Source organism: Pelophylax lessonae, assembly GCF_965119305.1.
Source record: "Pelophylax lessonae genome assembly, chromosome: 1".
In the NCBI taxonomy this organism is placed as follows: domain Eukaryota; kingdom Metazoa; phylum Chordata; class Amphibia; order Anura; family Ranidae; genus Pelophylax; species Pelophylax lessonae.
In genome coordinates, this window is record NC_138768.1 from 305618464 (window position 1) to 306142728 (window position 524265).

At 46.7% G+C, this 524265-nt stretch overlaps 1 protein-coding gene across 1 annotated transcript; it reads right to left on the bottom strand.

The window, feature by feature from the left end:
• Positions 1-85809: 85809 nt before the first annotated feature.
• On the bottom strand, positions 85810-459297 carry TPCN1 (two pore segment channel 1). Its single transcript, XM_082257616.1, has 27 exons — positions 459045-459297; positions 419855-419964; positions 398834-399010; positions 394127-394240; positions 393878-394008; positions 393181-393269; positions 320369-320403; positions 291666-291724; positions 291484-291583; positions 275471-275587; positions 258239-258363; positions 251580-251628; positions 251122-251185; positions 250797-250841; positions 250367-250423; positions 235343-235396; positions 211918-211990; positions 201966-202073; positions 201400-201471; positions 201216-201305; positions 176053-176168; positions 171578-171624; positions 171379-171447; positions 135017-135101; positions 122041-122168; positions 100376-100456; positions 85810-86120 (listed from the first exon to the last, which is right to left on the bottom strand). The coding sequence occupies exons 1-27, from the start codon at positions 459145-459147 to the stop codon at positions 86022-86024; spliced, it is 2397 nt and encodes a 798-aa protein (XP_082113742.1). The 5' UTR covers positions 459148-459297; the 3' UTR covers positions 85810-86021.
• Positions 459298-524265: the final 64968 nt, after the last annotated feature.

The window sequence follows — 524265 nt, forward strand, 5'->3', positions numbered from 1 at the left end:
TTTGTCCCAAATTTTCTGAAGGGACAAACAAAAGTTTTTCTTTTAATTAGTACGAAAATACAAATACATTGCATCACTTCTGAATTTATATTCTGTCATACGAGAATTTTCGTACTCTAGTAACCTATTCGTTTTCAATATGAGACCAGCATGCAAAAAACAAAACTGACGATCAATCGTCCAATAATCTCATTGTGTATACTAGGCTTAAGGCCCCTTTTACACTTACCGTCCGTCGGACGGATTCTGTTTTTCTCAGCGAGGGATCGAGCCGCCGATCCCCCGCTGAGCAGGAGGATGACAGCTGTGTCTCCGCGCTGTGTGCGGAGACACAGCTGTCAGTTCCCCATGCATCTCTATGGGGGAAATCTGATGGGAACGGACCTTCGGTCCGTTCATATCCGATCCCATCTGATCTGCTGGACGGAGGGAAAATAGGGTTTCCATCCGTCCAGATTTGACGGATCGGATGTCAGCGGACATGTCTCCGCTGACATCCGATCCCCCATAGAGATGCATGGGGGGACCGTTCAGATCCGCCAAAAAAACGGACAGGCGGATCTGAACGGTCCTCCTGTGTGAAAGGGGCCTAAAGAGGAAGTAAAGCTTCCTCTGTAACTTGTACCTAAAAGTACTGTAAATATCTCCTAAACATGCACCATTTAGGAGATATTTACTTTGAAGCCAGTGACATCACTGCTCCTTCAGAGCCCTGTGCCGTGAACGGCGGGCTCCTGCGCACATGCGTGGGAGTAACGTCATCGCGGCTCCGGCCAATCAGATAGCCGGAGGAAGCGAAACCGGAAGTAAGACGGCTGAACATGTCGGCTGTGTCTCCGATGAGCAGGCAGCCCTGCGGGGGCTTAGTTTTCAGTTAAGTATTTCATAATGAGGTAGTATGCGATGCATTATGCCCTTTGTCTTTCATGTTTTTTTTTTTTTTTTTCTGAGGTTTACAACCTCTTTTAAGACTAGAATTTTATTTGAAAATTTTCCTTTTAAGAACGCTTGTTTAGTTTTCTAACTGTTAGTGGTGTCAAACAGACATTTGCTTGGTGGAAGGTGGAGAATTTTATTCAAACAAATTTTGAACCGCTAAATGTAGTTTTTGTTTGGGAAAGTCCATTCACTTCAAAGGCGACTGTTAAAAGCAAAAGGTTTTGAAGTGCTTTCTAAGGACATTCATGTCTCTTAATGTACTGATCAGAATTTTCACATGAATGTGTATATGATAATCTACTAGTGTATGGCCAACTTTAGGTTGATTATTAGATTTCAGCTAGCTATATACTGATTGAAAATTAACCTAGTCCAGCAGAGTGACTTCTGTTAAATGAGCATGCTAAACATTTTTATCGATCAGTGGTTGCAGCCAGTCAGCTGCAACCACTGAACAATGTATTCTGACAGCAGCACAATACAATGTACCGACGGAGAGGGGAGATTTTGGGGGGCATTCCTCCATCCACCTTGGTCGTGTGGATGGAATGTTCGTTTTTTTAATCATTTATTGGGGAGTTGCAGACGATTGAAGATTTGTGTACCGGCACAATGGACACCTCATTTTAAAATAAAAACTAAATTTCTGCTGTTAACTGCGAACAAGCAGGCTTTTTATTGCCTGAAGAGACATGCAACGTCTCTTCTGCAATGAAATGCAACTACTTGCCTGCTCTCACTGTTCCCCGGCAGCTTGGCTTACAGCACCGGTCCGATACCTGTGTGCCAGGATGACTATCTCCTGCGCATGTGGAGGAGTGGTGTTATTCCACACTGGACAGTGAAGATGGATGAAAACTATCACACAGAAGAAGATGCCAGGCTGGGATTTGAACTGTTGGAAGAAAGAGGAGTATAGCTTCTATTCGTTCTACTTTAGGTGTAGGCTGATTTTTGAAAGAAAGCATTTTTAACTAATCTTTAAATGCCTCTACTGACATTTGCAGCAGTATATCAGATACATTTCAACAATAGCATGAACTATATATTGCAAAGGGCATAAGTCATTTAAGCCAGCCTTAGACAAACCCATTTTTCTATTTTCATAAGGACCCATTTACAGCATATTGGGCCTTGCCCAATGCATTTCCAAGGCAATTTGCCTTATGTCCTATTAGTGCAGTTCACACCACTGCATGCATCATCTTTCCATTCTCTGTCTTGCATGCCGTGCCTGTCACAGCTCCTGTCACAGCCACCAAACTTAGAACACATCACTGCTAATTAGCAAAGGGCTTGCACCCCTTTTGTTAATTAGGGGCAGCATCTGTACCGTATTCCAAATTTAGAAGTGTTGTGCAAGCTTCCCATTGTCTCTTGTCTCAAAGCCAGCTTAGCAGGAGCCTCTTTGTCAAAACCTCAGCTCCACATTGCTCACTTTTAGTGCCGGTTCACACTAGTGCAATGCCAGACATCGCATGTGATTCGCACCGCATTGCTGTGCAGATCACATGCGATGTCTGTGCATTGCGATTTCAGCCATATAAAATGTATGGGTGTTCACACCTATACAATCCGATTCCTGAACCATTTCACAGTTCGCACTGGGATTTGCGAACCAATCTGGGGGTGTCATTAGCTTTACATTGACGCCCCCAGCGATTTGCAGATCTCAGTGTGAACCACTGTGCGATTCTGGTGCGATGTGGGAACCGTCACTGATTCGCAGGGTTTCCCACATCACACCAGTGTGAACTGGGACTAAAGTGATTGTAAAGTCTCTTTTTTTTTCTATAAAAATATCAAACATGTTATACTTACCTGCTCTTTAGTTGGTTTTGCGCAGGGCAGCCCTGATCTTCCTCTTCTCAGGTCCCCCTTTACTGCTTTTGCTCCCCCCTGCGAGTGCCCGCCACAGCAAGCAGCTTGCTATAGGGGCACCTTAGCCGAGCTGCAGCTCTGTGTGTCCATTCAGACACAGAGCTGCTGTTCAGCCCCGCTCCCTCTCTCTCCTGATTGGCTAACTGACTTTTGACAGCATCGCGAGCCAATGGCGCCCCTGCTGTGTCTTAGCCAATCAGGAGGGAGAGTCCCGGACGGGCGAGGGACTTGTGAACATCGCTGGATAGAGGTGAGCTCAGGTAAGTATGAGGGGGGCTGCTTCACACAAAATACTTTTTATCCTAATGCATAGAATGCATTAAGATAAAAAAAAAACTTTCTGCCTCTACAAATCCTATAAAGGACAACTCCACTTTCATGGGGAAAAAATAGCAAATAAAGAAAAAATAATCTAGCATATACAATTGCGACACAAGTCATATTGAAATTTGAGTGTTTTTTAAAAAATACCTTTCCTTTTTAATCTGCAACCGCTGTAATTTTCTAAAAATGCAATGCAATATGGCTATCTGGAGGTGTTCTGTACACAGAATGTATACAGGATGCCTCTCAGAAACCTCATTTTCTGCTTGTGTGATTGGCTCAGTGATTTTCCCAGAATTATGCACTAAGATACAAGTCAGATTTCTGGCATCCCCTGCAACAAAAATGTAATTTTGGGTGAGATACTCCCAATAGGAACACGTCTAAAGGGATGCAGGCTTTCCTCATTAGTGCCCTGCAGGTGCACAGCTAGTTATTAATTATGAAACCACTCCCACTAGACACAAGCAGTGATTTATTCAGAATAACTAAAGGTAGGAAATTACAACGTTTGTTTAAAATCCTTGCAATGTACATAGATCACCCAAAGGGGAGTGTTTTTTTCTCAACAAAAGTGGAGTTACGCTTTAAGCCTAGTACACACTACAAGTTTTCTTTTGTTCAAACCAGCGGATTGAAAAAAAAAAGTCAGTGCCGGTTGGAGCCGTTGTACTAGCAACCTGATTTTAGTACAGCGATCTCCCCCGCTGAGCTATTGTGTTCGGACATTGGTTGAGAGTGCTGATCGGGAGTCCGGATGGGCTGCCATACAAAGGGGCCGAATGTCAGTCGGGTTTTATTGAACCAGCCGATGTCGCCCGTCATTAGGCCCATGTGTGCTAGGCTTTAGGCTTCAATCACATTTGACGGTTTTGGATCTTGGGTAGAATCACAGCAATTCTGTCCGCACTGCAAACACAAAACACATGCTTGGGTGCCATTCATATTTCAATTGCATGTAAAACACGATGCAGTTTTGCTGTGATTACCACAATGCAGGAAGCTTATCGCCCAAAATAAGCTTTTTGGGATTGCGGGGGAGAATTACGGCATCTCTGCCCGAGATTGCAAACGCTCAAATGTGAACGGGCCTAAAAAATCATTTTTTTATACCATTAGGTTTTTTGAGTATGATAGTGTGCTTTTTTTATTTGTCTTCACAGTTGAGTTCCTACTGTTGCACTGCATTCGCAAATGCATGTTACAGTCTAAATGATACGCACTTTTTTTTTCTTAAAGAACTAGGGAAACTATTTTCTTTTCAACATTTACAGTCTATTTCCCTTTATATTAAAAATTAAAATGAAATGACACAGGGCAGAGTTAAATGTATAAGGGTTACGTGTTGAGCTATGTTAAAAGAGAAGTAATGCCAATGCTTTTTTGCCCATACTTCTCATCTGGGGACACAGGACTGCACTTATTTCTGTACTCCTTTAACCGGATTTAGCCAACAGCTGCCACAGAGCCGGTCCAGGCTCTGCAGGGATCCTGACACTAATGTCATGATTCACCCACATGCCTGTCCTGCTACAGCTCTGAGCCTGGAAAGCAGTCTGCAGTTGAGACAGTACCAAAGTGCAATAATGCAGAGTTGAAAACGCATATTAGGTTAGCATTGTCCCATTCAGAGGCTCATAGATAAAGAGAGGATCCATAGGCCGGGTCACACATGAGTTCCGAAGGTTGGAAAGGGCTATAGTGCAGAGCTTAGGGTTAGCTTGCTGTAATTGAGAGGAGTGCATATTAGACAACTTCAGAGGCCATTTTGCTCTGCTGAGCTTCTGTTGGGACCCTAAGGATGAATGGGCTGCCTCCAGCCATACCTGCCCTTGATCTCTCCATTGCTATATACAGTATGATCCAACATGGAGGATCTCATAGATTAGAGTTAAGACCGCACTACACAGGGCGCCATGACAAGGTAGTGCGATTTCCACATTATTTGCAAATGTGCCATTTTGCTTGCTTTGTGCAAAGCCCTTCCCTGTGCATCTTACTCTAAAAGCTAGGTAAAAATTGGGTTGGGTACCATTTTTGTGTTGTAATTGGAGTAAGGACACATTAGAAGCTTTCAGCTGCCATTGAAGTTTTGTTTGCCCGAAGGCAACGTACCAGGATGTCTACACCATCTCCAAAGGCTTACTTACAGAATGAGTTTTTGGAGGCTGTCCCATGGTTTTGAAGCTGGTAAGTGTACATAATACAAAAAGGTCTGGAAAGTGCCACAAACAGAGCCTAAATACAGCGTACCCCCTGGCCGTCAGCAACCCCACCCCGGGTGGGTTTGGAGTGGTGCCCACCTGAGGCCGTTGGTATGGTGGGTAAGGGTTCCCCCATTTCTCTGGCGGTCTCGGGTGGACGTGGGCCCCTCCTTAGGAAAGTCGAGCCCTTGGGTATCCCTCAGTTCCCCTGGCTTCTCGGTGATACCAGGCCCCCCCCAAGCAGGTTCCTACCTCGGGGGTGAATGTATTGCGGCTGCTGCAGCGGTTCTGCAGGGAGGGGTGGTTATCCTGGTGGGGGCCCCTCCTGGGGACCCCCCTGGGGGGCCCTGGAGACCGCATGGCGTGCCGTGGTGGTCGCCATTTTGCTGTAGTTTCGCTCTGCATCAATGTAAAAATGTTCCCATTGTAATGCATAGAGGGCCATGTTTTGGTAGTTCCCCCATAGGAATGCATGGGGCGGCCATTTTTTTGGAGTCCACGATCTCTGGACAGCAGGGAGAAGCTAGGGTGACTCTAGACATGACCCAGGTAAAATCCTGTGTTAGATTGTTTTTGTCTCTGCACAGAACGTTTATATATCCCTCCATATAGTTTTGGTGGTATGTTACTGGGGTCCCTGTAGGTATTTCTCATTCATCTTGCTGCAGGCTGGGCTAGGGTGGGACTTGTGGTGCCGCTGGTGCAGGGGTGTGGATCGTGTTTTTTGCAGTTTTTTCTTAAAGTGACACTGTTTTTTGTATTCAATAAATAAGGAGTCCCAGGACCAAATCTCACCCACAGACCCCCTCAGTGCGGTTGCAGGACCCTCCGGGTCGCAGCCCCTGTCTGCATTTACAGCAGTTTTGGAAAACCTGGTGTCAAAAGTGGATTTCGTTTTAAAAAATGCCACTAGTAGAAAGCGCCCCATGCCTTCCCCTGCTTTTCTAGTATCCTCAGATTCTGGCCGCCGCGGATCTGCGTCTTCGCATTCTGATGGCTAAGAAGATGTATCCTAGTCAGCACCCGCGCGGGAAAGCGCACTGGTGGAGGCACTTACAGTGTCAGTGCGGGAAACCTTAACAATGGCGAATTATTCTACAGCGTCAGGGACGCAGGTGTCTGTTGGCACCTGCAAATCCCAGGAGTCGGGCAAGGTTTTTCCCTGTCCGGAACTTTTTGACATCAATGAACAGCGGGGGCGCATCAAACAAATGTTATTGGTGCCTAAATGCTTTAAAAGGCGCTACCCCTTCGTGGACGCGGTATCTGCTAGATGGACCGTACCATCAAAGGTGGATCACCCAGTTTCCAGACTAAACAAGTCTTCTGTGGTTCTGATGGAGGAGTCCCTGGTATTTACAGACCCTGTGGATAGACGGATTGAGCCTCTGTCCCGTCATTTGCATGTGATAGCGGGCTCAATACTGAAACCGGTCTTTGTGATCACTCTGGTGTCACAGACCATAACTTAAGGAGCAGCTCTGGTCGGGCCTTATAGAGCTAACGGACCAAATGGCCCAAACCCTTCTGTATATGTACGTGATGCGTCACTGGATGCGGCTCCACTGGTAGCCAGAGTGTCTGCGGTGGGGGGTTGCTATTAGAAGCATGGTGTGGCTAAAAAGCTGGTCTGCGGACCAGGCTTCCAAGAAGGCTCTTTCTGACCTTCCCTTTACGAGGTACAGGCTAACGGACCAAATGGTCCAAACCCTTCTGTATATATGTGATGCGTCACTGGATGCGGCTCCACTGGTAGCCAGAGTGTCTGCGGTGGGGGTTGCTATTAGAAGCATGGTGTGGCTAAAAAGCTGGTCTGCGGACCAGGCTTCCAAGAAGGCTCTTTCTGACCTTCCCTTTACGAGGTACAGGCTGTTTGGATCCTCCCTGGATGAGTTGATCATCCCTAAGGCCTTGGGTTGGGAAGAGTACTCTTCTTCCCCAATCCACCAAGGGCAAGGCACCGTGTAATAGACGGGGACCTTCATTTACTGCTCATAGGCGGCCCTTTCGTACCTCTGGGTCGCAGGAGAAAGGAGCTAAGCCATTCAGGTCTTCTGGGAGTTCCACGAAGACATGGTGGGGTAAGCCGAGAACAGGCCAATCTGGATCTGCGGACAAATCCTTGTCTGCATGAAGGGACGCCCTCACCCATTTCTGGTCTTTGTTTTTTTCTGGAACCATGGACTTCCTTGATTCAGGACAAATGGGTTCACAAACTGATCCGATCGGGTTACAAAATCGAATTCAGGTCCTGACCGTCGGACAGGTTCTTCCTGTCCAACCTCTGCCTATATCCAGATCGGTTAACAGGCCTACGAGAGACGGTGCAAGATCTGCTGTCAAAGGGATCAATTGCGCCGGTTCCCTCCCCGGGTTTTAGTCAAGCCTGTTCACTGTGCCCAGGAAGGGCGGCAAAGTGCGTTCAATCCTGGATCTCAAAGCTCTGAACTGCATTGTGCTGGTACAGAAGTTTTGAATGGAGTCTATTCACACGGTGGTGGCGTCTCTACATCAGGGAGACCTGTTGGCCTCTATCGATAACAAGGGCGCATATCTACACATCCCTATCTACGCTGGACACCAGCGTTTTCTTTGCTTCGCTGTGGGAGAGGAGCACTTTCAATTTATGGCGTTACCCTTTGGTCTCGCCTCTGCTCCCAGGGTCTTCACAAAAGTGTTGGCTCCGATATTTGGCACTTCTACGTCAGAGGGGGATTACGGTCCTGGGGTACCTGGATGATCTCCTGTTAAGAGCAGATTCTTATTCAGCTCTGTTGGGGGATTTGGCAATCACTAAGGACTCTGCACGAGTTCAGCTTGGACCATCAATTTTGCAAAATCAGCCCTGGTACCATCCTCAAGACTGGTCTACCTGGGTCTGACTCTGGATTCCGCTTTGGCAAAGGTTTTTCTTCTGGATAAGCTGCAGAAGTTGTAGGGGGCGATTTGTTTGTTGTTGTTCAGCAATCTGTCCTCTCTGCAGACTTTCACTTGCTCAGTTCCACACCAAGTCATTACAGAGGGAAATTCTGGTCAAATGGAACAAAGATCAAAAGTCGTTGGATTCTATGATTCGGTTGAGTCACAACACGAAGACTACTCTTCTATTGTGGCTTCGCTTGTTGGCATTGTACCAGGGCAAGTCTTTCCTTCCATTGTATTGGACCATGGCCACCACGGACGCCAGCCTGTCCGGCTGGGGAAGTTGTGTGCCCAGGGGTCTTGCACAGTGGAAGAGTCCAGACTACTGGTCAATGTTCTGGAACTCGAGACAATAAATCTTTGCCTTTGTCACTGGACAAATCATCTACAAGGTTGTCCAGTCAGGGTTCATTAAGGGGGCAACAAGAGTTTTCTAGCAGCCCTGGAGGTGGCCGAGATCTTGAAATGGGCAGAGAATTGTGTTCCGGCTATCTCCACGGTACACATCCCAGGTGTGGAAAACTTGCAGGTGGACTACCTGAGCCGTCAGGTGTTGGATCAGGAGGAATGGTCTCCACACCCGGAGGAGTTTATTCTCCTGTGTGCTCAGTGGGAGACACCCGATCTAGACCTGTTGGCCTCTCGGCTCAAAAAGAAGGTTCATATGTTTGTATCCAGTTCACAGGATCCCCTAGCCGACGCCATAGATGCACTGGTGGCTCCATGGGGTCCTTATCGGCTTATCTATGCATTTCCACCGGAGGGGTTTCCAGTCATTCTGGTGGCTCAAGTCTGGCCTCGCCAGCCTTGGTACGCAGATCTGGTAAGATTGGTTGCTGATGCTCCTTGGAGAGGTCCTCTGAGGGAAGATCTGCTGTCTCTAGGGCTGATCTTTCATCCTGCTTTACATTCGCTGACTTTAACGGCTTTGCTGTTGAAAGCCAGGTGTTGAAGGATAATAAGATTTTTGTAAGATCTTACCGTAAAATCTTTTTCTCTGATGTCCGTCGACAGATGTAGCCTCATCTCCAGTAGCTGAGTGGGTTTATGCTCCTCCCATCAGGAGTAGTCTAGGCAGGAAAATTTGAATACACACGCCCAGGGGGCATAAACCCCCACTGCACAACCCAGCACATCAGTTTAGTTTAAAAGCAGTGAAGACAACAGAACCAACCCCAAACGGGGGGGGGGGGGGGGGGTTGCTGTGTCTGTCGATGGACATCAGAGAAATAGACTTTACGGTAAGATCTTACAAAAATCGTATTTTCTCTATCGTCCGTCGACAGACGCAGCCTCATCTCCATGAGCTGAATGGAACTTCCCAAAGCAGTATAGGCATGAGGGGTGGGAAAACACAACCAGACAGTAACCCCAAATCCAAAAGGCTAAACGTAGCCAACCGGGCAACATGGAGCTCAACCAAACAGGAGCTCACCCAGATAAAAGACCCTGAAGAGAAGTACAAACAAACTTTCACTTATGAAACAGCAGCCTGCAAAACCTTGTGGCCAAAAGAGGCATCCGAAGAAGCCAACAAATCCACCTTGTAAAATTTGGTAAAGGTGTGCACAGACGACCAAGTTTCTGCCTTACAAACTTGTACAACAGAGGCCTGATGGCAAAAAGCCCAAGAGGCACTCAGCGCTCTAGTAGAATACGCCTTCACAGGGAAAGGAGGAATCTGACCCTTGATCGAATAAGCCTGAGCAATCATCTGCCTGATCCATCTCGAAATGGTTGCAGCGGACGCAGCCAAACCTCTGCGAGGACCGTCCGGAAGGACAAAGAGAGAGTCCAACTTTCTGAAGGACTCAGTAACCGTCAGATAAACCTTTATCGCCCCGAACCACATCCAGAGACTGCAAAGCAACATCCTTGTGATGTTTAGGCTTAGGACATAAAGAAGGCAACACAATGTCTTTATTCACGTGAAAATCCAACACCGCCTTAGGAAGAAAGGACGGATTAGGTGGGAGGTCCACTTTATCCCTGTGGACCACCAAATAAGGTGAACAGGACAACGCCGCAAACTCAGAGACACTGTGGGCAGAAGTGATAGCCACTAGGAAGGCAACCTTCTGCAACAAAGAAAGCCGAGAAATCTCCCTAATATTCTCAAAAGGAGGCTTTTGAACAGTGGCGGCTGGTGCTCAAAATTTTTGGGGGGGCCCAAAAACAAAAATGTAATAGGTATTGCTTCGCGGCAAAAAACGCGGTAAAAAAATTGCATGACTTTGAGGTCATGGTACAGGCATGGCACAGGTGATGGAATAGGCATGGCACAGATGGTACAGGCATGGCGCAGGTGATGGAATAGGCATGGCACAGGTGATGGAATAGGCATGGCACAGGTGGTGGAATAGGCATGGCACAGGTGATGGAATAGGCATGGCGCAGGTGGTGGAATAGGCATGGCGCAGGTGGTGGAATAGGCATGGTACAGGCATGGCACAGGTGATGGAATAGGCATGGCACAGATGGTACAGGCATGGCGCAGGTGGTGGAATAGGCATGGCGCAGGTGGTGGAATAGGCATGGCGTAGATGGTGGAATAGGCATGGCGCAGGTGGTGGAATAGGCATGGTACAGGCATGGCACAGGTGATGGAATAGGCATGGCACAGATGGTACAGGCATGGCGCAGGTGGTGGAATAGGCATGGCACAGGCATGGCGCAGGTGGTGGAATAGGCATGGCACAGGTGATGGAATAAGCATGGCACAGATGGTACAGGCATGGCGCAGGTGGTGGAATAGGCATGGCACAGGCATGGCGCAGGTGGTGGAATAGGCATGGCACAGGCATGGCGCAGGTGGCGGAATAGGCATGGCACAGGTGGTGGAATAGGCATGGTACAGGCATGGCACAGGTGATGGAATAGGCATGGCACAGATGGTACAGGCATGGCGCAGGTGGTGGAATAGGCATGGCACAGGCATGGCGCAGGTGGTGGAATAGGCATGGTACAGGCATGGCACAGGTGATGGAATAGGCATGGCACAGATGGTACAGGCATGGCGCAGGTGGTGGAATAGGCATGGCACAGGCATGGCGCAGGTGGTGGAATAGGCATGGCAAAGGCATGGCACAGGTGATGGAATAGGCATGGCACAGATGGTACAGGCATGGCGCAGGTGGTGGAATAGGCATGGCGCAGGTGGTGGAATAGGCATGGCACAGGCATGGCGCAGGTGGTGGAATAGGCACTTACCTGGCGACGGCTCGGCTCCCGGCGGCGGCTTCTCCCCTCCTCGCGACTCCGACGTCCGTCCTCTTCTGCTCGGCTCCCGGCGGCGGCTTCTCCCCTCCTCGCGACTCCGACGTCCGTCCTCTTCTGCTCGGCTCCCGGCGGCGGCTTCTCCCCTCCTCGCGACTCCTCTTCTGCGGCGGGAAAGTGACCGGGCGGTGATGGTGAGTGACTGATGCACGCACCGGCACCGTCCCCAACGAGGTCACCATGGATGTCCTGAATCATGATTGGTCCAGGCTGGAGTCTGGACCAATCATGATCCAAGACATCACAAAAGGGGGTGGTGTAGCGCATTGCTCTGCGCTACAGTTACGCCCCAGAAGGCCGCCAATTGGCGCCTCTGCGGGTGGAAAACCCCACCCCCATAGGCACCAATGAGACGGGCGCCCCTTGTGGGCAAAATTTTTTTTTTTTTATCTTTTTTTTTTCTTTTGGGGGGGGGGGGGGCGGCGCCCCTGCGCCCCTTATGGGCCGGCCGCCACTGCTTTTGAAGAACAGCGAAAACTAGTTTAAGATCCCACGGCGGTAACGGAGATCTCCCTGGGGGGGAGGGGTCAGATGACGCACCCCCTGAACGAAGGTGCAAATCAAACTATGAGTAGCCAACGGATGTTGGAAGTAAATAGCTAAGGCCGAAACCTGGCCCTTGATAGTACCCAACGCCAAGCGCTGCTCAACACCTTTTTGTAAAAAGGCCAAAATCCTAGCTACAGAAAACAAGCGAGGGTGCAGCTGCAGCGATTCACGCCATGAAATGTACGATGATAGATCTTCCTAGATGTCGACTTCAAAAGGGTAGGAATCACCGAATCAGAAAGACTTCTATCCCTCAACACCTTGCTTTCAACAGCCAAGCCGTTAAAGCCAGCGACCGTAAAGCAGGATGGAAGCTTGGTCCTTGAGATAGTAGATCTTCCCGCAAAGGAAGACACCATGGAGGATCCACGACCATTTTTACCAGCTCAGCGTACCAAGACCGCCGAGGTCAGTTTAAAACCACCAGAACAACCGGAATGCCTTCCATCGCTACCCTGCGCAGAAACCTTGGCATTAGAACAAGCGGAGGGAAGGCCTAGATCAGACGACACTGACTCCAAGGAGCCACCAGAGCATCTGTGGCATCAGCCAGAGGATCCCGAGACCTGGCCACAAACCTCTGAACTTTCCAGTTGAGACGAGACGCAAACAGATTCACGTCCGGGGTCCCCCACTGGACACACAGGAGATGAAACGCCTCCGGATGCAGGGACCACTCCCCCTGATACAACACCTGACGACTCAGGTAATCCGCTTGCCAATTCTCCACACCCGGGATGTAGACTGCGGAAAGAGCCGGTACATTGTGTTCCGCCCCCTACCAGAATCTCAGCCACCTCCTTGGCCTCCAGGGCACTCCTGGTGCCCCCTTGATGATTGATGTATGCCACGGCATGGCATTATCCGACTGGACCAGAACTGGAGGGCCGTGTAGCCAACTCGTCCAGTAAAGTAGGCAGAGCTTGATCGCTCTCAGCTCCAGAATATTGATTGGCAAGGAAGACTCTTCCGAAGCCCAAGTCCTCTGAGCACAGAGCTTCCCCAGCACTCCACCCCAGCCTGATAGGCTGGCGTCCATGGTGATCACTGTCCAAAACACCAGCTGGAAGGACTTGCCATGGCACAAAACAGGTGACTGGATCCACCAAGAGAGAGCCGACTTCGTGAGATGGCTCAACCAAATCTGGTCCAATGACTGAGGATCTCTGTTCCATCATGACAGAATCTCTTTTTGCAGCGGTCTCGTGTGAGACTGAGCAAACAGGACTGCTTCGAAGGTCGAGACCATCAGACCCAGGGCCCTCATGCAAGCCCTCAAGGAGGATTGATCGGCCTCCATCAGCAATTGGACCGCCCTTTGCAACTTCTGAAGCTTATCCAAGGGAAGGAAGACCCTCGCCAGAGCAGAGTCGAGGATCAGCCCCAGATAGGTGACCCACACATACGGAGTCAGGGCAGATTTGGTGACATTGATCGTCCACCTGAAGGGTCTGAATTGTGATGGAGATGTTTTCCAGCAGATCCAAATGGGAAACTGCTCGCAACAGGAGATCGTCCAGATACCCCACAATGGAGATACCTTGTACAGCACAGGGGCTAGGACCTTGGTAAAAACTCTGGGAGGCGAGACCAAAGGGTAATGCCACGAATAGAAAGTGCTCCTCTGCCATCACAAAGCTGAGGAATTGCTGACGTCCCTCGAAGATGGGGACGTGGAGATGCGCATCTTTGAGATTGATGGAAGCCAGAAAAGCCCTGATTCAAAGATGCCACCACCGACCGAATGGACTCCATTCAGAATTTCTGCACCCGCACAAAGCGGTTTAGAGCCTTGAGGTCCAGAATTGGACGCACCTTGCCCTCCTTTCTGGGCACAGTGAACAGGTTTGAATAGAAACCTTGAGAGCATTCCTGTTGAGGAACTGGATATCTCGCGCAGCCTCCCGCAGATCCTACAAATGCTCCGGAGACGGGTAAAGATTTGACTGAAAATAACCTGTCCCCTCGCTGGGACCAGAATTCTATCTTGTACCCGGAACAAACCAGTTTGCAAACCCAATCGTCCTGAATAAAGGAAGTCCAGGGCTCCTGAAAGAAGCACATATGTCCCCCCACCCCTAAGACGGGTGAGGGGTGCCCCTTCATGCTGAAGAGGTCTTGTCTGCAGCACCGGAGTGACAGGCCTTTGACTTGCCCCAGGGTTTCTTAGCACCTCCAGAAGTTCTGAACGGCTTACCTTTTTCTTGCGCCACGGAGGCACAAAAATATGTTTGAAAAGGAGGGACCCCATTTAGTACGGGGTGACTTACCCTTGGAGGATTGAGGAAGAAGAGTACTCTTCCCACCAGTCAAGCCCTTGATCAACTCATCCAATGAGTCACCAAACAACCCAGAAAGGCTTTTTTTAGAAGCTTGGTCAGCCGACCAGCTCTTCAACCAGACCATGCGTCTTAAAATAATGCTCACAGCCAAGACCCTGGCCACTAGGGGAGCCGCATCCATAGACGCATCACACAGGAACACCAGAGCCTGGAGCACCTGGTCCAACAGTTCCAGCTGTTCTGGAGGAACAGTGTCGGGGTCCAAAGACTCCCACAAACCCCTAATCCATTCAGTCACCATCTGTGAGACCAGCACAGACACATAAAAACGGTTTTAAAATGGAACCCGCCAGTACATGAAGATGGCGGGAAAGGGATTCCACCCGCCTGTCCACTGGATCCGTAAAAACTGGGGAATCCTCCACAAGGCACAAGAATAGATTTGTTTATTTTGGGAACAGGATGGTCCACTTTAGGTGGCACTGTCCAACGGTTGGAAACCTTTTTAGCAAAAGGATACTGGCATTTGAAGCGTTTTGGCACCACTAACGCGTGCTTAACGCACCACCATTGGTCATTCACAATATCATGAAAAGTGTCAGGACAAGGGAAAACCCTGTCAGCATTTGGAGACTTCTGGGAGCCAAAAGCCACCCGCGTCCCTACCGGCGTGGGCTCATCAGCCAGTTTTAAAGTATCCCGCACTGAGATAATCAGCGCGCTGCTGCTGAAGAAGACAGGTCCTCTTCACATCTGACTGCGAGGACAGCGTCCCCTCAGGAAGGGGAGCATCCGGGGCAACAACATCAGCCTCTGAATCAGAGGACACCTCCACAGATGGAGAAGGCAGTGGCCGTTTACGGCTGTCAACCTTTTTCATGACTAAATCAACTTTAGTCGCCAGGCCTTCCAGGGCAGCTGAAATCGCGGCCAGCAACTGCGATCCAGACTGTCCGGGAGTCGCAAAGAGTGGGTCTGAGAGTGAAATTCCAGTTTGGGACTCCATAGTGCAATTTGCAAAAAATGGAGTACTGTAGCTTTAGGAACGCTGATCGCGGTATGCACCACCAATCGCAATGGTCTGCAGGGAGCCCCTTTAAACCGAACTGATAGCAGAAAGTGCAAGGATATGCCAGCAGGGACCCTCAATACTTTACCACCTCAGACAAACAGCCTCCTGAATCTTCCACAGCATGGAGAGAGAAGCAGGAAGTGACCTTGGCTCAGCAGCAGGAAATGACCACACAGGAAGTGATGTCGCCTGATAGGGATACACTGCCAAGTATAGCACCAGGGCTACACAAAGGTGGATGCCAATACAAAACACTCTGAAGCTGCAGGGAAAATGGCTGCCCCATACAAGTCTATGGGGAAAAACAGTTCCATTGCCCACACCTAAGATGGCGGCACCCGCGGCACACCATGCGGCTAGGGATACATGAAGGTCTCAGGAACCACAACAGGGACCAGCAAGCCCAAGGTACCATGTCCCCCTCCTCCCCCCGAGCACTCCAGACACACAGCCCCCGCAGGGACAGGGAAGGACACACAGACCGGGCAGACCAGGGGGATCTCTTGGGAGGCACAATCCCATTACCCATTATCCCCAGGGGGGGCCCACATTCCCCCAATGCCAGCAGGGGCACAGTTACTCACCAAACAATGGACAGGGTGGGCTCCACTCCGGGCAGACTGCCTCCCACCCTATGTGGGGGTGCTGCCAGCCAAGGGGTACGCTGCGACTCAGGTCATTGTGTCCCGTCCCCCTCCAGACAAGGGGGCACCGTCGTGGCTAGGCCTAGATCGGAACTATAACCTGCTCACGCTCGTAGGCCTCACTAGGGGGACCACCAGCATCGTTGCTTGTAGATCACCAGGAAATTCTTCCCTGAACACTAGCTAGCAAGTGAGTAAAGAGAAATAAAAGAAAACATTCTGAAAAGAAAAAAAAAACTGAGACCGGAGTCCCAGCAGGAAACCTAGGTCTACTCCTTCTCTAGGCAGTAAACAAACTGATATGCTGGGTTGTGCAGTGGGGGTTTATCCCTGGAGGGACAGCCCCCTGGGCATGTGTATTCAAATTTTCCTGCCTAGACTACTCCTGATGGGAAGAGCATAAACCAGCTCAGCTCATGGAGATGAGGCTGCATCTGTCGACGGACAATAGAGAAAGGGGTCTTTCTGATTCAGTGATTCTTACATTGTTGAAGGCCAGGAAGCCTACTTCCAGGAAGATCCATCATCGTACGTGGAAATTGTACATTTCATGGTGTGAATCCATGAAGGTGCATACTCTCCTTTTTTTCGGTGGCTAGGATCTTGGCTTTCCTTCAAAGAGGTGTCAAACAGCAGTTAGCTTGGCTACTATTAATGCAAATAATATACTCGCGCCTAGGTGCTTGAATATAATTAGTTTGGAAGCAGCAGGTATTCAAATCACCATCTAACTAGGGATGGTGATCTCAAGAATGTATACAAATGGTAAAAATACTGCGCTACCCTATATGAGTGATAATAAACTTAGAATATGCAACTAGTCAGTGTGTGTGCACGTGTGAACATGAAACCAATACTGCTGTGCTAAGTTGCCATAATTTGCTGATATAACTAAAATTGTTGAATATACCAATAAATAAATAATGATATATAATAAATAAATTCATATTAATACCTAAAATGCACGTGCCAACGTGTATACTTATAAAGTGCTATAAAATGATTTCTTGCAATAAAACATGTGAAAATACATAGCATATAAACATACAATCCAGAAAAAAGTCCATTCAGTGAAAAAAAGATGAGAAAGTGCAAAGTCGTGCTCATGGAGATGAGGCTGCATCTGTCGACGGACAATAGAGAAAGGGGTCTTTCTGATTCAGTGATTCTTACATTGTTGAAGGCCAGGAAGCCTACTTCCAGGAAGATCCATCATCGTACATGGAAATTGTACATTTCATGGTGTGAATCCATGAAGGTGCATACTCTCCTTTTTTTCGGTGGCTAGGATCTTGGCTTTCCTTCAAAGAGGTGTCAAACAGCAGTTAGCTTGGCTACTATTAAAGGCCAAGTGTCGACCTTGGCTGTGTTTTTTCAACGTCCTTTAGCCTTGCATTGGTTGATTCGCACTTTTATCCATGGGTCCGTTATGGGGCCCCTCCGAGGCGATCCCCGTTACCTTCGTGGGATCTGAATTTGGTATTGTCTGTACTTCAAAAACCTCTTTTTGAGAATATTAGGGAGATTCCTCTGCTTACACTGTCTCAGAAGGTGGCCTTTTTGGTGGCTATTACTTCTGCTGGCAGAGTATCAGAATTGGCGGCGCTTTCCTGCCGTTCGCCTTATTTGGTGGTCCACAGAGATAAAGAGGTACTTCGACATAGTCAGTCGTTTCTTCCTCTGGTGGTTGCTGACTTCCATCTAAATTAAGACATTCTGCTACCTTTATGTCCTAAGCCCAAGCATCCTAAGGAAATTGCTTTGCATTCTTTGGATGTGGTTCGGACGATTAGGGTTTACCTGGCGGCTACTGAATTTTTCAGGAAAATAGAATTTTTCTCTGACAGTCGCTGCCCGATGGTATTAGCCTTCACTAATGGGTAATGGCGCACTCTGCAGGAGTAGGCTAGGCAGATAATTATCAGCTAAATACAAAAAAACGTTTGTACCTCAGCACGCCACTAGGGGGCCATCCCTCAGCCATTATCCAGAACCCAATCTGATATTACCTCAGTTTGTAGCAAGCAGTACCGGAAGGCAACAACCCCCAGATCCAAACACCAGAGGGGTGGGGGCGGCGACTGTTGGAGGACTCAGAGAAAATAATTTTACCGTAAGTTCTTACAAAAATTCTATTTTCTCTTACGTCCTCTGACAGTCGCCGCCCGATGGTATTAGCCTTCACTAATGGGACGTCCCAAAGCAGTGCAGGTATGAGGGGTGGGAAAGCAAAGCAACCAATTTAGAAGGTAACGCAAATAACCGGGCTAGTAACAGCCCGAGCCCACAGGAAAAAACTGGAACAAACCCAGAACAAACACCCCATAAGGAGGGACAGAAAAATAATGTCCCCTTAAACAACTGCCGCACTCAAAACTTTGCGGCCAAAAGAAGCATCCGAAGATGCCAAAATGTCAAGTTTGTAAAACTTAGAGAAAGTGTGCACGGACGACCAAGTCGCAGCCTTGCACACCTGAGCCACAGACGCCTGATGGCGAAAAGCCCAAGGGGCACTAACGGCTCGAGTAGAATGAGCCTTTACCGGGAAAGGAGGAACCTGACTCTTGATGGAATAGGCCTGAACAATCGTCTGTCTGATCCACTTAGAAATGGTTGCTACGGAGGCAGCAGATCCCTTCCGAGGTCCCTCAGGAAGAACAAATATAGAATCAGACTGCCGAATCGACTCCGTGGCGGACAGGTAGACCTTGACTGCCCGGACCACATCCAGAGAATGCAAGGCAAACTCCTTAGGATGCTTGGGCACACAGCAAAGGCAACACGATATCCTCATTGAGGTGGAATGAAGAAACCACCTTGGGAAGAAAAGATTGACTCGGTCGCAGAACCACCTTATCTTTATGAAGTATCAGATAAGAACGGCAGGACAAGGCCGCCAATTCAGAGACTTAGTCTCTTTGAGGGTGTTTGTCCAGGTGAGCTCCTGTTTGGTCCTGGTTGAGCTCTTTATTCTCTGGTTAGCTAAAGTTTCAGCCTTGTTGGGAATTAAATTTTTTTTCTGCATGGTTTTCCCACCCCTCATGCAAATACTGCTTTGGGACATCCCAATGGTCAAGAATTAGATGGAGCTGCGTCTGTCAATGAACAATAGAGAAAACTGGATTTTTGTCTTATCATAAAATTCTTTTCTCTGAAGTTCATTGACAGACGCAGCACCTGCCCCTCTATCTTGAGTGGGTTGGAGTTTTTCCTCTAAACACTGCTTGCAACGAAACTGAAGCCTATAGCAGAGTGTGTGGGTGTATGCCTGCAGGGACGGCCCTATAGATGCGGTAAAGCTTTTTCCTGCCTAGTGTTCTACTCCTGTAGGGAGCAGCAAAACCCAATGGTCAAGAATTATATGGAGCTGCGTCTGTCAATGAACTTCAGAGAAAAGGATTTTACGGTAAGACAAAAATCCAGTTTATATATATATATATATATATATATATATATATACACACACACATGCATGCATGCATGCATGCATACATACATAGACACACACAGTGGGGAAAATAATTATTTGATCCCCTGCAGATTTTGTAAGTTTGCCCACTTATAAAAATAAATGAAGGGTCTAGAACAGTGGTTCTCAACCTTCCTAATGCCCGTGACCCTTTAATACAGTCCCTTATGTTGTAATGACCCCCAACCATAAAATAATTTTCATTGCTACTTCATAACTGTAATTTTGCTACTGTTATGAATTGTAATGTAAATATCTCATATGCAGGATGTAATGTATTTTCATTGTTACAAATTGATGCAGGGGCCGTGGGCATGGTGCAGGAGATGCAGGGGCCACGAGCATGGTGCAGGAGATGCAGGTGCTACGGGCATGGCGCAGGGGCTGCGGGCATTGTACAGGAGATGCAGGGGTTGTGGGCATGGTGCAGGAGATGCAGGTGCTGCGGGCATGTCGCAGGGGCTGCGGGCATTGTACAGGAGATGCAGGGGCTGCGGGCATGGTGCAGGAGATGCAGGGGCCGCAGGCATGGTGTAGGAGAGGCAGGGCTGTGGGCATGGTAGAGGAGAGGCAGTGCTGCGGGCATGGTGCAGGAGATGCAGAGGCTGCGGGCATGTTGCAGGAGACGCAGGGGCCGCGGGCATGGTGCAGGAGACACAGGGGCCGTGGGCATGGTGCCGGGCCGCTGGCATGGTGCAGGAGACGCAGGGGCCGCAGGCATGGTGCAGGAGACGCAGGGGCTGCGGGCATGGTGCAGCAGATGCAGAGGCTGTGGGCATGTTGCAGGAGACGCAGGGGCCGCGGGCATGGTGCAGGAGACGCAGGTGCTGCGGGCATAGTGCAGGAGAGGCAGGGGCCGCTGGCATGGTGCAGGAGAGACGGGCTGTAGGCATTGTGCAGGAGAGGCAGGGGCTGCGGGCATGGTGCAGGAGAGGCAGGGGCCGCGGGCATGGTGCAGGAGATGCAGGGGCCATGGGCATGGTGCAGATTCTCCTGGAGAATCTCCTGTACCATGCCCAAAGGACTGCATCTCCTGAAGAGATGCAGGGGCTGCGGAGGAGTCTCACTTACTGTTTGGTGAGGGGCCCTGGCTTTGCATTTAAAAATGGCGCCGCCCGGCGCCAACACGTCACCACGCACCACCGAGCGTGTATGGGCTTTCCCCGAGCGGCAGGGGTGCATGCACATTGTACCTGTTAGGCCGGCCGCGGCCAGTTTTTGTTTTCCGGTGCGTTCCCTGCCCAAGACTATTGGAAATATGTATTTTGCGATGGTCTTAGGTGACCCCTGTGAAAGGATTGTTTGACCCCCAAAGGGGTCGCGACCTACAGGTTGAAAACTGCTGGTCTAAAATGTTTAATATAGGTGTATTTTAAATGATAGAGACAGAATATCAACCAAAAATCCCGAAAAAAACGCAATGCAAATTTTTTAAATTGAGTTGCAGTTCAGTGAGTAAAATAAGTATTTGTTCCCCTACCAATCGACAATAAGGCCTCTTGCACACGATACTCCTGTTTGAGCATCTCACAGCTTGAAAAAGCTCAGTGCAGCTTTTTTTTTTTTTTCTGAGCTAAAATGTACAGCCCAAACAAGCGCCGTGCATTCTTCAGTAAGAACAAAATAGAAAAATCTGCATTTTTGGTCCGTAATTTAAGCCTCAGTGCACGCAAATACGCACAAATACATACAAAAAAATAAAACGGCTGGAAATAGAAGATGCTCAAACAGAAGTATTGTGTGCAAGAGGCCAAAAGGAGAATCATGTGTAAGAGGCCTAATTCTCGCTCCCACAAACTGCCTACAATATGTGCTCATGTGGTTCACAGATAAGTCCTGTCAATTTAAGAAGGTGCTCCTAACTTCAACTCCTTATGTGTATAAAAGACACCTGTCCACAGAATCTTTCTTCCATTTAAACTCACCATTATTTTTTTTTTTAAGCCCGTAGCGTGTGAAACACACTCAAAAGACTTCACCCGGTGCATAAAAAAGTGCACACACACAAACGTGAGGAACACAAAAAGTGCACAGGGTGTGCGAACACAAATGGTCTTCCCTCCGAAGAGGTAGGACCCAAACCTCAATCCCCCGGGGCGCAAGACTCCTGACAGGGATTTAAGGTACTCATGGTCTGTCTGGCCGAAACCAGACCGACCCCGTTCTTCAGGGGGACTGCAGAAACAGCCCCCACCGAGTACTAAGTGGGGCTCCCCCGAAGGGAGACCCCATGAGAGAGGGCGAACTAAGCCAAAAGGCCATATCCACCCCCTCCCAAGACTCAAGGCAGGGCCTGAGGACCCACACCCTACAAGTCGTGCAGTGAAAAAAAGGTGATAGAAAGTGACAAACTACAAAGAAAAAAAGCACACACAAACAAAAAGGTGGGGAAGGGGAAGTGGAGAAGTGAATTAGTGCCCTTGTGATAATACAAGGGCAGGCCTTCCGGCCGGAATAAGAATTCCTCTGGTCGAAGCCAAAAGGCCTTGCCCAAGAGGCAGGTGCTTAAAAAAGTGTGTAGGTGCAGTGACCATGGTGCCGAAAAACTCAAGGCGAGCTGCCCCTCACCAGTGAGAATTAAGGCACACCTGGGCTGCCACCCCAGGAGCACATACACTACAGGCTTTTTCTACCCCGGCCCAAAGGCCAGACCAAGTGTAGCCCTATCCTACCAGGAGGCATCAGAGCTTTAGACAGCTTAGGGTGAGCCTGCCTTCAACTGGGGACAAGCCTTTTGCAAGGCCAGATTCAACCCAAGAGGAAAGGCCTTCCCACCGCCATCCGCCGTTCCTTACCAATCACATCCAGGAGCAGTACTAACCAGTCGGACAAGCTGGTTTTCTCGCTCCCTTCAAACTGGTAGGGGCGGACCCATTCAAATCAGGAAGGCATTGGAACCATCCGGCTTTCTCTGGTTTGGCCTACTCCGGTCCTCCAGTTACGCCCAGAGCGCCCCGGTTAACTTCGGCCACCACCGATACTAACCTTCCGGTTCCATTCCAACACTGATAAGAACAGATACTACACTTGATCTTAGCCAAAAGGCCGAGAAGCGATTTAAACTCACCATTATGGGCAAGACAAAAGAGCTGTCAAAGGATGTCAGGGACACAATTGTAGACCTGCACCAGGCTGGAATGGGCTACAAGACCATCAGCAAGAAGCTTGGTGAGAAGGAGACAACTGTTGGAGCGATTATTCACAAATGGCAAATATACAAAATAACCATCAATCGTAATTGGTCTGGAGCTTAATGAAAGATTTTGCCTCATGGGGTAGGGATGATCGTGAGAAAAGTGAGAGATCAGCCCAGAACTACACGGAAGGAGCTTGAGAATGATCTAAAGGCAGTTGGGACCAGTCACCAAACAAACCACTGGTAAACCAATATGCCGCCATGGATTGAAATCCTGCAGAGCAAGGTCCCCCTCAAGAAGGCACATGCACAGGCCCGTCTAAAGTTTGCCAATGAATATTTAAATGATTTAGAGAAGGATTGGGGGGAAGTGCTTTGGTCAGATGAGACCAAAATTGAGGTCTTTGGCATTAACTCGACTTGTGTTTGGAGGAAGAAAAATGCTGACTATGACCCTAAAAACACCATCCCTACAGTCAAGCACGGAAGTGGAAACATAATGCTTTGGGGCTATTTCTCTGCTAAAGGTACATGCTGACTTTGTCACATTGAGGGGCCAGTGGACAGGGTCATGTATTGTAAAATATTGGATGAGAACTTTCTTCCCTCAGCCAGAACACTGAAGATGGTTTGTGTATGGATCTTCCAGCCTGACAATGACCCAAAACATACCACCAGGGCAACAAAGGAGTTGCTCAAGAAGAAGCATATAAATGTCAGAGTGGCCTAACCAGTCTCCAGCCCTTAATCCTATAGAAAATGAATAGAGGGAGCTGACTTCGAGTTGCTAAGAGACTGCCAAGAAACCTTAAGGATTTAGAGAAGATCTGTAAAGAAGAGTGGACCAAAATCCCTCCTGAGATGTATCCAAACCTGGTAACCATCTACAAGAAAGATCTTACCTCTGTTTGCCAACAAGGGTTTCTCCATCAAGTACTAAGTCATGTTTTGCTTGGGGATCAAATACTTATTGTACTCACTGAACTGCATCTTCATTTAAAACATTTGTATCATGTGTTGTTTTTTTTTTTTTTCTGGATTTTGGTTGATATTCTGTCTCTATCATTTAAAATACACATATGATAACAATTCTGGAACTTAATTTCATTTGTAAGTGGGCAAATTTACAAAATCTGTAGGGGATCAAAAAATTATTTTCCCCGATGTATAATGTTTTAAAAATATATGCTTATTTATCTATACATATTAAGGAATTTTTTTATTCAACATCATAAAACATTTTCTAAGTTTTTTTTTTTTTTATTAAAGATTTCCATCAAAATAACAGGAATCATGTGGAATAGTCATTGTTCTATAATAGTACAAATGTTTAATACATAATGATAATAAGCAAGATATGCTTATGCCCTATGGGTACTCTAATGGAATCTTCAACTGCTGCTATATTTTGTTAACACAGCAGCAAGATGTCAGAGAGAGAGAAAAGCAGAAAAAAATAATTTTCCTCAAAGAGAAGTATGTGCTTGTACAGCATCCCAAATGTTAATGTTACATTAACATTATCATACATTTAATAAGGCATATGTCGGAGTAACAAATCTGTTTGTGGCAATTCACCAACAGGATCACTTAAGAGAACTCACCTGCTTCTGACAAATCCGTTGCCTTGCTTAACCTTGCTCACCACCCAGCGAGCAGCAATGTAGTGACTTGTGTCTTTGCTTGCTACGGGGGCACTCAGTAGGGAGGAGAAGCCAGGAGTGTCAGCGGGGGACCCAAGAAATAGAGGGTCAGGGCTGCTCTGTGCAAAACCATAGCACAGAGCAGATAAGTATATGTTTATTATTAAATTAAAAATATGATGTTTACAATCATTTTAAAGTGGTTCTAAAGCCATAGGCTGGATTCACATATAAACCATCAAATTGGATGCGTTTTAGACCGAATAAGAATTAGACCCAATTATGTGAATGTGATCGGCTCTCTATGGAGCTGGTTCACATATGTCCAGGGCGGCCGCGGTGCGGCTTTGAAAAAGGTCCTGTGCATTTTTGTGTCCGGTTCAGGTGCAAATTCAGGAAAAAATTTGGCCCCGAATCACACCTGAAGCGGTGAACACAAATGCTCTGGACTGCAACCCGCGGCCGGACATGTGTAAACCCAGCTTCAAGGTTTTTCATCTTAATGCATTCTAAACAGAGAGGAGGCAAGAAAAAGGAGGGGGTTCTTACTCCCTCAGACCCCAAACAGAGAAGAATCAATGAATGCATTAAATGTGTCACAGTGGACTCTTACACCCTGTGGAACATCTCTTCTATCCAAGGGACTCAAATTGTGTCCATCACTTTTACCTTTTTTGGTACATTGTTGGATGTCAACAGATTAGTCTGCAATGTCACCGTCAGAAAACACTACTTGGCATCTGTAGGTGACAGTGGGGATGGTCTTGATGTTTCATTTGAGCTCCACATTTTTTCTTTCCAGGAACATTGTATAGCTAAGGATTAAACAAATTTGGCTGAGGAGGGAACTCAAATTTCTTTGGTTGGGGACACTATTAATACATGTCTACAAAGGGTTATCATCAAAAAAACAGTCTGATTTTTATTCTATTCAGTCGTGTACTCTGGAAGTGGATACGTTTCACAAATGTGTGGAACGAGATCTTGCCCAGTTGGCTATTGCTCTAAATGCCTCCACTGATTGTAGAGATAATCTCACTTCATAGGAAAGGTCTGCTTTGCATGCTTTCCATAATGATACATTTATTGTGATACGTAATTCAGGGAGGCTTTGTAGTTGTTATGGATTCTAGCACTTGCAGGGATGAAGCCATTAGACAGCTGTCAGATCCAAGAACATACAGTAAGCTAATGAGTGATCCCACAAAGACCTACAAGAGCAATCTACACAATTTGGTCCAGAAGGGGATTTATCTTGAAGTATTCAGTGCTAGAGAGGCACAGTCTTTGATTCCGGAGTTCCTCATTTTGCCCACCTTCCACCATCTCCCCGTAACCCATAAGAGTCTGGATCCCCTATAGGGTCGACCCATCGTCACAGGCATTGGCTCCTTGAATGAGAGAAGAGGACAATGGCTGGATGGTCAACTACAGCTCTTAGTGTGTTCTTTGCTTAATCATATAAAAGACACTAATCATTTATTAACTATTATAAAGGATGTAGTCTGGAGGCAGGATTATGTTTGGGTGACCTGTGATGTCACTAGATTGTATTCCAATGTTCCACATCACTTAGTCTAAATAAAAAGATATTGCTTATTTAGCTATCATACTGAGTTACCGGTCTCACAGAGATGATATGTTTTGGAATATTTGCTTATGCGCAATATTTTATTTTTGATGGTATCTTCTATCTCCAGCGGTGTGGGGCCGTGATGGGGGCAAAATTTTCGCCCTCACTCACCAACCTCTTTATTGGTAGGTGGGAGCAGTCGCACATCTATGGAGATGGAAACTCCTTCAGATCTTACATCCATGTGTTTTTCTGGTGCATAGAGGAGCTCCTGTTTATTTGTGACAGGAAGATGAGACCTTGAGTCTTTTTTGTCCTTCCTAAATTCTAACACTGGTTTGTTTGCGTTTCCGCTCTATGGCTGTTAATATATAGCTGCTGCCCCCACTTGGACTACCTACCATGGTAGTGTCTGATAAGTGAATATGCAAAGAGGAGTGGGTATTGGCGCTGCTCTGTTCTACCTCAGAGTGTTAGACTGAATTTGTCATCTATCATATCTTAAAACTTAAAACTAAATCTTAAAACTATTGAGCAAGGGACTCTCTTTCGCACCCACCTGTTCTATGACAGAGTTCGATGTCTATAAAGACGTCTGTCTCTTCCTGAGAAAAGTAGTCTTCAGGATGTGGCATGATAGAGAAGGTGAAAGTTGCGACCCTAACGTTCCCCCCTCAGAGGAGGACGTCGAAATACTGGAGATTTTGACTTCTCTCCTACTGGAAGGGGATGAGACGGGGGCGGACACTGTCACAGATGAACCCATTCGTAGGGATGCCAACCTCCGTGTTAAATCCAGGAAAATGCCCTCCCTCTCCAAACACAGAAACATCAAAGTGTTCCTAGATTTGGTCCAGGAAGACCTGGCCAAAATTAAATGGACCAGGGAGGGACGGGACAACCTATCTAGGGAGGAGAGAATAGCTCTCAAGGAGCTTATGGAAGCCCCCAATGTGGTCATCAAGGGCAGTGACAAGGGAAGAAATGTGGTTCTCATGAGTGAAGACATGTACACTGGAAGTATATAGGCAGTTAAGGGATGCCAGCCCATACTTGAAACTCCATGAGAACCCCTTTCCCTCCCTTGTCTCTGCCCTTAACCACAAAATCATACTGGCCAAAGAGGCAAACTTGATTTCCAAAAAAGAAGCAGATCACTTGACAGTTAAAAATTACAATACCCCTACTTTCTATATCATCCCAAAACTGCACAAATCCCTCAGTAACCCCCCTGGAAGACCCATTGTCTCCGCGATAGGGGGGCCTTTGGAAAAAACAGGCCAATTCATTGATGCATTGATCAAGGAGATGGTAACTAGCTTGCCCTCTTATGTACAAGACACAAGAGATGTCCTCAAGAAATTATCTGAGGTTCCCGTCCTGCATGACATTCTTCTTGTCGGTATTGATGTGGAAAGCTTATATACCTCAATCCCACATGAATGGGGCTTGCAGGCAGTTACCTATTTCCTTGATCATCATCATCCACATTTAGGGGCACACAACAAATTTGTTGTGGAGCTCCTGGGTTTCCTGCTTCATCACAACTATTTTCAATTTCTAAACTTCTACTACCAACAGATCAGAGGTACGTCGATGGGGGCACCGTGGGCCCCAGCCTACGCATGCCTCCATCTCGGACTCTGGGAGGAGCAGGTTGTATATCCATCCTCAATGTACCTCAGCCACTCACACATGTGGCTGAGGTACATTGATGATGTCCTGCTCCTCTGGGGCGGTACCCAATCTGAGTTGGATCAGTTTATGCAGGAACTCAGCAACAACAATCGTAATATCAGACTTACCTTCAATGCCACGTCAAATCACCTTCCTTTCCTGGATCTGCTCATTTCTATTGAAGGAGGCAAATTAAAAACTACAACATACCGTAAGGAGACGGCTGCCAATACATTATTGGCAGCAAGCAGCCATCATCCCAGGTCCCTCGTAGAAAGTATCCCCGTCTTAAGAGAAATTGTTCAGATCCAGAGGATTACCAGACGGAGGCCAGACAGCTACACAAGCGATTCCGGGAAAGGGGGTACACAAATTGGACCATCAGACGGGCACGCAAAAAAGTGGCACTTAGACCCAGAACAACCCTCCTTGGAGGCACGGAGGATCTAACCACTAATACAACCCTTAGGGAAGTGGCCCATCCCCGCATCATCACACCTTTCGGCACACAGTGGGAACAAGTCAGAGCGATCTTGTCCAAACACTGGCAGGTTCTCACGATATCCCCCCTCATAGAGCGCATCATTGGACCACGGCCCCTACTAACAGCCAAACGAGCACAGAATCTTAAAGATAATCTGTGCCACTCCGAATTTACACGCTCTCGAGGGGAGGACAACTGGTTAACCTTACTGCCTCGCCTAAAAGGGATGTTTCCCTGTGGCAGATGCAATATTTGTAAGTCAGTACTAAAATGCAAAACTTTTTCTAGCTGTGACGGACAAAGAGAATATACCATCAACAGTTTTATAAATTGCCAGACAGAGCGCGTAATTTACGAACTGATTTGCCCCTGTAAAAAATCTTACATCGGCAAAACAAAACGCCAACTGAAAGTGCGCATCTCTGAACATATTTCCGATATAAGGAAAAAAGTGGACAACAGGACCGTACCCCTTCACTTCCTGGAGCACCACGATGCTAATCTGGAGGGCCTTAGAGTAAGGGGCATTTATGCACTTAAATTACCAGCGAGAAGGGGGGATTTTGATAACGTCCTCCTTAGAGCTGCACGATTAATCGTATGAAAATCGCGATCTCGATTCACCCCCCCTGACGATCTAAACCTGAAATATGCTCGATTCTTTGCATAGCAGAGAGAACAGCTGTGGAAAAAAAAAAAAGCCTCCCGGCAAACGCCTATCAGCAAAGTCTCCCAGTAACTATAAACAAAAATGATTACATTGTATCTTTTCCTTCCCTCTGCCAGGGAGAAAGGAAGTTTAACCTCTTAAAGACTGGACCTTTTTATGACACTTGTTGCTTGCAAGTTAAAATCATTTGTTTTTGCTAGAAAAAATTCTTAGAACCCCCAAACATTTTATATATTTTTTTTAGCAGAGACCCTACAGAATAAAATGGCGATTGTTGTAATATTTTATGTCACACTGTATTTGCGCAGCAGTCTTTCAAACGCAATTAATAGACTTTAATGAATAAAAAAAAAAAAAAATGTAACAGTAAAGTTATCCCAATTTTTTTTTTGTTACACAGAGAATCGTGATCTTTATTCCAAGCTAAAAAATCGTGATTCTCATTTTGGCCAGAATCGTGCAGCTCTAGTCCTCCTTCAAAAGGAAAAGATGTGGATATACATGATGGGGTCCCGTACACCTCGTGGCTTGAACGTGGAGTTTAATCTCCAGCCCTTCCTAAATCCATAACCTAGCCCTCTAGACATCGTGGTTACCCAGGTGGTGAAGGTGGGCTGGTGGTCCTGCCGTGCCACACTTTATAAAATCCATAGTCCTACCCATACCAACCTGTTTATGATAGAACTAAAAACATGTATCCAGCTTATTTTTATGATTTAAATGGTACCATCTAGTCGGTAAAGCCATCCATCCGGATGGAATAAATACCAAATAGACTTACAGGTATCAAGGTATTGATTTTCAAATGCAACTCTGTTTGTACTTTATCAGATATTGAAAAAACGCACAACTCTGGCTCAGGGTGATCCTCACAGTGATGATGACAATTTCGCTGACGTTAATTTTTATAACCCTTTTTGTCCAAAATTGGGTTTGTTTTAACCTGTTCATTATGCAGTACTTTTTAACTTAATTTGTTTATGTTTTGAATATATGACTGCCCCACAGATGTGGCTATACACCCAGCTGGGTAGAAGGATTGACATTCCGACTTTAATATATGGTACTCTTTAGACCATGTTGCCACCCTGTGGGACAGACATAACGCCGCTGTACCTGGTGGTGCCATTATTATTGATTAATATATCCATGTGATAATCGGCTATGGTGGATTCTGAATCAGTAGGGAGATAACACTCACCATGTTCCCCAGAATGGGTTAATTACCATACCGGTCATGAAACAGTTAAACCATCACAGCCAATCACGGTGACTATATAATATGGCACCTCAGGCAACTACACCAGCTCTGAGGAAACCGACTTGCCTGTCGGTGAAACGCGTCAGCATGTGGCGTTGTGGCACCCCGCACTCTGTGCCCCCTTCTTTTTGCAACTCTGCCCGAGTGTCTGTGACCTTTTAGAATGTGCTGTGCGGCTGTTCCCCTTTAAGCGCCCGGCGGACTCAGCTATCGGAAGTGACGTCGGTCACTCCGTTCAGGAAGTAGAGATCCCCATGCCGTGGTAGCCTGGCTGAGGGTTGAACGCCGCAGCTAAACACCGGACCGGGCAGCGCACACTATCGGGGCTAGGACAGAGCCCTGGACTCTCACGAGGTCAGGACAAGAACCTCCATCCGGACTCCATACATGGAAGACACCCCCAGATAAATTGTGACCTCATCCCCACGATACATTATCCCCCCAGTTGCCTGTGGGATATTTTATATCCGGTGTCTCCTTCACTATTGGAACCAGTTCTGGAGCCCTTACGACAGTGTCCTTCACTTCAATCCCCCCCATTGTATTCCAGCTGGGGTCTCCTGTGTCCCTTTTCTCCAGTCGGAGCAAGCAGCAATCCTGGACCCCTATCCATAGAGGACTTTTTGTTATCACGGAACCGATTTACTGTCCACACATCCAATTGAGTCCACTCCAGGGACAATTTACAAGGCGCCAGGTTCTGTTTTCATAGGAGTACTCCATAGGGAATCTATATTGGATGCATCCTCGGTTGGTCCACCCACACCACCAGGCACACATATACCGACTTTTGGTCGATATCTGCCTGGCGATGTGCACAATTCATACATGGATTAATACACATTAGCTAGGGTTTATGCTTTACCACTATGGTAGTAGACCTGTGAGCCATCCCAGCTCACTACATTGGCTAATTCCACTGTATATGTTGTATGCTCTGTTCCTCTTCATGCTGGGTGCCACTTTTTAACATTTTTTAATGTGTTATTGTATAGTGTGTCCTTCATTACCTCTGTACACTTTTTTTTCTTTGCACAGGCACAAGTGCCTAAATAAAAATTGATACATTTTTTCACCTCATTAACTGGCAGCAGTGTCCTTAGTTGGTTTTCAGTGGATATGCCCTGCCCTGACAGGACATACCACAAAACTTTTTTCTCATCTATCATATCTTGCCCAGTAAATACTTGATAAGATAAACATATGACTATAAAAATACAAAAAAAAAAGCATATAATTGTGCATATATAGTGAATTTTGTGCAAAAAAAGCAAGTGCCCAGTGAAAATATTACTATAGATTAGACATATGCCGGTTTTCGGTAATTCGATATATCGCGGTATTGCATAGCCACGGTATTGTTATTGTGGCATTTTTAAAATACCGAGTTTCTCTGTCAAGTCTGCCTGACTTGTGAATTGATACATTTCAGTGAGCTGGATGACTCATTCACTCACACAGCTAATGCCTTTCAGCATTAAGTCTCCTAACTATAAACAAAAATGTTTACATTGTATCTTTTCCTTACCTCTGCCAGGGAGAAAGGAAGTTTAACCTCTTAAAGACTGGATCTTTTTCTGACACTTGTTGCATGCAAGTTAAAATCAGTTTTTTTTTTGCTAGAAAAGTACTTAGAACCCCCAAACATTTTATATATTTTTTTAGCAGAGACCCTACAGAATAAAATGGCGATTGTTGTAATATTTTATGTCACACTGTATTTGCGCAGCAGTCTTTCAAACGCAATGATTAGACTTTAATGAATAAAAAAAAAAAAAAAAAACATAACAGTAAAGTTATCCCAATTTTTTTTTTTGTTACACAGAGAATCGTGAGAGAATCGTGATCTTTATTCCAAACTAAAAAATCGTGATTCTCATTTTGGCCAGAATCGTGCAGCTCTAATATATATATATATACACACACACACACACACACACACACACACACACACACACACACACACACACACACACACACACACACACACACACACACACGCATAGCAGCCCACATTACATTATTATATAGCCATCAAGCAGTGTCTGGCCTACCTGGTGATGACTGGTCCTGGCGCTCTGATCCGATGGCCTGGTCTTTAAAGGGGCAAATCCTTGCGATCCAGAAGTGGTTAAACCTGCAGGAGGACCGGTGTTTTTATCTATTAATGACTTTACTATTGCTTTAGGCCTGGTTCACATGTATGCGGGTTGGTGGTTCACATGTATGCGGGTTGGCGGTTCACATGTATGCGGGTTGGCGGCCCACATTTGCACAGGCATAGCAGCCCATTGATTTGAACGGGCTGCTATGCCCTCATTTTCCGCAGAAAAAAGGTGCATGCAGCATTTTTTTAAAATTCAGTGGCCTTGAAATCCATCCTGCTTTTGCACCATGCGACTAACCTGCAGTTCCTGCTCTGGCAAGCTTTCTCCATTTTTTGTATACGTGGGCACGGCTTTTAAAAACAGTTTGCGTGTGCAGCAACGGCAGGTAAGTCGCATGGTGCAAAAGAAGGATGGATTTCATGGCCACTGCATTTTTTTAAATTCTGCATGCACCTTTTTTCAGCTGAAAACGCAGGCATAGCAGCTCAAGCCCATTCACATCAATGGGCTGCTATGCCTGTGCAAATGTGGGCCCCCAACCCGCATACATGTGAACCAGGCCTAAAGCAATAGTAAAGTCATTAATAGATAAAAACACCGGTCCTCCTGCAGGTTTAACCAATTAATGACTTTACTATTGCTTTAGGCCTGGTTCACATGTATGCGGGTTGGTGGTTCACATGTATGCGGGTTGGGGGCCCACATTTGCACAGGCATAGCAGCCCATTGATGTGAATGGGCTTGAGCTGCTATGCCTGCGTTTTCAGCTGAAAAAAGGTGCATGCAGAATTTAAAAAAATGCAGTGGCCATGAAATCCATCCTTCTTTTGCACCATGCGACTTACCTGCCGTTGCTGCACACGCAAACTGTTTTTAAATGCCGTGCCCACGTATACAAAAAATGCAGAAAGCTTGCCAGAGCAGGAACTGCAGGTTAGTCGCATGGTGCAAAAGCAGGATGGATTTCAAGGCCACTGAATTTTAAAAAAATGCTGCATGCACCTTTTTTCTGCGGAAAATGAGGGCATAGCAGCCCGTTCAAATCAATGGGCTGCTATGCCTGTGCAAATGTGGGCCGCCAACCCGCATACATGTGAACCGCCAACCCGCATATATGTGAACCGCCAACCCGCATACATGTGAACCACCAACCCGCATACATGTGAACCAGGCCTAAAGCAATAGTAAAGTAATTTATAAACAACACCTCCTTCAGGTTTAACCACTTCTTGACCACAAGGATTTGCCCTCTTAATGACCAGGCCATCGGATCGGAGCCGAGCGCCAGGACCAGTTATCACCAGTTAGGCCAGACACTGCTTGATGACCTATTTTAGGCCTGGTTCACAGAGTCTGTACTGACTGACTATATAATAATGTGCATAAGTGAACCAAAGCCCCTAAATTCAGCAATGAAATTGAAGTGAGGTGGAAATTTAATAATAGAATACCGTGATAATACCGTATACCGTGGCAAAACCTTAATCAATTAATCGCAGCATGAAAATCTGATACCGTCACAAGCCTACTATAGATACAAACACTTGATGAAATCAATTGCCCTAAGAAAGTGCCCAGTGAAAATAAGAAACATTTTTAATAATGAAATCTATTGGGCCTTTTTAAAATAGCAATTGTGCTGATAAAGTATAAACTGACCAGTGCTACAAATCATATGTCCTTTTTTTGGGGAAAAATAAATAAATAAAAAAAACACTCATCAGAGATATATCCCCTCCAAAGGGGGTATCCAGCCTCCACAGCTCCACCTGGCTGTAAAAAGAAACCCAGGGCCACACCCAGAGTATTCCTCCTCTCCACACTGGTTGCAAGCGTAAATGCAAATGTCAAAAGACAAGCTTCATAGCATGATACCGTAAAATTAAATTATATTTGGAAAACCGTATAGCACTTGGTATGCAAACATTCAGCGTCTTAAAACCAGGAAGTCCGGGACATTTTGACATTTGCATGTACCCTTGCAACCGGTGTGGAGAGTAAGAAACACCAATCAGGAATACCCTGGGGGTAGCCCTGGATATCTTTATACAGCCAGTTGGAGCTGTGGAGATATGCCTAAAATAGAGAGCAACTGAGCATGTGCAGAGCAGGGTGAAACAGTGTATTACTGGATTTTAAACAGTATAGACACTTATTTTTAATGTTTTACATAGCTATACCTACAAAATGGGCCAGCCGGAAGTGATCTACCAGGACTTCACTTTCTGACTAAAGTTCCACTTTGGGAACACTCAAAAATCTCCTTCCAAATATAATATTAGGCCTGCCTGCCTTGGTTACTCCATATAGTCAGAAGTTTCATCAGGTGGGAAAAATAGTGAGGTGGTATTTACCTATTTTGTTTGAGGATAATGCCCTGATGATGCATAATGGCAGGGCTCAAATTTCAATCCTGAGCTACTAGCCAGGCCTTAAGAGTTACTCGCCACCAGTTGCCCCACTTAGCCTCTACCCTGCCCTGCCCCTAATCTCCCAGTTTCTTTTATCCTACACCTAGACAGACGACCACTTGGTTAACTTCTAGAGGAAATTTTAAATGTGGTGCCAGGAATTGTCCTTGTTCCCATATTCTTGGAGAAGAAGTGGTCACATGAAGTACAACTCCTTCAATTGTAATACACAGTATGTAATCTATGTAAACACATGTAGATTCTGTAGTGCCCAGTATGTGGAACACACCACCCAGAGACTAAGGGCTCGATTTCTGGAGCATCTTAGTGATAATAGGGCTAGTAAATCCACCAATGTGGCCAGACATTTTAATGGACACCATGGTGGTAACATTGACTTGGTCTCAGTACAGATCATGGAAAAAGTCAAGCACCCAGTCAGAGGTGGGAACCTGTTTATGTTGTGCAGGAGGGAGGTGTATTGAATCTTCCATTTGCACACCTGTATTCCATTTGGCTTGAATTTTGAGTGGGATATGTCCCTCCTGCTTTTGATCTCATGTCCTACATACGTAGAACATCACCTCCCCTTTTCCCATGTTAATTTTATATTTTGTTTATTTTATCATATTCTGTCTGGTTAGGGTTGGTGATGTTCCCTGTGTGTGTATGTATTACACATTGTGGTAGTTTGCCCATTATTGGTTATGATCTCTTTAGGATCTCCCTATTTAGAGAGGTGCATATGCATTATTCCATGGTTATTTGTGTCCACATTGGCACCAATCTGATTTTGTGTTGATCACACTGGGCATTTTTTTCTGTCTGTGTTGTATCATTATATAGGCAGATATTCATAAGTCGGGAGATTCTTTACATAGTGAGTTTACTTAGTGTGTGGTTGCAAGTGACCAGGTATATGTTATGGCACATTTATATGGGGATATACACTCATTGGCCACTTTATTAGGTACACATTGCTAGTATCAGGTTGGACCCCCTTTTGCCCTCAGAACTGCCTTAATTCTTTGTGGCATAAATTCAACAAGGTGTTGGAAACCTTTATCAGACATGATACTGACATGAAAGCATCACGCAGTTGCTGCAGATTTGTTGGCTGCAGATCCATGATGCGAATCTCCCATCCACCACTTCCCAAAGGTGCTCTATTGGATTGAGATCTGGTGACTGTGGAAGCCATTGGAGTACAGTGACTTAATTGTCATGTTAAAGAAACCAGTGCTGAGATGATTTGAGCTTTGTGACATGGTGCATTATCCTGCTGGAAGGAGCCATAAGAAGATGGGTACACTGTAGTCCTAAAGGGATGAACATGGTCAGCAACAATACTCAGGTAGGCCGTGGCATTTAAACGATGCTCATTAGGTACTAAGGGGCCCAAAGTGTGCCAAGAATATCCCCCACACACCAGCCTAAATCGTTGATGCAAGGCAGAACAGATCCATGCTTCCATGTTTACGCCAAATTCTGACCCTACCATCTGAATGTCACAGCTGAAATTGAGACTCCTCAGACCAGGCAATGTTTTTCCAATCATCTATTGTCCAAATTTGGTGAGCCTGTGCGAATGGTGTGGTCTTCTGCTGCTGTAGCCCATCTACTTTAAGGATTGATGTGTTGTGCGTTCAGAGATAGTATTCTTCATGCCTTGGTTGTAACAAGTGGTAATTTGAGTTACTGTTGCCTTTCTATCATCTGGAACCAGTCTACCCATTCTCCTCTGACATCAACAAGGCATTTTTGTCCACACAACTGTCACTCACTGGATATTTCCTCTTTTTCTGACCATTCTCTGTAAATCCAGTTTTTGGTATATTTAGGCCAGCCAATCTTGCACCAACAACCATGCCATGTTCAAAGTCACTTTAATCCCCCTTTCTTCCCAATTCTGATGCTCAGTTTAAACTTCTTCAAGTTATCTTCACAACGTCTAGATGCCTAATGGCATTAAGTGGCTGCCATGTGATTCGCTTATTAGCAATTTGTGTTATCAAGCAATTGAACAGGTGTAATAAAGTGGCCAGTAAGTGTACAATATACTCATCACAATCTTTTTCATTGAATACATTTTTATTTTGTGTTTGGATATTGCAAGAGGGTGTTGGATTGTTTTGACCCTCTTTGATATTCTTTTGCACGTTACAATATGATCCTGTGTTTTTACAGATTCTTTTTTGTTAAATCCAGTGAGGATATTTCCCAGGGTTAATTGTAACAAGTATGGACTGAATGTCATTCATTGAGTATAGGTGGCTTTTTAGCCTATTTTCTCTATTAGTGTGTATATGTATGTGTGTATATATATATATATATATTTTTTTTTTTTTTAATTAATATGGAGTTTGTTAGTCATAGTTTTGGTTATAAATGTATGTTTGTATTTATACAGTGTGTTTTTACTTGCAAGAGTTGCAGTCTCTTTGTGGGCTTGAGTTGTATAGGTTGGGATTGCTCATCACGGAGTACCTCCCAATAGACTGATCACACCTGTCGGCTTGTAGCTATAAGCGAGTGCATACACTGGGGGCAGTCAGTAATGATTGGACACAGAGTGTGAAATGCGTCTACTGATCTTCTGTGGACTGTGTATGTCAGGTTTCATCTTTTAATGGATCTAAAATGCTTTTAACCCTGGAAGTGCTGCCACTTTTCTTTCTATTCACACATTGAGTTGGCTGCAGGCCAGGAAGGCACCCAGGCTTTCACAGCAGCCTAGGATGTGTACCCAGCACATTCTTTCATTGGACTTCCCCCAGGGAAAGCAGCTTTCCATGCAGACACCTGATGGAGGAGGGGCCTGAAGCGCCAGCAGCGGACCCCAGAAGAAGAGATTCAGGGCTGCTCTGTGCAAAACAATTGCACAGAGCAGGTAAGGCATGTTTGTTATTTTTATAATGTAGCGCTACCCCCGTAGGAGCCGTTGATGAATATGGATATCTCCCACCATGCACAGCCAGGCACACATTTTTCCGCTCACTCTGAAAGCAGGAATCGGCCCTTGAGCTTTGTTTTTTTTATTTTTTATTAGGGGTTGAACTTGGATGGGGATGGGGTTATTATGGGATGCCAACTTGATCAGCACAGAAATCTTTAGAGACACAAACTATATACATCCGGTATATACACACTTCTTTTATACCTCCAGCACAAACTTGCTTATAGAACTACATCTCCCAGGACCAGCTAGCATTGACAAATTGATCCAACACAGTCTCAGTCAGATCCAGAGTAAATGCCCTTTGCAGGCAGAGACCGTGGGCTGCTTTGGAAGTGTAACAGGAAAAGAGGTCTTTAGTGCTTAGCTGTCCTATTCCTGTAGCTACTGCTCCCAGTACTACCTCTTCAGGCGCTGCCGGCCTGCAGTTTCCCCATTCACTAGCCCTCCTGGCTACTTCTCCACAGTCCTCCCAGATTGACTCTGCATCCATCCCAGACTGCTTGCACCCAGTCCCTTCAGGCATGCCTCGGAGTCATCTGACTGCAACAATCAGCAGTCCTCTTGGCTGTCTTTCTCCCTGGAGACTTGCCTACAGTGTTCTCCTGCTCTCATCTCCTTGCTCCAATGCCTCTGTAATGTTCTGGTACCTCTGGTACCCTTGTTCCATATTTCTCTCTTACTAAATTGCGTCCCATCTTGTTATCCAAGAGACGCATACACCTTTAAGACCGGATGACATCATTGCTGAGCGCCACTATGAGCGGCTATTTCAATCGCCGGCTTTCTCTCACTCATTGCTCGTTCAAACCACATGTTCACCGCACCTTCTCCTGTGAAGTCGGAGCTGCTGACATTTCCCTTTTCTGAACTGAAGCCGGAACCTCGCTGCTGATCCGTATCTCGCTACGGGATCACCTCTCTCTAAAGGACACTGTTACTACTAACCTATCTAAGTGATAAGTACCCCACAGGGGATTCCTTACTAACCAATCTCCTACTGTCATCTACTGCAATTACCAGGACTATCTGTATCTATCTATTCCCTATCATCTGCATAGACTGTTAGCTCTTGGGACTACCTTCAACTATCCTTGCACTAGGTCAGTGGTTCCCAACTCCGGTCCTCGGGACCCACCAACAGGCCAGGTTTGCAAGATAACTAAATTACATCACAGGTGATCTAATTTGCTGCTCAGTGATTGCAGTATTCTAGTCTGCATCCCCCAAGGTAATACTTAAAATCTGGCCTGTTAGTGGGTCCCGAGGACCGGAATTGAGAACCACTGCACTAGGTTACTCTGTCTAAGTATACTCCATCTGTGTCCTCTTACCATCTGCACTATACTTGACATCAGAACCTATCTGCTTTACCATCACCTGCAACTCTCCTAATGCTACTCTTAGTGCTCACCATACAATAGCCTGTCTCTCATCTATACATTCTCATATATTCTATCCCTCCATTAAACATCTGATTGAGTATATGTATATTGCATAACAGGCTGTGCACTGTGATGAAGTCCTGAGAGTTGGATATGTTTGTTCAACAGAATCTCTACAAGGCTACTGAGTGTAATAATTCTGCAGCTGTAAATCCATCCACTAACAAAAACGCATGAACGTTACAGCCTCCTGGTCAGGATCCCTCCTTGTGTTATGGGAAGGGGCCCCTTCTGCACCCGAGCCCAGGCCTGAGTCACCCACCCCCCCCCCCCCCAAGACTAGGGGCTACTCACAACGGCTTCCAACACTCGAACAGACCATCTCCATCTTCCACCTGAACTCCCTCTTCCCCAGCTGGGCTGACCCTAAGTATTTGAGGGGGGCCTGCCCTCTGGCAACCATCTGGGATTGGTCAGGGCCCTCAGAATAACCCAGAGAGCTCCTCCTAGACGCCTCCCAATTGCTTCTCAAATCTTCTCCAAGTTTCCAGCAAGCAGAAGTCACCAGAGATGCTGCTGCTGAGTCATCCAGCCCGACCCAGATTAACCTCCTCCCACTCATTCACTACGCATATACGGCCAGGTGGGCACTTCCTCCTTTAGAGTGAAATTCCTGAACGTTCTTCAGAAGGAGCGAGATTGCGTGCCCACGCAGCTGCGCGATCCCGGTGTGCCTGTGTCCCCCAGACACAGCACAACACCATTCGGCAGGAGGGCTCTGTGATTGGCCCTCCTGATCACATGCCAGCTGTGTCCAATCACAGCCATCATGTAATGTAAACACAGCCATTGTAACTGTGATCGGCACTGTCAGTGCGGAGGAGAGCGGATCTGTGCTGCCAGCCAGGGATCAGTGAGCTTTGAGCTGTTTTACTGCTTTATACACAATGATCACCCAGCTAGTTTACCCAAAACAGTGTCCCCAGCACAGTGAAAAACTCCTGTCACACATCTGTCCCAGTGATCATCTGCCACATCTGTGATCATTTGGCGCACATCATCTGCCACATCTGTCCCAGTGAAGATCTGACACATCTGTCCCAGGAATCATCTGCGCACATCTGTCCACTTGTGGGGAAAAAATGACATGTTCAAAAGACTCATTATGCCTTGTAGAATATACATTAGGGTGTTTTCTCCAAAATGGGGTCATTTTGTGGGTTTTTCCATTGTCCTGATGATCCAGGGCCTTCAAAAAATGTTTTAGCCTTTAGAACGCCTAAAGGTGCTACTTGGATGTTGGGTCTCTGTATGTGGCCAGGCTGTGGAAAAGTCTCACAGATGTAGCAGAATGTATTTTGGGGTGTAATTGCGAATTTATCTATGCCATGTGTAAAAAATAACTTAACATGACAATTTTGTGGAATTTAAAAAAAAAAAATCTTTATTACCCAAACTATTTTGGGCAAAAAATTGCAACTTCAAAAAGCTCACTATGCCTCTTACTAAATACCTTGGACTGTCGTCTTTACAAAAAGTGATTGGGGGGTATTTGTACTGTCTTTTTTTATTTTTATACATTTTATTCATTTTCAACATAGTGCAACTTACAAGAGTATATTTCAACGATTACAGTAAAACATTTTTTCCCTGTCTCCCCAGCCCGTGATCCCTCCCTCCCTTATCCCCCTCCCGCTTCTTTTACCCTTCTATTCCTTTGTGTGTCTTCTCCATTGCCTACCTCCTCTGTAGCACCCCCAATCTATGTAATTGTAATGCCCCGTACACACGTGCAGATTATCTGCAGACTTTTGTCTGCAGACTTACCTTTTCTATGTAGTGCAAGGGCCTGCCGGATTGCATACAAATTGAAAGTGTTTAGGTTTGACTTCATATTATATGGTTTTGGTAAGTCTGCAGACAAAAGTCTGCAGATAATCTGCACGTGTGTATGGGGCATTAGTCTTTTTGAAGTCTGCCCATTTTCTCCATTTATTTTTAAAATCTGTTCTTCATCTCTGCTGCCTAAGTACTCCATGATAAAAAAAAAAAAATATATATATATATATATATATATACAGTGCCTTGCAAAAGTATTCACTGAGGATTTGCATCATTTAATTTACAGAACATGCCCACAACTTCGAAGATGTGTTTTTTTTTTTTTTATTGTGATAGGACAAAACAACAGAAAAAGTCAATGTGCATAACGATTTACCCCCATTGAGTCAATACTTTATAGAGCCCCTTTTGAAGGAAAAGTTGCTTTGGATAAGTCTCTATGAGCTTGCCACATATTACCACTGGGATTTTTGCCCATTCCTCCTTGCAAAACTGCTCCAGCTCCTTCAAGTTAGATGGTTTGCGGCGCGCTTGTGAACAGCACTCTAAGTCTGACCACAGATTTTCTATTGCATTGAGGTCTGGGCTTTGACTAGGCCATTCCAACACATTTACACGTTTCCCCTGAAACCACTCAAGTGTTGCTTTAGCAGTGTGTTTGAGTGGTACAGGTTTTGCTCAAGAATATCCCTGTATTTAGCACCATCCATCTTTCCCTCAACTCTGACCAGTCCCAGCTACCGATGGTGTTCTTTGGGTGATGTGATGTGTTGGGTTTGCACCAGACATAGCATTTTCTTTGATGGCCGAAAAGTTCAATTTTAGTCTCATCAGACCAGAGCACCTTCCTCCATACATTTTGGGAGTCTCCCACATGCCTTTTCGCAAACTAAAACTTGCCATTTTGTTTTTTGCTGAAAGTAATGACCTTCTTCTGGTCACTCTGCCATAAAGCCCAACTCTATAGAGCGTACGGCTTATTGTCCTCCTATGTACAGATACTCCAGTCTGTAGTGGAACTCTGCAGCTCCTCCAGGGTTACCTTAGGTCTCTGTGCTGCTTCTCTGATTAATGCCCTCCTTGCCCGGTCCATGAGTTTATGTGGGCGGCCGTCTCTTGGCAGGTTTGCTGTTGTGCCAATATCTTTCCCTTTGGTTATGATAGATTTGATGGTGCTCCTCGGAATCATCAAAGATTTTTATATTTTCTTATAACCTAACCCTGATTTGTACTTCTCAACAACATTGTCCCTTACTTGTTTGGAGAGTTCCTTGGTCTTCATGGCAGTGTTTGGTTAGTGGTGCCCCTTGCTTAGGTTTTTGCAGCCTCTGGGGCCTTTCAAAAAAGGTGTGTATATGTAATGACAGATCATGTGACACTTAGATTGCACACAGGTGGACATTGTTTCACTAATGTGACTTCTGAAGGTAATTGGTTGCACCAGAGCTTTTTATGGGCTTCATAACAAAGGGGGGTGAATATATACGCACATGCCAATTTTCTGTTTTCTATTTCTAAAAAATTGTTTTATGTATATATTTTTCTCATTTCACTTCACCAACTTGGACTATTGTGTTCTGATCCATCACACAAAATTCAGATTAACAAAACATTGAACTTAAGGCTGTAATGTAACAAAATAGGTGAAAAGTCAAGGAGGTGAATACTTTTGCAAGGCACTGCGTATATGTGTGTGTGATATATATATAATTCAGTTCTTTTGAACCACTCTCTAAGAGTGGGACTTTGTGTATCTAGCCATTTTTTTTTTTTGGGATTACCCCCTTTGCTTCATTTATCAGGCTTGGGACTATTGTGCTTTTATAATGCTGTTTTGATTTGTCGGTTTTATGGAATAAACCCGTTCATGGGTAGTCAATGATGGCCACTCCTGTAATTTCCCTGATATACTGTTGTACCTTCCGCCAGTAGTCACGGATCTTAGGGCAGTCCCACCAGATATAAAACATTGTGCCCTGCACCAGTGGCGTACCTACGGGGGGGGGCGGGGGGGCGGGCCGCCCCGGGTGCCACGCACTGGGGGGGTGTCAGGCTGCTCGGAATATGTCAGTGTGAAGGAGCTGCAGTTTCTAAAGTCCGCGCTGCTCGCGGGGGCGGGGGCTGGCGGGAAGAAGGTGAGCACTGAGCAGCCTCCTTCTGTGTGTCTGTGTGACTGTCTGGACTGGAGAGGAGATGGGACAGCTGGATATAGAAGGATTCATCTTTCCGTATTTCTCCTGCTGCCGTTGAATGGCCGATTCTCCTCTCCCTCCTGCAGTCAGTTAGCGGCAGCAGAAGGAATATGTAAAGATCAAATCATCTATATGCAGCTGTCCCATCCCCTCTCCTATACAACTTGCTAGCCCCCTAGTGCTCTCCAGCCCCCCCTCCCCTTGCTCTTAACACCCCCTTCTCTAAACACCCCCCCTGCTCTAAACACCCCCCCTGTTCTAAACACCCCCCCTGCTCTTAACAGCCCCCCCTGCTCTTAACAGCCCCCCCTGCTCTTAACAGCCCCCCCTGCTCTTAACAGCCCCCCTGTTCTAAACACCCCCCCCTGCTCTAAACACCCCCCCTGCTCTTAACACCCCCCCTGCTCTTAACACCCCCCCTGCTCTTAACACCCCCCCTGCTCTTAACACCCCCCTGCTCTTAACACCCCCTGCTCTTAACACCCCCCTGTTCTAAACACCCCCCCTGTTCTAAACACCCCCCCTGTTCTAAACACCCCCCCTGCTCTAAACACCCCCCCTTGCTCTAAACACCCCCCTGTTCTAAACACCCCCCTGCTCTTAACACCCCCCCTGCTCTTAACACCCCCCCCTGCTCTTAACACCCCCTTCTCTTAACACCCCCCCCTTCTCTTAACACCCCCTTCTCTTAACACCCCCCCCTTGCTCTTAACACCCCCCCTGCTCTTAACACCCCCCCTGCTCTTAACACCCCCCCTGCTCTTAACACCCCCCTTGCTCTAAACACCCCCCTTGCTCTAAACACCCCCCTTGCTCTAAACACCCCCCTTGCTCTAAACACCCCCCTTGCTCTTAACACCCCCCTTGCTCTTAACACCCCCCTTGCTCTTAACACCCCCCCTGCTCTTAACACCCCCCCTGCTCTTAACACCCCCTTCTCTTAACACCCCCCCCCTGCTCTTAACACCCCCCCTTCTCTTAACACCCCCTGCTCTAAACACCCCCCCTGCTCTTAACACCCCCCCCTGCTCTTAACACCCCCTTCTCTTAACACCCCCCCCTTCTCTTAACACCCCCTTCTCTTAACACCCCCCCCTTGCTCTTAACACCCCCCCTGCTCTTAACACCCCCCCTGCTCTTAACACCCCCCCTGCTCTTAACACCCCCCCTGCTCTTAACACCCCCCCTGCTCTTAACACCCCCCCTGCTCTTAACACCCCCCTTGCTCTAAACACCCCCCTTGCTCTAAACACCCCCCTTGCTCTTAACACCCCCCTTGCTCTTAACACCCCCCTTGCTCTTAACACCCCCCCTGCTCTTAACACCCCCCCTGCTCTTAACACCCCCTTCTCTTAACACCCCCCCCTGCTCTTAACACCCCCCCTTCTCTTAACACCCCCTGCTCTAAACACCCCCTTGCTCTTAACACCCCCTGCTCTTAACACCCCCTTGCTCTTAACACCCCCCTTGCTCTTAACACCCCCCTTGCTCTAAACACCCCCCTTGCTCTAAACACCCCCCTTGCTCTAAACACCCCCCTTGCTCTTAACACCCCCCTTGCTCTTAACACCCCCCTTGCTCTTAACACCCCCCTTGCTCTTAACACCCTCAGTGCTCTTGCCCCCCAGCACTCCTTAGCCCCCCAGTGCTCTTCAGCTCCCCGCAGTGCTTTTCATCTCCCCCCTATGCTCTCTGGCTCCCCCAGTGCTCTCCACCCCCCTGTGCTCCCTGCCTCCCCCCTCAGTGAGTTCCACCCCTGCGCCTTCCAACCCCCCTACAATGCTTTTCAAACCCCTCTTAATTCTCTCCAGTCCCCCCCCCCCGCGCCCTTCAGCTCCTCCAGTGCTCTCTGCTTGCCCTGTGCTCTCCGGTCCCCCTAATGCTCTTCTCAGTCTCTGACCATCTCTTGGATCATGTCCTCAGTCTCTGACTATCTCTTGGATCATGTCCTCAGTCTCTGACCATCTCTTGGATCATGTCCTCAGTCTCTGACCATCTCTTGGATCATGTCCTCAGTCTCTGACCATCTCTTGGATCATGTCCTCAGTCTCTGACCATCTCTTGGATCATGTCCTCAGTCTCTGACCAACCATCTCTTGGATCATGTCCACAGTCTCTGATCATCTCCTGTATCATGTCCTCAGTCTCTGACCATCTCCTGTGTGTTTTCTGCAGTCTCTGACCATCTCTAGTATCCCGTCCGTAGTCTCTGACCATCTCTTGTATCATATCCTCAGTATCAGATTTCTCTTGTATTAGGTCCGTAGTCTCTGACCATCTCTTGTATCATGTCCTCAGTCTCTGACCATCTCTTGTATCATGTCCTCAGTCTCTGACCATCTCTTGTATCATGTCCTCAGTCTCTGACCATCTCTTGTATCATGTCCTCAGTATCTGATTTCTTTTGTTTTAGGTCCGTAGTCTCTTACCATCTCTTGCATCATGTCCTCAGTCTCTGACTATCTCCTTTAGCATGTCTCCAATCTCCTACTCAAACTTAAACACATTGATAATAGTATTAGCTATCTGTCTATGCCAAAGGTAGGGAGGCAGAGAGTGCAAAAGGGGGAACTGTGATTAGAGAGACAGGGGGGGGCAGACCTCAAAGGGCACTGTGATAGGGGGGCTGGAAAATTTGTGCAATAAACATTCTTGGAGACATTACAATTTTTTGCGGGTGTTTTTACATTTTAAAGTGGGGGGGGGGGGGTGCCAGATATAGGATCCGCCCCGGGTGCCAAATGCTCTAGGTACGCCACTGCCCTGCACATTGCAGCCCCTCCAGCATAATCCAGCTTTCTCTGGTTGACCATTGTGTGCTTTTTACCAGCGTTATGTACCATCGCGATAGACATTTATAGTTAAGTTCAATGGTATTCACGTCAATCGCGGAATGGTGTACGGCTCTCAGTATTGCATTCACTTTGTGCTCATTTACACATTATTCCATCTCTTTTTTCCATGTTTCCATGAATGGAGGTTTCCTAAGGCCCGCCGTCTCTTTTAGCATTTTGTATATCTGCGATGGACAATGTTTTATTTTTATTTGTGGGTTGCAAAGTTTTTCCACTATATTTAAATTCCTTCTCGGATCTAATGGGTTGCTGCAGAGATCTCACAAAATGTTTTAACTGAAGATCTTGCCATTCCTTCAATATCATATTTTCTCCCCTAGTATTAAGTTTGTTAAATGGCCTTAACTTTTCACCTTGTATAATATCTTTTAACTGCATATTTTTAAACCAATCGTCAAATTGTGTCCCTATCCCAGGTGTAAAATATTTTGTGCCTCTCTAGTGGTAGAGTTATATTCCCATTTGGCTTGTCTGTGTACCATGTCCCATATACAACTCTTGTCATATCATGTTACTTCATGTATTTCCCTATATTTTTGTGGAATCCAAATATTCTTGTTTGTGTTCTGCTTAGTGTAGTTTCGCTCTTATTTTGTGTGAACTTCTTTTTGTCCATTCTATCATACGTGAGATAATGACTGCTGTATACTATCTTTTAAAATCCCCCCTGTGATTTATCTTTGAGAGCCATAAATTGTATTCTAGGCTTTTTCCCCTGCCAAATGAATTTTAATATCATTGTTTTTATTATTTTAAAGTATAACGGTGGTATTTCAGTAGTATTATCATCTTGACCATGTTTATTCTTCCCAGCCAAGAAAGAGGACGTCTTGATATTTTTTAATGTCTATTTTTATCTCATTTAATATGGATATATAGTTGACGTGGTAGAGATTTTTTTAATGATGGGGTTACATTTATCCCCAGATATTTTAATTTTGCCCATGTGTATGGGAATTCCCTCTGCAGTGCTAGTTCTTCTTTCTTACTTAGCGCAATATTCAAAATTTCTGACTTTATTGGGTTGACCTTAAAGTTATATAGTTCCCCGTGTTTCTTTAATAACATTAGGGAGGGTTATTCTAGGGTTGGTGATGTAAAACAGAACATCATCGGCATATGCTGCTACCCTATGTTCTTCTTGTCCTACCTTTACTCCCCCTATGTTTGCGTTATTCCTTAAAGTCCCTAATAGTGGTTCCAATGACAGGACAAACAACAGGGGCGAGAGGAAACCCCTGTCTCGTCCCGTTGAACATTTCAAAGTGGGGGGAAAAATTTCCATTAACCTTTACTGATGCTGTTGGACTCATATACAGTGCTCTTATCTGTTGGATCATCTTTGGGCCAATACCTAAATCCTCTATTGTTTCTAGTAGAGATCGACCGATTATCGGCAACACCGATATATCGGGGGGCCGATATGCAATTTCCCCGATATATCGGAATTGGCCTTTTGATTAACCGATATTTTCGTGACGTCATTCCGTATGTTGCGCACACCTTCTGCCTTCTAATACCGCCTCCCACGCCTGCGCGGCCCGTACATGACTCCATTTCACTGCGTGCACTGCACTTAAGACCGCCTACCAGAGCATCATGTTACAGCCAGCTGCAGTCTGGTCACGCTGCCAGCCATCCATACACCGACCCACCCACAGGCCCTGGCCTCAGCCACCCACCATAACAGGGTGCCAGCCCAGCGAGCAAGCAACCAGCCACCTGGATGACACAAAGCCAGTCACCCACCACCGTGACCAGTATTCTAGCAAGCCAGCAGCTACCTGCCACAACAGACCAGGGTGAGTGACACCAAGCCAGCCACCCACACCACAGTGTTCCTGCAAGCCAGCCACCCACCCTCCACAGTGTTCCTGCAAGCCAGTCAGCCACCCTCCACAGCGTTCCTGTAAGCCAGCCACCCACCACAGTGTTCCTGCAAGCCAGCCACCCACCACAGTGTTCCTGCAAGCCAGCCACCCACCCATAACAGGGTGACACCAAGCAAGCCAAACAGGCACCACAGAGACTGTTCCTGCAAGCCAGCCACCCATAACAGGGTGACACCAAGCCAGCCACCCACCACAGTTTTTTCTGCAAGCCAGCCACTCACCACAATTTTCCTGCAAGCCAGCCAGCCAGCCACCCATAACAGGGTGACACCAATCCAGCCAGCCACCACAGTGTTCCTGCAAGCCAACCAGGCACCACAGAGACTGTTCCTGCAAGCCAGCCACCCACCATGGTGTTCCTGCAAGCCAGCCACCCATAACAGGGTGACACCAAGCAAGCCAACCAGGCACCACAGAGATTGTTTCTGAAAGCCAGCCACCCACCACAGTTTTCCTGCAAGCCAGCCAGCCAACCACCCACCCACCACAATTTTCCTGCAAGCCAGCCACCCATAACAGGGTGACACTAATCCAGCCAGCCACCACAGTGTTCCTACAAGCCAGCCACCCATAACAGGGTGACACCAAGCAAGCCAACCAGGCACCACAGAGACTGTTCCTGAAAGCCAGCCACCCATAACAGGGTGACACCAATCCAGCCAGCCACCACAGTGTTCCTGCCAGCCACCCATAACAGGGTGACACCAAGCCAGCCACCCATGACAGGGTAACACCAATCCAGCCAGACACCACAGTGTTCCTGCAAGCCAGCCACCAATAACAAGGTGGCACCAGTCACCAAGCCAGCCAGCCACCCATAACAGGGTGACACCAAGCCAGCCAGCCACCACAGTGTTCCTGCAAGCCAGCCACCCATAACAGGGTGACACCAAGCCAGCCAGCGCCACCACAGTGTTCCTGCAAGCCAGCCGCCCAGAACAGGGTGACACCAAGCCAGCCACACTGCCAGGTGTCAGCCACCAACCCACAACAGGGTGCCAGTGCCAGCATCAGCAACTTCAGCAAGCCATTTCTTTAATCTATTTTGTGTATTTCAAGTTTAAATGGAGATGGATGAGGAGAGAGAGTAAAAGTGTGGTCTGGGACTATTTCTCATCTCAACCATCTCCAGGAAAAGCAGCAGTGTGCAACCCATGTACAAGAAACATAAGCATGGGATCAGTAACTGCAAAAAACAAAAATACCTCAAATCTTTGGGCCCATCTAAGCGTTCATCATATTGAATTGTATCATGCAGCACAGAAAAAAACAAAATGAATAGCAATGTGATTTTGAAATACCTCCTCCACTATCCCAGGCAACAATAACAGATATGTTTGTGAAAAAAAAACATATGTCACGGTCTAGATTAAGATGGAAGATCCCAACTGCTGGACAGAGTAATCACAGAGATGACTGTCACTGATAACCAGCCATTTACAATGGTGTCCTGCTCAGGATTTAAGCGGTTGATGTCCATGCTTGAGCCAAGCTACACATTGAAGAGTGAGAAGTATTATCGTACCAAAATGCTGGCAAAGCTACACCAAAAGGTAGTTGACAAAGTAAAGGCTATGCTGCAACCAGAGAATGCTGGCAACTGGCTCTCATTCACGACGGACTGCTGGTCACAAACAGAGGCAGAGTCACTACTCATTCTTACATGCCACTTCATTGACAGCGGATGGAAAAAAAGGCAATTGGTGTTGAATACAAAAGTGATGCAAGGATCACACACAGCTGAGTACAGTAGAGAAATGTTTCTAGGCTTGCTTGAAGAATGGGGAATCAAGAAAGACTTGCACAACTTAGAGACAGTGGAGCAAACATGCCTAAAGGAGTGAGGCTTGCTGATACGGCAGACCTCTGTCATCATGGCACACAACACCCTCCAACTTTCAAATGATGGTCTGTCAAGCCAAAGAGCTTTGATTGATATATGTTTTGAGAAGCATGAAGAGATTAAACATGTTGTGCTTGCAAGTCTTTTGAATCCTCATTACAAGAACCATGCTTTCTTTTCTGATGATGTATTGACTAAGGAGAAACAATGGCTGACAGAAGATATGAAGGTGCAGGAGTTTCCTGCCGAAAAGAAAAGTCCAGAACACTACTTTTATGAAGAGCAGCATGCTGACAAACAGACAAATGTCCAAAAATACGTCAACAAACAGAAGAGAATCTGCTTCATCGTCGTCAAATTGATCAGGACATTTTCTGTGTTATTGGGGCCTCATGCGAAGGATTCAATTTCTTCTTCTGAATCTGCAACGATGAGCCTTGATGATGAACTTCATCTCTATTTGAAAGAAGCCGTAATTGACAGAAGAAGTCATTCTCTTCAGTGGTGGAGAGAAAATGAGGCACGCTACAAAAGATTTGCTTCCCATGCTAGAAGATACCTTTCTCTCTCTGCTCCTCTGTCCTCCACTCCTGAAGTTGCAGCATTGTTTGAACAAAACAGAAGACCTTTAACAGGTGACCATGGACATGCTGAAATGTTCTGCTTTCTGCATTATAATATTGTTCTACTTAACTGGGAGTATTGAAAAGAGTAGTGTCCACTCCAATCCACTGTCTAGCTGTTGCCTAACTCTTTTCTAGCAGTTTTGCACTGACTGCTGTAGTTGCAGTGAGTGCCCTACTGCTAAAAGTCCAATCCAATCCAATGTGTAGCTGTTGCCGAGCTTTTTTTCTAGCAGTTTTGCACTGACTGCTGCAGTTGCAGTGAGTGCCCTACTGCAGATTGCAGTGTTGCAATCATGGATACAAGAAGTCATATACCACTTGTGTTCTGTGTTGCGTGTAAAGGTCCATCCTTCCACGTTTTTCATAAGTGCAAATTTGGAAGCACATTTTTGGGCCAATTATTTTCCACTTCACATTTAGTACAAATAAAATCTCTGTGTCAGTGACTGGGGCCAATTCACCAGATATGCAGGGACATACAAGTAACGTAACTAGCAGCTGGTAAAATACTGGATCTCAAGACAGGAAAAAATATGTTTCTTTCTCGGTTCACATAACGGCTAATCCAGTACAATGAAGGGTGTAGAACTGTGTTCATAAACAGGAAACAGCTGACTTTGTACATAGTATGTTTTCAGAACAGGCCAGACCCATATTTAAATCCTTTCATGTGATGAGATATCTGTTAAAGAGACAGTGCTCCTGTAGAACATATTTTATTATAGAAGAATAAAGCGCAAGCTAAGTTGCACTACAATTTCCTCAGTACAAGTAAAAAAAAATGTGCTTACTTAATTTAAATAAAGGTGTAACTATACAGAAACATATTTGCATATAAATTCTTAGTTAAACAGCACCATCAAAAATAAATAATTCCATCAGCCTGAAGCACCCCACCCTTTGTTTCCATCTCAGAAACATTCTTTTTGCTTATGTAATACCCTATTATTAGATACAAATGTCCTTGTTCGTCTACAGGTCCTACTCATTTTTTCCCCATTAATGTATGGCTTCTTAGAAGAGAAGCTCTAAACTAGTGGTAATAGGACTGTTTCCAAGACTATGTGGCGTTCCGCCCATATTACAGAATGCGTGAATATTCCAGACAAGGCACAGAGAAAGCCCTCACATCAGTGCCTAGTTACACAATTCTACAGCATAAAACCTTATCACCACCTGCTGGTGAAAAGAAAGAATTTCGATTTAAAGACACCAAGGTCTTGTTCTTTAAAAGCTGTATTGTTCTAAATGGCTCCAACAGCATCAATGTCATACTAATAAAATTGTGAATTAAACTATAGCAATGAATGTATTACTATGGATGAAACACCTGACAAATACATTTGAAGTGTTATTTAAAGCATATCCTTATCATTTAGAGAAATGACTTTACACCAGTAAAAAAAAAAATGACCATTAGTCACGCCAACCAAAAATACCCATCTTCAGCTTGTGATTAATTGTTCCAGGAAGAATATTACTTTTTAATTCTATAAATTGTAATTATACTGTTCTGCACAATAGGAAAGCCAAACACAAAATATAGATTGTGTAATGGAATGGAGGCTGTGTAACCTGAAATTACCAAGCCAACAGATAGGTAACTGAGAAGGTGCAAGGGTGTACACCAAAGAACGCATACTGTGAAAAATGTCTTTCAACTACAATCATAAATATTAAGACATGGGCTTGAATTAGATATCCTGCCTAACAATAAGTAGCCTTAAAAATGACCTTACCACTCTTCTACCTATGCGGACTAACCTGTGTAAGAAAAATGTGTATACCTATTTTCAGCCTGCTCTGGTCATGTGATCTTGCTCCTGTTTTTGTCAGAGGTGGCTGCAGGGGAGAAGAGGGTTCAACAAAAGCAGCTGGGACATGGGAGCCCATGGGTGACATCACGACTCCATGATTTCCCAGCCATTGTTAGGCCCTCTCTCCTCTACCATGCAGCCTCTGCCGACTGAAGGGAAAGCTTAACCAGACTGGAGCATGTGGAAAATAGGCAAGTCAACACATTTTTCTTCCAAAGATATGTCAGTATTAGTAGCAGGAGGGGGGGAGGGGCTTTTTCAGGATAGTTAGTGTTAGGCGTGAATTCTACTTTAAGCATGGTATGCCTGACTGCATCTGATAACTCCGTTCCTCAGCACTCCGTTTTCAGGAGCCAAGCTGTTAAAGCCATCAGCTGAAAAGCAGGATGAAAAACAGGCCCTCAGAGACAACAGGTCTTCTTGAAGCGATAGATACCAAGGACCATCCACTGTAAACAAGACCCATGTACCCTGACCTGTTGGGCCAATCTGGAGCTACTAGGATCACCAAAATCCCCTCAACTTCCATCAACCAACAAGTTTTACTGGCAGATAAGCCTATATCAAAGTGTAGTGATACCACAGAGCCACCACTGCATCTCTTGCTACAAACTTGTGCTTTTCTATTGGGGAGCGATACCTGAAGATCAACTGTTGTTCTGCATCTCTGGCAGACGTGTTGGAAGAAGGGCCAACTCTCCCTGATCTAGACCTTTTTGACACCGATTTTCAGTTTTCTACCCCTAGTACTATGGATAAGGCCAGCATGTGACTTATCGCCCAAATGAGGGTGTGAGAGACTTTAAGCTGTGTTTTTGGCCCCCAATATTTTCTTTATGACACCGCTGTGGCATTGTCTGACTCCAAGAGTGAAAGGTGTCACTCTAATCACACCACATCTGATCACCTAAAGTTCAAGAACACTGATGGAAAGCTGGGACTCACCCAGTGAGTGGACTGGAGACAAAGTACCCCTCCTCAGCTGTGTAGCCATTACTATTTTCCAGCACAGAGAGAGACAAACAACCTCTCCGCTAGTAGCATAGGTAAGCAGAGCTAACAAACTAAAGATGACTTTAGTTCTTCCTCGGATACCCTGTCCAGAGAAACAGGAGACCTGTTCCACTGTGACAAAATATTGTGCTCTAACTTGCTGGTGTGGTGTTGGGCATATGTAAGGGTTATGGTGGGGTGTTGGGCATGTTGAGTAAAGGTCGCTATCATGAGGCCCAAAAGTTGAATGCAGTGGCAAATAGATGACCACCTGCAAGCATGCAGTAGAACCTGAAGCTGTCGTTTTTCTGATGGATAAAAACACCTTGGTCTGGTTGGCATCCAAGACCAGCCCCAGGTTTTCCAGGTGACGTGAGGGAATCAGCGAGTACATCTTGAACTTTAAAATTAACCTTTGGAGTGTAAGACTGTATACAACAGAAGGTCATCAAGGTACACCACAATTGGTAGCCCTCTCAACCGCAAGGTGGCTAACACTGGCACCATCACAGTGAACACCTGAGCAGCCATGGCTAGGCTGAAGGGCAAGGCTGCAAATGCATAATCCTCCTCTCCTACTGATATCTGCTGGAGAGAGGTGCAGTTTGGATTTTTGTAAGAACTTGCCATAAAATCCGTTTCTCTTAAGTCCATACTTCTTATCCATTGGGTTATGCTGCCCCCTGCAGGAGTAGTTCTAGGCAGGAAAAAAGTAATTCTCCACAGCCTGTCTCCAAAGGCATAACCCCAAAAACAGGACTCATCGAAACAATAAGATAAGACCCACCTGAGAAACAGAAACCCTCAAGGGAGGCCAAGGGCCCCTGTTATACCTGAAGGGTTTCACATGTACTGTCACTTTAAGGCTGGCTCCACCGAGGAGTGATGACAAGGGTCAAGGGGCAGAGTGGCCATCTTTAGACACATGTAGAGATGTATTGATATGCAGAGCTGTCCTGTAATGCTGTACAGAGAGTCCTGAATAAACATCCGTTGTTCCAGACCAGAGTCCTGTGTCTCTCACAACACGGAGAATATAACAGTGGCGACGAGGATGGGATTTACAAGGTTACTATCAGTGTGAGAAAGGAAAGGAAGAAAAAAAACTCTGGATTGTCAGGAATACAAACACCCACAGAGCCCAGAAGGAAAATGTCATTGATCGGGACATTAAGTGAATTTGATGGAGAACAGACAACGTGGAGCTCCTGGATTGAAAGATTAGAACAATATTTTGATGCAAATGCCATCCCAGACGACAGGCAAGTAGCAGTATTTCTGACACTGGTTGGTGCTAGGACATATGACACTCTTAGGGATCTCCTTTTCCCTGAAAAACCAGCAACTAAGACTTTGGCAGAGCTCCTGACACTGTTAGGGAATCACTTCCAGCCTAAACCACTAGAGATTGCAGAAAGATTCCGGTTCTATCAGCGGCAGCAGCAGCCAGGTGAAGATATTAAGGCTTATGTGCTCGCCCTTCGCAGACTAGCCTCAACCTGTTTTTTTGGGGGAGTATTTACCAACTGCACTGAGGGATAAGTTTGTCATGGGACTGAATAGTGAGTCTAGCCAAAAGAGACTGTTAACAGAGAAAGACCTTACCCTTACAAAGGCAATTGAGATAGCTTCAGTGATGGAAATGGCTGTGAAAGATACAGAGGCATTGAACCCCCAGAGTAGAAGGGGAGAGGTTAAAGAGGAAGTTTTCAGAACAGCAGTCAAGCAAACTGCAGCTAACTGTAAATATAGAACCTCACCAGCCCGGACGTCAGCTTGCTACTGTTGTGGGAATACAGACCATGATCACAAAGTCTGCCGGTTTAAGGATTAGCTCTGTCATAATTGTGGTAAGGCAGGCCATCTGAAACGAGTCTGCCGTAGTAAGAAGGTGCGAAATAAACAACCTCTGAACACCAGGACAAAGGCATATATGGTGGGAAGATGTACATCGTCATCGGAATCAGAGGATGAGGAAGTGCTCCACAGATTGGACATACATCATATGCATTCAGCACCCTCAGCAATGACTGTAGAGGTAACCGTGGAAGGAAAGAAACTCAAGATGGATGTAGACACAGGAGCAGCAGTTTCAGTTATCACCCAGAAACAATGGAGAAAACTTCTGATCCCAACAACTGTCCGTCCAACACCAATCAAACTGCAGACATATTCAAAGCAGATACTCCACCCACTGGGGTACGTGAAAGTACAGGTATCCTACAAGGGTCAGACGAAAAGAATGCCATTGTATATCCTAGAACATGGGGGACCCCCTCTTTTTGGGAGAGACTGGATTGCTCACTTTGGCATGCCAGACATCACCATTAACCCCTGCAACACCGTGACCATCCCATCAGGGGATGAAGAGGGATGGGTGAAGTCCCTGAAACAGCGATTCCCACAAGTCTTTGATAACCATTTGGGAAAAATAAAGCATGACTGTGTGAGACTCAGGCTGAAACCCAATGCCCAGCCTAGGTTCTTCAAAGCTCGGACGGTACCTTTCGCACTCCGAGCAGGTGTGGAAGCTGAACTAAGCCGGCTGGAGGAACAAGGTGTCATCTCAAAGGTAGAGCACAGCGAATGGGCATCACCAGTTGTACCAGTAAAGAAAGCGAATGGGGACTTACGCATTTGTGGCGATTTCCGCATGGCACTAAATTCTGGAGATAGACCAGTATCCCCTACCCAGAGTAGATGACATTTTTGCCTCTCTTGCAGGAGGACAAAAGTTCACCAAGCTTGATCTCAGGCAAGCTTATTTACAGTTTGAGGTCCACCCTTCGTCCCGCAAGTTTCTAACAATCAACACTCACAAGGGACTGTATGAATACAATCGGATGGTGTTTGGTGTAGCCTCCGCCCCAGCCATTTGGCAACGCAAAATGGATGAGATTTTGGCAGGCATTCCTTTCACACAGTGCCTGTTAGATGACATGCTCATCACGGGCCTGACGGACCAGGAACACAAGCATAACGTGGAGCTTGTGTTGGCGAGACTGCAAGAGCAGGGTCTAAAAGTGAACTTGGCGAAATGCCAATTCATGGTACCTAAATTGGAGTTTTGTGGCCACCTTGTGGATGCAGAGGGTATACACACCACGGAAGCCAAAGTTGATGCTTTAGTAAAAGCTCCAGCCCCGACCAACGTCCAGCAGCTGCGATCATACCTGGGCTTGTTGAACTATTACCACAAATTCCTGCCGGATCTAGCACACACTTTGTTTCCATTAAACAAGCTTTTGGAGAAACACTCCAGATGGAACTGGTCGGCTGCATGCCAACGTGCTTTTGAAGTTTCTAAGCGAAAGCTGTTGGCGTCACGCATGCTCGTGCACTATGACCTCCAAAGGCCTCTCACCTTGGCTTGTGATGCCTCACCCTATGGTCTAGGGGCTGTACTATCTCACGTTTTGCCAGATGGGTCAGAGAAACCAGTGGCATTCGCCTCCAGGTCCTTGACAAAAGCAGAAAGCAATTACTCTCACATTGACAAAGAGGCTCTGGCGCTCATATGGGCAATTAAGAAGTTTCATCTTTACCTGTATGGTAGGGAATTCACCATACTGACTGATCATAAACCACTCCTTCAGATCTTTAGCCCTGACAAAGGCATCTCCCAGACGACTGCGGCCCGTCTTCAACGCTATGCCCTATTCTTGGGAGCATATAGCTACAAAATCCAGTATCGCAGCCATGATGCCAATGCTAATGCTGACGCCATGTCCCGTCTGACAAGGACATTAACAGACTCTTCTCCACCTGTCAAGAGTTGTCGTTACACCAGCCTGTCCTTTCTGTCTTCCGGGGAAGTAGCAGCCCATACAGCCAAGGATACCTTCCTTAAGACAATACTCTCCTGGGTACGGTACGGTTGGCCTGCAACTGTCACACAGGATTATGAACCTTACTTCCGTAGGCGTCTGGAATTAACTGTGTCTGGCAACTGTGTTTTATGGGGAGACCGAGTGATCGTTCCACAGACCCTCCGGAGACACATTCTGGACTTGCTACATACTGGTCATCCTGGAGGCCCACGTATGAAACAAAAGGCCCGAGGCTATGTGTGGTGGCCGAACCTTGACTCCGATATCACGACATATGTGAATGCGTGTGCTGGATGTGCACAAACTGCAAGAGACCCTCCTCGAGGGTGCGTCCAGCCCTGGACTTGGCCCACGGTTCCCTGGTTTTGCCTACACTTGGACTTTGCAGGCCCGATCAGAGGACACACCTTTTTGATCATTATTGATGCCCATTCAAAGTGGCCGGAGGTCATTCCTGTTACCCAGCCAACGACTAAGGCGACGATTTCCATACTGTTACATCTCGCTGCTACGTTTGGATACCCCAGAGAAATTGTCACAGACAACGGTGCACAATTCACAAGCCAGGAGTTTCAGGGTTTCCTGACTGCCCACAACATCAAACACAAGTTGACCGCACCTTACCACCCGGCTACAAATGGTCAAGCAGAAAGGTTTGTACAGACCTTCAAACGCGATTTCAAAGCTACTGTGGCTACAAGTAAACAACAGTCCCTGTCACCCCAGCAGCTGGACTCCTTCCTTTCTGCTTACAGAACCACACCACATGCAACCACTGGGAAAACTCCAGCTGAACTTCTTTTGGGTCGGCAGCCATGGACTGTTTTGGATATGCTCCGCCCTCAAACAGTCCAGGAACATGTACGGCAGTCCCAAGACAAGAGGGTCGAACACGACGAGATTCCCCGGTTTACAGCCCAGCAAAAGGTATGGGCCCGATCTTATGGCGCTTCAAACACTCGTTGGCTTCCTGCTATCGTCGCAGAGACTTTGGGACCCAAAATGTATAGGGTCTGCCTGGAAGATGGTTCCATTTGCAGAAGTCATGCGGACCAATTGCGTCCTCGTTCTCAGCTGCCCGACTCCCTGACATCGGCTGCACCTCCAGTGTCTCAAGGATCTGCTCCTACCGGATGAGGAGGCATTGAGACTTGAGAGGACTCTGAACTTTTGAACTCAGCTCCAACAGAGCCCTCCAGCCCTGGTCCAGAGGTCTGCTCACCTTCTGAGCTAGGGGATCCCCTCTTGGCCCCGCCGGTGTCCATTCCGGCCAGCCCTGCTTCCTCCGGCCCCGAGTTGCTTGGTGCCCGTCCTCAACGACACTGTCGCCCTCCTGACCGGTTTCAAATGCAAGACCGGTTACGAGACTTTCGACGGGCCCGCCGAAAGTGATCCGCTGCCATTTTCTCCCCGGAGCGTCCCTGGAAGTTGTTCTCACATCCGAAGAAGCCATGTAAATCTCCTGAGTTGGAGGACTGTATTGGACAATTATGAGTTACTGTTTTATGCCTGTTCTTGTTTTTTTTTTTTTTTTTTTTTTTTTTTTGTTTTTTTTTTTTAGGTATGGATGGAAGGTGTTATACCTGAAGGGTTTCACATGTACTGTCACTTTAAGGCTGGCTCCACCGAGGAGTGATGACAAGGGTCAAGGGGCAGAGTGGCCATCTTTAGACACATGTAGAGATGTATTGATATGCAGAGCTGTCCTGTAATGCTGTACAGAGAGTCCTGAATAAACATCCGTTGTTCCAGACCAGAGTCCTGTGTCTCTCACAACACGGAGAATAACAGCCCCCTCAAACAGCAGCCTGCAAACTTTGTGGCAAAAAGAGGCATCCGCAGATGCCAGCACATCAACTTTATAAAACTTGTAAAGGTGGGAACAGACGACCAGGTAGCCGCCTCGCCAACCTGAAGTACAGAAGCCGGACGGCGAAAAACCCCAGAAAGAACCAAGCGCCTTCACAGGGAAAGGAGGAACCTGACCCTCATTGAACAATCCTGTACCACGTCTGCCTGACCCATCTGGAAACCGTAGCAGAAGACGCAGGCAACCCTTTCCCAGGGCCATCCGTGAGCACGAAAAAGAATCTGACTTGCGAAAAAAGTCAATAGTTGCCAGGTACACCCAGATTGCCCGAACCACAATCAAAGCATGCATGCAATTTTTCGGATGTGTAGGCTGAGGACACAAGGAGGCAAACAAGACGACTTCACGCAAATGAAAAAACGGAACCCACCTTCGGAAGGAAGGACGGTTCCGGACGAAGTATCCTGTATCCCTATGAACCATCAGATAGGAAGAACGTCAGGACAACACCGCCGGTACCGACACCCTGCACGCAGCAGTAATAGCCACAGAGAAAAAAAGGGGCCACCTTCAGAGACAAAGTAAGCAGGGGGATCCCCAGAAAATTTGCAAAGGGAGGGTTCTGAAGAACCAACAGCACCAAGTAAGGTCCCAAGGTGGTAACGGAGGTCGCACCGGAGATAGCAGGTGTCGCACCACCTGGATGAAGTATGCACCAGGGAAAAAAGTGGCCAATAGCCTGAGGCCAAGACATGACCCTCGATATAAGCAAGGCCAACCTTTGAGAAACTCCCCGTGGAAAAAAAAGCAAACAATCAAGCCACGGAGCAAGAGCTTGGGGGAACCCCAATAGACGCACACCATGCAATATATGACTTCCACGCACGATGATTCATCGTTCTAGAAGTCGCTTTCCTTAGTGTGAGCAGAGTAAGAATGACTGATAGTAGACAATCCCCTTTTCTTCAGCACCCGGCCATAAACAGCCAAGCAATCAAAGCCAGCGACTGTAAAACAGGATGGAAGATTGGTCCCTGCTAGTAGGTCCTCCCTGAGAGGAATTCCCCAGGGAGCGTCCGCGACCAGCCCAACCAGGTCGGTGTACCAAGCCCAACGAGGCCAGTCTGGAACCAAAAGAATGACCGTAATCCCTTCCACCGCTATCCCGCAAAGCAGTCACAGTAGCAACCTGAGAGGAGTAAAGGTATACAGCAGCTGATACAGACCCCATGGGGCCATCAGCACATCAGCGGCGTCTACCCGAGAGCCCCGGGAGCGGGCCACTACCCGCTGTACATCACTGTTGATCCGGGACGTCAACAGATCCCTATCTGGAGTGCCCCAACTTGGGCACAACTGGCGGAACACCTCCAGATGGAGAGACCATTCTCCTAGATCCAAGGTCCGTCGACCGAGGAAATCTGCCAGCCCATTTCCCACTCCTGAAAAGAGAACAGCGGCAAAAGCTGGAACAAGCATTCCGCCCATCGGAGGATGCCGGCCACTTCAAAGGCCGCAGGGGCAATTAAGGTACCCCCTCAGCAATTGACAGAAGCCACGGCCATGGCATTGTCCAATGGAAAGCGCACTGGACAATCCCAAAGACGTTCGGTCCAGCGAAACAGGCAAGCCTGATCGCTCCCAGTGCCAGCACAGTAAGAGGCCAACCTGGATACTTCCAGGGACCAGACTCCCTTAACAGAAAAGCCACGAGAACCCCTCCCCACCCGGATAGACTGACATTGTGGTAACATAGACCAATAAATCGAAAAGCAGGGACTTCCCTGGAGTCAGCATCAGGGACTGAATCCACCATATCAGTGACTCCCTGGGCACCAGGCTCAGCCGAATCGGATTGTCCAGGGAAATGTGATTATTGTTCCATTTGAGAAGGGTGTCCTTCTGGAGGATTCTCATGTGGAGGACGACACCATCAGTCCCAGAACACACATACAGGCCCAAAGGGACGACCATTTGCCGGACAGCAACAGCTGATCGCAGTCCGGAGCTCATGCAGTGTGTCCGAAGGAAGAAACACCACTCTGGCTAAGGGCGAGGCCAAGTCAGGCCCAGAAAGGCCAGTCTCCCAGACCGACAGTCCACAGCTGTCACAACAGCGCCAGAACCAGAGCCAAAACACCAATGTTAAGACCTGAGGAGCAGAAGCGAGACCAAAGGGTAACGCCACAAATAGATAATGGGCCACTCCCACTGCAAAGTGCAGAAAACGGTGTCCTGCGCATAGGGGATGTGAAGGCAGGCATCATTGATAGCCATGGAGGCCACAAAGACCAATGCAGGGAGGCCACCGCCACCACCGTGTGATGGATTCCATCTTGAAAGTTTGAACCAGCACGAAACAATTCATCTCCTTAAGTCCAGGATTGGACGCTGTCTTGAATCACGGAGAGCCACGGGTCCGGGAACCGGCAAAGACGTTCCCCCCACCCCAGATATGGGTGGGGTGCACCTTCAGGCCGAAGTGGCCATGTCTGGAGAGATTTGATTCTCGTTTAATAGACCAGGGTCGCTTGGAACCCCCCCCCGAGGGAGCCTTGAAGGACTTTGCCTCACCGACTGACCCTGAGGGACGAAAGAACTCCCTGTGTGCTGAAAGGGAGGGTCCTCGTCAGCGACGGGGGTCCTCACCCTTTGTAGCCTATGGGAGAAAGGTACTTTAACCCCCAGTGAGACTTGGAAAAAGTCAGCCAAGGAAGTCCAAAAACAGACGATCCCCAGAGGGAAAGATCAGGTAAGCAATCATCCAAGGCTAATCCGCAGACCAACACTTCAGACATAACATGTGCCAGAGGACCACTGCCCAAAAGGACAAACGGCCCAGCATGGGAGCAGTGTTCAATGCAGGAGCACAAACAACTGCAGCCCTTGCACCATTTGGTCCAGCAGCTCTGAAACAGCAAGGGGGAGTAGCCTCCCCTCCAGGTCACGGCGTAGTAGCGCAGCCCATTAAGTCAATGTTTGTGACACCAGGACACCCAGCAACACCAGTCTGAAAGCAGGCCCCGCCAGAGAGAACATAGTGCGGGACACAGATTCCGCCCTCCGATCCACCGGATCCTCACAGGATGGGGGAACCTCCACCAGGATCACAGTAGCTCCGTACAGTCTGCATACCAGCGGATCCACCATAGGTGGCACAGTCCACTTGTCAATGAGGGACCCTACAAAATGATAGCGCTTAGCATCCCCTCAGGCTGGGAGCAGTGTCCAAACCCCAGAGGAACGTTTTGGATGGTCCCACTCTTGTTTGAGCATATTGTCCAAGTACGCAGGAAAAGGGAAAAAACCTTTGCTGCTCTGGAAGGCTCGCGAGCGACAATGTAGCCTGCGCCTCAGTCGCAGCTGCGTCCTCCAATCTAACAGTATCATGCACAGACACTAACAGTGCGTCCACCAGCGCCTAGGCTTGCGAGGCAGCGAAGGCAAAAAGGACAGAAGACCCAACAGGGAGACCCGTGTCAGCAGCGACTGATGCAGACCCAGAGTCTGAGGCATCAGATGAGGCAGGGGTAGGCCAAGGGTGTTTATTAGCACCTCGTCCTTTAAAGGCCACCTCCAGCTGGGACACGAATGATTCCAGGACCACCGAAGTGCATCTATAGCCAGCCGGGAGCCCGGTGGCCCCCACGAGGGGGTCAGGTGGGGACTCATGTTCAGCAGGCTCCATTTAACACTAGTGGAACCCGTTAGCAAATTTTGAGAAAAAAATTTTTTTTCAGCGTCCCGTCGCTCTATAATGACCCCCCAGCAAAGAGAGAGAGAGAGACCAGACCCGGGCCTGGGGAGGGGCTCCACCCACATGCACGCCTCCAGGAACTCCCATACAGTTAACTCATGCACCGAAATATGAGCCGGGTGTACCAAGATGGCCGCCGCCATGCAGAGCACATGTAGGCTACAAGAAAATGGCGTCCCGCAGCGCCAAAGGGGACTCCCGGGGGCCCCCCCTCGTGCCTTCTTCCTTCTACCAAGTCCCCTGGGCACAGAGCTTCCCCAGCACTCCGCCCCAGCCCGACAGGCTGGCGTCCGTGGTGACCACCAACCAGAACAGTGGCAGGAAGGACTTGCCCTGACACAAAGCTGGCGACTGGATCCACCAGGAGAGTGGATCCACCAGGAGAGAGCCGATCTCGTGCGATGGCTAAAATGAATCTTCTGGTCCAACGACCGAGGGTTCCTGTTCCATTTTGCAAGAATCTCTTTTTTGCAGAGGCCTTGAGTGAGACTGAGCAAATGGGACCGCCTCGAAGGTCGATACCATCAGACCCAGGGCCCTCATTCAAGTCCATAAGAAGACTGATCGGTTTCCATCAGCAACCTGATTGCCCTTTGCAACTTCTGAATCTTTTCAAACGGAAGAAAGACCCCCCCAGAGCAGAGTTGAGTCAGCCCCAAATAAGTGACCCGTACGGATGGCGTCAGAGCAGATGTTCTTAAAATTGATCATCCACCCGAATTCCTGAAGGATATGAACCGTAACTGAGATGTTGCCCAACAGATCCGAATGAGAGTCTGCTCGCAACAGGAGATCATCCAGATATCCCAAAATCTCTATTCCTCTCTGACTTAACAAGGCCAGCACTGGGGCCAGTACCTTGGTGAAAACTCTGGGAGTTGAGGCGAGAACAAAAAGGGTAACACCACAAATTGAAAGTGCTCCTCTGCCACCGCAAAGTGGAGGAATCACTGATGTCCCTCGAAGATGGGGACATGCAAAAATGCATCTTTGATATCGATGGAGGCCAGAAAATCCCAGATTCAAGGAAGCCACCACCGATCGAATGGACTCCATTCGAAACTCCTGCACCCACACAAAGCCGTTCAGAGCGTTGAGATCCAGGATTGGACGCACCTTGCCCTCCTTTCTGGGCACCGTGAACAGGTTTGAATAGAAACCTTGAAAGCGTTCCTGCGGAGGAATCCGCACAATCATTTCTTGAGCAAGGAGATCCTGCACAGCCTCCCGGAGATCTTTCAAACGTTCTGGAGACAGATGAAGATTTGACTGAAAAAAACCTGTCCACCGTCCAGGACCGAAATTCTATCTTGTACCCAGAACGAATCAGTTTGTGAACCCATTTGTCTTGAATGAAGGAAGTCCAGGGTTCCTGAAAGAAGTGCAGACGTCCCCCCCCCGACCCAGAAGCGGTGAGGGCGACCCTTCATGCTGAAGAGGACTTGTCCGCAAAACTGGGCTGACTGGTCTTGGGCTTGCCCCAGTGCTTTTTAGTCCCTCCAGAAACTCTCAACAGCTTACCTTTTTCTTGCTGCCGTCTATGAGAGGTAAAGGAAGGCCCCCGCTTAGTACGGGGTGCTTTACCTTTGGAGGATTGAGGAAGAAGAGTACTCTTCCCACCAGTCAGACCCTTGATAAACTCATCCAGCGAGTCACCTTTCTTGGAAGCCTGGTCAGCCGACCAGCTCTTCAGCCAAACCATGCTTCTTAATACAATCCCCACAACCGACACTCTGGCCACCAGGGGAGCCGCATCCAAGGACGCTTTACACAGGAACACCAGGGCCTTCCCCTTCAGAACCTACACCCATTCCGTAACCATCTGTGAAACGGACACAAAAACCGGTTTGAGAATAGAACCCGCCGACACATGAAGATGGCAGGAAAGGGATTCCACCCGCCTGTCCACCGGATCCGTAAAAAACAGGGAATCTTCCACAGGCACTATAGTAGATTTGTTCAACCTGGAAACGGGATGATCCACCTTGGGGGGTACCGACCAACGATTGGAAACCGCCTCAGCAAAGTGATAATGGCGTTTAACCACTTCCCGCCCGCCGCCTTTTTACTGCGGCCCTCCTGCGCAAACCGACATAGACTTACGTCGGTCGCGCGCCTGCAGCTAGGTGGTGAGCGCGTTCCTGCCGGCGGAGCGCTCCCGCCCCCACTCGGCAGCGGGTAAGCCGATACACGGGGCAGGCGGCTCCCATTGCCGCCTGACACCTGCGATCGATCCTGCTGAGAGAGAATATTATTATTATTATTATTTTTCTTTCAGAATTTCCGCGCTTTTTGTTTATAGCACAAAAAAACAAATCGCACAAGTGATCAAATACCATCAAAAGAAAGCTCTATTTGTGGGAAAAAAGGACATAAATTTTATTTGTGTACAACGTCGCACGATTATCCAAGAAAATAACGCAGTTCCGAATCACAAAATATGGCCTTGTCATTAACCACTTAAGCCCCGCAGGATTTGGCTGCTCAAAGACCAGGCCCTATTTTGCGATTCGACACTGCGTGACTGACAATTGTGCGGTCCTGCGATGCTGTATCCAAATGAAATTGATGTCCTTTTTTCCCCACAGAGTTTTCTTTTGGTGGTATTTGATCACCTATGCGATTTTTACTTTTTGCGCTATAAACAAAAAAAGAGCGACAATTTTGAAAAAATAACAATAACATTTTTTAACATTTTAAAGCCAATTTGTTTTCTGCTACATATTTTTGGTAAAAAAAAAAAATCGCAATAAGCGTATTTTGATTGGTTTGTGCAAAAGTTATTGCGTTTACTAAGTACGGGAAAGATTTGTCATTTTTATTTATTTTAACTAGTAATGGCGGCAATCTGCAATTTTTTTTTTTTTTGCGGGACTGCGACATTGCGGCGGACAGATCGGACCCTTGACTGACATTTTTGACACTTTTGGGGGTACCAGTGACATTACTACAGTAATCAGTGCTATAAATATGCACTGTTACTGTAAAAATTACACTGGCAGGGAAGGGGTTAACTTTATTGGTGATCAAGGGGTTAAGTGTGTCCCTAGGGGGCGTGATTCTAACTGTTAAGGGGCGTGGCTTGTTAGATCATCACAGAGACATAAGATCCTACATAGCAGGATCGCATAGCCTCAGTGATGATCTAAGGGAGAATGACAGACGGCTGTGTTTACATCAGCCGTCTGTCTTTCTCCCTCTTCTGAGGGAGATCGCGAGTGGCCGGCGGACATCGGAGCCCCCGGTCACACACACGGGGATGTCAGTGAACGAGCAGGGGGCGCGCGCTCTCCCCCTACAGGCTCGTGGGCAAGTGACGTACCCATATGTCACTTTGCCCAGGAGAGGCTGATTGCCGCAGTATATAGTCGTGCGGCAGTCGGCAAGTGGTTAAGGGGGAAAATCTTCCGGTGCAGAAGTGGTTAAAGTGCTTAGGCACTACAAGCACGTGCTTGATGCCTCGCCATTTGTCATTAACAATATCATGAAAATTCTCAGGACAAGGAAAAACCTTGCTCGATTTTTCGGTCTTGTGGGAGCCAAAAGACACCCGTGTCCCCACCGGTGTGGGCTCATCTGCCATTTTTAAAGTTTCCCTTACTGAAACAATCAGGGCTTCCACCAAAGCACATTCCCGCGCTGCAGCTGAGGAAGACCGGTTCTCTTCACCATCTGACTGAGGACAGTGACCCCTCAGGTAGGGGGCGTCCGTGGCGACCATATAAGCCGTACCCCTTGCGGAGTCCCCCTTAAATATATACCAACAGCAGAGTGTGCAGGGATATGCCCACAAAGACCCCAGTACTGTACCACCTTCAGAGGAAACCTGAAATGGACTGTACAGCAAGAACAGGGAGTCATAGGAAATTACATCAGCCTGGTGGTCTCACTGCCTGTGTAACTCCATAGGGCTACACAAAAATGGCTGCCAATGCAATTCAATAGGAAGCACAGTGAAAATGGCTGCCCTATACAAGTCAATGGGAAAAATATTTTACTTTGCCCACACTAAAGATGGCGGTGCCCATGGCGTGCCATGCGGTCAGGGACCCCCAATATGAAGGCCTCAAGGATCTAACACCAGACCCAGCAGGAAATAAGGTACCATTGCCACCCCCCCAGGATGCCAGGTGCCACAGTACCCCCCCAGGGGGCGGGAAAAGGGGGACATGGCACCAGGCCGGGTAACCGGACAGGCCATAGGGATCTTTTAGGAAGTCCAGGTCCTATTATCCACAGGAGAGGGCTCACATCCCCCCAAGGCCACTGAGGGCCAAGGGGGGCTACATTTACTCACCATACCATGAACCGGGTGGGCTCCGCTCCGGGCAGAACCACCTCCCACCCGGAATGGGGATGCTGCCAGCCGAGGGGTACGCTGCGACTTAGGATGTTCCAGGTCGTCGCGTCCCAGTGAGACATCCACTCGCAGGCTCGTCCCCACCAGAAAGGGGCTCCAACGTGGCGAGGCCTAGTGCAGGACTATAACCTGCTCACGCTCGTAGGCCAGGCTGGGGAGACCTTAAGGACCTAGATTATCCAGTGCGAAACCCCAGCCGGCATTGCTTGTAGATCACCAGGAGGATCCCCCTGAACACTAACTAGCAAAGTGAGTAAAGATAAAAAAAAAAAAAAAATATTCTGAAAAGAATGAAAAGTTATCACCTTTAATAACAAAGGGAAAGATTTTTGTCATTTTTGGTGTTTTTTTTTAAACGCGTAATGGCGGCGATCTGCGATTTTTTTCTGCGGTACTGCGACATTGCGGCGGACAGATCGGACCCTTGACTGACATTTTTGACACTTTTGGGGTTACCAGTGACATTACTACAGTAATCAGTGCTATATATATGCACTGTTACTGCAAAATGACACTGGCAGGGAAGGGGTTAACTTTATTGGGGAAGGAGGGGTTAAGTGTGTCCCTAGGGGCATGCTTCTAACTGTGATTGGACATGGCTACTGGTGTAGGAACAGTGATCAACGGTCCTACATAGTAGAACCATATGATCACTATTCCTACACAGGGGAGAATGACAGGTGGCTTGTTTACATTAGCCGCCTGCCTTTCTCCCTCTCCACCGACGCTCGCCGAGTGACCGGCGGACATCGGGTCCGCCGGTCACACGCACGGACTTCCGAGGGAACGAGCCGGGGCGCGCGCTCGCCCGCTATTGGCTTACAAACTAGTGACAGGCAAGTGACGTACCGGTACGTCACTTTGCCTGGCCGGGGCTGACCGCCGCAGTATATGTACTTGCAGCGGTCGGCAACAGGTTAAGTAACGCTACCATCCGTTCATTTATCATGATCCAGGTCAGCTTGGCTTTGAGTAGCTCAAATGGCACTACAGGGGTGCGCCATGAACGAGCGATTGCAATTTTAGCGGCCATGAACATAAAGGCTATGAGGCGTTTAGTATGTTTAGGTACCCCCTCGTACAGTTTACCCAAAAGGGCTTGTTGGGGAGCTTTCACTAGGTTGGCGTCAATAAATAGATAAAGTTATAGGTACGGATCCAAAATCGTCTAACTTTTGGGCAAGTCCACCAGATGTGGAAGACGGTGCCCGCTTGTCCGCATCCCCGAAAACAGTCGGGGGATGCAGTGCGAACCACCGCCGCCATCCTGACCGGGACCATGTACCATCATAGAAACACCTTGTAGTTTGCTTCTATTAAGGAAGTATTGAGTATGGATTTAGAGTTAAACTGTGCTAAAGAGTTCCAATCAGCGCGGTCTAAATTCTCATTCAGATCCTCCTCCCAGTGTAGCATATACGAAAGTTTAGTGTCATCGTCATGCAGTAGGTTATATATTGTGGATATATAGCTCTTTTGCTTATCCAACGTACGGCATAGATACTCCATTTGTGTGGAGGTAGTGATGTTTCTCTTACGCTTAAGTGAGGTTGCAAAATGAGAAATTTGAGCATAGCGATAGTATTTCCCATCAGAGAGGTATTTCTCCCACAGCTGGGCTCTAGTAAACAATCCCCCGGTGATCGCTCAAATCAGACAACCGGAGAAACCCCTTGTTTGTCCACCACTCAAATACAGAGGGACAAAGGCCCGGTGGGAACGAGGGATTGCCCATTAGGGGCGCTAATGGTGCATGGGGGGACTTAAATGTATGTCTGCTCGACAGCCTATCCCATATTCCCAAGGAAAGGGACAGGGTAGGGCAGAGTGCTCCTGGTCTGTCCCTGGCCCGTAACCACATCAGATGGTGGATTGGGACCTGTAGATGGGCCGATTCCAATTGCATCCAAATGGGGTGAGGATCTCGGGAGTGAAAGCGAATTAAGTGGGCGAGTTGAGCCGCATAATAGTATTTGCCCAGATCTGGGACCCCCAGTCCCCCTCTTAGCTTCGGGTAAAAAGAGTACATCTGTTCACCCTGGGCCTCTTTTCTCCCCATATGAATCGGATAACCGTCCCTTGGAAATCTCTAAGATCAGCCATTTTAACCACTTAAGCCCCGGAAGATTTTACCCCCATTCCGACCAGGGGGTATTTTGCGATTCGGCACTACGTGACTTTAACGGACAATTGCGCGGTCGTGCGACGCTGTACCTAAACGAATTTGGTGTCCTTTTTTTCCCACAAACAGAGCTTTCTTTTGGTGGTATTTGATCACCTGTGCGATTTTTTGATCACGCGCTATAAACAAAAAAAGAGCGTCAATTTTGCAAAAATAGCAATATTTTTCACATTTTTTTATATGAAATTCCCCAAAAAAAAATTTAAAAATCAAAATTTTTTTACTTTTTTGGCCAATTTGTTTTATGCTACCTATGTTTGGTAAAAAAAATTGCAAAAAGCGTATTTTGATTGGTTTGCGCAAAAGTTATCGCGTTTACTAACAAAGGGAAAGATTTCTGTCATTTTTGTTGTTTTTTTTTTTAACGTGTAATGGCGGCGATCTGCGATTTTTTTTGCGGTACTGCGACATTGGGGCGGACAGATCGGACCCTTGACTGACATTTTTGACACTTTTGGGGTTACCAGTGACATTTCTACAGTAATCAGTGCTATATATATGCACTGTTACTGTAAAAATACACTGGTAGTGAAGGGGTTAACTTTATTTGGGAGGGAGGGGCTGTGTGTATCCCTAGGGGCGTGCTTTCTACTGTGATTGGCTGGGGCTTGAGCTGTATGGACACTGATCAACGGATCTACATACTAGATCCGAGTGATCAGTATCCTAACAGCAAGGAGAATGACAGGCAGCTTGTTTACACAAGCTGCCTGACATTCTCCCTCTCCCCCGCCGATCGCCGAGTGACCGGCGGACATCGGGTCCGCCGGTCACACGCGCGGGGGGGTCCGTGACCACGCGGGAGCGGGAGCGCGCCTCCGGGGGCGTGCGCTCGCTCCCTAGACCCTCACAAGCTAGTGACGTAGCCCTACGTCACTTTGCCTGTGAGGGGCTGACTGCCGACGTAGATCGGCGTTAGGCAGTCGGCAAGTGGTTAAACATTACAGGTAAAGTGCGAAATAAATATAACAGTCTAGGCAGTACATTCATTTTTACCGAATTCAACCTACCGAACCACGACGGGGGATTAGCTGACCATCTAGCAAGGTACTTTCGCAATTTTTTATACAGAGGTGGGTAATTACGTGTGTAAAGAGTAGCTATGTAAGTCGTGAGGTGTATCCCAAGATACGGTAGCGAAATTGTCCCTGAGAGCAGACAGTGTGGCCTCATCTAGTGTTAAATTTAGAGCTTGGGATTTGGAGGGGTTAACCCTAAGACCAGAGATGGACGTGAATGCCTCCAAGTTCCTAAGCAGATTGGGAATAGAGATCAGTGGGGTCCAAATGTACATCAAGATATCGTCCGCAAAGAGGGCACACTTGTGTTCCATACCTCCACACTGTATGCCCCGGATGCTCGGATTAAGGCGTATCTTGGTGGCCAGTGGCTCCAAGGCTAAAATAAATAGGAGTGGGGACAAGGGACACCCCTGACGAGTGCCCCTACAGATGAAATCAGACCCGTAACCCTTTATAGACAGTCTCGCAATAGGGTCATCGTATAATGTGTGAATGAGGGTATGAAAATTGCGTCCGAAGCGCTCCAAAGTCTGCAGGAGATATTCCCAAGACAAGGAATCGAACGCTTTGTGTAGGTCCAGAGATAATAGCATGCCCTTCCTGTGGCCTATGCCATCCCAATTAGATTTGAGGGCCGATATAATATTGATCGCGCATCTAGTTTGGTCAGGCGCTTGCCTACCTTGGACAAAGCCAGTTTGGTCCGGGTGTATGTAGTCTGCCAAAAAGGTATTTAGCCTAGTCGCCAGCACTTTCGCCATAATTTTCAGATCTACATTGATGAGGGATATCGGTCTATAATTAAGACAATCTCCGTGGTCTTTTCCCGGTTTGGGTATAACATGTATAAATGCGTTTTCATATTTTGGGATTGGGGCCCCTTTCCTAATGGAATTAAAGTAGGAACAAAGATGGGTGGCAAGGATCTCATTAAATTTTTTTATAGTAGTGGTCAGAGAACCCGTCGGGACCAGGCGCCTTAGCAGGGTTGATGGTTTTAATAGCGGCCAGTACCTCAGAGTCCGAGAACTCTCTGTCCATGACATCTACATGTGGGGAGGAGAGCCGAGGGTGGGGGAAGTTTTGGAAGAAGTCGTCAAATAAGGACTGTCGGAGCGGTTGCGGCTGGGAATAAAGTTTGGAATAAAAATGGTAAAATTAGTTAACTACCAAATGGGGGGTTTTGCGTCCGGAGACCAGTCCGGAGCCTCAATTTTGGAAGCGCTGGGGAATGGAGTCTCGGGGTCAGCTTACGGCCAAGAGAGTGTGTGGCTTGTCACCCAGGGTATAATAGCGGTTTCCCGACCAGCGGATGGACTTTTCAGCTTTGGTGGTTAGACTAAAATTGAGGGCTACTCGTGCAGCATCAATCCTATGCTTAATGTCCACCTCCGGAGTTCTCTTCTGTTCCCTTGAGGTCTCGCAACTCTGCTTCTTGTCGCAATATCTCCCCGTCGCGTTCCCTTTTTTTCCGAGAGGCAATTTGAATGAGTTTACCCCTGATCGTCGCTTTATGCGCAGCCCATACTATTGCCGGGGAAGTGTCCGAGGCAGGGTTATCAATAAAATATTGTCGCAAACAGTCTGTCACTTCCTTGAAAATTAGGGGGTCATTCAGTAGTGAAGCGTTACGCCTCCAAGAGGACGGTTTGGGTTTGGTCCACAGATCAGAGACGGTCAGCACCATGGGGGAGTGATCAGACCATGGAGTGGGAATAATCTGAGCTTTCAGCAGAAATGGGAGGAGGGCCGACAAGGCGAAGAGATGGTCTATGCGGGCGTAGGTTTTTTGGGTATGAGAGTAGTGGGTAAAGTCACGCATCGTGGGGTGGTCGTTTCTCCACACATCCACCAAGCCAGTGGAGTGCAACAAACGAGCCAGCTTAACCCCCTGTCGTGGGGCATGTTTCAGAGAGGCGCGCAAGGAGTTAGATCGATCCATGACTTGGTCCAAGGGGACATTACTGTCACCCCCAAACACAACATGGCCCGTTGCGCACAGCATCACCACACTCAGCATATTGTGGAAAAAGGGTAGCTGTCCCACATTGGGAGCATAGTAATAGACAAAAGTAACTTCATGTTCATTTATTTTGCCTCACGTCCCATTTTTTAATGGGCTGCTCTATGCTCGTAAAAAGACACGAAAACGGTGCTGGTATGATTTTGTAAATTGCATTGCACAATGCAGAACAAGGCAAGGTAAGTTAGTAGTGGGAAAAAGATCAGCCACAGGGAGATAACTGCCAATATCAGTGACTAGTCCTTTGCCTTCTGCCTGCCTTTTTGGGAACAGCTCCAGAGTTCATTTTCTCTTTAACCACCACATCTTGAAATTTGATGGGGACACCTATGGGTTAAATTTTCCAAAATACAGTGAGGGGAATTTACTAAGACTGGAGCAGATGTGCATGGTAACCAATCAACGTCTAGATTTATTTTTCAAAGCTTAAGGGCTCTTTCACACGGGATGTCCGATCAGATCCGCCTGTCAGTTTTTTAGGCGGATCTGATCGGATGCCCCATTCAGCCCTATGGAGCAGCGGATGTCAGCGGTGACATGTCCGCTGACACCTGCTGCCATCTGCATCCGATCCTGTCCGTGAAATACGGACGGATGGAAACCCTATTTTCCATCCGTCCTGGGGATCGGATGAGAGCGGACAAGCGGTCCGCTCTCATCCGATTCCCCATAGAGAGCAGCGGGGGCTGTGACACCTCCCTCTCCGCACTGCAAGCGGAGACGGAGCTGTCATCCGCCGGCTCAGCGGGGATCGCGGATCGATCCCTGCTGAGCAGCACGGATCCGCCTACGGAGGCGGACCGTGTGAAAGAGCCCTTACTGAACAAGCTGAAGTCAGAAGCTAAATTAGTTACTGTGCACAGCTGCTGGCTGATCAGTCTTTGTAAATCTCCACCTCCCCAGTATGCAGTAGAACCCACTGTATGCAATAGTGACTTTTGACTTCATTTTGAAGTCTTATTTCCCATGAAATGTATCTTTAATCACTTCAATACTGGAAACTTTCACCCCCTTCCTGCCCAGGCCAGTTTTCGGATTTTAGTACTGTCACACTTTGAATGCTAATTACTCAGTCATCCAACACTGTACCCAATTGAAATTTTTATCATTTTTTGAGACTGATAGAGCTTTCTTTTGATGGTATTTAATCACCACTGTTTTTTTTTTTGCTAAATAAACAAAAATACAGAACATTTTGAAACTATTTTTGTCTTACCATAAAATCCTTTTCTCTGAGGTTCACTGACGGACACAGCTCCATGTCATCCAGGCTAGGCCAGGAGTAGGACTAGGCGGAAACCTTTTTGGTTACGCCCCTGGAGCAGTCCCACAGGATATACTATCACTTCCCGCTATAGGACTCCAGTTTGTAACAAGCAGTGTCAGAAGAACATATAACACAACCCAACAGAGGGGCGGGTGCTGTGTCCGTCAGTGAACCTCAGAGAAGAGGATGTTACGGTAAGACAAAAATCCAGTTTTCTCTTTCTTTCTTTCACTGACGGACACCATGTCTTCTAGACCATTGGGATGTTCCAAAGCAGTGTCAATATGAGGGGTGGGAAAAACACAGCAATACTCAGAATTCCCAACAAGGCTAAACATAGCCAACCAAGTAAAAACAGGAGCTCAACTACAACAGGAGCTCACCACCAGGAAAAAAATTACACCCCCAAGAAGAGTCAGGCTCTGCAACCGCAGCCTGCAAAACTTTGCAGCCAAACGCCCCATCCAAAGATGCAAGTACAACCACCTTATAAAACTTTGTGAATATGTGTACAGACGACCACATAGCTGCCGTGCACACCTGAACCACTGACGCCTGATGACGGAAGGCCCAGGGGGCACTAAGCAACCTCGAAAACCTTAGGAAGGATACCTGACTGGGTCGCAAAACCACTTTGCCCCTATGAATCACCAGGTAAGATAACCGACAGGACAACGCAGCCAACTCCAAGACCTGATGTGTGGAAGTAATAGCTACCAAGAAAGCCACTGACTCCTGATGACGGAAGGCCCAGGAGGCACTAAGCGCCCTTGTAGAATGCGCCTCAACAAGGAAAGGAGGCACCTGAACCTTGATGGAATAGGCCTGCACCACCATCTGCCTGATCCACCTGGAAATGGTCGCAGCAGATGCAGCCTGCCTCTTACGAAAGCCATCCGTAAGGACAAACAAGGAATCCGAATTTTCGAGACGACTCAGACGCTGCCAGGTACACCCTGATTGCCTGAACCTCATCCAAGGAATGTAAGGCAATCTCTTTAGGATACAATAAAAATAATCAGCGCAAGCCCTAATTCAATTAATAGGTAATGTGCACAAAGCTGCAAACAATCAGTGCCAAACACAAAAACACCTAAGATAACTGAATAAATAATATTGCTGCACTAAGTGAATAAATAAATCCTTGTGTGTAAATTAATATTAAGTGACCAAATCTTATCCAAATCAATCAATAAACTGTGATAGCAAATGATAAATTAAAAGCTAAACAGTGATATCAATAATAGTCCCAATTCACAGTGAAAAAAGTGACACAGTAATAACTGAAAAAATCTTCATCCGTGAAAGTGATCAAAGGTGCTGCATGCTTCACTCCAAGTGCTCCTGGTGACAAGTGTAAGATTAGCAGCTCACCTTAGAGACAGACTCCTGAGAGTCAAATACACTCTGGGATAATCACAGTCGCCTGGTGCGCCTTCCTACCACCGCCTCCAGATACTCTCTCCAGGTATGTAAGGCATCCGGTATAAAAATAAAAAGAGATCTAATGCTCTCTGTCTTTATAATGCTATTTATTATGCACAAAATATGAAAATACACTTACAATATGAAGCACTTCAAGTAGTGCGGACTTTCAGGGCATCAAAAACACTTCCTGTAACCTGCGGGAATCGACGTGATGACGTGCAGGCTCCTCCCCCGTACGCGTTGCGTCATAGACTACGTCAGCGGGGTCAAAGAAGGAGATGTCACGTGGGCCGTGACGATACATGTAGAGACGCAGGGATAGAGACTGGATGCGGAAGTGCGGCATCACTGACTGCTCATAACGGACAGCTGTATACACTGACTACTGTGAATTTTAATTTAAGTTGCTATTTTTTTGGCCAATAAATGTTGTGAAATACTACACCAGAGGAAGTTTTTCTGCTTGTCTGCCCCCATTTGGAAGCACACAGGACATAAACAGCTCCCTCCCTCAACCCTGGAAGGTGGAAGTCGGATAGGATCCAATTTAAATACCCCCTCCCAGCATCCTCTTTGGATACACACAGGAACACGGGATTGACACCATCCAAATGCTGTAACCTTATGCCCCATACACACGTGCAGATTATCTGCAGACTTTTGTCTGCAGACTTACCTTTTCTATGTAGTGCAAGGGCCTGCCGGATTGCATACAAATTGAAAATGTTTAGGTTTGACCTCATATTATATGGTTTTGGTAAGTCTGCAGACAAAAGTCTGCAGATAATCTGCACGTGTGTATGGGGCATTACAGCAGTAAGGTAAGGGTGTAGCACACCCAGAAACTTTGCACATCTCCTTATTACACCTCACTGGTTGATTCCTGGAATCACTCACCTGATTTTACACCACCTGATTTGATGCCACTTTCACTGCATGATGATTGAAGCTGCTACAGATCACTAAATGGACTTGTTTTATGGGATTTTTTTTTTATTTCATTGTTTATTCGTTTTATACATCATATTATCATCCTACTGTTACGCAGCTGTTGTGCACTTGTCACTTTGTTCACTATATATATTTTGGAGGTACAGTTAGCCGTCACACTGGGACGAAGAGTGTATATGTTTTGACGTTCCTGGATTTATATATAATCTTCTTGTACTTAGCACCTTTGTCACAGCAGTTTGCACTTCACGGACTATTTGTGCTATTATATATTTTATTTTTATACATTGGATGGCACTAGGAGCACTTTGAATATATTAATCATTTATTATTTGATCAAGCACATTATTCACTTATATTTATTGATTTTAGATATTAATTATGTTAGGATAAGCGCGGCTTTATTATTATATACCTACTTTGATTGATTTGGTTTTAATTGAAAGGCTGAGTTGAGAGCTGCAGCAGATCCTGTCCTTCACACCTGATTCCTGCAAGAGATTTCTCTGTTACTAAGTGATAGCGCAGGGGTCATTTCTAAAACTGTATTGGAGGAAAGGTGTAAATCAGACTGACCCCCTAGGGGCCACCAGGACGTCAGCTAGAGGATCCCAAGACCTTGACACAAACCTCTGCACCTTCCTGTTGAGACGGGAGGCCAGCAGGTCCACATCAGGGGTCCCTCACCGAAGGCACAGTTGATTAAACACCGGATCCAACGTCTGCCAACGGAGATAGTCCGCTTGCGGATTCTCTACCCCCAGAATGTGCACAGCAGAGAGGGCCGGAACATATTGTTCTGCCCACCTCCAAATACCGGCCACTTCCCAGGCCACAAGGGCACTCTTTGTGCCCCCTTGATGATTGACATATGCCACAGTCATAGCATTGTCTGACTGTATCTGCACAGGGCGTCCCTGCAGACGATACGTCCATTGGGACAGAAAGTCTGATAGCCCGAATTTCAAGGATGTTGATTGCAGCCTGGACTCCTCGCGAGTCCAGATCTTGGGCCAAAACACACTCTCAAGACACCTCCCCATCTGAAAAGACTGGCATCTGTGGTGATTACAGTCCAATACAGGGGAATAAAGGATTTTCCCAGATGCAGGGCCGAGATACCAGGGTGATACCAAACACTGGTCTCAAAATTGAACCAGCCACGGTGAAAAGGTACTGGACCAGAGCCTCAGAGTACTTAACCACTTGCCGACTTCCGCACGACTATATACTGCGGCAGTCAGCCCCCTACAGGCAAGTGATTTATCGGTACGTCGCTCGCCCACCAGCCTGTAGGGGGCGAGCGCACGCCGCATCGCTCCTGCTCTTTCCCTGCCATCCCCGCGCGTGTGACCAGCGGCTTCCGATGTCCGCCGGCCACTCGCGATCTCCCTCATGAGAGGGAGAAAGACAGATGGCTGATGTAAACACAGCCGTCTGTCATTCTCCCTTAGATCATCACAGAGGCCATGAGATCCTGCTATGTTGTGTTCCATTGGGAAGATTTCCCTTTACTTCCTGTCCCAAAGCCAAAACATTAAGTGAGAGGAAATTCCTCCAAAATGGAATCCCTAATTGTCACCAAGGTCACTAGAACTAGTGTCGTCATTGGAAGATGTCCCCTCTTACTTTCCTGGGGACAACCCAAAAAAAGTTGATTTTTGACTTATCATAAAATTATTTTCTTAAGTTCATTGATGGACGCAGTGATCCATATTGGTAGGGTTATACTGCCCCCTACAGGAGTAGGACACTAGGCAGAAAAAAGTTCTGGCTACGCCTATGGGCAGTTCTGGAGGGTACACCCTCTCTCTTCCTGCAAAGGATGTCAGTTTTTTTTTTTTTTTTTAACAACATTACAAGTCATACATAGACAAACCTAAATCTCTTCCAGATGATCCTTACATATCTAATATAAACAAGCTTATCTTCGAATAATCTATTCAGGAAAAAAGGCCACACCCTTCCATCTCCCTCCCCACACCAAAAAAAAAAAAATTCCAACCCTATATATATCCAAGTGCCATATTTCAAATAAAACCAATACATCTCACTTAATTAATGTGTATTCCCCTCCACCACAACAAACATATTCCACTTTATGTCAACAAATAATATTATCAAAATTATCACCCCATTTGATAAAAAAAAAACCCACCCCCCGTTCCCATTTCTTGCTGTTTCCCTTATTCCTTTATATATTATTCCACATCAATAACATTTGAATACTCTATATCCAGTGTCAAACTCCACTACTAGTGCTTCCATTATTATTTCAAAATATTACTGTGCCAAAGAATGTCAGTTTTGTTATCAAAGCAGTGTCAGAAAGTAACACCAACCCAACTCAAAATAGAGGAGCAGGTACTGCGTCTGTCAATGAACTTAAGAGAAAAGGATTTTACGGTAAGTCAAAAATCCAGTTTTCTCTATTGTTCATTGACGGACGCAGTTCTCTCTGATCCATATCAGTAGAGACGTCCCAAAGCAGTGCCATAAAATGAGGGGTGGGAACAGCAAAAAAAAAAAAAAAAAATAAGTCCCCAAGGCTAAACACAGTCAACCAGGCAACATAGAACTCAGCAAAACAAAATATGAGGCCCATCTGAAACAAACAGTAAACACCCTCAAGGAAGGCCAAAAGCCCGCCAGACAGCAGCCAGCAAAATACTTTGCGGTCAAAAGAAGCATTTGCAGATGCCAGCACATCCACCTTATAAAATTTGGCAAAGGTGTGAATAGACTACCAGGTAGCCGACTTGCAACCTGGAGCACAGATGCCAGTATGGCGAAAAAGCTCAGGCAGCACTAGGCGCTCGAGTAGAACGCGCCGAAACAGAAAGGCAGGACCTGACCCTTGATTGAAAAGGCCTGCACCACCGTCTGTCTAAGATGGTAATACAATGTCCTCGTTCAAGTGAACACTAGAAAACACCCTCGGAGGGAAGGACGGATCCGGACGAAGTACCACTTGTCTCCATGAACCAACATATAGGGAGAACGACAGGACAATGTCACCAGTGCCGACACCCTGCTTGCAGAGTGACAGCAACCAAGAAGGCCACCTTCTGTAATAAGGTAAGAAGGGGATACTCTTGAATACTTGCAAAAGGAGGTTCTGGAAGAACCTACCACCATCAAGTGACGGAGGTCACACAGAAAGTACCAAGTGTTGCACCCCCTGGAAGAAGTTACACACCAGGGAACAGGCGGCCACGGCCTTTGGAAAAAAATTGCCAAAGCCGAAACCTGAACCTTGACAGTACTCAAGGCGAACTTGTGAGTAACTCCCTGTTGAAGGAAGCCAAGATCCGGACCACCGAGTAAGAGCGAGGGGGAACCCAAAGAGACTCACACCACGCAATATACAACTTTCTATGAAGAAAAAAAATCATCCTAGAAGACGCTTCCCACGCTTTAAGCAAGGTGGGAATCACCGAAGCAGACAATCCCGTCTTTCAGCACCTGGCTTTCAACAGCCAAGCCGACAAAGCCAGCGACCGTAAAGCCGAATGGAAGATTGGCCCTGGAGACAATAAATCCTCCCTGAGAGGAAGCCTCCAAGAATCGTCTGCGGCTAGCCTGACCAGGATGGCGTACCAGCTCGGCGAGGCCAGTCTGGAGCCACGAGAATGACTGGAACCCCTTCCGCCTCGATCCTGCGAAAAATTCCTGGCAGCAACTTGAAAAGAGGAAAGGCAGACAGCAGCTGATACTGACCTTGGCCCATCCATGAGCACTCTCACACGACCACGCCGGCGTCAGCCTTGCGGTTGCTCCATGAACCATCATTCATGTTGAACTTAGCGAATGTTCTGCCTGTGACAGAACCCATGGTGCCACCATTGCACCCGCCAGAGGGTCCCAGGAGCGGGCCACAAACCTCTGCACTATCCAGTAGATGCGACGCCAACAGGTCCACGTCTGGAGTGCCCCAACAAAGGCACAACTTCTGGAACACCTCCGGATGAAGAGACCATTCCCCTGCATCCAAGACCTGTCGACTTGAGGCAATCCGCCTGCCAATATTTCACACCTGGAATGGGAACAGCAGAGAGAGTTGGAACAAGGCGCTTCGCCTAACGAAGAATGCCAGTAACTTCCAAGGCCGCAAGGACACCCATTGTGCCCCCTTAGTGTTTAACATAAGCCACGGTGTTGGTGTAGTCAAATAAATGTGCACTGGACAGCTGTAGGTACCCGATCCAATAAACTAGGCAAAGTCATATCGCTCTCAGCTCCAGGACCTTGATCTGTAACCTGGATCCTCCAGGGACCATACTCCCGAAGCAGAGAAGCTGCCGAGGACTCCTCCCCACCCGGAAAGGCTTGTAACCGCGGTGACAATCGTCCAGTAAAAAGGGGAGGAAGGATTCCAGAGCAAGAATCCCTGGTCACCCGGCTCAGCCGGATCCGAAAATCCAGAGAGTTGGATTCTAGTCCCATTCGAGAAGGATTGCCTTCTGGGGGATCCACGAGAGGGATTGAGCGAAAAGGACCGTCTTGAAAGACGACACCATCAGTCCCAGCACTTGCATGCAGGCCTGAAGGGACGACCATGTGCTGGACAGGAACAGTTGAACCGCAGTCTGAAGTTTCAAGAGTTTTTTCCCCCGGGAGGGAGAAACCCCCTGACTGAGGACAAGTCCAGATAGTCCAGTCTCACGGAAGGGACCAGGGATGACTTCTGAAGGTTCAGAAACCACCTGGACTTCTCCAGAGTTCTCATGGTGACTTCCAAATTCGTTTGTCAGCACCGTAGGGGACTCCACACGGAGAAACCCGGACCAATACACCCCGCTGCCGCAACAGCGCCAGGACCAGAGCCAACACCTTTGTGAAGACCCGAGTAGGAGAAGTGAGACCAAGGGGGTAACGCCACAAACAGATGGAGATCCTTCCCCATGGCAAAAACGGAGAACCCGTTGGTGTCCTGAACACAACGGGATATGAAGGTAGGCATCTTGATGTCTATGGAGGCCAGGAATCCCCCTGATGTAGGGAAGCCAGCCACCGATACCCCTGGAAGTTTTGATCTGCAGGGAACCATCAAAGAGCCAGAAGGTCCAGCTTGTTAAACCAGAGCCTGAACTGCCCCATAGAGCGCCTGCAAGCGATCCGGAGACAGCCGCACATTGGAAGAGAAAACCTCACCGGGAAAAATGGATCGATACTTGAACTTGCAACTGGACCGCATGACCTCCTGAACCCAGCTGCCAGCCGTAGGTCCGAGAACCGGCCAGGACGACCCCCCCACCCAACAGATGGGTGAGGACGCACAGTCAGGCCGAGAAGGCCTTGTCCACGGGTCTGGAAAAGACTGATCTCTTGTTCGCCAGACTAGGGTCGTTTGGAACCACCCGAGGAAGTCTTGAAGGACTTCACCACATGGGCTGTCCCAGAGGGATGAAGAAACTGTTGTGAGCCGAGAAACAGGGCAGCGCCAAACAGGGCGATCCCCCTGAAAGGGGAGATCTGTTAAGGCCTTCTTAGAAACTTGATCCACAGACCAACACGTCAGCCAATTATATGCCAGATAACCACTGCCGAAACCGACAGATGACCCGATAAAAAGGAGCCATGTCCAGAGCGGCATCGCAAACAAATTGCAGCCCCTGCGCCAGTTGGTCCAACAGCTCCTCCAGGGCAGGAGGGACTTGCCCCTCACCAAGTCACGGCGTTGGAACTCCGCCCATCAGGCAGAGTCTGCGCGGCAAGGGCAATCAAGAACACTGTTCCCAGTGCAGACCCCGCCAGGGAGTACAGATCGCTGGACACAGCTCGCGCCATCCTATCCCCCAACTCCTTAAAGGACGGGGATGTGACGGTGGCGAGTATTAGATCCCTGCCCTTCTCACTAACTCGTGACCAAGGACCAGCCAATCTCACACCCTGCCGTCACTTGCGTAACAATGCCACTCTCAGCTGCACCCGGCACATAGATTTCCCAGCTTGCGGGACCAAAATCTAGATGCCAGCAGGCTTAGAGCGATTGTCACTGGGCTAATTAAGCAATTAACCCTTTCACTGCCACCACTGCTACGTCAGGAGCCCAGCGGATGCTCGTAATTTTAGAAATACCAATTATGACTTTAGAATAATCATCTGTAACACGCACTGTCACCGCAGACAGGGATGTTCAGATGATTTATTCTATACAGAAGCACTCTTCAAGAGACAGGTTCCTTGTTAGTTTGCATTAAGAGCTTAGGGACAAGTATAACATTTTTCAAAATAAAGTTTAATACTAAAAATGTTAAAATTGGTGCAAATAAAATATTTACAGAAAAAGGTGTTTCAAAGAAATAGCGACATAATTCAGCAATTTAGAAGAATAACATATAGGATTGAGAAGTAAGAATACTTGCAGTCAATGTCCTGAGTATTATCAGAGTTTCAGAAGCTGAGCCAGGGTGATCGGTCCTCAAACTTGATAGATGTTTCTTTCTTGATGGTACATGAGAACTGAAACCCCATCTGCTTCTCTTCTTTTTCTCTGAGACTGCAGGAGGTGGTAACAGAGGTCCCTGACCAATAAACAGCGTGGCCATGGGCAGCCCTAAGGTTTAGACAATACCAAGGAACCTCCCGTTTAGACAGATTTATAACATAATTCATATCTCGAAATATGTAATGGTTGCATTATTTAAACTGCTAGTTTATAACTCAGCATGTCATTTGGCTTTAATAGATACTAAACATGAATAACTTTATCATACAGGGAATATCTTATCGCTATTTTCTATTCTATACGTGATAGGGTGGTAATGCATGATCTCGTTCCGTTCAGTATTTTATTTCTCATCCAAATATATACTTTCTAGAGACACATCTTGTTTCTGTTTAAAGTTATGAATTGGTGTGTGTATGTGTTACATCTCTAATTAACAGCTGGGCTGTGGTATTTACGACACAGCTCTGGCCAGCCTTAATGGCTTGCTCCGTTTATGACCCGGCCTGTCCTGTCCTACACATCTGCCAGGCTTCCTGTCTGTGCTTGAGATAAGGTTCTTTGAAGGCCGTTTCTTTGAAGTAGGAACTCTTCTGCATTCTTTAGTTAATTATTTAAGGTAGGGAGGGGGCTGTGTGAGTGAGTGGTCTCTGGTCTACCTGTCATGGCTGCTTTAAACAAAATGGTTGCTTGCGACAGCTTCCGTATCCAGTGCAGGATATCATTACAGGGGATACCTCCCCTGGAACAACGGTAGACCTATTCAGCCTAGAGACCATACATCCACCATAGGCAGAACAGTCCACTGTATCAGAGACTCCTCAAAAGGGTAACGTCTTGCAGCCACTTAGACACCCCAGGGGAACGTCTCAGATGGTCCTATCCTACATGAGAATGCCAGCAAAATAAGCTGCTCCAGATGGCATGTGAGTGCCAGATGCTACCTGCGCCCCAGGCACAGCCGCCGCTGTGTCCTCCAAATTGCAGGGTGTAATGCACAGAAACAACCAGTGCATGCACCAGCGCATATATCATGCGCGGCAGGGGAGGTAGAAGGGTCGTCCTCATTATCCGAGAAGACAGGGCGCGAGGTACCAGAGACGGCAGGGAGGAACATATCTGCGGCGGCTGAGTCAGACGCAGAATCCGAGACATCAGATGAGGCAGGGGTAGGTGGGGAAATGTTTTAGCGCACCTCCCACTTCCACCTGGGCCCAAATGCTTCCGGAACAGCCAAAAATGCATTGATGGACAGTGGAGATCTGAAAGGCCCTGCGACCTCGGTGAGGGGGTCAGGTGGGGACACACGGCCTGCAGGGTCCATACGGAACCTGAGGAACCCGCCAGCAAAATTTGCAAAAAAATGACAAACATTACATTTAAAAAAAAAAGAAGAAGCAGCGCTACAGTGCCCCCCCCCCCCCGGAGGTCAGGCACGCGCTAATTAACCCCCCTAAAGAGAGAGAGAGACTGCCCTGAGTAACTCACTGTCCCCAGATAGCAATCGGATTTAACCCCCCCATAGGAGGGTCCCAGCGATGGCTCAGAGAAAGGAGTGAGCCAGGAAGCTGCCCGGGATGAGGGGAGGGGCTCCTCCACCAAAAGAACGCCTCAACGCACTCCCACCGGCCTTTACAGAGAAAAAAAATCCACCGCAATATGGCCGAAAATGGGTGTGCCAAGATGGCCGCTGCCATAAAAGCAGACAAGGCTACAACAAAATGGAGGCCCTGTGCGGCAACAGGACCCCACAGGGAGACCCCCCCCACCAGCTCTCCTACACCATCCAGCCCTGGAGGAACCAACCGAGGCCCCCCTCGCACGATCGACCGAGCGCCCCCCCCCATGCGGCCTGCACACTAGGCCCCAGCCTCAGGTAGGCCCAAACAGTCCCCCACGTGGGAGGGGGGCGGTAGGGGGGAGGAGAGGGGGGTCACAACACAACAGAGGAAAACCCAAGAGTGTGAGGGTCCAACCGTCCCAGGGAGGGGGCGCGCATTCACCCTGAAATCGGCCGGGGGGGACGTTTACTCACCTAACCGGGAACACAGGCGGGCGCCATCTCCTGACAGGACCCCACGCCACCGGAGTGGGGTTGTCGGCGAAATAGGAACGCTGCGACATAAGCCTAGACCCTGTCGTTTGTGTCCTGGTGAGACATTTAACTCGCAGGGCCAGTCCCCGTCCAGTGGGACTATGTCGCAGGCGACCCAGCATGGAGTTAAGGCCTGCACGCGCTCGCTGACCAGACTGGGGTGACCACTGGATATAGGGATCCAACCCGTCGCCCAGCCCGGCAATTGCTTGAAGATCTCACAGGAAAAAAGTTCAGAGAAAAAAAGGCTAGTTAAAAAAAAAAACTACATAAAACTAGGTCCTTACTCCTGACTAGGCAGATTAAAACTGACATCCTATGCAGGAAGAGAGAGGGTGTACCCTCTGGGACTACCTATAGGCGTAGTCAGAACTTTTTTCTGCCTAGTGTCCTACTCCTATAGGGGGCAGTATAACCCTACTGATACGGATTAGAGAGAACTGCGTCTGTCAATGAACGATAGAGAAATTGGGATTTTCTTTTACTTTGACTTTTGATAATAGTGGTAAACGTTACAAATAGAGAGGGTAACGCACTATAGAATTGACGGATGTGGTAATCCCTCTCAACTCCATGTTTCTTTTTAAGTAGAACTAAAAGCAAAACCATAAACTAGAAAAATGCAGAGGCTGCTATTGTTGGTCACTTTCTGAAAATTTTCGTTGCCTGTAATCTCTGGCATCACATTGTTCTGAGACACACTTACTAGGGACAGCTATGCTGATCATGAATGTCAGAGCTGCTAATAAACATACTTGTTTGAGGTCAGTGCCTCAGGAAGGGCTGTGGCCAGTAGATCTGTGTGACCATCATGGAACTAGTATTTTCAGTTGTACAAGTCAGCCTCAGCATCATACACAGCAGCAGTATTTACTGCTAACCGATTTGAATTATAAATTAAACTGCCAGAATACAACCTGGTTGCGTTTCACAAATCAAATATAATGACAGATTAAAAGATATTATAAAAGAAATTTATTAATATGTTACAAATATAGGCATCTGTATATTGACGTGCTTCATCTTCGCTGCTGGAGAGAGCTACATATTGGGTTTGAAGTGGGGACCAACACAGGAACACGTGAGGTTAGGTCTGATTGTCTTCAGTGGAGGAATGCCCTTGTGCTATAAAGGGTCCATGTATTTTGTAGGATTATGAAAGCAAAGTAAAATATACTCAACAAATCAAAGCCCATGTGACCTGTCTATAAAGCTAGCAATAATTTATGCTGTCCCTATAAACCCTTCATAAGTCATGATACTGAATTATGTTTGTTAATTAGTCCTTCAAATGATCTTCTAGGACAACTTAAAGGCTAAGTCCACCCAAATGCACATACTGTATATTTGCAGGAAAAAAAATATTTTTATTTTTTTGTTGCACAGGAGCCTGCAAAGCATTGCACCCGCAGTCCGTGGCAGACTCTTCCTTCAACTTCCTGTCTGTCCCAAGGTACAAACTTTCGGTTGGAGAGCTGGAGGAATTGTCAATGGACTAAGAGTAAGATGATTACTGCACTTGTGTTTCATTGAGAACAAAAAGCATGTCTGCCGCAATGGCAGATGGGACTTTTAATTAATTTACTCACAGATCTCTATGAATAATTGACTTGGGTTTGCAGGTGGAACCCCGCATAGTCGTGCCTATTTCAAAAGTGATAGCAGCGGAGGGGGAGAAGAACCACTGGCATTCCGTCACTGGGGGGTGAGTGTACTCTTCACATGTTGCATAATAAATATGGGTGTAATATGGTGCAAAAGGTGGAGTTAGCCTTTAACGATTCTTCAAACACACAAGAATGGAAGGCTTCCACTGGAGGCATGTCTCATTACACACCCGTGGCTTAGCTTTCTTGTTACAAGGTCTCAGAGCACAGTTAAAATTGCATAGTCATACAAGTAGTAGGTGGAGAACATGCTTAGTTAACAGTACTGGAACGAGGTCGAAGCACTCCCTGTGTAGGCTGCAACTCCACCACTTTCCTTCTCAGTGATCGGGCATGTTCTTGGTACCATACCTGAGGAAGCAGAAGTAACAAAAATGTTAGGACTCCATTCTTGCTGTAGACTACAAATATGGGCTTTGGAAAAAAAAAAAAAACATTAATAGTAAGCTCTAACAAACAGGGCTCTCTGATTCCTACTGTAGTAAACTGTATTGAAATTTTATCTTCTGCCCTTAGTTGTAAAGTGCTGTGTAAACTGCCAGCATTATATAAATCCTGTATAATAATCAAAATCTAGTTAATGTAGCAGTTGAAAACTGGGGCACAATTGAACTAAAACGTTTGTGTTGGCTATGTATACAAAGGCACTAGTTAAAAAGCAAAGTTTCAGTTATCATAACACACTTTTTCTAAAAGTGCTATGACACATCAGTGTTGTCTATTTTTTGTAATCCCATGCAAAGTTTTTGTGTTTATCATGGGACACTTTGTTGATAACTAGTTTGGGATAAGTCTATTAGAACAGTTTGGTCGAGGCCTTCAGCAAATTGCCAGCACCAGCAATGGCAGAGAAGAAAAGGCGATGTGGCAGTTTTATCTAATACAGATCTTTCACAGAGAAGCCTTCAACAGAACATTTCAGTGGGTTTTGTACTGCCTGTATACTTTGTGTGTTTATTTTGTTAAGGCCCAAAGAATAACATTTGCAAAAATATGTTTTCTTTAGTCAGAAAATCTTTGGCAAGCTTCAGATTTTATTCATACCAGTGGTCTTCACCTGCACTTGCATGCATTCTTAAAGAGAACAAACTGCAGACAACACTGTGATTTCCCGATGCTGTGAATTAGACTGACCATGCATGTTTACGTGTACTGCATTTGCATTCAGATGTAATAAACATTGGCACATACGGTACAATAGATATGTTGCCACATAACAAAAAGCTGAACTGTAGATTCCTAAAAAAATCTATACAATGCAGCTGGAATTGTATATATTTTTTTTTTTTTTAGACCTGTGTCTTGTTCCAACCTTACCTACGATCCAGCTGATCTGAGAGGGCCCATGGAGAGTCTGCCATAAGCCTGATGAGATCCAAATACCCTGGGGCTAGCAAGAAATAGGTTTGAGAGGAGGAAATGCATAGAATAGGTTAAAATGATCCCACAGAGTCATCAGAGCATCCACTTCAAAAGCTAGATTATCCCTGGACCTGAAGATAAAACTTCTCAGTCCATTGATTATACTGGAACCCAGAAGTTCCATAGCTGGCATCCCCCCACTTGTAACAGAGGTTTTGAAGCACCTTGGGGTGAGAAGTCCATTTTCTGGAGTCTGAACGTTTATGAATGTCGACCTTCCAATTTTAAATGCCTGGGATGTGCATGGCAGACAGGGCTGGAATGTAAAATTCCAACAAATCCAGAATCACATCAGCTTCTTTTTGAGCCATGGGAACTTCTGTTTCCTCCCCCATAGTTGAGGTAAGCCACTGTCCTGGTGTTGTCTGACTGAATCTTGGTCAGAAAACCTCACGGACAAGAGGTCCAGCACTGGATTTTGATTGAGAGACGAGCTTACTCTGACAACTAAGTCCCTCGTACCAGGAGTTCAACAGGCTGGCATTTGTCATAGGAATCTTCCAAACCCATTGGAGGAAAGATTTTCCTGGCTCCAGCACAGGAGTCATTACCCACCATGCCAGGGCAAGCATGATTTTGCTAGTCAGGTATATGAAATGGTCCAGAGAGTGCACCTTTTTGTCCCACGCTGCCTGAATGTTGAGCTGCAATTATCTGGATCGAAATTCGGCACATAGAACTGTTTTGAAGGAAGCTACCATTAAGCCCAGAACCCTGGACTAGTGAGTCCAAATGAAGAGCTTGTCCAGGGGTCTAGGGGAAAGAAGATCTTGGACATAGTTGTATTCAGGATCAGACCCAGGTATCCCAAGCGATGAGGCTATTCTTGTACAGATTTCTGGAGATTTAGAATCTACCCGAATCTCCTTAGGATCTGCACAGTATCTTGGATGTTGGCTGACAAGAGCCAAAGCTGATTTTTCCCTGAAGGTTGCCCAGATGTCCCTTTTAGAGGGATTCCCTGAGAGCAAAGCAAAAACAGGGGTTAGCACTTTATGAAGACCGGAGGCCCAGTGGACAGGCCAAATTGAAGGGCAACAAACTGGGAAGGTTGGACCATCAAGTAGGCACCCTTGACATCCACAGAGGCCAGAAGGGCTCCTAGATTAAGGGAAATCCATGCACAGATTTTTCACCCAGAAGGTGGTGTTCAGAACCTTTAGTTTGAGTAGAAACCCTAGCACCCTTCTTTTTGCAGGACAATGGCTTTGACACATTAAGAGGCGCACTGCACCAGAGTAGCATGAATATCCACCAACCTTTGCGGGGGCACTAGCAAGTTTGGCAGCATGAAGTGAGGTGGACGCAGAGCCCAAATTGCTTGTCTGTAGCTTCTAGATACATTTTGGACCAAAACTGTACTGTATATTCCTAGATATTTAAAAATATATTTTTCTAATTTGGACAATGGTGAGTGCTGGCATTTGAGACTGTGAAACTACTCACAGAGAGAAGCACAGTTTGTGCACCCAACCATGCTTGCCTGGAAAAGGAGGTGAAATTTCTAAGTAGCAGTAACTTTCAAAAGTCTGAAATATCCTGGGACCAGAGGGGCGCAAAGACCAACAGATGTCCTCCCACTCTGAAAAGCGGGGGTGTCTTCTCATTATGAGAACTTGCTTGTGGATTTAGAGGACTTAGGGGTCCAGAATTAAACTAAAATTAGGTTCCTGGCTTTGCCTTGGAGGTCTGGGGGAAATGAAAGGAACTCTTCTGAAACTCTGGAGTAGAGAAAGAGCCTCAGAAGATTTTTCCTGCTTTTCACGACAAAAAAGGGTACTTTTGCTCTATGTGACCTACTTAAACTATCCAAGGATTTGCAAATAAGGTGTTCCCCCATTAAAGGGCCTATACTAGGAAAGTTCTAGCACTATTGCTCTGCAGATCAATATTTCACCCAAAGGGTCCCCTGCATGTGTACCAAAACATGTTTCGTTCTGGGTATTTGGCATATCATATTAGTCAGTAACAAAAAGGAAAAATACAGTGCTTAGTGTCAACTACCAAAATATTGTTCAAGCTGCAAACACATTAGTGAGATATTGGTCACCAAAATAGAACAAATATTCAAAGTGCTGCACTACAAACCATTAGCATAATCAAACAATATGACAAATTAAAAAGTGAAAAAAGATGCATAGTCCCAAGTGCACATAAAAAAAATAGTCCTCTGACAGGTAAAAGTGTAATTCTTCTGATCACAATCACAGGTGAAACACAACAGGTTCCCTTCAGCATAGAGGCCGACCACTGACATATGGACAACATGTACGCTTACCATAATGCCATGATCCCCTAATTAAAGGCAGGTCTGGCAAGCTTTGGGGATTTCCCCTTTTATATCCACACTCCAGTGTGCAGCTTTTAAATAGGGGTAGGTACAGCCTTAAAACAACCTCCACTTGACATCCAGAGCTGCCACAAGGGTATATGTAAGCAGAAAAATGCCATAGTAAAACCTTTTAATATCACTATTTATTAACCACTTAAGCCCCGGAGGATTTGGCTGCTCAAAGACCAGGGCCTATTTTGCAATTCGGCACTGCGTGACTTTAACGGACAATTGCGCGGTCGTGCGACGCTGTACCCAAATGAAATTGACATCCTTTTTCCCCACAAACAGAGCTTTCTTTTGGTAGTATTTGATCACATGTGCAATTTTTACTTTTTGCGCTATAAACAAAAAAAGAGCAACAATTTTGAAAAAATAACAATATTTTTCACATTTTTTTTATATGAAATTCCCCCCCCAAAAAATGTAAAAATCGAAATTTTTTAACATTTTAGGCCAATTTGTTTTCTGCTACATAGGTTTGGTAAAAAAAAAATTGCAATAAGCGTATTTTGATTGGTTTGCGCAAAAGTTATTGGGTTTACTAACTACGGGAAAGATTTATGTCATTTTTATTGTTTTTTACTAGTAATGGCGGCGATCTGCGATTTTTTTTTTTTTGCGGGACTGCAACATTGCGGCGGACAGATCGGACCCTTGACTGACATTTTTGATGCTTTTGGGGGTACCAGTGACATTACTACAGTAATCAGTGCTATAAATATGGACTGTTACTGTAAAAATGACACTGGCAGGGAAGGGGTTAACTTTATTGGTGATCAGTGGGTTAAATGTATCCCTAGGGGCGTGATTCTAACTGTGGGGGGGCGTGGCTTGTGATGTAACCACAGAGACATACGATCCTACATAGCAGGATCGTATGATCTCTGCAGTTACAGTACACCAGGGAGAATGACAGGCAGCTTTGTTTACATTAGCCGCCTGTCTTTCTCCCTCTCCAGCGGGAGATCGCGAGTGACCGGCGGACATCGGAGCCGCCGGTCACTCGCGCGGGGATGTTAGTGAACGAGCGGGAGCGCGCGCTCGCCCCCTAGAGGCTTGTGGCTGAGCTACGTAGCCCTACGTCGTTTTGCCTGTAGGGGGCTGACTGCTGCAGTAAATAGTCGTGCAGTGGCCGGCAAGGGGTTAAATGAGAAATACACTTGCATGGGTAAAATAAGTTTCCGCCTATCTCAAAAACATCTGGCTAGAAAACAATGGTGTCCGATTAGACACGATGACGTAAACACACTGCTCCGCTCTACGCAGTTAGTCACAACAGGACTTTATCAGGGGGACTATACACACATGTATACACACTGAACAAAATTATAAAAACGCAACACTTTTGTTTTTCCCTCCATTTTTTTATGAGCTGAACTCAAAGATCTAATACTTTTTCTATGTATGCAAAAAGGCCTATTTCTCTCAAATATTGTTCACAATTCTGTCTAAATCTGTGTTAGTGCGCACTTCTCCGAGATAATCCATCCACCTCACAGTTGTGGCATGTCAAGATGCTGATTAGACAGCACGATTATTGCACAGGTGTGCATTAGGCTGGGCACAATAAAAGGCCACTCTAAACTTGCAGTTTTATCACACAGCACAATGCCACGTGTTTTGAGGGAGCGTGCAACTGGCATGCTGACTGCAGGAATGTCCACAAGAGCTGTTGCCCGTGAATTGAATGTTTATTTCTCTACCATAAGCCATCTCCAAAGGCGTTTCAAAGAATTGGGCATTACATCCAACTGACCTCACAACCACAGACCACATGTAACCACACCAGCCCAGAACCTCCACATCCAGCATCTTCACCTCCAAGATCGTCTGAGACCAGCCACCCGGACAGCTGCTGCAACAATCGGTTTGCATAACCAAAGAATTTCTGCACAAACTGTCAGAAACCGTGTCAGGGAAGCTTATCTGCATGCTCGTCGTCCTCATCGGGGTCTCGACCTGACTGCAGTTTGTCGCCGTAACCGACTTGAGTGGGCAAATGCTCACTTTCGATGGTGTTTGGCACTTGAGAGGTGTTCCCTTCAGAGATGAATCCTGGTTTTCACTGTATAGGGCAGACAGCATGTATGGCGTTGTGTGGGTGAGTGGTTTTCTGATGTCAATGTTATGGATCGAGTGGCCCATGGTGGCGGTGGGGTTATGGTATGGGCAGGCGTATGTTATGGACAATGAACACAGGTGCATTTTATTGATGGCATTTTGAACGCACAGAGATACCGTGACGAGATCCTGAGGCCCATTGTTGTGCCATTCATCCACAACCATCACCTCATGTTGCAGCATAATAATGCACGACCCCATGATGCAAGGATCTGTAAACAATTCCTGGAAGTTGAAAACATTCCAGTTCTTGCATGGTCAGCATACTCACCGGACATGTCACCCATTGAGCATGTTTGGAATGCTCTGGATCGGTGTATATGACAGCGTGTTCCAGGTCCTGCCAATATCCAGCAACTTCGCACAGCCATTGAAGAGGATTGGACAGACATTCCACAGGCCACAATCAACAACCTGATCAACTCTATGCAAAGGAGATGTGTTGCACTATGTAAGGCAAATGGTGGTCACACCAGATACTGACTGTTTTTCGGACCCTCCAATACAGTAAAACTGCACATTTAAGAGTGGCCTTTATTGTGGCCAGCCTAAGGCACACCTGTGTAATAATCATGCTGTCTAATCAGCATGTTGGTATGCCACACCTGTGAGGTGGATGGATTCTCGGCAAAGGAGAAATGCATACTAACACAGATTTAGCCAGATTTGTGAACAATATATGAGAGAAATAGGCCTTTTGTGTACATAGAAAAAGTCTTCGATCTTTGAGTTCAGCTCATGACGGACGTAGCTGCTGCTTTAAATCAGACGGATGGGACGTCCAAAAGCAGTGACCACTGAGTGGTGGGGGAAAGGACAAACTTAAAAGAATGCAATTCCCACAGCTAACATAGCCAACTATATAACATGGAGCCCAACAAGCAACGACTGGGGCTCAATTGTAGAAAAACCATAAAGGAGAAGGAAAAGTAGACTGCTCCTTAAATGGCGGACTGTAAAACCTTGCGGCCAAAGGACACATTCGAGAATGCGAACACATCCACTCTGTAAAACTTGGTGAACGTATGTATAGACGACCAAGTGGCCGCCTTGCAAACCTGCATCACTTACGCCTGATGGCGGAAAGCCCAAGAGGCATTCAACGCCCGCGTAGAGTGAGCCGGAAAGGAGGAACCTTGCCCTTAACAGAATACGCCTTCACCACCGTCTGTCTGATCCATCAAGAGACGCAGCCTGACATGACCTGATCCGTATATATATATATATATATTATATATAATATATAGTTAAAGCCCATCTTGTTTGTTTCATTTCAAATCCATTGTGGTGGTGTATAGAGCAAAAAAAGATTAGAATTGTGTCGATGTCACAATATATATACACAGTGGGGAAAAATCGGATTTTTGTAAGATCTTACCGTAAAATCCTTTTCTCTTAGCTCATTGACAGACGTAGTCTTCTTGATTCACAAGAACTGGGTTATGTTGTCTCCGCAGGAGTAGGACTAGGCAGAAAGAAAAAACGTTCTGGCTCCACCCTAGGGGCAGTCCCAGAGGGTATATCCTCCCTCTCTCTGCTACAAGGCATCAGTTCTGTCACAAAGCAGCAACAGAGAATTTAACCCAACCCAACTCAATGATAGAGGGGCGGGTACTACGTCTGTCAATGAGCTAAGAGAAAAGGATTTTACGGTAAGATCTTACAAAAATCCGATTTTCTCTGTCGCTCATTGACAGACGTAGTCTTCTTGATTCACAAGAACTGGGACATCCAGAAGCAGTGCCACAAATGAGGGGTGGGATTGACAGAAATCAAAATCCAATCTAGAAGGCCCAACCGGAGCCAACCAGAAGTATCAAAGGACTCATCGAGTAAACAGATGAGACCTACCCCACAAATCCTCGAGGTAGACCAACAGTCTCCTCAAACAGTGGCCTGCAGGAACCTTGCGGCCAGAAGAGGCATCTGACGATGCCATCACATAAACCTTATACAATATTGTAAAGGTATGAACCGACGACTAAACAGTCGCCTTGAAAAACCTGAACCACTGACGCCTGACGGCGGAAGGTCCAGGAAACTCTAAGCGCCCGAGTAGAATGCGCCTTAACAGGGAACGGGGGATCCCGACCCTTAGATAAAATAAGCCTATACCACCGTCTGTCTGGTCCATCTAAAGATGGTCGCAGCAGAACAGGCAACCCCTTCTTAGGGCCATCCGTGATCACAAACAGTGAATCCGTCTTACAAATTGAATCCGTAGTATTCAAATATATCCTGATCGCCCGAACTACATCCAAGGAATGCCATACAAATTCGAGGATGATTGGGCTAAGGACATAGGAAGGACAATACACTGTCCTCATTCAATGAAACTTTGAAACCACCTTAGGAAGGAAGGATGGATTCGGATGAAGAACAACCTTAACCCTATGAACCACCAAATCTGGGGAACAACAGGATAATGCAGCCAGTTCTGACACCCTGCGTGCAGAAGTGATAGCCACCAAGAAGGCCACCTTCTGGGATAAAGTAAGCAAGGGAATCTCCCTGATATTTTCAAAGGGAGGTGTCTGAAGAACCGACAGCACCAAATTAAGATCCCAGGATGGTAACAGCGCGTGCACTGGCGGAACCAGGTGTCGCACCCCCTGGATGAAATTCCGCACCAAGGAATGAGTAGCCAAAGGCTTCTGAAAGAAGATAGCAAATGCTGAAACCAGACCCTTGATAACACTCAAGGCCAGCTTCTGCTCAACTCCCTGTTGCAGAAAAGCCAATATTCGGGCTACCGAATAAAGATGTAGATGGAACCCAAGGGATTCACACCACACAATATAAGACTTCCATGTACGATGATAATCTTTCTGGAAGTCGCTTTCCTTGTTTTAACTAGAGTAGGAATAACTGAAGCTGACAATCCCTTGTCCTTCAGCACCTGGGTCTCAATAACCAGGCCGTTTAAAACCAGCGATCGTAAAGCAGGATGGAAGATCGGTCCCTGAGACAGTAGATCCTCCCTGAGAGGAAGTCTCCACGGGACGTCCGCCAACAGTCTGACCAAGTCGGCGTATCAAGCTCAACGAGGCCAGTCCGGAGCTACCAGGATTACTGGAATTCCTTCCTCCTCTATCCTGCGAAGAAGTCTTGGCAGTAACCCAAGAGGAGGGAAGGCATACATTAGCTGGTATTGCCCCCACGGGGTGACCAGTGCGTCTGCGGTCTCTGCTAGAGGATCGCGGGAGCGAGCCACGAATCTCTGTACTTTTCTGTTGAATCGTGATGCCAACAGATCCACATCCGAGGTGCCCCAACGTAGGCACAACTGGTGGAAAACTTCTGGATGGAGGGACCATTCCCCCTGATCCGGAGTCTGACGGTTGAGATACTCTGCCTGCCAATTTTCCACCCCCGGAATGAACACCGCAGAGATAGCTGGAACAAATCGTTCCGCCCAGCGAAGAATGCAAGCCACTTCTTTGGCCGCTCGGACACTCTTGGTGCCCCCCTGGTGATTGACATAAGCCACGGCCGTGGCGTTGTCCAACTGGATCCGAACCGGGCTGCCCTGGAGCTGCTCGGTCCAGTGAATCAGACAAAGTCTGATCGCTCTCAGTTCCAACACATTTATCGGTAACCTGGATTCTTCCGGGGACCAAAGTCCCTGAACGGATAACAGACCGAGAATTCCTCCCCGTCCGGATAGGCTGGCATCCGTGGTCACTATCGTCCAATATATTGACAGAAATGACTTTCCCTGGCTGAGTATCGGAGACTGAAGCCACCAGACCAGAGACTCTCTGGTCTGTTTGCTCAATCGGATCCGATAGTCCAGAGATTCCGGATTCCGATTCCATCTGAGAAGAATCTCTTGCTGAAGAATTCGGGTATGGGACTGGGCAAATGGGACTGCTTCGAAGGAAGCCACCATCAACCCCAGAACCCTCATGCAAGTCCGAAGGGAAGACCAGCTGTTGGATAGTAACAACTGGACTGCTGATTGAATCTTCCGGAGTTTCCCTACCGGAAGGAAAACTCTTGCCCTGAACGTGTCTAGAATTAGACCCAGATATTCGAGCCTCTGGGTGGGAACCAGAAATGACTTTTGCTGGTTCACCAGCCACCCGAATTCCTGTAAAGAAATTATAGTAATTTCTATGTTTTGTAGCAGGGTCTGAGGAGACTCTGCATGAAGCAGGAGATCGTCTAGGTAACCTAGAATCGATATGCCTCTTTGGCGCAGTAGTGCCAACATTGGGGCCAACACCTTCGTGAAGACCCGAGGAGCCGTGGCGAGACCGAAAGGTAACGCCACAAACTGATAGTGGTTCTCTTCTACGGAAAAACGTAGAAATCGCTGATGTCCTGCGAAAATGGGAATGTGCAGATAGGCGTCCTTGATGTCTATGGACGCTAGGACATCCCCTGAATGCAGGAAGGCTGCTACTGTGCGAATGGATTCCATCTTGAATTTTCTTATGTTGAGAAAGGAATTGAGTGCCCTTAAGTCCAGAATTGGACGCACTTTGCCCTCTTTCCTGGGTATTGTAAATAGGTTTGAATAAAACCCCTGAAAACGTTCTGTCCAAGGAACGTGGACTACCACTCCTTGTTGTAGTAAATCCGTGACTGTTCTCCGCAGATCTTCTAGACGATCCGGGGATAGTCGGATATTGGAAGGGAAGAATCGCGCCGGTGGGAGAGATCGAAACTCGATCTTGTACCCTGACCTTATGACTTCGCAAACCCACTTGTCCGGGATTCTGGAAAGCCATGGATCCGGGGAACCGGCGAAGACGTCCCCCCACCCCAGTTATGGGTGGGGGCGCACCTTCAGGCTTTGGACGATTTATCTTCAGGTCTGGAGGGGGCGGGCTTTTGCTTGCCCGACCAACGTCCCCTGAAGCCTCCTGAAGGAGCTTTGGAGGACTTAATTTTTTCACCCGCGGGACGAAAAAACTTTTTGTGAGCAGAGAAAGAAGGCCCTCGTCTTTGACGAGGTCCTTTACCTTTAACATTTTGCGGTAAAAAGGTGCTCTTTCCTCCCGTGAGATCCTTAATGATCTCATCTAAGTTGGCTCCAAATAGACGCTCTCCTAAAAAGGGGATATTAGCCAATGCTTTTTTGGAACCTTGGTCGGCTAACCAACCTTTTAGCCACAGTGTACGCCTGAGAACCACTGCTGAAACTGATGCTCGCGCCAATAATGGAGTGGAGTCTAACGCCGCATCACACACAAACTGTAACCCCTGTATCATTTGTTCCAACAAATCTGATACCGCCTGAGGGACTTCTTCTAAGTCCCGGCGCAACCACTTGGTCCATTCAGTTACAGTCTGCGAAACCAGTCCAATAGCAATTATTGGTCTGAAAGCTGATCCAATCAAGGAAAACATGGTGCGAGACATAGCTTCTATCTTGCGATCCACTGGATCTTTAAAAGACGGGGCGTCTTCTAAAGGAATAACCGTGGCTTTATTCAATCTAGCAATTGGTGAATCCACCACAGGTGGTTCTGTCCATTTCTTAATGAGGGTTTCCTCAAACGGATAACGCCTGTTAATGCGTTTAGAAATAGCAGAAGTGCGTTTTGGCAGACTCCATTCTTCTTTGATTGGATTGCCAAAACATTTGGGCAATGGAAAAACCTTCGCTACTTTGATGCGTTTTTTAGTCCCAAAGGGGATTTCAGTTTCAGCTATTTCCGACGGAATACCCTGTAATCTTAAGGTGTCTTGAACAGATACAATGAGTGCGTTTACCAACGCTTCCTCTCGGGCTATGGCTGATGCCGAAACATCCTCCTCACTGTCTGAAGAGACAGTACCCGAGACACCAATCCCAGATGAAGTACCTGCAACTGCAGAAATAGGCTCAGAGTCTGAATCCGAAGTTTCAGATAATAAGGGGTTAGGCGGGGGTCGCTTTCTTGCGCCCTGTCCCTGACAAGCCACTTCCACCCGGGACACAAAAGTTTCCATAATAGCCGACAATGATTCAACCGTCAGTGGGGTGCTGGAGGATCCTGCAGACACCTCGAGGGGATCCGGTGGAGATACATGAGTGGCAGGGTCCATGTTAATTCAGGACACCTCTGCCAGAAAAAACAAAAAAATACCTTTTTTTTTTTTTTGTGTCTCCCCCTAGCGCAATAGCGCCCCTCAGAGTACCTGCTTCTCGATCCCCACAGAGAGAGAGAGGGACCCCCAAGGCTCACCACCCGATGCAGAGAAGTTTCCAACCAACTGCAGTCAGCGTCTGTCTTTTACAGACTGGAAAGAGCTGTGTTCGTTTTCCCGGGTAGAAGGACGTGGCTCCGCCCCCTGTGTACGCCTTCCGGCGTTCCCAGCTCTCCACGAGGTAGCTGGGCTCATCAAACATGGCCGCCCCCATACAGGAGACAATAGACTCCAAAAACATGGCGGCCGGCGTGACCTGAGGACATACATGCACCCGGTCTACGGCAAAATGGCGGCGGACCGCCAAAATCGTTTTTCCCAGCACATCCACCTGCATCTCTGCTAAGTGGCGGTTTATCGATCTGCAGGAGGTACACTACAATTAAGGTAGGATTATACCTCCTATGTCTGCTGTAATACTACAGTCTGCTGGGTAGAGTGTTAGCTCTCAAACCAAGTCCACTTCCCACCAAACACATACTGTATTTACAAGGGGGACTTTTAGTGTCAGATATATACTGACCATGTATGGAGGGGCCCATAATTCATACTGCCTCATAACGAGGAAAAAAAGGGAACGTTTACTCACCATACCAAACCGACAGGCACCCTCTCTTCACAATACCCTCTCCACCGGGGTGGGGGGTTGTGGACCACTCCGGACGCCGCGACTCTCTGGTTCCTGGCGTCCAAGCGAGACTTTTAACTCGCAAGGTCAGTCCCTCCAATGGGACTCCGTCGCGGCCGACCCAGCGCGGAGCTCTGGTCTGCACGCGCTCGTAGGCAGAAACCGGGGTGACCACTGGATCTCAACATCCAGCCCGTCGCCCGGCCCCGCATACTTACTTGAATGTGTCGCGGCCGACCAAGCGCAATGCAATGGTCTGCGCGCGCTCGTAGGCCGGCTGGGGTGACCACTAGTGTCGCCCAGTCCGGCGTATTTGCTTGAAGATCTCACAGGAAAAAAACACTGGAGAAAACTGCCTAAAAAATATTTTTTCTAAAGAAAAAATCTTGCCAGGACCCAAAAGATCCCAGCAAGGAACTTAGGTCCTTACTCCTGACTAGACAGAAAAAAACTGATGCCTTGTAGCAGAGAGAGGGAGGATATACCCTCAGGGACTGCCCCTAAGGTGGAGCCAGAACGTTTTTCCTTTCTGCCTAGTCCTGCTCCTGCGGAGACAACATAACCCAGTTCTTGTGAATCATACGTCTGTCAATGAGCAACAGAGAAAGGTCATTTTTAATAACATTAATTTTCAATATATCTGGTGGGGACATTGTATATGCTAAAATTATTTTATTTGCTATTTTCTTTTCCATGGAAGTGGAGTTACCCTTTAAAGTGGTTTTAAAGACTATTATTTTAATTAAGTCTGGTATTGCACAGAACAGTCCCTTACCCTCTTCTTCTGAAGTTCCCCTGCTGGTGCTCTCCGCTTCCAATTTCCTGCCTGTGCCTCCAGATTAAGCCAGGTGAACATGTGTGGGCACAGTCCCGAGCCCAGCTGTGTGCATCCACAGACACACATTGCCACTCAGCCACACCCCTGCTCCCTCCTCACAGGATTTGAATGATGACAGCAATTGCTGCTTCCTAAATCTCCTATGAGACCTGGAAGTAAAGAGAAGAGACCTGCAGCCAGGCACAGGGCTAGATCACCGACAAGAGCAGGTAGGTGTTTAGGCAGGGGGCTCAAATATAGAGTGAGGGATTGCCCCCAAAAAACTGCTGCTGGAGAAGGAAAGGTTATGCTTGGAGCAGTTAAGCAGGATCCAGCGAACATACCCTCTATATAGATTTCGCTCTCCCAGTGGACATACCCTCCCCCACCCCCCTTCTTGGGTGCATCACATCATTGGACCTAAAAAGCCTGTAAAGTGTCTAGAAGGGAGCCTAACAGACTTAAGGGAACAACACAGGCCGGCAGCTCGGCCCTGCTTCTTCCTGACAGCAGGGTCTGGGTATGGCCTCTAAGGGCTCTTTCACACGGTCCGCCTCCGTAGGCTGATCCGTGCTGCTCAGCGGGGATCGATCCGCGATCCCCGCTGAGCCGGCGGATGACAGCTCCGTCTTCGCTTGCAGTGTCACAGCCCCCGCTGCTCTCTATGGGGAATCGGATGAGAGCGGACCGCCTGTCCGCTCTCATCCGATCCAATCCCCAGGACTGATGGAAAATAGGATTTCCATCCCTCCGGATTTCACGGACAGGATCGGATGCGGATGGCAGCGGGTGTCAACGGACATGTCACCGCTGACATCCGCTGCTCCATAGTACTGAATGGGCATCCAATCAGATCCGCCTAAAAAACTGACAGGCGGATCTGATCGGACCGCCCGTGTGAAAGAGCCCTAAGGCTATGCTAAAGATCAGTCAATCTGGAAAAAAAGAAAAATGAGCCCCAGTGGCTCTGCAGCAACTGCAAGAATCTTGCTAGAAGAAAAAAACAGCTTCAGAAAAAGTAGAAAAGGTTTGTTTCCCGCAGAGCAGAGAAGATGTACTTTCTTCTAGGGCACTAGCGAAAAAACGGAGGCATGCTGCGTTCACATAAATGTGTAACTTAAGCGGGAAAATGCAAAGTTCACCTGAATCTCTTCCTCATACATCTTCCTGCTGAGATCACTCTTCGTTTGGGATCGTCTGCCCACAAAAACAACAGAAGCAGCCTGAAAAATAATAGAGTGTGTGACAAAATAGCAGCCATGGTTCAAATTAAATGCCGGAATGATGAGAGAAGAAATAAAAAAAAAAAAAAGACGACTTTTGACATACCTGTGAATTCCGAATCTTGGCGTGTAGTACAGGACACAGGATTTTATTCACAGACCATTTCTCACATGCTGCTACCTTCAGGTGATTTAACAGTGGAAAAAGTTTGCAGAGTCTACCCCCTTAGTACCCCCATCCACTCCATGAGGCTCCAATTTTGTTAGCAAGCAACAGAGAGATCACAGAGAAATAAGGGGAGGGACCGGTGTCCTGGAGGGCCCGGTGTCCTGTAGTGTACTCCAAGATATGGAACTAACAGGTTTGGGAAAATTCCTCTTATTTTAATTGTACAGTACAGGAATCAATTCATAGTTCATGGGACGTCCCCAACAATCATCCAGAGATGGGCAACATGACAGTTCAGCCATAACAGGCCCACAGGAAGAAAACAAGAAGTCAAGAAGGCCTTAAAAAGAAAGTAAAGGAAAAGACAAGAAAAAACAAAGTGGCTGTATATACGATATATCGGGGGCCGATATGCACTTTCCCCGATATATCCTAATCGGCCCCTGAGATTACCGATATTTCGAGAAAGTGCTTGTACCGGAGTGATGCCTGCAGCTAGAGGCATCACCCCGGTACCAGCGTTCATAGCCGACGGTCGGCTGTCTTGTAATGACAACCGATGCGGCTGAGAAGCTGCTTGGCTGTCATTACAAGGAGCGGGAGGGGACGTCTCCCACCGCCTTCCGCAGCTCGCCCGGGTCTCCGTCCTACCTGCACGGCCGCCTAAGAGAAGACCCGATCAAAGCCGCATTCGGCTCTGATCGGGTCTCCATTTAAAAAACCCGGAAGTGATGTCATGTCATATCTATAAGCTATGGCAGATAACTGAATACGGTGGGCAAGTGCCAAGATGCTGTGGATCATAGGTGTAAAGGAAGGGGAAGCACCAAAGAAACCCTGGGAACAGGAGGATTTATACTGTCCTTGATATAAATTTGGCAATAGTTTCCCCCATATCAAGGTTGAGACCTTGGCAGGCGAAGACGGACTAAACGCCTTATTCTGGAGATGACAAGTGGTGAACTGCAGCTGTGGAGGAAATGGGGAAAAAGGTATGTTGAAGCTCAGGACAAGGCTTGAGGGCTAGGTTAGGGAGGTCAAATAATGGCAGAGCGCGTTAGTCAGGTTCCACGTTGTGTATAGAACCTCTACTAGTGGGGATTAGAAACCGGTCGCCCGAAAGAAAGAATTACCCCTGTGCTGTCGTAAGGAGACTCAGCAAATGAACAAAACACTATTTTCATAAAAGGGCCATGGATCAAGACTATAAAAGTTTCAAGAAAAATGTTTTCCTTGTAATACCCTAACTACCAAATGATCAAACCAATACATCTAGTGCAATTCAGTATGCAAATCCGTAAGCACAGGAGTTCCTATGTAGGGGTCGGTAAACCTTTCCTGACTAGAAAAAAACAATGAATACCCACCTTTAAAATATTTGAGAATGGGGTTAAGTAATCTTGTCTTCCCCCCCCCCCCCCCAAGTAGAAACCGAAAAGAACTAGAAAGGACAAAATTAAAGAAGAAATTGTACACCACCTAGAAAAAAAAAAAAAAAAAAGATCTCGACATCTCTTTTATAAATTGGGGTAAGAGACCCATCGCTATCCACTTCTTTAAAGGAGGGAGTGCCTTCAATAGGGTTAGTAGTGTCAGCATTAAGTGCAAGAATAGGGTCCACCTTGGGGACAGACCATTTTTTGCTGAATTCTGAGTCCATAGGATACAAGGCTTCAAAATTATTAGGATGGGGAAATAACCACTAGAGTTTGGCCAATCACTGTATAAGACACAACTTGCCTTTATTTAATAAATGGTATAATTGTTTATTACTACACCATGAAAGTCCTCTTCTTTTGAGCATAAAATGGGGCTCTTGCAGGAGACCTTTTTCCTCATTCTTGGAGGGGACAAAGCACTTATAGACCCACATCCCACATAGGTCAAAAACACATGGTAAGGAGGTTTACCACATTTAGGCCAGTTATACACAGTTCAAACCATTTTTTGGGCAGGCTGAATGTACCAAGTTGATCAAATTGAGTACAACCAGTCTGCCGGATTCTCTTGCGATTATCGCTATCAGTTGCTATAGCCGCTAGCGATAATCACGGTTTTCTCCTAGTGGGGACAGCTTTCCCCACCCCCCATCTGGAGAAGACAATTGCGGATTCCTCTGTTAGCACTGTTTGTGGTTGCAGGAAAGACATTTGCACCGTGTATGACCAACCTTAGGGTGGAGCACAACTGGAAAAAATTGGATTTTTGACTTACCGTAAAATCCATTTCTCTGCAGTTCATTGACCGACACAGTGCCTGATCTTCCTAACCATTGGGTTATACTGCCCCCTACAGGTAGGACACTAAGCAGGAGAAAGCTTGACTATGCCTATAGGCAGTCTCAGGGGGTATACATCCACACTCCGCTATAGGCACTCAGTTTTGTTACAAGCCGTGTCAGAAGAAAGCCAACTCCACACAGGGGTGGGTGCTGTGTCCATCAATAAACAACAGAGAAATGGATTTTACGGTAATTAAAAAAACTGGATTTTTGTCTTGCCGTAAAATCCATTTCTCTGAAGTTCATTGACGGACACAGCTCCATATATTCTTTGACCCTTGGGTCATACTGTCCTCCATAGGAGTAGGACTAGGTGGAAACAAACTTGACTACGCTCCTAGGGCAGTCCTAGGGGGTATACTTCCCACTTCCTGCTATAGGGCTTCAGTTTGTAACAAGCAGTGTCAGAAGAATACATAATCCAACTCAATAGACGGTTGGGTGCTGTGTCCGTCATAGAACATCAGAGAAAAGGATTTTACGGTAAGAAAAATCCAGTTTTCTCTTTCTTTCATAGATGGGACACAGCTCCATATCATCTTTGATCCTTGGGAAGTCCCAAAGCAGTGTCAACATGAGGGGTGGGGGAAAAACACAGCAATGCACATAATCCCAAAAAGGGCTAAACATAGCCAACCAAGTAAGCCAGGAGCTTAACCAGGAACAACTGGAGCTCACCACCAGAAATAAATTACACTCAAGAGGCAGGAGCCTTTGCAACAGCAGCCTGCAAAATTTTGCAACCAAACACCATCCACAGATACGAGTATATCCACCTTGTAAAACTTTGTGAATGTATGCAGACGACCATGTGGCCACCTTGCACACCTGGACCACTGATGCCTGATGACGGAAGGCCCAGGAGGCACTAAGTGCCCTTGTAGAAAGCGCCTTAACAGGGAAAGGAGGATCCTAACCCTTAATGGAATAGGCTTGCCCCACCGTCTGCCTTATCCATCTGGAAATGGTCGCAGCATATGCGGCTTGCCCCCTACGAGATCCATCCGTAAGGACAAACAAAGAATCTGATTTCCGAATTGACTCAGATGCCGCCAGGTACACCCTGATTGCCCAAACCACATTCAGGGGATGTAAAGCAATTTCTTTAGGATGTTTCGGCTTAGGACACAAAGAAGGCAACACAATGTCTTCATTCTAGTGGAAACCTGAGACGACCTTAGAAAGGAATGATTGACAGGGACGCAGTACCACTTTGTCCCTGTGAACTACCAGGTGAGGTGACCGACAGGGCAATGCAGCCAGCTCCGACACCCTGGGTGCAGAATTAATAGCCAGCAGGAAGGCCACCTTCTATGACAGAGTAAGCAGAGGAAGTTCAAAAATATTTTCAAAAGGCAGTCGTGCAAGAACCGACAGTTCCAGATTGTGGTACCAGGGACCTTACCAGAGGAGCCAAGTGAGGAACCCCCTAGACGAAAGTGTGAACCAAGGAATTTGCAGCCAACGGCTGTTGGAAAAAAACTGTCAAGGCGGAAATCTGCCCCTTGATGGTGCCCAGATCCAAACGCTAATCTACACCCTATTGTAGAAACTCCAGCAGAAGGGACACCAAAAAGAAATGGGGAAAAACCCCAGGACCCCCAACGGCCCTCCAGGTACTTGCAGTCGACTAGGGGGGACCGTAACAGGGACCCCCACCCTGACATTGCCACTTAATATTTTTATTGTGAGCTGCCGACGGTGCACTCCCTCCCCCCACCCAGCCCAACACCATATGACCCCGTGCCTGAAGTAACCAGGCCACCCCGGGGAGGGGGGACTAAGAGGCATAGGTGAGGGTGCATGGCAGGGGAACCCCGCTAGTGGGAGGGGGGGGGGGACCAGGCAGGAGAGAAGAACACAGAGGGGGCCTACCAACCCGAGGAAAGTGCCCGTGTCCACCCCAAAAATTTTCCAGAGGAGAGGGGGGACACTACTCACTACACCTGGGAACCAAGCGGGCAATACTCCGAGCAGTCCACCGCACCATCTTGGAATGGGGGTGCTGCGGCCAGAGGTACACTGCGACTCAGGTCGTGACCAGGGCTCTGCGTCCTCGCAAGGTGTTTTAACTCGCCGGCCAGCCCTTGTCCAGTGGGGCAATGTTGCGGCTAACCTAGAGCAGGGGTGCTTCTTGCTAGACTACTTTTAAAAGAAGAAAAAAAATCCATTTAAAAAAGGAAAAAAAAAAAAAGATGCCAGAAACAAGAGATCCCAGCAAGGAACTAGGTCTTTACTCCAGAATAGGCAGAAAAAAACTGAAGTCCTATTGCAGGAAGTGGGAAATATACCCCCTAGGACTGCCCTAGGGGCGTAGTCAAGTTTGTTTCTGTCTATTCCTACTCCTATGGAGAACAGCATAACCCAAGGGTCAAAGAAGATATAGAGCGGTGTCCGTCAATGAACCAAAGAGAAATCCCATTTTTTGTTTCGTTGTGATCTTCTTAACCATTGGGATGTCCCAAAGTAGTGTTAAACATGTGGGGTGGGAAAACAGCAGAAAACAATTCCCAAGGCTAACCATAGCCAACCAGCTAACATGGAGCTCAACCAAAACAACTGGAGGTCACCTGAAAACAATACACCCTTAAAGAATGCTAGGTCCTCTTAACAGCAGCCTGCAAAAACTTGCGGCAAAAAGAAGCATCTGCACATGCCAACATATCCACTTTATAAAAGTGTGCAGAGAAGACCAGATGGCCGCCTTGCAAATCTGCATCACTAATGCCTGATGACGGAGGGCCCAGAGGGTACTAAGCGCCTGAGTCGAGTGTGCCTAAACAGGGAAAGGAGGAACCTGACCCCTAATTGAATAGGCCTATATCACGGTCTGTCTGATCCATCTGAAAAAAGTCGCAGCAGAAACAGCCAACCCTTTACAAGGTTCAACCGTGAGTACAAATAGTGAGCATGACTTCCTAAAAGACTCTGTAGCTGCCAGCTACACCCTGTTGGTCCAAACCACATCCAGGGACCAATTTGAGGACCCACAGCGGTAATTGAGACCACACTGGAGGAACAAAGTGTCGAGCCCCCTGGATAAAGGTACGCACCAAGGAAAGCGTGCCCAATGGACGTTGAATGAAAACCGCTAAGGTCGAAATCTGGTCTTTGATGGTACTAAAGGTCAGTTGCTGCTCAACCCCCCGTTGGAGGAAAGCCAAGATCCGAGCCACCGAAAAGGAGCGAGGAATAACCCTAAAAGACTCACACCATGCAACGTACGTCTTCCAAATACGATGGCAGATCTTCCTAGAGGTAGATTTTCTAACCTTTAACAGCGTAGGAATCACCGATTCAGACACACCTGGCTTTCAACAGCCAAGCCATTAAAACGAGCGACTGTAAAGCAGGATGGAAGATTGGTCATTGAGACAGCAGTCTCTTCCCTGAGAGGAAGTCTCCAAGGAGCATCGGTGACCAGCCGTACCAGATCAGCGTACCAAGACCAGCAAAGTCAGTCTTGAGCCACCAGAAAGACCAGAATTCCTTGCTGCCTTGATCCTGCACAGGAGTCTTGGCAGAAGTTTGAGAGGGGGAAAGGTATAAAATCAGACTATACTGATGCCAAGGAACCACTAATTCATCAGCGGCGTCAGCCAGAGGATCTCGACCATTCTATAAACCTCTGTACCTTCCATTGAATGTGTACAGCAATGTGTACAGCAGAGAGGGCTGGAACAATCGTTCTGCCGATCTTAGAAAGCCGGCTACTTCCTGATCCGCCAGGACACTTCTTGTGCCCCCATGGTGATTGACAAAAGCCAAGGCCGTGGCATTGTCAGATTAAATTCGTACCGGACACCCCTGAAGACTAATTTTACAATGTTTCAGACAAGGTCTGATCAATCGGAGTACCAGTACACTGATCGTCAGTCAGTCTGGACTCGGGAAGAGCACAAGCTGTGCTGAGGACGCCTCCCCACCCAGACAGGCTGGCACCAGTGGTGACAACCGCCCAGTACAGGGGGAGAAGGATTTCCCTGTTGAAGTGCCAGAGAACTAAGCCACCTCTAGAGACTGTGGATTCTTGTCCCATTTTACCAGAATCTCTTTTTGAAGAGATCTCGTGTGGAACTGTGCAAATGGAACCGCCTCGAAAGTAGACGCCATCAGGCCCAGCACCCGCATGCAAGCCCAGGGGGGATGACAGTCTGCTGGACAATAGAAGCTGAATTGCCTCCTGCAATTTCTGGAGTTTTTCCAGAGGAAGCAACACTGGCTGATGCTGAATCCACCCAGATAATCCAGTTTTGTGGATGGAACCAGAGCAGACTTATGAAGGTGCAGAATCCAACCAAACTCCCTCAGAGATCGTAATCTCCATCAGAGCAGTCAGACTCTGCTCGCAGAAGATCGTCCACGTACCCCAGTACTGCAATCCCCCACTGACGCAACAATGCTAGCATTGGGGCCAACACTTTGTGAAGAACCGAGGAGCGGAGGCAAGACCAAAGGTAAATGCCACAAACTGATAATGCTCCTTACCCACGGCAAAGCGGAGAAAGCACTGGTGACCGAAATATTGGAATGTGAAGGTAGGCGTCCTTGATGTCGATAGAAGCGTCAAAATCTCCAAGATGTAGGGACTCAACTACCGTGCGAATGGACTTCATTCAGAACTTCTATACCTGCACAAAGCAGTTTAGTGCCTTGAGGTCAGGGAACTGTAAACCGGTTTGAGTAAAACCCCTGAAAACATTTCGAAGTCGGAACCGGCAAAATCACCCCATGAAGTAATAAGTCTTGCACTGCTCCAAAGTGACCCCATAAGCGATCTGGGGACAAGTGCAGGTTGAAAGGGAAGAACCTTTCCGGAGGAAAGGACCGAAAATTCCATCTTGTAGCCGGACCAAATTACTTCGTGGACCCACTTGACCTGTGTACCAGAGGTCCATGGATCTGGAAATCAGCGAAGACGTCCCCCCACCCTAGATCCGGGTGAGGGCGCCCCTTGCAGAAGAAGTCTTGTCTGCAGGTCTGGAAGAGCCCCTCGTGGCTTGCCAGACCAGGTTCTCTTGGAACCTCCGGGGGAGGCTCTGAAGGACTTTTATCCCCAAACAAGCGATCCCCCACAGATAAGATCAGATAAGGCCTTCTAAGAAGTCTGATCCGCAGACAAGCATTGTCAGCCAGATAAGACGCCGAAGGACCACTGCTGATACAGAAAGCCTAAAATCAAAGGAGCCACATCCAAAGAGGCATCACAGATAAACTGTAGCCCCGGGATCAAATGATTCGCCAGCTCTGCAAAGGCAGGGGGAAGTGGTTTCCCCTCCAGGTTCCAGCGTAAAAGTTTAGCTCACTCGTCAGTTTGCGACACCAGGGCAATAGTAAATACCAGCATAAGCCGAACCAGCCATAGTGAAACAGAGCCTCCACTGTCCTATCAACCAGATCTTTAAAGGCCAAGGACTCCTCAACCGGAATTAAGGTAGCTTTATTTAGCTGAAGACCCACAGTGACACCCAAATTTTTAGAGGGCTGGGGGGGAGAACTCGGGGGTGCCACATCCACCCCTAAAACCCTACAGGGGTGGTGGGGGGACAGTTACTTACCATACCAGGAACAGGGTGGGCACCGCTCCTGACTGACCACCGCTCCATCGGGATGTGGGTGGCTGTTGGACAGGAGGAACGCTGCGACTCAGACTGAGGCCAGGTCGTATGCGCCCTCGCAAGACGTTTAACTCACAGGCCAGCAACCGTCCAGTGGGGCTACGTCGCGGCCGACCTAGTGCAGAGCTGAGGCCTGCGAGCGCTCGCTGGCCAGACTGGGGGGACCCTCTAGGTCTAGATTATTCAGTCTGTCGCCCAGTCTGGCAGTTGATAGTAGATTCTCACTGGTCCTGGCAATTTTTTTCCTTTTAAATAGATTTTTTTCCTATCTTTGTTATTTTGTTCCTGAGATCCCAGCAATGTACTAGGTCCTTACTGCTGACTAGGCAGAAAAAAAACTGACCATTGGGTTATACTGCCCCCTACAGGAGTAAGACACTAGGCAGGAAAAAGCTTGACTACGCCTATGGGGGCAGTCCCAGGGGCAATACTCCTACTCTCAGCTATAGACACTCAGTTTTTTGCTGCCTAGTCAGGAGTAGGAACATCCTTTCTGGGACCTCTGGTCCTGGCAATTTTTTCCTTTTAAATTTAACTTTTTCCTATCTTTGTAGATTCTCACAGGAACAAAATACCAATCAACTGCCCAACTGGATGGGGACTGGCCTGCAAGTTCAACATCTCGCGAGGGTGCATACGACCTGGCCTCGGCCTGAATCGCAGCCTTCCTCATGGCCGACAGCCCCCCAATTCCGATGAAGCGGTGCCCATCCTCTTCCTAGTATTGTAAGTAGCAGCCTCCCATCTTCCCCTAGGGGGTTTTGGGGTGGACGTGGGCCCTTCCCTGGGACGGTGGGACCCTCAGGTTCCCCTCCTTCCCCCAGCCTCTCTAAAATTTTGGTGGTCACTGTGGGTCTTCCGCCCTCCCTGGGTGAGGTTATGAGCTGGCTTTTGCCACAGGTTCTTAAGGGGGGCTTGTTGGAGTTGCTGCTGAACAGGTTTTCCCTGGTGCACAACGGAGGGTTGAGCAGGGTTCCTCACCACCCTGGGAGTTGGTAACTAGGGTAGTGTTGTCCCCTGGGCTCCCTGTTGCAGTTGTTGGGCTGGGGGAGCGGATGGTTTAGCATCTGCGGGTCTGCGCCTCATGCGGCCCGATCTGGCCAAAAATTTAAGCGGCAGCGGCGCGGCCTACTGGTTCGGGAGTAATGTGGGGCGGCCCCAGTGAGGGTGGCTGAAGCCACTCACCCCTGATTATGTTTTCCGGGTGAACTTAGTATATAGCGCCCCCCTGCCTCTTTAGATCCTGAATCTTTTTCAGCCGAGGAGGAGTCATCCTACTGGGTGTGCGTCCACGCACCCTGAGTGCTCAGATAGTGAGGCGCACACAAAAAGGCACTGGTGGAGGCAAGGATTGTGTCAAGTGCGTGAAACATAAAAAAATGGAGGATGCGGCTGATGCTGCGTCGGAGGCAGCTGTCCCTTTTGGCACCCACAGGCTTTCCAAAGCGGCAAGGGTGTTCCCCTTTTCCGCTTACTTTGACAACATTGTCACAAAACAGTGGGGTTGTCCAAAACGCACTCTTGTGGTCCCTAAGCGTTTTGCTATGCGGTAGCCTTATGAGGATTTCCTAATTAAAAAGTGGACGGTCCCACCTGTAGTGGACTCACCGGGTTCCAGGTTAAATAAAGCTACCTACCTAATTCCGGTTTGAGGAGTACCCGGCCTTTAAAGATCCGGCTGATAGGAGGGCGAAGGCTCTGGCCTACTATATGTTCACTGTGGCTGGTTTGGTACTTAGGTCGGTATTTACTATTGCCCTGGTGTCGCCAATTCTGACCAAGTGGGCTAAACTTTTACGCCGTGACCTGGAGAGGAAACAACTTCCCCCTGCCTATGCGGAGCTGGCAGATGAGTTGGTCCAGAGGCTACAGTTTATCTGTGATGCCTCTTTGGATTTGGCTCCTTTGATTCTAGGCTGTCTGTATCAGCAGTAGTCCTTCGGCGTATTATCTGGCTGAAATGCTGGTCTGCGGACCAGACTTCTAAGAAGGCCTTATCTGATCTCCACCCTTGTAGGGGATCGCCTGTTTGGAGCTTCCTTGGATGACATTAAGGTTCTCACAGGAAGGAAAGAGTACTCTTCTTCCGCAGGCTTCCAAGGGCAAGGAGCCCTGTTGTAGACGTGGGCCATTCTTCTCGGTTCACAAGAGGCCTTTTCGTCCCTCAGGGTCTCAAGACAAGGGATCAAAGTCCTTTCAGGGCCTCCGGCGTAGGTTCCAAGAGGACCTGGTCTGTTAAGGCAGGAGCGGGCTCTTCCAGACCTGCGGACAAGGCTTCCTCTGCATGAAGGGGAGCCCTCACCCGTATCTGGGGTGGGGGGGACATCTTCGCTGGTTTCCGGATCTGTGGACCTCCCTGGTATAGGACAAGTGGATCCACAAAGTTATTCGGTCGGACTACAAGATCGAGTTTCGGTCTTATCGCTTATGGAAGGGAAAGGTTCTTCCCTTCCAACCTACACTTGTCCCCAGATCGCTTACGGGGTCCCTTTGGGGCAGTGCAAGACTTGTTACTTCAAGGGAAGGTAAGTCCAATTGTGGACCTCAAGGCGCTAAACTGCTTTGTACAGGTACAGACGGACGAATGGAGTCCAATCGCGCGGTAGTGGCGTCCCTACATCAGGGGGATTTTCTCGCCATAGATATCTAGGACGCCTACCTTCACATTCCAATATGTGACGGTTACCCGCGCTTCCTCCGCTTTGCCATGGGCGAGGAGCATTATCAGTTTGTGGCGTTACCCTTTGGTCTTGCCTCCGCTACTCGGGTCTTCAAAAAAGTGTTGGCCCCGGTGCTAACATTGTTGCACCAGTGGGGGATCACTGGACTGGGGTACCTGGGCAATCTTCTTCTGCGAGTGGAGCCTCCAACTGCTCTGATGGACAACAAAGATTACTCTGGCAAACTCTGAGTTAGTTAGGTTGGATTCTGAATCTTTAGAAGTCTGCTCTGGTTCCATCCACAAAACTGAACAATTTGGGTCTGACTCTGCCGCAGCCAGAGTGTTTCTGCCTCTGGAAAAATTCCAGACATTGCAGGAGGCAATTCAGCTTCTGTTGTCCAGTAGATGGTCATTCCTCGGTGCTTGCATGCGGGTTCTGGGCCTGATGGTGTCTACCTTCGAGGCTGTTCCGTTTTCACAGTTCCACACGAGATCTCTGGAAAAAGAGATTCTAGTGAAATGGGACAAGAATCCACGGTCTCTAGAGGTGGCTTCGTTCTCCGACACTTCGTCAGGGAAAATCCTTTCTCCCCATGTACTGGACCGGTATCACTACAGATGCCAGCCTCTCTGGGTGGAGAGGCGTCCTCAGCACAGATTGTGCTCAGAGGGTGTGGACTCTGGAAGAGTACGATTAATGGACTAATAATGTACTGGAACTTCGAGCGATCAGACTTTGCCTGGATCATTGGACAATTCGTCTTCAGGGGTGTCCGGTACAAATTGAATCGGACAATGCCGCGGCAGTGGTCTATGTCAATCACCAGGGGGGCACAAGAAGTGTCCTGGCAGCTCAGGAAGTAGTTGGCATTCTAAGGTGGGCAGACCGATTTGTTCCAGCCCTCTCTGCTGTACACATTTCAAGGAAGGTACAGAGGTTTGTGGCACGGTCTCGGGATCCTCTGGCCGACGCCACAGAAGCATTCTAGTGGCTCCAGACTGACCTCCCTGGTCTTGGTTGGCCGATCTGGTACAGCTATTCGCGGATGCTCCTTGGAGACTTCCTCTCAGGGAAGGTCTGCTGTCCTAAGGGTCAATCTTCGATCCTGCTTTACAGTTGCTAGCTTTAACGGCTTGGCTGCAGGATGTCGAAGCTGGCGGCGTTATCTTGTAGTTCACCTTACCTGGTGGTTCTTTGTCCCTGTCTGTCATTCCTTCCAAAGGTCATTTCTGATTTCCATTTGAATGAAGACATTGTGTCGCCTTTCCTATATCACCCGGGCCATTGCAAGAATTAAATCTGCTGAAAGAAACCCCAGGCCTAAAGACCCCAGAAAAGGATGAACTCTGCTGCCCCCCTCAAAATGATTATTTTGTGGACCCCCGTGATGCTCAAGGATGAGGTTCACGAGGCCGGGGACCAATGTAGATGTCCCCCCACCCCAGTCATGGGTGAGGGCAGACCTTCATGCTGAAGGGGTCTTGTCTGCGGTTCCAGAGAGGCCAGCTCTATGCCCACTAGACCAAGGCTGCTTGGAGCCTCCTGGGGAAGACTTGAAAGATCTATTTCCCTTGTCCGCAGCCCCGGAAGCACAAAATATTTTTCTATGAGCTGAGGAGGGGGGCCCACGTCTGTGACCAGGCTCCCTCCCTTTCCTAGCCTGTGGCAGGATGGTACTCGCCCCCCCCCCCCCCCCCCCACGAGACTCTTAATGATGTCATCCAGAGTAGCCCCAAACAGGCAATCGCCTTGAAAGGGCAGATCGTTAAGAGCTTTCTTGGAGGCTTGGTCTGCAGACCAATTCTTAAGCCACAGCACATGCCTAATCACTACCGCTGAAATAGGAGCTTAGACAGCATAGGAGCTGCATCACAAATAAACTGCAGCCCCTGGACCAACTTGTACACCAGATCAACGTAATCAGAGAGAACCTGCATATTACCCAGACCCAGTCGCATTGCCAAACCAGCCTCAAAAACATGCTGCGCGCCACAGCCTCTGCTTTCCTGTCAGTCGGGTCTTTAAAGGACAGGGCTTTCTCTACTGGGATCATGGTTGCTTTATTCAACCTGGGAACAGGAGGGTCCACCACCGGTTGAACAGTCCATTAAGAATGATTCCTTAAAAGGGTAACGTATTGCATGTTTGGGGACCGCAAAAGGTTGGTTTGGTTGCCCCCACTCCTTATAGACAAATTGTCAAAATAGGGAAGATAAGGAAACACTTTAGCTGTACGAGGTAGCTTGTGTGTACAAAAAGAGACAGCCATGTCCGTGGCCACATTCTCCATTTTAAAAGTTTTACACACTGCAGCAACAAGTGTGTCCACCAGCGTTTTCTCATTCACTGCTGCGATCGCAGAGAAACCATCCTCACTATCAGACAGATCAGGAAGAGTGGTATCAAGTCTCACTGGACAGGCCACGTTTACAGCAGAACCAGATTTAGAATCCGATGAGACAGACTCAACAGGAGAAGGTGGAGGACGCTTCCTGCTAGTCCTTTGCCCGCACACCATTTCCACCCAGGACACAAGGGACTCTACGGCCACTATCAGTGTATCAAATTGAAGCTGGGGTTCAGAGGAACCTGCTACCTCCAGGAGGGGGGGATCAGTGGATCATGAAAATAAGGGAGACCCGGCAGTACAAAAAAATAAACTAAAACGTTTTTTTCTACAGTCATGTCGGACGAAGGGAAAATGGCCGCTGTGGCGTCACGGACTCCAATAAATTGGATTTTTGACTTACCGTTAAATCCATCTCTTTGATGTTCATTGACAAACCCAGCTCCCAATCTTTTAAGGAGTAGGACACTAGGCAGAAAAAAAGCTCGACTACGCCTTTGGGCAGTCCCAGGGGGTATACTCCCTCTCTCAGCTAAAGGCACGCAGTTCTGTTACAAGCAGTGTCAGAAGAAACTCCACAGAGGGGTGGGTGCTGTGTCCATCTGTGAACATCAGAGAAATGGATTTTACTGTAAATTAAAAATCCCATTTTCTCTTTCGTTCATTGACGGACACAGCTCCTGATCTTCTTAACCATTGGAACGTTCCAAAGCAGTGTTAAACATGAGGGGTGGGAACAGCAGATAAAATTCCCAAGGGTAAACCATAGCCAACCAGGTAGCAGGAGCTCACCTAAAACCAATTGAAGGTCACCTTGAAAAGAAAAAATTAATACACCCTCAAAGAGGACCAGGTCCTCTAAACAGCCGCCTGCAAAACCTTGCTGCCAAAGAAAGCATCCACAGATGGCAACAAATCAACTTAAATTTTGTGAAAGCATGCACAGACGACCAGGTAGCCGCCTTGCAAACCTTCGGCACAGACGCCTGATGACGGAAAGCTTAGGAGGTACTAAGCGCCCGAGTAGAGAACGCCCTAACAGGGAAAGGAGAAAACCTAACCCTTAATTGAATAGGTCTGAATCATCATCTGTCTGATCCATCTGGAAAATGGTCGCAGAAGAAGCGGTCAACCCCTTTGGAGGTCCATCCGTGAGCACAAATGGGGAGTCTGACTTCCTGAAGGACTCCATAGCTGCCAAGTTCACCCGAATTGCCCGAACCACATACAGGCAAAGCAAGGCAATTTCCGTAGAATGTTTTGGTCTGGCACACAGGGAAGGCAACACAAGGTCTTCATTCCAAAAGAAATTAGAAACGACCTTTGGAAGGAACAACAGACAGGGGCAAAGAACCACCTTTTCCCTGTGAACCACCAAGGCAGGAAAACATCAAGACAACGCCGCCAGTTCCGACTGCCACCATTTGGGCCACCTCCAGGGAAAGTGTAAGCAGGGGAATCTCCCTAAGATTTTCAAAGGGAGGTTTCTGAAGGACTGACAGCACCAAATTGAGGTCCGCACTGGAGGAACCAAAAAATTTAACTCCCGGGAAAAAAAAAAGTATGCTCCAAGGAGTGTGGCCAAGGGTCATTGAAAGAAAGAAGACCGCCAAGTCTGACACCTGGCCCTTGATGGTAATCAAGGCCAGGAGCTGTTCAACACCCCCATTGGAGGAAGGTCAAGATCCGAGCCACGAGAAAGAGAGAGGGTGAACCCCAAGAGACTCACACCACGCGATGTACAATATCTCACAAAAGGGAGTACACCCCCCCTTTTTTGTAAACAGTTTGCTACAATGTAAAGTAGTGAGTGTACAGCTTTCTGTCCCCTCAAAATAATTCAACACACAGTCATTAATGTCTAAACCACTGGCAACAAAAGTCAGTACTCCCCTAAGTGAAAATGTCCAACTTGGGCCCAATTAGCCATTTTTTCCTCCCCGGTGTCATGTGACTCGTTCGTGTTACAAGTTCTCAGGTGTGAATGAGGAGCAAGTGTGTTAAATTTAGGGTTATCGCTCGCACTCTCATACTGGTCACTGGAAGTTCAACATGGCACCTCATGGCAAAGAACTCTCTAAGGATCTGAAAAAAAAAAAAGAATTGTTGCTCTACATAAAGTTGGTCTAGGCTATAAGAAAATTGCCAAGACCCTGAAACTGAGCATACAGCAGTTTAACAGGACAGGTTCCACTCAGAACAGGCCTCGTCATGGTCGACCAAAGAAAGTTGAATGCACGTGCTCAGCATCATAGGTTATCTTTGGCGAGTCAGCCTGTCATTGCTCAGACCATACGCCGCACACTGCATCAAATTGGTCTACATGGCCGTCGTCCCAGAAGGAACCCTCTTCAATTGATGATGCACAAGAAAGCCTAAAAACTGTTTGCTGAACACAAGCAGATTAAGTACATGGATTACAGAAGAACCATATCCTGTCGTCTGATGAGACCAAGATAAACGTATTTGGTTCAGATGGTGTCAAGCGTGTGTGGTGGCAACCAGGTGAGCAGTACAAAGACAAGTGTGTCTTGCCTACAGTCAAGCATGGTGGTGGGAGTGTCATGGTCTGGGGCTGCATGAGTGCTGCCGGCACCGGGGAGCTATAGTTCATTGAGGGAACCATAAATGCCAACATGTACTGTGACATACCGAAGCAGAGCATGATCCCCTCCCTTTCAGAGACTGGACCGCGGGGAAGAACTCCAACATAAGGACCCCAAACACACCTCCAAGACAGCCACTGCATTGCTAAAAAAGCTTAGGGTAAAGGTGATGGACTGGCCAAGCATGTCTCCAGACCTAAATCCCATTGAGCATCTGTGGGACATCCTCAAACGGAAGGTGGAGGAGCGCAAGGTCTCCAACATCCACTAGCTTCAGTGATGTCGTCATGGAGGAGTGGAATATGGCAACCAGTGAAGCTCTGGTGAACTCCATTGCCCAAGAGGGTTAAGGCCGTGCTCAAAAATAATGGTGGCCACACAAAATATTGACACTTTGGTCCCAATTTGGACATTTTCACTTAGGAGTGTACTCACTTTTGTTGCCAGCGGTTTAGACATAAATAGCTGTTTGTTAAGTTATTTTGAGGGGACAAAAAAAAAAAAAACACACTTGTTATACAAGATGTACACTACTTTACATTATATCAAAGTGTAATTTCTTCAGTGTTGTCACATGAAAAGTTATAATAAAATATTTACAAAAATGTGAGGGGTGTACTCACTTTTGTGAGATACTGTACGACTCCCATGTACTATGGTAGATCTACCTAGATTACCTAGCTTTTAACAGCGTAGGAAAACACCGAAACCGACAAACCTATAGCACCCGGTCTTCAACAGCCAAGCTGTTGAAACCAGCGACTTTAAAGCAGGATGGAGATTGGCCCTTGGGACAGCAGATCCTCCCTGAGAGGAAGTCTACAAGAAAACCTCAGTGACCAGCTGCACCAGATCATCATACCAAGACCAACGAGGCCAGTCCGAGGCCCCTAAGATGACTGGAATCCCTTCTGCTTTGATCCTGCGCAGAAGTTTGAGAAGAGGGATGGTGTAAATCAGACAATACTGACCCCACGATCCACCAGCGCGTCTGTGGTGTTCACCAGAGGATTCCAAGATCATGCCACCAACCTCTGCACCATCCCGTTGAGCCGATAAGCCAACAGGCCTTCCTTGGGAGTGCTCCGCCAGAGACACAACTGCTGAAAAACCTCCGGATGAAGTCACCATTTTCCCTGGTCCAACGCCTGTCGACATAGGCAATCCGCCTCACCCCTTAAATGTGTATGGCGGAGAGGGCTGGAACGAAACATTCTTGCCACTGTAAAATACTGGCTACAGCCACAGCCACCATGACACATCTTATGCTCCCCTGGTGATCGACATAAGCCACAGCCGCGGCACTGTCCGATTGAAATCACACTGGACACCCCTGAAGATGATCCATCTAAGGATCCAGACAAAGTCTGATCGCTCAGAGTTCCAGTACATTGTTCGGCAGTTTGAACCCTTCCAGTGTCCAGACCTCCTGGGCAGAATCTTTGCAGAGAACGTCTCCCCACCCGGACAGGCTGGCAGCCCTGGGATGACGGTCCAAGACAAGGGGAGAAAGTATTTACCGTCTGAGCATCAGAGAAAGAAACCACCAGATCAGGGACCTGTAGGAAAGGAAACGGCCGCACATCCAGGAATTTCAATTGCCTTTAATTTTCAAAGTGATGACACCAAAGACACCAACATAGGGTCACGTAGACGTGTTTCACACATACATCTTGTGCTTAATCATTACAGATCAGGGACCCTCTCATTCCCTGGCTCAGCCCATTTGACCAGAATCTCCCTGCAGGAATGTCGTCCCGCATGCAAGTCGGGAGGGGTGAACGTCTACTGGACAAAAAAAGATGAATTGCAGCCTGCAATTTCTGGAGCATGGCCAAAGAAAGATGCACTCTGGCTAAGGCAGAGTCCAGAGTCAGACCCAGATAGTCCCGATTTGCGGAAGGAACCAGAGCAGACTTCTGAAAAATCAGAATCTGGCCGAATTCCCTCAGAATTCGTATACTGATCTCTAAGTTGTCCACCAGAGCAGCAGGGGACTCTGCTCACAGAAGAAGGTCGTCCAAGTAGCCCAGTACCGCGATCCCCCGATGACGTAACAATACCAGCACTAGTTCCAAAACGTTCGCAAAGACCTGGGGGGCAGAGGTGAGACCTAGGGGCAACGCCACAACTGGTAATACTCCTCTCCGGCAGCAAAACGGAGGAAGCACTAGAGTCGGGCAACCATTGGAATGTGCAGGGAAGCATCCTCGATGCCGATAGAAGCAAGGAAGTCCCCCTAAGAAAGGGATGGCACCTCGTGTGAATAGACTCCATTCTGAACTTCCGTACCCGTATAAAGCAGCTCAGAGCCCTAAGGTCCAGAATTGGACGAACCTAGCCCTCCCTTTTCGAAGGGCACGAACGAAAACTCGGACTTGTAATCGGACAGTAGCACTGTGTGGACCCAATGGATGTTCACCAAGAAGGTCCACAGGCCTGGGAACCAGTGAAACCCCCCCCCCCCACCCTAGGCATGGGTGAAGGCACCCCTCCAGGCTGAAGATGCCTTGCCTGCGGGTCTAGAAAAAAATCCCGCTCTCGGGAAGCCAGGCCAGGGCTGCTTGCAACCTCCCTAGGAGGACTTAAAACTACTTGTGAGCTGAGAAAACCAGGCCACTTCTGCAACGAGGAGCTATTTCCATTCCTGTGGAAGAAAAGTACCCTTACCCTCTGTGAGACTCTTAAAAGATGTCACCAAGGGCAATCCCAAAAAGGCGATTGCCGTGAAGGAGGAAGGCAGTCAGAGCTTCTTAGGAGGCTGGACCGCAGACCAACACTTAAGCCAAAATACACATCTAAGCCCACTGCCAATGCCAAAATAGGAAGCTTAGAGAGCAGGGTAGCCAAAGCCAAATAGGATAGGCATCGCAGACAAGCTGCCACCCTTGGACCAACTGATCCACTAACTCAGCCAAGGCAGTTGAATCTGCTTACCCTCTAGGTCAGTGTTTCTCAACTCCGGTCCTCAAGGCACACTAACAGGCCAGATTTTAAGTATTACCTTGGGGAGATGCAGACTAGAGTACTGCAATCACTGAGCAGCAAACAATATCACCTGTGATGTATTTCAGTTTTCTTGCAAACCTGGCCTGTTAGTGTGCCCTGAGGACTGGAGTTGATAAACACTGCTCTAGGTCATAGTGCAAAAGCTTAACCCACTCAGTCAGTGTTTATGACACCAGGGCAATGGCCAGTACTGACCTGAGCGCTGAGCCAGCAGTAGAGAATATATTGCAGCTACAACCTCCACCTTCCTGTTAGCCAGATCCTTAAGATCAGAGATTTCTCTGATCTTAAGGATCTGGGGACAGTGGGTGGAACAGTCCATATCTGGAATAGCAACTCCACAAGGGGTACCTCACAGAAAGGTGTTTAGGAACCACAAGGGAACGTTTTGGACGCTCCCATTAAATCTAGACATATTAGTCAAAATAGGAGGGAGAAGGCAACAATTTTGCCATGTGAGACAGCTAGGGAATGTCAAAAAAGGGGAACAGCAACCTACACAGCCACCTTAGCTACAGCCTTCAGCTGCCCTCACTAGAGCAGCCCCACGGAGCATCCGACCAATTGCCAGGACCAAAATCCCAGCAAGGAACTAAGTCCTTACTCCTGACTAGGCAGAAAAAAGCTGCGTTCCTATAGCTGAGAGTGGGAGTATACCCCCTGGGACTGCCCATAGGCATAGTCAAGCTTTTTTTCTGCCTAGTGTCCTACTCCTGTAGGGAGCAGTATAACCCAATGGTTAGGATCAGGAGCAATGTCCATCAATGAATGGAAAGAAAAACAATGCAAAATGGCCACCCCTGTAGTCAGAGACAAAAACTATGACAAAGTGGCCACCATGCGCTTCCCTAGGGAAAAAATAAACGCCAAGAGGAAGAGAAGAAAAAATAATCTATTGCTGGAAAATTTCTCCGCTGCGCCCTCTGCAAGGGAGGCACACCTCACATCAGGCAAAACACGTGAAACGCAGGTATCGGACCCCCCACCAAACAGAGCCCCTTGGGTCAAAGAAACACCACCGAGGAGGAATGTGAGGGGGGGATGGGATACAGCCACAGGGGGATCCCGACTTAGGGGCTTGGAGTGGGGAAGAGGGAAACCAGCAGGCAGGCCCGACCATCCCTGGAGGGTATCTGCGTCCACCCCAAACTGCACAAAGAGGGAAAGGGGGGACTGCACTTACCAATCCATGGTGCAGGTGACGCTCCAGACAGAACTCTTTGCCACCAAAGTGGGGGAGCTGTCGGCCAAAGGGATGCCAGCGCGCGGTCGTACAGGACTCTGCGAGACATTCAACTTGCGGGCCAGCCTCTGTCTGTGAGGCAATGTCATGGCCGACCTAGCACGTAGCTGGGGTCTACATGCGCTCGCTGGCTGGACTGAGAGGACCACTGGATCTAGATTATCCAGCCTGTCACCCAGCTCAGCAGTTGATTAGAGATCTCCGAGGAAAAAAAGGCAAAAAGATACATGGAAGGAGAAAAAATTGCTAGGACCAAGAGATCCCAGCAGGGAGGCTAGGTCCTTACTTCTGACTAGACAGAAAAAAAACTGAATGCCTATAATAGTGGGGGGTTATATATCAGCTGAGGACAACCCATGGACGTAGCCAAGTTTTTTTTGTTATGCCTAGTCCTACAAAATAGAAATCCATTTTAGGTGAAACACTGGATACGTTTTTATATAATAGAAGAGTATATATGCAAAAGTAGTTTAATGAGTGCATGTACTCACATATATAAGTAAGATGGAGTCACTTTACTTTGGTGGTTATTTTGAGCATGAACAGCAACCTACTGCAGCTAACTAAAATAGTTGCACCACGTGCCAAGGTGAACACCGAATGCAGGATCCAGTGCCAAAGTAAACATTACAGGCCGGCCCCACCACTGCGGGGTCCAGCTAGGGTTCACAAGATGTGCTCAAGGGTCAATAACCTGGAAACTGCTAATGAGCTCTGAAGGCAATAAGCAGTCAGATCTTGACAGAAGTTGAAGTAGTTAAATCAGGTAAAGAGATAATAGGAAGAACTTCTCCAAAGGGAGAAAGTGTCCATCACCTAAGGAGATTAGTAGAAAACTTAAAGTGGTTTAAAAGCTTGAAGGTTGTTTTACCTTAATGCATTCTATGCGTTAAGGTAAAAAACCTACAATGCTATATGTTCCCCCCTGAGGCCCCCCCTCTATACACTTTTATACTTACTTTTTTTACTTACCAGAGCCATTAGCTCCCGCTGCTGTCAATCAAATTCTGTGATGAGATCGCAGGGCCAAGCCACACTGTCTGTATCAATTGATGCAGACAAGGTGGCTTGTGAGTAAGCCTGAACAAGTGTCCCCATAGAAAACGGCTATCTATGAGGGGCACTCACCGAAGAAGAGGAGCCAGGAGCGCCAGCTGGGGACCCCAGATGAAGAGGATCGGGGCTGCTTTGTGCAAAATTATTTCATAGAGTAGATAAGTATGACATGTTTATTATTTTAATCCCAAAAACCCTAAGCTTTAACATAACATTTTAAGCCTCACAGAGTGTGTGGGGTTATATGTAGACACAAGGGGACAGACCCAGCAAAGCTTTTGACAGTGTCCAATCACCTGAAGGTAGAAGCATATAACTCATTAGTTATGAAATAGTTCCTGTGTACTGTATGAAAAACATATTCAGATCAAGAATGAATACATCTTACTTCCAAAGTAACTACCACAACAAGAACACAAACTATTATGATATCTGATAAGTGTAGTATAATAATCCACACATTACTGCTTGTTGGCCTTTTCATACACTCGGCAAGGTTATGAACTAGAAGCCAATAGACTCATTCAAGTGTCTGTCCAATGTATAAAAACAGGAGAATTTAAAATAGAGCAAGTAAGGTTCAGTAACCTACCTCAATGGCCTGTAAGTGTGAAAGCAGTTTTCGCAGCTGGCTTTTCTCATCATTGGTTTGTGCATGTCTAAGAATACCCATCAACTCCTCTCTGCCCACCTCTTCCTCTAAAGTAATTCCTTTCTCATCTTTAAAAAAAAAAAAATATTAAAAACATAATGAACACATCTTAGCATAGGCTACAACTTCCCTGGCTATCAAACGTTTACCTCATTTGAACAGATTTTAACATTTGCACTCCATAAAATTAGACAATGGTATGATTCAGTTTTATACTAACAAATTTAAATTCAACATCATTACAAGGAAAACACCAAATAATTTGTAAATTACTGCATTGTAATTCTCTACTCAAGAAAATTAGGTGGCTTTACAAGGACAGTAACCACACATTAATGCACATATTTTCAAGGACCTGTGCAAACCCCTTAGTTACGGTGTCTTCTTCCAATCAGAAGTAACAAAAACTTCAGTCAACACACAGAAAAACATCCTGTTTTATAGCTTATGATTCCCACATAAATGGGCACATTTGCATGCATACAAGTAATGTCTTAACAAAAATGATGGCTATTATCCAGGAATTTTTAATGGCCAATAATACCTAACAGCATTTTAAGCAGAGGCACTGGGTAATGCTACGTGACTGTACCTGAAGAGGAACTGCAGTCTGCTCACATAATTTGTAATAAAAACATATTTGCCATTCTGAAGCTTCCCTCCATCCACTTTGCATATTATTTTATTTATACTGAGATTCTGTACTTGTCAAATATGCTGCAGAATTCTCCCTCCACTAAGTCTGGCTGCAGCCATTTTAACTGTGGGCAGCTGAAACTGCAGACTGTTCACTTCCTGTATTTACACAGACAGACACACACACACACACACATACACACATATATATATATATATATATATATATATTTGTAAATATTTTATTATATCTTTTTATGTGACAACACTGAAGAAATGACACTTTGCTACAATGTAAAGTAGTGAGTGTACAGCTTGTATAACATTGTAAATTTGCTGTCCCCTTAAAACAACTCATCACACAGCCATTAAAGTGTCAATATTTTGTGTGGCTACCATTATTTTCCAGCACTGCCTTAACCCTCTTGGGCATGGAGTTCACCAGAGCTTCAAAGGTTGCCACTGAACTCCTCTTCCACTCCTCGATGACATCACAGAGCTTGTAAATTTTAGAGACCTTGCACTCCTTCACCTTCCATTTGAGGATGCCCCACAGATACTCAATAGGGTTTAGGTCTGGAGACATGCTTGGCCAGTCCATCACCTTTCTCCACAGCTTCTTTAGCAAGACAGTGGTCAGCTTGGAGTTGTGTTTGGGGTCATTATGTTGGAATACTGCTCTGTGGCCCAGTCTCCGAAGGGAGGGGACCATGCACTGCTTCAGTATGTCACAGTACATGTTGGCATTCATGGTTCCCTCAATGAACTGTAGCTCCCCAGTGCTGGCAGCACTCATTCAGGCCCAGACCATGACACTCCCACCACCACGCTTGACTGTCTTTGTGTTCCTCACCTGGTTGCCGCCACACACACTTGAAACCATCTGAAAGAAATACGTTTATCTTGGTCTCATCAGACCACAGGACATGGTTCCAGGATTTCATGTTCTTAGTCGGATTGTCTTCAGCAAACTGTTTGCGGGCTTTTTTGTGCATCATCTTTAGAAGAGGCTTCCTTCTGGGACGACAGCCATGCAGACCAATTTGATGCAGTGTATGGTCTGAGCACTGACAGGCTGACCCCCCCCCCCCTTCAACCTCTGCAGCAATGCTGGCAGCACTCATACTTCGATTTCCCAAAGATAACCTCTGGATATGATGCTAAGCATGTGCACTCAACTTCTTTGGTCGACCATGGCAAGGCCTGTTCTGAGTGGAACCTGTTCTGTTAAACCGCTGTATGGTCTTGGCCATGTGCTGCAGCTCAGTTTCAGGGTCTTGGCAATCTTTTATAGCCTATGCCATCTTTATGTAGAGCAACAATTGTTTTTTTTCAGATCCTCAGAGAGTTCTTTGCCATGAGGTACCATGTTAAACTTCCAGTGACCAGTATGAGAGAGAGAGTGATAACACCAAATTTAACACACCTGCTCCCCATTCACACCTGAGACCTTGTAACACTAACAAGTCACATGACACGGGGAGGAAAAATGGCTAATTGGGCCCAATTTTCACTTAGGGGTGTACTCACTTTTGTTGCCAGCGTTTTAGACATTAATGGCTGTGTTTTGAGTTATTTTGAGGGGACAGCAAAATTACATGGTTAGAGAAGCTGTACACTCACTACTTTACATTGTAGCAGAGTGTCATTTCTTCAGTGTTGTCACATGAAAAGATATAATAAAATATTTACAAAAATGTGAGGGGTGTACTCATTGTTGTGAGATACTGTGTGTGTGTATATATGTGTGTCATATATATATATATATATATATATATATATATATATATATATATATATATATATATATATATATATATATATATATATATATATATATATATACACAGATACTGTATGTGTGTATGTATCTGTATATATATATATATATGACACACATATACACTCAAATATATACAGATACATACACACATACAGTATCTCACAAAAGTGAGTACACCCCTCACATTTTTGTAAATATTTTATTATATATTTTTATGTGACAACACTGATACCCTCCCTTCGGAGACTGGGCCGCAGGGCAGTATTCCAACATAATGACCTCAAACACACCTCAAAGACAACCGCTGCCTTGCTAAAGAAGCTGAGTGTAAAGGTGATGGACTGGCCAAGCATGTCTCCAGACCTAAACCCTATTCAGCATCTGTGGGGCATCTTTAAACGGAAGGTGGAGGAGCGCAAGTTCTAACATCCACCAGCTTCGTGATGTCGTTATGGAGGAGTGGAAGAGGACTCCAGTGGCAACCTGTGAAGCTCTGGTTAACTTCATGCCCAAGAGGGTTAAGTCAGTGCTGGAAAACAATAGTGGCCACACAAAATATTGACACTTTGGGCTCACTTTAGACATTTTCACTTAGGGGTGTACTCACTTTTGTTGCCAGCGGTTTAGACATTAATAGCTGTGTGTTGAGTTATTTTGAGGGGACAGCAAATTTACATATTATACAAGCTGTACACTCACTACTTTAAATTGTAGCAAAGTGTAATTTCTTTGGTGTCATCACATGAAAAGATATAATAAAATATTTAAACAAATATGAGGGGTGTACTCTCTTTTGTGAGATACTGTATATAGAAAGACACACTCACACCAATGCTTGTCTGCACATTACTCCTCTGTTTATGAATACACATGGGTCTTTGCAGTCTCCTGTTATCTTTACCCTCATCCAGCCCCCTCCAGCTCTGCAGCTCTCCTTGGCTTTCCTAGGACTCACCCCTCCTCCCTTGCTGGCAAACTCTCACGTAAGTGAGAGCTGTGCATGATGTCATTATCCTAGGCTAATGACCAGACAAGGAAGAGAAAGTGGGTTGTAAAGCTGCTTTAAAATACAATAACACAGAAAATAAAATGGGATTTTTATACTTGCCGAAAGATCCATTTCTAAAACATTATTGAGGGACACAAATGTAGTTACAGGAGGACTTGACAATGGCAAACAAAAACAAATTGCGGGACAGCCCAGGATAACCCCTCCTACTTGCAGTATTCCTTAGTTTTTTGGTAAACCAGTACAAAGATGATTACGTAAACACAAATGGTGGGAACCGGTTTCCCTCAATTGACTCCATGAAATTAGTTTTACAGTATGTACACACAATTGGATTTTTGTCTTGCCGTAAAAACTTTTCTGTGATGTTCATTGACAGACACAGCTCAATATCTTCTTTGACCCTTGGGTTATGCTGCTCTCCATAGGAGTAGGACACTAGGCAGAAAAAATTGACTATGCCCATAGGGCCGTCCTAGGGGGTATACTCCCACTTCCTGCTATAGGACTTCAGTTTTGTAACAAGCAGCGTCAGAAGAATATATAACCCAACTCAGAGGGGCGGGTGCTGTGTCCATCAATGAACATCAGAGAAAAGGATTTTACAGGAAGACAAAAATCCAGTTCTCTCTTTCATTCATTGGCGGACACAGCTCCATATCTTCTTTGACCCTTGGCCAACCAGGTAAACCAGGAGCTCAACCAGCAACAACTGGAGCTCACCTACCAAAGAAAAAAACACACCTCAAGAGGCAGGAGCCTCTGCAACAGCAGCCTGCAAAACTTTGGGGCCAAAAGCAGCATCCACAGATGCGAGTACAGCCACCTTGTAAAACTTTGTGAATGTGTGCACAGACGACCAGCTGGCTGCCTTGCAAACCTGGACCAATGACGCCTGATGTCAGAAGGCCCAGGAGGCACTAAGCGCCCTTGTAGAATACGCCATAACAAGGAAAGGAGGCACCTGAACCTTGATGGAATAGGCCTGCACCACCATCTGCCTGATCCACCTGGAAATGGTCGCAGCAGATGCGGCCTGCCTCTTACGAAAGCCATCCGTAAGGACAAACAAGGAATCCGATTTTTGAGACGATTCAGTCGCCGCCAGGTACACCCTGGTTGCCTGAACCTCATCCAACGAATGTAAGGCAATCTCTTTAGGATGCTTAGGCTTAGGATACAAGGAAGGAACACGTCTTCATTCAAGTGGAAACAAGAAACAACTTTAGGAAGGAATGACTGGCAGGGACGTAACACAACTTTGTCCCTGTGAACTACCAGGTAAGGTGACCGACAAGGACAACGCAGCCAACTCGGACACCCTGCGTGCAGAAGTAATAGCCACCTTCTGTGACAAAGTAAGCAGAGGAAGTTCACGAATATTTTCAAAATGCAGTTTTTGAAGAACCGACAGTACCAAATTGAGGTCCTACGGAGGCACTGTGGACCTTACCAGAGGAGCCAGGTGGCGTACCCCCCAAACAAAAGTTTGAACTCAGGAATTTGTGGCCAACGGGCGTTGGAAGAAGATTGCCAAAGCATAAATCTGGCCCTTGCTAGTGCTCAGGGCCAAACACTGATCTACACCTCTTTGTAGAAACTCCAGCAGACAGGACACCGAAAAGGAACTGGGGGAAATCCCCCCCCCCCCCCCGAGACTCACACCAAGTAATGTACACCCTCCAAACTCGATGATATATCTTCCTAGAAGTAGATTTCCTAGCTTTCAACAGTGTAGGAATTAACGAATCTGAAAACCCTCTGTCCCTCAGTACCTGGCTTTCAATAGCCAGGCCGTTAAAGCCAGCAACCGTAAAGCAGGATGGAAGATCAGTCCTGGAGACAAAAGATCTTCTCTGAGAGGGAGCCTCCAAGGAACATCAACTACCAGTCTTTCTAGGCCTGCGTACCAAGACAGGCGAGGCCAGTCTGTGGCCACCAGAATGACTGGAATTCCTTCTGCCTCGATTCTGCGCAGAAGTCTCGGCAGAAGTTGTAATGGAGAGAGGCATACATTAGATGATACCAACCCCAAAGTGCCACCAGAGCATTTGAGGTATCGGCCAGAGGATCCCGAGACCTTGCCACAAACCTCTGAACCTTCCGGTTGAGACGAGAGGTTCACATCGGGAGTCCCCCATCGGAGACACAGTTGATAAAACACCTCCGGGTGAAAAGACCATTCGTCCAGATCCAGCCCCTGCCGAATGAGGTAGTGCGCCTGCCAATTCTCCACCCCTGGAATGTGCACAGCAGAGAGCTGGAACAAAGCGTTCTTCCCACCTTAGAATGCCGGCTGCTTTAGGTGCCCCCTTGGTGTTTGACAAATGCCACAGCCGTGGCATTGTCCGATTAAATCCTTACTGGGCGCCCCCCCGCAGACAATCCGTCCACAGGGAGAGGCAAAACCTTATCGCCCGAATCTCCAGGACATTGATTGGCAGACTGGACTTCTTCCAAGGTCACACCCGGACAGGCTGGCATCCTTGGTAACCTCCGTTCAGTACAGGGGGAGTAAGGATTTTTGCTGTTGAAGCGCCGGGGAGCAGAGCCACCATATCAAGGACCCCCTCGTACCCCAGCTCAACAGAATCAGATTGTCAATGGACTGTGGATTCTTGTCCCATTTGGCAAGAATCTCCTTTTGCAGAGGTCTGGTTTGGAACTGAGAAAACAGGACCGCCTTGAAGGTGGGGACCATAAAGCCCAGCACTTGCATGCAAGTCCTGAGAGATGACTGGCAGATGTTGACCCCCTTCATAATCCTGGCACAGACGCTTCGCTTCGCCCATTCTGTTCAAGTCTGGGAGACCAAGGTTATGGCAAACATCGGCCTCAAAATTGAACTGGCCACGTAAAAGGGTATCGGACCAGAGACTCAGCTCTTGTCCACCGGGTCAATTTGTAGCGGGACTGCGGTGGACAGATCGGACCCCTAACTGACATTTTTGACACTTTTGGGGGGACCAGTGACATTAAACAGTAAACAGTGCTAAAAGTATGCACTGTTACTGTAATAATGACACTGGTAGGGAAGGGGTTAACCTAGTGGGTGATCAAAGGGTTAAATATGAGCCTAGGGGAGTGTTTACTAACTTTGGGGGGAGGGGCTTGTGAAATGACCATAGAGACCTGTGATCCTATATAGCAGGATCATTTCAGAGAGAAAAATGGTCAGCTGTGTTTACAAAAGCTGGCCATTGTTCTCTCTCAGCGGGGAGTAACCGCGGGTGCTCGGCGTCAATCGCGGCCGCCGTCCCCGTGCATCGGCATCCCGGCTGCCTATTGGGGGGCGGGAGTGCACAGCTGGTGGCGTGCGCTCGCCCCCCTAGCAGCAAGTGCACGATCGACGTAGGGCTACGTTGGTTCGTGCAGGAGTAAATGTGGGGCGGCCGGTCCGGAAGGAGTTAAAGGACGGAGAGTCCTCTACTGGCAGTAGTGTGGAAATCTGAGAATCCACCAGCGGCTGAACTGTCAGTTTCTTTAAAAGTGACTCTTCAAAAGGAAATCTCCCAGAGAAACGCTTAGGTATCCTGACCATGTGTTTTGGGGAACCCCACTGACTTGCGACTATATCATCGAAATAGGCGGGGAAGGGGAACACCTGAGTCGCCTTGGAATGTCTTCGGGTACCAAATTGCACTGACGCAGCATTAGCTGTGTCTTCCAATTTTTAAGCTTCCCACACTGATACAATCAGTGCCTCCACAAGCACCTTTTCATGCGCGGCCGTAGTGGAATAGGATTCACCCTCACTGTCAGAGCACTCAGGGTGCGTGGACGCAGACCCAGTGGGATGACTAGCATCTGCGGCAGCCAAATCAATCTCAGAATCTGAGGAGGCAGAGGATTAAGGTGAAGGCGGGGGGCGCTTTTTGCTAGGCCTATTTTGAAGGGCCATGTCAACTTTGGACACCAGCGACTGCAGGACCGCCGTCATGGCCGCTAGGGCGGACTGAGACTTCAAAGGGTCCTGCAGCTTCTGAGACTGGGTCAGGTGGTGACATGTTCCAGGGACTCCATAGTTAATCTGGGGACCACCAGCAAATCTGGAAAAATGTATGTGAAAATCCCTCCCACCTCTGTACCAGTGGCACCACAGGTCCCAGCGCACCAAAAACACTGCTATAGCAGAAGAGGGAGCATTACACACCACCAGGGACTCACCGCCACCACCACCACCACCACCTCAGGAGGAACAAAGAGCGCCAAACTGCAAGCCATACCGCAATCAGAGAGGAAAATGAGGCGCAGGCACTGCCACTAGAGGCTGAATCACCGATCCAGTCTACAAGAAAATGGCCACTGCATTGAAATCAATGGGAAACTACCAAAACATGGCCGCTGAGCAACACAAACAGCCGCCGACACCATTAGGAACCCTCCAAAGCAAAATGGCGGTGCCCCCGTGACCCCCCACAGGACCACCAGGTACATGCAGCCAGCACTCCCAAATGTGCTCTAGCATTGTCACCCTGTCTTAACAGCTTCCAATGTGAATTACAGGTCATTTCAATAGACATTAAAGAGGTTGTGGAGTTCCACCCTAAAATGATACTTACCTCCATCTTCTCGCTCCGGGTCACCTGAAAAACAAATGGATAATCGCATTTTTTTTTTTACTTACCTCGTAGAGAAGAAAATACTTAGCTTACTTCCTTCTTCCTCCCCTCGGCGGCCACGGCCCGTCGTCACTTCCTGGCTTTGCAATGATTCCTGGGAGCTGAACGTCATCGCTCCCAGGAATCATTGCGCCTGCACCGGCCCCCGACATCAGTTCCGGGGCGAGCGCGTCATTCCCTTCTAAACAGCTTCTGGGCATGCCCAGAAGCTGTCGAGGGATGACGCGCGCGCACCGGAAGTGACGGCGGGGCCGGTGCAGTGCATCGTGGGACCGAAGAAGATGGAAGAGGACACAGAAGAGGATCGCGCTGGCTTCAAGCTGCCCACACCTGAGATGGCAGCGCTGGACAATACTTTTTCAAGGTAAGTATTTGTCCTAAAAGGTAAGTGCAACCCGGGACAGATCAGAGGCTAGCCATTGTGGAATGTACTAGCCCTGACTGTCCCGGGGGTATTTTTATTAAAAAAAAGTATTCCAGGGTGGAACTCCGCTTTAACCTCCCCAAAAAATAAAAAAAACTGAAAGACAAAGGCATAAAGAGCTAGTATGCATACAGTTAAAGCCAGTGACCGTAAAGCAAGATGGAAGATCAGTCCCTGGGACAGCAGATCCTCCTGCATAGGGCGTCTCCACGGAGGATCGACAACCAATTTTACCAGGTCTGCATACCAAGACGGACGAGGCCAGTCTGGGGCCACCATAACGACTGGAATGCCTTCCACTGCCACCCTGCGGAGAAACCTCGGCAGGAGTTTGATCGGAGGGAAGGCCTAAATCAGCTGATACTGGCTCCAAGGAGCCACCAAGGCGTCTGTGGCGTCGGCCAGAGGGTCCCGAGACCTGGCCATAAACCTCTGGACTTTTTTTATTGAGGAGAGACGCAAACAGATCTACCTCCGGAGTTCCCTACTGGACACACAGGAGATGAAACACCTCCGGATGAAGGGACCATTCCCCTTGATCCAGCACCTGACAACTCAGGAAATCCGCTTGCCAATTCTCCACAACCGGAATGTGGACTGCGGAGACAGCCAGAAAACATTGTCTTTTGCCCATACAAGAATCTCGGCCACCTCTGTGGCCACCAGGACACTCTTGGTGCCACCCTGATTGATGTAAGCCACAGCATTGTTCGATTGCATCCGAACTGGAGAACCACGGAGCCGATTCATGCAGTGGAACAAGCAAAGCTTGATTGCTCTGAGCTCGAGAATATTGATCGGTAAGTTAGACTCATCTGTCAACCAAGTCCCCTGGGCACAGAGCTTCTCCAGCACTCCACCCCAACCTGACAGGCTGGCGTCCATGGTGACCACCGTCCAAAACAGCAGCCGGAAGGACTTACCCTGACACAAAGCTGGTGTATTGATCCACCAGGATAGAGCAGACCTTGTGAGGTGGCTCAAACGTATCATCTTGTCTAAAGACCGTGGATCCCTGTGCCATTTTGCAAGAATCTTTTTGCAGAGGTCTCGAGTGAGACTGAGCAAACGGCACCGCCTCGAAGGTTGATACCATCAGACCCAGGGCTCTCATGCAAATCCATAGGAAGGACCGATCGGTTTCCAACAGCAACTTGATCGTCCCCCCTGCAACTTCTGAAGTTTTTCCAAGGCCAACGCCGAATCTAGAGTCAGTCCCAGATAAGTCAACCGTACTGAGGGCGTCATAGCAGATTTTTTTTAAATTGATCGTCCAGATATCCCAGGATCGCAATCCTTTTCCGACATAAGGTCAACACCGGGGCCAGAACCTTGGTAAAGACTCTGGGAGTGGAGGCGAGACCAAAAGGTAACACCACAAATTGAAAATGGTCCTCTGCCACCGCAAAGCAGAGAAATCGCAAATACACATCTGATATTGATGGAGGCCAGAAAATCCCCCTGATTCAAAGATGCTACCACCAACCGAATGGACTCCATTCAAAACTTCTGCACCCGTACAAAATGGTTCAGAGCCTTGAAGTCCAGGATTGGACGCACCTTGCTCTCTTTTCTGGGCACCGTGAACAGGTTTGAATAGAAACCTTGAACGTTCCTGCGGAGGAACCGGCACAATCACTCCTTGAGCTAGGAGATCCTGCACTGCGTCCCGAAGATCCTTCAAACGATCTGGAGTCAGGCGAAGATTTGACTGAAAAAATGTTTCTGCTGGCCGGGATCGAAATTTGATCTTGTACCCGGAAAAAATCAGTTTGTGAACCCATTTGTTTTGAAGGAAGTCCAGGTTTCCTGAAAGCAGCGCTGACGTCCCCCCACCCCAGAAACAGGTGAGGGCGCCCCTTCATGCTGAAGAGGACTTGTCCGCAGAACCGGACTGACTGGTCTTGGGCTTGCCTGACCAGGACTTCTTAGCCCCTCCAGATGCTCTGAACAGCTTATCTTTTTCTTGCGCCCCAGAGGCATGAAAAAAACGTCTATGAGCGGTAAAGGAAGGCCCCTGCTTATTACGGGGTGCTTTACCTTGGGAGGATTGAGGAAGAAGAGTATTGTTCCCACCAGTCAGGCCCTTGATCAACTCATCCAGCGAGTTGCCAAACAATCGCTCTCCCGGGAAAGGAAGATCTGTTAAGGCCTTCTTGGAAGCCTGGTCAGCCGACCAGCATTTCAGCCACACCATGCGACGTAAGGCAATCCCCACAGCCAACACTCTGGCCACCAGGGGAGCCGCATCCAAGGACGCATCACAAAGGAACACCAGGGCCTGGGCCATGTGGTCCATAAGTTCCATCAGCTCCGGGGGAAACCAAGTCAGGATCCAAGTTCCCCTTCAGAACCTTTACCCATTCTGTAACCGTCTGTGATACCAAAACAAACACAAAAACCGGTTTCAGGATAAAACCCGCCAACACATGAAGGTGGCGGGAAAGGGATTCCACACACCTGTCCACCAGATCCGTAAAAACTGGGGAATCTTCCACAGGCACTATAGGAGATTTGTTCAACCTGGAAACAGGATGATCCACCTTAGGTGGTACCGTCCAACGGTTTGAAACTGTCTCAGCAAAGGGATACCGGCATTTAAAGCGCTTAGGCACTACTAGCACGTGCTTGATGCGCTGCCATTGGTCATTAATAATATCATGAAAATTCTCGGGACAAGGGAAAACCCTGCCCGATTTTTGGGTCTCGCGGGAGCCAAAAGACACCCGTGTCCCTGCCTGCGTGGGCTTATCTGCCATTTTTAAAGTTTCCCTTACTGAAACAATCAGGGCTTACACCAAAGGGCGTTCCCGCCCTGCAGCTGAAGAGGACAGGATCTCTTCACCATCCAAATGTGAGGACAGCGACCCCTCAAGGAGGTGAGCGTCCGTGGCGACCATATCAGTCTCTGAATCAAAGGACCCCACCAATGATGGTGAAGGCAGCAGCCATTTTTGGTTAGTAACCCTTTTCATCAAAAAATCGACCTTGGTCGCCAGGCTTTCCAGTGCTGCTAAAATCGCGGCCATTGACTGATCTGGAAGGTCCAGTAGTAGCACTAAGGGTGTCTGAGGGTGAAACCACTGCCTGGGACTCCATAATTAATGCAACAGAGAAAGGAGTACTGTCACTTTAAAAGAGCCGATCGCGGTCCCCATCGCAGATCACTGCAGTCTGTGGAGTCCCCTTTAAATATATACAGATAGAGTGCGCAGGGATATGCCCACAGAGACCCCAGTACTTTATCACCTTCAGAAAAAAAACCTCCTGAACCGGTCTGTGCAACAGGAAAGTGAGAGTCACAGGATATGACATCAGCCTGGACAACATGTGAAACATCACGCTGCCTGTGTAGCTCCATAGGGCTACACAAAAATGGCTGCCAATGCAAGTCAATGGGAAGCACAGGGAAAATAGCTGCCCCATTCAAGTCAAAAATTATATTTTTCGACACTAAAGATGGCGGCTCCCACGGTGCGCAATGCGATCAGGAGACCCCCATATGGAGGTCACAAGGGATCTACAACCACACCCTGCAGGAAAAGTTACCATATCCCCCCCCCCCCTCCAGGATGCCAGGCGCCGCAGCAAAGGGGGCCCCCCAGGGGGTGGGAGAGGGGGGTACGGCACAGGGCCAGGTATCCTGACAGGCCAGGGGGATCCTTTATGAAGTACCAGGTTCCCATTATCCCCAGGACCACCAAGGGACGGGGGACGGGCTGCATTTACTCACCATACCATAGACCGGGTGGGCTCCGCTCCGGAAAGACCGCCTCCCACCCGGAGTGAGGGTGCTGCCAGCCGAGGGGTACGCTGTTACTCAGGGTATTCCAGGTCGTAGCGTCCCAGCGAAACATCCACTCGCAAGCTCGCCCCCGTCCAAAAGGGGCTGTGCCGAGGCGAGGCCTAGTGCGGGACTATAACCTGCTCACGCTCGTTGGCCAGGCTGGGAGACCTTAAGGATCTAGATTATCCAGTGCGAAACCTCATCCAGCATTGCTTGCAGATCACCAGGAGGATCCCCCTGAACACTAGCAGAGTGAGTAAAGATAAATAAAACAAATAAAAAAAAAAAAAAAAGAATAAAAAACTGAGACCCAAGTCCAAGCAGGAAACCTAGGTCCTACTCCTTCACTAGGCAGAAACAAACTGTTTTGCTGGAGCAGGGTGTGTGGGGTTATGCCTATAGGGACAGCCCATGTGGGCGTGGTGAATTGCTTTTTTTCCTGCCTAGTACTACTCCTGCAGGGGGCAGCATAACCCAATGGTATAAGAAGCATAACAGCTGCGTCTGTCAATGGACGATACAGAAAACAGGATATGTTTTTATACAAGTACATTTTAGAGCAGGTACACATTAGAAATATGAAATTTTGGTTTCACATCATTATTAATTTACCCATTTCCTTATCTATGCCTTCAAAGTTATCATCAACACTAACCTTCTGCATCTTTATTCTTTCTGCCGTAATTCATCCGGAATACAAAGGCATCCAAGATACAGGCAATGATGATGGTTATAACAACCTGTGACAGAAGAAGAAATGACTACTGCTACAAGGATTATGATGGCCATTAAACATTGAAATCATATATTAAATTGATTAAAATATTCTTTTACATGAAAAACACTGTATGACATAATGATGATTTGGTTACCTGGGTTGGATTTTCCACCAGGACCCAATATTCCATCTCAAATAAAATAATCACTTATTGAATAATAGGATCTTTACAGCGAAACATGGCCACCTTTATGGTCATATTAACTGCCTGGCGACCGCAAAACTTAGTTATAAGGCGGCAGAGCAGCTAGTCTACAGGGGATCATGTGATCCGGCACTTCTAGGTAGGGGGCCCGCGCGCTCACGCCGCAGCTGTGCTGTGGGCGGATAAAGCACAAGCTGATCAGTGGGTCCCGGCCAATGGATGTCCACCAGCACCCGCTGATCGGCGAGGAGAGACACAGAACAGAGCTCTGTTCTGTCAGCAGGGATGACATAGATTTTCTTTCTCAGCAAAGCAGGGAATAAAATCCATAACATCCCCTAGTAAAAACAGCACACAGACTACACAAAAACACTGGTTAAACACACATTTAATCCATTGATCGCTCTAGATGTTTAACCCTTCCCAGCCAGTGTTATCAGTGCAGTGACAGTGCATATTTTTAGCACTTATCACTGTATTAGTGTCACTGGTTCCCACAAAGTGTCAAAAGTGTCAGTTCGTGCCAGACTGTCTGCCGCAATATCGCAGTCCTGCTATAAGTCACTGATTGCAGCCATTACTAGTATAAAAATAAATAACATTTCCAGTATATATCCCATATTTTGTAGATGCTAGAACTTTTGCGCAAACCAATCAATATATGCTTATTGTAATTTTTTTTTTTTTACCAAAAATATTTAGCAGAACACAATTTTGCCTAAATTTAATAAGAAAATGGGATTTTTGACACAACTTCAGATCTTCATACCCATTGGGTTATACAGCCCCCTACAGGAGTAGGACTCCCATGGGCAGTCCCAGGGGGGTTTACTCCTCCTCTCTGCTATAGGCACTCAGTTTAGTTACAAGCAGTGTCCACAGAGGGGTGGGTGCTGTGTCTGTCAATGAACATCAGAGAAATGGATTTTACGGTAAGTATAAAAATCCCCTTCTCCCTTTCGTTCATTGACGGACACAGCTTCAGATCTTCAAAACTATTGGGACGTCCCAAAGCAGTGGTAAACATGAGGGGTGGGAACAGCGAAAAAATTCCCAAGGCTAAAGAGTAGCCAACTAGGCAACAGAAGCTCAACCAAAAGAACTGGAGCCCACCTGAAAGAAACATTACATCCTTGAAGAGGATCAGGTCCTCTCAACAGCAGCCTGCAAAACCTTGCGGCCAAAAGAAGCATCCACAGATGCCAAATCATCACTAAAATGTTGTGAAAGAGTGCACCGACTACCAAGTGGCCGCCTTGCAAAACTGTGTCACTGACGCCTGATGATGGAAAGCCCAGGAGGCACTAAGCGCCCAAGCTGAGTGCTCTTTAAAGTGGTTGTAAACCCACTTTTATGACTTTTACCTATACCTTTAATAAGGCTTACCTATAGGTCCTGAAAAAATATCTCCTAAACTTGCCGCTTCTTCAGAGCCCTGTGCCGTGACCAACGACGTCACGTGGCTCCGGCCAGTAATGCAGCAGACCCGCAAGGAAATGGGCGAAGATGGATGTGGCCGGCAGCGGGGACAATGCGGGCTTCGTTGCAGGTGTCACAATGTGCTAGTATGCAATGCATTTACTTTGTAGGGAAAAAAAATAAAAAGGAAGAGTTTACTTCATCTTTAACAGGGAAAGGAGGAACCTGATCCTTGATGGAATAGGCCTGAATCACTGTCTGATCCATCTGGCAATGGTCTCAGAGAAAGCGGACAACCCTTTCCGAGGGCCCATCTGTGAGCACAAAGGGAGTCTGACTTCCTGATGGTAGCCTAAGAGAAGAGATGGAGATAGTAGCCGAAGAAGCAGCCAACCCTTTTCTTGGTCCAACTGTAACCACAAAAAGCGAGTCTGACCTCCAAAAAGGACTCCATAGCTGCCAGGTACACCCTAATTGCCCGGACCACATCAAAGGCATGCAAGGCAATTTCATTCAGATGTTTAGGCCTGGGACACAGGAAAGGTAACACAATTCACATTCAAATGAAAATCAGAGATGACCTTTGGAACGACGGACAGGGGTGAAGAACCACCTTATCTGTGAATCACCAGGTAAGGTGAATGACAGGCTAACACTGCCAGTTCAGACACCCTGCGCACAGAGGCAATAGCCACCAAAATGGCCACCTTCTGGGACAGCATAAGCAGGGGAATCTCCCGAATATTCTCAAAGAGAGGCTTCTGGAGGACCGAAAGCATCAAATTACGTTCCCTGGGCGGCAACGGTGCCTGCAATGGGGGAACCAAATGTCAAGCACCCTGAGGAAAGGTACGCCCCAGGGAATGTGTGGCCAAAGGTCATTGGAAAAAGACCGCCAAAGCCGACACCAGGCCCTTGATGGAACTCGAGGCCAATTTCTGTTCAAGCCCCCGTTGAAGGAGGGTCAAGATCCAAGCCACCGAGAAGAAGCGAGGATGAACACCAAGAGACTACCACTACGCAATGTACGTCTTCCATGTACGATGGTAGGTCCTCCTAGAAGTAATTTCCTAGCTTTTAACAGTGTAGGAATCACCAACTCAGGTAAACCTCTATCCTTCAGCACCTGGCTTCAACAGCCAAACCGTCAAAGTCAGGGACTGTAAAGCAGGATGGGAGACTGGTCCTTGGGACAGCAGATTCTCTCTGAGAGGAAGCTTCCAAGGAACGTCAGCGACCAGCCACACCAGATCGGCGTACCAAGCCTAGTGAGGCCACTAAGATGAACCCTTCTGCCTCAATCCGGTGTAGAAGTCTTGACAGAAGCTTGAGAGGACAGAAGGCTTACATCAAAAGATACTGACCCCACGGGGCCACCTGTGCGTCTGTCAGAGGATCCCTTGACAGAGCCACAAATCCCTGCACCTTTCTGTTGAGCCAAGATGCCAACAGATTTACCTCAGAGGTGCCCCACCGGAGACACAACTGATGAAACACCTCTAGATGAGTGGACCACCCCCCTTGGTCCAACGCTTTCCAGTTTTCCACCTCGGAAATGTGTACGGTGGAGAGGGCTGTAACGCACTGTTCTGCCCACCTTAGAATGCCAGCCACCTCCAGAGCCACCAGGACTCTTCTTGTGCCCTCCTGGGGATTGACATAAGCCAAGGCCGTGGCATTGTCTGATTAAATATGCACTGGACAACCCTGAAGACAATCTGTCCAATGGTCCAGACACAGTCTGATCGCTCAGAATTCTAGGATACTGATCGGTAGTCTATTCCAGTGTCCAGATTCCCTGAGCAGAATGCTTGCAGAGGAAGCCTCCCCAGATGGACAGGCTGGCATCTGTGGTGACCACTGTCCAATACAAGGGGAGGAAGGAGTTGCCCAGCCAAATCGCAGGAGAAAGAAGCCACCATATCAGGGACTCCTTCGTTCCCCGACTCAGCCGGATCTGATTGTCCAGAGACTGCGGATTCTTGTCCTATTTGGTCAGAATCTACCTTTGCAGGGACCTTGTATGGAACTGTGCAAACGGAACCGCTTCGAAGGTAGACACCATCAGGCCCAGCACCCGCATACAAGTACGGAGAGATGACCATCTGTTGGACAGCTGGAGACGAATTGCAGCCTGCAATTTCTGGAGTTTGTCCAGAGGAAGAAGCACTCTGGCTAAAGACGAGTCCAGAGTCAGGCTCATGTAGCCCAGCTTTGTGGACGGAACCAGGGCAGACTTCTAAAAACTCAGAATCCAGCAGAACTCCAGCAGAGTTCGTATTGTGATCTCCAGGTTTTCCACCAGAGCAGAAGACGACTCAGCTCGCAGAAGGAAATCGTCCAAGCAGCTCAGTACCACGATCCTCCACCGGCGTAGCAAAGCTATCACTGGGGCTAACACTTTTGTGAAGACCCGAGGAGCAGAGGTGAGACCTTAGGGTAACGCCACAAACTGATAATGCTCCTCTCCCATGGCAAAGCTGAGGAAGCGTTGGTAACTGGCACATATTGGAATGCGAAGGTAAGCATCCTTGATGTCGATAGAGGCGAGGAAATCCCCCTGATGCAAGAATGCCACCACCATGCGAATGGACTCCATTCTGAACTTCTGCACCTGCACAAAGCAGTTCAGCACCATTAGGTCCAGGATTGGACACTTCTTGCCTTCCTTCCTGGGAACTGTAAACAAGTTTGAGTAAAAACCCTGAATCCGTTCCGAAGTTGGAACCGGGACAATTACCCCTTGATGTAACAGGTCTTGTACCGCCCCAAACAGACCCTGTAAGCAGTCCAGGGACAGGTGCAAGTTGGAAGGAAAGAACCTTGCTGGGGGACAAGAGCGAAAATCGATCTTGTACCTGGACTAAATTACTTTGTTGACCCACTTGTCTTGCACCAGGGAAGTCCACGGGTCCGGATACTAGCGAAGATGTCCCCCACCCCCGATACAGGTGAGGGTGCACCTTCATGCTGAAGGAGCCTTGTCCACGGGTCTGGAGAAGCCCGATTTTGGCTTGCCAGACTGGGTTTGTTTGAATCCTCCAGAGGAGACCCTGAAAGTCTTTGAGCCCTTGTCAGTCGACCCTGAGGGACGTAAAAACTTTTTATGAGCGGAAAAGAAAGGTCCACGTCTACTACGAGTCTAAGTGTGGGCAAAGGTAAATGAACAGGACAGAGGGACCCATCAGGGCCAGGAGCCTTACCCCCCAGGATAGAGCGAATCACGACCCGTACCTCCTCCTCCATAATCGGCCGGACCAGCTCGGAGCGCTCCGAATCCGACAGCCACCACAGCGCCACTGGGTCCAGGAGCTGACACAAGTCCTCCGGACGGAGATCAAGGGGGAGAGTAGTGTTATACAGTCGAGAGTAGAACTCCCGAAAGGCCCCCAAGATCTCCTCCGGGGAGGTGAGTGTCCCTCCCGCGGGGGAGGTGAGCTCCGGGACCAAGGTGAGCGGGGCATCCTGACGAGACAAGGACGCCAGCAACCGCCCATTGCGGTCACCTGTTCAAAGAAACGCTGTTTAGACTGGTAGGTAGCCAGTCTGGTAATCTCGGACATGTGTAACTGTAAATCACGTCCAACCCCTCTGCATTGCCTCGAAGTTGGAGGCCGAGGGGTCCCCCCCATAACGGGCAGAGGCCGTCTCGACCGCCACCTCCAAGGCAGACACCGCCGCAGACTGTTCCAAACTGACCCCTGGTAACCGCCTTGAAGGCGTCCCACACAAGTCCCGGAGAAGTGCCTGCATTCAAGTCCCAGTACTCCCGAATCGCCGATGGCGTCTGCGCCACAATGTCTGGTTGATCTATCCACTGGGCGCCTAGACGCCACATGGAACTGCTACGGTCACAACCAGAGCGCAAGACAAGCCGCAGGGCAAGTACTCCACCACCTCCACATCAGACAATAAGACGGGTTTGCAAAGCCATAGTCTATCCCGGAGGACGTCTTATACGTCGTGGAAAAAACAGGAGTAGGCTCGCTCCTGGGGGTGTTTCCAACGCCACATCTCCTGGACCCCAGCCGTCAGGGACCAGTTAAGGAGGTCACTGGAAAACGCCCGGGGGGCACAGGCCTGTCCAGGTCCGGAGATAGGATGGCGTTAAAGTCACCCAGCAGAAGCAACTTAGCAGGGCTGTAGTGGGAGATCCTCTCCAGGAGTACATGCAGGACATCCGCCTTGAAGGGGGGGAGCATAGACACCCACTACTACGTTGCGCTGCTGCCACATGGAAAACACTAGAAGCACATATCTACCTAGGGGGTCAATATGAACCTCCTCTAGCACACATGGCAAGGACTTATGCAGCAATATGGAGACACCCCTGGCATAAGTGGAATACGAGGCATGGAAGGCCCGTTGCACCCATGATCTCTTCAATGACAGGGGCTAGCCGGCACTTGTCCACATCAGTAGGGAAGGAGCAAAGCTGGCAGACAAGGGCAGCAGCGGAGGAGAATGGGATCCGGTGGGGTACAATCCAGGATGACAGGAGAAAAGGGAGGAAAAAAAAGTACCTTCTGGAGCACCCGTAGCAAGGCCGGCCGGCCTCGGGGATCACAGTAGAAAGAGAGCCGCAGTCCTGACCAAAGACAGGGAGAGGGATCCCAGTCTCTAGCGGACGTCCAACCAGGCAGCCGCCGCCTCCGGGTCCTCAAAAAACCGGGTGCGATCGCCATCAACCACCCGGAGCTTGCTAGGATAGAGGAGGCTGAACTTAATGCCCTTCTCACGGAGCTTCTTGCGGATGTCTGTAAATTGGCGCCTTTTCTGTTGAACCTCCGGGGAGTAATCAGGGAACAGTAGGATTTTGGAGTTTTCATATTGAAGATCCTGCGGCTGAAAGGATCCGGTCCCGATCACGATAACTGAGGAGCCGAAGCAGAAATGGTCGAGGTAGGGCCCCCGGTATTGGGGGGGGGTTGGGCGGACCCGGTGAGCCCTCTCCACCACGAAGGTGGGAGGCATGGCAGGCAGATCCAGCAGGCCCGTAAGAAATGTTTCAGCGAACGCAGGCCGGGAGCCCTCCGCGCGTTCCGGGAGTCCCAGGATGCGGACGTTGTTGTGCCGGAGGGCGATTTTCAGTGTCGATTGCCCGGTCCTGAAGGGCTCTGACCTGTAGCTGGAGAGCGTGCAGATCCCTGGAGTCAGCCCGGATGGAGTCTTCCAAGTGAGAGATGCGGCCTTCCGCCTCCAACATCCTGGACCTGAATTTATCCAGATCATGATGAATGAGTCTGATATCCTTCGCCAGATAGTCCATCTTCACCGTGAGGGCATCTTTACAGGCTTTAATGGCCTCTAGGATGTCAGATGGGGACGGATCCGCTGAACCCCCGGGGCCTCCCGCCGTTTGAGTGCCCGCCGACATCGTGGGTGAAGTAGGCCGCGTCTCCAAGATGGCAGCCGCGGGCCCCCGAGAACAGCCTGAGGATCCGGATTTTTTGCCAGAGCGCAGCTTACCCGGGCGACAGTGGAGGAGTCCGCGGGGTACCACACAGTTTCCGGGAACCCAGGGTGTAAGGTAAGGGGTGCCGAGATGACAGAAAAGGGCTCAGGCACAGTACGACCGCTCAGCTTCACATCCCGGCCACGCCCTCCGTGTTGTCTCCCCTACAAAGCAAGTTTAAAGAAAGGAATAACACCAGTGTTTCCTTACGCAGTATCCACTGTCACAGGAAAAGATTGAAGGCATCAGACCTTTGGTGCAATCTTTTCTGAAACAGAGGATAATAAAAAGAGTAATATCACCATACAACACTCCAAATAATCCTGTGCCTAAGGCAGATGGTACCTATAGATTTGTACAGGATTTAAGAGTCATAAACAATTTAATCATTCTGATTGCATCCATTGTCCCAGATGTACCGTCGCTTATACTCCTATACCCCACAGTGCCAGTTTTTTCTGTCATTGATTTAAGTAATACTTTTTTTTTCAGTCTCTGTGTATGGAGAGACGCAACTACTTATTGCTTTTTCTTTCGAAAAAAAACAGTATACCTGTGCGAGACTGCCTCAAGGCTATGTTGACTCACCTGCAGTCTACTCAATAGCACTCCATGAGACCCTGCGTTCATGGTCCACCGAGAATGGTTCCGTCCTCCTTCAGTAGGTTGATGACTTACTGTAGTTTAGTCCCTCCCTGGAGGCAAGTCAGGTTGATACTGTAAGTCTGCTAAATTATCGGTGTAAAGAGGGTCACAAAGTCTCCAAGCCCAAGGTCCAGCTCTGTCTTCCACAGGTTGAGTATTCAGGGTTTAAACTCACCCCAGGGGAACGCAAAAAAAGCTCTGCAAGGGTCACAGCTGTCGTTGGAATGGCAGGCCCACTAACAAAAACGACATGCTGCCCTTTTCAGGTAGGATTGGGTACTGCCACCAATGGATACCCGATTGTTCCCATTTTGATAATATACTCACACAAAGCACTTTGACAGAAGCTCCGGATCTAGTGACTTGGGATGATGAAAAAAATACATGTTTAAACAAGGTTGAAAACTGCAATGGTAACTGCCTCAGGGCTGGGACTTCCTGATTATTGTAAACCTTTTCATTTGTACACAAGGTACAACTGTAAAACCATGGCAGCCTTCCTGGCCCAGGATCATGGAGGTAAGCTGAGACCAGTAGCCTTCTTTCCCAAATTAGTTCCAGTTCTGGTACAAGGTATGCTGGGATGTCTGCGTGCCCTGGCAGCCTGCGCTATGGGGGTCAAAATGTCTGCCACATTAACTCTGGGACATGAAACACATTTACACACTTGACATCAGGTATTACATCTGCTTAACCCACCTCAGGGCCAGCTCCCATTCTGAACGCCATGCTTGGTTTGAAGGGAGAGGGAGATGAGGTAACAAATTCATATGACTGTATAGAGGCCATACATACTGAAACTTCGCCAAGGCCTGATTTACTGACAACACCCATCCCAGACACGGTTGACGTTTTTGTGGATGGTTCATTCTAAAGACCCCATGACAACATATATCATGTAGGTTATGCTGTGGTCATGCTCCCAGACATTATTCTGGAAGCTAAACCACTTAATGTCCGATCTGCACAAGTTGCGGAGCTGGTGGCATTAACAAGGGCCTATTACCTTTTTAAAGGACAAGTAAATATTTATACTGAATCCAAATATACTTATTCAACGGTCCATGACTTTGGAACGATCTGGCAACAGAGAGGTTTTGTGGCAGCAGATGGAAAATCAATTTCCCATTCTGCTCTCATAACTGGCCTTTAGAAGCGATTCAGCTCCCCTCACAGGTGGCCATCATACACTGCAGGGCACACACAAGCAGAAAAGATAATGTGTCTTTGGGAAATGCACTTGCAAATAAGGCTGCAAAAGAGGCAGCTTTGTGTGTTTTTAGAGCAGTAGAAATGGTTGCCCTGTCTTCCCAACTGTACTACAGGATCATATGCTACCAGTCACTGCAAAGTTTTGCAACAACAGAAGACCTTCAGTATTTGTCTTCACAAGGTTTGGAAAAGACCCCTGAAGGGGTCTTTGCCAAAGACGGGAGAGTTGGCCTACCTCAAATTAGTCCCCCACTTTTTATCTCCAAGTACCATGGGACAGGACACAGAGGGTACAAAGAAAAAGCAAATGTTTTAAATGTGGATTTTTTCATACAGAACATACCAAGTCTGTGCAAAGAGCATGTGCAAAGATGCATTACATGGATCAGGAACAACCCTGCTATTCCACATCATGTTCAACATGAACATCTACTGCCACCTAGTGCTCCTTCTACACATCTGCAAATTGACTTTACACACATGCCCAAAACAGAAATAAATACCTGTGATTGTGGATGCTTTTTCAAAATAGCCAAAAATATTTCCATGTAACAGGGAAGATGCTAAAACAGTGGTAAAAATACTAGTGAGAGAGATCATACCGAGATGGGGCTGTCCATTGCAGATTAATTCAGACAATAGGCCAGCTTTTGTCTCTAAGGTAGACAGGAATTTGTAAAGCAGTTACGGATAGAATGGAAGTTTGACATTCCTTATCATCCACAGAGTTCAGGTATAGTGGAAAGGATGAACAGGACAATCGAGGATAAAATTGTAAAAGCTACTGGAGGCACATTTGCCAAATGGGAAACAGTGCTACCAGCAGTATTAGACAAAATAAGGATGACACCTGCCAAAATAACTAAATGATTGCCTTTTGAAGTGATTATGGGGAGACCATTTCCAACACCTTGGGAAAAAACCCCACCTATAATAGAAACAGATCTGGAATGGATTTAACAATATTGTAGGAAGTGGATTCAGACTTTGAATGGCATCTATAGCGATGTAGCTGTCTCTCTTCCACTTCCTTCACAGGAACACACCCTTGCCAACCTGGAGATGTGGTGATAGCGAGACAACTAAACAAGGTCAAGGGATCTGCATTCCCCTTTGGACCACAGTCAACGGTGATCGTAGTGACCAGAACAGCAGTCCTGAACTGAACAGAGTCCCCAGTGAATCCATGCGATCAGAGTAGAGAGAGTAACAAAGAGGGGCGAAACAGGTGATAAAGACCCTGAAATGAAAGCAACAGACAAACCGGAAGAGGATACAGAAGATATTCTAGCTACTGTCTTCCCCAGACTTCTGGGAAAGCACTGTATGGACTTAGTTTTTTGATCTTGTTGGTCTTTCTGCCATCATGGATCATAACGAACTGCATGTATCTTCCAGAGGACTTAGGCTCATTCAGGCCTGTGTGTTTTGAGGACTATGACAAAACAAATAAGCCCATGCACACACCTATGCCCACATCTACTGTAGTTACTCCCCCTGGGGTGCATAAGGTGCAAAAAAAGATGTAAAAACATTCCCAATCCATGATACCCTGGTGGTATGAAGTACAGAATCTAGAGAAATGGGGGAAAGATTCATGAGGTGGGAGGAGAGTGATCTAACCCACACACAAGGGGATTTTACTTGTTTGCCCAATGCTTTCTGTGTAGTTATAAATGCTACAGTACCCCTTGACCGTATAGTGTTACAAACAGGTGCAAGACCAGGAGTAATTGTGTTCACAAATGTTTCCACATGTGTTATGAATGTTACAATTAATCTGACCTCCTATCATTGGAAGTGATGGAAGCATACCTAACCACTGTCGTCCCCTTCATATGTAAGAGAGGCTAGAAGTAAGAGGAGATCGAAAACTAAATGGATCGGGTCTTCCATAAAATGATCCACAGATTCCAGCATACTGATAATAAATGATTCAGAGATCACTAATTGAACATGTTTTGGTCTTGCATATGTACAGTATCTCACAAAAGTGAGTACACCCCTCACATTTCTGTAATTATTTTGTTATATCTTTTCATGTGACAACACTTAAGAAATAAAACTTTGCTACAATGTAAAGTAGTGAGTGTACAGCTTGTATAACAGTGTAAATTTGCCGTCCCCTCAAAATAACTCAAAACACAGCCATTAATGTCTAAACTGCTGGAAACAAAAGTGAGTACACCCCTAAGTGAAAATGTCCAAATTGGGCACAAAGTGTCAATATTTTGTGTGACAGCCATTATTTTCCAGCACAGCCTTAACCCACATGGGCATGGAGTTTACCAGAGCTTCACAGGTTGCCACTGGAGTCCTCTTCCATTTCTCCATGACGACATCATGGAGCTGGTGGATGTTAGAGACCTTGCGCTCTGCCACCTTCCATTTGCTCAATAGGCCAAGCATGTCTCCAGTCCTAAACCCTCCCACAGATGCTCAATAGGGTTTAGGACTGGAGACATGCTTGGCTAGTTCATCACCTTTACCCTCAGCTTCTTTAGCAAGGCAGTGGTAGTCTTGGAGGTGTGTTTGGGGTCCTTATGTTGGAATACTGCCCTGCGGCCCAGTCCATGAAAGGAGGGGATCATGCTCTGCTTCAGTATGTCACAGTACATGTTGGCATTCATGGTTCCCTCAATAAACTGTAGCTCCCCAGTGTCTGCAGCCCCAGACCATGACACTCCCACCACCATGCTTGACTGTAGGCAAGACACACTTGTCTTTGTACTTCTCACCTGGTTGCCGTCACACGATTGACACCATCTGAACCAAATAAGTTTATCTTGGTCTCATCAGACCACAGGACATGGTTCCTGTAATCCATGTCCTTAGTCTGCTTATCTTCAGCAAACTGTTTGCAAGCTTTCTTGTGCATCATCTTTTGAAGAGGCTTCCTTCTGGGACAACAGCCATGCAGACCAATTTCATGCAGTGTGGGGCGTATAGTCTGAGCACTGACAGGCTGACCTTCCACCCCTTCAACATCTGCAGCAATGCTGGCAGCACTCATTCGTCATTTTCCCAAAGACAACCTCTGGATATGGCGCTGAGCACGTGCACTCAACTTCTTTGGTCAACCATGGTGAGGCCTGTTCTGAGTAGAACCTGTCCTGTTAAACCGCTCGCTGTATTGTCTTGGCCATCGTGCTGCAGCTCAGTTTCAGGATCTTGGCAATCATCTTATAGTCTAGGCCATCTTTATGTAGAGCAACAATTCTTTTTTTCAGATCCTCAGAGTTCTATGCCATGAGGTGCCATGTTTAACCGCTTCCATACAAAGCAGTTAGACACCCTTCCTGCCCAGACCAATTTTCAGCTTTCAGCACTCTCACAATTTGAATGACAATTGCTCAGTCATGCTACACTGTAACCAAACAAAATTTTTATCATTTTTTTCACACAAATTGAGCTTTCTTTTGGTGGTATTTGATCACAACTGGGGTTTTTTTTTTTCGTGATATATGCAAAAAAAGAGCAAAAATTTTGAAAAAAAAAACACTTTTTTTTAGTTTCAATTATAAAATTTTGCAAAAAATTAATTTTTCTTCATACATTTGGGCCAAAATGTATACTGCTACATGTCCCTGGTAAAATTAACCCAAATTAGTGTATATTATTTAGTCTGTGTGAAAGTTATTGAGTCTAGAAGCTATGGTACCAATTACTGAAAATTGATCACACCAGATGTACTGACTGCCTATCTCCTTTCTTGAGGCCCTGAAATGTCAGGACAGTACAAATACCACCCAAATGACCCCTTTTTGTAAAGTAGACAGTCCAAGGTATTTAGTAAGAGGCATGGTGGGTTTTTTGAAGTTGTAATTTTTTCCAACAATTCTTGGGAAAATGAAGAAAAAATTTTTTTTTTCTTTTTTTTCCCACAAAGTTGTCAATTTATAAGCTATTTCTAACACATAGCATGTACACAGCAAAAATTACACCCAAAAATACATTCTGCTACTCCTTCCGAGTATGGCGATACCACATGTGTGAGACTTTTACACAGCCTGGCCACAAAAAGAGACTCCACGTCCAAGAAGCACCTTCAGGCGTTCTAGGAGCATAAATACACATAAAACTTTCTTACTACCTATCACACTTTTCAAGGCCCTAGAGCACCAATACAATGGAAAAGTCCACAAAATGACCCCATTTTGGAAAGCAAACACTCCAACGTATATTCTATGAGGCATTATGGGTCGTTTGAACATATTTTTTTCCACAGGTTTTTGGAAAATGTGGGAAAAAAATGAAAACTTTTTTTTTTTTTACACAAAGTTGTCAATTTATAGGATATTCCTAACACATAGCATGTACACAGCAAAAATGACACCCCAAAATACATTCTGCCACTCCTCCTGAGTATGGCAATACCACATGTGTGAGACTTTTTCACAGCCTAGCCATATAGAGGGGCCCAACATCCAAGGAGCATCATCATGCATCCTAGCCACTTGCCTAGGCCTATTTTTGACATTTGGTGTTTACAAGCTAAAATCAGTTGTTTTGCTAGAAAACTGCTTAGAACCCCCAAACATTATATATATATATTTTTTTAGCAGAGACCCTAGAGATTAAAATGGAGATTATTGCAATATTTTTTATCACACCGTATTTGCGCAGCGGTCTTCCAAACGCAATTTTTTTGGAAAAAATCACTTTTTTTAATTAAAAAATAAGAAACCAGTAAAGTTAGCCCAATTTTTTTCCATAATGTGAAAGATAATGTTACGCTGAGTAAATAGATACCCAACATGTCATGTTTCAAAATTGCACACGCTCACGCAATGGCGACAAACTTTGGTACTGAAAAATCCCCATAGGCGACAATTTAAAAATTTCTACAGGTTGCCATCTTTGAGTTACAGAGGAGGTCTAGGGCTCAAATTATTCCCCTTGCTCCAACGATCGCGGCGATACCTCACATGTGTGGTTTGAACACTGTTTACATATGTGGGCGGGGTTTCCGTATGCGTCGCTTCTGCGCGCGAGCTAATGGGGACAGGGCGCTTTAATTTTTTTTTTTTACTATTTATTTTATTAAAAAAATTGATCATTTTTATTTCTATTACAAAAAATGTAAACATTACTTGTAATAGAAAAAGGCACGACAGGACCTCTTTTTTGTGAGATCTGGGGTCAAAAAGTCCTCAGATCTCACAAGTACACTAAAAGATAGAAAAAAAAAAAAAAAATTATTATATAAAATGAAAAAGAAAAAAAAGGACCTTTAAACCGGTTGCTAGGCAACAACATTTTCCGTAGCTCCGGTCCTCCAAGACCATAGAGTCAAGTGAGGGCAAGCTTGCCCTCACTCGACATCCTGTCTGTGAGGATCCGGGACCGGATCGTTTTCCCCGCTGCCGGCGGGTCTGGTAAGCAGGGAAAAGGACCGGACGCGGCGGGAGGGGCACCTCTTCCGCCATCCCGGAAGGGTGATCCCACGGCGAATCCGCCGCTGGGACCACCCTTATCGGAAAGCCAACCGTCCACCGTTTAAAAAAATACCAGGGTTATGGCAGCTATCTGCTGCCATAACACCGGTATTTAGGTTTAAACGGAGGACGTATATAAACCTTTTTGGACTTGGACATGGTGGCTGTATGAAGGGTGACAGGTACTCGGGTACTTTGTTGGGCAGGTGACAGGTACTCTGGTACTGATGAGCAGGTGGCAGGTACTCGGGTACTCCGATAGGCAGGTGACAGGTACTCGGGTACTCTGATGGGCAGGTGACAGGTACTGATGAGTAGTACTGATACTGATAGGTGATACTGTACTGATGGGTACTGATGATCAGTACTGATACGTGATGGGTACTGATGAGCAGGCGGCAAGTACTCGGGTACTTCAGGCGTCAGGTACTCTCATGAGCAGGTGGAAGGTACTTGGGTACTCTGATGGGTAGGTGACAGGTACTCGGGTACTCTGATGGGTAGGTGACAGGTACTCGGGTACTCTGATGACGGGTACTCTGTTGACAGGTACTCAAAGTACCCGAGTACCTGTCATCAGAGTACCCGAGTATCTGTCATCAGAGTACCCGAGTATCCGTCATCAGAGTACCCGAGTACCCGTCATCAGAGTACCCGAGTACCTGTCATCAGAGTACCTGCATACCCGTCAGAGTACCTGCGTACCTGTCATCAGAGTACCTGCGTACCTGTCATCAGAGTACCCGAGTACCTGTCATCAGAGTACCCGAGTACCTGTCATCAGAGTACCCGAGTACCTGTCATCAGAGTACCTGCGTACCTGTCATCAGAGTACCCGAGTACCTGTCATCAGAGTACCCGAGTACCTGTCATCAGAGTACCCGAGTACCTGTCATCAGAGTACCCGAGTACCTGTCATCAGAGTACCCGAGTACCTGTCATCAGAGTACCCGAGTACCTGTCATCAGAGTACCTGAATACCTGTCACCAGCCCATCAGAGTACCCGAATACCTGTCACCAGCCCATCAGAGTACCCGAGTGCCTGTCATCAGAGTACCCGATGGACTGGTGACAGGTACTTGGGTACTTTGATGGGCTAGTGACAGGAGCTCTTTATTGGGGGGGGGGCAATCAGTGTGTTTAGCGTGCACTGCACTGTAATCGGTAACTAGCTGTTAGCACACTCTCTTCCTCACACAGGATCAGTGTGTGAGGAGGAGAACACGGTGACAGCTAGTTACCTGTTCTCTGTTGACATTTGTGACCGGCTGTGATTGGACACAGCCGGTCACGTGGTAAAGAGCCAATTTCTCGTCCCCCATCGCTGCTCTGCGCGCCCCCGGGGGCGCGCATTACAGAGAGAACGAGCGGCTCGTGCTGGAGCCGCTCATGTGATCGGCTGTGATTGACACAGCCGATCACATGGTAAACAGCCAATTTCTATTGGCTGTTTACCTTGATCAGGGATGGGCTATGTCCGAGGGACGAGCCTCATCCCTGATCGCTGCGCTGCGCGCCCCCGGGGGCGCGCAGTAGCAGCTAGAGCGGGCGGACGTCATATGACGGCCGCCCGGATCCGTACAACCACTTTGCCGACGTCATATTACTATGACTCGGTATGGAAGTGGTTAACTTCCAGTGACTGGTATGAGAGAGCCAAATTTAACACACCTACTCCCCATTTACACCTGAGACCTTGTAACACTGACGAGTCACATGCCACCGGGGAAGGAAAATGGCTAATTGGGCTCAAGATATAATAGAATAAAACAATTACAAAAATGTGAGGGGTGTACTCCCTTTTGTGAGATACTGTATGTATCAAGTATCTGACCCCTAAGGTTAACAATAACACTCAGGTACCTATAGCTAGTACCTGTACTGACACTGATATCCAATCAAGATATTCAAGTAATCTTTAAAATTACCACATCCAACATATATACCTTAATTCAAACAGTAGAAAGAAGAGAGCCTGGTATGACTCACTCCTAGGAGGAACTACTCTCGGGGTCCTGAATGGTATTGACTTAGAAATGGTCAAATAAAATTGCAGCTGCAGGAAAGGATAGTGTGGATGCTTTTCACATACTAGGAGATTGGAGCCCCACACTAATAGTACCTCCAATAGCACAGTTAAATTTAGACAAATCCACGGTGACTCAACTAGGTAAATTTACTGTGCTAACAGGTGACTTGACCAAGGGTCTTGCAAATTGGACTGTGTGTGCTGTAAGGTTCCTTAGGATGAGTCAACAAAGAAATATGCTGGAAAATAGACTCACGTCCCCAGGTATTAGACAGCCAAGGTCCATTTTCAAAATTCCTATGTATTATTGGGTAATGTTTTTCCCTCAGGATGCAGTATGCCATACCAAGATATTTAGCAACATATCTAGTTTTTATTGTGTAGGACATTACAAGGTGTATATTCTTAAAGATAATGGAGTCATCATGTGTAAGTGTAAATGTTTTACTCTCCCTATTCTTATGCCAGACGTGATCACTAACACTATTACATGGTGGGAACCAAAGTATGATGGATCTTATATAGTTTGGCCACTGAAATAGGAGTACACAGAACTGAAGTGGATAATTATTTACCCTTTTCAGGCTGCATACACAATGTCTCAATTTTGTATTGCATCATGTATATATATTAGAAGGGGTTACAGAACACTTTCAAAGTATCTACTAGAGACCAGATGCACTCCCAATAATAGAGTTTTTGTAAGAACTTACCGTAAAACTCTTTTCTCTGAGTCCTCCGACAGCCGCAGCCCCTCATACAGCCTTCACAAGTGGGTAATGGCGACCTCTGCAGGAGCAAGCTAGGCAGTTTTAAATGTTAATAAAAAAAATTTCTACACTTAAGCACACCTCCATGGGGCCGTCCCTCAGCCATTATCCTGATCCAGTTACCACTGTCCTTCAGTTTTGTAGCAAGCAGTACCGGAAGGCAATAACCCCAATATCCAAAAAAAACGAGAGGGGCGGGGGCTGCAACTGTCGGAGGACTCAGAGAAAAGAGTTTTACTGTAAGTTCTTACAAAAACTCTATTTTCTCTTACGTCCTCCGACAGTCATAGCCCCTCATACAGCCTTTACGAGTGGGACGTCCCAAAGAAGTGCAGGTGTGAGGGGTGGGAAGACGCAACCTGCCAAAAAGGCAACGTATCAATCAGGCCAGAAAAAAGCAACTGAGCCAACAGGGCAACAAAGCTCAAACAGGAGCTAACCCAGAACAAGAAAAAACACCCCAGGAAGAGACAGAAAATACACGTCTCTTCAAACAACCGCCGCACTCAAAACCTTGCAGCCAAAAGGAAGCATCCGAGGATGCCATCACATCAATTTTGTAGAATTTTGTGAAAGTGTGCACGGACGACCAGATACTGACAGCGCTAGTAGAATGTGCCTTTACAGGGAAAGGAGGAACCTGACCCTTGATCGAATAGGCCTGAATAATCGTCTGTCTGATCCATTAAGAAATGGTTGCAGCGGACGCAGCCGAACCCTTCTGAGGTCCCTCAGGAAGGACAAACAGGGAATCAGACTTTCTAAAATACTCCATGGCAGACAGGCAAACCCTGACCGCCCCGGACCACATCCAAGGAATGCAAGGCAAATTCCTTTGGATGCTTGGGCTTCGCACAAAGCGAAGGCAACCTAATATCCTCATTGAGGTGGAAAGTCGACACCACCTTGGGGAGAAAAGACTGATTGGGTCGCAGGACCACTTTATCCCTATGAACTACCAGATAAGGTGAACGGCAAGACAGAGCCGCCAACTCAGACACCCTGCGAGCAGATGTGATAGCTAGCAGAAAGGCAATTTTCTGGGACAACACAGGCAGAGTTATGTCTTTGATGTTCTCAAAGGGAGGCCGTTGTAAAACGGATAACACCAAATTTAGGTCCCAGGGAGGCAAAGGAGCCTTCCTCGGGGGAGTCGGATGCTACACCCCTTAAATAAAGGTGCGAATCAAGGAATTAGTAGCCAAGGGACGCTGGAACAGAATGGCTAAGGCCGACAACTGACCTTTTATCGTGGTCAGCTCCAAATGCTGATCCACACCTTCCTGAAGGAAGGCCAAAATCCTCGCCACCAAAAAGGAGCGGGGATGAAACCCTCGCGACTCGCACCAGGCAATATACGCCTTCCAGGTGCGATGATACATTTTTCTAGAGGTAGCTTTCTGAGCCTTCAGTAAGGTAGGAATGACAGCATTCGGGAGACCCTTGTCCCTCAAGACTTGGCTTTCAACAGCCACGCCGTCAAAGCCAGAGACTGTAAAGCAGGATGGAAGATCGTCTCTTGAGAGAGAAGATCTTCTCTCAGCGGAAGCTGCCAGGGAGGCTCGACGACCATCTGCATGATGTCTGCATACCAAGAACGACGCGGCCAGTCTGGGGCTACCAGAATGACCTGCATCCGTTCCACCACCAACCTGCGGAGGAACCTGGATAACAGTTGAATCGGAGGGAAGGCATACATCAGCCGATACCGGTGCCAAGACACCACTAACGCATCCATGGCGTCCACCAGAGGATCACAGGTTCTGGCCACGAACCTTCCCACCCTGTTGAGACGGGACGCTAATGAGGCTAAACACCTCCCGATGCAGGGACCATTCTCCCTTGTCCAGGGTCTGGCAACTCAGATAGTCCGCCTGCCAATTCTCCACACCTGGAATGTGAACGGCAGAAATTGCTGGAACGTGCGTCTCGGCCCAAGCTAGGATCTCGGCCACTTCCTTGGCCGCCCGGGCACTCTTGGTGCCCCCTTGGTGATTGATGTAAGCCACCGCCGCGGCGTTGTCAGTCTGTACCCGAACGGGTCAACCCTGAAGCAGAGTTGACCAACAGAAAAGGCAGAGTTTGATTGCTCGGGGCTCCAAGACGTTTATCGGCATGGAGGCCTCCGCCGCCGACCACGTCCCCTGGGCACAAAGCGTGCCCAGAACTCCACCCCAGCCTGACAGGCTGGCATCCGTGGTGAGCACCGTCCACAGCAGAGGCTGAAAGGACTTGCCTTGTGTCAAAGTTGGTGACAGGATTCCCTACAAAAGATCCGATTTTGCGAGGGGGCTCAGAGAAATCCTCCTGTCCAACGACTGAGGCGTTCTGTCCCACCATGCAAGGATCTCTGCTTGCAGAGTTCTTGTGTGAAATTGAGCAAATGGGGTGGCTTCGAAAGCCGAAACCATCAGACCCAGGGACCGCATACAGGCCCGTAGAGAGGAGAGATTGTTGTCCTGAGGGACCTGATCCTGTCCCGCAGGGTCCGGAGCTTGTTCTCCGGGAAAAATACTTTTGCCTGAGCGGAGTCCTGGACCATCTCCAGGTATGGGAGGTGAACCGAAGGAGTCAGAGCCGACTTTTGAAAGTTGATGGTCCACCCGAACTCCTGGAGCGTCCAAACCGTGACCGACCGACCGATCGCTCGTCAAAGTTGCACACGAGCTCGACCTTAACAGGAGGTCGTCCAGATAACCGAGGACCACAATCCCCTTTAAACGTAGTAAAGCCAGCACCGGAGCCAAAACATTGGCACCGGAGCCAAAACATTGGTGAATACCCTGGGAGCCGAAGCGAGACCGAAGGGCAACGCCACAAACTGGTAATGCTCCTCTGCCACTGCGAAATGGAGTTATCTCTGATGACCCTCATAGATAGGGATGTGCAGCTACGCATCCTTCAAGTCGATGGAGGCCAAGCAGTCCCCTGGACTCAACTACGCCACCACCGACCTGATGGATTCCATCCGGAACTTCTGTACCCTCACAAAGTGGTTCAGAGACTTGAGGTCCAGAATCGGATGCACTTTGCCCTCTTTTCTGGGCACTGTGAACAGGTTGGAGTAAAAACCGCAAAACCTGTCCCGTGAAGGCACTGGCACAATGACTCCTTGGGTGAGAAGATCTTGCACCACCCCCATGAGATCTCTAAAATGATCGGGAGTCAGATGGAGGTTTGATGGAAAGAACCTGTCTGCGGGGCGAGATCGAAACTCGATCTTGTACCCTGAACTAATCAGTTTGTGAACCCACCTGTCCTGAATTCTGGACAACCAGGGTTCCTGAAAACAACGCAGACGTCCCCCCACCCCGGAAACGGGTGAGGGCGTCCCTTCAGGAAGAGGTGAACTGGATCGCCGAACCTGGCCTGACCGGCCTTTGGCTTACCCGACCATGGCTTCTTTAAAGAAAGAAAGGTAAAAGAAACAGACACTAGGTCCCAGCAGGGAAACCTAGCCTACTCCTGATGCTAGGCAGCATAAACTGAAGGACAGTGGTAACTGGATCAGGAATAATGGCCCCCTGAAGGTGTGCTTAAGTGTAGAAAGTTTTTTATTAACATTTAAAACTACCTAGCTTGCTCCAGCAGAGGGCACCATTACCCACTTGTGAAGGTTGTATGAGGGGCTGCAACTGTCTTAGACGTAAGAGAAAGGTGATTTTTCAATGCCCATAGGTCCAATCACAGATATACTCAAACAACAAAGTAAATCCTTACAACACCTTAAAACATATAATTTGACAATGAATTAGGCAATAGTAAAAACAACCATTATGAGAGACAAACTTGCAGCAGCCACCACTCAGTTGTCACAGGATACCTATTATTTATTGTATGATGTGTTTACAGGGTGGTCACCCACAGGAAGTGAGGTGGTAAGAACTTTTTTCTACCCACTCGTTGTCTGTGTTATTGTTTTGGTTATACTTGTCCTGTATAACTGCTATTTGGTATGTACTTTTAAGAAAAAGATTAACAAAATGATTAAAAAAAGCTGATGATCGGACTTGGACAAGCCTGTTGCCCAAGTGAGTTAAATGGATTTATCATATTCATGATAAAAGGGGGGATTGAAGGGTTAATGGCGTTTTCATGCTGTATATTCTTCTCTATTTTTCATGTAGCTGTCCTTGATTTATAGTTATAACATCTTGTTTGTTCAGATATGTCTGACACTGCAGAAATAGTTTCACATGAGAATACCTTGATTAGTAAATGTGTTCTGGGAACAGTTTAAACTTGTGTAGTATGCCAAAAACTATCAAGTCTGTCATACTTAAACCAAGTCCTTTATTGCTAAATTCATTTTTCTGTTGTTCTAACTGCATTGTGATGATGTGGATCATGCAGCAGCAAAACCCATGAGTAGCACCATCTGGGAAAATACAGCAGGGCAGTAACAGCAGAACAGGCTTTGTCCCACCCAAGTAGCTATAGACAGAGGAGACCCTTGCATATGAAAGGGAACTGTTCTAAACTGCCAACATTAGCGCTCTGTTCATCATATGCTCCTGCTATGGGTGAAGAAACTGCAAACCATTAAAACGCTCCGGAATCATAAAGCCCTGGGACTGGATGGACTTCCCTATGAATACTGTAAATCTTTCCTCCAGATTCTTCTCCCATTTCTTGCTGAATATATGGGAATCTCTCTTGCTGAATATATGGGGCTGTCTCTTTCCTGCTCTTTGGCCAAATTATAATTCATTACTGTTAAATCTTGAGAGCACTGATGACTTGCAATACACTTTTTTCTTTTTCATATATTAAGTTGTAAGGGCATTAAAAAAAAAAAATGGGTGCACTAAAGGACTCGGCGGGATAGCCAGTGGGCAGATTCAGTGGAATGGCTAGTGAGTGGGCCCTCAGGGATGTTGGTGGTCTGGTTTGGGGGGGCCCAGGGCCTATAGCGGTGTAAGGGACCCTGGAATTTTTTTATGGCTGCCCATGTGTTGGCATTATATCACTTCTAGTTAGGGCAGATCTAAATTCTGCAATTTATATATTTTTTGGAAAGCTGGGATTAATTTTTTTTTTCCCTTGATCTCATGCTTTCCAGGGTAGAGGAGAGATCTGTCTCCATAAAGATGACCTGCCATGCTGTTTACATTTCTTGTTATAGGAAGAAAAATGATTAAAAAAAAAATAAAAAATGTAAGGGACAATGGAAAAATAAAAAAAAAAATGTATAAAATAATTTTAAAAACATTTTTTTTTTTAACCACTTAAGACCCCGAGGTTTGGCTGCTCAAAGACCAGGGCATATTTTGCGATTCGGTACTGCGTGATGGTAACGGACAATTGCGCGGTTGTGCGACGCTGTACCCAAATGAAATTGATGACCTTTTTTCCCCACAAACAGAGCTTTCTTTTGGTGGTATTTGATCACCTGTGCGATTTTTACTTTTTGCGCTATAAACAAAAAAAGAGCGACAATTTTGAAAAAATAATATTTTTCACATTTTTTTTATATGAAATTCAAAAATAAAATAAAAAAATGTAAAAATCAAAATTTTTTTACATTTTAGGCCAATTTGTTTTCTGCTACATATTTTTGGTAAAAAAAAAAAAAAATCGCAATAAGCGTATTTTGATTGGTTTGTGCAAAAGTTATTGCGTTTACTAACTACAGGAAAGATTTATGTCATTTTTATTGTTTTTTTTAACTAGAAATGGCGGCGATCTGCGATTTTTTTTGCGGGACTGCGACATTGAGGCGGACAGTTTGGACCCTTGACTGACATTTTTGGGGGTACCAGTGACATTACTACAGTAATCAGTGCTATACATATGCACTGTTACTGTAAAAATGACACTGGCAGGGAAGGGGTTAACTTTATTGGTGATCAGTGGGTTAAATGTATCCCTAAGGGCGGGATTCTAACTGTGGGGGGCGTGGCTTGTGATGTAACCACAGAGACATACGATCCTACATAGCAGGATCGTACAGTCTCTGCAGTTACATCAGGGAGGATGACAGACAGCGGTGTTTACATCGGCCATCTGCCTTTCTCCCTCTCCAGCGGGAGATTGTGAGTGGCCGGCGGCCATCGGAGCCGCCGGTCACTCGCGCGGGGATGTCGGGGAATGAGCAGGAGCGTGCCCCCGGCGCCGTGCGATCGCCTCCTAGAGGCTCGTGGGCGAGTGATGTACCCCTACGTCACTTTGCCCAGCAGCGGCTGCCTGCCGCAGTATATCAGCCTTGGGCGGTCGTTATGTGGTTAAGCTCCCGTCCCTCCATGCTTGCGCGCAGAAGCGCATGCATACAGTGGGTACGGAAAGTATTCAGACCCCCTTAAATTTTTCACTCTTTGTTATATTGCAGCCATTTGCTAAAATCATTTAGGTTCATTCTTCTTCCTCATGAATGTACACATAGCACCCCATACTGACAGAAAAACACAGAATTGTTGACATTGTTGCAGATTTATTAAAAAAGAAAAACTGAAATATCACATGGTCCTAAGTATTCAGACCCTTTGCTGTAACACTCATATATTTAACTCAGGTGCTTTCCATTTCTTCTGATCATCCTTGAGATGGTTCTACACCTTCATTTGAGTCCAGCTGTGTTTGATTATACTGATTGGACTTGATTAGGAAAGCCACACACCTGTCTATATAAGACCTTCCAGATCACAATGCATGTCAGAGCAACTGAGAATCATGAGGTCAAAGGAACTGCCTGAAGAGCTCAGAGACAGAATTGTGGCAAGGCACAGATCTGGCCAAGGTTACAAAAAGATTTCTGCTGCACTTAAGGTTCCTAAGAGCACAGTGGCCTCCATAATCCTCAAATGGAAGACGTTTGGGATGACCAGAACCCTTCCTAGAGCTGGCCGTCCGGCCAAACTGAGCTATCGGGGGAGAAGAGCCTTGGTGAGAGAGGTAAAGAAGAACCCAAAGATCACTGTGGCTGAGCTCCAGAGATGCAGTCAGGAGATGGGAGAAAGTTGTAGAAAGTCAACCATCACTGCAGCCCTCCACCAGTCGGGGCTTTATGGCAGAGTGGCCCGACGGAAGCCTCTCCTCAGTGTAAGACACATGAAAGCCCGCATGGAGTTTGCTAAAAAAACACCTGAAGGACTCCAAGATTGTGAGAAATAAGATTCTCTGGTCTGATGAGACCAAAATAGAACTTTTTGGCCTTAATTCTAAGCGGTATGTGTGGAGAAAACCAGGCACTGCTCATCACCTGTCCAATACAGTCCCAACAGTGAAGCATGGTGGTGGCAGCATCATGCTGTGGGGGTGTTTTTCAGCTGCAGGGACAGGACGACTGGTTGCAATCGAGGGAAAGATGAATGCGGCCAAGTACAGGGATATCCTGGACAAAAACCTTCTCCAGAGTGCTCTGGACCTCAGATTGGGCCGAAGGTTTACCTTCCAACAAGACAATGACCCTAAGCACACAGCTAAAATAACGAAGGAGTGGCTTCACAACAACTCCATGACTGTTCTTGAATGGCCCAGCCAGAGCCCTGACTTAAACCCAATTGAGCATCTCTGGAGAGACCTAAAAATGGCTGTCCACCAACGTTTACCATCCAACCTGACAGAACTGGAGAGGATCTGCAAGGAGGAATGGCAGAGGATCCCCAAATCCAGGTGTGAAAGACTTGTTGCATCTTTCCCAAAAAGACTCCTGGCTGTATTCGATCAAAAGGGGGCTTCTACTAAATACTGAGCAAAGGGTCTGAATACTTAGGACCATGTGATATTTCAGTTTTTCTTTTTTAATAAATCTGCAACAATGTCAACAATTCTGTGTTTTTCTGTCAGTATGGGGTGCTATGTGTACATTCATGAGGAAGAAGAATGAACTTAAATGATTTTAGCAAATGGCTGCAATAGAACAAAGAGTGAAAAATTGAAGGGGGTCTGAATACTTTCCGTACCCACTGTATGTAAACAGTGATCGCACCACATGTGGTATTCCTGTGAACGTTATAGTGAGAACAATAATTCTAGAGCTAGACCTCCTCTGGAACTGGTAACTTGTAAAAAATTTGAAAGCGTTGCCTACATAGATTTTTAAGTATCAGTTTGTCATCATTCCATGAGCGTGGGCAAATTTTTAGTGTGACATGTTCAAAATCCATTTACTCAGTGTAACATTTTTTATATCTTACCAAAAAATTGGGTTATAGATTGTGGTTTTTTTTTTTTCATTAAATTTTAACAAAGTATATTTTTCCATAAAATTTGAGTTTAAAAAAACGCTGCGCAAATACTGTGTGACATTGACATAAAAAATTGCAATCACCACTATTTTCTCTAGGTCCTTTGCTAAAAGAAAAAAAAAAAATTGGATTTTTGTAAGATCTTACCGTAAAATCCTTTTCTCTTAGCTCATTGACAGACGTAGTCCTCTTTGATTCACATCAATAGGGTTATGCTGCCCTCTACAGGAGTAGGACTAGGCAGAAAGAAAAACGTTCTGGCTCCACCTTAGGGGCAGTCCCAGTGGGTATATCCTCTCTCTCTCTCTGCTACAGGATGTTAGTTATGTCACAAAGTAGTGTCAGAGAATTTAACCCAACCCAACTCAATGATAGAGGGGCGGGTACTACGTCTGTCAATGAGCTAAGAGAAAAGGATTTTACGGAAAGATCTTACAAAAATCCAATTTTCTCTGTCGCTCATTGACAGACGTAGTCCTCTTTGATTCACATCAATAGGGACGTCCCAAAGCAGTGCCACAAATGAGGGGTGGGATTGACAGAAATCAAAATCCAATCTAGAAGGCCCGACCGGAGCCAACCAGAAGTATCAAGGGACTCATCGAGCAAACAGATGAGACCTACCCAACAAACCCTCGAGGTAGACCAACAGTCTCCTCAAACAGCGGCCTGCAGGAACCTTGCGGCCAAAAGAGGCATCTGACGATGCCCTCACATAAACCTTATACAATATTGTAAAGGTATGAACCGACGACCAAGTAGTCGCCTTGAAAACCTGAACCACTGACGCCTGATGGCGGAAGGCCCAGGAAACACTAAGCGCCCGAGTAGAATGCACCTTAACAGGGAACGGGGGATCCCGACCCTTAGATAGAATAAGCCTATACCACCGTGTCTGATCCATCTAAAGATGGTCGCGGCAGAAACAGGCAGCCCCTTCTTAGGGCCATCCGTGATCACAAACAGTGAATCCGTCTTACAAATTGAATCCGTAGTATTCAAATATATCCTGATCGCCCGAACTGCATCCAGGGAATGCAACGCAAATTCTCGAGGATGATTGGGCTTAGGACATAGGAAGGACAATACAATGTCCTCATTCAAATGAAACTTTGAAACCACCTTAGGAAGGAAGGATGGATTCGGATGAAGAACAACCTTATCCCTATGAACCACCAGATATGGGGAACAACAGGATAATGCGGCCAGTTCTGACACCCTGCGTGCAGAAGTGATAGCCACCAAGAAGGCCACCTTCTGGGATAAAGTAAGCAAGGGAATCTCCCTGATATTTTCAAAGAGAGGTTTCTGAAGAACCGACAGCACCAAATTAAGATCCCAGGGTGGTAACGGCGCGCGCACTGGCGGAGCCAGGTGTCGCACCCCCTGGATGAAAATTCCGCACCAAGGAATGAGTAGCCAAAAACTTCTGAAAGAAGATAGCTAATGCTGAAAACAGACCCTTGATAACACTCAAGGCCAGCTTCTGCTCAACTCCCTGTTGCAGAAAAACCAATATTCGGGCCACCGAATAAGAACGTGGAGGGAACCCAAGGGATTCACACCACGCAATATAAGACTTCCATGTGCGAGGATAAATCTTTCTGGAAGTCGCTTTCCTTGCTTTAACTAGAGCAGGAATAACTGAAGCTGACAATCCCTTGTTCTTCAGCACCTGGGTCTCAATAGCCAGGCCGTTAAAACCAGCGATCGTAAAGCAGGATGGAAGATCGGTCCCTGCGACAGCAGATCCTCCCTAAGAGGAAGTCGCCAAGGAACGTCTGCGACCAGCCTGACCAGGTCGGCGTACCAGGCCCGACTAGGCCAGTCCTGATCTACCAGGATAACTGGGATTCCCTCCACCTCTATCCTGCGAAGAAGCTTCGGCAGTAACTTGAGAGGAGGGAAGTAGCTGATACTGCCCCCACGGGGCGATCAGCATGTCTGCGGTGTCTGCTAGAGGATCGTGGGAGCGAGCCACAAACCTCCGCACTTTCCTGTTGAGCTGAGATGCCAACGGCTCCCATTCGGGGTGCCCTAACGGAGGCACAGTTGGTGGAATATCCCTGGATGAAGAGATCATTCCCCTTGATCCAGAATCTGACGGCTGAGATAATCTGCCTGCCAATTCACCCCCGGAATGAATACCGCAGAGAGAGCTGGAACAATCGTTCTGCCCAACGAAGAATGCTGGCCACTTCTATGGCCGCCAGGACACTTCTGGTGCCCCTTTGATGATTGACATAAGCCACTGCTGTGGCATTGTCCGACTGGATCCGAACCGGGCTGCCCTGGAGCTGCTCGGTCCAGTGAATCAGACAAAGTCTGATCGCTCTCAGTTTCAATACATTTATCGGTAACCTGGACTCTTCCAGGGACCAAAGGCCCTGAGCCGAAAATTTCTCCTCACCCGGATAGACTGGCATCCGTGGTGATAAGCGTCCAAATATTGGTAGGAATGACTTCCCCTGGCTGAGCATCGGAGCCGAAGCCACCAGACCAGGGACTCCCTGGTCCGCTCGCTCAGCCGGATCCGATTGTCCAGGGAATCTGGATTCCGGTTACACTTGAGAAGAATCTCTCCTTGAAGGATTCGGGTATGGGACTGGGCAAATGGTACTGCTTCAAAGGAAGCCACCCTCAAACCCAGGACCCTCATGCAAGCCTGGATGTGTCTAAAATTAGACCCAAATATTCCAGCCTCCTGGTGGGAACCAAAGATGACTTCTGCAGGTTCACCAGCCACCCGAACTCTTGCAAAAGAGGTCATGGTGATCTCTAAGTTTAGTAATAGAGCCGCACGGAGCAGAAGATCGTCTAGGTGACCTAGAATCGATATGTCCCGTTGTCGTAACAACGCCAAGATTGGGGCCAACACCTTTGTGAAGACCCGGAGAGTCGAGGCGAGACCAAAGAGTAACGCCACAAACTGATAATGGTACTCTTCTACGGAAAAACACAGGAAACGCTGATGTCCTGCATAAATAAGGAAGTGAAGATAGGCATCCTAGATGTCTATGGAAGCCAGAAAATCCCCCTGACGCAGGGAGGCCGCTACTGTGCGAATGGACTCCATCTTGAATTTTTGTACCCTGACAAAAAAGATTGAATGCTGTTAAGTCCAGAATTGGACGCACCTTGTCCTCTTTTCTGGGTATTGTGAAAAGGTTCGAATAGAACTCTTGAAATGCTCTGTCCAAGGAACGTGGACCACCACTCCTTGTTGCATTAAATCCGTGACTGCCCCCTGTAAGCTCTTAAGCGATCCGGGGATAGTCGAACATTGAAAAGGAAGAATCGCACTGGGAGTGATTGACATACAATCTTGTAACCTGACCGTATGACCTCGTGAACTATTTGTCCGAGGTTCTGGAAAGCCATGGATCCGGAAACCGGCGAAGACGTCCCCCTACCCCAGCTATGGGCGGGGGCGCACCTTCAGGCTTTAGTAGTCTTATCTTCAGGTCTGGAAGAGCCGGGCTTTTGCTTGCCCGACCAACGCCCCTTAAAAAAACCTCCCGAAGGAGTTTTGGAGGACTTTGCTTTTTTCGCCCGTGGGGCGAAAAAACTTTTTATGAGCGGAAAAAGAAGGCGCCCGTCTCTGACGGGATCCTTTACCCTTAGTACTTTGTGGCAAGAAAGTGCTCTTTCCTCTAGTGAGATCCTTAATAATCTCATCTAACTTGGAGCCTTGGTCTGCCGACCAATATTTTAGTCACAGTGTACGCCTGGGGACCACTGCTGAAACTGATGCTCGCCCCAATAGTGGAGTGGCGTCTAGTGCAACGTCGCAGACAAACTAACTCTTGTATCATCTGTTCCACCAGATCTGATACCGCCTGGGGGATATCTCTCCCCTCTAAGCCACTTGGTCCATTCTAGACCAATAGCAATTACTGGTCTGAAAGCTGACCCAATTAGGGAAAAGATGGCGCGAGACACAGCTTCCACCTTACGATCATCTTTAAAGGATGGAGCATCCTCCAATAGGATAACCGTAGCTTTGTTCAATCTGGAGATTGGAAAATCCACCACAGATGGTACTATCCATCTCTTGAGGGATGATTCCTCGAACGGATAACGCCTATTAATGCGTTTAGGAAATAGTAGGGGCTCGTCTTGGATGACCCCATTCCTCCTTAGTTACATTACCGAAACACTTGGGTAAGGGAAATACTTTCGCCATTTTGGTGCGTTTATTAGTACCAAATGGGATCTCAGTATCAGCTACTTCTGATGGTGTAACCTCCGAACAGATACAATTAATGCATTACTAACGCTTCCTCTCGGGCTATGGTAGATGCCGAAACATCCAGATGAGGTACCTGCAACTACAGGAATAGGCTCAGACTCTGAATCTGAAGTTTCAGATGAAAATGGGGGTAGGCGGGGGTCGTTTCCTTGCGCCCTGTCCCTGACAAGCCAATTCCACCCGGGATAGACAAAAAATTTCCAAAACTGCTGACAATGACTCACTATTAAGTGGGGAACTGGAGGGTCCTGCAGCCACTTCGAGGGGATCAGGTGGAGATACATGTGTGGCAGGGTCCATGTTAATCCAGGACACTTTGCCAGTAAAAAAGAAAAAAATCTTTTTTTTTTTTTTTTAAATAAATAAAAAAATACCTTTTTTTTTTTTAAATAAAAAAAATACCTTTTTTAATTCACCAGCGCAATAGCGCCCCTCAGCGTACCTGCTTTGGACCCCCACAGAGAGACCCCAAGGGCTCACCACCAGATGCAAAGAAGTTTCTTATTAAAACTGCTGTCAGCGTTGTCTTGTGCAGACTGGGAAGTCTTGCACTAGGTTTCCCGGGTGAAAGGAAGTGGCTCCGCCCCCTGTGTACGCCTTCCGGCGTTCCCAGCTGCTCCTCGAGGTTTGCTGGGCACATCAAACATGGCCGCCCCCATGAAGGAGACAATAGGCTACGAAAAAATGGCGGCCTGCGTGACCTGCGGGCGGCTTGTGTAGACAATGCAGACATGCGGTCTACAACAAAATGGCGGCGGACTGCCGATCTAGCGTGGCACCTCCAGTACAGCGGCCTGCATGCTTTGAAAACAGCTGATGGCGGCCTGTCGGCCTGCGGGAGTATGGCGATCTAAGGTAGGCTATACCTCCTATGTATTTACTATAGCAAATCGAACTCAGCTTCCTTGCTAGAGAACCCAAGGCTTGCTGAAGTATCAGCTCCCAAACCAAGCCTGCTGGAGTGTCAGCTCCTAAACCAAGGTTGCTAGAGTGTCAGCTCCCAAACCGAGGTTTGTTTAAAGTGTTAGCTCCCAAACCAAGCCTGCTGGAGTGTCAGCTCCCAAACCAGATCACACTATCACAGGGGATGTGTGAACATGTCATAGGCTACAAGGGGGAACTTTAATGTCAGAAAGGATCCGACCATACACAGAGGGGCCCGTATCCCAAAGACCCCACAGGGGGGAAGGGGGAACATTTACTCACCATACCGGCTGATGGCACCCTCTCTTCACAGTACCCTCTCCACCGGGGTGGGGGGCTGTCGACCAATACGGACGCCTTGACTCTCTGGTTCCTGACTATGTCGCGGCCGACCCAACGCGGGGCTATGGTCTGCACGCGCTTGTAGGCTGAACCGGGGTGACCACTGGATCTCAACATCCAGCCCGTCGCCCGGCCCCGCATACTTACTTGAATGTGTCGCGGCCGACCCAGCGCGGAGCTATGGTCTGCGCGCGCTCGTAGGCCGGCTGGGGTGACCACTGGATCTCAACATCCAGCCCGTCGCCCAGATCCGGCGTGATTTGCTTGAAGATCTCACAGGAAAAACTGGAGACAAAAAACTACCAAAAAGGAAAAATTTTTTCTAAAAAATCTTGCCAGGACCTGAGATCCCAGCAAGGAACTTAGGTCCTTACTCCTGACTAGACAGAAAAAAACTAACATCCTGTAGCAGAGAGAGAGAGGATATACCCTCTGGGACTGCCCCTAAGGTGGAGCCAGAACGTTTTTCTTTCTGCCTAGTCCTACTCCTGTAGAGGGCAGCATAACCCTATTGATGTGAATCAAAGAGGACTACGTCTGTCAATGAGCGACAGAGAAAAAAAAAAAAAAAAAAAAAAAATTATATATATATATATATATATATATATATACACACACCGTATTTTCCGGCGTATAAGACGACTGGGCGTATAAGACGACCCCCCAACTTTTCCAGTTAAAATATAGAGTATGCATAAAACAGTGCAAGTGGATTAAACTTTTCCAAATTCACTCTAAAGCTGAAAGGAAGGATAAAACAATAAACCCATGGGAGCTGCCATGCTCCACAACCCCCTCCTTGCATACCAGCCCCCTCCACAGTACCCCTCCTTGTATCCCAATCCCCTCCACATTCCCCCTCCTTGTATCCCAGTCTCTTCTACAGTTGTCCCCCCTGACTTTCACAGTCCCCTTTACAGCCCCCCCCCCTTACCTTACAAAGCAGATAGAGGATGCAGCATGTCCGAGCATAAGGCAGGAAGTGTCCAACTTTCCATTTAACAGGCAGATTGGTTGCTAGGACCGCCCCTAGCAACAACAAATCACAGGCTTTTTAACTTAGACAGCGGTGGAGGTAGGGGCGGGGGAGCCTGGATGGGAGTTCTCTGTCAGCTTAGGCAGTCCGTGTGGCACCATAGCTGAAGTGCTCTCACTCCCCCACCGCATTTTCTCCAGTTTGGCTCCAGCATCCGCCGTATAAGACGATACCCGGCGTATAAGATGACCCCTGACTTTTGAGAAGATTTTCCTGGGTTAAAAAGTCGTCTTATATGCCGGAAAATACTGTATATATAATGTTCAGGGTTCCAAGTAATTTTCCAACAAAAAATGCTGATTTTTACTTGTAAACAAAAAGTGTCAGAATAGGCCTGGTCTTCAAATAGTTAACAGCAAATGGAGAATTTCCACTATTCAAGGTATAAGCATTAGTGATAATCTGCCTAATCCAGCTCAAAATAGTGGAATGAGACACAAGATACTCCTATAGATGGTTGCAGGAGGGAAAAAAGGAGAAATCGAGTTTTAGATAGAAGTGGTGGCTAAGAGGCAAACACGCACTGTACCATATCTAAACAGTGTAGAGAATTTCTTTTAGGATGCTTTGGACATATCTGCACAAAGAGAAGGCAGGGCAATGTCCTGATTAAGGTGGGAGGGAGAAACTATTTTGAAGTGATAGGAGGCTCAAGGAGCCCAAACCACCTTGTCCCTATGAAGAACAAGGAAGCATTTTTTGCATAAGTGTCAGTTCCGAGACCTGTCTTGCGGAGTGCCACAAGAAAAACACAGATTAGGGTTGACTAAGGGGAAATCTGGAATGGATTCAAAGGGGGCCAGCGTGACCAGAATAGGATCCTATGGTGAGGCTACTGAATGAATGGGGTCACTATGTGAGCCAATCCCCTGACAAAGGTCTTTACCAATGAAAAAGTGGTCAGCGGTCTCTGAAAGAGAATATCCAAGGGCCAAAACTTGACCCTTCCAGCCCAGACTTGAAAAAGGACAGCACACATTCCATGGAGTATATCACTTATGGTTTCCACTTTTTGTGGTAAGTCTCCTCAATTGGGTACTGCCAAGTGAATGTCTTGGGGAAGTGTACACTTTTGTCTAGCTATGGGCCAGTCTGCATACAAAACATCCTGTACTAATAATAGGTGAACTGGAAAGGACCTAGTAGGTTTCTTGGATTTGGGAAGGAGTGTCATACTGATGACCTTAGGTTCAGATAGGGAGGCTCTAAGTTCAAACAGGTGTATACCTCGTTCCCCAGAACCCTTGCTGGTCCGTTTTAGCTTTGGTACGATTGGGGGCGACTGCCCATACTCCCGAGAGGGCATATCCCCAGACTCACTCACCACTCCAGGGCTTTGGGCTCCTTCTAAGGTGTGTACAACCAGATGGTATATACTCTTTCCTCCATGTAAAGGGACTGGGTCATCACACCAGTGGGAGGAGGGGGGGAGGCGGACGTCCTTTTACAGATAGGATTGGCAGCAACGATGGGAAATATCAATATAATGGGGGACTTTAATTATCCATATATAGACTGGGCAGAAGGAACCGCGCATTCAGCCAAGGATCGGCAGTTCTTAAATGTTTTGCAGGACAATTTCATGGGTCAGATGGTGAACGCACCAACAAGAAACAATGCAGTACTTGACCTACTGATTACCAACAATACAGACCTGCTCACTAATATAGAAATTTCCCAAAACTGCGCTCTCTGCTAGAAAATATCAAATGGGATAGAACCCTGGGAACAAAGAACATGGAGGAAAAATGGGAGTGCTTCAAGAGCATACTTAACAAAGGGATTGCCCAGTGCATTCCAAAGGGAAATAAATTTAAAAGAGCAAAACTAAACCCTGGGTGGCTAAACTCCAACATAAAAATGCATATAAATACTAAAGAAAAGGCCTTAAAAAAATACAAGGCTGAGGGGTCACTGGCAGCATTCAAGCATTACAAAGAGTGTAATAAGAAATGTAAAGACGAAATCAAGGCGGCTAAAATAGAACATGAGAGACATATAGCGGAAGAGAGTAAAAATTACCCCAAGAAATTCTTTAAGAATATAAACAGTAAGAAAGCGAGGCCAGAACACATTGGCCCCATAAAAGACGACAAAGGAAATTTGGCCACAGAGGACAGAGAAAAGGCGTAAGTGTTAAATAATTTCTTCTCTTCAGTCTTCACAAAAGAATCACTAACCCAGCTTGTAATGCTAAACTAAATAATACACCTCAGGAAGTACCCCCATGGCTAACAGAGGATAGACTTAGAACTAAACTAGAGAAACTTAACATAAATAAATCACCGGGACCAGATGGCTTGCACCCGAGGGTTCTTAAAGAGTTCAGTCAGGTGATTGCCAGACCATTATTCTTCATCTTTAAGGATAGTCTACAGACGGGTATGGTGCTAGCTGATTGGAAAAAAGCCAACGTGGTACCAATATTAAAAAAAGGGCCGAGATATATCCCGGGTAACTATAGGCCGGTCAGCCTAACATCAGTAGTCTGCAAGATTTTGGAGGGGATGTTAAGGGACCACATACAAGACTTTAGTAATGAAAACAGTATTATTAGTAGTAATCAGCATGGATTCATGAAAAATCGTTTTTGCCAAACCAATCTGTTAACCTTCTACGATGAAGTGAGCTGCCACCTAGATAAAGGTACGCCCGTGGATGTGGTGTATCTGGACCTTGCAAAGGCATTTGACACCGTTCCCCACAAACGCTTACTGTACAAACTAAGGAATGTAGGTATGGACCATAGGGTGAGTATCTGGATAGAGAACTGTCCCAAGGGGAGAGTCCAGAGGGTGGTGATAAATGGGGAGTACTTGGGCGGGTGTGGAAAGTAGGGTCCCCCAAAATTCTGTCCTGGGACCAATCCTGTTTAATTTATTCATAAATGATCTAGAGAAGGGGATATCTAGTACAATCTCAGTATTTGCGGATGATATTAACTAAGCATGCCAATATCTTCTATGCAGGATGTGGAAACCTTACAAGCGGGCCTGAACAAAATAATGGGGTGGGCAACTACATAGCAGATGAGGTTTAATGTTGAAAAATGTAAAGTAATGCACTTGGGCATCAGAAACACGAAAGCAAGCTACTCACTGGGGGGGAAACCTCTGAGTGAGTTTAGGATGGAAAAGGACCTGGTGGTACTGGTGGACAACAGGCTTGGCAGTGGCATGCAATGCCAAGCCGCTGCAAGCAAAGCCAACAGAATATTGGCATGTATAAAAAAGGGGATTCACTCCAGAAATAAAGAGATTATTCTCCCACTCTACAAGACTCTGTTCCGGCCACATCTGGAGTATGCTGTCCAGTTCTGGGCACCGGTCCTCAGGAAGGATGTGCTGGAACTGGAGAGAGTCCAGAGAAGGGCAACGAAAATAATTAGGGGAATGGAGGGCATCGGCTATAAGGAAAGACTACAAGCACTGAACTTATTCTCTCTGGAGAAGAGACAATTGAGGAGGGATATGATATCAATATGTACAAATACTGTACTGGTGATGACCCTAGCATAAGAAACAAACTTTTTAGAAAAAAGGGAATACAATAAGACACGTGGCCACTCACTAAAACTAGAGAAACGGTTTGATCTTAAAATACGTAAGGGGTTCTTCACTGTCAGAGCAGTAAGGATGTGGAATTCTCTTCCACAAGCAGTCGTATAAGCAGGGAGCTTCGATAGTTTCAAAAAACTATTAGAGGGGCACCTTAAAGACCACAACATACAGGGGTATACATGTACGGTATGTATGTACGGTTAACAGCAAACACACACACACACATCATAGGTTGAACTGGATGGACTGATGTCTTTTTTCAACCTCAGAAACTATGTAACTATGATTGCCACTGCCTTGGATCTGTAGAGCACCCTGTGGTTAACTGCCCCTTGCTGTACCACTGTACAAAGGATGAGCGCTAATGCAGGGTCCAGCACCAGAGGCAACAATACAGGCCCGGCCTTGCCTCTTCATGCAGCAGGGTCTGGGTCCAGGTACAGTCCCCAAGGCTACATGCGAGGAGTACCAATCCAGAAGTTGCACAATGTAGCTGCGATAGCTGTAGGTGCAACTGGGTTGAAAAAAGGGATTTCTCAGTGCCAAGATCAGTGAGGAATCCTCTTTGTTTACTAGTTAGAATTAGGACTTATACACCAGAAACCTACTTATAGTGGAGAGGTCACCCACCACCTAAGGACACTAGCAAACAATCGAGAATTGCTGGAAATGGGAGGGGTTATATGGTATATCTTAACAGCTTTGTTTACCAATGTCTTCACCTGAAGGTGGCAACATATAACATGGTCTTGAAAAATGGTAGCCTGTGTCCTGTACAATTAAGAAAAATTGTTATTTAATGTACATATGTATGTATATACTCACCATAGTGACAATATAAAACACCATGAAGTAAAGGCGTGCCCAGTGTGATGTCTGAGAAGTCACTCCTTCCTGCCCAAAAGACAAATTTCATGTCACAAATAATTTATGCCCTTTACACTATATGCCGAAATACCATACAGAAAAATATTACGCTGTATACTGTATATTCATATGCACTTTGATTTCTTGTAACACTTACCATGATTATATACCAGTTATTCACCACTGTCAGTTCAAATAATGTTACTACAAGAGAGATGACAGGTTCAGACAATATATAAATGACAGAAATAACAAATATTTGTGTATAGAGCACAAAGCATCACAGTGTTTTTCAAATTTCAACAGGTCATGTTTTCAGGATCTACCTTGTGACTGAGGGTCTGTCAACGAGCTTATGTTTATGTCAAAAACTCCTCTCCCCTCAACACAAGTCCATGGGAATGCAAAAGCAGCTTTAATCCCCGATCACCCTATTGTCTGCATTGGAAGCAGTCAAATTGATGTGACTCTGATGTCGGAGTCACACCAATTTTAAAAGTAGCTCCTGCACTACTTTTTGCAAGTTCAGGTGCGACTTGCATAGATATCTGTGCATGAAGTCACACAAATGTCTTCCAAGTCGCACCTGAAGTAGGACAATTTCAATGTCAAGATTGATGTGACGGGGTGTAAAGCAGGAAGATGCAGCTCAGAAACATTTCCAGCTCATCTCAAATGCAAGATGAATGCACCTAAAAGCCGCATGCATTTGCCCAAAACCCACTGACACAGAGCCAATGAGTCAGTGACAATGTTTTAACTACCAGAACAAGGGACGTGTCTCTTGTTAGTAGAGATAAAACTTGCCAGTTGGTTGAGTTTCAAAATAATGATTTCAATTGAGCCAGCTGTCACAATTGTAAATTAATGTTTGATCCTGTATCAGAGTATAAGGCCACTTTACAACATTCTTATTGGGAGTCAAATTATTTTAGCAATTTGCTTACTGGAGGCTGCATTTTTCTTATATTAAAAATGATATAGGGTATATTACTTCTGTAATTTGCATTATCGGGCTATATATTTAGATGTGTTTCACAAAATCTGTCAGTAATACCTGCCACCAATCAAGACTAAAGGGTCAATTCACTAAGCTGAAATCGAACGTTTTAACTTTTTGTCTAAATGGTTTTTTACCACTTGACACAAATCATTTTATCTCCTGAAGGATTATTTTTATTACAACCACACAACAGAAACCTACCAAAACTCATACTCCGATATCGCAAGCCCAAAACCAGCAGCATTTTAAAGACCCATTCCAGGCCAAATCCACAGTAAGTAGACTTAGGAAGCTATTTACTACGTAATACTATTGGCTCCATTTACCTCTAAGGCAGTCTGCTGCCTGTTCATCTAATCTTAATGAGACATTTCCTGTCCAAGGGACCTAACATTTTTGCTTGTTGCAAGTGCATTACCTTGATGTTTATTCTCTGGTCAGGCTGACATAACCACATCAGTGGTTACACATATGAACCAAGCTTTGGGCAGGTTTATTAAATTAGTCTGCTGGTTTGTTGCACCCACTTCCACTCACTGCCAACATAGTCTGCTTCTTTCTATAGTTCTGCCTCACTGTATCGGTACACTACAAGCTGCACCTCCTCCACTGTTGAGCATGCTGGAGCTGCCACACAACTCAGGCCACTTACAGGTGTAAGCAGGACATCGGACTCTTCTACTTGCTGGCAACATTTGCCTTATTTTTTTTGCTTATGTTCAGCACACTATAGTATTCTAAACTCTATGCTGCATTTTGCAAGCAGATTAGGACACTGACAGGTGTAAGCAGGACATCTGACTCCTACTTGCAGCGAACATTTGCCTGAATCTTTCTCCTTATGTTCAGTACCCTATGCTATTCTCCACTGTACAGACACTAGCTGCTGCAGAATGCCATTCAGCAGAGAATAGTTGCTGTGCTCGGAATGTCATGCCTCTCTCTGCCTGTATCACCCTTGTGTGTTATTACCCACACATGAACTAGTAGCTGCTAAATGGCATCTTGTAGCTGCTAGTTTCTGTAGAGTGGAGAATAGCTAAGGACTGTGTACACTGTGCCGTATGTAATACCACAGTGGGCAGGACACAGATTGAGAAAGGCACAACACATTCAGAGCACAGCAGCTTTTCTCTGCTGAACGGCATTCTGCAGCTGCGGTTTTCTGCACAGTAGAGGATAGCACAGGCAGAAGGACAAAGGCAGAGAGAGGCAGGACATATAGAGAACAGCAGATTTTCTCTGCTGAACCGTATTCTACAGCTGCTGTTTTCTGCACAGGGGGAATGACACAGCAGATAGAAGGGGGATATAGGCAACAGCCGCTATTCTCTGCTGAATGCCATTCTGCGGCTGCAGTTTCCTGTACTGTGGAGAATAGCATAGAGGGATAAACACAAGAAAAGAGAGTCAGGCAAAAGCTGGCATCAAGTAGAATAATCCAGTGCACTGCTTTCACCTCTCAGTGTTCTGAGCTGCCGAGCAACATGCAGCGCCAGAACACTCAACAGTGCAGGAAGAAGCCGTGATTACCAGGGCATTGGTGAACTGGATGACAAAGGACAGTATTACTCCACTAACACCACCCACAGACCCGTTCAAGCAACGCCCAACAAAGAAACGAACATCACGATGCACACTAAAAATCAGGGGAACAATATGAATGATCATTTATTTTTTGAAAGTCATCCCGGACTTGAGTTTAAAAAAGCGACAGCCCATGTGATGATATTTATGAACTGAAAATTACACACAATAATGAGATAACACATAGAAAATGCTGGCAAGAAAAAAAGCTCATCTGAGTAGTAAATGTCATTAGTGAATTGAGGAAAAAAATCAACATAGAAAACAGAAAATAAAACTAAGGAAGCTATTGCATGCATTACGATTTATTTTTTAAAATCAAATTTAAGCAAGTTAGAACATATACAATATATAAAGTGCTCAGCATAAATGAGTACACCCCTTTTGAAAAGTAAGATTTTAATCAATATCTCAATGAACACAAGAACAATTTTCAAAATTTTGACAAAACTGAGTTTTATAGAATATTTGTTTAGCTCATTACATGAAAGGAAGGTTAATAATATACTGTAAAACTTAAATGACAAAATCTTCAGTTTTACTCAAATTAATATGCAAAAATGAATACACCCCACAATAAAAAACTACTACATCTAGTATTTTGTATGACCTCCATGATTTGTAAGGGCAGCATCAAGACTTCTAGGCATGGAATGAACAAGTTGGCGACATATTGCAACATCTATCTTTTTCTATTCTTCAAGAACGATCTCTTTCTCTTTTAGAGCCTGGATGCTGTATGGAGAATTATGCTCAACTTGTCTCTTCTCAATTCCCCATTCGATTGGGTTCAGATCAGGAGACATACTTGGACACTGAATCACTTTCACCCTATTCGTCTTAAGAAATGCAACAGTGGCCTTAGATGTGTGTTTTGGATAACTGACATGTTGGAAAAGTGTACGACGACCAAGAGCATGGAGTGATGGTAGCATCTTCTCTTTCAATATAGAGCAGTACATCTGTGAATTCATGATACCATCAATGAAATGCAGCTCCCCAACACAAGCAGCATTCATGCAGCCCAACAGAATGACACTGCCACCACCATTTTTCACTGTAGTCGCCATGCATTTTTTCTCCTCACCTTTGCGACGTCCTACAGTTTTAAAACCATCAGTTCCAAAAACAGTTATCTTGGTCTCATCACTCTAGAGTACAGAGTTTCAGTAGTCGTCTTCTTTTTCAGTTTGGGCCCTCGCAAATTCTAGGCAGGCTTTTTTGGGCATGGACTTTAGGAGAGTCTTCCTTCATCGACGACACCCATGCATGCCATTGCTCTGCAGTGTACGCCGTATTGTGTCAAGGAAACAATTACCCCAGTTTGGATTTCTACTTCTTTAGCGAACAGCAGTGAACTTGCATGGCGACTTTCTTCAACTCTTCTCATCAGAAGACGCTCCTGTCGAAGTGTTAACTTCCGTGGATGGCCTGGACATCTCTGTGAGATGGTTGCAGTTCCATCTTTGGTAAATTTTTGTATCACTTTTGCTACAGTAATCTGACGGATAAGTAAAGCTTTGCTGATCTTTTTGTAGCCTTAAAACTTTCTTGTGTAAAGAAATTAATTTTCTTTCTCAAGCCTTGTGACATTTCGCTTCCATGTGGTGCCATTGCTGATAGCATGACATGGGAAGGGGTTTTCTTTAAGTAATGCCCTTTTATAATCAGCTATCTGCTGGACACCTGCTTAATTAATAATTAGACTCACCTGTAGTTGAATGTTTGTTAAATTAGGATTTTGTGGTCTAAAATTTAGCTTTGCTCCTAAGACTTTAATTGGGGTGTATTCATTTTTGCAACGTGGTCTTGAATTAATTTATTAGTAAAAAATACATTTTTTTGTGTGTGCAAATTAACACATCTTGGTTGCAATCAATGGCCCACATTTGTGGAAGTATTTTGTATTAAAGTGTCCCATAGAAAACATTGATTCTGCAAGGAAAGTTAAGATTTTCTGACATATCTGTTGGGGTGTACTCATTTATGCTGAGCACTGTAAGTACACTGCGAAATGCTTTATACCCTTCCCCTCCTCTTACCAAAGCTGATGAGGATGTTGTCAAAGTTATTTAAATAGTAGTAACCTTCATCCATCTGGGTATGATTGCCCACAGTATGGTTAAGGAAACGATAGGAATCTGCCACTGTGCTAGTACTGAGAGAACATGATAATTAAAAAAACAATTGACAAAACATCAAACAGCATCACATAATGAATGTCTAACACAAGTTATAAAGTCAACAGTAAAAGCTCAAATCAATAATTAATATGGAAGGAATAGGCTAAATAGTGATGACCTATTACTGATAAATAAAGGAGTTTTAAAGTCAGAAGGCTTTTTTATCTTAATGCATTCTATGCATTAAGATAAAAAAAAAAAAACTTCTGTGTGTAGCAGCACCCCCTAATACTTACCTGAACCCCATCTCTTTTCAGAAAAGTCCACGAGTCCCTCGACTGTCCGGGACTCTCTCTGCTGATTGGCTGAGACACAGCCGCAGTGCCATTGGCTCTGCAGAGAGAGGGGACGGGGCCGACCAGCAGCTCCTTGTCTGAATGGACACACGGAGCTACAGCTTGACTCAAGTGCCCCCACAACAAGCTGGAGGGAGGGGCCAGGAGCAGCAACGAGGGACCCGAGAAGAGGGGGATCCGGGCTGCTCTGTGCAAAATCAACTGCACAGAGGAGGCAAGTATAACCTATTTAAATAACAAAACAAAACAAAACAAAAAAAAACCACGAGACAATCATTTAACGATTTGTGCTTTACCTGTAAAATCGTTTTCTTGGAGTTTAGTACAGAACACCGGTACTCTAGCCCTAAATGTGCGTTATATGTTGCTACTTTCAGGTGAGGACATTGGCAAAGTTCCCACTCCCAGCAATCCTCAGTTTTTTCTATCAAGTGATCAGAGGAAAATGCCAGGACAATGGGAAGGGTGGCCTGGGTCTTGTTCTGTATTCCAAGAAAAGGATATTACAGAACAACTAAGGGGTGGGCAACATAGCAAACAATTCCAGCAGGGGCAAAACAAGGGAACAGGCTTGCCAACCGTCCGTAAAGTCATGGACAGATTGTAAAAGTCTGATTTTAAATGCTGCCCGTCAATATTTGTTACAGACATAGTGTGTTCATAAAAACGCCGACCAAAGAGTTGCTCTGCTTTCCCCTGCCTCCTGAGCCAATGAGAAGGCACTGTATCCTGGCCCCTTCCTCAGCCTGGCACATTTGACTTAGATGTCGGCAGTCAGGGATGGAGAGTAAGAGAGAAAAGAGGACGATGAACATGCAGGGTTGGACGGACCTAAGCCTTCTACAAGGTAAGCTGAATAGATGTAGTCCGTAGCATGGCTGCCAATAAGGGGGTATAGGTAGCACACTTTTGCTGGGCCCCATCAGGTCAGCAGGAGGACCCTGCCTGCCAGGACCAGCCTGTTTTTTTCCTTCCCTATTCCGGCCAAGTCCAGTCTCATCAACCAAATTCCTATTCCAGGGTTGAAATATTCTTAGGAGCATGAGACATGCAGCTTTTGTCTATCTCCCTTCAGCGGCTGCACACAGAAGGAGCAGATGTGGAGAAAGAGAGAGCACAGAGGTGAGTGTCTAATGTTTTGAACACGTACTGTATAGGGAGATGCCAACCCTGACATGGGGCGCCATATCTACTTTTATTGCTTATTCTGCAGCTGTGGTACTCCTGTATCCTATCAGCTGTCCCCTGTGCCAGGCAATGGGAATTGCCGTTCCTTGATTGTGTGCTGTGAGGAATGCATAGTGCCAACAATAGGAGTGTCTCAGCATTCCTTGAGAGACTTATGTCTCTCAATGTGTTTAGCAGGTCAGGGGTTTGTGTCTGGGATGAAGACCTGCAGTGAATCTTACCGATTTTATGGTTGTGGTTGTTGGTGTGCAGCATCACTATTATTGGTCACTTGCATATTTTAAAGCCAACATTGTCATATTACTATACTAAGGGGCATATTTGTAAATCAATGAATCTGACATTTAGCAAACATTCTCTGCAGGTGAATGTTTCAGTTCCATGTATTTTGAATAGCAGTAAATGATTCTCCACCAGAGAATGTTTTGTAAAAGTCACATTCATTGCTTTATAAACATACCTTTAGTATTGTGGTTCACTTTGTGATAAATTACAATTAATTGGCCATATCATTTATTATGTCTTAATAGTTGCTAGATGGCTATGTATGCAAGGATATTGTTTAACAAATCGAGTCCCCTTAATAATAGCCTAGAAACACTAATTCCAAGTATAGTCACATGTAGGAAAGGAGAAGACAGCGGTCTACATCCTCTGGTGTCAGCAGATAGTTGCTTCATGACAATAAGATATGAATGTAGGTCTGGACTTCCATTTTTAAAAGCCATGTTCGGCCATCTAAGCCTTCATGGGTACTCACTGGGCTTCTCATACTCTGGTGGAACAAATTCTACAAGCAGTCATTGTTAAGACCTCTGAGATATTTTCAGGAGATAGGTGGGGGTTCGAGGGGGAGCTAGGCATAGACACCTTAGCATTCTTCTTACTAGGCAAGACTGTGCTCTTTCTGCCCATAACTTCCCTAATAAAGGTGTATGGTGTCTCAGAAGAGTTATTTTCCATAAAAAGGAAAAATTTCAAAATGTTTTGTACAAACTGTCTACACACACACCAAGGTAAGCCACTGAGCTTCCTCTAGCACAGCCAAAAAATAACTGTATCCAACACAGTCACTTTCCACTTTATGTGGTAGGCCTGCTGCAAAACCTCCTACTAATATTTGACCTGAAAAGACCTAGTTGCTTTCCTGGTCTTGAGAAAAGATCTCATACTGGTGACTTTCGGTACAGTACAGCAGGAGGTGACAGATCTAGCTTCAAACAAGGGTGCACCTTGTCCACCAGAACCTTAATAGTTTATTTCAGATTATAGGCGATGTAAAGTTCTCAGAATCCAAGGATTTGCCATCAATTTCCTTATTTTCCTCGGGAAACAATACAGCCACAATGAACGAGTCAGAGAATGACTCAACAGGGAACGTGGACTGACAGCGTTTACACCTTGCGCATCTCACGGTCTCTTTTAGAAGCACAGACTTTGCCCATTATGACTTCCATAAAGGTTGAAAATGTGTCTCTAGTTAAAAATAAGGAATGGGGAGTACTGGAGGAGATAAGGGAGACTACAAGGTGTAGAGTTTTGAGAGGAAGCCTGAATAACCTCATCATGGCCCTGTGCACAGTGTGTGATGGCCTGCCTCCTTTTCCCACTACCCTTCTGTCTGACATCCACCATGAGGATGAGGGGTTTCTCTGAGGGGTACTCACAACATTACTCACTGCAAAAACTGTTGCTGTGCAGCAGTCCTCTGCCCCATTACCAAAGGCTGAAGGATAACTCAGTGAAGGCTGATGTAAAGACCTAGGCCACAATCTAGGGCAGGGTGGCGACTGGGACTCTAGTGTGCTTATCTGTAGCAGAGCAATGTGCTCAACATGGCACTGGCACCTGGAGTCAGGCAGAGGTCTGAGAACCTCCTACAAAAAGTGATACTATGCACAGTGAACGGGCCACTGTGTGCTCGCATGTTTCACAGGGGCTGTGCCAAAATCTTCTTAGCATTCGGAAAAGTAGTGCACACTACCACAAACCAATTAAAAACAAACTAGACCATGGTTGCGACAAACTGTTAAAAAAGTGCTGCAGCCCCCCGTCACACACTGCTTCCAGCCTCCGGTATACCCACTGCCTAACCCTCTGTGCTCAAGGAAGAGTCTTGATATCCAGGTGGAACCCACAGGGGAAAGGGCAAAGCCCCAGACTCTGCAAAGCATACCCTCTCCTCCAAGGAGAGGGTCTTCAGGAACTGGAACTATAAGGATTCAGATGGCCACTGCCCTGGACTTGGATAACTAAATAAGGGTTGATTTACTAAACATGGAGAATGCAAAATCTGGTGGCTAATCAGCTTCTTACTTCCACTTTTTTAATTAAGCTTTTACAAAAGAAATCTGGAAGCGGATTGGTTTCTATGCAAAGCTGCACCATATTTTGCAATCTCCAGTTTTAGTAAATCAATCTCACAGTGTTGTAAAGACTGCATGTGAGCAGACTGCAAAGTGCACACCCAGACACTCAATTGCACAAAGTATGCCAGGTCTCCAAGGGGAATTCAGAAACTATATAAAAATCTCTAATAAATGTATTACACACAGTCGGTGGTGCTTTTGTCGCTCCCTTATTTGTGCTTTTACATAATAACTACATAGTGTTGCACTGCTGTACCAAAAGACGAACACCAAACACAGAGTCATGTGCCCGGTGCCACTGGCATGGTTACAAATCAGTCTTCAATATGGCTGAGTCTGAGTATAGTTTCCTGAGTCAATGCTAAAGGGCCACCAATCCAGAACCTGAAATCAATTTGCTGCAGTGGTATTGATTCAACAAGGAGGAGAAGACATTTCTCTGTGTTAAGAACCAAGTGTATTCTTCAGTCTTCCACTAATATTGGAATTACAAGTCAAAAACCTGCTCTCAGTAGACGTAGATTGTCCAACACCTAAGGACACTTGCAAAAACTCTGAGAATTGCTGGGGGTGGGAGTGGTCATATGAGCGGTCATAACAAAATGTTTTGTTTATGTCCTCACCTGAAAGTGGCAGCATATTACCCATGATCAAGACTTAAAGGAGCATGTGTCTTATACAGTACAAATAAGAAGATTTGGTTTGCAACTTAACATAGGACCTACAGTGTTACCCCAGTAAAACAACATTTTTATACTTTTTCATTTTTCTGTTTAATAATCTTTCATATTAATTTTTTTTATTACTCATGTAATATTTTGTACTTACACACATTAAAATACTTGGGCATCCTGCCCTTTGCCCTTTTTGTTTCAATATTTTTATTGAAAATTTTTCATGACGCCCGTTGCCCTTTTTTAAAGAGAAAGCCGAGCACTGCTCTTCACAAGAAATTGCACAGTCCTTTAACTATAAGGCAAAAGAACACCACCTAGTGGTTTGTAAAAGACCATAGAGAACAAAACAATGTGCTGGTATTATGCTAGCTGGGGCTATGGGAAAAAAAAAAAAAAAAAGAAAAACTCACACAATCATTCAAAAAAAAAAAAAAAAAAAAATTCCCTTCTTTTCCCTTGCCTAGTCACACAGCACATTGTATTCTGTGAATTTGGAAGGTACTCTCCCCCTCCCTTAACTGATCATTGCAGACTTAATGTCATCAACACCAAGAACCACTACCTGCTCTGCTCCTTATTATGAAGCTCACTTAAAATATTCACAAAACTAAACCTACAAGGCCCATACGAATTGATTTGCATCAGAAAGAAAGAGTGGAAAACTGCATTTAATACCAGGGATGGTCACTAAAAATACAAAGTGATGGCTCTTCTGCCTCTGTAACTCCCGTGCAATCTTCCAGCACTTTGTCAACTACATTTTCAAAGACCTGGATACGCCTATGGGCAGGCCAAGGTGGTAAACGCCCTCTCTCTAGTATAGGTCTTCAGTTTAGTAACAAGCAGTGTCAAAAAGGGGTGGGTGCTGTGTCCGTCAATTAACTCAGAGAAATGGATTTTACGGTAAGTCAAAAATCACAATTTTCTCTTTCGTTCACTGATGGACACAGCTTCTCCATTATTCAGAACCATAGAGACATCCCCAAGTAGTGCAAACATGAGGAGTGGGACAACAAAAAATCCAAGGCTAAACACAATATCCAACCAGGTAAACAGGAGCTCAACAAAAAAACAACTGGAGCCCAACCTGAACAATACACCCCCAAAGAGGGAACAAACCCTCTAAACAGCAGCCGGCAAAACATGCGGCCAAAGGAAGAATCTGCAGATGCCAACACTTCCTTCTTGAAGAATTTTGTAAAAGTGTGCACCGATGACAAAGTGGCTACGTTGCAAACCTGCGCCACTGACGCCGGATGACGAAAGACCCAAGAAGCAGTAAGCACCCAAATAGAGTGTGCAGTTACAGGGAAAGAAGGAATCTGACCCCTGATAGAATAGGCCTGAGTCACCTTCTGTCTGATCCATCTGGAAATGGTCGCAGAAGAAGGGGTCAGCCCTTTTCTTGGCCCGTCGGTGATCACAATTTGTGAGTCTGACCTCCGAAAAGACTCTGTGGCTGCCAAATACACCCAAATCACCTGAACCACATCCAAGGCATGCAAAGCAAATTCCTTAGGATGTTTAGGCCTTGTACACAGGGAAGGCAGCACAATGTCTTCATTCAAATGGAAATCAGAGACTACGTTAGGAAGGAATGACGGATACGGGCGAAGAACCACCTTATTCTTTGTGGACCACCATAGATGGTAGGACACGATAACACCGCCAGCTCCGACACCCTGCTAGCAGAAGTGATAGCCACCAAAAAGGCCACCTTCTCAGGCAGCTCAAGCAAGGGAATTTCCCAAAAATTCTCAGAGAGGTTTACAGAGAACTGAAAGCACCAAGTTCAGATCCCAAGGCAGTAGAGCAGACTGCACTGATGGGATCAGATGTCAAACCCCTTGAATAAAAGTACGCACCACAGAGTGAGTGAAAAGGGGTCGCTGAAAGAAGACCACCAAGGCCAAAACCTGGCCCTTAATGGTAGTCAAGGCCAATTTTTTTCTCACGCCTCATTGAAGAAAGTCAAAACCGAGCCACCGAAAAAAAAAGAACGAGGGTGAACTCCAAGCGACTCTCACCATGAAATGTACATTTTCCATATACTATGGTAGATCTTCCCAGAGATAGACTTCCTAGCCTTTAGCAGCGTCAAAATCACCAACCCAGGAAAACCTCTATGCCTCAGTACCTGGCTTTCAACAGCCAGGCCGTCAAGCCAGCGACTGTAAAGCAGGATGTTAGATTGGCCCTTGGGACAGTAGATCCTCCCTGAGAGGCAGTGCCCAAGGGATGTCGGTGACCAGTCGCACCAGGTCGGCGTACCAAGATCAATGAGGCCAATCCAGGGCCACTAGAATGACTGGAATCCCCTCGGACTCAATTCTGCGCAAAAGCCACGACAGAAGCTGGACAGGAGGAAAGGCATAGATCAGACCATACTGGCACCAAGGGGCCGCCAAAGCATCGGAGACACCCACCAGAGGATCCTGTGACCTTGCCACAAACCTCGGCACCTTTCTGTTGAGCCAGGACGCCAACATATCCACCTCGGAGATATCCCTAAGGAGACATATATGATGAAACACGTCCGGATGAAGAGACACCTGCTCCAACGCCTGCTGACAGAGATAGTCCGCCTGCCAGTTTTCCACTTCTGGAATGTGTATGGCGGAGAGGGCCAGAAGGAAGTATTCTGCCCACCAAAGAATGCCAGCTACTTCCAGGGCTGCCTACACACTCTTTGTTCTGCCCTGGTGATTGACATAAGCCACCGCTGTGGCATTATCCGACTGATTCCGCACTGGAAGCCCCCGGAGGCGATCCATCCAGTGATCCAGGCACAGCCTGATCGCCCAAAGTTCCAAGACATTATTCGGTAGTCTGGACTCCTCTGGCGTCCAACAACCCTAAGCAGAGCTCAGTCTTAGGACACCTGCCCACCCGGGCAGACTAGCATCCGTGGTGACCACTGTCCAATACACGGGGAGAAAGGATTTGCCCTGACAAAGAGCCAGAGAGCGAAGCCTCCAGACCAGAGACCCCCCCTGGTTTCCCAGCTCAGCGGATCCGATTGTCCAGAGACTTGGACACTTGTCCCATTTTACCAGATCTCCTTTTGAAGGGACCTCGTATAGAACTGTGCAATTGGGACTGCCTGAAAGGTAGATACCATCAGGCCCAGCACCCACAAGCAAGTTCGAAGGGAGAACCACCTGCTGGACAATAGGCGATGAATCGAAGCATGCAACTTCTGGAGTTTGTCCAGAGGAAGGAACACTCTGAATCCAGAGTCAGACCATGATAATTCAACCTCCTGGATGGAATCCGAGCAGACTTCTGGTAAATTAGAAGCCAACCAAACTCCTTTAGGATCTGTAGTGATCTCCACGTCGTCGATCAAGGCAGTAGAGGACTCCGCTTGCAACAGGAGGTCGCCCAGATAGCCCATTACCGCAATCCCCCACTGACGTAGCAACGCCAGAACAACACTTTTGTGTAGACCCGAGGAGTGGAGGTGAGACCAAAGGGTAACGCCACGACCTTGGAATGCGCAGGTAAGCATTCTTGATGTCGATAGAGGCAAGAAAATTCTTCCTGATGTAGGGACGCTACCACCATGTGAATCGACTCCATTCTAAACTTCTGTCCCCGCACAAGCAGTTCAGGGCCTTGAGGTCCAGAATTGGACATACCTTACCCTCCTTTTTTGGGACCATAAACCGGTCTGAATAAGAACTGGGACAATCACACCCTGAAGCAGCAGGTCTTGCACTGCCCCACAGAGAGCTTGCAATCAGTCCGGGGACAGACACACATTGGAAGGGAAGAATCCTTCTGGAGGGCAAGAACGAAACTATCTTGTGACCAGACAGTATAACTTGTCAGTTACCAGTAGCCGGGCCCAGAAACCAGCAAAGACGTCCCCCCACCCCAGGCATGGGTGAGGGCGCACCTTCATGATGAAGAAGCCTTGTCCTAGGGTTTAAAGAATCCTACTCTCAGCTTGCCAGACCAGGGCCGCTTGAAACCTTCGGAAGAGGACTTGAAAGGTTTTGAACCCTTGTCAGTGGACCCTGAAGGATGAAATAACGGAATTTTTGTAAAATCTTCAATACCCAAATCATCACTGTTGGGTATTGACTTCCGCTCCGCAGGAGTAGCTAGGCATAAAGACTTAGTCAAAAGAACAAAGGCATTTGCATATACAAAACCCATGGGGGCTGTCCCATCTGGTCAATACCCCCCTGCAGTGACCACTGGGGCGGGGGCGGCGACTGTCGGAGGACTCAGAGAAAGGTATTTTACAGGTAAGATTTTACAAAAATTCAGTTTTCTCTTACGTCCTCCGACAGTCGCCGCCGCCTCTAAGTCATCACTGTTGGGATGTCCCAAAGCAGTATAGACATGAGGGGTGGGAGACGCAACCGTAGAAAAAGGCAACACAGTACCCACATCAGAGAAAGGAACCTTACATGACAGTAAGAGAACCTGCTGGGCAACAGAAAACAATGCTCAACAGGAGCAACAGCCCAGGAAAGCAAATACCAACAGCCAGGGACCCAGAAAAAAACAAGGGTCCATTATGGCACCGCCGCACTGAGAACCTTGCGGCCAAAGGAGGCATCAGCTGAAGAACATCTACTTTGTAGAATTTGGAAAAAGTGTGCACCGACGACCAAGTCGCAGCCTTGCACACCTGGGCCACCGAGGCCCAATGCCAATAGGCCCAGGACGCACTCACAGATCTGGTAGAGTGCGCCTTAACAGGGAAGGGTGGAACCCGTTCCTTCAAGGCATAAGCCTGTTCAATGGTCTGTCTGATCAATTTGGCAATAGTCGCTGCTGATGCAGCCATGCCCTTCCGAGGTCCCTCAGGAAGGACAAAGAGGGAATCCGTTTTCCGAAAGGATTCCGTAGACGACAGGTAAACCCTGATCGCCCTGACAACATCCAAGGAGTGCAGAGCAACCTCCTTAGGATGCTTAGGCTTCGTACAAAGCGAAGGCAGGACAATGTCCTCATTAATGTGGAACTCAGAGACCACCTTAGGAAGAAAGGAGGGATGCGGACGCAAGACCACCTTATCCCGGTGAATCACCAAGTATGGAGAACGGCAAGACAACGCAGCCAGTTCCGACACCCTGCGAGCCGAAGTGATCGCCACCAAAAAGGCAACCTTCTTAGACAGCAGAGGCAACGATATATCCCAAATGTTTTCAAAGGGAGCATGCTGTAACACGGACAGAACCAAGTTCAAGTCCCATAGAGGTAAGGGCTCCTTCCTGGGAGGAGCCAAATGTCGCACACCTTGAATGAAGGTGAGAACCAGAGAATGAGACGCCACAGGGCGCTGGAAAAGAATAGCCAGTGCGGACACCTGGCCCTTGATCGTGGCCAGCGCCAGGCGCTGGTACACATCACACTGAAGGAAGGCCAAAACTCTCGACACCGAGTATGAGCGAGGGGAGAACCCCCTGGACTCACACCAGGCCAAATAAGCCTTCCAGGTACGGTAATAGATTTTACCAGAGGAGGTCTTTCTAGCCTTGACAAGGGTAGGAATGACCTCAGAAGAGAGACCCCTGTCCCTCAGGACCTGGGTCTCAACAGCCAGGCCGTTAAAGCCAGCGACTGTAAAGCAGGATGGAAGATCGGACCCTGAGACAGGAGATCTTCCCGCATTGCCAGGTGAACAACGTCGGCGTACCAGGACCGGTGTGGCCAGTCCGGCGCCACCAGAATCACCAGGTGCGGTTCCGAGGCTAACCTGCGGAGGAACCTGGATAGCAACTAAATCGGAGGAAAGGCATACATCAGACAATATTGATGCCAAGGGGCCACCAACGCATCCAAAGCGTCGGCCAGCGGATCGCGCGTTCTTGCCACGAACCTTTCCACCTTTCGGTTTAGCTGAGATGCGAACAGATCCACGTCCGGGGATCCCCACTTCGCACACAGCATTTGGAAAACCTCCGGGTGTAGGGACCATTCCCCCTGGTCCAGGGTCTGGCGGCTGAGATAGTCGGCCTGCCAATTCTCCACACCCGGAATGTGAACTGCCGAGATCGCCGGGACATGAGTCTCGGCCCAAGACAGAATGTCGGTCACCTCCCGGGCCGCCCGAGCACTCCTGGTGCCCCCTTGGTGGTTGATGTAAGCCACCACAGTAGCATTGTCCGTCTGTACCCGGACAGGACGGCCCCAAAGATGGTCCGACCACTGGAAGAGACAGAGTTTTATCGCTCGCAATTCCAGCACATTTATCGGGAGGGAGGACTCCTCCTCCGACCAAGTGCCCTGGGCAGACAGGTTGCCCAGGACTCCATCCCAGCCCGACAGGCTGTCATCCGTGGTAATTACTGTCCACACCAACGGACGGAAGGACTTGCCTTCCGCCACCGACGGGGACTGGAGCCACAACAGAAGAGAAGAGCCAATCTGGTCTGACGACTCAAGGAGACACTCAGATCCAGGGACTGAGGCAGTCTGTCCCACCTGGTCAGGATCTCCGCCTGGAGAGCCCGCGTGTGAAACTGAGCAAAGGGTATCGCCTCGAAGGCCGAAACCATCAACCCCAGGCCCCGCATACAGGTCCTGCAAACGCCCCAGAGGCAAATGAAGATTTGAGGGAAAGAATCTGTCCGCCGGCCGGGAAAGGAATTTGATCTTGTATCCCGATCGAACGATTTCCAGAACCCACCTGTCCGATATCCGGAGCAGCCAAGGTTGGAGGAAACCGCGCAAACGTCCCCCCACCCCTGAAACGGGTGAGGGCGCCCCTTCAGGCAGAGGCAGACTGACCCGCCGAGCCGGCATTGCCTGACTTCTGCTTACCCGCCCAGGGCTTCTTCTGACTGCCCTGAGCCTTGAAGGGCTTACCCTTGGATTGGTTCCGAAAGGCGCGAAAGTACCCCTGAGTGGATATAGGCGCAGAACCCCGCTTGCCTCAAAAGGACTTGTTCTTCGGGTTCTGGGGCAGCAAAGTGCTCTTGCCCCCCATGACGCCTTTTACCAAGGTATCCAACGCCTCCACAAAAAGGCGAGAGCCAGCATAGGGAAAATCAGCAACTGTTTTCCGCGAGGACTGGTCAGCCGACCAGCTCTTCAGCCATATCAGTCGCCGGTTAAGTACCGAGACACTAGAGAGGCGTGCTACTAAAGGGGCCTCATTCAAGGCCGCATCACACAGATACATGATTCCCTGGTGGATTTGATCCACCATTTCCAGCCGGGCAGGAGGAACATCATCAGACACGAGGTTGCTCCTAAGCACCTTCGTCCAATCAGCCACCGCCTGAGCCACCAAAACGGACGCGAAAACGGGTCTGAGCAACGAGCCCGCCACCGTATAGGAATGGCGGGCCAGAGACTCCAACCGCCGGTCCGTGGGATCCCGGAAAACCGGGGGAACCTCAGAAGGAACCAAGGTAGCCTTGTTTAACAAGGCCACAGTGTGATCTACCTGTGGAGGCACACACCATCGTGATTCCGTAGCCGGTGCAAAAGGATAAAGCAATTTGAACCGACTAGGCACCAGGAATGGACGTTTTAACGTGCGCCACATTTCATTAACAGTGTAATGAAACTCAGCTGGGCAGGGAAAAACCTGCGCCGACTTGCGGGTCCTGTGCGTCCCAAATGAGGGCACAACGCCCGGAGGACAGGGCTCATCCTCCAAATGCAGTGTTTCCTTAACAGAAACAATCAATTCATCCATGGTCGCCCGCTCTTCAGGCGACCCCGGGGAAGAGGTATCATCAACCCCTTCCACCTCTGCCTCCCCCTCAGACCCCAGCGGGTCCAAGGATGAGCGAGACCCTGAAAAGGGCACGCTCGCAGCAGCAGCAGCCATATCACCCTCTGAATCAGAGAAAAGAGACAATCTGAGCCTCTTTCTTAGCAGCAGGTTCAGCCATCAGCATTTCCATGATTTACACCAAGGACGCCACTACAGCGGCCAAAACAGGTCTCAGAGGGGCCACAGGAGAACTGGGAACCCCCACCAGAGTTGGGGGGAATTTACCGTCCTGAGAATCCATTGCTCAAATGACAAACAACAGTGCAAAAGAAAATTTTGTACTGCCCCTTTAAGATCGCTGCGGAGTGTGCAGCCCACCGCTACAGCTACAGTGACAAAGACCCCCAAACAGGAGAAGACAAAACTGAGCTAGAAATTACAATACAGAAAAAATATTGAGAGCAATAACCTGCAGAGCCCCGCAGAGGGTTGCTCCTTGCTGCTAGATTAGGCTGAACGTATAGGCTGCATGACCTCGGGGAAAATGGCTGCCCCATAGGATTGCATGGAAGGCTCCGCCAAAATGGCCGCCGAACATGCGGTCGGAACGATCGTTCGGCTACCGCAAAATGGCGGCGGATGGCGCCAAAAACAGCATGTAGATAGCCCACAAAGAAGCCCAACATGCCTGCTCATACTTAAAAATGGCGGACCGCGCGGATTCACCCGCTGCGGTCGCCACACACTCAGTCTGCACCCCCACCAACACCGAAGTGACACAGGGAAGGGGACCCCCCAAAAACACACAGCACCGCAGCGCATGTACAAGCGATCCCCGCAGGGACCGCATCAGGGAGTCACACAGGCACAGACATGGGGGAGACACAGCAACACAGACTGCCACCCCAGACAGAGGCCCCACACAGAAGTACTTACCTGTACCAGATTTCGTGGGGAGCCTCTCAGAACGGAAAGCCGCTGTCCTCATCTGACAGGGAATGCCGTTAGCCAGGGACATTGCACTGCAGCATCGCAGATGCGTCCAGTGAGGTAGCCACCTCACGGCTGCATCCCTGCTGCGAACAGGGATGGGTCGTTCATAATGCCAGGGCGAACCATAGCTCAATGGCGGGCTGGGGGTCCATCTGACCCTCTGCCCTGGAGACCGAGGGCGGCCAGTCCGAATCCCAGCACCGCATAAATCCATCTTCTTCCGAAGAGTCGACTAAAACTAAAGCTGACAAAACAAACAGCTAGTAAAGTAAGAAAAAATTGACATTTTCAAAGAAAATCAAATAAAAGATTAGATAGGCTGAGACTGCAGCCCCAGCACAGGGAAGCCTAACTACTCCTGATGCTAGGCAGATTAAAACTGAGTTGGGAGTGGTCACTGCAGGGGGGTATTTACCAGATGGGACAGCCCCCATGGGTGTGTATATGCAAATGCCTTTGTTCTTTTGACTAAGTCTTTATGCCTAGCTACTCCTGCTGAGCGGAAGTCAACACCCAACAGTGATGACTTAGAGGCGGCGGCGACTGTCGGAGGACGTAAGAGAAAAACTTTTTGAGAGCCGAGAAAGATGGGCCACATCTGCAACGAGGTTCTTTTCCCTTCCCAGACTGGAAGAAAGGTACTTGTCCCCCCCAGTGAGACTCTTAATGAGGTCATTCAGGGTAGCCCCAAACAGGCCATCGTCTTGGAAGGGTAAATCAGTCAGAGCTTATTTAGAAGTCTGGTTCACAGACAACACTTAAGCCACAATCCACGCCTAAGCACCACTGCCGAAACAGATAGCTAAGAAATCAGGGTAGCCGCATCCAAAGAGGCATCGCAGACAAACTGCAGCCCCTGGATCAACTGGTTTGCCAACTCAGCAAAAACAGGGAATCTGCTCACCCTCTAGGTCACGGCACAAAAGTGTAGTCCACTCAGTTAGTGTTTGCGACACTAGGGCAATGGCCAGGACTGGCCTCAGCCTCAATCCAGCAATAGTGAACATATTGCGGGCCACATACTCCACCTTCCTGTCAGCCGGATCCTTAAAAGCCGGAGATTCCTCTACCAGAATCACTCCTCAAAGGGTTACCGCACCGCAAAAGCGTGTAGGAACCACAAAGTGACGTTTTGGACACTCCCACTCCTTAGAGACAATTTAGTAAAAACAGGAGGGATAAGGAAACACATTTGCCATGCGAGATGGCATGTGGGTGCCAAAAGGGAACTCGCACCTCCGCCGCAGTCTCAGTTGCATCCTCCATTCATAAAATTTCCCACACAAATGCAATCAGTGCATCAACTAGCGCCTTCTCGTGCGCAGCTACAGGTGGGGAGGAATCATCTTCACTATCGAATAATCAGGGAGTGTGGCTGCAGACCCCGAAAGGTGGGCCATGTCCGCAGTGGCCGAGTCAGATTCAGGCTCTGATGAGGCAGGGGAAGGTGGGGGACACTTTTTGCTAGCCCGCCGCCCAAAGGCCACCTCCACCCGGGAAAGAAAGGACTCCAGGACCGCCGTCAGTGCACCCAGGGAGGGCTGGGACCCCTAGGGACCTGCAGCCTCAGAGGGGGTCAGGTGGGGAAAAGTGCTCTTAAGAATCAATGAGAATCAAGGGCAACCCCCACAAAAATTGTCTAGCACCACTTTGGGCCACCCCCACTGCGCTGGTAGCACTAGTAGGTCACCAGTAAGCATAGAACAGCACAACCTGCACCAGAGATGGGGAGGGATCCCACCAAACTCACCACCCCTCCAGAGTAGCACAAGTCTGCCACCAGGAAGCACTGCTCCACTTGCAGCGTCCAAGGGATAGGAAAAAAACCCCTGCCATGGCCGCCGCTGCATTAGCACGCCGGACCAACGAAAAATGGCCACCGAACTACACAAACATGGCTGTTGGCCATAGAAAGACATAGGCTACAACAAAAAGGGCCACCACACGCTGCTCCACGGGGCTCCCCAGGAGGGAACCCTGGAGCCCTGGCCTATACCCAGCAAGGAGAGTGGGGACCGGGAACAGGACCCCAGTAACAGCCAGTATGGGACTGCCCATAGACGTAGCCATGTCTTTTTTCTGCCCAGTGTCCTACTCATGTAGGGGGGCAATATAACCCTATGGTTCTGAATAATGGAGAATCTGTGTCCATCAATGAATAAAAGAGTAATAAACATTTTATTTAATTTCTTCATCAAAAAAAAAAAAAAAAAATCACAACTTCATAAAACTCAGCATACAGTATCTCTTATTAAATACTTCAGACTGTCTACTTTCCAAAAATGAGCCATTTGGAGGGCATTTGTACTGTTCTGGCATTTTATGGCCTTAAGAAATGAGATAGGCAGTCAGTACATCAGGATTGCTCGATTTTCAAATATACAGTGCATCCAGAAAGTATTCACAGCGCTTCACTTTTTCCACATTTTATGTTATGTTACAGCCTTGTTCCAAAATGGAAGAAATTCATTATATTCCTCAAAATTCTACAAACACCACACCATAATATCCACATGAAATAAGCTTATATGAAATCTTTGCAAATTAATGAGAAATAAAAAAAACGAAATCACATGTACATAAGTAGTCACAGCCTTTTTTCCATGACACTCAAAATTTAGCTCAGGTGCATCCTGTTTTCACTGATCGTCCTTGAGATGTTTCTTCAACTTGGAGTCCACCTGTGGTAAATTCAGTTGGTTGGACATGATTTGGAAAGGCACACACCTGTCTATAAAAGGTCCCACAGTTAACAGTGCATGTCAGAGCACAAACCAAACCATGAAGCCCATGGAATTGTCTGTAGACCTACAATACAGGATTGTATCGAGGCACAGATCTGGAGAAGGGTACAGAAAGATTTCTGAAGCATTAAAAAGGTCCCAATGTGCACAGTGGCCTCCAACATCCGTAAATGGAAGAAGTCTGGAAACGCCATGACTCTTCCTAGAGCAGGTCGCCCAGCCAAACTGAGCGATCGGGGGAGAATGGCCTTAGGGTGGTGACCAAGAACCTGATGGTCACACTGACAGAGCTCCAACATTTCTCTGTGGAGAGAAGAGAACCTTCCAGAACAACCACCATCTCTGCAGCAATCCACCAATCAGGCCTGTATGGTAGAGTGGCCAGACAGAAGCCACACCTCAGTAAAAGGCACATGACAGCCCACCTGGAGTTTGCCAAAAGGCACCTGAAGGACTCTCAGACCAGGGAGACACAAAATTCTCTGGTCTGATGAAACAAAGATTGAACTCTTTGGCCTGAACTGCAAACGTAATGTCTGGAGGAAACAAGGTACCGCTCATCACCTGGCCAATGCCATCCCTACAGTGAAGCATAGTGGTGGCAGCATCATGCTGTGGTTATGCTCTGGACTTCAGATTGGGGCGGAGGTTCAACTTCCAACAGGACAAGAACCTTAAGCACACAGCCAAGATAACAAAGGAGAGGCTACAGGACAACTATGTAAATGTCCTTGAGTGGCCCAGCCAGAGTCCAGACTTGAACCCAATAGAACATCTTTGGAGAGATCTGAAAATGGCTGTGCACCGACGCTCCCCATTCAACCTGATGGAGCTTGAGAGGTCCTGCAAAGAAGAATATGAGAAACTGCCTAAATATAGGTGTGCCAAGCTTGTAGCATCACAATCAAAAAGACTTGAGGCTGTAATTAGTGCCAAAGATGCTTCAACAAAGTATTGAGCAAAGACTGTGAATACTTATTTACATGTGATTTTTTTTTTTTTTTTTTTTTTTTTAATAAATTTACAGATTTCAAACAAACTGCCTTCACAATGTCATTATGGGGTATTGTTTGTAGAATTTTGAGGAAAAAATTGTTTTTTGTAAGAACGTACCATAAAATCCTTTTCTCTTCAGTCCACTGACAGATGCAGCTCTCATACTTATCCATTGGGTTTTGCTACCCCCTGCAGGAGTAGTACTAGGCAGGAAAAAAAGCAATTCACCACGCCTACGGGGCAGTCCCCATAGGCATAACCCCACACACCCTGCTCCAGCAAAACAGTTTTGTTGCAAGCAGTGAAAAAAGACACAAAACCATCCCCATATAAGAGGGACGGGTGCTGCGTCTGTCAATGGACTCAAGAGAAAAGGATTTTATGGTAAGTTCTTATAAAAATCCAGTTCTCTCTATCGTCCATTGACAGATGCAGCTCTCATACTTCTTATCCATTGAGACGTCCCAAAGCAGTGTAGACATGAGGGGTGGGGAGAACGCAACCAGATAGTAAAAGTAAACTCCAAAGGCTAAAAACTTAGCCAACTGGGTAACAAGAAGCTCAAGCAGGAACAACAGGAGCTCACCCGTGAAAGAAAAAAACCCTAAAGAGAAATAAACAATTCTCCTTTAAAACAGCAGCCAGCAAAACTTTGCGGCCAAAGGAAGCATCCGAAGATGCCAACAAATCTACCTTGTAAAATTTTGTAAAAGTGTGCACAGATGACCAAGTCGCTGCTTTACAAACTTGCACTACTGAGGCCTGATGACAAAAAGCCCAAGAGGCATAGTAGAATGCGCCTTCAGAGGGAAAGGAGGAACCTGACCCTTCAATGAATAAGCCTGAACAACCGTCTGCCTGATCCATCAGCAGACGCAGCCAAACCTTTCTGAGGTCCTTCGGTAAGAACAAAGAGAGAGTCTGATTTTCTAAAAGACTCAGTTACCGCCAGATAAACCCTTATCGTCAGAAACACATCCAGAGAATGATAGATCTTCCTGGACGTCGACTTTCTGGACTTCAACTGTGTAGGGATCATTGAGTCAGAAAGACTTCTACCCCTCAACACCTCACTTTCAACAGCCATGCCGTTAAAGCCAGCGACAGTAAAGCAGGATGGTAGACCGGTCCCTGGGACAGCAGAACCTCCTGCAGAGGAACATCTGTGGCGTCTGCCAGAGGATCCTGAGAACTGGCCACAAACCTCTGGACTTTTCTGTTGAGGCGAGATGCAAAACAGATCCACCTCTGGAGTCCCCCACTGGGCACACAGGAGATGAAACACCTCCAGATGAAGGGACCATTCCCCTTGATCCAGAAACTGACAACTCAGGTAATCCGCTTGCCAATTCTCCACACCCGGAATGTGGACTGCGGAAAGAGCTGGAAAATCGTCTTCTGCTAATACCAGAATCTCGGCCACCTCCTTTGCCATCAGGACACTCTTAGTGCTCCCTTGATGATTGATGTAAGCTACAGCCGTGGCATTGTCCGAATGTATCCGAACCGGAGAACTGTGTAGCCGACTCGTCTAGTGGAACAGGCAACGCTTGATCGCTCTGAGCTCCAGAATATTGATTGGCAAGGAAAACTCCTCCATCGACCAAGTCCCTTGGGCACAGAGCTTCCCCAGCGCTCCTCCAGAGCACTCCACCCCAGCCTGACAGGCTGGCATCCGTGGTGACCACCGTCCAGAACAGCGGCAGGAAGGAGTTGCCCTGACACAAGGCTGGCGAGTGGCTCAAGTGAGACTGAGCAAATGGAACCGCCTCAAAGGTCGATACCATCAGACCCAGGGCTCTCATGCAAGTATAGGGAAGACCGATCAGTTTCCAACAACAACCTGATCGCCCCTTGCAACTTCTGAAGTTTTTCTAATTTTTCTAATGGAAGAAAGACCTTCGAAAAGATGGAGTCTAGAGTCAGACCCAGATAAGTCACCCATACCGAGGGCGTCAGAGCAGATTTTTTTTTTAAATTGATCGGCCACCCGAATTCCTGAAGGGTCTGAACTGTAAGTCGCACAAGAGATCAGAGTGAGAGTCTGCTCGTAACAGGAGATCGTCAAGATATCCCAAGATCGCAATACCTCTCTGACGTAAGAAGGCCAACACCGGGGCCAGGACCTTTGTAAAAACTCTGGGAGCGGAGGCGAGACCAAAGGGTAACAAATAGAAAATGCTCCTCTGCCACCGCAAAGCAGAGGAATCGCTGGTGTCCCTCAAAGATGCAAATATGCATCTTTGATATCGATGGAGGCCAGAAATTCCCCGATTCCACCCCAGACCGAATGGACTCCATTCAAAACTTCTGCACCCGCACAAAGCGGTTCAGAGCCTTGAGATCCAGGATTGGACGCACCTTGCCCTCTTTTCAGGGCACTGTGAATAGGTTCAAATAGAAACCTTGAAAGCATTTCTGTGCAGGAACCGGCACAATCTCTCCTTGAGCAGGCAGGCAAAGAGAGACAGGCAAAGATTTGACTGAAAGAACCTGTCCTCCGGTCGGGATCAAAATTCGATCTTGTACCCGGAACGAATCAGTTCTTGAACCCATTTGTCTTGAACAAAGGAAATCCAGGGTTCCTGAAAGAAGCGCAGATGTCCCCCCACCCCAGAAATGGGTGAGGGCGCCCCTTCATGCTCAAGAGGACGCCGCACACTGCATCTAATTGGTCTGCATGGCTGTCATCCCAGAAGGAAGCCTCTTCTAAAGATGATGCGCAAGAAAACCCACAAACAGTTTACTGAAGACAATCAGACTAAGGACATGGATTACTGGAACCATGTCCTGTGGTCTAATGAGACCAAGATAAACCTATTTTGTTCAGATGGTGTCAAGTGTGTGTGGCGGCAACCAGGTGGGGAGTACAAAGACAAGTGTGTCTTGCCTACAGTCAAGCATGGCGATGGGAGTTCCATGGTCTGGGGCTGCACGAGTGCTGCCAGCACTGGGGAGCTACAGTTCATTGAGAGAACCATGAATGCTAACATGTACTGTGACATACTGAAGCAGAGCATGATCCCCTCCTTTCGGAGACTGGGCCACAGAGTAGTATTCTAACATGATTAACGACCCCAAACACACCTCCAAGACGACCACTGCCTTGCTAAAGAAGGGTGATTGAGCATCTGTAGGGTATCCTCAAACGAAAGGTGGAGGAGCGCAAGGTCTCTAACATCCACCTGCTCCGTGATGTCATCATGGAAAAGTTAAGGACGACTCCAGATGCAACCTGTGAATCTCTGGTGAACTCCAAGCTGAAGAGGGTTAAAGAAGTGCTGAAAAATAACAATGGCCATACAAAATATTGACACCTTTTGCCCAATTTTGTTTTCATGTTCACTTAGAGGTGTACTCACTTTTGTTGCCAGCAGTTTAACTCAACGCACAGCCATTAATGTCTAATTTGAGGGAACAGCAAATTTACACTGTTATACAAGCTGTACATATTACTTTACATTGTAGCAAAGTGTAATTTCTTCAGTGCTGTCACAAGAAAAGATATAATAAAATATTTACAAAAATGTTAGGGGTGTACTCACTTTTGTGAGATACTGTATGTGTGTCTGTCTATCTAAAAGTGAAATATTGAGTGTGAAAAAAAGGAGGATATGATATAGGTGTTAAACAACAATCTTCCCTTAATTGGATAATTCCCCCACACATGAAGCATAGTATAGACTACAGGGAACTTGAATTGTGTTCTTTGGAACACTAATTGGGTAAATAAATGCACTGGTGTAAATTCAGGGGAGAAAAAACAGCTAAATGTTGTTGAGTATACAAATAGCATTGATAATATATAACATCATTATGCAGTCAAGGCAACTAAATGTCCTTATGCGTAACAGACTTACCTGACTTCCTGTTCCTCGTTCCATGTTACCCGACTTCCTGTTCTTTGTTCCATGTGTGGCCCCACCCATCCTTTACTTAAGGTGTGAACTTCATTCCCTCAGTGTCTCAGCAACACATCAGACGCCTATGATCTGCTCCCTCAAGCCGTTCATCACCTGGTGACTGTATTTAGACTGCCTCCGTCCTTCCTCCTTTCTACATGACTTCTTGGATCACTGCTCCATCTATTGGCAGAACAGTGTACTACAATTTCAGCTAAACTGCAGTTTCCCATTAACTCAGCTAAACAGCAAGTATATTGCCTTGGGCTAAATTGTTTTCTCTGCTAAAAAAGTCTCACTGTGATGTTACTGTAGCCTGTATGACTAAACCTCACATTGGTAAACATAGCTCCGTTACGGAGTGGTTGACTTCCGCAGCTGAGATCCACACGGGTAATTACGTGATTTTTACATTATGGAGGAGATCTGTTGGTCAAAGTATGAATGGGAAAGCAAAAAACTCCTTCCACAAATTGTTGTATTCAATGAAAAAATGGACATGCATTTCCAATGATTCCCATGATATAGCAAGATGTTTAGAGATTATTTAATTAAGTAGATTCCTCACAGAATGTGGAAACGACTGTCCATGGCAAGTTGATGTGCAATAAACGCAGTTGCAGTGAGGGTAAATATTTCTATCTGCATGGGCTGACCCACTCATGAACTATGTAATGGAGATATACACACATCCACTGTAGTCCGGAGGAGGCACATACAACAAATGCATAAAGTCACAATCCCTATGCCTCCTTCGCACAGGATCTTGAGATATTGCACCACTCCCTGATCATGCAGTCATGTATGTCTAGAAATCTCCAGTCAAATGAGGGGCTATCCCTCATTAGTTCAGTAGAAAGAAATTTCAGCCACTGCTTAGAAGTTTTGTCTAAAGTTCCAGCAATCTTGTGAGGGAAACAAATTGTTGGAGTTCTGATCCTGATTCCCAAAAGTATACAAAGTCTTAACTTACTGTTCATGAATGCAAAGAAAAAGGTTGAAATTGTATACTCATCATTATCCACAATCAAGCTGGCTTCCTCCTAGAAATTTTTGTAGCAGTTCAAAAGGCAATTGTTTCTTCCATTTCCAATCCAAAGCTCCCATGAAAAACAGACCACATAAGGGGGATGGAGGTGCACCGCACACAGGGTCGTCTTTCCCTATGTCTTGCGACCCCCGTTTCTTGCGACCCCCGGAGGTACGAAAAAGCCGCTTATGAGCAGTGAAGGAAGGCCCCCGTCTATGACGTGGCGCCTTGCCCTTAGAGGACTGAGGAAGAAGAGTACTCTCCCAAGCCCCCCCCCCCTCGTAAGGCCTTTCATCAACACGTCCAGAGAGGTCCACACAACCTCTCCCCCCAAATAGGGAAGATCTGTCAAAGCCTTTTTGGAAGCCTGGACCGTGAACCAGCTTTTCAACCACACCATGCGTCTAATCGCAATCCCCACTACCGACACTCTGGCCAGTAGGGGAGCCACATCCAGGGACACATCACACATGAACACCAGGGCTTGAGCCATCAGGGCCATAAGTTACAGCACTGCTGGGGGGAGGCTGCTCAGATTCCAAGTTACCTCTTAGTAACTTCACCCATTCAGTAACCATCTGTGACACCATGACATTCACAAATAATGGTTTCAAAATGGAACCCGCAAGCACGTGCAGATGGCGGAATAGAGACTACACTCACCTATCCACAAGGTCCGCAAAAGGGCTGGGATTCTTCCACCAGAACCACAGTAGACTTATTCAGCCTGGAAACCAGGTGATCCACCTTAGGTGGCACAGTCCACTTAGTGGAAACTACATCTGCAAAAGGATGACGGCGTTTAAATCACCACTAACATGTGTTTGATTCGTCGCCATTGTTTGACAATATCATCAAAAAATACCAGACAAGGGAACACCTTGCCCGATTTTCAGGATTTGCTGGAGCCAAAAGACAACTGCAAACCCGACGCTGTAGATTCATCAGCCAATTTTAAAGTTTCCCACACTGAAACTATAACTGCTTCCACCAAAGTGTGTTCCCGCTCAGCGGCAGACAAGTACAGGTTCTCTTCACCATCAGAATGCGACGACACCGACCCCTCAGGGTGGGGTGCGTCTGTGGTGGCCAAGCCTGCCTCAGAGTCTGAGCAAACTACAGAGGGAGGCAAAGGCAGAGGGCGTTTGCGGCTAGCAACGCTTCTACATACAAATCTGTCTTAGACACAAGGCTTTCCAAGACTGACGTAATCGCAGACATGGGCTACGGCCCAAAAGGTCCCGCAGCCACTCCTAAGGGGTCCGTAGATTAAATTGTACCCTGGGACTCCATATTACACTGATATGAAAAAAAGGCAGTGTCACTTTAAAAGTCGCTAAATCGCAATCCCACTGCTAAATATGCATTATTTCCAATGCCAATGCAATACAAGCCGATAGAGTGGGCGAGTAAAACCTACAGGGGGCCCCAGAAAATGTTACCTGACCGCTCAGGAGACTGCCAGCACTATCTTGTGAAAGTAAAATGTTTCTTCACAGGAAATGACAAGCCAGCTTGTCATAGATCGATTTTTTTAAGTTACATACCGTTCACCTGTCCAACATTGTGGACTACAAGAAAAAGGCCACCCCATATATTCCTATGGGGAACTAACAAAAAATAGATGCCCATGCAATTCAATGGAAGACAAAACGGCGGCACCCACGGCGCGCCATTCGGTCTCCCGGACACCCCCCTGAATGGGTCCCAGACAAGAGGCATCAGAGGGGCCCTAGGAAGGGACCCCACCAGGGTAAGGCCACCCCTGAAGTAAAAAGCCACCGCGGCCGCAATTTTTCTGCCTCCCCCCCCACCCCCCACTATGGGGTAGGCCTAGTATCCCAGAGGCCAGGGAAACCGAGGGAGCCCCAAGGGTCCGACTATTCCAGGGAAGGGGCCCCGTCCACCCGAGACCGGCAGAGGATTGGGGGGACAGTATTACTCACCATACAACGGTACCAGGTGGGTGCCACTCCGCATAGACCACCTCCCAACCGGGGTGGGGGTGCTGCCAGCCAGGGGGTATGATGTGACTAAGGGCGTTCCAGGTCAATCGCATCCCAGCGAGACTTGTCCACTCGCAGGCTCATCACCATCCATCGCGGCTCTGTCGTGGCGAGGCCTAGTTGTGTACTATAACCTGCTCACGCTCGCTGGTAAGGCTGGGAGACCATAAGGATCTAGAATATCCAGTCTGAAACCACAGTCGGCTGTTGCTTGTAGTTCTCTAGGAACTCTTAACTAGTGAAAATAAAAAAAAATCCCAAAATAACAAATTTCCCTATTATAGCAAAGACCAAAGTCCCAGCAGGGAACTAGGTCTTATTCCTAAACTAGGCAAACTGGCTGCTGTAGCAGAGTGTGTGGGGTTATGCCTGCAGGGACAGCCCAAATAGGTGTGCTAAAGCCTTTTCCTGCCTAGTGCCTATTCCTGATTGGAGGAGCATAACCGAATGGTCTAAGAAGATATGGAGCTGCATCTGTCGAAGAACGATTAAGAAATAATTAATTTAATCCATTTTGGAATAAGGCTGTAACATAACAAAATGTGGAAAAAGTGAAGCGCTGTGAATACTTTCTGGATGCACTGTATATACCATAGTTTGTAGACCTACACATGAAATAATATACACTGATTTGGGTTATTTTATCAAATGTAGCTGAATAGATTTTGATCAAAATTGAAGATTTTTATTTGCAAAATTTGTGACAGAAATTTCTCAAAAGTTCCAGTCTTATTTCCTTTATTTTCCAAAAAATAAAATACCCAGTGGTGAATAAATACCAACAAAAAAAGCTCTGTCTCAAAAAAAAAATAAATTTGATTTGGGCACAGTGTTGCATGACTGAGGTATTGTCATCTAAGTGTGACAGCACTGAAAGCTGAAAATTGGCCTGGGCAGGAAGGGCGTGATGGTGCCTAGTACTGAAGTGATTAAAGTGGTAATTCCGATTAAGGGTTGCCAAGCAAATGATGTAACATATCGGTTATGAGGCATAATTTATGAACTATGTAGCTACAAAAACTCTTCTGCTCCTTTTAATTGTTATAACCCACAATTTTATAGACCTAAACCAAGTATTACAACTTATTCCAAATAGCCAAATGGAAAACCAAAAGTCTGATACACCATACATACTTGCAGCAGTTGGGATACAGCACCCCTGAGAAGAATTCCATGCCCACAATGGAAAAGGAATAGTAGAAAATAAGCAGAGTTAGGCCTAGGCTGTAAGGAAAGAAACAAAATAAGGAAATGTGCAAAACTATTCAGATACAATAAAAGCATTAATGTATTTTCCCCCTGGTGGATGACAAATTACCTGGCCATCCTTGGTAGCAACTCGAACATGGTATCTAAAACTGTTCTGTATCGCTTCTTTAGTTTAAAAAGCCTGAAGGGAATAATAATAGGAGTAAGTTATAGAAAGCTCTAGAAGACAAAAATCATTATACCCAAATGTTCCATTATCATTACTGTTGTAAATGATTTATATAGTGGCAACATCTTCCAAGGTACAGCACAAAATAAGTGATACAAATAACAGTATAACAATGCAAATACAGAAAAAGATTTACAGTGACAAGCACATTTAATTTCTACAGTAAAGCTATAACAAGATACAATGAAAGAAATGAAACTGCCCTGACACAAATTTAAAATTGAGAGTATTTCTTCTTAATTTGGGTTTTAACTTCTTTGGCACTGGTTTTAAAATCCATCTGTCTTATTTATGCATGTGGTAGGAGATTCTCAATATCTGCTCCTCATTCAGCTATTCTCAGTCAGGCCACATTGTTTACCACATTGTGGGCATGCTCACAAATCTGTTATAGGAGCGCACCATCTACTGTAATGAGAAGCACACAGTTTAACATATAAACTTACCTGAGTAGCTGCAGAGGTCTCAGAACTACAATAAAGTAGAAAGGCTTCATATTAAGGGCCAGAGCTAGGAGTCCCAGCAGTGCCAGCATGGTCACAGAAAAATCGAAGCTACAATACAAATTGGGTACAAAAAAAAAAGAATAGAAAAAAAACAAGACTGTAAAATGCAGAAAAATGTCAACTTTGCGCTGTGCTTAGTTTTAAAAAAAAAAAAAAACCGCATAGTAAAGCCTAAGAGCCAGTCCCAACTAGGTTTATGGAAGAATCTGAATATCTAGCCAAAAATATATAATATATCATGTAATGTAAATATAATTGTATAGGTGTGGTTATTTGTACTTTACATATTTTGTTAAAAGTATTTCAAGGCAGGAGCCACATTAAGTCTGACGTGTGACCTACCAATCGCTGGACCTTACATGCTACCTAATGGACATGGATAAAAGTCTCAAAAAACCAAACACATCCTTAAGAAAAAATTGGATTTTTGTCTTACCGTAAAAAAACATTTCTCTGAAGTTCATTGACGGACACAGTCTCTGTTCTTCATAACAGTAGGGTTATACTGCCTCCTACAGGAGAAGGACACTAGGCAGAAAAAAAAGTTCTGGCTACACCTATGGGCAGTCCCAGGAGGTATACTCCCCATCTCTGCTATAGGATGTCAGTTTTGTAACGAAGCAGTGTCAGCGAAAACAATATACACCCAACTCAAAATAGAGGGTCGTTCTCTGCGACTTCAGAGAAAAGGATTTTACGGTAAGACAAAAATCCAATTTTCTCTATCATTCATTGATGGACGCAGTCTCTGTTCTTCATAACAGTAGGGACATTCCCAAGCAGTGCCATAAAAATGAGGGGATGGGAACAGCAGAAAATAATTCCCCAAGGCTGAACCATAGCCAACCGGGCAAAATAGGACTCATCAGAACAAGATGAGACCCACCCAAAAAAAAACATTAACACCCTCAAGGTAGACTAAAAAACACCCTTAAACGGCAGCCTGCAAAACTTTTGAGGCCAAAGGAGGCATCTGTAGATGCCAGCACATCCATCTTGTAAAACTTTGTGAAGGTATGCAGACAACCAGGTAGCCACCTTGCAAACCTGAACCACAGATGCCTGATGGCGAAAGGCCCAGGAAGCACTAAGGGCCCGAGTAGAATGCACCCTAACATGGAAAGGTGGAACCTGACCCTTAATTGAATAAGCCTGCACAACTGTCTAATCCATATGGAAATAGTCGCAGCAGACACAGGCAGCCCTTTTTTCGGTCCATCCGTGAGTACAAAGAGCGAATCTGACTTTCGAAAAGACTCAGTAGTCGCCAAGTACACCCTGATTGCCCGAACCACATCCAAAGTATGCAGTGCAAATTCCTTTGGATGTTTAGGTTTAGGACACAAGGAGGGTAGCACAATATCTTCATTTCAGTGGAAACCACCTTCAGAAGGAAGGACGAATCCGGACAAAGCACCACTTTTTCCCTGTGAACCACCAGATAGGGAGAACGACAGGACAACGCCGCCAGTTTCGACACCCTGCATGCAGAAGTAATAGCCACCAAAGAGGCCACCTTCTGGGATAAGGTAAGCAGGGGAATCTCCAGAATATTTTCAAAAGGAGGTTTCTGAAATAACCTACAGCACCAAATTAAGGTCCCAAGGTGGCAACGGCGGTTGCACCGGAGGTGCCAAGTGTAGCACCCCCTGGATAAAGTTACGTACCAGGGAATGGGTGGCCAACAGCCTTTGGAAGAAAATTGCCAAGGCCGAGACCTGACCCTTGATAATACTCAAGGCCAATTTTTGATCAACTCCCCATTGAAGAGAGGCCAAGAGCTGAGCCACCGAGTAAGAGCGAGGGGGGAAACCCCAAGAGACTCACACCACGCAATATACGGCTTCCACGCACGATAGGTCTTTCTAGAAGTTGCTTTTCTCGCTTTAAGCAGAATGGGGATCACTAAAGCAGACAATCCCCTGTCCATCACCTGGTTTTCAACAGCCAAGCTGTCAATGCCAGCAACTGTAAAGCAGGATGGAAGATTGGTCCTTGAGACAGTAGATCGTCCCTGAGAGGAAGTCTCCAAGGAACGTCTGCGACTATCCTGACCGGGTCGGCGTACCAAGCTTGGCGAGACCAGTCCGGAGCCACAAGGATGACCGATCCTGCAAAGAAGTTTTGGCAGAAACTTGAGAATGGAAAAGGCATACATCAGCTGATACTGACCGCACGGAGCCACCAGCTTGTCTGTGGCGTCTGCAAAACAGTCCCGAGAGAGGGCCACAAACCTTTGCACTTTCCGGTTGATCCGAGACGCCAGCACATCTACTTCTGGAATGCCCCAACGAAGGCACAACTGCTGGAACACCTCTGGATGGAGAGACCATTCCCCTTGATCCAAAGTCTGTCGACTGAGGTAGTCCGCCTGCCAATTTTCCACTCCTGGAATGTGAACAGCGGAGAGAGCCGGAACAAAGTGTTCAGCCCATCAAAGGATGCCTGTCACCTCCAAGGCCGCAAGGACACTTCTGGTGCCCCCTTGGTGATTGATATAAGCCACGGCCGTGGCATTGTCCGACTGAATGCGCACTGCACAGCCCTAAAGGTACTTCATCCAGTGGACTAAGCAAAGCCTGATAGCTCTCAGCTCCAGAACATTGATCGGTAACCTGGATACTTCCAGGGACCAGACTCCTTGAGCAGAAAGCTTGCCGAGAACACCCCCCCACCCGGACAAACTGGCATCCATGGTGACAACTGTCCAATATAGGAGAAAGGATTTTCCTTGTTTGAGCGCCGGGGACCCCCTGGTCACCTGGCTCAGCTGGATCTGGTTGTCCAGGAAATTTGGATCTTTGTTCCATTTGAGAAGGATTTCCTTCTGGAGGATTCTCGTGTGGAACTGAGCGAAAGAGACCGCCTCGAAGGACGACACCATCAGTCCCAGAACTCTCATACAAGTCCGAAGGGACAACCATTTGCTGGGCAGCAATAGCTGAATCGCAATCTGGAGTTTTTGGAGTTTGTCAGGAGGAAGAAACACCCTGACTGAGGACGAGTCCAAAGTCAGGCGCAGATAATCCAGTCTCATGGAAGGGACCAGGCACTACTTCTGAAGGTTCAGAATCCACTCAAACTCCTCCAGAGTTCTCATGGTGACCTCCAAGTTTGTCACCAGGGCCGTGGGAGACTCTGCACAGAGAAGCAGGTTGTCCAGGTAACCCAGGACAGATATCCCCCGCTGGCGTAAAACCGCCAGGACTGGAGCCAAGACCTTTGTAAAGACCCGAGGAGCAGAGGCGAGACCAAAGGGTAATGCCACAAACTGATATGGATCCTCTCACGAAAAAACACAGAAACCGTTGATGTCCTGCACATATTGGGATGTGAAGGTAGGCATCTTTGATGTCTATGGAGGCCAGGAAATCCCCCTGATGTAGGGAAGCCACCACCGTGCAAACGGATTCCATCTTGATTTTTTTGAACTCGCACAAAGCAATTCAGTAGTTTTAGGTCCAGATTTGGGGACCGTAAAACAGATTTGAGTAAAAGCCCTGAAAACCTTCCCGAATTCCGAACTGGAACTATTACTCCCTGTTCTAACAGGTCCTGCACCGCCCCAAAGAGAGCAGTTGCACAGTGGAAGGGAAGAACCTTACCAGAGGGACGGATTGACCAGCGCCTTACTATCAGAGGAGACCGGGCGCGAGGCAGTAGATCCGGCAGGGAGACCCACATCTGCGGTGGCTAAATCAGATTCAGAATCTGACCCATCAGTTGAGGTTGGGGTAGGCGGGGGGTGTTTTTTTGGTACTTTGCCCCTTAAAGGCCGGCACCACCCGGGACACAAAAGATTCCAGGACCTCCGACAGTTCATCTATGGATGGCTGGGATTCGCAGTGCCCTGCAGCCTCCGAGAGGGGGTCAGGTGGGGAAAAGTGTTCCACAGGGTCAATGTCGCACCAGGGGAACCCGCAGAAAAAGTTGGAAAGTTAGGAACGTCCCACCGCGCTAAAGCGCCCCCAAGAGCTCAGGCACAAAGCACTGAAGACCCTCAGCAGAGAGAGAGACCGCCCCCCAGACTCACCACCCGCACCAAAGATGCACCAGGAATGCCCAGGATGTCTGTACAGCACGTCTGCTGTTCTGGATCAGAAGAAAAAAACTTGAGTGTCAGCACTAGGGAATAGGGAGGGGCACCACCGCCAAAAAAACACCTCTAGGGACTCCAAAACATGGCTGCCATTGATTTTCAATGGGATCCGCCGCAAAATGGCCGCCGGGCTACAGAAACATGGTCGTCGATCCTATGCAGCACATGGGCTACAAGAAAATGGTGGCCATGTGCGGCCTGCGGAGCTTCTGGGTGCCCCTGAGGGGACCCCCCAACCTCCGGCAGCCCACCCCCCCCCATAATCGGCATGACGCTTGGTCCCAGCCCCCAGGGTTAGCTGCAAGCTCCTTTATATCCCCAGTAGGTGGGAGGACGAGGGGGACATGTAAGGGGGGGGTGCGTGACAGGACAGAGGGGAATCCCGGGGGTCTGACCATCGTAGGGAGGGGCCCGAGTCCACCCCAAAACCCTCCAGGGGGAGAGGGGGGAAACGATTACTCACCATACCAGGAACAGGCGGGTGCCATCTTCTGACAGAGCCCCTCTCCACCCAAGTAGGGGGGCTGTCAGCCAATAGGAACGCTGCGACTTGGGCCTAAACCCATCGTGTGGAGACGTTTAACTCGCATGGCCAGTCCCTGTCCAGTGGGACTATGTCGCAGCCGATCTAGAGCAGAGCTGGGGTCTGCGCACGCTCGCTGGCCGGCTGGGGTGGCCACTGGATCTATATATCCAGCCCGTCGCCCAGATCCGGCTTAGTTGCTTGTAGATGTCACAGGAAAAAAAACAAACTAGAAAAAAAAACTTTTTGCCAGGACCACAGATCCCAGCAAGGAACTATGTCCTTACTCCTGACTAGGCAGATTAAAACTGACATCCTATAGCAGAAAGGGGGAGTATACCTCCTGGGACTGCCCATAGGCATAGCAAGAACTTTTTTTAGGCCTAGTGTCCTACTCCTGTAGGGGGCAGTATGACCCTACTGCTATAAAGAAGAAAGACTGCGTCAGTCAATGAACGATAGAGAAATATGAACTACAGCGTAATACATGTCTGTACCTGGGATTAGGTTTCTCCTGCTTTTAGAGCATTTCTAGGGACTGATCAATGAACTTAATTAGGAATCAGGAAAACAATGCAACCTTGTTAAACCCCTATCCAAGTTTTGAGTAATTCACATGTGTTGTACAACTTACTCCACTGCCACTCAATTTATCACCAGATTCCAACTATCAAAGCAGGCTCAGCAACTGGGTATGTTTGGGGATATCGCTGTTGCATTAGAAAAAAGAAGCAAAATGGGTTTCTAGATTAAGGGCTCATGTACACTGCAACTTGTAAACGGCCGTTTAGGAGCAGTTGGGCTTTTTTTCAGAAGCCCCTGAACCCACCTCTATGTTCTCTTATCTGTCCATGTACACAGGGTCGTTTACAGTCAGTTACAGGCAGTTGAGTTCAGTGTCGTTTTTTGGAAAGCAATTATTTGCATTCAGGAAGTTCAGAACGTGTGTTTACCGGCATTCAAACACAAAAACGTGCCCGAACGCGCTCACCCGCGTTTAGTGCTTACGTTTTCAGGAGGCCTTTTTATATATATGTGTATATATATATATATATATATATATATATATATATATATATAGTGTATATGTGTGTGTGTATATATATATATATATATATACACTGTGTATATATAGTGTGTGTGTGTGTGTGTATATATATATATATCTATATATATATAATGTATATATTCATTCAAATGAAAATGGCTGAAAAACATATATTTCTGTTGCATTGTGGGTGTTTGGGAGGGTCTCCTGATGTGTTTTGCAAAAAACACCTCTGAGCGCAGACGCCGCTAAACGCGTCCAAACGCGGCATGAGAACGCGACACAACAGGCGTTTTTAAATGTCGTTCTGTAGCTGTCAAGTTCCAGCGTTCAAAGGACTTTTTCAAATGTCCCGTGTACATGTAGCCTAATAGATCACTGACAAATAGAAGTGGGACTAACTGTTGTAGTGCCTGGATAAAAATGTAAAGGCCCGAGCGTGTAGGCTGGCCATATACTTTAGGATTTTTCTCGTTCCGCCAATCTGAGCAGCTGGGTTTAGATCAGGTTTAGATATTAGGAACATTGGCACCATTGTGACACTAATTAATAGCATGCTTTTTTCTAAAACACGCATGGGGGTTGATTTATTAAAACTGGAGAGTCCAAAACCTGCTGCAGCTCTGCCTAGAAACCAAGCTGTTTCCAGGTTTTTGTGTCAAAGCTTAACTAAACAAACTGAAGTTAGAAGCTGAGTGGCTACCATGCACAGTTGCACCATATTTTGCACGCACCAGTTTTAGTAAATCAACCCCGTAATGTCTTGAATATTCAATTAATTTAAACTGTATGTGTGCTTTGGATTTGATTGGCAAAACCACAGGTTCACATTAATGACCTCCATTACCCAGCACAATATACTTTCCAACTTTGTGCGTCACTGCTGCTCCATGCAGCTGCAGGTAGTGAATAAAAGCAGCCATGTGTAAGCTCAAGTAGGCACTCCATTCTGATATTACACAGGGATTATGACCCGCTCCATGTGACAGTGCTGGGCTATAATCATAGCAGCAGCCCTGTCACATAGATTGATTCTCACATTCCATGAAACCCAGAAGTAACAAGTAGTTTCTTCACTCCCAATGGCTAAAAAGAGCTGAGAGAGAAAATTGAGTGTGTGCTGTGGAGATTGTTTTTTAAAGCTTGGCCTTGTGCACAGGGGCACAATCATGCTGGAACAGGAAAGGGCAGTCCGTAACTTTACAAAGTTGGAAGCATAGAAACGTCTAGAAAAAGTTTCGATGATGCAGCATTTGGAGTAGCCCTAAAGTGTTACTAAACCCAGAACCTGCATTCACTATATCTGGTCTCCCACAGTACACAGAAAATGAAAATTCAATTATTTTAAAGAGGAGGTAAACCCTCCTCTACAACTTTTACCTATAGGTAAGCCTATGATAAGGTTTACCTATAGGTACTGTAAATATCTCCTACACATGTACCGTTTAGGAGATATTTACCTTACATGCAGCCAGTGACATCACTGGCGCATGCGCTCTGAAGGAACGGCCGCTGGTGCCGTTCCTTCAGAGCCCCGTGCCGTGACCGTCTGCCAATCAGATGGCCGGATGCCGCGATCCCGGAAGACGGGCGACTGAACATGTCGCCAGTCATACAGGTAAGCGGGGGGCACGGCGGGGGCTCGTTCTAAGGTAAGTATTTCATAATGAGCTAGTATGCGATGCATACTAGCTCATTATGTGTTTCTCTTTCAGGTTGAAAAAAAAATAAAATTTTTTATGGGTTTACAACCTCTTTAATATATTTTGCCAAATACCTTTTCTCATCAGCAGTATATATAATTAATTTTTTTCCTTTGGATGACTGTATGTAGTGATTATATGATGCATTCCTCCCCTTTTTTAGGATTATTTTGAAGATCCTCTCTAGATTATCTAATTGGATGGAGTTTTGAAGATCCTGCTAAGATCTTGGTGCTCATTGGGAACAGTTTCCTACTTACCCTACTGTGGACCTGGTATCTATACCCCTTTTATCCCCTCCCATTGCCTGCCGCAGTTATTACGCATACGCCTGTCCTTCCTTTCAGGAAATTAGGCTCATGAGCTTTTTAACCACTTAAGCCCCGGAAGATTTTACCCCCATTCCGACCAGGGGGTATTTTGCGATTCGGCACTGCGTGACTTTAACGGACAATTGCGCGGTCGTGCGATGCTGTACCTAAACGAATTTGACGTCCTTTTTTTCCCACAAACAGAGCTTTCTTTTGGTGGTATTTGATCACCTGTGCAATTTTTTGATCATGCGCTATAAACAAAAAAAGAGCGAAAATTTTGCAAAAATAACAATATTTTTCACATTTTTTAATATGAAATTCCCCCAAAAAAAATTTAAAAATCAAAATTTTTTAACATTTTTGGCCAATTTGTTTTCTGCTACCTATGCTTGGTAAAAAAAATCACAATAAGCCTATTTTGATTGGTTTGCGCAAAAGTTATTGCGTTTACTAACTAAGGGAAAGATTTTTGTCATTTTTTTTGTTTTTTTTTTTTAACGAGTAATGGCGGCGATCTGCGATTTTTTTTTTTTGTGGGACTGCGACATTGCGCAGACAGATCGGACCCTTGACTGACATTTTTGACACTTTTGGGGGTACCAGTGACATTACTACAGTAATCAGTGCTATAAATATGCACTGTTACTGTAAAAATGACACTGGCAGGGAAGGGGTTAACTTTATTGGGGAAGGAGGGGTTAAGTATGTCCCTAGGGGCGTGTTTCTAACTGTCATTGGACATGGCTACTGGTGTAAGAACAGAGATCAACGGTCCTACATAGTAGAACCGTGTGATCTCCATTTTTACACAGGGGAGAATAACAGGCGGCTTTGTTTACATTAGCCGCCTGCCTTTCTCCCTTCACGACGCACGATCGCGAGTGACCGGCGGACATCGGGTCCGCAGGTCACACGCACTGACTTCTTAAGGAACGAGCCGGGGCGGCCTCGCGCTTGCCCGCTATTGGCTCACAAGCCAGTGACAGGCTAGTGACGTACCCATACGTCACTTTGCCTGGCTGGGGCTGACCGCCGCAGTATATGTACTTGCGGCGGTGGGCAACCGGTTAACTATTTTAGGGAAAATTATTATTTTTTTTTTTTGGAGATGTAATATTTTCTTACATTATACTTACCCATGCCAATTTTTATTATCGGATATAGTGCTTCCTGTGTACCGTGGCCTCCATGCTCACCCAGGAGACGTTTTGCCTTGTTGTTTCTTCACCTGTTTTGAAGTTTGTTTCCTATATATGAGCTAACTCTGCTGTCATACCAATGTCTTAGTCTAGTCATTGTCGTGGCGATTTTTGGCATCTGATTTTGTATCTTTAATTTTATTTAGTAATCTCTAAGAAATGTTGCTATTTTTCCCCTTTTTCTTACCTTTAGAGTGTAAATACCCGTTTGTGTTGTCTTACTGTCCCCATTGCCCTGAAGATGCGGTTTTCTGCGAAACATATCGGGATCTATTGGGGGCCTTATTCATCTACATTGAGGGAATGAACATGGGAACAGTATCCTCCCTCTAGGTTGTATAGTATTGTCTCACATATATTTATATATGTTATGTATGTATACTCTGTATGCTAATTATTTGCTCTTTGTGTGTGCCCCTCTTTTTTATATTTTTGTACATCAATAAAATTATATTTTTTACCTATTCCCTATTGGATTAATTTTTTCTGTCTCAGGACGGTACCATTAAAATCCCTATCTCTTTGCCCCAACAATTCTAGTTTACAGCAGTATATAGCAGCCTTGTGACTTGTATCAGTTCCTAGTAAAGCTTGTAGTTTTCATTCTCCCCTGATCCTCTGTCTGGAAATGTCTGGACAGTGCTGATTGGCCCTGTGCTGATCACATGCACTCTCCAAAGAAAAACTTTCTTGCAATACACACCAAACTGAGCATGTGCAGCCCCGTCCCCTGGCTATGTAAATATCGGGTTATTTTTTTAGAGAGTGGAAGAAGTCGTCTTTATGCACAAAGCAAAGGATTAACCCCTTAGGTTCCACAGTAAGAATAACAAGCGCACTTTACTGCATATACAGACTGATTTTACTGTTGTGGGTTTAGTAACACTTTAAGTGAAAACTTGGTAAAGTGTCCACATACTTTTGTTCATATAGGGTAAATTATCTGAGCTTGTGAAAACTATGCAGCACCTGTTCTCTTCTACAAAACAGGTCTTAATGTACTTACAGGTTCCATCCAGATTTAAAGTATTCTAATGGGCCCAATCCAGTTACTTTCAGGAGGACTTCTGCCCCATAAACTAGAACAAAGGAAACAAAAATAACACCATTAACACCGTACCTTGTATTTACTTTTCTTCATTTTCTTTTTCCTATATACCCTACCATTTTCTTCCACTTCCCTTCCCCCTCACATAGACAACCACCCCTATTATCTTCTTAGTCATGACATGACTTTTACCTCTCTTACCAACAACATATCCTTCACTCATCCCTACATTGCAGGATTGATACAGCAGTATTAAACACGCCACCAATTAAATAAATTTCTTAAGGTGCTATTGACATGAAAGTTTCATCACGTCGGTAACAACCCATGCAATCCACACATACAAAGAAACGAATACAAATAAGTTCAGATATTAAGTTACGTGTAATAAAATTGAATGGCACAGGGAAAAAGTATTGAACATGCTACTTGAAATGTATTTAATACTTCGTACAAAATCCTTTGTTGGTAATGACAGCTTCAAGACACCTCCTGTATAGAGAAAATAGTCACATTCATTGCTCAGGTGTGATATTGGCCCATTCTTCCACTTCAAATCTCTGATCTTTAGTTCTTTCCATAGATTTTATATTGGATTAAAGTCAGGTTATTGGCTGGGCTGATTCCAGCAGCTTTAAATTCTCTCTTTGAAACCAATTGAGAGAGTGTCCATGGCTTTGTGTTTGGGATCATTGTCTTGCTGAAATGTCCACACTCATTTCATCTTCATCTTCCTGGTAGATGGCAGTAGATTTTTATCAAGAATGTCTTGGTACATTTTCCCATTCCTCAATGACATGAAGTTTGCCAGTACTGTATGCTGAAAAACATCCCCACACCAAAACGTTCCCACCTCCAAACTTCACTGATGGTATGGTGTTTGTGGAGTGCCATTTGACCTAAAAAAACAAGGTGTGTATTATGGCATCCAAAGAGTTAAAACTTTGTTCTCATCTGACCTGACTATATTCTCCCAGTATTTCACAGGGTTGTCTAAATGTTGTGGCACAAACTTTAACTACCTCGCATCCGCGCTACAGCCTATATACGGCTGCAGCGCGGACTCACATTTTCGGGAGGCCGTCTTTATACGGCCTCCCAGTGACACGCTCCCCGCGCGCTCCTGCGAGCGCGCATCGGGGAAAATCTGTGTCGGCCGTGTCCCTTGGACACAGCCGATCACAGATCGTGGTGAATGGCCGCTGTGATTGGATGAAGGGATCAGGGATCTGAAGAAGGGCTGGGCCCGAAACATGTCATCTCCTCTATCTGTGGCATCCCCCAATAGCTCCGCCAGGTGATCCTTGGTTGCACTCTACAGCTGTGCCCTCGGTGAGCTGCCTCCACACTTCCGGCTACATCGGTGCTGCAGTTCCCGGTGCGCACGTCTGCGCCAGGCGCCTGGTGACGTCACCTTCCGGCGCCACGTCAGCAGGGACTGACGACCAGCGGCCGCTGCCGCCTCGGGCGCGCACCGCCACCGGAGTTGTTCGCCGGGGTTTGAGCATCTCATCCCCCCCCCCCCCCCCGTCAGCCTCTTTTCCTCACCTCAGGCATCGTCCAGCCCGGAGGCACATTTGCAGTGAAGGTTCCCGATCTGACCGAGGCAGCTAGTCCATCTACAAGTGCCACACCGTTCAGGATTTACAGGTGGTAAGGCGTTGTCTCCCTGCCTCTGGGTCCTCCTTGCTTTGGAGTTGTCTCCTTTGGTATCACATCTGTTTGCTGAGCACTGCACCCTTGGCACACCATTGGCTCTCCCTGACTAGGAGCTTATTTTAAATTGATTTTAATAAACAAGTTTGATTATTTAAGATCCTGAGCAGCATCCAAGTTTTTTTGTGCCATTTTGTCCGGGAGCGCCATCATACCCGTTTTTTTGTGTCATTACTTTCTCCTCCCAGTTGGGATCTGGGTTAGGGTAGGCAGCAGCCCGGACTTGGACGTGTAATTCATGGTGGACCCCTTTGGACATTGTCCGACCCCATTGTTCCAGCCCTGCCGTCTGATCACCGGCACCACAGCGCCAGGATTTTCTGTTTACACTTATATATACAGTATATCAGATAACTACTGATCACTGTATTTAGTGTCACTTGTGACCCTAATTTGCGCTTGCGCTAAGCCCAAATAGGTTTAGGCCACCCACCATCTATCCCCTATAAAGGTTTAACCCCTTGATCTCCCCCAGTTAACCCCTTCACTGCCCTGTCACAGTGTTCACTATATACAGTGATTACCGATCACTGTATTAGCGTCACGGGTGACACAACTTAGGCTAGCTAGTTAGCGTCAGGGTCCCACTACACCACCGTTACTTAGCGTCAGTTAGAGTCAAGTACACTAACACACATACACACACACACACCTCCATTACCAGTATAGTGTTTGAACAGATCAATATCTGATCAGAACTATACTAGCGTCCCCATAATTTAGTGTTCCCCAAACGCAGTGTGTGCACAATCATCACTGATTCCTGCTAGCACCTGCGTTTAGCCCCCTTGCCCAGACCACCTTACCCAGGCAAGTGTAGTAATCAATAGATTACTGACACTTCCAAAAAACACAAATCACACAAAACCGCTGCGTTAGAGTCAGGCCTGATCTCTGCTAGCACTAGCAGTTTTTTTTTTGTAGCGACCAAATAGTCCTCGACAACCAGGTGCTTTTATTACCTAGTAGTTGCACTACTGTACCGGTAAATTTAGTTACTAAAATGACAAAACGTTGGTACAGTGGTGAAGAGGTCTACAATATACTGACCACGGCACGTGAGAGCGATGGGGAAGCCTCACTGTCAGAATCAGGGTCAGTATACGAACCAGATGACAGCAGCGGCTCAATGACAGATAGCTCCGACAGAGGGGTCCCTGCTAGGGTCAGGCGTACCCGACCCCATTCTGGAGTTGCTGACTTGCAAGAACCATGAGTTTCTCGTATGCAACAGAGTGCCAGTACTAGTGCCGCTCACACTTCTCGTGAACTGGCAAGCACGAGCGGCCTAGTACACCCTGGACCTTCAACCAGCACTGCAGTATCACCTGGTGACGTGGCGAGTCACCTGAGTGCAGTTGAAGCTGGTGCGGTGGCTAGCACGAGTAGTGGCCCGCAGCCACCGCGTATCCGAAGACAGGCCCGTAGAGCCCATAGTGTCCTCCCTGAAGCGCTGGCATATCCTAATTGGCAGCCCACAGATTCCACAGCGCCAGTACTTCCCCCATTCACCGCCCAACCCGGAATCCAAGTGGAAACAGCTGGTTTTAATCCCATAAACTTTTTTGAGCTGTTTTTCACTGAAGATCTTTTCAGATCTATTGTGGACCAATCAAATTTGTACGCTCAACAATTCATCGCCGCCAACCCAAATTCACCCCTTGCCAGACCATTCGCCTGGAATCCTATTACGATTCAGGAGTTTAAAACCTTTCTGGGCCTTTCCTTCAACACGGGCATTACAAAAAAGAATGAATTGCGGTTATATTGGTCCACTGACCCAATTCATCAAATGTACGTGTTCTCTGCTGCTATGTCCAGGGCTCGATACGAACAAATATTTTGGTTCATGCATGTCAACGACAATGAACTCTGTCGTCCTCGGGGAGACCCTGCATATGATCGGCTCCACAAAATTCGGCCCCTCGTAGACCACTTCAATCAGCGGTTCGCAGCCTTGTTTACCCCCCAACAAAATGTCTGCGCTGACGAGTCCCTGATTAAGTTTACTGGTCGCCTTGCTATCAAACAGTACCTCCCCAGCAAGAGTGCCAGATACGGGGTCAAGTTGTATAAGCTGTGTGACAGGGCCACAGGCTATACAGTTAATTTCCGTGTCTACGAGGGAAAAGATAGCACTGTGGAGCCCCCCGATTGCCCAGACTACATAGGGAGCAGCGGCAAGATAGTTTGGGACTTGGTGTCACCCTTATTCGGAAAGGGGTACCACTTGTACGTGGACAACTTTTATACAAGCGTGCCGCTTTTTAGACACCTCTTTCAATTGCAAATTGGCGCTTGTGGCACTGTGCGATCTAATCGCCGGGGCTTCCCCCAACGGCTAGTAAATGCCCGACTGAACTCGGGGGAGAGAGCCTGCTTGAGGTGCGAGGAATTGCTTGCAGTGAAGTGGAGGGACAAACGAAACGTTTACGTGCTGTCCTCCATTCACCCAGACAACGCAGTCCAAATTACTACGGTCTCCGGTGTTGTTGTTGAGAAGACCCTCTGTGTCCACGACTATAACCGTAAAATGGGAGGGGTGGACTTCAACGACCAGATGATGGGACCGTACTTAATTGCCCGTAAGGCCAGACGCTGGTACAAAAAAGTGTCTGTATACCTATTTCAATTGGCTGTTTATAACGCTTTTGTCTTATACAAAGCGTCTGCCGGAATATTATCCTTCTTTCAATTCCAAAAAGAGATAATCAGAGCCCTTCTGTATCCAGGTGGTGCTCCTGTCCAACTTCCCCAACCAGATGCAGTGAGCCGGCTGCATGAGAGGCATTTTCCGGAATTCCTCCCGAGTACCCCTACCAAACAATACCCCCAAAAAAGATGCCGTGTCTGCAGCAAGCGCGGATTTAGGAGTGACACCCGGAATTATTGTCCCGACTGTCCTGACCAACCTGGTCTTTGCAACGGTTTCCGTCGCTACCACACACTAGTGGATTATTAGCGTAGGGTACAGCACGGCACAGTTTAGGGCACATTTACACAGGGTCTCATAAGATGTTCGATGGCTATCGTCATTTTGAGAGACCCGAACCTGGAACTCGACGTTTGAAGAAAAAAAAAAAAAAAAATACATAAAAGCTAAAAATAGTTGTCGTCTCAGTCATTTTTTTATGTTCTTCTACACTTCCTATGTACTTTTAATGTACTTTGTTTGTTTTTCATTCTTTTGTGTCCTGTTTCTCTTGCAGGTACTCGTCGGCTACCATGACATTGATTTTATATATTCTGACACAAACAGTGTTTGCGCTCAGCATATATGGATACCTTTGCTGATAGCAGCTGTGGTGATTTTCTGATTTCAGCACTGCAGTTAAAATCCTATTTTGGTATACATGGATAGTGTCGTGTATACCCATCATTAAATTCAGTGGGTGGTTGTTTGGACGGTTAATGATGAGTAATACTACGCATTATTCCTGTGCTGATTTCTGATAGGTTCTCTTTTTTTTCGTTCAGCCCACAGGCTGCATGAAAAAAAAACCTATATGCCAAACAAGGACCAGCAATGTACTGGTACGTTGCTGGACTTCGAGTGGTTATACCAGGATGATGCCTGCAGATTTAGGCATCACCTTGGTATCGTTTTTTACAGCCAGCGGTCGGCTTACATGTAAAAGCAATCCTAGCGGATAATTGGCCGCTAGACTGCTTTTACATGCAGTGGGAGGGGACTCCCCCCTCCTGCCGCCTTCCACGGTTTTTCTCGCGTTCTTCTGTCTCACCGGTTAACCCGAGAGTGCAGCAGGTGGTTCAATTATCTAACCATAGAGCTGATTGGAGATGAGAATGGCTCCAATCATCTCTATGGCCTAATATACCGGAAGCTACGAGCATTTCATGACTTCTGTTTCGCCAGAAATAAACAGCGCCATTGGGAAATTGGGAAAGTATTTTATCACACCAATTTTGATGTGGTCAGATGCGTTAAAGGTCAGAGGAAAAGACCCCAATTTTTTTAAAAAAAGAGTACCTGTCACTACAGATTGCTATCATAGGGGAAATTTAAATTCACCGTGATAACAATAAAAATGATTAAAGAAAAAAAAAAAAAATGAAAGAAAAGGTGTCAAAATAACATAAGAAAGCAAATAAAAAAAAAAAAAATCAAGCCCCCCGTGCTCGCAAATGCGCACACAAGCGTTGGTCTAGTGTCATATGTAAACTGCAATTGCAGCATGCATGTGAGGTATCGCCGCGAACGACAGGTCGAGGGCAGTAATTATTGCGGTAGACCTCCTCTGTAAGTCCAAAGTGGTAACCTGTAAAGACTTTTAAAGGCTTTTAAAACCGTACTTAGTTTGTTGCCGCGGCACGGGCGTGCACAATTTTTAAAGCATGTCATGTTAGGTGTCTATGAACTCGGCATAAGATCATCTTTTAAATTTTACCAAACAATTTGGAATTATATAGTGTATTTCTGCATTAAATATAAAAAAAGTGTTTTTTTTACGCAAAAATTGCGTTTGGAAAATGTGTGCGCAAATACCGTGTGACAAAAAAAATTGCAACATCCACCATTTTGTTCTGTAGGACCTCTGCTTTAAAAAAATATATAATGTGTGGGGGTTCAAAGTAATTTTCTTGTGAAAAAAAAAAATATTTTTTCATGTAAACAAAAACTCACAGAAAAGGCTTGGTTTTCAAGTGGTTAGAAGAGTGGGTGATGTGTTGCTAAAATTGAGCATAAAATGCCAGGACTGTTCAAACACCCCCCAAATGACCCCTTTTTGGAAAGTAGACACCCAAAGCTATTTGCTGAGAGGCATAAATAATATATTGCTCACGCATGCCATGGGTATATGTGAAATGACACCCCAAAATACATTCTGCTCCTTCTCCTGAGTACAGGGGTACCCCATGTGTGAGACTTTGTCAGTCTAGCCGCGTACAGGACCCGGAAAACCAATCTGCACCTTCTGGCTTTCTAAGGGCGTACATTGTTGATCTCACTCCTTACTACCTCTATCACACTTTTGAAGGCCATGAAATGCCAAGATGGCACAAAACCCCCCCAAATGACCCAATTTTGCAAAGTAGACACTCCAATCTATTTGCTGAGAGGCATGGTGAGTATTTTGCATCTCTCATTTTTTTTGGAAAATAAAGAAAAAACAGGAAAATGCATTTTTTTTTCCTCTTTTTTCAAATTCCAAAACTTTGTGACAAAAAGTGAGATCTGCAAAACACTCAACATGCCTCTCTGCAAATAGCTTAGGGTGTCTAATTTCCAAAAAGGGGTCATTTGGGTGGGTGGGGGGGGGTTGTGCCGTCTTGGCATTTCATGGCCTCCGAAACTGTGATAGGTAGTCAGGAGTGAAATCAACAATTTACGCTCTTGGAAAGCCTGAAAGTGGTGATTGAGTTTCAGGTGCCTGTACTCGTCAAGACTGCAAAAAAGTCTCACACATGTGGTATCCCTGTACTCAGGAGAAGCAGCAGAATGTATTTTGGGGTGTCATTTCTCATATACCCATGGCATGTGTGAGCAATATATCATTTAGTGACAACTTTGTGTAAAAAAACAAAAAAAAAAATAATATATTTCCCGGAACTTGTGGCAAAATATAAAATATCCCATGGACTCACCATGCCTCTCAGCAAATAGCTTGGGGTGTCTACTTTGCAAAATGGGGTCATTTGGGGGGGTTTTGTGCCATCTTGAAATTTCAGGGCCTCCGAAACTGTGATGGGTAGTAAGGAGTAAAATCAAAAATTTACGCCATTAGAAAACCTAAAGATGGAGATTGATTTTCGGGGTCCCGTACACAGCTAGGCTCCCAAAAAGTCTCACACATCGGGTATCCCCATACTCAGGAGAAGCGGCAAAATGTATTTTGGGTTGTCATTCCACATATACCCATGTCATGTGTAAGAAATGTATCTTTTAGTGACAACTATGTGTTAAAAAGAAAATAAAAAAATAAATTGTGGGGGCGTGGCCTGAAGCGCGATGGAGTAGGACGCACTGCCTGAGAGCTCCGCCGGCATCATCCTGTTATCGAGATCCTGACTATTACTAGACCCGACTTATACTGTCCTCTGACCCGGGTTCCCTCCTGCAGCTGGCCGCAACATGTCTCCTCCGACAAAAGTCCGAGGCAGCCGCTAAACTCGAGAAATTCAGGCATTCGACCAAGGGGACTCCGGCGGAAGATGGCGCCGGACAGCCTGGCCCGTCCGAAGTTCCCGCTGCACAACTGGCTCAGATCCTGGATGCGATTTCCACATGCCAGGAGACACTCACCGCCAAGATCGAAGAGGTGAAGGTGGATGTGTCGCTTATCCGTCAAGATCTGCAGCGGGTGCGCGACCGGGTGTCAGAGACCGAGCACCGCCTGGGACACGTGGAGGATGCGGTTCCCCCCCTGCAGGCTTCCTCGGATCAGGCAGAGCGCCATATTGCCCAGCTCCTCTCCAAGCAGGACGATTTGGAGAACAGGATGCGCCGCAATAATTTGCGGTTCATCGGCCTCCCTGAAGGGGCTGAGGGCGCCTCCCCGGCTGTTTTTCTGGAGAACCTGCTTGTGGCTACCTACGGCCGGGAACCCTTCTCCCAGTCCTTTGTTGTGGAACGAGCACATCGGGTCCCGGCCAAGCCACCGCCGCCTGGAGCACCTGCTCGGGTGTTCATCGCCAAGTTCCTGAATTATAGGGATCGAGATGTCGTTCTACGCTTGGCCCGGGAGAAGGGGAATATTCCGCAACTCAACACCCAAGTACTTGCCTTTCCGGATTTTTCGGCGGAGGTCCAGAGGTGCCGGGGCAGATTTACCGAGGTTAAAAGGAAATTGCGCTCCCACAATTTGAAATACGCTATGCTGTTCCCGGCTCGGCTTCGTGTGGTTGGCGCGGATAAGATCCACTTCTTTGAAGATCCTGACGAGGCCTTGCTGTGGCTGGAGAGACTGAGACCTGCCTAGGTGTGAGTACTGATGGTGTCTGCCCCATTCTCCCCCTACCTGAACGCTCCTTCCCTTGTTTATGATTCCCTGGAGAACTGACCTCTGATGCTGGAACTTGGTGCATTGCATTATGTGTGGACCCCATGTATGTGTCCTGCCGCTTTGATCCTGCTGCCACCGGCTGACCGCACATTGCACTGGCTCTGGATGGGCTATGTGCCTGCTCCGTTCTCCTGTACCCGGGCCCTGTGGAAATCCTTCAGACTGCCGTGTGGCTCTTTTCCTATACCTGCTCGGCTCCTGGATGGTCTACCCCATAGGAGCTGATTGCCGGTTGCGTCACTTGTACTTTGTTTGACCTTCAGAGATTGGTTGCCCCTTGATACATGGCAACCATGATGCTTCTCCTGGTTCTACAGTTTGATATTTTATGCCTTGTACCCCGGCCATGGCTGAGCTTGGCTGTTAGGCCGCTCTGCCAGGGTTGGAGCTTTTATGTTCCTACAAATGTTTGTTTTGGGATGTATGCTCGCACAGGTTGGGGTCAGTGTAGAGCTGGGTGGGTTTGGGTTTTATTTTTTTCTACATTTTTAGTGAGTTTTTTTCTTTTGTGTACTGACTACGATATTTGTCTATTGCTGCTGTATTCCCGTACTGTGATATATGGTGCTACTACTGTATCTCCTGCCCACTTGCAATGGGGGGATTTTTGTATTTCTATGTGGGTTTCCCCCAGGCTGGGAGGCTCAGCGGGTATGGTCTCCACTATTGATTCTCTCCCCTGTGCTAAGATTTTTTATCTTTTGCTATGGCCCCCCTAAAGTTATTGCTGTGGAATGTTCGCGGCTCTAGGGACAAGGTTAAACGCACAGCTCTTTTCAACCCTGGGTGGGATGGGCGTTTCATGCCACATATAGTTCCCATTCCAGTGGTGTCTCCATTTTGGTGGCCAAGTCCCTCCCCTTTGCCATTTGCTCGGTGTAGACCGACCCGCAGGGTCGCTATGCATTTCTCAGTGTTACTGTGGCCGGGTCCCCTCTTTTGTTGCTGGCCTCTTATGTACCGCCCCTGTTTACGGGTGCAGCGTTGGCGCCGGGTCTGGATTTTTTGGCCCGACATCCCTCGATGCCCGCGGTGTGGCTGGGGGATTTCAACATGACGGTAAATCCTGCTATGGACAGAGTTGGCTCGGATCCCTCCGCCCCTTACGCGGGAGGACTGACCCGCTTTGGTCGGGTTATGGCTCAGTTTTCCCTGATCGACACCTGACGCCACCTGTACTCTGATCGGAGGGCCTATTCATGCTTTTCCGCTTCAAATGCAACAATGTCCCGCATAGATTACGTTTTTGTGTCAGCCTCGCTTGTACCCCGGCTGAGTGCAGCGGGTTTCTGCCCCCGTATCCTCTCAGATCACGCTCCTTACTGGGTGACCCTCGATATCATGTCGAGGCCCCCGCGCAGTAATTGGCGTCTTAACCCATTTTGGCTTACCATAATCCCGGATTTGCCGACTATGGAGGTGGAGTGGGAATCCTTTTTTATGACAAATGATGGTACCTCAGATTTGCTTACGGTGTGGGATGCTTTTAAGTCGCATGCTCGTTTACATTTGTCTGACTGCATCTCTAAATTTAAGCGACAGTCTCGGGCCTCCTTCACACAGGTGATGGAGGAGTTGACCAATTTGGAGAATCAGTGTGCCCGTGCACCGTCCCTGGAAACTCTGGATAGGCTTCGCATGCAGCCTCGGGTGGCGGAACAACTTAGTTATGAGAGGGCCCGCCACAAACTATTCTTTGCTAAGCACAGGATATTCGAGCAGGGGGAGCGCCCGGGCAGACTACGGGCCTACTTGGCGCATTTGGACGCTCGCCCCCCCGTTGTGATTGCATTGGCTGCCTCAGATGGCTCTCGGGTCAGCGATGCGGCCACGGTCGCTCGAGTGTTCGCTGATTTCGTGACACATATTCTTCTAAGGTTGCATATGAACCCGCTGAATTGACCGCCCTGCTAGCTGAACTCCTGCTTCCCCAGTTGTCGGAGGAACAGGTGGCGGCCCTGGAGGCCCCCCTTACCGGTGCTGAGGTGCAGGCTGCCATATCCAGCTTTGCTCGTTGTAAGGCTCCTGGCCTAGATGGGCTCCCTACCGAATTCTATCTGCACTTCTCTACTACCATGGTCCCCCGGCTATTGACCCTCTATCAGAAGATTTTTGAGAGAGGGGCTTTACCCGATTCAATGCGTGAGGCTCTCATTGTGCTGTTGCCTAAGCCAGGGAAGGACCTCCTCTATCCTGAATCGTATAGGCCCATCTCACTACTGCAGACGGATGTCAAGATCTTGGCTAAGGTTCTGGCTCTCCGCTTAAACAAAGTAATCCTCACACTGATACACTCTGACCAGACGGGTTTTATGCCCACGAAGAATACAGCGTACAATACTAGGCGACTTTTTATGAATCTCCAGGCCTCCCATGCTAGTATTGGTTCTAGGGTGGTGGTCTCCCTGGATGCGGCAAAGGCCTTCGATTCCGTTGAATGGAATTACTTGTGGTGTTGTTTACGTGCCTTTGGATTTGGCCCGCGCTTCATCCGGTGGTTGACCATCCTCTACAATGCCCCACGGGCGCGAGTGTTGGCAAATGGTTGGACCTTTGGACGAGTTTCCCCTCCTTAGGGGCACTCGTCAGGGCTGCTACATTTCCCCCTTGCTGTACGCCCTTGCGGTTGAACCTCTAGCGGTGGCGCTTCGCTCCCATCCTGGGGTGGAGGGCCTCTGTGCTGGCCCCCTGGTGGAGAAAGTCATTCTTTATGCCAACGACATGCTCCTGTACCTCTCTGATGCTGGTCCTTCCCTGGCTATGGCCCTGCAGGTTATCAAACGTTTTGGGCGGTTTTCCGGTTTGCGCATTAATTGGGATAAGTCTCAGGTTTTACCCATGGACGTTTTTCCCCCTACGTTAGAGCAAGCATCTCTGCCTCTGAATCGGGTGGCCACCATTAAGTATTTGGGTATCTATGTCTCTCGGGTCCCCTCGGATTATATCTCCCTGAACGTTGAACCCCTCATTGCCCTGTTTAAAACTAAACTTCAAACTTGGACCAGGCTCCCCCTGGGGGTGATGGGGCGTATAGGGCTGCTGAAGATGATACTGTTGCCCAAGGTGCTGTATGTGCTGTGGCACTGCCCAACTTACATTCCCCTTTGCTACTTCAAGGTCTTGGAGTCGCTTTGGAATTCTTTCATATGGGGCTCGGTTAGGCGTAAGCTGTCTGCTTGGGTGCCCAGGCTCCCGACTTCCCTGGGGGGCTTGGCTGTCCCTGATCTCCCTTCGTACTACCTGGCGGCTCAGCTCTCCCATTTCTATCACCTAGACAAGCAGGACAATCTGAGGTGCCGTCATTTGGTCTGCAGGGACCCTCCGCCCGTGGTTCCACACCCGTTCTGCAACATCTTCCGAGGGATGGTGCGGTCCCCCCAGCCACCTCCGCGTGGAGGACTGTTGCATCAGTATAAAAGAGTGTGGGATTTAGCATTGCAGAGGGTGGGAGACGGTGAATTGCATGCTGACACACCACTGTGGTTTAACAGGTCCCTTCCTGAACTCCTACAACTACCTGACCCTGGTGTTTGGATATCTAGGGGTGTCTTCCTGCTCTACCATGTATTACATGGGGGCGCTGTGAAGACTTATAGCCAGCTGAAACAGGAATATGACCTCCCGCCTTCCATGTTTTTTCAGTATATGCAGCTTCACCATGCACTGAGTTCTCAATTTAGTGCGGGTTGCCCTTCGGGGGAGCCGTTGGACCTGGCTAGAGTTCTGACACATACGGACCACAGAGGCCTCATTACCATGCTATATGACATGTTGGTGACTCCGGCAGCCACCAAACTTGCCTATGCCATGAAGACTAGGTGGGAGCCATTGCTGGGGGAGGTTGCAGATGATGACTGGGGTGATGTGTTACTATGTGCCAAATCTGCTTCCCCCAAAATGTCTGACCGGTTCACTCAAACATGTATCCTCCATCGAGCTCACCTTACTCCTGTACGTCTAGCTCGTTTTTGCCCAAACCGGACGTCCCAGTGTCCTCACTGCTCGCAGGAGACTGGCACGTTTGACCACCTTTTGTGGCAATGTCCGCAAGTGCGCGGGTACTGGGCACAGGTGGTCCAGTTCCTCTACGATCGGATGGGCGCTCCTGTGTCTATGGACCCAAGGATGTGCCTGTTGGGACTTTTTTCTGACGAGGATTTAGACAAACACACGGTTAGATTTTTACAAGTAAAAAGAGTAAACTTATGCGCTAAAATGGGGTAAGCGACCCGATGAATGCTATAAATGAGAAACTAGTGATGAACGTGGAACTCCTTCGAGCTAGCAGCTGATTTAGATAGTGTCCCCACGTATCACAATATAAAAAGCAAGTATAAATCAGCGCTACACTCTCAATGAGGGGGACCACTCGTTCTACCTACAACCGATGATCTCAAAGACTGTGGATAACATTAATTACATAGTGAATAAATGTGTAGGTGTGTGGGTGGATGACTAATCAAGATTGTGCAGAATAAGAAAAGAATATTGATAGTAGAAAAAAAATCCTCAAAAAATCATCAAATTGTGAACAATCTACTGAATCCAGATCTGAGTGATCATAAACAAACACAAGTGACCAGCAATAAAAAACAATTGATATGTGAATAGTTGCTACTCATATAAATGATGCACATCAATAAACAATATAAAATAGTGCAAATGGCGGTTTGAAGTGATATAAACAATTCAAAAACAGTGCAGAAGTGCTAAATCAGACGTGCATAAATAGTCTATGAAATAACTCTTAGGTTAATAATAGTCCAATAAAAATTAATTCATAAAGTGCAAAGTGCCCATAGATATGTGGTGATATCTTCCAATGTGATTTAAAAGGTGAAATAAGTTTTCAAACACATCAAATCAAAGTGAGTGTGTCCTGGTGAGCTCGCAATCCCACACTGAGTGCAGTGGCCGCTCACCTCCACAACACTCAAAAAGAGTGTTCAGTATAAATCTCCAGGCTCCTCACAATCTTCTGACGTGTATATATTATCCTCCAGCTGTTATGGATTAAATACTATCCTCTGGTTGTTATGGGTTAAGTAATTTCAAATCGGTCCACGTAAGTATCTCCCTGTGTCTAGTGCTTAAACAAGAGAGGCTTACGGGTGTTCGTAGCGCAACGCGTCAGAGATAAGCCGTATTGACGTCACTTCCGGTCTTTGGCCGAGACCGGAAGCTTCGGATCTCACCGCATCGGCGGCTACATTGGAGATTGTCTGCACGCTTTGATCAGCTTCTTTGTGAGTAGTCTGTAACTTTGTTATTAATAAAGTATACCCTATGTACTGCACCATGAGAGCCTCTCTTGTTTAAGCACTAGACACAGGGAGATACTTACGTGGACCGATTTGAAATTACTTAACCCATAACAACCGGAGGATAGTATTTAATCCATAACAGCTGGAGGATAATATATACACGTCAGAAGATTGTGAGGAGCCTGGAGATTTATACTTAACACTCTTTTTGAGTGTTGTGGAGGTGAGCGGCCACTGCACTCAGTGTGGGATTGCGAGCTCACCGGGACACACTCACTTTGATTTGATGTGTTTGAAAACTTATTTCACCTTTTAAATCACATTGGAAGATATCACCACATATCTATGGGCTAAAAACAGAAAAACTATAGTATATATGTGTGAATATGATATTTTAGTATATATGTGTGAATATGATATTTTAGGATACTGTATGGCCTATGTGATTTAATTGCATTTTAATATTGTGTTTTTAATTGGTTTAAATATTTATGGCATATCTCTATGTAATATATGTAAATCCATGATATCTGGGAGAGGATGACGCAGGCACGCGATCTCCGCTAGTAATAATAGGATTACAGTTGTCTACAATGTATATCAATTACACCAGATTGCCCCAATAGAACATGCCAGCCAGTGACACCGAAGATCTTGTGCTTGGATCGTTGGTTCCGGTGTCCCGTATAGTGCTGGTAATAGGAGGAGGGGCAGAGATCCGCTGGCCAATCCACCTCTCATCGTGCTGATTTAAAGCGAGGCTTGATACGCATAGGCCACCCCTATCGAGGAAGTCAACGGAGCCCTATGCTCTGACGTAACGCGTATAGGGTAGGCGGAGCTTGCGTGGCCGACGCCGATTCTCTCTCCCAGTGGATAACGCTATCACTCGCTCTACTAGCAGGCACGGCTGAGTGCCTTGAACATGTGAGTTGCCTATGTTTTCTTAATAAAGCCTACAACAGTTTATATACTGAGAGCACTAGATTTGCCTTTATTATCTCACTACATGTCCCGGGACCTCCGGAGGTGAGCAGCTGGAGAGTCAACCTAGGAGTCTTATACCCTCATATAGGCGTATGCTGGCCCGTTTGGGTCCCTACTGAGGTGAGAGGCCAATTTTTCTGGTGGAGGGATTTCACTACTGGTGCATATTTCTCACAAGATTGGAATTTTTGATTTGATCATTTATACACCATTTGTTGGAATTGAACACGATCACAGTGGACTATTTATATGGACTCTTTATTTAATATCATCACCACAGTATTATTTAGTGCACTTCTAGCGCATCACGTTTTTGTATTTTACATATCTATGGGCACTTTGCACTTTATGAATTAATTTTTATTGGACTATTATTAACCTAAGAGTTATTTCATGGACTATTTATGCACGTCTGATTTAGCACTTCTGCACTGTTTTTGAATTGTTTATATCACTTCAAACCGCCATTTGCACTATTTTATATTGTTTATTGATGTGCATCATTTATATGAGTAGCAACTATTCACATATCAATTGTTTTTTATTGCTGGTCACTTGTGTTTGTTTATGATCACTCAGATCTGGATTCAGTAGATTGTTCACAATTTGATGATTTTTTGAGGATTTTTTTCTACTATCAATATTCTTTTCTTATTCTGCACAATCTTGATTAGTCATCCACCCACACACCTACACATTTATTCACTATGTAATTAATGTTATCCACAGTCTTTGAGATCATCGGTTGTAGGTAGAACGAGTGGTCCCCCTCATTGAGAGTGTAGCACTGATTTATACTTGCTTTTTAGATTTTTACAAGAAACACTTTTTCTAGCCCGCAAACTCTTGGCTCGAGTGTGGATGCAGCAGACTGTACCTACTCTGGCGCTGTGGATCAAGGAAGTTAACGCTACCCTACCGTACAAGAAAATTATTTATGTCAATAGAGGGTGTCCTGGTAAATATAAAAAAGTTTGGGATAGGTGGTTGAACTCCTCCTATACTTGTAACTCCTAGCTTTTGGTGTATAATTTGTATGGCAGCCGTGAACTTTCGAGGTTCTTTCAAAATTCGCTTCAGTATGTTGTACTTCTATGCCTGTACATTGTGTTGGATGTTTTCAGTACACAAATAAAGTTGTTTTGATTTAAAAAAAAATAAATAAATTGTAATTTTCCCAAAACTTGTGGCAAAATATAAAATATTCCATGGACTCACCATGCCTCTCAGCAAATAGCTTGGGGTGTCTACTTTGCAAAATGGGGTCATTTGTTGGGGTTTTGTGCTATCTTGAAATTTCAGGGCCTCCGAAACTGTGATGGGTAGTGAGGAGTAAAATCAAAAATTTATGCCATTAGAAAACCTAAAGATGGAGATTGATTTTCGGGGTCCCGTACATAGCTAGGCTCCCAAAAAGTCTCACATATGTGGTATCCCTGTACTCAGGAGAAGCAGCAGAATATATTTTGGGGTGTAAATATATTTTGGCCAGAAAAAATGACATGAATTGAGTATATTGGATATTTTTTAAAAGACAAAGTTGAAAATGTCATTTTTTTGCAATATTTTTGCTATTTTTTTATTAATATCGCAAAAAATAAGAAGCGCAGAGGTGATCAAATACCACAAAAAGAAAGCTCTGTTTGTGGGGAAAAAGGACGTAAATTTCGTTTGGGTACCACATTGCATGACCGCACAATTGTCAGTTAAAGTCGCACAGTGCCGAAGCACAAAAAGTGGCCTGGACGTAAGACAGCAAAATCTTCCGGTGGTAAAGGGGTTAATAACAAATTACTAGATGAGAGGTCTAAATGTAAAAATGAAACTGCTTGATTAAACCTTTTACAGCTTGCTTGTCATTAATCCCTTGTTTGGGCTTCACAGAAAAGAATTATGATTTTACCACAAACATTAAATTCACATAAATGCATTCCCCAGTGAGGTTTATAGTATAGTACCATTGCTATATAACAGTTTGAAAGACTATATGGACGATTTACTGAAGCCAAATTCACTGTTCACTACAAGTACACTTGGAAGTGCAGTCGCTGTCGATCTGAGGGGAAGATCTAAGATGGGGGAAGCTCTGCTAATTTCTGTCATCCAATCATGTGCAAGCAAAAATGTTGTTTTTTATTTTTCTTGCTTGTCCCTCTTAGATCTACAGCAACAGAAATGTATCTGCAAACTGTTCAACAATGGGAAAACCCATATAAAAAAACCTCAAACTGAGGGACATAGAAATTGATATACTGTTGGGATATAGTATTGTCTACAGGAGTACGGGACAATTGAAAACAGAAAAATTGTACTCATTAGAACCCCTCCTGAACACAGCATGCCCCACAGTTTATGCCAGTGTCCTAGGACAATAGATGTCGTCAGATCTTTTGAGAAAAGCTAAACCACATTTTTGCAGTCTTTTTTCCCCAATTTTGTTTGTGAACTTGTGTACAGACGACAACGTAGCCGCCTTGCACACCTGAACCACTGACGCCTGATGGTGGAAGGCCCAGGAGGCATTAAGCGCTCATGCAGAATGCGCTTTAACAGGGAAAGGAGGAACCTGACCCTTAAAGAAATAGGCCTGCACCACCGTTTGCCTGATCCACTTAGAAATGGTCGCAGCAGATGCGGCCTGCCCTGTATGAGGTCCACCTGAAAGAACAAAGAATCAGTTTTTCGAATTGGCTCAGTCTCCGCCAGGTACACCCGAATTGCCCTGCCCACATCCAAGGAATGTAAAGCAATACCTTAGGATGTTTCAGCTTAGGACATAGGGACGGTAACACAACATCTTCATTCAAATGAAACCCCGAGACAACTTTAGGAAGGAAAGCCTGACAGGGTTGTAATACCACTTTGTCCCTATGAATCACCAGGTACGGTGATCGACATGACAACGCAGCCAACTCCGAAACCCTACGTGCGGAAGAAATAACAACTAAGGCCAACTTCTGCAACAGGGTCAGCAGAGGAAGTTATTGAATATTTTCAAAGGGAGACTTTTGAAGCACCGACATTACCAAATTGAGATCCCATGGATTCACCAGGAATCTCACCGGCGGAGCCAGATGACGAACTCCCTGCACAAAAGTTTGATTTAAGGACTTCGCCGCCAACGGCCTTTGTAATAATATGGGCAAAGCGGAAATCTGCCCCTTGATGGTGTCCAGAGCTAAACATTGAGAAGCTGAGGCGAAACCAAAAGGTAACGCCCCGAATTGATAGTGCTCCTCGCCCACGGCAAAACTAAGAAAACGCTGATGCCCGACATATATTGGAATATGAAGGTAAGCATCCTTGAGATTGATAGAAGCCAAAAGATCTTCTTGATGAAGGAAAGCTACTACTGTGCGGATGGACTCCATCCAAAATTTCTGAACCCACACAAACTGGTCCAGAGCCTTGAGATCCAAGATCGGACGAACCTTGCCTTCCTTCCTGGGAACTGTAAACAGATTTGAATAAAATCCTTGAAAACGTTCTGACTCTTGAACCGGCACAATAATTCCTTGTGGTAACAGCTCCTGCACTGCCCCGTAGAGGCCCTGTAGCCGCTCGGGAGACAGGCACAAGTTGGAAGGAAAGAAACTCGATCTTGAAACCGAACCGAATCAACTCGTGGAACCATCTGTCCTGAAAAAGGAAAGTCCAGGGATGCGGGGGAGGGCGTCCCTTCAGGCTGGTGAAGGCTTGTCTGTGGAACCAGAAGTGCCCGCTTTGGAGTGCCCATTCCAGGGTCTCTTGGAGCCTCCCACAAAGATATGGGTGGATCTTGAACCCTTTTCCTGTGATCCAGACGATTGTGACCCGAGAAGAAAGGACCATGTTTACGACGAGGTTCCTTGCCCCCTAGCAACCTGCGGAAGTAATGTACTCTTACCTCCCTAATGATCTCTTCCATAGAGGCCCCAAACAAACAGACACCTACAAAGGGTAGATCAGTCAGCTTCTTTTTAGAAGCCTGGTCAACCGACCAGTACTTCAATCATATAATGCGGCGAAGAATCACTGCTGTCACAGATACTCTGCCGGCCAAGGGGGCCACATCCAAAGATGCATCACAAATGTACTCTTATCCATGGATCAACTGATCCGCCAGCTCAGGAGGGTGTTGCTTCCCTTCCAGAACCTGGCGTAAAATCTTTGCCCATTCCGTTAAGGTCTGAGGGTACCAAGGTAATAGCAAACCCCAGTCTCAAAATTGAACCAGCCACGGTGAAAAGGTAACAGACCAGAGTCTCAGCTCTCTTGTCCACAGGATCCTTAAAGGATGGAGAATCCTCCACTGGCAAAAGCGTGGTCTTATTTAGCCTGGAAACCTGAGAGTCCACAGACGGTGGAACCTTCAGTTTATTCAGAAGAGACTCCTCAAAGGGATATCTCCTAGCGAAGCGCTTAGGTATTCCAACCATGTGTTTCGGGGAACCCCACTGACTAGTGACAATCTCGTCAAAATAGGCAGGAAAGGGGAACACCTTAGTCACCTTGGAAGATTTCCGGATGCCAAACTGAGGAGATGTGGCAAAAAACATGAGGGGGAAGGAGGACACAGGAATGGGATCCCCAGCAATTCGGTAGGAAAGGAGGGGGGGGACACTACTCACCACACCACGGCACCAGGCGGGCGCTACTCCAAGCAGTCCACTGCACCATCTTGGAATGGGGGTCCTGTGGCCTGAGGTACGCTGTGACTCTGATCGTGACTGCTGTTATGACCAGGGCTATGCGACCTCACGAGGAACAAAAATAATAAAGAGAAAGTCAAAAATTGCAAGTCCTATAGCAGTAAGGGATGGTATACCCTCTGGGACTGCCTCAGGGGTGTAACCAAAAAGGTTTCTGCCTAGTCCTACTCCTAGAGAGAGCAGCATAAAGCCCAATGGTCTGGAAGACATGGAGTTGTGTCCGTCAGTGAACGAAAGAGAAATACACTTGAATTCATTTTAACGCACAAAACACAACACCCAATTGTTTTGTAAAATATAAAAGATGTTACGCCCAGTAAATAGATACCAAACATGTCATGCTTTCAAATATAGTCCGCCCGTTGAAAGGTGCCAAATTACGGTATCCAAAAATTCTATAGACAACACTTTCAAAGCCTTTACAAGTTACCAGTTTAGAATTACACAGGAGGTCTGCCGCTATAATTATTGTTGTTGCTCTGATATTTGCGGCGATACCTCAAATGTGTTGTGCCATCGCCGTTTATATATGTGTGTGGGACCTATGTGCGCGTTCACATCTGCACATCAGCACAGGGGCGCTTACATTTTTTTTCTTAAACACTATATCTTAAACGGTTTTTTTTATCAACTTTATTGCTATTACAAGGGATGAACAACATTCCTTGTAATAGCATGGGCCATGACAGGTGCTCTTTATGGAGAGATCTGGGGTCTATTAGACCCCAAATCTCTCCTCTGGCCGCTAATGCAGCCGATCAGACACACATCGTTCTAAATTGGCTGCTTCCCTGGCCGTTATCGGCCAAATAACCAAAGAATAGAAACAGGGAATGACAAAATAACCGTCGCTGTTTCTAACGTAACACAGTGGGAGGAACAACATCCGTTACTTTCACTGTGTGCCTAAAGCTGGATGTTCCCAGTCACATCCTTACCAGGCTCTCCAATATCATAAAAAGCCTGATAAAGGCAGTGGCAGGAAGGGGTTAAAGTAACCCAGCGTCTGTTTAGCTGCTCAAATTGCTTTTATTTTGTGCATAACTGCTGAGGCTATTAATTGATATCTTGAATATTGCTGCAGCGATGACCGAGATATCACCCTTTCTGCCCAAGGACATTTATATGTAGAGGCTACAGTCGGTTCTGGAAAAAATAAAAGTCAGCAGCTACAAATACTGAAGCCACTGACTTTTAATAAACACTTACCTGTTCAGAAATCCAGTGCAGACATCAACCGGACTGGTTCTTCGCTGGTCTTCGGGTCTCCAGAGCTGCCATCTTGCTTGTGGGAAGCCAGCTGTGAATGTCAGTGGCTTCACAGACTTCTCCCAACTGCGCATGCACAAGTCACACTGCGCTTTGTAAATGGACCCCCAGCATTCCCCAAACGTGTGAAATGTCCCAGGGGGTTGGGGGCTGGAGTAGGTGGTGGGTGCCAAATTCCCAACCAGGTTGCCTATGCGAAGTAGAAGCAGGCACCGGTCAAAACTAGGTCCCTGCTCCCTTTAAAAAAAAAAAAGTGGTAGAGGAGGAAGCAGACCAGTGTAGAGGACAGGGAAAACGTACCTTTTTAGGTGAAGTTCCGCTTTATGATTTCTAGCTACATCGCTGCTTGAACTGGTCTCTACATAGCAGCTATCAGGATTGGCCTTATTTCTGGCTGATTTTGGACTACCCGTACCTGAATGCTGCAGGACTACACACAGGGCTGGCATGGAATGTGACCTTTGGGCACTGGGTTCAGCATTGTGATGCTTTCCAGACCTCAGTGTCCTGGTAAAAGATAACCGTACAGTGCTTTCCAGGTCCAGAGCAGTGTAATAGCTCGAGAGCATTACCAGGTTTCTGAAGAGGCAGTTTGTGAGTAAGGGCATTCAGAATAAAGCACTGAGATTTCCCTCACTATTTTCACAGTTGATCGTCTTTCAAATTGCCTACCACATACAGTTTCACCACATTAAGAGATAGGCCTTGTTCACATAGGTCATAAAAAAAGCTGCGTACGAATGCGTGCAGGGTCTAATTCTGCACACTTCTGTATGCAGCTTGACTAAAATGATTTGGGCCTTTCAGAGAGGTGCGTTGGGGGACTGCTTTGTAGTGCTGAATTTAGCTACATAAAAATAAAAAATAAAAGTTCAGAAATGCGTTTGTGGCTGCACACATTCTGCCACATGCATACATGCAAACAGAAGTAAATGAGCCTAGTGTGTGTAAACGCATCAAAACTTATTTAACTGGTATGAACGTATGTAAACAGAATAATATAAAACGCGTCTAAACTCGTCCTAAAGCATGCGTTTTTCTGTCAGCAGGAACCTAGGTGCCCTTTCGTAAAATAAACACATTCGTGTGAATGAGGTCTCACACACATGCACACACTCTCTTTTCCACAATTGAGCAAAAATATTCCACAGCTGCTTCTGCTTGCAAAGCACCACATAAAACTCTGGTCTATTGCTACTGCCTTCCTACACTTGTCTGGTCACCAACGTCCACCCGACTTGCATCAGCACCAGCTGCCAAAGTTTGCGAGTACTTCAGGCCTTGCCTTGCACTTAAGGCCTAGTTGCATTTTCACTACAGACGTGCAAAATATCTGCACACAGACACAAAAGTGGCCAACTGCTATAGGTGTCCCAAACCCATACTCCTTTAGTGGTGCTGGGGCATCTACTCTGTATCCTGTGACTGTATCCTGTACTATCCTGTGAGCGATCTTCACATGGTTCATGGGCTGTAAGCAGTCCCCAGCCCACCCAGTGAGGTCTTTATTTAGAAATTTATTGCGGTGTTACCCACCCCTCTGTTGGACTGTTTTTGGACATCCTGACTAAATCTAGTTCCTCTCTCTTCTTCTTCTCCTCTTGGAACGTAAGATGGGACACAGGCTCTGAAATCTTCAGATGACTGGACACTGGCAAAAAAAATAAAAAGCTGTACGGACACCCCCCTTTATAACGCTTCTCACTACCAGCAAGCTTCAGGTTTATAACGGAAATAGGGAGATCACAAAAAAAAAAAGGGGGGGGTGAACTGTGTCACATAGTGTACTCCAAAAAAAAAAAAAAAAAAGGAGTAAGTAAGTCAAAAATATTATTTTCTTAGTCATACAGACAGGAAACTGGCTTTTTTTTCATCCAACATCAGTCCAACTAAGGGAAGGGCAACACAGCAACAAGCCAACGCTTGTTAACGCTTCCAATAGTAGTACATTTCAGTCTCGGTATTGGAAGACTGAGAGGGACAAAACCTTTCCTAGCCTCAGGAGCAGAGATGAGCTTGGGCGGGTTCGTACGTGCCCGATCCTGCCAGGAAGCCAACACGGGATCGTACACGTCCAAGCTCATCTCTTCTTAGGAGTAATGGCACAAGCTTTCATCTTCGGGTGGAGAAGAGTACTCTCAGCCTTGTAATCTCCTTGTACTTTTCCAAAGAGGGACCAAACAAGTGTTTACCTTCAAAAGGGTAAAAGTTCATAAAAGTAAAAAGTGCAAAAGTGAATTTAGTGGATATGTGATTGTGTACCAAGAGTTCAAATAACGTGTTCAATTTAAAATGAGGTAATAATAAAGGCTGAGTGTGCTACTATTTTAGGTTATGACAAATTCCTTGCTTTATCTCAAATGTCGTTCATGACCTTCTTCAGCTACAGTTGCAAAACTTGGGGGGAGAATGTGAAAGCTTTGGAACTTACTAGTAAGGAAAACAATGTAGCTCCATGGAACGCCTTGAGTAAAGAAGTTCCCTCCTGAAAAGAGGATTTTAGTAAAAGAAAAAAAAAATATTCAGATGTATAAGGCATAAACAAAATAGACAAATGCAATTTCTAGTAAAAGAATATATAGCGGAGTATAGGACTTAAATGTTCTGTTTATTTGGTTTAAAAAAGTACAGAATATTACCCAAGCAATCTCACACTATCTTTTGCAATGACACTACAAACATTTTGGAGGGATAAGATCAAATATATTTAATAATTTGCAACATAAAATTTGGCTTACTTTTTTAAGTGGACCTGAATTGAAATGGTGAAGATTAGCTATTGTAAAGGGAACATCTAGAAATGTTATAAATGGTTATCTAAACCCTATAACAGAAATTTAATATATTGCACTTTACCATTCCTTAGATGTGGTGGCTATGTTAGCTTAATATATTCGGACTCTTTTCCCTGTATTTTCACCTGGCAATGCAGCCAGTAAGACGCTTCCTGTCCTAGTGTGACAACGCTCACTCACTGAACTGTGTTTATCAAGGAGCAGCGTTATCACCCTAGGGTGCTATCCTGATTTTGACATCAAACGCCCCTTAACTTCTGACTCCAAATTGAGATTTCAATTCACTACACAAGAAGTTACATGGGCAATGGATTTCTCATAAGGAGCAAGAGTTATTTTTTTGTACTTGCAGAAAATGTACAGTGCCTTGAAAAAGTATTCATAACCCTTGAAATTTTCCACATTTTGTCATGTTACAACCAAAAACGTAAATGTATTTTATTGGGATTTTATGTGATAGACCAACACAAAGTGGTACATAATTGTGAAGTGGAAAGAAAATGATAATTGGATTTTTGTCTTTCCGTAAAATCCTTTTCTCTGAAGTTCATTGACGGACGCAGTCTCTGTTCTTCATAACAGTATTTTTTTTTTTTTTTTTAAGCCCGTAGCGTGTGAAACACACTCAAAAGACTTCACCCGGTGCATAAAAAAGTGCACACACACAAACGTGAGGAACACAAAAAGTGCACAGGGTGTGCGAACAAATGGTCTTCCCTCCGAAGAGGTAGGACCCGAACCTCGATCCCCCGGGGCGCAAGACTCCTGACAGGGATTTAAGGTACTCATGGTCTGTCTGGCCGGAACCAGACTGACCCCGTTCTTCAGGGGGACTGCCGAAACAGCCCCCACCGAGTACTAAGTGGGGCTCCCCCGAAGGGAGACCCCATGAGAGAGGGCAGACCAAGCCAAAAGGCCATATCCACCCCCTCCCAAGACTCAAGGTAGGGCCCAAGGACCCACACCCTACAAGTCGTGCAGGTGAAAAAAAGGTGATAGAAAAGTGACAAACTACAAAGAAAAAAGCACACACAAACAAAAAGGTGGGGGAGGGGAAGTGGAGAGGTGAATTAGTGCCTAAGTGAAAAACAAAGGCAGGCCTTCCGGCCGGAATAAAAATTCCTCTGGTCGAAGCCAAAAGGCCTTGCCCAAGAGGCAGGTGCTTAAAAAAGTGTGCGTAGGTGCAGTGACCATGGTGCCGAAAAACTCAAGGCGAGCTGCCCCTCACCAGTGAGAATTAAGGCACCCCTGGGCTGCCACCCCAGGGGCACATACACTACGGGCTTTCTCTACCCCGGCCCAAAGGCCAGACCGAGCGTAGCCCTATCCTACCAGGAGGCATCAGAACTTTGGACAGCTTAGGGAGAACCTGCCTTCAACTGGGGACAAGCCTTTTGCAAGGCCAGATTCAACCCAGGAGGAAAGGCTCCCCCCCCCGCCACCGCCGTTCCTTACCAATCACATCCAGGAGCAGTACTAACTGGCCGCAGATCCAGTTTTCTCACTCCCTTCAAACTGGTAGGGGCGGACCCATTCAAATCAGGAAGGCATTGGAACCATCCGGCTTTCTCTGGTTTGGCCTACTCCGGTCCTCCAGTTACGCCCAGAGCGCCCCGGTTAACTTCGGCCACCACCGATACTAACCTTCAGGTTCCATTCCAACACTGATAAGAACAGATACTACACTTGATCTTAGCCAAAAGGCCGAGAAGCGACTGCTGAGCAAAGTGACGTAGGGATACTTCATAACAGTAGGGTTATACTGCCCCCTAAAGGAGGATGACACTAGGCAGAAAAAAGTTCTGGCTACCCCTATGGACAGTCCCAGGAGGTATACCCTCTCTCACAGCTATAGGATGTCAGTTTTGTATCAAAGCAGTGTCAGAAAAAACAATACCAACCCAACCGGTACTGTGTTCGTCAATGAACTTTAGAGAAAATAATTTTACGGTAAGACAAAATAAGACTGCAACACTGCACTTTTTGTTTACATGTCTTTCTGAGAGTTATATATTCACCTTTCTGTGCTAGCTGCTGTTGCTACATTTGGTTTCACCAGCGCTCACTTTCTTTATGTGTGGCCTTAATTGAATAAGCCTGCACAACTGTCTGTCTGATCCATCTGGAAATGGTCGCAGCAGATGCAGGTAGCCCTTTCCTTGGTCCATCCGTGAGTACAAAGAGCGAATCCGCCTTCCGAAAAGATTCAGTAGTCCCCAAGTACACCCTGATTGCCAGAACCACATCCAAAGTATGTAGTGCAAATTCCTTGGGATGTTGAGGCTTAGGACACAAGGAGGGCAACACAATGTTCTCATTTAAGTGGAAACTGGAAACCACCGTCGGAAGGAAGGATGGATCCGGATGAAGCACCACTTTATCCCTGTTAACCACCAGATAGGGAGAATGACAGGACAACCCCACCAGTTCCGACACCCTGCGCGCAGAAGTAATAGCCATCAAGAAGGCGACCTTCTGGGATAAGGTAAGCAGGGGAATCTCCCAAATATTTCAAAGGGAGGCTTCTGAAGATCACACAGCAGCAAATTAAGGTCCCTAGGTGGCAACGGAGGTCGCACCGGCAGTGAAAATTGTCGCACCCCCTGGATAATGTTACGCACCAGGGAATGGGTGGTTAGTGGCCTCTGGAAGAAAATTGCCAAGGCTGAGACCAGACCCTTGATAGTACTTAAGGCCAATTTTTGATCAACTCCCCATTGAAGGAAGGCCAAGATCCAAGCCACTGAGTAAGAGCGAGGGGGAACCCCAATAGACTCACACCACGCAATATACGACTTCCACGTGCGATGATAGATCTTTCTAGAAGTTGCTTTTCTCGCTTTAAGCAGAGTGGGAACCACTGAAGCAGACAATCCCCTGTCCTTCAGCACCTGGCTTTTAACAGCCAAGCCGTCAAAGCCAGCGACTGTAGGAAGATCAGCCCTTGAGGAGGACACCAAGAAGAGCCTTAAAAGGACACTTCGAGGAAGAATCCAGGGACCTCGTCTTCCGTTCCAAGGTGGAGAATCTTGAGAAAGGTGAGAAATGTAACTCTTTCTTTTTCAGGAAACTTCACTCAGGACACACTCCCTTGTCTGAGCTGCGGGACGAGACCGGAACACTCCAGAAGGGGAAGGAGGCTGTGATGCAAGTGGTCAGCGACTACTACACCAACCTCTACTCCCCGAAAGAAACAGATACGGCTGAGGCCGACAGGTTCTTGTCAGGTATCATTAACCAAATTGATCCTGCAGGTATGTCGGCAATCAACGCCCCCTTGGCGCTGGAGGAGCTGCACTCTGCCGTCAGATCCTTTAGGCAGGGCAGGACCCCGGGCTGCGACGGTCTCCCAGCGGAGCTCTATGTAGCGCTGTGGGATCTCGTTGGCCCGGACCTGCTCGAGCTGTACGAGGAGATGGTGGTGGAGGGCACAATGCCTCCGTCGCTGAGGGAGGGGATGATCACGATTTTGTATAAACGTAAGGGGGAGAGAGGGGATCTGAAAAATTGGCGTCCCATCTCTCTCTTAAACGTGGACTACAAAATCCTCGCCAAGGTTCTGGCCAACAGGCTGAAATCTGTCATCGGACAGATCATTCACCCGGATCAGACTTGCGGCATTCCTGGTCGCAGGATTGCGGACAGCCTTGCGCTTGTCCGGGACACGGTCCAGTACATTCGAGGCCGCCGTGTGCACGCGGCCCTGGTCAGTCTTGACCAGGAAAAGGCCTTTGACCGTGTCTCCCATGAGTTTATGTGCAGAGCTCTGCGCAGGTTTGGTCTTGGGGACATGTTTTGTTCGTATGTGACTGTGATGTACAATGATATTTGTAGTACGGTGTTGGTGAATGGCTGGAAAACTGACCCTTTCCCTGTTCTCTCTGGGGTCAGACAAGGCTGCCCTCTCTCACCTCTGCTTTTTGTTTGCTGTATAAAGCTCTTTGCCGAATGCATCCGACAGAACCCAGAGATCAGAGGGATCACCGCACCGGGACCGGACAGAAGGGTTGCCAAGTGCTCACTCTACATGGACGACGTAACGGTGTTCTGTGCTGATCAGCGCTCCATCGACTCACTCGTCCAGACCTGTGAGGACTTCTGCAAAGCTTCAGGGGCAAAAGTCAACTGCGGGAAGTCAGATCATGCTCTTCGGAAAGTGGTTCCTGCCTTCTGCATCAATCCCTTTCAGCATCAAGGCGGACTTCATCAAAATTCTTGGAGTTTGGTTTGGAGCTGAGGGCGCAGCCCTGAAGTCTTGGGAGGAGAGACTGTCCAAGATGAGACAAAAGTTTGGACTATGGAGCCTCAGAGAACTCACCATCGAAGGGAAAACACTGGTACTCCGCAGCGAGATCCTCCCTGTGTTGCAGTACCTCGCCCAGGCCTGGCCCCCCCCGGGTCAACACCTGCAAGGGCATCACCAGGGCGGTGTTCCACTTCATCTGGGGCTCCAAGATGGACAGAGTGAAGCAAGCAGTCATGTTCAAGGAACCCCTCAAGGGCGGTAAGGGCGTGCCCGACATCGCAACGTTACTGGGGGTGTTCTTTGCCTGCAACTGCATCCGCAGAACTTTGATTGACAGAACTTCGGACTCTGGAGGCAACTCCATGTCCCGTTTTTTTCCTCCTGCCTCTCTGGAGGTCCCTTGGATGGGACAAATGGGACAGCTCCATCCCCTACAACTGGGACACTCCCTGGTACTACTTGGACACTTTCAAGTTCATCAAGGAGCTGGGGCTGCATGGAGTTAAGCCCGACTTGTGGAAGCCAAAAACTATCTACAAGTTGATCAGAGCATCGGACATTGCTGAGACTGTTCCAGGCCTCCCTTCAGCCACTTGCAAAGTGGTCTGGAGGAATGTTTCTTCAAAGAGACTCACCAACAGGCATAAAGATCTGGCGTGGATGGCTGTCCAGGGAGGGCTGCCACTCAGGACATTTATGCATGCCAGAAACTTGTGCAGATACAGGCACTGCCCCTTTTGTATCATCCACGAGGAAACGTCTTTTCACGTTTTCTGGGAGTGCTCATTTGCACAGAGCCTGTTGAGGGCCTTGGAACTTGAACTTAGAGACTTTGTTCCACAGACTGCCATCACACATTTTGCTGTGCTGAATGGACTTTTTCATGGTACTTTTACACAGGAGGACATTGACAACGCCTGGCGGGTGTTGTGTTGCTTTAAGGACGCTTTATGGTGCGCCAGAAAGCGCCTTATCCACCAGCGGGAGAGGATGTCCATTGAGGACTGTCGCAGACTGGTTCACAGTCTGCTCAGAGACTATAACCTGATGGATCTCATGGAGGAAGAGGAGGTCTGAAGATTTCCCCTTCCCCCACTCTCCCTTGTGTGTCTTTGTCCATTCAATAAAGCTTCGGGCCTGTGATTTCATTCCCCTCCCCTTACCCCTCTCTCCCACCCCCCCATCACACCTGTTGCTTTTTTGAAATGTTATAGTATTGATACAGTTTGAGTAATGCACGTATATACAATGTTTTTAGTTTCATGCTTCAGGGGTATTGCGGCGTCATGCATGATGTGATGGCACGGGGTAGCATTACTCCGCACAACACATCAGGCATCATACCGCAGAATGTATGTATTTGATTGAATGTATTTATTTGTATGACCGGAAATGTATTGTAATGTAGTGTATTTATGCGCTGCGTCGCAGTACAGGGGAGAATGTACCCCGACAAAGTATTGTTTTTTTGTATATCTTTTATGCAAATAAAGATTACATTTTCAACCAAAAAAAGATCAGCCCTTGAGACAGTAGATCCTCCCTGAGAGGAAGTCTCCAAGGAATGTCTGTGACTAGCCTGACCAGGTTGGCATGCCAACCTCGGCAAGGCCAGTCCGGAGCCACAAGGATGACTGGAATCCCTTCCGCCTCGATCCAGCAAAGAAGTCTTGGCAGCAACTTAAGAGGGAGGGAAAGCATACATCAGCTGATACTGACCGCACGGAGCCACCAGCGCGTCTGTCAGAGGGTCCAGAGATCGGGCCACAAACCTCTGCACTTTCCTGTTGATCCGAGACACCAATAGATCTACTTCTGGAGTGCCCCAATGAAGGCACAACTGCTGGATCACCTCTGGGTGGAGAGACCATTCCCCTTGATCCAAGGACTGCCGACTGAGATAATCCGCCTGCCAAGAGCTGGAACAGAGCGTTCTCGCCACCTCTAAGGCCGCAAGGACACTCTTGGTGGCCCCTTGGTGATTGACATAAGCCACAGCCATGGCATTGTCCGATTGAATGTGCACTGGACAGCCTTGAAGGTACCATGTCCAGTGGACTAGGCAAAGCCTGATCGCTCTCAGCTCCAGAACATTGATCGGCAACCTGGATTCTTCCAGGGACCAGACCCCTTGAGCAGAAAGCCTGCCTAGAACACCTCCCCACCCGGACAGACTCGCATCCGTGATGATAACTGTCCAATATGGGGGGGGGGGGGGGGATTTTCCTAGATTGAGCGTCGGGAACCGAAGCCACCAAATCAGGGACCCCCTGTTCTGCTGGCTCAGCAGGATCTGGTTGTTCAGGGAATTTGGATCTTGGTTCCACTTGAGAAGGATTTCCTTCTAGAGGATTCTCGTGTGGAATTGAGAGAAAGGGACCGCCTCAAAGGACGACACCATCAGTCCCAGAACTCTCATACAAGTCCTAAAGGACGACCATTTGCTGGACAGCAATAGCTGAATTGCTTGGAGCCACCCGAGGAGGCCTTGAAGGACTTGGATACTTTATCACTTGTTGTGTGTTTAAAAGGAGGGACCCCCGTCTACGACGAGAGTCCTTACCCTTGTTAGTCTGCGGGAGAAAGGTACTCTTGCCCCCTGTAAGACCTTTGATAATGTCATCAAGGGTAGCCCCAAACAGGTAGAAAAAGGTAGAACAGTCAAGGCCTTCTCTGAGGTCTGATGCGCATTTTAGCCAAAGTATACGCTGGAGGACCACCGCCGAAACCGACAGTTGGGCCACATCCAGCGAGGCATCGCAAACAAATTGCAACCCCTGCAGCAACTGGTCCGTCAACTCCGCAAAGGCAGGGGGGAGTTGTACCCCCTCTAGATCACGGCGTAGTAGCTCAGCCCATTCAGTCAAGGTTTGTGACACAAGGGCAATAGTAAACACCAGTCTTAGTGCAGACCCCGACAGGGAGTACATATTGCGGGCCAAAGACTTCCGTCTTTGTATCCGCCGGATCCATAAAGGACGGGGAATCCTCTACTGGGTAGCTTGGTAGCTTTATTCAGTCTGGAGACCGGAGGGTCCATCGTAGGTGGCACAGTCCACTTTTTAATAAAGGACTACTCAAAGGGGTAGCGTCTAGCAATCCGCTTAGGCACCCCAGGGGGACGCTTTGGTTGGTCCCACTCTTTTTTGACCATGTTGTCAAAATACATGGGAAAGGGGAAAACCTTTGCTGCTCTGGATGGCTTGTGAGTGCCAAGCGTAAACTGCTCCTCAGTCACGTCCTCCATTTTTAGGGTCTCATGCACAGAAACAACCAGTGCGTCCACCAGTGCCTTTTCTTGCGCGGTGGCGGAGGGAGAGGTGTCATCCTCACTATCAGAGGAGACAGGGCAGGAGGTAGTAGACCCGGCCGGGAGACCCACTTCTGCAGTTGCTGAATCAGATTCAGAAACTGATACATCAGATGAGGCAGAGGTAGGTGGGGGGCGTTTGTTGGCACCTTGCCCCTTAAAGGCATCTCCACCCAGAACACAAAAGATTCCAAGACCGCCGACAGTGCATCTATGGATAGCTGGGATCCGGGGGGCCCTGCGGCCTCCATGAGGGCGTCAGGTGGGGAAGAAAGTTCCGCAGGGTCCATGTTGCACAAGGGGTACTCCTCAGCAAAAAGTTACAAAAAGAAAAAAACGATCGTCCAGTCGCCGGCGGCGCACCCCCCACCCCAGCCCGACTTACGCCCGGTTCCAGCCCCCAGGGAGTAGCTTCAAGCGTCCCATAGCCCCAGTAGTGAGGGGGGGGTGCATGACAGGACAGAGGGGAACCCGGGGGGGGGGGGGGCGAAGGTCCGACCGTCCTAAGGAGGGGTCCGCGTCCACCCCAAAACCAGCTAGGGTTGGGGGGGGGGGAACATTTTACTTACCATACCTGGAACAGGCGGGCGCCATCTCCTGACAGAACCCTCTACGCCAAAGTGGGGGGCTGTCGGCCAATAGGAATGCTGTAACTCGAGCCTAGACCCGGTCGTATGAGACCTAGCGAGACGTTTAACTCACAGGGCCAGTCCCCGTCTGGTGGGACTATGTCGTGGCTGACCTAGCGCGGAGCTGGGGTCCACGCGCTCTCGCTGGCCAACGAGGGTGACCACTGGATCTATATAGCCAGCCCGTCAACCAGGTCCGATTAAAACTGACATCCTATAGCAGGGAGAGAGGGTATACCCCCTGGAGCTGCCCATAAGCCAGAACTTTTTTTTCTGTCTAGTGTCCTACTCCTGTAGGGGGCAGTATAACCCTACTGTTATAAAGAACAGAGACTGCGTCCGTCAATTAACGATAGTGAAAAATGGATTTCAACATTTTTTACAAATAAATATCTGAAAAGCGTGGCGTGCATTTGTATTCAGCCCCCCTGAGTCAATACCACCTTTCACTGCAATTACAGCTACAAGTCTTTTGGGGTATGTATCTTCCAGCTTTGCACATCTAGAGAGTGACATTTTTGCCCATTCTTCTTTGAAAAATAGCTAAAGCGCTGTCAGATTGGATGGAGAGCATCTGTGAACAGCAATTTTCAAGTCCTGCTACAGATTCCCAATTGCATTTAGGCCTGGACGTTGACTGGCCCATTCTAACACATCAATATGCTTTGATGTGGACCATTCCATTGTAGCTCTGGCTGTATGTTTAGGGTCATTGTCCTGCTGGAAGGTGAACCTCCACCCCAGTCTCAAGTCTTTTACAGACTCACAGGGTTTCTTCTAAGATGGCCCTGTATTTGGCCCCATCCATCTTCCCAGCTTCCTTGTCCCTGCTGAAGAAAAGCATCCCCACAACATGATGCTGTCACAACCATGTTTCACAGTGGGGTGATGTGCAGAATTAGTTTTCTGCCACACATAGCGTTCTGCTTTTAGGCCAAAAAGTTAAATTTTGGTCTCATCTGACCAGAGCCATTTCTTCCACATGTTTGCTGTGTCCTCCACATGGCTTTCGGCAAACTGGACTGCTTATCGCTTTCTTGCAACAATGGCTTTCTTCTCGCCACGCTTCTATAAACTCTTGCCAGATTTGTGGAGTGCATGACTAATAGCTGTCCTGTGGGCAGATTCTCCCACTTGAGCGGTGGATCTCTTGGATCTCTGCAGCTCCTCTAGAGTTACCATGGGTCCTTTTGGAGGCTTCTGATTAATGTTCTCCTTGCCCGGCCTGTCAGTTTAGGTGGACAGCCATGTCTTGGTAGGTTTGCAGTTGTGCCATACTCTTTCCATTTTCGTATGATAGATTTTACAATGCTCCGTGAGATGTTCAAAGCTTGGGATATTTTTTTATAACCTAACCCTGCTTTAAACTTCTCCACAACTTTATCCTTGACCTGTCTGGTGTGTTCCTTGGCCTTCATGATGTTGTTTGTTCACTAAGGTTCTCTAACAAACCTCTGAGGGCTTCACAGAACATCTCTATTTATACTGAGATTAGATTACACACAGGTGGACTCTATTTACAAAATGAGGCGACTTCTGAAGGCACTCGGTTCCACTAGATTTTGTGCACTTTGTGTTGGTCGATCACATAAAATTCCAATAAAATACCTTTATGTTTTAGGTTGTAAAATGACAAAATGTGGAAAATTTCAAGGGGAATACTCATTCAAGGCACTGTACTTAGCTTGAAAAAAAAAAATGAAACGAATGCAGACATCATAATTATGGACTGGTAAGCTAAAATATATTAAAGAGGAACAAAAGTTCACAAGCAGAAAGGATTTCTGCAGAAGGGACATATTATGGGTGGGATTAAGGGTCCTTTCACACGGGCTATCTGCCCGGCGGACTCCGTTTTGCTCAGTAGGGAACGATCCGCCGATCCCCGCTGAGCAGGCGGATGACAGGCTTTGCTTACTTTCCAGAGACAGACCTGTCAGATCCCCGCTCTCCTCTATGGGAGATCAGTTTTCATCTGATCTGATCAGATCCTCCAGACAGATGGAAAAAATTGAATTTTTGTAAAATCTTACCGTAAAATTCTTTTCTCTGACAGTCACCGCCCATTCATACAGTCTTCACGATTGGGTATTGGCCCTCTCCGCAGGAGCAAGCTTGGCAGTAATTTTGTTAATACAACAAACATTAACATATAGACACACCCACAAGGGGGCCGTCCCTCTGGCCTATATCCTCCAGCCAGTACCACTCTAATCCAGTTATGTAGCAATCAGTCCATGAAAAACCGTCAACCCCAAAGAAAGGGGCGGGGACTATTTTCTCTTATGTCCTCTGACAGTCGTCGCCCATTCATACAGTCTTCACAATTGGGACGTCCCAAAGCAGTGTAGATGTGAGGGGTGGGAAGATGCAACCTTAAAATAGGCAACTCCGCACCCAGGTCAGAGAAAAAACTGAACTGAACCAGTGGGGTAAGTAAAGCTTAACAGGAGCTAACCCAGGAAAAAAATGAAATAAACCCCATAACTAAGAGACATTAAAAAAACAGCATGTCTCTTTAAACCACTCCCGGACTCAAAACCTTGCAGCCAAAAGAAGCATCCGAGAATGCCAACACATCAAGTTTGTAAAACTTAGAAAAGGTGTGTACAGACGACCAGGTCGCCGTTTTGCACACCTGAGCCACCGACTCCTGGTGGCGAAAAGCCCAAGATGCACTAACCGCTCTAGTAGAGTGCGCCTCGACAGGGAAGGGAGGAACCCGACCCTTAATCGAATAGGCCTGCACAATCGTCTATCTGATCCATTTGGATGTCGGACATCCAGGGCTTGGGAAAACAATGCAGACGTCCCCCCACCCCTGATACGGGTGAGGGCGTCCCTTCAGGAAGGGGTGGACTGGGTTACCTGCCCAGCTTGACCCGTTTTGGGCTTACCCACCCAAAATTTCTTGTGACCACCGGAGGCCTTGAAGGACTTACCCTTTTCCTGTGCCCCGAAGGCACGAAAGGACCCCCGGTTAGTCTTAAAGGAGGGACTCCGCTTAGCGTAGGGAGATTTACCTTTCAAGACTAGAGGCAAGAGAGTACTCTTACCCCCTGTAAGCCACTTGATCAGCTCATCCAGAGAGTCACCAAAGAGACGATCCCCCGCATAAGGGATGTCAGACACTGTCTTCTTAGAAGCGTGGTCGGCCGACCAGCTTTTCAGCCAAATAATGCTGCGGATTGCAATCCCGACCTCAGATAGATGTGCGACCAAAGGAGCCACGTCCAAAGCCACATCACACAGGTACATCAAGGCCTGTGCCATTTGATCCAACATGTCCAGTGCAGCAGCAGAAACCGACTCAGCTACCAGAGTGCGCCTAAGCACCTTGGCCCATTCTGCGATCGTCTGAGAGACCATCACTGAGGCGAACACCGGTTTCAGCAGGGAACCCGCCACCATATACATGTCGCGGGAAAGCGTTTCCACCCGTCTATCCGCCGGGTCCTTAAACACCGGGGAGTCTTCCACGGGCATCAAGGTGGATTTATTCAGTCTGGAAACAGTGTGGTCCACTTTAGGAACCCCAGTCCAGCGAGTATAAACCGAATCGGCAAAGGGATAACGGTATTTAAATCTCTTAGGTACTACCAGCGTCTTCTTAATGCGACGCCATTGGTCATTTACCATTTCCTTGAAACTCCTCGGGACAAGGAAAAACCTGACCCGACTTCAGGGCCTTGCGGGTCCCGAAGGAAACCCGCTTACCTGCCATGGAGGGCTCATCATCAAGATTTAAAGTCTCCTTAACGGAGCTAATAAGTGCGTCTACCACAGCGCGACTGAGAAGACTGGGACCCTTCAAGGGGGACGTAGCCCGTGGCAACCAATTCAGGCTCTGAGTCAGAAGACTGAGAGGGCATAGGTAGTTTCTTTGTAACTCAGTCAGACATCAGCTGATCAACTTTTGACGCTAAAGTCACAAGTGCAGCAGATAAAGAGGCTAAGGAAGTGGGATCAGGAGTATCTGAACCACCAACTAGGTATGTGGCGAATTTGCTATCCTGGGACTCCATATTAGCAAAGTGCAAAAAAAAAAAAATGACACTGGCCCTTTAAATTGGCGGATACCGAGGACCCCTATCGCAAACTGCACTACAGGTGGAGAGCTAAACTGACAAAAAAGAGTGCTAGCAGAAATATAGCCAAAGAAAACCAGTAAAATGCCCCCACAGTGTCCCTATACTTGCCACGCTGCTTTTGAAAAGGCTGATTATAAAGAGGAAGTGACCTTACGCCCCTTGAGGCCAAAGCCAGCCCTGAGCCACAAAAAAAATTGTGCCTGATAGAGTCAAATGGAGGAAAAGCACTTAGAAAATGGCCACTGACCAGACAGGACATCCGCCCACACTAAAGATGGCGACGATCGGAGCTGGCAATGATGATGGAAAATGGCCGCTGCCCTCACTCTGAGGCCAAACAGCCAGCCCTTACCAAACATGGCGGCTGGGCGAAACAGCACCAAACGCTGCAGAAAACGCCCGCACTAGCCCCCACCGGGATCTGCACAGAGCACCCCGGGGAGAAGGAAGCCCCCACCCCCCCCCGTACGGCGGTCTGCACCGCAGGAGAGCCCCCGCAGGGACAGGGAAGGTAAGACACAGGGGGCCATCCCACGGCGATGAGGGGGATATTACGGCAGACTTTACATGTACCGCCAACCCCAGAGTGGGCCCACAAAATACCCCCTCAAAAACCTGTTCCCGGGGACAGAGGGGTAGTAGTACTCACCATACCGCGAACATGGGCACCGCTCAGACACGGGAGACCTCCCACCTGGGTGGGGGTGCCGTCAGCCAGGAAGGATGCTAGCAACCCCAGTCATTCTGACATTGACACAGCCCAGCGAAGATAGAAAAACTTTGCAGGCTCGTCCCCGCTTCTAGGGGCACGGTCGTTGCGAGGCCTGGGCATACCAAAAGCCTGCGACGCTCGATGGCAGACTGGGACTCCATAAGGTTCTATATTAACCAGTACGAGGCCCAGTTCTGCTGACGCTTGTAGTCCTACAAATTCTGATTAACTAGCGTAGTTGAGAAAAAATAAAAAGCTATTCTTAAAAGAAAAAACACCTTTCAGAAATAAAACAAGAAAAAAACTGAGACACTAGGTCCCAGCAGGGAAAACCTAGCCTACTCCTGACGCTAGGCAGCAAAGAACTGGATTAGAGTGGTACTGGCTGGAGGATATAGGCCAGAGGGACGGCCGCCTGTGGGTGTGTCTATATTTTAATGTTTGTTGTATTAATAAAATTACTGCCTAGCTTGCTCCTGCGGAGAAGGCCAATACCCAATCGTGAAGACTGTATGAATGGGCGGCAACTGTCAGAGGACGCAAGAGAAATAGGGTTTCCATCCATCTGGATTTCACGGACAGGGTCGGATCGGATAGCAGCGGGTGTCAGCAGACATGTCACCGCTGACATCCGCTGCTCCAAAAGGAGTGCATGGAGCATCCGATCAGGTCCGCCTGAAAAACTGACAGGCGGACCTGATCAGAAAGCCCATGTGAAAGGACCCTTACTAAAATTGCAGAGTGCAAAATCTGGTGCAGCTGTGCATTAGAGCCAATCAGCTTCTAACTTCAGCTTGTTCATTTAAGCTATGACAAAATAAACGTAGAAGAGGATTGGTTTCTATGCAGTGCTACACCAGATTGTGCACTCTCCAGTTTTAGGAATACTCCCCTTAGGTCTCTTCTACAATAAAAGCTTCATACATTTCTGCATACAAACGGCTTGGTGTACATTTTTGGCATGCCTTTGTGCTGGGATGAAAAAACTCCTGTGATGTGAGTTCGGTCATTCGGGGCTACCCAATCAGGATGGAAAAAAAATGCAGAACCTAGAAGACGACCGGGAGAAGATATCAGTTCTGGCGAGGAAGCTAGTGGATATAGCTGAAGGGGAGGGCAAGTACAGGTGGTTTTATTTCCATTTTAAATTTTTTGTTTTGGGGAAAAGTGTTTAAGTAATTTACTTGGGCCTAAGTGGTACCATTAATCATTTACCATTTGTCTCAAATTCCTCCTGCAAAAGAGCTGTGTCTATAGCCTCAGCAAGGTGAGATCATCTAAAGCACTGCTGCCTCTGATTGCCAGTCTAATAAAATTTGATGACACTATAGAGCTGCTTGCTAGACAGGAAGCTGTACTTGGGGACCCGCATCTCCCTGCTTCCACTGTGTGGATATGTGTTTTCTGTTCTCTCCTGCTGTTTCTGGAATATTATCCCACCAGTTGCCCCACCAGAGTGGGGAGGCAATGTCATCCTTGCATATGCAAGGACTGACGAAGTGGGAAGTGATACAAAACAAGAAAAGGTATTCTTTGCCCTCCTTTCCCAAAAACACTTTTTGAGTCAAATTCTACTTTAAGGTCTTTAAATATAATGGAAAGCTCAGTGAACATACAACTGGACAACACATTTTCTAATACTAGAATTGTCAAATGAATATGCTGAACATACCTTTCACCATAAATGTTTCAATCAAAATCCAGAATCCATTAATAGCAACTACAATATCTGAAAAAAGAAGGGGGGGGGGGGGGAAGGTGACAAAGTGGAAATTTACGACCTGCAAAAGGCTTTTTGAATGCACTTTCCTAAAGACAACCACTGCACTGACATGTACCTCTTCAATGACTGCCAATCATACCACAAGGATTTTTTTTTTTAAGAATTCAGTATTTAATCTATTCAAGAAACAGGCACACTTTTTCCTTTTGTCATGTAATGGAAACGTAGCAAACAAACCAAACTGCAACAAAGACACACAGTTACTGATCAACATAGCGCATTTACAGCTGAAATAAATGAGGAATACAGTTCTTTTACTGGCAAGACTCATTAGTAATACTATGAAGAAACATAGGAAAGGTCAAAGTTTTATACTCACACACAGAATATTGGAATGCTCTTGAATTTGCCAAGACATTAATGCCTGTACGAGAAAAAAACAAGATGGCAACTGGCAACATCTTATCTGCCATGCGACACGAGAAACGATTATGTAACAGGGTAATATTGTATGTTTAGTTGTGTCCCCACTCTACCAAGGATAGTGCTAACTACTAAAAAGTGACAACACCTGGAAGAAACTCAAGCAAGCACAGATCATGCTTCATTCTGTATTACCCAAGGACTGTTGACTGTCACCAAAACAGTCTCCACCACCTTCTATGAATAATTCATGATGCATAATGTAAATTAAAGTATTTCACCTTTAAATATAAGAAGAGCTGTAGGAGGAAGGTCATCAAACCAATGTTCACGAATACGCTGTACCTGCCACAGAAAAAGTTTCAAGCATGAATGGACACTAATGCCAACTTCACAAAAAGGAATCTAATATGTACATTTTTCTTGGTTGCTGGCAAATTGAATCATGTGCTGGATTTTATATCACTCTTGTACTCCAGTAGCAAGATACCATCATCAAATTTACCACAACCCCTAAATGTGTATGGCATCACAAAGCCACAACTCCCCTGTTAGATTTTCCATGACAGAGAATAAATAAATAACAGGGGAGTGCAACTGTGTCTGAGCAACCAAAATGTGAGAAGTTCCTGCATGGGGGCTTCTCCAGAAAAATCTCTTTGTGGTCTCAGAGATTTAAGAAGGCAAAGCATGAAGCTAAACATTAAAAGGTAAATCTGTCCTATGCAATATTACATACCTTCCATTTCAGGTCTACCACTTCATAGAAATGGTAAAAGTCTTTCAATCTGCAAGACAAAAGCTCCATGAAACCAATTAAGTAAGGTAATCTAAAGCAGGGTATGAAAGGCGTGTGAAACTTTTTAGTTTTTAGGGTTTGGATAGAGTAGGGAAGGGTTATTACTTCTATTGAGATTTTATTGCTATACATGTCCCCAGTGGGGAGATTGGTCCTCTATTGGTTTTGTTGACTATTTTCACTTGAGCTAAAATTAGGGGAAAAGTTAAAATGTTGAGCTGTAACTGGAACAGGAATGTGCAAACAGTGCCCCCAGTGGGGAGAGTTAGCCTCTCTATTGGTTTTGGTGACTATTGTCACGAGGATTGAAGTTAGGGAAAAATTGTGAGCTGTCACTGGAACACGAAAAAAAAAAGGGCAATATTTCCAATGGGAACACTTTTTTTTCAAGGGAAAGATTAGCACAATTTCTGTAGGTTTATCAATGCTCTGTCTTAATATTTCAGTGTGAGTACTGGACTCCTAATTAAATATAAAGTGCATAAATTGAATAAATAAATTATTTGCAAATATTAAAAATTGTTATATGTGAAAAAATATTGAACTGATCAATGATGATCTAAAAAGTGCTAGTGTTTGAAAAAAGTGGTTTAAAAAATGTGCAACAATGGTGCTAAGTGTTGCCAAAGTGCAAATGCAATATATCTCTCCTATTGATGGCAGCTAATAGATTGCTGTTAATCCCAATGTATGTCAAATACCCCTAATAATTTCCTGTGATACGTTATTTTTTATTTTTGTATAGGTTGTGACCAAATTGATCCTCCAATTATGAGAGTGCTGGTGCAATAAAATATTTTTATATTCAAAAAGTGCCGGTGCAATTAAAAATTGATTTTTGTAAAATCTTACCGTAAAATCCTTTTCTCTTAAGCTCATTGATAGACGCAGTCCTCTTGATTAATATCAAATCGGGTTATACTGCCCTCTACAGGAGTAGGACACTAGGCAGAAGGAAAACGTTCTGGCCACACCTTAGGGGCAGTCCCAGAGGGTATATCCTCTCTCTCCCTGCTACAGGATGTCAGTTATGTCACAAAGCAGTGTCAGAGAATTTAACCCAACTCAAAAGTAGAGGGGCGGGTACTGCGTCTGTCAATGAGCTTAAGAGAAAAGGATTTTACGGTAAGATTTTACAAAAATCAATTTTTCTCTGTCGCTCATTGACAGACGCAGTCCTCTTGATTAATATCAAATCGGGACGTCCCAAAGCAGTGCCACAAATGAGGGGTGGGATAACAGAAATCAAAATTTAAATCCAGAAGGCCCAACCGGTGCCGACTAGAAGTCTTAAAGGCTCATCAAACCAAAGGATGAGACTCAACTGAAAATCCAACAGAAAAAAACCCTCGAGGTAGACCAACGGTCTCCTCAAATTGCGGCCTGCAAAACCTTGCGGCCAAAAGAGGCATCCGACGATGCCATCACATCAACTTTATACAATTTTGTAAAAGGTAAACCGACGACCAGGTAGCCGCCTTGCAAACCTGGACCACTGACGCCTGATGGCGGAAGGCCCAAGAAGCACTAAGCGCCCGAGTGGAGTGCGCCTTAACAGGGAACGGAGGATTCCGACCCTTAATAGAATAAGCCTGTACCACCGTCTGTCTGATCCATTTGGAGATAGTCGCGGCAGATGCAGGCAACCCCTTTTTGGGGCCATCCGTGATCACAAAAAGTGAATCCGTTTTACGAAACGAGTCCGTAGTTTTCAGGTATACCCTGATTGCCCGAACCACATCCAAGGAATGTAACGCACACTCCCGAGGATGACTGGGCTTAGGACATAGGGAAGGCAATACAATGTCCTCATTCAGATGAAACTCAAACCACTTTAGGAAGGATGGATTCGGACGAAGAACCACCTTATCCCTATGAACCACCAGATATGGGGAACGACAAGATAATGCAGCCAGTTCTGACACCCTGCATGCAGAAGTAATGGCCACCAAGAAGGCCACCTTCTGGGATAACGTAAGCAAGGGAATCTTCCTGATATTTTCAAAGGGAGGTTTCTGAAGAACCGACAACACTAAATTAAGATCCCATGGCGGTAAGGGCGCGTGCACTGCCGGAGCCAGGTGCCGCACCCCCTGGATGAAATTCCGCACCAAGGAATGAGTAGCCAAAGGTTTCTGAAAGAAGATTGCTAACGCTGAAACCTGACCCTTGATAGTACTCAAGGCCAGCTTCTGCTCAAGTCCTTGTTGCAGAAAAGCCAAGATTCAGGTCACCGAATAGGCCCGTGGAGGAAATCCAAAGGATTCACACCACGCAATATAAGACCTCCATGTGTGATGATAGACTTTTCTAGAAGTCGCTTTCCTTGCTTTAATTAAGGTAGGAATAACTGAAGTTGACAATCCCTTGTCCTTCAGCACCTGAGTCTCAATAGCCAGGCCGTTAAAGCCAGGGATTGTAAAGCAGGATGGAAGATCGGTCCCTGAGACCGCAGATCCTCCCTGAGAGGAAGTCTCTAGGGAGCGTCCGCGACCAGCCTGACGAAGTCGGCGTACTCGGGTTGACGAGGTCAGTCCGGAACTACCAGGATAACTGGAATTCCTTCCACCTCTATCCTGCGAAGAAGCTTCAGCAGCAACCTGAGAGGAGGGAAGACATACAGTAGCTGATACTGTCCCCACGGGGCGACCAGCGCGCCTGCTGTGTTCGTTCGCGGATCTCGGGAGCGGGTTACAAAACTCCGCGCCTTCCTGTTGAGCCGAGCTGCCAACAGATCCACCTCCAGGGTGCCCCAATGAAGGCACCGCTGGTGAAATATCTCTGGATGAAAAGGCCATATCCCTTGATCCAGAATCCAACGGCTGACATAATCTGTCTGCCGATTTTCCACCCCCGGAGTGCATACTGCGGGGAGAGCCGGAACAAACCGTTCCGCCCAATGAAGAATGCTGGCTTGGTGCCCCCTTGGTGATTGACATAAGCCACGGCCGTGGCCTTGTCCAACTGAATCCAAACCGGGTTGCCCTGAAGCTACTCGGTCCAGAGAATCAGACAAAGTCTGATCGCTCTCAGTTCCAATACATTTATCGGTAACCTGGATTCTGTTGGAAGAAATGACTTCTCCTGGCTGAGCATCGGAGGCCGAAGCTACCAGACCAGAGACTCTCTGGTCCGCTCGCTCAACCGGATCCGATTGGCCAGAGAATCGGGATTCCGATTCCATCTGAAAAGAATCTCCTTTTGTGATCTTTTGCAAAAGTGAAGAAAACGTTCTGCTCAAGGAGCGGGAACTGCCGCTCCCTGGTGCATCAAGTCTATTACTGCTCCCCGCAAAGCTTTTAAGCGATCTGGGGATAGTCGAATGTTGGAAGGGAAGAATCGCACCGGTAGAAGTGATCAAAACTTGATTTTGTATCCCGACCGCATGACCTCGCAAACCCCTTTGTCTGGGATTCTGGAAAGCCATGGATCTGGAAACCGGTGAAGACGTCCCCCCACCCCAGAGATGGGTGGGGACGCACCTTCAGGCTGTCTTCTCTTCAGCTTTTGTTTTCCCGACCAGCGCCCTCTGAAAGGGGCTTTGGAGGACTTCCCCTTATCGCCCGCCCCAGCGGAGCGAACAAACTTTTTAAGAGCGGAAAAGGAAGGTCCTCGCCTGTTACGAGGTCCTTTACCTTTAGCTGTCTGTGGTAAAAAAGTGCTCTTACCCCCAGTGAGATCCTTTATAATCTCATCCAAGGTGGCCCTAAACAGGCGATCCCCCTTAAAGGGAAGATTAGCCAAAGTCTTTTTGGAACCTTGATCAGCCGACCAGCACTTTAACCATAACACGCGTCTGAGGACCACTGCTGAAACAGATGCACGCCCTAACAAGGGAGTGGCGTCCAGGGCGGCGTCACAGATTAACTGTAGCCCCTGTATAATCTGCTCCAGCAAATCTGATACTGCCGGGGGGATACTTCTCCCCTTTATGTCTCGGCGTCAGTGGGACTATGTCGCGGCCGACCCAGCGCGGAGCTAGGGCCTGCACGCGCTCGTAGGCTGACTGGGGTGACCACTGGATCCTAACATCCAGCCCGTCGCCCAGTTTCAGCATACTTGCTTGAAGATCTCACAGGAACAACTGGAGAAAAAAGCTGCCTAAAAAAAATTTTTCTAAAAAAAAAAATCTTGCCAGGACCAACATCCCAGCAAGGAACTTAGGTCCTAACTAGACAGAAAAAAAACTGACATCCTGTAGCAGGGAGAGAGAGGATATACCCTCTGGGACTGCCCCTAAGGTGTGGCCAGAACGTTTTCCTTCTGCCTAGTGTCCTACTCCTGTAGAGGGCAGTATAACCCGATTTGATATTAATCAAGAGGACTGCGTCTGTCAATGAGCGACAGAGAAATAATGATGTGTGCGCAAATTGTAATAATTAAATAATGGTGTATGCGCAAGTTGTGCCAATTAATGTATCAATAACCACAATAAATACAAGTTATAAATGAGACAAAATAAAATAAATTAAAATATGTGAATTGTAAAAGTCCATCGAACAAAGTCCATATTGAGTCATCCAGTGACAAAGTGAAAAGTGTGGATTATCCAAACACAAAGTGTTCACACGTGAGGATCCTTCCACCCACAGTGCCTTATTAGTTTGCCTAGATCAAACTCACCAGAGATTTTGCTGGTAAAATTATAAACCAGCAAGCAAGCATAAACGACAACAGAGATCAGCCAGGAACCTTTTCTCCTTAATGTATGATTGTTCACCCCAGGATGGATCAAAGCTCAGGATGTGGTCCATATGAGAAAACATAAGAAGAAATGCCAACCATAGCGTAATATTGTATGACACTCATTTATTTAAAAACACAAGATTAAAAACACTCACATAAGATGGTGTCTACCAGACACTAGGAATCTGCATGTGTAAAAAATCCTCCGCTGCTCGGGTCGCTGTACAGTAAACCATGAGCGTGGATACAGAGTAACAGTGCGATGCAGTATTGTTCCAGCGGTTTCGTCATTTGACGTATTCACGGGGCGGTCCCTGGGACTTTCCAAACACTTTGTGTTGTTTGGATAATCAGCCCTTTGCACTTTGTCACTGGATGACTCAATATGGACTTTGTTTGATGGACTTTTACAATTCACATATTTAATTTATTTTTGTCACATTTATAACTTGTATTTATTGTGGTTATTAATACAATAATTGGCACAACTTTTGCATACACCATTATTTATTACAATTTGCGCTCACATTATTTAATTGCACCAGCACTTTTTGAATATAAAAATATTTTATTGCACCAGCACTTTCCTAATTGGAGGATCAATTTGGTCACAACCTATACACAAATAAAAAATAACGTATCACAGGAAATCATTAGGGGTATTTAATATACAATGGGATTAACAGCAACCTATCAGCTGCCATCAATAGGAGAGATATATTGCATTTGCACTTTGGCAACACTTAGCACAATTGTTGCACGTTTTTAAACCACGTTTTTCAAAACACTAGCACTTTTTGGATCATCATTAATCAGTTCAATATTTTTTCACATATAACAATTTTTTAACATTAGTAACATATTTTTAATATTAGCAATTCATTTATTTATTCAATTTATGCACTTTATATTTAATTACGAGTCCAGTACTCATACTGCAAAATTAAGACGGAGCATTGATAAACCTACAGAAATTGCGCTAATCTTTCCCTTATCATATTGTTTATATAGCATAGCTTTAGTTAATTGGCTGCACTTCTGAAAGGTTTTCTTTAAGTATCATGAAAAGCCCTCCCTTTTCCATAAAACTCCTAGGCGCCAGATCTTTTTATCATTGAATTTTTTTTCAGTGACAACTGTCTCCGTGCCTAAGAGAGCTATCCTCTTACTTCTTTCTCAGTCTACAGGACAGGATGTAAATAGTTATTTCCCAAATGGGACAAAGAGTACAAAAGAAATGCTTAAAAAAAGTAAAGTAATTCATTTTTAAAGAATGTTCACCATCCTAATTTGCCAAACCTTTAGGCCCCGTTCACATTGCAGCGACCCGACTTTGCCGGGCGACCTCATAGGTCGCTGCGCGCTGCTCGCCCCGCGACCTCAGAGCGGCCGACACGGACTTCATAACATTGAAGTCTATGCAGGTCGCTCCGGGTCGCCCCAAAGAAGCTCCGGACCCTTTTTCTAAGTCGGAGCGACTTGTGTCACTCCTATTAGAACGGGTCCGCAGCTTCTCTATGGAAGGCGACCTATGGCGACCTGTCAGGCGACCAGGTCGCCTGACAGGTCGCCTCCGTGTGAAAGGGGGCTTACCTGTTCTCAGAATATTTGCCATGCTATTTTGAAAACACTTTCAATGTTACAAAACGGACCTCTCACATGCTACTCTCTTCTGACTTGTTTCATTCATGTTTTTTCCATTATTCCTAATGACCTGTGCCGCTCAAATCTGACCCACATTTGTCCAGTTCCTACACCCACTAGGAAGATTTATATCTATAGCAATTTGAGGTAATCCACATCAGGAAATATGCCTGCATTTGCCCAACTTTTAGAGACATGCCCCTAAAATGTATATTTACTCATTTGTTGAGGCAAACTGTGTTTTCTTTAAAAAACTTGAGCAAAGTTACCGGAGATTGTCTGCGCTGCTCTTTTTCAAGGCTCTGAAGCAAAGGTATCGATCGCGAGCCGACATGCGGGGCTTGTAGTACTTCATCATGCCATCAAAATGACAGAATGAGATTCCTGGGGGGCCCTACAATGACATGTATTGCTGTAAATGAAGTGTGAATATCAAAAGCATAACAGAGATTAAAGCAGGTTAATAAATTGCTTTCAAGGTTTAAAGTGCTTATCTGACATTACTTTCATAAGGAAATTCATCCATAATTTATTCTGTTTTTTTCAGCCTAACAAAAAAGGCAACTTTAAAAATAGCTCTATGACTTCAGAAATAGGCAAGCTGTCCTTTGGACCAGTCCAAAAAGCTGCTATCACTCCTATAGTCAGAAGAGAAGGCAGCAATGGTAGATTAATGCCTCCCCAAACTGGTGGTTACAAGGGTGCTTTCTTCTGACAAACAGCCAAGAAGTAAAAAATAGGAATATTGTCATACCTGTAAATTACATATTTTGGATTACAATATAGGACACAGGAGTTGATTTTTTTTTTTTTTTTTTTTGAGGAGTTCTATGCCGCGCTACCTTAAAGTGATTGGACAATGGCAAAAGTTTTTCTGGAAACCACCCCCCAGTTTACCCATATAACCTCAATCACTCTGTGAGGCTACAATTTTTTTTAGCAAGAAGTAAATAGATCACAAAAGAAGAGGGAAAGGACCTGCGTCTTGTACATCAGATTTAGAATTTATAGTTACATTAAAATCCCTATTACTTTATTCATACATTATAGGACACGAGTTGATTCTTAGACTAGAAGACATCCCTACACAAACTGAGGATTGGGCAACAAAACAGCCTCTATTGCAGCAACAGGCCCACAGGAAGAACAAGAAGTGACAATGGACCAGAACAGATGCTAGCAGAAGCACCTTGTAGCTGAAGAGATCAGCAGAGGCTCATATAGACAACTGTCAAAAAAAATGCTGTAGGAACCAACCTCTTGGGGAATGAGTGCAGGTAGGGAAAGAGGGACTCATATCCAGAGGGCAGAAGCCCTGAAGAAAAGGCAAAAAAAAACAACCCGCTGGGTGGAAGAAAAGGAAGGAGTCTCATTAGGAGACAAAGGAAAGGAAGAGAATTCAATTGGCAAGGAAATACATGGCAAGTAGACATAGATGACCGTCTTAAATCCACCCCAGAAGCACTGGCTTCCAGGAGACTTTGGTAGGGGTAATTTTGTCAAGGGGTGGGAGCAAACCTTAAAGCGTAGTTCCACTTTTGTTGAGGAAAAAACATTCCCCTCTGGGTGATCTCTGGACATTTCAGGGATTTTAACAAACTTTGTTGCAGATTCCTAACTTTTGTTATTCTGAAGAAATCACTGCTTGATCCGCTGTGCTGAGTGGGTCAAATGGGAGTGGTTTCATAATTATCTATCAGCTGTGGCAGCTGCAGGACACATTATTTTATTTTTGACAGGTACTCTTTAGGAGGGATCTGGGGGTCTAAAAGACCCCAAACCCCTCCTCTGCACTTAAAAGCATTCAAAACGACAAGTTTGGCTGTTTTAAATGCGGTCATTTTTTTAAATTTGGCGCCGAGTACCCTGAAGTGATGTCATGACATCACTTCCGGTTTTTACATGGAGACACGATCAGAGCCGAATGTGGCTTTGGGTTTTCTCTTCGGCAGCCGTACAGGCTAGTTGCCCGGGTCTCCCGGTGGAACGGGAGACCCGGGCAAGCCGCGGAAGGTGGTAATGACAGCTGAGCAGCTTCTCAGCCGCATCGGTTGTCATTACAAGACAGCCGACCATCGGCTATGGACGCCAGTACCGGGGTGATGACTCTAGCTGCAGGCATCACTCTGGTACAAGCACTTTCCCGAAATATCGGCAATATCAGTAACATCAGGGGCCGATTCCGATATATCTGGGAAAGTGCATATTGGCCCCCGATATATCGGCTTTGCCGATAATCAGTCGATCCCCTAGTACATATACTTAATTTTTTTTTTTTACACTACTAATGGCAGTGATCAGCAAACTATAGTGGGACTGTGATAGTACAGCGGGAAATCTGACACTAACTGCCATTGAGTGGAAACTGCCACCGACATCACCTGTGACACTAATACAGTAATCAGTGATAATGTTATACACTGTCACTGTACTAATAATTACACTGGCTGCGAAGGGTTAATCTAGGGCCGCACCTATCATCCCCCAATGTAAACCAGGAACAATCATCCATGGGTGCAGTGTGGGTCACATTGGGTCATCACACCCCTCAGGGCCCATGTTCATTGAACACCCTGCAACCATGGATGATATGCCGCTGGCGATCGCAGCTGGCTCAGGCTCTCAGAGGCTTGCTGAGATACCAAGCCGGGTGCCGGACCAGGCATGTGGATGGATCCCAACCATATGGTCGCAATCTTTCCCAAGTCTGGACCGGCTCTGTGACATCAGCAGAGAGCGGACTTCAGCCCGCTGTCTGCTGAAAACAGGTCACAGGAAAGCAGAACAAACTGCACTCCTGTGATCCACAGGAGAAGATTAGGCAAACAAGCTTTGGCTGTTCTTCTCTGTTAATGTTTGGGAGCTGCAAGGACTGGCTCCCGATCATGTGAACCTTGTGACAGCCCATCACTGCTGTCCTGGCTGGGGGCGAATGGGTAAAGAGGAAACAGTATTTTCTAAAATATAAAACACATAGCAATTATTTATAGTACACAGTGCTTTGGTAAACTAAGTAGGGTGATATTTACTAAAACGGGAGCCCTCAATATCTGGTGCAGCTGTGCATGGTAGCCAATCAGCTTCTAACCTCAGCTTGTTCAATTAGGCATTGGCAATAAAACCTGGAAACTGGTTTCTATGCAGAGCTGCACCAGATTTTGCATGTTCCAGTTTTAGTAAATCCCTTCCTCCTAAATGTCCCAATTGTGATCCTTCACATAACTTTAAAGTATAACTGAAGTCATTTTATTTGCTTTAGTTAGAACACCTACTTTGGTTTAGGTTTTTGAACACCTGCTAGTTTTTTTTTTTCTGTCTGTGTCCCCATTAGAGAGAATCCACCTCACTATTTGTCATGTTTACTATTATCACCAAGAGTGAAGTCAAGTGAAAGAACATCCCAAATTCTGAATAGTCACAGAACAGGAGTAGAGGTAAATCTAGTGACCTTGAGAATTACCAGGGATTTTCCTCACTTTGGTGGGATTTCCTTACACTTCCTGTTGTGGATATAGGACAGGGATGAAAGAAAAATCTCCCCAATAGGACACAGATGGTGTACAAAAAAAAAAAAATCTGTCAGAGTTAAAACCCTTCCTTACTCTATCCAAAATGAAAATATAAAGTTTTGCCCTAAGTTATACTTTAATAAAGAGTAGAAATGTTGAGGTTACCGGGGTGTGAGTCAGGTCCCTATGATAATTCCTTCACAATAACCAACTCTTTATGTAGGTGTGTTTTTTATTATTATATTGCTGGTTATATTTTAGTTCTCCTGACCCAGAGATTTTTTGGAAAACAAAGAAAATGCACAGCGTGCTGCATCAGATTAGATTTGAGTTTGTTAAGAGGAGTGGTTAAAAAATGTCATACAAACTCAAAGTCGATGTTAAAGCCAGGTCCAGATTTTCAGTCATTGGAGCTTGTAGGCATGCTACCTTTAGGGGCCCAAAGCAACACCTCTCCACTAGGGTCACCTTGTTAACATTAAACATTTTTTTTGTTTTTTGCTCCCAACCTAGTTTAGAATATTGTATGTAAGTTTATTTGAGATGCCTGTAGTTCTACTGATAATGGAAAAATATTCAGTGGCAGCAAAATGCCACCTCCTTACCTCTGCCACCTATAGGCTTAGACCTTACGTTCCTAATGGTAAATCTTGCCCTATTATCATGCTTCTACTTACCGGAGAATACATTTGTAATCATACTGCAGGAGGACCAGAAGTGATGGCCATTAATTACCGTAACCATCACCTCTTCGTACCTTATACCATTTTATTTCTGTCCTTACTAGTGACAGATTCAACCTTCCAATGCAGGATACTATACAAAATGTATGAACTTCACATGGTCTCTTTCTGCTATCTTTGGATAAAGGTGCAAAACTAAATGAATGTTCTTCATCCTGTCAAATGTAATTGGCAGCTGGTTGTCTGCAGTGAACAGCATATTTGCTTTGGAACGTAAGCACCAACACCAAGTCACTGTGATCTTGGAGGACGTAAAGACTTATCCAACATGGTGGACTCAGATCACAAACCTCCAAACATGGACAATACCGGTTGTTACCAGGTATGTATTTATCAAAGCATAAGCCACTTTGGTGGCCTGGGGCACACAGAGGATGATGTCTATTCAAAAAATAAATTAGGAATTCTTCATAGCTGGTCTTTAAGTAAAGAGAATTGAAGAAAATCTTTATGGAGTTTCAAGGCTTCAGAAAGCTCATCTTGGCACAAAGGGTCTAATCAGGTCAGAAAATAAAACCACAGTCCCAACCTTGAACCATTAGTGGAGATGAGATTGGGGTTTCGGGTCATTGGAGTTTCGGGTCATTTCTTTTTTGTTTAATAATTATTTATTGAAGACAATAGGTACAAAACACAAGTACAAAATACAGTACATATAACAGTTGGATCTGAGTAGGAAAATTATGAATGGAATAGTGCATACAAAATCTAGGTTCCAGGTAGGTAATAAGGGTAAAGATTATGTTATACACTAGACATTAAGCCCGTTAGCCCGTTAAATTAACAGGCGCTAGAACATATGTGGTCAAACATTTGTAAAAACAGACTTAGCAGTAAGTCCACGCGAGCGCACACCCGCCGTGCGCCTGCGCACACCAACCACTTCCAACAGTTTTGCCCGACTGCCCGAAGTCTCTGCGCTCCAAGTCCCAACGGCTGTCCGTGGGGCACATGCGCAGTAGCGCAATCCCACGCACACAGGGACTGGACGCAGAGACACTTGTACTTTATATGTATAGATTATTTAGTATACTTAGAACAGAAGGAGCTATATATACATATATGGGGGGGGGGATTGTAGTGTGTTGGGGGGGAGGGGATTGTAGTGTGTTAGGGAAGAGGGGATTGTAGTGTATGGGGAGGGGATTGTAGTGTATGGGGGAGGGAGGGGATTGTAGTGTGGGGGGAGGGAGGGGATTGTAGTGCATGGGGGGAGAATTGTAGTGTATGGGGGAGGGAGGGGATTGTAGTGTATGGGGGGACAGAGGGGATTGTAGTGTATGGGGGGGTGGAGATTATAGTGTATGGGGGAGGGGTTCTACAGTGCATGGGGACATGGGTTCTACAGTGTATGGGGGAGGGAGGGGATTGAAGCGTGGGTGGGGAGAGGGAGGGGATTGCAGTGGGGGGAGGGAGGGGATTATAGTGTGTTGGGGGGAGGGGATTGTAGTGTGTTTGGGAAGGGAGGGGATTGTAGTGTATGGGGAGGGGATTGTAGTGTATGGGGAAGGGAGGGGATTGTAGTGTTGGGGGGAGGGAGGGGATTGTAGTGTGGGGGGGAGGGAGGGGATTGTAGTGTATGAGGGGGGAGAGAGGGAATTGTAGTGTATGAGGGGGGAGGGGATTGTAGTGTATGGGGGGGAGGGGATTGTAGTGTATGGGGGGAGGGGATTGTAGTGTGTGGGGGAGGGGATTGTAGTGTGTGGGGGGGAGAGAGGGGACTGTAGTGTATGGGGGGGATTGTAGTGTATGGGGGAGGGAGGGGATTGTAGTGTATGGGGGGACAGAGGGGATTGTAGTGTATGGGGGGGGAGATTATAGTGTATGGGGGAGGGGTTCTACAGTGTATGGGGGAGGGAGGGGATTGAAGAATGGGTGGGGGGAGGGAGGGGATTGTAGTGTGTTGGGAGGAGGGGATTGTAGTGTGTTGGGGAAGGGAGGGGATTGTAGTGTATGGGGAGGGAGGGGATTGTAGTGTATGGGGAAGGGAGGGGATTGTAGTGTATGGGGAAGGGAGGGTATTGTAGTGTGGGGGGGAGGGAGGGGATTGTAGTGTTGGGGGGAGGGAGGGGATTGTAGTGTGGGGGGGGGAGGGAGGGGATTGTAGTGTGGAAGGGAGGGAGGGGATTGTAGTGTGTTGGGGGGAGGGGATTGTAGTGTGTTGGGGAAGGGAGGGGATTGTAGTGTATGGGGAGGGGATTGTAGTGTTTTGGGGAAGGGAGGGGATTGTAGTGTATCGGGGAGGGAGGGGATTGTAGTGTGGGGGGGAGGGAGAGGATTGTAGTGTATGGGGGGGGGGAGGGAGGGGATTGTAGTGTATGGGGGGGGAGATTATAGTGTATGGGGGGGGATTATAGTGTATGGGGGAGGGGTTCTGCAGTGTATGGGGGAGAGAGGGGATTGAAGCGTGAGGGGGAGGGAGGGTATTGTAGTGGGGGGGAGGGAGGGGATTGTAGTGTGTTGGGGAAGGGTGGGGATTGTAGTGTATGGGGGAGGGAGGGAGAGGATTGTAGTGTGTGGGGAGGGAGGGGATTGTAGTGTATGAGGGAGGGAGGGGATTGTAGTGTATGGGGGAGGGAGGGGATTGTAGTGTGGGGGGGTAGAGGGGATTGTAGTGTATGGGGGGAGGGGATTGTAGTGTATGAGGGAGGGAGGGGATTGTAGTGTATGGGGGAGGGGATTGTAGTGTATGGGGGAGGGAGGGGATTTTAGTGTATGGGGGAGGGAGGGGATTGTAGTGTATGGGGGATGGAGGGGATTGTAGTGTATGAGGGAGGGAGGGGATTGTAGTGTATGGGGGAGGGAGGGGATTGTAGTGTATGGGGGAGGGAGGGGATTTTAGTGTATGGGGGGAGGGGATTGTAGTGTATGGGGGAGGGAGGGGATTGTAGTGTATGGGGGAGGGAGGGGATTGTATTGTATGGGGGGAGGGGATTGTAGTGTATGGGGGGATTGTAATGTATGGAGGGGAGGGGATTGTAGTGTATGGGGGGGATTGAACGATAAATGTCGGGTTGGAGATTGGTGTGGGGGAGGGGAGATGTGAGGGCAGGAAATCAGAGAGGAGGGGAGCTCCTGACACACACAGAACAGTGGATAATTTAATAGGAAAAGACACCCAAATACACCACCACCTCCCTCCTGGGAAAATTGCTGTCACGGGAGAACCAAAAGTGCTGGAGACCCCAAAATTGTACCGCAGATGGCCAAGACACTCCCCTACAGCTGAGAAAAATTTCGGGGTTTGGGGATGAAAGGGCGTGGAGCAGTGACCCCGAGAACCGGGCCATGACCTAACCTCGAGGTGACCAGGTTTAACATTGGAGTCTATGGCGGGGCGAGGCCCGGTTCTCGGGGTCACTGTTCCGCGCCCTTTCATCCCCGAACCCCGAAATTTTTCTCAGCTGTAGGGGAGTGTCTTGGCCATCTGCGGTACAATTTTGGGGTCTCCAGCACCTTTGGTTCGTCCGTGACAGCAATTTGCCCGCGGCAGTATTCTCTGCGTCCCAACGGCTGTTCGTTCAGCACATGCGCAGTAGTGCAATATCACGGACACACGGAAAGCGGACGCAGGGACACATGGGTTTTATTAATATAGATAGCATCCATACAGGAGAGTAAGGTTAAATAGAAGTGGGTTGTGAGGAAAAAAAAAAAAAAAATAGGAAAGGGTGGGAGTAAAAGGAGAAGAAGAGAAGAAAAAGGGAGAGAGAGGAAAAAGGTAGGTGTCGAAAACTGGCAATTATACTAAAAAAAAAAGTCAAATAAGTACATCCACCAAGCTCGAGGTAACAGGAAGATCTGCTTATATAGTGACGAGTTCTTGAAGTCGAACCAGTGGGCCCATATTTTGGAATGTAGATGTGTTTTGCCTCTGAAAATATAGGTCAGTTCCTCGAGGAGGAACAAGGAGTCAACCTTAAGTGTCCAATGCAGCAGAGAGGGAAATCTCTGCTTGACCTAATAGAGAAGGAATGAGGAATTTAGAGGCATTTAGAAGGTGTGGGATAATAGATAGTTTAAATTAGCCGACTGGTTCAAGTGTGCAATGAAACAGAACCATCGAAGGATCAAAGGGGATGGTAATCCCAGCAATCAGTTCTATGTGGCGAAGAATGGAACTCCAGAAGGGGCGAATGTAGGGACAACTCCACCATATATGGGCATGAGTGGCCGTGGAACCACAATTCTTCCAACATAAAGGAGAATGTGAGGGGAACATCGCATGTAGTTTGGATGGTGTGTAATGCCATCTGGTTAGAAGCTTGTAGTTAATTTCCGCAGTTCTGGTGGACTGGTCAGTACACATTCTGTGTACAGAACAGCTCCAGGTAGCCATATTGCATTGCATTCTCAGAAAATTACAACAGCTGCAGATTGAAAAGGAAAGGTAATTTTTAATAACATTCAATTACAATATGATTTGTGTCGCAATAGTATACGCTATATTGTTTTGCTGATTTTTTCCCCACAAAAGTGGAGTTACCCTTTAAATGCGAAGAAGGTCTAGTGGGCTTAGCAGTAAGTGGTCTGCCATGCAGTGCAAGACCTGAGAGATTATGACTCCCTGAGGGGGCATACAGAGCTTATCCATATGGTAGTGGAGGCCAACTGCATAGGTAAAATGACTGAGGATAGTAGGGTAGCAGCTCCTTTCCCTCATTAGCTGCCTCAATGTATTCCTCAAGGGGATATTTACAGGTTATGTCTGGGGATAATCTTAGGGCGGAAAGGCAGGTGTTAGTACCGGCCAATTACAAAAGTGGTGATAACCTCTGGAAAAAATCCTAGTGTTAAAGAATTCTTCCTTAATCAGACAGGCCACATGTTGACTGTCTCTGAAGGAGCCTGAGTTCTGGGCTAGATCTGTGTCAATGTAAGACCTTGTTTCAGAACAAGGGAACTACTATCAACCTGAAAGGTACTTTACTTGCAGCAGAACATCAGCGGTTTGTCCCATGTGCTCCAGTGTGCCTGTTATCCAATATTGCTATGTGAGGATCTTCTTCTGCAGGATACTCACCGAATGAATGTGGACTTCAGTGAATCTTGTATGAAGGAATTGCTATAACCTAGGGGCTAATCAAGTTCCTGTGGTTGTGTCTCTAGGGCAACAGGTGTGGCAGTAAACAATCAGCTTGCGTTGTTGGCAGAAATGGTAGCCAGAGGTGTGCAATCAGGAAAATTATGAGCATTGTGTCACTAGACACGGAGGAACGCCTGGTAGTGATGTGGAAAAAAAAAAGACCACTAATTTTAACCAGTTCTGGACCGGAAGGATTTGCCCCCTTAATGACCAGGCCAATTTTTGCGATTCGCCACTGCGTTACTTTAAAAAAATTGTGCGGTCGTGCGACACTGTACCAAAATAAAATTTATGTCTTTTTTTTCCCACAAATAGAGCTTTCTTTTGATGGTATTTGATCACCTCTGCGATTTTCATTTTTTGCGCTATAAAAGAGCAACAATTCTGAAAAAAAAAAAAAAAAAAAAAAATATATATATATATATATATATATATATATATATATATATATATATATATATATGTATATATATATATATATATATATATATATATATATATACACACACACACACACACACATTGGGTACGGAAAGTATTCAGACCCCCTTAAATTTTTCACTCTTTGTTATATTGCAGCCATTTGCTAAAATCATTTAAGTTCATTCTTCTTCCTCATGAATGTACACATAGCACTCCATACTGACAGAAAAACACAGAATTGTTGACATTGTTGCAGATTTATTAAAAAAGAAAAACTGAAATATCACATGGTCCTAAGTATTCAGACCTTTGCTCAGTATTTAGTAGAAGCCCCCTTTTGATCTAATACAGCCAGGAGTCTTTTTGGGAAAGATGCAACAAGTCTTTCACACCTGGATTTGGGGATCCTCTGCCATTCCTCCTTGCAGATCCTCTCCAGTTCTGTCAGGTTGGATGGTAAACGTTGGTGGACAGACATTTTTAGGTCTCTCCAGAGATGCTCAATTGGGTTTAAGTCAGGGCTCTGGCTGGGCCATTCAAGAACAGTCACGGAGTTGTGGTGAAGCCACTCCTTCGTTATTTTAGCTGTGGGCTTAGGGTCATTGTCTTGTTGGAAGGTAAACCTTCGGCCCAGTCTGAGGTCCAGAGCACTCTGGAGAAGGTTTTTGTCCAGGATATCCCTGTACTTGGCCGCATTCATCTTTCCCTCGATTGCAACCTGTCCCTGCAGCTGAAAAACACCCCCACAGCATGATGCTGCCACCACCATGCTTCACTGTTGGGACTGTATTGGACAGGTGATGAGCAGTGCCTGGTTTTCTCCACACATACCGCTTAGAATTAAGGCCAAAAAGTTCTATTTTGGTCTCATCAGACCAGAGAATCTTATTTCTCACCATCTTGGAGTCCTTCAGGTGTTTTTTAGCAAACTCCATGCAGGCTTTCATGTGTCTTACACTGAGGAGAGGCTTCCGTCTGGCCACTCTGCCATAAAGCCCCGACTGGTGGAGGGCTGCAGTGATGGTTGACTTTCTACAACTTTCTCCCATCTCCTGACTGCATCTCTAGAGCTCAGCCACAGTGATCTTTGGGTTCTTCTTTACCTCTCTCACCAAGGCTCTTCTCCCCCGATAGCTCAGTTTGGCCGGACGGCCAGCTCTAGGAAGGGTTCTGGTCGTCCCAAACGTCTTCCATTTGAGGATTATGGAGGCCACTGTGCTATTAGGAACCTTAAGTGCAGCAGAAATCTTTTTGTAACCTTGGCCAGATCTGTGCCTTGCCACAATTCTGTCTCTGAGCTCTTCAGGCAGTTCCTTTGACCTCATGATTCTCATTTGCTCTGACATGCATTGTGATCTGGAAGGTCTTATATAGACAGGTGTGTGGCTTTCCTAATCAAGTACAATCAGTATAATCAAACACAGCTGGACTCAAATGAAGGTGTAGAACCATCTCAAGGATGATCAGAAGAAATGGAAAGCACCTGAGTTAAATATATGAGTGTCACAGCAAAGGGTCTGAATACTTAGGACCATGTGATATTTCAGTTTTTCTTTTTTAATAAATCTGCAACAATGTCAACAATTCTGTGTTTTTCTGTCAGTATGGGGAGCTGTGTGTACATTCATGAGGAAGAAGAATGAACTTAAATGATTTTAGCAAATGGCTGCAATATAACAAAGAGTGAAAAATTTAAGGGGGGTCTGAATACTTTCCGTACCCACTATATATATATATATATATATATATATAAATAAAACTCACATTCTGCTAGATAACATTCCCAAAAAAAAAAAAAATTTATAATCAAAATTTTTCATCCTTTTAGGCCAATTTGTATTCTGCTACATATTTTTGGAAAAAAAAAAAATAAATAAAAAAAAAAAAAAAAATCGCAATAAGCGTATTTTTAATGGTTTGCGCAAAAGTTATCGCGTCTACAAACTAGGGGAAAGTTTATTAATGTAATTTTTATTTATTTAGATTTTTTTTTACTAGAAATGACGGCGATCTGCGATTTTTAGTGGGACTGTGACATTGCGGCGGACAGATCGGAACCCCCAACTGACATTTTTGTCACTTACCAGTGACATTAATACAGTAATCAGTGCTAAAAATATGCACTGTTACTGTAATGACACTGGCAGGGAAAGGGTTAAGGTGATCAAAGGGTTAATTGTGAGCCTAGGAGAGTGTTTTCTAACTGTGGGGGGAGGGACTTGTGAAATGATCATAGAGACCTGTAATCCTATATAGAAGGATCACAGGCGCTCTGTGATCATTTCAGAGAGAACAGTAAGCTGTGTTTACAACAGCTGACCGTCCTTTCTAAGCGGGGAGCGATCACCCCCTGCCTCAATTCGCGCAGCCGAGCCAGTCTGGTTGTTAAACCAGCCAGGTGGTTAAACCAGATAAATGTTACTTATAAGGCCAAGTAAGTGAGGCAATAATAAAAAAACAGAAAAAAATCTTCAACAGAAGAAGGTGCCCACCATCTAAGGACAGTAACAAAAAAACTTCAAAAAAAGCTTCACAGAGTGAGAGGGTTATATGGGTACACTGGAGGCCGCTCCCAGAAAAGCTTTTGCAATGCTCAATCACCTGAAATTAGCAGCATATAACCCATGGCCTAGGAATCAACTCCTGTTTCCTGTACTGTATGATTCAGATATAGAGACTGTTCTCTGCGTACAAGCTTATAGACCCCAAAAAATTGGAAAAAGCTATTCAAATAAAAAAAGCCTGCCATACAAGCTTATCTCCATATGTGTTATGTGTGTTTCTGCTGCTTGTGTATATAATGGAAAAAGAAGATCTCTGGGCACAGTTCCAAAGTCTATCAGTGAATAATAAATTACTATATTGAAGGCTGCTTGCTTTAGACTATGAAGCCAGACCAGTCTCTCATGAAGTTTAATTAAAAGAGGTGGGAGTACCCAAATCAACTTCAGGCATTCTTGTTCTTTTACTTCTTTTTTCTTTAACCTGCACTATACATTAGAAATGGAGATATGTCTGTGCTCAGATCCTTTGAATACAAGTTCAAGCCAACTGTGTCCAAGTGATCCTTCTCTGGCCAGTCACCACTCTTCCTTGCAGATTGCCAAATTCTTACATACTAAATAACATGCTCTTATTAAAGAAAAACCCAGCAACTTCTTTAACCACTTGAAGACTGGGCCATAGCCAAATGACGGCTACAGCGCGGTCGGCTTATTCTGGGAAGTGTCCGTGCTCGCAGGGTCCCGTATCACGGATCGTGGTAAAGGGCCAATGACACGTCCAATGACGGAGCGATCACTTCTCAACAAACTGATCGGTACAGTGTGCAAGAAGAGGAGAGAAACTGCAGCTGCACTCCTCCTCTGCCTCCTATATACCTTAACTATGCCCATCCATGCCTCATCTGTGCTACCTCAGTGCTCATCCATGCCACATCCGTGGCTCATCCGTGCCACGCCAGTGCTCATCAATGCCACATCCATGCCACGTCAGTGCTCATCTGTGCCATATCCATGCCATGTCAGTGCTCATCTGTTCCTCATCCATGCCATGTCAGTGCTCATCCATGCCACATCCATGCCATGTCAGTGCTCATCCGTGCCACATCAGTGCTCATCTGTGCCACATCCATGCCACGTCAGTGCCACAATTGCGCCTGGAATCCACACAGGGCAATTACGAAAAACATAATTCAATTTGGGGAGAAAGTAATAAGATTAATACGCCCCAGTAGGTTTAATGGGAAGGACCCCCATGACAAACACTTGCCACGCAATTGTACAAGCACAGGATGATTATTAAGGTCATAGAACTTACCGAGGTCACACTGGACATGGATGTTCAAGTACTTAAAATGATCAACCCCTAACAACTGAGTGTTCATAGCTGTTAATTTGGACAAGGGATCCAAGGGGAAAACCATAGATTTGGATCAGTTAATACGGACCCCAGGGAAGCGCCCAAACTCTTTGAAAGAGAGCCAGGGTGGCCCGCAAGGAGGCGTTTGCATCATGGATATATAAAAGAGTATCGTCTGCATAAAGCTACACCTTTTCCTCCAGGGGACTGACCTGTAGCCCCTCAACCTGCCGGGAAGCCCATATCAAGATGGGTAGTGGCTTCAAAGCTAGAGCAAAGAGGGAGCAAGGAGACATCCCTGGCGCGTTCCCTGCTGAAAGGGAAAATTTGTGGAAATCCTGCCATTAGTGCGAATACAAGCGGTGGGATCTCAGTATAGCATATGCAGCCAACTTAGGTACTGGGGACCAAACCCATATCTGCCTAACATCTCCCAGAGGTACCCCCACTCAACACAGTCGAATGCCTTTTCGACATCCAAAAGAGGCAATGACTCTGGTGCCCCTGTTGTCTTGTGTGGCACTAGAGACGTCTCAGATTGAGGTTGGTGCCTTTACCTGGCATAAACCCAGTCTGGTCAACATGGATGAGCTCATCCAGTACCTGTGACAACAGATTAGCAAGGATCTTAGCTAGAATCTTTGCGTCTACATTAAGTAAGGAAATCGGTCTGTAAGACGCACATTCCTCGGGGTCCTTACCAGGCTTGGGCACCAACACAATCACCGCCTCTGACATAGACACAGGCAGAGACCCTTGGAGAGAAAATCTAGGAAACAGGGTTGCGAGTCTGGGAGCCAATAGATCTTGATAGGTGGAGTAGAATTCAACCAGAATCCCGTCCACACCAGGAGCCTTCCCCGGCTGCAGTTGGGCTATAGCTATTTGCACCTCCTCCAAAGAAATTTCCCTGTCAATCCAATCACTGGTCTCCCATGATAGAGTAGAGAAGGTCACCCCATTCAAATATCTTTGGTCTGATTCCTCATAGTCCACCCTAGGGGAGTACAATGATCTATTCGATTCCGCAATGCATCACGATTACTATGGGGACCCTTTTCTAAAGGGGGATCTAAGGTGACCCTGCTCTAAAGGCGGATCTATGGGGACCCTTCTCTAAAGGGGGATCTATGGGGACCCTGCTCTAAAGGAGATCTATGGGGAGCCTGGGCCTGTCCTAAAGGGGATCCAGGGGAACGGAGCTCTAAAGGGGGATCTATGGGGACCCTGCTCTAAAGGGGGATCTATGGAATAGATACCCTTTAGTGCAGGGTCGCCATAGATCCCCCTTTAGAGCAGGCCAGCATCCCCAGAGATCCCCCTTTAGTAGAGCAGGTCCCCCCATATATCCCCCTTTAGTAGAGCAGGTCCCCTCATAGATCCCCCTTTAGAGCAGGCCACATCAGGTTAGAAGAGTTACCTGATGCTAGTTGTAGTACCGTAGGCCCTGGTAAGGAGGAATGCTGGGCTCTGTAGTCCCCCTAGTTGTAGTATAGCAGGCTCTGGTAATGAGGAATGCTGGGCTCTGTAGTCCCCCTAGTTGTTTTATAACAGGCTCTGGTAAGGAGGAATACTTGGCTCTGTACAGAGCTACAGAGCCCAGCATTCCTCCTTACCAGGGCCTGTTATACTACAACTAAGGGGACTACAGAGCCCAGCATTCCTCCTTACCAGGGCCTACTGTACTACAACTAGGGGGGCTACAGAGCCCAGCATTCCTCCTTACCAGGACCTACTGTACTACAACTAGGGGCACTACAGAGCCCAGCATTCCTCCTTACCAGGGCCTGTTATACAACAACTAGGGGGACTACTACAGACTCTGTAGTCCCCCTAGTTGTAGTATAACAGGCTGGTAAGGAGGAATGCTGGGCATTGTAGTGCCCCTAGTTGTATTATAGCAGGCCCTGGTAAGGAGGAATGCTGGGCCCTGTAGTGCCCCGACTTACCAGGAAGCAGAGCTGCAGCCAGTTGTGGATGAAGTAGCGGTAGGTGTATGGAGTAGGGCTCGGACAGGTCCTGGGTGATGAGCCTCATGTCGGGAATTTGGAGCTCGGACTAGTGCAGTGCACGGTACAGGCGGAAAGCAGGGCCTCCTCGCTCCCCTGCGGTCAACTCAGACTGTCTGCCGAGAACCGCACCGCTACCAGAAGTGTACCGAGCTGGGAAGGCCGCGACTTCGGGCGGCCGGGCTGTCAGAGCGGGCGGTCGGGCAGCAGCGTGCTAAGTGGGCGTGCCGTGTGTATCCCGGGGCCAGAGAGAGTACCGTGAGGAGGAGCTCCGTATCCCACAAGCACGGCCAGCGCCACCATGTCAATTCTGTCCCCGCTCCCGGAAGTGATGTCATTAGGTAATCGATTATTCAACCACCCCGAATCGATGCAGAATCGCGAAGGGTCGCATCGCGATGCATCGATTCGGCGATTATATTCAGCAGCCCTACTTTCCAGGGGGAAAAAAATGGCAGTGTTTACATCTGCCAGTACCGGAAGTTATGCCATTACGTTGCTTCTGGACTCCCAGGATCATAGAGATGGCCGGGACTATCCGGTACACGACCAGCTCTATAGTAATCAGGCGATGCTGCCAGATTGGTTCTCCGGGTCTCTGGAAGTGCTTACATAGGCAGGTTTTTTTTACTGATTACATTATTTAATGCTATTTATAAAATTAAGAGTTGTTACATCAACAGCTGACTGACCACAACAATATTCTGTGAGCTGCAGATGTGAACATTATTTCCAGGGTTCCCCAAGATCTCAGTCTTTTTGCCAAGGGCACCTGCAAGGTGAAAAGGTAGAGAAATCCTGCCTTATAGTATTACTTTAAGAAACACATTAAATTGCAACACATAGATGTATACCAATTCCATAAAAAAGGAATTTACAGCTTCAGGCAGTAAAATTGATGCTTTTTCCTGCTGAAAATCATACAATTGTAAATAAAATATTAAGGCTGTCTACACACAAAGAATTATACATAACTGAAGAATTATTCAGGTACTATTTTTTCTATTCTGATGGTGCAGACCTGGTATTGTACTTCACTGCCTATGACATATTATTTCTAAGATCTAGATGTGCAAACAGAAAGCTGCTGTATATGTTAAAGCTGGCAAGACACTAGTAGCACAGAAAATTTTAGCTTTAAGAAAATTTGTTTGATTTTCTATTTGTGAGCGGGGTCAAACTGACATTTGTATTCAACTACAGTGACAAGAAAATTCAAAAGAAGCAGGATAGAAAATTTTTCACTAACAAATTAATTTTTAACAATAAATGTGGTTTTCAGGAAAGTACATTCATCCCAAAAACAAACATGAAAAGCAAGCATTTTTTTAAAAAAGTACTTTCAAACAACATTTATCAAGTAATCAAATGTATGGATGAGAATTTTCGTATTCATAAAAGGTTTGTTCGAAAATCTACAGCCAGCTTAAAGCCTAAGTGCCTAAGTGCAGCCAAAAAAAGAAACACATAGGGACATACCTTGCAGTAAGTAGGATGTGTCCCTTGTGCTGATGCCTCTTCTGTTAGATGAAATTCTCCTTGTTTATGCCCTGCCACCCCTGCTGCCGTAATCTTCTGTTGCAGCGGGAGTTAATAGAACTAAGGGGGTATCGCAGGCTCTCATAAAAAATACCTATGCCCGCCATTTCTGGCCAGCAGCTCAATTCATAGAAGCTGTACTACTGCTCCTATGAATGAAATGGCAGACCTAACAATCTCCTTGTTCTACATTCATAGATTGCTCTTGCTCTGCATTCATAGAAGCTGCAGTACCCACTTCTTTGAATCACGGAGCTGGGCTGCACTTAGGCTTTCAGTGTCACACATTCTTTTTAATAAATCTTTTAACTTATTTTATATTCATAAATACCTGCGGGTTAACCAGTAGCTGGTAGCTGTGCTGAGTGGCAGTGCGCTTGTGCAAAAGCAGAGACTTGAACTTTTTTTTCTCTATGTCATTGAATGTATCAAACACAACCGCCAAAAGCTGAGGAATAAAAAAATTAGAATGTGAACCAAACAATGTTACCTTAAAACTTCTTAATTAATAAAAAAGCAATTAACCCAAATGCAATACCACATGGTTTAGTAGTACCCATTTTACAGTGTTAAAAGAAAGTCACTGCAAGACATTATGACACAGTTGGGTATACACTAGATCTTGCACTGAGACAAAAGAAAGTCTCAATACCTGAAGCAAAAACACCTGTTTAACAAAAGAAAACATTTAGGAGTCCATTCACACTCGTGCGACTTAAAATCATGAATTTTGATGCGACTTTGTTACGACTTTGGCTTTGACCAATGTGATGTTTTTTTTGTGCTCTACAAAGTTCCTAGACATGTGCAGAATAGAAATATTGTTTAGTTTTGTTTCTTTATTTTCTAACGAATTCCAAATTTTTAGAACAATTTGAATTTGCATCAGTAGAAAATGTAACTACCGATTCAAATTCTGTCTGAAGAATAGCTGGTTGTTAAGGAGTGGGCTGGGAAGCTAGCCGCAGCATCCTTACCAACCATTAATCCAAAGCAGGCTATGCCCCTTAGTTTTTTAAGAGCTGTCACACAGCGGAGCGGGCAGACAGAGGGAGCCTTGGTCGGGGCTGGAGGTTTTGGGGGTTTTTTTGGGTCAGCGGGCAGCATGATTGACGATGAATCTACAGCAGGGAATATTTTTTTTTTTTTTACCACTTCAATACCAGGCACTTTTCCCCTTTCCCGCCCAGGCCAATTTATAGCTTTTAGCGCTGTTGCATTTTGAATGACAATTGTGTGGTCATGCAACACTGTACCTAAACCAAATTTATCTCATTTTTTTCCACAAATAGAGCTTTCTTTTGGTGGTATTTGATCACCGCAAGGTTTTTTCTTTTTTGCTAAACAAATAAAAAAAGACCGAAAAGTTTGAAAAAAAAAAAAAAGTTTTTTTGTTTATGTTAGAAAATTTTGTAAATAGATAAGTTTTTTCCTGCACTGATGAGGTCACACTGACAGACACTGATGAGGAGGCACTAATATGCGGCACTGATAGGCAGCACTGATATGCAGCACTGATGGGCACTGATAGGTAGCACTGATATGCAGCATTGGTGGGCACTGATAGGCGGCACTGATAGGCTGCACTGATAGATGACAATGATGGGTGCTGGGGGGCAGCACTGATGGAGAGGGCACTGGCGGGCTCCCTGAGCCCTGATTGCCATCCCTGGTGGCCATGGTGGGCATCCCTGGGTCATGGGTGGGAATCCCTGGTGGTTCTAGTGGCATCCCCCCCCCCCCAAGGGTCTGCACTGGTAATCAATGCTCTGATTACCAGTGCAGACCCCCCCCCCCCTGTCAGGCACGAACTGAGGAAAGCCGATCAACGGTACTTCCTATTTACTATGTGACCAGCTGTGATTGGACACAGCTGGTCACATGGTAAAGAGCCTATGTCAGTAGGCTCTTTACCGAGATCAGAGATGCGGTGTGTCAGAGTGACACGCCGCATCACCGACCGCCGCTCTGCGTGCCCCCACGGGGGCGCGCAGAAAGCATTATCCTGCCGCCGCCATATGACGTCTGGTCAGGATAATGTAACCACCTTCCCGCCGTCATTTGCCTATAGGGAGGGCGGGGAGTGGTTAATTTCCATGGTGGGGGGAGGGATCTAAGGGCCCCCTTGTTAAATGGGGCTTCGAGATTCCAATAGGCCTCCCGCCCGCAGACTCCCCACAACCACCACCCAGGGTTCTAGGAAAGAGACCCTTGTCCCCATCAATGTTGAGGGTATGTGGTTTGGTATGGTTCAGGAGGGCTCGATCGTTGTCCCTGTTCATCCCCCCTTCCTGACCTTCTTTTCACAAGTTGCACACAAGTCACACCCGAATCGCATCTATATCATGCAGATTCAACTTTCATGCAGCTTTTGAGGGTTTACATTGAGGTCCATGGACCTCAAGTCGCATGAAAGTCGGACCAAAGTAGTTCAGGAACTTGAAGTCACACAGATATGAATGGTTATCATAGGGAAACATGGGGTGCGACTTGTCATGCAACCTTGGGGTCTAAAGTCGTATGACAAGTTGCACAAGTGTGAATGGAGCCTTAAAGTATAAGTTCACCTTTTCGGAACATGTTACACCCATAATCAGGGTGTAACATGTAATATGTCATGAACGGATCGACCCCCGCACCTCCCTGATTCCCGCTGGGATGGGTAGCAGGGGCAGGGTTCGTCTCCCTCCCTGCTAACGGTCACAATTTAACCACTTACCGACCGCCTTACTGTAAATATTATGTTTATGACGTTAAATACTGGGGTTATAGCTGCAGCTAGATGCCATAACACTAGTATCTTTTTTTTTTTCCCTTAAGCGGCCGGCTTTCCGATAAAAGTGATCCCAGTGGCGGATTTACCGCTAGATCACTTTTATAAGCAGCTGAAGAGGTGCTCCTGCTCGTTCCTGGGCTAAGGTTACCAATCGCTGAGCCCGGGAGCTATCCAGTGTCGGCTATAAAATGCATAGCTAGATGGCCATCGCTCATCTCTATGCCCTTGGAGGACTGGATCAATGTCACTTCTGGTTCTCGGGCCATTTAAACTTTTTTTTTTTTCTTAATGCAAAAAGATAAAAAAATGTTTTTAATATTTTGCTTTTAAGGGTAGAGGAGAGATATCGGGTTTTTTTTAGACCCCAGCTCTCTCCAGAAAGAGGCGTTGTCAAGCTGTATTGTTATCGCAAGGGATGTTTACATTCCTTGCAATAGCAATAAAAGTGATCAAAAATTTTTTTTTTGAAGGAACTGTATAAAAATTTAAAAAATATATAAAAAAAAAAAACGGAATTTTTGTAAAATCTTACCTGTAAAATTCCTTTCTCTTACGTCCTCCGACAGTCGCCGCCTCTTCATATTCGTCACAATGGGGTATTAGACTTTGCTCCGAAGGAGTAGCTAGGCAACAGAATATGTTAACATTAAAGCTTTTAACATATCCCACCCACAGGGGGTGGTCCCCTCAGTCAATACCCTCCTACTTCCTGCAACCATATCTCAGTTTCAGTGGAATAGCAGTAGAGTATACAACCAAACCCCAAAAGAGGGGCGGGGGCGGCGACTGTCGGAGGACTCAGAGAAAGGAATTTTACAGGTAAGATTTTACAAAAATTCCGTTTTCTCTTACGTCCTCCGACAGTCGGCGCCTCTTCATATTCGTCACAATGGGGACGTCCCAAAGCAGTGCAAACATGAGGGGTGGGAAATGCAGCCGCGCCGTAAGGCAACGCAGTCTCCACATCAAAGAAAGGAACCTTACCAAAGGAAGGACACCAGCTGGGCAACATGAAAAAAACTTGCTCAACAGGAGCAACAACCCAGGAAAAACAAATAACCCAGGGATAAAAACGTATCCCAAACAGCCAGGGGTCCAAAACAAAGGACCCTAAGGAACTGCCGCACTAAGAACCTTGCGGCCAAAGGAAGCATCTGCCGATGCCTGAACATCTACTCTGTAGAATTTTGTGAAAGTGTGTACGGTCGACCAGGTCGCCGCCTTACACACCTGGGCCACAGAAGCCCCATGACTACAGGCCCAAGACGTACTCAGACATCTAGTAGAGTGCGCCTTCACAGGCACAGGAGGAACTTTTCCCTGCAAAGCATATGCCTGTTCAATGGTCTGTCTGATCCATTTGGCGATGGTAGAAGCCGACGCCGCCATACCCTTCCGAGGACCCTCCGGAAGGACAAACAAAGAATCCGTCTTGCGAAAAGACTCAGTCGATTTAAGGTAAACCCTTATCGCCCGAACAACATCCAAAGAGTGCAACCTCACCTCCTTCGGATGTTTAGGCTTTGCGCACAGCGAAGGTAAGACAATATCCTCATTGAGATGGAATTCCGAAACTCGCTTCGGAAGAAAAGAAGGATTAGGTCGCAAGACCACCTTATCCAAGTGAATGACCAGATACGGAGACTTGCAGGACAAAGCCGCCAGCTCCGACACTCTGCGAGCCAAAGTGATCGCCACCAAAAAGGCGACCTATTTGGACAACATAGACAACGAGATCTCCCTGATCTGTTCAAAAGGAGCACGTTGTAACACAGATAGAACCAGATTCAAGTCCCAAAGAGGCAGAGGTTCCCTCCTAGGAGGGACCAGATGCCGCACTCCTTGAACAAAAGTGGCAACTAAGGAGTTAGAAGCCACAGGACGTTGAAAAAGAACGGCCAGCGCAGACACCTGACCCTTGACCGTAGCCAGCGCCAAACGCTGGTCGACACCCGTTTGAAGGAAGGACAACACTCGAGAAACCGAGTACGTGCGAGGTGAAAACCCCCTGGACTCACACCAGGCAAAATAGGCCTTCCAAGTACGGTAATAGACCTTCCCTGAGGAAGGTTTCCTCGCATTGAAGTGTGAACGACCTCAGGGGAGAGACCCCTATCCTTCAGGACCTCGGTCTCAACAGCCAGGCCGTCAAAGCCAGCGACTGTAAAGCAGGATGGAATATCGGGCCCTGAGACAGGAGATCGTCTCGAAGAGGTAGACGCCATGGGGCGTCGACCGCCAGATTCACGAGGTCTGCGTACCAGGACCGGCGAGGCCAGTCCGGTGCCACAAGAATCACCGTGCTGCGTTCCGAGTGCAACCTGCGGAGGAACCTAGACAGCAATTGAATCGCTGGAAATGCATACATCAGTCTGTACTGATGCCACGGAGCTACCAACTCGTCTGATGCGTCTGCCCGAGGGTCGCGCGTCCTTGCCACGAACCTTCTCACCTTGTTGTTCAGACGAGACGCGAACAGGTCCACATCTGGAAGACCCCACTTCGCGCACAACATCTGGAAGACAGCCGGGTGGAGAGACCATTCCCCCTGATCCTCGGTCTGGCGACTCAGATAGTCCGCCTGCCAGTTCTCCACCCCCGGAATGTGAACTGCCGTTATCGCCGGGACATGAGTCTCGGCCCAAGACAGAATGTCGGCCACTTCCCGAGCCGCTCGGGCACTCCTGGTGCCCCCTTGGTGGTTGATGTAAGCCACCGCCGTGGCATTGTCCGTCTGCACCCGAACCGGACAGCCCTGCAGTCGGTCCGTCCAGCGACGAAGGCAGAGATTTATTGCACGCAATTCCAGAATGTTGATCGGAAGGGAGGACTCCCCCTCCGACCAAGTTCCCTGGGCGGACAGAACGCCCAGAACACCACCCCAGCCCGACAGGCTGGCATCCGTGGTGATCACCGTCCATGAGATAGGACTAAAGGACTTGCCCCCCGATATCATCGGGGACCGGAGCCACCACAGAAGATCCCTTCTGGTGCGAAAGCTCAACGAAATTAGAAGATCCAGAGATTGGGGTCGCCCCCTCCCACTTGGACAGGATCTCCGCCTGGAGACCCCGCGTGTGAAACTGGGCGAAGGGAATCGCCTCGAAAGCCGAGACCATCAATCCCAGACATCTCATGCACGTCCGGAGGGACGAGCACGGACTGTCCCTGAGGGACCTGACTTCCTCCTGAAGAGCCCTGAGCTTGTTTTCCGGCAGGAAGACCTTCGCCTGGATCGAGTCCAGGATCATTCCCAGGTAGGGAAGACGAACCGACGGACTCAGCGTCGACTTTGGAAAATTTATCGTCCAACCAAACTCCTGTAGAGTTTGCATCGTGACGGACAGGTCCTTTTCCAGACCCTGGCTGGATGCAGACCGAACCAGAATGTCGTCCAGATACCCCAGGACAGAGATGCCCTGAGCTCTCAACAAAGCCAGAACGGGAGTAAGCACCTTGGTGAAAACCCAAGGAGCCGAGGCGAGACCAAAAGGCAACGCCACGAATTGGTAATGATCCTCCGCAATGGCGAATCGAAGGAACCTCTGGTGACCCTCGAAAATCGGGATGTGAAGGTACGCATCCTTCAGATCGATGGAGGCCATGAATTCCCCCGGAACCAGGGCAGCCACCACCGACCGCAGGGATTCCATGCGGAACTTGCGAACCCGCACAAAGCGGTTCAAAGCCTTTAAGTCCAGAATTGGACGAACCTTGCCCTTCTTTCTGGGCACAGTGAACAGATTGGAATAAAACCCCCGAAATCTGTCCCGATGAGGCACCAGAACCACCACTCCCTGAGCCCTCAGGTCCCGCACCGCTAGGTGCAGGTCCCGCAAACGCTCCGGAGACAGCTGAAGATTTGAGGGAAAGAATCTGCTCTCCGGCCGAGAGAGAAACTCGATCTTGTAGCCAGATCGAACGATTTCCTGAACCCACCGGTCCCGCACGCGGGCCAGCCAGGGTTGAAGAAAAAAGAGCAAGCGTCCCCCCACCCCAGAACTGGGTGAGGGCGCCCCTTCAGGCCGCACTGTTATGGGTAGAGGGTCCGGATTGACCGGACTTCTGTTTACCAGACCACGGCTTCTTTTGGGAGCCTTGACCCTTGAACGGTTTGCCCTTGTAGTGCGACCGAAAGGCACGAAAGGACCCCTGAGGAGGCCGAAAATTAGTATGCTTCTTACCAGGAGCCCCCTTAGCCTTGGGGAAGTGGGGCAAGAGCGTGCTCTTACCGCCCGTGATCCCCTTAATCAACGTATCCAAGGACTCCCCAAAAAGGCGAGATCCATCATAAGGCAGATTGGCTAAGGTCTTGCGCGAAGATTGGTCCACCGACCAACACTTCAACCAAACCAGGCGGCGAGACAACACCGCCATGCTTTGTACACGTGCAGCCAACGGCACTAAGTCCAAGTCCGCATCACACAGGTACATGACACCCTGATGGATTTGATCCACCATATCCAGTGTCGCCGGCGAGGCCGAATTAGCCACTAGGACGCGCCTAAGCACCTGCGTACAACTTGCGACAGCCTGGGCTGCCATAAGAGAGGCAAACAGAGCTTTAAGCATCGAACCCGTAACAGAATAAGTATGACGGGCAAGAGACTCCATTCTCCTATCCGTGGCATCTCGGAACACCGGGGTATCCTCTGCAGGAATCGCAGTGGATTTGTTCAAAACCGCAATGGCGTGATCCACCGGGGGTGGCACACACCACCATTCATCAGTGGCAGGCGTGAAAGGATAACGCAGCCTGAACCTACTTGGCACAGCAAAAGGTTTGCGTAAAGTGCGCCATTGTTCCTTAACAGCACGCTGAAAATCATCAGTGCAGGGAAAGACCTGCGATGTCTTGCGTCTTTTCTGCGTCCCATAAGCCGACAAGGCAGCGGGAGGACACAGCTCATCCTGCAAACGCAGCGTTTGTTTTATAGAAGCAACCAATTCATCCATGATCGCAAGCTCTTCAGGCGAGCCAGGGGGAGAATTATCAACCCCTTCAACCTCAGCCTCCACCTCGGACCCCACGAGATCCAGGGAGGAACGGGACCCTGATAAGGAGACCCCAGCCATAGCAGCCCCATCACCTTCACCCTCAGAATCAGAGGAAATAGAAACTGTGGGTCTTTTAGTGGATTGAGCAGCCACCAGCATCTGCACCTGAGCAGCAAGGTTAGCCACCACTTCGGCTAAATCCCCCCCTGGGGGGGAAACAGCAGTCCCCCTGGCTTCCCACCAAGGTGGCAGGAAATTTGCCCTCCTGAGAATCCATTTGCCCCAAAAAAATATCCCGGAGAATAAAGGGTTAACTGCCCCTTTAACAAGCGCGGCGAGCGCAGCCCACCGCACACACACACAAGCACAATGAGACCCCCACAGGGATAAAACTGAACACAGGCAATGGATATAGGAAGGAACAGAAGGATAAAACCTGAGGAGACCCCTGCTGCTGCTGCCGCCTCGATCGGTGCACCCAGGAAAGAGGAAGTGATGCAATCAGGGCGCTCTATTAAAACCTATGGAAGGCTACAAGAAAATGGCCGCCCGCAGTGAAAACATGCGGCTGGAGCGAGCGTAGGCAAAATGGCGCCGTTTGGCGCCGAAACCGCCGCTCCCCCACTACTGTGATGCATATAACACCACCCATGTAAAAAAACATGGCGGATCGCCGCAGCGATCGCTTTTTCGTGCCCCAAACATGACAAAAACATGCCCCACAGCACACAGCCCTTCACACTGTACACAGGCTGACACAGACAGTGTCACACAGCCCCCCCCCCCCTGCAGCCCACAGCATGCAGCCAGAGCGATAGGGAGACAAACAGTGTGAACAGAGGCAGGTTACACAGTCCCAGACTGACACCCCCCCCCCGACAGACAGGTCCCCACATAGATACACTTACCTCTTAATGGCGTGGGGAACCCTCACAGGCGAACAAGCCGCTGCACATGAGGCAGGGAGAGTCGCATCCAGGACGATCAAAATTGGGGTTAAGAAACCGCACAGCGTCCAGTGAGGTAGCCACCTCACCAATCATCCCTGCACCGAACAGGGATGGGTCGTTCATTTTGCCAGGAGCGTTACCTGGCTGAACGCTCGACGGCAGGCTGGGAAGCCACTGACCCACGACCTGCGACCAGGGGGATCAGCCCGAGACCCAGCCCACACGAATCCTCTTCATCAGAAGACCTAACTAACGCTGACAAAAAGAACAGCTAAGTAAAGAGAGAGAAAAAACTCAAACAAAAAATCAAAAAAGAAGAGAAAGGCTGAGGCAAAAAGCCCCAGCATAGAGAGATCCAGCTACCCCTGACAAGCTAGACATTGAAACTGAGATATGGTTGCAGGAAGTAGGAGGGTATTGACTGAGGGGACCACCCCCTGTGGGTGGGATATGTTAAAAGCTTTAATGTTAACATATTCTGTTGCCTAGCTACTCCTTCGGAGCAAAGTCTAATACCCCATTGTGACGAATATGAAGAGGCGGCGACTGTCGGAGGACGTAAGAGAAAGCGGTGTTTGCACCACACGTGAGTTATTGCTGCAAACGTCTGAGCGAGAGGTCTAGCACTAGACCTACTTTGTAACTCTAAACTACCTATGGAGGTTTTGATTACCGTAGTTTGGCGCCATTCCAAGAGCGCACAATTTTAAAGCATGACATGTTAGGTATCTATTTACTCAGTGTAACACCATCTTTCATTTTATACAAAAAAACACACCCCTGTTAACATGTTAGTTGTCTGATTTAAAAAAATGAGACAAAGATAAATAATTTCAGAACTTTTTACATCTTTAGGCTACATGTACATTTCAAAAGTCCTTTGAACGCTGGAATTTTACAGCTATGTAAAGGACGTTTAACACTCTTTACATATCTCAGGATTAAACATCTTCTTTCTACTCTTTCCTCTCCACTCTATGGCCTTCCATCCCGCCTCTGGAATTTCTTGAACTCCCCTGCCACCTCCTCCAGGGGCACTTCACTGATATACTCGCTCCTGCAGGACAAGTCCACACTCTCCAAATCTCGCCCTCTCCTCCAATGGGAGGCGGACATCCAAAGCTTGTACACACCGGGCCAATGGCAGGCGGCACTCCGTCATGCCTACAAACACACCAAATGCTCAGCACTTTGGGAACAAACGATTAAGATTACCCTCCGTTGGCATCTCATGCCCTCCAAGCTAGCTACATTCTACAAATCCTCTCCTCCACTTTGCTGGAGACAATGCGGACACATAGGTGACATATACCATATCCTTTGGGATTGCCCATTTCTACGCAGCTACTGGTCGGACGTATTTGCCAAACTAGGGGAAATCGCTAACTTTACCGTGGTGCCTTCTCCGGCCCTGGCCTTACTGAACCTCACGATTGAGACATACCCTCCTGAATCTAGGCACATCATTACCCATATACTCTTGGCAGCCAGGCTGAATATCACAAGACACTGGAAAAGTTTACATCCCCCCAAACTGCAAGATGTCCTTGACATGGTAAATGTCAAAAAGGGGAGTGGTTGGCGCTGCCAGGAAGTTAGGTTAATGGGAAATCTGGGTTAGGCTCCTATAGTTCAAGACCAAGTTCAACACATGCAAGTGCACATAGAATGTATGTGGGAATGAGAACTATATAAGTAATAGGATATAAAAACACAATGGGTGTGTAATATGTGTGTAAAATTAACACTATGTGCTGATACCAAATCAATAAATAAATAAATGTGTTCAATACCTAAAAGGCTTATTGAGACTCAACATAAATATGCAAATATATGTAAATGTAGGTATAAAAATATAAAAGCATATAAAGATAGTATTAATAAATTATGGTGATATAGAGAGTTAGTGTGCAAAGGTGCTAAAAAATAAATATAGTGCACTAATCAAACTAAATAAGGTGCATTCCGAATAGTCATAACCATCTATTCAATAAAGTGCAACTGCATACTCATAAGCAATGAAAATAAATAAGTGGGTGAACTATGTGCATCCCACACTGGTGACAATATAAACACTAGTAAATAAATAAGTGCAGCCGTGTAAATAACTATATAAAATTATGAAAGTGAGAACCATATAAATTCAAAGGCTCAAAAAGCAGGTTCTGTGTATTTTAAAATTGTCCAAAAATAGTGCAATCAGAGTTGGTACAGAAATCATAAAGTTCTATAGTCCATATAAGGATGGAGTAAGGTGCTCTTTTTTTCTATGAAGCCGGGAGTGCAGTGAGTGATTGGAAGATAGGGTGCTCCCCCTCTCCTGGGGTCCTGTGCTTACCGGATGTCCGTACCCCTACAGGGGTAAATGGCGGGTCGATAACAGGGATCGCTCCCATACACCGGCAATCTGGTTCCGTCCTATCCTTCCTATTACCACTCGTATCCACTCCTTGCTCCGGTACACATAGGGGTTAAAGCATCAGGGAGAGAGCTCCAGTACAATTCCCGGGTATATGAAAAAGGGGAAAACAGAAGCCTCCGATAGTGCAGGATTGCCTTTAAAACTTTTATTTAGATTCCAAAAAAGACATGTACTCACATAAAATCAACATGCAGCGCATCCGTATGGCATAGGGTCCGCAACTACCTCGTTCGCGGTGCTCGCCTGGGATCAGCGTGCGTTCCTAGCCTCGGGATCGTTCAGACGGAAGTGATGTGGTCACGTTCTCGACGCGTTTCGTCACACTGACGTCATCTGGAGAAGCGTTGACCACGTCTATTCCGTCTGTTTAAGTATTAAGCGGTTACCAGGCAACTTAGTGGGGGAACACACGCACAGCTCATATGAGTTGATGTTTGCCTCCAGTAGAGGAAACTACCAAAAATCCCTCTCCTTGTGGCAACCGTGGCTAACGTGGCAGCGCTTGTCTACCAGCCCTGCTCTTCCTTGACACATATTTCGCCCTTGTGGGTTGGCTACCGTTATGTCCTAATCTCCATATGATGAACCCATGTTTCTCTGTTACACTTTTGATTGTTACGGTTTACTGCTCATTGTACCTGTTGAAGTTGCTGAATCTCACTGCTTGGAACAATGTCTATGCACGACTATCTCTGTTGTATTGTATAAATCTCAATAAAAATCTATTGCAAGTAAAGGACGTTTAAAATGTCCGTTGTGTCGCGTTTGCGGCCGCGTTTAGCGGCATATAGCGGGCGTTTGAGCTCAGATCCGTTTTTAGAGGTCAAAAAATCATTCTCCTTTAAACAGTAAAAACGCAAGCGATAAATGCGGGTGACCGTGTTCGGTCACGTTTTGCGTTTGAAACGTCGGTAAACACACGTTCTAAACATCCTGAACGCAAATAATTGCTTTCCAAAAAACGACACTGAACTCAACTGCCTCTAAATGACTGTAAACGACTGTACATGGACAGATAAGATAACAGAGGAGGGTTCAGGGGCTTCTGAAAAAAACGCCCAACTGCTCCTAAACGTCCGTTTACAAGTAGCAGTGTGCATGAGGCCTAAGGCTCCGTTCACATGTAGGCGTTGGCGTTTTTCAGGCGTTTGTTTATTGTTTTTCAGGCGTTTTACAGGCGTTTTTATAGGCGTTTTTGCAAGCGTTTGCAAGCGTTTTACAGGTGTTTTTTTGGGCGTTTTTAGTGACCAATGGAAAAGCAGAGTGTTTTTCTTACAACATTTGCAAAGGAACCTCCCAGGGACCTCCTCCTCTGCATTGGACCTCCCAGGGACCTCCTCTTCTGCATGATCTTTTTTTTTTTATGGTTCTGGACATGCTACAGAGCTGAAACTTCACAGGTACACTTTTTAGACCCACCAGACACTAAAATTAAAACTAAATCCAAAGAAATCTTTTTTTTTTATTTTTTTTTTTCAATAATTGGCTCTCTATCAAAAACGGCAATTTTTAAGAACTTTTTTTTGCCTGATTCATAGTCCCTGGGGCATGATCCAGAACCCTAGGCACTTTTTAGGGGCATTTATTGGGTTTTAGGGCTTCAAAATTGTGTTTTTTGATTCCATATATATATATCTACATTACGGTCACCTTGGCATAGCAGAGTCAATTTACCCTAAACTACATTACGGTCACCTTGGCATGGAAGAGTTTGGTCAGCCTGGCATAGCAGAGTCAGTTCACCTAAACTTCGTTACGGTCACCTTGGCATGGAAGAGTTTGGTCAGCCTGGCATAGTAGAGTCAGTTCACCTAAACTTCGTTACGGTCACCTTGGCATGGAAGAGTTTGGTCAGCCTGGCATAGTAGAGTCAGTTCACCTAAACTTCGTTACGGTCACCTTGGCATGGAAGAGTTTGGTCAGCCTGGCATAGCAGAGTCAGTTCACCTAAACTACATTACGGTCACCCTGGTATGGCAGCAGGCTACGGTCACCTTGGTATGGCAGGGTCTGGTCACCTAAACTGCCTAACTGCTGTTCTCCATGTTTCAGGAAAATGTGCTCACAGCAGAGGCATGCCAAGGGGGTGGAGACCTGGGTGGAGATCTGGGTGGAGAGCTGGGTGGAGAGTTGTGCTGTTTGAGCTGATCAGGAGCAACTAAACGCTTGTAAAACGCCTGTGAAACGCCAAATATCACTTTACATTGAGGTCTATGGGACAAGACGCCTGTGATCTGCCCAAAAAAGAAGCTCAAGTACTTTTTTGAGCGTTGGGCGTTTTCCTTAGGGCGTCAAAACGCTCAGATGTGAACAGGGGTCATTGCAATGAATGGGATTTGTCTTGTTGGGCGTTTTGAGAGCTGATTAGTGAGCAGAAAAACGCTCCAAAAACGCCCAAAAACGCCCACATGTGAACGGAGCCTTAATGTGACCTATAAACTGTACAACTCAATTGAAAAACAAACAAATCTTTTAGGAGCGGAAGTAAAAATAAAAATAAACTAAAATAATGTGGTTGCATAAGTGAATTAAGCAATCACATTCAAACTCATGTTAAATAGTAGTCGGTACACACCTGCCATCATTTAAAGTGCCTCTGATTAACCCTAAATAAAGTTCAGCTGTTCTAGTAGGTCTTTTCCAACATTTTCTTAGTCGCATCCTACAGCAAAAGCCATGGTCCGCAGAGAGCTTACAAAGCATCAGAGGGATTTCAATGTTAAGGCTCCATGTACACGGGACGTTAGAAAAAAAAGTGCTGCAAAGCTAGTTCTGACGCTGAGAAAAAGCAGCTGTTAAACGTGCTTTCAGTAGCTTTTTCCATTTGCGTTATTGCACGTTTGGCCACGTTGCTTTTAGCAGCGTTTTTTGTGCCTCCATTCAAAATCAATGGTTCCCTATGGATGATCCGACTTGCGGCGTGACTTGCGCTGTGAGAATCTTGAGGGGGAACTCATTGCCAAAAATGGGAAAAAAACTGCGTGGGGGTCCCCCCCCCAGGTTCCAAACCAAGCCCTTCAGGTCTGGATTGGAATTTGAAGGTAGCCCCACGCCGAAAAAACGGCGTGGGGCCCCCCCCAAAATCCATACCAGACCCTTATCTGAGCCCGCAGCCCGGTAGGGCAGGAAGGGGGAGGGGACGAGCGAGCGGCCCCACACCCCCTGGACCATACCAGGCCACAGGCCCTCAACATGGGGGGGGGTGTTGGTGCTTTGGGGCAGGTGGAGCTCTGCACCCCCCACCCCAAAGCACCTTGCCCCCATGTTGATGAGGACAAGGGCCTCATCCCCACAACCCTGGCCGGTGGTTGTGGGCAGTGGTCCTCAACCCTGGCCTACAGGGCCCACTAACAGGCCAGATTTGCAAGATAACTGAAATACATCCCAGGTGATATAATTTGCTGCTCAGTGATTGCAGTACTCTAATCTGCATCTCCCCAAGGTAATACTTAAAATCTGGCCTGTTAGTGGGCCCTGAGGACCGGAGTTGAGGACCACTGGTTGTGGGGGTCTGCGGGCAGGGGGCTCACCGGAATCTGGAAGCCCCCTTTAACAAGGGGGCCCCCCAGATCCCAGACCCCCTCCCTATGTGAATGGGTATGGGGTACACTGTACCCCTACCCATTCACCCCATAAAAGGCAGTGTATGTAAATAACGACAGGAGACGTTTTGGAAAGTTTATTAAAAATCTTCATCCGGTCTTCAACGCTCTGGTCTTCTCCCTCTCCTGGTCTTCTGCTCTTTTGCTGTCCGCTCTTCTGCTCTTTTGCCCTCAGCTCTTCTCTTCTTCTTCCTCCGGTCCTCCTCCGACGATGTCTCCGGTGATTATGCCGGTCTCCGGAGCTTGTTATATAGCCATTGTGGGCGTGGCCCCCGATGACATCATCGGGAGGCCCCACCCCCCTCATGTCACAGATGACGTTTATATATATATATATATATATATATATATATATATATACATACATACACACACACACACATACAGGGCATTGACAGGGCTCTGTGTATGGAAAACTACAAGGTAGTACCTTTGCGGCTGCAGGCTTGTAGTTTTCAATGAACTACCACAGCGCTGTGGAGCACCATGATCGTTTATTCATGCTTCCTGTCAGATTGTATCTGCTTGCCCATACAGGATGTACAGCAAGCAGATAAACTGGCAGATCTGCTTGAGACCTGTATGGCACCAGCAATCTGCTGATCATTGGTGTAATGCGTTACAGGCTCCAAAAAAATGAAATAAATAAATGCACAATTTTTTACCTGCAAAAAGTGAACTTATCTTTTAAGTGAATCTCAAGACAGTCTGAACATGCTTATTGACGTGTTCCTGTTGTAGTATACTGAACCCTTATCCTTAGAGTTTTGCATCATTTTAGAAGTGCCAGGAAAAAAAAAATGACACTAATGCTTCTGCTGGGGCAGCCATATACTTTCTTTTAACATCATGGAGCAAAATTAATCCAATGCTACCCGGTTAAAATTACTGGTAGACTTTCAAGTGCTCCATGGATTTAACAAGAACCATCAAACAGAATAAAGGGCCTTCGGCACAGCAGAGTCTCATAAAATCCCTCAATGTGCTACCAAGGCTATTCTAAGAAAATAAAAACCCCATATGTACATGTGGTAAGTATGGTTGATGTTATCAAATAAAAAAACTACAAAACACCTTCAATACCAGTAAGCAAAAGCAAAGTGCCCCCTGCAGGTTTATGCCATGATGTTCTAGCATGCACTGTATATTAGCACATTATGACAGACATACCCGTTAAACTTAGTCCTCCAGCGCTGTGGTGTCATTGTTCCCAGCGCTTCCATCTTCATCTGCTCTTTCTTACAAGCTCTGTCTCTTTGGCGGCTTGAATGGCCAGACTGCGATAACACCACCCCCATGCGCGCGCACAGGAGTCTCATTACGATGGCATAGACCGGGTGCCGTAAATGTGGTATGAGCGGCCGCTCAGATCACATTACCACTGACAGGCAGGGGGAAGCATTTATTAAAGAATAAAGCACTAGGGTCTTCCAAAACCCTGCCTGTCAGAAGTTTTTCAATAAATGACTTCAAATACCACTTTAAAAAAAAAAGGTAAAGTATAACAATTTGCTATCAGTTTTAAATATTTTAAAAAACAAGCCATGCAACAATGACACAGTTCAAATTAGTTGGTATAACAAGCTCCACACTCACCAAATTCATGATGAAATACAGTTCAATTGATAAGTAAACAATAAAAAAGATACAGGACCACCGGTTACGTGAATAGGCTGGCATCATGACATCTGGAAAACTATCATAAAAAGGTGTATTAATATCAGTGTGAGCAGCAGGTTCTGTGGAATCATAACAGAAAGAAGTTAAAAGGTACTTACTTGGCAGTAGTCAGAAGAACGAAAAGGCTCACAAGACTATTTTCCAGGGTGCTGAAATACTGTAAGACAAAAGGAAAATGAATGCGCTCTTCCCACGAAAAAGAATAGGCAATGACAAAAAAATTGTTCTTAACATATTAAGAAGCACAAATCTACTAAATGAGATTTTTAAATAAACCAGTGTTATGTAAAATCTTTTGTTTCATACACCACCACTATCAAGATACTTCATGGTTATCATACTTCAAAAATATTTTAGAAGTCAACCCCAATTTAGCACTGTAGTAGCACAATCTTGCTAATCAAAAATATGTTCTTTGCAGATCTCCTACATGTAGTATGCTACATTTCTTTTGGAGCCCATCAGTGCAACCTTTTAAGCAATAGGCAGGAATCTTGTCGTCCCAATCAATCCTGAGTTGAAATAAAAATATGAAAACAATTGTCACATTTATTGCCTAGCTGCTTGGATTTATGTAGCAGTTAGCACTCTATAATGAAAAGAAATGTGTTAATTGGTTTATTGTCTAAGAAAGATTTGCCCCTATTCTTTGGAAGAAATGAGCTCAGACTTCCCCTAAACTCATTCCTACATGAACTATCAAATCATGCTTTTCCTAATACAATCAGCTGTGGGTTGGGTCATTCCCTGTCTTGCAACAACACATATACACAGGGATGGGATGCTAATAATGCGATTGCCCTTACAGGAACTCATTCCCATACTTCGTACACAATTACTATCAACTGTGTACGGTTTTACTTATTTCACCACCTAAATTTAGCCAATGACATTGACTGTTTCAACACCAATAAGGTTTCCTGTATCAGTATTAAAGGAGAATTGCAGCCAAAGCTTATTCGTTCTGCACTCCTGTGATCAGTTTTCTACAGCGGGCTGAAGTCTTCTGTCACCTAGTGCATTACCCAAAATATAGGCCGTGAAGTAGACCGCAAGGAAATATCAAGTGCTGTATAGTGTAGGTTTTGCCTTTGTTGCCAGTGACTGACCTCTTCCTATACCACATGTATAGGCATGATCCACAGTTTGCGACACCACACCTATAACTACCCCGTTGAGTGAACAAACAACTCCACCCGTGGTCTTGTGAGGTTGAACCCTACTGGGCGTCAGATGGCCCCTAAGGTTTTTTGGTCTACGGAAAATTATGTTAGGGCATTCTGGAATAGTACTGGTGAGACAGGGGTCACGATGGAGAATACCCCAATACTTCTCGATAATGTGCTTAATAGCAAAAGCTTTGTGGTTGTATCAGGTACTGAAAATAATATCAAATTGTCGAATACTACTATTGGGTATGTACATAGCAGTTGTGGGATTCCTCAATCTCTGCATCAACATAAAAGCTCAGCTCTGAGGAAGGAGGTGCGCCCCCAAATCGCGGAAATGGGGGGGGGGGGTTGTTGGAGCATGTGAACCTTGCACCATATGGCATCTTCCGGCTTACATGTTGTTTTAGACTGCAGTTTTGGGAGTATCCATTCTACTGGTTTTATTGTCTCTGAATAAAATATGTTTTGGGTAATGCACTAGGTGTTTGAGCCTTCCCCATTTGTTGTCTTTGTAGTTTCAAATTGGATTTCCCTATCTGTGGTGGGCTGCATTCGCCAAGAATTAGGCCATGTATAGACAGGTCGCCTGTGTAGCAATTTCTCTCTGTAGAGGACCTCTGAGCGCTGGGAGGAATTGCTTTTCTTCTTTTACGTTGAAGCCTTGAAGCCTGCTGACGTCACAAAGCTGGTCCAGGCTGGGGAAAGATTTAGACCATATGGTTGGGATCCACTCAGATTCTAGGACCTGCACCTGGCTCGGCCTCTCAGTGAGCTGCTGAGAGCCTGATCAAGCTGCTCCTGCCCCCTCCACAGCCCAGTGCTTCAGTGAGCAGAGAGGGGAGGAGGGGCAGAGCAGACAGCAGCTGAATGACAGTCACCAGCTCTCTGCTTACGAAGCATTGGAGAACTGAGCGATCAGCGGGGCTGCACCCACCTAGGCAAATATGATTTCTAAGAAAACAGAAATATATAAAACAAAAAAAAGCAAACTTCTCTTTTAAAGCTGAAGTTTAGGTTTGGATCGTTTGCATAGTTACATTGGTCCAGCTTGGAACAATGCAGGTATGCATTTCCCATACCTGGCAGATCCCTGGAAAGACAGAAATCACTAGGCACCACTGCTACAGTGAACACCACTAGCTTCTAGGTCCCATATCGAGTGGTTGCCCACTGTTTAGTAAATAAGGGGTTGCTTGCTTGGCACTGGCGCCATTCAAAGTACACTTGACTGTGCCAAGCAACTGAACGACCCTTTGTTCCCTATGCAGCAGAGTAGCCTCTTGCCAAGGGACCCCAAAGCTAGAGGAGATCCCCCTTGTAGTCATGCGTACAATGATTTTCATCTTCCATGGGGATCTGCCAGGTATGGCAAATGCATATTTACCTTGAATAAGGTTGGATCAATGTAACTACGCAAAATATCCATACCTAAACTTCTGCTTTAAGCTACAGAGAGGTACTTTTTGCAAACTGATGAAGGGGATAGGTTTTCCTTAGACATGTTCCTAGTAAATAAATCCGGTGCTTCTACAGTTAGCAAAGGGTTAAGCTGGTGATGGAGGAGAAAAAGCAGAAGACAAAGAGTGAGGAGCATGGGCTCCAGTGGTGATGTGCAGGTGGGAACCTGTGCTATGTTCCTGCTCGAGTCTCCCTCCCAATGTTTTCAGCAAGCATCCTAGTGACATGCCCTCTGTGGAAGGATTTTTATTGTAAGGCCTTTTTCACATGGGCTTTAAATTGTACACGAGCAGTATGAACAGTAAGCTTTGACAAACCATTTGCAGAGCTTTCAGAAAACATTGTTTAAGCTTTTAAAGTACCATTCACCTTCAGTTTGTAAATGTTTAACGCAGATACTAATGGGTAATGGGAGTGTGGGTTGTCACTTTAAGCAATTGGTAGCAGGCTTTCAACAAGCTTCAAGAAATGCAAAAGTACAATATTGCAGCTCCTGCACCTTCCCCTCCTTCATCCTGACAGTGGGCGAGGGTTCCTCTCCCCACACCTGCTGTCACTTTTTAAAAGTGGCACAGCTGTGTGGGGCTCTGCCCACACTGCCGCAACATTCTTTCATAGTTTCCTGTGGCAGACGTACTTGTAGTTTGAATGAACTGTGGGCGCAGCGATCAGGACACTCCGTTTATTCATGCAACCTACAGCTCTGCAATGACAGCCTGTGCATTTATTTTTTTTGTTCATGCAAAGGTGAACTTAGCCTTTAAATTGGCAATCCACACTTCTATTAGAATCTGTTTTCAACATTTACAAACTGGAGTGGAATGGTACATTAAAAGCTTCAACAAAGCTTGCTGAAAGCTCTGCAAGTGCTGTCAAAGCTTACCGTTCACACTGCTCCTATAGAAGCTGAAGCCTATGTGAAACAGGCCTAAATGCAATACTTTAAGCTTTTCAATAGTCAGAATTCACTACACTTTGCCTTTTATGCTCTTTTTCTTATGTTTTTTTACCACCAAAATGCCTCTTGCACATCACACCCTGAAAATGTTCAGTTGACAGTTTTTTGCTTTTTTTTACTGCTCAAAATGCAGCCCTTTGTTTTCAATCTGCCTTTACACACAGGCACGTAAAAATGCAATGCGTATAGATTGGTTAAAAAAAAAAAAAGATATGCAGAAATCCAGAAAGTCAATTTTAAGTGTATACATGGAAATGTGCACATATGCCACACTTCCCTCATGCATACTTGCAAATATGCGCAAGGGATATGCATGAGTTCATTTTGCAAGCAGCAAAAGCATTCCCTTCTGTTTCCTTAAGGCCTCAGTCACATCTGGCGATTTGGGATAGCATGCCAATAAATGGAGCAACATGCATAGCAAAATGACACTGCATTTGAGGTGCCATTAAAAATGAATGACACCCAAAAACGCATAGTGCGTTTTGCCACTATTGCAGTGCAATTTGGAATTGCCGCAAGAATCAAAGCAACTCTGCCCGCGATCCCAAAATCGACAGACATGAAAGGGGTCTGTAAGGCATTATTTCAGCATTTTTTCTATTTTGAACTGAGTTTACTCTCCTGTTGCTTTTACTGTGTATCACATTTGTAATTTGTTACAATAGTAATATAACTTCTTACAACACATTGTGGGTAACAGTGGCCATATTACTTCCCCTGTCTTTTGCACTAATCAATACAAGCTCTGGCCCAGTTATACTTGTGTTTAAACAGTGGAACTGATTAAATTCTTTACATAAAAAACACATTTTATTTAATGCACAGTTCTTATTCATAGTAATTAATAAGTAAAGCTCACTACACACATTACGATCTGACTGTGCAGTCTCCTTTAATTTAATTAACTACTATGTAGTGCAAGCGCCTGCCTGAATGGAAACAAAAGGATTAGTTAGGTATTCATATTAGTTCATATTCATATTACAATTAAAAATTTATTTCGTAGGCGATTGTACCAAGATTGTACCGTGTGATGAGCTCAAGTTAAACCCATCATTATATACACAACATAGAATGCAAGTCTTCCAGGGACTGTGATATGAAGAAACCCTGGATCAGAAAGTATGCAGTATTGATAAATACAATAAGAGCTGCTTTACTAAATGAAAAATAGGTTGTTCACTTTGCAAGGGAATATTCCCCAAAGCATAGTAAATGAGATGAAGAACAGCTGATTAGGCTTTCTTTGCAAAGTAAACTGTCACCATATTCACTAACCTCTGGGTCAAATTCTCGTGCAAAGTGCAACTTCCTTTACAAATGAACAGTCTATTTACCTTTATAACCAACCCCAATGAAGCAACCTGAAACCAATCTGTTAAAGTGGCTGTAAACCACTACTGTGTAAAAAAAAAAAAAAAAAAGAATCTGCAAGGCAATGGCATAATGTGCTAGTATGCATCGCATACTAGCACATTATGAAATACTCACCTAGGAAAGAAGCTCTCTAGTGCTGTACTACCCCCGCTGAGAGGGCAGACCTCTTCTCCTGGTCTCTCTTCCGGGTTTGCATGCTATAACTACGTGATTGGCCATAGCATGCGTGCGGGAGCCCTTCATTCCGGCACAAAGCTCTAAAGGTCCGGCAAGGCATGCATGTGCTGGTGACGTAACTGGCTGCATCCAGGGTGAATATCTTCTAAGCTGTGCACATTTAGGAGATAATCATTTTACCTACAGGCAAGCCTTAATATAGGCTTACCTGTAGCTAAAAATGACCAAGTGGGGCTTACTACCGCTTTAAAAATGAAACTGCAAAACAGCACAATTAACACAATGGTATAGCTCTGGCACTAGCAAAAATTGCTAATACTCTAAAAAGGATGTTGAGCACATAAATGCAATACTCATGAAAAACAATTAAATAAAAACAGTATTTCAAATAAAACAAAAAAAACAAAAAAAAAAAAAACTTTACTAATAGATCTATATAATATTTGCAAAAAATACAATAACCACCAAAGCTAAGAGTGTATCTGTATCCAAAAAATTGGATTTTTGACTTACCGTTAAATCCATTTCTCTGATGTCCACTGACAGCTCCTAATTCCTAACTATTGGGTTATACTGCCCCCTACCGGAGTAGGACTCTAGGCAGGAAAAAGCGTGACTATGCCTATGGGCAGTCCCAAGGGGTATACACCCACTCTCAGCTATAGGCAATCAGTTTTGTTACAGTGTCAGAAGAAAGCTAACTCCTCAGGGGGATGGGTGCTGTGTCCATCAATGAACATCAGAGAAGTGGATTTTACAGTAAGTCAAAAAATCCCATTTTCTCTTTTATTGACGGACACAGCTCCTGATTCTTAACCATTTGGACGCCCCAAAGAAGTGTCAAACATGAGGGGTGGGAAACAGCAGAAAAAAATTCCCAAGGCTAACCATAGTCAACCAGGTAACAAGGAGCTCAACCTTAAACAACTGGAGCTCACCTGAAAAAAACAATACACCCTCAAAGAGGACCAGGTTCTCTAAAATAGCAGCCTGCAAAACCTTGCGGCACAAAAGTATCCGCAGATGCCAACACATCCACAGAAAACTGTAAAAGTGTGCACAGAAAACAAAAAAGACCACTAAAAACCAATATCTGGTCCTTGATGGTACTCGAGGCCAATTTCTGTTCAACCTCCATTGAAGCAAGGTCAAGATCTGATCCACCGAGAAGGAGCGTGGATGAACTCTGAGAGACTCACACCACGCAATGTACGTCTTCCACGTACGATGGTAGATCTTCCTAGAAGTAGATTTCCTGGCTTTCCCTGACTCAGACAAACCTCCATCCTTCAGCACCTGACGATCAACAGCCAAGCCGTCAAAGCCAGATACTGTAAAGCAGGATGGAAGATTGGTCCTTGCCGGGACAGCAGATCCTTCTCGGAGAGGAAATCTCCAAGGAGCATCAGCAACCAGCTGTACCAGATCAGTGTACCAAGACCAGCGAAGCCAGTCTGGAGCCACTAGAATGACCAGAATCCCTTCTACCTGGATCCTGCACAGGACTCAGTCGTGGCAGAAGTTGGAGAGGCTGGAACGAATCGGTCTGCCCACCTTAGAAAACTGGCTACTTACCGAGCCACCAGGACACTTCTTCTGCCCCCCTTAGTGATTGATATGAACCACGGCCATGGCATTGTCTGAATGAATTCGTACAGTACACCCATGAAGATGAATTGTCCAATAAGCCAGACAAACTCTGATCGCTCAGAGTTCCAGTACATTAATTGGCAGAGTCCGGACCCCCAGAGCATGTCTGTGCAGAGGATGCCTTTCCACCCGGATAGGCTGGCATCCGTAGTGACAACCATTCAGTACAGGGGAAGAAAGGATTTTCCCTGTCAAAGTGCCGGAGAACGAAGCCACCTCTAGAGACCGTGGAACATGTCCCATTTTATCAGAATCTCTTTAGCAGAGATCTTGTGTGGAACTGTGTAAACAGACTGCCTCGAGGGTAGACACCACCAGGCCCAGCATCCACATGCAAGCCCGGAGGGATGACCATCTGCTGAACAACAGAAACTGAATTTCCTCCTGCCAAGTCTGGAGTTTTTCCAGAGGAAGAAACACTTTGGCTGAGGTCGAGTGAGACCCAGATAGCCCAGTTTTTGTCGACAGAACCAAAGCAGACTCCTGACGGTTCAGAATCCAACCGAACTCCCTCAGAGTTTGCAGAGCAATCTCCAGTTGGCCATTGGAGAAGTGGGAGACTCCACTCTCAGAAGACGGTCATCCAGGTACCCCAGTACCGCGATCCCCCGCTGACTCAAACAATGTCAGCACTGGGCCCAACACTCTTATGTTGACCCGAGGAGTGGAGGAGAGACCAAGGTCAACACCACAAACTAATAATGCTCCACGCCCACGGCAAAAATGGTGGAAGCGCTGAATATCGGCAAATATTAGAATGTGCAGGTTGGCGTCCTTCAGGTCGATAGAAGTGACCTGAAGGACGCTTCTATCGAAAGGTAGCTTTATTTAAGAGTCCACTAAAGGTGGGACCATCCATCTTTAACGTAGTTATCCTCATAAGGACACCACAAGCAAAAAGCGATTAGGAACCACTGCGTTTTGGACAACCCCACTGTTTTGTGGCAATGTTGTCACAGCGAGCGGAAAAGGGAACACTTTTGCAGCTTTGGAGGACCTGTGGGTGCCAAAAAGGGACCAGTGCCTCCAACGGCAGCATCAGCCTCAACCCCAAATTTCAAAAGTGTCATGCACTGATACAAACAGTGCATCCACCAGCGCCTTTCATGCGCGGCTAGAGGAGCAGAGGAATCATCCTCACTATCTGAGCACTCAGGGTGTGTGGACGTAGACCCAGTAGGGTGGCTATATACCAAGCTCACCCTGAAAAACATAACAATCAGGGGAGGCCGCCACTGTGATTCCGCAAACCATAGACCCACGAATGAACCACCTATTAGACCCCGCAAAAAACAAGAGGGTCACCCTCCAAGCCCTCCATAGAGGGCATAATAGGAAATAGCCCCTTTAAAAGGGGCCGCCCGCCAGGATGCAGACATGAGAGCAGGGTGCCCTGCACTAAAAGGGGCAGGTGCCCCACACAGTGGCGGCAAGGCTGCCAGTCCCAAATAAAGCTCCCCCACAGCGCCACCCCCTTCAAAAAGGGAGGCGCCAAGCTGATCAAATCGCCTAGCAGTCTGCTGCCTACATTTTTGTGGAGGCCCAGCCACAAGTGCACAGATCCTCAGCCCGGCAGATGCCCAAAGGAAGAGCGGGGGATTCCGCTAAATGCACTGGAGGCGCCCGACTCGGCCACATGGCAAAGGCGCGGCATACATTTTTGTGGGCGCCCAGACGCTTGGACGCGAGCCCCAATCGAGCCGACCACCCAGGGGCAGCGGATGGGAAGGCGGATGCCCAAATGGGAGGCAGTGGTCTGAGCCACCCCCACAAGGGCCACCTCGCAAAGTTCCCAACGAGTAGAATTTTCAGCCGGATCCGGCCGCGTGAGGCGCCTCCAGCCCAACAACCGCCGCAGGGAGCCCACAGGACATGCCCTTGTCACCAGCCCCCAGGATGGCAGGGAACCCTGCTCAACCCCGCGTTAAGCACCAGGAAACCCTGGTCAGCAGCAACTCCAACCAGTCCCCCTTAAGAACATGTGGCAACAGCCAGCTCATAACCTCACCCACGGAGGGGGGGGGGGGGGAGACCCACAATGAACACCAACATTTGAGAGGGGGTGGGGAACCCGGGGGTCCCACTGTCCCAGGGAGGGGCACACGTCCATCCCAAAACCCTCCAGGGGTGGAGGGGGGGGATAGCTACTTACTACGCCAGGAACAGGGTGGGCACTGCTCTGGACAGGACACCGCTCCATCAGAATGTGGGGGGCTGTCGGCCAGGAGGAAACGCTGCGACTCAGAACCAAAACCAGTTCGTATGAGCCCTATATTTAACTCGCAGGCCAGCCCCCATCCAGTGGGGCTATGTCACGGCTGACCTAGCGCGGAGCTGCGGTCTGCACTCGCTTGCTGGCCAGACTGCGGGTACCCGAAGGATCTAGGTTATCCAGTTTGTCGCCCAGTCTCTCACTTGATTGTAGATCACAGAAACAAAATAATAAAAAGGAGGAAAAAATTCCATTTAAAAAGAAAAAATTGCCAGGACCAGAGATCCCAGCAAGGAACTAGGTCCTTACTCCTGACAAGGCAGAAAATAACTGTGCCTATAGCTAAGAGTGGATGTATACCCCCTGGGACTGCCCATAGGTGTAGTCAAGCTTTTTCCCCGTCTAGTGTCCTACTCCTGTAGGGGGCAGTATAACCCAATGGTTAAGAAGGATCAGGAGCTGTGTCCGTCAAAGAACGAAAGAGAAACATAGTTTTACAATACTGCAGCTTACCAATCTTTAACCACTTAAGCCCCGGAGGATTTTCCTGCTCAAAGACGAGACCCCTTTTTTCAACTTGGCACTGCGTGACTTTAACTGACAATTGCGCGGTCATGCAATGCTGTACCCAAACTAAATTTACGTCCTTTTTTTCCCACAAACAGAGCTTTCTTTTGGTGGTATTTGATCACCTCTGCACTTTTTATTTTTTGCAATATTAATAAAAAACAATGACATTTTCAACTTTGTCTTTTAAAAAATATCCAATATACTCAATTTATGTCATATATTGTGGCCAGAATGTGTTTAGCTACATGTCTTTGACAAAAAAAATCTCAATGAGCGTTTTTTTATTGGTTTGCGCAAAAGTTATAATGTCTACAAACTATGGTGTGAATTTACGCAGCTTTAATTTCGGACTGCCTATCTCATTTCATGAAGTGCTAAAATGGCAGGGCAGTACAAAACCCCCGCCAAATTACCACTTTTTGGAAAGTAGACATCCTAAGGAATGTCCTGAGAGGCATGTTGAGCTCATTGAACATTCCATTTTTTTGTCACAGTTATTTAAAAAATGACTAAAAAAACGGAATTTTTGTAAAATCTTACCTGTAAAATTCCTTTCTCTGAGTCCTCCGACAGTCGCCGCCTCTTCATATTCGTCACATATGGGGTATTAGACTTTGCTCCGAAGGAGTAGCTAGGCAACAGAATATGTTAATAAAGCTTTTAACATATCCAACATATCCCACCCTCAAGGGGTGGTCCCCTCAGTCAATACCCTCCTACTTCCTGCAACCATATCTCAGTTTTAGTGGAATAGCAGTAGAGTATACAACCAAACCCCAAAAGAGGGGCGGGGGCGGCGACTGTCGGAGGACTCAGAGAAAGGAATTTTACAGGTAAGGTTTTACAAAAATTCCGTTTTCTCTTACGTCCTCCGACAGTCGCCGCCTCTTCATATTCGTCACATATGGGGACGTCCCAAAGCAGTGCAAACATGAGGGGTGGGAAACACATCCGCGCCGAGAGGCAACGCAGTTTCCACATCAAGAAAGGAACCTTAACAAAGGAAGGAAACCAGCTGGGCAACAGCAAAAAACAAGTGCTCAACAGGAGCAACAACCCAGGAAAAGGCAAAAACCAGGGGATACAAAACTTATCCCAACAGCCAGGAGTCCCCAACAAGGGACCCTAGGGAACAGCCGCACTAAGAACCTTGCGGCCAAAGGAAGCATCCGCCGATGCCCGAACATCTACTTTGTAGAATTTTGTGAAGGTGTGCACGGTCGACCAAGTCGCCGCCTTACACACCTGGGCTACAGAAGCCCCATGACGACAGGCCCAAGACGTACTCAGAGATCTAGAAGAGTGCGCCTTCACAGGCACAGGGGGAACCTTCCCCTGCAAGGCATAGGCCTGTTCAATGGTCTGTCTGATCCATTTAGCGATGGTAGAGGCCGAAGCCGCCATGCCCTTCCGAGGACCCTCTGGAAGAACAAACAAGGAGTCCGTTTTACGAAAAGACTCAGTCGATCGAAGGTAAACCCTGATCGCCCGAACAACATCCAAAGAGTGCAATCTCACCTCCTGTGGATGTTTAGGCTTCGTGCACAACGAAGGCAAGACAATGTCCTCATTAAGATGGAATTCCGAAACACGTTTCGGAAGAAAAGAAGGATTAGGTCGCAAGACCACCTTATCCAAATGAATAACCAAGTACGGAGACTTGCAGGACAAAGCCGCCAGTTCCGACACTCTGCGAGCCGAAGTGATCGCCACCAAAAAGGCGACCTTTTTGGATAACATAGACAACGAGATCTCCCTGATCTGTTCAAAAGGAGCACGTTGTAACACAGATAGCACGAGATTCAAGTCCCAAGGGGGCAGAGGATCCCTCCTAGGAGGAACCAGATGCCGCACACCCTGAATAAAGGTGCCAACCAAAAGGTTGGATGCCACGGGACGTTGAAACAGAACGGCCAGAGCAGACACCTGACCCTCTATCGTAGCCAGCGCCAAGCGCTGATCAACACCCGCTTGAAGGAAAGACAGCACACGGGACACCGAGTACGTGCGGGGTGAAAACCCCCTGGACTCACACCAGGCAAAATAGGCCTTCCAAGTACGGTAGTAAACCTTCCCAGAGGAAGACTTCCTCGCGTTGATTAAAGTATGAACGACCTCCGGAGAGAGACCCCTCTCCTTCAGGACCTCGGTTTCAACAGCCAGGCCGTCAAAGCCAGCGTCTGTAAAGCAGGATGGTATATCGGTCCTTGAGACAGTAGATCGTCTCGAAGAGGCAGACGCCACGGGGCGTCGACCGCCAGATTCACGAGGTCTGCGTACCAGGACCGGCGAGGCCAGTCCGGTGCCACAAGAATCACCGTGTTGCGTTCCGATTGAAACCTGCGAAGGAACCTGGACAGCAACTGGATCGGTGGAAACGCATACATCAGTCTGTACTGATGCCACGGGGCCACTAACGCGTCCGACGCGTCTGCCCGAGGGTCGCGCGTCCGTGCCACGAACCTCCTCACCTTGTTGTTGAGACGTGACGCGAACAGGTCCACATCTGGAAGACCCCACTTCGCGCACAACATCTGGAAGACAGCCGGGTGGAGAGACCGTTCCCCCTGATCCAGGGTCTGGCGACTCAGATAGTCCGCCTGCCAGTTCTCCACCCCCGGAATGTGAACCGCCGTTATCGCCGGGACATGAGTCTCGGCCCAAGACAGAATGTCGGCCACTACCCGAGCCGCTCGGGCACTCCTGGTGCCCCCTTGGTGGTTGATGTAGGCCACCGCCGTGGCATTGTCCGTCTGCACCCGAACCGGGCAGCCCTGCAGCCGGTCCGACCAGCGACGAAGACAGAGACTTATCGCACGCAATTCCAGAATGTTGATCGGAAGGGAGGACTCCCCCTCCGACCAAGTTCCCTGGGCGGACAGAACGCCCAGAACACCACCCCAGCCCGACAGGCTGGCATCCGTGGTGATTACCGTCCACGAGACAGGACGAAACGACTTGCCCCCGGACACCATCGGGGACTGGAGCCACCACAGAAGGTCTTTCCTGGTGCGATGACTCAACGAGATCTGAAGATCCAGAGATTGAGGTCGCCCGTCCCACTTGGACAGGATCTCCGCTTGAAGACCCCGCGTGTGAAACTGGGCGAAGGGAATCGCCTCGAAGGCCGAGACCATCAATCCCAGACATCTCATGCACGTCCGTAGAGACGATTGCGGAACATCCCGGAGGGACCTGACTTCCTCCTGAAGAGTTCTGAGTTTGTCGTCCGGCAGGAAGACCTTCGCCTGCACCGAGTCCAAAATCATTCCCAGGTAGGGAAGACGAACAGACGGACTCAGTGCCGACTTTGGAAAATTTATCGTCCAACCAAACTCCTGCAGAGTTTGCATCGTGACAGACAGGTCCTGCTCCAGACCCTGGCTGGTCGCAGACCGAACCAGAATGTCGTCCAGATACCCCAGGACAGAAATGCCCTGGGCCCTCAATAATGCCAGAACCGGTGCAAGCACCTTGGTGAAGACCCGCGGAGCCGAGGCGAGGCCAAAAGGCAACGCCACGAACTGGTAGTGATCCTCCGCAATGGCAAATCGAAGATACCTCTGGTGACCCTCGAAGATGGGGATGTGAAGATACGCATCCTTCAAATCGATGGAGGCCATGAATTCCCCCGGAACCAGGGCAGCCACCACCGACCGCAGGGATTCCATGCGGAACTTGCGAACCCGCACGGAGCAGTTCAGAGCCTTCAAGTCCAGAATCGGACGAACCTTGCCCTCCTTCCTGGGCACGGTGAACAGGTTTGAATAAAACCCCCGAAATCTGTCCCGATGAGGCACCGGAACCACCACTCCCTGAGCCCTCAGGTCCTGCACCGCCAGGTGTAGGTCCCGCAGGCGCTCCGGAGACAGTTGAAGATTTGAAGGAAAAAATCTGCTCTCCGGCCGAGAGAGAAACTCGATCTTGTAACCAGACCGAACGATTTCCTGAACCCATCTGTCCCGCACACGGGCCAACCAGGGCTGAAGAAAACCGAGCAAGCGTCCCCCCACCCCAAAACTGGGTGAGGGCGCCCCTTCAGGCCGAACTGTTATGGGCTGCAGGTCCGGATTGGCCGGACTTCTGCTTACCAGACCAGGGCTTCTTCTGAGAGCCTTGACCTTTGAACGGCTTGCCCTTGTAGTGCGGCCGAAAGGCACGAAAGGACCCCTGAGGGGGCCGAAAATTAGCATGCTTCTTCCCAGAAGCCCCCTTGGCCTTGGGGAAATGGGGCAAGAGAGTGCTCTTACCCCCGGTGATTCCCTTAATCAACACATCCAGGGACTCCCCAAAAAGGCGAGACCCATCATAAGGCAGATTGGCTAAGGTCTTACGCGAAGATTGGTCCACCGACCAACATTTTAACCAAACCAGGCGGCGAGACAACACCGCCACACTGTGCACCCGTGCAGCCAACGGAATCAGGTCCAGGTCCGCATCACACAGATACATGACACCCTGGTGGATCTGATCCACCATATCCAGGGTCGCCGGCGAGGCCGAGTCGGCCACCAAGACGCGCCTAAGCATCTGCGTCCAACTTGCGATCGCCTGGGCCGCCATGAGAGAAGCAAACAGAGCTTTAAGCATAGAACCCGTAACAGAATACGTATGACGGGCCAGAGACTCCAGTCTCCTATCTGTGGCATCACGGAAAATGGGTGAACCCTCTGCAGGAATCGCAGTGGCCTTGTTCAAAACCGCAATCGCATGATCCACTGGTGGAGGCACGCACCACCTTTCATCAGTGGCAGGTGAAAAAGGATAACGCAGCTTGAATCTACTTGGTACCGCAAAAGGTTTGCGCAGATCGCGCCATTGATCCTTAACAGCGCGCTGAAAATCAGCATTGCAGGGGAAAACCTGTGGCGTCCTGCGTTTCCTCTGCGTCCCATAAGCCGCCAAGGCAGCGGGGGGACACACTTCGTCCTGCAAACGTAGCGTTTGCTTAATAGAAGCAATCAACTCATCCATGATTGCAAGCTCTTCAGGCGAGCCAGGGGGAGAATTATCAACCCCCTCAACTTCAGCCTCCACCTCAGACCCCACTAGATCAAGAGAGGAGCGGGACCCCGACAGGGAAGCCCCAGCTAGAACAGCCCCATCACCTTCACCCTCAGAATCAGAGGAGAGCACAACTCTGGGCCTTTTGGTAGATTGAGCAGCCACCAGCATTTGCACCTGAGCAGCAAGGCCAGCCACAATAGTGGCTAAATCCCCCCCTGGGGGGGAAGCAGCGGTCCCCTGGCTTTCCACCAATACTGTAGGAAATTTGCCCTCCTGAGAATCCATTGCCCCTGTAATGCCAGACAACCAAGGGTTAACTGCCCCTTTCAGCAAGCGCGGCAAGCGCAGCCCACCGCGTCACACTAAGCACAATGAGACCCCCACAGGGATATGTAAACTGAACACAGGCAATGGATAGCAAGAAACAGAAGGATAAAACCTGAGGAGACCCTCGCCGCTGCTGCTGCCTCGATCGGTGTTCCTGGGAAGAGGAAGTGATGCTGCTAGGGCGCTCTATGTAAACCTATGGAGGCTACAAGAAAATGGCCGCCATGCATGTAAAACATGCGGCCGGAGCGAGGGCAGGCAAAATGGCGTCTTTTGGCGCCGAAACCGTCGCTCCACAGTGCAGTAATGCACACGTCTGTATGTAAAAAAACAGAACCGATCGCCGCAGCGATCGCTGTAAGTGCCCAAACATGCCATAAAACATGCCCCACAGCACACAGCTTTCCACACTGATCATGCTGACACTCATAGTGCCACACAACTCCCCCCCCCCCCCTTGCAGCCCACAGCATGCAGCCGAGAGATAGGGAGACAAACAGTGTGCATAGAGACAGGTTACACAGTCCCAGACTGACACCCCTCCAGACAGACAGGTCCCCACATAAAAATACACTTACCTCACCACGGTGTGGGGGACCCGCACAGGCGAACAAGCCGCTACACATGAGGCAGGGAGAGTCGCATACAAGACGCTCCGAACGTGGGTTAAGAAACCGCACAGCGTCCAGTGAGGTAGCCACCTCACCAAGCATCCCTGCACTGAACAGGGATGGGTCGTTCACTATGCCAGGAGCGTTACCTGGCTGAACGCTCGATGGCAGACTGGGAAGCCACTGACCCACGACCTGCGACCAGGGGGATCAGCCCGAGACCCAGTCCGCATGATCCTCTTCGTCCGAAGAACTAACTAACGCTGATAAAACAACAGCTAAGTAAAGGTAGAGAGAAAAACTCAAAACAAAATATTAAAAAGAAGAAAGAGACTGGGACATAAAGTCCCAGCACAGAGAGAGCCAGCCACTCCTGACAAGCTAGACATTAAAACTGAGATATGGTTGCAGGAAGTAGGAGGGTATTGACTGAGGGGACCACCCCTTGAGGGTGGGATATGTTGGATATGTTAAAAGCTTTATTAACATATTCTGTTGCCTAGCTACTCCTTCGGAGCAAAGTCTAATACCCCATATGTGACGAATATGAAGAGGCGGCGACTGTCGGAGGACGTAAGAGAAAGAACATTTTTTTTTTTTTTACACAAAGTTGACATTGAAATTATATATTGCTCACACATGCCATGGGTATATGTGTAATTACACCCCAAAATATATTCTGCTGCTTCTCCTGAGTACAGGGATACCACATATGTGAGACTTTTTGGGAGCCTAGCTGTGTACGGGACCCCGAAAACCAATCCCCACATCAGAATTTCAAAGGGCATACATTTTTCATTGCATTTTCTCACTACCTATAACGGTTTAGGAGGCCCTGAAATGTCAAGATACCACAAAACCCCCCAAATGACCCCATTTTGGAAAGTAGACACCCCAAGCTATTTGCTTAGAGGTGTGGTGAGTTCATGGAATATTTTATATTTTGCCACAAGTTTTGGGAACATTAATTTTTTTTTTTTAATTTTCTTTTTTAACACAAAGTTGTCACTAAACGATACATTTCTCACACATGACATGGGGATATGTGGAATGACACCCCAAAATACATTCTGCTGCTTCCCCTGAGTACAGGGATACCACATGTGTTAAACTTTTTGGCAGCCTAGCCGTTTACAGGACACCGAAAACACTCTCAGGTTTTCTAATGGCGTAAATTGTGCATTTCACCTCCGCACTACCTGTCACAGTTTCGGAGGCCCTAAAATTCCAAGATAGCACAAAACCCCCCCAAATGAACCCATTTTGGAAAGTAGACACCCCAAGCTATTTGCTGAGAGGCATGGGGAGTCCATGGAATATTTTATATTTTGCCACAAGTTCCGGGAAATATATATATTTTTTTTACACAAAGTTGTCACTAAATGATATATTTGTAAATTGTTGATTTCACTCCTGACTACCTATCGCAGTTTCAGTTTACAGCACAACCCCCCCCAAATTACCCCTTTACGGAAAGTAGACACCCTAAACTATTTGCAGAGAGGCATGTTGAGTGTTTTGCAGATCTCGCTTTTTGTCACAAAGTTTTGGAAATTAAAAAAAAGAGGGAAAAAAATGCATTTTCCTGTTTTTTCTTCATTTTCCCAAAAAAAAAAAATGAGAGCTGCAAAATACTCACCATGCCTCTCAGCAAATAGATTGGAGTGTCTAATTTGCAAAATGGGGTCATTTGGGGGGGTTTTGTGCCATCTTGGCATTTCATGGCCTTCAAAATTGTGATAGGTAGTAAGGAGTGAGATCAACAATTTACGCCCTTAGAAAGCCAGAAGGTGCGGATTGGTTTTCGGGGTCCTGTACGCGGCTAGACTGCCAAAAAGTCTCACACATGGGGTATCCCTGTACTCAGGAGAGGCAGCAGAATGTATTTTGGAGTGTCATTTCACATATACCCATGGCATGTGTGATCATTACATCATTTACTGACAACTTTTTGTAAAAAAACAAAAAAAAAATAATAATAATAATAATAATTTTCCCGAAACTTGTGGCAAAATATAAACTATTCCATGGAGTCACCATGCCTCTCAGCTAATAGCTTGGAGTGTCTACTTTGCAAAATGGGGTCATTTGGGGGGGGGGGGGGGGGGGTTTGTGCTATCTTGAAATTTCAGGGCCTCTGAAACTGTGACAGGTAGTGCAGAGGAAAAATAAGCAATTTACGCCATTAGAAAACTTAAAGATGGGGATTGGTTTTCGGGGTCCCGTACAGAGCTAGACTCCCAAACACATAGATTGGAGTGTCTACTTTGCAAAATGGGGTAATTTGGGGGGGGGGGGTTTGTGCCATCTTGGCATTTCATGGCCTTCAAAAGTGTGATAGGTAGTAAGGAGTGAGATCAACAATTTACGCCCTTAAATGCCAGAAGGTGTGGATTGGTTTCGGGGTCCTGTATGCGGCTAGACTGCCAAAAAGTCTCACACATGTGGTATCCCTGTACTCAGGAGAAGCAGCAGCATGTATTTTGGGGTGTCATTTCACATATACCCATGGCATGCGTGAGCAATATATCATTTAGTGACAACTTTCTGTAAAAAAAAAAAAAAATTGTCACCTTCCTGAAACTTAGGGCAAAGTATAAAATACTCCATGGACTCAATATGCCTCTCAGCAAATAGCTTTGGGTGTCTACTTTTCAAAAAGGAATCATTTGGGGGGTGTTTGAACTGTTCCGGCATTTTATGCTCAATCATAGCCACACATCACCCACATAGAACAAAATGGTGGATGTTGCAAATTTTTTTGTCACACGGTATTTGCGCACAGATTTTCCAAACGCAATTTCTGCGAAAAAAAATACTGCATGTAAAAGCAGTCTAGCGGCCAATTATCCGCTAGGATTGCTTTTACATGTAAACCGACCGCTGTCTGTAAAAAACGATATCAAGGTGATGCCTAAATCTGCAAGCATCATCCTGGTATAACCACTCAAAGTCCAGCAACGTACTAGTACATTGCTGGTCCTTGTTTGGCATATAGTGTAGGTTTTTTTTTTCATGCAGCCTGTGGGCTGAACGAAAAAAAAGAGAACCTAACAGAAATCACCGCAGGAATATTGTGTAGTATTACACACCATTAACCGTCCAACAACCAAACCCACTGATTTAATGGTGGGTATACATGACAATATTCCACGTATACCTAAAGGTATTTTAACTGCAGTGGTGAAATCAGCAAAAATGGATTTTTGTAAAATCTTACCGTAAAATCCTTTTCTCTTAGCTCATTGACAGACGTAGTCCTCGGTGATACAGCACCTTCGGGTTATGTTGCCTCCACAGGAGTAGGACTAGACAGGAAATAAAAAATGCTCTGGCCACACCCCAGGGGCAGTCCCCGAGGGTATATCCTCTCTCTCTCTGCCACAGCAAATCAGTTATGTCACAAAAGCAGTGCTTAGAGAATTTAACCCAACCCAACTCAAAAACAGAGGGGCGGGTACTACGTCTGTCAATGAGCTAAGAGAAAAGGATTTTACGGTAAGATTTTACAAAAATCCATTTTTCTCTATCGCTCATTGACAGACGTAGTCCTCGGTGATACAGCACCTTCGGGAAGTCCCAGAGCAGTATCACAAATGAGGGGTGGGAAAATGGAAATCAAATCCAAATCTAGAAGGGCCAACCGGTGCCAACTAGAAGTTTACAATGCTCATCCTTAATGATGAGACTCAACAAAAAAATTTTCAAACAAAAAAAAAACCCTTGAGGTAGACCACCGGTCTCCTCAAATTGCGGCCTGCAAAACCTTGCGGCCAAATGAGGCATCCGCCAATGCCATCACATCAATTTTATAAAATTTTGTAAAGGTATGTACCGACGACCAGGTGGCCGCTTTACATACCTGGACCACTGACGCCTGATGGCGAAAGGCCCAGGAAGTACTGAGCGCTCGAGTGAAGTGCGCCCTAACAGGGAACGGAGGATTCCGACCCTTAATAGAATAAGCCTGTACCACCGTCTGACTGATCCATGTAGATATGGTCGCGGCAGACACAGGCAACCCCCTTCAAGGGCTATCCGTGATCACAAAAAGTGAGTCCGTCTTACGAAAACCACTTTAGGAAGGAAGGATGGATTCGGAAGAAGAACCACCTTATCCCTATGAACCACCAGATCTGGGGAACGACAGGATAATGCGGCCAGTTCTGACACCCTGCGTGCAGAAGTAATGGCCACCAAGAAGGCCACCTTCTGGGAATGTAAGCAAGGGAATCTCCCTAATATCTTCAAAGAGAAGTTTCTGAAGAACCGACCACACTAAATTAAGATACCAGGTGGTAAGGGTGCGCACACTGGCGGAGCCAGATGTCGCACCCCCTGGATGAAATTCCGCACCAAGGAATGATTAGCCAAAGGTTTCTTAAAAGAAGATTGCTAACGCCGAAAACCTGACCCTTGATCGTGCTCAAGGATAGTTTCTGCTCAACCCCTTGTTGCAGACAGACCAAAATTCGGGTCACCGAATAGGTCTGTGGGGGAAATCCAATAGATTCACACCATGCAATAGAAGACTTCCATGTGCTGGAAGTCGCTTTCCTTGCTTTAACTGGAGGTAGGAATAACTGAAGCTGACACTCCCTTGTCCTTCAGTACCTGGGTCTCAATGGCCAGGCCATTAAGCCAGCGACTGTAAAGCAAGATGGAAGATCGGTCCCTGAGACCGCAAATCCTCCCTGAGAGGAAGTCTCCAAGGAGCGTCCGCGACTAGCCTCGCCAAGTCGGCGTACCAGGCTCGACGAGGTCAATCCGGAATTTCCAGAATAACTGGAATTCCCTCCACCTCTATCCTGCGAAGAAGTTCCCGCAGCAACTTGAGAGGATGGAAGGCATGCCGTAGTGGATACTGCCCCCACGGGGCGATCAGCGTTTCTGCTGCGTCCGCTAGAGGATTGTGGCGCGAGCTACAAACCTCCGCACCTTCCCGTTAGGCCAAGGTGCCAACAGATCCACATCCGGGATGTCCCAATGAAGGGACAGCTAGGGAAAAACCTCTGGATGAAGAGGCCATATGCGATTGGATCCGAATCGGGCTGCTCTAGAGCTGCTCGATCCAGTAAATCAGACAAAATCTGATCGCTCTTAGTTCCGATACCCTTATTGGTAATCTGGATACTATCGGAAGAAATGACTTCCCCTGGTTGAGCATTGGAGACTTCCTGGTCCGCTCGCTCAACCGGATCCGATTGTCCAGGGAATCGGAATTCTGATTCCATTAAAAAAGAATCTCCTTCAGGAGAATTCGGGTATGAGACTGGGTATACGGTACTGCCTCTAAGAAGGCCACCATCAGTCCCAGCCAATTGACGGACAGCAACATCCGAATCGTTGACTGAACCTTCTGGAGTTTCCCAGCAAGGAGAAACTCTCTTGCCCAGGATGTATCCAACCTTAGGCCCAGATAGTTCAGTCTCCTGGTGGGAACCAGGGATGATCTTTGGGAAAGCGAAAAAACGCTGATGTCCTGCGATGATGGGGATATAAAGATAGGCATCCTATATGTCTATGGACGCCAGGAAATCTCTTTGATGCAGGGAGGCCACCACTGTACGGATGGACTCTATTTCTTCCCAAGTCCAGATTTGGACGCACCTTGCCCTCTTTCCTGGGCATTGTGAATAGGTTCGAATAGAACCCCTGAAACCATTCAATGTTAGAAGGGAAGAATCGCACCGGTGGAAGTGATCGAAACTCGATCCTGTGTCCTCCAGAAACCGGTGAAGATATCCCCCCCCCCACCCCAGAGATGGGTAGGGGCGCATCAGGCTATATTCTTCAGGCTTGGCTGAGCCGGACTCTTTGTTTACCCGACCAGCGCCCTTTGAAACCCCTCTAAAGGGGCTTTGGAGGGTTTCGCCTTATCGCCCGCCCTCGCGGAACGAACAACTCTATATGAGCAGAAAAGGAAGGTCCTCGTTAGTTACGAGGTCTTTTTATCCTAACAGTCTGTGGCAAGACAGCAGGTGGTACCGTCTATCCTACAAAGAGGAATTCCTCAAACGGATAGCACCTAGCCATGCGTTTGGAAATAACAGGGGTTCGTTTCTAAACGACCCCATTTGGGTAAAGGAAAATCCTTCGCCCTTTTGGTAGGCTAACAAGTACCAAAAAAGGAATCTCAGTTTCAGCTACCTCTGCCGGTGTAACCTCAAGACTAAAGGTTTCCCGGACGGACACAACTAGTGCATCCACCACTCTTGTGCTATGGCGGAGGCAGAAACGTGCTCCTCACTGCTGAGGAGATATTACCTGAGACAACAGCCCCCTAAGAGGGACCTGCAACTGCATTGACCAGTTCCGAATCCGTATCTGAAGTATCTGATAAACAATAGGGGTAGGCGGGGGTCGCTTCTTGACCCCCGTCCCTGACAGGCCACCTCCACCCGGGATACCAAAGACTCCAAAACTGCCGATAATGCATTAAAAACAAGTGGGGTACTGAAGGGTCCTGCGGCCACCTTGAGGGGATCAGGTGGGGATACCTATGCGGCAGGGTCAATAATTATACAAGACACTTGCCAGCGACAAAAAATGACAAAGTAAAAAAAAAACTTTTTTTTTTTTTTTTTTGTGTCCCCCAGTCGCAACAGCGCCCCTCAGTGTTACCTGCCTTTTTGGACCCCACAGAGAGAGAGACAGACCCCAAGGCTCATCCCTGATGCACAGAAGTTTTCATCAGCTTGCTCAGTGCTTGTCTTGTTACAGACAGGAAGTCTTTGGCCCTATTTCCTGGGTAAAAGAGGCGGCTCCGCCCCTTAACACGCCTGCCGGCTCCTCCCCCTGGCTCCATGAGGTGTATGAGTCACCTCAAACATGGCCGCCCCCATGCTGGAGACACGAGGCTACACCAAAATGGCGGCCTCGTGCGATCTACATGTCTGCAGAAGGATCTCGGCCTCACAACCCTTCACCCTCATGGTGGTCAGCGTGGTCGGAGGTACCGGACCCTAGCGGGCCGTATGTGGTCCGTGGCCGTCGGGAGGCATCTGCTTAGCTGGAGGAATGATCTGGAATGCAGTATACATGTATAGACATCGCCCTGTGGCTACTGACAGGTAGGATACCTTATACTATCACAGTAAAGTTCTAGTACTGCCACTGACTACAATCATTTACACATTTTTACAATTAGATTGTCAGCTCCCAAACAAAGCCTCCTGGCTTTTTGTACACAAAAATCACACTCAATTAGGGGGATCTGTGACATGTTGTAGGATAGAGGGGAACCCATCCTTACCATTACAGAGAGGGGCCCGCGTTCACCACAAGACCCGTCAGGGGGAAAGGGGGAACATACTACTCACCATACCGGAACCAGGCGGGCGCCAACTCCTGACAGTACCCCTCTCCACCGAGGTAGGAGGGCTGTCGACCAATACGGGCGCCGTGACTCATGGTCTTTGGCGTTTCAGCGAGACGTTTAACTCGCAGGGTCAGTCCCCGTCCAGTGGGACTATGTCGCGGCCGACCCAGCGCGGAGCTATGGCCTGCACGCGCTCGTAGGCTGAACTGGGGTGACCACTGGATCTCAACATCCCGCCAGGCGCCCAGTTCAGCTTTCTTGCTTGAAGATCTCACAGGAACACTGGAGAAAAAAAGCTGTCTTAAAAAATTATTTTCTAAGAAAAAAATCCTGCCAGGACCGAAGATCCCAGCAAGGTATCTAGGTCCTTACTCCTGACTAGACAGAAAAAAACTGATTTGCTGTGGCAGAGAGAGAGAGGATATACCCTCGGGGACTGCCCCTGGGGTGTGGCCAGAGCATTTTTTATTTCCTGTCTAGTCCTACTCCTGTGGAGGCAACATAACCCGAAGGTGCTGTATCACCGAGGACTACGTCTGTCAATGAGCGATAGAGAAATGTGGTTTATGTCAGAATATATAAAATCAGTGTGGCAGCTGACGGGTACCTGCAAGAGAAACAGGTTAACAAAAGAATGAAAAACAAACAAAGTACAGTAGGAAGAGTAGAAGAACATAAAAATAACTGACACGACAACTGTTTTTGTTTTTTTATCTCATTTTTTTTTTTTAACACTTTTTTTCTGTGAACTGCGATTTTCCAGCTTGGGTCTCTCAAAATGTCGATAGCCATCGAACATCTTTCGAGACCCTGAGTTTCTGTGCCCTACACTGTGTCGTACTGTACCCTACACTAAAACTCCACTAGTGTATGGTAGCGACGGAAACCGTTCCCAATGCAGAGACCAGGTTGGTCAGGACAGTCGGGACAATAATAGCAGTGTCACACCTACATCCGCGCCTGCTACAGACACAACATCTTCTTTGGGGGTGTCTTTGGGTAGGGGTACGCGGGAGGACTTGTGGAAAGTGCCTCTCATGCCTCTCTGGATCACTGCATCTGGAATGGGAAGTTGGGACAGGAACACCTCCTGGGTACAGGTAGGCTTCGATGATCTCTTCCTGGAATTCTCGGAAGGATCCATTTCATCCTGATGCCCTGTATAGGACAAAGGCGTTGAGCATAGCCAATTGGAATAAATAAACAGACACTTTTTTGTACCAGCGTCTGGCTTTGAGGGCAACTAAATACGGTGCCAAAAGCTGGTCGTTAAGGTCCACCCATCCCATATTAAGGTTGTAGTCGTGGACACAGAGGGGTTTCTCCATAACGCCAGTTGCCGTAGAAATTTGGACTGTCGTGTCTGGGTGAAGGGAGGACAGGACGAAAACATCCCGTGAATCCCTCCACTTCACTGCAAGCAATTTGTTCGTTTTCAAGCAGGCTCTCTCCCCCCGACTAAGACAGGAATTTACAAGCCGTTGGGGGAAGCCCTGGCGATTAGGTCGCACGGTGCCACATGCACCAATTTGTAAATCGAGAAGGTGACTAAATAGTGGCACGCTTGTGTAAAAGTTGTCCACGTACAAATGGTACCCCTTTCCGGATAAGGGTGACACCAAGTCCCAAACTATCTTGCCGCTGCTCCCTATGTAGTCTGGGCAGTTGGGGGGCTCCACGCAGCTATCTTTTCCCTCATAGACCAGGAAACTAACTGTATAGCCTGTGGCCCTGTCACAGAGCTTGTACAGCTTGACCCTGTACTTGGCACGCTTGCTGGGGAGGTACTGTTTCATAGCAAGGCGGCCAGTAAATTTAATCAGGGACTCGTCAACGCAGACAACTTGTTCGGGGGTAAACAAGGCTGCAAACCGCTGATTGAAGTGGTCTATGAGGGGCCGAATTTTGTGGAGCCAATCATATTCAGGGTCTCCCCCAGGACGACAGATTTCATTGTCGTTGAAATGCATAAATCACAGAATTTGCTCGCATCTCGCCCTGGACATGGAGGCAGAGTACATGCGCATATGGTGAAGTGAGCTAGTGGACCAATATAGCCGCAATTCACTCTTTTTGGTTATGCCCATGTTCAGGGAAAGGCCCAGAAAGATTTTAAAATCGGGAACCGTTATAGGTTTCCACCCGAATTGTCTGGCAAGGGGCGAATTTGGGTTGGCAGCGATGTATTGTTGTGCGTATAAATTTGATTGATCCACAATAGATCCGAAAAGATCTTCCGTGAAGAACAGCTCAAAAAAGTTCAGGGGCGTAAAACCAGCTGTCTCCACGTGGATTCCAGGTTGGGCAGTGAATGGGGGAAGTACTGGCACTGTAGAATCAGTGGGTTGCCAATTGGGATATGCCAGCGCATCAGGGAGGGCACTATGGGCTCTACGGGCCTGTCTTCGAATACGCGGTGGCTGCGGGCCACTACTCGTGCTAGCCACCGCACCAGCTTCAACTGCACTTATGGGACTCGCCACGTCACCAAGTGTTACTGCAGTGCTGGTTGCACTAGGTCCAGGGTGTACTAGGCCGCTGGCGCTTGCCAGGCCACCAGAATGATGGCGGCACTAGTACCAACACTCTGCTCCATACGAGCACCCTGCGATCCCTGCATCTCAACAACTCCAGAATGAGGTCGGTTACACCTGGGTCTAACAGGGACCCATCTGTCGTCGGAGCTATCTGTCAGGGAGCCGCTGCTGTCATCAGGTTCGTATACTGACCCCGATTCTGCCAGTGAGGCTTCCCCATCGCTCTCATCTGACATGGTCAGTATACTGTAAGCCTCTGCACTACTGTACCAACATTTGGACATTTTAGTAACTAAATTTACCGGTACAGTAGTGTGACTCACAGGTAATAAAAGCACCTGGATGTCAAGGACTATTTCAACCGCTACCAAAAAAAACTGCTAATGCTAGCAGGGATCAGGCCTGACTCTGCTAACACAGCGGTTTTGTGTGTTGTGTTTTTTGTAAGTGACAGTAATCTATTGATTACTACACTTGCCGGGTGGGGTGGGGTGGGCGGAGGGGTTAAACGCAGGTGCTGTCAGGAATCAGTGCTGATCCTGCAAACACCGCGTTTTGGGAACCCTAAACTATGGGGACGCTAGTATAGTTCTGATCAGATCAGATATTGATCTGTTCAAACACTATACTAGTAATGGAAGTGTATGTGTGTGTGTGGTAATCAAGGGGTTATTTCTAACTATGCGCCGGGGATCTGCACTATTTTAGACTGACGCTAACACTAGCTAATGTCACCTGTGTTACTAATAATAGTGATCAGAAAAAAAACTGTACACTATAAAAGTGACACTGTGACAGGGCAATGAAGGGGTTAACTGGGGGTGATCAGGGGGTTAAATCTTTATTGATGGGGGGTGGCGGGGACCCTAAACCTCCTTGGGACAGAAACTAACTCGCTAGCGCTAACTTAAGTCACAATCACACTAATAAAAATACAATAAAACACTATATTACGTGTGTATTAGTGTGCAATGTGACAGGGGGAAGGGGTTAACTGGGGGGATCAGGGGGTTAAATCTTTATTAGGGGGGGTGGCGGGTATTTTAAGTGTAAAAGGAAGGGCCGCAAACGCTAAACCTGGTCACAAGTCACACTTATACGGGTATATAGGAAAATGCTATATACTGTTTACAGTGTGTGTTGTGACAGGGGGAGCAGGTGTAATCAGGGGAGGATCAGGGGGTTAAATCTTTATTGGGGGGTTGGCGGGGACCCTAAACCTCCTTGGGACAGAAACTAACTCGCTAGCGCTAACTCAAGTCACAATCGCATTAATACAAAATACAGAAAAACACTATATTACATGTGTATTAGTGTGCAATGTGACAGGGGGGAAGAGGTTAACTGGGGGGGGGGATCAGGGGGTTAAATCTTTATGGGGGGGGTGGCGGGTATCCTAAGTGTAAAAGGAAGGGCCGCAAACGCTAAACCTGGTCACAAGTCACACTTATACGGTATATAGGAAAATGCTATATACAGTATACAGTGTGTGTTGTGACAGGGGGTGTAGGGGTTAACTGGGGTGGGGCGATCGGGGGTAAAATGTGCCTATCTAAGTGTGTGTGGGTATGCTTGGTGCAGTACTTACAGTTAGATGTGCTCGCTCCTATCAATGAATCCAAAAAGGATCATGGGAGGGGAGAGCAGGTCTTTTCTAAACTTGCGTTTACATTACACAGGCTAAGCATAGAATCTGATTGGGCAGGACTGATCAACAGGTCCAGGCCAAAAATCATTGGCCTGGACCTGATGACTGATCGGTTCTGAACCCAATCAGGTCATTAGCGGGAGCGCGCCCCAGAGCGGTGGGAGTGAGCGACGTAGTACTACGTCGCTTTGCCTGCACGGGGCTGACTGCCGCAGTAAATGTGGGCGGTCGGCAAGTGGCTAAATGTTGTGGCTGCATTTGGACTCATTTGAAGGCGGTTTTTCCCTTGTTTACCTGTTGATCTTGCACATAAAACATGTCCTGTCCTTTTGTGTCTACAGTATGCCTTGTACATATCAAATTACATGGAGAATGGGGAGATTACAAGTTGACCGAAAGAAGATAACATTTCAAAAAAGTGACTAGTATACTGCATTTCTGGCAAGAGCAACAGGTAGTTTCTGTACTAGCTGACAATGCACCTTAGTCTGAAAAAGAAAAAAGCGATTGCAACTACAACATTCAAGGACTGGTAAGCTACTTTTAGTGCCTTGAAAACATAAGCCAGATGTGTCTGCATTGGCAACTGGAAAAAAAATAAAATATTTAAGTGGTTCTAAAGCCTTCTGTGCTGCAGCTCAGCCTCCTCCCCTCCTTTTGCTTACCTGACTCCGATCCAATGACGTGCTTGAGCACAGTGCCTCCAGCCGCTGCCTGTCTCCTCATTGGACAGATTGATATTAGCAGGAGCCATGGGATCCCGCTGCAGTCAATCAAATCCTGTGGCTTGGAGCGAGGAGAATCGGGGATGCCCTCTGCAAACTATTGCACAGAGCAGGTGAGTACAAGGCATGTTTGTTATTTTTAAGAAAAATAAACCCGAAGAGCCAGTCCAAAAAAACAGACAACAGATAAACCTACACTGATTCACACCAGCAGCCTTGCTGATTGCAGGGCTGCTGGTGTGTGTTGGGAGGATAAACCGTTAAGTTTTTTCTTTTTTGTTAAAACTCTATTAAAGTATCACAAGGAGAATTTCAATAGTTTTATTTACACGGGGGGTTGGAATGCAGTGGTTCCTGCTGCAATTTGCTACACTAACAACAAAAAAAAAAAGAAGACTGTATGCAATATTTTTATTCAACGCACACCACTGCAATGCAGTGATGTGAACTGACGCCATAGGAAACATGGCAAATTGCCTTGTCTTTGCATTGGAACTACGCTGGGCAGCGCAAAGGGTGTGAATGGACCGTTAGGCTCCTACTCCTAAATGTGTAAATCCACCTTTAGAATCATTTATACAACACCACCATGCCCCTAGCTGAACTGGGTAGATGATGTTGGAAAGGAAATAACATCACAGTTGTATTCCTTTACTGCATCTGGGGGTCATTCAAAATAAATTACACCACAAGGCACTATGGCTTGAATTGCACAATACTACACGTTGCTCCAGGGCACAGGTGTGAAGCCAGCCTCATCTTTAACAATAAAAACAAATCTGGGTGACAGCATGATTGAAGACCCAAATGAAAAATGTGTGTAGTGTGTGCACAGATTTTTTCCAGAACTGTAATCATTGGTCACCTAATATATACAAAAATACTAAATACAAATACAAAAAAGTACACATATTTTAGATAAGACTTTGATATAAAAGGGTAGCACAGGCACAGTCAATAATCTGACTGGAAACAATCTCATTTGGTAAGTTTATAAATGTGCTTTTAACGGATCTCAGAAAATATTTTGGAAAAGCTTAGAACTTACTGGATCAGAAGGATTTGGAGAAAACAGGTAAAATCCTGTAAAAGCCAACAAAGAATAAAAATAAATCAGGTGTTTTATATGAATTTCAGCACAAAGAAATTACAGTAGTTAATCACTTCAGTCCCCATGTCTTTTTTTGCCTAAATCCCTAAACTCCTATAGCATGTTTTTTCTTGTTTCATTAAGGTCTCTGTTTCACAGACTTTACAATTTATTATAATTCCTACATTGCTTTATTTTTTTTTTTACAGACAGACAGGTCCTGGATTTGGAAGCAAATTTGGATACATATATTTTATTTCCCCAGAAGAAGTCACGACGCACGTGACGCAACGCATAGGGAAGTGTCGGAGATAACCCGGAAGGCAAGGACACATTCTCACAGAAGCGCTGATGTACCCCATTTTTAATGTGAGTATATACTATACATTTCCCCAAAAAATTACATACTTACTGCACCATTAGAGGTTCTCTTTAACTCTCTATAGAGAGACAACTATATGGAGAAGGAGTAGTGGAAGCAGAGGAAACGGAGCGGGCCCCATTGACCCAGGATCCCCAGGAGATACTGACCCATACACACTTACAGGCTGTTTTACAAGAAAGTGAGAGGTGAGTGGCCAGGCACACTATTTGGTGGCACTGCTTAGAAGAGCACCATCATTTCTGTCAAAACAACCACAAGTGAAGGATCCACTTTATTATCATCTGTCTTACACTCCTCCTAGCTACTTATCAAGATCAACATTACTGTGAAAGTTTATTCACCTACGTATATGTTTAGACACCATATTGGACTTTATTGGTGACACTTGCCAAGAAGCACTTTATATTTATTTTTTCACTCATTATGGACTGTTATTGATTATACCGATATCTGTGGATATATTTTTTATTGCAGCTTTGTACATCTTTTATATCACACCACTGTGATTGCACGGTTCGCTAGCACTTAGAACTTTGTTGCAATCTTTTCTACCTCATTTGTCATTATCACAGGTTTGCACATATACACTTGGCACTTTATCTACTCATTTATATATTGTTTATCACCCATTTTTCAGCAACTGCACTTTGTATTATCATATCTATATAAGCTTTGACATAATTTTTACCTTATAAGCATTTTTGATGTAATTATATTATTGTTTGAAATCACACTCTATTTATTGAGAGGCAGCGCAGCACTATAACACTCATTGCTATATATTTTATTTCTTTCATTTTTATTGGGAATAAATAGGAAAAATGCATTTTCCCAATGTAACATTTAGATAATTTGTGTACCCCCCCCCCCCCCAGGCACTTTCTATTTGAGGATGCCCCACAGATGCTCAATAGGGTTTAGGTCTGAAGACATGATTGGCCTGTCTATCACCTTTACCCTCAGCTTCTTTAGCAAGGCAGTGGTTGTCTTGGAGGTATGTTTGGGGTCGTTATGTTGGAATACTGCCCTGCCGCACAGTCTCCGAAGGGAGGGGATCATGCTCCGCCTCATTATGTCACAGTACATGTTGGCATTCTTGGTTCCCTCAATGAACTGTAGCTCCCCAGTGCCGGCAGCACTCATGCAGCCCCAGACCATGACACTCCCACCACCATGCTTGACTGTAGGCAAGACACACTTGTCTTTATACTCCTCAACTGGTTGCCGCCACACACACTTGACACCATCTGAAACAAATACATTTATCTTGGTCTCATCAGATCACAGGACATGGTTCCAGTAGTCCATGCCCTTAGTCTGCTTGTCTTCAGCAAACTGTTTGTGGGCTTTCTTGTGCATCACCTTTAGAAGAGGCCTCCTTCTGGTACGACAGCTATGCACACCAATTTGATGCAGTGTGCGGCGTATGGTCTGAGCAACGACAGGCTGACTCCCCACCCCTTCAACTTCTGCAGCAATGCTGGCTGCACTCATACGTCTATTTCCAAAAGATAACCTCTGGATATGACGCTGAGCACGTGCACTTCTTAACTTCTTTGGTCGACCATGGCAAGGCCTGTTTTGAGTGGAACCTGTCCTGTTAAACCACTGAATGTTCTTGGCCACCATGCTGCTGCTCAGTTTCAGGGTCTTGGCAATCTTCTTATAGCCTATCCCATCTTTACGTAGAGCAACAATTCTTTTTTTTAGATCCTCAGAGAGTTCTTTGCCATGAGGTGCCATGTGAACTTTCAGTGACCAGTATGAGAGAGTGAGAGTGATAACACCAAATTTAACACACCTTCTCCTCATTCACACCTGAGACCTTGTAACACTAATGAGTCACATGACCCTGGGAGGGAAAATGGCTAATTGGGCCCAATTTGGACATTTACACTTAGGGGCGTACTCACTTTTGTTTCCAGCTGTTTAAACATTAATGGCTGTGTGTTGAGTTGTTTAAACAACAAATTTACACTGTTATACAAGTTGTATACTCAATACTTTACATTGTAGCAAAGTGTCACAAAGTGTTGTCACATGAAAAGATATAATAACAGATTTACAAAAATGTGAGGGGTGTACTCACTTTTGTGAGATACTGTATATATATATATATATATATATATACACACATACACACACATATATACACACACACACACATTATATTTATTTCTATTGTATCTACTTTTCTTCCCTTTTTATATAAAAGCTCTCCATTGACCCAATCCAGACCTACAACGGAACACTATGGCATTGATCCATTGCTGCAGGGAGTAGAGGGTCAGAGCTTAGACAGATCTGACCCAGTCTGCATACTGAAAGGTAGTGGCCTAAAATCACTTGTGTATCAGTTTGCTCCAGATGTACACAGAAAACTCTATTCTTGATGCACAGATGTAGCAGTGTCCAATAAGGCATTTGGTAAACAGTGCTGTATAGCACATGGGAATGGGAGTTATTTATATTCATTTTTGTAATAAAATTTTAAATGTTTTAGGCTATGCGAGTCTCTTTTCCGTTATTTTTTTCTGAGTTGTTGCTGAAAGGAGAGCCTGCACACTAGAGGAGGAGAAAGAAGGAAAGAGCGGACTCAGCTAAAACAGGAATTTTGAGCAACTTCGAGATAAGTGGTCAATACCATCTAGTGAGAGCCTAACCCTTAGGCTTTTCATACACGTAGAGAATATCTTTCCTGTATCCCTTCCATGGGTCGCAGGAAAGCAATTTGCACGATTCCCCCATCAACACAGACAGTATTGACAGGGGAATCAGCAATTGTCTTCTCCCAGCGGGGAAAGCCATTCCCGCTGGGGGAAGACAGTGATTATTGCTAGCAGCTATAGCGGCCGCTAGCAATAATCTTAAGAGAATCTGGCAGGCTGATTGTACCCAAGTGCAGTCTGCCTATTAATGGTTCGAATCTTGGCCGGTTCAGCAGGAACTGTGTATGGCTGACCTTAGGGTGTGCACTGTGGTAAGCAATTCACGAAAAAGGTCGAAGTTATAGTATTTGTAAACCCACTTAGTAATTACCTCGCAATCCCGTCTTTCAAAATATTAAGTGTAACATGTTAACAAGTATACATGTGCCTTATTAAAAAATATGCTGTTCGATACCTGATTTCCTAGTACCGCTCATGTGACCAACCGTCTTTCCCCCCTCCCAATTGGACAGCTAGAGCGAGAGAAGCAAAGAATTCCCCGCTGAAGAGGAGAGGAGAAGAGGCGCTAGGAAATCAGGTAGAGAACAGCATATTTTTAACCAGTTGCCGACCACCCACCGCACATTTACTGCGGCAAGGTGGCTCGTAGGGCTAGGGGGCAAGCGCGCCCGCCATCTCCGCGATGTGCTGATTCGGTTCAGAACCAATCAGTCCTCAGGTTCAGGCCAATGACTTTTAGCCTGGACTTGGTGATCAGTTCTGACCAATTGCAGAATTTCTTGTGCCTGTGTAATGTAAGCACAAGCACAGGAAATGATGCTATCTCCTCCCCTGGAGTCCTTTTTGGTTCCAGTGTGAGAGGAGAGAGCATCAACTGAGTACACAAGCACTGCAATGACATCAGTACACATAGGCACACATCTAACCCCCCTCATCACCCCCCAGTTAACCTTTTCACTCCCTGTCACAGTGTCACTATATACAGTATACAGATAATTTACTGATCGCTGTATTAGTGTCACTTGTGACTTCAGTTAGTGTGAGAGACCATTAATGGAAGTTCGTTTCTGTCCCAGGTAGGTTTAGGGTACCCGCCATCCACGCCCCAATAAAGATTTAACCCCCTAATCACCCTCCCTTAACCCCTTAATTTCCCTGTCGCAGTGTCACTTTTATAGTGTACAGATCTTTTTTCGGATCACTATTAGTTTCACAGGTGACATCAGTTAGCGTTAACGTTAGTTAGTGTCAATCCAGGATAACGTCAGATATATATATATATATCTATATATATTTAACCCTTTCATTGCCAGTGGGACACACTCTAAACACCTCCATTACTAGTATCGTGTCTGAACAGATCAATATCTTTGATCTGATCAGAACTATACTAGCATCCCCAATAGTTTAGTGTTCCCAAAACGCAGCGTTAGCAGGATCAGCCCCGACACCTTCCAGCACCTGCCTTTAGCCACCCCCCAAAAAAGAAGTGCAGAATTAGCAGATTACTGTCACTTCCAATACACAGCACACTATACCGCAGCTTTAGCAGAGTCAGGCCTGATCTCTGCTAGCACTAGCTTTTACATTTTTTGGTAGCAGTTCAAACATTCCTTGACAACCAGGTTCTTTTTTACCTGTGAGAGTCAAACTAGGTACCTTTAAAATTATTGACCAAAATGTCCAAGCAGAGGTACACTAGTGAAGAGGCCTACAGGATGCTGAGCATAACAGATGAAGGCGATGGGGATGCCTCAATGTCAGAATCTGGCTCAGGATTCGAACCTGTAGAGAGCAGTGGCACCCTGACAAGATAGCTCTGACCAGGGAGTAGTGGTTCCTGCTAAGGTCAGGTGTACCCGACCCCGTTCTTCTGTTGCTCTGGTGTAAAAACCACAGGGTTCCTATCAGCAGAGTGTCTGTACTCGTGCCGCTCAACCTTCTGGTGAACTGGCAAGCATCAGCAGCCTAGTACATTCTGGTCATAGTCAAACCAGAACCGCAGCAACACTTGGTGATGTGGCGAGTCCCATAAGTGCAGTGGCTAGTACAAGTAGTGAGCCGCAGCCACCAATAATTCAAAGACCAGCCTGTAGAGCCCATAGTGTCCTTCCAGATGTGCTTGCAAATCCTGATTGGGAGCCCACTGATTGTCACCCTTATTCGGAAAGGGGTACCATTTATACGTGGACAATTATTACACAAGCATGCCACATTTTAGTCACCTTTTTGAATTTGGAATTGGCGCATGTGGCACTGTGCGACCTAATCGCCGGAGCTTCCCCCAACGGCTTGTAGATTCCCGACTTAGATGGGGGGAGAGAGCCTGCTTGAAGTGTAATAAATTGTTTGCAGTGAAGTGGTGGGGCACACGGAATGTTTTCGTTCTGTCCTCCATTCACGCAGATATGACAGTCCAAATTGCAACTGCGACTGGTGCTGTAAGAAGCCCCTCTGTGTCCACAAATACAATCTGAACATGGGAGGGGTTGACGTTAACGACCAGATGGCGCCGTACCCAATTGCCCATAAGGCCAGAGTCTGCATACCTATGCCAACTGGCTCTTACCACACACTAGTAGAGTATTGGTATAGGGTATAGCACAGTACAGTCAAGGGCACACTTTTTCACAGGGTCTCAAAAGATGTTAGGGGGCAATTGCATTTTGAAAGACCCTAACCTGGAACATTTTGTTTAACAGTTACAAAAAGTGTCAAAAACAAAGTAACAACAAAAAATGTTATATTAAAAAATAAAAAACCCAAAAATAGTTGTTTTATTGAGTTAATTTTCTGTTCTTACTCTACTTTTCTACTTTTACTGTACTTCATAATATACTGTTATACTGTAATGTTTCACGGTTACAGTTTTTCATTGTTAAACATATTTTGCTTTTCAGATACCACCATTCTACTGTACTGTATGCTATTATAATGTAATGTTTTATGGTTACTGTGTTATATTGTTAACCATCGTTTACTTTGCGGTAGAGATTGACCGATTATCAGCAAAGCCAATATATCGAGAGCCGAAATGCACTTTCCCCGATATATCGAAATTGGCTTTTAATTTACAGATATTGCCGATATTACAGGGAAAGTGCTTGTACCGGGGTGATGCCTGCAGCTAGAGGCATCACCCCAGTCCCGGTGTCCATAGCCGAAGGTCAGCTATCTTGTACTGGCAAGCGATGCGGCTGAAAAGCCGCTCGGCTGTCATTCCAAGGAGCGGGAGCCTTCTGCGGCTCGCCCGGGTCTCCCGTAACACCGCGAATCCTACCTTCACCGCCGTCTGACCTGGGTCTCCATTTCTTTGAATTCGGCACCGCTGAATACCCGGAAATGATGTCATGACATGACATCACTTCCCGGGTACTGACAGCGGCGAATTCAAAAACTTACAGCATTCGAAACAGCCAAACTTGGTGTTTTGAATGCTTTTAAGACCCCCAGATCCCTCCACCACAGTACCTGTAGACCAAAAAGAATATATAAAAAAAAAAAAATTAAACATTTTTTAATGTCCGAAAAGATCGGCAAATATCGGCCGATACCGATGTCAGATGACCAAAATATCGGTATCGGCGGTAAAAAAAAACGATATCGGTCAATCACTACTTTGCAGGTGTGCCCATCAGCTGCCCCACTGATTTGTTTTTTCTGACAGCAACAGCGTTTGCTCTAAGCATAGGATTTCACCCCCGCGGTAAAAAAAAAAGAGCATATCTGGAGAAGCATAGGGGAAGGGGTGGACACACACTTTTCTTGGCTGAGATTTCTTCATCAACATCGATCGATGCGAAAGGAGGTATCTGCTATGTTCTTTTTCCTTCAGCAAAAAAGAAAAAAAAAAAAAAAAGAACATTGCATGTATGCCCATCATTCAAAGTGAGTGGATGCTAATGTGGTGCATACCACACACTTTATGGGAGAGGTTTCCTCGTTCACATTGATCGTTGGGAATAGAGGAATCTGTTAGGTTCTCCTTTTTCGTTCAGCCCACAGGCTGCATGAACAAAAAAGAACCCTACAATATATACCCAACAAGGACCAGCAACGTACTGATATGTCGCTGGACTTTGAGTGGTCATACCAAGATGATGCCTGCAGATTTAGGCATCATCTTGGTATCGTTTTTTTACAGCCAGCAGTCGGTTTTCATATAAAAGTGATCCTAGTGGATAATTCGCTGCTAGACTGCTTTTCACAAGTAGTGGGGGGGGGGGGACCCCCTCCCCACCCCGCTGCCTTCTGCGTTTTCTCGGGCTCTCCGGTCCCACCGGGTAACCCGAGACTGCAGACGGTGGCATGGTCAGCTTACCATAGAGCGGATTGGAGACCAGAATGGCTCCAATCAACTCTATAGCCTAAGGTACCGGGAGCTACAAGCATTTCATGACTTCGGTTTGGCTAGATATAAACAGCGCCATTGGGAAAGCAATCTTGGTGTGGTCAGATGCTTTAAGGGCAGAGGAGAGATCTAGAGTCTAATAGACCCCAATTTAAAAAAAAAAAAAATCTGTCACTAATTATTGCTATCACAGGGGATATTTAAATTCCCTGTGATAACAATAAAAACGATTAAAAATAAATAAATAATTTAAAAAAAATGTAAACAGCAATTGTAGCATGCATGTGAGGTATTGCTGAGAACGTCAGATCGAGGGCACTAATTCTTGCAGTAGACCTTCTCTGTAAATCTAAAGCAGTAACCTGTAAAAGCTTTTAAAAATGTACATAGTTTGTTGCCGCAGCACGGGCGTGCACAATTTTAAAGCATGTCATGTTTGGTATCTATATACTCAGCATAAGATCATCTTTTATATTTTACCAAACAATTGGGCAATATATAGTGTATTTGTGCATTCAATTTTAAAAGTGTTTTTTTTTTTTTTTCTTTGCAAAAACTTGCGTTTGGAAAATCTCTACGCAAATACCGTGTGACAATAAAAATTACAACACCTACTATTTTGCTCTGTAGGGCCTTTGCTTTAAAAAAAATATATAATGTTTGAGGGTTCAAAGTAGTTTGCTAGTAAATAAAAATCATTTTTTGCATGTAAACAAAAAGTGTCAGAAAAGGCTTGGTTAGAAAAAGTGGTTAGAGGAGTGGGTGATGTGTGGCAAAATGCCAGGACAGTTCAAACACCCCCCAAATGACTCATTTTTGGAAAGTAGACACCCCAAGCTATTTGCTTAAGGCATGTTGAGTCCATGGAATATTTTAGATTATGTCACAAGTTACATATTTTTCTTTTACACAGTTGGCACTTAAATGATATATTGCTCAAACATGACATGGCTATATGTAAAATGACACCCCAAAATACATTCTGCTGCTTCTCCTGAGTATGGGGATACCACGTGTGAGACTTTTTGGCAGCCTAGCCGCATACAGGACCCTGAAAACCAATCACCGCCATCAGACTTTCTAAGGGCGTAAATTGATGATTTCACTCCTCACTACCTATTACAGTTTAGGAGGCCAAGAAATGCCAATATAGCACAAACCTCCCCCCCCCCCCCAAATGACCCCATTTCAGAACGTAGACACCCCAAGGTATTTGCTAGGAGGCATGGTGAGTATTTTGCAGCTATTCATTTTGGAAAATGAAGAAAGAAAAGGAAAAATGTTTTTTTTTTTACTTACCGTAAAATACATTTCTCTTTCGTCCACGGACGGACGTAGCTGCTGCTGCTTTAAACCATAGACGGATGGGCAATAAGCCCCTCCCACTAGGAGTGACCAGGTAGAGCAAAAGGCTTTGACATTACCCCTGGCCTCACGGTTGCATCTTCAGTTTAGTTGCAAGCAGTGAATAATAACCAAATCCCAACTCTTCAGAGAAAAAAGGGGTGGGAGCTACGTCCGTCGGTCGACTCAGAGAAATGGATTTTACGATAAGTAAAAAATCCCATTTTCTCTTTCGTCCACCGACGAATGTAGCTGCTGCTTTAAATCATAGACAGATGGGACGTCCAAAAGCAGTAACCACTGAGGGGTGGGGGAAAGGACAAACTTAAAAGAATGCAATTCCCACAGCTAGCCTAGCCAACTATATAACATGGAGCCCAACAAGCAACAACTGGGGCTCAATTGTAGTAAAACCACAAAGGAGAAGGAAAGGTAGACTGCTCCTTAAATGGCGGCCTGCAAAACCTTGCGGCCAAAGGACGCATCTGAGGATGCTAACACATCCACTCTGTAAAACTTGGTGAACGTATGTGCAGACGACCAAGTGGCTGCCTTGCAAACCTGCATCACTGACGCCTGATGGCGGAAAGCTGAAGAGGCACTCAACGCCTGCGTAAAGTGAGCAGTGACGGGGAAAGGAGAAACCTTGCCCTTAAGGGCTCTTTCACACACTCCGTCCGCTGGACGGAGTCCGTTTTTCTCAGCGGGGGATAGAGCCGCCGATCCCCCGCTGAGCAGCAGGAGGACAGCTGTGTCTCCGCGCTGTGTGCGGAGACAAAGCTGACAGTTCCCCATGCATCTCTATGGGGGAAATCGGATCTCAACGGACCGTCAGTCCGTTCTCACCCGATCCCATCCAATCCGCTGGACGGATGGAAAATAGGGTTTCCATCCGTCCAGATTTGACGGATCGGATGTCAGCGGACATGTCTCCGCTGACATCCGATGCCCCATAGGAATGCATGGGGGGACCGTTCAGATCTGCCAAAAAAACGGACAGGCGGATCTGAACGGTCCGCCTGTGTGAAAGGGGCCTAAGAGAATACGTCTTCACCACCGTCTGTCTGATCCATCGAGAGATGTTCGCCGCAGACGCAGCCTGACCCTTACGGGGGTTTATCCGTATTCACAGAGTCCGACTTACAAAAGGACTCAATAGTCTCCAGATACACCTGTATCGCCCAAACCACATCCAAGCAATGCAAGGCAATTTCCTTAGGATGTGAAGGTTTCGGACAGAGTGACGGAAGCACTATGTCTTCGTTTAGATGGAAGTTTGAAACCACCTTAGGAAGAAATGACGGATTAGGCCATAACACTACCTTATCCCTGTGTATTACCAGATAAGGAGAGTGGCAAGATAGCATCGCTAGTTCAGAAACCCTGCACGCAGAGGTGATAGCCACCAAAAAGGCAACTTTCAGCGACAAGGCGAGCAAGGAAAAGTGTCTTATGTTCTCGAAAGGAGATTTCTGAAGAACCGATAGAACCAAATTAAGGTCCCAAGGAGGTAACGGAGACCTTCTGGGGGGGGGGGGGGGGGGGGAGTCAAATGGCGAACCCCCTGAAGAAACGTATGAATCAAAGAGTACGTAGCCAAAGGGCATTGGAAGTACACAGCCAAGGCCAAGATCTGACACTCAAGAGTGCCCAACGCCAAACGTTAGTCAACCCCTTTCTGTAGAAAGGTCAGGATCCTGCTGATAGCAAAGGATCTAGGATGCAGCTTTAACGATACGCACCAAGCAATGTACGCTTTCCACGTACAATGATAAATCTTCCGAGAAATGGACTTCATAGCCTTGAGTAAGGTAGGGATCACAGAATCGGACAGACCCCAGTCCTTTGACACCTTGCTCTCAACAGCCAAGCCGTTAAAGCCAGTGACTGTAAAGCAGGATGGAAGATCGGACCCTGAGATAGAAGATCTTCCTGCAGAGAAAGTGTTCATGGACCGGTGACCTTCAGCCGAATCACGTCGGCGTACCAGGATCTCCGGGGCCAAACAGGAGCCACCATAATTACGGGAATCCCCTCCAATTCGACCCTGCGTAGCTGGCGAGATAAAAGTTGCAGCAGAGAAAACGCATAAATTAGCCCGTACTGGCTCCAGGGAGCCACCAGGGAGTCTACTGCGTCGGCCAGAGGATCTCTGGACCGTGCCACAAACTTTGAAACTATCCTGTTTTGTCTGGAGGCGAACAGGTCCACATCCGTGTTCCCTCACCAGAGACACAGCTGGTGGAACACCTGTGGATGCAAAGACCACTCTACATGATCCAGGGTTTGATGACTCAGGTAGTCCGCCTGCCAATTGTCTACGCCGTGAATGTACATGGCGGATAGGGCTGGGACGTAGTCCTCTGGCCAGCTCAGGATCCCGGCTACCTCCAGAGCTGCCAGGAAACTCCTGGTGCCCCCTTGATGATTGACATATGCCACGGCCGAAACATTGTCGGACTGCACTCGGACAAAACACCCCTTGAGATTGTCCGTCCAGTGGAACAGGCTCAACTTGATTAATTTCCAGAACATTGATCGGGAGCTTGGACTCTTCCAACGTCCAGGTCCCTTGAACATTCAGGGTGCCCAGCACTCCCCCCCAACCGGTCAGACAGGCATCTGTCATCACCACCGTGCAGAATACTGGAAGGAAGGATTTCCTGTGGAGAAGATTCGGAGAGCTGAGCCACCAATTCAGGGAGTCCTTGGATCTCCGACTCAAACTAATCAGACTGTCCAGGAATAGAGGATCCTTGTCCCATTTGACAAGGATCTCCTGTTGCAAAAGTCTAGTATGTGCCTGAGCAAATGGTACGCCAGCAGCGACAGAATCGCTTCCCTTAACTTCGGTAACTTCACAGGAGGTAGAAATACCTTTGCCGAAGCTGAATATAGAATCATCCCTAGATACTCCAGTCTGGTTGTTGGAACCAGGGCAGATTTCTGAAGGCTGAAATTCCAACCGAAATGCTTCAGAGTGTGAATGGTCAACTCCAAATCCCGTTCCAATGTCACAGACGAGTCCGCTCGGAGAAGAAGATCTTCCATCCCAGAATCGCTATTCCTCTCTGTCATATCAGAGCCAGGATAGGGGCGAGACCAAACGGTAACACCACAAATTGAAAATGGTCCTTGACCACCACGAAGCGGAGGAATCGTTGATGACCCTGGCAAATAGGGACATGGAGATAGGCATCGATCGAGGCCAGCAGGTCCCCCTGATGTAAGACCACCACCACTGACAGCAGGGACTCCATGCAAAATTTCTGGACGCGTACAAAGCGGTTCAGAGTTTTGAGGTCCAAGATTGGATGCAATTTGCCCTCCTTCCGTGGAACGGTAAACAGGTTTGAATAGAACCCTCGAAAGCGTTCCTGATGAGGAACTGGTACAATCACGCCTTGTGAAAGCATATCCCGAATTGCTTCCTGCAGCCCTGTAAGGCGGTCTGGGGACAGCTCAAGATTGGAGGGAAAAATCTGTCTGGCGGACGGGAACGAAACTCTATCTTGTGCCCGGACCGAATAACCTTGTGGACCCACCTGTCGTGCAACAGTGAAGTCCAGGGATCCGGGAAGAAACGGAGACGTCCCCCTACCCCAGGCAGAAGGGGTCTGCTTGGAGGTGCTGGGGCAGAGGATTTCGGCTTACCAGTCCACCGTTTCCCCGATCCTTTTCCGATCGAAGTCTGCTTGGTTTTCTGTGACACGGTTGCACGAAAAAGATGCTCCTGGACTGTAAAGGAAGGACCTCGCTTACGCGAGGGAGACTTACCCTTAGTCGACTGAATAATGGAGTGTGCTCTTCCCCCAGTGACCGTCTTGATCAAGTCATAAAAGGAGGAACCAAAAATGTGATCACGGAAGATCTGCCAAAAGCTTCTTAGAAGCCTGGTCGGCCGACCAGGACTTTAGCCAGATTGCCCGTCTGATGAGCACACTTACCACTGACGCTCTGGCCGCGAGCAGAAGGACGTCCAGGTTAGCATCGCATACGAATTGCAGAGTCTGCAATAATTGGTCAGCGAGTTCCAGGGCAGATGACGGAAACAGGGTTACCGTCCGTGCCTCCCTCAGGAGCCTTTACCCATTCAAACATAGTCTGAGAGACTAGAATGGTAGTCAGGGCAGACCTGAGAATAGATCCCACTACCGTATACAGGTGTCGGGATAAGACCTCAATACATCTGTCAACCGGATCAGGGAGAGATAAGGATTTCTGCCACCGGTAAAACCGTAGCCTTGTGAATACCGCATATCTGGGGGTCCACCTGAGGGGAGACCGTCCATTTGCATAAGATCTCTTCCTCAAACGGATAGCATCTAGCCAAAAGTTTGGGAATTGCAAGCGTGCAATTAGGTCGCTGCCATTGTTCCTCCACTAAGGCGTACAAGACTTTGTGATAAGGGAAAACCTTGGCCAATTTCTTTGTCCTGAGGGATCCAAAGGATACCAAGGCTCCTTGCTATTTAGAAATTGTATCCGTGATTTTTAGTGTGTCCCTCACTGAGGATATCAAAGCATCTACCAGCGCCTTTTCCTGTGCCAAGGCGGGTGTGGAAACATCCTCTTCCGCGTCAGAAAAGTCTGAATGCGGGGACGCATCCTCCAAAAGGGGGTCTGCGTCGCTGGCGACAATATCGGCCTCAGAATCTGAGGTTGGAGATGAGACAGACGAGGGCCGAGGGCGTTTCTTAGTAAATGCTGCCGCAATAACTTTGTCCATTTTTCTGGACATTTCTTGCATCACAGACAATAAAGTCACATCATGAGCATCAGAAGCGGGCCCCAACGATACATCGGGGGTCGCAGACAAACTTGGGGAATCCATGTTAGACATATGGCCAAACAGTGGGATTACACAGTAAGAATGTAAAGAGCAGTACTGTATATTACTGTTTATTGTCCTTTGCTTATGTATATTGCTTTATACTCTGTAGCAATGTCTTTTCTCCTATACAGTGTGTAAAGGGGTAGGTGATCCAGGAGCACCAGCATTGGTGCTTGTATTGTTTAGTCACTTGTGACTGGGTTTTTTTTTATTTATTGTTGTTTTGTACTGTTAGTTTCTGTATCTGTCTGTAAAATTTAATCAAGATATCTTTAAAAAAAGAATGTAAAGAGCAGACAGGGAAACGGGGAAACACTGGAACCTGCACCGCAAGGGGTTAAACATGGCCTAAGAGGGAGCCATTGCTCCTAATCGCCAAATATTAACGCCCGAGGCTAAGTGAGGTTACAAAGGCACCACAGGTCCCAGCAAGTCCACTGCGCCTTTAAGAGGCAATCGCGATGCACGCAGCGCTACTCCGGGGGAAGCCCCCTAAAGGCCTGAAACCCCTCTGAAGATGAAAAGGTGAAGGCCAGGGTAATTAAACTCCTCTAGAGTAGTTACCACATGGAGAACACAGCAAGGTTCATCAGCAGCAAGAGAAGGTAGAAGGAAAAGCCCCGGCCCACAAGAGCCAGAAGCTCCTGTGCTGTTTTGTCTCCAGCTCCAGCAAAATGGCCACCGACAGTGATAGGAATACCCAGGCAGGGTGCTGAGGCCTGTTAAGACTGTGGGCCATGGCAAAATGGCAGCTTCGCGCGGATGAGCACGTGAGGCCTACCCTGGTAACAGGCCAGGGGGCCCTGGCAGGGGTCATCCCGGCGGAAGAAACTCCCCCCCCCCCCAAGGTAGCGGTATGAGGCACAACCATGTACCCCCCCTACGAGGCCTCCCCCCCCCACCCATCCACTACCCGGTATAGCACCTGAAGCGACTTGCATAGGGGACCCCCCACTAAAAGTGTCCTGGGGGACTGGAGCCCAGGGTAGGAGGGGAAGGTCCCAGGTGACCCCTCATAGTGGAGGAGAGGGGTAGGAGGTATGGGTACCCGAGGGTCCTACTCACCTATGGAGGAGCCCACGTCCGCCCCAGGCCCGCTAACCAGAAGGGGGGACTGAACTTACCGGACCACGCTGCTGAGGGTGGACGCCCATCCTGACAGACTGCCTCTGCACCGCAGCGAGGGCGCTGTTGGCCAAGGGGCACGCAGCAATGCTGGCATGCCAGGTGTGTGCGTCCCGGCGGGGTGTTTCACCCGCATGCCAATCCCCGTCCGTGGGACTATAGTCGCTATGGAGACCCAGCGCGGAGCTACGATCTGCAAGCGCTCGCTGGCACAAACTGGAAGACCGTAAGGCTCTCATATAGCCAGTCCGAAACCCAGCCAGCATTCCACAGGAGTCAGCAGCAACAAAAAATAAAATAAAAAAAGGTTCCCTTTAAGACGTTTAAAACCGAGCTAGGACAAAACGGTCACAGCAGGGAGCTGTTTGGCCTCTCCTAAGACCAGGCAACTAAAACTGAAGATGCAACGGTGAGGCCAGGGGTAATAACCCAGGGACCCTGCCCCCCTGGGCGTGTCAAAGCCTTTGTCTCTACCTGGTCACTCCTAGTGGGAGGGGCTTATTACCCATCCGTCTATGATTTAAAGCAGCAGCTACGTCCGTCGGTGGATGAAAGAGAAATGTATTTTTATTTTTTTTTTTTAATTTCTAAAACTGTGATAGATAGTGAAGAGTGAAATCAACAATTTACGACCTTAGAAAGCCTGAAGGCAGTGATTGGATTTCTGGGTCCTGTACGCGGCTAGAGTGCCAAAAAGTCTCACACATGGGGTATCCCCATACTCAGGAAAAGCAGCAGAATGTACTTTGGGGTTTAATTCCACATACACCCATGGCATGCGTGAGCAATATATAATTTCAATGAAAACTGTGTAAAAAATAATTTTTTTTTTTTTGTCATTTTTCAAACACCTGTGACAAAGAAAAAAAAAAAAAAAGGATTTTACAGTAAGACAAAAATCCAGTTTTCTCTTTCGTTCATTGACGGACACAGCTCCATATCTTCTTTGACCCTGGGGGCGTCCCAAAGCAGTGTCAACATGAGGGGTGGAAAACACAGCAATACACAGAATTTCCAACAGGGCTAAACATAGCCAACCAGGTAAACCAAGAGCTCAACCAGGAACAATTGGAGCTCACCAACCAGAAAAAAATACACCCTCAAGAGGCAGGAGCCTCTGCAACAGCAGCCCGCAAAACCTTGTAAAACTTTGTGAATGTATGTACAGACAACCATGTGGCCGCCTTGCACACCTGGACCCCTGATGCCTGATGACGGAAGGCCCATGAAGCACTAAGAGCCCTTGTAGAATGTGCCTTAACAAGGAAAGGAGGAACCTGACCCCTGATGGAATAGGCCTGCACCACCGTCTGCCTGATCCATCTAGAAATGGTCGCAGCAGACGCAGCCTGCCCCTTATTAGATCCATCCCCCCAACAAAAAATCAGATTTTCGAATAGACTCCGTCGCTGCCAGGTACACCCTGATTGCCCAAACCACATCAAGGGAATGCAAAGCAGTTTCTTTAGGATGTGTCGACTTAGGGCACAATGTAGGCAACAAATTGTCTTCATTCAACTGAAAACCCGAGACGACCTAAGGAAGGAACGACTTGACAGGGACATAGCACCATTTTGTCCCTGTGAACCACAAGGTAAGGTGACCGACAGGACAACGCAGAACCCTTTTTCTGTCTCCCCTGGTCTCGGCATTCAGCTGACTCCAGCCCTTCCCTGGTCCTCCTCCAGACCCTGCACTTTCTGCTTCCCAGATCTGTCCCCAGCTTCTTCCCAGCAGAAGCAGCACAAGGTACGGGGGGTGCACTGTGATTTAAGGGAGGGTCGGGACTCATGACTTCTGATGGTCGGGGGGGGCTCTTGAAATCTGATGTAAGGGGGGGGGGGATGCTCCAAACATGTAGTCTTACAGATACAACCGGCCCCTTTGAGGGCAACCATAATGCTGATGCAGCCCACAATAAAATTGAGTTCGACACCCCTGCCCGAGACGAAAGTGTGAACCAAAGAATTTGCAGCCAACGGCTGTTGTAAAAAAATTGCCAAAGCAGAAATTTGGCCCTCAATGGTGCACAGAGCCAAACGTTTATCTACACCTTGTTGTAGAAACTCCAGTAGACAGGACACCGAAAAGGATTGGGAGATGCCCCCCCCCCCCCCCGAGACTCACACCAAGAAATGTACGCCCTCCAAACTCTATGATAAATCTTCCTAGAAGTAGATTTTCTAGCCTTTGACAGAGTAGGAATCACCAAATCTGACAACCCTCTATCCTTCAGTACCTGGCTTTCAATAGCCAGGCCGTTAAAGCCAGCGACCGTAAAGCAGTATGGAAGATCGACCCTTTAGACCAAAGATCTTCTGTGAGAGGAGGTCTCCAAGGAACATCAGCTACCAGCCTCACAAGGCCTGCATACCAAGGGCGGCGAGGCCAGTCTGGAGCCGCCAAAATGAGGCAGAAGCTGTAGTGGAGGAAAAGCGTAAATCAGACGATACTGACCCCAAGGGGCCACAAGAGCGTCAGGGGCGTTGGCAAAGGATCCGAGATCTTGCAACAAACCTGTGAACCTTCCGGTTGAGATGAGAGCCTAACAGGTCCACATCCAGAGTCCCCCACCGTTGAAACAGTTGTTAAAAACCCTTCCGGATGAAGAGACCATTCACCCGGACTCAGTACCTGCCGACTGAGGTAGTCCGCCTGCCAATTTTCCACCCCTGGAATGTGCACCGCAGAGAGGGCTGGAACATATCGTTCTGCCCACCTTAGAATGCCGGCTACTTCTCTGGCCACTAGGGCCATTTTGGTGCCCCCTTGATGATGGATATATGCCACCGCCGTGACATTGTCCGACTGAATGCTTACCAGAAACCCCTGCAGACAATCTGTCCACAGGGACAGGCAAAGCCTGATCGTCCGAATCTCCAGGACATTGTTTGGCAGACCGAACTCCTCCCGAGTCCAAACCCCTTGAGCCGAATCCGTGCTCAAGACCCCTCTCCGCTCGGACAGACTGGCATCCGTGGTAACCACTGTCCAGTACAGGGGGAGAAAGGACTTTCCATGTTGAAGCACCAGGGGACAGAGCCAATAAAGCAAGGATCCCCTCGCACCCCGGCTCAACAGGATTGGATTGTCGAGGGATTGAGGATTCTTGTCCCATTTGGCAAGAATTTCCTTCTGCAGAGGCCTGGTATGGAACTACGCAAACAGAAGCGCCTCAAAAGGTGGAGACCATCAAACCCATACAAGTCCTGAGAGATGACCGATGATTGGCCAGCAGGAGCCTGATTTCTGAAAATTCAGCGTCCAGCCCAACTCTTGCAGAGTTCACACATTGCTGTCCAGATCGTCCTTTAAGACAGACGAAGTTTGTGCTCGCAGAAGGAGATCGTCCAGGTACCCCAGTACCGCGATCCCCCTCTGCCTGAGCAAGGCTAACACCAGGGCCAACACTTTTGTAAACGTTCCAACGTCGGAACAATTACTCCCTATGCTAGCAGATCCTGCACTGCCCCGTAAAGGCCTTGCAGCCGATCCAGGGACAGGAGCAAGTTGGAAGGAAAGAACCTTGCCAGGGGCCACGGACCAAAACTCGAGCTTGTAACCTGACCAAATCAACTCGTGGATCCATTTGTCTTGAATAAGAGAGGTCCACGGGTTTGAAAAGAAGCAAAGACGTCCCCCCCACCCAAGATACAGGTGGGGGCACCCCTTCAGGCAGAGGAGGGCTTATCTGTGGAACTAGTGGAGTCCTCTTTTGACTTACCAGCCCAGGGCCTCTTGGAGCCCCTCCCGTGAAGTGACAGTTGGACTTTTATCCCTTGTCCTGCGCAAAAGGGCCGATTGTGAGCCGAGAAGAAAGGACCACGTTTATGACCAGGCTCTTTGCTCTTGGCAACCTGTGGAAGTAGAGTATTCTTACCTCCGGTGAGACCCTTAATGATCTCTTCCATAGAAGCAACAAACAAACGGTCTCCTGCAAAGGGAAGGTCAGTCAGCACTTTTTTGGAAGCCTGGCTAGCGGACCAGTACTTCAGCCATATAATGCGGAGAAGAGTCACCACAGTCACAGATACTCTGCAAGCCACATGGGCAGCATTAAAGGAAGGAAGGATAATGCGGCAGGCTTGGGTGCTGAGTTTCCGGTGGACTCGCTTCGCGCACATATTACTGTAATCGCGAAGGAGGGCAAGGACCCCCTCCTCTGCCAGAGCTATAGACCCATCTCGCTCCTAAATGTGGATCTGAAACTGTTTACCAAGATCCTATCATCTCGCTTAGCCCCTCTGCTCCCACAGTTGATCCACGACGACCAGGTGGGCTTTGTGCCTTCCAGAGAGGCCAGGGACAATACAACGAAAGCCCTGGATTTGTTGCATTTGGCCTGTGAGCGGAAGACCCCTATGCTGCTTCTCTCGACGGATGCCGAAAAGGCATTCGATCGGGTAAACTGGGATTTTCTAATGGGGACGATGGAGCATGTCGGCCTCGGGCAACGTATGTTGTCTTGGATCCGTGCGATTTACTCCAGCCCGTCGGCCTGTGTTAAGATAAATGGTCTGCTCTCCAACTCGTTAGAGGTCTCTAATGGGACGCGGCAGGGTTGCCCCCTGTCGCCCCTGATCTTTGTCCTGACGCTGGAACCCTTTTTGCGCTCCGTCAGAGCCAACGTGGACATAGCCGGGTTGTCCATCTCCTCATCGCTGGCCCCGAAGGTTGCGGCTTACGCCGATGACCTCCTGTTTTTCCTAACGAAACCGCTTGTATCCCTGCCTAATCTTCTGAAGGAGTTTCGTGTTTACGAAGCTCTTTCATCTTATAGAATTAACCATCAGAAGTCAGAGGCCCTGCCTGTGGCGATGCCTCCGGCTTTGCTGGCCCTCCTCCGACGAGACTTCCCATTTAAGTGGAGCTCATCCCATATCAAATACTTGGGTATCTCCCTCCCCAACTGTCTCGACCGCGTGTTCGAACTTAACTTCCCTCCTCTCCTCTCTCGTATTCGGAAGGACCTGGAGGAGTGGCAGAAGGGGTTGTTCTCTTGGTTTGGGCGTTGCAATATTATCAAAATGAATGTCATGCCCCGTTTGCTATATGTATTGCAAGCCCTTCCAATCGCGGTCCCTTCGGCCTTCCTGCGCAAAATCAACGAGACCTTCCGTAAATTTCTGTGGGTGAGGGGCCCCCCCCGCCTTGCCCTCAAGGTTCTCCGAATGCCCAAGCTCTGTGGAGGTATGGCCTTCCCAGACGCGACGATGTACTACGAAGCATGTCACCTTACCAGGATTGTGGACTGGCAGGTTCATAGTCACTTAAAACAGTGGATCAGGATCGAGCGAGGTCCGGGGGATCCCCCTCCGGACTCCCTCCTGTGGGGTGCTTCCGACTTGCCTAAACATGTGTTAGAACATCCGACTGTGGGAGCTACCCTTAAGCTAGGGCGTAGGATGTGCGAGGCAGGCCTAATTGCCTCTCTTCCTTCGCCTCTGTTCCCGGTGCTCGAAAATCAGCACTTCTCCCCAGGTAGGACGGATAAAGGCTTCCACGTCTTGAAGTCCGACGGCTTCCACCAGGCTAGGCACTTCATTGCTCAAGGGAAATGGGTCTCGCGTCAGGCTCTCTTTTCCAGTAACTCCTTTGCGGCTCTATCCTTCTGGCAGAAAGTGCAACTGGCACATTTTCTACAGTCCCTTCCACCTGCAACCTCATTTAATAGACGCCTAAAGCCCTTTGAGGAACTATGTGCGTCGACCTCTCCATTACGACATACCATTTCTTTGATATACCGCCTTTTAACGGGGCCGTTGGATGACCCTTCCTCCCGCCCCCTGTATCTTGCCAGGTGGGAACGCGACCTGGGCCTCTCTTTCACGGACCACCAGATTGATCGCATTATGTTCTTCACGTACAAAACTTCCACTTGTACCAAATATCAGGAAGCGGGATACAAGCTGCTGACCAGGTGGTACTACACTCCGGTCAGGTTACACAGAATGTTCCCTTCTTGCTCGGACCTTTGCTGGAGATGTGGTGAGGAGGTGGGTTCCCTTCTCCACATTTTTTGGTCCTGTAGCCGCCTGCAACCCTTTTGGGCTGAGGTTTTACGCATCGCACAAAAGTTCACAGACCATGCCCTCACTTTGGATCCGGCTCTCTTTCTCCTTCACCACAACAGTTTCCCACGAGCATCCTACAAAAAATCCATTCTGCCGCTGCTCTTCACAGCTGCCAAAAGCTGTATCCCTCTTCTCTGGAAGCAGTCCCAGCCACCCACAGTTGCTATGTGGTTGCGGAAGGTAGCTAGCATTAATGAAATGGAGGATCTTATGGCCGCTGAACGGGGCACGAGGGAGAAGTTCCTCAAAAGATGGTTCTACTGGCATGAGTTCAGTTTTTCTGCGGAATACAAAGACCTGGTGATCTAGCTCGTTTTTAGCGGATCGGGTGGCCATCTCTCTCTCCCCCCCCCCCTTTTTTACCCCCTGTCTCCTCCCTCATCTCACCCCCCTCTCCCCCCTACTGTCTTCACCCCCCTGTCTTTCTCTCTTATTTGGTGGGATCTCCCCACCCTCTTTGGGACAATATTAAAAAAGGAAAAGGAGAGGAAGGGAAATGTTAATCACCCTGCTTTTTCTTTTTTGTTCCTCGCTCCTTCCCTCATGGGCATGCATGCATGGGTCTCGCATGGCTGGCTGCGGGGGGATGGGCCCACCGGGGTTGTCTTTTCTCCGCCTCCATAGTCCGGCCATGTGACAGATGCCGGTGGAGGGGGAGGCCTCCCCGGGGACCTATTCCCCTGTGGCGGTTAGATACGACGTCTGATATCACTGCCCTCTGGTTGAGAGGCGGCTTTTGCTGTTATTTTATGCTTCAGACTCTGAGCTGTTTGTCTCTGTATTTGATGTGTATAGACTTGTACTGTTGATCTTGCCTGTATTGTGTGCCTTTTCCTCTCCTAATAAACTTTGAATTTAAAAAAAAAAAAAAAAGGAAGGAAGGAAGGAAGGGCAGAGAAGGGGCCTACCAACCGGAGGAAAGGCCCATGTCCACCCCAACATATCCCCAGAGGAGAGGGAGGGACACTACTCACCACACCTGGGAAGCGAACAGGCACCACTCCTGACAATCCAACGCACCATCTTTAAATTGGGGTGCTGTGGCCAGAGGTACACTGTGACTCTGGCTGTGACCATTATCACGACCAGGGCTATGCGTCCTCGCAAGGCGTTTCACTCGCCTGCCAGCCCCCATCCAGTGGAGAAATGTCGCGGCCAACCTAGCGCGGAGCTAATAGTTGGATCGCGCTCTCTGACTAGACTGGGAAGACCATAAGGATCTAGGATATCCAGTGCTTTGCCCAGTCCGGCAGTTAATTGTAGTTCTCACAGGAACCAAATTGATTGTAGTTCTCACTGAAACAAAAAATAATAAAAGAAAAAGTTCCATTTAAAAAAGGAAACCGCCAGGACCGCAGATCCCAGCAGGGAACCAGGTCCTTACTCCTGACTAGGCAGAAAAAACAGAAGTCCTATAGCAGGGAGGGGGGAAGTATACCCCCTAGGACAGCCCTAGGGGTGTAGTCAAGTTTTGTTTCCCACCTAGTCCTACTCCCTTGGAAAGCAGCATAACCCCAGGGTCAAAGAAGATATGGAGCTGTGTCCGTCAATGAACGTAAGAGAAATTAAAAATATTCAATGGGCTCAGCATGCCTCTCAGGAAACACCTTGGGGTGTCTACTTTCCAAAAAGGGGTAATTTTGGTGGTTTTGTACTGTTCTGCCATTTTAGCACTTCAAGAAATGAGATAGGCAGTCAGAAAGTAAAAGCTGTGTAAATTTCAATACATACACCATAGTTTGTAGACGCAATAATTTTTGCACAAACCAATAAATATATGTTTATTGAGATTTTTTTTTTTTTTATCAAAGACATGTAGCTAAATACATTTTGGCCTAAATGGATGACAAAAAAAATTGAGTTTATTGGATATTTTTTTTATAAGAAAAAGTAGAAAATGTGATTTTTTTTTTCCATCAAAATTTGCGCCCTTATTTGTTTAGAGCGCAAAAAAAAAAAAACTGTAGAGGTGATCAAATGCCACCAAAAGAAAGCTCTATTTGAGGGAAAAAAAGGACATACATTTTGTTTGGGTACAGCATTGCATGACTGCGCAATTACCAGTTAAATTCACGCAGTGCCAAATTTCAAAATATGGCCTGGTCATTAAGGGGGGCAAAACCTTCCGGTCCAGAAGTGGTTAAAAAGGCACATATACAGAGCACTTTGTATTATGAAAGACAGGGGACTGCGTGATAATTACCAAGTTATTTCAGCAGCAGGAGGGATGGGCGGGCCCTGATACAGAGCTGACAGGCAGGGAGGGGAGGAGGACAGTGGAGGACACAGGAGAGCTGCAGGTGACGGAGGCAAGTAAACTGACCATGGTGCCAGGGCTCAGCAGCCATGATAAACCATGGTCAGTTTACAGGGCACAACCAGGCAGGATCAGCCAGGTATTTCAGGTGATAGAAGGGACCAAATTACACAGCACAAGCACTGTGTTGTTATTAATGCTTTAAAGGAGCAGGATCCTCCACAAAACGCTTGTCCTGGTTTGGGAGGATCAATGTTCTGAAAATGGACGTTCTACCTCGTTTTTTATACCTCTTTCAAGCGCTTCCTATCCACATACCTGCCTCCTTCTTTGACAAGCTACGCAAAGCACTCTCGAGATTTGTATGGCTTCATAGCCGACCCCGCTTAAAATATGCGACTCTCACCCTTCCAAAGTCTAGAGGGGGCACTGGTATCCCAGATTTCGCTCTCTACCACCGAGCGGCGACCTTGACGCGCTTAGTGGATTGGTTTCACAATGCCCCAACTAAACTGTGGGTGCAACTTGAACATCTTCTGACCCCCTTCGATCTCAGGGCACTCCCCTGGACCCCGGTACATCTCCGTGGCCACACTTCTTCTTTCGGCGCTTTAACGCGTCAGACCTTACGCGTCTGGGATTGCCTGAATAAATCGGGACGTCTGTCAAGTCCTCAGGGCCCCATGACGCCATTCTTTGGATCCCCAGCGTTCCCTCCGGCGGCCTCGTGTTCCAGATTTGGCTCCTGGAACGCGACGGACCATCGACGGGTATCCCAAATTCTCCGAGCGGACCCATCCCTGTTGATGTCTCCTGCATCCGCCACCCCCAGTGGTGATCTTGTGAACTGGCTGCAGCGCCGCCAGGCCCTCTCCTATATACACACTCTACCCTCGTTGACTGATGTTAGGGGAGACCCTTCGGAGTTGGACTCTATCCTGCTCCAGGATGTTCCCCCCACGCACACGGTGTCTCTCTTATATTCCTTGTTATTGCGTGCCCTCCGCCCTGACCTGCCGACATATACTGCTGTCTGGGACAGGGACCTGGGCCGAACCCTTTCATCTACCGACTGGCGCAAATGTTTTGCGATGACCCACTCGCTATCTCCTGCTACCCAAGTTCAGGAGAAGGGGTTCAAACTCTTGAGCAGATGGTACAGGTGCCCTTCCTCGATCGCCTACATTGACCCACTCCAGTCGGACCAATGTTGGCGGTGCACGTCCTCTAGGGGAACGCTTATTCACATCTGGTGGGAATGTCCTCAGATCCATGAATTGTGGACTGGAATTATAGCTTTGTATTGCAGGCTCCAGGCAACAAATGTTCCTGCGACACCGGAACTGGCCCTGTTGTCTTTGTTACCCGGCTCCTTCCGGTCGATCAAGAGAGACGTTTTGAGGTTTTTCTTGGCGGCTGTTCGGACAGTGATACCCAGACACTGGAGGTCCAAGCAGGTACCCTCTAAACTTGAGTGGGCTCTGGAACTGGACCGGCTTAGAGACATGGAAAACCTGTTGGCGCGAGAGGGGGGCAGGGAGGACCAATTCTCTGCTGCTTGGAGGTCCTGGGACATGTTTCGGTGTTCGGACGCCTTTCAGTCCTGGCTCGAGACGTCTGTGCTACCTGGTGATGGGGGGCAGTAGTGGGACGTGGGCGGCCCATCCTGATTTCCTCCACCTTCTTTGCCCCCTTGATATCCCTCTTTACATTCTCCTGTTTTATCCCATTCTTTTACCTTTATTCCCCTCTCTGGCTGTACCGTTGACACCATAAGGCAATCCTCCTTTACTTATTTGTTGTTTTTAGGCGCTCCTCAATGGAAAGCCGGGATATTTATCAATGCCTAATTTATCAATGCCTACCACACTTCCCACAATCTCCTCAAGTGACGCCAGCCATGAAAGTGTTTATACTGGTGTTGGCCTTTCCTTGACTTTTCTCTTAAATTATGTTACCACCTGACACCCCAAGCTGCGGTTTTCTTGACCTTGTGCTGCTGCCAGGATCTGATGGACCTGGCGGTTTGAGTTCCTTATTTGCACTTATCGATATTGATTGTTGTATGCATTTTCTCACAGTTTACCATATGTCATACCTGAACAATTTATTTGTTTCATACCCCCTTGCTTCTCCCCTAACTCTGTAAAACCCTTCTCTTTCAATAAAATAAGATTGAACTAAAGGAGCAGGATCCATTTTCTTTTTTTTTTTTTTTAGGGTAACAAACACTTGAACATAAATTGTTTAAACACATTTTGCACTGGGCACAATATTTCCAAGGATGCATGAGTGGATTCTTTTTTTTTTATGAGAGGCACGGTTTTATTTGTCCTAACATTTGGACATTGCAGATTAGGACTATAAAACCTAGTACACACTATTAGGTTTTTTTCCATTCAACCCAGGGGGTTGAAAGAAAAAAAAAACACTGTCAGCTCCAGTCGGAGCCCCTATTCTAACTACGTGATTAGGCTTGTGACGGTATCAGATTTTCATGCTGCGATTAATTGATTAAGGTTTTGCCACGGTATACGGTATTATCACGGTATTCTATTATTAAATTTAAATTATTAAATTTCCACCTCACTTCAATTTCATTGCTGAATTTAGGGGCTTTGGTTCACTTATGCACATTATTATATAGTCAGTCAGTACAGACTCTGTGAACCAGGCCTAAAATAGGTCATCAAGCAGTGTCTGGCCTAACTGGTGATAACTGGTCCTGGCGCTCGGCTCCGATCCGATGGCCTGGTCATTAAGAGGGCAAATCCTTGTGGTCAAGATGTGGTTAAACCTGAAGGAGGTGTTGTTTATAAATTACTTTACTATTGCTTTAGGCCTGGTTCGCATGTATGCGGGTTGGTGGTTCACATGTATGCGGGTTGGCGGTTCACATGTATGCGGGTTGGCAGCCCACATTTGCACAGGCATAGCAGCCCATTGATTTGAACGGGCTGCTATGCCCTTATTTTCCGCAGAAAAAAGGTGCATGCAGCATTTTTTTTAAAATTCAGTGGCCTTGAAATCCATCCTGCTTTTGCACCATGCGACTAACCTGCAGTTCCTGCTCTGGCAAGCTTTCTGCATTTTTTGTATACGTGGGCACGGCATTTAAAAACAGTTTGCGTGTGCAGCAACGGCAGGTAAGTCGCATGGTGCAAAAGAAGGATGGATTTCATGGCCACTGCATTTTTTTAAATTCTGCATGCACCTTTTTTCAGCTGAAAACGCAGGCATAGCAGCTCAAGCCCATTCACATCAATGGGCTGCTATGCCTGTGCAAATGTGGGCCGCCAACCCGCATACATGTGAACCGCCAACCCGCATACATGTGAACCGCCAACCCGCATACATGTGAACCACCAACCCGCATACATGTGAACCAGGCCTAAAGCAATAGTAAAGTCATTAATAGATAAAAACACCGGTCCTCCTGCAGGTTTAACCACTTCTGGATCGCAAGGATTTGCCCCTTTAAAGACCAGGCCATCGGATCAGAGCGCCAGGACCAGTCATCACCAGGTAGGCCAGACACTGCTTGATGGCTATATAATAATGTAATGTGGGCTGCTATGCGTGTGTGTGTGTGTGTGTGTATATATATATATATATATATATATATATATATATATATATATATATATATATATATATATATATATATTAGAGCTGCACGATTCTGGCCAAAATGAGAATCACGATTTTTTAGCTTGGAATAAAGATCACGATTCTCTGTGTAACAAAAAAAAAAAATTGGGATAACTTTACTGTTACGTTTTTTTTTTTTTTTTTATTCATTAAAGTCTATTAATTGCGTTTGAAAGACTGCTGCGCAAATACAGTGTGACATAAAATATTACAACAATCGCCATTTTTTTCTGTAGGGTCTCTGCTAAAAAAATATATAAAATGTTTGGGGGTTCTAAGTACTTTTCTAGCAAAAAAAAAACTGATTTTAACTTGCAAGCAACAAATGTCAGAAAAAGATCCAGTCTTTAAGAGGTTAAACTTCCTTTCTCCCTGGCAGAGGGAAGGAAAAAATACAATGTAATCATTTTTGTTTATAGTTAGGAGACTTAATGCTGAAAGGTGTTAGCTGAGTGAGTGAATGAGTCATCCAGCTCACTGAAATGTATCAATTCACAAGTCAGGCAGACTTGACAGAGAAACTCGGTATTTTAAAAATGCCACAATAGCAATACCGTGGCTATGCAATACCGCGATATATCGAATTACCGAAAACCGGCATATGTCTATACGTGATGTTAATATAGTTATTCTATTCTGACAAGGGGACTGCCCCCTAGCCAGAACACTCCAATCAGCACTTTCGGCCACTGGCTGAGAGCGCTGATCGGGAGTTGGTGAACTGCTGGATTTCAGAAGCTAGCTTTTGCCAGACAGACCGACATACACATGGGACGAAGGTCGGCTGTTTTTTTGTTTTTTTTTTAAACCAGCAAACGTTTCCTGAAAATTTGGCCCGTGTGTACCCGGTAGAGCTGCTCGAATAATCGTAAAAAAAAATGCGATCTCAATTTACCCCCACTGACGATGTTTATCGACATTGTTAAGGTTGCTAGATAACTATAAAACACAATTCTTAACAATGTATTGTTGTGGAATCTTTTACTCTCAGGTACAGATACCTGCCAACCTGTTAGTCAGTGATCCCAAATTCAGGAAATAAATATGTAGCCATATAGGGAGACCAGACTCAGAATCAAGGAGTTTGAATCATACTGATTAACAGGTTGCCAGGGATCTGTACCTGAGAATAAAAGATTCCACAACAGCGTGACCAACTGCACCCTTAGTGGCCCGTCAAACCGTGGTTCAAGACTTCTCCCTGACGTGTCTCTTGATTACTACCCAATCACCAAGCCTTACGTTATGGCTTTTTGCAAGTGTGCATGTAAAATAAAGAAATATAGACTCAGATTATTATTATCATTAAGAAAGCCAGTGGAGGCTGGTGCGTTGGGGGGGGGGGAGCAGGGGCGCCGCCCCCCCTTTCCATGCGTCCGGCCCCCTAATCTACATGCGGGGCGCGGGACGCATAGAGTTCAATGGGGTTTTTTTTTTTTTACCCGGGGACCCGGGGAGCAGAGCAGTGCGCCCCGAGCCCACCCATTGTGTGACAATAGCGAATGAAAATTCCGAGACCCGCTTCCTGATTATGTGTAAGAAGGGATAACCGCGCTATGTAATTTAATAAAGAAAGCAGCAGCTTCAAGTGTGACAACACCAAACAATAGATTAAATAAACCAAGCTGCGCTAAAAACAATATAACAGTGCTATGACCACACGTGTGTGTATATTGAAAACTATTATGAAAAATTATTGTGAAAAATTGTGAAAGTCCATAAAGTCTCTAATCAAAATAAATTCCTCAATGGTAATGACCGGAATCTTCAAGTATAGTGGAACCTCCACTGGTAGTACAATCTGCTTACCAGAGTGTGGTGAATAGTGAGCCAATTCAGGGGATTTCACTCCCCAAGCCACTGAAAGATATCTCTCTTGTGGGTTTATATTCCGCTATATTCCGAATATCCTGGACCATGAGTAGCCTCAACCGATATTAGACCATACATATAGGAAAAAAGATACGGAATCCCATAGCGTAATACTGATATAAATTATATATAAAACGTAGGAGGGAAACCAAAAATGTGCAAAATATAATGTGAAGATGAATCACACAAACAACTGTGAAGGGACGGTAAAGTGACAGAAATCCAAAGAAGGATTCCACCAAAGTATCCACCACCAAGTGTACAAACTGCTTACCAGATGTATGATATTTATTCGCCAAAGTGCAATAAGAGATGATACAGGCACTATGATCAATTTCAAAAATAATAACCACCACCGATAGTGCGAGCTGCTTACCAGAAATGAATTAGTAATTGCAAAATGTAAAAAATGGACAATCCAGATATAGACCAGACTCCACCTAATGCAAACAATGACCACCACCCGATGTTGCAAACCGCTTACCAGATGTTGGTGTATGTATTGCCAAATAGAAATAGGGTACACCCAAGGTCACATGCTCCAGCAATCCAGTAGCGAAAGGTTCAATAGCCTCCAATAGTAGTAATTTGAAGTCACACAGCATGGGCATCGATCACCAGGTCACATGTATAAAATAGATATACACCCCATAGCGTAAAACTGCATAGTTAATTAAAATCAAATACTGTATAGAAAAAAACTTACATACAGTGGGTACGGAAAGTATTCACACCCCCTTAAATTTTTCACTCTTTGTTATATTGCAGCCATTTGTTAAAATCATTTAAGTTCATTCTTCTTCCTCATGAATGTACACATAGCACCCCATACTGACAGAAAAACACAGAATTGTTGACATTGTTGCAGATTTATTCAAAAAGAAAAACTGAAATATCACATGGTCCTAAGTATTCAGACCCTTTGCTCAGTATTTAGTAGAAGCCCCCTTTTGATCTAATACAGCCAGGAGTCTTTTTGGGAAAGATGCAACAAGTCTTTCAAACCTGGATTTGGGGATCCTCTGCCATTCCTCCTTGCAGATCCTCTCCAGTTCTGTCAGGTTGAATGGTAAACGTTGGTGGACAGCCATTTTTAGGTCTCTCCAGAGATGCTCAATTGGGTTTAAGTCAGGGCTCTGGCTGGGCCATTCAAGAACAGTCACGGAGTTGTTGTGAAGCCACTCCTTCGTTATTTTAGCTGTGTGCTTAGGGTCATTGTCTTGTTGGAAGGTAAACCTTCGGCCCAGTCTGAGGTCCAGAGCACTCTGGAGAAGGTTTTTGTCCAGGATATCCCTGTACTTGGCCACATTCATCTTTCCCTCGATTGCAACCAGTCGTCCTGTCCCTGCAGCTGAAAAACACCACCACAGCATGATGCTGCCACCACCATGCTTCACTGTTGGGACTGTATTGGACAGGTTATGAGCAGTGCCTGGTTTTCTCCACACATACCGCTTAGAATTAAGGCCAAAAAGTTCTATTTTGGTCTCATCAGACCAGAGAATCTTATTTCTCACCATCTTGGAGTCCTTCAGGTGTTTTTTAGCAAACTCCATGCGGGCTTTCATGTGTCTTACACTGAGGAGAGGCTTCCGTCGGACCACTCTGCCATAAAGCCCCGACTGGTGGAGGGCGGCAGTGATGGTTGACTTTCTACAACTTTCTCCCATCTCCTGACTGCATCTCTGGAGCTCAGCCACAGTGATCTTTGGGTTCTTCTTTACCTCTCTCACCAAGGCTCTTCTCCCCCGATAGCTCAGTTTGGCCGGATGGCCAGCTCTAGGAAGGGTTCTGGTTGTCCCAAACATCTTCCATTTGAGGATTATGGAGGCCACTGTGCTCTTAGGAACCTTAAGTGCAGCAGAAATCTTTTTTTAACCTTGGCCAGATCTGTGCCTTGCCACAATCCTGTCTCTGAGCTCTTCAGGCAGTTCCTTTGACCTCATGATTCTCATTTGCTCTGACATGCATTGTGATCTGGAAGGTCTTATATAGACAAGTGTGTGGCTTTCCTAATCAATTCCAATCAGTATAATCAAACACAGCTGGACTCAAATGAAGGTGTAGAACCATCTCAAGGATGATCAGAAGAAATGGAAAGCACCTGAGTTAAATATATGAGTGTCACAGCAAAGGGTCTGAATACTTAGGACCATGTGATATTTCAGTTTTTCTTTTTTAATAAATCTGCAACAATGTCAACAATTCTGTGTTTTTCTGTCAGTATGGGGTGCTATGTGTACATTCATGAGGAAGAAGAATGAACTTAAATGATTTTAGCAAATGGCTGCAATATAACAAAGAGTGAAAAATTTAAGGGGGTCTGAATACTTTCCGTACCCAATGTACATTAATGAAGGGAGAGCGTGTAGAAGGATAACAAGCCGCCGGCCGGTCAGCTCTTCCACCCGCCCTTGGTCTCATTCAGATGGCGTCAGCACGCCGCGACCGACGTACGTTTTGTCAGATATGACGTTTTCAAGCTTCCTAAATACCTGAAAGGCGAACGCATGCCATTGGCTGAGGAGGAAGCAGGAGGACTCGAGGAGACGCGGGGAACTGAGGAGAAGGCGACGCTGCAGGTTAAGTCTCTCTGCATTGAAGGGGGCACACTGGTTACTCTGCATTGAAAGGGGGCACGATGATCTCTCTGCTTTGAAGGGGGCACGCTGGTCACTCTGCATTGAATGGGGGCACGCTGGTCTCTCTGCATTGAAAGGGGGCACGCTGGTCTCTCTGCATTGAAAGGGGGAACGCTGGTCACTCTGCATTGAAAGGGGGCACGCTGGTCACTCTGCATTGAAAGGGGGCCCGCTGGTCACTCTGCATTGAAAGGTGGCCCGCTGGTCACTCTGCATTGAAAGGGGGCCCGCTGGTCACTCTGCATTGAAAGGGGGAACGCTGGTCACTCTGCATTGAAAGGGGGCACGCTGGTCACTCTGCATTGAAAGGGGGCACGCTGGTCACTCTGCATTGAAAGGGGGCACGCTGGTCACTCTGCATTGAAAGGGGGCACGCTGGTCACTCTGCATTGAAAGGGGGCACGCTGGTCACTCTGCATTGAAAGGGGGCCCGCTGGTCACTCTGCATTGAAAGGGGGCCCGCTGGTCACTCTGCATTGAAAGGGGGCCCGCTGGTCACTCTGCATTGAAAGGGGGCCCGCTGGTCACTCTGCATTGAAAGGGGGAACGCTGGTCACTCTGCATTGAAAGGGGGCACGCTGGTCACTCTGCATTGAAAGGGGGCACGCTGGTCACTCTGCATTGAAAGGGGGCCCGCTGGTCTCTCTGCATTGAAAGGGGGAACGCTGGTCACTCTGCATTGAAAGGGGGCCCGCTGGTCTCTCTGCATTGAAAGGGGGCCCGCTGGTCATTCTGCATTGAAAGGGGGCACGCTGGTCTCTCTGCAATGAAAGGGGGCACGCTGGTCATTCTGCATTGAAAGGGGGCACGCTGGTCTCTCTGCAATGAAAGGGGGCACGCTGGTCTCTCTGCAATGAAAGGGGGCACGCTGGTCATTCTGCATTGAAAGGGGGCACGCTGGTCATTCTGCATTGAAAGGGGGCACGCTGGTCATTCTGCATTGAAAGGGGGCACGCTGGTCTCTCTGCATTGAAAGGAGACACGCTGGTCATTCTGCATTGAAAGGGGACACGCTGGTCTCTCTGCATTGAAAGGGGGCACGCTGGTCACTCTGCATTGAAAGGGGGAACGCTGGTCACTCTGCATTGAAAGGGGGCACGCTGGTCACTCTGCATTGAAAGGGGGCACACTGGTCACTCTGCATTGAAAGGGGGCCCGCTGGTCACTCTGCATTGAAAGGGGGCCCGCTGGTCACTCTGCATTGAAAGGGGGCCCGCTGGTCTCTCTGCATTGAAAGGGGGAACGCTGGTCACTCTGCATTGAAAGGGGGCCCGCTGGTCTCTCTGCATTGAAAGGGGGCCCGCTGGTCATTCTGCATTGAAAGGGGGCACGCTGGTCTCTCTGCAATGAAAGGGGGCACGCTGGTCATTCTGCATTGAAAGGGGGCACGCTGGTCTCTCTGCAATGAAAGGGGGCACGCTGGTCTCTCTGCAATGAAAGGGGGCACGTTGGTCATTCTGCATTGAAAGGGGGCACACTGGTCATTCTGCATTGAAAGGGGGCACGCTGGTCTCTCTGCATTGAAAGGAGACACGCTGGTCATTCTGCATTGAAAGGGGACACGCTGGTCTCTCTGCATTGAAAGGGGGCACGCTGGTCTCTCTGCATTGAAAGGAGACACGCTGGTCATTCTGCATTGAAAGGGGACACGCTGGTCTCTCTGCATTGAAAGGGGGCACGCTGGTCTCTCTGCATTGAAGGGGGCACGCTGGTCTCTCTGCAATGAAAGGGGGCACGCTGGTCATTCTGCATTGAAAGTGGGCACGCTGGTCATTCTGCATTGAAAGGGGCCACGCTGGTCATTCTGCATTGAAAGGGGCCACACTGGTCATTCTGCAATGAAAGGGGGCACGCTGGTCACTCTGCATTGAAAGGGGGCACGCTGGTCACTCTGCATTGAAAGGGGGGAACGCTGGTCACTCTGCATTGAAAGGGGGAACGCTGGTCACTCTGCATTGAAAGGGGGCACGCTGGTCACTCTGCATTGAAAGGGGGCCCGCTGGTCACTCTGCATTGAAAGGGGGAACGCTAGTCACTCTGCATTGAAAGGGGGCACGCTGGTCTCTCTGCATTGGAAGGGGGCCCGCTGGTCTCTCTGCATTGAAAGGGGGCCCGCTGGTCATTCTGCATTGAAAGGGGGCACGCTGGTCTCTCTGCAATGAAAGGGGGCACGCTGGTCATTCTGCATTGAAAGGGGGCACGCTGGTCTCTCTGCATTGAAAGGAGACACGCTGGTCATTCTGCATTGAAAGGGGACACGCTGGTCTCTCTGCATTGAAAGGGGGCACGCTGGTCTCTCTGCAATGAAAGGGGGCACGCTGGTCATTCTGCATTGAAAGTGGGCAAGCTGGTCATTCTGCATTGAAAGGGGCCACGCTGGTCATTCTGCATTGAAAGGGGACACGCTGGTCACTCTGCATTGAAAGGGGACACGCTGGTCACTCTGCATTGAAAGGGGGCACGCTGGTCACTCTGCATTGAAAGGGGGCACTCTGGTCAATCTGCATTGAAAGGGGCACGCTGGTCTCTGCAATGAAAGGGGTCACGCTGGTCATTTTGCATTGAAAGGTGGCGCGCTGGTCATTCTGCATTGAAAGGGGGCACGCTGGTCATTCTGCATTGAAAGGGGGCACGCTGGTCATTCTGCATTGAAAGGGGGCACGCTGGTCATTCTGCATTGAAAGGGGGCACGCTGGTCATTCTGCATTGAAAGGGGGCACGCTGGTTACTCTGCATTGAATGGGGGCATGCTGGTCATTCTGCATTGAATGGGGGCACGCTGGTCACTCTGCATCGAAAGGGGGCACGCTGGTCACTCTGCATTGAAAGGGGGCACGCTGGTCACTCTGCATTGAAAGGGGGCACGCTGGTCACTCTGCATTGAAAGGGGGCACGCTGGTCACTCTGCATTGAAAGGGGGCACGCTGGTCTCTCTGCATTGAAAGGAGACACGCTGGTCATTCTGCATTGAAAGGGGACACGCTGGTCTCTCTGCATTGAAAGGGGGCACGCTGGTCTCTCTGCATTGAAAGGAGACACGCTGGTCATTCTGCATTGAAAGGGGACACGCTGGTCTCTCTGCATTGAAAGGGGGCACGCTGGTCTCTCTGCATTGAAGGGGGCACGCTGGTCTCTCTGCAATGAAAGGGGGCACGCTGGTCATTCTGCATTGAAAGTGGGCACGCTGGTCATTCTGCATTGAAAGGGGCCACGCTGGTCATTCTGCATTGAAAGGGGCCACACTGGTCATTCTGCAATGAAAGGGGGCACGCTGGTCACTCTGCATTGAAAGGGGGCACGCTGGTCACTCTGCATTGAAAGGGGGGAACGCTGGTCACTCTGCATTGAAAGGGGGAACGCTGGTCACTCTGCATTGAAAGGGGGCACGCTGGTCACTCTGCATTGAAAGGGGGCCCGCTGGTCACTCTGCATTGAAAGGGGGAACGCTGGTCACTCTGCATTGAAAGGGGGCACGCTGGTCTCTCTGCATTGGAAGGGGGCCCGCTGGTCTCTCTGCATTGAAAGGGGGCCCGCTGGTCATTCTGCATTGAAAGGGGGCACGCTGGTCTCTCTGCATTGAAAGGGGGCCCGCTGGTCATTCTGCATTGAAAGGGGGCACGCTGGTCTCTCTGCATTGAAAGGAGACACGCTGGTCATTCTGCATTGAAAGGGGACACGCTGGTCTCTCTGCATTGAAAGGGGGCACGCTGGTCTCTCTGCAATGAAAGGGGGCACGCTGGTCATTCTGCATTGAAAGTGGGCAAGCTGGTCATTCTGCATTGAAAGGGGACACGCTGGTCACTCTGCATTGAAAGGGGGCACGCTGGTCACTCTGCATTGAAAGGGGGCACGCTGGTCACTCTGCATTGAAAGGGGGCACGCTGGTCACTCTGCATTGAAAGGGGGCACTCTGGTCAATCTGCATTGAAAGGGGCACGCTGGTCTCTGCAATGAAAGGGGTCACGCTGGTCATTTTGCATTGAAAGGTGGCGCGCTGGTCATTCTGCATTGAAAGGGGGCACGCTGGTCATTCTGCATTGAAAGGGGGCACGCTGGTCATTCTGCATTGAAAGGGGGCACGCTGGTCTCTCTGCATTGAAAGGAGACACGCTGGTCATTCTGCATTGAAAGGGGACACGCTGGTCTCTCTGCATTGAAAGGGGGCACGCTGGTCACTCTGCATTGAAAGGGGGAACGCTGGTCACTCTGCATTGAAAGGGGGCACGCTGGTCACTCTGCATTGAAAGGGGGCACGCTGGTCACTCTGCATTGAAAGGGGGCCCGCTGGTCACTCTGCATTGAAAGGGGGCCCGCTGGTCACTCTGCATTGAAAGGGGGCCCGCTGGTCTCTCTGCATTGAAAGGGGGAACGCTGGTCACTCTGCATTGAAAGGGGGCACGCTGGTCTCTCTGCATTGAAAGGGGGCCCGCTGGTCTCTCTGCATTGAAAGGGGGCCCGCTGGTCATTCTGCATTGAAAGGGGGCACGCTGGTCTCTCTGCAATGAAAGGGGGCACGCTGGTCATTCTGCATTGAAAGGGGGCACGCTGGTCTCTCTGCAATGAAAGGGGGCACGCTGGTCTCTCTGCAATGAAAGGGGGCACGTTGGTCATTCTGCATTGAAAGGGGGCACACTGGTCATTCTGCATTGAAAGGGGGCACGCTGGTCTCTCTGCATTGAAAGGAGACACGCTGGTCATTCTGCATTGAAAGGGGACACGCTGGTCTCTCTGCATTGAAAGGGGGCACGCTGGTCTCTCTGCATTGAAAGGAGACACGCTGGTCATTCTGCATTGAAAGGGGACACGCTGGTCTCTCTGCATTGAAAGGGGGCACGCTGGTCTCTCTGCATTGAAGGGGGCACGCTGGTCTCTCTGCAATGAAAGGGGGCACGCTGGTCATTCTGCATTGAAAGTGGGCACGCTGGTCATTCTGCATTGAAAGGGGCCACGCTGGTCATTCTGCATTGAAAGGGGCCACACTGGTCATTCTGCAATGAAAGGGGGCACGCTGGTCACTCTGCATTGAAAGGGGGCACGCTGGTCACTCTGCATTGAAAGGGGGGAACGCTGGTCACTCTGCATTGAAAGGGGGAACGCTGGTCACTCTGCATTGAAAGGGGGCACGCTGGTCACTCTGCATTGAAAGGGGGCCCGCTGGTCACTCTGCATTGAAAGGGGGAACGCTAGTCACTCTGCATTGAAAGGGGGCACGCTGGTCTCTCTGCATTGGAAGGGGGCCCGCTGGTCTCTCTGCATTGAAAGGGGGCCCGCTGGTCATTCTGCATTGAAAGGGGGCACGCTGGTCTCTCTGCAATGAAAGGGGGCACGCTGGTCATTCTGCATTGAAAGGGGGCACGCTGGTCTCTCTGCATTGAAAGGAGACACGCTGGTCATTCTGCATTGAAAGGGGACACGCTGGTCTCTCTGCATTGAAAGGGGGCACGCTGGTCTCTCTGCAATGAAAGGGGGCACGCTGGTCATTCTGCATTGAAAGTGGGCAAGCTGGTCATTCTGCATTGAAAGGGGCCACGCTGGTCATTCTGCATTGAAAGGGGACACGCTGGTCACTCTGCATTGAAAGGGGACACGCTGGTCACTCTGCATTGAAAGGGGGCACGCTGGTCACTCTGCATTGAAAGGGGGCACTCTGGTCAATCTGCATTGAAAGGGGCACGCTGGTCTCTGCAATGAAAGGGGTCACGCTGGTCATTTTGCATTGAAAGGTGGCGCGCTGGTCATTCTGCATTGAAAGGGGGCACGCTGGTCATTCTGCATTGAAAGGGGGCACGCTGGTCATTCTGCATTGAAAGGGGGCACGCTGGTCACTCTGCATTGAAAGGGGGCATGCTGGTCATTCTGCATTGAAAGGGGGCACGCTGGTTACTCTGCATTGAAAGGGGGCACGCTGGTCACTCTGCATTGAAAGGGGGCACGCTGGTCACTCTGCATTGAAAGGGGGCACTCTGGTCAATCTGCATTGAAAGGGGCACGCTGGTCTCTGCAATGAAAGGGGTCACGCTGGTCATTTTGCATTGAAAGGTGGCGCGCTGGTCATTCTGCATTGAAAGGGGGCACGCTGGTCATTCTGCATTGAAAGGGGGCACGCTGGTCATTCTGCATTGAAAGGGGGCACGCTGGTCATTCTGCATTGAAAGGGGGCACGCTGGTCATTCTGCATTGAAAGGGGGCACGCTGGTTACTCTGCATTGAATGGGGGCATGCTGGTCATTCTGCATTGAATGGGGGCACGCTGGTCACTCTGCATCGAAAGGGGGCACGCTGGTCACTCTGCATCGAAAGGGGGCACGCTGGTCACTCTGCATCGAAAGGGGGCACGCTGGTCACTCTGCATCGAAAGGGGGCACGCTGGTCACTCTGCATTGAAAGGGGGCACGCTGGTCACTCTGCATTGAAAGGGGGCACGCTGGTCACTCTGCATTGAAAGGGGGCACGCTGGTCACTCTGCATTGAAAGGGGGCACGCTAGTCACTCTGCATTGAAAGGGGGCACGCTGGTCACTCTGCATTGAAAGGGGGCACAATATACCTTGATTACTGAAGGCCCCTTTCTCACTTTTGTGACCTCAAACTCCCGCAATTTTTTACAGCGTTTTTTGCCGCAAAGCAATGCCTATTACATTTTTCTGTTTGCGCCCCCCCCCCCCCAAATTTTGAACACCAGCCGCCTTTGAAGAAAGCCATTTTGTTCTAAGCAGCCATCTTGCCACCTCATTTTGCCCTCTTGAGAATTTATTGATCGCCCTAACTACCTATCCACTTATCAGATCCTCTCAAGGGAGCAGCCCCTTACGCTTGGGACACTGGTCCAGAGGGCAAACCTCAGTGGGGGGTGTCCGATACTAGGTGAGGTTCTGAGGCGGAAATGGTTTCTTCATACATGGGGGGGTTGAGGTGACAGATGTCTCATTACAGCATACTCAGTATCATAATTTCTTATCTCTGTATAAAGTTGAAAAAGGTTGTCGCCTTGGCCTTGGTAAACTTATCAATCAAACACATGATCATTTTAATCAACAGGTAACCAGAGATTAGAATTATCATAAACCTCAATATGAATACCCCCAGCCTCTGAACCCATCGAAACACAGAGCTGAACCAAGACCCAAACTCCCCCAACATTTTGAATGGATTCCAACCATTCTGGCTAATGGAGCGGGACGGAACTTGTAAGCTCTTCTACCTTAGCGTTATGTTGTTCAATGATTTCAGAAAAATCTGGTATTGCCTTAGATGTATTATAAATCCAAGTGCAGCATTCATAGTTTTGTGTTTGTTCACAGAGAAGTTTAGAGCAGCAGTTAGGGCTTTTATAGCCATTTGTTGTTTCAAGGGTAACTCTGATTTGAAAGGTCTGATTTGTTTTTTTAATCTTCTGCTAACAAGAGTACAGTATATCTGTCTGGGTCAGGTTCAATACTTCATCTATGATGGTGGAGTAATTGTTTATACTAGCCATGAGTTTGATTCCCCATCCTGTCCAGGTTGGGAACCAGGACCAGGCCTTGTCATCGGTGGTAAAAAGCTCTCTTGCGACCTTGCCTCTGTATTTCAGGAGAGATTTAGGATAAGGTAAGACCTCTAAAGGATTGTGTTCATCAGGAAGTGCGGACACCATTGGGATCAGAGAGGCTATAGTACATGTTCCTGTGGCACGCGGAGGAAGCAAACTTCAGGCTTTATTGCCACAGACAGACATAATAGATCCCTGACCCCAGCGTAACCACCCATGGGCGACAATAGGTATTATTTAGTTTACCTGCGTAATACCCCAGTTGCTGTCAGAACAACAGAAACCTGAGGGCTTCACCTAGGTGTGAAATTTTCATTCAATATGGCCTGTATTTTATGTTTAACAGTCAAATTTCTGTAATGCATGCAAGTTTCATTTTTTGGGCTGTTCACAGTCAGTTGCGGGCAGCATATGTTTATCAGTGCTTGTGAACAGTCCACCCTCCCTACATCAGTTTTATTTCCATAGAATGCTATACACACTGTGGGATTCTTGATTAGATCTGCAACTTTCAGGGAAACTAACATGTCTTTTCGTGCACTGGTAATGCTTCTACACGATTTTGGAAATTCAGTCTGATTTGGTTCCTCCAGTGTAAATGGGTTTACTAGCACAGGTATAGTCTGGGTCTCTGGTGTAATTTTTGACCATATCTAGCACTGAGTATCCTGGCTACTTGGTATTTAAGCCTTAACAGCGCATTAGGCCTAGGGTTGTCTGTCCCTTTATTGTCCTGCACCCCCCCCCCCCCCCATTGTACCCAATATTGATATACATATCAGGCATTGGAAGAAGATCATTGTACCACCTTTTTGCAATGACTAGCGTGTATCCTTTTAGCTCTTCCTTCTACCTTGAGGGATGTTGTAGCACTTCAAAACCAATTGACAAAAATACATAACCGTGTGTTTTGATCCCTACCAGATTCAAATGAGGATATGAAAAGCCATAAAGTAAGGCTTGGTGATTGGGTAGTAATCAAGAGACACATCAGGAGAAGTCTCGAACCTCGGTTTGACGGCCACTAAGGGTGCAGTTGGTCACGCTGTTGTGGAATCTTTTACTCTCAGGTACAGATACCTGGCAACCTGTTAATCGGTATGATTCAAACTCCTTGATTCTGAGTCTGGCCTCCCTATGTAGCTATGTATTTCCTGAATTTGGTATCACTGACAGGTTGCCAGGTATCTGTACCTGAGAGTAAAAGATTCCACAACAGCGTGACCAACTGCACTTAGTAGCCCGTCAAACCGAGGTCCGAGACTTCTGACGTGTCTCTTGATTACTACCCAATCACCAAGCCTTACTTCATGGCTTTTTGCAAATGTGCATGTAAATTAAAGAAATAATAGATTATTCTCATTAGGGAAGCCATTTCCTAATGTATTTTACGGTAAGTCAAAAATCACATTTTCTCTTTCATTCATTGACGGACACAGCTCCTTATCTTCTTGACAGTTGGGACATCCTAAAGCAGTGTCAAACATGAGGGGTGGGAACAGCAATAAAAAATTCCCAAGGCTAAACCATAGCCAAACAGGTAACATGGAGCTCACCGGAAAAAAACAATACACCCTCAAAGAGGACCAGGTCCAGTAGCCTGCAAAACCTTGCGGCTGAAGGAAGCATCCGCAGATGCCAATAAATCCACCTTATAAAACTTTGTGAAAGTGTGCACAGACGACCAGGTCGCCGCCTTGCAAACCTGCAGCACTGACGCCTAATTTACGGAAGGTCCAGGAGGCACTAATCGCCCGAGTAGAGTGCGCCTTACCAAGGAAAGGAGGAATCTGACCCTTAATTAAATAGGCTTGAATCACCATCTGTCCGATCCATCTGGAAATGGTCGCAGCAGAAGCAGCCAACCCTTTTCGAGGTCCATTCGTGAGTACAAATAGTGAATCTTCTGAAAAGACTCAGTATCTGCCAGGTTCACCCTGATTGCCGAACCACATCCTAGGAATGCAAGACAATTTCTTTAGGATGATTAGGCCTGGGACATAGGGAAGGCAACACAATGTTGTCATTCAAACAGAAATCAGAGACGTCCTTTGGAAGGAACAACGGACAGTGACAAAGAACCACCTTATCTCAGTGAACCACCAGGTAAGGTGAACGACAAGACAACGTTGCCAGCTCCGACACCCTGCACGTAGAAATAATAGCCACCAAAAAGTCCATCTTCTGGCAAAACCTAAGCAGGGGAACCTCCCGAAGACTTTCAAAGGGAGGCTACTGAAGAACAAATCGCACAAAATTGAGGTCCCACGGTGGCAATGGAGACCGCACTGGAGGAGCCAAGTGTCGAACTCCCTGGATAAAGCTGCGCACCAAGGAATGTGTGGCCAATGGACGTTGAAAGAAAACCGCTAGAGCCAAAACCTGGCCCTTGATGGTACTCAAGCCAGGCGCTGCTCAACCTCCCGTTGGAGGAAAGCCAATAAACGAGCCACCAAAAAGAAGCGAGGGTGAACCCCAAGAGACGCACACCACGCAATGTATGTCTTCTAAGTACGATGGAAGATCTTCCTAGAGGTAGTTTTTCTAGCCTTTAACAGCATAGGAATCATTGATTCAGACAAACCTCTATCCTTCAGTACATGGCTTTAAACAGCAAACGTGTTAAAGCCAGCAACAGTAAAGCAGGATGGGAGATTGGCCCTTGGGACAGCAGATATTCGCTGAGAGGAAGTCTCCAAGGAGCATCGGTGACCAGCCATACCAGATCGGTGTACCAAGACCGGCGAGGCCAGTCTGGATCCATTAGAATGACCGGAATCCCTTCTGCCTCGATCCTGCGCAGGAGTCTTGGCAGAAAATTGAGAGGGAGGGGGAGGCATAAATCAGAAGATACTGACTCCAAGGAGCCACAAAGGCGTCTGTGGCGTCGACCGTGCCACAAACCTCTGTACCGTTCTGTTGAGACAAGAGGCCAACAGGTCGACCTCGGGACTACCCCACCGGAGGCACAACTGATGAAACACCTCTGGATGACGTGACCATTCCCCCTGATCCAAACACTGCTGTATTTTGGCCTAGGCCAACAGCCAGCCCCCCACCCCCCACATGAAAAAAAACCCCGATCCATTCTGAGTCTCGTTCGTCCTCTGAGTCCGATCTGAGTCTGCTCCAGTCACCTTGTCTGCCTCCCACACACACACAGTCCCCAGCTTTCAGCAGTGAGTTAAGGTGCATACGTACTTGTCCGGGATGGAGGGACTGGCACCCCCATAGAGCGGCCAGTGACAGGCCAGACCGGCTGCACTTCATTCAATGAAGGAGGCAGAGCCTAATTCTCCACCTACCCTCCTCCGCGCGGCATATAAGGGATACTAACTTCTCCCCGGGGTGGGGTCTATGTCCAGGAGAAGGAGAGAGAGGAGGACAAGGGAACCCCCATGCCAGGAAAGCAGGTAGAAAATAACGATTTTAGGTTACCACTGATATTACTACAAATTAATAATCACATTTAAACTTTGCAGTAAATATATTTTCAACAAATATGGAGCACTTTACAGTACATGAACTTTCACTGCATGTGAACTGTTAAATGAGTTTGCATTGGTTTCAGCATGTGCAAAGTGCTCCATGCATGCTGAAGCCAATGCAAACGCATTTAACAGTTTACATGCAGTGAAAGTTCATGTACTGCAAACTGCTCCAAGCTTTAACCACTTCTGGACTGGAAGATTTTCCCCCTTAATGACAAGCCCATTTTTTGTGATTCGGACTGCATTACATTAAACGGACAATTGCACGGTCGTGCGACACTGTGCCCTAAAAAAATTGATGTCCTTTTTTTCCCACAAATAGAGCTTTCCTGACAGACTCCATGGCAGCATACGTATCGGGTTTGGCCCCGCCTCCAAACCTACCCATAGGACCTCACTCCCATAAATCTTTGCTCCTGTTCAGCACACCTGTTCTTTTTTTGTCCTCCAAAGGATTACCTGATATCCTACCTGAAAATGGATTCCGGGAGATGGATGTCTCTACCAGTCGGGTATTGAGCTCTCCAATAAGCCCCAGCTGCTGCGGGGTATGGAGTAGGGGCAAAGATGTATGCAGCCTTTGGCCAAAAAGCCCAGCTGCTGCGGGTGGCCGGTACCCTGAGAATGATATAAGTCCGGTCCCAGAACTGTCAGCAGTGTTGTGTTTATACACGCTGCTGATACTGGAGCCTATTATACTGCCAGCTGATTCTTTCTGCTTGGAAAATCCTTGCTGTTTTGCTGCCACTCTGCCTGGTCCCCACCTGGTTCCTGGTGAGTAACTGGCCCCAGTTTGGGAGCTTCCCCCCCCCCTGCTTCATGGTTTCTGACATCGCTGTCCTGCTCATCCCTGTAGGTCAGCGCCAGAATGGAAGCTACTTTGCCCTCCGGTGGTCAGCCCGCCCTTAACAGGTATTGGGGGCTTCTTAGTGGGGGTGGGGGTTAGAGTGGGTGGGGGTTTGGAACTCAGGTGTTCCTAGCTTCCTGTCTGTTTTTCTTTTGTTTCTATTTTGTTTCAGCCCTCCTCGTTCAGAGACTAGGCACTCTTCTCAAAGAAGCAAAAGGCGTTCGAGTTCTCGCCACCGGCACTCTACAGGGAAATCCGGATCGGGCTCCCATCATCATAAAAGAGCGTCCACATCAGCCAGTCACTCACAAAGACCTGATAAAGCAGGTTGTCGGGGCTGTGGTGCTAGTGTCCCTGAAAGGAAGTCCTTCTTTGACAGATGTTTCTCTCAGGCTGCGGGAGAAAGGGATACTTCCGATCAACGCATTGAAGCCCTGGTCAAAAGCGTAGTGAAGGACTCTTTAGCCGAGATGGGTGTCAGTCAATCTCAAGGCTCTGCAACGGCTCCCCCAAGCCCTTCCCCTGTAGCACTTCAAATACAGGAAGATTTTGAGTCGGCCCATACAAGCCATCAGTCGATGCTCTTGTCAGGTAGCGACTCCGAAGCTGAGGATCCCTGCCTGGGTTTCGAATATGCCTTAGTGCCTTCCCTGGTTAAAGCGGTCAGGGAGACCTTAAACTGGGAGGAGTCAGCTGTTCCCCCTGTCAAACAAAAGAAGTACTTTAAACCGCTCAATAAGGAGCGTGTTAATTTTCCCTTCCTGGGAGAGTTGGGAGAAATTATATCAGAGGAGTGGAGAAAGGTGGAACGAAAGAATTCCTTAGTCTCCAAGATGGCGAAACTATACCCCTTCAAAGAGGAAGATGTTAAGAATCTTGAGTCTCCTCCTTTAGTAGACGCAGCAGTGATGAGACTGGTCAAGCACGTGACCCTTCCCTTAGAGGATACAGTCTCGTTTAAGGATCCGCTGGACCGAAGGATGGACTCTGATTCGAAAAGAATCTACCTCACGGCAGGTATGGCCTGCAAGCCAGTCCTGGCCTTAGCCGCTCTTTCCAAGGCTATGGAATCTTGGGCTGATGTGGTGGATGAATCTGTCAGATCAGTGTCGGAGGAGGTTGCCAGAAGTGCCCCAATCCAGGAGCTTAGGCTGGCCTCGTCGTTCCTTGGTGAGGCTTCCATAGACCTGATCCGTCTGTTGGCAAGAGTTATGCTGTCCTCAGTCACAGCTAAGAGAGCCCTTTGGCTCCGCCCTTGGGTTGCTGATCCGGCATCAAAGCAAGTTTGGTGCCGCATTCCCTTTGAGGGGTCCTCCCTTTTCGGGAACAAGCTCGATGAGGCCATAACTCGGGCTACGGGCGGGAAGTCTGGGTTTCTTCCCCAGGATCGGCGTCAGTTCAATATCAAGAAGGGACAGCCTAGTAGGAAGTTTGTCCCCGATCAGGCCAGGGAGGCTCGTACTTATAGACCTGGTCGAGAATTCAACCGAAACTGGAGATCCAGACAGTCTTCCAGGAAGACGACAAAGAATGTCTCCTCAGGGGACCGCGCGCCCACTAAGTCCTTTCGAAGGTGGGCCTGCTCAGGCATGTCAAGTGGGTGCGCGTCTACGCTCCTTCCGTCATGTCTGGGCGGCTTCGATTCAGGACCCCTGGGCCGTCAGGACGGTGTCTTCAGGCCACAAGTGGGTCTTCAAGGAGAGGCCAGGCTCAAGATTCCTGCCTACTGCCATACCATCCCTAGAAGAAAGGCGTCAAATTTTATTTTCCTACGTCGAGTCTCTCATTGCTCAAGGGGCTGTCATCTCCGTTCCAGAGTCCGAGCGAGGCCAAGGAATATACTCTCCGCTTTTTCTGGTCCAAAAGAAAAACGGATCATGGAGACCAGTCATAGACCTGACCTTTTTGAACCAATTTATAAAAAAAGAGAGGTTCAAGATGGAGACCTTGCTGTCCATACAGCAAGCAGTTCAGCCGGCCGATTGGATGGTGTCCATCGACTTGAAGGACGCCTACTTTCATGTCCCTGTGGCAGAAGATTTTCAAAGGTTTCTCCGGTTCGCAGTGGGCGGCTCACATCTTCAATTTATCTGTCTCCCATTCGGGCTCTCAACATCTCCACGGACCTTTTCAAAAATCTTATTGGCCGTGGTAGCCCTACTGAGAAGGAGAGGTATTCGACTCCACCAGTATTTGGACGTTCTTCTCCTGTTGTCCCAAGACAGAGATCAACTCTTAATTCATCTAGAACAGGTTGTGTCTACTCTCCAGAAGTTTGGATGGCTACTCAACAAAGAGAAGAGCCACTTAACTCCAACACAGTCCCTGGTTTACTTGGGCACCCTGTTCGACACGGCGAAGGCAACTATCTCCCTTCCAGAGGAGAAAATAGGTACAGTCCGAGACAGGATTCGCTTTGCCCTGTCATCCTCTCATCTTCAGGCTAGCCAATGCCTGAAGGTGTTCGGGACTATGGTCGCAGTAGTCCCCATGGTGAAGTGGGCCCTGTGGAGGATGAGACCCTTTCAGAAGGGATTCCTACAACAATGGGATTCGTGGCATCTGGATCAACTCATCTTCTTAACCCCATCCATGAGAGCGAGTCTCCCCTGGTGGTTATGCAGAGGTCACCTGCTGAACTGCCACTCTCTGAAGCCAGCTCCGTGGGTAGTGATCACCTCGGACGCCAGCAACATAGGCTGGGGTGCCCACTGTCTGTCGGATGTGGCTCAGGGCAGGTGGAATTTTCCTACTCGAGGGATAGTATCCAACGTACTGGAACTTCGAGCAGCATTCCAAGCTCTACGAGCATTCTCTCATCTGACAAAGGACCAACCTGTCATGTTACGACTGGACAACACCTCAGCAGTAGCATATGTGAGGAAGCAGGGGGGAACGCGCAGCTGGTCCCTATTGAGGGAAGTGGAACCGATCATGTCCTGGGCAAAGAAATCTCTCTGATCTGTCGGCGGTCTATGTTCCAGGAGTCCAGAATGTCAAAGCAGACTTCTTATCCAGAGTAGACCTGGACAACAACGAGTGGTCCCTTCACAAGGAAGCATTCGACTGGATCCTGTCATTGGGGTTCTCCCCAGAAGTAGACCTCTTCGCCTCCCCCTGCAACTACAAGCTGCCGAAGTACTAAAGATTCAGAGATCCCCAGGCATTCGGGTTGGATGCACTCTCGGATCAGTGGAGATTCCACAGGGCATACGCCTTCCCACCAATTCCGATTGTGTTACAGTTTCTTCGGAGACTCAGGTTGGAGCCAGTGGAGGTAGTGGCGGTGATCCCCTTCTGGCCGAACAGGCCATGGTTTCCCCTTCTGACGCTACTCAGTGTCCGAGACCCAATCCCACTGCCCTTCAGACTGGATCTGTTGTCCCAGGGGTCTGTACTCCATCCATGCCCAGCCCGTCTACATCTAAGGGTTTGGATGTTGAAAGGAGGTTTCAGGCTTTAGGTTGTCCGGAAATGGCAATTTCTATGTTACTCAGTGCCAGAAGAAACTCAACAAACAGAGTCTATCAGAGAATCTGGGCAAGGTTTTCTTCACAGTTGGCTGCAAGGCCTGATCCTCAATCCTCCATCAAGATCCAGGATGTAGTGAGCTTCCTACAATCAGGGTTGGATTTGCCACTCTCTGTGAGTTCTCTCAGGGTCCAGGTTTCGGCCATTTCAGCTTTCACGGGGATCTCCTGGGCCAGTCATGCCTTAATACGTCAGTTCTTTAAGGGAGCAGTAAGAATTAGGCCTCAAAGAAAGCCTAGGTTTCCCAAGTGGGATCTGCCTCTAGTACTGGATTTCCTGTCAGATCTTATCCAAGACATGTCTGAATCCATGACCATAAGGGAACTTACTCTGATAACAGTGTTTCTAGTAGCTGTAACCTCAGCAAAAAGAGTATCAGAAATTGGGGCCTTCGGGGCACAAGAGCCCTTCTTAACATTCTTTCCTGACAGAGTGGTGCTTATTCCCATGTTGGATGCGAGACCAAAAGTGACCTCTGTCTTCCACGAAAACATCGAAACTGTGTTACCGACCTTCAGACAAGGGGAAGAATCTTCGGTTCATCCACTGGATGTTAGGAAGTGTATTAGCAAATATCTGGAAGCCACATCTTCTTTCAGAAAGTCGGAATATCTTTTTGTTACCTTCTATGGCAAAAACAAAGGTTCAAGGGCCTCGACGAGATCTATCTCTTCATGGATCATTCAAACCATCCAGTGGGCTCATAGGGCTAAGGGCTTGACCCCTCCAGCAATAGTTACAGCTCATTCGACGCGGAGCATCTCTACCTCGTGGGCAGTTTCCAGACACGTGGCTCCGGATGTTATCTGTAGAGCAGCGGCATGGTCCTCTGTTAACACATTTTTGTCCCATTACTGTGTTGAGCCAGCGGCTCTTTCTTCTGTGAATTTTGGTTTGCAAGTTTTGTCTGTTGACAAAGTGAATTAAACTTTTTTCTGTTCAGCACCTGCCCACCCTGTGTGTACGGCAGGTTATTTCCCGATACGAGTGAGGTCCTATGGGTAGGTTTGGAGGCGGGGCCAAACCCGATACGTATGCTGCCATGGAGTCCATCAGGAAAGGAAAATTTGTATTCTGCTGTATATTTTTGGTAAAAAAAAAATCCCAATAAGCGTATTTTGATTGGTTTGCGCAAAAGTTGTTGCGTCTAAAAACTAGGAAAAAATTTTGTTTGTTTCAGAATTGTCGCTTTTTTTGTTTATAAATAAAAATCGCAGAGGTGATCAACTACCACTAAAATAAAGTCTATTTATGGGAAAAAAGGACATCAATTTTATTTGGGTACAGCGTTGCACAACCGTGCAATTTTCCGTTAAAGTAACAGTGCAGAATCGAAAAAAATGGCCTGGTCATTCAGGGGGCAAATCCTTCCGGGATTACTGAAGAACTGGTTAATCCATACATAATGATAAACACTAATAAGCTTTGATATTGTGAAACTGATGAGGTTGCACTGCTTGCCACTGATGAGGCGGCACTCTTAAGCTGCACTGACAAGGCAGAACTGATATGCTACTCAGATGGTCACCGATAGTCTGAACTGGTGGCCCCTGATGAGCCCGCACTGATGGGCACTAATGAGGCTGCAGTGATGGGCACTGATAAGCTGCACTGATGGGCACTGATAAGCTGCACTGATGGGCATTGATGAGGTGGCACTCTTAACCACTTTAGCCCCAGCCCTATTTCGGACACTTTTTGTTCACAAGTTAAAACCAGTATTTTTTCCTAGAAAACTACTTAGAACCCCCAAACATTATATATATTTTTTTAGCAAAGACTCTGGAGAATAAAATGTCGGTCATTGCAAAATTTTTTGTCACGCGGTATTTGCGCAGCGGTCTTTAAAACGCCATTTTTTTGGAAAAAATTTGAAAAATCACATTTCACTGCATTTAAAAAATACTAAACAGTAAAGTTAGCCCATTTTTTTTGTATATTGTGAAAGATGATGTCACGCCGAGTAAATAGATACCAAACATGTTACGGTTTAAAATTGCGCCCCCCCGTGGGATGGCGACAAACTACGGTCAATAGAGATCTCAATCTGCGACGCTTTAAATTTATTTAACGGTTACCAGTTTAGAGTTAGAGTGTAGCTCTTTTTTTTTAATTATTGCCCACGCTCTGGCGATCGCGGCGATACCTCACATGTGTGGTTTGAACAGCGATTTCATTTGCGGCTCGACTTGCGTATACGTTTTTTTTTGTGCGCGAGCTAACGGTGACGGGGACGGCTAAATTTTTTTTTTTTTTTTTTTTCCTATTTATTTTTTCTTTTTTTTTAAACTTTATTACAGGTTTTTAAAAAAAAAAAAATCTGATCACTTTTATTGCTGTCACAAGCAATGTAAACATCCCTGGTGACAGCAATATGTCGTGACAGGTACTCTTTATGGAGGGATCGAGGGTCTAAAAGACCCTAGACCCCTCCACTACACTTCCCTGTATGCAAAACGCCGAAAACGGCATTTTTGCATACAGCCGTTTTTCAAATCTGCCGCCTTTTGCAGCACAGTAACCCGGACGTGACGTCATGGACGCCGCCTCCGGGTTACGTCATCGGAGACCCGATCGATGCCGTTTCCGGCATTCATCGGGACTCCATCCAGCCGACGGACGTGCCGGCTGGGTGCTCGGGGCTCCCGGTGGGACGGTAGCCCCGAGCAAAGCCGCGGAAGGCGGCGGGAGGGGGGGGGACGTCCCCTCCCGCCCCCCCGGGTAACGATCGAGCGGCTCCCGAGCCGCATCGATCGTTACCGACGGAAAGCCGACCGTCGGCTTCAAACAACGGTACCGGGATGATGCCTCTAGCTAGAGGCATCATCCCGGTATAACCCCGCAAAGTCTGATGACGTAGAGGTTACGTGACTGGTAGTAAAGTGGTTAAGCTGCACTGATAGGCTGCACTGATGGCTCCTGATGAGGCGGCACTGATGGGCACGGATATGCTTTATGTTATTATTATTAAAGTTGTTGTTAAATGTTTTTAATGCAGAATTAGGTTCCAAAAATAAACATTAACAGTGTAACTTCATGAGATCATTTACAAGGGCATGTTTAGGGGCTGGGCAGGATAGGGGTCGGATGGGGTTAAATGGTGGCGAGTTACTCTTAAGACCTGGCTAGCGGCTCAGGACTTTTGAGCCATGCATTGTACAATCCCATCAGTTCACTGCCCTCAAGGAGCTTACAATCTAAGGTCCTTATGTCACATTTATACATTCACATGAGTGCCAATTTAGACAGGAACCAATTTACCTACCAGCATGTCTTTGGAGTGTGGGAGAAAACCAGAGTACCTGGAGGAAACCCACGCAGTCACAGAGAGAACATACAAACTCCAGGCAGATAATATCGTGGTTGGGATTCGAACCAGCCACCCTTTTGCTGCTAGGCAAATGTACTAACCAGTCACTACACCACTGTTTAGGGAAGGGGTTAACCTCAGGGACGATCAAAGGGTTAAATGTGTGCCTAAAATGTGCTTACTTGCTGTGTGGGATGTGCTTGTACTATGGAAAGGCAACGATTCGCGTTCCTGCTTTGCAGAAACACAGGATTACCACCTTCACTACTGACAGAACGGCGATCTGCCTTGTCTATATATAGGCAGACCGCCGTTCTGCTTCTCTCCCGAATGATCTGCGGGTCCGGGCGGACTCCATGTCTGCCTGACCCATTGATTGGCTCCCGCTGTGTGTCCAATCACAGCGGGAGCGGGTCGCCAGTAGTGCAGAATCATGTACAGGTACGCGATTATGCACAGGAGAGCTACCTTGCATGTACAGTATACCGTTGGCAAGCCGTTAACTAAAACAAAGTCCCAGATAATATCTTACGTATTAGCTAAGATCAGTAGTATATTTCTTCTCTACAACTGTACAATGTGCAATGCATATTATATTATCCATGTCAGAACTGGGTATGATCTCAAAACTGAAATTCTCATTGTTAATTCTTGTAGATATTAAATCATTCAAGGTTATATAATATGCATATTTTTATATTATATATATATATATATATATATATATATATATATATATATATATATATATATATATATATATATATATATATATATATATATATATTAGGGCTGCGGAATATAATCGAAAGATCGATGCATCGCAATTCGACCCTTCGCGATTCTGCATCGATGCGGGCTGCCGGCATAATCGATTAGGAAATGACGTCATCAGCCGCGGCCACGCCCTATCGCGCAAGGGAGAAAAAAAATCACAAGATCGGCAGCTGATTGGTGGGTTAGTGGTGGGAGCTTAATAAAAAGGCTCCGCCCCTCCCCTTCCGTCTCTTTGACCCGGGCCGAGGCGCAGCAAGACATCCCCCGCGTGTATCGGTGTCCCACCTGCGGCCTTGCAGCCAAGAAGCCAGCCAGCCAGCCAAGCCAGAAGACAGTCCACACTCCACACACAGGAGCGAGGAGCCCCAAGTGCGTCCCCATCGCAGCCAGCCAGCGCCGCCAGCCTCACCTCACCGTAGCCGAGAGGCCCTTGAGGCCCAGCCGCCACGCCACTGCCAGTGACGCCAGCCGCCCGCCACAGAGCCCAGAGAGCAGCACAGCACCTGTCCTCCAATTCAATGCAGTGCACAACAACACACACAGTCACACAGCAGGTATGTCCGAACAAATAATTGTGTAATCATTCATGGGGGTCTCGTCTGTATCTCTGGGGGATGTCTGTGATGGGGGGGGGGGCCTGGGACAGGAGACGGTCGGTCGGGGCCCGGGGGTACTGTTCTGCTGTGGCAGTCTGGCAGCCAGGGGGCTCTCTCTGAGTTTCAGTGGGGGCCTGGGGGTCTCTGTCAGTGGCTATGGGGGTCTGGGCAAGGGGGGGACTCACTCTCAGTGTTTGTCAGTGCTGTGGGGGATTGGGGAAGGTGTGGGACATCCAGGTCTCTGTCAGTGTGTCAGGCTGCAGTGTCAGCTCAGCTGTGGGGGGAGGGGGGTCTCTATCAGTGTCACTGTCACAGGCAGCTGTGGGGTAAGGGGGGGCCCCGGGGGTTTTGGCTCAGTGCATGCATAAGGGAGTCTGACAGACAGACAGACAGTCATATTTTATGAAAGATGTTGCTTGGTTGACTTGTTGCGGCTTAGTTTACAAGTTTTTTTTTTTTTAGTTTTTTTTTAAACACTGACAGATTTTGGCAACTTACGTCATCCGTCTCCGTCACATACGTGGTAGTATGGTGGTAATGGCAGAAGGAGAAAAAGATCGAGAGATAAAAAATGCTCCTAGCGTTTTAAGAGCAAACATCTGGGCACATTTCGGATTTTACGAACACACAGGTAAGCGTGAGTTGGACAAGACACACGCCGTATGTAAAGCCTGTCACACAAAAATTAAATACCTAGGGAATACTACGAACTTGAGAAACCATGTTAACCGTTTTCACTCTGAGTTAGTAACACCTGTCGCCACCAGCAGTGCCACCACTGCCAAGGAAAGACTGCTAGACCCAGATCAGCCAAGAATTGATGCCATACTGTCAACTTATCCGCCCAACTCAGAAAAAGGGAAGAAACTAACCAAAGCTGTGGCAGCTTTCATCGCCAAGGACCTACGGCCTTACTCAGTTGTGGACAACGCCGGGTTTCGCTACCTTGAGAAGACGCTAGAGCCACGTTATAAGATCCCATCACGCAGGCACTTTACAGAAAACGTTATACCTGCACTCTACCACGACACCAAAGCTCAGGTACTTGCGTCAATGAACCAAGCCAGTCGAGTCGCAATAACGTGTGATTCATGGACTTCAGTCACAACGGAGTCCTATGTTACAATAACAGCACATTACGTTACTAAGGACTGGCAGGTCTTGTCACATGTGTTGCAAACAAGAGCCATTTATGAGTCTCACACAGGTGCTCATCTGGCAGAGCTACAGTCTCATGTCGTGGAAGAATGGCAGCTGTCTGATAAATCTGTAGTGCTTGTGACCGACAACGCGGCGAACATGATAGTTGCAGCTCAAGTTGGTAAATTTCCTCATGTTAAATGTTTTGCCCATACACTCAAACTTGCATGTCAGCGGGCACTGAAAGGGGCCACGCTCTCCAGGCTTCTCGCCAGAGTGCGACGAATATCCACATTCTTCCATCGCAGCACTAGAGCAAGCCACTGTCTAAAAGAGAAACAGAAATGTCTGGGCCTGAAGAATCATAAGCTAATAACTGATGTGCCAACAAGATGGAACAGCGCATATGACCTGGTCGAGAGGTGCTTAGAACAACAACCTGCAGTTTGTGCCACCTTGCTGTCTCCAAAAGTCAGAAAAGGAGAGTCTGATCTCTGCACTCTCAATGAAACAGATGTGTCAAATGCAGAGGACGCTGTGAGTGCATTAAAGCCAATGAAGGATGCAACCTTGCTGATGTAAGAAGAGCGCAACCCAACAGTGTCTCTCATTGCCCCTCTAAATGCACAAATGCTCCAGAGCATGACAGACACCATGGGAGACACAGCCATGACCCAGGAGATCAAGAATGCCATCAAAACAGATCTCCTGAAGAGGTACAGCAGTGAGGCAGAGAAGAAGATCCTTCATACAGCCTCTGCTCTGGATCTTCGCTTTAAAGGACTGCCTTTTATTCTCACAGAGGAGGAGAGATTGGAGATATACAGAGGAGTGACTGAGGAGTCTGCATCTTTAGAGGAAATTAGAATTTCATCATGTTTCCTGCCAGACAGCTAGAAGCTCAGCTACATTGTGTTCTGTAATAACATGCCCTGATTCACTGATGCGGTGTGGGAAGTGGAACTGTATGGTATGGATTACCGTGCAGTTTCCCACACCTCATCAATGAATCACACTCTTAGTCAGTTCAGCTCTTCTTATACTATTATCTTTTGTTCAAACACACAGATTACATCTAATAAAAGGACAAATGTGGATGAAGTGCCTAGGGAAAAAGCAACTGTGGAAGAAGAAACAACACCCATTGAGGAGGACAGCCATTCTCCTCCCAAAAAAAAGGCCACAACATCGCTGCTCATGACTTTGCTGGGGCAGTCTTTCACTGATGGTGCAATAGAACCTAAGACCCCCTATGCCAAGGCAGAAGACGAAATGGAAAAATATTGTAAAGCCCCACCTCTGCCTCTCACGGAGGACCCTTTAAAATGGTGGCGTGAGCATGAGGTCATATTCCCCCTCCTCTTTCAGCTGTCAAAGCACTACTTGTGTATCCCAGGTACAAGTGTATCTGCAGAGCGGGTTTTCTCTACTGCAGGAGATGTTATAACAGCGAAAAGAAGCAGTCTTAAACCTGAGCATGTGGATCATCTAGTGTTCTTACAGAAAAACCTACATGTTCCCAAATGCTAAGCACTGAAATAATTACTAATTCATGTTTTTAATGAATTAGTAATTACTAATTCAGTCTGCCGCCAGTCACCAGTCAGTCACATCACCAGTCTTGTTTTATAGCTTTATAGCACTGATGGTTTGTTTTTGAAGATTGTCCTGTCCAATGTGTCCATTTCCAATCCATAATCCGTTCCGTTGCTTCACACTAAAAGTGTCTAGGCAAGTAGGCAGGGGTTCATTTAACCCTCAACCAAATAAATAATATTAAAGTGTATTTTCTTCTAGACAACTGACTGACACCAAGCCAGCCACTGTGCAGCATTATAGGAAGGAAAATCATTGAGAGAAATAACTTGTACATTTGAAGCTTAACCTCGAGTAAATCTCATCTTATTGGATAACAAATAAATACACCAATTGTGGATTCTTGTGTAATATACTATATTTGTGAGTTTGTGAATGTGACCCCCATAGGATTTCCTCAAGGTTAAGCTTCAGTTTACAATTTATTCTCTCAAGGATTTTCCTTCCTCTAATGGTGGCTTGTTGGCTAGCTTGGCTTCAGTTACAGATGTAATCGACATGGTAGAGTGCTGCTCAGTGCAGTGCAGGTAAAGTTTTCTTTCTGTAACGTGACTGACTGACTGTCGTGACAACTCAAGAGCTTATAACGCAGCTCTAGCATTAACTCAACACACACACACACAGTGTGTGTGTGTGTGTGTGTGTGTGTGTGTGTGTTGAGTTGATGCTGAGGCTGCGTATAAGCTTTTGAGTTGTCACGAGTCACGACACACACACACTGTGTTTAGTTGACTGGCAATGGCAGGGGCAAACACAATCGCAGTGAACCTGGAACATTTTATATTTTTTACAGCTTTTCTGGCACTGGAGAGATGGAGAATGGCTTGTTTTCAAAAATGGTCCATTCACATAAGTGAATTGATAATTATTTAAGCTTAAGCTTATATTTGTATAACTCCCCTCTAGCAGCCATCAACTAACTTCACTTGAGTTGACTGGCAGTTGCAGGGGGAAACAAACATCACGGTGAACATGGAAGTTATGCAGCAGTGCACTATTGCCAGGTTCACCTTTGATATTTGCTACTAGTCAGGAAGTGCTCTGTTTTGTAGAGGACAGGTTATGGCACACACCTGGAATTTATTGCAACGCATGTCTGTCTGCTGGTCTGTTGTACTCTGTAGCAATAGCAAGTGTAGGGGGTTCCCTCAACCAAACAAATACTAAAGGTAAAAGTGTATCTAGACAACTGAAGGCAAGCCAGGCAGCCACGGTACAGGAAAGGACATCCTTGAAAGATTAAATCAAATCATACATTGAAGCGTAAAACCTTGATTAAATATTTACTGGATCACAAATACACACAAACCTGACCTAACCTATATGCCTTGAGTTGTACCAGTGTGGCAATGCCAAACCTTTCTTCAGTTCTCATGATTCTGATGCAGACTGTTGTGTGTTTTTTTGTGATCCCATGAAGATTTACTCAAGGTTTAAGCTTCAGTTGATGATTTACTCTGTCAAGGGTTTTCCTTCCTCTAATGGTGGCTTTGGCTTGGCTTCAGTTGGGTTTAATCGTGGTAGAGACAGAGACTGTCTGCAGGACAGGTAACGTTTTCTGTAAAGTAAGTGACATAAAAGTGACATAAGTGAATTGATAAGCTTAAAGCTTATATTTGTAACTCCCCTCTAGCAGCCAATCCATCAACTCACTTGAGTTGACTGGCAGTTGCAGAGGGAAACAAACATCACGGTGAACATGGAAGTTATGCAGCAGTGCACTATTGCCAGGTTCACCCTTGATGTTTGCTACTAGTCAGGAAGTGCTCTGTTTTGTAGAGGACAGGATATGGCACACCTGGAATTTATTGCAATGCATATTCACATAAAAGGATTTATATATAATGTTTTGTGGGAATTTATGATGACCATTTTCACAAGAATATTAGCTTGGCTGGCTTCTTCTATCTTGGCTTGCCTTTAAAGTACAACTATAGGCCAAACTTTATCCAAAATCCAAAAAGTTTTGCCTTTAGTTGTACTTTAAATGGTGGTAGGCCTGGCTTATATTAATATTTTCTTTTATGAAGCAGTAAACTGCACTACTACAGTTTTTTACCAATTTTACTGTTACTTCTAGTAAAATACTAGTGTTGTTGTCTGTCTCTGCTATGCTGTATGCATTTTCAGACCTTCCTATATGTTTGCAGTGCAAGTGCACTAAAGTATGCAGGGCTTGCAGGCCATGACAGGGTCCAGGAAAGTGTCCTTTGAAGCAAATGAAAATAAAAAGAATTATTTTATTTGTGACTGCTTGATTGTTTGTTTTTTTTTATAAAGTTTTGAAAACCATTGGGCAGTGGGCTGGGCATGGGCATTGGGCAGTAATCGCGATGCATCGCGGAATCGAATCGTATCGAATCGCGTCCCTAATAATCGTAATCGCATCGAATCGTGAGGTAAGTGAAGATGCACAGCCCTAATATATATATATATATATATATATATATATATATATATATATATATATATATATACACAGTGCCTTGCAAAAGTATTCGGCCCCCTTGAACTTTGCAACCTTTTGCCACATTTCAGGCTTCAAACAAAGATATAAAACTGTAATTTTTTGTGAAGAATCAACAAGTCGGACACAATCATGAAGTGGAACGAAATTTATTGGATATTTCAAACTTTGTTAAATAAAAAACTGAAAAATTGGGTGTGCAAAATTATTCAGCCCCTTTACTTTCAGTGCAGCAAACTCTCTCCAGAAGTTCAGTGAGGATCTCTGAATGATCCAATGTTGACCTAAATGACTAATGATGATAAATAGAATCCACCTGTGTGTAATCAAGTATCCGTATAAATGCACCTGCACTTTGATAGTCTCAGAGGTCCGTTTAAAGCGCAGAGAGCATCATAAAGAACAAGGAACACACCAGGCAGGTCCGAGATACTGTTGTGAAGAAGTTTAAAGCCGGATTTGGATACAAAAAGATTTCCCAAGCTTTAAACACCCCCAAGGAGCACTGTGCAAGCGATAATATTGAAATGAAAGGAGTATCAGACCACTGCAAATCTACGAAGACTTGGCCGTCCCTCTAAACTTTCAGCTCATACAAGGAGAAGACTGATCAGAGATGCAGCCAAGAGGCCCATGATCACTCTGGATGAACTGCAGAGATCTACAGCTGAGGTGGGAGACTCTGTCCATAGGACAACAATCAGTCATATACTGCACAAATCTGGCCTTTATGGAAGAGTGGCAAGAAGAAAGCCATTTCTTAAAGATATCCATAAAAAGTGTAGTTTAAAGTTTGCCACAAGCCACCTGGGAGACACACCAAACATGTGGAAGAAGGTGCTCTGGTCAGATGAAACCAAAATCGATCTTTTTGGCAACAATGCAAAACGTTATGTTTGGCATAAAAGCAACACAGCTCATCACCCTGAACACACCCATCCCCACTGTCAAACATGGTGGTGGCAGCATCATGGTTTGGGCCTGCTTTTCTTCAGCAGGGACAGGGAAGATGGTTAAAATTGATGGGAAGATGGATGGAGCCAAATACAGGACCATTCTGGAAGAAAACCTGATGGAGTCTGCAAAAGACCTGAGACTGGGACGGAGATTTGTCTTCCAACAAGACAATGATCCAAAACATAAAGCAAAATCTACAATGGAATGGTTCACAAATAAACATATCCAGGTGTTAGAATGGCCAAGTCAAAGTCCAGACCTGAATGCAATCGAGAATCTGTGGAAAGAACTGAAAACTGCTGTTCACAAATGCTCTCCATCCAACCTCACTGAGCTTGAGCTGTTTTGCAAGGAGGAATGGGCAAAAATTTCAGTCTCTCGATGTGCAAAACTGATAGAGACATACCCCAAGCGACTTACAGCTGTAATCGCAGCAAAAGGTGGCGCTACAAAGTATTAACTTAAGGGGGCTGAATAATTTTGCACACCGTATTTTTCAGTTTTTTATTTGTTAAAAAAGTTTGAAATATCCAATAAATTTCATTCCACTTCATGATTGTGTCCCACTTGTTGTTGATTCTTCACAAAAAAATACAGTTTTATATCTTTATGTTTGAAGCCTGAAATGTGGCAAACGAAAAGTTCAAGGGGGCCGAATACTTTCGCAATGCACTGTATATACACACCCACACATATAATATATATATATACACATACATACATACATATACTGTATATCTATACATACATACATATATATACATACATACACACACACACATACACAGTATGTCACAAAAGTGAGTACACCCCTCACATTTTTGTAAATATTTTATTATATCTTTTCATGTAACATGCAACACTGAAGAAATTACACTTTGCTACAATATAAAGTAGTGAGTGTACAACTTGTATAACAGTGTAAATTTGCCATCCCCTCAAAATAACTCAAAACACAGCCATTCATGTCTAAACCGCTGGCAACAAAAGTGAGTACACCCCTAAGTGAAAATGTCCAAATTGGGCCCAATTAGCTGTTTTTCCTCCCAAGCGTCATTTGACTTGTTAGTGTTACAAGGTCTCAGGTGTGAATGGGGAGCAGGTGTGTTCCCTCTCACTCTCTCATACTGGTCACTGGAAGTTCAACATGGCACCTTATGCTAAAGAACTCTCTGAGGATCTGAAAAAAAGAAAAGAAATGTTGCGCTACATAAAGATGGCCTAGGCTATAAGAAAATTGCAGGTTCCACTCAGAACAGGCCTCGCAATGGTCGACCAAAGAAGTTGAGTGCACATGCTCAGCGTCATAGCCAGAGGTTGTCTTCGGGAAATAGACGTATGGGTGCTGCCAGCATTGCTGCAGAGGTTGAAGGGGTGGGGAGTCAGCCTGTCAGTGCTCAGACCCTACGCTGAACGCTGCATCAAATTGGTCTGCATGGCTGTCGTCCCAGAAGGAAGCCACTTCTAAAGATGATGCATAAGAAAGCCTGTAAACAGTTTGCTGAAGGCAGGCAGATTAAGGACATAGATTACTGGAACTGTGTCCTGTGGTCTGATGAGACCAAGATAAACTTATTTGGAACAGATGGGGTCAAGCGTGTGTGGCGGCAACCAAGTGAGGAGTACAAAGACAAGTGTGTCTTGCCTACAGTCAAGCATGGTGGTGGGAGTGTCATGATCTCGGGCTGCATGAGTGCTGCCAGCACTGGGGAGCTACAATTCATTGAGGGAACCATGAATGCCAACATGTACTGCGACATACTGAAGCAGAGCATGATCCCCCTCCCTTCGGAGACTGGGCCGCAGGGCAGTATTCCAACACGATAACGACCCCAAACACACCTTCAAGTTGACCACTGCCTAGGGGTGTACTCACTTTTGTTGTCAGCGGTTTGGACATATATGGCTGAGTGTTGTTATTTTGAGGGGACAGCAAATTTACACTGTTATACAAGCTGTACACTCACTACTTTCCATTGTAACACAGTGTCAATTCTTCAGTGTTGTCACACGAAAATATATAATAAAATATTGACAAAAATGCAAGGGGTGTACTCACTTTTGTGAGATACTGTGTATATATATATATATATATAATGACCATAAGGTAATAATTTTTATAGTGGTATCAGCAAAAATATTTATTTATTTTTACTTGAATTTTTTTTTTACTTGATATTTTTTCTTGATTTCTTCATTTAAACTTCTCTATCAGAAGTGGACATGGAAAGCCAAAGTTTAACATTGGCTTGCCATTCATATCAGATAGTGATGACATTTAGTCACTTTCACTATCTGATCTATGGCTATTACTGCCTGTCCCACTTAAGGAGCATCCAGGTAATAGCCAGTTAGCCCAGAGACAACTGATCCCAGCATGCACTGTGGTCAGCTATCACTTAAGTCTTCTGATGGTTGGGACTTGCGGTCACAGCCATGAGAAGCTCTGGGCATCTGTACATGTTGAATCTCACCCATTTCAGCATGTACAGTCAAGAGTGATAGGACTCATCACTTTGAGGCAGGCTGTAGGTGTTCATTTATCCGTTACCACCCTTAAAGTGGATGTAAACCCTCACATATAGCCAGTGAAGTGAAGCCTCAGATGACACACAGAGATGAAACAAATCTTCCAACACATGTTTTACATGCATATCTGCTGTCTTCAGCTTGCTATATTCTTTAGAAAGTGTATATCGTGTTAGAGATTAGTGTTAGTGTTTTTCTTCCTATTTAGCACTGGGTGTGTATTCTTGGCATACACTGTGTGACAGCTGGATTGGAGGAAAGGCACCCCCCCCCCTCCACATAGGCAAAGAAAGGAAGGAATGTGCAGAGCTGTGCTGTGACAAGACAAGCTTTCTGCTAATCCATTTATAGAACCCCTCCCTGACACAAATATCGGGCTGGTTTTATCTCGGTTGTCAGAGAACTTGTCAAAAGTTATCATGCTGATAACAGAAGAACAGAGCAGCAGAAAGACCCATGACTTAGGACTTTGGAGAGAGATAAGAAAACACTACAGATATGTGCTCAAGACAAATTTCATGAATCAGGTTTACATCCACTTTAATGGTTGGCTAACAATATATTGATAGTAGCTATAAGGTACCATCCATATTAGTGTTTCTTTTTATATGTAGAGCAACGCTGTATCTTCCCTGGCAAAAAGGAGTGATCCTGTCGACCATTAGTGGCTTGCTGTGTAGTTGATGGGCCTTAATAGCCATGAGTGGTGGGAGAAAAAGGCTAAGTGGAGCAGAGTACAGAAAAAATGCAAAGATTAGGCATGACCAAGGAGATTGAACAGAAAGGAAGGATTGATCTATTTTTCACAAAACCTGTGGCTCCTTCTAGTACTGAGCTGCGTGAGGAGGTGGAGGAAGATGTAACTGATGATGTAGTAGCTTCATGCAGTTATGACACTTCAGAAGCTACCAGCAGTATTATCAGTGAAACTGAGGCTTCTGATTCTGTTGCAGAACGACCTTCAAGTTCAAGAGAATGTGATGACCCTGTTGTACTATTAGGAGTGAGTTTCGACCCTAATAAATGGGATATAAATGATTCTACCCGAGACCATGTGGCTAAACATGGAAAAGTACAACATAAAAATCTGGACTTCACACAGTCTAGAAGGCTCTATGCTGACAAAGAGAAACAACAAAGGAGCGATTTGGTTTACTCCCAAAGCAAAGGAGTAGTGTTTTGTGCTCCATGCCGCTTGTTTGGTGGCAAATCCCAGTTGGCAGAGAGTGGTTTCAATGACTGGAAAAATGGCACAGCGCGATTAAATGAACATGAGCAGTGGCCAATTGAGGGGTGTGGCTGAACTGCCCATGTGAGCAGACTTGCTTCACTTCGGCTCCAAGTATCCCGTTGAGAAGACCTTACTGGGAGCTCTACTCTGTTGGGAACTTCCCCACCTAGTGTGCACCTGGTGTGGGCTTGATTAACTCTGCTGTTCTTAGCATTTCACCTACAACCAGCCAGCCATGATAACTAGAAGGAAGGAGGAGAGCCAGCCTGCTGAACGGTCTATCCTGCATGGGGGATCCACGCTGACCCAGAAAGCGGGGAAGGAGCGCCAAACAACCGCTAAAACTAGGTTGGAAACATTTGCTCACGATCCCGCCAGACCTAAAACTATTGAATCGAGCTTTGTGGCATCCCCGATATCTGCAGCTGGGAAAAGCCCTCTTCATCTTTCCTCCTCTGATGGACTATTGGCAGAGCATATGGCCATAGACGCTGCAACACATGTGAGTACATCTATACTCTCTACTAATGGCACTTTTCCACTGCAAGTACCGGCTCGGCTCTACTCGGCCCTGCTTGGCCCGGTTTGCTTTTCCACTGCTGGTACCGCATGGTACGGTGTTGGAACGGTTCGGTACGGTATGGTTTGCTTTTCCACTAAAGTAGTACTAAAGTTAAGTGGGTGGGACAACAACGGGGTGGGTGGGATTCTCTGACCAATCAGTGGCTAGTAGTGACTGCATGCAAAGCATTGTGGGATATGGTACCGGGTATGGTAACTGTTGGAACCACAATCGAGTAGGTACTGTTTTTGAGAGCCGTACCGTTCGGTTCCATGCAGTGGAAAAGCGCCGCTGTACCGTACCGAACCGTTCCTACACTATACCATGCGGTACCAGCAGTGGAAAAGCACAAAAGCGAGCCGAACCGTTCGGTTCCATGCAGTGGAAAAGCACCATAATACAACAGGAAGCTCTGATATAGCGGATTCTGAACAACCTACATTGCAAGAGGTGCTTAATGCTATTTACACTTATGGGGCCTCTCTCACAGACTTATCGGTGGAAGTGAGAAGTATGAAAGAAGGTATACAGCATATTAGACAAGATATGCAAAAAAAATGAGTCAGAGAGCTACAGCACTTGAAGGCAGAATAAATACTATAGAAGTTGGTTTAAAACATTCAATTCATGATGTTAATATGAACACTGCTAAATCCTCAGAAAATGCAAATAGGATAGAAGAGATGGAAAACAGACTGCGAAGGAATAATTTACGTATTGTGGGACTGCCTGAGAGGTCTGAGGGTAAAAACCCTGTTGAATTTGCTGAGCAATGGTTACTGGATACTTTCGGTAAAGATAATTTCACTTTATTTTTCTGTTGAGAGCACATAAGGTGCCATTCAAAGCCCCTCCACCAGGGGGTAGCAATAGATCATTCCTGTTAAAACTGCTGCATTATAAAGATAGAGACACTATTTTAAAGCTTGCCAGACAACAACCCAATTTGGAATTTCAAGGGACTAAAATTTCCATTTAACCGGACTTTTCATCAACTGTACAGAAACAGAGCAAAGTATAAGGAAATTAAAAAACACCTTCGGGATATTCCTTTGAATTACTCTATGTTATATCCTGCAAAATTACGGGTTGTGGCGAATGGAACTGTGCATTTCTTTGATAATCCTACTGCAGTAACTAACTGGTTAGACCATCAAGAGAGACATTTTAGGGCGACAGCGGATTGAAGGGTTAATTCCCATAGGACACAGTAGAAATATGCGTACTATTCCCTATATATATTTAGACGGAGCCTGTCAGAAGCCATACAGGAATTAGATGTTAATTAGTCTTAACTTTTGTTTCTTATGTATGACAGCTGATGTATGTTGTGAGTGTCATCTAGGAAGTAAGTCGGGCGCAGCACTCATAATTTTTCCCTTGCTCACTTTACCCTGTAGGGGTACCTTTTTATCTGGCTCCTTAGGGGGCCTGCTGGAAATATTTTGTGCATATGCTTTTTGTCCCCCTTCCCCTTTTTTTTGTTTTGTGTGCGTTTTGGTTGTTTGTACGTTTTTTTTTTTGCCTCTGTAAAATTAGGGTTATGTCTGCCAATGGATTGGTACAGGATCTGAGATATTTGATCATAAATTATATATAGAAGATATAAACGACTAAGTTTACAGAATTTATTCTCTCATGGAATGTGCGAGGTGTACATAATGTGAAGAAACAAACTGCTCTATTTACATTTCTCAAGTCTCAGAATCCCTCTATAGTAAGTTTACAGGAAACACATGTTACTAAAGACACTGTTGGTTTATTACGATCCTCTAGATATTAAATTCAATATCATTCTATCTATACCCAATGTTCTAGGGGTGTGAGTATTATGATCTCTGGCAATGTTGGATTTGAGGTATTAGATAAATTATTGGATGAACAAGGAAGATATGTCTTTTTATATGGCATGTGGAATGCCTGTAAATATATCATTGCTAATATATATTTACCACCACCCTTTGCCATGGAAGTACTGCAGTGCCTGTGAAGATTTATCTCTAAATACCCTCAAACCTCAATAATAGCAGTAGGTGACTTCAATAATGTGTTAGATCCGTCACTGGAAGACAAAAAATATTTTCTTCAAGGTCCTAGACAACCTACACCTTTTGCTAACTATCTAAGGGAAATAGGATTAGTTGATTTGTGGAGGTGTAAATATCCTTTGGAAGCTCAGTTCTCATGCCATTCCTTGACTCATTCTTCTCTCTCACGCATTGATTTGGCATTGGGTTCAGAGTGGACTATGACCTTTAACTCGGAAGTATCATATTTGGCTAGAGGTCTTTCGGATCATTCACCACTATTGGTGGTGATGCATTTTCCCTCCTACAGATTATCTATTGGTTGGAAACTCAATCCTTTTTGGCTATCTCTGTTTACTAATGAGGAGGGTTTTCACACTCAATTGGAGAATTTATTGATTGATAACAGGCACTCAGCTACTTCAGGTATTGTATGGGATACATTAAAAGCATTTATTAGAGGCCTATGTATACGTGAAGTCTCTAATATTAAAACTAATTCTAGAAGAGGGGTAACTAATGCTGCCGAGGAAGTAGATAGAGCGGAGAGAGACTTTATACAGGCACCCTCTACAGATACAGAAAATAAATGGACAATGGCACTAAAGGTATATAGGGAGGTACAGCTTCAACAGGCATCTAATAAAAGATTCTTCTCGTCACAAGCATTTTTTGAAGAGGGGGGAGCGGACAGGACATATGTTATCTATTATTTCTAAAGCACAGCGTCCATCTGCGGTAGTACATAGGATAGTGACAGGTACCGGGGAGGTGGTTAGTGACACTCCATCTATTATACAGGAGTTCAGGTCCTATTTTCAGGACCTTTACTCCTGTAAGGTATCCTATACCCGCCCAGACCTAATACGGTTTCTGGACGGTATATCCCTACCAACAGTTGGCGAGGTGGATAGGCAGAATCTGAACGCCCCCATTACATTGGAGGAACTGCGGTGTGCCTTGGCCACTTTCCCAAATTCTAAGGCCCCTGGTATTGATGGTTTACCGATGGAACTATATAAAAAATTTGAAGGCATATTATTGCCAGAACTCTTGGATACTTTCTTAGAAGCCCAAAAATGTGGCTCACTACCGAGCTCAATGTATGAGGCGGTGGTCGTGCTACTATTGAAACCTGGGAAGAACCCTGAATGTCCTGAATCATATAGACCCATCTCCTTATTAACAACTGATTTAAAATTACTCACTAAAGTCTTTGCTATACGACTGTCAAAAAACGTAAGCAAAATTATACATCCCGATCAATCTGGATTCATTCCAAACCGTTCTACAGCTAATAATATTCCTAGAATGTATCTTAATTTACAAATACCTGTTATCAATCAGGGACATAGAGCTGTTTTATCTTTAGACGCCGCTAAGGCATTTGACAGTGTGGAATGGCATTATTTATGGTCGGTATTGGAGAAATTTAAATTAGGGGATTCATTTATATCATGGATTAAATTATTATATAGAGCCCCTGAAGCTCGTATCAGGTTAAATAATACACTTTCTTCCTCATTTACACTTTATAGGGGGACAAGACAGGGATGCCCTTTATCCCCATTACTATTTACCCTTGCGGTGGAACCATTAGCAGCAGCCATTAGGGCACATCCCCATATTACTGGTTTCCGTAGAAGGGATTTAGAAGAAAAAATAGCATTATATGCAGATGATGCTCTTATATTCTTGGGAGATACAAATAGGTCTTTGACCTCACTGATGACACTTATACAAACTTTTGGATCCTATTCTGGATTTAAAATTAATTGGGATAAATCTGTATTGTTACCTTTAGACCCCCTCACTGCTCCACTGCCGCAAATGGCATCTCAGATCCGAGTACAGTAGTGGAACAGTTTCGGTATATGGGTATTGCTGTCCATTCCAACCTTAATAATTATGTCAAACTCAATATTGAACCTCTATTGGCCAAGTTCAAGGAGCAAACCACCAGTTGGCTTAAATTACCTCTCTCAGTAGTGGGTCGTTGTAACCTGATTAAAATGATTTGGAATCCACAATTGTTGTATGCTCTAAATAATGCCCCTGTATGGATACCTATACATATTTTTAGGAGGTGTAATACCTTATTTCGTGCGTTGATTTGGAGGGAAAAAATTCCCCGTATAACACTGGAAAAGTTACAGGAAGTGAATGAGGCTGGAGGTCTTGCAGTCCCTAATCCTTACTTTTACTATATGGCTGCTCAGCTTCAGCATTTAGCAGGCTGGGGAAATGTTGAGTGTCGGAACCAAACAGGGAGATTATATCCTCTATTTTGTCTAATAAAGATGTAGTGGAGTGTCTGGAGGCAGGAGAAATGGGGAAACTGACAATGTGTCCTACATTGCTCCTGCTAAATAGATTGTGGATCAAAACAAAGCAACACTTCAAATACGAGGGATATACGAGATATTCTCGGCTTTTCTATAATTATAACTTTATTGAATTATTTAAATTGAAAGGTTTTTCTACGTGGTCTGAATATGGATTGCGATATATCCCACAAGTATATGAGGGTACAACACTGAAGGATTTTCAGTCACTTAAAATGGAGTCTGGACTTCCAAATGCTGTGTTTTTCCAATATTTACAGTTAAGACATGCCATATCTGCACAGGCAAAGATTTCCCTCTGGACTCTGTCTAATCCGGTGATACTATATAGGCTTCTGGGAAAGAATATTAAAAAAGATATTCTCTCATTTTTGTATAGCTCCTTTTTGAATCAAGTATCCAATGGGATGTCTTTAACATGTAGGAAGGGATGGGAGGAGGATATTGGTCCCATGTGTAATGAGGAATGGTCCAATATTCTGGAAAATGTGACTAAGGTCTCCCTCTCATCCACACAGAAGATAACACAGCTATTTATACTGCATCGTACATACCATACCCCTACTCGTTTATACAAATGGCAAAGGAGGGACTCTCCGCTATGCCCTTGTTGTAAGATTCATAATGGTACGCTTATTCATATGTTATGGAAATGCCCCAAACTTACCCGATACTGGAAAACAATAATATTAACCATTAATAATACATGGAATATTACTCTCCCTTATGAACCAAAAATAGGATTGTTAGGTTGCTTGAATGGGAAGGATTATTCTTCAAATATACAGACGGCAATTCTTGGAGTGCTTTTTTTTTAGCCGAGAAAGTGGCTTTCTCCTTCTCCCCCCAGTCATTCCGAGTGGGTTGAGGAGGTTAACATAACACTACTTCGTGAATATCTTACATACAAACAGAGGCAGTCTTAAAAAATTTGATCATATTTGGGAACAATGGCTAGCTGGCCCGGGCTTGGCCCCGGCACAGATGGCCACTATTAGGATTTTTGGAGGCACACCTCCTTAAGTTTATAAAACTGTTGACTCTCAGAGACCCTAAAAGGTAGACCAATGTAATGTGTTAGGAGAAAACTATATTGATTTTCGAGTATATACCGATCTTGGCAGAGGTGCTTTTTTTTTTTTTTTTCTTTGGGGGGGGGGGGCTGGTATGTGTTAAGAATGTAGTTTGTTAGGATGTAAAATGGAAAAAATAGTTATATGCTGGAGTATATGCATGTGACGAGATGAAGGTATTTTTGTACAATGATAAATAATGATCACATATATATGTATTGATGGATGTACATAGATTTGTTGCGATACTGGTCCACCGCTCTGAACAGGAACCGGAAGTGATGCGAAACGCCGTTATCGCATCACTTCCGGTTCCTGTTCAGAGCGGTGGACCGCATTGCGTTCCACACGCTAGTTTACAACGCTCGCTTGTCACCACTTAAATGTGAGTACCCGTTATCCTACATTTTATGTATAATAGACCTATTATCGGCAATATTACACTATTGTGCCTTCTATTCAACATCCGAACATCTGCAATATCGGTCCCTTGTGGACACTGGGAGTAGTTATCCCCATCATCAGGATATCAGCTGACCCCAGCTCAACTTAGGATCGCTGCGGTCCAGACACCCCATAGATGTCCCATCCTAGGACCGATAGAGGAGATTAGGATCTACTATTGGAACGCCACTTATACCCACTCTTTACCCCTGTGTGGGGTGGGTACTTCCGATGAGTGTGCTATTTACCTTAGGGGTCACCCAGCACCTCACTGCCCACCATGGGGTCACCTACTGCATCCTGCAGATATAAGGCTTGACACCTGCTCTAATATATTTTTGGGACAATTAATCACTTCATCACTTGTGCACCATAGGACTTTCTTCCTTTTTATTTATATATATATATATATATATATATATATATATATATATATATATATATATATACACACACAGTATATACTCACACCCATTTGGTATTTAACCACTTGCCGACTGCCTAACGCCGATCTACGTCGGCAGTCAGCCCCTCACAGGCAAAGTGACGTAGGGCTACGTCACTAGCTTGTGAGGGTCTAGGGAGCGAGCGCGCGCCCCCGGAGGCGCGCTCCCGCTCCCGCGTGGTCACGGACCCCCCCGCGCGTGTGACCGGCGGACCCGATGTCCGCCGGTCACTCGGCGATCGGCGGGGGAGAGGGAGAAAGTCAGGCAGCTTGTGTAAACAAGCCACCTGTCATTCTCCTTGCTGTTAGGATACTGATCACTCGGATCTAGTATGTAGATCCGTTGATCAGTGTCCATACAGCTCAAGCCCCAGCCAATCACAGTAGAAAGCACGCCCCTAGGGATACACACAGCCCCTCCCTCCCAAATAAAGTTAACCCCTTCACTACCAGTGTATTTTTACAGTAACAGTGCATATATATATAGCACTGATTACTGTAGAAATGTCACTGGTAACCCCAAAAGTGTCAAAAATGTCAGTCAAGGGTCCGATCTGTCCGCCCCAATGTCGCAGTACCGCAAAAAAAATCGCAGATCGCCGCCATTACACGTTAAAAAAAAAACAACAAAAATGACAGAAATCTTTCCCTTTGTTAGTAAACGCGATAACTTTTGCGCAAACCAATCAAAATACGCTTTTTGCGATTTTTTTTACCAAACATAGGTAGCATAAAACAAATTGGCCGAAAAAGTAAAAAAATTTTGATTTTTAAATTTTTTTTTGGGGAATTTCATATAAAAAATGTGAAAAATATTGCTATTTTTGCAAAATTGACGCTCTTTTTTTGTTTATAGCGCGTGATCAAAAAATCGCACAGGTGATCAAATACCACCAAAAGAAAGCTCTGTTTGTGGGAAAAAAAGGACGCCAAATTCGTTTAGGTACAGCGTCGCACGACCGCGCAATTGTCCGTTAAAGTCACGCAGTGCCGAATCGCAAAATACCCCCTGGTCGGAATGGGGGTAAAATCTTCCGGGGCTTAAGTGGTTAACACCAATAACACTTTAGCACTCACCATCTTGTGTCGATTGCACTTGTCACTTTTTAGCATATCAGTTTATATCATATTGCACTTGTCACTTTAGTCTAAGAGATTTCTTTATCCCTCTGCAGGTTTTTTGTTGCACTTTAATTGTGACTGTATGCTTTTTATGGATTTGATGTTTACATATTTATGGGTTAAGCTATTTGTCTATGAATTTATTGAGCTCACATATTTTATATATTTATGCACCTAGTAATTTTTGATTTTCACATCCACATTTTTTTTATTATATATATATATATATATATATATATATATATATATATATATATATATATATATTTATATATATTTATTAGTGCATTTTATACAGTTATTTATCCCCCTTTTTATATCATCTGGGATTTCAACATTTGTCTTTCTCTTAAACGAATTATCTCTCTCTCTTCAACACGGTCATCTATCATTCACAATATATTTATTAGTGGCCCTCACATTTTATGATATCAGACAGCGCCATTCCCTCTACTCTCTAACGCAAGCAATATGTCCAGTCATTATAGAGGATTGCAAGCTAGAGTTCTGGAAAGAAACCCACTTGCTGTGTACATTCCATGCTCTGCACATTCTTTAAATCTAGTAGAAAAGCATGCTGCTGAAAGTTGCAATGAAGCTTGTGCATTCTTTGGTCTCTTACAGTACCTTTATACCTTTTTTACTGCTTTCACTCACAGATGGGAGATTTTACGAGAGCATTTATCATCTGTGCCCAACACTCTAGCTTTAAAGAGACTATCTGACACACGTTGATCAGCCAGGGAAGATGCCTGTCGGAGCTTAAATCGGATTCAAGTAGTCAACACTTTAACAACAATTAAAGCAGAGTTCAGGGCACAGAAAAAAAATTTCAGTGAACATACCCCCGGGACAGTCAGGGCTAATACATTCCACAATGGCTAGCCTCTGATCTGTCTCGGTTCGCACTTACCTGCCAGAAGAAATACTCACTTATAAAATTTCTTCCACAGCGTTGCCATCTCTCTTGTGGGCAGCTGAAGCCGGCGCAATCCTCTTCTGCGTCTTCTTCCGCGTCCTCTTCTCCCAGAATGCGCCTGCACTGGCCCCTCTCGTCACTTCCGGTGCGGCTCCGCATTCCTCCACAGCTTCTGGGCATGCCCAGAAGCTGTTTAGCATGGAATGCGGCGTCGCCCCGGAAGTGACGAGCGGGGCCAGTGCTGTCGCATTGATTCCTGGGAGCGATGGCGTTCAGCTCCCAGGAATCAGTGCAAGCTAGGAAGTGACGGCGGAGCCGCGGCGCAGAGGGAGGAAGTGAAGAATAGGTGAGTATTTTCAATCTACAATTACAAGGTGAGTGAAAAAAAAAAAAAACCTAACTATCCAATTCCTTTTCAGGTGAATGAGAACAAGCGGATGGGCACAAAAAAAAAAAAAAGATCGATTTTGTGCCCGGAACTCCGCTTTAAGGAAAATACAGCAGAGTGACCAGGAACATGCAAGGAAGCAGAAGGTCTACTTAATAAACTGCAATGTCTGGAGACTGCACTTATGAGTGGTTTGTGGGGTACTATCCTAGAAAGATTTGGTGCAGTTATCAAAAAAATCCAAAGCATTGCATTGATGTAGGAATTGTGGTAGAGCTACATGAGTCACTGATCCAGTTTGTTCGAGACACCAGAGAAAAGTTCCTGCCTTACGGAGCTACAGCAATAGAAAAATCAAGTGTCAAGAATTATGAGAATAAGAGGAAAGGTATGCAAGTGAGGAAAAGCTCAGCAACTTCTAGCAAGACACAGGAAGAGGAAGCTCAAGAAAAGTTCCGGATCAACACCTTTTATGTAATTTGTGACAACTTGGTTGCTTAACTTGGGAGAAAAAAAACTGCATACGACTCTTACTTTGGAAAGTTTAAATTCATTACGGACCTCACAAAAATTGAGCCATCAGTAATATCACTGCATGCTACAGAGCTTTGTATTTCCTACAGCAAAGACTGAAGTGTTTTTTTGATGAGTGCCTCCACTTTCATTCATATCTCCTAAGTTCTTCTGCAGAACATGGCTATGTCCTGAGTGATGAGAGAGAGTATTGAAAAGTATTTATCCAAATGTGGACATTGCTCTCAGAATATTTTTATGCACAGCAGCAACTAACTGCTCAGCTGAGTGTTCTTTCTCAACTTTGAAGCGTGTAAAGAACTACTTGGGAACCAGAATGGGAGAGGAGAGATTGAACGCACAGGCTGTGTTGGCAATTGAGTCAGAACTCACAAAATCTTTGGACTACGTTGAGCTTATCAACAGCTTTGCCACACAGAGAGTTTGGCGAAAGCCACTTTAGTTTGATTTTGGCATCCTCTCCGATTCAACAATTTGCACTTATTTCAGTTTAAAATAGTTATATATTAGTTTAATTAAAGTTATCCGAGTTATTAAAAACATCATCATATCAGTTTCATGATGGAGTTATTGATGCAAGTATGGAGTGAATGGTGTGTGATTGTGTGTGCTAAGGCGTAAGAAGCATAAAAGACTGTATGTGTTGATAACCGTGGTTAAAACCTTGGTATGGTGTTACTGCTCACATGGACTGATCATGTGCTAATTCAACTAATTAGAGTGGCTGTGATCCATATAGTATACTTGACATGGATGACTGATCTTTGTATAATGATTGAATTTACACTTTTCATTATTTTGTTTGATGATTTCTATCTCTTCGTATACAAAACAAAATATACAAGTAGGCACTTTGTACTAGGGATAGACAAATTATCGGCAAAGCTGATATATCTGGGGGCCGATATGCACTCTCACCGATATATCGATGTCCGTTTAAAAAGGAAAAAAATTCCCAGGACCAGAGAACCCAGCAAGGAACTAGGTTCTACTCCTGACTAGGCAGAAAAAAACTGAATGCCTATAGCTAAGAGTGGGAGTATACTCCCCTGGGGCTGCCCCATAGGCGAAGTCAAGTTTTTTCCTGCCTAGTGTCCTACACCTGTAGGGGGCAGTATAACCCAACTGTTAAAACAGCGATGGGAAGTGAGTGGTTAAAGCTGAACTCCAGACAAACAGCAACAAATATATACTAAATACATTTAGGGAAGCTATTTTACCTGCCAAAGGACTTGAATTTCTATCCATTCAGTTAGGAGATTTACACAGTTTTGCTACACAGCACTGTTTGGCAAGGCAGGAGACCTGATATTTTTCTGCTGCAGTTAGGTAACACTTACAAGTCTTGTACCTCCCAAAGTCTGTGACTGGACAATAAAAGGAGAAAAAGCACAACAAAGAGCTCATCTCTATGCCACACTGTTCTCTCCCCCTATCAGCATGCTCTTTTCAGTACAACTGATTGGCTCCTTTTGTTGCTTCTCCTTTACCAGTCTGAGCACTGCTGTACAGTGGATTCCAAGAAACCAATACTAAATTAAATAAGGCATGCATGGTGCTTGCATTTAAAACAAAAAAATCAGTGATTTATGAATGTGTGTCTTTTATAGCTGACTGAAGTGCAGGTTTAAAAGGTCTAAATACTGTAGCTTTGTTCATTAATGAAGGAAAATTTCCCTACATGCACAGACATTCATTTACTTACCCAAGATTGCAAAAATGACCATGAAAAATAAAAGCAGCAGCAGAATATCTATGAATGGTGGCAGAGACTGAAAAATCTGGCGCAGATTCCTATGAAGCAACAAAACAGTTTTACAGACTAAGAAAATGCCAATTTATATAGATGAATTATTCTCATGCCGTATAAATTATCATGTATTATTTTGACAGAGTCTTACATTAACAAAATCTTTAATTAACTAGTAAACATATTAAACTTTAATTTAATTTACTAACCAAATCCCACAAATATAAGTTTTTAGCTCAGCTGTCCTTGATGTTCATAATAATTCAAGTAGCAGTACTATCAACATAAAATATATTCTGCAAACTAAGAATCTGGATTTCTTTCACAGTGCTTGATTTTAAATGGTCTATACTGCCACATAAACTAAACTGTGTAGCTGCACATATGAATATGTATAGCCCTGCTGCATTGGCTATATGTTTATTACTTGTTGAAAACACACCAATACACTATTGAGAAGCTGCAGGTGAACAGCAGCTTATCCGACAGCCCAATAATCAGATGTTTTACAATATATTATTTACAATTTGCCACTCTTACAAAGACACACTCAACGCCCAAGTCTGAAAATAATTCCTCCATATAGGCACACTTTTTACAATTTGTGACTATGCATGTATTAAAAAAGAAAAAATAACAAACACTATCTCACCTTCTGACTGCCCCACAATATCTGCAGTCCACTAAGAAAATAGGTCGCAGGGCTCTTGTTACACGCACATGGGAAGTCTGTCTTATTAGCACCACAATAGCTTCCACAAGCTGAACCAATAAAACGCAACTCTGCAAAGACGCATTGATAAAAAAAAAAAAAAAAAAAGACGTGTATAATCCAATGCAATAGTAAAATACATTACTTCCTAATGACTGGATACCAGAGATTTTAATTTGGCCCACTGACCTTTAGCATGGTCCTGCGGTGTCTCAAGAAGGTATGACACCCAAGCCATCTCATCTTCATGCTAAGTTCAAACACCACCAAAGCCAGGGTAAGTAGTTCCAGAGTGGCATGGACCTGGAATGGGCAAACAGATGAAATAGGCAAGGAAGGTCATACACAAGCAGTAACTATTTTATTCTGAACAAAACAAGCCTCTTACAACAGTAGGGTGATTCCAAGGCTGCATCCCTTTTATTAGTGGCATAGGCTCTGCGTCTGACTAAATACAGGTTCTAAATAATTAAGGAAGCGGAGAAACATTTAAAGGTCTGCAGGCTTATCTGACAAGCCTAGCTAAACCCTCCCTGGGGTATAGTGATTAGCTGGGAATTATTTCCTGCACAATTTCTAGTGTGCTGCCCCTGAGGTAAGTAAAATGCTACCAGCAACAATCTCCATAAGCCAGAATATGCATAGTCTACTGTTTTACCTGCACAATCCTCTTTGGGAATACATCACAGGACACAGAGGACTTCATATTCATGACTACTTCTGTTATGCTACCACCTTCAAGTAAAAAAGGCAAAAAAAAAAAAAGGCAGGAATCCCAGTCCAGGCATATAATCCATCCCAGCTCAGTTTTGTAGCAAAGCCTCAGTTTTGTAGGAAACAATGAAGATCGGACAAAAAGGGAGGTTTCGGTGTTTCCTGTAATGTATTTCATGAAAAGGATTTTTCAGGTAAACCAAAATTCCAAATGTATTAAATCGTACCACACAGAACATAGGGTACGTCATTATCATGGCTACTTCGGATGTCACAAAGCACGGAACATGAGGGGTGGGCTGCATAGTCGAAAATTCCATGTGACAGCCTGCACAAAGGGCTATTACCAACAAATGAGAGGCAATCTGAAACAAAATTTTGAGAGATCAAATGAGATCTCTGAAACAATGTCTGAGGCTGAGATCTGTCCCTTGGTGGTACTTAAAGCCAGAGACCTCCTCACACCATACTGGAGCAAGGCCAAAATGTGCCCCATGACATACTGTTGGGGATGAAACTTACAAGCCTCACACCAGGCAAAATAAGGCTTTCCATGTATGGTGGTACACCTTCCTAGAGGTCAACTTTTCTGCCTCAAAAAGTGCAGGGATTACAGAAACAACACATTCCTCAGGATTTGGGCTTTAAAAGCCATGCCATCAAAGCCAGCGACTGTAAAGCAGGATGAGATATTGGACCTTGTGACAGCTGAGCTGGCTAATCTGGAATAACCCATGGCTCGTTGGCCAAAAGAAGTAAGGTATCTGGATACTATGTTCTTCTTTGCCAAGCAGGTGCGATGAGAATCACAAGAATGCCCTCCACCTTTATCCTAGGCAAGGACGAAGCTGCAGTTAAGGGAAGTCACAAATCAGTGAAAACTGATGCCAAGGACTCACTAGAGCATCTATCGCAAACACCTACAGATCTCAGCTTTGAGACAGAAACCTGTCCAGTTTGTTGTTGACTCTGGGCGCTAAGAGATCCAAATCTGGTGTCCCACATGGTGGACCACACCTCAGAGTGGAGTGAAGGGCCCATTCTCCTGGATTCAGCTGCTGCTGACAAGATCAGGTTTGCTACTTTCTAAGCAGCATGCCCTCTTATCTCACTGATGGTGGATGTACACCACAGCCGTGGCATTGTCCGACTGCACCCTTACTGGGAGATCCCGAAGGTAGACAGACCAGTGAAGGAGAGCCAGTCAAATTGCCCCAATTCCTGGTTGTCACTCAGAAACTTCCACTCCTCTGACCATATTCCTTAAGTCGAAATTTTTGAGAACATCTCTCCAGCCCTACAGGCTGGCATCCATCATTAGGACTTTCAATTTTCTCAAAAGGCTTTCCCAGTATCCAGCATCTGCAGGAATGGTTGGTGCGCCTCAAGATTCTGCCAGATTTTAAAGGGTGGGTGGATGATGTGAAGGCGCCTTGTTCTTAGGGGATTTTTTTGGATTGAAGAACCTGCTGCCCTTTTAATTGCAAGATGCAATACAAGCTAGATAAAAATGGTAAAAAGGCGCTGGTATCCCTGAACTGGGATACCAGCGCCTTTTTACCATTTTTATCTAGATTTTAAAGGGTGCCTTGGTTAAAAAAAGGTTGAAAAACATTGCTGTAGAAAACTGACTGGCCCTTCCCTACCCCAGCAGGGGTTTTTAGACTGGACCAGGAATTCAAGAATTAAGCCCCTGAAAGGAGATCTTCAGGAAGACAAGTGTAGGCACATCTATCCCCTAAAGACTCAAACTAAAAACTGAAGCTTAGCTGAGTTGTGGGAATATGCCTAGGCAGGGATTCCTGCTTTTTTTTTTGTACATTGTCCTTTCACCTGAAGGTGGCATCATAGACCAAGTAATCATGAGTACCACCCAAGTCACATCTGTCCTGTGAAGTACGATTAAGAACAGTTGTTTGTTCAACAAATGACCAGAAAATGTTTTGACAGCTGCCATCTAAACTCTGTAGGCAACCTTAGCATTATCAGTAATTAAAATAATGATATATACACTATATTGTTTTCTAGGGTCACAAGATCGCCAGATTTTTAGCACATTGTTCTATGGTATGTGAAAATGATAACGCAAACTGGTCAAGTCTACAAATAAGGACAAAAGCACACTGTGAAAAAAAAAAAAAAAAAAAAAAGGATTTATCGCAAAGGTGTCTGTCCTGAAAGACGATTATCTGTCCAGCGGGAGTCGTAATAAATCTTGAAGAGGCCCTAGCTGCTAGCAAACATTTTCAAGTATGTCAGGTAGCATGTCCCCTTCTGGGTGCTGTGTATCCTTCTACCCACTCCTATATCACTACAGGTCACTCTAGTGATGCACATCCTAAATTATACAGGCGACACTGTAAAGATTAATCTTCAAGTAGGGATATCTGTTCTGGTGATATCTATCTAAAGTATAAAGAGTTTTTCACTAATTTTCTTGTTTTCTCTCTCAGGATGGAAAGGAAATGAAAATTCCTCAACAGTACAAAAACTGGCAGGGGGTCTACATGCAATAATAAAAAAATAAATATTAGGCTATATATACTTTAACCCACATACCCGCCTATACCTACAAAGACCTTTTTGGTATAAAATCAATATCCATTATCCCCTAATCTCCAACTAAGCATAGCTTTATCTGGGTATCTTGTAATACACGACACATGGTCGTCTGTTTATAAAAAGAAAATTGCTGTGCAAAATGTTTCAAGAACTCACACACCCATCACTAAAAATCACTGTAATTTTCCTAATACTCATATGTCCCATGATCATCAGCTTCATCTAGTGGCCATAACACAGAATTTTCCTGGATTGAGGCATTTCAGGAAAATCCCATATTATGGCCACTGGATGGATCTGATGATCTGAAACTAAATATATTAGGGAAATTATGGGAATTACTTGTGAACATTGTGCGAATTCTTGAGCTATATGTACAGCTAATATTTCATTAGCAGACCCATTAGGTTGTTTCTAAACTTCTCACTAACCTTATGAGCAAGCTCCTTATTTGTGCACAAAGAACAAGGTGCCCACACAAATATGAATCCTCCTTAATTCATTTTTACTTTTCTAAGGGTAAAGATGCCAACTACATCATCAGGTACATTGACTAGATATCATTTAGATTTTTCATGGTTAATCTAGAAAGTTGCCTAAGTTCACTGGTTACCTTCTGGCATCAATTTGAATTACACGGAATATGGCTTTGCAAAAAATTAATAAAGATGCCAGATGATATGTATGTAATACAGCTAAACATTCACAAAAATTAAATAAATACAATAATAAAATAAGTTACGCTAGTAACCCTTGATAGAATTGCATTTATAACCGAGATCTGCAAGATGTTTAACAAAATGTAAGCCTTTGTTTGACTAAATTTGGCAGGGAAAAAAATATAGGATGCAGAGCTTTGCATTTATCTTTATTTGCATATTAATACATAACCTAATAGATTCATATGATGTAGTAAAAGTAACCAGACAGGCTCAGACAAAATATATTTCTAATTACATGTATACATATTGAGCGTCCCTGTCTGCATCACACTTATCCTTTGTCTTTAAATTATAATAAAGGCAAATTTCTTCTTTTTTTTTTTTTTTTTTATTTGGACAGAGCAGAGAAGGATTAGAACACAAGTCAGATTTTATTGCTGCCTCTGTTCACCATCTCAATTTGTCCTGGTGGCCTATATTACTGAAAGTGAAAGAAAATCCCCCATTTTTAGTGCTCACCAGAATGAGAATATAGTGGAAGTCTTGCAATGGGAACACTTGTTCTGGTAAGCCTGGTAACAACCGGGGATACCCTCACTGTAGAAGGATGTCCTCTCGCTTCCTGTTGTGGCTATGGGAAAGGAAGCAAGAAAAAATCTCCCAAAACCCCCTCTTACTCAACCCAAAATGAAAAAAAAAAAAAGTTTTGCCTTCAGTTATACTTTAATACTTTTAGCCATTAGCCTGGAAAAGTCATGTGTATCACATAGTCTTGCTTGCTGCATACTTGTGCCGAGTCTGTGATAAGGAAAGAATTGCATTAATAGCTTCTATCTTACAGCCAGGCAAATAGTATTTGCAGGAGGTCAGCAAAAGTAGCCTATATATTTCCCTCATGACACATATCCTCTCATTTCTCTTTTACTTGGCAAACACACAAACTCTAAGTCCCACGTACGTAGATGTCAAGGCGGAGGAAGGGGACAGCTGGTGCCTCACACAGAGATAGCAGGAGCAACAGAAGTCCAGTGCTCAGTTCCAGCATGTAGAACAAATGGTTATGGGCAAAGAGGTATGCAGCAAGTGCATTTGGGTCCCGGGGATGTGTGTCAAACTTGTCATTATTTTTTCCTTCCTGAAAAAGAGAAAAAAAAAAAACAAATACCATAAATACCAAAATTAAATGCTCTCACTATATTGAGCAATAAAAAAATAATGAGCTGGCTAAATCTGGTGTAATACTGTATGAAGAAAAGACTTCACTAAGTACTGGCTCATATTGGATCACTTCTAAATAAATATGTCAGGGGACAATAAGCAGGCAGAACAATCATTGCATTGGCGATTTTAGAAAACCTGAGATAACTGGATTTTTGTCTTACCATAAAATCCTTTTCTCTGATGTTCATTGACGGACACAGCTCCACATCTTCCTTGACATTTAGGTTATGCATTCCCCTACGGGAGTATGACACTAGGTGGAAAAGAATGGACTATGCCTATAGGGCAGTCCTTAGGGGTATACTCCTACTTCCTGCTATAGGACTTCAGTTTTGTAACAAGTAGTGTCAGAAGAATACATAACCCAACTCCACAGAGGGGTGGGTGCTGTGTCCGTCAATGAACATCAGAGAAAAGGATTTTACAGTAAGACAAAAATACAGTTTTCTCTTTCGTTCATTGACGAACACAGCTCCATATCGTCTTTGACCCTTGGTATGTCCCAAAGCAGTGTCAACATGAGGGGTGGAAAAAAAAACAAACACAGCAATAAACCTACTTCCCCAAAAAGGCTAAACGTAGCCAACCAGGTAACACAGGAGCTCAAACAGGAACAACTGGAGCTCACCTGACAAAAAAGAAGTATACCCTCTCCAACAGCAGCTTCCAAAACCTTGTTGCCAAAAGCAGCATTCGCAGATGAGAATACATCCACCTTGCAAATCTTTGTGAAGGTGTGCACAGACAACCAAGTGACTGCCTTGCAAACCTTGACTACTGACACCTTATGACAGAAGGCCCAGGAGGCACTAAGCGCCCTCATAGAATGTGCCTTAAACGGGAAAGGAGGAACCTGCCTCTAATGGAATAGGCCAGCACCATCGCCCGCCTGATCCACCTGGAAATGGTTGCAGCAGATGCGGCCTGCCCCTTTTGAGAACCATCTGTAAGGACAAACAAGGAATCCGATTTCCGAAACAACTCAGTCGTCGCCAGGTAAACCCTGATTGCCCGAACCACATCCAAGGAATGTAAGGCAATCTCTTTAGGATGATTAGGCTTAGGACACAAGGAAGGCAACAAAATGTCTTTATTCAAGGGGAAACCAGAAACAACCTTAGGAAGGAACAACTGGCAGGGACGTAGCACCACTTTGTCCCAGTGACCACAAGGTAAGGTGACCGACAAGACAACGCAGTCAACTCCAACACCCTGCGTGCAGAAGTAATAACCACCTTCTTTGTCAAAGTAAGCAGAGGAAGTTCACAAATATTTTAAAAAGGTGCTTTTTGAAAAACCGACTGTACCAGATTAAGGTCCCACGGAGGCAACGGAGACCTTTTCCAGGGGAAACTGGGTGGCATACCCCAAGAACAAAAGTGTGAACCAAATAATTTGTGGCCAACGGGCATTGGAAGAAAAAAGCCATGGTGGAAATCTGGCCCTTGATGGTGCCCAGGGCCAAACGCTGATCTACACCTCTTTGGAGAAACTCCAAAAGACGAGACACCGAAAAAAAATAAAATAAAAAAATGTTTAAAAAGGAAAAAATGCTAGGAGCAAAGATCGCAGCAAGAGTCCTATAGCAGGAAGTGGGAGTATAGCCCCTAGGACTGCCCCATAATCGTAGTCAATTCTTTTCTGCCTAGTGTCCTACTCCTGTAGAGGGCAGCATTACCCAAGGGTCAAAGAAGATATGGAGCTGTGTTCATCACTGAACAAAAAAGAAAACTGGTATTTGTCCCCTGTTGATAAACAATCACCACAACCCCTGCTTCACCCTCTCATACTTTTACAATCCCCTCCCCATTCTACGTGTCTGCATATCTGAGATGTCACATTTGCCAACTGCTCTGCAGAGTTCCTCCAACAGATAAGCTGGCCATAGATGGGTAGAATTTTCAAATGAACATTCTTAGGAAAATGTACTAAATAGTGAAGCACCTCAAAAAAAAAAAAAATAAAATAAAATAAGCAAAAAAACATATATTGCAATCTAGTCCAGATATTGAAATTCCAGTGTGTTGTCCAATGTAGTGGACAGATATCAATCAGTAACAACAGTGTTGATGTAACACTTCTTCAGTGATTTCCCACCACCAAGTGAATTGCAAACTCACTAAAGCGAGTGGCTGCCATCACAGCAGCAAAAACGCCCAACAGCATAACGACTCAAGGACCTCTATTTTTGAAGCCTCCAACTGTAGATGAATAAAACTCACCAAGAGCCAGAGAGTAGGATCCAACAGTGTAGTATTTATTGTTAAAATGCATACAGCAATTAAAGTAAAGTAAAATGAAAAACTGCCGCTGTCCACCCGAAATCGAAAGGCAGCATGATGTCAGCACCAAAATCTCCACTCCAAGGCCTGTTTTGTCTAATGGTGTAAGCAGCCTTATTAGAAATAATTGTACACAGTGCGGATATTATCTTTTGTATATATTTATTCTTAGGAAAATAATGTTCCAAGAAAGTTTGTTCGATTCTCTAATCATTAGTGGGTCAATATGATGTTCGTTTTCGACCGTAGTGATAGTGAGAAAACTCAAAAGGAGCAGAATGGAAAATTGCTTGCTCAAAATAACACATTTTTACCACTGTATGTGGCTTTCATTCGGTAAAATCCATCATTTCAATAGTAAATGTTAAAAGCAAATGAAATCTTTTGAAAAACGTCACTTCATGACCCGAAATCAAACAGCGGCGTGACGTCAGCACCAAAATCTCCACCCGAAACGTTTCATCCAATGGGATGTTATCAAATGGTCCTTGATTGGACCCCTTGGACAAAACCAGTCGGGCGGAGATTTTGGTGCTGACGTCACGCCGCTGTTCGATGTTGGGTCGACAGCGGCATTCATATGTAAGGTTTTCATTTTACGGTCCTTTATTTGGTGTATGCATTTTAACAATAAATACTACACTATTGGAACCTTGGCTCTGGCTCTTGGTGAGCTTTATTCATCTGCAGTTCATTGACGGACGCAGTTCTCTCTTCTTCGTATCAGTAGGGACGTCCCAAAGCAGTGCCATAAAATGAGGGGTGGGAACGACAGACAAGAACAAGTCCCCAAGGCCAAACGTAGCCAACCGGGCAACATAGGACTCATCAGCACAAAAGATGAGGCCCACCAGAAAACAACAGTAAACACCCTCAAGGAAGGCCAAAAGCCCTCCAAACAACAGCCAGCAAAAAACCTTGTGGCCGAAAAGAGGCATCTGCAGATGCCAGCACATTCACCTTATAAAACGAGGTTAAGGTGTGAACAGACTACCAGGTAGCCGACTTGCAACCTGGAGCACAGATGCCTACAAGGCGAAAGTCCAGGAAGCACTAGGCGCCCGAGTAGAACCCTCCGAAACAGGGAAAGCTAGGGCCTAGCCCCTAATTGAATAAACCTGCACCAACGTCTGTCCGATCCATCTGGGAATAGACGCAGCAAACGCAGGCAGTCCTGTTCACCAGTCCCGTACAGAGAGCGAGCCTGACTCACGAAAAGGCTCAGTAGTCGCCAAGTACACCTGGAGTGCCCGCACTCTAAACAGAGTAAGCAATGCACATTCCTTAGGATGTGAGGGCTCAGGACACAAGATGGAAATACAATGTCCCCGTGCAAGTGAACACCAGAAACCCCCTTTGGAGGGAAGGACGGATCCGGACGAAGTACCACTTGGCCCCATGATCAACAAATAGGGAGAACGACAAGACAATATCGCCAGTGCCGACACCTGCATGCAGAGTGACAGCAACCAAGAAGGCCACCTTCTGTAATAAGGTAGGCAGGGGATACCCTTGAATACTCGCAAACAGAGGGTCTAAAAGAACCGACTGCACCAAATCAAGGTCCCCAGTGGGTTGACGGAGGTCGCACCGGAAGCACCAAGTGTTACACCCCCTGGAAGAAGTCAAGCTCCAGGGCACAGGCGGCCAACGGCCTTTGGAAGAAATTTGCCAAAACCGAAACCCGACCCTTGACAGTACTCAAGGCCAACTTGTGATCAACTACCCATTGAAGGAAGCCAAGATCCGGGCCACCGAGTAAGAGCGAAAGAGAGCACACGCAATATACGACCGTCTCGTATGATGAACAAAAATCACCCTAGAAGTCACTTCCCACGCTTCAAGCAGAGTGGGAATCACTGAAGCAGCCAAATCCCCGTCCTTCAGCACCTGGCATTCGACCGCAAAGTCAGCGACCGCGAAGTTGGCAAAGTCAGCGACAGCAAAGTCGGACGGGAGATTGGCCCTGGAGACAATAACTCCTCCCTGAGTGGAATTCTCTAAGGAGCGTCTGCGGCCAGCCTGACCAGGCCAGCGTACCAAGCTCGGCGAGGCCCGTCCGGAGCCACAAGAAAGACAGGAATGCCTTCCGCCTCAATCCTGCAAAAACTTCTTGGCAGCAACTTGGAGGAGGAAAGGCAGACCGCAGCTGAGAATGACTTTGGCCCATCCGTGAGCACGCACACACGACCATGCTGGCGGCAGCCGTGCGCAGGTGACGATGCTAAACTCCACGCCATAGTTCAAGTTGAACCTAGCAAAGGTTCTTACCCATGACAGAACCCATGGTGCCACCATTGCACCCGCCAGAAGGTCCCGGGAGCAGGCCACAGACCGCAGCACTATCCTGTAGATGCAACACCAACAGGTCCATGTCTGGAGTGCCCCCAACGAAGGCACAACTGCAGAAACACTTCCGGATGAAGGGACCATTCCCCTGCATTCATGGCCTGTAGACTGAGGCAATCCGCCCTCCAAGGTTTCCACACCTAAAAAGGGAACAGCGGAAGAGCTGGAACAAGGCGCACTGCCTAATGAAAAATTGACACATCCAAGGCTGCAAGGACACCCTTGGTGCCCCCTTGGTGAATGATATAAGCTATGGTCGTGGCGTAGTCGATTGAACGTGCACCAGGCAGCTGCAGGTGCCCAATCCAGTGAACCAGGCAAAGCCAGATCGCTCTCAGCCCCAGGACATTGATCGGTAACCTGGATCCCCCAGGGACCATACTCCCAAAGCAGAGAACCGGCCGAGGACTCCTTCGCACCCAGACAGGCTTGCATCTGCGTTGAAAGGAAAAGGGGAGGGAGGATTCTAGCTCAAGACTCCCTGGTCAGCCAGCTCAGCCAGATCCAGAGAGTTTGGATTCTAGTCCCATTCGAGAAGGATCACTTTCTGGGGGATCCCCGAGAGGGATTGAGCGAAAGGGACCGACGGCAACATCAGTCCCAGAACTCACATACAGGTCCGAATGGACGACCATGTGTGGGACATGAACGGCAGTCTGAAGTTCCAAGAGTCTTTTCGGAGGGAGAAAACACCCTGACTGAGGGTGAGTCCAAAGTCAGGCCCAGATCGTCCAGTCTCATGGAAGGGACCATGGATGACTTCCGAACGTTCAGAACCCACCTGAACTCCTCCAGAGTTCTCGTGGTGACTTCCAAATCAGTTTGTCAGCACAGTAGGAGACTCCACACAGAGGAGAAGCAGATCAACCAGGAACCTCGGACTGATACAACCTGCTTCCGCAACAGCGCCAGGACCGGAGCCACACCTTTGTGAAGACCCCAGTAGCATAAGTGAGACCCAAAGGCAACGCCACAAACCAATAGAGATCCTTTCCCACGGCAACAAAAAACAGAGAACCCGTAGGTGTCCCGAACATACCAGGATATGAAGGTAGGCAGCTTGATGTCTATGGAGGCCAGGAATCCCCCTGATGCAGGGAAGCCACCGCCGTGCAAACCGATACCAACTTGAATTTTTGATTTGCACGGAACCATCAAAGGACCAGTTTGTCCAACTTGTTGAACCAGAGCCTGAACTGCCCCACAGAGCGCCAGTAAGCGATCCGGGGACAGCTTACATGGGAAGGAAAAAAACCTTACCGGAAATAAACGGATCGGGACTCGATCTTGCAACTGGACCGGATGACCTCCTGAACCCAGCAGCCTGGGATCTGGGCCAGCCGCAGGTCCTCCCTCCCACCCCCTAGATGGGTGAGGAAGCACCTTCAGGCCGAGTAGGCCTAGTCCGCAGTTATGAAAAAAACACAATCTCATGTTCTCCAGACTAGGGTTGTTTGGAACCACACGCAGAAGTCTGGAAGGACTTCACCACATCGACCGCCCCCCGAGGGACGAATAAACTGTTTGAGAGAGAAAAGGGAAGAACGCCGACTGCGACAAAAGCCCTTAGCCTTGACAGCCTGTGGAAGAAAACACTCTTCCCCTCCATGAGACCCTTATATAATATATAATGTCATCCAGGGCAGCGCCAACAGGCGATCCCCCTGAACAGGGAGATCCATTAAGACCGTCTTAGAAGTTTGATCCGAAGACCAACACTACGATCAAGTAGACGCTGGATAACCACCGCCGAAAACGACAAGGTGACCCATACAAGGGAGCCTCGACCAGCGCGGCATCGCAAACAAATTGCAACCCCTGCGCCAGCTGGTCCAACAGCTCTCCCAGGGCAACAGGGACATGCCCCACACCAAGTCACGGCGGTGGAACTCCACCATCAGGCAGGGTCTGCGTGGCAAGGGAAAAAATAAACACTGTTCCCAGTGCAGACTACACCAGGGAGTACAGATCGCAGGCCGCAGCCCGCGCCATCCTATCCCCCAAGTCCTTACAGGACAGGGATTCCTCCATTGGAACAACATAGTCACATTTAGCTAGAGACCATACGTCCACCAAAGGCGGAACAGTCCTCTGTACCCGAGACTCCCCAAAAGGGCAACGTCTAACGGCCGCTTAGACACCCCAGGGAACGTCTCAGACGGTCCCCTCCTACATGAGCAGCCAGCAAAAAGAGCAGCTCCAGATGGCATGTGAGCCACCTGCGCCCCCCGGGGCAGCCGCCGCTGTGACCCCCAAATCGCAGGGTGTCACGCACCAAAACAGGCAGTGCATCCACCAGCGCCGGTCGTGGCAGGGGAGGTAGAAATGTCATCTTCATCATCCAAGGAGACAGGGTGCTAGGTAACAGACCTGGCAGGGAGGCCCCACGTCTGCGGCGGCGGAGCCAGACTCAGACTCCAAGACATCAGATGAGGCAGGGGTAGGCGGAGAAACGTCTCAGCGCACCTACCACCTTCACCCGGGCTCAAATGCTTCCCGAACTGCCGAAAAGGCATCGACAGCTAGTGGAGATCCGGGAGGCCCTGCAGCCTCTGTGAGGGGGTCAGGTGGGAACAAATGGCCTGCAGGGTCCATACTGAACCTGAGGAACCTGCCAGCAACTTTTTTAAAAAAAAATTACTTTTTTTTTTTTAAAGCGGCCCCACAGCGCTACAGCGCACCCCGGAGGTTAGGCGCGCTAACAGACCCCCACAGAGAGTAAGAGACCACCCCCAGGCACTCCCACCGGCCTCCACAGCAAAAAATCTACCGCAAAATGCACGAAAACGGGTGTACCAAGATGGCCACTCCCATAGAAGCAGACAGAGGCTACAAGAAAATGGCAGCCCCGCGAATCGCAGTAATCAGGGCCCACAGGGGGACGCCTCAAACACCCATCCACACCATCCGCAGCACAAAACCCAACCAAGGGCCCCCCCCCCTGCAGGATCGGTCAAGCTCCGCAGACAGCGCACTCCCCCAGCACACTAGGCCCCTGCCTCAGGTAGGCCCAAACTCCTGTAGGGAGTGTCCTAATCCTGTAGGGGGCAGTATTACCCTACTGATATGAATCAGAGAGAACTGCGTCCGTCAATGAACGATATAATGTTATAAGAAATAATGTTCTAAGAAAGTTTGTTCGATTTTCTAATCATTAGTGGATCAATTTGACTTTTGTTTTCAACCGTAGTCATCGTGGAAAAACTCAAAAGGAGCAGAATGGAAAATCTCTCTCAAACTAACAAATTTTTACCAGTGTATGTGGCTTTCATTCGGTAAAGTGCAATCATTCCAACATTAAATGTTAAAAGCAAATTAAATCTTTTGAATGACTTTAAAATGTTCGAAGACGTTTCATTTGAAATGTTATCCATCTGTGGCCAGTTCCTACATACATGTCCGAATGCTATCGAACGTCTGAGGCTAGCTTAGTTCTGCACTGTAGTAAGAAAAAAGCGTCACGTAATGTCCCTTGAAAAATGAAAAAAGAACAGTCTTTATTTTTTTCTGGCAATGAGCAGAAGAACCTGTACCATGTCTGACACTGCAGTCTGTAGGCAGAAAAGACCATGGTTTAAATTGCAGAAAAAACACTGAAAAATCTCAACAGGTATGGAAAATTTGTCAGGCTTTACATGTGTGTGTTGTATTTCAGTTTTAAGATAATTGTACTTGTTAAAGTACCTATAGAGTAACTCAAAAACATCATTAACTTTATTCAGTTAATAATTTCTTGAGAGATATGTACTATAGTTAACCAAGCAATTCAATTTTTACAAGAATTAACTCAATGTTTCCAAATCTGCACTAAGAAATTACACCACAATCCCTGAATTCAGTGTACAGTTTTGCATTTACATGCATTTACAGAGCATTTGTGGTGGCTTATTTAGGCATATATATATATATATATATATATATATATATATATATATATTTTTTTTTTTTTTTTACAGAGTTGCATTGACATCCATTTAAAGTGCGTAACAGTACGTCTCCATAAAAAAAAAAAAAATATGCAGCATGCTGTACTTTTTTTTAAGCACACATGAAAGCACTGCAAAGGCATAAACTAGGCTAATTTAAATACATACATTTTTCTTGCACATGCATTTGTACTGGTTTTAAAAATGCATTTGACTGTATATGGTGTAAATGAACCCTAAAGCTGGGTACACACTGGCAGTTTTGTATTTTTATTTTTTTTGTTAACCAGTGGGTTGAATGAAAATAACCTGACAGACCCTCGTATCAACACAAGCGAGACTGGAGTGGTGATTTCCCCTGCTGTTCTACAGAATTTCATCAGAGAGGAAAAGCAGCGACGACTAAGTGCTCCTCAGGGAGCATTCGTGCTCCGAATGTGTGCTGCTCCTGCTGACCCGGACCGGGAAGTGACGTCACCCCGCTCTCAAGTTTCCTCGAGCACCACCGGATATTGCCGAGCTGGACACTACGCTGGCTGCCACCAGCACCACTGACCTGCGGCAGCCTTACCACCTGTATATCACAGCACCCACCGGGGACATAGCGGATGATTCCTTTATATACCATGCCCGTGTTGACCTACCCTTGTGAGTATTTTAACACTTTTTAACCCTTAATAAACCTGCTAATGCTGCACTTCGTTGGTGCTGCTTTTCCTCTCCGCTTCCAATTCAGAGCTTCTGCGTGCTCCAGCCGGCAGTCATTTAGGACAGTTACCTCCCTCCCCCCAGAGACTACCTTTGCACTTCATAAACCAACATTTTTCTAATGCTATTTGCCATATGGGCCCCCTGTTTGATCTTACTGAGAGCACCCTTTTCCATCATTGTTCTACTGAATTCTGACAGCAGGGAGGCTTCCCTGCCCTGCCAGGAATTCACAGATTGGCCCCAAATTGCTGAATGAATGCTGGTTTTACAGAATATCCTTTGAGAGAAAAGGAGCCTGTTCCCCACAACCCTGACACCCTAATGTGCAGGGGGGTGACTTACTGGAATCTAAAAGCCTCTTTTAACAAGTGGACCCCCAGATCCTGCCCCCTTCTTCCGATCTGATGCCCCCAAAACAGGGGCGTTGCTAGGTGGGAAAAAGACCAGGGGCTTCAGCCCGAAGATAAATTTGATAACCCCTCCCACATTTTAAACTCCCGCCCAAGCCCCTCCCACATTTAAAAGCAAGTACCGCCCAAGCTCCACCCAATGCCCCCCTCAGTCAAGGGTCAGTCAAGGGATGGAGGGATGGTATGGCGAGGAGTACAGGGGGTCAGACATGGGGTGGTGTGGAGAAGAGAGAAGTAAAGGGGGTCCGTCATGTGGTGGTATGGAGAGGAGTACAGAAGGTCAGACATGGGGTGGTATGGACAGGAGTACAGGGGGTCAGACATGGGGTGGTGTGGAGAAGAGAGAAGTAAAGGGGGTCAGACATGTGGTGGTATGGAGAAGAGAGAAGTAAAGGGGGTCAGTCATGTGGTGGTATGGAGAGGAGAGGAGTACAGGAGGTCAGTCATGGGGTGGTATGGAGAGGAGTACAGGGGGTCAGACATGGTGTGGTATGGAGAGGAGTACAGTGGGTCAGACATGGGGTGGTATGGAGAGGAGCACAGGGGGTCAGACATGGGGTGGTATGGAGAGCAGAGAAGTACAGGGGTTCAGGCATGGGGTGGTATGGAGAGGAGTACAGGGGGTCAGTCATGGGGTGGTATGGAGAGGAGAGAGGTACAGGGGGTCAGCCATGGGGTGGTATGAAGAGGAGTACAGGGGGTCAGTCATGGGGTGGTATGGAGAGGAGAGAGGTACAGGGGGTCAGACATGGAGTGGTATGAAGAGGAGTATAGGGGGTCAGACATGGGGTGGTATGGAGAGGAGAGGAGTACAGGAGGTCAGTCATGGGGTGGTATGGAGAGGAGAGAAGTACAGGGGGTCAGACATGGGGTGATATTGAGAGGAGTACAGAGGGGCAGACATAGGATGGTATGGAGAGGAGAGGAGTACAGGGTGTCAGTCATGGGGTGGTATGGAGAGGAGAGAAGTACAGGGGTTCAGTCATGGGGTGGTATGGAGAGGAGTACAGGGGGTCAGACATGGGGTGGTATGAAGAGGAATACAGGGGGTCAGACATGGGGTGGTATGGAGAGGAGTTCAGGGGGTCAAGCATGGGGTGATATGGAGAGGAGTACAGGGGGTCAGACATAGGGTGGTATGGAGAGGAGTACAGGAGGTCAGTCATGGGGTAGTATGGAGAGGAGAGGAGTACAGGGGGTCAGACATGAGGTGGTATGGAGAGGAGTACAGGGGGTCAGACATGGGGTGATATAGAGAGAGGAGTGGAGTACAGGGGGTCAGTCATGGGGTGGTATGGAGAGGAGTAGAGGGGGTCAGACATGGGGTGGTATGGAGAGGAGTACAGGGGGTCAGACATGGGGTGGTATGGAGAGGAGTTCAGGGGGTCAAGCATGGGGTGATATGGAGAGGAGTACAGGGGGTCAGACATAGGGTGGTATGGAGAGGAGTACAGGAGGTCAGTCATGGGGTAGTATGGAGAGGAGAGGACCGGGAAGTGACGTCACCCCGCTCTCAAGTTTCCTCGAGCACCACCGGATATTGCCGAGCTGGACACTACGCTGGCTGCCACCAGCACCACTGACCTGCGGCAGCCTTACCACCTGTATATCACAGCACCCACCGGGGACATAGCGGATGATTCCTTTATATACCATGCCCGTGTTGACCTACCCTTGTGAGTATTTTAACACTTTTTAACCCTTAATAAACCTGCTAATGCTGCACTTCGTTGGTGCTGCTTTTCCTCTCCGCTTCCAATTCAGAGCTTCTGCGTGCTCCAGCCGGCAGTCATTTAGGACAGTTACCTCCCTCCCCCCAGAGACTACCTTTGCACTTCATAAACCAACATTTTTCTAATGCTATTTGCCATATGGGCCCCCTGTTTGATCTTACTGAGAGCACCCTTTTCCATCATTGTTCTACTGAATTCTGACAGCAGGGAGGCTTCCCTGCCCTGCCAGGAATTCACAGATTGGCCCCAAATTGCTGAATGAATGCTGGTTTTACAGAATATCCTTTGAGAGAAAAGGAGCCTGTTCCCCACAACCCTGACACCCTAATGTGCAGGGGGGTGACTTACTGGAATCTAAAAGCCTCTTTTAACAAGTGGACCCCCAGATCCTGCCCCCTTCTTCCGATCTGATGCCCCCAAAACAGGGGCGTTGCTAGGTGGGAAAAAGACCAGGGGCTTCAGCCCGAAGATAAATTTGATAACCCCTCCCACATTTTAAACTCCCGCCCAAGCCCCTCCCACATTTAAAAGCAAGTACCGCCCAAGCTCCACCCAATGCCCCCCTCAGTCAAGGGTCAGTCAAGGGATGGAGGGATGGTATGGCGAGGAGTACAGGGGGTCAGACATGGGGTGGTGTGGAGAAGAGAGAAGTAAAGGGGGTCCGTCATGTGGTGGTATGGAGAGGAGTACAGAAGGTCAGACATGGGGTGGTATGGACAGGAGTACAGGGGGTCAGACATGGGGTGGTGTGGAGAAGAGAGAAGTAAAGGGGGTCAGACATGTGGTGGTATGGAGAAGAGAGAAGTAAAGGGGGTCAGTCATGTGGTGGTATGGAGAGGAGAGGAGTACAGGAGGTCAGTCATGGGGTGGTATGGAGAGGAGTACAGGGGGTCAGACATGGTGTGGTATGGAGAGGAGTACAGTGGGTCAGACATGGGGTGGTATGGAGAGGAGCACAGGGGGTCAGACATGGGGTGGTATGGAGAGCAGAGAAGTACAGGGGTTCAGGCATGGGGTGGTATGGAGAGGAGTACAGGGGGTCAGTCATGGGGTGGTATGGAGAGGAGAGAGGTACAGGGGGTCAGCCATGGGGTGGTATGAAGAGGAGTACAGGGGGTCAGTCATGGGGTGGTATGGAGAGGAGAGAGGTACAGGGGGTCAGACATGGAGTGGTATGAAGAGGAGTATAGGGGGTCAGACATGGGGTGGTATGGAGAGGAGAGGAGTACAGGAGGTCAGTCATGGGGTGGTATGGAGAGGAGAGAAGTACAGGGGGTCAGACATGGGGTGATATTGAGAGGAGTACAGAGGGGCAGACATAGGATGGTATGGAGAGGAGAGGAGTACAGGGTGTCAGTCATGGGGTGGTATGGAGAGGAGAGAAGTACAGGGGTTCAGTCATGGGGTGGTATGGAGAGGAGTACAGGGGGTCAGACATGGGGTGGTATGAAGAGGAATACAGGGGGTCAGACATGGGGTGGTATGGAGAGGAGTTCAGGGGGTCAAGCATGGGGTGATATGGAGAGGAGTACAGGGGGTCAGACATAGGGTGGTATGGAGAGGAGTACAGGAGGTCAGTCATGGGGTAGTATGGAGAGGAGAGGAGTACAGGGGGTCAGACATGAGGTGGTATGGAGAGGAGTACAGGGGGTCAGACATGGGGTGATATAGAGAGAGGAGTGGAGTACAGGGGGTCAGTCATGGGGTGGTATGGAGAGGAGTAGAGGGGGTCAGACATGGGGTGGTATGGAGAGGAGTACAGGGGGTCAGACATGGGGTGGTATGGAGAGGAGTTCAGGGGGTCAAGCATGGGGTGATATGGAGAGGAGTACAGGGGGTCAGACATAGGGTGGTATGGAGAGGAGTACAGGAGGTCAGTCATGGGGTAGTATGGAGAGGAGAGGAGTACAGGGGGTCAGACATGAGGTGGTATGGAGAGGAGTACAGGGGGTCAGTCATGGGGTGGTATGGAGAGGAGTACAGGGGGTCAGACATGGGGTGGTATGGAGAGGAGTACAGGGGGTCAGACATGGGGTGGTATGGAGAGGAGTACAGGGGGTCAGTCATGGGGTGGTATGGAGAGGAGTACAGGGGGTCAGACATGGGGTGGTATGGAGAGGAGTACAGGGGGTCAGACATGGGGTGGTGAGGAGAGAAGTACAGGGGATCAGTCATGGGGTGGTGAGGAGAGGAGTACAGGGGGTAAGACATGGGCTGGTATGGAGAGGAGTACAGGGGGTCAGACATGGAGTGGTATGGAGAGGAGTACAGGGGGTCAGACATGGGGTGGTATGGAGGGGAGAGGAGTACAGGGGGGTCAGACATGGGGTGGTATGGAGAGGAGAGGAGTACAGGAGGTCAGTCATGGGGTGGTATGGAGAGGAGTACAGGGGGTCAGACATGGGGTGATATTGAGAAGAGTACAGGAGGGCAGACATAGGGTGGTATGGAGGGGAGAGGAGTACAGGGGGTCAGTCATGGGGTGGCATGGAGAGGAGAGAAGTACAGGGGTTCAGTCATGGGGTGGTATGGAGAGGAGAGGAGTACAGGGGGTCAGACATGGGGTGGTATGGAGAGGAGTACAGGGGGTCAGACATGGGGTGGTATGGAGAGGAGAGGAGTACAGGGGGTCAGACATGGGGTGGTATGGAGGGGAGTACAGGGGGTCAGACATGGGGTGGTATGGAGAGGAGTACAGGGGGTCAGACATGGGGTGGTATGGAGAGGAGTACAGGGGGTCAGACATGGGGTGGTATGGAGAGGAGTACAGGGGGTCAGACATGGGGTGGTATGGATAGGAGTACAGGGGGTCAGACATGGGGTGGTATGGAGAAGAGTACAGGGGGTCAGACATGGGGTGGTATGGAGAGGAGTACAGGGGGTCAGACATGGGGTGGTATGGATAGGAGTACAGGGGGTCAGACATGGGGTGGTATGGAGAGGAGTACAGGGGGTCAGACATGGGGTGGTATGGAGAGGAGTACAGGGGGTCAGACATGGGGTGGTATGGATAGGAGTACAGGGGGTCAGACATGGGGTGGTATGGAGAAGAGTACAGGGGGTCAGACATGGGGTGGTATGGAGGGGAGTACAGGGGGTCAGACATGGGGTGGTATGGAGAGGAGTACAGGGGGTCAGACATGGGGTGGTATGGAGAGGAGTACAGGGGGTCAGACATGGGGTGGTATGGAGAGGAGTACAGGGGGTCAGACATGGGGTGGTATGGATAGGAGTACAGGGGGTCAGACATGGGGTGGTATGGAGAAGAGTACAGGGGGTCAGTCATGGGGTGGTATGGAGAGGAGTACAGGGGGTCAGACATGGGGTGGTATGGAGAGGAGTACAGGGGGTCAGACATGGGGTGGTATGGAGAGGAGTACAGGGGGTCAGTCATGGGGTGGTATGGAGAGGAGTACAGGGGGTCAGACATGGGGTGGTATGGAGAGGAGTACAGGGGGTCAGACATGGGGTGGTGAGGAGAGAAGTACAGGGGATCAGTCATGGGGTGGTGAGGAGAGAAGTACAGGGGGTAAGACATGGGCTGGTATGGAGAGGAGTACAGGGGGTCAGACATGGAGTGGTATGGAGAGGAGTACAGGGGGTCAGACATGGGGTGGTATGGAGGGGAGAGGAGTACAGGGGGGTCAGACATGGGGTGGTATGGAGAGGAGAGGAGTACAGGAGGTCAGTCATGGGGTGGTATGGAGAGGAGTACAGGGGGTCAGACATGGGGTGATATTGAGAAGAGTACAGGAGGGCAGACATAGGGTGGTATGGAGGGGAGAGGAGTACAGGGGGTCAGTCATGGGGTGGCATGGAGAGGAGAGAAGTACAGGGGTTCAGTCATGGGGTGGTATGGAGAGGAGAGGAGTACAGGGGGTCAGACATGGGGTGGTATGGAGAGGAGTACAGGGGGTCAGACATGGGGTGGTATGGAGAGGAGAGGAGTACAGGGGGTCAGACATGGGGTGGTATGGAGGGGAGTACAGGGGGTCAGACATGGGGTGGTATGGAGAGGAGTACAGGGGGTCAGACATGGGGTGGTATGGAGAGGAGTACAGGGGGTCAGACATGGGGTGGTATGGAGAGGAGTACAGGGGGTCAGACATGGGGTGGTATGGATAGGAGTACAGGGGGTCAGACATGGGGTGGTATGGAGAAGAGTACAGGGGGTCAGACATGGGGTGGTATGGAGAGGAGTACAGGGGGTCAGACATGGGGTGGTATGGAGAGGAGTACTGCCGGCATCAGATGGAACAGAAATGAATGCAGCCTGAACTCAATCCTATTAAACTCCTTTGGCGTAAACGTAAATACTAACAGCCAGGTCTTCTTCTCCAACATTAGTACCTGACCTCAAAAATACACAAGTTCTCACAAGCTCAATACAAAATCTTGTGGAAAGCCTTCCCAGAAAAGTGGAAGCTGTTTACAGATGCAAAAGTGAGACCAACAATAGCAGAACCGTATGATCTCCATTCTTACTCAGGGGAGAGTGACAGGCGGCTTTGTTTACATTAGCCGCCTGCCTTTCTCCCGGTGTAATGGACAATCGCGAGTGCCCGGCGGACATCGGGTCCGCCGGGCACACGCACGGGAGAGTCCGTGACCGTGCGGGAGCGAGCCTCCGGGGGTGCGCGCTCGCTCCCTAGAGCCTCACAGGCTAGCGACGTAGCCCTACGTCGCTTTGCCTGAGAGGGGCTGACCGCTGCAGTAAATAGTCGTCCGGCGGTCTGCAAGTGGTTAAGCAATGTTCAATCTCCCTTCATGTTCACTTACTCAACATCCAGTACTTGCACATACATGTTTGCATGGGAAATGTGGCTGTGCTCAATGAGCTTCGGAGTGTAGTTTAAAGTTTACCAGAGTCCTAATATGCACTAAATCTATTTTAAATTCCCTCTGATGCTGTCTAACCCAGATTGATGAAGACAACTGTAATACTTTCCTTTGGGCAGCTCAACAATCTGGTGCAGGAGGGTGGGATCTGTGTGCAGCTGCAGCCAATAATTGGATATCTTTTCGCAGCCAATCAATACCTCTTCCTACAAACTTTACCAGTTCTAGAGCCCAAAGAAACCTGCAGATGCTCAATAAGAGATTTTAATGCTTTCTTAAGTTTAGAAGCAATAATAATGTTTGAAAAAGGTTCAGAGTATATCTTAGTGTTTAGGACTGCTTCAAAAACAATGTATTACAGTGATTGGTGGGCGATCTGGGGCAGTCGCAAGGAGAGTGATTGCCGCTGTCAAGTTTGAGCATTGATTTTGGGTGTGTGGGCGGGGCCTGTATGCGGGGCTCCGCCCCTTTTCTCCGTGCATAGAGAAACAGAAGCTGGCTGGGGAGGAAGGTGTCAGGAGGCTGCTGAATGTGCACACACAGCGGTGTATAATAAACCTGAATTATACACCGCTGTGTGTGCACATTCAGCAGCCTCCTGACACCTTCCTCCCCAGCCAGCTTCTGTTTCTCTATGCACGGAGCAAAGGGGCGGAGTCCCGCATACCGGCCCCGCCCACACCCGACATCATTGACAGCTGCAATCATTCTCCTTGCGGCTGCCCCGGATTGCCCACCAATCATTGGATGTGCTTTAATTATTTTACACTGCTGAGGTATGTAGCCCCGAGTTCTCGGCCAAACCCAGGCTTTGGGACTCGGGGCTAAACATTTTAAAAAAGCAACAGGAGACTCGGGGCTTTTGGGGGACCCACTCGGGGCTATAGCCCCGGTCAGCCCCCCCCCCCCCTGCCGACGCCACTGCCCCAAAATAAAAAGCATATGTATGGTTCTGGGGTAAAAATAAAAATGTTAATACTCCAACAGTGGAAATCAAAGTCATGAGCATGTGCAACAACTGGTACAGTAGATTGAACAAGATGTAAAAGCTGCAAGATCAGAATACTTTTATTTTAAGACGACTTTACTGTGCTGAAAAGAGGGAGGGTTTTTCAATTGCTTTAGTTCCTTCTCACCATAACCTTTATGGTTATACGGTCTCAAGCCCTACGTTATAGTTTCCATACACTGCAGTGATGATGGACAAAAAGCTGTTTTCTTCCTGTGCAGCGGATTAATACAACTAAGGGGATGTCACAGGCTCTCGTCAAGACAGCACAATTATGCCCCCCCCCCCTCCACCCAGCTGTTACATTCATAGTGTACTACGTCTTCGATTAAATAATTATGATCTATGAATAGGGAATGCAGATATATCAATCTGCCTGTAATCCATTCTGGATCCTGTTTCTTCAACCCCTTCCTGCCAACGTAAGACAAATATGCGGCCTAGGCTTCAAGGGGTTGTACCGGGGTGATGCCTGCATTTGCAAGCATCACTCCTGTACAATTTTTTAGAGCCAACGGTCGGCTTTCTTATAACAATGATGCAGCTAAGCCGCCTTCTGTGGCTCGCCTGGGTCTCCTGTCCCACCGGGAGACCCGAGCGACCAGCCGGCACGTCTGCTGGCTGGCTCGAGACCCAAGCAAAGCCAGATTCGGCTTTGATCAGGTCTCCGATGTAGAAACCCAGAAGCAATGTCATGACATCACTTCCGGTTACTGCAGCCTTAAAGACGCCAGATTTAAAAAATGACAGTATTCAAAACAGCCAAACTTGGCGTTTTGAATGCTTTTAAGTGCATAGGAGGGATTTGGGGTGTTTTAGACCCCAGATACCTCCATAAAGTACCTGTCACAAGGGATGTTTACATTCCTTGTGATAGCAATAAAAGTGATATAAAAAAAAAAAAAAAAAGAAAAATTAAAAAAAGGGACAGTGTAGAATATAAAAAAAAAAAAAAAAATTTAAAGCGCCCCGTCCCTCCTTGTTTGCGCGAATAGAACGCATACGCAAGCCGCACCTTCCTATGTAAACAGATTACCGAGTAGCGAGTGTGCACAATTTTAAAGCATGACATATTAGGTATCCATTTACTCGACACAACATCATCTTAGATTATACAAAAAAAATTGGGCAAACTTTACTGTTTTGTTCTTTTTTTAATTCATGAAAGGATTTCTTCAAAAAAAATTGCATTTGAAAGACCGCTGCGCAAATACCCTGTGACATAAAATTTTGCAACAATCGCCATTTTATTCTCTAGGGTCTCTGCTAAAAAAAAAAATATATATATATATATATATATATATATATATATATATATATATATTTGGGGGTTCCAAGTAATTTTCCAGCAAAAAATACTGATTTTAACTTGTAAACAACAAATGTAAGAAAAAGGCTTAGGTATGAAGGGGTTAGAAGAAACTATAGCATAGCTGTTATTAAATAGAGGAGCTGGGCTCTCTTGATGAGAACCTGTGACAGCATCTTAGTTGTTGAGGAACACAAAGTTAGAAACTTCTGGGTTACACTGCCATCTACAAGAGGACTGGACATGGTTAAAAAAAAAAAAAAACGTAGGCCAGTCCAGGTAAAACCCCTACTACTACGAGAAAGTCTCAATGAAGTAGCAAAACAGTACCATGAAAATGATTATATATATAACCAGGGGTGAGATCTGTGTCCCTCAATGGACTCAGAGTAAAGAATTTTAAACTGGAGCAATAACATCCTAATTTCTCTATTGTCCATTGAGGTACACAGATACAGTTTAGTTTGCTTGTGGACTCTACCTTGTACCTCCTACAGTTGGCTGATTGTTTGGATACAGTAGATGATAATTAAGGCCTGAGAAGACAGAAACTGACAGGTAAGAGGGTAAATTTGTCTGACATATTTGTGTATCCTATTTAACCTTTAAATGATTCCTATGAATGTTCTCCACCATTACAGCATAATGTTTACCTATAGTCTGGTCATTAAAATGGTTTTGATTTTCCTCTTTTCAGCAAAATGGTGAGACCAACATCTAGAGTTTGGAAACATTTCCACAATGCAATTTCTGCTGAGCAAAGCTGTAATTTGCAAAATATATTATTTTCCTAATGCTACATGGATGACAAAATACATCCTGGCATGCCAGAAATGCCCCTAAACACAATATAAAATACTTATTTGCATACTAGCACATTATGCATTTAGATGCATATTAGCACATTATGCATTTACTTTGCAGGGAAGAAAAAAAAACTGAGAAAATACAGAAGAGTTTACTTCCTCTTTAAATAAGAGCTATAATGATAGTGCAAGTAGCTTTTCCCTCCAGAGTTCTCATTCTAGAAAACACTCTTTCAGCTGCTTCTGGATCATCACAAAATGTTTCTTCATCAGCAGCCTCACAAAAATAAAAAATCCCTTTACTTCTAGAGAAAGTGACACCTGAAAATCAGGAGAACATTGATCAAGCTCTTGCAAGAGCAATATATGCTTCTGGACCAGCATCATCAATACCTGAAAATGCATATTGGCAGGGAGCTTTGAAATTATTAGGAGGGAAAGGGGGGTGCTTACCAGTTCTCATGTATACTTGAAATGTTCTTAACACATATAGTCATTATTCCATTTGTAATAAAAAAAAAATTGTAAAAGGCAAGCTTAGTTTATTCACTAAATAAGCTATTCTTTTATTTCAAACAAACATTTTATATACACTGCAATTCACCTCTTCAGTGTAACAAAATGACTTTCAATTTGTAAAACTACTCCACACTGAATTTTTTTTTTTTCAATTTTTCAGACATTTTCCATTTTTACCCTGAAAAAAAACATGTTTTTTTTCCAATGGCTCAAAATTTCAGAAAATTTTACATCTCTAGTCTTGAATCAGCAGAATTGAAAAAAAAAAAAAAAAAAAAAAACGACATCTAACTTTCTAGAACACTAGTAATTAATAGGAGTAATAGGAGGGGTTAAACCAAGGCCAGGCCTACAGTTTGCTTGCTATTGTTCATTCCTCCTGTACCCAGCAATATGACCAGAAGGTTTCAGATTTCATCAATGGTCAAGAAAAAAAATGTTAATTTAATTAAAAATATATATAAAACTAATTTCAATATCAAGAAATTGGTAATTTTACAATAAAATCATAAAAAGAAATACAATTGTAGTTCCTTCCATTGCTACACAGAGAAAAACAACATGTATATAAAAAGACACATATAACCTGTAAACATAAAAGGACATTACACAAAGAAAAATTCCAAAGCATTTCCTAAACATTGATGATTTTAATTAAAAATATTCACATTTTCAGTTTGCTAAATTTTCTTGCACATCAAAATGCAATTCATGTTTATAATTGTCTTCACTAGATTTTGCCAAGAACAGACACTGCAGCCATAGCATTATGAACACTTACATGCTATTAAAAAAAAAAATGTTATTTGCCACTAACCGACAGAGGATGGATTTTACCACTCTCCCACACCAATATCATTCTAACCTGGAGGTAGATGGCAGCTTCTTGATACCGAGTCTCCCAGCTCAAGTCTATCTCCTGCAATGCTGGTATTTGGTCCATGGTTATAGTGTGGCTTTCATACTCATCTCGAGCTGCAAGTAAAATTTAAGAGAATATTATGCACTCAACAAAAAGCAAGGCTTGCAGTTTACAAATGAATCCAGGCAGGTTTGTTACTCATTAACAGAACAGCCATCAAAAATAGAAGTTCACCAAATAAGAACTTTCATATTTTTGTTTGGTTAGTTTTTTTTTCCAGACTAAGTGCCCTAATAGAATTGATCCATATAAAAGTAGAAAAATGTACTGTATGCAAATTCACTTCAGTGTCAAATACAAAACAGATAAATCACCATTTCACTACGACATATCTAAATGCATTCTCTTTACAGAAATATGCAACCTTAATCCCTAATCTACAAAAATGCACAGTACCCCAACTACTATGCGTTTTGCTGCACTACATCAGAAAAAATGCTAAATCTCCACTTTGTTGTCCATTCAGGTGCGTTAAATGGGCTGCAAACTACCACTGTTTTATTCTCTAGAGCAGGCATCACTAAATGGCGGCGTCTGGCCTGAGTCACTGAATCATTCGGAGCGGCCGCGTTCCTGTCATTTAGGAGCCCGCTCAGCCATCCTCGCTGCTTTCATCCTGAACAAGCCCTGCATTGACGGCGGGAGGCAGGAGGCTGATATCAGAGCCAGTACAACTCCGGATGGTGGGCAGGCCTTCCAAGTTAACCTACAGGTGATTGGTTGCTAGCAACCAATCACAAGTTGGTTACCTGAAAAGTTGTGCAGATCCCACCGTCCTTCCAGAGCTGTCCTGCTTCTGATGTCAGCTTCATGCCTGCCGCCGTCCATGCGGAGCTGTCCAGCTGCCAATGTCCGCTCTAGACTGTTGTGAGTAATGTGGAGGAAGCCGAGGGTGCTGTGAAGGGGGAGCTGAGGACAGGAATGTAAAGGGGTACTGGGGGACAGGAATGTAAAGTGGCACTAGGGGTGAGTACAGGAAATTAAAGAGATAGTGAGGGACAGGAATGTAAAGTAGTACTGGAATGTAAAGGGGCAGTGGGGGACAGGAATGTAAAGGGGCAGTGGGGGAAAGGAATGTAAAGGGGCAGTGGGGGGACAGGAATGTAAAGGGGTACCGGGGGACAGGAATGTAAAGGGGTAGTGAGGGTGAGAACAGGAATGTAAAGGAGGGCTGAGGACAGGATTGTGATGTGAAGGATCTGAGGCTAGGCTTATAACATTGCTATCTGTGTTCTGCATGTAGGCAGCCCATTTATTTCAATGGGCTGTTTTACATGCAGAAACATACAAAAAGTAATCCCTGACCCTTTATTGCGCTGCACCAAGCTGGTTTGGCACTCACGAAAACATGCAGTGTTTGCAAATGCTTCAAGGTGCCATTAGGAATCAAACACACGATTCGGACCTCTGCTGGAAGAAAACTTTAGTGACTGGGCCTCCCTGAATTTAAATTCAATACCCCTGCTCTAGAGTGTCTGATTTCAGAAAATATATAATGTGTTGGGGGGGTTTATGTGATCATGTGATGTAAGCATGTGTGCAAAAAAAGCAAAAACAGCTCTGGCAGCGAAAGGGTTCGAGGGAAAAGGTGCATGTTGATCTATTAGGTCAATATGTTCAGGTGAGAGCACATTATGAATGGTGGTGGGACTCACTTGTGAATTGGTGTATGTGAAGGACTAAGGAAGACAGAATATTCACATTGTTTGGATAAAACACTATTGAAGTGATCCAGCTGACCGACATTTTTGCATGATTTACATTCGTTGATGTTATGTCATGGACCATAACTGTTCCCCGTGGTTTAAAATAATAGGACAGCGCATAATACCAGTACTTCTAGTGCAATAGTGTGACGTGTTGTATTTTATTAACATAATTTTGGGGTAATAATAGGATCATTTATTTGTATAGTGAATTATCACATAGTACAACACACTAAGAGGCACAATAATGTTCTGCAACACTTTTTTTTGTATTTGTGTCATATTGATGTGGAAAACGTTACAATGTGGGCAGCAACAATTGTTCGAAGGCTAATTTTCACTATATGCTCATCAGGGTTGCACAGAGAATAATTCAACTCATTATTTTGCTCAAAAGACTGTGTCCATGCAGCTGCTGAATCTCACACATTTTACATGGACTGCCTAAACACAGCACCTGGTAGCTGCAAAAACATAAACGGCCAATTCATGATTTACAGTCTCAGCACCTGTGTGAATGAGGTTTAAATAAAAGTTTACCACTATGAAATGCCTAAGATTTTTAAAAACGTCAAACACTTACAAGCTCCAGGAGAAAAGTAGATGTGAACACAGAGCAACATGACAAAGCCAATCTTATTTAAGTTCTTGCCTTGCAGTGCTAAAACTATTCTGGAAAAACTGAAGTGAAACTGTGATGAACCCACCCAAACCACTAAACAGCTGCTCTTAACCATGTGCAGAAAGTTGGATGCCTAAAACTGCCATCAAACGCAATTCTTTAAAAATTTCTAATGATTTACATTGCTCCTTATAAAGTCTAACAAACTTACAGCTGAAGTTATTTACAGCTGAACTCCATTCAGAAAAAAAAACTGGATTTTTGTCTTAAAATCCTTTTCTCTGATGTTCATTGACGGACAGAGCTCCATATCTTTGACTCTGGGGTTATGCTGCTCTCCATAGGAGTAATGCCTCGTACACACGCATCGATTATTGGCCGGGAATTTTCGGGCCAACGTCCGATCGGCCGATTTTTGGCTTGTTAGTATGATGCTTCCGACAACCGACTCAGACTTTTCGGCCGAAAAAAAATCTGGTGTGCAGGCTATAAAATTTTTGTTGGCCGTCAACACAACGGCCGATTTTCCGTCAGTCAGTACAGATTTCGGCAGACAAAAATCTGATGAGCAAGACTGGGCATGCTCAGAGAAGAAAAAGCACACGGAAAGTAAACCAGCACATGACATCACTTCTGAAGTAGATATTTGTTGGCCGAGAAAATTCGTGTGGAGTCTAGGCACATTCCAACCAACAAAACATCACTCTGGACAAAAGTCGGACGATCAGTCGGCCGATAATCGTTGCGTGTGTACGAGGCATAGGACTAGGTGGAAACAAAACTTGACTACGCCCCTAGGGCCGTCCTAGGGGGGTATACTTCCCAATTCCTGCTATAGGACTTCAGTTAGTAATAAGCACTGTCAGAAGAATACATAACCCAACTTAATTAGAGGGGTGAGTGCTGTGTCCGTCAATGATCATCAGAGAAAAGGATTTTACAGTAAGACAAAAATCCAGTTTTCTCTTTCGTTCATTGACAGACACAGCGCCATATCTTCTTTGACTATGAGGATGTCCCAAAGCAGGGTCCACATGAGGGGTGGGAAAAACACATCAATGAACATATTTTCCAAAAAGGGCTAAACACAGCCAACCAGGTAAACCAGGAGCTCAACCAGGAAAAAATGGAGCTCACCACCCAGATAGAATATCCCTCAAGAGGCAGGAGCCTCTGCAACAGAGGCCTGCAAAACCTTGCGGCCGAATGCAGCATCTGCAGATGCTAGTACATCCACTTTGTAAAACGTTATGAATGTATGCACAGACAACCATGTGGCCGCCTTGCACACCTGAACCACTGAAGCCTAACAGGAGGCACTGAGCGCCCTTGTAGAACACCTTAACCACTTACCGACCGCCCGCCCGCCGTCATTATAGGTCGGTTGTTTAAAGCTAAATACCGGGGTTATGGCAGCAGATAGCTGCCATAGCCCCATTTTTTTTTTTTAAACGGTGGGCGGACCTACCTAACTGAGCAGGTGACGTTCCTTGAAACGATGTTCTCAAAGCTGCATGACTTTATGGAGGGTCAGGTCCTCGTGGGTGGGGACTTAAATTTGGCTCTGGATCCAGTCTTGGGTGCCTCCCACATTTCGAAAGCAGCGCTAAAGCGCATCAAGAAGCACCTCCATGCTTTTAGTCTCGTAGATGTGTGGCGGGTTCTTCATCCGACTACCAGAGACTATACCTTCTACTCTTCTCCTCATGATTCCTACACGCGCATCGATTATTTCCTGCTACCACAGGCCTTGTTGAGCCGGGTGATATCGGCGTTCATAGGCACCATCACGGTCTCGGACCATGCACCGGTGGTTCTCGAGCTTGACTTGAGGACCCCGGAGGCGCGTCAATGGCAGTGGCGGCTCAATGAGGGTCTCCTGCAGGATCCTAGCATCCTGGCGGAGTTGCAATTAGAATTGGGACGGTTCTTAGCCTCCAATGCCCTTCCGGACAGTCCCGCACTAATGGTGTGTGAGGCTCATAAAAGCTACATGCGTGGGATACTGATTAAAATTGGTTTGCGCCGTAAGAAAGAGAGGGCCCGTCAGATGCAAGATCTTCTTTCGCGCATTAGTTCAATGGAGGCAACTCACAAAAGGTCCTTTGCACAGGCTGTCCTTCAGGAGCTGACTGTCCTTCGCGAACAGTTGCGCTCCCTGGCTAAGTGCAAATGTGTCTTCTATGAACATCGGGACAAATGCAGCAAGATCCTGGCGCACACGCTACGCCAACAGAGAGCGCAGGCGTTTATCCCAGAAATACTTTCATCATCGAAACAAAAAGTTCAGGCTTTGGAGCGTATCCCGGAGGTCTTCCGCTGTTACTACGCTTCCCTGTACAATCTAGCCTCGGACACATCTTCCTCCACCTGTGGTGCTTGTCGAACTACTATTCAAGAGTGTATACTTGCCTCGGGCCTTCCCAGCCTCCCCTCAGATGCAATAGAGCAACTGGAGGAGCCGCTTCAACCAGCCAAATTTTCTAGAGCATTGGCAGGGACTCAACGAGGCAAGGCCACGGGCCCTGATGGATACTCTCTCTACTACTACAAGTGCTTTGAGGATGTTCTCTCCCCGCACTTCCTTGCCGCCTACAATGCGGCAGGCGCGGGAGCGGATTTTCCATTGGACTCGCTTCGAGCTCAAATCACAGTGAAGATAGCGAAGGAAGGAAAGGACCCTCTCCTATGCCAGAATTACCGACCTATTTCGCTCCTCAATGTAGATTTGAAGCTTTTTACCAAAATCTTAGCGTCACGCCTGGCACCTTTGCTTCCGCAGTTGGTGCACGATGATCAGGTAGGTTTCATACCCTCCCGTGAAGCGCGAGATAACATCTCGAAGGCAATCGATCTGCTCCACTTGGCATGCTCACGGAAGAGCCCTTTGCTGCTCCTCTCGACGGACGCCGAAAAGGCGTTTGATCAAGTGAATTGGCACTTCCTTCTGGAGACTCTGGGTCATATTGGCCTAGGTCAGCGTATGATGTCATGGATCCGTGCGATATATTCCCGACCGTCTGCGAGCGTCAAGATTAACGGCTTTCTCTCCAACCCTCTGGAGATTACCAATGGGACGCGTCAGGGGTGCCTTCTGTCTCCCTTGATTTTTGTCTTGACCCTTTCTTGCGATCATTCCGGGCCAGCGCTGACATTGAGGGGTTGTCGATCTCCTCGTCGCTCGCTCTGAAGGTAGCGGCTTACGCAGACGATCTCCTTTTCTTCCTTTCCAAGCCACTTACCTAATCTTATGCGGGAGTTTCGGGTGTACAAAGCCCTGTCCTCCTACAAAATCAACCATCAAAAATCTGAGGCCCTTCCGGTCGCGATGCCGCCCACTTTGTCTAATCTCCTCAGGACCGATTTTCCATTCAAATGGAGCTCCTCTCATATACAGTATCTGGGCATATCCCTTCCCAATTGCCCCGAACGCATCTTCGATTGCAATTTCCCTCCCCTTCTTGCTCGTATCCGGAAAGATTTAGAAGGATGGCAGAAAGGTATGTTTTCTTGGTTTGGGCAGTGTAACATTATAAAAATTAATGTCATGCCCCATCTTCTTTATGTGCTCCAAGCCCTTCCAATCGTCGTCCCTCCGGCCTTCCTCCAGCAGATAAACGGAACCTTTTGTAAGTTCCTTTGGATTCGAGGACCCCCCCCCCATCTAGTGTTGAAGATTCTTCACATGCCCAAACTAAGTGGGGGCATGGCCTTCCCGGATGCAACGATGTACTATGCAGCATGTCACCTTGCTCGGATTCTGGATTGGCATCTACATGGACCTCTGAAACAGTGGGTGCGGATTGAACGGCTCCATGGCGACTCTCCCCCGGAATCTCTCATGTGGGGTTCATCTCCCCTGACAAAATGGGCTATAGACCATCTGACCATAGGGGCCACCCTGACGCTGGGACACCGGTTATGCAGGGATGGCCAGCTTGCGACCTTGCCTTCTCTGCTCCCGGTGATAGGAAATCCGGGAATTTACAGAAGGTTTGCGAGACCCAGGCTTTCGCACCCAGAAGGCCAAAGGTTTCTATCAGGCCAGGCATTTTCTCAGCAGAGGTAAGTGGATCTCTCGGCAAACTCTCCTCTCTAATAGCACCTTTGCTGTGTTGTCGTTCTGGCAAAAGGTACAACTAGCTCACTTCCTACAATCCTTGCCGCCTTTCAGCCTCTTTTGCTAGACGCCTTACGCCTTTTGAGGAACTATGTACGTCGGACTCCCCTTTGCGCCATGCTATATCATTGCTTTACCGTCTTTTGACGGCACCTGAACCTTCCTTCAGACCTTTGTATCTGATTCTCTAGGAACGAGATTTGGGTGTTTCCTTCTCGGACCACCAGGTAGATCGCATACACTTCTTCACATATAAAACCTCCACGTGTTGCAAGTACCAAGAAGCAGGATATAAGTTCCTGACCAGGTGGTATTATACTCCAGTCAGGCTACGTAAGATGTTCCCCTCCTGTTCGGATCTCTGCTGGCGCTGTGGAGAGGAAGTAGGATCCCTTCTTCGCATCTTCTGGTCCTGTAACCGACTGCAAACTTTCTGAGCAGAAGTACTCCGCATAACCCAAACATTCACTGATCACACCCTTGCTCTGAGCCCTGCTCTCTTCCTCCTCCACCACAATAGTTTTCCAAGAGCGTCCTACCAGAAGTCGATCCTGCCGCTCCTGTTTGAGACGGCCAAGAGTTGTATTCCCCTTCTCTGGAAGCAGTCCCAGCCCCCCACGGTAGCAATGTGGCTACGTAAAGTAGCATTTATCAACGAAATGGAGGACCTGATAGCTGCCGAACAGGGCACTAGAGACAAGTTCCTCAAACGATGGCTCTACTGGCACAAGTTCAGTTTTTCTGCCGAATACAAGGATCTAATCACTTAGATTGTCTCGGTTAGAGTGGGTAGCCTTCTCCCCCCCATTTTTTTATGCCTTCTCCCCCCCATCCCTCCTTTTCCTTTCTCCTTGCATTGTTCCTTCTAATCTTTTCCTTTGACTGGTATACCCGTCTTCTGGGATAAAATTTCTCCCTCTTCCCCCGGGCATACGTACAATTGTTGCTTCTTGATGCCTGTTGGGGTGGCCGGCCTCCTGGGTTGCTCCTCTCCATTCCCGTATACCGGCCTTATGGCAGATGCCAGTGGGAGTCCACATGGTTTATGCTTTCTGTTTCAGTTCCTTTTGTTCTCGCTCATTGATGTTTGGACATATTTCATTGCTCATGTTGATTTTGTATGCCTTTTCCTCCTCAATAAAAATTGAATTCATAAACGGCGGGCGGTCGGCTTTCAGATAAGGATGGTCCCAGCAGCGGATTCGCCGGAGCAGCGGAAGAGGTGCCCCCCCTCCCGCCACGTCCCGCCCGTTTTCCCGCTTACCGGACCTGCCGGCAGTAGGGAAAACAATCTGGTCCCGGATACTCAGAAACAGTTAGTCGAGTGAAGGCAAGATGGCCCCCACTCGACTCTATGGTCTTGGAGGACCGAAGCAACGTCAAACGTTGCCTAGCAACCGGTTTAAAGGACCAATTTTTTTCAACGTTTTTTTTTTTTTCTTTTTTAGTGTAGATGTGAGATCTGAGGTCTTTTTGACCCCAGATCTCACAATAAAGAGGACCTGTCATTCCTATTTCTATTACAAGGGATGTTTACATTCCTTGAAGTAGGAATAAAAATGATCAAGTTTTTTTTTTTTTTATAAACTGTAAAAATAAAAAATAATAAATAAAATAAATAGGAAAAAAAAATTAAAGCTCCCTGTCCCCATTAGCTCGCGCGCAGAAGGGAACGCATACGCAAGTCCCGCCCACATATGTAAACGGTATTCAAACCACACATGTGAGGTATCACCGCGATCGTTAGAGCGAGAGCAATAATTTGAGCCCTAGAACTCCTCTAACTCTAAGCTGGTAACCTGTAGAAATTTTTAAAATGTCGCCTATGGGGATTTTTAAGTACCAATGTTTGTCGCCATTCCGCGAGCGTGCGCAATTTTGAAGTATGACACGTTGGCTATCTTTTTACTCGGCATAGCATTATCTTTCACATTATGGAAAAAAAACTTTACTGTTTTCCTATTTTTTAATTTAAAAAAGTGATTTTTTTCCAAAGCAAAATTGCGTTTGGAAGACCGCTGCGCAAATACGGTGTGATAAAAAAATATTGCAACGATCTCCATTTTTTTTTTATTTCGAATTTTTGCATCAAACAGAGAAAACGAAATGCATAATACATATAACCAAAAGACATACATCATTTAGCATACAAGGGAAAGACTGGGCGGGAAGGGGGCACAGGGGGGGAGGGTCGCAGAGTCAGAACTCAATGACCCTTGAACTAGGGGAGGTGACCTCAAGGTGGTGACTTTGGGTGGATTACAGTAGCTAATGGTGATGGCATCCGTGGACAAGTCTGAGTCCTTGACAACTGTCGTTAGAAAACTAGACCATTTGTGGTAAAAGGACTTCCGGGAGGTGTGCGATGTAAAATCCGTGTTGAGACGATCAAGAGACAGAAGAGTGGTAAGCTCCGATTGAATCAATCTCCATTTTATTCTCTAGGGTCTCTGCTAAAAAAATATATATAATGTTTGGGGGTTCCAAGTAGTTTTCTAGCAAAACAAACTGGTTTTAGATTGTAAACACCAAGTTTTAAAAATAGGCCCAGTCTTAAAGTGGTTAACAGGGAAAGGAGGATCCTGACCCTTAATGGAATAGGCCTGCACCACTGTCAGCCTGATCCATCTGGAAACGGTTGCAGCAGATGCGGCCTGCCCCTTACAAGAGCCATCCATTAAGGACAAACAAGGAATCCGATTTCTGAATCGCCTCTGTCACCGCCAGGTACACCCCGATTGCCCGAACCACATCCAGGGAATGTAAAGCAACTTCTTTAGGATGTTTCGGCCTAGGGCACAAGGAAGGCAACACAATGTCTTCATTCAAGTAGAAACCCGGGACGACCTTAGGAAGGAACGACTGACAGGGACGTAGCACCACTTTGTCCCTGTGAACCACCAGGTAAGGTGACCGACAGGACATGCAGCCAGTTCCGACAGCCTGCATGCAGATATAATAGCCACCAAAAAAAAAAAAAAAAAACTACCTTCTGTGACAGCGTAAGCAGAGGAAGTTCACAAATATTTTCAAAAGGCGGTCTTTGAAGAAACGACAAAACCAAATTGCGATCCCACAGAGGTACCAGAGACCTTACCAGAGGAGCCAAGGGGCGAACCCCCTGAACGAAAGTGCGAATCAAAGAATTTGTAGCCAATGGCCATTGGAAAAAAATTGACCAAAAGCAGAAATCTGGCCCTTGATGGTGCCCAGAGCCAAACGTTTATCTACACCTTGTAGAAACTCCAGCAGACAGGACACCGAAAAGCAACGGTGACCCCCCCCCCCCCCCCCCGAGACTCCAAGAAATGTATGCCCTCCAGACTATAATAAATCTTCGTAAAAGTATATTTTCCAGCTTTTAACAGAGTAGGAATCACCGAATCAGACAACAACCCTCTATCCTTCAGTACCTGACTTTCAATAGCCGGCCGTTAAAGCCAACGACCGTAAAGCAGGATGGAAGATCGGCCTTTGAGACCAAAGATCTTCTCTGAGAGGGAGTCCCCAAGGAACATCAGCTACCAGCCTGACAAGGCCTGCATACAAAGACCGGCGAGCCCAGTCTGGAACCACCAGAATGACTGGAATCCCTTCTGCCTCGATTCAGCGCAGAAGCCTCGGCAGAAGCTGTAGTGGAGGAAAACAGTAAATCAGACGATACTGATCCCAAGGGGGAACCAGAACTCCAGGGGCGTCGGCCAAGGGATCCCAAGATCTTGCCGCAAACCTCTGAACCTTCCGGTTGAGACGAGAGGCCAACAGGTTCACCCACCAGAAACATTTGTTGAAACAATTCCGGATGAAGAGACCATTGGCCCGACTCGGGCCTGTCAACTGAGGTAGTAAGACTGCCAATTTTCCACTCCTTTAATGTACACAGCAGAGAGGGCTGGAACATAACGTTCTGCCCACCTTAAAATGCCGGCAACTTCTTTGGCCGCCAGGGCACTTTTTGTGCCCCTTTGATGCTTGACATACGCCCCAGCCGTGGCATTGTCCGGCTGAATCTTTACTTGACACCCCTGCAGACGATCTGTCCACTGGGACAGGCAAAGCTTGATTGCCCGAATCTCCAGGATATTGATCGGCAGACTGGACTCCTCCCCCTGGAGTCCAAACCCCCTTGAGCTGAATCCATGCTCAAGGACCTTTCCCACCTTGACAGGCTGGCGTCTGTGGTAAACACTGTCCAGTACAGGGGAAGAAAGGACTTCCCTTGTCGAAGCGCCAAAGGAACAGAGCCCAACAAGCAAGGATCCCCTCGCACCCCGGTTTAACAGAATCAGATTGTGGGGAGATAGAGGATTCTTATCCAATTTGGCAAGAATCTCCTTTTGCAGAGGCCTGGTATGAAACTGAGCAAACGGAACCGCCTCGAAAGTGGACACCATCAAGCCCAGCACTTGTATATAATTTAAGGTGTGCATGCACGTCCTGAGAGATGACCAACGGATGGACAACAGAGCCAAATGGCATGCTGCAACTTCAGCAGTTTTGCCTCTGGAAGAAACACCCTGGCTGAGGCTGAATCCAAAGTCAGGCCCAAGTAGTCCAGCTTGTTGGCAGGAGTCAGAGCAGATTTCTGGAAATTCACGGTCCAGCCAAACTCTTGCAGAGTTCACACAGTGATGTCCTGATCATCTTTTAAGACAGACGGAGACCCTGCTCGCAGAAGGAGATCGTCCAGGTACCCCAGTATCACAATCCCCCTCTGCCTGAGCAAGGCTAAAACCGGAGCCAGCACTTTTGTGAACACCCGAAGAGCTGAGGCGAGACCAAAAGGTAACACCACGAATTGATAATGTTCCTCTACCATGCCAAAACAAAGAAAACGCAGATGCCCTACATATATTCGGATATGAAGGTAAGCGTCCTCGATATCGTGAGAGACCAGAAAATCTCTTTGATGAAGGGATGCCACCATCTTGCGAATGGACTCATTCAAAATTTCTGAACCCGCACAAAGCGGTTCAGGGCCCTGAGATCCAAAATTGGACGGACCTTGCCTTCCTTCCTGGGAACAGTAAACAACTTTGAATAAAATCCCTGAAAACATTCCAACTCTGGAACTGGGACAATTACTCCCTGTCACAGCAGATCCTGCACCGCCCCATAAAGGCCCTGCAGCCAATCCGGGGAAAGCCGCAAGTTGAAAGGAAAGAACCTTGTCGGAGGTAAGGACCGAAACTCAATCTTGTAACTGGAGACCAAATCAACTCGTGGACCCATTTGTCTTGAATGAACAAGGTCCATGGGTTTGGAAAAAGGTTAAGGTGTCCCCCCACCCCAGATACGGGTGAGGGCTCGTCTACGGGACCAGTGGAACCCGCTTTTGACTTACCAGCACAGAGTCTATAGGAACCTCCTGCAAAATTACGGAAAGGGCCGTTTGTGAGCCAAGAAGAAAGGACCAAGTTTACGACGAGGCTCTTTGCTCTTGGCAACCTGTGGAAGCAGAGTACTCTTACCTCCCATAAGACCTTTAATGATATCTTCCATAGAAGCACCGAACAATGGTCTCCTGCAAACGGTAGATCAGTCAGCCCTTTTTTGGAAATCTTATCAGCCGACCAGTACTTAAAACCAAATCATGTAGCAGAGGGTCACCGCAGTCACAGACACGCTGCCGACCAACCCGGCTGCATCCAAGGATGCATCACAGATGCACTGTAGCCTCTATATCAACTGATCCACCAGTTCAGGAGGATGTTGACCCCCTTCCAGATCCTGGCGTAAGAGCTTTGCCCATTCCGTTAAGGTCTGTAAAACCAAGGTGATAGCTAACACCGGCCTCAAAATTGAACCCGCCACGGTGAAAAAAGGTATCGGACCAGAGCCTAAACTCTCTTGTCCACAGGGTCCTTAAGAGATGGGGAATCTTCCACCGGAAGGAGTGTGGCCTAAATCTGGAAACCCAAGAGTCCACCACCAGTGGAACCGTCAGCTTCTTCAAAAGAGGCTCCTCTAAAGTATATCTCCATGCGAAACGGTTCGGTATTTCAACCATACGTTTCGGGGATCCCCACTGACTAGCAACCATCTAGTCGAAATGAGCAGGAAAGGGGAACACCTTAGTCAGCTTGGCTGGCCTACGAGTGCCGAATTGCACCGATGCAATCAACGCAGCATCAGCTGTGTCCTCCAATTTTAAAGTTTCCCGCACTGATACAATCAGTGCCTCCACAAGCGCCTTTTCATGCGCGGTTGTAGTGGAAGAGTAACCATCCTCGCTGACAGAGCACTCAAGCTGAGTGGACGCAGACCCGGTGGGTTGACTGTGAGGCCAAATCCACCTTCAGACTCTGAGGAGGCAGAGGATATAGGCGAGGGCAGTAGGCGCTTCTTGCTAGACCGTTTTTGAAAAACCATATCAAACTTTGATACAAGTGAATGTAGGACCGCCGTCATGGCTGCCAGGGCAGACTGAGACTCAGAGGGTCCCGCAGCTTCTGAGAGTGGGTCAGGTGGCGATACCTGCTCCAGGGGCTCCAAGGTTAAATTGGAGGCCACCCTTAAAAATTTAAGAAAAACTTTTTTTTTTTTTTAATTAAAAAATACCCCCTCACACTGCTACCGCTATGGGACTGCATAACCCAGTACACCAGCGGCGCTGCTTTAGCAGAAGAGGGAGCTGTATACCCACAGGGACTCACCACCAATTCAGAGCTGAATACAGAGCGCCAAGCTGCTTGCCATGCTGCGATCAGAAAAGGACGAGGAAGCGCAGTTACTGCCACTAGAAGCCCACCGCCGCATCACCGATCCACAAGCTACAAGAAAATGACTGCCGCATTGACTTCAGTGGGAAACTCCAAAAACATGGCCGCTGGAATACACAAACGTGGCCGCCGAGGCTGTACAGAGCCATCCACAAAAAAATGGCAGCGTGGCACCCAGGACCCATACAGGTACTTGTAGTCCACCAGGGTGAGTCCTCACAGGGTCCCTCCACGCAGCCACTCACCGCAGAAGCATCAAAAAATGAGTCGCTGGCCGCGCTCTCACGCCTCCCTCCAGCCCATCACCAAGATACCCCACACCCACAACAGCCCGTGCACCCCGAGGGGGGGGACTAAGGGGGGGGGTAGGTGAGGGCGACCAGTACAGGGGAGGGGAAACATGAGGGAAGGAGCGGGGGAGGAGAAACATGAGGGAAGGGCACAAACAGGGCCTACCAACCCAAAGAAGGGTCCGCGTCCACCCCAATATTTCCCCAGAGGAGAGGGGGGACACTACTCACCACACCGAGCAGGTACCACACCTGACAGTCCACCGTGCCATTTTGGAGTGGGGGTGCTGCAGCCAGAGGTACACTGCAAATCTGGCCATGACCATTATCGCGACCAGAGCCATGCGTCCTTGCGAGGTCTTTCACTCGCCAGCCCCCGTCCTGTGGGGCTATGTCACAACCAACCTAGTGCAGAGTTAATAGTTGGGTTGCGCTGGCTGGCCAGACTGGGAAGACTGTAAGGATCTAGGATATCCAGTGCTTAGCCTAGTTGATTGTAGTTCTCACAGGAACAGAACATAATAAAGGAAGAACAAAAATGCCATTTAAAAGGGAAAAAAGGCAGATCCCAGCAGGGAAGCAGGTCCTTAATCCTAACTAGGCAGAAAAAACTGAAGTCCTATAGCAGAAAGTATACCCCCTAGATGGGCCCTAGGGGTGTCCTCAAGGTTTCCAACTAGTCCTACTCTTATGGAGAGCAGCATAACCCCAGAGTCAAAGAAGATATGGAGCTGTGTTCGTCAATGAACGAAAGAGAAATGCTAATTTAGCCCCGTTGTATTCATTGAAAAAATAATAGTACAGAATGGATAAAAACAGTCCATTGGTTGGTATAAAGGATACGTAGTATAAAAGAATCCTGTAAACAATATCTTCTAGTTCACCAGATTCCAAATGTGAGAGTTTACGCAGAGGATGTCCATGGTCCCCACAGCTTGTTTAACCACTTTTGTCCCCAAAGTTGTTTTAAAATGGCACTGGGATAGCAGCTGTTTGTCCCAGTGTTGTTTTCAAGTTGTGGCGGGGAACAGTGGCTCCCGCTTGGAATGCAGGCTGAAACCACCAGCTGCCTGTCACATATGGCATCTAGTGCTATGCCCCTGAGCTGAAACGATCAGCTCCTTTGCATCTAATCCTATCACACAGTGCTCCAAAAGACCGCTATGTAAAAGATAAAGAAAACAGAGCACTTCTGTGTTGTGTTTACTTTGGGTGTGTAATGATGTCAAAAGGACACCACATACTCATTCGCTACGGAGGGTCTGGCAGAGCTGTCATAGCTCAAAAAAAAAATAAATAAATAAATAGTGTTCATATAAAAATAAAACCTACTGTAAGGCTTCTTACACACAAGAGGAAAAACATTTATTACCGATTTTAAATTAGATGCATTATTGTCCATAAAACAATGCACACAGCTGAGTAAAGATCGGTAATACAGAAACTAGTTTAGAGCTGTAAAACAAAAATAGAGCATTTTACATTTGAGTGCAGTAATTTACGCATTTATAAGCATGTTTACGCCAGTAAAAATGAGTATGGGTCCTTTCACACGGGCGGTCCGTATGTCCGTTTTTCATCCCATCCGTTTGCGGATGAAAAACTGACATAATGTATGTCTATGGGATTGCGGATGTCAGCGGATGACCAACCGCTGACATCCGTTTTGCATCCATTCCATTCAGTTCCGCTTTTGAGACGGAAGAGAACCCTATTTTTCTTCCGTTTAAAAAATGGAACGGACGCAAAAACGGATGTCAGCGGTTTCATCCGCTGACATTCGCAATCCCATAGACCTACATTATGTCTGTTTTTCATCCGCAAACGGATGGATGAAAAATGGACATACGGAACGGACCCTCCAAAAAGTGCATCCGTGTCCGTTTAAAAAAAAAAAAAGTCACTGAGCAGAACAAAAATACGGACCGCCCGTGTGAAAGGACCCTATATTACAAGGCTGGCAATGAAGAACAATTTCACTCTTACTCTTACGCACCTTTACACAACTATACTCAACATTACTCAAGGGCTTTATTTATTTATTTTTTTGTTACTTAAACTTTTTTACCAAAAAGTTCCTGAGTAAACAACAGTAAATTATGATGTCCATGTGCAAGGGGCAGTAAATATGTATATTAGGGCTGTGCATCTTCACCTACCTCACGATTCGATGCGATTACGATTATTAGGGTCGCGATTCGATACGATTCGATTCCGCGATGCATCATGATGCATCACGATTACTGCCCAATGCCCAGCCCACTGCCCAATGGTTTTCAAAACTTTATCAAAAAAAAAAACAAACAATCAAGCAGTCACAAATAAAAGAATCCTTTTTATTTTCATTTGCTTCAAAGGACACTTTCCTGGACCCTGTCATGGCCTGCAAGCCCTGCATACTTTAGTGCACTTGCACTGCAAACATATAGGAAGGTCTGAAAATGCAAACAGCATAGCAGAGACAGACAACACTAGTATTTTACTAGAAGTAACAGTAAAATTGGTAAAAAACTGTAGTAGTGCAGTTTACTGCTTCATAAAAGAAAATATTAATATAAGCCAGGCCTACCACCATTTAAAGTACAACTAAAGGCAAAACTTTTTGGATTTTGGATAAAGTTTGGCCTATAGTTGTACTTTAAAGGCAAGCCAAGATAGAAGAAGCCAGCCAGCCAGCCAGCCAAGCTAATATTCTGGTGAAAATGGTCATCATAAATTCCCACAAAACATTATATATAAATCCTTTTATGTGAATATGCATTGCAATAAATTCCAGGTGTGCCATAACCTGTCCTCTACAAAACAGAGCACTTCCTGACTAGTAGCAAACATCAAGGGTGAACCTGGCAATAGTGCACTGCTGCATAACTTCCATGTTCACCGTGATGTTTGTTTCCCTCTGCAACTGCCAGTCAACTCAAGTGAGTTGATCGATTGGCTGCTAGAGGGGAGTTACAAATATAAGCTTTAAGCTTATCAATTCACTTATGTCACTTTTATGTCACTTACTTACAGAAAACGTTACCTGTCCTGCAGACAGTCTCTGTCTCTACCACGATTAAACCCAACTGAAGCCAAGCCAAAGCCACCATTAGAGGAAGGAAAACCCTTGACAGAGTAAATCATCAACTGAAGCTTAAACCTTGATTAAATCTTCATGGGATCACAAAAAAAAACACACAACAGTCTGCATCAGAATCATGAGAACTGAAGAAAGGTTTGGCATTGCCACACTGGTACAACTCAAGGCATATAGGTTAGGTCAGGTTTGTGTGTATTTGTGATCCAGCAAAGATTTAATCAAGGTTTTACGCTTCAATGTATGATTGATTTAATCTTTCAAGGATGTCCTTTCCTGTACCGTGGCTGCCTGGCTTGCCTTCAGTTGTCTAGATACACTTTTACCTTTAGTATTTGTTTGGTTGAGGGAACCCCCTACACTTGCTATTGCTACAGAGTACAACAAACCAGCAGACAGACATGCGTTGCAATAAATTCCAGGTGTGTGCCATAACCTGTTCTTTACAAAACAGATCACTTCCTGACTAGTAGCAAATATCAAAGGAGAACCTGGCAATAGTGCACTCCTGCTTAACTTCCATGTTCACCGTGATGTTGGTTTCCCCCTGCAACTGCCAGTCAACTCAAGTGAAGTGAGTTGATGGCTGCTAGAGGGGAGTTATACAAATATAATCTTAAGCTTAAATAATTATCAATTCACTTATGTGAAAGGACCATTTTTGAAAACAAGCCAGTCTCCATCTCTCCAGTGCCAGAAAAGCTGTAAAAAATATAAAATGTTCCAGGTTCACTGCGATTGTGTTTGCCCCTGCCATTGCCAGTCAACTAAACACAGTGTGTGTGTGTCGTGACTCGTGACAACTCAAAAGCTTATACGCAGCCTCAGCATCAACTCAACACACACACACACACACACACACACACACACACTGTGTGTGTGTGTGTTGAGTTAATGCTAGAGCTGCGTTATAAGCTCTTGAGTTGTCACGACAGTCAGTCAGTCAGTCACGTTACAGAAAGAAAACTTTACCTGCACTGCACTGAGCAGCACTCTACCATGTCGATTACATCTGTAACTGAAGCCAAGCTAGCCAACAAGCCACCATTAGAGGAAGGAAAATCCTTGAGAGAATAAATTGTAAACTGAAGCTTAACCTTGAGGAAATCCTATGGGGGTCACATTCACAAACTCACAAATATAGTATATTACACAAGAATCCACAATTGGTGTATTTATTTGTGATCCAATAAGATAAGATTTACTCGAGGTTAAGCTTCAAATGTACAAGTTATTTCTCTCAATGATTTTCCTTCCTATAATGCTGCACCGTGGCTGGCTTGGTGTCAGTCAGTTGTCTAGAAGAAAATACACTTTAATATTATTTATTTGGTTGAGGGTTAAATGAACCCCTGCCTACTTGCCTAGACACTTTTAGTGTGAAGCAATGGAACGGATTATGGATTGGAAATGGACACATTGGACAGGACAATCTTCAAAAACAAACCATCAGTGCTATAATGCTATAAAACAAGACTGGTGATGTGACTGACTGGTGACTGGCGGCAGACTGAATTAGTAATTACTAATTCATTAAAAACATGAATTAGTAATTATTTCAGTGCTTAGCATTTGGGAACATGTCGGTTTTTCTGTGAGAACACTAGATGATCCACATGCTCAGGTTTAAGACTGCTTCTTTTCGCTGTTATATCTCCTGCAGTAGAGAAAACCCACTCTGCAGATACACTTGTACCTGGGATACACAAGTAGTGCTTTGACAGCTGAGAGAGGAGGGGGAATATGACCTCATGCTCACGCCACCATTTTAAAGGGTCCTCAGTGAGAGGCAGAGGTGGGGCTTTACAATATTTTTCCATTTTGTCTTCTGCCTTGGCATAGGGGGTCTTAGGTTCTATTGCACCATCTTGATCTCATGGGTCATGGCTGTGTCTCCCATGGTGTCTGTCATGCTCTGGAGCAGTTGTGCATTTAGAGGGGCAATGAGAGACACTGTTGGGTTGCGCTCTTCTGACATCAGCAAGGTTGCATCCTTCATTGGCTTTAATGCACTCACAGCGTCCTCTGCATTTGACACATCTGTTTCATTGAGAGTGCAGAGATCAGACTCTCCTTTTCTGACTTCTGGAGACAGCAAGGTGGCACAAACTGCAGGTTGTTGTTCTAAGAACCTCTCGACCAGGTCATATGCGCTGTTCCATCTTGTTGGCACATCAGTTATTAGCTTATGATTCTTCAGGCCCAGACATTTCTGTTTCCCTTTTAGACAGTGGCTTGCTCTAGTGCTGCGATGGAAGAATGTGGATATTCGTCGCACTCTGGCGAGAAGCCTGGAGAGCGTGACCCTTTCAGTGCCCGCTGACATGCAAGATTGAGTGTATGGGCAAAACATTTAACATGAGGAAATTTACCAACTTGAGCTGCAACTATCATGTTCGCCGCATTGTCGGTCACAAGCACTACAGATTTATCAGACAGCTGCCATTCTTCCACGACATGAGACAGTAGCTCTGCCAGATGAGCACCTGTGTGAGACTCATAAATGGCTCTTGTTTGCAACACATGTGACAAGACCTGCCAGTCCTTAGTAACGTAATGTGCTGTTATTGTAACATAGGACTCCGTTGTGACTGAAGTCCATGAATCACACGTTATTGCGACTCGACTGGCTTGGTTCATTGACGCAAGTACCTGAGCTTTGGTGTCGTGGTAGAGTGCAGGTATAACGTTTTCTGTAAAGTGCCTGCGTGATGGGATCTTATAACGTGGCTCTAGCGTCTTCACAAGGTAGCGAAACCCGGCGTTGTCCACAACTGAGTAAGGCCGTAGGTCCTTGGCGATGAAAGCTGCCACAGCTTTGGTTAGTTTCTTCCCTTTTTCTGAGTTGGGCGGATAAGTTGACAGTATGGCATCAATTCTTGGCTGATCTGGGTCTAGCAGTCTTTCCTTGGCAGTGGTGGCACTGCTGGTGGCGACAGGTGTTACTAACTCAGAGTGAAAACGGCTAACATGGTTTCTCAAGTTCGTAGTATTCCCTAGGTATTTAATTTTTGTGTGACAGGCTTTACATACGGCGTGTGTCTTGTCCAACTCACGCTTCCCTGGGTGTTCGTAAACTCCGAAATGTGCCCAGATGTTTGCTCTTAAAACGCTAGGTGCATTTTTTATCTCTCAAACTTTTTCTCCTTCTGCCATTACCACCATACTACCACGTATGTGACGGAGACGGATGACGTAAGTTGCCAAATTCTGTCAGTGTTTAAAAAAAAAAAAAAACTTGTAAACTAAGCCGCAACAAGTCAACCAAGCAACATCTTTCATAAAATATGACTGTCTGTCTGTCTGTCAGACTCCCTTATGCATGCACTGAGCCAAAACCCCCGGGGCCCCCCCTTACCCCACAGCTGCCTGTGACAGTGACACTGACAGAGACCCCCCTCCCCCCACAGTTGAGCTGACACTGCAGCCTGACACACTGACAGAGACCTGGATGTCCCACACCTTCCCCAATCCCCCACAGCACTGACAAACACTGAGAGTGAGTCCCCCCCTTGCCCAGACCCCCACAGCTGACACTGACAGAGACCTGGATGTCCCACACCTTCCCCAATCCCCCACAGCACTGACAAACACTGAGTGAGTCCCCCCCTTGCCCAGACCCCCATAGCCACTGACAGAGACCCCCAGGCCCCCACTGACACTCAGAGAGAGCCCCCTGGCTGCCAGACTGCCACAGCAGAACAGTACCCCCGGGCCCCGACCGACCGTCCCCTGTCCCAGGCCCCCCCCCATCACAGACATCCCCCAGAGATACAGACGAGACCCCCATGAATGATTACACAATTATTTGTTCGGACATACCTGCTGTGTGACTGTGTGGGTTTTTGTGCACTGCATTGCAGAGGAGGACAGGTGCTGTGCTGCTCTCTGGGCTCTGTGGTGGGAGGCTGGCGTCACTGGCAGTGGCGTGGCGGCTGGGCCTCCAGGGCCTGTCGGCTACGGTGAGGCTGGCGGCGCTGGCTGGCTGCGATGGGGACGCACTTGGGGCTCCTCGCTCCTGTGTGTGGAGTGTGGACTGTCTTCTGGCTTGGCTGGCTGGCTTCTTGGCTGCAGGGCCGCAGGTGGGACACGCGAGGAATGTCTTGCTGCGCCTCGGCCCGGGTCAAAGAGACGGAAGGGGAGGGGCGGAGCCTTTTTATTAAGCTCCCGCCACTAACCCACCAATCAGCTGCCGATCTTGTGATTTTTTCTCCCTTTCGCGATAGGGCGTGGCCGCGGCTGATGGCGTCATTTCCTAATCGATTATGCCGGCGGCCCGCATCGATCTTTCGATTATATTCCGCAGCCCTAATGTATATATAGATTTTTTTTAATTTTAATTATTTTCCCTCCCCATAATAATTTCTAAAGCTTCATTTAGACGGACAGGAAGACCCAACCTGCACATGCAGGCTCCCTTTGTTTTTTTACAACTGAAGCATATGCAGGCACAAAAACAAAAGGAGCGTGCCCACACGATGGGTCTCCACACCAGTCTGAATGAAGCCTAGTGATCTGGATGAGATTTGCTGTGCAAACACAAACGCTCAGGTAAGCAAATGCAAGGTCATTTTAACTTTTTAGAGATCACATACCTGTGAATATGACAGCGGTCATGCCAAGTTGTGCACTCATCAACCCAACTTAATGGGGCTGATTTACTAAAACTGGAGAAGCTCTTCAATGGTAGCCAATCAACTTCTAACTTTAGCTTATTCAATTAAGCTTTGACAAAAAAAAAACCTGGAAGCCGATTGGTTTCTATGCAGAGCTGCACCAGATTTTGCACTCTCTAATTTTAGTAAATCAACCCCAGTGTTATGTTTTTTTCCTGTGTGCATCACAATGTAGGGAACAAAGCTCATCTAAACTAAAACGCATTTACTTTAAGCATTACTATTCTGCTACGTTACATTAAAGCCACACTAATGTGTTTAGTATATTTTAGGGCAAATTTCATTGTGTGTTGGGAAAATTACAGAAAAATGCATTTTTTTCTAGTTTTATTTTACTAATAATTCTCAATAAATACTAAATAAATAAAAATATAAATATCCATATTTTGTAAGCCCCACTGTCCTAAAAAAAAAAAATAACAAAAAATAATCTAAAATACCTTTGGGTAGACTACAAAACCTAAAAGATATAAATTTTCAGTACTTAACCACTTGCCTACAGTGCACTTTCACCCCCTTCCTGCCCAGACCGATTTTCAGCTTTCAGCGCTCTCACACTTTGACTGAGAATTACTCAGTCATGCAACACTGTACCCATACAAAAATTGTGTCCTTTTTTTCACACAAATAGAGCTTTCTTTTGATGGTATTTGATCAATACTGGGTTTTTTATTTTTTGTGCTATAAATAAAAAAAAGACTGAAAATATCGTGAAAAAACGCATTTTTCTTTGTTTCTGTCATAAAATTTTGCAAATTAGTAATTTTTCTTCACAAATTTTGGCCAAAATTTATACTGCTACTTATCTTTGGTAAAAATAACCCAAATAAGTGTATATTATTTGGTCTTTGTGAAAGTTATAGAGTCCACAAGCTATGGTGCGAATCATTGAAAATTGATCACACTTGCTCACACCTGATGTACTGAAGGCCTATCTCATTTCTTGAGACACTAAAAAGTCAGGAAAGTTCAAATACCCCCCAAATGACCCCTTTTTGGAAAGTAGACATTCCAAGGTATTTAATAAGGGGCATGGTGAGTTTTTTGAAGTTGTAATTTTTTCCCACAATGCTTTGCAAAATGAAGATTTTTTTTTTTTTTTTTTTACAAATTGCCGTATTAACAGGTTATTTCTCTCACACAGCACATGTATACTTGCAACTACACCCCAAAACACATTCTACTACTCCTCCTGAGTATGGCGATACCACATGTGTGAGACTTTTTCACAGCCTGACCACATACAGAGGCCTAACATCCAAGTAGCAGCGTCCGGCATTCTAGGAGCATAAATTACACATATAAATTTCCTGACAACCGATCGCACTTTTGAAGGCCCTGGAGCACCAGGACAATGGAAACCCCCATAAAATTACCCCATTTTGGAAAGCAAACAGCCCAACGTATAATTTTTGAGGCATAATGAGTCTTTTGAATATGTCATTTTTTTTCCACAAGTTTTTGGAAAATGTGGAAAGAAAATGAAAACACATTTTTTTTTACACAAAGCTGTCCATTTATGCAATATTTCTAACACATAGCATGTACATAGCAAAAATTGCACCCCAAAATACATTCTGCTATTCCTCCTGAGTATGGCGATACCACATGTGGAACACTTTTTCACAGCCTGGCCACATACATAGGCCTAACATCCAAGTAGCGCTTTACACAAAGTTGTCCATTTATCCACTTTAAGACTGGGCCTATTTTTGACACTTGGTGTTTACAAGCTAAAATAATTTTTTTTGCTAGGAAACTACTTGGAACCCCCAAACATTATATTTTTTTTTTTAGCAGAGACCCTAGAGAATAAAATGGAGATCGTTGCAATATTTTTTATCACACCATATTTGCGCAGCAGTCTTCCAAATGCGATTTTTTTGAAAAAAATTCACTTTTTTGAACTAAAAAATAAGAAAACAGTGAATTTAGCACAATTTTTTTCCATAATGTGAAAGATAATGTTACGCCGAGTAATTAGATATCCAATATGTCATGCTTCAAAATTGCGCATGCTCACAGAATGGCGCCAAACATTGGTACTTAAAAATCCCCATAGGCAACATTTTAAAAATTTCTGCAGGTTACTAGCTTAGAGTTACAGAGGAGGTCTAGGGCTCAAATTATTGCTCTCGCTCTAACGATCGCGGCGATACCTCAATGTATGGTTTGAACACCGTTTACATATGTGGGCGGGACTTGCGTATGCATTTGCTTCTGCGCGCAAGCTAACGGGGACAGGGCGCTTTCATTTTTTTTTTTTTTTTCCAATTTATTTTATTATTTTTTTATTTTTACACAGTTTTAAAAAAAAAAAAATGTTTTGATCATTTTTATTCCTATTACAAGGAATGTAAACATCCCTTGTAATAGAAATAGGCATGACAGGTCCTCTTTATTGTGAGATCTGAGGTCAAAAAGACCTCACACCTCACAACTACACTAAAAAAAAAAAAAAAAAATTGTTGAAAGAGGGAAAAAAAAAAGAAAAAAAAAAAGCAGCCCTTTAAACCGGTTGCTAGGCAACATCTTTTGACGTAGCTCCGGTCCTCCAAGACCATAGAGTCGAGTGAGGGCCATCTTGCCCTCACTCTACTTCCTGTCTCTGAGGATCCGGGACCGGATAGTTTTCCCCGCTGCCCGGTCCGGTAAGCTGGGAAAACGTCTGGGACGTGGCGGGAGGGGGGGGGCACCTCTTCCCCTGCACCGTAAGGGTAATTCCGAGGCGAATTCGCCACTGGGACCACCCTTATCTGAAAGCCGACCGCCCGCCGTTTCAAAAAATACCGGGGTTATGGGGGCTATCTGCTGTCATAACCCCAGTATTTAGCTTTTAATGGCCGACGCATATAGTCGTTAGGCAGTCAGTAAGTGATTGCATGTATATGGCAAACAGGTGACGATGACTGATGGGGTGACAGGTGACGATGACTGATGGGGTGACAGGTGACGATGACTGATGGGGTGACAGGTGACGATGACTGATGGGGTGACAGGTGACGATGATTGATGAGGTGACAAGTGACGATCACTGATGGGGTGTCAAGTGACGATGATTGATAGGGTGACAGGTGACGATGACTGATGGGGTGACGGGCGATGGTGCACGGCGGTACTGATGGCAGTCTCTGGTGACCGGTGAACTTTAGGCTACGTTCACATGTGAGCGTAGCGATTGTGGGCAGAATCACTGCGATTCTGCCCGTGATCCAGAAATCATTGCAAATTGCGAGACGCCTGTGTGTTGCCTGTTTTTTGCAATAGCACCCCAAACGCTGTGCGATGTTGCTGCGATTTCTGCCTACCGAATCGAGGTAACATCACGCAAACAACGCATGACGCCCCAAAGAAACTTTTGTACCTTTTTGGGGCGTCATGCGATGTTTGTGCAATGTTACCGCGATTCGGCAGGCGGAAATGGCGGCAACATCGCACAGCGTTTGGGGTGCTATTGCAAAAAACGGGCAACGCACAGGCGTCCCGCAATTTGCAATGGTTTCCGGATCACGAGCAGAATCGCGGTGATTCTGCCCGCGATCGCTGCGCTCACATGTGAACGTTATGGGTGTCAATTTCTGGGCACTGATGAGGTCACTGTTGGGTGACATTGGGGGGGGCTGAGGACTGTGTGGGGACCTTTATTAGTGTGATTTTACTTTTGCAGGTACACAGAGCAGTAACTCACTATTTCTAGCTCTTCTCCCCTCATACTGGAAGCTGTATGAGGGGAGAAGAGCTAGTAACAGTCAGTTACTGCTCTGTGTTTACATTTTCTGATCGGCTGTGAATGGATTCACAGCCGATCACATAGTAAACAGTCACTGTTAGTGACTGTTTACTACTGCCGGTGACAGCTGTGTTCCTACGGTACACAGTGCCACCGACATGACCGCGCTGCGCGCTCCCGATCGCGCTTGCGTGGTCATCTCCCGGCCGCCTCCATTGTGATTGGCTGTGTCATTGGAACACGGCCGATCACGTGGGAAACAGCCACGCCCATTGGCTGTTTCCCCCCTGACGGTGACCGGCTGTGTCCCGGGGACACGCTGACACCGGCAGTGCACGGCGGCGCGCCCGCGATCGCGCGCCTGCCCTGCATTTCCTGGGTCACGTCATATGACGTCCGCCCAGGATAATAGCCGCACCGTCCCGCCGTCATATGACGGCGGGCGGTAAGTGGTTAAACATCACAGTGTGGGTCTGCTGCTAAATGCTAAACGCTGTAAAAAATAATAAATGAATAAAAACGACCTGGCGGTTTTAAGTCATTGACAGCGCTCCCTTTGTTCTGGGCCCTGCCATGTTCCTATCAAGTGACCAAGGCATACTTATGTGGTAAACATTTGTCTCCGAACACATTTTTGAATGCAGTTATTACAATGCCTTCACTGTGTCTCCTCTGAATTTATTAATTTTGTTAAAAAAATTTTTGAATTTCTTTTTTTTTTTTCTCTTTATTTTTCGGTTTGTTTTTGGTGTCCTTTTACTTCGGAGCCAATATAGATGCAATTCGGTGACACTGATGTGCCATATACTAATATACAGGTCGGGAAAATATTGGATATCCTGCAAATTTTGTAAGCTTGCCAACTTACAATAAAATGAACGGTCTATATTTTTTTTTATCATAGTTGTATTTTAAATGATAGAGACAGAATATCAACCAAAATTTCAGGAAGAAAAAAAACATGATACAAATGTTATAAATTGAGTTGCAGTTCAGGGAGTAAAAAAGGTATTTGGTTTGTTTGTGAACTGTGGTCCTATTTGCCTTGAGATCATTCACAAGTTCATCCCACGTAGTTCTGAGCTGATCCCTCATTATCATCCTTACCCCATGAGGTCCGAGGGCGATAGATGGTTATTTTGTCTTTCTTCCATTTGCGAATAATCGCTTCAACAGTTGTCTCCCTCTCACCAAGCTTCTTGCTGATGGTCTTGTAGCCCATTTCAGCCTTGTGCAGGTCTACAATCTTGTCCCTGACGTGCTTTGACAGCTCTTTGGTCTTGCACATGATGGTATGGTTTGAATGGAAGAAAGATTCTGTGGACAGGTGTTTTTTATACACGTAACGAGTTGTCGTTAGAAGCACCTTCTAAAATTGACAGGACTAATAGGTATACCACATGAGCACATACTGTAGCCAGTCTGTGGGAGCCAGAATTATTCTTGGTTAGTAGGAGATCAAATACTTATTTTACTCACTGAAATGCAAATCAATTTATAACATTTGTATCATGTTTTTTCTGGATTTTTGGTCCATAGTCTGTTTCCATCATTGAAAATACACCTATGATAAATATTATAGACCCTTCACTTCTTTGTAAGTGGGCAAACCTAGAAAATCTCCAGGAGATCAAATAATTATTTTCCCCACTGCACATAAGAAGCTGAAAAATAAAACTAGAAACCTCAATTTTAACATTTTTTGCTTTCATTTCAAGTAACCTTAGCTATTAAAGGGTTAATAAACCCACATTAGTAAACTTAGGCTGTCTATGCACTAAAGCATGCTAGTTATACTCACTGTGGAACCTAAGGGGTTAATCATTAGCATTGTGTAAAAAGGCTATTTGACCCTGTATGCACAGATCCTCCTCTTCTTCCTCTGACTCCAGAACATGTCCGGATTAGACAAAACCTTTGGAGTCAGGCTGCACATGCTCAATTGGTGTGTATTGCTAGAGTGTTTTTTTTTTTCTTGGGAGAGTGCATGTGATCAGCACTGGGCCAATCAGCACCAGCCAAACAGGTCAGTGGTCCTGGACAGCTTAGTGCAATATGAAAACTCCTCCTACAAGCTTTAAGTAGTGCTCGGCTGACACTGATAAAAGTCACAAGACTGCTATATACTGCTGATGAGGAAAGGTATTTAGTGGTTTATATTTAATAAAATGATTGCATTGCCATGTTCTGTGTAATGTAGGAGACCAGCTATAGTAACTGCAGGGTCCTGGTAGCAATTTAATTACAAATGTTCAAAAACATAACCAGGCTAACACTTCAGACTGTTTGCTATTCAAAATACTGCAACTAATGGAGTCTTTTAATAGATTTTCAAAAATAGGGCCTTTGTCATGTGTGAGGTGCGTGAGAACAACCGGCCCTAAGAAAACCATACTCACCGACCAGTCTGCTAACAAACTGAATCAACCTGTCTATCCTGCAAATGGATAGATGAGGACAGGTGGGTAAGGAGGTAGCCCGGGCCTCCCCCAACCTGCCCCCATCTATGACTGGCCTTCAAAATGTATAACAAGATCACAAGTAAATAACAATCCAATGGCTAAATGATAGCCACAGGGTTAAAAACTAAAAATGACCGGCTGAGGAGCACACACCTCCATCACTATTGCTATATTATGTATGGGCAAGTTTTGGGACTTGCCCATACGTAATATACCAATAGGGATGGAGGTGTGTGCTCCTCAGCCAGTCATTTTTAGTTTCAACCCTGTGGCTATCATTTAGCCATTGGATTGTTATTTACTTTAACCACTTGCCGACCGCCGCACAACTATTTACTGCGGCGGTCAGCACCGTAGAGGCAAGGTGACGTAGTACTACGTCGCTAGCCTGAGAGCCTCTAGGGGGCGAGCGCGCGCCACCGGAGGCACGCTCCCACCCCGCGCTCATTCCCTAACAAGTCCGCGCGTGTGACCGGCGGACCCGATGTCCGCCGGTCACTCGCGATCTCCCCGTGGAGAGGGAGAAAGGCAGGCGGCTGATGTAAACAAAGCCGCCTGTCATTCTCCCTGATCTAACTGCAGAGATCATACGATCCTGCCATGTGGGATCGTATGTCTCTGTGGTTACATCACTAGCCACACCCCTTTACAGTTAGAAGCACGCCCCTAGGTACACACTTAACCCCTGCATCACCAATAAAGTTAACCCCTTCCCTGCCAGTGTCATTTTTACAGTAACATATGTATAGCACTGATTACTGTAGAAATGTCACTGGTACCCTCAAAAGTGTCAAAAATGTCAGTCAAGGGTCCGATCTGTCCACCGCAATCCCGCAAAAAAAAAAAAAAAAAAAGAAAAAGCAGATCGCCGCCATTACTCTTAAAAAAAAAAAAAAAACACAGAAAATGACAGAAATCTTTCCCTTAAAATATGTTTATTGTGATTTTTTTTACCAAACATATGTAGCAGAAAACAAATTGGTTTAAAATGTTAAAAAATTTAGATTTTTACATTTCTTTGGTGGGAATTTCATATGTAAAAATTTGAAAAATATTGTTATTTTTTAAAAATTGTCGCTCTTTTTTGGTTTATAGCGCAAAAAGTAAAAAAAAAAAAAAAAACGGACAGGTGATCAAATACCACCAAAAGAAAACTTTGTTTGTGGGGAAAAAAAAGGACGTCAATTTCATTTGGGTACAGCGTCACACGACCGCGCAATTGTGCATTAAAATCACGCAGTGCCGAATCGCAAAATAGGGCCTGGTCAGGAAGAGGGTAAAATCATCCGGGGCTTAAGTTGGTTAATAAATTGGCTTGTTGGTATGTTATTACGTTATGTGCATTTTTTTTAATTTTTGGACCACCTCTTATGGGCTTTACCGTATACATGTGAGGATTGGCCCTATGATACCTGCTCCAGCTGATTCTTAAAGCGGAGTTCCACCCAAAAGTGGAACTTCCGCTTTAGGGAGTCCTGACCCCCCGACATGCCACATTTGGCATGTCATTTTTTGGGGGGGGGAGCGGGTACCTAGTTTTGACAGGTACCCGCTCCCACTTCCGCTCGGAGCGCCGCGGCGCCCTGAGCGGAAGTTCTCCTCTCCCCCTCCCTCCCTGCAATCTTCTGGGACACGTCAGAGGTCCCAGAAGATTGCCGGCCAATCACGGCGCGCAGCGCGACTCGCGCATGCGCAGTGGGTACCCGGCTGTGAAGCCGCAAACTGTAACAGCCGGGTGCCCACAGCAGTGATGCCGGCGCCGAGGGAGAGGATCGAGGCTTCCGGCGGCCGCATCGCTGGACCGTTGGACAGGTGAGTAAATGGCTGGAACTCCGCTTTAAAGAGTGTCCTGTGGATCAATGTGATTGGCCCCTACTTATAAGCGCTTATATGGTCTATCTATTAAATTAGATAACCATGGAGATCTGGTAAGCAGCCCACGATACATCTTTGATCACGGGTGCCTTTCAATGGAAGTTCTGTCAAATATTCTACCACTGCTGGGACTTGTGGTTCCTTTCATCTGGGACTCATCACTTCTTTTTCTTTTATTTCACCTAAAAGACTATATGTTATATTTATTTGTGTTTCTATTGCATGGAGTGATTTTTCTAGTTGCAATCCTACATCACATTCACAGGTTGGACTGCTATTTTCCCATATAATTTTTTCACAATATAAGTGTATTGATGTTATTTTTTTGTTTAACCGCTTCCATACAGAGCAGTTAGACACCCTTCCTGCCCAGACCAATTTTCAGCTTTCAGCACTCTCACACTTTGAATGACAATTGCTCAGTCATGCTACACTATAACCAAACAAAAATTTTATCATTTTTTTCACACAAATAGAGCTTTCTTTTGGTGGTATTTGATCACAACTGGGGGTTTTTTTTTTTCGTGATATATGCAAAAAAAGAGCAAAAATTTTGAAAAAAAAACACTTTTTTTTAGTTTCAATTATGAAATTTTGCAAAAAATAAATTTTTCTTCATACATTTGGGCCAAAATGTATACTGCTACATGTCTCTGGTAAAATTAACCCAAATTAGTGTATATTATTTAGTCTGTGTGAAAGTTATTGAGTCTAGAAGCTATGGTACCAATTACTGAAAATTGATCACACCAGATGTACTGACTGCCTATCTCCTTTCTTGAGGCCCTGAAATGTCAGGACAGTACAAATACCGACCAAATGACCCCTTTTTGTAAAGTAGACAGTCCAAGGTATTTAGTAAGAGGCATGGTGAGTTTTTTGAAGTTGTAATTTTTTCCCACAATTCTTGGGAAAATGAAGAAAAAATTTTTTTTTTCTTTTTTTTCCCACAAAGTTGTCAATTTATAAGCTATTTCTAACACATAGCATGTACACAGCAAAAATTACACCCAAAAATACATTCTGCTACTCCTTCCGAGTATGGCGATACCACATGTGTGAGACTTTTACACAGCCTGGCCACAAAAAGAGACTCCACGTCCAAGAAGCACATTCAGGCGTTCTAGGAGCATAAATACACATAAAACTTTCTTACTACCTATCACACTTTTCAAGGCCCTAGAGCACCAATACAATGGAAAAGTCCACAAAATGACCCCATTTTGGAAAGCAAACACTCCAACGTATATTCTATGAGGCATTATGGGTCGTTTGAACATATTTTTTTCCACAGGTTTTTGGAAAATGTGGGAAAAAAAATGAAAACTTTTTTTTTTTTACACAAAGTTGTCAATTTATAGGATATTCCTAACACATAGCATGTACACAGCAAAAATGACACCCCAAAATTCATTCTGCCACTCCTCCTGAGTATGGCAATACCACATGTGTGAGACTTTTTCACAGCCTAGCCATATAGAGGGGCCTAACATCCAAGGAGCATCATCATGCATCCTAGCCACTTGCCTAGGCCTATTTTTGACATTTGGTGTTTACAAGCTAAAATCAGTTGTTTTGCTAGAAAACTGCTTAGAACCCCCAAACCTTATATATTTTTTTTTAGCAGAGACCCTAGAGAATAAAATGGAGATTATTGCAATATTTTTTATCACACCGTATTTGCGTAGCGGTCTTCCAAACGCAATTTTTTTGGAAAAAATTCACTTTTTTTAATTAAAAAATAAGAAACCAGTAAAGTTAGCCCAATTTTTTTCCATAATGTGAAAGATAATGTTACGCCGAGTAAATAGATACCCAACATGTCATGTTTCAAAATTGCGCACGCTCACGGAATGGTGACAAACTTTGGTACTTAAAAATCCCCATAGGCGACAATTTAAAAATTTCTACAGGTTGCCATCTTTGAGTTACAGAGGAGGTCTAGGGCTCAAATTATTCCCCTTGCTCTAACGATCGCGGCGATACCTCACATGTGTGGTTTGAACACCGTTTACATATGTGGGCGGGGTTTCTGTATGCATTCGCTTCTGCGCGCGAGCTAACGGGGACAGGGCGCTTTAATTTTTTTTTCTTTTTTTTTTTTACTATTTATTTTATTTATTATTTTTTATTTTTACACCGTTTAAAAAAAAAAAAAAATTGATCATTTTTATTTCTATTAAAAGAAATGTAAATATTCCTCGTAATAGAAATAGGCACGACAGGACCTCTTTTTTGTGAGATCTGGGGTCAAAAAGTCCTCAGATCTCACAAGTACACTAAAAGATAGGAAAAAAAAAAAAATAATAATAATTATAATATAAAATGAAAAAAAAAAAAAAAAAGGACCTTTAAACCGGTTGCTAGGCAACAACATTTTCCGTAGCTCCGGTCCTCCAAGACCATAGAGTCAAGTGAGGGCAAGCTTGCCCTCACTCGACATCCTGTCTGTGAGGATTCGGGACCGGATCGTTTTCCCCGCTGCCGGCGGGTCCGGTAAGCGGGGAAAAGGACCGGAACGCGTCGGGAGGGGGGGGGCGCCTCTTTCGCCATCCCGGAAGGATGATCCCACGGCGAATCCGCCGCTGGGACCACCCTTATCGGAAAGCCAACCGTCCACCGTTTAAAAAAATACCAGGGTTATGGCAGCTATCTGCTGCCATAACACCGGTATTTAGGTTTAAACGGAGGACGTATATAAACCTTTTTGGACTTGGACATGGTGGCTGTATGAAGGGTGACAGGTACTCGGGTACTTTGTTGGGCAGGTGACAGGTACTCTGGTACTGATGAGCAGGTGGCAGGTACTCGGGTACTCCGATAGGCAGGTGACAGGTACTCGGGTACTCTGATGGGCAGGTGACAGGCAGGTGATAGGTACTGATGAGTAGTACTCACTGACTGATAAGTGATACTGTACTGATGGGTACTGATGATCAGTACTGATACGTGATAGGTACTGATGAGTACTGATTAGTAGTGATGGGTACTGATGAGCAGGCGGCAAGTACTTGGGTACTTCAGGCGTCAGGTACTCTGATGAGCAGGTGGAAGGTACTCGGGTACTCTGATGGGTAGGTGACAGGTACTCAGGTACTCTGATGACGGGTACTCCGTTGACAGGTACTCAAAGTACCCGAGTACCTGTCATCAGAGTACCCGAGTACCTGTCAGAGTACCCGAGTACCTGTCATCAGAGTACCCGAGTACCCGTCATCAGAGTACCCGAGTACCTGTCAGAGTACCCGAGTACCCGTCATCAGAGTACTCGAGTACCTGTCATCAGAGTACCCGAGTACCCGTCATCAGAGTACCCGAGTACCCGTCATCAGAGTACCCGAGTACCCGTCATCAGAGTACCCGAGTACCCGTCATCAGAGTACCCGAGTACCCGTCATCAGAGTACCCGAGTACCTGTCATCAGAGTACCCGTCATCAGAGTACCCGAGTACCTGTCATCAGAGTACCCGAGTACCCGTCAGAGTACCCGAGTACCTGTCATCAGAGTACCCGAGTACCTGTCATCAGAGTACCCGAATACCTGTCACCAGCCCATCAGAGTACCCGAGTACCTGTCATCTGAGTACCTGATGACAGGTACTCGGGTACTTTGATGGGCTAGTGACAGGTGCTTTTTATTGGGGGGGGGGGCAATCAGTGTGGTTGGGGTGCACTGTAATTGGTAACTAGCTGTTACCACAATCTCCTCCTCACACAGGATCAGTGTGTGAGGAGGAGAACACGGTGACAGCTAGTTACCGTGTTCTCTGTTGACATTTGTGACCGGCTGTGATTGGACACAGCCGGTCACGTGGTAAAGAGCCAATTTCATTGGCTCTTTACCTAGATCGGGGATCGACTCTGTCCGAGGGACGAGCCTCGTCCCCGATCGCTGCTCTGCGCGCCCCCGGGCGCGCGCATTGCAGAGAGAACGAGCGGCTCGTGCTGGAGCCGCTCATGTGATCGGCTGTGATTGACACAGCCGATCACGTGGTAAACAGCCAATTTCTATTGGCTGTTTACCCTGATCAGGGATGGGCTATGTCCGAGGGACGAGCCTCATCCCTGATCGCGCCGCTGCGCGCCGCCGGGGGCGCGCAGTAGCAGCTAGAACGGGCCGACGTCATATGACGGCGGCCCGGATCTAGACAACCACTTTGCCGACGTCATTTTACATGACTCGGTATGGAAGTGGTTAATATCGTCATTTGTTTATTCTTTAGCGCAACACAATTTGGATATTTAGGCCCCTTTCCCACTAGTGCGACTTGTCCCGCGATTTTGAACCGCAAAATCGCATGACAAGTCGTTTTCCATTATTTTCAATGAGCCCCATTCATATCAGTGTGTCGCACCGACTTCAAAGTAGTTCCTGCACTACTTTGCCATGATTTGATTGCGTTTTGAGCCATAGCCATAGCTTTCAAAATCACGTCAAAATCTCGGCAAAGTCGCGTCAAAATCGTGCCGCAAAATCGCATTGCATAAGTGTGAAAGGGGCCTTAGTGTCAGAAGAAAGCCAACTCCACAGAGGGGTGGGTGCTGTGTCAGTCAATGAACATCAGAGAAGTGGATTTTACGGTTAATCAAAAATCCCATTTTCGCTTTCGTTCGTTGACGGACACAGCTACTTATCATCTTGACCATTGGGACGTTCCAAAGCAGTGTCAAACATGAGGGGTGGGAACAGAAAGAAAAAATTCACAAGGCTAAATGTTATCCAACCAGGTAACATGGAGCTCAACCATAAAACAAGTGGAGCTCACCTTAAAAAAAAAAAAAAAAAACAATACACCCTCAAAGAGGAGCAAGTCCTCTGAAGAGCAGCCTGCAAAACCTTGCAGTCAAAAGAAACATCCACTTTATAAAACTTTGTGAAAAGTGTGCACAGATGACCAGGTGGCCGCCGTGCAAACCTGCATCACTGACGCCTGATGACGGAAGGCCTAGGAGGCACTAAGCGCCCGAGTAGAGTGCACCTTAACAAGGAAAGGAGGAACCTGACCCCTAATTAAATAGACCTGAATCACTGTCTGACTGAGCCATCTAGAAATGTTCGCAGCAGAAGTGGCCAACCCTTTCCGAGAACCATCTTGAGGACAAATGGTGAATTTGACTTTCTAATAGACTCCGTAGCTGCCAGATACACCCTGATTGCCTTGCATTTCCTGGATGTGGTTCAGGCAATTTCTTTAGGATGTTTAGGCCTGGGACAACACCAAATTGAGTGGAGACTGCACCATAGGAGGCAAGTGTCGAACTCCCTGGATAAAAGGTATGCACTAAGAAATGATTGGCAAATGGATGTTGAAAGAAAACCACCAAGGCCGAAACCTGGCTCTTGATGGTACTCAAAGCCAAGAGCCTGTCAACCCCCCATTGAAGGAAAGCCAAGATCCGAGCCACCGAAAAGGAGCGAGGGAGAACCCTAAGAGGCTCACACCACGCAATGTACGTCTTCCAAGTACAATGGTAGATCTTCTAGCCTGTCACAGCGTAGGAATCACAGATTCAGACAAACCCCTATCCTTCAGCGCCTGGCTTTTAATAGTCAAAGTTAATAGTTAAAGCGACTGTAAAGCAGGATGGAGGATTGGCCCTTGAGACAGCAGATCTTCCCCAAGGAGCATTAGCGACCAGCAATACCAGATCGGCGTACCAAGACTGATGAGGCCAGTCTGGAAAAACTAAAACAACTGGAATCCCTTTTGCCTCGATCCTGCACAGGAGTCTTGGCAGAAGTTTGAGAGGGGGAAGGCATAAATCAGACAACACTAACTCCAAGAAGCCACTAATGCGATCCAGATGCAATCCAGAGACCGTGCCACAAATATCTGTACCTTCCTGTTGAGACAAGAGGCCACCAAGTCCACCTCGGGAGTATCCCACCGGAGACAAAACTGATGAAACACCTGCGGATGAAGTGACCACTCCCCATGGTCCAAAGCTTATCGACTGAGGTAATCTGCTTGCCAATTTTCTATCCCTGAAATGTGTACAGCAGAGAGAGCTGGAACGAATTGTTCTGCCCACCTTAGAACGCCGGCTACTTCCCCAGTCACCAGGACACTTCTTATGCCCGCTTGGTGATTGACCTAGGCCACGGCTGTGGCACTATCCAATTGCATTCGCAACCGGACACCCCTTAACGACGAATTGTCCAATGATCCAGACAAAGTCTGATCGCTCCAGTTCCAGTACATTGATCTGCAGTCTGGATTCTTCCAGAGTCCAGACCCCGTGAGCACAATCTGTGGTCGAGGACACCTCCTCCGACAGCGCCGGAGAAGGAAGCCACCAGATCAGGGACGCTCTTGTATCCCGGCTCAACAGGATCAGATTGTCTAGAGACTGTGGATTCTTGTCCCATTTCACCAGAACCTCTTTTTGAAAAGATCTAGTGTGGAACTTTGCAAACGGAACCGCCTCGAAAAAGGTAGACACCATCAGGCCCAGCATCCGCATGCAAGCCCGGAGGGATGACCCTCTGCTGGACAACAGAATCTGAATTGCCTCCTGCAATTTCTGGAGTTTTTCTAGAAGAAGAAACACTCGGGCTGAGGCAGAGTCCAGAGTCAGACCCAGATAATCCAGATTGTGGACGGAACTTGAGCAGACTTCTGAAGGTTTGGAATCCCAACCAAACTCCCTCAGAGTTCGCAGAGTAATCTCCAAGTTGTCCATCAGAGCAGTCGGAGACTCTGCTCACAGAAGATGATCATCCAGTTACCCCAGTAACGCGATCCCCAGCTGACACAAAAATGCTATCCCTGGGGCCAACACGTTTGTGAAGACCTGAGGAGCGGAGGCAAGACAAAGGGTGGTAACGCCACAAACTGATAATGCTCCTCGCCTATGGCAAAGCGGAGGAAGCGCTGGTGACTGGCACACATTGGAATGTGAAGGTAGAGAAAATCCCAGAGATAGGGACACCACTACCGTGCGAATGGACTCACCTCAAGGTCTAAGGGTAAAGGTCTTATAGCTTATCCAGGGGGCTCCTCTCCAATCCTGTTCCGTGTTCCACTAGGGCCTGATATCTGGGCTGCTGCGGGTGGGTTGGCTCCCTACTCCCTCTCCAGGTTCCTAGCGGTCCCAATGGATCTCAAAACAAAGGCTCAAAATAGTGCAAGTATGTCATGGAAAAAGGGGTGCTTTATTTAAATAAGATTAAAAACTCACATTTGTTGAGAGAGATAAGCGCATATAATAATATCGGAGTGGGATCGCAGTCCTCACTTCCGCAGTATGCGTCACTTCCGGTCCGAGCGTCCCTACGCGTTACGCCACTTCCGCATCACGTGGCTTCTTCAGGGGTTCAAATAAATATTCACAAAAATACAGCAATCTGGGTGAAATACAGTCCAAAATGGTTGAGTGTTCAAGTGGGGGGAATTCCACAGGTGATGCTCCTTCACCTAACACCGTGCTTAGGGTGGTGGGGTGCTTGCCAACACCCTGAAACTGAGCTGCAGCACGGTGGCCAAGACCATACAGCGGTTTAACAGGACAGCTTCAACTATGAACAGGCCACATCATGGTTGACCGAAGGAGTTGAGTGCATGTGCTCAGCGTCATATCCAGAGGTTGTCTTTTGGAAATAGACATATGGGTGCTGCCAGCATTGCTGCAGAGGTTAAAGGGGTGAAGAGTTAGCCTGTCAGTGCTCAGACCATACGGCGTACACTGCATGAAATTGGTCGGCATGGCTGTCGTCTCAAAAGGAAGCCGCTTCTTAAGATGATGCACAAGAAAGCCAACAAGCAGACTAAGGACATGGATTACTGGAACCATGTCCTGTGGTCTAATGAGACCAAGTTAAACTTATTTGGTTCAGATGGTGTCAAGCGTGTGGCGGCAACCAGGTGAGGAGTACAAAGACAAGTGTGCCTTGCCTATAGTTAAGCACGGTGGTGGGAGTGTCATGGTTTGGGGCTGCATGAATGCTGCTGGCACTGGGGAGCTACAGTTCACTGAGGGAACCATGAATGCCAATATGTACGTAACATACTGAAGCAGAGCATAATCCCCTTCCTTCGGAGAATGAGCCGCAGGGCAGTATTCCAACATGATACCGACCCCAAACACACCTCCAAGATGACCACTGCCTTGCTAAAGAAGCTGAGGGTAAAGGTGATGGACTGGCCAAGCATGTCTCCAGACCTAAACCCTATCTGTGGGGCATCCTCAAATGGAAGCTGGAGGAGCGCAAGGTCACTTAACATCCACAAGCTCCGTGAGGTCATCATGTAGTAGTGGAAATGGACTCTAGTGGCAACCTGTGATGCTCTGGTGAACTCCATGCCCAAGAGGGTTAAGGCAGTGCTGGAAAATAATGGTGGCCACACAAAATATCGACACTTTGGGCCCAACTTGGACATTTTCATTTACGGGTGTACTCACTTTTGTTGCCAGCGGTTTAGACATCAATGGCTGTGTGTTGAGTTTTTTTGAGGGGACAGCAACTTTACACTATTATACAAGCTGTACACCCACTACTTTACATTGTAGCAAAGTGTAATTTCTTCAGTGTTCCCATGAAAAGATATAATAAAATATTTACAAAAATGTGAGGGGTGTACTCACTATTGTGAGATACTGTAGCTCCTGACTAGTAGGCCGCAAAGCCATGGACTAAATTTTTGTCTCGATCCGGCCGCATGAGGCGCTCCCCCAGCCCAACAACTACAGCAGGGAGCCCAGAAGACAACCCTGGCCTAGGCACCAACCCCCAGGGTGGCTCCAACAAGCAGGTGGCAAAAGCCAGCTCATAATATCACCAGGGGGGGGGGGGGGGCAGAAGACCCACAATGACCCCCGAAACATGTCCACCCCAAAATCCTCCAGGGCAAGAGGAGGGACAGTTACTTATCATACCAGGAAACAGGGTGGGCACCGTTCCAGACACACCACCTCTCCATCGGAATGGGGGGGCTGCGACGGGGGCCAGGTCGTATGTGCCCTCACGAGGCGTTTAACTCACAGGCCAGTCCCGTCCATTATCGCTATGTCGCGGCCGATCTAGTGCGGAGCTGGGGCCTGCCCTAGGTCAAGATTTTTCCTGCCTAGTGCCCTACTCCTGTAGGGGGCAGTATAACCCAATGGTCAAGAAGATAAGGAGCTGTGTCCATCAATGAACAAAAGAGAATTTTTTTTTTTTCACCATTTTCTCTCTAATTTCTAAAATAAGAAAAAGTATATCTTTTAGCATCAAAATAAATTACCATCTGTGCCCAAAAAACTATGCCTTGATTGGCTAGAATAACTTTTACAATATTGGTGGCTTATTTGCCTATTTTGATGGTATTAGCACAACCCCTGTGATCTCTAGCGCTGAATTGGTAAACAATTCTTCAGCCTAAGGAGGGTCCAGGAAATACCATAGAATGTGAAACATGAGGTGGAAGGAAAGAGAGCCTGAGTCCAGTGGGAGGGAAGATAATTATCAACTGTGAATCTATGCTGGATAGCTAGGGGCCACCATAAGTATGGGTCATGTATAAAATAAATGGGGCTGTGGCATGAATCTGCCTTATGAAGAAAGCCCAGTGTAAAATTTAGCTTACTAAGGTTTTGTGGCGCCAGAGCAAATACATCACTAATCAAGGTGCTAGATTTAGGGTATGTACATTGTCTAGTGGCATATTCACCAGAATAGATATAAACTACTAATTAAAAGAGGACTTATAATATGATCAATATAAAATTTTATTTGGCAAAAAATTTTATAGCTGCCAGGGACAATCACTTTAAAGAAAATATAGTCCAGTAGAAAAGTTCACAGAAATAGACAAATAGTGGCTAGTTTTGGATTATTTCATGGATGGTTAGCAGAATTATCAGTTTCTTACCTAAAGCCACATCACTGTTTGTGTCCTCACCAGAAGGATCTCCATAACCTCCATTTTCTTCCAAGATAAGTAGTGGATCATCGTCTTCCTGTTTTCCAGCCATTCCTGAAATAATCCAGCAATCTCTTGAGATTCTTGTGACTATGTGAGGTTCATCTGACAATGTACTCAGTCTTCTGTTAGAGAGAACTAAGATGGAAGGTCTCACGAATGGAGAAGCTTTAAAACTGGCTGACACATCGGCAACTTCATCTCCTCAAATCAAAAAACTGGTGCTTCTGCAAATAAACAACATTAGTAAAAAATAATTTAACCAAGCCACATTTAATATTAAAACTTGTTTTCTAAGACATTCAAAATAAAGGCTCTTAGAGCTCACTCACACAGCATTTCTGTCAGTACACTGCTCAGCTCAGTGTATTATGCGGCAGATATGGCCAGGTGTTTCTGATTAGCTACAGATAAAAGACTGTAAACATCAATGACAAGCCGAGAGACTCTGCAGCTGCCCTCGTGTAATCGCATCTGGAATGATTACATGTGGTTACAGACAGATAAGCACCCCTGGATGCAAAGCCTCTTTGTAAAGGGCCACTCATCTATCCCACCACATGCGAACAGCCACGGACAGTGTCATATTTTTTTCATTAGAAGCAACAAAAAATGATGGGCATGCCATGCCAGGCTACAAAGATAGTTGAAGGGTCTAGTCTTTACAAGACATATTGCTGAGCTTACTTTTATTAATGGGCTCAGCCACTTGCCGTCCACCTAACGTACTTGTACTGCGGCAGGTCGGCTCTTTTGTGTGAAAAAGCATACCTGTACTTCAATTTTGTGCAATAGCCACTAGGGGGTGTTGAGAAGGAACACAGATCTCTGTCTTCCCCCAGTCAGAGTAACCTCCCCCCCACAGTTAGCAAGCACCGCCTAGTAAAAAAAGAAAAATAAAAATGCCGTAAAAATATCCCATAGTTTGTAGACGCAATAACTTTTGCATAAACCAATCATTATACACTTATTGGATTGTTGTTACCAAAAATATGAAGCAAAATACATACTGGCCCAAATTGATGAAGAAATTAGATTTTTTACATTTGCGGTATCGCAAAAAATGGGCTGGTCATTAAGGGGGGGGGGGAACCTTCCTGGGCTGAAGTGGTTAAACAGTGTTTTACCTTCACATTTTTAATATTTGTACCACTTCAGAGTCCAATATATTTCCCATTACCCACTGATAAGGGTTGCTAAATCCAAACTGACTACGTTACCGGTGCCACCCAATTCAGTGTAAACGTTTTCTAATCAATTTTAAAATAAATAAAAATACTTAGCCCCCGTTCACATAGGGGCGACGCTACTTCGCACCGCGACCTCGGAGGTCGCGGTGCGAACAGCGCCCTGCGACCTCGGAGCGGCCGCCGCGGACTTCATAACATTGAAGTCTATGGCGGTCGCCTCCTGGTCGCCCCAAAGAAGCTCCGGACCCTTTTTCTAAGTCGGAGTGACTTGTGTCGCTCCTATTAGAACGGGTCCGCAGCTTCCCTATGGGAGGCGACCTACGGCGACCTGTGAGGCGACACAGGTCGCCTTAGTGTGAACGGGGGCTTACTGTATCTTTTTTATGCTTGGAGTATTATTTGCTAAAAATCCAAAGCATAAGGCCTCATGCACACTGGACATTATCAAACCGCCAGTAGAAAGCTGTAGCATTAATTTTTCAGCTTTTTTTCAGTAGCTTTTTTCAGCGTTTATCTTTTTTTTTTTTAGCAAAACTATACTCCCACAAAAGCTTATGGCTTAAAAATGTTTATAAATGCCGAATAGATGCGTTTTTCAGCTTTTATCAGAGTTAGAGCGTTTTTTACAGCTGAAAAACTCCTCTTAAAAAAAAACCCAGGAGTTTTTCAGCTGTAAAAACGCTTTGACTCTCATAAAAGCTAAAAAACGCTGCAAAAATGCAAACCCCCCCCCCCCCCCAAAAAAAAAAAAACACTACAGTTGAAAAAAAGCTAAAAAATGCTACTGCAAAAAAGCTGAAAAACTCCTTACAGCTACAGCTTTCTACTGATGTTTTCATAATGTCCAGTGTGACAGGTGTGTGACAGGGACCAAACCAACAGCTTTGGCAAACGTATTTTTCCACAAAAATGTAACATTGAAACGATTTAAAAAAAAAAAAAAAGTGCTCTTAAAGTAAAAATTCCTCATTGTCACATAGCTAATCAAGTTGGGGAGGGAGAAAACTCTTGAGAGCAACAAAACATAAGAACACCAGTTTGTCCAAAACAAAAAGGTAAAACATTTTTATTTTATGATTTCTTTCATACCACATTTTCAAAAACAAAGCTATTGATTGGCCCTTATGGGCTGCACTTGTGGCTTCCTACGTATACCAAATTCACCACAACTATTTTAGGAGCTCCAGGTCATCTTTTACCAAGAACAGGGTTCATTACACATTTTTACCAATAAAATTCCAAGACTTTTCCATGACTTCACGTAAATATTCATGACCTAATGTTTCATTAAATGTCTATGTATACATGTTAAATAAGAAGAAAATCCCATGTCACACTCAGCATATTTTTACTAAAATAAATGACAAGCTTTGTAGTGTACAGTACCTCTGCAGTTAGGGTTTCATTTCTGGATCCAGCGTGACTCAAAAAGGTCCCTTGTTTTACAGTGGATGAGATGGAAGCACCGCTGCCGCAGCTGGGAGCTGGTGTCACTTCAGGCGCACGGGTGAAAAAGCCAGCGATCGGATTGGAAGCTGTCGAGCATGCAGCTGCAGACTGGTGCTTTACAGCTTTAGCGTGGCTAGACAGTGCGGCCTCTCCCATGTTCGAAATCTCAAACGTTTTATGACACACTGTACATTTAGCACGCCCCGAGTCCTGATCTTTCTCCAGCCACCTTTCATACTTTTCATCATGAAGTCATACATTTTTAAAGCTGCATTTCCCTGGCATTGCTACACTGTGAACACACTAACTTTAGCTGAAACTGTGTTACCCCCAAAAAGTTAAAACCTGTAATTTGACCAATATACTGTAACTGGAGAAAGAAGATTAATGGCCGCTCCTTGCTTGGGGATAAAATAAAGCTTCAGTTCAGGCAGTCATGATGGAGGTGCAGCCCGACTGGTATGGATGGCACTGTCAGATGCACAAAATGTGGCGCTTACTCTTTAGGCCGAAGCCACATTCCCACGAACAGGCAGAATAGAGTTAACAGAGAGGCGCCACTCAGTGGAGCGGATGCTTAATCATTTTGACGCATATATTACATTGGTATAAGCGTCTATAGGAATGGTAGGCGTCCTTCCGGGTCCGCGATTAACCCGGACAGATTAACACACCCCCCCATCCGTCATCACGTTCATGCGGCCGGCCCTCCCTCCAGTGACTGCGTTTCCGCTGCCTGATTGGTTGTCGTCTCTGCTGCTGCTGACCAGTCTCAGGGCAAACCTTGCTTGCCTTTATCCGGCCCTTGAGGCATTAATCCTGCCACTGACACCAACAATGTGACATATTTCCTTACACTGATATCAACAATGGGACATAATTCCTTCCACTAACATCAAAAATCAGGCAATATTCCTCCCCCGTTAACAAAGATGGGCCATGGTTTACTTACACTGGGCAGAGTCCGGCCCCCTCAAGTCTGAACAACAATAAATCGGCCTTATGTTTTGAAGGTTTGGAGACCCCTGGTGTAGGACTTGAAATCAGAATGGAGTGGAGCTGGATATGGGCTCTTCGATCGGACAGCTATACTGCAGACGTTTGGAGAAGCACGAACTGAACTTTAAGTGGAGGAGGGTAGACATAAAAAATATTATGCCATGATGGTCTAATCCATTTCTGGCCAAACATGTAAACATACAATCAGTGTAAGGATTATTTTGATAACATAACTGCACTTTTCCAAAATCGAACGCACTAAAAATGCAACGTCTGATATATGTGATTGTTCTCACTGAAAGGTAGCAATTAACTCTGTCAGGAAATAGGACTCTAACCAAATTGATCTTTGCTTTGTTGTGTTTAAAGTACGTTTGAAAGGCTTGGATCTATGACTGACCATTTATAATTATTTGCATGGCCAGCATTACCCTTCCAAAATAAATTTATTGTGCAGTATAGAAATGTCAAGTACAAGCATTACAAGTGGACAATTTTTTTTTATTAAAGCTTGAAGTCACTCTCAAGAGTCCAGTCATACAATCCTGCTGGTCTGCTTCCCATTCCAGCCTAAGATAACTTATTAGGCACCACACTGCTCTAGGCACACCAGGGACCCCTTTTGCTTTATATGCCATTTGCTTTAAATACAAGGCTACTTTCTCATTGTATAAATCACAAAACAAAAGACAGAGCCGAGAACACCTGGTTACAAGTATTCTTATGTACTCCTCCTACATGAATCTTGACCATCACATGTGTTTAAACAAATTCTTGTTTAGCCCTGTTTGGACCTGAAAATTAGATTGTTAAATATGAAAAAGCCTTAAACTCTATAATAAAGTTTTAATGTAGACCCAATTGCACCCCAACGATAATGGACACACTCTGCACATCAACATCACACATGATGATCCATCTGATAAAATCCCCAGCTCTTCTGTATCTGTGTCCATCACTTACGGACCACCCGCCGCAGTTTTACGTCGGTACTTTGACGTTAAATACTCACAATAAAGAAGTCCTGTCATGCTTATTTCCTATTACAAGGGATGTTTACATTCCTTGTAATAGGAATAAAAGGGATTAACTTTTTTTTTTTTTTTTTTTTTTTTTTAAATAGTGTGAAAAAAAAAGATAAAATAAATAGGAAAAAAAAAATTAAGCGCCCCATCTCCATTAGCTCGCGCGCGGAAGCGAACGCATACGTAAGTCACGCCCACATATGGAAATGGTGTTCAAACCACACATGTAAGGTAGAGCGAGAGCAATAATTTGAGCCATAGACCTCCTCTGTAACTCCAAACTGGTAACCTGTAGAAATTTTTAATATGTTGTCTATGGGGATTTTTAAGTACCAATGTTTGCCGCCATTGCACGAGTGTGTGCAATTTTGAAGCATGACATGTTGGGTATCAATTTACTAGGCGTAACATTATCTTTCTCATTATAGAAAAAAATTGCGCTAACTTTACTGTTTTTTTTTTTATTATCATTTTTATTCAAAATGTGAATTTTTTTTCTAAAAAAATTGTGTTTGTAAGACCGCTGCGCAAATACGGTCTGATAAAAAATATTGCAACAATCTCCATTTTTTTTCTCTAGGGTCTCTGCTCAAAAATGTTTGGAGGTTCTAAGTAATTTTCTAGCAAAAAAAAAAAAACTGTAAACAAGTGTAAGAAAAAGGCCCGGTTCAGAAGTGGTTAAGAGAAATTTACCCCCCTCCATATCACCATCTGATGCTGAAGTCCCATTGTGTGCACTCACATACCTAAAGCTGGACTCCGGAGAAAATCAAAATCATCCCCTGCAACGAGGCCTCCCATGCACTGAAGAAGTTAAATGCTCATTTAGATAGCTTGGACCATAAATTATAAATGGTCATAAAAGCACAAAATAACCCAGCATCCGAGATAGGCTTTGGCTGCTCAGCAGCAGCTCCAAATGGATTGGAAAAAAATAAAGAAGAACAAGCATAGTGAAGCCTGCTAACATTTAGTTCCGGTTCACACTGTTCCGACTTGTCAGGCGACTTGGTCGCCTGACAAGTAGTGGTCCATGCTGTGCAATGGTTCCCGTTGTAATAGGAGCGACTCAAGTCGCTCCGACTTAGAAAAAGGTTCCTGCACCGTTTTTTTGCAAAGTCGGAGCGACTTGCATTGACTTCCATTATGTGAAGTCGTTGAAAGCCGTGCCGAGGTCGCGGTGCACGAGCGACGGCATTAGTCGCCCGAAGTCGTGTCGGATCAGTGTGAACCGACACTTAAAGCGGTGTTCCAACTGGGGAAAAAAAAATTAAATAAATAAAAGTCAGCAGTTACAAATATTGTAGCTGCTGACTTTTAATATATAGAGATTTACCTGTCCAGTGAGCCTACGATGTCGGCACCCCAGCCAATTTTCAGCTCGGCCTTTGGCTTCACAGCCGGTTCCCTACTGCCCATGTGTGAAGCGTGCTGAGCTTTATAATTGGACCGGCGGCGGGGAAGGAGGGGGGGGCCGAACTTCTGAGGTACAGCACCGTCTCTCGGAAATGAGGAAGGGTACCTGTCAAAAACGGGTATCTGTTCCCCCCTCCCCTCTGAAAGGTGCCAGATGTGGCACCGGGGGGGGGGGGGGAGCAGATCAACGGAAGTTTCACTTTTGGGTGGAGCTCCAATTTAAGTCCATTTAAAATATGTAAGAATCTTATTGGGATTGGCTGTTACTGAAGACATCACGACTGCTTAACCGTTACTCACTCACAGCATTCCTTTCTCATGAGCTGACAGTCTGCTGGTTTGTTTACAACTTATCGAAGGTACTTCCTATATTCATTTTAAATAAGCAGGCTTCACTATGCTTGTTCATTGTTTTTTTTTTTTTTATTCCCGATCCATTTGGAGCTGCTGCTAAACAGCCACCGCCTATCTCGGATACCAGGTTATTTTGTGCTTTTATGACCGTTATAATTTATTGTATCTAGGGTAAAAAGCGTATGCTAAGTGTTGGTGCTTGATGGTGAATTTCATCAATCAATGTTACTTTTACACCTTTTTGCACTTTATGAACATTTATTATTGAAGGAATTTTTAATTGAAAGGACTTTTTAGGTTCACCTAACATTGGATTTTGCACCCATTTCATTATATAACTTTCATAGGATTGATTTTTTTTCTACATTTTTAATTATATATTTTGCTCATATTTTATTCACTGCAAGTTTAATTGTTTTCATGCCACATTATTTATCATATGATTCAGCATGATTGCACTATTACGATATAGCGCAGTTTCTTTTTTGTGTTGATCATAGTTGGTTAAGTAGCTGCTCACCTTTTCGTTCCTTTTACTTGACCTAGCGCAAATTTTTTCCTGTTTTATAAATGCTCATTTAGGTCTAGGGTACCAGTAACAAGGACTTTTACTTACCACAGGGCTTGACAAATTTGCCTGAAATCTAGGAGCCAGCTAAAAAAGTTAGGAGCCAGTTTTTTGGGTCTTTTTAACAAACAACCAAGCTTCATTTCCAAAAAAATAACCTGATACTAAATTTACACATAAAGACGACTAGAACTCCACTCTCCTCTATAGCGCAATTGGATGGAAACAGACTGCCTGTCTGTTTCGATCCGATCCGCACCACGGGATGGATAGAAAATAAAACCACCATCCGTCTGTTTTTGGCGGACAGGATCAGAAGGCGGCAGAATACCGCTCCATAGAGGAGACTGAAGGGTCCGATCAGGTCTGCCTGAAAAACTGACAAGCGGATCTGATCAGACAGCCCGTGTGAAAGGGGCCTTCGGCTGTGGCATGGCGATTAGGAAAAAAAATATATAATATATATTTTTTTTTATTAATATTTTTTTTTTTATAATTAAAAAAAAAAAATTATTATTTTTTTAATAATTTAAAAAATAAATAATAATAATAATAATAATAATAACAACCACACTCCCTGTCCACTTACCTTTAAGCAAAGGTAAGTGGACAGGGAGATGAAGCCTGCAAAAACTTCCGTCTCATCTCCTCTTGGGAAGGAGATGGACAGGCAGGGGAAACCGAGCAATTAGTGACTGCTTGTCAAACTCCCGGCCACCACAAGAGGGCGCCAGTACCCCATTCTCTCACTGAAGAAGGCCGAAAAGCCGCGGCCTCAATTATCGGATGGCACGGTAGTCCGTGCACTCAGGGAGTGGGTGGGGGGGGGCGCAAAAGGGACAGGACACCTCCTACAGTGCACCCCAGGTTGCTAATTCTAGTCGCCAATGCGACCTGGTGCCCGGGGTTTGTCGAGCCCTGACTTACCATATTCCCTGCTTACTAGCCCAGGCAATCAGCACTCAACTTTTCTCCCTGACACTTCAGCTTGTGTGCAGGTCCATGTACAATGCAGGGCTACTGGTCTTGCATTGTATTTGATGTCAGAATATCTGTGAGGAATGGAGTGCTCTAGTGCCCTGCTCATAAACAAGCATTTAATCCGTAAACTGCAGGGGCAGCCACACTACAAGGGATGTTTTTTTTGTTTTTCTCTTAACTTTAAATATTTACAATTCACATTTTCAATTCCAATATTTTTTAACTTTTGGACAGACTGTGGGGTTAGAACCTCAGCCAGGTTTTTACTGCTGCCTGTGTCCCCTCTGGTTAATCTTTATACCTGCCCTGATGACCACTGTCAGAGGGACTGAAGGAAAAAACAAAAATGTACTTTTGTTTTACCGTAAAATCCTTTTCTCTGAGGTTCACTGACGGACACAGCTCAATGAATTCTAGACCACTGGGCTTTTTGCTGCTCTCTCTAGGAGTAGGACTAGGTTGAAACCTTTTTGGTTACACCCCTGAGGCAGTCCCAGAGTGTATACCATCACTTCCTACTATAGGACTTCAGTTTGTAACAAGCAGTGTCAGAACAACACATAACTTAAGCCAACAGAGGTGCGGGTGCTGTGTCCGTCAGTGAATCTCAGAGAAAAGGATTTTACGGTAGGACAAAGAACAGAGTTTTTGTAAAATCTTACCTGTAAAATTAATTTCTCTGAGTCCTCCGACAGTCGCTGCCTCCTCTAAGTCATCACTATTGGGTATTGTCCACCTATCTGCAGGAATAGCTAGGCATATAGACTTAGTCAAAAGACAAAAGGCATTAGCATATACACACCCAGGGGGCTGTCCCATCTGGTCAATACCCCCCCTGCATCACCACTCCCAACTCAGTTTGGTAGCATAGCAGTAGGTAATAAAAACCCCAAAAGAGGGGCGGGGGCGGCGACTGTCGGAGCACTCAGAGAAAGGAATTTTACAGGTAAGATTTTACAAAAATTCAGTTTTCTCTTACGTCCTCCGACAGTCGCCGCCTCCTCTAAGTCATCACTATTGGGATGTCCCAAAGTAGTATAAACATGAAGGGTGGGAGACGCAACCGTAGAAAAGGGAACGCAGTACCCACATCAGAGAAAGGAATCTTACATGCACCGTAAGAACCAACTGGGCAACAGAAAAAAACAATGCTCAACAGGAGCAACAGCCCAGGAAAGCAAATGCCAACAGCCAGGGACCCAGAGAAAAATTCAAGGGTCCATCATGGCACTGCCACACTGAGAACTTTGTGGCCAAAAGAAGCATCAGCTGATGCCAGAACTTCTACTTTGTAGAACTTGGAAAAAGTGTGCACCGACGACCAAGTCGCCGCCTTGCACACCTGGGTCACCGAGGCCCGATGCCAACAGGCCCAGGAAGTACTCAAAGACCTGGTAGAGTGCGCCTTAACAAGGAAGGGCGGAACCCGTTCCTTCAAGGCATAGGCCTGCTCAATGGTCTGTCTGATCCACTTGGCAATAGTCGCTGCCGATGCAGCCATGCCCTTCCGAGGTCCCTCAGGAAGGACAAAGAGAGAGTCCGCCTTCCGAAAGGATTCCGTAGACTTCAGGTAGACCTTGATCGCCCTGACAACATCCAAGGAATGCAAAGCAATCTCCTTTGGATGCTTAGGCTTTGTACAAAGCGAAGGCAAGACAATTTTCTCATTAAGGTGGAACTCAGTGATCACCTTGGGAAGAAAGGACGGGGGTGTTCTCAACACCACCTTATCCTTGTGAATTATCAAGTAAGGGGAGCGACAAGACAATGCCGCCAGCTTCGACACTCTGCGAGCCGAAGTGATCGCCACAAGAAAAGCAACCTTTTTCGACAGCAGAGGCAACGATATCTCCCTGATATTTTCAAAAGGAGCACGCTGCAATGCGGACAGGACCAAGTTCAAGTCCCATGGAGGTAAAGGCTCCTTCCTAGGAGGAGCCAAATGTCGCACACCTTGAAGAAATGTGCGCACCAAGGAATGAGACGCCACAGGGCGTTGGAAAAGGACCGCCAGTGCTGACACCTGGCCCTTTATAGTGGCCAGCATTAGGCGCTGATCCACTCCAGACTGAAGGAAAGCCAAGATTCTCGACACCGAGTAAGAACGAGGGGAAAACCCACTGGACTCACACCAGGTGAAGTAGGCTTTCCAGGTACGGTAATAGATCTTACCAGAGGAAGATTTCCTAGCCTTGATCAGGGTAGGGATAACCTCAGAAGATAGACCCTTGTCCTTCAAGACCTGGGTCTCAACAGCCAGGCCGTTAAAGCCAGCGACTGTAAAGCAGGATGGAAGATCGGACCCTGAGACAGGAGATCTTCCCGCAGAGGCAGACGCCACAGGGGCGCCACTGCCAGGTGAACCATGTCGGCGTACCAAGACCGGCGAGGCCAGTCCGGCGCCACCGGAATCACCATGTGCGGTTCCGAGACCAATCTGCGAAGGAACCGGGATAGTAACTGAATCGGAGGAAAGGCGTACATCAGATGATACTGATGCCAAGGGGCCACTAACGCATCCGAGGCGTCCGCCAACGGATCGCGCGTTCTTGCCACGAACCTTTCCACCTTTTGATTTAGCCGGGATGCGAACAGATCCACGTCTGGGGATCCCCACTTCGCACATAGCATCTGAAAGACCTCCGGGTGTAGGGACCATTCCCCCTGGTCCAGGGTCTGGCGGCTCAGATAGTCTGCCAATTCTCCACACCTGGAATGTGAACTGCCAAAATCCCCGGGACATGAGTCTCGGCCCAAGACAGGCTGTCGGTCACCTCCCGGGCCGCTCGAGCACTCCTGGTGCCCCCCTGGTGGTTGATGTAAGCCACCGCGGTAGCATTGTCCGTCTGTACGCGAACAGGCAGGCCCTGGAGACGGTGCGACCACTGGAAGAGACAGAGTTTTATCGCTCGTAGTTCCAGCACATTTATCGGGAGGGAGGATTCCTCCTCTGACCAAGTGCCCTGGGCAGATAGGGTGCCCAGGACTCCACCCCAGCCCAACAGGCTGGCATCCGTGGTAACCACTGTCCACACCAACGGGCAGAAGGACTTGCCTTCCACCACCGACGGGGACTGGATCCACCACAGAAGAGCCAATCTGGTCCGGCGACTCAAGGAGACCTCCAGATCCAAGGACTGAGGAAGTCTGTCCCACCTGGCCAGGATCTCCGTCTGGAGAGCCCGCATGTGGAACTGGGCAAAGGGAATTGCCTCGAAGGCCGACACCATCAAACCCAGGCCCCGCATGCAGGCCCTGAGTGACGAGGACGGATTGTCCCTGAGGGATCGGATTTCGTCCCGCAAAGTCCGGAGCTTGTCCTCCGGCAAGAATACCTTTGCCTGAGCAGAGTCCAGAACCATTCCCAGATAGGGAAGGCGAAGCGACGGAGACAACGCTGATTTTTGAACGTTGATGGTCCACCCGAACTCCTGGAGCATCTGTACCGTGATGGACAGATCGCGCACAAGGTCCTGACTGGCACGCGATCTCAGAAGCAGATTGTCCAGGTACCCCAGGACCGCAATGCCCTGGGCCCGCAGCAGGCCCAGAACCGGTGCCAACACCTTGGTAAATACCCTGGGTGCCGAAGCGAGACCGAACGGTAACGCCACAAACTGGTAGTGGTCCTCCGCTATAGCGAACCGAAGGTACCGCTGATGACCCTCGAAAATGGGGATGTGCAGGTACGCATCCTTCAGATCTATCGAAGCCAGGAATTCTCTTGGACTCAAGGAGGCCACAACCGAACGGAGAGACTCCATTCGAAACTTCCGAACACGCACAAAGCGGTTCAGCGCTTTTAGGTCCAGAATAGGACGCACTTTGCCCTCCTTCCTGGGCACAGTGAACAGATTCGAATAAAACCCCCGAAACCTGTCCCGATGAGGCACCGGGACAATCACCCCCTGAGCAAGCATGTCCTGCACCGCTTGATGCAAGTCCTGCAGACGCCCCGGAAGCAGCTGGAGATTGGAGGGAAAGAATCTGTCCGCCGGCCTGGAAAGGAATTCGATCTTGAAACCTGATCAAACGATTTCCTGGACCCACCTGTCCGAGATCCGGAGCAGCCAAGGTTGGAGGAAACCGCGCAAACGTCCCCCCACCCCAGAAATGGGTGAGGGCGCCCCTTCAGGCAGAGGCAGAGTGTCCCGCCGAACCAGCATTGCCGGTCTTCTGCTTACCCGCCCAGGGTTTCTTCTGGTTGCCCTGGGCCTTGAAGGGCTTGCCCTTGGATTGGTTCCGAAAGGCACGAAAGGACCCCCGAGTAGATCTAGGCGCAGAACCCCGCTTGCCACGGAAAGGCTTGTTCTTCGGGTTCTGGGGTAGCATAGTGCTCTTACCCCCTGTGACACCCTTCACCAGGGTATCCAAGGCCTCGCCAAAAAAGCGAGAGCCAGCATAGGGAAAATCAGCAACAGTTTTCGGCGAGGACTGGTCGGCCGACCAGCTCTTCAGCCATATCAGTCGCCGGTTAAGTACCGCGACACTCGAGAGGCGAGCCACCAAGGGGGCCTCATTTAGGGCTGCATCACACAGATACATGACTCCTTGATGGATCTGGTCCACCATTTCCAGTCGTGCAGGCGGCACGTCATCGGACACTAGGTTGCTTCGAAGCACCTTAATCCAATCAGCCACCGCCTGAGCCACCATAACGGATGCGAAAACGGGTTTGAGCAACGAACCCGCCACCGTATAGGAATGGCGGGCTAGAGACTCCAACCGCCGGTCCGTGGGATCCCGGAAAACCGGGGTATCCTCAGTAGGAACCAAGGTAGCCTTGTTCAGCACGGCCACAGTGTGATCTACCTGTGGAGGCTCACACCATCGTGATTCCGTAGCCGGCGCAAAAGGATAAAGCAATTTGAACCGACTGGGTACCAGGAATGGACGTTTTAACGTGCGCCACATTTCATTAACAGTGTAATGGAATGCCGCTGGGCAGGGAAAAACCTGCGCAGACTTGCGGGTCCTGTGCGTCCCAAATGAGGACACAACGCCCGGAGGACAGGGCTCATCCTCTAAATGTAAGGTTTCCTTAACAGAATCAATCAACTCATCCATGGTCGCCCGTTCTTCGGGTGACCCTGGGGAGGATGTATCAACACCCTCCACCTCAGCCTCCCCCTCAGACCCCGGGGGGTCCAAGGATGAGCGGGACCCAGAAAAGGGCACGCTCGCAGCAGCAGCATCCATATCCCCATCTGAATCAGAAGAGAGAGACAGCCTTGGCCGTTTTCTCGCAGCCCGTTCAGACATCAGCATTTCCATATTTGCCACTAAAGTCGCAACCACAGCAGCCAGATCAGGTCGCAGCGGGGCCACAGGAGAACTGGGGCCCCCCACTAAAGCTGGAGAAAACTTGCTTTCCTGAGAATCCATGGCTCAAGATAATAAAAAACTACAGTGCAAAAAAGTAGTGTACTGTCCCCTTAAATAGCGCTGTGGAGTGCGCAGCCCACCGCTACCGTCACAGCTATGAAGACCCCCAAAAGGAGAAAGAAACTGAGCCAGAAGCAGTATGCAGAAGAAGACAGAGAGATACACTGCAGAGCCCGCAGATCGTTGCTACCTGTGCCTGTGCTGTCTGAGAGGAAGAGGAAATGCTGCTGGACGGGGCTGGCTATAAGCCAGACCCCAGGGAAAATGGCTGCCCCATAGGGATGCATAGGAGGCTACGCCAAGATGGCCGCCGACATGCGGCCGAACCGATCGTTCCACCGCCCACAAAATGGCGGCGGATGGCGCCAAAATGAGCTGTATACTCGCCCCAGAGGGGCTATACGCTGTGCATAGTAAAAAACATGGCGGACCGCACGATTTTTCCCCCGCAGCGGTCGCCGCACAACACACAAGTCTGTACCCCCAAACATGCACCTAAGGTGACACTGGGACAGGGACCCCCGGCAAACATACAGCGCACACAGCGAACCCCGCAGGGAGTCACACAGGCACAGACTTGGGGACACACAGCAACATAGACTGCCACCCCAGGCAGAGGCCCCACACAGAAAGTACTTACCTGTACCCGATGGCGTGGGGGAGCCACTATGCACGGAAAGCCTCTGTCCTCATCTGACAGGGAGTGCCGTGAGCCAGGGACATGACGCTGCAGTATCGCAGACAAGTCCTGTGAGGTAGCCACCTCACGGCTGCATCCCTGCAGCGAACAGGGATGGGTCGTTCTTGATGCCAGGGCGAACCATAGCTGAACGCTCGATGGCGGCTGGGGGTCCATCTGACCCTCTGTGCCCTGGAGAACCAGGGCGGCCAGTCCGAATCCCAGCACCGCATGATCCATCTTCATCCGAAGAATAAACTAACACTAGAGCTGGTAAAATAAACAGCTAGTAAAGTGAGAGAAAAAAACTATCATTTAAAAGAAAATCAAATAAAAGATTTAGGAAGGCTGAGACTGAAGCCCCAGCACAAGGTAGCCTGACTATTCCTAAGCTAGGCAAACTAAAACTGAGTTGGGAGTGGTGATGCAGGGGGGGTATTGACCAGATGGGACAGCCCCCGTGGGTGTGTATATGCTAATGCCTTTTGTCTTTTGACTAAGTCTATATGCCTAGCTATTCCTACGGATAGGTGGACAATACCCAATAGTGATGACTTAGAGGAGGCGGCGACTGTCGGAGGACGTAAGAGAAAACTGAATTTTTGTAAAATCTTACCGTAAAATTCCTTTCTCTGAGTCCTCCGACAGTCGCCGCCCCTTCCCAAGTCTTCACCAATGGGTATTGACCCTTGCTCCGCAGGAGTAGCTAGGCAACAAGATTTGTTAATAACAAAAGCTTTTAGCATAGACACACCCCTAGGGGCTGTCCTCTTAGTCAATACCTCCCTGCACCAGCATTCCCAACTCAGTTTGGTAGCATAGCAGTAAGAGTACACAAAAACCCCAAAAAGAGGGGCGGGGGGCGGCGACTGTCGGAGGACTCAGAGAAAGGAAGTTTACGGTAAGATTTTACAAAAATTCCGTTTTCTCTTACGTCCTCCGACAGTCGCCGCCCCTTCTTCACCAATGGGACGTCCCAAAGCAGTGTAGACCTGAGGGGTGGGAGACGCAGCCGCAGAAAAGCAACGCAGTACCCACATCAGAGAAAGGAACCTTACACACAGTAAGAGAACCAACTGGGCAACAGGAAAAAGTGCTCAACAGGAGCAACAACCCAGGAAAAACAAGTAACCCAGGGGTAAAACACCCCAACAGCCAAGGACCCAAAAACAAGGGTCCCTAAGGCACTGCCGCGCTGAGAACTTTACGGCCAAAGGAGGCATCAGCCGATGCCTGAACATCCACTTTATAGAACTTTGAGAAGGTGTGAACGGACGACCAAGTCGCCGCCTTACACACCTGGGCCACGGAAGCCTGATGCCTGTAAGCCCAAGACGTACTCAAAGACCTGGTAGAGTGCGCTTTTACAGGGAAGGGAGGGACCTTCCCCTTCAAGGCAAAGGCCTGCACAATGGTTTGTCTAATCCATTTGGCGATAGTCGCAGCCGACGCCGCCATGCCCTTCCGAGGTCCCTCAGGAAGGACAAAGAGGGAATCCGCCTTGCGAAAAGGCTTAGTGGACGACAGGTAAACCCCTATCGCCCGGACAACATCCAATGAATGTAAGGCAACCTCCTTAGGATGCTTTGGCTTCACGCAGAGCGAAGGCAAGACAATTTCCTCATTAAGGTGAAAATCCGAGATCACTTTCGGCAGAAAGGACGGGATAGGTCGCAGGACCACCTTATCCTTGTGGATCACCAAGTAGGGAGAGCTGCAGGACAAAGCCGCCAGCTCCGACACCCTGCGAGCCGAAGTGATCGCCACCAAAAAGGCCACCTTTTTGGACAACAGAGGCAACAAGATCTCCCTGATCTTTTCAAAGGGAGCATGTTGCAACGCGGACAGAACCAGGTTCAAGTCCCACGGAGGCAAAGGCTCCCTCCGCGGAGGGGCCAAATGGCGCACACCTTGAACAAAGGTGCGAATCAATGAGTTTGACGCCACAGGGCGCTGAAAAAGGACGGCCAGTGGAGAAATCTGGCCTTTAATCGTGGCCAACGCCAAACGCTGGTCCACTCCAGTTTGGAGGAAAGCCAACACTCTGGACACCGAGTACGAGCGAGGGGAAAACCCCCTGGACTCACACCAGGCAAAGTATGCTTTCCAAGTACTGTAGTAAATCTTTCCCGACGAGGCTTTTCTAGCCTTGATCAAAGTGGGAATGACCTCAGGGGAGAGACCTCTGTCCTTCAGGACCTGGCTTTCAACAGCCAGGCTGTTAAAGCCAGCGACTGTAAAGCAGGATGGAATATCCGCCCTTGAGACAGAAGGTCTTCTTGAAGCGGCAGACGCCACGGAGCGTCGACTGCCAGATTTACGAGGTCTGCGTACCAAGACCGGCGAGGCCAGTCCGGTGCCACCAGAATCACTGTGTGCGGTTCCGAGGCCAACCTGCGAAGGAGCCTGGACAGCAGCTGAATCGGTGGAAAGGCATACAGACGATACTGATGCCAAGGCGCCACTAACGCGTCTGAGGCGTCTGCCTGAGGATCGCGCGTCCTTACCACGAACCTTTCCACCTTTTTGTTTAGACGAGACGCGAACAGGTCCACATCTGGAATACATCCGGGTGAAGGGACCATTCTCCCTGGTCCAGGGTCTGGCGACTCAGGTAATCCGCTTGCCAGTTCTCCACCCCCGGAATGTGAACTGCCGTTATCGCCGGGATGTGCGTCTCGGCCCAAGACAGACTGTCGGCTACTTCCCGAGCCGCTCGGGCACTCCTGGGGCCCCCTTGGTGGTTGACATAGGCCACCGCGGTGGCATTGTCCGTCTGAACCCGAACCGGGCGGCCCTGAAGCCGTTCCGACCATTGCAGAAGGCAAAGCTTTATCGCTCGCAATTCCAGAATGTTGATCGGAAGGGAGGACTCCTCCTCCGACCAAGTCCCCTGGGCGGACAGATTGCCCAGGACACCACCCCAGCCCGTCAGGCTGGCATCCGTGGTGACCACCGTCCACAGCAAGGGACGAAAAGACTTGCCACCCGACACTGCCGGGGACTGGAGCCACCACAGAAGACTGTCTGGTGCGGTGGCTCAATGATATCCGCAGATCCAAGGACTGTGGACGCCCGTCCCACTTCGCCAGAATCTCCGCCTGGAGACCCTGCGTGTGGAACTGGGCAAAGGGGATCGCGTCGAAGGCTGAGACCATCAACCCCAGACATCTCATGCAAGGAGGGACGAGCAGTGGTTGGCCCTGAGGGCCCCGACCTCGTCCTGAAGCATCCGGAGTTTGTCCTCCGGAAGGAAAACTTTCGCCTGTACAGAGTCCAGAATCATCCCCAGATAGGGAAGGCGAACCGAAGGACACAGAGTCGACTTCGGAAAGTTTATGGTCCAACCGAACTCTTGCAGAGTCTGCACCGTGGTGGACAGGTCGGCCATCAGGCTCTGGCTGGCAGTCGACCGTATGAGGAGATCGTCCAGATACCCCAAGACAGCCACGCCCTGTGCTCGTAACAGGGCCAGAAGCGGCGCCAGTACCTTGGTAAAACCCGCGGAGCCGAAGCGAGACCGAAAGGTAACGCCACGAATTGGTAGTGTTCCTCCGCAATGGCGAATCGAAGGTACCGTTGATGACCCTCGAAGATGGGAATGTGTAGGTACGCATCCATCAGATCGATGGAGGCCATGAACTCCCCCGAACTCAGGGCAGCCACCACCGAGCACAGGGATTCCATTCGGAACTTGCGCACCCGCACAAAGCGGTTCAGAGCTTTCAAATCCAGAATTGGGCGCACCTTGCCCTCCTTTCTGGGCACAGTGAACAGATTGGAGTAAAACCCCCGAAATCTGTCCCGATGAGGCACCGGAACCACCACCCCCTGGGCCCGCAGGTCCTGCACCGCCAGGCGCAGATCCTGCAAACGCTCCGGAGACAGCTGAAGATTTGAGGGAAAAAATCTGCCCGCCGGCCGAGAGAGAAATTCGATCTTGTAACCAGATCGAACGATTTCCTGAACCCATCTGTCCTGAATGCGGATCAGCCAAGGTTGTAGGAAACCGCGCAGACGTCCCCCCACCCCAGAAACGGGTGAGGGCGCCCCTTCAGGCGGAACTGGCGTGGGTAGTGGAACCGGACTGACCGGATTTTTGCTTACCCGCCCATGGCTTCTTCTGAGAGCCTTGGCCCTTGAAGGGCTTGCCCTTGGATTGTGACCGTAAGGCACGAAAGGACCCCTGGGAGGGCCTAAACGAGGGGTTCCGTTTGCCACGGAAAGACTTGTGCTTGGGATTTTGGGGTAAGAGAGTACTCTTGCCCCCAGTAACACCTTTAATCAGAGTATCCAAAGCCTCGCCGAAAAGGCGAGACCCCACATAGGGAAAATCTGCCAACGTCTTGCGAGAAGATTGGTCCACAGACCAATTCTTCAGCCATATCAGGCGACGGTTGAGCACCGCCACGCCGGACAGACGTGCGGCCAAAGGAGCCAAATTCAAGTCCGCATCACACAAATACATGACGCCCTGATAGATTTTATCCACCATGGCCAATGTGGTGGGCGGAGCCGAAGTAGCCACCAGGGTGCGCCTGAGCACCTTCAACCAATCGGCAACCGCCTGGGCCGCCATAACCGAAGCAAAAATAGGTTTCAGCATAGAACCAGCAACCATGTAGGCATGACGGGCAAGAGACTCCAATCTCCTGTCCGTAGGGTCCCGGAAAACCGGGGTATCCTCAGAAGGAATCGCAGTAGCTTTGTTCAAAACGGCTACAGCGTGATCCACCTGAGGCGCCACACACTAACGCTCGTCGGTGGATGGTGCGAATGGATAAAGCAGTTTAAATTTATTCGGCACTGTAAAGGGCTTCTTTAAATTGCGCCACTGCTCATTAACCATATGGTGAAATTCAGCAGGGCAAGGAAAAACCTGCGCAGATTTGCGGGTCCTTTGCGTCCCAAAGGAGGACACCCTAGTTGGAGGTGCTGGCTCATCCTCCAAGTGCAAAGTATCCTTAATGGAAGCGATCAGCTCATCCATGAGTGCAAGCTCTTCAGGCGAGCCAGGGGGAGAAGTATCAACCCCTTCCACCTCCGCCTCCCCCTCAGACCCCACGAGGTCCAGAGATGAGCGAGACCCTGAGAAGGGCACGCCAGCCCCAGCAGCCATATCGCCCTCTGAATCAGAGGAAATGGATAACCTGGCCCTTTTTGCGGATCGTTCAGCCATCAGCATCTGCACCTGAGACACTAAGGATGCCACTACAGTGGTCAGATCGGCCCCCTCGGGGGGTGCAGCAGCCCCCTGGTCCCCCACCAGGGCAGGGGGAAACTTGCTATCCTGAGAATCCATGCCCACAGTATAAAATCAAAAAGGGGTACTGTCCCTTTAACAACCGGCGAGCGCAGCCCACCGCACACTACTGCATGCACCGATCCCACAGGAATAGAGAAGACTGAGCAAGGAATGATAGGACAAAGAAGTAAAAAACCTGGAGAGAGCACAAACAGGTTGCTGCCACCAATCGCTGTCACAGAGAAAGAGGAAATGATGCAATAACCGGCTGACTATTATAGCCTATGAAGGCTCCGCAAAAATGGCCGCTCAGGCTGAGGGATCGAGGCTACAAGAAAATGGCACCGACATGTGCTCGAACGAGCGCGGCCCGCCAAAATGGCGGCAATCGGCGCCAAAACACAGCGCTGTACAGGACAGGGCCATCCATAGCATTTTCTTGCAAAAAGACAGGCGGGCCGCATAGCGGTCGCCGCTCAGGCATGTCTGTATATTCAGCCCCACAGAAACTCACAGCAGAGCGGGAGGGTCCCCCCCCCCCTTAGCAGCCCAAAAGGCACGCATCCATACAGGGATCTGACAGGGAGCCCGCACAGTACACAGACATGAGGGTACACACAGCCACAGACTGAACTACCATACAGATGGTCCCCACACAGAAGGTGCTTACCGTACCGGATGGCGTGGGGAGCCTTCTCAAGCTACAAACCGCTATCAGGATGACAGGGAGTGCCGCAGCCAGGACGCAGTGGACCGCAGCACAAGACCACAGAATGGCGTCCAGTGAGGTAGCCACCTCACAGGCAGCATCCCTGCAGCGAACAGGGATGGGTCGTTCATAGCGCCAGGGTGAACCATAGCTGAACGCTCGATGGCAAGCTGGGGATCCATCTGGCTCTCAGCCCTGGGATCCAGGGAGGCCAGTCCAAGACCCAGCTCCGCATGATGATTCTTCATCCGAAGATCCCTAAACTAAAGCTGACAAAATAACAGCTAGTAAAGAACAGAAAAAATACTTGAAATAAAATCAAATAAAGGGTAGAAGGCTGAGACTGAGCCCCAGCACAGGAAAGCCTGCTACTCCTAAGCTAGGCAAGATCAAACTGAGTTGGGAATGCTGGTGCAGGGAGGTATTGACTAAGGGGACAGCCCCTAGGGGTGTGTCTATGCTAAAAGCTTTTGTTATTAACAAATCTTGTTGCCATCTACTCCTGCGGAGCAAAGGTCAATACCCATTGGTGAAGACTTGGGAAGGGGCGGCGACTGTCGGAGGACGTAAGAGAAATCCAGTTTTCTCTTTCGTTCACTGATGGACACAGCCCCATATCTTCTAGACCAGTGGTCCTCAACCCTGGTCCTCAGGGCCCACTAACAGGCCAGGTTTGCAAGATAACTGGAATCCATCCCAGGTGATATAATTTGCTGCTCAGTGATTGTAGTATTCTAGTCTGACTCCCCAAGGTAATACTTAAAATCTGGCCTGTTAGTGGGCCCTGAGGACCGGAGTTGAGGACCACTGTTCTAGACCATTGGGATGTCCCAAAGCAGTGTCAATATGAGGGGTGGGAAAGACACAGCAATACGCAGAATTCCCAAAGTTAAACATAGCCAACCAGGTAAAAACAGGAGCTTAAAGCGGTAGTATACAGTAAAACCTTGGATTGCGAGCATAATTCGTTCCGGAAACATGCTTGTAATCCAAAGCACTCTTATATCAAAGCAAATTTTCCCATAAGAAATAATGGAAACTCAGATGATTCGTTCCACAACCATTTATTCATTCAGTTTATAGTCCATATAAAAAGATTATAGCATTGCGAGAGGTTATATAACCATAAAATGACCATCCACAAATAGCCGCTTCAACAAGGGGATTAGAAGCAAAATCCAGCAAGAGCTACAGAGTATCAAAGAGAAGAGAGTCGCCTCTAAGTGTAGCAATATGGTTCCATTTAATGAAGGTTCAACATTTAGCAACTCACATGGTTGATGAATAAAATAGGCACATCCAAGTATGCAGGCATCCGGGGTAAAGCTGTCCACAAAGACCATCTTCTGCACCGCTGGCTGCCAGTCTGTAATCCTGACCGGGAAGACCACCCTGGAGTAAAGCGATCTGAAATCGGGGGGCAGCATGGAAGGGATGACGTAGATGACGATGCGGAGGATGGTCTATGTGGACAGCTTTAGCCTGGATGCCTACATCCTTAGATGTGCCTGTTCTAATCATCAACCATGTGAGTTGCTAAATGTTGTACCGTCATTAAATTTAACCATATTGCTACACTTAGAGGCGCCTCTCTTCTCTTTTATACTCAGCTTTGACTTGAGGCTACTTGTATATCAAGACATCGCTTGTATATCAAGTCAAAATTTGTTTGAAAATTTTGCTTGTCTTGCAAAGCGCTCTTAAACCAAGTTACTCTCAAACCAAGGTTTTACTGTACTCAAAAAAAAAAAAAACAACCCTGCAAGACAAAGGCATAATGAGTTAGTATGCATCGCATACAAGCTCATTATGAAATACTTACCTTAAAAAGCCCCGACAAAGACCCCCGGACACCGCTGTGGGAGCGGACATGATCCCTCGGCGTCTCTTCCGGGTTCGGCGGCTCCGGCGCTGTGAGTGGCCGGACCCGCGATGACGTCACCCCGCACATGCATGCAGGGTTTTAACTTTCCGGCAACTTCCCGGCAAGGACCTTCAGAGCGCATGCGCCGCTAGCGTCAGCGGCTGCATGCAGTGCAAATATCTCCTAAACCGTGCAGGTTTAGGAGATATTAATTGTACCTACAGGTAAGCCTTATTATAGGCTTACCTGTAGGTAAAAGTCACAAAAATCGGTATACTACCACTTTAAACTAGTAACAACTGGAGCTCACCACCAGGAAAAAAAAATTACACCCTCAAGAAGTGGAAGCCTCTGCAACCACAGCCTGCAAAACTTTGCTGCATCCAAAGATGCAAGTACATCCACCTTCTAAAACTTTGTGAATGTGTGTACAGACGACCACGTAGCCGCCTTGCACACCTGAATCACTGACGCCTGATGACGGAAGGCCCAGGAGGCACTAAGCAAACACGTAGAATGCGCTTTAACAAGAAAAGAAGGAACCTGACCCTTAATGGAATAGGCCTGCACCACCGTCTGCCTGATCCACTTGGAAATGGTTGCAGCAGATGCACCCTAGGAATAGGAATTTGATACTGCGGGTGACCCAGCAACTACCCCCTCCCCAAAATACATACAGAGAAAACAAAAAGGGGTGTCCCAGGGGAATTTTGATTGGGTAGAGCTGTAGTTAGTATAGTAAGTGAAAAAGTACAGAAGTAGATAAAAATTAGTATTTATTAATAAGTTTTAAAAAAAAATGCACAGAAAGATGTACAAACTATCATAGAATACATATACATAAAAACACAATACAATGGGAAACTGTGTTCAATCAATTCTAAGGCATACGAACCAGTGTGTAGGAGTGTGGTCACTAGCTCTTCATGCAAATGTCCAACATGTTTCGGAATCTAAATGATTACTTCTTCAGGGAATTAAGAATTGAACATGTGTATCACAATGTATCACAGATCAAGATGTGTATTACTACACGCCAGATAGCCACTGAATAAGGCGTCCAAGGGGCTTTTTTGTGGGCCTGGTTTAAAACCGGTTTATCAAAGAGTATTTTTTGGAAAAACCAAATCCCCATAGGAGTACAGCTGGCTGGGGGAAGAAAAGGAAAATATGGGAGACACCAGGGCCCTTATGCGCCAACATTCACCTCCAGATAATGGCACCCCGATAACGCTCACAAGGAGCACAGCAAACGCAAGGGATCAGTAGCCAGTAGGAGTATTCGGTTTGTATGGTGACAACAAGGAGGGGAAAGCCTCTCAGTGGTAAGTAGTGCTGTGGAGTCCTGAAAGCTGGTATCCAGTGAGGAGGAGATGAGTGAGTGTCCTAGGAATCTGCCAGAACGCTGATCCATAACCACCCTATAGAAGGAAAGGGAGCATCCATTGGTATTATCCATTTGAGGAGCCCTCCACATCTATAAGCCCCTACATCGTTGGAGAACATCTTGATGTCCCTTATGGCAATTTACTTCACCAAAACGCTCATTTGAGTGTTAAATGGAGGTGAGCGGCCATTGCACTTAATTTGGGATAAAAAGCTCACGAATAATCGCACACTGTTGTCACCGGATGCGATTTTCTAGCAAACTACTGGATCACCAATGAACTTTTATTAGAATCACCACTTATGAATTAGCACTTCATTTGTGCACATTGTTAATTTGTATTTGGACTTTTGGTTCCTGTATTTAATTGTAGGCACTTCACAGCACTTCTTGCTGCTTACAATTGTTATTTGTTGCACTATTTAGCACTATTTGCACTTTCATCACTATTATGTATAATGCTTACTTGCACATGGATTTTTGTTTCATCTGTTAATTTATGGTATGCACATCACAGCATTGTTTGCTGTTTACAGCTGCTATTTATTTCTTTGCATCTTCAGCACAACTAGCACTTTCATCATTCTATCTATTGATTGATCACTGATCACGTTATCAATTTATCTATTCATCAGCACTTCAGCACTTATTTTGCTATTTGCACAATTTGCATTGTCATGTACGTTTATTTTTATTTCATAGATGAATTGTTATATGAATATTTTTATATCCACATTATTTTTGTTATGATCATTAATCTCTGGATATTTCCTGATTCCTCATATTTTATTGACCCTACACACAACATTGGTCTTATCTCCACGTCTTTTTGGTATTTCTGTGGTCCACCATTTTCAGAAATCGAGCGCTGATTTTTCCCTCCTTTTCTATTTCTTTGAGTATGTTGTGACACTACTTAAATCAGCTGCTGATTTCGGTGTTCCACCAATATTTCATCATTTCACCTTTGTATTCCTTACATTTACCTCAGTGGTAGCGCATTGGTTCCCCCCCCCCTTTTTTTTTGTAAAGCAGGATGGAGATGGATCCCTAAGACATAGATCTTCCCTGAGAGGAAATTTCCAAAGGACATCTGCTAGCAGCCTTAACAGGCATGCATACCAAGACCGGTGAGGCCAGTCTGGTGCCATCAGAACGACTGGAATCCTTTCTACCTCGATTCTGCGTAGCATTCTCAACAGAAGTTGTATTGAAGGAAAGGCGTAAATCAGATGATACTGACCCCAAGGGGCCACCAAAGTGTGGTGTGATCCTCTGCGGCATTGGCCAGAGGATCCCGAGACCTTGACCCAAACCCCTGCACCTTCCTGTTGAGACAGGAAACCAGCAGGTCCACATCAGGGGTCCCCCACCGAAGGCACAGTTGATGAATCATCTCCGGGTGAAGAGACCATTCTCCCTGGTCCAACGTCTTCCAACTAGATAGTCCGCTTGCCAATTCTCTACCCCTGGAATGTGCACAGCAGAGAGGGCCGGAAAATAGTTTTGCCCACCTCAAGATACCGGCCACTTCCCAGGCCATCAGGGCACTCTTTGCGCCCCTTTGAGGATTGGCATATGCCACAGCCATAGCATTGTCCAATTGTATCTGCACAGGGCGTCCCTGCAAAGGATCCATCCATTTAGACAACGTCTGATCGCCCGAATCTCCAGGATGTTCAGCGGCAGCCTGGCCTCTTCTCGAGTCCAAACACCTTGGGCCGAGCACACTCCCAAGACACCTCCCCATCTGGAAAGACTGGCATCCGTGGTGATCACAGTCCAATACAGGGGAAGAGAAGGTTTTCCCAGATGAAGGGTCAGGGAGCGGAGACACTCCAAGACAGAGGATTCTTGTTCCATTTGGACAGAATCTCCCTTAGCAGAGGTCTGGTATGGAACTGCGCAAACAGAACCACCTCTAAGGTGAAAACCATCAGACACAGCACTTGCATAGCCCTGAGCGACAACCGATAGTTGGAAAACAGGAGCCGAACTGCATACTGTAGCTTCAGAAGTTTTGCCTGAGGAAGAAACACCCAGGCTGACGCTGTGTCCAGTGTCAGACCCAAGTAGTCCAGCTTGGTGGAAGGAGTCAGTGGCGATTTCTGAAAATTGAGTGTCCATCCGAACTCCTGTAGAGTTCGCACAGTAATGTCCAAGTCGGCTTCTAGAGTAGAGGAAGACTCTCCCCTTACGTCGTAGCAAGGCCAGAACTGGGGCCAAAACCTTTGTGAACACCCGAGGAGCCGAGGCGAGACCAAAAGGTAACGCCACGAATTGATAGTGCTCCTCGTCCCCGGGAAAACGAAGAAAACGCTGATGCCCAACATACACCCTGTTCCAAATTATTATGCAAAGTGTCACAAAGATTAAATATTTTGTTTTTTAGTTTAACTCATGGATGGCATTGTGTCTCAGGGCTCTTTTGATCACTGAAAACAATCTCGGACACCTGTGATAATTAGATTGCCAGGTGAGACCAATTTAAGGAAAAACTACTAAAGGAGAGTGTTCCACGTTATTAAGCAGAGCACCATTTTCATGCAATATGGGGGTATAAAAAGGATCTCTCTAAGGCCGGAAAAAGTGAAATTGTTCAATGCCTTGGACGAGGTATGAAAACATTAGATATTTTACGAAAACGTAAGCGTGATCATCGCACTATTAGGAGATTTGTGGCCGATTCAGAGCACAGACGGGTTTGTGCAGATAAAGGCATATTGAGGAAGATTTCTGCCAGATCCATGCATCGGATCAAGAGAGCAGCTGCTAAAATACCATTACATAGCAGCAAACAGATACAGTGCCTTGCGAAAGTATTCGGTCCCCTTGAACTTTGCGATCTTTTGCCACATTTCAGGCTTCAAACATAAAGATATAAAACTGTAATTTTTTGTGAAGAATCAACAAGTGGGACACAATCATGAAGTGGAACGAAATTTATTGGATATTTCAAACTCTTAACAAAAACAAAATCTGAAAAATTGGGCGTGCAAAATTATTCAGCCCCCTTAAGTTAATACTTTGTAGCGCCACCTTTTGCTGCGATTACAGCTGTAAGTCGCTTGGGGTATGTCTATCAGTTTTGCACATCGAGAGACTGAAATTTTTGCCCATTCCTCCTTGCATAACAGCTCAAGCTCAGTGAGGTTGGATGGAGAGCATTTGTGAACAGCAGTTTTCAGTTCTTTCCACAGATTCTCGATTGGATTCAGGTCTGGATTTTTGACTTGACCATTCTAACACCTGGATATGTTTATTTGTGAACCATTCCATTGTAGATTTTGCTTTATGTTTTGGATCATTGTCTTGTTGGAAGACAAATCTCCGTCCCAGTCTCAGGTCTTTTGCAGACTCCATCAGGTTTTCTTCAAGAATGGTCCTGTATTTGGCTCCATCCATCTTCCCATCCATTTTAACCATCTTCCCTGTCCCTGCTGAAGAAAAGCAGGCCCAAACCATGATGCTGCCACCACCATGTTTGACAGTGGGGATGGTGTGTTCAGGGTGATGAGCTGTGTTTCTTTTACGCCAAACATAACGTTTTGCATTGTTGCCAAAAAGTTTGATTTTGGTTTCATCTGACCAGAGCACCTTCTTCCACATGTTTGGTGTGTCTCCCAGGTGGCAAACTTTAAACGACACTTTTTATGGATATCTTTAAGAAATTGATTTCTTCTTGCCACTCTTCCATAAAGGCCAGATTTGTGCAGTATACGATTGATTGTTGTCCTATGGACAGAGTCTTTCACCTCAGCTGTAGATCTCTGCAGTTCATCCAGAGAGATCATGGGCCTCTTGGCTGCATCTCTGATCAGTCTTCTCCTTGTATGAGCTGAAAGTTTAGAGGGACGGCCAGGTCTTTGTAGATTTGCAGTGGTCGGATACTCCTTCCATTTCAATATTATCGCTTGCACAGTGCTCCTTGGGATGTTTAAAGCTTGGGAAATCTTTTTGTATCCAAATCCGGCTTTAAACTTCTCCACAACAGTATCTCGGACCTGCCTGGTGTGTTCCTTGTTCTTCACGATGCTCGCTGCGCTTTAAACAGACCTCTGAGACTATCACAGTGCAGGTGCATTTATAAGGAGACTTGATTACACACAGGTGGATTCTATTTATCATCATTAGTCATTTAGGTCAACATTGGATCATTCAGAGATCCTCACTGAACTTCTGGAGAGAGTTTGCTGCACTGAAAGTAAAGGGGCTGAATAATTTTGCACACCCAATTTTTCAGTTTCTTATTTAACAAAGTTTGAAATATACAATAAATTTCGTTCCACTTCATGATTGTGTCCCACTTGTTGTTGATTCTTCACAAAAAAATTACAGTTTTATATCTTTATGTTTGAAGCCTGAAATGTGGCAAAAGGTGGCAAAGTTCAAGGGGACCTAATACTTTCGCAAGGCACTGTATTTGAAGCTGCTGGTGCCTTTGGAGTCCCATGGACATCAAGGTGTAGAGTGAGTCTTGCAACTGTGCATAAACTTATTCAGCCACCACTAACCAATGCTCACAAGCAGAAATGGCTGCATTGGGCAGGAAAACACACGATGACTAATTTTCAAACAGTCCTGTTCACTGATGAGTGCCGTGCAACTCTGGATGGTCCAGATGGATGGAGTAGTAGTGGATGGTTGGTGGACGACCACCCTGTTCAAACAAGGCTGCGACGTCAGCAAGGCGGTGGTGGAGTCATGTTTTGGGCCGAAATCATGGGAAGAGAGCTGGTCGGCCCCTTTAGGATCCCCGAAGGTATAAAGAGGACCTCTGCAAAGTATGTGGAGTTTCTGACTTACCACTTTCTTCCCTGGTACAGAAAGAAGAACTATGCTTTCCGTAATAAAATCATCTTCATGCGTGACAATGCACCATCTCATGTTACAAAAAATACCTCTGCATCAATGGCTGCTATGGGGATAAAAGGAGAGAAAGTCATAGTGTGGCCTCCATCCTCCCCTGACCTCAATCCTATTGAGAACCTTTGGAGCATCCTCAAGCAAAAGATCTATGAGGGTGGGAGGCAGTTTACATCCAAACAGCAGCTCTGGGAGGCTATTCTGACATCTTGCAAACAAATTCAAGCAGAGAGCTGTCCAAAAACTCACAAGTTCAATGGATGCAAGATTTGTGAAGCTATCAAATAAGGGGTCCTATGTTAAAATGTAACGTGACCTGTTAAAATGTTTAAAAAGTTAAAAATGTTGTTATAAGTTTGATTGAAATAGTTTTTGATTTCAGTAAATATGCTGCAAACGCAAAAAATGACAATTTTCAGTTCTTTACAACCTATAAAGTGTTTTGAAACTTACTGTGCGTAATAATTTGGAACAGTTCATTTTAAGTTTTTTATGTTTAAAAAAAAAAAATACTGTTACCATTAGGAGTTTTGTTCAATTAAATTTGAATTGCACTCTTAATAGTTGATAACATGTGAATTATGCTGACTGTTATTTACATTATTTAGGTAAATGAGAAAAATATAATTTGCTTAATAATTTGGAACAGGGTGTATATTAGAACATGAAGGTAAGTGTCCTTGAGATCGATAGAAGGCAAAAGATCCCCTTGATGAAGGAAAGGTACTCCCGTGCGGATGGCCTCCATCCGAAATTTCTGAATTTGCACAAAGCGGTTCAGAGCCTTGAGTTGTTGAGTTACAAGATTGGTCAAACCTTGCCTTCCTTCCTGGGAACTGTAAACAGATTTGAATAAAATCCTTGAAAATGTTCCGACTCTAGAACCAGCACAATAACTCCTTGTGCTAACAAGTCCTGCATTGCCCAGTAGAGGCCCCTGTAGTCGCTCGTGAGACAGGCGTAAGTTGGAAAGAAAGAACCTTGCAGGAAGCAAGGACCAAAACTCGACCTTGCAATCAAACTGAATCAACTCAACTCATGGAGCCATCTGTCCTTAACCACTTAAGCCCCGGAAGATTTTACCCCCTTCCTGACAAGGGTGTATTTTGTGATTCGGCACTGCGTGACTTTAACGGACAATTGCGCGCACCTGTGTTGAAAGATAGGTTAGCACCGGGAGTGGTAGATCCCCCTAAGCGTATGAAAAAGACTGTTTTACAGTTTCTATCCGGATTTTTTGCATGTGGGAAATGCGGTGTCTGTCGACAAACGAGGAAAAACATAAAGAAAAGAAAATCGTTTAAATCTAACAGCACAGGCAACGAATACCATATTAAAAATTTAATTACATGTACCACCATTGGGGTGGTTTACATGATGGAGTGTGGCTGTGGACTCCAATATGTGGGTCGCACATCACGACCCCTGAACGTAAGAATAGGAGAACACATCAAAAATATAAAAAAGGGTGAGGTGTCACACAGCGTCTCCAAGCACTTTAGAGAAGTCCATGATAGAAACCCTCATTCTCTAAAGTTTTGGGGAATTGAACATGTCCAGCCACATTGGAGGGGGGGAAACTACATTAGACAATTAAGCAGAAGAGAGTCCTTCTGGGTGTATGAGACGAAAGTACTGGCACCCAGGGGGTTAAATAAGGATTTTGACCTCAACTGCTTCATTAGTGATAGATAGCCCCCCCTCCCTGAAATATCTGTAGATTCACTCAATATTCATCATTTTAATATATAGACATTTTGTCATAGTTTTTATACAGATTTTTAATTTTTATATACATATATTTTTTTTTTTTTTTTATATTTTTTATATTTTTGTGTCATTTTATAGAATTAGCAATATATTAGAGGTATTCCACTTTTAACAATAATATATTTTGTGAGTTTTTAACATTATGACAATAATTTGATTTAATGCGATTTTATGATGCGATTTTATGTAATAAAGATGTTTTTATGCGATGATTTTAGGAGAAACACCCGGGGGATGGCGGCGCAGTCACGCGGTCTCTGGTAGTGATTTAGTAGATCTATATAGGTTTTAAATTGCCCCCTCGATATAATAGCTAGTGACACCGAAGATCACAGGAAGTGTATCTTTTGGTTCCGGTGTCCTGTGCATAGCTCAGAGTGAGGAGGACATGTGACCGCTGGCCAATCCACCGTTAGCAGCATTGGTAAATAGGCGAGGCTGGACACGCAAACTTCACCCCTACCGAAGAAGCCAAACGGAGCCCACGCTCCAGGCGTAACGCGTATAGGGAGGCGGAGCCTGCGTGCCTGACGCCGATCGCTCGGGTGCTACTCTCCAACACTGAATGCCATAATAGCAGGCACGGCTGAGTGCCCAACAAATGTGAGTTACCCCTTTATGCTCAATATTTACATTCAGAGAGCACTAGATCTTTGCTTTATCTTTATTTTATGTCCTGGCGACCCCCGGAGGTGAAGGCTGGAGAGGTTACCTGTGATAGTCTGTTTATCCCCTGATATGCTCATGCTGGCCCGTTTGGGTCTGGTATCAAGGTGAGAGGCCAATCTTACTGGTGGAGGGAGTTCACACACTGGTGGTTCCTGCTTGATTCACAAGGGATTGAGGCTGTCCTGTCATCACCTGGATATACTAATCATTACTTTGGAGCACTTTATATGAACATTTATGTTTCATCAGAGCACATATGATGGACACCATATTTTGTTGATAACACTTGTTGATTCATGTAATCACTAATTATTTTTGTGCACTTCTGGCGCAGCACGTTTTTTGATTTTTATATTCCCATGGGTAATAAGTTTAAAAAGGCTAAAAATAAAAACCTATGTGGCTCACGGCCAAAGTTAAAAAAGCTATAAATAATAAGAAAAGAGCTTTTAAAAAAATATAAAAAAAAGGAAGGAGCACTATCATTGTTAAATGTTACAAAGAATATAACAGAGTATGTAAAAAGGAAATCAAGGATGCAAAAATTCAAAATGAATGACAGATTGCAAAAGATAGTAGGACAAACCCTAAAAAATTCTTCAAATATATTAATAGTAAAAAGGTTAGGTTTGAGCATGTAGGCTCTTTACAAAATAATCTGGAGTGGGTACCTGGGGACAAAGAAAAGGCAAAAGGTTTTAAATAATTTATTCAGCTCGGTGTATAAAAAGGAGCATGGGGGAGCTCATGACCATAATGAGGATGGTATGGACACAGCCCCAAATGATCCACAATGGCTCAAAAGCGATTTGGTCAAGAAATATTTAGACAGAATAAAGCTGGATAAAGCCCCTGGACCAGATGGCATCCACCCACACATCCTAAAAGAATTGAGCTCTGTCAAAGCCTTTGTTTCTAATTTTTAGGGACTTGGTAAGGATTGGAATAGTACCACTGGATTGGCGTAGGGCCAATATGGTGCCTATATTTAAAAAGGGATCAAAGTCTTTGCCAACTATAGACCTGTTCGTTTAACTTCTATAGTCGGGAAGATACTGGAGAGTTTAATAAAAGATCACATAGATGAGTTCTTGCTGGAAAAAAATATTTTAAAGCAACAATTTTAAAGCAACAGACAGCATGGATTCATGAAAGACATAAGTTGTCAAACAAACCTGATTTCTTTTTATGAGGAGGTGAGTAAAACCTTGGGTAGAGGGGTGGCTGTGTATGTAGAGTAGCACCCTACAGGTAGGTGCTAGTTAAAGTATAGTGGGCCTTGGCTGCTTAACAGCAGGGCCATGATTTCAGCTGGACTGTCATGTCTCCCAGGTGAGTCTGAGGGGAGTCTCCCCACTGGCTCTGTGAGAGGATTCTCATAGGGAAGTGGAAGAAACCCTATCAGTGGCTCAGTCAGGCTTGTATCTACCCCAGAAGGCAGATACTGCCACAGAGGATTCTGGGAGTGGGTATAAGTTTGAAGGGAACGCATGACGCAGCGTCTTTGGCGGGAAGCAGAGTCTCAGGAGGGAGAGTACGGCTGTCTTTCCTCCTGTCAGAGGAAGCGGGTGTCCCGGGTGGCGGCCTGGGAATCCAAAGAGTGTGAAGCTGAGCTGCAGAGGGGATCCGGTGTGCCGAGAACCAGTGGAGAGAGGGGTCCAGTTTCAGGAAAGCCTACAAAAGGTTGTGAGTACTGTGGATTGCCCCTGGGGGTCTGCCTAGAGTCAGAGGGGACCACTCTGGAGAAGGTTCTAGGGATCCAGGAGTCAGCTAGCTGTTAAAGGGGGTGCCTGATCAAAAGGACCCTGAAGTATTAGAGAGGGTACCTAGGTAGAGGACCCTGAAGTGTTAAAGGGGGCGCTTGTAGTTTGGGCCCTGAAGAGTCAGTGTACAGTGGGGAGTGTACGAGGTTAAGAGTTTCAGCAGCACAAGTATCTACACAGAGCTACCTCAGCCAGTGCAGGGCTGGAGGGAGCTGTTAAGTGACTTTTGAGCTAAAGCAGTGTCAGGAGTCAAGTGTTCTACAGTCCTGGATCTTCTGAGTTAAAGTTGAGGTTCCAGCACAGTTTCAATACTACAGTATCTCTAGGCGTCAGGAAACGCTGGTCGGCATTCTGCTGGCGTCAATACAGCGCCAACAGGCATTTTTCTTCAAGTGTCCCAAAGTGTACCTAGTTGAGCCAGAGGAGTATCCCACTCATTCCCTTCTCCCATCCCCTAAATACAATAAAACAAAACAAACCAAACATGCCGGAATGGTCATTGTCTCAGTTCTCACACCTGGGTTCACAACTCAAAAGTGTTGGAGGTGTTACCGGTAACAATGGCAGACCCACATCAGGCACAAGGCCTGGAAAAACTGTTACAGTAATATACTTGGATTTTGCAAAAATGTGACACAGTTCCCCACGACTAATGTGTAAGGTAAAGTCTACAGGCTTGAAAAGATCAGTTTGTAAAGGGTTATAAAATTGGCTAAATAGATAGAATTCAGAGAGTAATGGTTAATGATTCTTACCCTGAATGGTCTAAGTTTAATCAGTGGTGTACCCCAAGATTCAGTGTTGGGACCCTTACCTTTTAATATCTTTATAAAGGATATAGGGTCTGGGATTAAAATTATCATTTCAGTCTTTGCAGATGACACCAAGCTTTGCAGTGGAATAACTTCCTTACAGGATGTCTCCAATTTACAAGCCAACCTTAGTGCACTGTTTCATTGGGCAACTATGGAAGGTTTTACCCCCTTAACCACTTAAGCCACGGAAGATTTTACCCCCTTCCTGACCAGGGCCTATTTTGCGATTCGGCACTGCGTGACTTTAACGGACAATTGTGCGGTCGTGCGACGCTGTACCTAAACGAATTTGGCGTCATTTTTTTCCCACAAACAGAGCTTTCTTTTGGTGGTATTTGATCACCTGTGCGAATCTTTGATCATGCGCTATAAACTAAAAAAAGAGCGTCAATTTTGCAAAAATAATATTTTTCACATTTTTTTATATGAAATTCCCCAAAAAAAAAAAAATGTAAAAATCAAAATTTTTTAACATTTTAGGCCAATTTTTTTTTAACATATGTTTGGTAAAAAAAAAAAAAAAAAAATAGCAAAAAGCGTAATCTGATTGGTTTGCGCAAAAATTATTGCGTTTACCAACAAAGGGAAAGATTTTAGTCATTTTTGTTGTTTTTTTTTTAACGCGTAATGGCGGCGATCTGCGATTTTTTTTTGCGGGACTGCGACATTGGGGCGGACAGATCGGACCCTTGACTGACATTTTTGACACTTTTGGGGGTACCAGTGACATTACTACAGTAATCAGTGCTATACATATGCACTGTTACTGTAAAAATGACACTGGCAGTGAAGGAGTTAACTGTATTGGAGAGGGAGGGGTTAAGTGTGTCCTAGGGGCGTGATTCTAACTGTGATTGGCTGTGGCTTGATGTGTAAGAACAGTGATCAACGGTCCTACATAGTAGAACCGTTTGATCACCCTTCTCACACAGGGGAGACTGACAGGCGGCTTTGTTTACACTAGCCGCCTGCCTTTCTCCCGCTGTCATGGACGATCGCGAGTGCCCGGCGGACATCGGGTCGGGCCGCGCGAATCCGGCGGCGCGCGCTTGCTCCTAAAACCCTTACAGGCTAGCGACATAGCCCTACGTCGCTTTGCCTGTGAGGGGCTGACTGTCGACGTAAATAGTCGTGCGGCAGTCGGCAAGTGATTAAGGACCAGGCCATTTTTTGCAATTCGTCACTGCATTACTCCCTAAAATAAAGGTTCCCGACCCCTGAAATATAGTGTATTACATTTGAAAATATGTGGTGTTCGTGGCTCTCTCAGCCAAAAAGGTTCCTGACCCCTGTACTAGAGGGAATAGAACTGGGGGAATTCATAGTGGAGAAGGAGCCGGGTGTTCTGGTAGATCCTAAGCTTAATATTAGCATGCAATGTCCCGCTGCGGTTTCCAAAGCAAGCAAAGTCCTTTCTTGTATTAACAGAGGTATGGACTCCAGAGAGAGAGATATCATTTTACCCCTGAACAAATCATTAGCAAGACCTCATCTGGAATATGTAGTTCAATATTGGGCACCAGTTCTTAAAAAGAATATTGGGGAACTGGAGAAAGGGCAGAGAAGGGCAACCAAACTGATAAGAGGCATGGAGGAAACGATTAGAGGAACTGAATTTATTCTCTCAGAAGATGATCAACATGTATAAATACATAAGGGGTCCATATAGTCAACTTGGTGTTGAGTTATTCACTTTAAGGTCATCACACCGGGCAAGGGGGCACTCTTCAAGTCTAGAAGAAAAGAGATTTTGTTTCTAAATACGGAAAGGTTTCTTCACAGTAAGAGCTGTGAACATGTGGAATAGACTCCCTCCAGAGGTGGTTGTGGCCAGCTTACTACATTGCTATAAAAAAAAAAAAAAAAAAAAAAAAAAAAAAGAGGCCTTGATTCTTTCCTAGGTGTAAATAATATAACTGGGTACTAATATTTATAGGTAAAGTTGATCCAGGAAATAGCCAAATGCTTCTCGTGGGGGGGGGGGGGGGATCAGGAAGGAATTTTTACCCCTGTTGTAGCAAATTGGATTATGCTTTGCTGGGGTTTTTCGCCTTCCTCTGGATCAACTGCGGGTATAGGATTGTGTATATGGGAATGTATGGTTGTGTTTTCTTTACAGTTTTTTTATTGGCTGAGCCAGATGGACTTGTGTCTTTTTTCAACCTGAATAACTATGTAGGTTAAAAGTATCACCATGCCGAATAGCAAAAATGGCCTAGTCATGAAGGGGGTAAAATCTTTCAGAGCTGAAATGGCATTTATCGCCCAAAAAGAAGCTCCTGCTCTTTTTTTTGGCAACAGGTTTCATGCTATTTTTATAGGGCGAAGTTTGCTTAGCAATCCTGTCACGTGACAATCATGGCAGTTTGGGTGCCAATGAAGGATATTTTGCAGTGACTGCTACACGATTTGGAATCGCAAAGTGTGAATCGGGCTTAACAGAAAGCCGGTACAGACAGAGAGCTGGAGGAAGAGTATGAAGAAGCCTGACATTGCACCTACAATCCACTGATCCTGGATGTAATGTTTGGCAGGCAAATGGGATTTATAACTTACATTAAAATCTATTTCTCCTGATTTTCTTAACCATTGGGTTATACTGCCCCCTACAGGAGTAGGACATTAGGCAGAAAAAAAGAAAAAAAAAACAGTCTGGCTACACCTACGGGCAGTCCCAGGGGGTATACTCCCTCTCTCTGCTATAGGTACTCAGTTTTGTTACAAGCAGGGTCAGAAGAATTACAACTCCACAGAGGGGTGGGTGCTGTGTCAGTCAATAAACATGGGAGAAATGGATTTTAAGGTAAGTCAAAAATCCAATTTTCTCTTTCATTCATTGACTGCCACTGATCTTTTTAGCCATTAGGACATCCCAAAGCAGTGTTAAACATGAGGGGTGAGAACAGCAAAAAATAAACTCCCAAAGCTAACTATAGCCAACCAGGTAAACAGGAGCTCAACCAAAACAACTGGTGCTCACCTGAAAAAAACAATACATCCTCAAAGAGGACCAGGTCCTCTAAACAGCAGCCTGCAAAAACATTGCAGCCAAAAGGAAGCATCTGCAGATGCCAAAACATCCACTTTACAGAACTTTGTGAAAGTGTTCACAGACGACCAGGTGGCTGCTTTGCAAACCTGCGTCACTGACACCTGACGACGGAAGGCCCAGGAGACATGGAGCACCCGAGTAGAATGTGCCTTGACAGGGAAACGAGGAACCTGATCCTTGATAGAATAGACCTGAACCACCGTCACTCTGATCCATATCGGAATGGTTGCAAAGGAAGCAGACAACCCTGAGGCCCGTCCGTGAGCACAAATAGGGAGTCTGATTTCCTAAAAGACTCCATAGCTGACAGGTACACCCTAATTGCCCGGACCACATCCAAGGCATGCATAGCAATTTCCTTCAGGATGTTTTGGCCTGGGACACAGGGAAGGCAAACACAAGGTCTTCATTCAAATAAAAATCAAAGACAACCTGAGAAAGGAATGACTGACAGAGACGAAGAACCACCTTATCTCTGAACCACCAAGTAAGGTGAAGGACAGGATAACGCCGCCAAATCCGACACCCTGCAAGCAGAGGTGATAGCCACCAAAAAGTCTACCTTCTGGGACAGCGAAGGCAGGGGAATAACCCAAATATTCACAAAAGGAGGCTCCTGGAAGACTGAGCACCAAATTGAGGTCTCAAGGTGGCAACAGACAGCACTGGAGAGGTCAAGTGCCTAACTCCCTGAAGAAAAGTACATACCAGGGAGTATGTAGCCAAGGACTGTTGAGTACCATCAAGGTGAGGTGTCGGCCTTAGCGGTCTTGTTTCAAGGCCAGTTTCTGCTCAACCTCCCCATTGAAGGAAGGTCAAGATCCGAGCCACCGAAAAAAGTGAGGATGAACCAAAAGAGACTCACACCATGCAATGTACGTCTTCCACGTACAATGGTAGATCTTCCTAGAACAGGGGTGGAAAACCTACGGCCTCATTTGGTCTGTGTCTGTCTCAGCTGAGCAATCAGAACAGAGTCGATGTTTCCTGTATAGTTCTGCGCTCCATCCTGAAAGTCTGAGTCACAGGCGGAGTGATCTCGAATGCACTCCGCCTGTAAGGAGACTGACCAATACAGGAAAGGAAGCATCGCCTCTATCTTCCTCCAGTCTGACACCACTCCTGAGTCTCTAGCCAGCATTTACCGTCAGCAGTACCAGCCAGCAATACCAGCCTGAGCCAGCAGTACCCACAGCAGTACCAGCCAGCACTACTATCCTGAGCCAGCAGTACCAGCCAGCAGTGTGCCAGCCTTAGTCAGCAGTACCCACAACAGTACCAGCCAGCAGTGTACCAGCCCAAGCCAGCAGTACCTACAGCAGCACCCACAGTAGTACAAGCCAGCAGTGTACCAGCCTGAGCCAGCAGTACCAGCCAGCAGGACCAGCCTGAGCCAATAGTACCCACAGCAGTACCAGCCTGAGTCAGCAAGCATTTCCCACCAGCAGTAACCACTAGCAGTACCTGCCAGCAGTTCTTTTCAAAACTTACCACTGCAAAGAGCCGACTGCGCTGCAGACTGACTGACGCAAACCTGGAAAACCAGTTACGAGTATTATCATCATCATCAATACCAGCTAAGATCACACACCTCACCAAAGAGAAGCAGTTCCAGCCATCACATTAGGGGTGAATTAAATGTTTTACCAAATATAAAACAGGCTAATTTTTAAGTTGATAATTTTCTACGGCCCCCGAATGAGGTTATAAAATATCTAATGGCCCTTGGCAGAAAAAAGGTTCACCACCCCTGTCCTAGAAGTAGATTTACTAGCTTTTAACAGCGTTGGAATCACCAACTCAGACAAAACCTCTACCCATCAGCACCTGGCATTCAACAGCCAACCTGTCAAAGCCAGCAACTGTAAAGAGGATGAAAGATTGGTCCATGGGACAGCAGATCCTACCTGAGAGGAAGCTCCCAAGGAACGTCGGTGACCAGCCACACCAGATCGGCGTACTAAGCCCAGCGAGGTCAGTACAGGGCCACTAAGATGACCGGAATCCCTTCTGCCTCGATCCTGCGTAGAAGTCTTGGCAGAAGCTTGAGAGAAGGCGTAAAAGCAGACGATACTGACCCTACGGGGCCACCAGCGCATCTGTGGCGTCTGCCAGGGGATCCCGTGACCGAGCCACAAACCTATGCACCTTTCTGTTGAGCCGAGACGCCAACAGATCCACCTAGGGGATGCCCCACCAGAGATACAACTAATGAAACACCTCCGGATGAAGGGACCACTTCCCTTGGTCCAACGCCCTGGCACTGTTCGATTGAATGGGCACTTGACATCCCTGAAGGCGATCCATCCAATGTTCCAGGCACAGTCTGATCGCTCCGGAGTTCCAAGACTTTGATCAGTAGTTTGGACTCTTCCAGTGTCCAGATCCCCTGAGCACAATTTTTGCAGAGGACGCCTCCCCAGCCGGACAGGCTGGCATCCGTGGTGACCACTGTCCAATACAAGGGAAGAAAGGATTTTCCCAGCTGAATCAAATCCGATTATCCAGAGACTGCGGATTCTTGTCCCATTTGGCCAGAAACTCCCTTGAAGGGACCTGGTATGGAATTGTGCAAATGGAATCGCCTTGAAGGTAGACACCATCAGTCCCAGCACCTACATTCAAGTCCAGAGAGATGACCATCTGCTGGATAGCAGGAGACGAATTGCAGCCTGCAGTTTCTGGAGTTTGTCCAAAGGAAGGAGCACTCTGGCTAAGGTCGAGTCCAGAGTCAAACCCAGATAGTCCAGCTTTGTGGACAGAACCAGAGCAAACTTCTGAAGATTCAAAATCCAGCCAAACTCCCTCAAAGCTCGTATGGGGATTTCCAGGTTTTCCACCATAGCAGTAAGAGACTCCACTCGCAGAAGGAGGTCGTCCAAGTAGCCCAGTACCGCGAACCCTTATTGGCTTAATAATGCTAGCACAGGGGCAAACACTTTTGTAAAGACCCGAGGAGCGGAGGCGAGACCAAAAGGTAACACCACAAACTGATAATGCTCCTCTCCCACGACAAAGTGGAGGAAGTGCTGGTGACCGACACATATTGGAACGTGAAGATAAGCGTACTTGATGTCCATAGGGGCAAGAAAATCCCCCTGATACAGGGAAGCTACCACCGTGCGAACGGAGTCAATTCTGAAATTCTGCACCTGCACAAAGCAGTTTAGCGCCTTGAGTTCCAGAATTGGATGCACCTCGCCTTCCTTACTGGGGACTGTAAGCTAGTTTGAGTAAAAAAAACCCTGAAAAAGGTTCCGAAGTCGGAACCAGGACAATCACCCTTTGAAGTAAAAGGTCTTGCACTGCCCCAAAAAGAGCCTGTAAGCACACCGGGGACAGTCACACGTTGGAAGGAAGAACCTCACCAGAGGGTAAGAACAAAATTCGATTTTGTAGCCGGCCTGTATGAACTCAGGGATCTACTTGTCATGTACCAGGGAAGTCTACGAGTTCGGGAACCAGCGAAGACGTTCCCCCCACCCGATACCGGTGAGGGCGCACCTTCCTGCTGAAGGGGCCTTGTCCGCGGGTCTGGAGAAGCCCGCTCCTCACTTGCCAGACCAAGTTTGCTTGGGTCCTCCAAAGGAGGCCCCTAAGGGCTTCTATCCCTTCTCAGTTGACCTTAAAGGAACGAAAAAACTTCTTATGAGCGAGGGGGGCCCAGGTCTACGATAAGGGTCCTTGCCCTCAGTAGCCTGCTAGAAAAATTTACTCTTTCCCCCTGTGAGAACTTTAATGGATGTCATCCAGGGTAGCACCAAATAGGCGATCTCCTTGAAAGGGAAGATCAGTCAAGGCCTTTTTAGAAAATCTGGTCCGCAGACCAGCATTTGAGCCAAAATACACACCGAAGGACCACTGCCGAAACACAGAGCCGAGCCACTAAGAGAGCCGAGCCACTAGGGGAGGCATCACAGATAAACTGCAGCCCCTGGACAGCTAGTCCACCAGCTCGGCAAAGGCAGGGGGGAGAGCTACTCCTCCTTCAGGTCACAGCGCAAAAGCTTAGCCCATGCGATCAGAGTCTGCGACACCAGGGCAATGGTGAAGATCGGCCTCAGTGCCGAACCAGCCAGGGTGTACATATTGCGGGCCACAGCCTCTGCCTTCCTGTCAGCCATGTCCTTAACCACTTAAGCCCCGGAAGATTTTACCCCTTCCTGACCAGGGCTTTTTTTGCGATTCGGCACTGCGTGACTTTAACGGACAATTGCGTGGTCGTGCGACGCTGTACCTTAACGAATTTGACGTCCTTTTTTTCCCACAAACAGAGCTTTTTTTTGGTGGTATTTGATCACCTGTGAGATTTTTACTTTTTGCGCTATAAACAAAAAAAAGAGCGTCAATTTTGCAAAAATAACAATATTTTTCACATTTTTTTATATGAAATTCCCAAAAAAAAAAAAAAATGTAAAAATCAAAATTTAACATTTTTGGCCAATTTGTTTTATGCTACATATGTTTGGTAAATAAAACAAAAATCACAAAAAACGTATTTTGATTGGTTTGCGCAAAAGTTATTGCGTTTGCTAAGGAAAAGATTGTCATTTTTTTTTTTTTTTTTTTTTTAACGTGTAATGGCGGCGATCTGCGATTGTTTTTGCGGTACTGTGACATTGCGGAGGACAGATCAGGCCCTTGACTGACATTTTTGACACTTTTGGGGTTACCAGTGACATTACTGCAGTAATCAGTGCTATACATATGCGCTGTTACTGCAAAATGACACTGGCAGGGAAGGGGTTAACTTTATTGGGGAAGGAGGGGTTAAGTGTGTCCCTAGGGGCGTGCTTCTAACTGCGATTGGACATGGCTACTGGTGTAGGAACAGTGATCAATGGTCCTACTTAGTAGAACCGTATGATCACCATTCCTACACAGGGGAGAATGACAGGTGGCTTGTTTACATCAGCCGCCTGCCTTTCTTCCTCTGCACCGACGATCGCCGAGTGACCGGCGGACCCGACTTGCTCCCTACGGACTTGCTAGGGAACGAGCCGGGGCGGGAGCGCGCCTCCGCGGGCACGCTCGCCCGCTATTGGCTCCCAAGCGACAGGCTAGTGACGTATATATACGTCACTTTGCCTGGCCGGGGCTGACCGCCGCCGTATATAGTCGTGCAGCGGTCGGCAACCGGTTAAAAGGCCGGGGACTCTTCAACAGGAATCATGGTTGCCTTGTTTAATCTGGAAACAGGAGAGTCGACCACCGGTGGAACAGTCCACTTCTTAAGAAGGGACTTCACATATTGGTAAAGCCTAGCAACTCGCTTAGTGACCCCAAGGGGACGCTTTGGTCATCCCCACTCTTTAGTGACAATTCTGTCAAAATAGGAGGGGAAAGGGAACACCTTTGCCGCTCTGGATGTCTTGTGAGTACCAAATGGAATCTGCGCCTTTGTCATAGCTTCAGCTGCGTCCTTCATCTGAAGTCTCAAGCACAGATACAATCAGTGCTTCCACCAGCGCCTCTTTGTTCACAGTTGCGGAAGTGGAGGAATCTTCCTCACTATCTGAGGATTCAAGGCGCGTGGTCGCAAACCCAGCAGGGTGACCCACGTCCACGGCGGCCGAATCAGATTCAGGATCTGATGAGGCAGGGGGCACTTTATGCCAGCCGGTCACCCAAAAGCCACCTCCACCTGGGACACAAAGGACTCCAGGAATGCCATCAGTTCATCAATGGATGGATGGGACCCAGAGGGCCCTGCAGCCTCAGAGAGGGGATCAGGTGGGGAGATGAGCTCCAAAGACTACATGAGTCACCAGGGGGACCCCACAAAAAAAAAAAAAGTGTAAAACACAGCTAAAAGGGGCAACCGCCACCGCTCTGGTAGCATCACCCGGTTGCCAGTCACAGAGCACCTATCGATCCTCAGCAGAGAGGGAGAGGACCCCACTAGACTCACCACCCCGCAGAAACCAGGCACCGCAGCCACCAGGAGAATCTGCACTCCAGGAGTCAACCACCAGGGGATGAGGAGGGGCTCCCAGTGCTGAAAACGCCACCCAGAAGGTTCCACAGACATGGCTGCCGCTGCTTTCTATGGCAGACCACCGCAAAATGGTCACCGGACTAAAGAAACATTGCCACTGTGCAATGCATCACAAGGCTACAACAAAATGGTGGCACGCGCAGCACCAGGAGGGATCCCTAGGCCTCAAGAACAGGCCCAGGCAGGAGCCCCCCCCCCCCCTGCACACCCAATCATCCGGTTGCCGGTGCTGCACCCCTGTCCCCTATCGCCAGCATAGCACCCTACCCCCACCCCAGGATGTGGACCAGACCATCCACACAGTCCCAGCATAAGTGGAGGAGGGGGGGTAGGATGGTAGGGACAGATGAAGGGGAGTGCCTGATGGGAAGGAGGGGAACTTGGGGGTCTGACCAGCCCATGGAGGGGCCCATGTCTCCTCCAAAACCCTTTAGGGGGAGATGGGGGGCAGCTACTCACCATACCAGGAACCAGGCAGGCACAGCTCAAGACAGAACCCCCTCACCAACTAAATGGGGGGCTGTCAACCAGGAGGAAAGTTGCGAATCGGGCCGAGACCTGGTCATATGCGACCTTGCAGCCTGTCGCCCAGTCCAGCAGTTGATTGTAGACCTCACAGGAAAAATCCAGGAGAAAAAAAAAAAATCTACCTAAAAAGAAAAGTAAAAAAAAAAATTGCCAGGACCAGGAATCCCAGCAAGGAACTAGGTCCTTACTCCCGACTAGGCAGAAAAAAACTGAGTACCTATAACAGAGAAAGGGAGTACAGTAATCCCCCGCTACATCGCGGTTCAGTTTTTGCGGTCCCGGTAATTCGCGTTTTTTTTTGTAATGTTATTTTACTATATAAATCATTAAAAATGAAAGATTTTTGTGTTTTTCATAGCTCTTGCTCTGTCTCTAAGTATCTTTTATGTGTTTAAATGAGTTTCTATTGTTTTAAAAGTGTGTTTAACCACTTAAGCCCCGGAAGATTTTACCCCCATTCCGACCAGGGGGTATTTTGCGATTCGGCACTGCGTGACTTTAACGGACAATTGTGCGGTCGTGCGACGCTGTACCTAAACGAATTTGGCGTCCTTTTTTTCCCACAAACAGAGCTTTCTTTTGGTGGTATTTGATCACCTGTGCGATTTTTTGATCACGCGCTATAAACAAAAAAAGAGCGTCAATTTTGCAAAAATAGCAATATTTTTCACATTTTTTTATATGAAATTCCCCAAAAAAAAAATTTAAAAATCAAAATTTTTTTACTTTTTCGGCCAATTTGTTTTATGCTACCTATGTTTGGTAAAAAAAAAAAAAAAATCGCAAAAAGCGTATTTTGATTGGTTTGCGCAAAAGTTATCGCGTTTACTAACAAAGGGAAAGATTTCTGTCATTTTTGTTGTTTTTTTTTTTTAACGTGTAATGGCGGCGATCTGCGATTTTTTTTGCGGTACTGCGACATTGGGGCGGACAGATCGGACCCTTGGCTGACATTTTTGACACTTTTGGGGTTACCAGTGACATTTCTACAGTAATCAGTGCTATATATATGCACTGTTACTGTAAAAATACACTGGTAGTGAAGGGGTTAACTTTATTTGGGAGGGAGGGGCTGTGTGTATCCCTAGGGGCGTGCTTTCTACTGTGATTGGCTGGGGCTTGAGCTGTATGGACACTGATCAACGGATCTACATACTAGATCCGAGTGATCAGTATCCTAACAGCAAGGAGAATGACAGGCAGCTTGTTTACACAAGCTGCCTGACATTCTCCCTCTCCCATCGGGTCCGCCGGTCACACGCGCGGGGGGGGTCCGTGACCACGCGGGAGCGCGCCTCCGGGGGCGCGCGCTCGCTCCCTAGACCCTCACAAGCTAGTGACGTAGCCCTACGTCACTTTGCCTGTGAGGGGCTGACTGCCGACGTAGATCGGCGTTAGGCAGTCAGCAAGTGGTTAAAGACCTTAAAATGCTTCTACACGTACAGGGACAGTAAAAAAATCATGCCTACAATGCATTTTAATAGGGTTTTTCTATTTAGCGGAATTTCACTTTTCGCGGTTGGGTCCGGAACGTAACCCCCGCAATGGAGGGGGGTTTACTGTATACCCCCCTGGGACTACCATAGGCATAGCCAGAGTTTTTTTCTGCCTAGTGTCCTAATCCTGTAGGAGGCAGTATAACCCAATGTGTAAGAAGATCAGGAGCTGTGTCCGTCAATGAAGGAAAGAGAAAATCCTTTTTTCCTGCAAATATACATTAACCACTTCAGCCCCGGAAGGTTTTATCGTCCTAATGACCAGACCATTTTTTGTGATTCGGCCATGCGTTGCTTTTACTGACAATTGCGCGGTCGTGTGATGCCATAGCTAAATACAATTGATGTCCTTATTTTCCCACAAATAGAGCTTTCTTTTGGCAGTATTTGATCACCAAAAAAACAAAAAAAGAGCATCAATTTTGAAATAGCACCAATATTTTCTACTTTCTGCTATAAAAAACATTCCCAATAAAAAAGATTTTAAAAATCTTTTATCAGTTTAGGCCAATTTGTATTAGGCTACATATTTAAAAAAAAAAAAACCTAAGTTAGACTTACCGGTGATGGTATTTCTAAGAGCCTTTCAGGACAGCACCTGGAGAGAGCGCAGCTCCACCCAAAATAACAGGAAACACTGCCAGATTAAAAGCTCCTCCTCTTCCACCATGCCTCAGTTATAGGGTAGCCTCCGACATGCTGGAAAACAGAACATAAAACAACAACTACCACAGGTTAGACATTTACAAATATATTATAAACAAAACCAGGGAGGGTAGCTGCTGCTGTCCTGAAAGGCTCTTAGAAATACCGTCACCGGTAAGTCTAACTTAGATTTTCTCCAATCGCCTTTCAGGACAGCACCTGGAGAGGATAAGCGAGTAACTTACACTTAGGGTGGGACCACTGCCTGCTGAACCTTTCTGCAGAAGGCCTGATCCGTGGCTGACAACATGTCTAAGGAAGGTTGAGAAACTAGACCAGGCAGCTGCTTTGCATATCTGCTCTGGCGAAGCACCAGCCCTTTCAGTCCATGAGGTTGCCACTGACCTCGTGGAATGTGCCACAATACCTTCTGGAGGTTCTTCCCCCTGGGCCATATAAGCTTGCTCAATAGCCCATCTAAGCCATCTTCCTAGAGTGCTCTTGGATGCTCTTTCTCCCTTACGAGGACCCAAAAAAAGAACAAATAAGGCGTTTGTTTTCCTGAATTCCTTGGTTACAAGAAGAAAACGAAGGAGACATCTTACATCCAGCGTATGGAAAGACCCCCCCCCCCCCCCCCCGAGTGTTAGAAGGAGTTGAGGAAAAGGTTGGGAGCACAATTTCCTGGGTACGATGAAAATTGGAGACAACCTTTGGAAGAAAAGCTGGATCTGTGCGGAACACTACACGATCCGGAAATACAGACAAAAAAGGATCCGCAACTGAAAGGGCCTGAATCTCACTAATTCTTCTGGCCGAGGCAATAGCTATCAAAAAGATTGTTTTAAGAACTAAATTCATCAAAAAGGAACTTCTTCCAAAGGTTCAAACGGAAATTTGGTTAATCTCTGTAATACAATGGATAGATTTCATTTAGGGAACATCTTGAGGGCTACTGGCCTGTTGCGGGCTAAGGCCCTAAAAAATCTTATAAATTAAAGTCTCTTGAGATAAGGTTCTCTAAAAAAAAAAAAAAAAAAAACTGAAAGAGCCGCCACTTGGGTTTTAAGGGTGCTGGCTGCCAGGCCCATCTCCATTCCCTCATGGAGAAATTCTAGCACTGAAATTAAATTAAAAAAACTTCACATTTCTTAATGGAACACCCAAGAATTATATTTTTTCCAAACCTTCATATGAATTGTCCCTGGTTACCTTCTTTCTACTGGAAAGAAGGGTAGCAACGAGCTTCTCAGAAAGACCCCTTGGCCTTAAGCGGTCTTCCTCAGAAACCACGCCGTCAACTGAGGTCGATCTGATTCCGGATGGTTCAGGGTCCCCTGTATCAGAAGATCCCTTCTGGACAGAAGCTTCCAAGGTGGTTCTGAAGCCAGATTTAGCAATAGAGCAAACCAAGGCCTTTTTGGCCAAAAGGGCGTCATCAGAAATAAATCTGTGGTTTCTTCCTTGAACTTCCTGAGAACCAGTGGCATTAGTTGGAAGGGAGGAAACGCATAACACAGGGGGAAGTCCCAATGATGAGCGAGAGCGTCCAGACCCCAAGCCTGATCCTCCCTGTGAAGGGAAAATAATCTCATAACCTTGGCGTTTTGTTGGCTGGCGAACAAATCGATGTGAGGAAACCCCCAAGCTTCTGTAATCATCGCAAAAACTTCCTGATTCAGACTCCATTCTGACTCCACCACTTTTCTTCTGCTTAGAAGATCTGCCAGGAGATTCTGTGACCCTTTCAGGTGAAATCGCTGTTAGAGAGGCCACGTTCTGCTCTTCCCAGGAAAGCAGCTGCATCGCCAAATCTGAGAGATTTCTGCTCCTTGTTCCCACTCGTTTTGAAACATAGGCCACTGCTGTTATGTTGTCCGAAAGAATCTGAACGTGTTGACCCCTGATCACATGCTGAAACTCCTAAAGGCCTAAAAAGATAGCCTTCAACTCCCTCCAGTTGAATGACCTTCTGGTTTCTGACTTGGACCATGTCCCCTGCACCGACCGACCGTCTAGATGGGCTCCCCATCCCCAGGCACTGGCGTCTGTGGTCAGACATTTGTTTTGGGGGAAAGACCACATCAGACCCTTCTCCTGATTCCTGGTATCTCTCCACCACCAAAGTGCTCTTTTCGCTCTTTCGGCAATCCTGATGGGTTTTTCCAGCGGTTCTAGATGTGACCACTTCTACAGGATATCCCTCTGAAAAAGAGACGGGAATGAAACCTTGCCCACTGAACAGCTGGGATGGATGCGGTGAGTAGGCCCAGAGCCGCCATAGCAGACCGTACAGACACCTGAACATTGGTCTGCATCTGAGCGACTGCAGCCTGGACCTTTAGAATTTTCTCTTGAGGCAGAAAAACTCTTTGAAGGACTGAGTCTAACGTGTATCCCAAAATCCTTATCCGCTGGGATGGAACCAGATTGGACTTCTCCAGATTCAGCAGCCATCTTAGGCTCTCGAGATGGACTCGGGTCTCCTGAAGGTGCACCAAACACTGACTGTTGGATTCCGCAAAACTCAGCGGATGGTCTAAATATAGGACGATGGAGTCCTCTCAGTCTCAGAGGTTGAAGGGCTTCTGCCATCACCTTGGTGAACACCCTGGGAGAGGAAGAAAGACCGAAGAGAAGAGCCCTGAACTGGAGATGCCAGACCGAATCCCCCAGATTGACCGCCAACCTGAGAAACTTCTGATAGGATAGGTTTATCAGGACATGTAGATAGGCGTCCCATAGATCCAACACAGCCATGAAGCAACCTGGGGACAGCAGCTTGGTTACAGAGTAAATGGTGTCCATCCTGAAATGTTTGTACCGGATTGCCTTGTTCAAAATCTTTAGGTTTAGAATCAACCGATACTTGCTGGAGGGCTTTTTCACCAAAAAGATGTGAGAATAGAACCCCTGACCCTCCTGACCCCTGGGAACTTGAATGAGAACCTCCTGAAGAATCAGCTCTTCTAATAGAGACATCATTGCAGAGGCTCTTTCCCGATCTCTTGGAAGCGGAGTAACCCAAAACCTGCTTGGAGGGGTTCTTGAAAATTCTAGATTGTATCCCTGAACCACAATGTTCCTCACAAAGGGGCTTGAGGATACTTCTTCCCACCGTAGGAGGAACCATAACAACCTTCCTCCCACTGGGAGAGGAATGTCACTTGCCCTTTGCGGACTGCTCAGGTGGTTTGAACAGTATTCCACCTCTTCCTTTTCCTCTCTGTGAGGACCATCTTGATCTCTGGTCCTGATCCCTAGTTCTCTGGGCTTGTGGAATAGGACGAAAATTTTTCTTGGGCGGTGGTTTCTTCTTGGAAGGAAAGGCCTTTTTCCTATCCGCCGTTCTATCCAGAATAGCCTCCAAATCTGGTCCAAAGAGCAGGTCTCCTGAAAAAGGCAAACCACAAAGTCTGACTTTAGAGGCCGAGTCACCAGCCCAAGTCTTCAGCCAAATCGCACGCCTGGCAGAGTTCACCAGAGTTGATGATCTGGCGGACATCTTAATTGATTCGGCTGAAGCGTCAGCCATGTACTTAACAGCTTTAAGGAGCAGGGGAAAGGATTCAAGAAGGTCTTTCCTGGCCGTTCCAGCCTCCACATGCCCCTTGAGCTGTTCAAGCCAGCATTCCAAGTTTCTAGCTACCACCGTGGAAGGCATGGCCGGTCTAAGGCTGGATGTAGTGGAATCCCAAGCCTTTTTAAGGAGGGAGTCTGCCCTTTTGTCCATAGCATCCTTTAGTACCCCCATATCCTCAAACGCCAGATCTGTGCGGCGGGATACCTGGGAAAAAGCAGCGTCAACCTTAGGCTTCTTATTCCAGAGATGTGCTTCATCCTCCTCAAAAGGAAACCTCTTCAGGGATTTAGAGAAAAAGGGGGCCCTATCAGGATCTTTCCATTCATTTTTAATTGAGTCCATAAGGACTTTGTGGACCAGGAAGACCCAATGCTTGACCTGATCTAGGCCCTGGTACATTCTGTCGTGTACGGACATCTGTACCTTTTCTCCCGGGATTTCCAGGGTAGTATAAACTGCCTTAAGCAGCTCATCCACTTCTTCTAATGACAGCTTATACCTAGATGACCTAGCCGATTCCTCCTCCTCTTCTTCTTCATCAGAATCTCTGAGGGAGGGTAAAGTACTTGCTCCTTCTTCCTCTGAGTCACAAACCTCTGCCGACTTAGAGGTGGATGCTTGGGAAATTGCCCATACATTCTGCTGGGAATCTGTCTGGGAAGCTGATCCCTTCGATAAAAGGGAGCGGACAGAGGTCAAGGTGTCCGTAAGCTCTTTAACAAAGGCAAAAAGATCACTATTCTGCTGAGCTGTTTCTTCTTTCAGTAAATCAGCAATACAGGTTTTGCAAAGTGGCTTAGGCCAGGTATCCTTAAGGGGATTTTTGCAAGAAGGGCACTTCCTTAACCACTTCCATACCGAGTCATGTAATATGACGTTGGCAAAGTGGTTGTCGGCTGTGGTGGTACGCGGGTACTCTGATGACGGGTACGCGGGTACTCTGATGACGGGTACTCTGATGACGGGTACTCGGGTACTCTGATGACGGGTACTCTGATGACGGGTACTCGGGTACTCTGATGACGGGTACTCGGGTACTCTGATGACGGGTACTCGGGTACTCTGATGACGGGTACTCTGATGACGGGTACGCGGGTACTCTGATGACGGGTACTCTGATGATGGGTACTCTGACGGGTACTCTGATGACGGGTACTCGGGTACTCTGATGACAGGTACTCGGGTACTCTGATGACAGGTACTCTGATGACGGGTACTCGGGTACTCTGATGACAGGTACTCTGATGACAGGTACTCGGGTACTCTGATGACAGGTACTCTGACGACGGGTACGCGGGTACTCTGATGACAGGTACTCTGACGACGGGTACGCGGGTACTCTGATGACGGGTACGCGGGTACTCTGATGACGGGTACGCGGGTACTCTGATGACGGGTACGCGGGTACTCTGACAGGTACTCTGATGACGGGTACGCGGGTACTCTGAGGACGGGTACGCGGGTACTCTGATGACAGGTACTCGGGTACTCTGATGACAGGTACTCGGGTACTCTGATGACAGGTACTCTGATGACGGGTACTCTGATGACGGGTACGCGGGTACTCTGATGACGGGTACGCGGGTACTCTGATGACGGGTACGCGGGTACTCTGATGACGGGTACGCGGGTACTCTGATGACGGGTACGCGGGTACTCTGATGACGGGTACTCTGATGACGGGTACTCTGATGACGGGTACTCTGATGACGGGTACTCTGACGGGTACTCTGACGACGGGTACTCTGACGGGTACTCTGACGACGGGTACTCTGACGGGTACTCTGATGACAGGTACTCGGGTACTCTGATGACAGGTACTCTGATGACGGGTACTCGGGTACTCTGATGACAGGTACTCTGATGACAGGTACTCGGGTATTCTGATGACAGGTACTCTGACGGGTACTCTGATGACGGGTACGCGGGTACTCTGATGACGGGTACGCGGGTACTCTGATGACGGGTACGCGGGTACTCTGATGACGGGTACGCGGGTACTCTGACAGGTACTCTGATGACGGGTACGCGGGTACTCTGATGACGGGTACGCGGGTACTCTGATGACAGGTACTCGAGTACTCTGATGACAGGTACTCTGATGACGGGTACTCTGATGACGGGTACGCGGGTACTCTGATGACGGGTACGCGGGTACTCTGATGACGGGTACGCGGGTACTCTGATGACGGGTACGCGGGTACTCTGATGACGGGTATGCGGGTACTCTGATGACGGGTATGCGGGTACTCTGATGACGGGTACGCGGGTACTCTGACAGGTACTCTGATGACGGGTACGCGGGTACTCTGATGACGGGTACGCGGGTACTCTGATGACAGGTACTCGGGTACTCTGATGACAGGTACTCTGATGACGGGTACTCTGATGACGGGTACGCGGGTACTCTGATGACGGGTACGCGGGTACTCTGATGACGGGTACGCGGGTACTCTGACGGGTACGCGGGTACTCTGATGACGGGTACGCGGGTACTCTGACAGGTACTCTGATGACGGGTACGCGGGTACTCTGATGACGGGTACGCGGGTACTCTGATGACGGGTACGCGGGTACTCTGATGACGGGTACGCGGGTACTCTGATGACGGGTACGCGGGTACTCTGACAGGTACTCTGATGACGGGTACGCGGGTACTCTGATGACGGGTACGCGGGTACTCTGATGACAGGTACTCGGGTACTCTGATGACAGGTACTCTGATGACGGGTACGCGGGTACTCTGATGACGGGTACGCGGGTACTCTGATGACGGGTACGCGGGTACTCTGATGACGGGTACGCGGGTACTCTGATGACGGGTACGCGGGTACTCTGATGACAGGTACTCGGGTACTCTGATGACAGGTACTCGGGTACTCTGATGACAGGTACTCGGGTACTCTGATGACAGGTACGCGGGTACTCTGACGGGTACTCGGGTACTCTGATGACGGGTACTCGGGTACTTTGAGTACCTGTCAACGGAGTACCCGTCATCAGAGTACCTGTCACCTACCCATCAGAGTACCCGAGTACCTTCCACCTGCTCATCAGAGTACCTGACGCCTGAAGTACCTGAGTACTTGCCGCCTGCTCATCAGTACCCATCACTACTCATCAGTACCTATCACGTATCAGTACTGATCATCAGTACAGTATCACCTATCAGTATCAGTACTACTCATCAGTACCTATCACCTGCCTGTCACCTGCCCATCAGAGTACCCGAGTACCTGTCACCTGCCTATCGGAGTACCCGAGTACCTGCCACCAGCTCATCAGTACCAGAGTACCTGTCACCTGCCCAACAAAGTACTCGAGTACCTGTCACCCTTCATACAGCCACCATGTCCAAGTCCAAAAAGGTTTATATACGTCCTCCGTTTAAACCTAAATACCGGTGTTATGGCAGCAGATAGCTGCCATAACCCTGGTATTTTTTTTAAACGGTGGACGGTTGGCTTTCCGATAAGGGTGGTCCCAGCGGCGGATTCGCCGTGGGATCACCCTTCCGAGATGGCGGAAGAGGCGCCCCCCCCCCCCTCCCGCCGCGTTCCGGTCCTTTTCCCCGCTTACCGGACCCGCCGGCAGCGGGGAAAACGATCCGGTTCCAGATCCTAACAGACAGGATGTCGAGTGAGGGCAAGCTTGCCCTCACTTGACTCTATGGTCTTGGAGGACCGAAGCTACGGAAAATGTTGTTGCCTAGCAACCGGTTTAAAGGTCCTTTTTTTTTTTTTTTTTTTTCATTTTATATAATAATTTTTTTTTTTTTTTTTCTATCTTTTAGTGTACTTGTGAGATCTGAGGGCTTTTTGACCCCAGATCTCACAAAAAAGAGGTCCTGTCGTGCCTATTTCTATTACGAGGAATGTTTACATTCCTTTTAATAGAAATAAAAATGATCAATTTTTTTTTTTTTTTTAAAACGGTGTAAAAATAAAAAATAATAAATAAAATAAATAGTTAAAAAAAAAAAATTAAAGCGCCCTATCCCCGTGAGCTCGCGCGCAGAAGCGAACGCATACAGAAACCCCGCCCACATATGTAAACGGTGTTCAAACCACACGTGAGGTATCGCCGCGATCGTTAGAGCAAGGGGAATCATTTGAGCCCTAGACCTCCTCTGTAACTCAAAGATGGCAACCTGTAGAAATTTTTAAATTGTCGCCTATGGGGATTTTTAAGTACCAAAGTTTGTCGCCATTCCGTGAGCGTGCGCAATTTTGAAACATGACATGTTGGGTATCTATTTACTCGGCGTAACATTATCTTTCACATTATGGAAAAAAATTGGGCTAACTTTACTGGTTTCTTATTTTTTAATTAAAAAAAGTGAATTTTTTCCAAAAAAATTGCGTTTGGAAGACCGCTGCGCAAATACGGTGTGATAAAAAATATTGCAATAATCTCCATTTTATTCTCTAGGGTCTCTGCTAAAAAAAAATATATAATGTTTGGGGGTTCTAAGCAGTTTTCTAGCAAAACAACTGATTTTAGCTTGTAAACACCAAATGTCAAAAATAGGCCTAGGCAAGTGGCTAGGATGCATGATGATGCTCCTTGGATGTTAGGCCCCTCTATATGGCTAGGCTGTGAAAAAGTCTCACACATGTGGTATTGCCATACTCAGGAGTGGCAGAATGTATTTTGGGGTGTAATTTTTGCTATTTACATGCTATGTGTTAGAAATATCCTATAAATTGACAACTTTGTGTAAAAAAAAAAGGTTTTCATTTGTTTCCCACATTTTCCAAAAACTTGTGGAAAAAAATGACACGTTCAAACGACCCATAATGCCTCATAGAATATACGTTGGGAGTGTTTGCTTTCCAAAATGGGGTCATTTTGTGGACTTTTCCATTGTATTGGTGCTCTAGGGCCTTGAAAAGTGTGATAGGTAGTAAGAAAGTTTTATGTGTATTTATGCTCCTAGAACGGCTGAAGGTGCTTCTTGGACGTGGTATCTCTTTTTGTGGCCAGGCTGTGTAAAAGTCTCACACATGTGGTATCACCATACTCGGAAGGAGTAGCAGAATGTATTTTTGGGTGTAATTTTTGCTGTGTACATGCTATGTGTTAGAAATAGCTTATAAATTGACAACTTTGTGGGAAAAAAAAAGAAAAAAAAATTTTTCTTCATTTTCCCAAGAATTGTGGGAAAAAATTACAACTTCAAAAAACCCACCATGCCTCTTACTAAATACCTTGGACTGTCTACTTTACAAAAAGGGGTCATTTGGGCGGTATTTGTACTGTCCTGACATTTCAGGGCCTCAAGAAAGGAGATAGGCAGTCAGTACATCTGGTGTGATCAATTTTCAGTAATTGGTACCATAGCTTCTAGACTCAATAACTTTCACACAGACTAAATAATATACACTAATTTGGGTTAATTTTACCAGAGACATGTAGCAGTATACATTTTGGCCCAGATGTATGAAGAAAAATTAATTTTTTGCAAAATTTTATAATTGAAACTAAAAAAAGTGTTTTTTTTTCAAAATTTTTGCTCTTTTTTTGCTTATATCACGAAAAAAAAAAAACCCCAGTTGTGATCAAATACCACCAAAAGAAAGCTCTATTTGTGTGAAAAAAAATGATAAAAATGTTGTTTGGTTACAGTGTAGCATGACAATTGTCATTCAAAGTGTGAGAGTGCTGAAAGCTGAAAATTGGTCTGGGCAGGAAGGGTGTCTAACTGCTCTGTATGGAAGCGGTTAATGTTGCTGAAGCCCTGGCTTTAACTGTGGCTTTAACCTAGAAAGACACAAAAACCACCCATCAGCTAGCTAACCTCAATATTACTAGACCAACAGTGACAAATGACAAAAATAACAGACTCCCAGACAGAAAGAAACCTGCAAGACTGAGGACATACACCTCCGTACAGCAGGGCAGGCTCCAAAAGGAGGTACAATAGACAAACCCATAAGCCCAATAGTAAAGAAAAAAGGAGGCACCCCTGTACCTCTCTTACCTGGGCTGGGCCGGTGCTGACAGCGCCTGCTTCCACCGATGCTGCTGTTCTGTCTTCCATTGCAGAGCGTGCAGCAAACTGGGCAGATCCTCCCTGCCAGAAGGCATTTAAACTCTGCTTCCCGCGTCCTCCGCTGAAGACCGGAAGCACCGACCTCGGACCCGCCGCCGTCCTCTGCGATCTCAGTGGCTGGCACCAGAGCCACCACGCCCCCGCCGGAAGTCCCACCTACCTAATCTGACTTCCCCCGTCTGCCGGGACCAGGGACCGACATGCGGATAGAGACAAACTCCCCGCCTGAGCTGCCTGCCAGCCCTAACCAATCGGAACCCCGGCGCACAGGCGAGACACCCCCGGCGAGGCTCCGCTCCCCTGAGCCCGAAAGGACGGCCGCTCCGGAACAACCCCTTTGCACTCAGGGAGGGGTGCTGGGATGGTCACCAAAGATAGCACAAAGACTAGGGGTAAGTCCGCCCTGACTCCACCTGGAGAGAGCGTAGCCCCAACACAGGTTCCATGCAGTGCCTCCCCCATGGCGGAAGAAACACAAAAACTGAGGCATGGTGGAAGAGGAGGAGCTTTTAATCTGGCAGTGTTTCCTGTTATTTTGGGTTGAGCTGCGCTCTCTCCAGGTGCGGTCCTGAAAGGCGATTGGAGAAAAAAAGCGTATAACAATTGGTTTGCTCAAAAGTTATAGCGTTTGCATACTAGAGGGAAAGATTTATGTAATTTTTATTTATTTTTTTACTAGTAATGGCGGCAATCTGCGATTTTTAGCGGGACTGCGACATTGCGGCGGACAGATTGGACCCCTAACTGAAATTTTTGACACTTTGGGGGGCGGGGGGGGTTGGGCATTGACATCACTATAGTAATCAGTGCTAAAAATATGCACTGATTACCACTGGAGGTGATCAAAGGGTTAAGTGTGTTCCCTATATGAGCTTTCTAACTGTTTTGGGGATGGATTTAACAGATTCAGCTTAGCTGAATTACACTATCTTTCCCTGCCTCTCTGACAGGAGAGCAGTCTTGCATTGTTTACATACCAGCCAGCAGGAGGCCAGCGATGATCGAGCCCGCTCATCCCGCGGTCTGCCTCCTGCTGTGTCTAATCACAGTGGGAGCGCACCAAAGCCAACTTAGATCTACGTGATTATGCGCACCCGAGCCGCCCTGCCGCAGTAAATCTGCATGGGGCGGTCGGCAAGTGGTTAAACAGGCCCTTTTATTATTAGGTACAACTTGCTCATACCGGGTTGGACCCCCTTTTGCTTTCATTCTTCGTGGCATAGATTCAACAACAAGGTGTTGGAAACATTCCTCAGAGATCATGGTCCAAAATGACATGATAGCAACACGCAGTTGCTGTAGATTTGACTACTGCCCATCCATGATGCGAATCTCCCGTTCCAACACATCCCAAAGGTGCTCTGTTGGATAGAGATCTGGTGATTGTGGAGGCCATTGGAGTACAGTGACCTCATTGTCCTGTTCAAGAAACCAGTGGTGGGATGATGTGAGCTTTGTGACATGGTGCATTATCCTGCTGGAAGGAGCCAACAGAAGATGGGTACACTGTAGTCATAAAGGGATGGACATGGTCAGCAACAATAGTCAGGTATGCTGTGGCATTTAAACGATGCTCAATTGGTACGAAGAGGCCCAAAGTGTGCCAAGAAAAAATCCCCCACACCATTACACCACCAGCCTGAACCGTTGATACAAGGCAGGATGGATTTAGGTTTTAATATTGTTTATGTCAAATTCTGACCCTACCATCTGAATGTCGCAGCTGAAATTGAGATTCATCAGACCAGGCGACGTGTTTTCCAATATTCTATTGTCCAATTTTGGTGAGCCTGTGAGAATTGTAGCCCCAGTTTCCTGGTCTTAGCAGACAAGAGTGGCACCCGGTGTGGTCTTCTGCTGCGGTAGCACATCTCCTTCAAGGTTCAAAGTAGGTATGCACCGAAATTTCGGCCACCAGCTCAGTGGTAATGTGTGTGAATGAGAACTGACCTGACACCGGGCGGGGGGAGCGGCCGCTAATAGATACAACTATGTGAGCCTTCACTTCACTTCCCTGTCAGGCATGTATCTCCGCTGACAGGGAAGTGAAGCTCTCACATAGTTGTATCTATTAGCAGCCGCTCCCCCCGCCCGGTGTCAGGTCAGTTCTCATTCACACACAGTCCCACTGAGCTGACAGGGAAGGATCACATAGTTCTATCTATTAGCGGCCGCTCGCCCCGCCCCCCCCGCCCGGAGTGTCCGTTCATTCATATACATCGTGCCGCTGACAGGAAATTGAAGAGAAGTTAAGGCTCACATAGTTACAGATATTAGCGGCCGCTCCCCCCACCCTCCCTCCCGGTGTGTCACTACATTCATGGACAGAGAGGGGGGGGAGGGGTGAGGCAGCTTACCATTGTTATTAGTATTAATTATGCAGCATGAGGGGGTTAATGTATTGTCACTGCTGCATTAGTGACCGACCAGTGGCAGTTAATTAACCCCTTTGTGCTGCATTAGTGCAACCAGTATCAGTGTTAATTAACACTGATACTGGATGCACTAATGCAGCACAAAGGGGTTAATTAACTGCCACGGGTCGGTCACTAATAGATGAGTGACCAGCAGTGACAATACATTAACCCCCTCATGCTGCATAATACAAATACCATTGGTAATTAAATTAACCTATTGTCAACCCATCACAGTACATATACTGTGACAGGGTGGCAGCGACAGGTGTACGTCGCTGCCAGTTTTTGGTGTATGCCCCTGTTCCATCTATTTTAAAATTATTTGGGGAAAAAGTAATTTTCGGTTTTCGGCCAAGGGCATCCTGCATTTTCGGTTTCGGTCCAAAATTTTCATTTCGGTGCATCCCTAGTTCAAAGTGTTATGCGTTCAGAGATAGTATTCTACATACTAGAGCTGCACGATTAATCGTATGAAAATCGCGATCTCGATTCACCCCTACTGACGATCTAACCCTGAAATATGCTCGATTCTTTGCATAGCTGCATAGCAGAGAGAACAGCTGTGGGAAAAAAAAAAAAAAGCCTCCCAGCAAAAGGCTATCAGCAAAGTCTCCCAGTAACTATAAACAAACATGATTACATTGTATCTTTTCCTTCCCTCTGCCAGGGAGAAAGGAAGTTTAACCTCTTAAAGACTGGATCTTTTTCTGACATTTGTTGCTTGCAAGTTAAAATCAGTTTTTTTTGCTAGAAAAGTACTTAGAACCCCCAAACATTTTATATATTTTTTTTAGCAGAGACCCTACAGAATAAAATGGCGATTGTTGTAATATTTTATGTCACACTGTATTTGCGCAGCAGTCTTTCAAACGCAATTAATAGACTTTAATGAATAAAAAAAAAAACGTAACAGTAAAGTTATCCCAATTTTTTTTTTGTTACACAGAGAATCGTTAGAGAATCGTGATCTTTATTCCAAGCTAAAAAATCGTGATTCTCATTTTGGCCAGAATCGTGCAGCTCTACTACATACCTTGGTTGTAACGAATGTTGTTTGAATTACATTTTGCCTATAATCTCAAACCAGTCTGCCCCTTCTCCTCTAACATCAACAATGCATTTATTTCCACACAACTGCTGCTCACTGGATATTTTCACTTTTTTGGCCCATTCTCTGTAAACTTTAGAAATGGTGTGTAGAGTTGAGCGAAAACCTGGACGTCCGGGTTCGGCGGGTCCGGCCGAACTTGGAAAAAAAAGTCCGGGTTCGTAACCCAGACCGAACCCGAACTTGACCCCGATCCCGAACCCCATTGAAGTCAATGGTGACCTGAACTTTTGAGCACTAAAAATGGCTCTAAAAAAAACTTGGAAAGGGCTAGAGGGCTGCAAAAGCTTGTTAAGAGCATGGCAAGTGCTCTGCAAACAAATGTGGATAGGGAAATAACATAAAAAACATAAAAATAAAAAAGAATCATCTTGATCTAGGAGGACAAGACCCATATGGAGTAGGAGTTTGAGGTGGCGGTGTAGGTGGAAGCGGCGGTGGAGGAGGACGAGGTAGCCAACACTGGTTTTTGTTTTTAATTTTATTTCTTTTTAAATTAGGGTACAGCCCAAAAGAGTGAGAAAGATCAAAAATACAACAATGGCTGGGTAAGGCTGGTATACATGTCTATTCTGCGCAAGGTACGGACAAGTCCTGTGGGATCCATGCCTCGTTCATTTTAATGAACGTGAGCTTGTCCACTTGGCTCTGGACAGGCGGCTGCGCTTGTCTGTGATAACGCCCCCAGCCGTGCTAAATACACGTTCAGGTAATACACTGGCTGCATGGCAGGCCAGCACCTCCAAGGCGTAAAGGGCAAGCTCAGGCCATGTGCCCAATTTGGAGACCCAGAAGTTGAAGGGGGCCGACCCGTCATTCAGCACGTAAGGAACTGTATATGGTAAGGAATGGTGATGGCGGCGGGGGGGGGTTTTTTTCCCCCGATCTGGGTTAAGTCTGGCCTTAAAAAAGGTACGTGTCCCTGGTTGTGGGCCGGGCTCTCCCAAAGCTGTCTAAGTTCTGAGGCCTTCTGGTAGGGATGGGGCTGCACTGGTCTTGCCAGGGACCGGGATTCTGAAAAGCCTGTGGTGTATGTGCAACTGGAGTGGCAGTCTAGGGGTGCCATAATTCACGGTGGATGGCAACACTATGAGTATGGCACCAAGGACACTGCACTTCCTACACATGTTATTCACACCTACCTCTAGGGCCGGGCCTTTTGGTCAGGAGTCAGGACCGGAGGAATTTTTTATTCCTGGCCGAAGGGCCTGCCATAGTATTGCAATGTGGCACTAACCTTGCACTTCTCCGCTATCCCTTTCCCCACTGTTATGTGTTGTGTGTCTCACATTTTGTGTTTTTTTATGTGGCGGTACACTTTATTTTGCAAAGCGTGTTTAGTAAGGTATAGGTCCTTGGGCCTGTGCCTGAACGTCTTTATATGGCCTTCTGGCTTGGTTCGCCCTCTCTCATGGGGTCTCTCTTCGGGAGAGCCCCACCAAGTACTTGGGTGGTCTCTTTCAGCAGACCTCCTAAAGAGCGGGGCTTCCTGGTTTTGGCCAGTGTAAGTACCCCAGTCCCTGTCAGGAGCCTTGCGCCCCGGGGGATAAGGTGTCAGGGACCATGTGTACACCCTGTGCACTTTTTGTGTTTCACTTTTTTGGTGTGCACTTTTTTATGCACCCACCGGGTGATAGCCTGAGTGTGTTCACACACCACGGGCTTAAAAAAAAAAAAAAAAAAACAGCTGGTGGTCCTGGTTGTGTGGCGTGCCGACAAAGCTTTTCCACATGCTAACCCTGCCTTCTGTGGTGCTGGCGGTGCCCTGGCTGCGTTGGCAACCTCCGCCTTCGCCTTGTGCCTCCACTGTGCCCCCGCTGTCAGGTGGGAATGCCACCAGCATCGCTTCGACCTTTTGGCTAAGTGTAGTATATGTTATCAGTTAAATCAGTAAAACTGCCTGCTGTCATTTACCCTGGCTGTGCTGAAGTTGGTGGTGAAGGTGTCACGCGGACCGGATGCGGAGGCAGTAGAGGATGAGGAAGCGAGGTAGGAGGAGTTAGCAACAGGAGGCAAACTGAAGCGCCCTGTAATCCTCGGTGGTGGAAGGAGATGCGCCAAACTAATTTAAAGGGTGTATCTCACAGTAACATAATCAGCAAACGCTGCAAAATTATAAATTTTCCCCTAAATGGGTGTTTATTGGATAGCAGAATAGAACAACAGTATGTAAAGGATGTATCTCACACGTACAGATACAGACTAAGCCGCAATTTAATATCTTTCTTTCCCCTAAATGGGTGTTTATTGAATAGCAGAATAGAACAACCGTATCCAAAAGGGTGTATCTCACACGTACAGATACAGACTAGGCCGCAATTTAAAATTTTTCCCCTAAATGGGTGTTTATTGAATAGCGGAATAGAACAACAGTATCCAAAGGGTGCATCTCACAGTAACGTATGAATGAAAATTTTTTATTTTTCCCTTTAATTGGTGATTTTTGAATAGCAAATTAGAACAGCAGTGTCTAAATGTTGTGTGTCACAGTAAAATATGAAGGAAAAAACGTTTTTGTTTTTTTAAATCCAGATTAAGCAGACACATATGCACTGAGCTTGCATTAAATGTCCGCTGCACGCCGCCCACCTAACAGACTGATAAAAGTTTTTTTTTTTTTTCTCCCTCCTCCTCACTGGGCTCAGGTCAGGGCAAAAAGATTGTGCACTGCACCCCCACACAATAAAATCGATGTAGATCGCTGTCTGATTAAAGAACATTCTTCTGTCCTGTGTCCTATTCTTTCCCTGAAAGCAATCTCCAGCCTGCCCCTACAATAATCTCCTATCTCTCCCTCAAATAAGCAGCAGCAGGAACCTGTCCCTACAATAGTTAAAGCAGAGTGACGTGCGGCGCTACGCAACTCCAGCTTATATAGAGGCTGGGTCACATGCTGCACTGGCCAATCACAGCCATGCCATTAGCAGGCATGGCTGTGATGGCTTCTAAGGGCACACTAGTTAAACGCTTGTTGATTGGCTGCCCTGCAGCTGTTGAAACCGCGCCATTAAAACCGCGCCAAAACAACCGAACAACGGACTGTATCCCGAATATACAGTAAAATGTTCGGGTCCGTGTACTGAAAACCCAAAAGTCCAGTACGATCCCGAACAATACAGTCCGTGTTCGCTCAACCCTAGTTGTGTGTAAAAAAATCCCCGTAGAACAGCAGTTTTTGAAATACTTAGACCACCACCAAAAATGCCACGTTCAAAGTCACCTTAATTTCCCTTTCTTCCCCATTCTAATGTTCAGTTTGAACTTCAGCAAGTCTTCTTTACCACACATAGATGCCTAAATGCATTGAGTTGCTGCCATGTGATTGGCTGATTAGCAAAATGTGTTACCAAGCAATAGAACAGAGGCCGGTGAGTGTATGTACATTTATTGTTATCGTTTTATAGGTGAACGTCGCCTTTATTTGGAAGAGGGGTTGCTAAAGGAGAAGCCGAATTGGCCAGATATCTACTCTGGAGTGCAGGGTCTGTATTGGGACCTTACAGTATCAATTTCTGGTGGTCTACTGTGGTTATAAGCCTTATGTTTTTTCACCTTAATTCATGAAGGTAAAAAACCTTCTGTGCTGCAGCTCCCCCCCAGACACCCCCTTTTTCTTACCTGAGCCCGATCCTATCCAGCAATTTGCATGAGCGCAGCCACTGTTGCTCTCCTCATTGGACAGCCTGATAGCAGCAGGAGCCATTAGCTCCCACTGCTGTCAGTCAAAAGCTATGACACGGCAGGCAGTCCCACTGTCTGTGTCAACGGACGTAGCAGCAGAACTTGGGGGCAAGCCTGCATTGGTGCCCCCATGGACGGCGGCTTTCGGTGGGGACACGCAATGAAGAGGAGGGGCATGGAACGCCAGCGGGGACCTCAGAAGAAGCGGATCGGGGCTGCTCTATGCAAAAGCATTGCACAGATCAGGCAAGTATAGGCATGTTTGTTATTTAAAAAAAAAAAAACCCACAATTACAACCACTTTAAAGTGGAGTTCCACCTAAAACTAAAAATACATAAAAATACCCCCGGGACAGTCAGGGTTAGTGCATTCCATAATGGCTAGCCTCTGATCTGTCCCGGGTTGCACTTACCTGCAAGAAGAAATACTTACCTTGAAAATGTATTGTCCAGCCTGCCATCTCAGGTGTGGGCAGGTAAAGCCAGCGCGATCCTCTTCTGCGTCCTCTTCTGTCCCACGATGCACTGCACCGGCCCCGCCGTCACTTCTGGGGCTGCAGCGTCATCCCTGCACAGCTTCTGGGCATGCCCAGAAGCTGTTTGGCAAGGTATGACGCGCCTGCACCGGAACTGACGTCGGGGCCGGTGCAGGCGCATTGACTCTTGGGAGCGATGACGTTCAGCTCCCAGGAATCATTGCAAGCCAGGAAATGACGACTCCCCGTGGCCGCCGAGGGAGGAAGAGGAAGTAAGGTACGTATATTCTTCTAAAACAAGGTAAGTAAAAAAAAAAAAAATTGCGATTATCCATTTGTTTTTCAGGTGACCCGGAGCAAGAAGATGGATGGAAGTTACATTTTAGGGTGGAACTCCACTTTAATATTTTCTTTCTAGGTTAAACTTTCTACATCCGCGTTTCTATTTCTAGTGCTTTGGAGGGATCGCTCATTTCCTGCTGTGTCAAGAAAAACAGAAAGTGCGGGAAGCTCTCCTCAAAGAGTGATAGAAAGTAAAAACCTGACAGGGATGCAGACACTTCATACTCTACCCAAACAAAAATCAAAGTTCTGTCTGCAGTTACTGAGTTAAAAGTTACACAGTGTACAGTTGTGCTCCTCCTCTCCACAGTGGTGTCAGAGGACTCTTCCCATAGACGTAGTCCTCAGCTCCCACAAACACAGAGAGGTAATGAAGTCCTGGAAGTATAAAGGAGACACTTATGCTGTCCTCACCCTAGGGAGATAAGTCCCCGCTCTCCTCAGCCCCACATGCACATCCCTTCCCTCTCACCTCAGACTCAGCTCCTCAGCACCTTCCAGCCCGCTGTAATATCACGTGACGGGGGGGGGGGTGTTGGATCTAGAGCCACTCACTGCACCAGCACATCAGCAGCGCCAAGCCCGTGCATGATTTCTCTACGCATGCGCAACACAGACTCTGTCCGCTATGTGCGCACGCGTAGCATTCCTTTGCAGCCCAGCCTATCGCCGGTGTCCGTATGCTTGCTGTACGGTAGTAATTCATGTCAACATGAGACGTGTGCGCCTGCGCAGCAGTCACTAAGCAGCCCCCTTCTACCATTGGCTTGGCAGGACAAGATTGATCACATGATTGGTCTCCATAGCAATTGTACACTGAGAAGGTACACAGGAAAACAGAAGGAACCAGCAGAGGGTCCTTGGTTACCATCGGGAAGGCAAGTGCAGGAGGGGATACTAGGGCTGACTTTAGAATGAATCAATTTTTTATCTGATCCAACAAAGATATGACCTTTGTGACCAATCATAAAATCTTTCCATAGAATCTTTTCACAAATTACAACCGCCGCTAACCGAAATTGGAGAGAGTTTCCAGAAAACCGTTTTTTTTTTTTTTGCAATAGCTTGATTTAGGCTAAGTTCACACCAACAGGTTGCGACCAAGCCTATGTGCGTTTCTGCATGTTCATGAATGTCGCGTGTAGGGCAGCCTGTTCATTTCAATGGACTGCCCTACACTGGAGGAATGCAGAAAAGAAGTCCCTGGCCCTTTTCCAAAAATGAGGCACACCAAACGATATGATGTTTTGTGTCACCATGCATTTTGTCATGTACCAAAACACACATGTTAACAACAATCAAATAATGTGTCTGCTAAAGGGCCATGCCTTTCTGTGAGGGATGGAAAAGTGCGCAATTTTGCATACATTCACGAAACACAAAGTGTTAGTTATATAAATTATTTAACAACATCTAGTGACCTAGTGATCTACACCCCGCACACCCACACCTCTCAACATTTGTTCACTTTGGTCAAATTGCTTGGTAACAATCATATTTTGCGAAAAAGGCATTCTGTCCCATTGGGAAATCAATTTGTCTGATATTGTTTATTGGTCATTTTCCAATCATCTTCACACACAAAACTAGTTGATGCAAAAGGTCATCTAATTTTCATCATATCAGGTAAAAACACACCTCATCTAAGGCCAGCCATGCTTACTTTTCACCAGCTCGTGGATAGCAACATGTCAGCTGTTCATCTTCACTGCAACATACAGGACTATTTTCTGCATGATTGGCTTGAGTTTTAATTTAACTGTATCCTTAAAGCGGAGTTCCGGGCACAAAATCGACCTAATCGATTTTGTGGCCATCCGCTTGCTCTTCTTCACCTGAAAAGGAATTGGATAGTTAGGATTATTTTTTTTTTTTACTCACCTTGTATTTGTAGAAAGAAATACTCACCTATTCTCCACTTCCTCCCTCTGTGGCCGCGGCCCGCGCCGTCACTTCCGGTTTGCAATGATTCCTGGGAGCTGAACGTCATCACTCCCAGGAATCAATGCAACGGCACCGGCCCCGCTCGTCACTTCCGGTGCGACGCCGCATTCCCTGCTAAACAGCTTCTGGGCATGCCCAGAAACTGTGTAGGAATGCGGCGCCGCACCGGAAGTGACGAGAGGGGCCGGTGCAGGCGCATTCTGGGAGAAGAAGACACGGAAGAGGACGCAGAAGAGGATCGCACTGGCTTCAGCTGCCCACAACAGAGATGGCAACACTGTAGAAGAAATTTTATAAGTGAGTATTTCTTCTTGCAGGTAAGTGCGAACCGGGACAGATCAGAGGCTAGCCATTGTGGAATGTACTAGCCCTGACTGTCCCGGGGGTATGTTCATTGAAAAAATGTGTTTGTGCCCGGAACTCCGCTTTAAAGTGGTTGTAAGCCATTACCTATACCCTTTGAAGTGACTGGCCTTAGGTGATACAAAGAGATGAAACAAATTCCCCTATATAAGTTGTACCTGTTTATCTGCAGTTTTCTTTTCTTTACATCAGTTCAAAGTCAAGAATGTATAAATCCTGTCTGAGCTGTCAGAAAAAAGGGGGTGGAAAGGCTGAAATAAAACACTGCAGAGCTTAGTAAGGGGAGCACTAAGAGCTGATTGTAGAGAAGGGACACGCCCCCTTCACACACCACAAAGAAACAGAGCT

What these genes read in the sequence shown, in the direction of transcription:
- TPCN1 (XM_082257616.1), bottom strand. Translation starts at nt 459,147, where the DNA reads ATGGCTGGAAAACAGGAAGACGATGATCCACTACTTATCTTGGAAGAA. An exon ending in TGTATTTCATCATGAATTTG is followed by an intron (nt 275,588 to 291,483) that starts GTGAGTGTGGAG and finishes TTTATTCCTCAG; the next exon opens with CTTTTGGCGGTTGTGTTTGA. An exon ending in TGTTTTATATTGTCACTATG is followed by an intron (nt 135,102 to 171,378) that starts GTGAGTATATAC and finishes CTTCTGTCACAG; the next exon opens with GTTGTTATAACCATCATCAT.